General features: G+C 39.0%; 35 protein-coding genes, 4 long non-coding RNA genes and 1 other non-coding gene across 80 annotated transcripts in view; 22 read left to right on the top strand and 18 right to left on the bottom strand.

Moving 5' to 3' along the window:
• The first annotated feature begins 21,015 nt into the window (after nt 1-21,015).
• id4 (inhibitor of DNA binding 4) lies at nt 21,016-23,577 on the top strand. The gene is made up of 3 exons (XM_027029187.1): nt 21,016-21,564; nt 21,974-22,042; nt 22,914-23,577. Exons 1-2 carry the CDS (start codon nt 21,211-21,213, stop codon nt 22,019-22,021), a joined length of 402 nt encoding a protein of 133 aa, XP_026884988.1. The 5' UTR covers nt 21,016-21,210; the 3' UTR covers nt 22,022-22,042; nt 22,914-23,577.
• A 31,380-nt stretch (nt 23,578-54,957) lies between these two features.
• ncalda (neurocalcin delta a) lies at nt 54,958-102,010 on the top strand. Of its 2 annotated transcripts, XM_027029188.2 has the most exons (5): nt 54,958-55,093; nt 72,095-72,238; nt 92,592-92,989; nt 98,131-98,236; nt 99,010-102,010. In XM_027029188.2, the coding sequence occupies exons 3-5, from the start codon at nt 92,612-92,614 to the stop codon at nt 99,105-99,107; spliced, it is 582 nt and encodes a 193-aa protein (XP_026884989.1). In that variant the 5' UTR covers nt 54,958-55,093; nt 72,095-72,238; nt 92,592-92,611; the 3' UTR covers nt 99,108-102,010. The 2 variants fall into 2 exon arrangements, with proteins under 2 accessions (XP_026884989.1, XP_026884990.1); XM_027029189.2 differs by lacking the exons at nt 54,958-55,093; nt 72,095-72,238 and adding an exon at nt 76,806-77,005.
• Nucleotides 102,011-105,592: 3,582 nt separating this feature from the next.
• grhl2a (grainyhead-like transcription factor 2a) lies at nt 105,593-115,273 on the top strand. The gene is made up of 16 exons (XM_027029190.2): nt 105,593-105,609; nt 106,983-107,169; nt 107,258-107,313; nt 107,641-107,986; nt 108,110-108,168; nt 108,334-108,490; nt 108,655-108,766; nt 109,586-109,680; nt 111,526-111,684; nt 111,865-111,952; nt 112,644-112,777; nt 113,081-113,118; nt 113,493-113,581; nt 113,773-113,858; nt 113,943-114,007; nt 114,565-115,273. The coding sequence occupies exons 1-16, from the start codon at nt 105,593-105,595 to the stop codon at nt 114,677-114,679; spliced, it is 1,803 nt and encodes a 600-aa protein (XP_026884991.2). The 3' UTR covers nt 114,680-115,273.
• Nucleotides 115,274-124,122: 8,849 nt separating this feature from the next.
• On the top strand, nt 124,123-127,719 carry tapbpl (TAP binding protein like). Of its 4 annotated transcripts, none has more exons than XM_027029195.2 (9): nt 124,123-124,285; nt 124,457-124,669; nt 124,773-125,042; nt 125,252-125,452; nt 126,035-126,202; nt 126,382-126,485; nt 126,598-126,826; nt 126,977-127,043; nt 127,330-127,719. In XM_027029195.2, the coding sequence occupies exons 1-9, from the start codon at nt 124,240-124,242 to the stop codon at nt 127,334-127,336; spliced, it is 1,305 nt and encodes a 434-aa protein (XP_026884996.2). In that variant the 5' UTR covers nt 124,123-124,239; the 3' UTR covers nt 127,337-127,719. The 4 variants fall into 4 exon arrangements, with proteins under 4 accessions (XP_026884996.2, XP_026884995.2, XP_026884994.2 ...); XM_027029194.2 differs by having other exon boundaries at nt 127,327-127,719; XM_027029193.2 differs by having other exon boundaries at nt 126,974-127,043.
• Nucleotides 127,720-128,623: 904 nt separating this feature from the next.
• Nucleotides 128,624-134,902, bottom strand: zgc:92912 (uncharacterized protein LOC436805 homolog). The gene is made up of 6 exons (XM_027029196.2): nt 134,518-134,902; nt 134,271-134,352; nt 133,433-133,586; nt 131,764-131,922; nt 131,366-131,417; nt 128,624-128,928 (listed from the first exon to the last, which is right to left on the bottom strand). Coding segments are annotated over exons 2-6 (384 nt in total). The 5' UTR covers nt 134,273-134,352; nt 134,518-134,902; the 3' UTR covers nt 128,624-128,911.
• Nucleotides 134,903-137,339: 2,437 nt separating this feature from the next.
• pip5k1ab (phosphatidylinositol-4-phosphate 5-kinase, type I, alpha, b) lies at nt 137,340-155,591 on the bottom strand. 4 transcript variants are annotated; one of them, XR_004776580.1, is made up of 18 exons: nt 155,505-155,586; nt 153,567-153,608; nt 152,048-152,082; nt 151,380-151,460; nt 150,467-150,597; nt 147,925-148,042; nt 147,536-147,688; nt 147,043-147,342; nt 146,315-146,532; nt 146,014-146,097; nt 145,544-145,592; nt 145,299-145,380; nt 144,183-144,338; nt 143,981-144,092; nt 143,839-143,901; nt 143,635-143,722; nt 143,290-143,491; nt 137,340-138,320 (listed from the first exon to the last, which is right to left on the bottom strand). XR_004776580.1 is itself a non-coding variant. In XM_035530869.1 (17 exons), exons 1-17 carry the CDS (start codon nt 155,554-155,556, stop codon nt 143,489-143,491), a joined length of 1,767 nt encoding a protein of 588 aa, XP_035386762.1. In that variant the 5' UTR covers nt 155,557-155,586; the 3' UTR covers nt 139,654-143,488. The 4 variants fall into 4 exon arrangements, 2 of the variants coding, with proteins under 2 accessions (XP_035386762.1, XP_035386763.1); XR_004776579.1 differs by lacking the exon at nt 137,340-138,320 and adding an exon at nt 139,654-140,479; XM_035530869.1 differs by lacking the exon at nt 137,340-138,320 and having other exon boundaries at nt 139,654-143,491.
• A 2,238-nt stretch (nt 155,592-157,829) lies between these two features.
• ecm1b (extracellular matrix protein 1b) lies at nt 157,830-162,793 on the bottom strand. Its single transcript, XM_027006742.2, has 9 exons — nt 162,498-162,793; nt 162,005-162,037; nt 161,823-161,885; nt 161,154-161,422; nt 160,114-160,322; nt 159,587-159,842; nt 158,883-159,115; nt 158,595-158,676; nt 157,830-158,325 (listed from the first exon to the last, which is right to left on the bottom strand). Exons 1-9 carry the CDS (start codon nt 162,556-162,558, stop codon nt 158,161-158,163), a joined length of 1,371 nt encoding a protein of 456 aa, XP_026862543.2. The 5' UTR covers nt 162,559-162,793; the 3' UTR covers nt 157,830-158,160.
• Nucleotides 162,794-166,343: 3,550 nt separating this feature from the next.
• Nucleotides 166,344-169,893, bottom strand: rorc (RAR-related orphan receptor C; the record flags this gene model as incomplete). The annotated part of the gene is made up of 10 exons (XM_035530906.1): nt 166,344-166,522; nt 166,847-166,956; nt 167,039-167,149; nt 167,391-167,498; nt 167,708-167,840; nt 168,305-168,426; nt 168,577-168,696; nt 168,803-169,135; nt 169,376-169,517; nt 169,804-169,893. Coding segments are annotated over 10 exons (1,434 nt in total), but the record flags the coding sequence as incomplete, so codon positions are not given.
• Nucleotides 169,894-191,686: 21,793 nt separating this feature from the next.
• On the bottom strand, nt 191,687-196,457 carry them4 (thioesterase superfamily member 4). Its single transcript, XM_027006646.2, has 6 exons — nt 195,776-196,457; nt 195,351-195,534; nt 194,369-194,531; nt 194,019-194,129; nt 193,402-193,526; nt 191,687-192,131 (listed from the first exon to the last, which is right to left on the bottom strand). The coding sequence occupies exons 1-6, from the start codon at nt 195,917-195,919 to the stop codon at nt 192,082-192,084; spliced, it is 777 nt and encodes a 258-aa protein (XP_026862447.2). The 5' UTR covers nt 195,920-196,457; the 3' UTR covers nt 191,687-192,081.
• Nucleotides 196,458-201,174: 4,717 nt separating this feature from the next.
• Nucleotides 201,175-206,616, bottom strand: si:dkey-87o1.2 (uncharacterized protein LOC796684 homolog). Of its 3 annotated transcripts, none has more exons than XM_035530432.1 (5): nt 206,306-206,616; nt 205,647-206,118; nt 203,519-203,573; nt 203,208-203,325; nt 201,175-202,810 (listed from the first exon to the last, which is right to left on the bottom strand). In XM_035530432.1, exons 2-5 carry the CDS (start codon nt 205,941-205,943, stop codon nt 202,777-202,779), a joined length of 504 nt encoding a protein of 167 aa, XP_035386325.1. In that variant the 5' UTR covers nt 205,944-206,118; nt 206,306-206,616; the 3' UTR covers nt 201,175-202,776. The 3 variants fall into 3 exon arrangements, with proteins under 3 accessions (XP_035386325.1, XP_035386328.1, XP_035386326.1); XM_035530435.1 differs by having other exon boundaries at nt 205,647-206,103; XM_035530433.1 differs by lacking the exon at nt 206,306-206,616 and having other exon boundaries at nt 205,647-206,153.
• Nucleotides 206,617-206,708: 92 nt separating this feature from the next.
• zgc:174935 (uncharacterized protein LOC796019 homolog) lies at nt 206,709-211,676 on the top strand. The gene is made up of 4 exons (XM_027006647.2): nt 206,709-207,358; nt 207,588-207,642; nt 209,176-209,290; nt 209,815-211,676. The coding sequence occupies exons 1-4, from the start codon at nt 207,062-207,064 to the stop codon at nt 210,008-210,010; spliced, it is 663 nt and encodes a 220-aa protein (XP_026862448.2). The 5' UTR covers nt 206,709-207,061; the 3' UTR covers nt 210,011-211,676.
• A 6,004-nt stretch (nt 211,677-217,680) lies between these two features.
• si:dkey-17m8.1 (C-Jun-amino-terminal kinase-interacting protein 3) lies at nt 217,681-232,549 on the top strand. 4 transcript variants are annotated; one of them, XM_027006661.2, is made up of 28 exons: nt 217,681-217,805; nt 218,353-218,787; nt 219,241-219,435; nt 219,889-220,009; nt 220,753-220,820; nt 220,968-221,035; nt 221,383-221,455; nt 221,579-221,745; nt 222,406-222,656; nt 222,839-222,896; nt 223,618-223,770; nt 224,258-224,306; nt 224,785-224,912; nt 225,039-225,089; nt 225,189-225,326; nt 225,497-225,623; nt 225,740-225,823; nt 228,241-228,288; nt 228,597-228,738; nt 229,039-229,081; nt 229,202-229,282; nt 229,354-229,421; nt 229,550-229,698; nt 229,817-229,988; nt 230,299-230,412; nt 230,642-230,737; nt 230,917-231,009; nt 231,239-232,549. In XM_027006661.2, exons 2-28 carry the CDS (start codon nt 218,689-218,691, stop codon nt 231,346-231,348), a joined length of 2,946 nt encoding a protein of 981 aa, XP_026862462.2. In that variant the 5' UTR covers nt 217,681-217,805; nt 218,353-218,688; the 3' UTR covers nt 231,349-232,549. The 4 variants fall into 4 exon arrangements, with proteins under 4 accessions (XP_026862462.2, XP_026862463.2, XP_026862461.2 ...); XM_027006662.2 differs by having other exon boundaries at nt 220,750-220,820; nt 224,258-224,300; XM_027006660.2 differs by having other exon boundaries at nt 220,750-220,820.
• LOC113575259 lies at nt 226,472-228,008 on the top strand. The gene is made up of 2 exons (XR_003410395.2): nt 226,472-227,176; nt 227,674-228,008. It is a non-coding gene; the product is annotated as an uncharacterized LOC113575259 (long non-coding RNA).
• On the bottom strand, nt 231,802-234,743 carry LOC113575258. The gene is made up of 2 exons (XR_003410394.2): nt 234,454-234,743; nt 231,802-233,621 (listed from the first exon to the last, which is right to left on the bottom strand). It is a non-coding gene; the product is annotated as an uncharacterized LOC113575258 (long non-coding RNA).
• A 2,081-nt stretch (nt 234,744-236,824) lies between these two features.
• ccdc106a (coiled-coil domain containing 106a) lies at nt 236,825-247,141 on the top strand. The gene is made up of 9 exons (XM_027006702.2): nt 236,825-236,997; nt 237,707-237,843; nt 242,845-242,946; nt 243,443-243,628; nt 243,848-243,898; nt 244,292-244,516; nt 244,830-245,039; nt 245,274-245,577; nt 245,829-247,141. The coding sequence occupies exons 2-9, from the start codon at nt 237,789-237,791 to the stop codon at nt 245,851-245,853; spliced, it is 1,158 nt and encodes a 385-aa protein (XP_026862503.1). The 5' UTR covers nt 236,825-236,997; nt 237,707-237,788; the 3' UTR covers nt 245,854-247,141.
• Nucleotides 246,986-253,254, bottom strand: arhgef5 (Rho guanine nucleotide exchange factor (GEF) 5). The gene is made up of 12 exons (XM_027006701.2): nt 253,214-253,254; nt 252,160-252,530; nt 251,906-252,066; nt 251,447-251,599; nt 251,130-251,259; nt 250,609-250,683; nt 250,381-250,470; nt 249,646-249,788; nt 249,385-249,528; nt 249,036-249,106; nt 248,663-248,767; nt 246,986-248,274 (listed from the first exon to the last, which is right to left on the bottom strand). The coding sequence occupies exons 1-12, from the start codon at nt 253,233-253,235 to the stop codon at nt 248,132-248,134; spliced, it is 1,608 nt and encodes a 535-aa protein (XP_026862502.1). The 5' UTR covers nt 253,236-253,254; the 3' UTR covers nt 246,986-248,131.
• An 8,786-nt stretch (nt 253,255-262,040) lies between these two features.
• On the top strand, nt 262,041-270,568 carry m6pr (mannose-6-phosphate receptor (cation dependent)). Its single transcript, XM_027006697.2, has 7 exons — nt 262,041-262,434; nt 262,774-262,938; nt 263,018-263,178; nt 263,427-263,536; nt 268,312-268,442; nt 269,076-269,202; nt 269,313-270,568. The coding sequence occupies exons 2-7, from the start codon at nt 262,784-262,786 to the stop codon at nt 269,433-269,435; spliced, it is 807 nt and encodes a 268-aa protein (XP_026862498.1). The 5' UTR covers nt 262,041-262,434; nt 262,774-262,783; the 3' UTR covers nt 269,436-270,568.
• Nucleotides 270,569-273,386: 2,818 nt separating this feature from the next.
• casp2 (caspase 2, apoptosis-related cysteine peptidase) lies at nt 273,387-282,534 on the top strand. 3 transcript variants are annotated; one of them, XM_027006726.2, is made up of 12 exons: nt 273,387-273,527; nt 274,526-274,682; nt 274,954-275,103; nt 275,220-275,282; nt 276,696-276,768; nt 277,086-277,177; nt 277,427-277,606; nt 280,527-280,655; nt 280,908-280,998; nt 281,114-281,308; nt 281,497-281,606; nt 281,710-282,534. In XM_027006726.2, exons 2-12 carry the CDS (start codon nt 274,530-274,532, stop codon nt 281,842-281,844), a joined length of 1,371 nt encoding a protein of 456 aa, XP_026862527.2. In that variant the 5' UTR covers nt 273,387-273,527; nt 274,526-274,529; the 3' UTR covers nt 281,845-282,534. The 3 variants fall into 3 exon arrangements, with proteins under 3 accessions (XP_026862527.2, XP_026862525.2, XP_026862526.2); XM_027006724.2 differs by having other exon boundaries at nt 281,114-281,314; XM_027006725.2 differs by having other exon boundaries at nt 273,387-273,557; nt 281,114-281,314.
• Nucleotides 282,535-297,389: 14,855 nt separating this feature from the next.
• Nucleotides 297,390-309,870, bottom strand: LOC113575244. The gene is made up of 3 exons (XR_003410391.2): nt 309,748-309,870; nt 303,870-303,997; nt 297,390-297,789 (listed from the first exon to the last, which is right to left on the bottom strand). It is a non-coding gene; the product is annotated as an uncharacterized LOC113575244 (long non-coding RNA).
• Nucleotides 309,871-318,187: 8,317 nt separating this feature from the next.
• Nucleotides 318,188-332,773, top strand: clcn1b (chloride channel, voltage-sensitive 1b). The gene is made up of 22 exons (XM_035530868.1): nt 318,188-318,353; nt 318,661-318,792; nt 318,873-319,001; nt 319,349-319,482; nt 319,767-319,844; nt 322,990-323,068; nt 324,340-324,465; nt 324,612-324,696; nt 324,776-324,877; nt 325,077-325,161; nt 325,733-325,882; nt 326,279-326,348; nt 326,469-326,579; nt 326,715-326,928; nt 327,057-327,190; nt 327,613-327,794; nt 327,924-327,999; nt 330,483-330,559; nt 331,056-331,100; nt 331,236-331,340; nt 331,692-331,778; nt 331,996-332,773. Exons 1-22 carry the CDS (start codon nt 318,275-318,277, stop codon nt 332,380-332,382), a joined length of 2,667 nt encoding a protein of 888 aa, XP_035386761.1. The 5' UTR covers nt 318,188-318,274; the 3' UTR covers nt 332,383-332,773.
• A 3,747-nt stretch (nt 332,774-336,520) lies between these two features.
• fam131bb (family with sequence similarity 131 member Bb) lies at nt 336,521-378,396 on the bottom strand. 8 transcript variants are annotated; one of them, XM_027006732.2, is made up of 10 exons: nt 378,257-378,396; nt 369,457-369,546; nt 352,626-352,663; nt 346,250-346,285; nt 345,663-345,768; nt 344,260-344,487; nt 342,735-342,875; nt 338,192-338,520; nt 337,819-338,076; nt 336,521-337,444 (listed from the first exon to the last, which is right to left on the bottom strand). In XM_027006732.2, exons 5-10 carry the CDS (start codon nt 345,760-345,762, stop codon nt 337,214-337,216), a joined length of 1,287 nt encoding a protein of 428 aa, XP_026862533.2. In that variant the 5' UTR covers nt 345,763-345,768; nt 346,250-346,285; nt 352,626-352,663; nt 369,457-369,546; nt 378,257-378,396; the 3' UTR covers nt 336,521-337,213. The 8 variants fall into 8 exon arrangements, with proteins under 8 accessions (XP_026862533.2, XP_026862528.2, XP_026862529.2 ...); XM_027006727.2 differs by lacking the exon at nt 369,457-369,546 and having other exon boundaries at nt 378,212-378,396; XM_027006728.2 differs by lacking the exon at nt 369,457-369,546 and having other exon boundaries at nt 345,672-345,768; nt 378,212-378,396.
• A 3,108-nt stretch (nt 378,397-381,504) lies between these two features.
• Nucleotides 381,505-399,971, top strand: zyx (zyxin). 4 transcript variants are annotated; one of them, XM_027006669.2, is made up of 10 exons: nt 381,505-381,636; nt 389,433-389,649; nt 390,719-390,978; nt 394,951-395,046; nt 395,178-395,735; nt 395,859-396,003; nt 396,315-396,484; nt 396,962-397,140; nt 397,302-397,422; nt 397,949-399,971. In XM_027006669.2, exons 2-10 carry the CDS (start codon nt 389,436-389,438, stop codon nt 398,060-398,062), a joined length of 1,857 nt encoding a protein of 618 aa, XP_026862470.2. In that variant the 5' UTR covers nt 381,505-381,636; nt 389,433-389,435; the 3' UTR covers nt 398,063-399,971. The 4 variants fall into 4 exon arrangements, with proteins under 4 accessions (XP_026862470.2, XP_026862469.2, XP_026862472.2 ...); XM_027006668.2 differs by lacking the exon at nt 381,505-381,636 and adding an exon at nt 383,045-383,326; XM_027006671.2 differs by lacking the exon at nt 381,505-381,636 and adding an exon at nt 383,337-383,660.
• Nucleotides 399,972-400,329: 358 nt separating this feature from the next.
• kel (Kell metallo-endopeptidase (Kell blood group)) lies at nt 400,330-409,478 on the top strand. 2 transcript variants are annotated; one of them, XM_027006649.2, is made up of 18 exons: nt 400,330-400,834; nt 402,572-402,731; nt 402,941-403,261; nt 403,425-403,552; nt 403,791-403,949; nt 404,643-404,714; nt 404,850-405,038; nt 405,519-405,679; nt 405,837-405,948; nt 406,050-406,145; nt 406,272-406,370; nt 406,470-406,550; nt 406,646-406,749; nt 407,002-407,091; nt 407,675-407,742; nt 407,832-407,992; nt 408,227-408,316; nt 408,460-409,478. In XM_027006649.2, the coding sequence occupies exons 1-18, from the start codon at nt 400,808-400,810 to the stop codon at nt 408,604-408,606; spliced, it is 2,265 nt and encodes a 754-aa protein (XP_026862450.2). In that variant the 5' UTR covers nt 400,330-400,807; the 3' UTR covers nt 408,607-409,478. The 2 variants fall into 2 exon arrangements, with proteins under 2 accessions (XP_026862450.2, XP_035386353.1); XM_035530460.1 differs by lacking the exons at nt 407,675-407,742; nt 408,227-408,316; nt 408,460-409,478 and having other exon boundaries at nt 407,832-407,939.
• Nucleotides 409,479-410,149: 671 nt separating this feature from the next.
• emg1 (EMG1 N1-specific pseudouridine methyltransferase) lies at nt 410,150-412,083 on the top strand. 2 transcript variants are annotated; one of them, XM_027006706.2, is made up of 5 exons: nt 410,150-410,341; nt 410,638-410,739; nt 410,893-411,034; nt 411,423-411,550; nt 411,703-412,083. In XM_027006706.2, the coding sequence occupies exons 1-5, from the start codon at nt 410,165-410,167 to the stop codon at nt 411,814-411,816; spliced, it is 663 nt and encodes a 220-aa protein (XP_026862507.2). In that variant the 5' UTR covers nt 410,150-410,164; the 3' UTR covers nt 411,817-412,083. The 2 variants fall into 2 exon arrangements, with proteins under 2 accessions (XP_026862507.2, XP_026862506.2); XM_027006705.2 differs by having other exon boundaries at nt 411,342-411,550.
• Nucleotides 412,084-413,366: 1,283 nt separating this feature from the next.
• Nucleotides 413,367-414,221, bottom strand: gtf3c6 (general transcription factor IIIC, polypeptide 6, alpha). Its single transcript, XM_027006709.2, has one exon. It carries the CDS (start codon nt 414,096-414,098, stop codon nt 413,592-413,594), a length of 507 nt encoding a protein of 168 aa, XP_026862510.2. The 5' UTR covers nt 414,099-414,221; the 3' UTR covers nt 413,367-413,591.
• Nucleotides 414,222-414,241: 20 nt separating this feature from the next.
• nop2 (NOP2 nucleolar protein homolog (yeast)) lies at nt 414,242-421,530 on the top strand. 2 transcript variants are annotated; one of them, XM_027006708.2, is made up of 16 exons: nt 414,242-414,262; nt 414,698-414,844; nt 415,090-415,129; nt 415,221-415,279; nt 415,377-415,642; nt 415,725-415,923; nt 416,052-416,251; nt 416,525-416,614; nt 416,713-416,800; nt 416,941-417,081; nt 417,456-417,595; nt 417,828-417,917; nt 418,216-418,338; nt 419,214-419,311; nt 419,445-419,581; nt 419,680-421,530. In XM_027006708.2, the coding sequence occupies exons 2-16, from the start codon at nt 414,742-414,744 to the stop codon at nt 420,105-420,107; spliced, it is 2,202 nt and encodes a 733-aa protein (XP_026862509.2). In that variant the 5' UTR covers nt 414,242-414,262; nt 414,698-414,741; the 3' UTR covers nt 420,108-421,530. The 2 variants fall into 2 exon arrangements, with proteins under 2 accessions (XP_026862509.2, XP_026862508.2); XM_027006707.2 differs by lacking the exon at nt 414,242-414,262 and adding an exon at nt 414,273-414,385.
• On the top strand, nt 416,275-416,417 carry LOC113575301. Its single transcript, XR_003410399.1, has one exon. It is a non-coding gene; the product is annotated as a small nucleolar RNA SNORA29 (small nucleolar RNA).
• Nucleotides 421,531-424,396: 2,866 nt separating the features above from the next.
• Nucleotides 424,397-441,077, bottom strand: LOC113575256. 2 transcript variants are annotated; one of them, XR_003410393.2, is made up of 6 exons: nt 440,981-441,077; nt 440,546-440,665; nt 440,336-440,422; nt 439,706-440,126; nt 439,131-439,256; nt 424,397-424,963 (listed from the first exon to the last, which is right to left on the bottom strand). It is a non-coding gene; the product is annotated as an uncharacterized LOC113575256 (long non-coding RNA). The 2 variants fall into 2 exon arrangements; XR_003410392.2 differs by lacking the exons at nt 424,397-424,963; nt 439,131-439,256; nt 439,706-440,126 and having other exon boundaries at nt 440,180-440,422.
• On the top strand, nt 425,076-427,172 carry wu:fj39g12 (uncharacterized protein LOC563937 homolog). Of its 3 annotated transcripts, XM_027006657.2 has the most exons (4): nt 425,198-425,369; nt 425,768-425,879; nt 426,001-426,167; nt 426,429-427,172. In XM_027006657.2, the coding sequence occupies exons 3-4, from the start codon at nt 426,069-426,071 to the stop codon at nt 426,726-426,728; spliced, it is 399 nt and encodes a 132-aa protein (XP_026862458.2). In that variant the 5' UTR covers nt 425,198-425,369; nt 425,768-425,879; nt 426,001-426,068; the 3' UTR covers nt 426,729-427,172. The 3 variants fall into 3 exon arrangements, with proteins under 3 accessions (XP_026862457.2, XP_026862458.2, XP_026862459.2); XM_027006656.2 differs by lacking the exon at nt 425,768-425,879 and having other exon boundaries at nt 425,076-425,369; XM_027006658.2 differs by lacking the exon at nt 425,768-425,879 and having other exon boundaries at nt 425,198-425,359.
• Nucleotides 431,982-436,928, top strand: gapdh (glyceraldehyde-3-phosphate dehydrogenase). The gene is made up of 12 exons (XM_027006655.2): nt 431,982-432,044; nt 432,660-432,710; nt 434,154-434,253; nt 434,414-434,520; nt 434,596-434,686; nt 434,792-434,907; nt 435,106-435,187; nt 435,297-435,448; nt 435,738-435,816; nt 436,157-436,240; nt 436,511-436,608; nt 436,685-436,928. The coding sequence occupies exons 2-12, from the start codon at nt 432,688-432,690 to the stop codon at nt 436,752-436,754; spliced, it is 1,002 nt and encodes a 333-aa protein (XP_026862456.1). The 5' UTR covers nt 431,982-432,044; nt 432,660-432,687; the 3' UTR covers nt 436,755-436,928.
• A 253-nt stretch (nt 441,078-441,330) lies between the features above and the next one.
• iffo1b (intermediate filament family orphan 1b) lies at nt 441,331-455,165 on the top strand. Its single transcript, XM_027006654.2, has 9 exons — nt 441,331-442,655; nt 444,441-444,501; nt 446,871-446,966; nt 447,462-447,602; nt 448,016-448,197; nt 448,833-448,953; nt 450,902-450,991; nt 451,191-451,321; nt 451,475-455,165. The coding sequence occupies exons 1-9, from the start codon at nt 441,661-441,663 to the stop codon at nt 451,557-451,559; spliced, it is 1,902 nt and encodes a 633-aa protein (XP_026862455.2). The 5' UTR covers nt 441,331-441,660; the 3' UTR covers nt 451,560-455,165.
• Nucleotides 455,166-455,227: 62 nt separating this feature from the next.
• On the top strand, nt 455,228-463,422 carry si:dkey-260g12.1. Of its 7 annotated transcripts, XM_027006736.2 has the most exons (10): nt 455,228-455,449; nt 455,698-455,894; nt 456,504-456,566; nt 456,994-457,030; nt 457,747-457,857; nt 458,579-458,767; nt 458,952-459,059; nt 459,216-459,247; nt 459,710-459,866; nt 460,285-463,422. In XM_027006736.2, exons 3-10 carry the CDS (start codon nt 456,504-456,506, stop codon nt 460,530-460,532), a joined length of 945 nt encoding a protein of 314 aa, XP_026862537.2. In that variant the 5' UTR covers nt 455,228-455,449; nt 455,698-455,894; the 3' UTR covers nt 460,533-463,422. The 7 variants fall into 7 exon arrangements, with proteins under 7 accessions (XP_026862537.2, XP_026862540.2, XP_026862538.2 ...); XM_027006739.2 differs by lacking the exon at nt 455,698-455,894 and having other exon boundaries at nt 456,997-457,030; XM_027006737.2 differs by lacking the exon at nt 455,698-455,894.
• A 135-nt stretch (nt 463,423-463,557) lies between these two features.
• cd27 (CD27 molecule) lies at nt 463,558-475,019 on the bottom strand. Of its 4 annotated transcripts, none has more exons than XM_035530994.1 (6): nt 474,956-475,019; nt 471,215-471,350; nt 470,473-470,601; nt 464,972-465,136; nt 464,558-464,674; nt 463,558-464,459 (listed from the first exon to the last, which is right to left on the bottom strand). In XM_035530994.1, the coding sequence occupies exons 1-6, from the start codon at nt 474,971-474,973 to the stop codon at nt 464,341-464,343; spliced, it is 684 nt and encodes a 227-aa protein (XP_035386887.1). In that variant the 5' UTR covers nt 474,974-475,019; the 3' UTR covers nt 463,558-464,340. The 4 variants fall into 4 exon arrangements, with proteins under 4 accessions (XP_035386887.1, XP_035386888.1, XP_035386889.1 ...); XM_035530995.1 differs by having other exon boundaries at nt 464,558-464,601; XM_035530996.1 differs by having other exon boundaries at nt 464,558-464,598.
• Nucleotides 475,020-478,412: 3,393 nt separating this feature from the next.
• On the top strand, nt 478,413-484,171 carry tnfrsf1a (tumor necrosis factor receptor superfamily, member 1a). The gene is made up of 10 exons (XM_027006743.2): nt 478,413-478,586; nt 479,028-479,152; nt 479,608-479,740; nt 479,980-480,111; nt 480,257-480,403; nt 480,654-480,735; nt 481,694-481,758; nt 482,180-482,358; nt 482,482-482,599; nt 482,679-484,171. Exons 2-10 carry the CDS (start codon nt 479,087-479,089, stop codon nt 482,987-482,989), a joined length of 1,233 nt encoding a protein of 410 aa, XP_026862544.2. The 5' UTR covers nt 478,413-478,586; nt 479,028-479,086; the 3' UTR covers nt 482,990-484,171.
• A 3,014-nt stretch (nt 484,172-487,185) lies between these two features.
• On the top strand, nt 487,186-496,097 carry plekhg6 (pleckstrin homology domain containing, family G (with RhoGef domain) member 6). The gene is made up of 14 exons (XM_027006679.2): nt 487,186-487,365; nt 487,603-487,734; nt 487,884-488,042; nt 489,060-489,155; nt 489,501-489,551; nt 490,037-490,186; nt 490,310-490,420; nt 490,814-490,963; nt 491,045-491,179; nt 491,260-491,379; nt 491,488-491,620; nt 493,446-493,561; nt 493,754-495,015; nt 495,920-496,097. The coding sequence occupies exons 1-14, from the start codon at nt 487,186-487,188 to the stop codon at nt 496,095-496,097; spliced, it is 2,973 nt and encodes a 990-aa protein (XP_026862480.2).
• Nucleotides 496,098-497,891: 1,794 nt separating this feature from the next.
• Nucleotides 497,892-501,279, bottom strand: LOC113575292 (lymphocyte activation gene 3 protein). Its single transcript, XM_027006723.2, has 8 exons — nt 501,106-501,279; nt 500,777-500,897; nt 500,428-500,642; nt 499,734-499,976; nt 499,278-499,613; nt 498,788-499,042; nt 498,448-498,569; nt 497,892-498,262 (listed from the first exon to the last, which is right to left on the bottom strand). The coding sequence occupies exons 1-8, from the start codon at nt 501,146-501,148 to the stop codon at nt 498,119-498,121; spliced, it is 1,479 nt and encodes a 492-aa protein (XP_026862524.2). The 5' UTR covers nt 501,149-501,279; the 3' UTR covers nt 497,892-498,118.
• A 6,258-nt stretch (nt 501,280-507,537) lies between these two features.
• Nucleotides 507,538-511,612, bottom strand: rpl18 (ribosomal protein L18). Its single transcript, XM_027006666.2, has 7 exons — nt 511,588-511,612; nt 510,756-510,842; nt 510,513-510,620; nt 509,901-509,999; nt 509,179-509,302; nt 507,977-508,046; nt 507,538-507,667 (listed from the first exon to the last, which is right to left on the bottom strand). Exons 1-7 carry the CDS (start codon nt 511,588-511,590, stop codon nt 507,592-507,594), a joined length of 567 nt encoding a protein of 188 aa, XP_026862467.1. The 5' UTR covers nt 511,591-511,612; the 3' UTR covers nt 507,538-507,591.
• A 1,781-nt stretch (nt 511,613-513,393) lies between these two features.
• si:ch211-120k19.1 (uncharacterized protein LOC563199 homolog) lies at nt 513,394-515,386 on the bottom strand. 2 transcript variants are annotated; one of them, XM_027006664.2, is made up of 6 exons: nt 515,301-515,386; nt 514,834-514,968; nt 514,188-514,670; nt 513,878-513,948; nt 513,758-513,787; nt 513,394-513,686 (listed from the first exon to the last, which is right to left on the bottom strand). In XM_027006664.2, the coding sequence occupies exons 2-6, from the start codon at nt 514,838-514,840 to the stop codon at nt 513,579-513,581; spliced, it is 699 nt and encodes a 232-aa protein (XP_026862465.2). In that variant the 5' UTR covers nt 514,841-514,968; nt 515,301-515,386; the 3' UTR covers nt 513,394-513,578. The 2 variants fall into 2 exon arrangements, with proteins under 2 accessions (XP_026862465.2, XP_026862466.2); XM_027006665.2 differs by having other exon boundaries at nt 513,622-513,682.
• Nucleotides 515,387-520,325: 4,939 nt separating this feature from the next.
• Nucleotides 520,326-549,204, bottom strand: myh14 (myosin, heavy chain 14, non-muscle). Its single transcript, XM_035530992.1, is given in 49 exon segments — nt 520,326-524,727; nt 525,330-525,502; nt 525,880-525,988; nt 526,613-526,821; nt 527,160-527,283; nt 527,416-527,504; nt 527,743-527,871; nt 528,156-528,317; nt 528,578-528,790; nt 529,215-529,427; nt 529,580-529,828; nt 529,989-530,141; nt 530,248-530,352; nt 530,812-531,018; nt 531,351-531,495; nt 531,863-532,075; nt 532,264-532,435; nt 532,608-532,731; nt 532,994-533,131; nt 533,504-533,710; nt 533,887-534,018; nt 534,214-534,322; nt 534,430-534,590; nt 534,929-534,998; nt 535,320-535,441; nt 535,741-535,955; nt 536,834-536,905; nt 537,552-537,666; nt 537,767-537,919; nt 537,921-537,945; nt 538,169-538,202; nt 538,205-538,274; nt 538,276-538,320; nt 538,322-538,351; nt 538,500-538,652; nt 538,910-539,124; nt 539,393-539,411; nt 539,413-539,537; nt 539,640-539,738; nt 539,850-539,913; nt 540,000-540,092; nt 540,752-540,763; nt 541,113-541,160; nt 541,436-541,553; nt 542,253-542,280; nt 542,811-542,967; nt 543,493-543,699; nt 545,183-545,351; nt 549,046-549,204. Coding segments are annotated over 48 exon segments (6,177 nt in total). The 5' UTR covers nt 545,342-545,351; nt 549,046-549,204; the 3' UTR covers nt 520,326-524,534.
• An 8,803-nt stretch (nt 549,205-558,007) lies between these two features.
• The window catches only part of kcnj14 (potassium inwardly rectifying channel subfamily J member 14), a 14,492-nt gene continuing 9,999 nt past the window's right edge, over nt 558,008-562,500 (bottom strand). Inside the window, exons 2-4 of the mRNA XM_027006711.2 lie at nt 560,136-562,500; nt 559,273-559,590; nt 558,008-558,934 (exon numbers count right to left, since the gene is read on the bottom strand). The exon at nt 560,136-562,500 is cut by the window's right edge and continues 1,070 nt beyond it. Of these exons, the coding sequence (XP_026862512.2) occupies nt 558,674-558,934; nt 559,273-559,590; nt 560,136-561,173 (1,617 nt within the window). The 5' untranslated portion in view covers nt 561,174-562,500 and the 3' untranslated portion in view covers nt 558,008-558,673. The remainder of the gene's footprint in view (nt 558,935-559,272; nt 559,591-560,135) is intronic.

Genomic DNA, 562,500 nt, shown 5'->3' with positions numbered 1-562,500 from the left:
TAAAACAAGACAGCATTTTTATGACTAGACAATAGCCAGAAAGAGAGGGAGAAATGGCTTTGTAATGTAACACAGTCACACCCAACATTGTTGTAGTAATGAGTGCACTCAAAAGTGACAAAATGTCTGCATTCATAAACAACACAATAACCTTTTATATGGGAGATTATATGAAATAAGAGAATTTGATTTTGAGTTTCTCTCTTCACAGCATTATTGAAATCTCTATTTATCAACATACTATAATATCCTTAAAAATATATACTGAAGAAAAGACAGTTATTACTGAGAACAGACATAAGATAATAAAACACAACTGCATCCATTTATTTAGTAAAGACACAGTAATGAAAAACAGTTAAAAGTGCTGCTTTGCCTCCTACCTATCAAGCAAGCTAATGGTAGACTTCTTTTTGTGTGTGTTATTTTTCCACATTAAAGTAGTAGTATTCTCCGTTTAACACTATATGAAAGTCAAAATTCTATTAGTTAGACTTATAAGAACATATATTTGTCACGGTTGGATGGCCGGCTAGCAGGAGGGACACACCCACTCCTGCTAGGGATCACACCCCTTACCTGCCCCACTCACAATCACCAGAATACTAATTGTGTTCACCTGTGCGTTACTCAGACTCTGCCTATTTAAAACCACAGAAACCAAGAGACGAGGCTGCACATTGTAACATTGAGTGGTAAGGAGGCAGACGCATGTGCAGAGAAGACCGAGATTTAATAGGGGCAAATCCAGAATCAGAGTCATTAAGGCAGTTCAGGGTCAAAGAGCTGACACAGAGAGTACAGGGATACATGATTAACAAAACAAACACACAGAGGCAAACAGGGGAAGCAGGCTATAACAAAGACTAGGGAAAACTCAGGGCTAAGAAACACGAAGGCTAGAATACAAACGAGTACAAACCAACACATTCACAATCACATAAACGCAACCATTCAAATGAACAGCCAAACACTGGGATCCAGACAGGGTTTAAATACATGAACTTAATACTAGAAACAAGGGACAGGTGTGGAAAATCATACCAGGGGAGGAGAAAACAAAACTAAGGAACAGAGCTAAAAAATACGGAACACGGAATCTGGGAGGGACTAATCATGACAGTACCCCACCCCAAAGCGCAACACTGGGGCGCGCAAACACAGTGACCATCAAAACCAAAACCAGGACTAGGACGCTACACCAACAGGAACAGAACAGGCAAGAGCAGAGCAGACACAGGACCCAGACAAGACACAAGAGCAGACAGGCCAGAAACAGGAACCGAATACGGGACATGACAAGGAGCAGGCACCGGAACATCAGTAGACACAGGAGCAGACACAGAAACCAGGGCAACAGAAGAAGACTGAACAGGAGCAGACACAGGAACCAAAGGAACAGGAGCGACAGGAACAGCAGCAGCAGCAGAAGCAGATGCGGGAGCAGAACCAACAGAAACAGGCTGAGGACGAAAAAAGTGCCGGGAGGGAGGACGAGGATTACAGGAACGCAAAACAGACCAGGCCAGGGACAAAGGAACAGGAACAAAAACAAACATGGGTGCCGGAACAAACACATGGACAGGCATAGGGATAGAAACAAAGGGAGACACAGAAACTGGAACGGGCACAGAAATGGGCACAGGGACAGACAACACAACAGGAGAAAAAACAAAACCAGGCAATGGAGAAGGCAAAAACAACAGGGCAGTAGGAGCAGGCAACAATGGAGACACAGGCCAAGGCAATATGGGAGGGAACCCAGGAGCGGAGGCAGTAGAATACACAGGAGAGCTTCGAGGAGTGACCAGAGAGACAGGCCTGGCATTAGGCAAGGTGGAGTGGCTCCTTCCACTCCAGGAACAGGAATTGGCAGGTCTGGGGGCGCAGCTGCGATGATCAGCAGTGGCAGGTCTGGGGGGTCCAGAGACAGGGCTGCGGTGATCAGCGGCAGCGGGTCTGGGGGGTGCAGCTGCAGCAATCATCGGTTGCGGGTCCAGGGCCACGGCTGTGGCGATTAGCTGCAGCAGCAGTTCCGACAGCACGGCAGCGACCATCAGCGGCAGCAGCCATCAGCGGCTGCGATGGGTCCGGAGGCGCGGCAGTGGCCATCAGTGGCAGCAGCAGGTCCAGAGGCGCAGCGGCGGGTCCGGAGGCACGGCACCGGCAGGTCCGGAGGTGCGGCAGCAGCCATCAGCGGTGGCGGCGGCAGGTCCAGAGGCGCGGCTACAGGAACAGACCTGGTAACAGGACAGGCGGAAACTACTATGCTGGGAATCAGAACAGGCTCAGGACGGGCGGCATCTCTCACACCAGGAACAGGACTAGGATCAGGACAGATGGCGTCTCTCACTCCGGGAATAGGACCATGATCAGGACGATCGGCATCTCTCATGCCAGGAAAAGGACCAGGATCAGGACGGTTGGTGTCTCTCACACTGGGAACAGGACCAGGATCAGGACGGGCGGCGTGTCTCATGCCGGGAACTGGACCAGGATTAGGACGGGCGGTGTCTCTCATGCCAGAAACAGAACCCTCTTGGTGGCTCCCAATGCTCATTCCAGCGATAGGAAGGTCACATTTGTGCTTGAGTACCAACTGAGTGCCTAGAAACAGGTTATCTGTGCATTCACTCTGCCTATTCATGTTTTGTGCTGCAGGCCGCTCCCCCCTGCAGCATTGGTCAGGATGGGTAGACTCTTGGTGCTTACCTGGGATCTCACCATCATCAAAATACATGGGATCCTTCTTCTTCAGGGAATGATGAGATGCCTGTGTACCCGCAGAGCCAGGGGATTTGCTATCTCTGGTTTGGTGACGCGGAGTCTTAACGAACTTGGACCGTGTGGAAACAGCCAGAGTTTCGTCCCAGCGAAACCACGTCCCAGATTCTCGCTCTCTCGATGCATCCTTGTTGGGCTGTTCATTCTGTAATGTTGAGCAGTAAGGAGGCAGATGCATGTGCAGAGAAGAGCGAGATTTAATAGGGGCAAATCCAGAATCAGAGTCGTTAAGGCAGTCCAGGGTCAAAAAGCCGACACGGAGAGTACAGTGATACATGATTAACAAAACAAATGCATGGAGGCAAACAGGGAAAGCAGGCTATAACAAAGACTATGGAAAACTCAGGGCTAAGAAACATGAAGGCTAGAATACAAACTAGAGTACAAACCAACACATTCACTATCACATAAACGCAACCATTCAAATGAACAGCCAAACACTGGGATCCACCAACAAGAACAGAATGAGCAAGACGTGGAGCAGGGACAGGACCCAGACAAGACATAGGCCAGAAACAGGAACCGAACATGGGCATGTAAGTAGGAAGCCAACTCGCTAAATGAGGTAGTACACCTTGCTATCACGTATGACTATCTCCTGCAGGACCGACACGGGTAATTTCCCCGAGGGTGACAACAACGGGAGAATGCACCTGCGGTCGTGCAAACAGAAGCGCCGGTGGAACCCATGCAGCTAGGTGTGGCCAGAGGAAAAGGCAAGCCGGAGAACCGAGGGGAGCACTGCAATTCGGTGAGTTCTTCCACAACCCTGTCTATGTGCATACTATCTGTGGTGACTGTACACCTGAGTTGTCGACTATCCACATCAGCACTGGTTGACTCTTGTGCAGCAGGCAATGTAATGGATTGGGGCTTCTCTAAGAAGCTGGGAATAAGAGCCATTACCCTCCCCACTCCGTTAAGAATGCAGGCGCTCGACAGGGGACCCATGGGGTTGGGGCTCACAAATATTACTCCTCGTGTCCTCCTCAAGACTGAAGGGGAACATGTGGAGCGTGTTGCTTTTTACCTTTTACCTTCTGTCTCTCATCCAATTACACTAGGGCTTCCATGGTTAAAGGTACACAATCCCCACATACAGTGGATGGAGAATTGAGTCCCTGAGTGGGCGGTCTCACAAGATGGTGTCCCTGCAGTCCACGTCCATCAAGAGTCTTGGGGCCGATAACAACCTCATGGTACCCCAGGAATACAGTGACCTGGCGCAGGTATTCAGCCCTACGAGAGCAACACAGCTGCCTCCACGCCGTGACTGGGACTGCGCCATCATGCTGAAGGAGGGCGTGGTTCCTCCCCTATGTAGGGTTTACCCTCTCTCTGAAGAGGAGGAAAGAGCGATGGGACAATATATTAAAGAGACCCTTTAGCAAGGTTTCATTCAACCCTCCACCTCTCCGGCGTCCACAAGTGTCTTCTTCGTGTAGAAGAAGGATAGAGGATTGAGGCCGTGTGTGGACTATCGTGGACTCAACAGCCTGCTGGTGCAATATCCATACCCCCTTCCCCTTGTCCCTGCAGTGCTCGAGCAAGGGGAGCCTGGATATTCACGAAGTTAGATCTCCATATCGCGTACAACTTCATCCGAATTAAGAAAGGTGACGAATGGAAAACCGCCTCCGGACACTACGAGTATTTAGTCCTTCCTTATGGTTTAGCCATAACCCCATCTATCTTCCAGGCCTACATCAATAAGGTCCTAAAGGAGTACCTGGGTAGATCTGTCGTTGCATACATCGATGACATCCTGATCTATTCCTCCTCCTGGGACCAACACGTGCGTGACATATGGGCTGTCCTCTGCACCCTCCTGCAGAACCACCTCTACTGCAAACTGGAAAATTGTGAGTTGCATCGCAGAGAGGTGAGTTTCCTGGGGTATATCATCCATGAGGGCAATGTATGGATGTAGCCGTGCAAGGTGGAGGCAGTAAGGGACTGGCCTAGACTGCAAACTCGCAGGAAGCTACAGCGCTTCCTGGGATTTGCTAACTTTTACCGTTATTTTATAAAATCCTTTAGCACGGTAGCTAGGCACAGACCTACTCCGCGGAGCAGCTAAGAGGCTAAAATAGGGACCTGAGGCAGAGAAGTCCTTTTCGGAGCTGAAGGAGGCCGTCTCTACCGCCCCAGTGCTACAGCAGTTTGACCCGGGAAAGCCTTTCATGGCAGAGGTAGATGCGTCGGATGTAGGGGTAGGCGCGATACTATCCCAGCACCAGGGAAAAGCCAGGCAGCTGAAACCAGTTGCCTACTTCTCGAGAAAACTAAGCCCTGCAGAGAGGAACTATGGCGTGGGAGACTGAGAACTAATCACCATGAAACTAGCACTGGAAGAATGGAGGCATTGGTTAGAGGGAACATGACACCCCTTTTTGGTCATCATGGACCACATAAACCTGGAATACCTCCAAACTCCTGCTAGGGATCACACCCCTTACCTGCCCTGCTCACAATCACCAGAATACTAATTGTGTTCATCTGTGTGTTACTCAGACTACCTATTTAAACCCGCAGAAACTAAGAGACAAAGTTGCACATTAACTGACCTAAGATGCCAGCCACATCTGAGAACTACATTCACGCTATTTTTTGAGAGCCACTGTTTATGTTTGTTTGGTGCTTCAATTGCTGTGGAACGATGGATAATAAAGAGCACTTTGTTGCAGCTTCACCTCTCACTACCTCCATGCCGCAAACGTCATACTATTTTTACTATGCTGATATTGTTAATATTGTGTAAAGTTCCTGTTGCACTTTCCATGATAATATTGTCTTTACCAGCTGTTTATCTTTACTAATAATGTAATATGGTTCACAGCTCAACAACACAAAACACTGCAAACGTATTTTTATTTTACTGGAAAAAAAATCTGTTTAATTCTTTTTAAAAACAGATTCCAAGATGAGAGTGTATATATTATATTTTATAGTGTGTAAATGTAAAGTGTGCTTTCCACCAATAGTAACTGTTCCAGTGTTTTCTGTGTAGTCTGACATAACCTTAAAGCTCTCTGTTCCAAGATCTCTTGTCCTCTTGTGCTTCCTGGCTTGTCTTGTCAAATAAAAGTTCTCTCGTCTAAGTCCTCAGAAATGAACATCAGGGGAGAAGGGTCTGGGTGCTTGTGATGTCTGACTAGCTTGTTTTCGTATTGTTCAATCAACCAGTTACCCCCGCTGTCAAAACGCATGTGTGTCTCCGTGACAACCCCGCCAGTCAAATTGAATTTTCCCCTCTAGGACGGAGGCCTCTTTTTGATTCTGTGAACGCGCTGTGCTCCCATCTTTGGGATGAGCCTTCCTTCTGAATAAATCAAGACGCGTGCTTCCTCCCCAAGGTGCAGCCTGTGAAAGCACGTCTTTGAGCATGTTCTGAGTGTGTGCATGTGCACACACGCACGCATTTGTACAGAAAAAGGAGAGGTCTGGGAATGTGTGGAATAATGCAATTAACTTGCCAAAGCATCTCAGGAGAGCGAGAGGGAGAGAGGGGAGGGAGTGAAAGAGCCAGAGGTAGATAGACTAGTGGGGGGGGGATTTGATTTGTCCCCATACTATGTTAATGCCTTTGAGCTGTTGGGGTAGCTAAAGGACTGGACGCCTCAGAAGCACATCCCACATCCCCCTCAAGTAGACCAGACCACTGTCAGTCATTACACAATGCCTCTTGTAGCTCATTCTTGTCCACACAGACTTCTCAGACTGCATGGTTACTTATATTAATAATAATTAATATTTGGCAGTGTGCTTTTTTAGAATCAAGGTTCAAGTCTGGCTACAGTAATAAATTAATGTTTCAATTATTAAATTATTGGAGGGGGTCAAGCGATTTAAGGTGAAACTACTAGCATATGATCAGCAACAATGTGTCAAAGGGAAACCTTAGACCTTTATCTCACGACCATTATCCATACAAAGGTGCAAAAGGTAAAAAGGATGTCCTATGAGCAAACAACTGTTAGTAGGCATCTTATAGAGTTTTGTTTAGAACTTTATTTCTTATATATATAAAACATGTTATTTTATTGCTCTGCAATGACCACAAGACAGGGGGGCCCAAAAGAGGTTTGTCACTGGATCATATGATTCCTCCTCATAAATGGCTCATTTACTTCCTGCTAAAAAAGACCTAATCATCAAGGAACCAAATTTGGCAGCATTCTCCACAGTGAGCATGGATGAGACTAATTTACTAAACATACCCTCCAGTCACATAATTACATGTAATTTTACCGGCATAATTAACTAATTTAATTACTACTCCTCAAGAGCATCAATTATTGATATTACGGAGTGTTCAGACGGGCAACGTAGTGATGCGTGGAGCATTCAGAGGGCATGCAACACATGCTAGGTTTCCAAGAGCTTTGGCAAGGGTACAGCAGTATGTGTGTGTGTGTGTTTGTGTGTATGTATGAGTGTGTGTGTGTGTGTGTGTGTGTGTGTGTGTGTGAATGATGCCAAGGTGGCACAGAGCTGGATGGGTGCCCAGTCTGTGAACATTCGATGTGGTGGGAGAGGCAGCAGCATATGGGTGACTGTGTGTGTGGGTATTTGTGTGTGTGGGTATTTGTGTGTGTGTGTGTGTGTGTGTGTGTGTGTGTGTGTGTGTGTGTGTGTGTGTGTGTGTGTGTGTGTGTGTGTGTGTGTGTGTGTGTGTGTGTGTATCTGTATGTGTGTATGTGTGTGTAGATCAGTAGAGAATGTAACGCTGTGTAGGAATGCCTCCACAGATAAACTGAGATCCCCCGGCTCTCTAAAGGGTTTAGAACTGTTTTATGTGTACATATTTAGAGTTCTCTTGATTTCATGTGATCTCAGCTGGTGTATGTGCTTTAAGATTTGACATATAAAAGTGATTGTTTTAAACAGATAGGTAAATAAACACAACGTGGAACCCAAAACCCCAGTATATACTTCCTCTCACTTTCTCTCTTTCTCCCTCTCTGTCCCTTTCTATCTAGCAGTGGCCATTCTCTCTCCTCCTCCCCTCCTCTGCCTCAAATAAATATGTGTGTGTGTTTATTTTATAACAGTATATTAATGGATGTTGTTGTGCTAATGCTGGAACTGCTGACTTATCTCGCTTTAATGAGTTCTAGGCTTTATGGTTAAGGTGCAGCTTGGGTGTCTGCATTAGGATTAATCATACATCCAGCTTTGGTCTTTGACAGCTTCAACTTCAGAGAGCAGAAATATTAAATAACCTTTCACTGAAACATATGCCCATTCTTATACAATTAAGTGCTATGGAAATATGGTTTATTTTGCACAAAGGGTTTTATCACTGTTTTACAGATTTTACAGCTGCTATAAAACACATTGCAATTATATTTCATTTTTTCAATCCTTTAAACACAATTCCAAAGTGGAAACTCATTTCACCAAAAGGCATTTCTGTCTGGAAACGTTTGCTCATAATTAAACTTTAAAATACACAAATCAATCAAATACATAATCAATACTGACCATTAACTAGACATTAGTGCAATAATTTGAAAACACAAGTGAAAAGTCTGAATATACATGTTGGTGAAATCCATGTAAAAAGTAAATGCAGGAGAATCAATGCAGTACAAAAACATATCCAAAACCGTTATTAACTTTTATTGACTAACTGAAAAATAATTTTACTCCAACTCAAACCTCTTTTTTTTTCACCAATGCTTGGGCAGGCCAAAGAACTTCATGTATGTTACATGATATATGTAAGAAATTCATGTATGTCACATGATATATTCCCTGGTCAATAAGGCAACATGAATAAACAGGATGCTCTGGTTGCTCCTGCTCTGTGTGTGTTTGTTCAGTCAAAGCAATGACCATGGAGAAATGTCATTAGAAGCCTTATATCAGTTTACTAACTCAAACACATGCTTATCAATTAAAGGTGATAAAGTGAAAACAACATAAATTATCTTAGTAAAGTACCACTGACATAGATTCTGCAAATCTGTACTGAAATGATTCTTCTAAAAGATATTACATTAATAGGTATGTCTATGAGGGTGGTGGAGAGTACTATCTAACATGCCCAACATATGCCTTGGGTGTTCAACTGGGTTGAGATCTGCTGACCGCAAAGGCCATAGCATATGATATGATATAGTTTCAGATTTTATTATGTTATACTCAAACCTTTAGTGAGCACTCATGCCTTGTGGGTGGGGTATTGAACAGAAATGTTTCACTAAAGGATGAAGATGATCATTCAGATTGACTTTGTATTTATTGGCAATCTAAGAAAAAATTCCCTGCACTTGCATTTTGAATGGCAGGTTTTCCTGATAAAATACGGTAAATTGTTGTTATGCAAAAAGTGTTTAGGAATTCTGTTTGTATGAGTTGAATATTGTCAAAAGTTCTGACAAAAGTTTTCCTTTTGGAACCGGAAGAAAATTTTGTTAGTGCGATCAGAATTTATGTGAAAGTGATACTCTTAAGAACATACTGTTTAGTGGAGTTTGATGGCAAAAAAACCTCTAAGGGAGAAAGCATCTGAGCTGTTGTTCATGTCACTTCTTTTCAAGGCTAATTTCATGTCAAACAAATATACTCCATTTGTTTGATTCTTTTTTGCCATGTAACAACTGATAGACAACTCACAGAGGTTTCCATAAAAAAAATAAATAAAAAAAACAAGGAAAAATTCAACAAATAAACTAAATCCAGCAGCGCCGTCCAGAGTGTGTTTCATTCAGTGGAGCAGATGGCAGCTCAGTGTTTGCTAGTGCAGTGGTCGAGATCACAGCGGGTAGCTTTGACGATAATGGGCAAATTTGCCCTGCCACTGCTATGCCACTGGTGATCTTCAGGGCAGTGCTAAAGGCTTACAATCTGCTGCTGCTCTCTGCTCTCACTCAAGGAGCCTTCGCCAATTGATAAAAACTAATAGTGTCAACTTCAACCTACCATTTATATAAAATGCTGATATCACAGTGTTGTTATCTTAATTCCTATAACCATGTTCATTGTAAGCTGCAGCCTTTTGGGAGTATCAGAGCCACTGCTTAAAGTCCTTGCTATATTTTATTTGCTGTGCAGTAAGGAATACTGCACTAATGTGTGATAGTCATTAACTGTCTGTAAAGATTCTCTTTTAGACTATTTTCTTAAAGTGACACTTTTACCTGTGTGGAATAATACATAATATATCTTAAGTTTATAATGTAGCTTAAGTAGCTTTCCATTTTTCACTGACTGTATGGTTTTATACATATTGAAATTTGCTGTTGGCATCAGTAATCTCAGTCCAAGATCAACATTACACTTAGTTTGGTTTTCCTTTTTTAGATGCAGGTTGCTGTTAAAAAGTCTCATCAAATATCTCTTCTTCCATACCAGAGTGGACCATAACAAACATGCATGACATGCCAATTGTATTCAGTGTGAGTCCTAGAAAAGCAGGAGAGAAATAGTCCCATTGAACAATCCTCTTGTGCCTTCAGTGTGAAGTTTCACTGTTTCCTTGAGTGCCTCTTTACCAAGGCTAATAGAAATGGCAGAACCAGGCAAGAGGGCCATTATTCACAAGCTCCTGTATGTTATCATGTTATCCCATATGTTTTTGCATCCATAATGCCAGCCTCTACTCATAATGATTCAGTAATAACTTGCATGCCCTCACAATTAACAATCTACACCCTCTTGTTGTACCATTTAAAAGGTATTAAGTGCAATGCAAAACTTTGTATTAAGTGCACCACAAAACTAGGAACCATTGTACACCTTGCAGTGAAATATTCTAGGACATTACAAAAATCCTTACTCTAGTGATGAGAATTTCAGCAGCGAACAGTAAGAATTCCATGCTGAATGGCATGAAGGGTAATCCAGGAATTACATGATCCTGCAACCTCACCAGCTCTGTATTAGCACCGTCTCTATCAGACAACCTTGCTGCACACCTGTGGGTTTGCATTGTGGATTACTGCCTCTGGAGCTTCAGGGTGTATTTGGACTTTGGAGGGGGTAGGGGTAGGGGGTCAGTGGGATCCCAGCTGTGAGAGCAGCAATGTGCCTTTACGTAAGCAAGTCCAGGAAGTACAGCATCTCTAATTAGATTCATAACAGCAGGCTGAAAGTGCAGACTGAGTGATGAATGTGTCACCCACATGCTGCTCGACAGGATCCAGTGGGACACTGGGATATGTCACCGAGCTCAGCCCTGTAGCCTTGCAGAACATGGCTTTGCATTGTCTCCTGCAGCTGCAGCACTGAACCACTCAGCACTTTACCAAAAAACACTCTGTCCATCCCAAAGGCCAAACCTAATTATCAAACAGAGGGGATACATGAGACACTAACCTTACATAATACCCAAAGCCATCAATGGCTATCTTTGCACACGTTCTTCTGTTGATTTTAAGATGTCTGTCAATTGTCAACTTCACTCTATTTACTACATATGAAAACCAATTTCTTTGCTTACATAAAAGCTTATGCTAGATGGGGCCCTTGTGTCCCTGATGTAGGCAGGGAACGTAGTGGTCTGCCCAGTAGGGCCCCTGACTCTGGGGAGCTGTGGGTGCTGGTAATGACACACCATCTGCAAGTTTGTCACATTGGATTACAGTTTAGCAGAGTAGATGGGAGCAGGCAAAAGGATGTCACAAAAGGGATGTGGGAATGAGAAAATAGATGAGATGGATAGGTAGAAAGATCAAACCCACTTCACCAAGAGAGCCTCAATCAGACAGGCCCTTATCCTAGAAGAGGGGATTTAATCCCCTTCTTCTTCTTTCCCTCCATCTCAGTCCCTCACGTCCTCTGTGAACTGCCTGGTTGGGTTGCTGAGGGACACAGGCACCATGGCGAGAGGGTTTCTGTTGTGCCCATGGGAACTCAAAGATGAGAGTAATCCTGACTCTGTGCATAAAACCTCTGGGTTTAAGCACTATCATAGAATATCACAGAATATAACATACATCAAACACACACGCACACATGCACGCACACACACACACACACATACACACATACACATACACACAGCTTACCTGCTTTAGTACAGCTTTCAGAACGCACAGATGGTCATCAACACTCGACATTCAGCAAATTATGACAAAAACGATGCTTGTCATTTCTCTTGACTATGATTGCTGTCTCTCTCTAGAGATAAAACCAGATGTAGCATGATCAGTTTGAGATGGAGGACTTCCACTTTCTGATGTATTTGAAATGGAGAACCACTCTCAGTGACTGCATGCTTATGAACATCCAGTTTGATAAACGAATCTAATTTTAACTAATGTTACCATACCATATGCTTTCTTCTCTCTCAGTCAGCAAAAAGCCCTCTTTTCTGCAGAAAGATCTGTGATTACTGAAAATGCTTACACTACAAACACATTGCAAGTGTTTTCCAAAATGCATCTCTTCAAACAATGCTATAATACTTATACTCTAGTGGAGCCCCCTCATTTAGCCTTGTTCTGTTAATTTCAGCTGCTGTAATTCATATCAGTCTGTGACACTACACTCTTGTTTTTGTGCTGTATTCTGTTTAGTATAAATGTTTGTTTATTGTCTGAATTTTTGAATGTCTTGCTATTTTAATCTTCTCCTTTGTGTGACCTTGAGGGTCAGAAAGGCACTATACAAAATAGTTCCATATATCTTCTTGTTCTTGTTCTTGTTCTTGTTCTTGCTGTTGTTGTTGTTGTTGCGCAGATGCGAGTCAACAGGTTTATATTGATCATCAAAATGTAGACAAAATCTGAATATAGACATAATATGAAACTAAATGTAATGACCTTCATGGTTAAATTTGAACCAGAAATATAAAGCTCCAATATATAGCTCTAATGATATTAGTTTTAGTTTACCCAGTATTTAGACTGTTATGATGACCAACCCCATAACCTTCATATAATTGCTTCACATTTTCTCTTAAGCATTAAAAGTCAAAGAAACTGACATATGTGGGTACAATGAATTTGCTGAGAACATGAATATTTGTTTATTAATGACATATTAATGAATATTTTGACACCATAAAAGGTCCTCTTGAGGAAATTATGGAGTTTAATATGGTTGGAAGTAAAGCAATACTAAGGAGCACATAAATATTGCAATGAGTTCTCAGCATTTCCCCTGAGTCCTCTCTCAGCAACAGAAGAGGTGAATAATGCATGAAAAAGGCTTGGTGGAATAGCAGTACATCTGAGTGTATGGCACAGTGGGAATTTGAGGGAATATTATTTTAGGTGAGGATAAAAAGCATTTTGTTGTTGTTCGTATCAGATATGTGAGGAACTTTTTTATTTGTTTGTGAATTTATTTTAGTATTATTTCAAACAAATTTAAAATACCATAGCCATAAAGGAAAAATAACATTGTACAGAAGTCTCAAAAATTAGCTTTAGGTAAATTTGTTTTCCTGTAACTTTTATGGTATCTGTCTTACTTACTGACTAGAATCCTTTATGTCAAGCATGAAATTGGTGTTTTAACATAATTTTCTTTGGGATTTACAGAGGTGCAGAACAAAGATACGCTTTCTACTGAATAATGTCAATAATTTCTTTGTAATTTATTAATTTAAGGAGCAAGATGCTCTAAGCACATTATGCAACTTTCTTTTCAAGCTTTTATGATTTTCAACTAGCCTATAATCAGTAGGAAATTACAAAGCTATCATATACAGTTATCATTACTATTGAGTAGGAGTTTAAAGGAAAACAACACATGAACTGCAAATGAAAAAGGACTCTGCAATTTTCTATCACAGCTCAATGTGCCAGATTTTAATGTAGCTATAATTTCAATCTTTATCAGTTGCATTTTGAGCATTTTTTGGAGGGAAATAACCCCAGATGAAAACTGACTACAGCTTGCTAATTATACAAACTGTGCAGCTTTGTACCTTGAAATTGACTTGGTGTTCACAGGCAGGAGGTAAATAGCATGGGCCTCTCTGCTCCCTGCCTCCCCACACCCTTTCATCCGGTAAACAAATGTCCCACATCTAAAGCATTCCCATAATTGTTATGCTAACCTTGGAGAAGGAAACCTCGCCATTAGCATTTGAAGGAGCTAAATATTAGCCAAGAAAGAGAGCTCTCCTTTTTACAGACCCTGAGAAAAAACGTGCCTCTTCTTTCTGGGTCCAGCCATCTGTGCCACCCCTCTTCCTCACTCTCCTCAGTTCAAAGCAAGTGGAAGCTTCACCCGTAAGGTAGAGATAAGGTGGTGGGCTGTTTTTCATATGAACAGATGCATTTGTTAGTTTAGAGATGCTGGAGATATGCATTTCTTTCATTGTTGAACTTGGCTATAAACTTGGACCACATTATAACTTAATTGTCACTAAATGACATTTATATAGTGTTTCCTTCTCATGTTACAGGCATTCAAGCCAAAAAGTCACTGATGAAAAACAGCAACATAATACAGCGATGTAAATAACAAATAAGAATTACTAGCACAGAGCAATTGCTAGATGAAAAAAATGAATAATGCAAGTGAAAGGAAGGATTAAAGAGGAAATGAGATGAAAGTATGGATGGAGGGATGGGGTGAAAAGATGAGTTAATGAGCAGGGATCAGGTCTGGCCTTGCTCTCATTACAAACCTCTCCACTAATCCTTTCTCATTCCCACAAGGATGCTTTTTGTGCTGCCTTAAAAACGCATTCCTTTAGAAACACTGGGAAACACTGAAATGGTTGTGTGTGTGCGCACATGTGTGTGTGTGTGTGTGTGTGTGTGTGTGGTTGTGGGTATGTTTATGGAAGAGATATGACACTTAAAATGGGTAGTCATAGCTAGAAATTAAGAAAACTAATCCCTTAATGCAAGTTTCAAACTTTAGATATATATTACTAATTAGAAATAATTAGAAATATGTTAGTGGTGAGATTAGATATGTTACCCAAATTGATGCATCAAACTGGCTTTGTGAAAAACAAGCAAATTGCAGACAAGCTGGGGATATTCATGTATCTCCTTTTTGCTGTTGGTGGAACACTCCTGATTCTTTGTATGCAGAGCAGAAATTTTGTGCATAGAGTCCACATTTTGTAAAGTGTTCTGAGTCCAGTTTTTAAACAAATATGCAGTATACATGCAGTAAATATGCAGTATGCAGTATGCACTACAAATCACAAATAGCTACGATATGTAGCAGTGGTTTAACCATTAGTCTCTTTTGAGGAAATAGCACGATAAAGAAAGGCTACTGCTCAGTTTTACATGGTGGTTTGTTTATTGGTTAAAAAGGATGATATAACAAGCTCATATAACAACAGTAAAGATCTTATCATGTATTAGGTCCCCTTTTAGTGGTATTTGATATTTTAAAGCTATGATCAACATGCATTAGCATGCCATGTAATCTCTGCAGCAGTTGCCTATAGAATGGCACCTCTCCACTAGGCATGCAATGAAAAATATATGAAGCAGTTTCATTGGCATATAGCACCATGACATATTTGATAATGTTATTTAATAAAATCCATTTAATAAACACAATGAAAATTGCACATTTTGAATAAACATTTTGAAAATCAAGATCTGTTAGATAGACTTATTTTGCAAATTAGGTGACGTCATCACCAAATTTCCAAATGGATCATAGCATTTAAGTCACCTTAACCTTTACGGACTGTTGACTGCCATGGTCCATGCAGATTTAATTCCTGGTGATACCAGAGCCATCCTTGACTGGGAGTCAAAGAACGCATATTTGGCATCACTCTCTAGGTGGGTTGGATGGCTCCTCCCACCACCCCCATCACTGATTATGGCACCAACCAATCCAGGTGTTTGGTTGCCAGTATGGCGGAGCTTGTAGTTGGCCTGCTCCTCCAAATGTGTTGGACTGTCCAGTGATGATGTGTTGGCAGCACTTTGAAAAGATGCAGTGGTGGGCTACATGTGTATTGGAGGAAATATATGCCAGCCTTCACCTTCCTGGCTTGGCGGTCTTGTGTGATAGTTAACTACAGGATGGAGTTGGAGATGACCGAACTTGGTAGAAAAGGGGGTAAAAAATATTAAAACAAAATTTATTATCCAAACAAATTATTTAAAAACATAATGTGCTTTTCTTCAGACCATCACTCTGCCTTTCTTATTTGTGCCTTATCCCTTTATGGCCTTATGCAATGCAATACACTTGGACCTGCAGTAGCTCATTGGACACTTTTCTAAATTTGCATGATTATTTAATTGTTTATGTATTATTTGCCTGTTTCTTTATTTGTTATTTTATTTATGCATTAATGATGAGTTTATGTAACTAGACAAAAATCCCTCCTTCTCACCCTGTTTTAAAAAAGAGGCACTGCTATAGACTCACTTTCAGGCCCCACCCCCTTCCCTCCATCTCCCCAAACCCCTTCAGTTTCCTCTCTTAGAGCTGCTGCTGCATTCCTTAGCATTCTCTTGCTCCCGGAGCAGAGTCGGGAATGGGATCAGAGGTGGGAACAGGCAGTATACAGCACTCTAGGGTCGCTCACCAGAAAGGCACAGAGCAGATGGTGAGCTTTTGTGAGAGCCCAGTTCTTTCAGCGCACGGGAAAGCCCTCTCCCTCTTTCTCTCTTCATCTCTCTCTTGCCTTCTCTCTGTCTCTTGCTGTCTCCCTCTATCTCTTTATTTCTTTCTCTGTCTCTCTTGCTGTCTCTCTCTCTATTTTCTCTTGCTCTCCCATTTCTCTTCTCTCTCCTGCTCTCTGACCAGTGTAAAGGTATGAACCTGGCAGATGGTGAGATCACTGAAGGCTAATTCTTTGAAAAGAGAAACTGTTTGCTTAGGGGACCAAAACATATTGATGAAAAAAAGCACCTGGTCACTGCTCTACTTTGCTAAAGCTGCACCATGCCCCAGCTAAATAATGGAATAAGCACATGAGGAGAGGAGAGGAGAGAATACTAGGAAATTTGACAGATTAAACCTCTCAAAGCTGTATTCACTACCATTTGAAATACGCTATAACATTTTGTCCAATGTGTGCACATTTTAGAAAGTAAAAGTTAAAGATTTAAATGCCCATTTATATACTTATTGTTCAGCAGTTTCCTGGAGAGCTTGTGTATGTTCAGCATCACTGTGTAATAAGGAATAGTGTCTACCTCCCTCACAGAAACACCCAGGGGAAAGTTTTTACTTCACCAGCAAAAGTGGAAGTAAGCGTCGACAGTGCACATGAGGTGCTAGTTTATTACATAACCAAACTGCATGAGATTTCATGGAAATCTGTTTAAGCAAGATTTTCAAATTATTACACCACCTAAACATTATAAATGGAACCATGAGCACACACTGACACCCAAAACACACACTTGACATAGCTGTACTAATCTGGTAATGCAAAATAATACAAAATAACAAAATATTACAGACTATGTAAGAGAGCCTTCATGAATAAAACTCAACAGTGGCAACCCAACAACTTGGCTTGGTTCATTTACCTCTGACTTGGTTCATAAAACTCTGACTTGTTCATATAATTTTATTCTGTGTGTTCTTTGCTGACAGTTTCATGCTGTTGATTATTTCTACTATACTATATCAGTGTAAGGAAAAAATAGGATTGACAGTGAATTCAGAAAGGACACTCACTTCACTCTGTGTATGTGGATGCAGATTGTATAGGTTCACATTCAACCTTTTAAGCAGAAAAATCATTAGGATATACAAAGCAGTAAGCCATTTTCCCTTTTGGGGAAAAATCTAAAAGTATTGGTTGAATTATACATTCATATGGTACAGAATATTACATGAAAAGAGCATTTAAATATTCTAATCTCCTCCATGCTATGCATATTTACAATGCCTGATTATTAAACCTTACTATGGAATGCAATATAATGTATAATAGTAAACATACAAAAAGGACCATTAAGCATTTATGAATTAATTCAATGAATGTTTAAGTGCTGTACTGCAATTTGTGTGTGTGTGTGTGTGTGTGTGTGTGTGTGTGTGTGTGTGTGTGTGTGTGTGTGTGTGTGTGTGTGTGTGTGTGTGTGTGTGTGCGCGTCTGTATGTGTATGTGTGTCTGTGTGTGCTCACATTCAGATGTTTATCTTCAGACATTTATTTGAGGCAATCTACAGTATTATTTGGAAAGAACCTGGCATTCAGCTTTGCTTGATGGCATACAGTAGTTCCACTTAAACTGATGTGTTTATGTTATCTGTGGTTAACTTGCATAATATATCATACAGTCATTTTATAAAAATAATGTAGGTGAAGGGTGTGTATGTGTATATAACTTTGTATGTGTGTGCTTCTGCAGATGCTTGTCTTAAAACACTAAACCACATTTGTAAATGGGAGAGGACAACTGTTGTTCTGTTTTTGTACACAGACCAAACTATGTCACCAAGAAAGACTAAGAAGACTAAGACACCCTTTGCTATGATAGCAATTTATTTCTCAGTCACATGATTATTTTAAAGCCCACTGCTGCTGTAGATCAGACATTCTGGAGCTTTTCATATTCATAGTTTGGGGTACAAGAGTGGGCCATAATGCACAGTGAAAAACTTGCATGCTTGTGTCTCATGCTAAGCATCTGGAAAAGGGAAGTTGTCAGATACTACAGATGTGAAAGCTCCCCTAGCATGCGCACACATGGTGCTAAAATGCTCCAGTTAATTATGTTGTACATGGGTAACTAGAGACATGGGCCTCAACACAACAGGTCAACTGATTTTTTCTGTCATTTTTTCAGTGCGTCAAATGATTACCATCATTCTCTTGCTCATTACTAATGTACATATATTTTAGTAGAGTTAGAGTATAATGAATTGTACAGTTGTACTTCAGGTAAATACTTTGGTTTTATATACAAACATTCTGTTCATCTTCAGAGGGCATTCAGAGGGCACTGTTAAAGATGAAAGGGTATGTTTGATAAGATTACCTCACAATGAGGTAAACCATATGAGAACAAAGAGGCCACAGTGCATCTAGATTCAGATACATGCAGAACAGAACTAGAGATAGAGAAAGATAGAGAGAGAGAAAGAGAGAGAGAGAGAGAAGTGGGGGAGGAGTGGAGAATTCCAGGAAAGGTCACCATCAAAGATTCATCCACTCAAGTCTTTTGAAGATCTGTCTTTGAATGAGATCTCTACAGGTCACTGGACACTCCACTGATTCCCACAGTGTCAGCACTGGTACTACAACCTGATACTTGAACCAGACAGATACATTCTTAATTCATAGTGTTCAGGAACATGCCCTCAAGGAGTATAAAAATATAATTTTACCAGTACCAAAAGGTTTCACATGGTATTTTCCTGTATGTGTACATTGCAGTGAACAAATAAATATCAAGTCAAGTTTTGACAAATTTAACATGTTAGGCAAAACACTAACTGTATGATGTGTAATAGTAAACATTCAAACTGAAGCATGACAGATTAATGAATGAATTTAATTGATGGTTATGCTGCATGTATTAAGGCTGTGACTTTAAGGTGTTTTCAATTTTACAGAGTTACATCAAACAGAACTGTAATTATTTATACTGTACTGTAGATCACAAAATATAATTCAGTTCAAAGTTCTTGAAATGAAGAATTTTAGGTTAAACTAAGTTCTGACTTAACAAGAATAGCATCTTGTAAGTATATTTTTGGGTGGGATATTTTTTTGGGCGGGGGGTAATGTGATAATTGTGGGGTTTATGCTCAGTAAGTGGTTTTTATTGTAGGAGGATGCCAGCACTATAGTCGTATCCCCCTTTCAGAACATGACCAGAACATGACTAATAGCGTTATTTGCAAATTCCTTGCACCTGCATTGCTGGAGGCTGTTTGGTCAGCTCACTTGCATAAAGCATGAAACATTTTCCTAAGAAACTTTATAGATTAGTTAACACACAAAACATCTATCTTTGTTTGCTTTACTGAGTCATTACATGCCAAAGAAACTTAAAGAATATGTATAGAATGAATTACATATGATGTAATGCAATTCAGTGGAGCCCTGTGTGAAAGAGTGACATCACAGGGTCAGCACCGGACCCTCTTCTGTGGGAAGACTGCCAGTGCAGAATCCCCTGCAGCGCAGTGTAGAGGAATTTCGTTAGCTTGACTTTGCATAGGAGCATGATAAGTGCAAACTGCTCCGTGACTCCTGTAACTGCAAATAATTGAAGGATTTATCATTTAGTGTTCCAACAATCCATGGATACCTTTAGATACTGGAAATTACTAAACAAAAAATGTATTTATATATGTATGTATCTGGCTGTAACATGCTGATGATTTAGAAGCATAATTTATGGTCACAATTGCTTACTGTTGGATTAACTGTTCTGAAAAGGAAGTACAAATATGGTTAGTGAAAGTATAGTAATTAACACTTTTTAACATTTACACTTTTTTTTACTGTGTATATGAAATTAGCATGATATTATTTTAAAATACTATACAGAGTACATTCGATTTCTGCTTTGATTTCCAGTTGAGCTGAAATTAGCATGATATTATTTTAAAATACTATACAGAGTACATTCGATTTCTGGTTTGATTTCCAGTTGAGCTGCAGCTGATTCCTCCCATGTTCCAAAGACGTATGTATTAGGTCAATTGGTGTCTCTAAATTGGCCTGGTTAAATGAATGCATGTGTGTGCGTGTGCTCTGCAATAGACTGCAATAGCCCTGTCTGGGCTTGGTTCCCGCTATGTGCCTTGTGCTGCTAGGATGCGCTCCCTCCCACCACAACCCTGAACTGGAAGTGAATGATGAATTAATTAATACTGCTTTATTTCAGCCTTACTTCTGATTAAATTTTAATGTAACAATAAATACACAATATAAACGATGAAGGTAGTAACTGAAAACCTGAGTGCATAGGCTTTAGGGCCAGCAAAGACTATGATTACACTCTGTACAGACATACAGCATTTAAATGAAGTCTACAGAAATTTGGATCTTCCTAAATCAGCAGTTATTTACTTTTTGTGTGTGCTGTCACTTTTTAATCATGACGCCATCCAGTATGTGGGCATAAACAAATACTTCCCCCCAACATACATTAACACACCACACCCACACCATACACCATATACACACATATTTACAACCAGCCCCCATCTGATAGAAACCCACCACAGTTTAAAGACACGCCTTGTTATAGGTCGTGGTGCTCCATCACAGGCATCGGGAGGTTTGTGATTGACCAGTTTCTCGCCCAGAGCTGTCAAGCTGTGGCGGGTGCGCCTCCCCTTTCTTCTATAAATGTACAGCGTCAACTCATTTGCTCCACGACATTGTGCGGTTGAGTGGATGGAGCAGGAGGATGTCAGCAGAATAGAACAGCCGTCTTTTCTATTATTATAAACTAAATATTATTTTTCCTCATCAAAACCCTTCCTGTTAAAATAGTACAAAGTGACAAAGAGACTCTTCTCCCCGATTTAAACGGCGCTTGAGTTTAATTAGAAGATGAAGGCTACTACTCCGGTTCGCTCCCAGAAGGATTCCTCCAGCTGCAACGAATTCTCCTTGCGTTATTTATCAGAGCACAGCGTGAGCATCGCCCGATGCAAAATGGAAGAGGAAGATCTTTTCTGTCTGCAGTACGACATGAACGACTGCTACAGTCGCCTGAAGCGGCTGGTACCTACCATTCCGCAAAATAAGAAAGTCAGCAAAGTGGAGATTCTCCAGCATGTCATTGACTATATCCTGGACCTTCAGCTCGCTTTGGAAACGCAGCCAGTTCTCTTGAAACAACAACACGGGATATGTCCACCAGCCTCTACCCGGACACCGCTGTCTGTTCTCAACACGGATCCGGTAAGCAGGACTTGAGACATTTTCTTGGCCGTGAGACAATGGTCTTGGGGAGTGGGGGTTTTTTTCCCTGTTGTTATTGAAAGTACTCACTGGGAACATATTCAGCGTAATAGTAGTATGGTAACATTACGTGAACATTAATATGCGTTTAGGCTTTAGGAAGCGCTGTTTTTTTTGCACTTGCAGTATACCACATCACGATGTCTGTTAGCGGCCTATGTTTTTTTCTTTTATATTGTTTAAAATGTACCGCGTGCTCCGCAGCCTAAAAGCTGTTTCATTGTTCATGTTTTTTTAAGGTTAAAATAGTTCGTTCAGACACTCACGAAGCAATTCGCTACCTCCCCTGATCTGCGCCGTTCTGTGTGTAAGAGCGTAGTATGAATGCACCTGTTCACTTTGTTTTCAGAGGTCGTCAGTTGTCAATAAGCAAGAAGATTCGATTTTGTGCCGCTGAGTCGTAAAGTGTACCGGATTGGTGAGTACATTTACAAATATTTTTAACCATTGATGGTGATAAGTAATGCTAAAATTAATTTTAACTCACATAATTACAGTTTAAAAATAGTAAGTGCACTGGAAAATTGCTTGAAAATATTTGTGATTATTTGTGATCCGTTGAAACTAAGCATACTTTATAAAAGGTATCAGATTATTTTCTCAAGAGAACCTAAGTGTTGGCTTTGAAACATTTATTTTTCAAACCTGATATTTTCTAATTATTTTGCCAAAGCATCTTTGTACATCAGTAGGCCCAGGTGTGACCGTAGCTCAGCTTCCTCTTACGATGGTTCTGCCTTGGGCCAGCCTTACATTAGAAACCAGTCTTAACTTGTGGCAGTAACCTTACAAGCAGTGAAGCTGCAATGCTATTGCTGCAATTGTTATTACAAAAATAACAATAATATTTCTTGCTATCAGGGAACGTGGTAGGTTGCTGATGGGTAACAGCCCGTAGCACAATAATGGTACATGTAAAATGAATTGATTGGTTGTATATATTATCATTTCTGTCAATGTGTACAGTATATGGTTTGGTGCAGTGTCTGCACTGGGAGTCAGGGACAGGAACACTGACAGTACTCGGACATAGATTTACTTTGCAGTTATAAGAGAGGGTCAAAGCACAGGCTCTGAGGTGAAGTGTGCCTGCAGGTCTCTATGTCTCATTCAGGCTTTCTGTCTCTCTCACGCTTTTTCTGTCACTCACTGTGTGATACACTTATTGTATGTGTATGTGTGAATGTTGATTTGATTGTTGCTCAAGCATGCCCTCTGATTTGTCGGTGGCACCAGTCAGTCTGCAGCACCCGGTTCACACAGCCCCTCTATTCATTTGCCTCTCACAGGTGTGCAGAGAGCCCATCCAAAGCCAAGCTTCGGCAGGGAATCCAAAGCACACCAGGCCCAACGTGGGATTGCAAAGCAGTACTGAACTAATGGCTACTAAACCATAACATCTAAACATTTCAGTGTTAACTGTCAGTGATGGCTGAGTCAGCCATCATTCTTCTCAGTTCAGTTTGCTGAAAGGCTGAATAATTTGGACAAACAATCTCTCTCTCTGTTTATTTTTATCTCTCCCTCCTTCCCTTCCTCCCTCCTGATAGTATGATTTGTCACTTGATTGTCCCTAAAGTCACACCAGGATAAAAGCTGTCTAATTTTTACTAAGAAATGTCAGACTGTAAAGCTTTACAAATAACAATGAAAGTTAAAACATTCTGACATCTATTGTTAAAAATAGATGATTTGTGTTCAACAGGGATTTCTCTGAAATTCAATTGTTTAATATTGTAAAGAAGGAAAATATGTGTTGACAAATAATACTGTATATAAAGAAAAAATAGGATGTTCTATAAATGTATGTGGGAAAAATATCTATATGCTCAAACTATTGTAATTATAAGATATTTTTTATTGAAAAGTTTTGTTTTGTAAATATTGTGCTTTCGCATAAGTGTAGTGAATAAATACATGATTGTTCTGCTAATAAAGTTCTCACGTCATAAAGATGGTTATGATTTCCTCTAACCTGTTCACATGTGAATAATGTAAAATAATGTATGTATGTATGTATTTTACAGTTTAGCTTTTATATATTAATGTAATATTTTCAGAAAGAAAGGTAGGTTACCGAAAACTACTGTGAATGCATGATTAAAATCAGTGTGTAGTGTAAAATATCTAAGCAAAACAAAAATACTGCATGTATAAGATCTGCTGTTTCATAATACTTTAAATATTGACAGTATTTCAAGGTATTCCTTTAGAATGCATTTGATATTGATCTTATGTGTCTATGCATCTATGCATTTTTACTAGTTACGTTTTAAATATATGGGAACACATTTCTTCTCCTCTTTATTTGCAGAAAATGAGAGAATTGTAAAATGATTTAAACAGTAGTGATTGGGAAAACTATGAGGACTGTTTGGGGAGCCATTTGCATCTATCCTCTCTTTCACAGCTGTCATTAGGGTTCATCAAATTTCACACTGACATCCTGCACTTCTATTAAGAAAAACAAAAGAAAAGAAAATTCATTGTTAATTATTCATTATTGTGGCACTGGATTTGGTATCCTCAGTGCAAATTCACCATTCTAAAGCAAATCGTTTAAACTTGTTCGGGGAGCTATTCTGCAAGGCACAGGTTGGGATCTTGATATAAGTCTTTATTTCTTTAAATAAATATGTTTCCTATAAAGTATTTCAGTACTGCAATACTGTAATACTTTGTTTTCAGTCCCAACGAATTTAACTTACTAGTTCTAAATTATAAGAAAAATATTTATCTAAATGGGAATGAGAAAGATGCACAAGCATTAAATGTATGGCCTACAATATCTTGCACATGCTATAGAAATATATACCTTACACTGAGCCTTTTTTATTTTAAGGTACATTAAGTATATGCAAATGAATTTACTGTTTGCAGTGAATATTTAAACTAATAAATACACAATATTCATTGCATTTTACTAATAGGCACTGTAATGTTATGAATACCTAGTACATTAACCCTTAGAGAATTCAGTAAGCTTCTGGGAAAACTGAATCATTGATGTACTGCATTGTCTTCAGGTCAGCTGGTTGGTTTGTGTGTCATCTTTCTCTCAACTATGCCCCCTAATGGAATAATCTATTCTGGAGCTGAATATTGTTGCGGAGGACTGATTCTTCTGATCATGCAATAGTTAAATCAAGATCTTAATACATAAAATAAACAAAATTATATACAAAACGTACAATAAAAATACATCTCTTTTAACAATTATTTTATTAAGGGATCAAGAGAATTGAACACTATGCTGCTAATTTTTATTTGAACATAATTTCTATAGATCCTCACATGCACTTTCAGTACATTTAACAATAAATATGATTAAATACCTTTTCTAAAATATTTCTATGAAGAACTTAACTGAACTGATCAGCCTGGGTAGAACTAGGTAGTCAGCAACACAATAAAATGATAAGCAACTGTATGTTTCTGCTACCAGAATCACAATGCAGCAGCACTGTTTTCTTATTGTGCCACTCTACTTTTAATCATCCTGCCAGCCTTACATGATGGGTCATTTAAGTCTAACTTAATTGGTTACTGAGGTCTTCATGTCCTTCCATTAGTTTACATAAGTACTCTTCATTTACTCAAATTTACACTAAAGAGTATCATGTAGTTTCACAGATGTAAGATAAATTCCCAGGCATGTTAATTTTGTGATACAGCTTGATATAACATCTATATGTATCACTACTATTGGTATTCAAGAATAAAATTTGTCTTATGCTTCTCCAGTTTCCCAAAATTACTATTCCCATCTAATATTATGTGACTGAACAGGTTTAGGCTGTGTAAAATAGGTTTTATATATTGTGAACTCGGGCCAGTCTAGCTGTAGATGCCTTTATGGGCCTGTCTCTTTGTTTGAGGCTGGCACACCTGACGGCTTTGCACTCCCACTCTAGTGGCTGTGTATACTGAAGAGCAGGATTGTGGGAAATGCTCACATCCTGTATGATAAGAATAGGCTTCTGAGCCTTGTTGGTCAATCGCGCCAGAGCAGCAGTCAAACAGGGAGCTGCAGCTTGGAAAGAGGCTTAAGCCATCGCTGTTTGTACCAAGCAGTCCAGGTTTACTGCTGTAAAGTCCATGACTGTTTGAACAGGTGTGTGTCTGTGTACATCCATGTGTGTGTAGTGTAACAGAACAGATCAGGTCATGATAATTAAATATGCATGCAGTAGTTATGTATTCTTTATTATCAAACAGAGCATGTTTACTGCAGATTATAATAAAGTATGTATTGCATGTTAAAAAGAAATAGAGAGCATGTTTGTACCATCCAGTAGTTTAACTGCTTCAAATGTGATACTGCATTTTTAAGCACTGAGACAATGCACATCATTTGTCTTAAATAAATAATGACTATCAAAAGAAAAAAATAATGTGAAATAGATGACAGAATAGTTGGCCAGTACATGAAAACATACTCATTTTGACAGTTGATTCTCATTTGCATTAACAGCTGCATATGGCTAATGAGACAAGCCCATCCTGAACCAGCCTTTAGCTTCTCAGCCAAGCACTTTAAAGCGGAACCATATATTCCACCTAATCACTCCCATCCCCACAGAGGAATGGATTGTGAGGATGGAATGGTGGAGACTATGAGAGTGGAAGAATAAAAACATGCGTGATCTTGGACACCACCTGATTACAGGCTAATAGCCCCTGAGTGATTGAACATCTCAGGCTTCTGGCTAATTGGTGCTATTTAAAGCAGCTATTAGTGCACAATGCCAGCTACAGACACAATCATAAACAAAGAGCTCTGAAGCTCTCAAGTATGGCAGGCTTAGAAATGATAAACATAGGTCTAGCAGCAGGTGAAGTAATGTGACATTTTATTGACATCCAACAAGATAAAAAAGCAGGTAACCTAAGAATCATTTTTAGGTGAAAAATGTATTTATTTATTTTTTTTACATTTATTTGTTTTTGACAGTTATATACAATGTTACTATGGATTCTGATCAACAGCTCTGTACAATGTTCTTCCATATTAGCAAAAAGCTCATATCAGCCATAGTCTGGCAAAACAAGAATATTGGAGATGTATTTGGGTATGGCAAATGTGAGAGATATCATTTACATCTGTTTTAATGAAAAAAAAACTTAATTACTTTGTATGACTTTAATCAAATGCAAGGACACTACTTAAGGAATAAGATCAATTTAAAAAATAATATAATAGTAAATTCTTACAGGCTGAAGTTATCTTTTTTATTCCCAAGCATGGTTTTTGAGCAGTTGCATTTACACTTTAAGGGAAGCTCTATGTTGTCCGCTGGGACTTTCTCTGAGTGCTTCAGCTCAGTGTTCTCTGATTTAACCCTGTTTTACACAAGCACCCATTCCATGTTCTGTCCCTTTTATTCCGCTATGCAAGCATAGCCTTGATTTCAGCCATGGTGAGTTTCACAATAATTTCTGTATTCGGGAACCGATTGGCAGAGATTTATTTTTTTCATAGCAATGAATTCTACATTAATACAAACATTTGCTTGACGAAAATAATCCCATCATTTCCTGAATTTAGAGGCGATGATCCATATCCAGGGTGCAACATATGTAGGCGATATTACTGACTAGAAACTAAGGTGTGCAAAATATACCCTTTATATTCACATATTCACATAATATTTATGGTCATTTGTCATATGGTGCTACAAAATAAAAATGAGAAAAAAATTTTAAATGGAAAGAACTAATGAGAGAAAAATGATGAACGAAAGGGGATTGGAGCAATGGTCTTTATACCGTTTGTGCCAGCTTGTGATTCCTGGGAGACAGGGAGATGAATTACAGAAATGAGCTCTCCAACCCATGCCAGGGTTTCCCCTCTCATTCAGATGCTTCTCCTCCACCCCTCTCCATTCATCCATCCATCCCTAGAGAATGAGTGATTAGAGAGGAGAGCAAGGGTTCTGGAACTGAGGCAGCTGGGATGGGATGCCAGCCATGGAGGACAAACACGACCCCGAGGTGCCATGATCACATGGGCAATATGTCACGCTAAATGCCAGAGCACCATGGCAGGGCTCAAGCTACAGGTTTCTTGGCACATTCACCCTTGGCACTGGTACACTGACTGGATACATTATGGCTTATGCAAACTGAACATGGAAACTGGCATCATTTACTTTATTTCTACCAAATGGGATTTAAGGTTTTGTTTTGTTTTGTTTTGTTTTTTTTTTTGCTATATTTCTTCCTTTCTTTTTAAAGCACATATTTTAAAGTATAGGGATACATGAGTTAAATATATTAATCTAAGAGCAGCTGCTGTAAGAATGAACAATTTATTGCTGATGTGGAATTCTGAAATTAGATCAGAACCTATATTCCCTATGAATGCAGAGATTGCCTGAGGGGTTTGCTGTCAGGGAAATGCCATTCTGCAGCCTGCAATGATACATGAGCTCGCCTGTTCATGTGTTGTGAATATTGAGTTAGGAAACAGATCCTTCTTAATGAAAGCGGAATCTAAGTCTTCAGGTCTCCAGATAAATGTTAATACAAAACAGCATCACTGAGGCATAGGTAACTGTTAATAGGATTTAGAGATCCTTCATTCTCGTAGTAATATTTCATATTAAAAATGGCAACCTGTCACTGCTTTTATAAACAATAAATATGATAAATATTTAGAAAGTGCCTGAAATTAAATTCAGTTATATTGGTCCATATCCAATTGATATTGATTTGTAAAATTGACTGTGATTTTACCAAAAACAGCAAAAGGTATCACATCAACATGAAAATCAACACTGGTCCTTACTTTAACCCCTCCTTATGAGTTGGATAAATTCTTGTGGATTTCCAATTGTGAGATCAAGTTGGCAAAATCATTCCCTGTCACCATTCCATGGGCAGATCAGGCTGATTAACTTGCTATCTATTTCCCATGTTAATTTGTTCCAGTTGAGGGGTCACTTTAAACAAGTAGTTTTTTTTTTTTTTTTTCATTGACTAAGGGATTAATGACCAGATGGTCAGCCTGTTAGAAATACGGCTGGGGGTGTTTGGGATTCCCGTGATATGACCATCAGCGATAACAACATCTTTCCCCAAAGGTTGTCACGGCTGGGACCTTTAGTGGACTCTTCAGCATTATTCAAGTAAGCTAGTTTAGACAATAAGGTACTCCATGTTTGAGACCACTGAGTAAAACAGAAATGTGAAAACATTAACAGAGGTGAGCAAAAAATAATGATGCTTGCAAATGCAATTTACAAAACTAAGACCCTGCATCCTGTCATTGCATGTCACTGTATATATCAATTGTATATTATCTAACTTTAAACAGGTAAACTGTATGCATATCTTCAATCTTATATTGACCAATTAGACTTGTTATTACATAATTTACCAAATAAGTTACCAGATTCTAGAAATATCAAGGTACAATTAGACTAGCTGCTTATTTTGAATTTACTTAAAATTTCAGTATCATTTGTTACATTCCATTTTCACATTACCTTCAGTCTAGATTTATTCTACAAATGCACCAACATCTCATGATTGGTATAAACAGATCTGATAGAAGAACATACAAAAAAGCAGTTTCTCCATATGAATTGTTTATTATGATTTCTGAATTATGAATCAGAATTTTTTAGGCATCTGGTTTAAGAAAAGATATTTATTCTAGCTGGACTTATTATAGACTTAATGCATGACAGAAACACCATGGCAGTATTCAAATTTAACATCTGAGAAGTGATCAGTCTCAGAGTCCACAACATTTAAATTCAGTTTCATACCCCAGATTGGCTTACTGCTAAAGCAAATTACTGTTCTTGAACCAAGTACATTCCACTGATTGTTTATGCAATAGCAGCTCCGGTATTCCAGATGAATTTGCCAGTTACACAGGGTAAACATACAGACAGCTGGGTGGCTTGTGGTCTAATCCTCTCTTTATTTGAGCAGGTAAAGAGGTTGCAGAGGTGCCAGGTGTTCTGTTCTCTCTCATACAAAACGACAGCGGGTGGCTTGGCACTGTGGCATGGCGACAGTTTCTATGGTAGGCTAGTGTTATCAAGGGGGCCATATCTCAAGTCAGAAGAACTGGTGCAGTCTCCAGGGTTTACAGCAGCCCAGTTTCTTTTTCTCTTGCTCTCAATCTATCCATCTACCTGTCTGTCTATCTCTCTATGTATCTAATTCTCTATCTTTCTTTCTCTATCTCGCTCATCTTTAGCTAGAGGAAATAAAAGGTCCCTAGAGCTGCTGGTAGCCATAATGAGAAATGAGACTCACTCCTCCAATCTCTTACTGTGCTATTTAATGGGTTCATGCTGTAGCTAAACCAAATGGCAAGCTCAGGGTGCAGACACCTCCTCCTAGTAGTCTGTGATATCAAAAGTCAGTGATGCTGATTAAATGTCATACTAAATAATATATATTTTAAAATCATCAATGAATTCTGTAGCGATTTTTAGAGCCACATGCAATAGCAGACCGGCAGTCCTCACTGGACAGCTGTCTTTGTAGATATCATTACTCCCATCAAAAGTATAGCAACTAATTTGTGATTGCACTGCTAAAATAACTAGCTAGCTAATAAACAAATATAAATATTTTAGATTATTGGTTTAGCTGGCAAGCTAACACTGAGACTATGGCAAAAACACAAAAGGTAGCTAGTTAACTATGTTTTGATTGCGACGTTCTGGAAATAATTTAGAGTTAATTTTTGTACACAATGAGACTTCTGGCGTCATTAACTAACCTAGCTAACCTAACTGATGTAGCTATAATTAACCGTAAGGTATGTGTAACAGTTCACACTACACGATTTTACTACATGATCGCCGACAGGTTTTGGAGGTCGATAAAGCCTCGGATAATAGATCTGCGATTGCTCGAGCCTCGAAAAACGGCTCTCGATCACAGTGTGAATTGTTCAAATACAGTGACCGCGGCGTCGAGCTTCATCCAATGAGAGCGCAGCATAAGAGGTGCGAGGAAGCCAGGGAGGGAGATGTATTATATCTACAGTGAAAAAAGGAGGCGAACACTTATTGTAGGAAACTACACTAACCTTTTCCTCATTCTTTTCCACTGCAAATCAACTCACAAACAACTTTGAAAGTGATGCTTGATTTTCTTTACATTTATTGCATTTAACAATGGGTGACTGTGTTAAAGTCCCAGAGTAATAATAAACAAAATGTTTGGGATTTGCTCATTGTATAGTCTGGTTACTCCTGTAGTCTCAGTAGTTTAGTCTGGGTACTCATGTAGTTGCTCTGAAGAGCCATTAAGGGAACCTTGTTAAGAGATCTTTATGAAACCGAAAATGATTCTTTAAAGAACCATTCACTGCAAGGTTCTTCGGGGAACTGCAAGGTTCTTCTATGGCATTGGCATTGTTCCAAAGAACCCTTTTGGTTCCAGTTGGCACCTTTCTTTATTTCTAAGAGTGCAGGTCTGTCTGAACAAAACACAGTTGTACAGCAGGACAGTGCCTCTGTGAGTGTGTGTGTGTGTGTGTATGTGTGTGTGTGTGTGTGCGCGCGTGTGTGTGTGTGTGTGTGAGTGTGTGTGTGTGTGAAAGAGAGAGAAAGAGAGAGAGAGAGCTAACTGCTTGCATTTTGCTAATTACCCAAGGACCCTAACTGGGTGTCCTTGTGGATTTTTACAGTCTCCTCCCACTCCACATGGATCAGCTGTGCGGCTGTGCTTTATTAGGAAGGTGCCATCAGTGCTAATTTATGCTGATTCACCTGAAAGTCTCTCCATACAGAGATACACAGAGGGATTCTGTTCTCGCAGCACCCTGTACTATAAAACAAAGAGAAGGCCATTTCCTATACTGCCTTTAAAAAATACTGACTAATGCAGTTCTTTAAGCAACACACCCCCAACCCTGAGCCTAAACTTAAGCCTAACCCTAATCATCAGCCTAATACTTCTTGTATTCCTGCATGAGCAACCTTTCTGAAACACACATAAAAATCTAGGATGCATGTATAGAAATAAGTCACTAATAAGGATCAGCACACTGATGCCTGACAATACAAAACAACATTCCACAGACGGAACACCAAGTCGTCTTCTGTTTGCATGACATATATATGCACACTAAAGCATACATCTGTCAACACAATCTGATTATTTATTTATTTCAATGTGCAGATATTTATAAATTTATTTTTGCATGCACTCTAGTTAGATTAAGTCTAATATGGCCCCTTCAGTAACCCAGTGCTTTATTTGCACCATGTAAATCTCATCAGCTATTCAGGGCCATTCCTAATATGCTTAGACAGCTGAGAGTCATGTATTATTCATAAACTTCGAAATTTCTTCATATAACCAGATCCTTATTCTGGATGAGGTAATATGTGTTGTGGCAACATCCAGGGTTCATCTGTATTCTGAAAATAATGAGATGGCTTGTATGCTTTATGAAATGTAATCCATTATGATTACAGAAACATCAAATCTTCCCAATTCCATGTATTATTCAATAGATGGGGGGGGGGGGGGGGGTTCATTGCTAATACAAAAAGTCACTATTGTAGGCTGTGTAACAAAATTTAATCTTTCAACTGCCCTCATTACTCAGCTATTGTTTATGTTTCAGTAAGTGTGAGAGGATATGCTGACTGCACTTGATGACAAGAAATAGGCCTACATTTTGAACCATTTGAATGGGTTGTTGTAGTAGCATAATGTGGCTTGAAAAATTCTTAATATTTACTTGTTCTCAATTAACTTGATATATTCCACAGTATCACCTTGTACACACTCATTGCTCCTTTTCCATGCAGTGCAAAGTAAACAGTAAAAGAGTTCCTGCTGTTTTTTCTGTCTCTTACAGGATTGTCCCATTTTAGAGCATTACAGCAATGTCCAGTGGGTGAGGTCTGGGCTAATGCTACTGTTAGAAACCCAGCTGTACATCTCCAAACACACTCTATGTTTGAGTCACCCTGTGTAGAGAATGCAATGTGTGTTTTTTAGCAGGGGTGCTTGGTGCTCTGTGGCTAGCTGACCTCATAGGGGGAGACAAGGTCACCAGGCAGCATCACGAGCGAGGAGTGAGGAAGAGGAGGAGGCCTGTCGGTTGAGGACAAGTCTTCACTAATGAGTGGAATGCACTGGTCTCAGATGGTGCACTAATTGTTTGATTATACAGGTCTCCTCGTTAATGAAGCTCCTCTCCTGCGTTGGGGAACATGGCACCCCACTGAATTACCCGCTCGACTCACACGCTGGGAAAGCTCATCACTCATTAGTGGTGACTGAGCGACGTAAACAAGGCGAGAATACAGTAACTACACACACATAAATAGGCACGCACACACATTCACATGTGCGCACACACACATTTCCATCTATACAGATACTTCTATGTAGCTAGATACTTCCATGTCTACTCTTAAACCCAAGCTAAACCTTATCCTCAGTGTCTGAAAGGAAATATATATAAATGTATTTTTAAATAATTTTTAAATAAAAAAGCTATATGTGTAAAAAGTATTTGTTCTCATGGGGGCCAACAAAACATACATGTATATGTTATGATCTAAATGCCCATGACTATAAATCCAAACAAGACCAAAACATCCACATCCATTTCTAACTATCTGAAACCATTCTGTCCTTATTATAGTCTGAAAGATGCATCTAGGTCTAAAGAGACAAGTGTCTATAAAAATCCCCTCTTTCCATAGTCTCATGGGGATGATGTTCTGTAAAATTGACTGGCTTTGGGACTGAGGGCCAGAGCTTGGGATTTCTCCTGATTCTGGTTGCTGGATTCATTAGGATGCAGAACCAGAGTGGTGTTTCTGAGGCAGACGGTCTCTTAAGAGCTGCCAGTGAGTGCAGTGAAAAATATAAGCAGCCCAAAGAGAGAGAGACTGAGAAAGCAAGGGAGAGAGTGTGAGAGAGACAAAGAGCAAGAGAGAGTTGGGAAGATGGGGAGAGAGAGAGAGCAGAGAAAGACAGATGGATAATAAGAGGACATGACTGTTGCAATGAGACAAAAGTTAATGAGGGCTGAAGACTGCAGCAGCGGTGGCGTGCTCTTTGTGTGCCACACGCCACTCCCTTTGAGCCTCCTGTCCCTTTATTAACACCATAATACTGTGGGGGACTGAAGTGTGCAGCTGCAGTTGGAGAGAAAAAGAATGAAAAAGAGAGAGACAAATAGGGGTGTGTGTATGAGTAGTTTGACAAACCAGAAAGAAAAAGCAGAACCAGAGAGGTCAGCCTTTTCCATCCCCAGCTGTGCAAGCCCAGGCAACACTTTGTTCTGTGAGACTTACACCTTTACTGTCTCATAGACTATAAAGGCACACACACACACACACACACACACACACACAGACACACACACTGCTTTTACTGTCTTACTCTCCATCTGATGAGCCACCCAGACATGATCAGCATATCATTTTGGAAGACCGACTCTAAGATAATGGAGTGACTATGTACTGTCTTAGAGTTTATGAACCCACACTGCACTGCAGATGTCTATTAGTCTATGGAGAAAACAGCAAGGCCTAACAATACAGAGGACCACTAATGTCCATTATTAAACACACTACATTATTAAACACTTTCCATGTAGCTCCTACCTACTAGCAGATCAGCTACCTGCATATTTGCTCTCCAGAATTTCAATTTAGTCCATTATGTTTTCTGTGGTCTGGTGGAGCCAAGATCAATTTTCATTTTCACAGTTCAAACACAACAATGAAAAGCTACATGTAATCAATAACACACATCATTGTCAAGTTTTTTGTTCTTCAAATCCACCAAATATTCAAAAATGTGATACTCATGATATTTTCTCCTTATTTGACTTGCCTTTTTTGAGATGTAGTTTGCAGCACAGAAAAAACCCCAAAAACAAATTGTTACATTAATTTAAATGACTCAAGGCAAGCAATTCTCATAAACAATTTGAGGAAGCTCAATTATTACATCTTGCTATAAATCAAACACTGTGCTGTATGAATTATAGAACCTTCTGCTGTACAGGTTCAACAAGGATAAAACTAAACAGGGTAGTTAAGTTAGCAAAGACTCTCTCTCTTCATCTGCCCAAGCTGTGTTGGCTCAGGTGCAGTGCCCTGATTCTGAAGTCTGTTGTTGTGCAGTAAGCACGCCCTTTAGACCTCCTGATGACTGAATTACCTCCTCATATGGCACATAGGTCTCAGGTGTGAGGTCCCACTGTGCTAGGCTGAGACAGGTGTCCAAGAGGCAGCATACATGGTAATTAAAAGGCCATAATCACAATTACCCTCCCCTCCCCATTTTCTAGGGGTCTATTACTGTGTTTGTGTGTGTGTGTGTGTGTGTGTGTGTGTGTGTGTGTGTGTGTGAAACTGTGGGAGTGTGTGATCACACACACACACACACACACACACACACACACACACACACACACACACACACACACACACACACACACACACAAACCAGCTGGGAATAACACAGAGACACCCAACAGATGCATGCTGGGAGCTTCATTACCCCTCAAACAAAAGACAAGAGACAGTTAGCAAGCGGCTCATGAGGATGCCCTAACGAGGAGACTAGCTGAGATGGTGTTAGGGCTTCGAAGGTTTCACAGAAAAGGCAAACAAAAAGAAAAAACTACAGCAGCTGCTGTGGGGATTTTTGCTTTTGATAATCACACCAGCAGTCATTCTAATTAATCAAAACATCATCTTGAATCAAACGTTTTTTTTTTACAATTAGCTATTATGCTGCTCCAGCTACATTGTCGTGTTCTTCACTCTTTTCACTAACAGCCACAGCCATGAGAGCTGTGAGCCAAAGAGCATCAGTGTGGTAAGCACAGGGCTCTGTGGCTGCCTCAGCACACCCCAGCCAATGGACAAGGAGGCCAGACGACACAGCCCCAGGTGCTAGTAATTTGTTATTTTTATTATTATTATTTCTATCCTGATAATCTATAATTTTTTTCCTAAAGCTTTTTACACATGAAAGCAGTCTGGCAGGACGAATCATAAGCTTGCATCCTGTGCTAAATCGATGTTTTCTGTGTTAAGTGTGTTAACTTGTTAAGTTACAAATCCTGAGCCATTTTAATTCCAGTGATTCATACAAGAATGCCTTTCTTTACCTACTGAGTTTTTTTGTGAACTCTGTGAACACACTGTCTCAAACACTTGTAGGTACTGACCAATAATCTTATTTCTTCTCTCAGAAATGACCACTACATCAGTATTTTTGTTTTGAGGTGTGTATATGAGGACAACGTGAAGGGCTAAGTTAACTCAGCGTTCAGCATTTGACTTGATCTAAGACATTACTTTGTTGTAACTGCATAGCATTATCCTCACTAGCATCCTATTCAAGCAAAAGATGTTCAGAGGCTTCCTGCTGCCCAGCTGCACCATTGTCTTCAGCTGTTTGCATAATAGAGATGTGTGTACGTGTCAGCCTGATTGGGTGAATTCATTTTCCAAGGGCCACTTTCCATCAAGTGATCTGAAACTCTTTAGCCCACAAAGAGAATGCACTCTTCGGTAGATTAGATTGTTAACCAGTTTGTGCTGTTATTGTTGCTCTCAGCACTCTCTCCCCACACACGTGTGTGTGTGTATGTGTGTGTGTGTGTGTGTGTGTGTGTGTGTGTGTGTGTGTATGTGTGTGTGTGTGTGTGTGTGTGTGTGTGTGTGTGTGTGTGTGTGTGTGTGTGTGTGTGTGTGTGTATGTAAGTGTGCGTGCATGTGTGCGTGCGTGTGTGTGTTGTTCAATAGCTTCATCACTCTGCTCAAGTCTGCTGCTGCTGGGCTTGGCTAATGCAACCCACCATTAGCATAGTGTTTGATGTTGAGTTAGAAGACGTTTAGGCAGTCCACGTTCAACAACTGTGTCAAGTGTTTGCTCCATCTATTTACTCCAATAATGATATCAAATAATACCCAGTCAACACAATGCTTAATGCACAGGGTCTCAGAGAACATTGCTCTTCAGTAGTATTCATTTGAGTTTAGTTTTACACCATGGCAAATCTAGTTCAGAACACTAGAGCAGTTAATTCAGTGATGGTGGTTTTGCCTGTATGGGGGTTGGGCATTATTTAAGAAGAACTAAGTGTGTACTATGTGTATAATAAACCAAACCAGTGTTTATTCATTTCAAGCTCAAGAGAAGCTAGAGGAGAGCTCCCTTTCAACAGACAAAACCAGAAAGTACATGAGATTCATGAGATTTATTCCTACACTTTATTTGTTTATCAGTTCTGCTCTCTCTCTCTCTGCTCTATCCCTTCTTTCCCTCTCAGAAGCAGATAAAAGAGCCATCGCATGCGTGGACAAGCCAGGCCTGATGAATACAGGAGCAGAAGAAGAGGAGGAGGACAGAGCGAGAGAGAGAGAGGGACAGAGATTAGGGGGCTGAAGAGGGAGAAAGAGCTCTCTGGGAGAGAGGAGATAAGAGAGAAGAGGTGAACAGGAGCACTTGTCACCACAGATGCTGGTCTCGATTTGCTAGAGAGGTAAGGAGGTCTGCAGAAAGATGGAAGGAAAGAGAGGGAGAGACACACACAGAGGTGGTGATATGGAATGACCCAGTACACAGTTCTCCAGCTTATTACAAGCAGAGGTCCTCTGTCTGTCCTGGAGTTTTGCATTGTGAGACCAGTCTCACAGTCAGGCCTTACCTGGGTAAGTACAGTTTGAAAATGCACATTTCATGATTTTACTCAAATGACGAGACTTTACCATAAATAAACAAAAATGTGCTGCTACTGTGCAGGGCCAAGGCTGAGCAGCAAAGCAAAATCCTTAAAAATAACTAAATTCATGCTTTTAGTTTAAGATGAATGTATAAGATTATATAGTAGATGGCATAACACCCCAGTTCTCTACATCCAACTGCAAAGGACTGGGGAGGTTCTCTGATGAGAGGAGTAACATTTCTGATTTCCCTTTTTCCTTTATGCACTGGTTTCCATGCCCTCACTGATTTGTAGAGCTTTAACACACAGTCATAGAGTTTAAAGATGAGAGTCAAAATGCCAGGAGATCAAATATGGCTCCTGCCATTCCTGTTTAATCTACATGCCTACATATTTACACATTTATTTATTTATTTGTGTGTGTGTGTGTGTGGTGTGTGTGTGTGTGTGTGTGTGTGTGTGCGTGCGTGTCTATGTGTGTGGGCATGACTATCAGTGGATTCTCACATTTAGTTTGACAAGCCATCACTGTGGTGAGGATAGCCTGGCATGCCCTTTTCATTGGAGAAGCAAAGGAAAGGTCTTCTGCTAGAGGTTGATATGTGTCAATCACCTCCAGCACAGCAATGCAGGCAGCTCCTCTACCTCTGGACCACACACCCACACACCCACACACACACACACACACACACACACACACACACACACACGCACGCACACACACACACACACACAGACAGATAATGCTCCAAATATCAGGTGAGAGGAGAGAGTGCTGGCAGAAAGGAGATTGCCTGACCTTATTGTTTGCCTTTGTCTCCCCTTTGTTCTTCACAAATAAAGGTTTTTTAATAAACTGAAAAGGTCCTGTGCTGCAGCCCAGGGAGCCAGAGAAAAGAGCCAGTGAGGTATGGCACAATGTGGCAGCACAGAAAGGAGCAGCTCATCAGAAAAACACAAAGGTGCAAGTTAAAGATAAGGCGACTGTCAGAGATTAATCCTGACGCCTTGATTGTTTTCTTTAATACCAGTCTTGCCACAGCTAGCGATAAGTTTGCTGAGTAATTTAGTTTTTTTTTTTTTTTTTGGAAGGCGTGGAGGAAATGGTGTGGGGGATAATATTCAGGTGTGCCTGGTAATTGATTTTCTCTTTTTTCTCCTTCTCTTTCGCTTATGCTTTTTACGTAAAAGGCAAAAGTGCTTTCGTTCCACTTTCTTTTTCTCATTTCCCTCCACATCTCACTTTTTTCCCTTGCAGATTAATAAACTTGCTTTATTCAAGACTTTGAAAGAGGGTCTGCGAAAGCTTCTTTCTGTAGGCCTGTTAAAGCTTTCTGTATCGATCTTCGGATGGCAGATTACCATTTTTTGTGCTTTCAGTGAATTTAAGAAAAGTACAAAAGATTGTTATCTTTTACTGCATTAATGAAAGAATTGAATGCGTTTTCCCAGCATAATTTTAGTCAAAGGAACACATATAAATTAATATAAATAAGTATATGAAAAAGCTTTAGTGAGAAAGAGTGAAGGCCTGGTCTGTCTTAAAATCAGACCACATTAACATAACTCAAGAACAATAAGAAAAACTTATGTTCTGTATTAGTAGACCTAATTTAGAACCTAGAAAAGCCCATATGGTGTAAAGTAAATGCCCTGCCTTAAAATAAATACATCTGAACAAGTCAGTTTTACAGAACTAGTCCCAAACAAGATCTTACGATAATGATTGTGCAGCTGCCCCAGAGCAGCTAAAATGGAATGAACATTAAAGATTCTCCACCAGTTTACATGACTACTATTTGTCTGTTATGATAGATCTAGTTATTGCAGACATTTGAAGTAAAGGTGTACAGAAAACTTGGTTTTCTAAAACAAAACGAGGCAAGCCAGTGCACTTCTCATGCACTTGTCAACAGTACGACACCTGAATTGCTTGAAAATCTCTGAAGGACGCAGGAATGGTCTTTTGTGTTTTACTGCTGAGAACAAGGCAACCTTAGTTCAAGTGGAACACCATTTTCCACACAGAATCTTTCACGTGTCAACAGTATAACATCGGAAATGCTTGGAAATGTCAGAAGGAAAGCGATCTTCTGTTATACTGCTTAGAAAACTGCTTTGGTTCTCAAAGCCCTGTTTCCATGATGCTAGCTAGCTAAATATAAAGTTCCTTTGATCTTGTTTATGTATATTTTATCAATGACCCTGCACACTAATTGATCTAGCAAAAAGTCTGCAGTGCTTAGAAGATCCAAGAAAAATGATGAAGATACTCTTTGGTAGCGATACTTGAATGAAGGGAAAAACCAAGGTAGGCCTACTCTTTAAAAAAAAAAAAGTTACAAATCTTTTTTACAATTTTTCTCAGTTGCTTTGGTGCATTCTCAGATCAGAATTGAAATTCTCAAAACTACTTGTTCAACCTCCACATCGTCCAGTCACGTGTGCAGTCATAAAAGCCATTTCTCTGTAACACATAGCGATTATGAGGTGGATGCATAAACTGAGAAGAGCGATTCAGAGTCCAAATCCAAATTCAGGGTCATTTTCCAGAGTCAAGGCACCAAGCTAAACATAAGAAGATTACATGATTACAAAAAGAAAGCAAAACGAACTAAATACGGAAAACCAGAGAACAAAAGAAATCAGCAAACAAGCAAGCACAAAACACAGGCTTAGATCACATGACAATGACAGAACATATGACCAGCACGGAGACAGTAAACACCAGATTTGTATACACTAACTAACAAAGAGAACTAGAAACAGTGGTGACTAATGAAAGGTGGGGAAATTTGAACGAGGGGCATAACAACAAGGAAGCAAAGCAAAGACATGAAACAGGCTACCAAGGAGATAGAGACTCTAGCGAGGGGCCAACTGTGACATTCTCATTCTTTTGAACAAATAGTCAATGTTTTGGAAAATTCATGCAAATTTTGATCAAAATGTATTATACTTGTTCCCTATTGAATAATAACTATGCAGGCATTAGGGCTTTGCATACACCATTATAGTTAAAAGTGTTAAACCAGTTGTCATAATCTGTCAAGCATATTTTATACATTGAGAGAGTTTTTTGGTAAATGTCTCCTGAACTGATAAATTGCTCTCAGGTGAATCATGACTTTCACTTATAAAGGGGAAGTGTGTGAAGTGTTAGATTAACCAATCATCAACCAGTATTCTAAAATAGCTCAGAGTTACATATCATGAACCTTCAATCAGCAAGCATATATTTAGACAGTGTTACAATTTCTCATAATGGAAGAACATCAAGGTAATCAACAGGGTCAATAGCCACACATAAGAAGAGGAGTAAAAATGTGTGTTGGAAGGGTAAAGAGGCAGAACAGAGGAGTAGGTAGATGAGGACAAGGGCATAGGCATGCTCTTCAGGAAATAGGCCCCACAGTTGTGGCCCATGTTCTTCGTCATGTCCTTACAATAGATAAGACTGATCAAAGGGTGCAGCCGAATGTTGGGAGAACCATGTCCTCAATCATTCAAACATTTCATAGAGAGAAGAGGTGTGAAATCCCACAATATGCACTGTAATGTAATACTGTATGGATACTAACACTTTATATTACATTTTATAGTGATATGTTCTGTTAGTACAGTTAGTATACAGTTAGTCTGACCTGTTCACATTTATATGTGAACAGTTAGTCTGACCTGTTCACATTTGACATGGCTTTAAAAAAAGAACATGCAATATGTGTACATTTGATGTAACTGGTAAATGTAAATATTAAAAAAAACATGGTAAATAAAAAAAATAAATAATAATAATAATAATAAAAAAAGAACACATGGTATCTCCTTAGACACTCTACAGGGTTCTCATATCTGATGACGAGAGGGGTCTAATTTGAAATAATTTACCAAAGTATCTGGTAATTTGGGATAATGTGAGTTTCCATTACTCAAACACTGTCAGGCAATGTTTGCGACCCTCTACAGAATGCTGATGGAATTTCTCCTACCCTATTCCCCATTCCTTAACCCAGTTGAGGAGTACTACTCTGCATGGTGGAAGGTTTAAGATCGCCAGCCACATACTCAGGTGATCCTGCTGGCTGCCACGGAGGCAGCATGTGAGGACATTACAGCAGATGTCTGCAGTGGCTGGATAAAACATTCCAAAAGATTCTTTCTGCATTCAAAGGAAAGATATCCATTGTGATGTGGATGAGAATCTGTGGCCCAACAGACAGGAAAGTCAGAAGGTGTAGAAAGACTGCACTGTTATTCCTCATACAATGTTGTATACATTGTTCTGCATAAGGGGTGTTTCCTATGTTTACATTCCTAATTTTGTATGTTTCCGCTGTGCTGTGGATTGCTGCAAAACAGTCTTTTATTTCTTTTCTGTAGTGCAATGACATAGTCTGTCAAAAAATTACAGTACAAACAGAAAAATCATAAATGTGAATCCTGTTCAGTCTTTTGCCATCAATCATCACATATAAAATGTTTCTCTCTGAAAAAACATTTTAGTCTTTTTCCCCCAAAATAGGCTTTTGAATTTAAACTATAATAATAATCATATTACCATTAATATCATCACAAACATCCCACATTACATTCTGCCAAGTTAGAATGTTAGAACCTAAACAAATCTTCAACAAAGCCACTAGCTAACATTTTTAACAGTTAAAATATAATAATTCTTGGATAATTACAATTAATTATAAATTAATATTATATTATTGTTATTGCCTATTTTTATAGATAATGCATGCCTAATTACATTATTAATATGCAGCAGATACACGCATATCACCAAATTACCCTGGTATTAATCACTGCTTGCTAATCAATATTAGTTAAATTGAACAAAACTAGCTAACTCCTTAGTAATGTAAGTGTACAGCACACATGCACTTATATAGCTAGCAATGTCAACAGCAAAATGATCTAGATACATATGGCCAGTAGGTAGCTATAAACACATCAACCCAGCAATGTATCCTCGCATCCCTTCATTTGACTTAAACCATTACAGTATTACCTAAAGTAAAGCCACACCACCACATAAAAAAATACCACTTTGGCAAACCTAATTCTTTATTTCTTTCTGGATCCTTTTGGTTTATGCTTGGTTTTCTCTGTCAGAGCTATTGTGACCACTTCACTTGTATATTGTCCTGCCTCAGAATCTTTCTTTCCAAAAGTTTTTAACCAACTCATACAAGACGATAGAAATGTTTCACTCAGACTTACACTAATTAATATAACTATCTTGCTAATCCACCAGCTAGCTTTGTCAATCGTGACTGTACTATGCCAGATCAAGCTCATCCTAAATATAATGCTTTATTTTGGCAAATAATTTACGTAATATCTGTCACATCATAAATTACATTTGTTGACGTATTTATAGAAGAACTTGTTTTTTTTGGAAGGATCTTTGCATTGCAAAACAGAAAAACAGAAAGAAACAGAGTAATAGGTAGAAGGAGGAATAGGCCTGTGGCCCACAGGTTGAAAACCACTGCTCTAACACATTTGACAAAGCAGCCAGGATTTGAAGAGCTGTGTTTATTGTAGGTGGTGCATGTAAGCTATGTTGCTTTATGTACCAGAACCAAGTATGCACCAGCAACAAAATTGTGTTTTGGAAATGACAATACACCTCTCCTCTGCAACCACACAGATGGTACAAAACGGCCTAGTAGCTGGTACTAAAGGGCCCAAATCCTGAAAAACAGCCCCAGACCTTTATTCCTTCTCCACCAAACTCTACTGCTGGCACTATGCTTTCTGGTAGGTGACAATCCTGAATTCTCCAAATCCAGACTTATCCATAAGACTGCCAAATAGTGAAGTGTGATTGATCAGGCTAGAGAACATGTTTCCATGCATCTAGAACTTAGTGGCAGAAAGCTTTACCACTCCACTAATGCTTACCATTGCACATAGTGATCGTATGCTTGTGTGCAGTTGCTCAGCCATGGTAACCTATTTCATGAAGCTCCTGACACACAGATTGGAACTCTGTAGTGAGACAAAAGAGATTAAGCAATTTTTATACACCGTATGCTTCACCACTGAATTTGTGTGGTCAACCAATGTGTAGCTGGGCTGCTGTTACTTCTAAATGCAATAGTATGTAATGGTAAAATGTTTTTGTAATGTTTTCACTTTTTTCAGTTATGCTTTACAAACTTAAATTTCTGCCAAGTCAGGTTCTGTTAATTTGCAATTGTTAGTTAGCTGCAAAGATTTTACTCCTTTTATTAGTCTTCTGGTCATCTTTGAAAAAGGTTGACAAATCATGGAGGAATATGACCACCATGGTCTGCCTCAAATAACTAACATTGTAATTCACTGCAGCTATAATTTGCGCATAGCAAAATTCATATTTTGATTATTTAACGATATTGTAATTCAGAGGACACAGTGACATTTGGGAGAAAAAATGTTTTTAAAAATTATGTATCACAGGATGTGATACAGATGGCTTTCAAGAATGGTAAAATGAAATCAATTGAGAAATGGAAAACCCTTTAGACTCAGAGATCCTAATATGGGCACAATACCAACTAGGATGACTCATGTCTTCAGTAGTCTATAAAGAGCATTTCCTTTTCTATCTGCACCTAATGTTATTCTGAGTTTTTTAGTGGCATAAATGAGAATACAATGGGCTGATCATCCTGCAGGAGTACAGCTTCTAGACCAGAGCTAATGGCATCACAGAAAAGTTCTAGCAGTTTCACTGGATCAAAGAATAGCATTGGTGGACGTGGGCACAGGTCCCTTAAGCTTGACAATAGTCTGCTGCTGGGCCAGCTTCCATTTACATTCTACATTAGTACTTAGGAGCTGCAATAATGGAGCATTTACATCACTGACAATTAAAATAACCTTGACAAGTAAGACACCACCCCCAATAAGCAAAGGGTCCACACTTAAGCATTTTCTAATTCTGCTCTTAGACCTGCTGCTGTTATCAGATTATCTTACGTCCCACATATGGCACCCTTGACTGAGGAATGTAATATTTGATGAATTTGAGCTTGAAGTTGTGGCTGGTGGCTCACTCAACCATCTTACAGAGAATTGCATCATGCTGTTCCATTGTGGGCACTGCAGTGAGAATGTCATACATAATTCCTGCAGCTCTGCCAATGTGAGGTAGCATCGGCTCTATGATGCATTGGATGATTTCTGGCACACATTTGAGACCAAAGGGTAATCTCTACCACCTGAATCTCCCTATTGACATGTTAAAAGTAGTGAGGAAGGATGATGATCTGTCTAGCTCAATTAAGAGACACCATGATTTGACAACCAATAAAACTTTTGTACCCAGCAACTTCTCCTGTGGTGTGCATCAGATAGTGTTCCCTCTTAATGACCTTATTTAGGCTGTCTGGGCCTGTACATATACTGACGATGCCAGTGCACATGACAACCACCACAGAGCACACCCATTCTGCTGCTTAGTCTACTTTGGTAGTGTAGCTGTTGTCACAATCTTATAGAGGTTCTGAATCTTTGTTTTGGGTGTTACTATTTGGCAGTGCACTGGCTGAACTACACTCTTTGCATTTGGATCAATCTTGATCAAGTCTTTGCCTGGCAACATTCCTATGGTGTGCCATTTGAGGAAAGTCAGCTGGAGATTCTGGTACATTTTGCACTACTGAAGGCTCACCAGTTCTGGATGTCCTCCGGATTTCAATGCCATCTTGTAGAGTGTCAAGATGAATGATTAGGCCTAGAGCCTCAGATGAGCTGGCACATTCTCTTGTCCTATAAGCATATACTATGGGCACTTTGCAGGAGCTGTATTTATTGTAGGTAGTGTGCACATGCTACCAGGCTACGCTGCTTTATGTACAATAACCGAGTATGAACCATCAACAAATTGCATTCTGTATACTATTACAATATACTACACATCCCACATTACAAGTGAGCAGGTTAAAATGTTAATGTTAACTATTGCCAACAAATCCACTAACCACCTTGTGTGTACCATAACTTAGCTAGCTACTGCACAGATACACTGAGACTGCATGTATGTTTAGACAATGTAACTCAATCAGTCCATTTCTTTTTGAAGCCAGATTGCTAGATAGGTTGGCAAAAGCTATGTGTATTTATATTTATAACAAAAAGGAAGTGAAGGAAACTAACTATAACCTCAGCAGTGAGACAGGGCTCATGTCCATGGTCATTGTGGTTTTCCCAGATAAATCTGTCTGTCTGATGGACTCTTAACCTCTACTTTTTTTCTTAGTATTTCTGTGTCAGTGTTTCAAGCCTCTGGCACTCATACTATTTTTGTGCTTTTCTCTTTCTCTCCCTCTCCATCTCTTTCTCTCTTCTTCATTCTTTCCTCTTTCTATTTCAGAGGCACCTCTGAAGATGGACACACTCCAGGGTTGTTTTCCAATTACTGTGTAGCCTTAGCAACGAAGGTCGTTACAATTATCCCTCAGTTTAGCTTTTCTCAGTGAAACACAGAAAATGGTGGTCTGGAGATTGTGCTGTGTACCATAATGTCATTGTGCAGCATTTGAGTGCCTCTGCTGTAAATGGGCTACATACCCTATATGAAGACATTAAGATTAGCTGCGGGCAAATGGAAAAGACGTCTTGGATGGGGATGGCCCTCTCCAAATCAATATCAGACAGCATCTATTGTATACTCAGCAGCATAGGCCAGTATAGCCAGTGGTGATGATAAGCCAGATGAAATTCACAGCAGCCCTGCTGCTGAATGCTGCTTTCCTCATTATCATCTTTTGCTGAGCCTGTGTTCTGGCGAATGGACTTTGTAACTACAATAAGTAATTGCTGAAGAAATGAAGAGTATACACAATGTGTATGTGCTGATATGACTAATTCACATAGCTTTAATTGGCACAGTAAATATGAACTTTTTTTTTTATAAGACATTCATATCACACTTGCTTGCCTATATTACAATCTGTTGTTAGTTGTGTAATTTTATGTGTGTGCACACTTTGTGTTTTTATGCATAAGTGCACTGTTATCCACATAAATGTTCTACAGATGTCTCATTTTGGTGTGTTACATTTACAGCATTTAGCAGACACTTTCAATTATGACTGGGCACAACTTGAGCAATTGAGGGTTAAGGGCCTTGCTGAGGGGTCCAACAGTGGCAGGGCTTGAACAAGCAATCTCCCGCTTACAAGTCAGGTACCTTAACTACTGAGCTACCTCTACCCTGGTGTTACCCACTACTCATTTGTTTACTTCCTTACTCCCCTGCCTCACTGAAGAGTGCTTGCAGCAGATGGCAGTGGACTGAGGTGCCTTTGCAGTAGAAATGGATTTAATTGTTTTACATAAATCAATACAGGGTGGCAGTGGCCAGCAATCCCCATGCTATGTCAGTCCTTTATTGCAATTATGGCACTGACTGGACAATGCTGCATGAAGGCCTCATTATTAGAGTTTATGGAGTCACAGTGGTGTCAAGATCAGCCTCATACAAAGCCCTTTTACAGAACTGCAGTTTTACTTAGTTAAGACACATGACCTTTAGCTATATTCATATGGATGTAATACATGCATTGAAACTGTGTGGAATGAAAGATGGTAGGTAGTAAAGTAATTAAAGCAAAAATTAAATTATTTTTTCTGCATCTTCCTGGAAGAGTAAGGGAGAAAAAAATTCAGAGGAGCTAATGACTAAGAGTTATCATGGTAAGTGTTAACCAAGACTTTTTTTTACATTACCCTTCTGGGCAGCTAGAACACACACACAGAGAAAAAATATTTGAGGGAGAAAAAAAAAGAGAACTTTGCCTGCAGAGCATTTATTTCGTCACCCTTCGGTGCAGCTAGAATAGGAAGAGAAAAAAAAATGCAGAATTTCGACTCCAGAGCACACTTAAAAACTTTTGATTTATGTTATCTTTCAGGGCTTCAATATTCTTAAGACTATTACATTGCATAAAGTTACATATAAAAATATTTCCAATTTGCAGACATATCAAGATATGTCTTTTGTGAAATTAATACAACACAATTTTGATTGAGAATGGATTCAGAAGAGAACTGGGATATGTGTGAAGTAATCAGGGCTCTTGAGCAGATCTTTTCTGAGCAGCAGTCCCTGTCCAGCCACTGTCAGGGCATGGCAATGTCCAGTCCCTGTCAGAGAGGTTCAGTGTCCAGACCCTGTCAGAGAGCGGCAACATCCAGCCAATGTTAGAGATCTTCAGTGTCTAACCTCTGTCAGAAAATGCCATCGTCCAGCCACTGTCAGGGAGCTCCAACTTTTTCCTTGTTTGAAAAATTCTGGATGACACTTTATTTTGAGTGGGTTTTTTAAAGATCACTTTATTTGGAACATCCAAGTTCAGATCTGCAGATGTTAACCTGAGAAGTCACTCAAAATAAAGTGTTATCTAAAAATACATCTAATTAAATATTCATATTATTACAGAGAGAGAAAACAATATACATGTGACCATTTTAATTTGGATTTGGAGTAACTTCAAACTACTGTCCCCTTTTTTGTCCCTCTATACACTACACTGCAGTCAAAATATCAGCAGTTATTTTATTACATTGCTGGCTAATGCTTTTGTCCACTTTTGTTAGTCACAAAAAGAGGGTGACTTTAAAACCCATTGAAATCTCACAATCATTAAGCCTGTCTGGCAGCCTGTGGCTACCGGATTGAGGATTAAATTCTGTGTAAGAATTCTGATTGCCTCTTCATTGTTCATTTTTTGCGGACTGTGAGAGCAGCTATAGCAAATCATGACCACCCTAGTTCACAGCGATGGCCACCCTACTCACCCATCAGCCCTCCTGTTCCAAGAGCACCACTGCTCAGTGCAGCATATTGTCTTGAAGTAGAGTAAGGGCACCAGACCCATTAATTAGACCATTATTTAGATAAATGTCTGCAAACGAATGTGAGGAAGTTATTAATATTTCATACAAAAATAATTAAATTCAATTTTTCATTTGAGGAAAATGGCACATCTACATTAACGAGTGCCACTTCCTTTTCCTTCCTGGTGTTTTTTCCTTCTGCCATCACTCTTCCTCCTTCTATCTGCTCACATTTTAATGTTCCTGTTCTCACATTGCTCCCCTCTGCCATGCTGATTGGGTCAAACTGGCATCTGGAGAGAAGGCTCCGGAAATGACTGTTAATTAAGGAGCTGACAGCTTTCATGCTGCTTGTGGTATATGTGTGTGTGTGTGTGTGTGTGTGTGTGTGTGTGTGTGTGTGTGTGTGTGTGTGTGTGTGTGTGTGTGTGTGTGTGTGTGTGTGTGTGTGTGTGTGTGTGTGTATGTGGTGAGCGGGTGCGTGGGTGTGACTGTGTTTGTGTCTGCAGTGTATGTGTGTGTGCACATGTGTGTGTTTGTGTACCTGCTACATGAACTGACCTCGATCATATGGGTAACCGCTACAAATCTTTTAGATGACACAACCAGATGTGACATTTTACATATTCTTGTGAGCAGATAAGCTGAACCACCTTGTAGGTGTTCACTTTTGTTTCAAGTGTGTAAATACTTTGGTGTCTGGTAAAATTTCTGAATTTTTTTTTCCCCAAACAGACAAATTGTGATATACAGTGCAGTCCGTTGTATGATCTGTATCTTATCATTCCTTCAGTTATGTCCCAGATCCCTTCAGACTGGTCCCAGATTTCAAAAATGATTTTATTACTATCAAAAACTATTCAGTACTTTTTAAATATACCTTTTAATTTGCATTCAGACTTGCAGCAAAACATAAAACTTTTGTCTGTTAAATTAAAACTTTTTATCAACTAGTTAATAATATTTCTTATAATATATTTTCATTGCTATACCATCAAAATATATAACAGGTCATGTCAAAATAATAATTACCAGAAAGAAAGGAAAAAAAAAAACAGAAAAGCATAATCACAATGGATGAGAAAAAGCTTGTTGTGCCAATAACAAATACACTGACACTTGCAAAATTATACAGTAATAAATTAAATGTGGTAATATGTTGCATTTCTTTACACTAAAAACTCTGCCTGATATGGAATGAAAGCGAAGTAGTTAGGCCACCTCCCCCTCCTACCCAGCTTGGACCTTTCCTTGGCTCCATGCCTAGTGACTGTAATTTGGATGAGTGCTGCTCGCTTGCCTTTGGGCTCATTAACAACAATATAAACAGTAATTACAGTGATCGGCTAATTAATTCATTAAAAAAGGAGGGAAAAAAGAAAAGTGCTGTATGGTTAAGAAGTGCAAGCAAATCTATTTCCAAGATAACAATTTTATTTTAACACTGTCTATGCAATTAGCAATTATATGTACCAAAATACAATTTTGATAATTAAAACTATGTTTAATTCATGTATAATTCCCTATTCTATTCTCCTATTGTTCACTGAGATATTTTGGACAAACCCCCACACACCCCCACCCCTGGGTAAATTATTAATTATTCTTTTTCTGTTTTAGTTTTTGCACTAGATAAACGCCTTAGCCTAAATAAATTCTTTTGTTTTGAGGATTTTTGTGATATGACTGTTCTGCTCTGTGACTTCTTTAAAGAGGGTAAAGATGCCATAATTCTCATCACTTCATTATTAGTTTAAATTCCTAAATTAGTCAATTGTGGCAAGTTAAAAATGATTAACATGCAATGTAAAAGGTTAATTTAAAGATACGAGAATACGTGAGGTTTAAATGAGCTGAAATAAGACCTAACTTGGTTAACTTTATTTGTATGTATGTCATTAATAAAACATTTTTCAACTGGGATGACAGATTTTTGAACATTTCATCTCACAGAATACTATGGGGATTCTGTTTCCTTTAATGTTTTAATTAAATGATTTTAATTAATTTAAGTAAATGATCAATTATACATACATTACAGACACATCTCAAAGATAATATGTGACTGAACTATTCTCACTCTGCTTTTTGAAGTTTTAAATTACTTTAATAAGCTATCTCAACTTTGTAAAAATCAGTTGTTTTATACAACAAAGAATTAAACATTAGCTTATAGGAGGGACGTAGGATTTTCCTATTTGAACCACAGCACCATGAACACCCCACCAAAGTCATTAACACAAGAGTGTACTGACTTGTACAATCTGTCATTTTCCGAATATTAGCAACCATATCTGCAAACAAATCAGTTTGGTAAAATTTGCATACTGCTTAAAATTTGTTTTGACTACACATCCAAAGTCTAAATTTGTTTCTCTTTAATCAATGACCTATGAGCAGTTGTTCATTCAACTTATAGAATTGGAAGTTAGACATTTGGTTCTATTGGGAGTTCCTTCTATCATTAATGTCCCCACTTTGCCTTTGAACAGACATCTGTTATTTATTTCCTCTTCCTGTTTTAGGGTAGGGGGCAGTCCCCAGATAAGATCCAAAGCCAGGCAGTTGAGCAGGCTGTGTAGTGGGGCATGACTGAATGAGCTGCTGGGTCACCACATGTAGACCCAGGCATAGCCAAGCCAGCTGACTGGGTGCCAGTGATGGAAACTTCCCACAATTAACACAAATTATTGACAAGCTGCCAGCTATCAGTGCCTGGCATCAGCCTTGAGACTGGCAGCCAGGCAGAGAGAGGTGGAGGAGTAATGCAGCAGGGAGTGTGTGCATGCTTCCACAACACATTAACCCTAGTGTTAATGCCTGTGCGCACAAGTGTGTGTGTGTGTGTGTGTATGTGTGCTCACTAATTCATTAATTGATACATTTCAGGTTAGGAAATGAATAGTTTTAATTGAGGACCTTTACACAAATAAGCACCAGACTCAATTTAAATTCAATTATCTTTCCCTCTTTTTATAGTACTGCATGCCATGGGATAACTTCTAAATGGTAACATTTCATGCCTTTTAATTAAAAAAAAAATATGTAGTGTCTAAACTGAATCGCATAGAATATTATTGTGAGCCAAGAACACAAAATCCCCAAGCACAGAGGTAGCCAGTGTTAAGACCCCAAAGGGACAGTTTCATCAAAAATATCATAGACAGTGTAAGGGCCACAAAGTGCAGAATGGTAAGCTCATATATCTGACTTGGGAACTCTGCCCTCTAGCCATGCATGGAGTGAGTCTCAGGGTGATGAACTTCCACATCTCCAGGACCAACAGTTCCACCCACTCTTAGTCTCTCCTCCTTGCAGCTGAACAAAGACAGCCATAACAGGTCAGCCTCAGAGGCAAAAGAGGGTATATGCCTTCTCATGCTGAGCCCCCTCCTGTTGCTGTACCTGGAAGGAGAATTCCCGTGGCTAGAGGAATCCTCTGGAAACCCATGCATTGTTGTTCTTTGCCTGAGACATCCACTGGAATGGAGCATAATCAGTGATGAGGGTGAAAACCAGAATGGCACATCAATACTTAACTGAATCCAAGCTGTTTTAACGTGTCTTTGGGGAGGTGGCAGGCATTATACTTCATGAAGGACTAAAGGGAAAGACTCCACACTGCCAGTGGCTCTGGGGGTTGGAGAATTCCCTCTGCTACTGGGCCTCAGAGACACCTTCCAGTAGCCTTTCCTGTTGGAGACTCCTCTCGAACCATGCCTTGAATAGGCCTCCCCAAATGGGAGGCTCAGGATCAGTGGGCATGGGCTCAACCTTGAAACTATTGGCATATTAGCAAGGAATCCTCTTCCTTCAGCCTGGTTTCTAACTATGGTTCTATGTGTCCCTGGGAAGGGAAGCACCTCCAGAGTTATGAAGCAAAGCTTTCTTTCTACTCAGATCTGTCTTGTTATTGGTGAGAGTGAGAGTAATTGTAACGGCTCGAGTGTGGCTGGGCGCACAGACTCCATCGACTTTGACAGACGTTTATTGACACATAACGTATACAACGACGGCACTCACACGTAACATAAACGGTTAACATGAACACTAACGACTACAACGCGAACATATACGGTTAACATAAATACATGTGCAACTAGCAACACAAACAATGACCAACAAACGAGACACACCCCAACAGGGGTTTAAATATACGCAACATTAAACCAGGTGCAGGTGCATGCCATAATGGGGGCGTGGTCACAAACAATACACATGTGAATCCCCCTGCACACAGCGGGCCGTACCATGTGACTCTTGGGGGGAGGAGCATTCCGTGACAGTAATCAAAGAGCTGTAAGCAGAAGGAGTGAGAAGACGGAGATGTAGAATATTTGTTTCTGCTCTCCTTCTCTACTATGTCTGATTTTTTAGCTGGCACCTTGGGAATTTGAATTGCAGAAGGTGCTCCTTGTGAACTGGGGAAACACTACTCCATGGGGTAGGAGTGACTTCAGCACCCTGGAGAGCAGCCAGTCCTGGGCCTACAAAGTTTTCTAGGGATGTCCAGGTCTGACTTGTTGTCACTTGATGGATAATATCACTGGACAACAAAATTATTATTTTTTTGCTTCCCAATGTTTTACTTTAATTAGTGTGTTTTATGCTGAATTCTGAATTTTTTTAGTCACATATGGTTTTTAAGGGAGCAAATGTAACATTATTATTACTTGTTCATAAATAAGGCTATTATTACATATAATGAGTAAAATCATACTCCTAAAATGTACAGTGTATGGGTTTTGCCTATGTTTAGCCACAGAAACATCCCATTTCAGTGTCCAGCAGTAGTTTGCCAATATAGAGGGAATCCACTTTCCTTGTTACCGCTTTTCTATACTATACATGACATACAACTGTACTGGAACAAAAAAGCTATGGATGATAGAGAAATTCTGAAAAATATTTGGATTCAGCTGGAAAAAAATACATAAACAGTTATTTTTTGCGGGTAGCAAAATCACTGTTGACCAATGTAAGTGATAATAATTGCAGTAACTTTTTCAGTCTTCATTCGTTTGTCTGTAAAGTACTATAGTACTATAGTAAATGATTACTGACATCAAAAATCGAGGTCATGATTAAATTTTAAGTGACTCTCTCCAAAGCAGTTTAAAAGTTTGTAATAATACGAAAGGTTAAGCCCACCATCTGCTGGCCAGATGTATACATTACATGTAGGATTTCTGATGACCTCGGTTCCAAAGAATTTGGAGGGGAAAGATGAACCTTATCAGTTAATGACTCTTTATTATTTAAACACTAAACAAATACTATCTAAACACAAATACTATTTAAACGCAGCACTTATGATGTTATTTAAAATACTGGACAAGAGTACTACACCATTCTTACTCTGGAAATTATATACTGATAATATTGTCATTGTGATATGCACTGACTTTAACTGAAATGGTGTGATAGCATAAATATAACATTGCTCATTTGATACTTTTAAAATTATTATATTATAAACTACAAGTCCCACAGTGTATTACATTAACTACAGTGAGGTTGAATATGTTGTTGTACTTGGTAAATGAATAGTTTGTTTTATAGAATTAACAATTCCATTTTAAGGATGCAATTGATGAAGTTCCTGAAAGGAAAATGTTGAAGTATGCATACTTGGTGGCTGAGGTGAGAGAACAAGGGTGGCATATGCATATAAGACTGGTAGAGATAGGTGTTATGGGATTTGAAGCTAAGTCTGCCACATTACTTAGAGGCTGTAAATTAAGAGTAGCTGTGAAGGAGTTATCAGTAGAAGCTGAAAGGGCTAGTCAGTGGTTTTAGATAAAGAGAGCTCAGACTGGAGTGACTGAGGTTGTCATGTTATTGTGTAAAGTGGTCCAGGTGCTAAGTAGTTAGTTGACTTGTGCTCAGAATTCAAGCCCCAGCACTGCCAAGTTGCCACTGTTGGGCCCCTGAGCAAGGCCTTAACCCTCAATTGCTCAAGTTGTATTCAGTCATAATTGTACGTCGCTTTGGATAAAAGCGTCAGCTAAATGCTGTAAATATAACACATCAACAAAAAACATCTGTAGAACATTTAGATTTACTTACTCTGAGTAAGCAGAGCTCTACGTGAGGACCCTATTGGAGCACTAATGGTGTAGGATATTTTACATCTTATCCTGTGTATATGTACAATTAATAATCTAATAATGAAGCTTATTTGTACTTTGTGATCAATTTCTCCCCAGCAACATTATTTAGACTGCAGAACTAAACTTAAAAAAAAATCACCAATAATTTACCACAAGGTGTCAGAAGGAGCATGGTTACATCTATTCCCAACAGTACTGCACTGCTAAAAGCATTGTAATGGAATAATGAATCCCTTCATTGTTTATTTTAGTACAATGAAGATACCTGACAACATTTCACTTATGTCAAATAAATGTCAAGTAATTTTGTCTGTTTATCTGCTTGTTTTTTATTTGTTTGGAAGGAGCATGCCAGTGTTTTCCTTATCCACAGATCCCAATTGAATAGGAATAAGCCTGCATCTTCTTCAGTCATAGACACAGATGCATGTAGGCTTTAATTCTGGATTTTATAACCCCAGCTGTTCATATTAAAGAGTTTGTTATTTTCAGTTTTACCTTTAACTACTTTGACTGAAAAATGTGTCAGTTATAGACAATTTAAATGAATGGTTTCCCTTGAGGAATAGATTTGAAGTGAAAGCAAGGAAGCATGTTTCCGAGGGGAAAAAATATTACAGTTCATAGATGAGGGCGTATGGTACGGTACATCAAGTGACGCAATTAAACCATATTGGTACCATCCTCAAACGGCGCGAGGCGGCAGACGGATTGTATCGTTAATTTTGCACTTTAGTGTTTTGGAAATAGCTCCTTTTTCCATTTCTCCATTTTAGAATACGCATAATTTGGCAAATCTACTACTCATCTACAAAGGTTTGGCACGGTGAGTTTTTCTTTAAGTTTTTTTCTATTTTCATCCGAACGACACAAACTGTTCTTTTCACAGAAAAGCTAGCTAGCTAACCTAGCCGGCTAGCTTAGGTTAGTTAGCTAGCTATGTATCTTAGGATAGCTAGCTAGAAACATTATTCATTTGTTTGGTGCAACTTGTAGCCTTCCTGGTAGTTAGCTAGCTAGCTAGCTAGCTAAAGCAAATATTATTTCATGCAGTTGGCACTAAACGTGGATAACTTACGTGATCATAACGAAGTAGCTATCTTGTTCTAGTTAATTGCTGTTTTGACTTCCTGATTATGAACGTTATCGTGATCCATTCCCTAGTAAGCTAACCCCGTGGCTAATAAAGTTTTTATCAACCAGATGTTGGTCCAGCCGACAAGCTAACCGTAATGCAACGAATCCAGTTGCGAATTCTTAAAGTTTGAACTTTGTCATCCGAGGGCCATAGATTCGTGGTAATATTCGTGATTTAAGCGATGTATCAGGCTCTTTAGAAAACCCTTATACTGGAGTTAGCTAGCTTGCATGTAAACAGCATAGTTTTAAAATTAAAGCAAGATATGTTTGCAGACAGCTAGCTAGCTAGCCAGCCAGACAGCCCAGTCACTGCGGCAGTGCGGATGGCCACTGCAGATGTGGCATGTGAGTGTAGCGCTCTAACAATGCGCTTGAAAAGAAATTAATGTAGAAAAGAAATTGGAAATGAAAATAGGTGTAATAATGCATTTATAACATGAAACGTAGTTGTTCGTCGAGAGATGTTAAAAACGAAACTCCAGTGTCCTGTATCCTAATGGTGCTATTGGTATGCATTTCCTGCAATGGAGTTCGAAACGTTACAAGAATAAAATCACTCTTTTTAGTCAGGCGTTCAATTATGTCTATCTCTCCAGAGACAGATTTACCAGATAGCCTGCATGTGTGTTTAGCAGCTTATAACTATATCAACATAGAGGAAGTCTAAATTAGCATGGTTTTGTATTGTTAATGGTTTTATTTTAGAAGTGTTTGTTTTACTAGACTGGTTATTAGCGATACTGTACTTATCTTACTAGATTGTAATTGATCAGTGATAAAAATAAATTGATTTCCATTTATATAAAGAAATGCTGCCCCACCACTATCAAGTTTGTAGTTAAACATTATAGTTTTTCACCTTCCTCGAGTGATGGATTTTTGCACAGATTAGGCTACCTTCATATTATTTATCCCAGTATGAAGTAATAACTGACCTTATGGTGAAAATGACAGCAGCAGTCTGTACATTGCATTGTATCCTATCTGAAAAAGAAATCAAGTGGTTTAGGCTACTTCATGAACCATATGATTTTTGACTTTACATAAAAGTTACAGTAAGCGGTTATTAGAAAGTTCTAATCTGTAATAAACATGTTGCAGTATTCAGTCTTGCATTCAAAATGCTGACAGCAAAGTATTAGTTCTTTTTTCTGTGATATGCTGTGCAGATTCTCTGACCTACTCAGATGTACCAATGACAAGATTTTATGTGCAGTGATGTGGAGACATTAATGTGACATAAAACCTGACTAATGGTATTCAGTTGTATTAAGCCACCTCTTTGATGCTACTATATTGTAAGAAAATACTTAAACCTTTTTTCTTTCATTAATTATCTATTTTAGAATCACGTGTATTTTCTGCTGTGAGAAAATGGATTCAATTTAGGCCTAATTATCAGAAAAATAATTGCATTACACATTCTAGTCTAGCCTAAAATAGAGGGACCCATAGAGTAAAAACTAAAATGCATAAGAAATCTGGAAAAGGTATGGTTTAGAAGGTGAGGTTTTTTATAATGAATTTGGGTGTGGCTGAAAGACTTCTCCCCAACCCTACTCCAAGAATCCCTAGTAATCTACACCAAATTGAAATAAGTGACACTGATAAAAACACAGCAGTGGCATGCACACAACTGTGTGTGCCTGTGTCTGACAGCTCTCTTTTTTCTGTCCTATGACAATGGCCTGGCATGTTTCTGAGAGACTTGCTTTTCTTTCTGTCACTTTCGATTACCGAGGATGATGGCAGTGCAGGCGTAGATTGGTTACCATGGCTAGTTTCTCTATGCCAATAATGCGTTTATTTTTCTTTTGACAAGAAATCCCGTTTTGCATTTTGGTTTGCTTTGTATGCTCAGCTCTCTGAAGATATGCAGAATTTTCCTGACTCTCAGAAGGAATGAATGGAAACTTAATGTCTGACCTTCACCCAGACATGCATACAAAAGGCATTTCAATTTCAATTTACATTTCAATCTAAAGTGGAGCATAATGCTGTGTGGACCTTGATATTATTTCTCTTTTTTTTGAGTAGTTGACAGTAAGCACTATCTGAAGTTAATGTTGTGCTGGAAAACTTGGTTTGAAGGAAAATAACTAGACTCCTCTTCTTTCCTCTTTTACCACTGGCCTTTCCTACACCTATACAATCTGCTTTTATATATTTATTTTGTTGATCAGTTTTTTTTATTTTATTTGATCTATATCTGGTATTAGTCTGAACAGTTTCTGCCCCTAAACTGACTCATGCCCAAAACATGAAAACATGAAAACTCATGCACAAAACATGAAAAATTTAAATCAAGAGGGGAAAAAACAGTAAAAATACAGACACCTCAGAAAACCAGAAGTAAAATTTTTCAGAACCATTGTCATGCTCCAATATTCAAGAATCCTCCCTAATTATTATGACATACCTTTACATTGAATTTTCTGAGAGATATTGTCTAATCATGTTAGCCATGTACTCTACATGTTGTTCTTTGTATGGCAGGGGTGGTTAGCCAGAGCAGGCATCAAACTCACATATCTGTTTTTGCAGATTCACAATCACGTATGCTTCCTTACTGCACAGATTGATATCCCATTAACTGACTTGGTGTTATACTGTGGTAATTGTTCTCTTAATCGTTTTGAGCAGTGTGCATTTTTTGTCTTGAATTTTTGGCAGTACAGTGTGTACAAGCACCTAGCGATGCAAGGTGCTTACTGGATTCAGAATGTGGTTTTTCAAACAGATTTCCCAGGCAGCTAATACACCTGCTAATGCAATTTGCTAAAATAATGTTGTGCATATTTCAGTTTATTTGAATTACTAAGAAAATCAACTAATCCACCTTTAATCTATTTGTTGCTAATAATCTAACTCTAGCATATGACTCTAGCATATGACTCTAATCTAACTCTAGCATAGCATCTATCTACCAAATGCTTTTAACCCGTAGAGGTCCTCACCCATGCTGGCGTGCCATTTTTGATGTTTTGTGATGATTTTATTAATATATTTATGATAAGACAGCATGCAAATATGGTTAAAACATTTCCTGAATCTGTGCAACTTGCCCTTTAAATTTTGTGAATGGTAAGAATAAAGAGCCTATGAGAGGTTGGATATCGAGGTTAGAATATAGGTTAAGATACATGTCATCTCCCTTTCCTTGTGTGATTCCTATGTTCGTGTATCATTCATCTCTTAGCCATCTATTTGCCGTGTGTGATTGCTAAATTTGTGTCAATCTATATGAAACTATCTAATAAATAAGCATGAAATCACTAAGGATTTACCCTTCACGTTGGAAACATTTACTTCCTCATTCGATCAACGTCTAGCTAGCTAGCTAGCTAGCTAAAATGTTGTGCGACAAGTGTACAGCTGTGACAAAAGTAATGGATCTTTAGAGCCTGTGGGGTTTGATTCCTTGGATGAAGAAGATTATGAAAATAAAAGATCAGTGGCTAAATTAATGTTATGTTGCAACATTGCTATAATATTAGATTTAGTCACATTTAGGCACGATGTCCACTATTAGCAAGCTAAATGCTGTGCAAAATTCATGAAATTGATTTTTAATACACTTGTCATGACTTGCTTCACTTTGTTATCTAAAGATTTGTGTGAAAGTAATAGTCGTGTGTGTGTGTGTGTGTGTGTGTGTGTGTGTGTGTGTGTGTGTGTGTGTGTGTGTGTATATATATATATGTACACATACATAAAAGTTACAGTAAGCAGTTATTAGAAAGTGTAATAAAATAAACATGTTGCAGCATTCAAAATGCTAGCAGCAAAGTGTGTGTGTGTATATATATATATATATATATATATATATGTGTGTGTGTGTGTGTGTGTGTGTGTGTGTATATATATATATATATATATATATATATATATATATATATATATATATATATATATATACACACATATATATAATTATATATACACACACACACACACACACACTACTTTATTCATATATTTTACTGCTTTTGTGAACCAAACGCTTTGGTAAACTTATTCAAACACCAAAACATGTTGATTCACATGAGTAAAGATATGTTATCACATGAAATATGTTACATTTCTATAATTGGACCTCATATTTTCAGCATTATGGCCATATTATTGCTCTTTGCAGTGCACTAGGTCAAATGGTACCTCATCAGGAAGAGAGCTGAGATTTGTCTGAACATTGTGATATGAAACATATGGCTGTCATTCTTTAAGTAAGAACCTTTAAAGTGACTTTAAGAAAATATGCAAAAACATAAAAGGCCCTTAGTTTTAGGTGCTTTATTTTAGTGCTTTTACGCAGTTTTGTGTCCATGAAACCGCTCAGCTGATGTTTACACTAAAATAATGGTCATGAGATTGTTTGGGTTTTTATTATTAATAAATTGTTTTATATTACACATTGTACAGACATTAATGCTGTTGCCATTAACTTGGTTGACATTTTTTAGATGCATGATGTCAGCATTGCCTTTCACACTAGAGAATTAGTGTGGGGGATATGGTGGTACAACAAAATATGGTGGTAGTGTTGTTTGCCTCCTCCTCTCCTGCATCTCTCGCCAATCGATAATGTTACATATATATCTTCCTGACCGCGTCTTGCTGCCACTGGTTGAAGCCTGAAAATATTCTAAACAAATTAATGGGATAGCTAATCACAGTGAAGGGACTTTATAGCTTTCCCACCTGTGTTTTACAAAAGCTTTTAGTACTGTAATGCTATTAACTCTGTTCCAGATAGTTGCGCTCCAGGATGCACCCTGTTGATTGTTTAGACTGAGGGAACAAACATTCAGTGATAGAGTTAAAGAATCAATATGAACATATCCCCATGCACGATCAGTTGATATTGACTAGTAGGTATCTACTGCATGCCAAGCTCAACAACACAGCTGTATTCTTAAATTAGCTTAGCTATCCTAGCTAGGTAGATTCCTTAAAATAAATCAGTGTATCGGGGTAATTTGACACTGACCACAAGTCTCTCTAAGAGCCCACTTTCTTAAGCATCTGATTGGTCTGCACACAAAAAGTTGTTTTGAAAAGTAGGGTTAGTGGTAGCTCAGTGGTTAAGGTACTCTATATGTAGTCAGGAGGTTGCCAGTTCAACCCCACCACTGCAAAGTTGCCACTATTGAGGCCCTGAGTGTGGCCTTTAAACCTCACTTGCTCAAGTTGTATTAAGTCATAATTGTGAGTCACTTTGGATAAAAGTGTCAGCTAAATGTCATAAGTTTAAATAGGTTACTCTGTCACTTTGAGTTGAATTTTTTTCCTTCACCTTTTTTTTTCCAACCCTGGGAGCCTAGACTGCTAGTAAAACATTTCTCCAATTGAACATTATTTCAAAAAATGTGCATTAGTTGTCAAAAATGTGTATAGCGTGAAGTCCACCTAAATGAACGATGACAATATTTAGAGAGTAGGGTGACTGGTGACTGATATATAAGGCCAATGTCACAACTGATAAAATACATTTTAATTAATAATTATAATAGTAATATTAAAAATGAGACACAAAATTGCTGAACTTAAATTTATTAACTATAAACAGTCATTGCTTAGTTATTGTCTGTTCTCGGTTTGCAGTGCGCTTATTAAAAAAGGAACTAAATGAATGTCCACAGGTAGTAAAAAAAACATAAAAGTACATGAAAGTTATATTTCAGGGCTCTACCTAACTTTTTCACAACCTTCCCAAAACTGCCTTGAAGCATATTTTTGTATGTTTGTTTAGGTTTGTTCACAAACATACAAGGCAAATATCCCCTCTAAACAATAAAAAAGGTTTCTTACCATATGAAATCAGGTACGATATAAATGTTAATTAAACTGTGTATGCTTTAACGAACATTCTACTGAATTACTAATGTAAAATCTCTTACAAATCTGAGAATTTATTTTAAAAAAAACAACCTTTAAACTAATTAACAAAACTGGATGTCATTTCTTGGGGCAAAAAACATTATAGCTTAAAGCCATTTCATTTGTCATACTAAAAAAATACAAATTTTCTAAAAGAAAAGGTTGACCCTTGGAGAAAACTGATACTGATAAAGAAAACTGATAATTCTAATAAAATATTACTTATTGTAACATTGTCTCCATTGTAACATTGCAAAAACAGCCTACATGTGGCTCTATAGCCTTCTCCACATCTAATAACTCAAATAAACCAGCTAAAGTTAAAAAATATAGTTACTGTAATTGTGTTTTCTATAATTGCATCCTTTATTCCTAACAAAGTCAGAAATGGTTCGCCATTCTAGAACAGGATATTTGGCTTTCCTGCATTTCTCACTCTCCAATTTTGAAGCTAAGTGACCCTTCGGTACATGGTGTTTGAAATGTCTCATTACAGCAAAGACTTCCTTCTTTGTCCATGGCCGCCGAACCGCTGTTTTCTTTATCTTTGTAGTCTCAGGTACACCATCTACAAATCAAAAAGTGATCTAAAACTCAATTTAGAATCCACATACACCTCTAATACACATTTGTTGTTTGAAAGTTGGTTCAACACATACACCAAAATGACATCCCATAGAGACATTATCCAAATAACATTACTACAAAGAATAGTAACAGGAAGGTGAGCAAAAATGGCACAGTCAAGATTATCTAACTTGTTGCCTGTGTTGTTATTCAAAATATACCCAAACATATGGTAAATATTCAAACATTGTTCTTCAGAAATATCGCAAATAACATCCTGGGCATTTAAGGAATCTAACAGGTGGAAAATTAAGGTAACACTGCAATGCACATTTTAAGTGAGTATTCATGATTCATAAATCTTAATAATAAAACCATCAAGCAAACATAGAGTCAAACATACAGGTCGAAACAAAATAATGTGGTAAACTAACATTCAACTAAACAGTGGGTGTTCATTTGTGATTGAGTAGTATATTAAGCTTTATTAGCAAATCCTATTTGGGTACATGACATCAACCTTTCTATCTAGTCTGCCATTAAATAAAAGTACACTGGCTGATTAAATACAGAGTAAACAACAGGGCTTTGTTTGTAAAATAAACTGTGTAGAACAGCCTAAATTATTAGTAAAGGTTTAATTAGACCATCCAAATTAATGTTATGCATTATGACAGTGGATAGTTTTTTTCTTGTATTAAGATTACTTATGTTAACCAAGCTTGTAACCATATTGGATTTGTGTAAATCTAGCATGAGAAACCAAGCATCCCATAGGCCGCTGGTGATAAGTAAAGAGAACCTTTGTACCCTAATATGTAGGTTGTATTGGAAAATACAACCTAGATATTAGGTTCATAGTTTCTTTTTACATAATAACATTTGTGAAAGGTCTCTGATTCTGAACGTTTGTCTAAAACTACCCAATTATAATTTATTAGGGATGTCAAGCTTATGCATGTTGGAAGATAAAAGACAGAGTTATAAGCTCTCTAATCTAACTATAAGGGGAAAAAAACATTATAAATGGTCCCAAATATAAATATACCATTGCTTCATAAAGTATAACTACCAGCGATACTGTCTGAAGATATGCTTTCTCAGTCCTCATCATCATTGCTGAAGCCACTTGAAGAACAGAATGAGACAAACAGTTAAATACCTGAAATTTCATCCACTAGAATTTAAATTTCCAGAGATTTGCCACTTAAAATTAAACATACCCATGATTTTTGTCTCTGAAATAAGAATAAAATAATGAAACAGTTTGAGAATTTCCACTCTATCAAATGGTGTACATAAGTAGACATATCTCAATTAGAAATATGCAGCAAAACATAGTTTATATATGTAAGAAAACATGTACAACATTCAGGTATACAACATTTTGTAAATGCATAGAAAAATATAAAAACATACAATGTTTATACACTTGTATAAATAGTTTTAGCATGAATATGTTCATAATCTTATTTACAGTATGTAATGCAACAGTTCTGACTTTTAACATTTCTTATTAAGGACTCTCAAACAAATAGACTGCATAGATCAAACAAACATTTGCTGACATGTCTGCTTCTAGACAATCATGAAATGTGACAATTATTGAAGCCCATGGAGGGACATTGTTTATCTAGGAAGAAAACAATTAACCTTCATTTAATTACTAATTCGCTGACTAGATCTATTGTACTATTGCAAGAAGCATAAAGGGAAATTGTACAAAGAATCAGGTACTGATTATTAACTCCTATGTGCACTTCCAGTTTTAATCTCATTTTGAACAATTTGTACTTGTTATCTGAAATTGTACACATAGCACAATGATCATTCATGCTGAAGTAGACACTTGGGACAAGACATCCATTCATATCCAGGCTTATTTTTATTATTTAGGTTTCATTTGAGCTCATCTAATACAGAAGAAGATGTCAAAAAAGCAAAAACAACTTTTATTTGAAGGGTTTATTTTGTGTATTTGGATGCTGGAGATTAATTTTCGGTCATGCTCTACATTTCCTCATTTACCAGGGTCTTGTCTAATAACTTGAACCCATTTGAGCATATAAATGAGGTTATTCAGGAGATACACAGTAATTTCCACTGGGTATCCTAGACATCTCCAAAGTGCCCAAAAACCTCTCCAAATGCACACAAAGTCATCAGTCACTATGCATCAAGTTTGCAAAATATTTTTGTTAAAACATCACATCAGTGTTCAACAACTTACTACAATGTTTGCATGGCAAATTACTGATTGTTTCCATGGCAAATCACTTAATGTTCCTATTCACTGCAGGAAAAATCATAATCCTGCTGCACATTGTAAGTATAAATTAGAAAGCATACTGTTTCTTTACAGTATTACAGCATTTACAGCATTCCAGTATTTTCCCCAGCATAACCTTTTAACCTAATAGCAATGAAGTAAGTTGTTGAACATTGATGTGATCATATTGACTGATGACTTTGTGAGCATTTGGAGAGGTTTTGGGGCAATTTGGAGACCTAGGACACCTAGTGGAAAATACTGTGTAGCTTCTGAGTAATTTCATATATATGCTCAAAATTGTACACATTATTTGACAATACCCTGGTGAATCAGAAAATGTAGAGCATGACTGAAAATGAATCTCCAGCATCCAAATATACACTATAAAGCCCAAAATGGAACCTAAATGATGGAAAAATAAGACTGGATGTGAAAGAATGTCTTGTCCCAAGTGTCTACTTCAGTTTGCATCCTGAATGATCATTGTGCTATGTGTACAATTCCAGATAACTAGTTTTAAAATGAACAAGTACATTTGCAATTCCCAAATAACATTATTTGTATTTTCTCACTAAATGACTGGAATCATGTTATTAAGAATGACCAGTTAAATATATTAAGCTTTGAAAAATAGGAATTAAAGTTTTACCATTTTCTCTCCTGAAACGTTTCATTCAGCATTGGCAAGCACTATTTCACAGCACCAGACGTCTGCACGTAGAATGGTGAAATGGAAACAAAGGAGATCTGCACATCGCTCCACAGCAGCCAGACTGATAGGACTGCCTACAATGTGCCTGTAGGCATTTTTTGATTATCATCATGAGCACAGGCATCGGCCGATGCTGATTATCTCATAATTGCATTAATTGGCCAGCCAGTATATCAGTCGACCACTGCACAATAGTACTCACTAGTGATCCAGTTGCATTTGCAGACTTTGCACAGAGATTAAGAATGTGCTAGTTAATATGCATATTTATCTTTAATAAATAATACATTTCAAAATGTCAATCACACATATTTATAATAAATATTTATAATAAATCATACATGTAAATGGCATCGATGACACTGGCTGAGTAATAGCTGCAATTCTACACTGTCCCCTAGCACCTGTTTCTCACTTGCCCCAATGCCTGTTTCAATGGCCATTTGCTGACATACAACTTCCCCCAAAGTACTGCTGTGGCACTGGTGGTACTGCTGTGAATCATTTGCTCATTTTCTGGTCTACCACACTGCAATGCAAACCTAGTATTTAGAAAATACACACCTATTACTTTTTTGGGAAAAAAAACTGAAAGTATCTTTAGCACCATACCAGAAGAGGGTTTGGAGGCAGGAATTTTTGGGCAAACTATTTTATTACAAAACATAAACCAATAACTTATAAATGGAAGAGCTACTTTCAGACTAGTGTCACTGCATGGAACTTTCCTTCTGAGTAGACTTTCTCAGTGTCAGGGTCCCTACTGAAAAGAGTTTAAGTAGGTTCCCCTAACGAGGCACAGGTATGCCCAATGGTATGCCCAGTTTCACTTACCTGCTGAGTGGCCCTGACCACCTCCCTGTGCTGCAGATGATGCTCAGCCATTCCCCTGCTTCCATAGTATCAAAAATAAAGAAATAACAAATATGCAATTATCCTGCGCTAAACAAATATTAGCCTCCTTGGCCTCCTTTGATGACAGCTTTGCACGCTCTTGGCATAATCTTAAAGGGGACCTATTATGCTTTTCTGGTTTTACCACTTTCCTTTAGTGTGCTAAATAGCTTTTGTTGCCTGTAAACAGTCAAAGTTACAAAGCCCAAAGTACACTCCAGAGGGAGTAACTCTCTCCCACAGAAATCACTTTTCTCAGTTGCCTGAAATGCCTCACTGGAATTCCAGACCTTTTCCTTTGTTACAAGATAATGCAATTTTGTAACGCAATAATTATTGCCTGCCTTCCAGCAAACTTGGGAGGCCCTCACTTACATAGAGAGTAATGAATGCTACTTAGATGTTCTATGTTAGCAATGTTAGCTTGGCTACCTTTCTAATTGCACCTACCTTTCTAAGTGCACCTAAATAAGAAATGAAGTATGTGCAGTTTAGTCAGTCAGAAGACAAACTGTGGTTACTGTAATATTATAACTTTCTAATTTCTCTACATTACATCTTAAATATAAGAGACCTACTAAGTAAAATCTTGCCTTTCTGGAACATCCTGCTCCAGTCTGGCTTGCAAAGGTGGATTGGGTCTAACAAATTGTTTTACCTGACTTTCAGGGTCAGACAATGGCCCAACTGATACGGCAGAACCAATGCTATTGTTAGCTACACCTGTGTCTACAGCTGCTCAGTAAAGAAGGGTCTTTCTGCAGATGGCAAGACAGGGATGTAATGTGTAGGGGTGGAACTGCTCTGGCAGTTGACCACTCAGAACAGATTTGGCAAACTGACCAATCAGGGCACACTGTGCTCATAGGGAGGGGAGGCTTAAAGATACAGAGGAGCTCTAACAGAGGGTTTCAGACAGATGAAAGTATGAGAAAAGTATGAGAAAAATAATGTGGTTTTGGACAGTTTTTACAAAATCTTAATTAGGGTTCTGGCAATAGATTATTTTAGCAAATGAGTATTCTGATGATTACTTCATCAATTAATTGAATATTCAAATACATACTTTTTCTTTATTAAAGAACAACAGTAAATATACAAAAGAGACAACTAATTGGTTTCTGTTTTAGAAAAATGTTATTGCTTAAATTGCATACAGTATCTGTCAAAACTAAACCTAATTTAGTGTATTTAAATTGCATTTTACATTCTGGGTTTTAAATAAAACATTTTCTGATATGGGCAAAAAAGTTTTTAAAATTTAAGTTGTCCATGATATTTTTCATGTGGACTTATTTCTTTTTCATATGTTTTTGAAGATATGCGCAGAACAATTTGTTTTACACACACGAAAAATATAAACCAGATAAAACTAAGTAATTTATCATGTTACTTTCCCTAACCTTTACAGTGTACTCAGTGTGCCTCAACATTTGTTGCAAAGCAAAAGGTTCTTGAAAAATGCAGCTAGATTTCTCTGAACACATCAGATTATTACTTCCCCAGTGTATAATGTGTTCGTTCATAGATTCAATTCATTAATTTGCTCAGAATACAGTTGTATGTGAGATAACCTACTTTAGCCCATTTACCATGTCTTCTGCATAGATCCAGAAATATAAAAATTCGTCATCACCAAAAAACATGACGAGAAATCGCTCCAGTACAATTTAACAATATATCTCACATAGCTTGTGAACTAGCTACTTTGTCAACTAACTTTCTGTAAAATAGCAGCGGCATGAATGCATGACATCCCAAGTCATGCACCCTACTTTGTGAACCTCCCCTCTCTTGAGTGATAACCCAAGAATCATAGTACAGACTGCTCTCACCCTGGTTAGGCTTGAAATCTGCTTTTAAGTAAACGTATTCCTCTACCATCTTCACTAAAATCCACTCAGCCTAACTGCTAGGAAGATACTGGATTCTGGGAGATTATTCATAATCTCTCTGTTGATTGATAATGATTAAAAAAAGCGCAAAAATACTTTTGAAAAAGTCATGTTTGGCTTCTTCATATTATCCGACCACCCTTCCATGGTAGAAGGTAATGCAATATCACCTCACTTTACCATTGCTTCCACATTTTTGTAACAAGGCTAGTTATTTAGCTACTGAGTCTGTTGTCAGCTTGTTGGATGCTGTGCACATATTTCGCAAGGCAAGGCACGATGGGGCATAGGAATATTGTGGATATAGTAACATGGATTAAAAGAAGCTCTGGTGCAAAGAATTTGCATCAGTGATTTTTAGTAATCAAGTTACTCAAGTTTCTCAAGGAATTGTTTCAGCCCCATTCTACATCTAATATAATTATATAAACCAGCTTCATGAGGTGCCCACCTATAATGCTTTTCTCTCAGTCTTGAAGAAATTCTTCTATATGCTGAGCAGTTGTAGGATGAGTTCTGCATGGGGCAATTCATACATAGGCTTTCAACTTTTCAACTCTCACCATTTGTCTTCTAAAAAATTTGAGTATATAAGCATTTGGATTAAATGCCTATAAGACAATGCCTATTAAAAACAGGTGTGTCTATACTTGTCAGTCAGGTGTGTCCATACCTTTGACTGGTAATGTATATATGAAAAATGTGTAACATGATGGGAAAAGATAGTGTCTATATTGTGCATATATGGTTGCACATCTTTTGAATATATAGGCTATTGCAGATGTTAGATAGTTAGTTTAAAAATGTTAACAATGCTCATAGTATTTACCACTGTGTACATAGTGACAGCTAGACATCTGTTACTATAAACATTATTACAAACAGTGCAGAAGCAACTGAAAATTGCAAAAAATGGTAGAAAGTAAGGGCATTAACCACATTTACGCAGTTCTCGGTTGTTATGCACACCTCGAAGCCCACGCTCATTCCCCTGTGGCTATGCACATCGTTGAGTCCCTGAGTAATGGTGTCACATTTGTATCACTGGGAGAGCAAGAAGTTAGCAGACATTTGCTCAGCAGCCTCCATCTCTCATCCGTAAAGTGTGCAGAGAATCTCAAATTTGGCTCATTTGTCTCCACACATCTCTTTATTACACCACCTTCCTTAGCTACAGTAGTATGTATCTATCTTTATGCACTATTTGTACATCATGACAAGCCTCTTGAATTTCTGTTTCAGTCTATATGTATGTTTGTCTTTCACAATACAGGATGTAATCGCACCATTTGTGTTTTTGTGATGTCAGATTTACATAACAAAAAATAAAGCTGTAGAAAGGGTTTTTTTTTTCTAATATGAATGCATATGATTCATCAGAGCCCAGAGAACACACACAGTACATCTGAAATTAATCAGCTGGACACGTTTTTAATGTTGGATGGTTAATCTTCACATTGCAGGTGTTTTGCAGTGCGACTAGCAAAAGCTATTGATGCCCATGCAAATGTTTTTAAGTAGGCTTATTGTAACTACATTCTGAGGTGCTCATCAGAGTATTTGATAACACTTAATATTTCTGCAAGAACATGTGTATATTTCAGAGGTCTTCTCATTATACACATTCTCTTTCTACAGTTGCCATTCATTTTCAGTTCAGTTCTTCCATAATAATCAAACTTATTTACTGTGAGTAGGCATAGAGTGGTTTTGGAATCTGCACTTCGAACAGACAAGATGTTCTGGACTAAACCAGAAGTTATCAAGTAGTATTTAATATGTCTCTCTGTATGTTTGTCTAGAGTTGTAACAGATATCACCCACTCACTTCTGTTGGAAGAATGTAACCACTGAGTAAAGATGAATCACCCATCCGTTCATTGTTTCAAATTCGTGACTAGCCAGTCTTTGTGTTGAGGTGTGAATGCTGCACACAGTTAGTCTCCACAGAGAGAACAGCAAACACATTAAGCCCTCCATCTGAAATGAGACAGGAAGTTTTTCTGGGTGAGTGGGCTGAAAATCGTGACTGTTGGCACTGCCATGAGGAAGAGAACTGAAGCATAAGTAGGCGTTCAGCAGCCCCTTCCCAACATGCGCACACACACCTGCTCACATCTTCACAACTGTATACCGTACTGAGTGCATTTAAACAGACACCCACATTGCCACGACAATCACATTGTAAGAGGCTAACTGAGGAATGTGCTTGAACTGTAAGTTTCCATAAATTCCATAAGTGCCTTTATCTGATTTTAACTTTATTGAATTACCATAAATCATGTTTATTAGAAAAGTCAATTCCTTTGTAACTAAATCTGGAAGCTGTACTTGTTCAGTTTTACAATGAAATGTAAATAATAACAGTATCAATTATTTTTCATCTTAGGTTTACTTTAGGACCTAGTGCTCCAGTGAGAGCTAACATTGTCCTTTGAAAGGATACTAGATGTTGCAGCTACAAAATGAAACCGAATTGTTTTAGTTACAGCACATAGCATGTCTCCAATTGAAAAAGATGATGCTACGTACGTGCCAGGAATGTTTTGGCATGGCACAGTTACTTCTGTTCCTACAGCTCTGAACATTTGCATTCAGCAGGATGTTACTGACCATTTCTATGTGTATCTTCGGATCCTATGAAATGGGGAATGAAAGTCATTTATTTAAGCCCATTTGTTTAACTGTTTACTTATTGATATTTTTCCATTATGCTATGTAGGCCTACATCAGTAGAGCTAAATGGTATTTGCAAAAGGTCACACTGTGATTATTAAATGTTTTTGCAGTTCTTGGTGATTTTGTCAACTAGGTTATTTGTTAGATTCTATATTTTAAAAAAACATCAACAAAAAATCAAGATAAACGGTACTAGTTCTGGTGAACTCCAAATGACAACTGTATCTATTGACTCACCCATAAATCACATTTGGATTTTATTAGAATTCAGTGAAAAATCTTTTAAAATTGATAAATTAAAAGTCTAAAACTCCAATTAAATGAACAGCCATTATAGGCTAAATATGTTATCTTATGTGACTGAAAACAAATAAAAATGGATAATAGATACCAAAACCAGTCGTAGCACAAAATGCTAATGCATTACACCATATTGGCATTAATGATAACAGTTATTCTGTGAAGAGTAAATGCAGTGCTCATGCAAACCCAGCTATCCCACTTTGCTAGTTTTTCCAGCATCAGTCAGTGTTGACCCAATATGACTGTGGCAGCCTTTGCCACTTTCACCTGATAAAACATGCAATGACCGCAAACACTGGAGTAAGTGTCACCTGACATTTTGTCGTACCTGCCTCATTCTCATTGTCTGTATTTAGGGTTATATGTTGTTCATTTATGTTCAACTTGAATTTAACCTTATTAGGAATATATATTATTAAGAATTTACTTTCTGGAATTGTATTCTACAAGGGTTTCTAAAACACTGCTTAGAAAGCAAGGTTTAGCTTGTCTTCTTACTGTAACTAAAAATTATTTTTATTACAGTGTCCAGTAAACTTTGCCTAGTGATATATGCTGTAGCTCAAACTAGTTTTAACTTTACAGGCACCATATAGGCCTAAATGGTCTGTATTTGTGCTCATTTTTCAAGTTGTCACTAAACTATACTGCTGGCTGTCATGGTTGAAAGTGAGATATAAACAGGTTTAAAAGTAAGGGAAAGGTAAAAGTAGAAAACTGGGAAGAGTCCTGTTACAATATAAAAAGGGCTTAGCAGTGTTGAGTGATACTGTGTTATAGCGCCAAAGCAATGCCACTTACCAGTGGTGTTATAAACATAAAAGATTAAGGGTTTACTGGCATAAATAACTGAATATTAACGTGGATAAAAAAATGAAATCCAGTTAATAACATGAAAGGCACTATGTAATAAAGATCCCTTTTCATGTGTGTTCAAACACTATTACTGTGTTTTAAGTGTAGATATGGCTTAATTGATATTTTTATAACAGCACAAAGTCATTTCATGCCTTGCACACTTCATATTCTGTGAGGGTGGGAGGGCTGGCATAAATAAATGGAAGGTGCATGGAAATGAGATACAGCAAGGCCTGGTGCCACTAACTTTATAAACACTTTTATAAAGACTTTTTAATAGACATCTGTATGTTTTTAGCACTGCATCTAAATGCCCAGGGCAATCTGATATTTTCATGATGGTGTTGGGCACAAAATGGCATGCCAGAAATATACAGTAATTACATAAGGTTACAGATAATGTGCTAACACAGTTATGATTACTAAGACTTAGAAAACTGTCGTCCTTTAGTACCAAAGCCCATCTACTGTCATAACTGTGTTTGTTGATTACATTATTTCATAATGCCATGTAATTGCTGCATGCTTTTTGCACCTAACACTGTCATCATGAAAATACTGACATGGGCCGTGGACGCAGTCTTATGTCATCATATAATTAATGACGCCTCACCTTTCTGCTCCCAGTCGTCCAGTTCTGCTGTAAGGTCACTGATAAACTGCAGGGTTGGAGGACCACCTTACGGGCCAGTGGTTCTTCCCTGCAGATTGGCTGGCTGGGGGCATTTCTTTCAGAACTGTGGGGAAAACTGCAGAAGGCCTACCATCTCTGTGAGTACTAAGTGTGTGACTGTTTTTTTTTTGTTTGTTTGTTTGTTTGGTTTTTTTTTGTGAACATGGTTGTTTGTGTTTGTGTGGATTTATTCTCCTCTTGATAATGAAGGATTGTGTGGGACATTAGGCTGTTCCCACACTGTGCTTTGCCTAATGGCATGCCTTTACACTTATTCATCAACTATTTTTCCCAAGCTTTTACAGTGTGCTACAGAGTGTACTAAGGTGAAAGCTTGAAAATTATATCACTTATAGTCATTGTTATATTTCAAGTGCAAAACATGCAACATGCTCTATTAGATTTATTTATTTTCCATTCTGTGGTACTATGAGACCTGCCTTGACAGCTCCAGAGCAAAGCACTATCTCTAGTGCCTGCTCTCTTTCCCATGACTTGCTGGTTCTTGATGGGAGGAGGCAGGGGCCAATTCCCATGCTCCGAGATACACTTCGACCCTGACCACTCACACACTCATCACTCGTGTGTGTATGTCTGTGTCCTTTTCTTTCACATTTCCTGGGTGTTTCCTTTGCAAAGTTATGTCATATGTCTAATTTAGTTGGTCACACATGCCTGACTGTGCTATTTGAAAAAGAAATGTTGGAATGACAATAGAGCAAGTGTCCTGTAGCACATTTGTAGCTAAAATAAAAGTTGAAAACAATTAATAACACTTTTTAAAAAGGTCTGCATAGTAACATAACTTTATATAACTTGGACTCAAGCTTTTTTTTTGTACAGTGAAACTTACTTTTTTTCAGCTTTGCTATGTACAAGCATTGACCTTATTTTACCTTAGTTTTATTTTACCTTAGAGTATCAGTAATGGTAATGCTAACAATATTGGTATTTTTAGCTATCAATAATTTGCTGTGCTCCGACCTAACTACCAGGATTCCATATAGGGAAAGGGATGCCACCATCCACACAATTTACAGGGCTGGATTAAAGTAACTCTAAATAACCACCTAATGGAGGCTCTGAGGTCTAGCCTTTACTTCTGCTGATGACACTTGGTCAGGATTCCAGCCAAGGGCAATTGTCAGCCAAGCATAACCATTTTTGAATTGACTGCACAGTGGTTTCACCTACAGGTACATTTTTTTAATGCCAACTGAGGACGCAAGTCAAGTGCTACATACTCTATTTCATTTAAGCAAGCTGATCCTAGTTTTTGATGATCCCCCTCAGCATGTATCAACATGCCGGTGTAGTAAGCTACATGCCTAACCCTGCCCTGTTTTGCAAATAAATAATTCCGTCACTGTTGACTGATTTAAAGATCATGTTTGCATCAGTCATATAACAAAAACCTCTAACATGAATGATCTTTTTAGTGCTTCTGCATATGCTTTAATAAAAAGATTCAGTTTGAGTCCTACATACAGTTTGTACAATATGATGTTGAGCCTCTGTGTTTTCTGTTTGGAGACAGTACTGTACACATATTGTTTAATGGCAATCATACAGAAGCACATTTGTCTGTATAGCTGAAAGATACTTCAGTTTCTTTCTGTGAATGTTATAATTCCTGGGTAGGCCATCAAGCTGTTGTGACAGTCTTGAAATTAGTATTAATTGCAGTAATGGCAGTGATAAAAGTCTTCAGTGACTACCAAATTTGTGCAGTTATAAATACTGCATGGGGACAAATGGTCGCCGAATCATTCAACATTTACATGCCATTACACACCTTCTCTATTTGCTCAGTTGAAGTTTCATATACTTTGGTAAGATGATCGAATGATTTTTATTGTCTCTTCTTCATGCCTTTGAGGCACACTGGAAATTGGACCTCTATCCTTACTTCTAACCTTAAATAAGGTTTCAGTCACATTTTTTGTGTGGCATGGCTTCAAATTCAGCTCTGATTATCAACTTTTGTCCTCTTCAGTTTAGGTTACCTACCTTTAGTGAAGGAGAGACATGCAACCACTTAGATGACCTTTCCATTCTATTCTTGCATGTCTGCACTGAATGTTGGCTATCATTTATATTCTGAGACCTTTTGACAAGAGACTCTTAAAATAACAAGTTGTTAAGGCTCGAACAGCAGGGCAAGGGCATTCCAGAAAGGATGAAAAAACCAAGGAAGCTGCATCAAATAGTAACATCAAGCTGCGGAATTTTTTGTAAAGTGTTTTGATACAGCTTAGAAAAGACCAGAATTTCATTTATGAAATCACTGGTTTTTGTATTCCTATTAATTCAGCTATAGTGTGCAAACCTGCAAAATGTTTTAATTTATTGGATTTTTTGAGTAAATTAATATTTCTTGAATCATTAACTCACTGTATTTTCAACCACTGTTTACTTGCATTGAATTTTATCTTAAAACTAACCACCACAGGTGAACTATAATGAACATTTATCAGTGTTAGAAGAGGTGATATAGGAGGCAATCTGCTGGGCAACTCCAGTGAACTTCAGCATGGAGTGTTAGCTAAACCTCTCTAGATCCACTGTCTCGTGACATGGATACTTGTCTGTAGCACATTTTACTGATTAACCTCTCACTTGACTCTGGTCTATTTCAAGTAAAATGTCATATACAGTCACCACCCTCACTATTAGAAACGCCTACACTATCCCTACATGTACACCATTAGGCCATGGCACCATATTCCCAGCTCATTACTCTTCGAATTCTGACTGCAGCAGTATCTGGATTTTTGCATGAATAGACCTTAAAAGGTTATTATAAATATGTTTCATTTAACACATTTCATACTGCCATAACGTTATTAATAAATGATTTAAACAGGATTTCTTAAAGAAGCATTGATTGGAAGGTTTAAATTCCAATATATTTTTGGGATGTCTTGCTTGAACAGCCTACCTATGCAAAAGGATAGTGACCTTTTAAAAAGTGGGTAATTGGAGTGAGGCATTCAGTCAGATCAGGTACGTGTTTGACTTGTCCTGTTGTATAAAAGCACTGCCTACCAAAGTACCACCTCATCTCATCTCTTTGCTAGAGGAAGCAAATTGTGGCTTGCAGTCATCGTGGGACTCACTATGGTGTAAAACAGTGATCTGAAACTTCAAAGTGGGTTGGTTGTTCTCATGTTCGCCCCTCCCTGGCATTGCTGCAACCCACTGCAACGCCCCTGTTTAGTTACTTCCTGGTTTTGTTTCGTCGTGTTTCCTTGTTTTGGTTTCTTTTGCTTCTGCCCCATAACTAGTTTATTGCCTACCTGTTACTGTACCCACCTGAATCGTATTGGTCTCCATTAGTCTCTGTATTTAAACCCCGTGTTTATAATCAGTCTTTGCAAAGTCTTGTCAACCCGTGTTACGTTTTTTGAGCCACTTGTTATTGGGTTTGTCTCCGCCTGTGATTACTTTCTTTGCCCGTTCCCTTTTGTTTTATTTGCATCATGGACTACTTTTCTGAATTACGGCCTTGTTTTATGTACTTTGGAATCTGATTGTGGACTAAGTGTGTTCTCTGATAAAGCTGCATTCATCTTATTGTGAGCGACTCCGTCTCTGTACATGCTCAGAACATTTCAGTTGTGCAACATGACAACAGTCCAAATCATGGGAGTAAAGCAACCACAGTGTTTAACCGGTTATTTCTTTGCCTGTAATAATCTGATTTATCCTGTCCAGATCCATTTTATCCTGAGGCTGTGCTGTAAGTGAAAATAACTCATTGCCTTGCCGTTCAGCCTGCTACAGGGTTTGTTTGTTTGTTTTGGTTTTTTTTTTGGTTTGTTCTGTTTTTTAATATATGCTCTCTACATGTACTCCAGAGTCCTATTTCCATTCGTTCATTGACTCGTTTTTCCTTATATGGGCTTAAACAAACATCCGGCCCCCTGCCCCCAATCCCACTTCTTTGACCCTCTTTGGGGTTTGGGGTTTACTCCCCCACCATATATGCCAGTGCTCTTCCCTGAAGAACCTATTTCAGTGTCCTAGCCCCTCCTCCATAGGCACCCCTTCTTTCTCTGTTTTAGAGGCCTCATCCCTTCTATTCAACATGCTACCAGATGGTATTCAGATTGGGCCCCTTGTGTAGAAGTGAGCTTTTCCATGCTCTGAGGGCTAAGAGGGAGGTTAACCCTCAAATGGTGATCTAGAGAGCATGAAGGCCTCCATTTCATTGTGATGGAATCCAAGCAACTTGCTGGACCTCCTATAGAGCTTGGTGAGCTTCGGCACCAGTACCAACAGCAAATTAGCCTATTCCTATACTCAGAACACAGAACCTTGAAATATAATAAACAAATCTTCTATGGCTTCTGTGCAGTAACCAGTCAGATTTTGGAAGTAGTTAATCGTTCTCTCACTTTCACTCTCACTTCTTCCTCTCCCCCATCTCTTTTCATCTCCTTCTGTCTCCTTCTGTCTACCCTCATTTGTCTGTCTTGCTCCTTTTTCTCATCCTCTCTGTGCATGTGCATGTGCGTGTTGATGAGTCCTTCAGTGCAGCCTCTGACAGATGACCTATTGAAATCACTGAACAGCCGTGTGCCTGTTGCCAGGGCAACGAAGGCTCGCTTCTCCTTTTCATGTAATCATGTGACTTGGTGTTGACGTCAGTAGGGGAGGGACTCTATCTGAGTTTGGTCTTTCGTTTGCCTGCTTAGGGTTTTGAAGAATCTTAGGGAATTGTTGAGTTCACAAGGCTGATATCAGATACACCAGCCGATTACTGCTGGTATCTTTAACTGCCTGTTGCTGCGTGTGTTTGTGAATCAGGAGAAACTACCAGGTTATGGACTGCTAAGGACTTTTTTAACAAAAAAGAAGAGGTACGTCTCTTCCTCTTCTGTCATAGGTCCTGAAGGTTTTCATAATTCATTTCAACACATGCTTTTGATTGCAGCATTTTAATTCTCTGTCTTGCATGCTGTTAAGGGAGTCTTTGAAACAGTTGTGAAATGGGTTAGCTCTCCTCTCCCTACCCATCTATCTGTCTGCCTGTCTATCTTTCTGTCTGTATATGGAGGGTGCTCTCTCTCTCTCTCTCTCACACACACACACACACACACACACACTCACTCACTCCAACAATGCTTCTCTCCTTTGCTGTATGTACCGCGCTACCACATTTTTTTCTCTCACCCTTAATTTTTCTACTGGTCTTATTCTTTCATCGACTCTACATTTAGCACTCTCCTTTTTTACTTGCCCCTATCTCTCACTTCCACCATCCCCATGCAGATTTGTTTGTAGCTTAGTCAGGATATGAGGGCAGTATGTTCCCAAGTGGGCTGTTCTGGTATGTTTGATAATGTTGAGGCTTGGAGAACTTGGAGAGCTGTGTGTGTGTGTGTGTGTGTGTGTGTGTGTGTGTGTGTGTGTGTGTGTGTGTGTGTGTGTGTGTGTGTGTGTGTGTGTGTGTGTGTGTGTGTGTGTGTGTGTGTGTGTGTGTGTGTGTGTGTATGTCCGGGGTGGGGGAAGAAAGGGTGCAAAGAGATTGAGGGTTGGGACGTGCCTGCATGTGTTGTTGAAATTTGATATGCATTATTTGTATTAATGTCACACAGTAAAGGATACATTTTGTAGTATGAGGAGGCATGAAGATGCAGAATGATGGGAATGAAAGAAAATCTCTCTTGAAAAATTTTGATCGCTCTTGAAGAATTCTAGCTTTTCTCTATTCCCTCAGCCCTTCCAATTTCATTCTCTCCGCCCACTCCTTCACCTCTTTCCTCTCTCCCACTCCTCATCTGTTTAAGCGGTGTTCTTGTAGCAGAGGTGTGTGTGCGCACGCGTGTGTCTGAGAATGTGTTCACAGCTTCTTGGATGCCTTTTTTCACAGATGTGCCTGCACGGATTGCCAGACTATTGTTCCATTTACTTTGTAGATGTAGCTGCAATCAATCTTTCTACTACTGATACTATTGTGCCATCATACTATTTCATATTCCACCAGGATATGTATGTATTAGCCTAGCAAAAAATGCATTATTCAAACACACACATTTTTTCCAAAAGCATTATTCCATGATGCTTGGTAAATGCATGCCCTCAGTTAGACTCATAGTGTCAGTGTATGTGTCGGAAATCAGCAGGTCCCTCCACTGCCATAGCTGCAGCGCACATGTACACATACGCACATACACATACACCTGCACACACACACTTACATACTTACACGCCCACACCCTGAAAGTCTTGTGACAGTGCCCACACACACTCATTTGAGGCCTGTTGCCAGTGAGAATAAGAGACAGTGCTGGCATCTACATCAGCACAGCCCACACGTGTGGGAGGAGATTAGCCTCACAGCAACCACTGCTATTGTATGTTATCAGCCTTGTCTCTTGTTGCCGCCCCAACACTGTGTGTACTTCAGTTGAAGCATAGAATGTCAGATAAAAAAAATCACTCAAAAGTGAAAATAACCCTTAAGTGAAACTAAGTATCTAGTCTTAAAGGTGCATTAGTCAATTTCCACCCTCTTCTTACTAATAATCAGTTAAACTGTGGAATATGTAGAACATAATAAAAATAATTATTTTAGCTATGGCATCAGCACATTTGAATCTGATGTCTGAGAAAGCCTGCTTAAAAAAAATAAATGCTGACACAAAGTTCTGTCTGTGTCTACACTAACCTCCTCAACACCCCATTACTCCACCCCTCTGTCTGTCTAATTGGTTAAGAAAAATTGGCAGAATCCAGTAAGCACCCTACATCACCAGGTGCTTGCTTGTGCCAAATAACACACTGTGCTGACAAAGAACTTTCGACAAGAAACAAGCTATAACAAGAGTTAATGTTGGAAATGCTTTACCAAAATGGAGAGAATAATTACATGCAAAGGGGGTGAAGTTGGATGCAGAATTTGTGACATTTCTCTTGGACAGGTATGTGAACTCTGTATAACATGTTAACCTAGTGACCGATTTTACATAACGAATCTTGTAGATAAATCTTTATCACTTGGAGAGCTAAGTAAAGATTTGGATGAACCACCTTCAGAGAAATACTGAAATGCTGGATAACACAAGTAGCATTATTAATAGACAACCAACCTCATCACTCAAAAGCTCACCACTTGAAGCTGAAACGCCAGTAAAACCGAGCTTCTGTAGATCCCAGGAACTCCCAGCCCTTACCATGACCTCACAGTTTCCTTTGAGAACTCCCTGGTATTACCATCTGAAGCTGCTTGTAGTCTGGGCATAACTTTGGACAACCAGTTGTCATTCTCAACTCATGTTTCAAATCTGACCCGGTCTTGTAGATTTCTCCTTTTTAATATACGAAGGATTCAGCCCTTTCTCTCGCAGGAAGCTGCCCAGGTACTTGTGCAGTCTCTTGTAATCTTAAAGCTAGACTACTGCAACTCTCTAATTTCTGGTCTTTCTGTAAGAGATATCAGACATCTACAACTTGTCCAGAATGCAGTCTTCAATCACCTGAAGTTCACACATCACTCCACTGCTGCACTCCCTTCATTGGATTCCAGTAGCTGCCTGCATCAGATTTAAAACCTTGATGCTTGCCTACAAAGCCAAAAATGGACCAGCCACTCCATGACCATGTCAGTGATCAAAGCCCGATCCATACCTCAAGCACTTCGAACCGCAAGTATGTCTCTGTTTGAAATACCATGCTTCAAGTCTCGTGGAAGACAAGCATCGAGACTATTCTCTTTCCTGGCTCCTAGATAGTGGCACAAACTTCCACATGCTGTTCTGACAGCAGAGTCCCTTACAGTCTTCAAACGCAGACTGAAGACCCATCTATTTGTGGAGTATTTCAATGACCACTGACCCTGCTCCTATGTTGACTAACTAAAACTCTAATACTTATTGTAGGGTATTGTTTATTGTCTGAAATGGAATTTATTTATTTTGCACTTCTAGGTGTCAGCATTAATCCCTGTATTTCCACAGTATTCTATTTCATTGATATCTTGGTCTCTAACCCACTGTACTGGCTAGGATGTATTCTACGAGTAAATGACAAAGCACTCTGGATAAGAGCATCTGCTAAATGCCGTAAATGTAAGTCACGACAACTTTTTAATGCTAAAAAACTGTGAATGAACTACACTGGTCACTGTAGATGTAGGTGCTTTGTGTTCATGGATGGGAATGGAAGGCAGATCCTAAGTTTAAAAATCATTCCCGTGTTTTTGTGTTCACTTAACCTCTATAGGATGTGTTTTTTGAATCTTGATTAATGCAGCTTTAAACCAAACTTGCATGTCTGATATAAAGCATGGAAACCAAAGAGTTAAATATTCCAGCGCCTAATTGACCATTATAGGTCACGACAGGTTTGCAGTCACCCACATGGTAACACTTTATTTGAAGGAGATTTGAGCAAAGTCTGTCATTCACTAATTTTGTTTGTTTCGTTTATTCAATTTCCCTTATCCAAAGCATAAGCAAGATTTTGTCTAAAATGACAGAATTTAGTTCTTTCATTTGTTTGCTCATTTCTTCATTAACATGCTTAATACAAAGTAAAACAGTGCTCCATTTACTAAGACTGATTTAGAGGGATATGCATGAGTGTGTAGGTTCACACAGCTTTATGGATAGTCTCTTTTTTTCCATTATAATAGGATAATGTGACTATAAGTGGTCTTTAGTCCACAGTAAGGCTGTCACACCATGTAGACCATCTTGTGGCAGAGTGAAGCAACTTAATGCAAGACATTTATACATGACGTTTGTTAGTTCTGAAGTATAATTTACAGCACAAGACTGATTTAAGAAGTGGAAAGAAGTGTTTTATAATTTATAGTTTAAAAGAAAAGTTTGACTTTTGTAAAGTGGGATTAGTTTTTGAGTCAAATAATTGTGTGGTGGGCTGTCAATTCAGCTAGTGGTTTAGTGTTAGAGGAATGTTTTATCCACACTCCTTCAGAAACAGTTTGTGATTCTTTTCACAATTGATTGTTACATTAATGCTCAAGTAAAGTTCTGTGGTATAACTCAGAGATGGACGTGTCTGCTGAAGCGCACAACTAGCGTTGATAGTTAGCAGAGACAGATGTGTGGCCATCCGTGATGTTGCACTCTCAATGGCCCACTTAAAGAAGGTCAGAGGTCAGTGAGGCCCATCTCCTCATGGGCTTTGCTTTGAGGGGAGAGGCCTCAAGCCACAGTATCACAGCATCTGCAGTGGCATTCACCAGCTGTACAAGATTGTCTGGGAATTTTAGAAGTGGTCCAATGGTATGTATTTTTTTATTTTCTACTTCAGATTTAGTGTGGAAAAAGTGCCTCTGTGGCCTGTGAACCAACTGTTAAATATATTGCCATTCTTCACAGGAGTGTTTTGGTGAGAAGTGTTTCCTAAAATCTTGTGAGTCTCAAGCCTTATTCACTGTGAAAGTTATGCAGAAGGAGGAATTTTACAGTTCTGTCCTCACAAAACCATCCTTACTGTGAAATTTACTACCATCTTTTAGTAACTATATGGTAGACGTTTGGAGGCATCATGTGCAAATTAGTGGCTGTGTGTTGCATTTAAAGTCTCCAGTAACCACCTCCAATCATGGCTTTTAGTTCAGTCACAGATGTGAGATGCCAGGCAAAACTGGGCAGAACTAGGAAACTATTTTTGCTCATGCCACACGCACAATCTCCTGAGGGCTGCGTGTGAGAGTGTCCATCACCAAACAATGACTCTTCTTTTGTAATGCGTTAGTGGAGCAGGCGAGAGGGACTGTGGGAGATAGGAGTGGTAGAGAGAGAAAAATAGTTGAGATATGTAATATAGTGTTGTATTGTTGAGCATATTGTTTCTGTTCCCTAGAGAACTTGGCCTTTCAAGTGCAGCCTATCAGTACTATTTTGTTTTTCACCCAGTGAGCCGATGACCATCTGTGGCTGTATGTGGCCATGTAAGGAACTTTTACTGTGTTACTCCACTGTGTTACTGTGTAAGTCAGGCATGCCTCACAACTTGGCCACTGTCAATGAGCCACAGATGAAATGCCAAAGAGCTTCAGATGCTTTGGGATCCTTCTGGACACAGCTTTAGTTACTTCTACACTCAGTACTTTCCCCATCCCAAAATCTTACAGCATGATGGGGAAATTACTCCATTTCATCGTTCTGTCTGCTCCTCAGACATGCTCACCGTTAAAACAGTAATAGTTTACTTGAATTATACATATTTGAACTAAAATTATTGGACATCCCATTGCTAACATTCCTTACCTTGCAGATCCAAATCCATAACTACAATTGGCACGTTTCTCTTTCCCCTTTCCCAGTTACTGTTAGATGTTGTGGTGGGTGGTGGTGGTGAGGTAGTTGGTGACTAATACCTACTTGTGTGGGCTGCAAAAACATTTTCCAATAGTGCTGGGCGATAAAACAGTCTCGAAACAGGATCACGATAAAATCTATGTCAATAACGATGAGAAACTTTTGACATTTTTACTCGATAAGTATAGATTTTAACAATCTTTCACAGCAGAAATAAACACGACAACAGCCAGACAGTTTTTGGTTGCACATCAAAGTGCACACCTATTTCATGCTGCAAAGTATTGTTTGCACTACCAGTGCTGAAGAAAGCTCTGAAAACTAGGAAAAAATGAGTGGAGCCAGCGAGTAGCATGAAAGTGAAAGTGAACTCACAGCTTCTCCGAAGCTGATGAAAGTGCTGACAAAAAGTTACCACGATATCAGTTATATGTAAGTGGTTTGGCTATCTGAAAAGCAGTGAAGCACAGATTAAGATGGCCTGAAAAATATTTCATTGGTCAGTGTAAACCAAGACAAGAAAAACAACAAATCTTTTACAGAGTGACCACACCTACAATTTGAAATTGCAGCCCATGTTAGTGTCTACATTTTAGCTGCACTTACTGTACCCAAACAACAATAAATTGTGTCCGTTTTTTGTGACCATTACCCCATATGAAAAGCAATTAAAAACAAGCAAGCATATAACAATCACAGTTTCAATGATGCAACATGCACACATGTAGCGTATAACAATCACAGTTTCAATGATGCAACATGCACACATGTAGCGTAATGATTGGTTAACAATATTCGCATTTTATACTTTAAAACAATTGAGTGATGTGAAACCAGTACATAATTTATATAACTATTTTGCAGCATTATGAAATGATATATCGTGATTGAAATGAAATATCAATATTGATCAATGTGGGGGAAAAAGATATTGTGGTTATATTTTTGCCATATTGCCCAGCTCTGTAATCTTCTTATTTGGATATACAAATCTAGTATGAAATAAAAATACTCATATTTTCTATAACATTGCAATTCAAATACCATCACGCTGAAATTGCTGTCAATAATGCAAAAATCATTGATTCTATTCAATGACTATAGTAATATTATCACAGTAATTACTTTGAGGATTTTTTCTCCTTTTATTAGTAATTTCTTTTGCTGTGCAATGCCAATCCCTGCTTCATAAAGACCATTATCAGTTGAAGTTCTTCAGGCCTTTAACTGGGCATTGGACACTACTATTAAATCAACAGCAGCTTTTCTCACTTCTCTTGAAGTGTGAGTAGCAGTGTTGATCTGATCCTCTGCTAAGGGCTATCCACTCTTACGTAGTAAAAGGATCTAATTTTGTATGGTGAAGAAGAATAAAAAGAATGTCTGCACATTTTGAAAATCTGCATAAATTATATGGACATAGGAAAGTGAGATTACCATCACAATGGACTGTTGCTGTTCTTCTGGGTCATGTCACTCTCAGAGCTGATGGTGAAACATAACGCAGAATATCTCTGTGCTTTGGTGCCATGGAATGTGCAGGTATAGGTCAGGAAATTGAGAGGAAAACAATATATATATATATATATATATATATATATATATATATAGAGAGAGAGAGAGAGAGAGAGAGAGAGAGAGAGAGAGAGAGAGAGAGAGACAGACACACATTAGTATTTGTATTTAGTATCTAGTATTTGCTTATATGCCACATTTAAAAACAATATGCATTACATTTATCAGTTTTCAACCCAACAATCTCATCCACACTCTAAAGAATGTACCAGTTCCTTCTTCATTTACCATCAGAATCTCAGTGTAGCACAGCAAAGACATGATCACCCTTTAACTTAAGTCAAGGCTTTCAAACACTCAGATACTGGCATTCAAGGTCATACCTGACGTCCACAATATATGTAGGTGCAAGTCTTTATATTGGAATCTGCATACAATGTAGGGGCACTAAGACTGGAATATTGTGATTTTTTTTTTGTACCTGTTAATAATCTTCCTTCCTGTTCTTCTCTGTAAGAAAACTTACACAGAGGAGAATTACCACTCTGTAGTAGTAATGTCTTACAGATTTGTCAGATGTTTGTCAGAGGCTCAAACAAGCAAAATGAATGGAGTTAAACTGCTAAAAATAAAAATTAAATAGCTTCTCACCAATTAGGCTCTTTTTTTTAATTTTGAAAATAGAAATACGTATTACACTAAAAATAGGAAAGAAAACTTAGTTGTATTTTCCTTTTTTTTCTACAGCAAATGGGTTTTGGGCAGTAGATTGCTAGCATTTCTGCTACTCCAGCTTCAGCTCAGCAACTAATTAGTAGCAGAAATGCTACCATCCTACTGGAGGAATACAAAGGGGCCAGGCTCCTCATAAACTGGATCTGATTCACGGATGCCCTGACATGCATACCTCCAAAATTTCAACTACATGTCATGTGGATTTGTGGAGCTGTGCAACAGATAAACGCTGATTGGTCATGAGACCCAAACAATACTCGATTTGAACTACTGTGAAAATAAAAGAAGAGGTGTGATGTTACATACTTTTATATTTTCTTTCCTCAAATACTACAAGAATAATAAAATCAGCATTAATTAATGGAGAGTGTTAGGACAAACCAATGGCAAAGTTACAAATAAATGTGAGCGTTATGGCTATGTTCTAGCTATTAAACAACAAATGGAATTTAGATTAGTATGCTAAATTAACTGTACAGCAGAAAACAGGCAACTTCAGCATCATTCTGAAAACATTTTTCCCTCCTCTGCAATTTCCATGTGGGAAAGGCCATGCCGGTGTTTATCCCTGTTGTCTGCTATCGCCTGTCCTGATTTTGTTTTGCTTCCAGCTTCCACTTCAAAGTAAAAACATGAAAAGCACTCTCTAGAGCGAGTGTTTGGTTTGTTCATTCTAGGCTACTGTAAAAACATGTTGGCGCAACATGGTTCCCTCTGGTCTGAAACGAGTTTCTTTGATTTCTACAATGAATCCATGAGAAGACTAGATCAGGAGTATGTCCATGTTCTTCAGTAGCACCTACAATATGCGGGAAAATATTAGCATTAGTAAGTCCAGGAAGTGTTTACTAACCATGGGCTTCAAAGAGAAAACAGTAGTAAAATTAACCAGAATTGATATTCTGCCTGCTATAACTGAAAAGAGAAGTTTCTAAAACTTACTGATAAACTTTTAAGTTAGTAAGCTTTTCAGCTGGGAGAGCACAGCAACCCTTCCTTTGGTTTGTGGATTGTGAAAATCTACAGCTTCTAGGACATGTTACTCATCTTGTCAGAACCCAACTTTTCTTTCTTAAGAATTAAGAAACTACCTCATGGGAAAAATCAATAACCTGTTAAAAGGTCATTTAAAATAAACAATTTATTCAAGACTCATCTAATATTAACCACCCATTAAAGTGGAATAAACACCTACCAGCAACATATATTCCAGATTGCAGTAATCCACACCTCTTGCAAATAGGCGTATTCTGTTTCCTGAAACAAATGAACAACTCTGAAGGTAAATCAGCACAAGGTATGAGTGGATCCACACACCAAAGAATGGCTACATCTACACTCAGACACCAATTCGCTTGCACTGATGTATTCATTTCAAGGCTCAGCACAGGACACAGTAGATACTTGCTAGATCCATTATGCAAAGCCACAGATGAAAATAAACTTGTCTTCTGGTCTTATATACTAAAATATCCTAGCAGATCATATTCTACATTTAGATTGCACACAAGTACAAACAAAAATGAGACAGTACATGAGTAGCGTTACAGCAGATGGGAACTGACCACACTCCTACATGCTTATGATGTGATGGACAGAGGTGGAGGAAATATTAAGCAGCAAGTAGTGATTTTTAGTTCCCCCATGTCAAGCTATTTTTTAAGTGTTTTTGCATTAGTGAAGTCCATTAAGTACCACTGCTTTTCTGAGTGTTACTAGCTCTAGAGCACTCCACTGGAAGCAGTTCAGCAAAAGCTTAATCTGTTTTACTTAACATCAGCAAATTATCACTCAGATCAATGACCTGTTTTTGGAGGACTGTTCGCATGTCATTGGGGGTTCTACTTGTAACCTCCTCAAAACCATATTCCTTAGTACATGACTTCTTATGCATTCTCATGATTTTTGGTGAAGCCCCCAGTTTTCCTTTTATTTGAGAAAGTGTGTTTATTGAAATTTATTGGAATGCGGCTTTCTAGTGTCCATGTTTCACTATTTATATAAAGAGGTTTAGACAATAGGATATAAAGTATGTCACTAAACCACTCTGGCTTTGAATCAGTTTAAGTGGTTTGGAATTGAGTCTTTTCCAAATTGTTATAGGAATTTCATGATATAGTGATTCACTCACCCACACTTTATATATAAAAGTTACTGCTTGCCCCACAGTAACAGACAATTGCGCCACCCCCCCCCCCCCATTTTTTTTTTTCGAATTTCATAAACGTTGACCAATTATCTGCATATTTAAATACAAAATTTCTACCTGCAACAGCTATATATGTTGAGAAATACAAGTTGTTCATCTAGCCTATTTGACATTCTCATTAGACATCCATATTCAATAAATGTGATTTTAAGGAAGGATCTGTAACATAACTATGGATGACTTTTCAAATAAACTGTGTGGCTTGGTGTTAATAAAATCACACAGCTTATATGAAAAGTCATCCGTACACTGTGTGCACAGTTATCAGGCAAGTTGTATTTTTGAGAATTCATTTTATTACCACTACACATTAATTACAATTACAACTACAGTGTTCTTGGTCAATTCAAAATGTTAATAAACCTGAAACCTGAATATTTAAGAAAGTAAAAGTGGGGTTTTGGCTTTCTTGGGCGAATATATATGTGTGCATATATGTAGAGTGGTCCAGATCTGGTTGCATTGAGCATTAATTAATGTTTCTGACTTTACTGACAGTTGAGCCTTCTGGAGGTGTTGTTGGCTTAATTCAGTGAAACACAGATGAAGGGAGGTGTCCACATGATGAGAAGAGCTCACGATGTTGTGATTGCTGGAATGAAGAGAGCAACGAGGGGTGCTAGCTCAGTGGTTAAGTAGTTAAGGTAGTTGACTTGTAATCAGAAGGTTGCCAATTCAAGCCCCACCACCGCAAAGTTGCCACTGTTGGGCCCCTGAGCAAGGCCCTTAAGCCTCAAGTTGTACTCAAGTTATAATTGTAAGTCGCTTTGGATAGAAGCGTCAGCTTTTAGTGCCATAAGTGTAGTGCGCAAAATTATTATGCAACAAAATTTAAAAAAATGGAAATTTGTTTATTTTAATTTGTTCAAGTGAGAATAATAAACAAACAATTCAAAACTTACAAATAAACATTTGACATTTTTTTTTTAAATTTAAAAATCAGTGACCAATATAGCCACCCTTCATAAGTGATAAGACTTCCATTCATGGAGTCAGTTTCTTAATCTGTTGACAATGAATTTTTTGTGCACCAGCAACCACAGCCTCCCAGACACTGTTCAGAGAGCTGTACTGTTTTCTTTCACCATAAATCCCCCATTTAAGAAGGGCCCACATGTTCTCAGTAGAGTTTAGGTCAAGTGAGGAAGGGGGCCATGTCATTATTCTTTCATCTTTAAGGCCTTTAGCTATCCACACAGTGGAATACTTTGATGCATGCGATGGAGCATTGTCCTGCATAAAAAATCATGGTCTTCTTGAAAGATATATTTTTCCTGTACCACTTTTTGAAGAAAGTGTCTTCTAAAAACTGGCAGTGGGTTTGGCAGGTGATTTTGAGTCCATCTTCAACCCAAAAATGTCCAGCTAGCTCATCTTTAATAATGCTAGCCCATAGCAGTACCCCACCTCCACCTTGCTGGCATCTGAGTCGAAGTGGAGCTCTGTGCCCGTTACTGATCCAGCCAAGGGTCCATCCATCTGGTCCGTCAAGAGTCCCTCTCATCTCATCAGTCCATAAAACCTTTTAAAAATCTGTCTTGATGTTTCTTGGCCCAGTCTTGACATTTTACCTTACATATCTTGTTCAATGGTGGTTGGGTTTCAGCCTTCCTTACCTTGGCCATGTCTCTGAGTTCTGAACATCTTGTACTTCTGGGCACTCCAGGTAGGTTGCAGTTCTGGAATATGACAGCACTGGAGGATAATGGGTTCCTGGTCACATCACATTTGATTCTTCTCAAATCTTTGGCAGTTAATTTGCGTCTTTTTTTTCTCAACATGTTTCTTGCGACCCTGTTGACTATTTGCAACAAAACATTTGATGGTTTTGTGATCATGCCCCAATACCTTAGCAATTTTCATCCCTCTGAAAGACTTAATAATTATGCACACCTTGATATAGGGTGTGATCTCCTTAGGCCACACCCTCCCTCAGTACACAAATACACATAACCGGATATGCTTATATCCAATAAGCATTCATGTTTATATAGCTTGGAGTTGAAAAATATACATAAAAATTATGATATGGTCTAAATACTCTCTTGCCTAATAATTGTGCATGCAGTGTAGTTGTGGTACAGATCCTTCCCTAAAATGTCTGACTACTTTGCAGCTGTTTATATATAAGGAAATTGACTGGTTTGTGCCCAATCTAAGATCTCTGTCTTGCACCATATTCTCAGATGAGTCATGGAGCCATGAGGGGTACCAAATTGTTCCTCCTGTCCCTGTAAAATCCAGACCACACTGGGACTTTTAACTGTCAGTTCATAAAGGCATGCCAGGAATAAAACAAATCTGTTGGTCTGTAATTTGACTAATGAGCCATATGATGCCACAGCCAGAGCCGGATGTGTTTGGAAAAACAAGTTAGTTAATAATCTCCAATTCCCCACAGCTCTGTAAGGACATTAGAAGATGCAGGAAGACAGACAAAGGGCACTGTACTAGCCTGTCCTCCCTGTCACTGACCACATTTAAGTCCATTTTAATACTCTAATTACGGTGTGACTAAGACATAGTAACTAATTTTGGAAAAAGCCATGTAATTGCTCTACTTTTATTAGGAGTGATTAGGATTGTGATTGCATTAATTTGGATATGTATTATCAGACCCTTTTGACAGTATAAGAATATGTAAACAGCTTAATCACTCTTCGCTGTTTGCATCTTGAAAAAAAAAAAAAATTTTCTACTTGCCAAAGTCTTCAGCAAAACCCAGTTTATAAAAAGGATAAAGGTTTTATCACACATGTTCCTGTTAAGCATGCACTGTCAGCAGGCTGATAGGTTGCCCTTAGTGTAGGAATAGTTAAGAGTTAAGATGTAAAACCAATTTCCCTGGAGACACAGGTATACACTCCTACTTGTGTAGAGTAATGTAAGCTATTCTTAATTGGACTGTCAAGCAACCATAATGGCATTATTCTTTGTCAGATTTACCAAGCTTTTCTGTGACAATAAAGATATTCAATCCAGTAGCCTGGTTGAACAATGTACTGCAATAAAAGACATAAACATTACATTTTGTAGATTATTAGATGGCACACAAAGGAAGAGACTGTGTCAACAGGATTATGATTACAGTCCCATGATGATCAGGATCTACATTTTGGAACAACATTACTCAATATTAGGCTCATCTTCATTTGTGCCACAGCTCCAGAGTTCACTCTTCAGCCTGCCCAGGCACAGTGCCTGTAATCTCTAATTGATTGTTTTCTCTGTGTTAACAAATGTGGCACACAGTGTCTGTTTCCATAGCAACAAGGCAAAAGGTCACAGATTCTTTATTGTAGATAAAGACAGTGTTGCAAACTCTAAGCTAATTAAACAACAGTCTCTCTTGGGTTTTAACTGACTCTAATACTTTATATTTAACATGGGGTTATAATCACATGGCACCTTTTAGATTTAGGCTTATGTATAATAACAGTAAAACAAATTATATTTTTAAAAAGTATAGTATATAGTAGTAGTAGTAGTAGTAGTGAAATAGACAAAAGTTTTAGATTGTAAACAATTATTTCTTGAAACAATTTTTAAATATCTACTTTGCCAAATGAGCAAGGAAGCCAATGATTGGATGAGATTTTTCGCCGTCTTCTAGTCATTTACCATTCCAAATTTAGCAGGTGATAAAAGCTTTGATAAGCTTGACCCTTTATGGAGTACTCCCTTTTCGTCCTTTCTTTTGCCCTCCTCTTTCTGTCCATGACTCACACACTGAGGTGTTCTCTTTCTCACCTGTCTTGTTCAAAAAGACTCTAAAAAGCAAATTAAATCTTTCAAATATATTTCCATGGCAACTGCTTGATGGTTTTAACTAGTGATATGGTTACCTACCTTTAAGAAAAAATTCTTGTTGTGGAGGGGAGTGGTGGAGAGCAGAGCTGGCTATTCTTAGCCCACAAGGTGCCCAGAAACAAGAGGCCACTGTGCTCATTCATATTGCTACCCCATCTGAATAATGTATTTGCCCAACATTAGCATTACTGTGATTCAGTGACAAGTGGCTTACGAGAGATGGAGTTTCCAAAAATAGTCCACAAGATAAAACAACAGGCGATACATACTTATATGTATACGCATACATATTGTCCAGATAATCACTTTTTAAAAAATCTTCTCACACAATTTTAAGTTTGTGAGAACTATTTTAGAAAATTAGTTTCTCTGTGTGTCTGTGTGTTACATGGCCAGAAAGAAAGTGAGAAAAATAGCATTTTCAAGTTTGAAGGTTGAAGGGCTGTGTAACATTTTCATTGTAGTTCACTACAATTACCTGCTTAGCTGTTGGTGCTCTTATGCCTGTTTCTTATGTATAGATACTCTGTTGTACAGTACATTGAACTGTGCATTTTACACACTCCTCCACAGTATCATATATGACACAAAAACTAGACAAAGATCACATTTCCTTGTGGCCAAACAGCAGCAGTAGGAAATTGGCAACAACAGACTGGACAGTAGCACAGCACAGGAAATCATGTGTGCATGTATGTGTGTATGCGTGTGCGTGTGTGTGTGCTTGTGTGGATGTTATTATATCAGTACAATTTCATGTATGTCTGACACTATAGATAGGAGCAAAAATTAGACATAAGCATGTGTGTGGGTGTAAGAAGCACACCACTATCAGTGCTGCAGAGTCTGGGCTTTTAGTTCATTTTATATTTTGCATGTTTGGCCTCAAAGAAGGGCATTATATGTGAAAGTTTGAATTTTACGTTGTGTATATAGCCAAAGAAGAATTTTGATACATGTACAAAGTTGTACATGTATCATGTCATCCAACAGTCCACTACAGTGCATCTGGCCCAAGACAAACAGCACTGAGTATCTCACTGCTTCTTGTCTCTTTCTCACTCCCTCTTTCTCTCTGATTCTTCAACCAATTGGCACAATAGTGTAGCTTGACTGAAGCATTCTGCTTGTTCTTTTTCCAGCATAGATAAGTGGGTGAGTGGGACTTCATTATAGGGTTCAAAGTGTGGTCAAAGTAAAATGCCCTCTCTGCTGTAGCTTCTCAAAGGCTGTGTGCAAAACATCAAGGAATAATGTGTGCTCTGTCTGGCGAATGTAGTTTATGGAGCAATAAAGTTCACAAGACATCTGTGTTGTGTAATGTGTGGGCTCAGCCCTGCTTGAGCTCCATTACAGTAGAAGTGTTCTATAGTTTTACTACGACCATGGATAGCAGTGAAAAACATCGGTATAGGCATGTTACAATAGGTTCATTGTTACCTCTGGCATATTTATATCTGCTGCAAACCTGTATGCTGCACTTAGGGCTGCACTTGATGTAACACTATGCACTACACTATAAATTGAACATCTTCTTCTTCTTCTTCTTATTATTATTATTATTATTATTATTATTATTATTATTATTACACAGGTTCCAATTGTATTGAACTTGTCTGCCTTTCTATTACTTTTATATTATGTGGTGTACTTTCATACTGTATGATTTTCTTCATGATAAGTCATGATCATTTAAGCTCCCTATTCTCTTAAGTTCTTTCTGCAACATTAAGCATGTAGGTACAATAATGCAAGTTCAAAGGTTTGTGTAGTGTACAGTCCATTGTGGTGGCAATAGATCCTCCATTGTGAGTGATGTAATCCAGGTACATTTCCCCAGTTCACCTGGCCTTTCTGTCCACTTCCGTGTTCACCCTCCCACAGCTGTAACACAAAACTCGAGCATGGGGAAGCAGAACAGCAAGCTGCGGCCGGAGGTGATGCAGGACCTGCTGGAGAGCACCGACTTCACCGAGCATGAGATCCAGGAATGGTACAAGGGCTTCCTGCGAGATTGCCCCAGCGGCCACCTCTCCATGGATGAGTTCAAGAAGATCTACGGCAACTTCTTCCCCTATGGAGATGCATCCAAATTTGCAGAGCATGTGTTCCGCACCTTTGACGCCAATGGTGACGGCACGATAGACTTTCGGGAGTTCATAATTGCGCTCAGCGTGACGTCGCGTGGGAAGCTGGAGCAGAAGCTGAAGTGGGCATTCAGCATGTACGACCTGGACGGGAATGGCTACATCAGCAAAGCAGAGATGCTGGAAATCGTACAGGTTGTACATAATCAAAGACATAGTTCAGTAGTGCAGAGTTGTACAGCAAAGTGCAGTACAAATGTTAATTAGCAATAATTCATAGTACCAGTGAAATCACAGATATATTACACAGACATATCTTTGTGCTTTTAATATTAGAATTTTTCTGCCAAATGTAACGATTGCCCGAGTTCCACAGGGTGCGGAACAGGATGCACAGACTCCCTCGATTTGGTGAAACATTTAATGACATCGAATGTATAAGACAATGGTGGCACTCAAACTTAACATTAACAGTGAACATAAACACACTTAACGCTATTGATAAAGATGGTAACATTAACATAGGCTAGACAAACAATAACAATGGCTACACAAACATGGATACTAACATTTACTCAGACACTAACAAACAATGACCATTACTGAGGCACGCACTGACGAGGGTTTAAATAGACTGACAAACACTAAATCTTAAACCCTGTGTGTGCCATCACGGGAGTGTGGCTATAACATTATAATATACTGTGTGACACACAAATACACTACTTGGGTCAAACACCGACAACTTCAACGATACGACATGAGACTTATATACATTCTTATATACATACTTATATACATGCATGACAATTACACACAACAGGGATCAGGTGAACGACACAAGAGGGCGTGGCAATACACACACGTTTTGAGGGGGGAGGGGCCGTACCGTGACGGGCATATTATTAGGTTTGTACTGAAGCCTTGCTCAATTTAAAACCAAATCTTTTCTAAAACCCCCTTTTGAGCTTTAAAAACCTGCAGTTGTGACTAGTAATAGCCCTGGTCTAATTGTAAGAATGTTAGGACATTCCACAACTGGAGAGAGAGATCAGCCTCTCAAACAAAAAAGGCTTTTTTTCAGGCCACAGTCCTTCACAGACCTGCTTGTGCCCGTTGGTGGACTTTGGCCTGGTTGCGCTTCTCTTGATTCTTCTACAAGTGCTGAAGTAATTTTAGCTTAAAGTAGCTGCCTAGATTTTGAGACACTTTCCAAGACAAAAGGGGCCTGCCTTGGGATCTACACATACTGCAATCTACTCATATGAACAGAGATGTAATGGGATGGAAATTAATTATATGAGTCTGTGCTTATCTGTTTTAGTTGTGTAGCTTTTGATATTTAGGAGTTGAATGCCTAGATGAGTAGAAGTGAATGGTTCCACCATCAAGGGCTGAATGAGTTTCAAAGAAATGATGATTGCAGTATAATTAGAATGATTACTATGATTGAGATTATTGGTTGCAGTTAATGATAATTAGAGCATTTCAATCACTCCAAGCGTAGATTTCTGAGCCTAATACATACATTAACAGCACACGCACAGAGAGAGAGAGAGAAACTCTTCATTTGATAGTGCATTAATTTGATGATTAATTCCGAGTGTAACTAAATATTTAGTTGCGATGCAGCTGGCATTTCACTAAATGAAATACATTAATCGTGACCTTTAATTATTCACCAAGACCAAATTTACAAATGTGATTGATGGAATAGTGATTGTTACTGACCTGCATTAGGTATGGTGTAGCCTAGGTATGTGTAGGAGCACAACAGTGCTTATTCTCACCACAGGGGTGCCAAAGTGTGGCTGGAGATCTACCACACTGCACATTTTCCAACAGATGTTAGCCACCAGAGTTGGGCACCACTGCCTTGCAGCATCTCAAACTTTAATTTGGCAATCTGCAGACACTAATGGAGCTGGTTAAGTGCTATGGTGATTGACTTTCTGATAGTTGCTTAGACAATTGTCAAAATCAGGGTATAGTAGTAAAGGCCCTTGTTTAAAACCCTGTTTTGGTGTGTGTTCCCTTGGTATGGGAGTAAGATGCATACACAAAAATTCAGAGGAGATGCTTTTGCTAAACAGAAAATATGGCTCTAGTCATAGTCTCTCTGCAGGGATATCCCTCAGATATCCCAGTGGCTGTGTGTGTGAGTTTGCGCGCATTAAGTTGAAGATGTGAAGGTGTGAGCATTCAAGTTCAACTTCAAGTTTGGTTTATTCGTCATATACATAGTCATACACAGTATAACTCGCAGTGAAATGGTGGAGAGTGCTCTGTCCAAACTGAGGAAAAGAAAATGGGTGCATAGAGAAATATAGATATTCTCTATATGTGAAATATATATATATGCAAAGATAAATATATATATTCTATGTATGTACAACATATATTAACAATGTATGTACAATATATGTATATTATGATTATATACACAATGTACAATGTATATGGTTGTGTATATATGTACACAATCTACAGAATGTACAGATCCATTTCGTATAATAACATCTACAGTTGTTGTGTAACAAGGTAATTGAATATAAATATATATATATACACAGATATACAGTTATGTTACATGGTGGCAGTGGTCCCCACAGTTTATCAGTTTCCCTGATTCAGGGCCCGAATGGCCTGTGGGAAGAAGCTCCTCTTCAGCCTCTCTGTCTTGGTCTTCAGGTAGCGAAAGCGCCTCCCTGACCTCAACAGAAAGAAGAGTCTATTGTTGGGATGGGTGGGGTCCTTCACAATCCTCCTGGCCTTGGTCTGGCACCGCTTGTAGTAGATGGTCTGCAGGTCAGGAAGTTCCATGTGAGTGATGCGCTCTGCTGAACGCATTACCCTTTGGAGTGCTTGTCTGTCCTGCTTGGTGCTATTCCCAAACCAGACTGTGATGTTCCCCGTGAGGATGCTCTCGATAGTGCAGGTGTAGAAGTTCCGCAGTACCTTGGAGGGCAGTCTGAAGTCTCTTAGGCGTCTGAGGTGGTAAAGACGCTGACGAGCCTTCTTTGCCAGGGAGTTGGTATGGCGGGACCAGGACAGGTCCTGCGAGATGTGAACACCAAGGTACCTGAAACTATCTACTCTCTCCACCGTGGTTCCACTGATCCTCACAGGTTGGTAGTGCTGCTCCTGCTTCTTGCTGCAATCCACGATCAGCTCCTTTGTGTTACTGACGTTTAGGAGGAGATTATTTTCCTGGCACCAGTTTTCCAGGTGTTTAATCTCCTCCAGGTAGGCCCTCTCGTCGTTGTCCGAGATCAGACCCATGACAACAGTGTCGTCAGCAAATTTGACAATGATGGTGGAGCTGGAAGTGGCTGTAGGTGTACAGTGAGTAGAGCAGGGGGCTTAGGACACAACCCTGAGGAGCTCCAGTGCTGAGGGTGAGGGTGGATGAGGCGCAGTTGCCCACCCGTACTGATTGTGGTCTGTCTGTTAGGAAGTTGGAGATCCAGTCGCACAGGGATGTATGCAGTCCTAGATCCCCCAACTTAGTAGTGAGTAGGGAGGGGATGATAGTCTTAAATGCTGAACTGTAGTTGACAAATAGCATTTTAACATAATTTCCCCTCCCTTCGTCCAGGTGAGTCAGTGTAGTGTGGAGCAGATGTGCAGTTGCATCGTCAGTGGAGCGGTTGTGGTGGTATGCAAACTGCAGTGGGTCCATGGAGGCTGGCAGTGAAGATGTGATGAAGTCTCTGACTAGCTTTTCAAAGCACTTCATCACGACTGATGTGAGGGCGACAGGGCGGTAGTCATTGAGGTCGGAGGGTCGAGGTTTCTTCGGGACGGGGACGATGGTGAATCGCTTGAAGCTGGACGGGACGATACCGAGCGTCAGGGAGAGATTGAAGATGTCGGTGAATACCGGGGGTAGCTGATCTGCGCAGGCTTTGAGGACCCTCCCGCAGATACCGTCTGGTCCCATCGCCTTCCTGGTATTCACCCTTTTAAACACTCTCCTCACGTCACTCTCCGTGATGATGAGAGGGCGCTGTTCTATGGTGGGCCCCGCGCATGTGCCATTGGTTGCGCCGATAGTGCCATTAGCACTAGCGCTGCTAGCATTAGTGCTGTTAGCACTAGCGTCGTTAGCATTGGCGCTGTTAGCATTAGCGCTGCTAGATGTAGCCTCGAAGCGAGCGAAAAATGTATTCAGCTCGTTCGCCAGAGACTCATCCGCACTCATCACTCCGGAGGGTGAGCTCCTGTAGTCCGTGATCGTCCGTCCGATCATCCCAGTTCTCAGTCATCCATGTTTTCTCTTACTCTTTCTGGCCATGCCACAGCTCAGCTGGCTCAGTCTGGGTTATGACTGCACTCCTGTCTCCTTAGTCACACCTTTACTGCTGTTTTAGCCCTTCTGAGCAAGGTTTCCAAGAGGCAAGGTTTTGCTCATCCAACAGTATGCTTCCTGCCTTACTTTAGTTATATACTTATACTTACTTTAGTCATTACGGTGATATCAACCCGTTTTCTGGTTTAATGCATCACTGGGGGATAGGAATATTGCAGTGAGGTTGGTGGAAATGGAAAAGGGGAATGTGTTTTACATATAAGTATATTGTTTTCTTTTAGCAAATTAGTAATTCCAGAGATTATGAAGTGAGATTTACAGTTTGATTGATTGTCAGACTACACTAATTTCCACAACTTACTTCTTTATAGGTCTTGCACTGAAAGTAAAATGCATAGCCACAGCATGTTGCTTACATATTGCTTAAATGTAACATTAGCAGGAGTGTGTTTATATCAGTATGTTGCTTGCATGAATTACATAAACACTAATACATTTTTAAAAAGTAAAAATATAAAAGAAACTTGATGGATTAAGATTAGATTTTTCTCAACAATTTTGTAGTCCTACTTTGTTTAGCTGGACCAAATTTATTTGTGTAACCAATGCCTATTAACAACACGAAGTAACCCATTGCAAAAAAAATGTGCTCAATTTTTGTGGGCTTACACCTTTATCCTTGCTTAACAGCAGGTGCATGTTGAACATGTTACAACAAAGCCTCATTGCTAGGTTGATCAAGGTGACTGTAATTGCTAGGGTTATCAAAATGGCCTAAATTACTAGGTTTATCAAGACAATGATGCAATAACACTTGGTCTAAAAACAGCTGAAGCATTCTAATTTATGGAACTCTATGCAATTAATCATCATCATTCCAGTGAATCCCGATCAAAATAAATACAAAGATATTTTTAGTATAAACCTCATATGTCTGCCTGAAAGTCTATTTATTATGTTTATTTCCTCTATGGTTGATTGACAAACAAATTAATTATCTTGATGTATGTTTGCTCCCTAACAGGCTATTTATAAAATGGTGTCTTCAGTAATGAAGATGCCAGAGGATGAGTCTACACCAGAGAAAAGAACAGAGAAGATCTTTAGGCAGATGGACACCAACCGAGATGGTAATAACCCTCTCGTTAATAACTAGGCTGTTCTGGCGAGTGTTTGTTCAGCACAGAGTGTTTTTAGCCTCTACTTTAGATGTACATTTTGCCATTAGTGTTGCACTGCAGCAGATTTGTGGTGTTTACTTTCTTAAATAAGTTCTTTCATTAAGTAAGGATGTGTGGGGGGGGTGCGGGTGCGCGCAAGAGTGTGTGTGTGTGTGTGTGTGTGTGTGTGTGGGTGGGTGGGTGCTTTCAGCTTTTATAAATATGGAAAATAAAAAGCCTTAAAATGGATGTGTAGGCCAAGGGCCTATTAAATTATGCAGCTCTGAAAGGGAGAATAGAGGGACAAAGCTAGAGATGAAAAGCCTAGAGCAAGAGAGGAGGGACTGATTCCATGGTCAGTGACCTGTTTTGCCTTTTCTGCACTCATGACCAGAATCACACAAGAAAGACGAAGACATACTGTCAGTACATTTCTATGTCTGTACATGAGCAAATGAGCAAGCTAGTATATATTGATTGTATAAATGATCTGCTGTCTCATGTATTAACAGCATACATTTAGCAGGATATATCCATTGCATCTCCATTTCACTGGGAGGAAAAAATGAAACTTACTGACATCTGCTGACCATTACAGCACACTGCAGCTTTTTAATGTTCTGATCCTTTTGAGACCTTATTAACTTAAGACATGATTCTGCTCATCATTCTAGTTTCTCTTAATGACACCAGTAACATATGAGGATGTAATTTTAACCATTTTGACTGTTCTTCTTGTTCAGGTAAGTTGTCCCTGGAGGAGTTCATTAAGGGGGCAAAGAGTGACCCGTCCATCGTGCGCCTGCTGCAGTGTGATCCGAGCAGTGCAGGGCAGTTCTGAGACCTGCCAATTTCTCCTCTTTCATTTTATTTATTTATGAGTTTTTATTTCTGTTTCGCATACACAGTAACCCCCTCCACTCCAATAAAGGGAGATGATGGAGGGCCAATTCATAAGAGTCTGTGTCCCAGCAGACTGAGTTTGAGCTGATATACATCTTTCCTCTCAAAACACTCACATACATGCACATACATACATACATACATACATACATACATACATACATACACTCCTCTGACACAAACACAATCAAGCATACAAACTATCTGTCTAATACATATGTGCACACATTTGTTGGCTTTGTTATCTCTGTGGAGACAGCCCTCTGATCTGAATTGAGCTTCAGTAAGAGGGTGGTGTGATTGTAATGAGAGCACTTCTCTATGTTCAGAAGTACAGCCTAAATGTCTGATATGAGTACATAATGTGCATCATATCATAGTTTAGATATGAGAGGCTTTTCTTTAGGTCTGGAGATATTTTGCCAAAAGGTTGAAAAGGAAAATTAACATGCATTATAATGTTTTGCATGAGAAATGAAGCGATCTGACACAAAGGGATTGTAAAACCTACTTATGCTCCTCACTATATTTGGATGGTTCGATTTGTGTGACATGGCCATAAGTTCTCCCACTTCAAATTTGGACAAAACAACTGTTATAGTGTCCTCACCAAATGTTTTTCAGCATGAATATGATTCTGTTTCACCACTAACACCATGTGGCTAGATATAAATATAGACTGATTGTGTGAGTTTTTAGGTCAGCTTATATTTCTACAGTACCTCTAGAGCATCTTCCGATACCAGACTATCCCTTGAACAGGGGAGCACAAACATTCTAAGACACAACGACAAGTCTGATAAGTCACAATGCATTGATGTAAAGATGTGAAACATGAAATAATAGGATGTGGGGACTGGGCTTTTTTCCATCTTCTTAATTTCATTCTAGGTGGCTTGTGATGCTGTATGGTTGGCCCCTAGGAATTTGTTTTGGTTTTTGGCTTTGTTTAGTTATATAGAGTAAGTTAACTTAGTTATTTAGAGTAAGTTAACTCAATAATGGCTGCTCCACTATCTGCTTATTTCATCATTAGCATATCAGTGTTATTGATCCTGACAACCAATAAGTCACCACTCGAATTGTGCATTATGTACGACATTACACTTTTTAGAGCAATCTAGACAGATGTATAAGCAAGTGTTGGACACACAAAATCTCCCAAAAGTTATATTCTCTGAAGGAAATTAAATGAAGAATTGTGGGACTTTTCTGTGGTTTGCACAAGCCTTTTTTTTTTTTTTTTTCAAATAACAAAACACCAGATATGCATGCAAAACTGCTATCAAAATGCTATTTTAAGATGCAACATCTGCTTATTTTTGATGTTTTTAGTGGAGCATGTAAAAAACCTTTTAACTATGGAAGAGAAACTATTTGTGTTTATATGTATGCATGCAAGTGTGTGTGTGGCGCTGTAGTGTGTTCTGGTACAGTTTGCTCAGGCTAGTGTCAGTGGTCTGTTCAGTCACAGAAGAAATGTGAAAGGCCAAAAGTCAATATTTACACTTGAGAGCTGAGGTTTGATTGGTGTGAAGGATGTATATTTTATATCCAGCATGTACTTTGTCAAGTTACTGACCTGCCACACACATGCATGCACATGCAGTTAAATGTTTCTAAGGATGACTGTTTTTTACATTGCCATACAGCTTTTTTATATAGCAGTGTGGCTCCTCAAAAGGCTAAAACCTCATCTAGATTTAGTCACATTAGTGACTCACAGCTTCTTGATAATGGAAATGCATCTAGAACAACTGGTCAGTGCTGAAAGTGATACTCCCTCTACCATGTGACTGATCTTCGTTATGTTTTTACAAAAAACATCTGAGACGGGATTGAATATATGTAATATACATATTCAGATCTGGTTAGAAAGATGTCTACAAAACCTGTCTAATCTGTTAAAATGAGAAAGTATTGTCATGAGCTGGTCAGGAACTTTATTCATGTACCTGATGATTTCTTTGAACTATAAAACTGGTTTCTTATCAGTGACATTTGTTCTCCATTAAGCAAATAAGCACAAAATTCTGTCTTAACTAAACAGTAATCCAAACTGAGTTTTAAAAAATGAACCAAAACAAAAATCCACAAAGACTTTTAGGCCAATTAAAAGCTTACGAGTGTCTATACTTGTAATTAAAGGCCCTTTATTTCATTCTCTGTACTTGAATACTCAAAAGTGCACTTGATGGCATTGACCACCTGTTAGACCCATTTGCTGTACTCCGGTACAAAGAGTCAGTTTTTCCAATAATAATGTTATTTTATTCCCAAGTTCAGTCAGTTTCTTCATTGCTTCCTGATCTGCTTTCTGGAGCATGCTAAGGCCCATGGAGCTCGAGAACCCTTTTGGAGCTGCTGCTGTTGTGTTCCAGTATGTTTTGAATGCAACTGCAAATTGTCAAATGCCTCAGTGCAGTGAATTCAGTTAATGCGATACTGTTAATTGGACAAGCCTGAATGTTTTATCTTACTTTCTTTCTTCCTTTCTAATAAACTGCTGTTTTGTAAATTTGAAGAAATAGAAGTTGAAATAAATCACAACTACTGCATTGATTATTCCATGTTGTATGCCTATAGATTATTTTTTATTTCTATTTTTAAGCATCAGACATTTCTGTATCACATAATTATATAATGTGGTCAGGTGCCAAATATACAAAAACAGTATTGTATAAATTTATACTGTACAATTGTTATTTGTTGAACAAAAGGTTTGTAATTGTTGCATTTTTGTAGATTTTGTATGGTAACCTGTATTTTGTGATGTCAATTTGAGGTATGGAATCTTGGTTATCTTAAGAAGCGAAGATTAAATTTGGGGAAAAATAGTTATTTTTCTCTGTGTAATGTTTGTTGTGTAGCATGCCACCAAGTTGTAGTGTGGGTAGGGTATTGTGAATTGCAAGTCATACCAGTGTGTTCCACAAGATGTCAGCAGATCAAATATTACAAATAAATGGAATTACAAAAGAGTCATTCTAGAAAGTGTGAAATTACATTGTGAATATCACGGATGTGACAATAATTTATTAGGAATATGTAAAGCTACAAGTAACTCAACAAAATTATCATTGAAAAGATGATAAATATATTGTTTCAGATTTCTCTTTGGTGGTCTATGCAGACACATTTGTGGTCTGAAATGTTCTAGCAGGGTCACAGATTTTAGTCACAGCAATTTCAAATCTTGAGATTATTCTTGAGGTCAGTCTTACTCTGAGGATTTATTGTTGTAAAATTGGTGGATCTCTTAGTCCATCAATTTAAAAAGCAAGAGTACTGTTATGTGTATGAAAAAATGTGTAAGCCTATTTATAATACTCTATAATATGACTCCACCAATGTAGAAAGCAACATTCTAGTGGACAGAGAGAATCACATGAATATAAATGGGAGACATGTTCATATACAGATTAATGTTACATCCAACACACCCAATTTGGGTATTTCAGGTCTTCATAATATTAGAGATAGGTGTGTAAGATTATACCTAGAACATAATTCCATTTCACTTAATTACATCACTAAACCGGTAGTCTTACCAAGAGTGAAGGGAAGAATGTGGAAGATGATGCCAACCTAACAAATACTGTTTCTCTTCATGGTTATGTCATAACAATATTGTGGCATACTAAATATAGTGACTTTTCACTCAAACTCAAAGTTTCACTTACCATGATCTATCTATCTATCTATCTATCTATCTATCTATCTATCTATCTATCTATCTATCTATCTATCTATCTATCTATCTATCTATCTATCTATCTATATATATATATATATATATATCACAATAATATCACAGGTCTAGTTTATTTGTTGATGCATCAATAGAGTTGTCTGTAAGCACCAGAGAAAAAAATATCTCTTAAATTACCCACTTGTAGAGTGTGTGAGTTCAAAGTAATAAACAAGCTAGGCTAGTTGTGTGTAAAATAATATCATGTGATGCCAAAGAAGGTATAAACAGCCTTGCTTTTTCAGAGTAACAGAAACATGCATTTAAAACAAACATTGTTTCTACATAGCTAATAGGCAACCCAGGCATCTGTTTAAAAAAGTTTATATGCCCAGAGGTAATAGCTCACACAAACAACCATACATACATGTTACATGTGATGTCATGGTGCAGCCATTACAGCATCACATCTTTTAAGTCTTTCTGAGAGTTTGAGCTTTCAACTGACAAGTAAAGCAAGTAGAAAACAGGTGGAGTGTGTGACTATGTTTGTATGTACACTCTCACGTTTGCCCTACACAGCAGCCGTTACCTGTCCAACAGGTAGAAGCAGAAGCAAGTTTCCCTCTGCAGTACCTGCAATGCCACACCTCTTTTTAACTGTCCCATGAAGAATAATAACTAGACAAGGAAGAACTGATGTTAGCAGTTGGCAGGAGAAGAGCCTGGACTCAAAAGCTCTTAACAAGTGCTTTTAGTTCCAGTGACCTGGAATTTCACACAGCGTTTCAATGCAGTCTGTCCCAGCTTGTCCACTGCATGAAGAAAATTGCTTATATATGACACATGCTTCCTGTAACCCACAATAAGAGCTCTGATTTTGGATCGGTGATGCAATAATCTGATCATTCTGCCTCTGGGAAAGAACACCTTCAGGCAGAACAACCTTCTACTGAAAAAACAGACAGACAGACAGACAGACAGACAGACAGACAGACAGACAGACAGACAGACAGACAGACAGATAGATAGATAGATAGATAGATAGATAGATAGATAGATAGATAGATAGATAGATAGATAGATAGATAGATATGATGGTTTGTATCACTCGAGTTTTCAACTCTGTCCTGTAATATGGGACCTGTTTATAAGTTATTATAACTTCTTAGTATATACTTAACCAGACACCTAGAATATTGAATTTCTGTCTCAGAAAACAAACAGCTGCAAAGACCATGGTTCATGCAGAAATTGCATGAGTTCCTAACCTAATAATGCACAGTGCGCTTAATACACCATGCAAACATATGATTGAAAACACATTATTTTATGTCAATAACATTTCAGTGTGATAAACCAATGCTTTTGTTTGTTGTATTCTTGTTCATGACTTGGAACTTTTCCCTAAATGTTTCTGTATAGTCTGCAGTACACCAGCCATTCCCTCAACTATTGATCATGGGTTTGATTTCATTACACTAGTTAAAAGTCTTGTTGACATCTAACAAACTAAATTCTTCTGACAGTCAAAGGTGCACAGCAGATGGTTTGAACTTTTACCAAACACAGTTGCAGTATCTGCAGTATCAAAACTGGCACTGATCTCTCACCAGTTTTGAATTTTAAAAACTAGGTACAGGAATACAGTGCTAGATCAGTTAAACTGATCTGAGAATACAGTGCTAGATCTGTTAAAACATTCAGTTACACTGTGCTCAAGCAAAAAGACAATACATTTCAAGAAATCTAAAATAATACTATTCAACCGGTGCTCTAGCAAATAAATGCTGGTTTGGAAATCAAACATATATTTATACAATCAAAGACTCTATAATCAAAGTTCTAAATAAAATATCTGAATGGGCTGAGAAGAAAATGTGATAACCATGGACTTGCATTTAGTTCCTTTTCTGGGCCCTTTTCCATGATAGTCAATTATTCAGTTGAGTCATGGCTCAGAAATAACATATGGCTGGAAAAGTAAAACTCCTTGTTTTACCTTGCAGGCATATCTAATCCACTCGCATCCATAAGGGTTAACCAAACTAATCAAAACGAGAAAATGATGCTTAAATAATTACATACAATGAACCAGCCACAGAGAATCTTTTGCCTTGTTTTCTCAGTTTAGTGCCTAAAACGGATCAACCACAATTATATCACTTGTCGAACTGTAACAAGCCATTATACTGAGTTACACAACAAATAAAATACTTAGAGACAGTAATTTATTCAACACAGTTATGGATGTTTCCTCAATTCCCCACAACTTATACAAATGCTAAACACTAATACACAACTGAATCAAGAAACGTAATGTTCGAAGCTGAAATAGACGCCAGAGCACGTTAGCGTCAAGATTCAGGTAGTGCCCACGCAGAAGGTGGGTGTTACCTTAAGAACCAATCGGTACCATTGAATGTGTCAAAGATTTGTTTGGTTGTCCCGTCCTACAATTTACTTATTAATGCACACTTTCACAAACCTTAATCCTTTATCAAAGGTGTCTTGGTGAACGCGGAATCTTTAAGTTTTTTTTACCCCACATAAATTAGGACTGAAGCCGTTGTTTTGTTTATGGATGGAACGTGCGCTAAAGTCAAACAGATGTTAAGAAGCCAGGTCACGTTTAGATAGATCTGTAATTTTTCTGAAGGCGTTCACTGACTTTGAAGTGTAGGTTCCTGGGCGGTTTCTATCTAGCAGAAACGGAATACAACGTGTATTTCATGGCTCATGAGGAAAGGTAAGTTATGAGTTGCGACAGCCCACCTGTTAATTCATTTAAGGTATGCTGACATAGTGAAGTCTGTCAACTGCTTCAGTGGTTCACACCCGCTGAGTAAAGTGACCTTGTCTTTTGTCGTTTAAAAGCCTTTATTTACTGAGGAAGCATTAAAAAGCCTATCTGTGATCTTAAAGCTTTGATGACAAATCATAGCAGAAGACAGGATATACATAACTTCCAATGGTATTTATGGTATTGTATCTTAAAATGATCTCAGTTGTATTTATAATCTGCTGCTTCTTAATATGATCTATATTTGCTCAGACGTTAACCTAGATACCCTAACATCCTTTTACAGCCTGGGCTTTTCATTTCTACACGGCAGTATCCATATCCATTGGGAAAATACATTGTCTGCTGGGGTAGGACACTATGTTTTGATGTAAAGGGAGAGCTCTGGGAATAGCAGGTGCTTGGTGAAGCCCTTTGTTGGCTCCAAAATCCCTCAGGCACTGAAAGGTTTGGGTTTTATTTAGCATAAATGTCTGCTTAACACAACAGGGTCACCCCCTGTAGGAATATTATGTATAATCAAATTTCATGTCAAAGCTTTATAGAAAAACCTTTAGGAATGAAAATGAAGGATTAAACTTGAGCATTTTCATTCATCCTTGTATTACCTTTGCACTGCTTCAGTTGTTAGCATTTCAAGGTTTGCTCTGAGCTCTGCTTGTCTTGTTTTCATCCTTCAAATAGTTTGACAGTTTAACCGCTGGCACTTATGGGATCATCACACAGTGGATTAATTAATAAGAGTCCTCAGTCGTGTTTGCCCACTTTTGTAGGTGGTTCTCTATCAAACAGGAACATACCATTAAACCAAAATCCTGTCTGACTAGAAAATTCATATGAATGACTGTTGTGTGTTTTGACAAACCAGCAAGCTTTATATATATATATATATATATATATATATATATATACACACACACACACTCTAGATATGTCTTTTGCTGTATTAAAACCACAAATATAGAAAGGAGAGCAGGGGAGTTGCACATGAGAACTCAGTTTAGGATTCCAGTTTATCTGGTTTTCTCTGTTTTTAATGTCAAGATTTTCCAGTCATATTATTCCAAATTAGCTATGTAATCAGTAGGTTCCAATGATTTCTTTTTGACATTTACTGGTCAGCTGAATTGTAATGCACGCACACACACACACACACACACACACACACACACACACACACACACACACAGACACAGAGACAGAGTTATTTGCACACCCACATACCTCATATCAAAACCTGCACTAAGACTAAAGACATTTCAGCATCAGGAGCACAGTTGGCTACTTGTGTTCTAATCAGTCTTGATTCTATGGTACAGTAAGCGGCTAGTAGTGGTGGTTCCCAATGAGACGTCCTTCCCGCCCCGCCGCGTCTTCACTAGTGAGGATGAGGCCTGGAGGGCTTATCTAGAGAACCCACTCACAGCAGCTACTAAAGCCATGATGAGCATCAATGGAGATGAGGACAGTGTGGCAGCCCTTGGCCTCCTCTATGACTACTACAAGGTCAGAGGCTGTGGGAAGGCTTATCAAGGTAAACCATCAGTGATGCTTTCAAATGATGAAGCATATACGAGTTATTTCTTTCTCTCAGGTTCCAAAAGAGAAGAGACTGCTGCCTATAGCTAAAGTTGCTGAGGAAGAAAAGAGGTACCACACATCTAGATAAATTCATATATATGTTCCACACAGATAGATTTACATATATGCAACACGCACTCAGATAGATTCACTAGATTCAGATAGACGTAGTACACATTCAAATATATTTACATATATGATGATATAGGATATATTTGACAGAGCAACCTTGTGTGCCACAAATCCTATTGTAACTTTGAGTAATAGAAGTACTGTGTTGTATACTACAGGTTTGATTACAAATGTACAAAAAAATATTTCCAAGCAGAAATTTCCCAACATCACTCACAATGTACAGTTAACTGCTAATATTTTTCTTCATGTTTTGTTGCGCAGAAATTGGCATGTTGGCATGGAATCGGTGGATGAGCGGGTTCAGGTTTCCAAATCTCTCCCAGTCAACCTCTCCCTCAATGCTGATGCCCACAGCGCAGAGGGGAAGCGAGACTCCTACGGTGCTTTGCCAGCACAGGGAGGTGTCGTTGCCACTGTTAAGGCAGAGGTGTATGCCCACGGCCTGCCCACTTCCAACCCCCAGAGAGAGGGGCAGTCATTCCAGCGCCTGGCCTTCCAGCAACCTGCTCAAGAGGTAGGAGCAGTTAACCACAGCCGCTACATGAAGGATGAGCAGAAGAACATTCCAGATAGCACCTTTGAAGACTCGTACAATGGCGAGAATGTGGTGAGGATTTGGGCTTATGTGTATCTATTAGTTAAAACAACTATTTGGTAACTGATGAAAATGGTTGACTGTAGATGTTAATATGGTACTATGTGGCCTTTTGCTGTGTTTTTTTTTTTACAGAAATTCAGAGTGCCTACAACTCTAGGGGCCCAAGATTCTCTTTATGAGCAGCCAGCAGTGTAAGTCTTCTGTTCTGACATGACATTCTGACTTTTCATATAGATTGTCATGAGGGATAAAAGTGATAATCCTCTTCCTTTTTCTCCCTCATGACAGTCCATATGAAGATATCTCTGTCTTCTCCATGTCTCCTCTAGTAACTCCATTCCTTTTCTTAGGTGCAGAGACTCGTTTGTGTACACTATAGAAGCAAGTCGCTCGGTGAGGCAGAAGGAGGGTGAGGGGCCCATGATCTATCTGAACAGAGGGCAGTTCTATGGCATCACACTGAGTGATCCACAAGCCAGCAAAGGTCTGCACCATTCCATCAACAAAGTGCGGGTGAGTCCTGTTGCAGCTGGCATAATAACTATCTAAGCATCAGAGTTCCACTGCCATGGTAACCATCTAAAGGTTTTGCATTCCGGTGGCTTGGTAACCATCAGAAGTTTCTGCATTCAGTGCTTGTTGGTGCCTTACACACCCCTGACCTCTCTGTCTCATAGAGTGTGGTGATGGTGGTGTTTGGAGAGGATAAATGTCGCGATGATCAGCTGAAACACTGGAACTATTGGCACACCCGACAGCACACTGCCAAACAAAGAGTCCTGGATATAGGTAACCGACTGTGTGTGTATGTTTAGAAACATTGTACTTAGGGTACAAAGTACCATTGGGGTACCATTCAAGGGGAATCCCCTCTTTTGGCCTCAACAAACTGTGTGTTTTTGAGCCTTCATTTGATAGCCTTTTGCTTTTCCTTCATATGGTATCCTGATATTAGTACAAGGCTTAAGGCAATGTAATCTGTCACCTTTACTTTCACATGGAAAATGGGCAGACAATAGGAATAGGGTCAGGCCTGGCTGGGATAGGGGGGCTGTGGTTGACACCTGGAGACCATTGTGGTGGTCTCCGCAATGTGCAAACCCACAGGAAGTATTGGCATTTTGGAGGGCTTGGAACACAATACACTGCAATGTTTGACTTGACAGTATCCAGGGATTCTTTCGTAGCACTCTAGGCTACAGACGAGGATTTGAATAGATATGTTAAATGTTAAGGGGAGAAATGCCCATAACTAGTCAGAGGCAGTGAGGCTTGCTCTCCTGTAACTTGTGATAAATATTAACCAGCATTGTTGTATAATATAATTTCAAATTATGACAGTTCTAGTGTAATGTTTGTGAGATTGTTATTTAACTTGCAATAGAATACAAAATGTCTTGTTTGCTTGTGTTGCTCTTGTTCTTGTTGCTATGATTTTGCAGTGAAAAGACAAACAAATAACATTCTCCTGTCATTTTACCTTTAGTACATGGTACATTTGAATGTGTTTTATTCAGGTGACTTTCATCAAAAGCATTTTTGTCCTTTTGAAAGTGTCCATGCAGAAGGTCCTGATTCCTGATGTCTTCTCTCTTCCTTTCTATTCAGCTGATTACAAAGAGAGCTTCAATACCATCGGAAACCTTGAGGAAATTGCCTATAATGCTGTCTCTTTCACTTGGGACATTAACGAGGAAGCTAAGGTGAGTGTCTAAGTTTGTACATTATTACAAACTCTCACAGTGAGGGTGGATAATTGAGCAACAAGTCTAGAATTACTACACTGTCATAAAATACTCAAGCCTCCCCTACTCACTCCTTATAGAATAAAACCCAGTATAGTGTATATAGAAAGGTCTCTTAGTGTAGAAGATCATTGTTTCCAGTATATTTCCATTGTTTTCCTGGATCTATAGGTGATATAGTTTATGATAAGGCATTCTGAGCAAAACATATTCAATATTGCCACACATTCTAACAAAAACAGACTTTTAATAGTAGCAATTTAGTGTAGTAATATTGTAATACCCATAGATTGCATAACAAGTTACATACATTGATCAAATGCTTGCTATTGTTTCTTTACTTTTACATGCTCCATTTGAAAATCAGACATATTCAGAGGACACTTCAGTTTTTCCTCCATTTTTTAAAGATACTTCAACTAAAATGAAACAATATGGGCAGTCTTGTTAAAAAGCATAGACAGATGTAATCAGATTAGATTATATTAGAATAATACTATTATAATAATTTGATTTTCCCAAAGTGTTTGATAACCATAGAGAAAATGCTATCAGTGTAACACAAGAACATTGAAATATCTGTTTTTGATGAATTATCAAAGATATTTGTATGCATATGTCAATTTTAGTCCATTTATTCATTTATTTATTTAACTAGTTAGTTAGTTAGTTGGTTATTCTGGTTGCCATGTAATAGATGTTGTAATATAGATTGAGCATATTGGAATTTAGTTGACAGCGTATAACCCATGAGCCAGATATAGCCATCCTGTAATCTCCCCCAGTCTGCATGCCACATCATGTGTACAAGAAAAGACTTTGAGCAGAGGGGATTTATGGAGATGCTGCATAACTAATGACTTTCCATTAAAAAAAAACCTGCTACTTGTAATGAGCAGTTCACCCTTGACTAAAAGCAGCATGCCCACTTCTGTTACACAATCCCCATCACTACACCTACAGCAATGACTGTATGACTGGTATACAGTGCAGCACCCTTCAAAAAAGCTTTTTTCTAGTATCCAGTTTTCATTATTGAGGACTTACAATAAATAATAGTGTATGTGAAATGATCTCAGATGCACTCATTGAAAGCAAGATTGTGGTTTATTAACTGATGTCTGTTGAAAATGATCATGTGATCATGAGAAAGAAGAGGTTCTCACAACGTTATACCATAAGCCTTCTTGTTAAACAAAAGCTACAGGCACAGACATGAAGACAGAGGAGACTGTCAGTGGGAAAGTATTTTCACTCTGGGCAAAGAAAATTCCCACATTTCATCTCCAAAAGTGGTTTTTCCAGTGTCTCTTGAAAGATTGGCACAAGACAAATTACAGTGGGAGCCATTTCAAGTAAATGTCGTTAACCTAATTTGAATAAACTGCTTGCCCAAACAGAATTGTAGGTAATGCAACAGTGATCTGGAACAGTGATGATTCTAGGAATTTATAAATGTTGTGACCACTGGTTGGCCAAGGCAACTTTAGGTGTTAGTCCATAAGGCACAAAAAAAGAGATTCCAGGTGAACAAGTGTAGTGTAATATGTGTATGTATGTGTAATGTATATATTACACATACATACACATATTACACTGTGTATATTGTATATTTCCTAAGAGATTGGTATATTTCCTAAGAGATTGGTTAGAAGAATAAAATATTTATCTTAAAATAGTTAATCAATATATTTTTTGTTATAAAGTAGGCAGATTAAAATCTAAACAAAAAGACCACTGAAATTCCATGCCTATATTGTGTTAGAACTGTGTGTTATTGTGTTTTTATTTTCCTCTGTGTAGGTGTTTATCACAGTGAACTGTTTGAGCACAGATTTCTCCTCTCAGAAGGGAGTGAAGGGCCTTCCGCTGATGATTCAAATTGACACTTACAGCTACAACAACAGGAGCAACAAGCCCATTCACAGATCTTATTGCCAGATTAAGGTCTTTTGTGACAAGGTTAGTGAAAAAAAAAGTTTCTATAACCGTGAATAATAACTGTACCTATTACAATACCTAATCTCAAAACCATTCTAGTGTCTGACCAGCTAGTGATGCATCATAAACAATATGCAAATTAGCTATCACCTTGGCTTTTTTATGTGAGTACTTGTTCCGGCACATCCCACTGATTCACAGGGAGCTGAACGGAAGATACGGGATGAGGAGAGAAAGCAGATGCGGAAAAAGGCAAAGGGTCTCATGGCTGGAGGGCAGGGTCATAGTGGTGAGTCAGCGGAACCATTCAGATTAAACTTCAGTGTGAATGATCTCTCACACTGGAGTGTACATATTATAATATATATGTCTAATTTGAATATTTTGCATAAGTAATGGATTACAATGAGGTTTGTGTGTTATGTCACTTTGTTAGATCATTTTCTGTTATGATCTAATTCTGTTATGATTCATATGGCATGAAATTACATGCAGAATATACACAATGAAATATGGTAATAATTATATTACAATTTCTTATTGATTAAAATTAATGTTTGTTGACACTGCTTCCAAATTAAGCCCAGACCTAAACACTGGGGCTGCGCAATGTGTTATTTGTTAACACCGTATCACAATATTGTTGCCTGTGCAACATTGCATATCAAAGACATGAAGATGAATGTAATAAGTGATAAAAGTTTCTGCTATGTGGGTGAGCACACTGAATCAAATGTTCTTGATGAATATTCTGTTAGTGTTCAAGCATTTGCACAGTGTGGCAAATGTGCACAACCTTTGCAAGAATAATGCAGCCCTCTTTAATCAAGTAAAATGGAAATGATAACTGTTCCAAAAAATTTCCAATGGCAATATAGCAGCATCGTTTTAGAGTGGTCTTCAGTCCATATTGTGTAGCTGTAGAGAAACACAGAACTGTGCTGGTCTTAAAGCTGCTCCTGTTCTCTCAGACCTAGCAGGAAAAGCAGTAGGTCTTGGACCCTTAATGAAGAAATCAGAGATTACGTTCTTTAAATCCATGACAGACCTGGAATCCCAGCCTGTGCTCTTCATTCCTGATGTCCACTTCAGTAACATACAGAGAGCTGCGCAGGTGAGCGCTACCTAATCTGCCTGCACTATTGTTGGTATTTTCCACAGGGAAGCTGTCTGGTTACCATGACGCTGCTATACAGTGTAATTGTTTTGGTAGGGAGGAAGTGGTAGGGAATAGGAGAGTAACCAGGTAAGCATAGAACCAGCTGCAGCCATAAAGGAGAAGACCAGTGATGCCAAAAAGACTATTCCCACATTTCACATTACTGTCCTCTTATCCATGCTTTAGAATAGTTCCTTAAATCTTGGTACTGTCTACTATTTTGACTTACTAATATTTAACCTTTATGGCTGTCTACAGGTGTTTGGCTATGGTACGGAGGAAATGGAGAACGATAGGTAAGCATTACCATTAGAGGTGTCCCCTGTCTCCAATTAGAATTGTCAGATTACACATTTAATAGCTCAATTGTTGTCACTGGTGCACTTCCCTTTTAGTACATGCAAAGTATTTCTAAGGATTTTGTAACATAAAAATCATAAATTATTTTTTACTTTTAAGTTAAAAATCTTTGAAGAATTCAGCCTTAAAGAAAAACACATTTTCTTTGTATTTTAGTATGGAAATCTATTTGTTTATATGTTTATACATTGCTTATGCATATGCTTTCATGTTTTCAGCAAGTGATAAATAGGTTTTATTCCAGTGTCATGGAATTAATATAATTCCCATGACATGAAATTGGGCTCAGTGATGTTTACTTTTACTGCAGTGTGATAATGAAGAGGATCTACAAACAGTCAGAGGATGACCCCTGCTCTCCACCAACCAAACAGAGAAAAGGAGACACACCAAGGAGAGGTAGGGCACAGCATGCAACCTGATTGTGAAATATTAATTATTAATACTACCTTCTTTATTATGAATGGGTAAATGAATTTGTCCCAGAGACACTGAATCTGAAAGATTCTTCCTGTCACTGTGTTTCATTGTCTGAAGGGATTCTCACTCTCTAGTTCTTACAATCAATGACCATAATCATTCCTTAACAGTTTTGCTGTATGTAAGGAAAGAAACAGATGAGGTTTTTGATGCTTTAATGCTGAAGTCTCCAACAGTGAAAAGCTTAATTGAAGCTGTAAGTACAAACTTGTGCTTCTTCCAACATATGTTTTAGGGTGATGTGTGCAGAATTACAGGTTTTCTCCTATTCTTATTTTAGATATCTGACAAATACTCTCTATCTGTTGAGAAAATAACTAAAATCTACAAGAAAAGTAAAAAAGGGTGAGTAGAAACAGTAGCCAATGGAGCTATTATATATAAGATTACAACTATAAGATTCTGGCTTTGAATCATGCATGATTAGATCTGCAGGTTTTATCTGATTTTAATGGAGCATAAGTAATTTCCCCACTAATGAAAGCAGAATGTAGGAGTTGAAAGTCATTCATCATATTAGCAGCGATGGAGATGTAATGCCATTACAGTGAATGCTTTGTTTTTAAAAAAATATTTTTGTTTCAGTACTTGGATACTTAGTGCAGTGAACTACATAGAGGCTACCATGTCCATAATAAGTAATCAGTTTCAGAGCAGTTTTGCATTTTCGTCTCCAGGAACTTATCATAGCATTCGTAGCATAGTATATATAGCATAGCATTCAAATTTTCACAGTTGTATTACTGTTGCATTAAAGAGGAACCTTAATCTCATTAAGATCATTATTTTAGGAAGTCACGCAAATGGAATACAATCCTGGGTTTGAATGTATTGTGCTCACCCACCATGCAGCCTGTTGTGTTCCGCTTACAGTTTCTTTTTTTCTCTTATTTGATGATTAGAATTCTGGTCAACATGGATGACAATATCATTGAGCAGTACTCCAACGAGGATGCCTTTATTCTAAACATGGATGCTCAGATGGAATGCTTCCACATCACACTCACAGAAATATAAGGACTGCATTTTGAGAATTTGATCATCCCATATTCATGGTCAATATGGGACCCTGCGTACTTGTCCCATTTTCACAACATCCCAGACTGGCGTATTGGGTACGGTGTTGGGGTGTAATACATCGGATTTTTTTTCTGGTTGAGAATAATGTATGATGCGATGATCACTGCAATTATACAATACAGTGCAAGAGGTCATGACAAATAGTGCTTTAAATACATTCTTGGCTTTCTCTTGTTTTCAAGCTCCCTCTACTGGCCAATAGAAAAACAATGTAAATTACGAATGCAGCTATGTTGTAGCATTTGTACTGTAGTATATTGCCCCTACAAGGTCTAAATAGCACTAAGTCTTCTCCACACAAAATGAATCATACTGGAAAGGTCCTGCATAGTCATACTTTCTGTTCTTTTCTGTAAAATATGAACTCAAAGGATGCTGAATTTGAATCCTGGCCAACCTACAGTCCCTAATTCTGCTTTGCAGTATATAGAGGGAGGCATGTATAGCTTGTGTGTTTATTGCATGTATATATTTAATTTTTTTAAGAATATAGTTTCAGACTGTGTATATACTTTTTTATGAATTTAATAAACAAAAGCTGTCTTTCCTGTCTTGTTTAAGTGGGAAACTTTGACAATTTGTCCCATTTACTGAATTTAAAATGAGGTAATCTTTAAAACACTTGCAAACATGAATATTCATTGGTCATCTATAAGATTCTTCCTTGGAAAATTCAAACTGAATACCAACACATTAGTACCAAAATAAAGGGAACAGCTAAAGGAAATAAAGTATTTCCTTCAGGATCAGTCTTATATTTCAAGAGGGTACTGGGACTTTAAAGTAGATATGTTCAAATTGTCACTCATCATCATGGGAAGCCAAAGAACTAGCTTATCAAAAGATGGTCCTAGTAAACATCACAGAAGATATGATCTGAAAACATTTTAGATAAATCATTTTAAATTCATATTTGTATTCATTGCAGCAACGTTTGATTTTTTTGTTCGTTTGATTTGAGAGTTCTTTGGTATTGGATGCCAAGTGAATCTTTGCATTTGGTAGTACATTTTTAGATCCCAGAGATACACAAAGAGGAGGAAGACAACAGTACCTTTCCTCACTCTATGACATTTTTTTTAGGTTTAGCTGCATGTCTCTAGTTCAGTTTGTCCTCTCAACCTGCTTGTTCGGGATAAGCACCAGTCAGTTTCAGCAACACATAAGGATTAGTACGTTTGCTATTTGGATTGCAAGAAATGATGCTCTCTACACTGAAGACAAAAGTTTAAATAACCACATTTGGTTTAATACTGAAAATGTAATTATATCCCAGGTATGTAAAAAAAAAAAAAAAAAACTTCCTGGATTTCCATTGTAATGTAAAATTCACTACCTGTTAGTCCTCATATTTTAGAAATTTTACCAGTAATATTCATAATTTATTGTTTGGGGTGTTTTCCAAAAATACACTAAACATAGCACTAGACTTTATATGTTTATTGTGTTATCTCTTTTATCAATTTCTGTTGTGTGGTTTGCATTACCTGACAATGAGTTGTCAAATTTGTCTCAGTATATTTACATTTTATATGTATGGAATTTAGCTGATGCTTTTATCCAAAGCAACTTAATATTATGACTGAATACAACTTGAGGGTTGCTCAGGAGCCCAACTGTGGCAACTTGGCAGTAGTGTGGCTTGAACTGGCAACCTTCTGATTACAAGTTGAGTACCTTGAGTACTTTGGTGCTATATTTGTCATATATATATATATATATATATATATATATATATATATATATATATATATATATATATATATATATTTTTTTATTTTTATTTTTTTTTTTTTGCTCATACCTGTGACATTGGCTTGCTTTCCTTAGACCTTCATTGAAGAACATATAAATAAGTCCCTTTGTGGAAGAATGTCATTTAAGGACATTCAATGCTTCACCGGAGGTTTGACATATTTTCATTGAGATAATTCTTTCCCACGGATTCCCTCAGGCTTTAGTGCTCTCTTCAAAAAGGTAATGCAAGAAGGGGAATCCTTGGGATTCTGAGAGCCTGTGAGCTTTTCCTAAACAGGCTGGATGACGGGAATGGCTAAAGGCCTCCAATTACTGTGAGGTGGCTCTATGCCTCTCTCTTGTGGTCGAAGTTGGCCTAGCTGAGAGCCCAGCCCCGTGCTGTGCTGTTACAAGTAATTGGTGTTTTTGAGGTCTGTATCTAGTGTGTAAAACAATTGTAATATCAGCAGTTTATCAGTGCATGCTGAATGTCTGAGCACAAAATCGAGAACTGTTGTCTATACTGGCAAGATATGCTTAATCCAGGACTGCAGGCAGTGCTTGAAAAAGGCTCACCTTGGCAAATATATAACTGGCCTTTTTAAAGACTAAGCACCACCTAATAGCACTCCCTGAAGATTTCGCGTTATATTAAGTACTAAAAAAATGTATATGTGAATTAAAATGAAAATAGCATGTTTATTTCTTTAAAAATGATAAATTCAAGTAAATTGACGGAAAACCCGATGTCGCTCTGGAAAACGCCATGAACAAACACTCTTAGCATTAGCTATGACTGACTTGGACTGAATTTTCCAGTTCTGGCTCTTCAGACTCTGGCAATATTTTTGAATTTGATGAAGATGATGAATCTGCAGTGAACGTGCAAGTGACTATATCATAACAGTTAAATTCGATCATTTAGATTTGAGCCTTAGAAGCTGCAGCACAGAGCAACAACCCGACTTAGTAGTCAGATTTGGGAATTCCGGCTTTTAAAAACCCTTTATCTTAGCCATTATAATGAACACTGATCGTAAAAGTATTACTGAAAGTAATCTTGTCTATTAACAATTATGTATAGCAGGGGCGTTTGATTAGCTAACTAGATAGCCAACTAGTAATATTTCCCATTATATTAGCTTGTCATGTAGGGTATCTAATGCTAGCTAGCCAACTAGCTAGTTATCAGTGCTCGCTTTTGCTAATAACCAATGTCTTAGCTAAACTAGCTTGCTGATGCATTTGCTTTACTGGTCTAATGTGCGTTTTTGGTAGGTTAATCATGTGTGTCTGAGTTGTATGTGTCCAGGCTTAAAATGTATGCATTATCATTGCTTTCTCTTCTGTGGCTGACCAGGGAATGTCTGAAAAACTGAAATAAACGGATGTTTAATCATTATGGGAAACGTAGCCTAGCTAGCTAAATAACGAACATTATCAAATTCGCAATGAGCTATTAATGACCATAGCTAGCTAACTAGCTAAATGCAAATGTTTAATTATTGTTGTAAAAGCGATCTACATCAAATTTAAAATATACTGTAACTAGGTTATAACTCGGCAATGCAACTACATGGTGTAGTGTTAGCCTAGTATGCCTTGAGCCAATAAGTTTAGCAAGTCAGTCAGTTAGCTACTAACTTAGCAAGGCTAGCTAATGTCAATTAAAGTGGACGAAGAAATTGCACTTATTTATATACAATCTTATTTATACAGTGCTTTTTACAACAAATGTCACAAAGCAGCTTAACAAATTTCCAAGTTCAAGCCCCCAGTGAGCTCCAAACAAGAGACTGCGATATGTTAGTGATTGGGAGACCATTGAGGTTTACTGAGTAATTAGAGTGAAGACCTAGGTGTCTCTGGGCCTAATAAAAGCACCTATTTTATCAGGATTTATTTACTTATCCTGTTTACTTTCATGTTCTGGGAGGCTCTTGAAAACCTCTCTTTCGTTTCTTTAGTGTTTCATGCCCATATTGAAAAGCAGCAGTCGTAAAATCAAGTCTTGTGAGCCCGGCTTTCCACATCCCAGAATTGTGTAATCTTCAAGCATGAAACGAGCACTACAGATAATAGAGTAAGCGAATGGTCTTTTCCAATGTGCCCTTTTAAAGTTGACAAATATTGTCCTTTTTGGCTATTGTGGGATTTTTGGGATATTTGTGGACAACGGTCTCACTGTACATTTAATTATTTCAGCCAAAGACAACACAACTTTTTTGTCAATTTGTATCACCTACAATTCAACAACTCAAGCAAGCGGTTTTAACATTTATTGATCTGAACACATTTACATTTCAGATAAGAAATTTGTTTATGACAAAGTCAGATGTATGTAACAGATTTATGTAGCCTATTTTAGCACGAAAACTCGCCCCTGTGGTGCAACAAATAATACACCTTGTTAGTTTTAAACTACTATAGAGTTTAGTATAACTTTACACCCTAACTTACCTGGTAACGAACTTACCTGGTGCAACTGACTGCAGTCGTTGTGATCTTACACTACAAATATAGCAATTTTGTCTACTACGCAAAATGACCTGTGAACTTGTGTAGTTTTTAAGTTTTTATATATAAGACTAATAATGGTAAAATAGGGTTAGGGGTAGATTTAAAAAAAACATTTCTTTAGGTACTATTTATTCCTTACAATGCCCTGCACGCAAAAACTATAGCAAAACAATGTTCCAGACAACAAGCAAATTTGTAAGCATGTTGTGTGGTTCCTTTTTAATGTTACTGATCAACTGATCAATTCGAAATGCGTTATACAGTCAGTGATGCATATGATTTCTCAGCTATCTGGAAATGTCATTTATACTAGATGTTAGAGAATTTGAGATATCTAATTATCATTTCAGATTTGTGATGCTTCAAATGACAATTCTGATGACGTCACTGAAGATTTCTTAAACGATATTTTGACTCTACAAAATATAATTGTAAATATCTTGCATTGCCATCCTCACTAGCAAGATTGTAAATGCAATATCCTTAATTGTCATTTTGAATAGTCAAGTCCTAATTCTTACTAGTCAAAACTCATCTGTAGATATCGTAAATTGTATTACGGATAGTCAGATGAAACCCATTACATTTTAAAACCGCTTGCCATAGGTATTCCTTGATCTTATAAAAACAATTTTTCCAACTATTGTTACGACCCTCGGTTGTTTTGTTTGTCAGTTTCTATGTATTTTGTTGCAGGTTGTCTTGTCATCCACGTTTCCATCACCGCACCAGGTGCTGACGATTGACGGTGATCGCAACGTGTGGCCTGATTGGTTATCCTATCTTACCCCACCCTACATATATCCCGTTCGAGGAAAAGCACCAGCAGCACCTTTGCATACTTGCCATTTTGTCTATTTTGTACCTTTGTTACTGAACAGTTTTGATTTTTTGGTTGTGAGTATGCGAGGGTTTTGTGTTTAGTTCGGTTATGTCTGTACAGAGTATGTTGGTCATAGAGATGTAGGGAGATGAGCCATTTATTTTGGGTACTTTCTTTATCCTCTGATTTGGTTTAGGCGGTTAGGGCTCGTTTTTGTTTATTCTTTTTCTTGTTAGGCAAGTTATTTTATCTGTTCTCGTTCCAGACCTGTTTGTTATTTTGGCATCGTCATCTCCCAAAGTACACCCCTCTACGAATAAATACCACTTTTACTTTATTTTATCCTTTTCCCCATCTCTCCTTTTTTTGTTACGGTCCAGAGCCTAGACCAGGTCATAACAGAATTCGTTGTTGAATGTCGGAAGGATGATTTGTTGCTGATAGCAGATTTCTTCGATGTAGTGGTGCCTCGTAGTGCAGCTAAGTGGATAGTCAAGGCCACACTGTATGATGAGCTTGTGCGACAGCAGATTCTTCCAGAGGCTGATTGGAAGTTGGGTGTTGTTCACTTGCCTGAGTCTCCAGTCCCAGCAGAAGCTGAGGCTGAAGTCAAAGATTCAGTGTGCCTAGATCCCACTACTCCCTCTCTGTCTCATGTAGATCCGATGCCAGCTCTACGTATGAAAGAGCTGGAATTGGAACTGAGTAGACAGAAGGTTCGTGCTCTTGAACTTGAAACGCACCAAGATGTTAGAGTGAGGGAACTTGAACTAGAGCTGAGACAAGCCTGTTCTGTTCCTATTCCACTTGCTAACTCTTGTCCAGTGCCTACTCTACGCAAGGCGCGTGCCCTTTCCCCGTCCCTTCGCCTTCGCCTTCGACTCCGTCGATTTGTACAGGTTTTGATGTCAGCAAAAACCTGACATTGGTACTCTATTTCCGTGAGAATGAGGTTGACACGTATTTTCCCATGTTCGAACGTATTGCAACCACACTACAGTGGCCAAAGGAAGATTGGTCGTTAATGTTGCACTGTAAGCTAGTGGCAAGAGCTCAGGAGGTGTGTTCTGCTCTTGTTGCAGCTCAGCAAAATGACAGCACATTGTCTCAGTGTTTCGCCAATACCATAGATAAAGAGAGGTTATCTATGCATTCCATAGCCTATTACGTAGACTATTACGTAGTGTTTTGATGTGTAATTGGACTCCTCCCAATTCTGGTACAGATCGTGAGTGGAGAACCACATGCCAAGTGATAGTACTGAAGCCCCACAAGATACATGTTTTGACTCTTGCAGATGACCATTTCTTATCTGGACACCTTTGTATTAGGAAAATGTATCAGTGTGTGTTACAATAATTCTTCTGGCCAACGATAAAACGGCATGTGGTCCAATTTTGTTGTTCATGTCATACTTGTCAAGTTGCAGGGAAACAGAATCAGGTTATCCCGCCAGCTCCCGTGAAGCCCATTCCAGTAATTTGTGAGCCCTTTGAATGGATTATTATTGACTGCGTAGGTCCGCTCCCTAAAACAAAAGCAGGTCATGTATTTTTATTGACCGTTATGTGTGCTACCACTCGGTTTCCTGAAGCTGTTCCTCTTCGCTCCCTTAAGGCCCCAGCCATAGTAAATGCTTTGATTTTTTATTAGTTTTGGTCTGCCTAAATACGTTCATTTTAACCAAGGATCAAATTTTATGTCGAGACATTTCCATAGAGCTGTGCACCAGCTGCAGGTAAAACATCTTCTATCTAGTGCTTACCATCCTGAATCCCAGGGTGCTTTAGAAAGGTTTCACCAAACCTTAAAGACCATGTTGAGAACGTTTCGTCTGTCACACAGGAAGGACTGGGACGTGGGTCTCCCCCTCCTGTTTGCTATTCGTACTACTCAGGAGTCACTCGGATTTAGTGCAGCTGAGTTAGTGTTCGGATACACCGTCCGAGGACTGTTAAAGATGTTGTTCCTCCCCAGCTAATGTTCTTGATTGTTATTGAGTTCAGTGAGCTAGCACATAAAACCCTAAACAATACCCAGTGTACTATGAAGACTAGGTACAATTTGCAAGCTGTTCAGAGATCCTTCCAGGAAGGAGACAAAGTGTTTATTACCTTAGCTGGGTTCTGCCCTTCATTCTCAATTCGCTGGTCCGTATGTGGTTAAGTCACAATTGAGTGATATGGATTATGTGATACAGACACCTGACCATAAGAAAAAGTCACGTGTCTGTCACTCAAACGCTATGTCTCACCTGATGCTTCCACAACTGATGGTAGTAGTTGTGCACCTGTTCCGTCCCTAGTCATAGCCCCAGTCACCTGCCTCATATTAGCTGGTGCTTAGCCTTTAAAATGGCTTAAAATACCCAAAAAATACATAATGCAATATTTATCATCATAATTAAGTCTACATTCAAAACTAAGTCTATGCTTTCAGACACAGTCAGTTTTCTATCTCTGTGCATGTGCACAAATGCGTTGGTACTTTTTCAATGCTATTTATCCCTTTTCCTGGTCCTTTGTCAGTATGGTGTGACTCCCAGTGTGTGGTTGGCCCTCCACTGGCCTAGCTCATTAAGAGGGGATGTCAGTAGATGAGCATGCTCCAACAATAACATTCCCCTGGCATGTCTTTTTGCATCTTCCAGTGATGGGAGAGGGTACTGTCATAGCAGAACAGTGGCTCTTGACAGTAGCTAGCAATATGATGTCCAATATCAAGCTATTTACCCACACATATTAGAGGTATGTTAATTAGTGAAGGGAACACAACTCTGTAAGTGAAAATACATTTTGAAACAAAATATTTTGTTTTATTTTCCCCCTTGTTAATCATTATTATTACTTTATTGTAATATTCAGTATATAGTATTATTGCTACATTTTAACATTAGTGCTCACTTCTTTCAAAGTGCATAAAAGCTCCTTTTTCAGTTCAATATCTTCAGTTCAGAAAGTTCTTAGCTGGGTTCCCTTATGTCACTCCCAGACTGACAGCAAACTTGCAAGGTACCTTTGAATCCAGTTTAGCCTAAAGAGTAATGGTGCCTTCAGTGTAATATTGGTGATGCATTTTCTGGAACAAACCAAATAATTCATAAGCTGTATACATAATCAAAACTAATGTGTAAAAAGAGCTTTGGCTTGTTTTGTTTAGACTCTGCCAAACAAGCTGGCCAAGTGACAGTCATGTTAATATGGAACAGCCCTGAACATTTCTGTGGCCTTGAAGTGAAAGCACAGATGAGGCTCAGGGTTCTATAGTTCTTTTGAAATAAAACTGAGACCAAACCAATAATTCAACATTCTGAGAGTCAATCAACCTAACAGTTTTTTGTTTTTTTTTCACATCTACATTTACACTGTCTGATGAGTGTTTTATGGTTGACTCACTGCAAGCACATTGTAAGTGTTTTTCATTCAGGTTTAACTGATGTCCAAATCATCAGCAGTGTTCTTGCTGCAGTATGTGACAGAATGGCCCCCTCTTCCTAGAGTCCTCCTGTCCGAATGACGTGTGTGTCCGTTGCTATGCCACTGCATTGTTAATTGGTCATTGGTCCTTAGTTATCGTCTTTTTTAGTAAGTGTATCTAAAGCTCTGTTTGACTTTGGACAGACAGTAAAAGCAAAAATATCTAGGTTTCTCAGATACTCTTCCCTCCCTATTGTGGATAAAGAAAGATGCCAAAGGAGAAAGGATGTGTGCAGTGATGATAGCAGAGCAGTATTTGTTTTGTGTGTGTGCGCATTGTTTTCATACTGGTCAAATAGCTATAAAAAAGCTCTAACAAATTATTATGTGCCTTTGTCAGCTGTTTTGCTTTTTATCCTTTTTTGGTTAAAATGAATAAATAAAGCAACAGTTTGAGGATACTGCATTATTGTTGTTGTTTAAATCATAGATTTACTCGGGTTAATGTCTCACCGTGCAACATAACGACTTAAATTATAATATGGATACTTTATGCTTATGTTAATGAATTAAACAAGTAACGACCGTGATCCATACGCTTTACAGAAAAATTAGTAGAAGAGTGCATTTACCAGCCAGTTGTTATCGGGTAACATGGACCTTGTTAAAACGAACAGAAACATCGTGTTACAAGACAGGTTCATGACTTGTTACTGCATACGACTGACCGAACAGCAATAGCTGCCTCGATCCATATTCATAGTCATTCATTCGTTTTCATAATTCATATTCATAATTTGCGCAGTCCACGGAAGGTGGAATTTTCGTTTTAAATCAAAAGTGAAAGTAAAGTTTGAGAATACCCAGAAATCAACAGACATTTACGTACGACCGCTCCATTTTCTTTTTTTGTTCGACTAATCTGTTTAGGTGTAGCCTTGTTTGTGTTCAATTCCAGAAGAATTTATGCTCTTCTGTGTACTTTTTAGTCGTCATCGGCTATGCTTAAAATTATTATTTTCGGCTGTCTGAACGCGTTGGCCCACGGTAAGTTTAATAAAGTTCTTTCACTTTAAGCAGGCCGTAGGGTAAGCTGTATTTTATCTGCCTATTACTCGAGAATAATATCTCTAAAGAATGCCTTTGTTCTACCCGTTTGTGCGTAACGTTATCAGCATTATATGTGCTGTCTCTTGTTTTCCCCATTATCGCTCTCAGGTCTGGAAGGTGCTGATGTAGTACTGTCCTGCTCCCTAATTGAGGAGGGTGGGGGGATGGGGGGCATGATGGGTGGATCTCATTTCACCCGCACTCCTGCTACTCTGGTCTTAAGGGACCTTCCCATGAACTCTGACCTCTCATCAGAGACTATAACGCCGTATAACCCCCCTGACACTCCTAATGCTGATGACCTCATTTTTGAGGTCATAGGTAAGACTGTTGTTGAAATGAGCTAAAATAATTTTTCTAGTTTTCTATATTACCTTCCATTCATTCTCTCTCTCTTTCTCTGGCTCTCTCTCACTCTGGTTAGTATCATCATTTGAGATACCAGAAGCAGAATCCCTTCTGCATGCTGACTGTAATGAACAACAGGTGATTTGTGAATTGAGCCAATATGTCCCTCGGGGTACAAATCCGGATTCCTTAGCTTCTTATTTCATTGGATCTATTCATCTTGAAGGAGGTGGAATCAGCTTCACTTTGGTGCTGCAGACAACATCTAATGAGAATGAGAAAGCACCACTAATACAGAGCAAACTTAATCTTCCTCTCAGCCAGTGGGGAACACTACTCACAGATGGTACTGTCCCATTAAACAAATCTTTGTCAACCCATGTAACATTATCTACCCATCCATTATTTTGTTCACACACCCATACTTTGGAAATATAGCTCTATACTATTTTTTACCAGTTCCACCCTTCCATCTTGTGCAAATTTCCTTCACGACGATGTTAGTCCTCACCTATGCTCTCTCTCTATTTCTCTCTCTTCTCCCATCTTCTGTAGCTGTGTTTGTGGTCTACTCTCGTTCCCCATCTGTTGTGGCTTCTATAGGCGATGATGTGATTTTAGACTGTGGCTATAAGCAAAGAGACACACCATCAGATCAGAACGTGGGACTGGAGTGGCGGTGGCAGCATAGAGGAAATGGGCGGAAGATTCTGGACATGAAAGCCCAGAGGTTGGAGACTGAAGGAGGGACACAGGGTGAGTGACAGGTTGTGCACATATTCAAAGAACTTTGTGGTTGGAGATGAATTATCATTACTTCTGCAGTAACATGTGTAGGTATTGCTGCCTCTTACATGGACACAGTGGAATAGGAAAGTGATTTAATAAATGTACAATCTTAATTTCCCCCCCAAAAAAAGATGGCTTGACAGAGACTAATGGGTCAGTTATGGCAAGTTATAATGTGACTTAAAAGTCAAGTTTACATTTTAAAGTGACAAAGACATTATGACATCATTGTAATTCAAATAGTAACTTAAGATTTTTTTATATTAAGTTCAGTTTTGACCTCCTTTAGCTAGTCACAATCAGAAGTAACAATTGAAATGAATATGGTATTTATTGAACTCAGAGCATTGCTAACAGTAAAAACCACTGCTCAGCAATGACCTTTTTAAGGTGTCGATATTTCTACTTAGTGAACTGTGAATGAACTTACCAGGCTCAGGCTTTCACATGGTATGTTTTATCCATAGATGTGTTCACATTTTTTAAAGGGTCAATCACATAATTTACCAGTCTGTATTTTTCTCTGTTGGTTTGTTTGGCTGCTGGCAGTGCACGTGGAGAGAGATGGGATAAATGCAGACTCTGCCCTGCTGCTTAGGGATGGAAATGCATCTCTGACCATGAAAGAGTTAAAGGTCTCTGATGAGGGCACATACATCTGCACCATTAGCTCTGCAGGCTTTCAAACCCAGCAAATAATTCAGTTACACTTAATGCGTAAGTGTCTCATCAGTCTATGGACAGCGCATTGCTAGGCATTCTTAGTGCTAAGATTTTGAACTTAAGATTACATTTGTTAAATATGTGTTTGAGGGTATTTTCATCAATTTTCAATTTTCATCAATAGTCTTTAACTTGTTTAGCATCTGTGTGCTAACCCCCCACCCCCCAAACAGAGGCTCCTAGAGTTTTACTCAATGAAAAGAATGTGATATTTCAAGATGAGCTGCCCAAGAAATTGAACTGCCATTGTGAGCGTTACTTCCCCCTGGATGTGAAGGTTTGTCCTTTACACTTGAAAGTTGTCACTTCAGATGCGGTGAACACAGGTTTGTAGCACTTGTGTTCCTGTCAGAAGCAGCTGGCTCTAGTTTGTATGTGTGCTCCTGTAGGTGGAGTGGTTTTCTCAGCCCCCCACGCAGACTGAAAGCATCTCTCTGACAGAGAAAGCCTCTCTCTCCAGTCACCAGCAGCATAGCGATGGTACTTTCTCTCTCACATCCTTCCTTGTGATTCGTCCCTCTGAGCAGCCACCTGGAACTGTCCTTACCTGCAGGGTCTCCCACTTTGCCCTGCAAACACCCAAGGATATCAGCTTGACAGTAGAAACACTTGAACCAGGTCAGAAAATACCCAACTAGGTTGAATCAAGTGGATTTTATTGTCAACTCCTGATTTCATTTGTTTGTATTCATTTTTGATTGTATTCATGTGTTTTCAGATAAGAATTAAGTCTAATTTTAAAGCCTTTTCTCTTAATAAATTCAGCAGGTGAATATAATTGGATGGTCCTGGCAACACTGGTTTTGTCAATACTGTTTTTATATCAGGCATTAAGGTATGTATATAATTTTGTATTACAGATTAGTAGAAGATTTGTGATCTATATATGTAATTTTATGAAGAAGTAATGCTATACAGTCTTAATATTAAAGTGGTACATTAGGTATATTTTAGGAAATGATCCTTTAACTCCAGTTTTACAAGAGTACTTTACAACTGCTCATATTTTAAATAATGAGATTCTTATGAGACTTTGTTGACCAGTACAACCAGACCTCACTCAATGTTTTTCATATTAGCAGATCGAGTGACATATTTCTTGTTGTCTGATATATTAGCAGGTACTGAATAGAACCACGAAGGCAACGAAAACATGTCCTGAAAGACCTGCAAAGACAAAAGATTTATTTATTACTAGAGGATTTTTGTTTGTTTGTTTTCAAATGGCTGTACTGTAAATTATGGGGTTATGTGTTGTCTGTAAATTATACTTTTTTCTTGTTTCGTTTTTGTTGTTTTGTTGTTGTGTAAAAAAAAAAGGTAGTGTGAACAGTTTGCATATTCTTTATTGGCATCAGCAAAAGTGTTAAGGTAAATAAGCATGCTACTAAATTCTTCTCTGGTTTCACAAAATGGTAATACATGACATATTGAACACTCCTACATAATCCTTAAATGGCATTTACATTTAACAATGTGTCATATGTCCTTATTAAATAAATCTATGAAATGAAAAATGTCGCTTCTTGAAATATCCAACAGCTGTACTGAATAGAAAAATAATAAAGTTTATGTCTATGAAGGAATCTGATTTAAAATACTAATAATACTACATCATTGAAATACTTAATTTTTCCTTTTCACATTTTATAAGTGATTGATAAAAGTGTATGTATTGGCAGGCTCATAGTTTTAATATTTTATACACTCATGGAGTTTCATGGAGGATCTGAAATGTCTATCTGAGCTGTACATTAGGCAGTAGGCATTTAGGAATGAAATTTATAGAATAAGCTTCTATGGCTGTGTCCAATCTTCCATGCAATTCATTAGACACAATTTCTTATGTTCAATAGGATTGTGGATGTGAGTGTGTGTGTGTGTGTGTGTGTGTGTGTGTGTGTGCGTGTGTGTGTGTGTGTGTGTGTGTGTGTGTGTGTGTGTGTGTGTGTGTGTGTGTGTGTGTGCGCGCGTGTGCACGTATGTGTGTTTAGGTTGGACTGAATAAATTTTTTCCACTTCATCTGTCTAAATGAGAATATTAAAGAGACTTAAAGTATTAAGCATGGTATCGTGTGTGTGTGTGCGTGCATGCATCTGCTAGTCTTTCTCCATGTTTATATGAAACTTTGTGTATTACCCATACTTCCCCCCTCAAACACTGCCTTTTAGTTATAATTTTATCATCCACATACCCTTCTTTACAGTCTCCCTCTTCCCAACCTTTTTTAGACAATCTCCCTAATACACTCCCTTTAAACTGTATGTGCACTTTAAACTGTATGTGTGTGTGTGTGTGTGTGTGTCTGTGTGTGTGTGTGAGTGTGTGTGTGTGTGTGTGTGTGAGTGTGAGTGTGTGTGTGTGTGTGTGTGTGTGTGTGTGTGTGTGTGTGTGTGTGTGTGTGTGTGTGTGTGTGTGTGTGTGAGAGAGAGAGAGTGTCTGTGTGTGTGTGTGTGTGTGTGTGAGAGTGTGTGTGTGTGTGTGTGTTACTCTTAAAGCATATGTGGATGGCCCAGCAGGTGGGGAAGAATGCAGAGCTCAGGTGCATCTCTTTACTATGGTCACACTGCAGTATCAGCTGGCAAGATGGAGAGGACGAGAGTGAAGAAGGGTGGCAGGAAGAGGCATGGAGGTTATAGGAGTGGGCTTTTTCTGCTTTGCTTTTTCCACCTCCTTTAATCCTCCCTGCGAGCTCAGTGAGGTTATGAGAAGAAATACACTGAAGACGTAAAAGGAAGATACAGAGAGGAAGTAAAAGGAAGATAGAAAGAAAAATACAGGGGAAAGGACAGAGCAAGATCAAGATGTCAGATCCCAGATAATTATTCAGATAGCACAGAATAACATTATAGACTGTCTCAGTATCCATGTTCTTAGACTGCTGCATGGTTAATGTCTTAAACAGCAGTAAATGAATAATTCACACTAATGGGAACCTGTGTGCACATGGTTCATTCTAGGTCTTAAACATGTTGACCAACAAGGACACCTACACAAAAAGTTCACATTTACTAAGAACAACCTTTGGGACATGACACTGTACATAAATACATTTTTGTACTACATTCTGGCTAAATGTAGTTAGAGGCTGCTAAATGCTGCTCAGTCAAATGCTAGCTGGTTTGGAAGAGTGCATGCAAGTGAAATTGCTGTACTAATTGCAGAAAATATATAGTCAATTGAAAATGTTGAAATTCTATGGTTTTACACATCAGGTCAAATCATCTGGGCTTTAGCAGGTCTTAAAATTAGTTACCTCAGATGATCATTACACAGATTTCATTTTTAAAAAATGAAGTCAAAATGGAGAAGCCATGTTTGAAAAATTAAGTACACCTCATGCATACAATCATAGCAATAAGTAATCATTTTCTGTATGACTATCAGTCTCTCACATTGTCCTGGAGGAATTTTGGTCCACTCTTCTTTACAATGTTACTTCAGTTCATTGAGGTTTGTGGGCATTAATTTATACGCAGCTCTCTTAATGTCCTGCCATAGCATTTCAATTGAGTTGAGGTCTGCACTTTGATGGGGCCATTGCAACAACTTGATTCTTTTCTTTTTAAGCCATTTTATTGTAGATTAGCTGGTGTGCTTGGAATCATTGTTCTATTGCATGACTGAATTTTGGCCAAGCTTTAGCTTTCGATAGATGGCCTTTAGTATACCTTGGTAAACAGCGGAGTTGATGGAGGACTAATGACTGCAACATGCTCAGGTCCTGTCTCTGTAGAACAAGCCCAGGTTAGCCCTCCACCACCGTGCCTGACAGTCAATATGAGGTGTTTTGTTGATATGCTGTGTTTGGTCTTTGCCAAAAGGCACTGTGAATTATGGCCAAACATCTCCACTTTCATCTCAAGTGTCCAAAGGACATTGTTCCAGATATCTTGTGGTTTATGCAAATTCACGTTTGCAAACTTAACTCATGCTGTTAAGTTCTTTTTAAAAAGAAAAGGCAACCATTTCAAACAAGCCATACTCTACTATAATACTATAGTTATATAACTGTCATGAGCTTGAACATTAATGCTACCTGAGGATTGTAGAGTCCATGATATAGCTCTTGAGTTTTTTGTAGTTTCTCTGAGCTTTGCATGGTCTGACCTTGGGATGAATTTGCTAGAACATCCACTCCTGGGAAGCAACTATCTTGAATGTTTTCTACTTGAGAATAATCTTTCTCACTGTAGACTAATGTACTTCAAATAGTTTGGAAATGGCCTTATAACCGTCTCTAGATTGATGGGTAGCAACACTTCTCTTCTAAGATCATTGTTGATGGCTTTCCTCCTTGGCTTTGTGTTGTGCACACATGTGAATGCTCCATACCATCTAACTGCCAAAACATCTGCTTTTATAAAGGTCGTCACACTCGCTGTTAATCAGTTAATCAAGGGCATTTGATTAGCAGCACGTAGCTGCTACTTACCCTCTTCATTTCTACAGAAGTAGTAAGGGTGTAATTTTTCATGCACTGTTTCTGCATTTTGACCCAGTTTTGTTAAATAAATAATGATGTGGTATAATTTGTCTTGTGTTGTTGTTCATCTGAGGTTCCCTTTACCCAATTTTAAGACCTGCTAAGGACCAGATGATTTTTCATTTCCTGATATGCAAAACCATAACCATAGAATTTGGCAGACTCTTTCCCACTCTTACAATTATTCAATCATGTTACAGATGTAGGCAAGTGTACTGTTAGTAGTCCTACCCATGGACTCTTATTGGTATAGCATAGAGCACTTGCACAGATGGGGACTGAACCCCAACCCCCCCACCCCCCCACCCCCCATCCCCCACAGGAAAGCTAGCGTTGTTATCCACTACCCAGCTCTCTAAAATGCAGCTCTCATTATTGGATTTCTTAATCTGATTTCTAGGCCATACTCTAATCTAAGAAATCTGACAGTTTACATGACCACTTGAATAATCAGATAACTGGAGAAATCTGATTATGATTTGATTATCAAGCACATGTAAACGCACTCATTGTTAGTTTAGGGGGCCTGTTGTGTGGCCAGTAATTTTACTGAAGCCTTTGAAGTCAAACCAGATACTGTACCAAAAACATCTATACACTATACATGCACCTTATATATTGGTTAAATACCCACAACAAAGCTGAAACTAGGAGTTCTACTGAAACTCACAGAAAATTATTCCAACCACGATGACTCCAATAATACCCATCATAATCATCATCTAAAGAAACAAGAAACAAAACATGGTTAAATCACAGTGACACTAGTCATACATGTGGAATATGCCTCCCCATTTTCTAGGGCATTGTAGCCACACAGAAATCCAGTGCACACAAAAACTGGCTCAATATTCAATCTTGATGCATCTCTATTCCTTCACCACTACAATCAAAAACAAAGATGTGCACACCTCTATTAAGTTATCTATGTAGCCCAGAATTGTAAGAGGTTTTCTTTCGATCCTTTTCTTTTTTATCTTCACTCAAAGCAAATGATTAAATACATCTCACAACAGTTTGCATGTGTTTGCTTAAGAGGTTCATTTATAGGCTGTCAGCCATGCTCACCTTGCAGTTCTTCCACCAGTACTTGTTCTTCAGCTTTGCAGCACAGCTCTCAAATTGTGATGCCCCAGCCTGCAGTGCGTCGGCCCTGTCGTCCAGCTCAGACAGTTTCTGGTCCCTCTCCAAGACTTTATCCACATTCACGCGCATGATATCCACCACCTGGGCAGAGCAGGCCAGCGACATGATATGGGTATTTTTAAGGTTTGTTGAATACTGAGACTGATTTGGGTTTGGCTGGGCAGAAGAGAGTGTATTACAAAATGAATAACCTTATACTTAGATTGTGTCCCGATGTAACATTTAGTGCACTGTAAAAAAATTTTACAAAAAAGAATCTCTTTGATTTGTTTTTGTGTATGTTTTTCTAATATAGCACAGTCAGTAACTGATTAGACAATGACACCATTTTGCCTCTGGACTCCAGCACTTTGGATTTGAAAGGAAATAACCATAAAGTTAAAACGTAGAATGTCAGCTTAAATTCACAACCATTTTTTTATATTGCACCCTATTTCATTTCATAGTTTGCTGTTTCCTGGCCCACTGTATATCAGTACATCATTAGTTAATGCACAGTAGTGCTAACAGAAGGTCTAGCTCTAATTCTAGATCTGGCGGTTTCAGATGGAGTTTGCTGCAGTTATCTATCAACATGAGAACCAAAGAAATACCAATACCAGTAAAAAAAAAAATAAATAAAAATTAATCAGTGACATAGACAAAATATTAGGTGGGTCAAAATCAATTGTACATTGTTAATAATATTATTTTTATTATTTTTAAATAAAAATAATGAACTAAATAATGAGATATTATTCTAAGCATAAATAATGAAATTTTGTTTAATCTTAAACAACAAAGATTAACTATGAACAACCACAGCTGTGATGGATGGATAACCTCTATTAATTAAGAACATAATACTGAACAGATCAAAAACACTCCAGGATGTAGGCATACACATGCCAAACACAGGTCCATCATGACCTCAATCCAGCTTGACCTCAGATGGAGGTAGCATGGTGGCATGGACATGATTAGAAGAATACTATGGAAACTACATATTACTAAGGCAACTTAGTAGTATGTCTAGCCAAGCAAGCAGTCAGAACTGAACCCATCAAAGCCTGAATTGTATTACTGAAGACAATACTGTAAGCAAAAATTATCCCACCCTATTAATATAATTAAATTAAAATAAAATAAGAACTTAAAATGGCTGACAGACCTTCTTGGCAGAGAATCACTAAGGAAAATACCCAGTATATGATGATGATGATGATGATGATGATGATGATGATGATGATGATTTTGGTGGGGATGGTGATAATGATGATGATCTGGTTTGCAGACCTGAGTCATCAACTACAAAGAATTTTCAACTATGTACTAAGCATGACATTTTTATTTAAGACCATGCTAATTCAATTATTTATGGTCCCCTGAGTTTAACATTTCAACCTCATACCAATTGTTTTATTCACATCCAAATCAAAATAAGAAAAAAAACAACAACAAATGTAGCCACTCATTTCCCATAAAGGTATTTATTCTATGACTACTGCTTGAGTTCCAAGTTTAAGACAGATAATCCAATAGCATCTCTTATTTCTCTCCTCATTACATCTTTTCTTTTTTACTTTCCCACTCATTCCACAACAGTACACACCTCTTCCACTTGCGCTTGTGTCTGCTGTAGCCGGCGGTTACTGCTGGTGTTTGGGGGAGGAGGAGGACCTCCAGCTGGCGCACCCTCTCCACCAGGAGCACCAGGGGCTCCGGGGGGCCCAGCAGGGGCCGCAGCGTCTGGAGCTGGAGCGGACCTGCGCACAGAGCCAGGACATTGATGGAGTGATGCAGTGCAGCAGCCATGCTCTCACTCCAGAGTTTCCTTTATGAAAAGTCTGTTAATCCCTGTCTCTTTAAGCCCTGTTTAAAACGCAGAGTTGAGCTGGACATGGCATGACTTTGAATAACGGGGGACGGCAAAAAACAGTCACCAGTCAGGCACAAGGTTTATTACTGCATTGAACTCACTCAGTATTGCGCAGGTTCGGTAATTCTGTTAGTACAGGTTTTATTCTTTCCACCTTGCAGAGTGCAGGGTGCAGAGTGGCTAAATTTATTCTGAGTATCTAAGAAAGGTCTTAAAGATTCAGTATAACCTCACTACATACAAGTATTTTATAAATATCAGTACAATACGAATTTGCTTTTCCAAAGACGAAAACATAAGTTACACAACATGAATGTTTTGCAATATTGAGACTAAGTGACCTCGCAGCAATACGATATTTTCAATGGACCAGAGCATCTCCCACAAGTCAATAAATCCGTAACACATACATTTAGCTCTTGTGGAAAATAAGCAGCTTGAAAGTGACAACAAACAGATAAAGTAAACGCGCGGGAGGATAATTTTGATTATAAAACACAAGACACACGAGTGCAGAAACATTTTAGTTTAAAATAAAAGCGATAGGGTAAAGCTCCGCACTGATACTCACATCCTCTATGCAGCTATTTCTTATTGCCCTGATGAAGACGACGGTGGAGGAGTAAGCTGGATACGAGATAGAGGGGTAGGGTCTGAAGTCAAAAAGAGACAAGGAAAGTAATTAGGAGAAGAAAAACTCTCTCCGAGGAGAACACAACAACCAGGTCTGATCGCTTCTCGCGTCTGAGATGCAGAAATTTCACAACGAAGCACTTGCTACAGGAGTCGTCAGCAAAAGTGCCGCATTACGAATTTACCGCTGGCTAAAAATTCAGCCTCAAAGAACAGTCCGACGAGTTCTGCTGGTAGAACGTTGAAGTGCAGAGAGAAAGATCTGAGATCCCTTGGAGGTGTTTGTAATCCAGTTATGGCGCTTTCTTCTTTGCGTGAATTCCAAGAGAAATCACGGACAATTAAGTCAAAAGCAGTTCGCACTGAATATATACAAGTCTTCAGTATAGTCTTGCCCAGGTATGTGACTATTTCGATTTCCCTTGGGCCGGCTGCCGCTAACACCAACGCTGTCCTCTTCTGACGAAAGCGACGCGCGCATAAACATCTGCGTGCGATGGTTTTTGGATTAGCGCAGCGTGTCTGCGAGCTGTTCTCCTCTACTGCAATAATGCGTCGCTCCCCCCTCGCAGTTACGGTTGGACTCGTAATGACGGTGCGGTACAGCTCCGAGAAACCCCCACCCCCTGCGTTCTCTCTCTCTCTCTCTCTCTCTCTCTCTCTCTCTCTCTCTCTCTCTCTCTCTCTCTCTCTCTCTCTCTCTCTCTCTCTCTCTCTCTCTCTCTCTCTCTCTCTCTCTCTCTCTCTCTCTCTCTCTCTCTCTCTCGGGACGGTACTGCGGTACACGACTGTGCAGGACCCACAGAATGTTGAGTTTGCATGTTTTCGCGGTTCAGCTCAGGCCCTCTCCTCTTGAAGCCTTCGGCGTAATTTTCAGCAGTAACCTGGTTCTAAACTGGATATTTTGTAGAGCTCGTGCTTGTTAGAGAGACGCTGTAGTAGCAGACAAGCCCTTTCACCCTGACATGCTTTCCCATTGTGGCTGCAGCTGCTGAGGTTTGCACGGAGAACAGACTCCTCTCTCCTTACAACAAGGTTAGGCCAACTCCACGGCTGAAGTAAAGTGACTGTAAGGTGACAGTTATCTAATCTGTGTACGAATGACTACCGTAAAAAGATAAGTAATCCTGATAATAAAGCAAGATTATTACCAGACCCCTCAGAGATATCAACTTGTGTGTTTCTTGTGTGATTCTGTTATTAGTGGGTCATAATTTTTGTATAGATCTGCTGGAGTTCTTTGGCTCATGGTGTTCTGGAGGATCCCAGGATGTCTTGGTTTTTAGTGTCCTTGCAGACAGATTTTGCTTGAGCCTGACAGAATCAATAATGACCATAATTAGTTGTCTTAAGAAGATTCCCACAGTCTCAGATGTATATGCATGTTTGTATTAGAGGAGAACCTTCTTAAAAGAAGTCTTCTGAATGATTAATTGACAAGGAGGTTGAATATTACGTTAGCTTCAGAGATCAGGTGACCCCAAAATACAAACATCTGCACTTCTACAACTGTAATCCTCACTTTTTTGCTTATTGACTGCTTCACCTCACTATGTGTCAGATAAGGTAACCTGTACACTTTCGTTTTCTAGGTAAATTCATCACATTTCTTAACATTTAAATTATTTTTGTTATTAGCATAATTTTTGCCTTTATAATGGATATAGTATTATGATGAGTTATTTATTAACTCAATTTATTTAGCATTTTCCTTTATTTGTTAAGATTTACAACCTTTATTCAGTGTTTATGTGAATGTGTCCACTTTGTTTTCTGACCTCCATGTTGAAGGATAAATAAGGCATTTGCCACTTTGTGTCACGTTTAGAAGTAGTTGTAGTGACCATTTGTTCTATTATGTTTTATGAATAGGCTACTTGTTTAGATGAAGAGATTTTTTTCACGGTTAACTAATAAACAAAATAACCAAACGTTCTGATACTGCTGTTCCATTTAGCGTCGGGTTAGAAAGACGCATGCGCCGTGAGATAGAGCTGCATCGGCCGTCAGCCATTGCAAACGTCGAATAACACTGCTCCTTTCAGTGTATGTGGTGCAACGTTTGTCGTTGGTAAAGATGTGAGTTAATGCTTTGTTATAGTGGGAAGATATATTTGTACTCGGTCAGTTATGTCAGGTAGTTTGTGTTGTATTAGCTTGCGATACACGAGACTGCACATGCCTAAATTGTTCTTGAGGTTCACACAGATTTGCACAGATCAGCCTGATGTAGATTTGGTATAGAACTGACCGCCAACTGTAGCATCCATAAAGAAAAATTTGTTTTATTTTGGCGTTGTAAATTGTTTATGTTGGGAGTTTATCGTGAAAGCACGGTACCATGACTGCTTTGTGGTAATTTGTGAGAAGGCACAAAGATGAACAATGACGCTGTATACCCACTTAGGGGCACTGTTGTATAAATCTAATTACTTTTGGCACTAACCACGCGCACTAAACCCACGCACCGCGTGAGGCACGGAGGTCCCCGTCTGACCGAAAGTATGTCCGTCGTCAAAATAAAAGCCCCACGTCCCTGACTGGGAGGTTTAGCGAATAAAATTAGCCATAACAGAAGAGTGGTCATTTGGTTTATTTATTTTTAAATTATATTGATAGAATAAAGTTAGATTTAACCAGTGTAATCCATAGCCTATAAGCCTATGATATTTTCTTAAAATACATTTAAATTGTTGTTTACAGACAAAACAGAAACAAAAACATTTCATGATCTTAATGAATAAAACTAGGAAATTTGTTCTAAAATATTTTCATAACACATAAATGCCTTCCATACGACTTTCATACTTCATATATAAAAGTATCAGAAGCAACATTTTATTTAACAGACAATTCACCAAGTGGCAAACTTGGCAAATCATACTTTAATTAGCTGGATGCCCCTCACTTTCAGCAGTCCTGATATGGTAGTTAAAGGCAATAGTAATTTTCATCCAACAATGTACATTTATTAAACATTATTTATTAATACTTCGAACTACTAAAGTCATGTATTGTTTATTTTTATTTTAGATTACACAAGCATGTGCACAAATGTAATCTTTGAGCCTGTGTACTCCTGTGCTGTGTTGTACAATTCAATTCTCAGCACTGCTAATTACAGTCTTGGATCATATTTGAATCCAATTGTGTTCTGAACAACACTGAAAGGACCATCTTTAATAACTGCACCCATCATAGCCCCCTTTCTGCCTGAAAAATCTAATACAGGATGTATTTACAATATTTACATCCCAAAATTGTGCAAAGTGCAATGACACCCCAGTCTATGAAGATGGATGGAAGTGTCTGCTTTTCTGCCCTTTGAGATTATTCTTCAGGAAAATACAAGTGTAATTTAGAACAAACGGGGCAGGGATTGGGATGTTGCAAGATATCTTTGCCTTTCTTGAGGCTACCTATAACTGAAGAGTTTTGGTGCCTAATTCATGTACAGTAGGCTTCAGCATATGTAGAAAGCTAACATTTCAATTTTATACAGTCAGAGGAAATGTCAATTAATTTCCAGCATTGCAATTTGCTAGCAATACTTATTAACCAGTTATTAAAATGTGTGATAGTGAATAAAATAAACAATTCAAAACAAGAAATACAATTATAGTGACCCTTTTCAGGTAACCTACAGGCACCAAGTGTTATTTGTAAAAAATAAATAAATAAATAAAAAACAAAAACAAAAAAAACTCATTTAAATAAATGAGCAAAACGATACTTCTTTCCAGACAGGTGATTAATGAGAAAGCAGTGTTTTACCAGGTGGTGAAGACCTGAACAAAAAGAACTGAGATGAACCAACAACAAATCCATTTGAGCTTTTGCGAATAATCAGTCTCTGTGTTCAACCTTGACGTATTTGAAATACTAGATTCAAATAGAGTCAATGAAACTTCCAGTACTGGCTTCCATACTCGTATCGGATTATTTATCTTCGGGCTTCGATGAGAGGTGACGCTTTCTGTAAGGAAATCTGGAGAAATCAATATTCTGAAATTAATATGTATTTAAAATGAAAACATATGATTAAACCCAAAGTATTTCACAACATGAATCCCAATGTAGAAATAAATACTGGAAGGTTTTAGAAAATATTTTTATTAGCCTATTTAAAATCAAAGGGACAATGTGGAAACCCACCAACACTACATGACTAATGATGGCAGAAGAGACAGGCAGCGAGCAAGGGAGGAAAGGTAGGTTTTTATATATATATATATATATATATATATATATATATATATATATATATATACACACACACACACACACACACACACACACACACACACTAAAAATATAGCCATCATCTCCAGCAGTCATTCAGATCCTGCAACTGCCAAATATTCATTTATTAAACACACACACACACACATACACACCTTTGGACAGAATTGTAATGCATAATACCAACTGAAATCAAAAATATGAAAGTGTGCAGTGTCAAACTGCCGCTTTTGCCAGAAATGCAATTTCAAAAATTACTTTCTGCCACTATACATAATCATTTATATTCAAGATTCATATAAACCTACAAGGTATCTATGCGCGCGCACGCACACACACAAAAAATAAAAAAAAGCTACTTAATAAATACAATCAAAACTCAAGTTGGCAGAAAAGCTCATATTGCAGTATTTATATGCTGTTGTAGTGTCTTTGTTGCCAGCATACAATCCTCTGTGAATTGTGCAAGATTGATGTGTCTGTTGTGCATTAGTCAATTTCACAAACCTACCCATTTGATCAACAAAATCAAAACACTGCAAAGAGAGACAGCCCAGTGTTAACAGAGGACTGCATTTACCAGTCATCTAGGTTAGGTTTGAATTCAATGAACTGAAATCTAAACCATGCTGACAGTTAAGTCTACAACCTCTGCCCATAAGTTCCTTTCATCTAAGTTTGAACAGGGAATTGTAGTTCTTGTCATGCTGTTAAAAAAAAATACAGACCAAAGAAGAATCGTGTCAATTAAACTGAAAACAGGAAGCTAGTTTTCAGGTGATGAGATTTTCAGTATTGACAGATGACAACTATTTGTACTGGACACTGGCTAGCTACTACAAAGATGGCATGTTTGAAACTGTGCAGTAACTGAAATTAGTGATAAGGTCAAACAAAACTTGAAAGAAATTATTTTCTTGGAGACTGGTGGCCAACAACCACACTACACTCTTTGAACAAAAAGGCATAAAGACACCAGGAATGCGCCACAGTTAAAGGTTAATAATTTGCTGCATAACAAGAACAGCACAGCATAGTGTAATTAACTATACACCACTATATATTTTACACCTGTTTTGTTTTTGTTTTTTTGTATCAGAAAGTGGTACATGTTGAAAATAATCAGGTTATTAAATCAGGACATCATAGCTATGGTAAAAAGAAATAAAATGAATCCTCTGATCTAAATAGGCTGTAAACATGTACAGGGAACAAGGATGAGAAGCGAAATTATTGCATGCATAAACATAATACTCACCATTAAATGACATTCAGCAGACAATGTACTTGTAAAATTAAAATGTTTTAAAAATTAAAAGAAATGGGGTTTTTTTTAATCTTAAAATCATAATTGAGTAGCATCTGAATACAAATTTATGGTCAAGTTTTTATTTGTTAAAATGGACTTTGTGCTCCAAACGCTGCTGAGAGCATTCACCACATCAGTCTTTAGCTCCTTTAGCTTGGTCATATCACAGGGTGCAAAATCATGGCTACATCTGCCCCTGCCATGAACCAAACCAATGAATGCGAAACTGTGCATGGCATCTGAACCAAAAAATTCTAATAAAATAAAATAAAATAGTTGAAACAGCAATTCTGGAAGAAATGTTTTCAAAACGTCAAGGTGCTTTGGGCAAACGCATACCAAGCCTCTAGCTCCACTTCATGAAACCTTGTTAAAACCTGATAATGTAGATTTGACACATCCAGCATTTGTGGTTTCCACTACTTATGTGGCAGTAACAGATTCCCAAATTGTAGTTGTGTTCAGATTTGTCCATATCAGTGATCCATTGATTTTGTTTTGTTTTTTTTCCTTTCAGAAACTATCAGTCTGTAGTTTCTTCAGTTGTGGTGTTGGCAGTTGAGGAACACGGTTTCCTCTGGCTTCAGCAGATGCAGCTAGGAACAGTATAAGAATAGTAGCACAAAACACATTCATGATTGAGTCAACTCTATATGATCATAATTAAAACTTTAAAAATATTCCAGTTGTCTCAAAACCCACTATATTGCCGGGGGGGGAGGATATAAAATCACCACTGCAGAACAGTTAAGACCGCTATAGTAGCTTCAGAGACTAGACATGAAATTTTAAAAAGTAGGGGATACAAAACTGTAACTCATACAGCTACATTCAAAAAAACTGAGACTACCTCCTTTCCTTGTTCTAATGAATACTAATCTGTCAGCGCAAAATGGCTGCCATGCCAGACAATTTAAAGGACAGGAGGTTACCACTAAGGACAGGGTGAAGACCTCGCTGGTTTCCTTTCCAGCTACATCTCTGTTGACTTAAGTGCCCAGATATGTCCTTAATAGATCAAGATAAGTCTTAATACACACCCACCCCATCCCCATTCAGAAATAGGTCATGGACAAAAGGTTGTATTATTCACCCTTCAGTGTATTTAAAGGAATAGGACAAAGCATGAAGCCAGGCAGAGTAAATTTCTGCACTGCTCTCTCAGTGACTGCCCAGTTCTATCAATGGGACAAATCAGACTGCTACATTGCTTTTATCAGTGAGGAAAGATGAAATTATTCAGATTCAATCATGCACAGCCATGTACTCTTCAGGCACTTGGGTATTAGCAGTAGAACTCAGTCCTGCAGTGCAGAAGCAGCAGTTCTTTACTGATAGAGCTCAAATGTCCAGTAGGAAATAAATGAACATTTGGTCTCTCAGTTCACCACCTATTCAAAGTCCTGAAATAAGGATAGCACATAAGTAGGGCAGGTTAAAATACTCCCAAACAGCTGCCTTTCTTGGGCTGAACTTAACACAATAACCTAGTTATAAGTGTATGCTATGGCCAGTCAAAGAGTATGAATGTCCCCCCAATAACACTGTTCACACTCTGAAAAATAAATCTAAAAATAAAATGGGGGTGCAGTACAACACAAAGGATGTTCTATTGCCTTAAAAAAAAGTTTTTGTTACTATACAAGACAAAAAGCAGTTGAGCACAATAAAGCTGTGAGTTTTGCATTTTAAATGATATAAATGTTTGCAATTAAACTGTACCGGAAAGTTGACATTACATTGAAAAATCAAACATTTGCATAAGTAATGCTATTTGGTCCTTGTAAAGTCTGGTTAACTTCTGTATCCAGCAAAAACTAGTACAATTCCATAATGTACAGTTAATGTAGCTGATTCATGGTATGCTGACAAAACAGATGACAAGTGAGTTAATTCACTAATGTGTTAGTTCTTTAGTTGACTATACCTACTGCTTAAGAGCATGTTATTATTATATAATAGGTATGTAAACACACACACACACACACACACACACACACACACACACACAAAAACTAAATATGTACACAACTATTTACAAAAGGTAAAAACAGTACATCAATGGATTAAAAGCCATCGGTATTACTGAAGTAGGTGCATAAAAGAGACGCGCATGTCCAGCTACTTATGAATCTAGATTGTTAATTGGTCTATATAAGAATGGAAACACTTGCCATTGACAGAGACAAAGCCCACAGGACAATCAAATGCCCACAAATTATGACGGGCACAGAGCAAAACAACAAAACACTTAAAAGCTGTTTTTAAAAAACATGTGACTTGTACTAAAACAGCATGCATAGCCATAAGACATAAGCAGAACAGACAATCACAAGAGCAACCAAAAATACGTGAATTGCTTTCAAAACCTTTTACAGTGAAAATAATGTACTTCAACGAAAAGGCCATTTTTGTCTCTGAAACAGTGAAATTCTAGCACATCAAAGTACCATACTGGCATCTGGAAACTGAAAAATTGGATTGGTCTTCATTTCTAACACCCCCCCCCCCTCATCTGATGGTAACCTGCAGTCTCATAGGGCACAGATCCCAACAGAGAGCTGGAGAAGAAAACCTAACTAACAAGAGTCAATCAAATGACTCCCTCTCGAATATACACATTACAAAACCCTCATCAGGTTTAATTCATCTTAACCTGCAAAGGTGCATAAAATAAAAAACACAGTCCCCTTAGTGATGCCTGCAGCATCTGCACATGCAGAAGGAGAGTCATACTGCACACTGGCTGTTTTGAGTCTGGGATTTTATAACACTGGAGCACACAGTCAGTGATCCCAATCATAGAAGTGTAAATAAAGAGAGGAGTAGCCAAAGTACAAAAGATTACCATAAGTGATTATTAAATGTATTCACAGCTCACACTGTCACAGAGATAGTGTGGCACAGCTTCCTCTACCTATCCACTTTTGAATGCTGAGTCTACTACTTTTGCACAACCCTTCTGGTTGAACCTTCAGCAGCAAATAGGAACCACCTCCATGCTTAGTATTCTCCTTATCCACCATTACTGGATGAACAGATCTTCAACCTACTAATCCCTGATTCGCATGAAACCATATGCTAGGATGTAGGGATAAAGTAACAACCCTTAGCAAGCTGTAATAATATAGTCTAACGTAAAAGGGTCACCTCTTTTTTTTTTCACACCCAGTAAGATTAAATACTAATAAAAATAATTCACAAAAACCTTTTTACTCTATGGACAAATGCAGGAATGTCACAACTTCATTGGTGAGTATGAGAGAAAGCCCATTCTTTCATGTAAGAGTGGCTGAAAAGTATGTATGTGTTTTAATGGTAAGTTGAAGCAGGTGGCCAATAAAGGGGACTCTGAATGCTCAAGGAAGGACCTCTGTAGTCAACAGGTTGCTTTACAGCAGCATACCCCATGCTGGATAGAGTAGAGAGCCTCTCATACTCTCTACATCTCCTCACATACTTCTGCCCTCAAGCTTGGCTTTCCTTTCCATCCTCCTCCACAGGAAGAGAAGGCTCATCATTCAGCTGATCCCAGGCTTTTCACACCATTCTTCCACATTTTCTTTTCTCCCCCCTTTTCTGCATGCAATCAGCAGTCTCTTCTCTTACTGTAAAAAAAAAAAAAAATCTATTCATTTTTTCCTCTTAAAAAACAAAGCATTAAAGGCATACACTACAGGAAATCGAAAAGAAACAAATTAGGTTTAACTGATGCTCATACATCAAAGTAGTTAGTCAAGATGAGACTTACAAAATAAATGTTGGTCTCTGGAATTATGTCTTTGAGAGAAATAGCATCTTCATTACCCAACTGCTCCTCTAAAGCTTCAGCTCCCAAACTTAAAAGGAGAAAGACAAAGAGAGACAAAAGGAGAGAGACAAAGAGAGACTTAAAGTATCTACCAACATAGCACAGACAGTTAAAATGACAAATAGTGTGAGTGTCAGATTTTACCTTTGGGGGGTGCTGTTGTCAGGTTCTGTACTTGCAGACTTGTGCACCTCCACCCCTACGGACCTGTATCAAAACAACAACTACATTATGAGACCAACAGTAAATCAAAAAGCAGGATGGAGTAAGCCTGGTGTGTCTTTACCTGAGTGTGGGCACAGAGGAATTGGACTGGTTAGTGTCTACAAATTCATCACTGGAGGTTCCAGTCAGGGAAATGGTCCTTGGGAGTACATCAGGTCTTCCTGAATGCATGCCTGGAAACACACGCACACACACAAAATTTCAATATCTTAACTGAACCTCTGTTTACCATGACTGTAGATTTCTTGTCTCTCACAGCTGACCATTGTCTGCATCTGTATCAGGCTGGGTGAGATGGGTACGGTAGAGAAGGCGGGGGTCAGACAGTGTATGGCTGCTGGGGCCATTGCTCCCCATGGGCAGCCTCCTCACCACACTCTGACAACCACTCCGGCTCTTCTTTGATGGGGACGACTTCACTGGGGACAGAAAGAGGTGCAACAATGTCAGTACAAACTACAGAGCTGCAGGGGAATCAAATTGGTTCCCACCCATCCCTGACATCATCCCCATGCTACCCAATGCCATCCCCATATACAACATCATCCCCTTCCCATCCATACATTACCTAACACCATCCATACATTAAACATTACCATCCACTCCTAATCCCACATTACTCAACACTATCCTCATCCCATTCCTGCATTAGCCACACCATCTCCATATAACACATCACTGTCCCCACCCGACTCCAGCAATACCCAACATCATCCCCTTCCCATCCTCATGTGCCCCAAGTGTTCAGTACTGTTCAGTACCCAAAATGTTTGCACATAATTCTCAAACCACCATTCAACTTATGACAAAACACAATACCAAATTTACCATTCTCACCCTATCCTTTCGCAGACTAAAATGTAATGCTCAGTGCCAGACATTATGGCTGTCCACTATAATCAATACAACCTCTTTCCAACCTCTTTATTTTAATGCTATAATAATTGCTTTTAGCATTATTCATGTTTTCAAAACATAACTTTGTAAATGTAACTTTTATGATGACTAAGTGACTAATGTCCACATTACAGTTGGCTGTCTAGTAACAGCTGACAAGATTTGCTCAAATGACTGACATGTTTTTGAGCCAATATTGCCATTAAGCACTACTTTAACTGTCATAGGAAGACAAAAAACACATGAGTTCAGAAACTAGGAAACTGTGTGGAAATCCACAATCACACCATTACCAAAGTATTAACAGATAATTTAATACCATTACCTTGGAAATATCATAAAGCTTGTCCCCATTCCCATCATCACTGCAGGAATATTTTGAATTATGGCCCCATACCCATGGATTACTGCTGAGATCTGCAGTGTTACCACTATACACATTGCCTTGGAGCTGAAATTGGGGTACTGAAATTAAGTCATACCCATTTTCTTAAACACTGTGCTGCACATGAAGCGTTGAAATCGCTCTGCGTAGAAGCCGGGTCTATGGACAGACACTGTGTCCTGCAGGTCAAACACATACCCAGTCAATACACTTCAGCCACACATAACTGTGCTTGCAAAACTGGAGTTTAATAATCTAACCATAAATCGACAGACAGACATTCTCAGAAAGGAAGTGAAAAGCCAGGAATGTTTCTATGATCATGCTGAAATAATCTCTTACCCCATCATGAACCAGTGCTTTCCAGGAATGCTCCAACTTCTTGATGAATCTGCAAATTATCATGGCCAGGGTAAGGTCTAAGAGACATTAGCACCATATACCACTGCCATCATTTTTACTTTAAAAAATAATCAAATATATAAATAATCTAGTTCTGAACAAAGCAGTATCAGCAACCTTCCAGTGGACATGGTAACCAAGAAAACTCATTAGCTTTTTTGATTGTTATGGTAACCTTCCCTGATTGGCAAGCAAAGTACAGCGAATGTGGTGCAATTTCAGGCTAAAAACTCTGTTTAAAGGAGGCCCAGTTTCATTTTGCAGCCTCCCTGCCTGGTTCCCACAGCAACAACAGAAACAAGCTTGATTACAGCGTGAAAATGTGGTGAAGATCATTTTCTGAAGTGTCAGAAAACGTGAAATGCATCAATGACTATACAAACAACAGCAAGCCTGAGGTGCTGGGTTACCTGTAAGACTGCAGAATGTCGATGATACCAATATAAACAAGCAGCCTCTCTCCCTTACTGCTCCGAGCTGGGATACCTCCCCATCTACAGAGGGCAACAGAAAAAACACTTTTCAAATGAGCCCAAACCCGGTATCTTGCACACACACAACAATAATGAAGGCTATGTAAAAGACCTGGAAAATAGGGGGAATTTTTCAGACAGAAATGTGGGAAGCACAAACAAAGCAAAGAAGATACCAAGAACAACAGGAAAGAATGAGGTGGAAGTCAAAGGTGTTGTTAAGCAGTAGGTGACTGACTGGTCCTCGCTGTCCAGTGTGCCCTTTCCACGAGCCTCTCCCTGAATTGACTCCATGGCTGTACTGTAGAGGGCTTTCTGGGCCTGGGGCCTCCGTTGGTCAGGTGTCACTGCCCCCTCCGCCCCCCTGCTGTCCCCCAAACGCTCTCGACATGCCTGATCCACATTATGGATTCCAACCAGCAAGCTGTAGTCCATGATCTTAAAGCTCTGCAACAGCTGATATAAAAAAAATATCTGTCATCACTGCTATGGCCTTCAAAGTCTCAAACAATACCACCACCATTCACAGAGACTCCAATAGGGGACATATACTCACACCACTCAACCAAACCACATTTATCAGAATTACCATGTATGAAAAAAGTTACTTTTTGTCACGGACAATTTGTGTTAGCCATCTTACAACTCCATCAACCCATCATCAACAGGCACTAAAGGGGTGAAGTCCAGCACATCTTAGTGATTTCCCCTGCTCAAATACACCTCCATTAATCCACCTAGGTAATTACCAGGTTTACTAGGTGGTAAGAGCAAAAGTAAAGAGAGTACCAGCTGTGCTGGACTCCAGCCCTTTAGGGGTTGTGCTACCCTAGGTCACTAGGTCATACCTGTAAACCTATAAATTGCACCCACTGGATACTTACTAAAGTGGACAGTAAATATATATGCAAAGCAATTTCTAAGTGGGTGTGAGGAATAAAAACACAAACACACTCCGGCACACACCAGACAGTCGCGCTGGATGGTTTTGCTGAGGGCGTTGTAGTTATCCGGTTCAAGCTGGATGCCCTCAGGCATGTCCTGCATGAAATCCAAGTCTTTGTAGGTGGGCACACCTTTCTCCCTCTCCTTGGGTGAGGCACGCCGCTTGTATGTTGAGCCCTTCAAGTCGTATTTGAGGTGCATGGGGACAGAGCATGGCAGCAAATTGTTCATCACCACAATGCGGATGTTCTTGCCACCTGCCTGTACGCAGTAGAGGCCGTAAAACTTGGGCAACAGGGTCCTCTTATTCTGGTTTAGGTTCTAGAACAGAACACAAACAACACGGTCACACAAGCGGTGAAAATTAATATAAATCTCAGAGTGGCTGGTCCTGCTGCATATTAATTCTCCTGCAGCACCTTTCGCTCTCTTCACACTAGCTCACTAGCTCCATCTCTCTCACACACAGACACATGAACAGTCACCTTCAACAAAAAAAGGGCAGATTACACACCATGAAGTAACCAGGGAGCAGTTTCTGCAGGAACTCTGCCTCTTTGTGCTGGACTGTTTTAATGATGAACTCATCATCACTGGAGACATAGAAGATAGAGCCACTGGCTCCAGAGTTAGAGAGTTCTATCAAGGGATCATTACACAGAGAGTACTGCAAAGACAAACACACCCACACAAACAGAAAGACACACATCCACCTGAATGAGCGAGATATAGCTTCAGTTACAGCAGCAATTATGAATGGTGTAAGAAACATGAGTTATCTAGCTTGAACCCAAAAGCATAAAAATGATCCATACAAGCATGACCAGGGGAGAAAATATGCAGGAAATATCCAGAAACCATGAACATTTGAATGTGCGAGTTAATGTGGTGAGTTTAACTGACCAGATAGTCATCGGGTCGAATGCCAAAGAGTTCTCTGAAGTAACGAAAGGCAATGGGGGCATAGGTCTTAAACCTGAAGTCACCATGGTGATGTGCAGGAGTTAAATTACTGCCCTCACTGAGAAAGAAAGATTAGGAAATAGTGAGAACGAAATTCATTGGTAGCAAAAAAAAAAAGATATGAAACATTTTGAACATGCAATCACAGATTTTTCAATCCTATGGAAACAAAGTGCTTAGTGTTTAAGACTCTATAATATTTATATTTGTCAATGGTTTATCCATCATTGTTCAGATTGCTACTTACAAAAATAAAATAAAATAAAAAAATATATGAGTATCTTAGTGGTGATCAACAAATACATTGGCAAGTTGATGTGCCAGACCAGTCTTTGGCTTATTGCCATTGGCTAATGAAGACACAAACAATGCCCATATACCAAGCACCATCTGAAATAACACACAGACTATTCATGTGAAGCCAGAGCCATCTACATATTAGTGGCTAGAGTAGGACTGCTACCAGCCTTGCATTTATTCAAAGTTGGTAAGAATCTGAATTAGTTTTCTACCTTCCATGCTTAATTTAGTCTACAATAACATTATATGTGAGGATGTCTGATGGAGTAAAAAGTTAAAATATTAGACCACTTCTTTAGCTGCATCTGGTTCACAAATGTAGAATTAGTTTCACAGCTTTGCTGCTTACAACAATCATTTCTTACATTTTTCATAAAACAAAGTCACTTGTAAACAAAGCCTCAGACAGCATTTTTGTAACAAATAAGCAAGAGCCAGTTGGTTCCATTTATTAAAAGACTAAATTAATGAAGTGTTTGTTTTCACTAGTGTGTTTCACACTCCTACATACTCAGTGCATGGTGAATGCTGAAATCAGCAAGAGTGACATGCTGTGTGCTAATTACCGTGTTCCCTCAGCTAATGCTGCCCAGCTACTGTTGATACTCAACAATGCATAAATCAAATGTGCAAATTGCACTGGTGTTTGTTGTAATATTTCTGGCACACTGATTTTTTCCTACAAGTTCAGTATTCCAGTCTATAGTCCAGTGTTCCATTATTTTGTATTTATTGTTCTGTCTAACCTGTCACTCAAGCTTAATAAGTTCAAACTTCTGGTGTTTAACATTACACTTGTTACACTGCTAAACTAAAACAAAAGTGTATACATAGTCGTTTCTGAGACTTGAACTAAAAAATAATAATAATCGCATAAAATCAGCCAAGGAATCATTAACTAGACTACCAAATTCCAATTTGGACATATAACCATCAATAAATCAAGGGTATGGGTTGTTTAAACAAATATTAATAATTAACTGAGAAAGTTTTATATCCAGCACATAAAATTTTATATAATTTAATAAGTATCTTTCAAGTATAATCAATCTTTAAATCAATCCATTCTACTGTAGCTTGGCAAGCTTTTAATATTACTAACGGGTTGATCTTGCATTTTCAATATATGGGTACAAGTGAAAAAGTCTATACAGGCTACAAAAATTGCATAAAGCCTACATTAACCAAATACATAGAATTTTTTTTTTAATGGCGTTAAATTTAATTATAGTAAATATCTCAGCAACTGCTCAGAAAGAAATTGCTGCTACTTTGTAAAAAGCAACAACAATGTGGCTATATGAACATTAACATATTTTCAAATAAAAATGTGTTTAATGTATGTGGACATGTTTAACGCATCAGATGCATTCACTCCTGTAAATGCGCTGCATGATTCCATGGAAACAGTCCTTTCTGCATAAGTCTGCAGAGTGGTGGAATCTTTGGAAGCAGCATGTTCACAGCTGTTTATGCTTTAAGGCACAAAAGCAAAAATGAAAAAAAAAATGCCCAGAAATTGTCTACAACTTATTTCCTAAGTGTAAAATGATAAGCTATGGTTTTACAAATAGTTTTCTGGAGGCTTCTTTGTATACTTGACCATGGGTGCATGGCACCCACTCATGCTCCACTTAGAGGGTAACATTTCTAAAATGTTAATTTAACCAAAAAAGGACAACTTACCAAAACAAACACACACAAATTCATCAATAAACTACAGGTATGTCTGCGATAAGTTACCAACATTATAAGTAGCAGAATGTGGGAGTCTTGCCCAAAGACTCATATTGACATAGCACAGAGTAACCTAAAACTGGGGTTTAAACCGCAGTCCCCCACTTGAGCGGCAAATTGTGGGAAACACTGTCAGTTAGGGGAGCCAGTGTCGCCATTAATTTTACTGAAGATACTGTGCCAAAAACATGCTGTAATTTGGAAAAAAATATAGTAGTGATAGTAGTGATAAGGTTCTAAAATACAGAATGACTGCATACAGGAGTACATCCTGGCATGCTGATCCAAGTACATATTCTATGATGGGGCACTCACACATACTCTGTGTGGAAAATAAAAATTAATAAATAATGGACTCAATTTATTAACAGAATGCTACTGCTAACAAAAAGGTCGAGCCATACAAGAAGCAGACACTGCCCTTTGGCCCTTAACATGCTCGCACCTGGGGAAGAAGATGCTCTCCACCACGTAAAAATCCTGCATGAGAACATCCCTCTCAGCCTTCTGACTCAGGCTGCCCACTGTGTGGGTGATACCCAGCTGGATGGCTCCTTTCAGTGCCGAAGAGGTTGTCTGGGAGGAAAAAATGCAGGAAAGAAAGTTGCAGTGAACTGCATGAATATCTACCAAAGACAAAGATATCTTGAATGATGAATTACCTTATTTTGGTATAAAGGAGCATTGCACAGAATCCTTAGAGTTTTTTTTATTTTATTTTCAAAAGTAACCCAGTCATATTTGATGCAACATAACAGCTGCCTTCAAACAGACTGCACAAGGGCAGAAAGGTTAAATGAGGTTTCTTCAGGAGGGGATGAGAGTTCAATGATGTTATTAGAAAAGAGAGAGGAGTGAGAACAGACAAGTTGTTTGAATACTATGCATTTGGCTTAGTAAAAAAAATGTTTTTTAATTTTAAAAAGTCACCTAGGGTTTGGGTATATGACATGTGCCTCCAAATTTAGCTTGCTGCTGTGAAATCTTTCTTTAGGGTAAGTTTTTGTCCATGACACTGGTACTGGTTAGTTAATCTGGTAAATTAAATTTGCCCATTGCAATTTCCAAGAGGACATGGTATTAGAAAGGGTAAACAATGAATACTACTGAAATGTTTAATCTTATTTGCTATTTCCTAGTAGCAATATCAATACATACCAGATATTCAGGTTCACTAGTGCTAAATTTCCTATGTATAATTTCCCAAGTAAATATTTGGGAGGGGAAGGGGGGGTGGGGTGTTGATAGTCTGTGATTTGACATTTAAAAAAAAAGACAAGTTGCCCCTTCAACTGACAACATAAATCCTGAGTATCAGGATTCACACAGTTATTTGGCCTTTTTAACTACATGCTGACCTTTTTGTATGTGGTCTCTCCTGTGGGGTCCACTCCCCGATGGCCAATAGTCTTCTTCATACTCTGAGACAACCCTGGACCCTAGGAAAAAAATATACAAAGAAAGACAATGAATGAATAAGAAACAGAAGATGTATGTTGTGGGTATGTAACTTTATATCAATGGAGATATATGAATTCTCAGTAACTGCCAAAATGTTTTATTTTTTAACCATATTTTTCAACATTTCAGTTACTGAGAGGTGAAGGACTGATATACATGTGCAACAAGCATGTTTTAGTTCCAGTATGCTATTCAATATGCTAGAGATAAGCCTACCAAAATATCAAACTAGCAGAAAAGATGATACAAATTATTGATGGGAAATGGTTGTACAAAAGCGGAACCATGCAGTGTGTAATTCTGCTTTTATCTGTAATTCTGTTTATAAATGCATGGTGCACAAGACTACATAATCATTACATTCTTGAAAGAACATGCAAAAAACATGCATTTCTTATAGTCTTGAATGTACAGTAAAAAAAAAAAAAAAAACATGCCAGTAAAATTGTTAGGTTAAAGACGTACATATTAGATATCCAAGCATCAGTTCCAAAACCCTGGCATGTAGTATAAACTTAACAAGAAGTTCATTAAGGTAGACAAAAGGTCCCTGTCCACCACTCACCTCTGGTGTGGCCATCTTTCGACTTCCACTAGACCCTTGACAGAGAGAGGAAATCAAAAAAGAGATCTATGTTAAGACTTTAAAAAAGGAGGATGTAAAACAGGTAATTTTAATCCCACAGCATACAGTAAATCACCTCTGTTACCAATATAATAAACAAATTGCAAAGGCTATGACTTTTTTCTAACTCATTATGGTAATGCTATATTTAATACTGATCAATAATGCCAGGGATTGTAGACTCTGCTGTTTAACAAAACAGCAAATAACCATGCATCTCTGTACTATCAGGCTTAAAATAGGCTAACCATTTCCATACCATGAGGACCAGTTTGTGTTTGAGTCCTCTTTGACAACAGTTGCTCTCACCGTCTTGATTTTATTTATCAAAGGTTTTGATTTCTGATGCAATTCAAACATGCATCGAATTAGACATGATGCATACAAGAAAACATGACGGCTGCCAAACAGAGCCTATTTCCTGTGTAATCAATTACCTTTTTAATAGAAAACAAGCATATTTGCAAAGGACTTTACACAACTAACATCATGCAGAAGTGAAGAGCAATGTCTGTGCTTGAATATTGTTATGAAGTAATGGCAACATCCTCCACTATCCGAGTTTCCGTAGGTTACAGTTAAGAGTTTTAACATGTTTGCGATCAAGCACATTTAGTATTAATATTTAAAACAAAAAATAAAAATAAAATTAAATCAGATCTGTTATGAGACACTGTTAGCCAACAATTGACAAATAATCAGGCTGGTAACAGGCCTCATTACTTGTGCAGTACTGTTGTAAAATGAACACAGACATACAGATTAAATAATTATAAAATACCTCTCTTTATGCTGCAAGAACAATACAGTACAGTCTATTACACTGCAAGTTCTGCTATAAACCTGGTTAGTAATAATGATGCCAATCGGGGGTTGTGTGCAACATTAAAGCACCTAAGGGATCAATTATGTTTTTATTCCACACATCCAAGCAGCAGTATATAAAATATTTGTCCCATATGGCACCTAATCGTTATGACTTGTTGACTACTTTAATTAGTCTTTATCAATCAATCAATCAATCTATCTTCTTCTTCTTTAATTATTATTACTATTATTATTAAAAATGTTAGCAGCACCTGCAAACATCCACTTCATGTTTTTTCCGTTTTTGACAAAAAACATGTTCAGTAATTTGTAACACCTGTATGCACATAGGTTTCATTGTATGTTTAGGCCACTGTTAGTGAGCATGAAATATCATTGCTGCAAGTTCCACTTTTAGTATAAGTGAGTGAGTAGATGATAAGTAATTAAAAACACGTCTGCATTATTGACCAGAAATAATAGTGAACAGCTGTAGCTCCAATGTTTCCCAATAACCTGTTTTATAGAGGAAATCAACCTTCTCTTCTGCTTAACGTGAATTTGAGTCTCAAATGCAAAACTGTTACAATAGTCGTTGTCCCCAATTCTCTCACACAAGAATAAATGTCCACAGCACAACCATGCATGCTACCTCTATGAGAGGCCAACATTCTCCAGAAGGGAGTCCTCAGATCTGCAGGGGGTAAAATAGCTCTTTAAAATGGATAGGATTTTCTAAAAGATAAGTGTACTCTACTGCATCTCTGAAACAAGCAATATTTAACATAATTCTGATATAGGCTAATGTGCAATATTGATACTTTTGTCACAGTGACAGTGTATTACAAAGCAGGCTACCCAGTCACATATGTAGCACAGATGGCTATAAATTGGTAAATGAAAGATGTTGGACAAAGGGCAAAGTTGCTGTGTGCTGTCATATTTAGCCTATGCTTATATAGCACCACTTCAGTTTGGGTCAAAGATTTTCTGTAAGGTGGAAAGAAATTATGATCACACTGCTTAAGTCTTTTTATTCATTGTTTCCCTCAGCAATACAAAAATAAAATTTATCATTTAGCCAAATCAGGATTTAAAGGCCAGCTGGCTGGCCATCCTCTTCGTGACCAGTTTTAACCAGTGAATGTACTAGGATTTCTGAACTGAATCTCCCTGCCATTTTATGTCTATAGCTTTACCTAGAATACCCTAAGGCTAACAAGGTCTATTATAGGTTATTATAAAGCATTGTCTGTTTCAGCTATGAACTTTTAGACCTGTGACAAAACAAAGTTAAGTATACTAACAGGCAGAAAGACCTAACAATAGCAACAAAATACAACTGATGCCATGAATGAGAGAAGTGATGCTATCTTTGTTCAAGAGTGTGACTGTAATGTGTAATTACGTTAGAGGGCAAGTCATTTGACTCAGAACTCCCATTTGTTTGTCCATTAAACCGATTCAACAGATCAGATTTGATTGACGTGCAAATTATTAAATATTAAATAGGTTGCTAGATAGTATGGATTACTGTACAACATCCTTAGGATTCTGCCTAATCTTTCAATTATCGTAGAAAGCCCCCAGTACACATTCAGCTTTCACATATTTATCTGATTAGATAGACTGAACCACCGCAACGCGTAGATACACCTATATAACAAAAACAGACCAGTGAATCACAAAAGAGCATCTAAAGCATCTGAAAATTACAAACATTTTAGTGTTTGTTTCTGCTGGCCATCAAGCAAGTTAACGCTAACCAGCTATATAAATGGCTAACTAACAGACCAATCTGAATAACAAGTTACTTGGCTGCATGGCTAGCTATCTTGCGAATCTACGTTTCAGTAAGCAAAGTGACCTAGCGTACCCAATACAGTTGACGTGTATTTACCATTATTAGATACTTTTCCCCTGAATATTTAGAATAGATGCAGTAATCTGGTAAACCATAATATCCAAAACAATTTTACAACCATTTAATTTATTCATTTAGCTAGCTAGAGAAGGGTTCGCTAACCTAGCTAGTTAGATATCTTAGCAACTAGCTGACTACCTCCCAGATAGTTAGACACCTAACTAAAATAGTTTAGCTAGTTAGCTCACTTAGCTAGGTTAGTGTATCTAATTATTTCGCTTACAGCGAGCTAGTTAGCTAGCTGGATAGACAACCTGCTAGCTAGCTAACACAAGCGCATCCAATTTTTGTTTGCCTGCTTGCTAGTTATCCTAGCTAGCTAACACTATTAAGCTTGGTAGCTAGTTAACTACACAAAAAGACGTTCTCAAAAGACCGAGAATCTAGTTTAATGGGAAGAGTTATGGATTTAAAAAATGGTGAAACTAGCTGAGTGTTTTTAACTATAAATAGCTATCTTAGGTTAGATACGTAGCCAAATTGTGGTTAGCCATGATTGTGAAGATTCAACTCAGTTTTCCCAAACAGCAACACTCAGTTTGTAGCTGTTGCCCAACGCTAACTCACCCAAGCATAAAACTCCGACTAATTACTTTATTTAAACAGGAATACATTATATATATGTGTATATACATATAAGCAATTACAATTATATATTCGGGTTACCTGGGGGGGCAGTCGAGCCCGAGTCAGCGGAACCGGCAGTGGCCATTTCCATTCAGCTTGGCCAGCCTCAGCCTCCGTTGGATTTTCTGGTCCAGCTCCCTTCTTGTGACGTTTCAGTTTCTAGGCGTACTCCAGTTAAACCCAGCTACTGAAAACTAACCCCTTCCAGTTAGGGCCAATCTGTCTTGTTCTGGATACTGCGTAGGTCTATTTAAAACCTCAATGCAGGATTGCTACAGTTTTTTATTTAGGCTACATCAAATATGTGATGAATTATATATGTTAGAATTTGCCAACAAAGTCAACCTTTTACATATTTCAAACAGTATTACCTAAATGGTTCTGTTGTAGGGAAAGACAAATTGGTGCCTGCAAGGCCTTTTATCTGGCTACTTAAAAACCAGGGCCCTATTTATATGGTTGTTATAACACGTCCTCTCCAATGTCCAGTGACAATTAAGAAGTGCATAACACATGTGTCACACAAGTGGTCACTTACAGTACAAGGGGAGGAGAGGAGAACGAGGACCTGGTTTTTCAAAATGCACATGCTTTTGGCTGTAAACACAAACATGCATCCCACTGAGTTGATGTCTTTGGCAAAAATTTGCTACAGACTGTTTACAGAGTTATATTGATAAGAAGGCAATGATTTAAAATAATGATTGCAACAGCTGAACAGAGAGTGGGTTTATTTTATTATTTTACATCATTTATAATGTAAACATCTTTAGATTACAAACATAAATAGCAGTAGATTAACAAATAAGAGTTGGTTTCTACTTAAAGATACATATAACCAGTACCTATGCACAGACCATCCATCATGACTGTAAGACACTACTAAGACACTGTGTAAACAAGTCTTTCTGAAGAAATAAATGTGCTTTACCTGCAAGTGGTGTATGGCTGTTTATTTCACATAACCTCTGCCTCCCAAAATTCCACCACACACAGCTAGCTGCACCACTCTTGGCTGGCTGGTGTAATGTGTAAAGTGTAATGATCACTCATCGGTGCAGAAGAAGAGTCAGAGCAAGACCCCTGTGTTCACTTGTTCCCTTACCTCTCCAAGGGCTCATCTAACACACTTCATTTAATACAATAATGGAATAGCCCTTAAAATTACACCTGGGATACCCCAGAGGTGAAAAGGCAAGGCAACATGAGCCAGGGCATGGTAAAACTGGTATTGAAAAAGGGCTGAAGAGTTTTACTTACCTTCATTACTGTTTCTCTTTTTCACCGTCTGACTATTACATCCATTATTCTTCATCCCAGAACAAAAAAATTCAGCACTTGGGGTATTTTTAATTGCAGGACTATGAAATCCCAGTTGATCGCTTTAAAGTAGTAAATCATTTTATGATCTTAATGTCAAGAAGCTGCAGTGGTGATGAGTTCTGGAATTAGATCTAACTTAAAATAGGGAGGAGGATTCCATCTGCTGTGGTTAGGCCTAATTGATTCAACAGAAGTAAATAATATAGGATTGTATTTTAAACATGCTCTCCTTTCTATTGTGAGACAACTGATTCCATAGCTGTGGTTTTGTGTGTCTATATGATATTGAAATTTGAGCATATGTAGATCACTTATAGAATTGGCTTGGACTGTGAAAGGGACTGTAAAATGCTAACTATTACTAGATCACAGAAAATTTATGCTCATATTTATGTATTAAGTAATATTACAATCAGTCACTCAGTTTTTACCTTTTACTTGTACAGTTAGTTATAAGATTAAATTATTACAAATTCAAAGTCCACTGAAAATATCCGGAATATTTCAACAGTATATTGTAGACTGTAAATATAAAGTTTTAAGACCCTTTTAAGTTTTCCACATTTTAATGTTTCAGACTCATCTCAAAATGAATTCAACTTTTTCCCTCATCAATTTACAGACAATATTGCATTATGACAAGGAAAAACAGGCATTTTATAATATTTAGTAAAATTTTTTAAAAATTAGTAAATGAAATATCACATTTACATAAGGATTCAAAACCCTTCCTTAATTAATTGGTTAAAGCACCTTTGGTAGCAATGACCTGAAGTCTTCTTGGTAATGATCCTACAAGCGTGGCACACCTTTCTGTTGGAGGTTTCTCCCATTCTTCTTTGCTGTATCATTCAAGCTCAGTCAGGTTGGATGTGGAGTATCAGTAAACAGCCCTTTTCAGGTCAGCTTTGTTGAGGCTGTTGTATTTTCATATTAAATAATGTGATTTGACTCTTCAGGCCATAAACTAATAACAACACCCCCCCCCCCCCCCCCAAAAAAAAAAAACCCAAAACAAAACACTAAGACAATACACACCAAAAAAGAACAATAATGTTTTTATTATCATTTTATTAGATTACATTTTTGATGATTTACATTTAGTTGGAAAGGTGTGTCTACACATTGATTATAAAATGCTCATTAAACATAGACTCTTAAATGATGTCTCTTAAAATAAGGCATTCATTTTGTTGTAGAAAAAAAGATAGAAATGATTAAACTGTTGCTGGTAATAAATGTACTTAGGCTCAACTCGATGTGAATTCTCTATGTCACCCATTCACATTCATTCATACCTACAGAACTGGCTTCAAAGGCCATCAATAAATCTGTGGTTTGACACAATGAATCCACAACCAGCCACAGGACATTATGAAGAGATTGGGCATTTCTTATTTCTGCTGATCCTGTTTAAATCAGGAATGTTGCGAAGCAACTGCTTGGTGAAACATTTGTTGCGGCTCTCGGCTTTCTTCATACAGCATGGCATACTATTTTGGTCATCTTTACATAGATTACTCTCAAATTTGTTCAGCTGAAACAAAAGAATAAGGCCATCAGTAATTGACCACATGGATTGCTAATTCTCACATCTTGTGCAGACGTACAAGTTATGTGCAAAAAGCAGCAACAATTGCTGACCATAAACATTAACAGTAACAACATTCATTTCATTATTCCAAACTTACTGATGAGAAAATATATGTATAATGTGGATGTTGACAAATCCATAACAATGAGATCAACAACATCAAATGAGGGAGCAGAGTTCACAAAAGGGGCAGAAACCCCTTAAATACACACCTCTCTTTCAAAACATGCAGATCGGTTTTCTTCCACTAGATGACAGCAATGAGGAACAAATAAACTTTCAGGGAACTGTAACCTGAGGGAAATGTTTGATATAAGATTTTTGAGATTTAACTTCACATTTACATAAGTACACCCCAATTTTTTTTCTATTAAATACAGAACATAGAACAAAAGTCTGGTCATGTCACAAGAAACTATTCTTACCCCCACACCAAACTCCTACTTCTGTCCTGAGTCTAACCCAAAACAATGAGACTATACTGAAAACAAACATCTTACGCTCTCTGGGTGAACTGTGTCTCTGGAGAGTTCTCTGAGACACAGAGCACCTCTAGGGTAGGATGTGCTTGTGAAGCAGCTCCACTGGCATCTTCAAGGATGTAGTCAGGATTGGGAGCGGCAGCAGCAAAACAGTCATATTGTTCTTCTCCTCTTTCCTTTTTGCAACAGTCGAAATGTTTGGCTTTGGCCGCCTTCTCTTCCTTACAGAACATATCCACCATCTTCTTCCACTGAGGCAGGTAGAGGCACAGAAGTAATGAAGAACACTGTTTTTTGCACATAAATGTTACTGTGACTCTGTAACTTCACCTGGATCTCTGTACAGCTTAGAAAGTGGCAGTCGCTATATAAAAATTGAAGACTCATCTCTTCACTAAGTCACTACACAAAGTATGCACTAAAAATCTTTTACTGTCTTCTTTTCCACTCTAGCTAGGGTTTAAGCCTGATAGTATTCTTAACACTGACATATATTCAAACATGAGGATATGTATGCTCGAGACTACAAAGCTTTATTGTGAGTCACTCTGTACATGGACATCTGCTAAATGCTGTAAATGTAGGAAACCTATTTAGGAGAATCATTCCCTATGCCAGGCATTCATTACAGAAAATCCTAATGCCCGATATGAACTAACATGTCCAGACATGTTCAGACAGCTTCTAAGTCAGCCTTCTAAGGAACATTTATAAATACGCACCTTCTTCTCAGCACACGCCTGTTCATCCTTCTTCTCTTTACAGCACTGACTAAAGCCTTTTTCCAGGCCATTGATAGCCTTTGACTGACGGGCCAGCCAGTCGTAGTCTGAAGATGGCAGGCACTTGGAAAGGTAACGAGGGCGCTGCTTGCGATTTGCACAGATGGATCCTATGTTGGCAGAGTTAGGGCGGCCAAGAGGAAAGCTGATGTCAGGTGTTCCCTTCTCTCTTAAAGCACTGTGAGTTACCTCTGATCTGTCATGATGGAGAAACATATATAAACAACACAAAAAATAAACAATAAGGGCCCTTTCTAGAGGACTTTGCCAACGGAGATTCTTACATTAGTCATTTTAGTTAGCATCAGGCAAAGAGGGTTTCTAAACCCCATTTGCTTCTTTTTTGTTTCTTTCTATTCACTGCTACCAGGGCATAACAGTAAATAAGGACAAACTGGTTGCCACTTTTGAAACATTTTAAATTGGATTTCATATTTATGTGCATTTCATGTATATGTGAGAAATACCTTGTTTTCTGGCATGTACCAGGGTTAAAATTAAAGGTTTGGCTAGGGATGTTGGTCCATGACTTGTGATCAGAGGCCTGGTAGGACTGGTCTGGTGCATTCTTCTTAAAGCATTCCCATCTTGCTCCAGCTTCCTTCATGCAGCAGTGATACTGCTTGGTCTTAATCGTGAATTCTTCATTGCAAAAGGCAGAAAGTGACTCTTCCCACTGCAATATTACAACCGGAAAAAGTATTGGAACTTGCATGCATATGGGTTCTCAGACAGAAAAAGAAAGACAAATTTAGGAAGCAACAAACAAACCAAAAAGCGGGTGGCTAGAAAATATATGCTGGGAGGAAGGACAGACAGAAAGAGAAAGAGAGAGAGAGAGAGAGAGAGAGAGAGAGAGAGAGAGAGAGAGAGAGAGAGCTTATTTTTGAAATACCTTTATTTGCCTACAAATTGAATCATTCTCTAGTGTTATCATTGTGCACCAATGATAATCCTCAAGGCTGTACAATGTTTTGTCTATCTGTGTGGAATACCACAACATTGAGTCACAGATAAAATGACTCAGAATTTTACCCCATAGAGCCCTTAATGTCCTTTTGTTTATTGCACAGTTTGCTTTGTTTATGGTACAACAGTACACTCGGTAACAGAATAGAGAGGAATGAACAACAACAAATGTCGAACACACCAGAAAGCATCTACAGATAAGAACTCAACTATTACAAACATGACTGAGAGCACCTCAAGATGCTCAAGATGTGATGTAGTTCACACATTTCATAGAGACCCCAGAATAGGTCTATTAATCAAAATTGCAATAGTTTTATCCCCAATTAACCAGGTACAAAGCCAGAAATAAAGGGGTTTCCACTGTGCCTGTTGCATAAATATACTCATCTAATGAATAAGGTATAGAATTACAGGAATTCACTGGGAGTACACCAAGCAATCACCTATATATCCTCTGAATTGGTCTTTCATGTGAATAGTAGTTACTGAACTCTTGTAATGGCAAATGTGCACACCATCAACATGTGCCTCTCACCGCTTGCTGTACACAGCAAAGAGTCAGCTGCTTATCCTCAGTGACACTGCTGCAGCACTCAGTGAACCATGACTCCAGCTGATTGATGGCTTGGGCCTGACGGTACAGGTAACCAAAGCCACTCGTAGGCAGCATGTCCTTGGGATATCGGGGGCGATGGTTACCATGACTACAGATGGCTTGGAGGTTGCTGTGGGTTGGATGGGCTGGAGGAAAGGGAATGTGCGGTCCCATGGAGCGGGGCCCAACTTTTTGCCGATGTGAAAAATCTGCACAGACAGGGAGAGCAGAGCAAAAAATGACAAATAATGACAGATCAATGAATGACAAAAGAAGGTGAAAGATTATGGCAGAGGACATTAGGGAATGGAACAGACTGGTAGAAAGAGCAGGATGTATTTAGCATTCAGAGAACAAGCCAAAAACTGCAATCAAAACACAAATTAGGTGCAAATGAATTCTGAAACTAGCATAAACAGGCAGGCAACTACATATGAAAATGAATGTGGGGCATACCATGAACCATACAATGCACTGCTAACTAAATTTATTTTAAAATTATTTAAATATATTCAAAACAAAAGGCATATATTTTGGGGTCCTCAGAGGAGAACCATATTCAATAGTTAATAGTTCTCTTTCTCTAAACATAGTCCCACCATTTATCACCTGTTTCACCCATCCACTGTTTATCAGGAGGTTCAGGAGACACCTTTGACTGCGCCATCACGTCTGAATCCAGATCCAGTAGACGTGAAATAAGACAATACATACCATTATGACAGATGTTAAGGTCATGCCCTGAAAATTTCTGACCACGTAAATTCCACGTAAATTTGATTTAGCCTTACCGATGAGTGAAATTTCTTTTTGTAACATGTGCTCTGTGAAAAAGACAGCGAAACAGACAATATTATTTATCATGGTAACCTGAATAGAATTAGCAGGAGTTTTATTACTGTCAAGAACGGTCCCAGTAAGCCCCAAATCCCAGTAATTCATTCAGGCCAACTTGGGTTAATGCTGTTGTAATGCTGGTGCAGTCATGAAGAACAATATTATATTAAGTTGAACAGACTTTTTTCATCCATCGAATGACGAAAGTGACTCTTCTTTGCTCCGGAAATCGACCTGGAAATGCTGGACACTATACAGAAATTTGCCCGTACCACTGATATTTGCGCAGTTTCAACTAAGCACGATTATGCAAGATCGCACATTTACGCAACCCGATATAATGCGCCATTCTTATAGGTTATTTTTGAACTTGCTTTTAAGTAAAAAATCTAACCACTTTTGTGTTATTAAGATGAAAACTAGGTCGTAGTTAACGTTTGCGCCTACCTTCCGACGCCTTCACCACAAATGCCATCAGCAAAAACAAGTATCCCCGTAACGTCCCCATTACTAGTATTGAGAACTTTGCCAACTCGTGAGGGCTTCAGAAACCTTACGACTGCTTGGAGGTCTGCTTGTAGCTGCAGTTGTGCCACTCGTGAGAGTGCAATTCTTGTTGCCAGACCTATTGACAAAACTGCGTTAGCGCAGTATAATTCGTTTCACTGCACGATCAGTACAATTCTGCTGCCGTCTTCGTACGCGTGTGGACGAGCTTTTATATGGGAGAGAGCTGAGAGAGGAATGCCAATTGTCTGGCATGAGTCACGCAGTGGAAAGGGAGAACGCCCCTTAAAGCTAGTCACATACATTTAGTAGTATACTGTTATATATTAGTCTATAACCCATCTTTCCGCACACTCATGGTTTGTGTAAGCCTACACCAGTTGTAAGTTTCTACCTACAGGACAGCTTTTGGGTGGATATTGTTGAGTGGGCACTGTTCCAAGCACAGTAGTGACTTTAACATTTAAACAGAAATCCTCCTGTGCCAGATTAAGTTGTACCTGCTGAGCATACAGCCATACACAGTACCCTTGCAGTTTTTACCACCTAAAGGACTATGTATAAAATGCTATGTGTGGAAAAAGATATGTCTGAACAGAACATGGTCAGGGGCCATACCCAGACACAAAGACTGTTATTCTAGTGCACCTCAGGAATGGCAGCATGTTTTTTTGGTCTATATGAAAGACATGCAGCACTGCTCAACTGTCTGTATCAGAGATGCTTCCTTTCATCTCTGTCATGATCAACAACTTCTTATCTTCTGGATATGTGCCAACTGCATTCAAAACTGCCAGGCTATTGTTTATACATCTCCCTTTAAGTGCTTTTTATTGTAAACCAGTCAAAAAGAACGATTTAATTAGATGCCGACTAAACTGCATCTAATTCAGTCACTGTGAACTGAATGAAAACCCTAAGATATACAGATTCCATGATAGCAGGTACTGGTGGTGATTCACATGGCCTTGAATTTTTAGCTTGTGGGGTTAAACTGAAATTTGCTAAGATGTTGTTTCCAATGATATTCTCATTGTGTTGTTCTTGCAAAAATGTGTAGATGTTCATGTTTGCTCTGGAAATCAGCATGGAAATGCAGGACATTATACAAAAATTTGCCTGCACCATTGATATTTGCGCAGTGATAACGAACATCTGGGATGTGCGACTGCCAAGTATGGAAAAAGCAAATAGTTTCCAAAAAAAATGAGGTTATGTCTTAATGAAAGAGGAAGTATGTCAGAATGAAATTATAACATATCCAGCTTAATCATGGAGCACAGAAAAACAAGTCATCTCCCTTTAAGTGCTTTTTACTGTAAACCAATTGCTCAAAATTATGTTTCTGATTAAATTTTCACTGTGCTGTTCTTACAGAAATGTGTAGATGCAGTGGTCCAAACACTTCCCGTATAATCATGTTATTTTGATTATATAGCAAAACGTAAGTAAAAGTAAGTAATATGCCTTGTCTCAGTCAAGGTTCTATTGTTGAGAAAGTTTAAAGTTCCTTATATGAAAGATTTCAGATATAAGGTAACAAATAAACCTTCATATGGAACATATTAAATACTATGCACAACTAATACATGGTGAAGTCTAAACCTGGCAGGGTCTGAAAAATGTTAGATAAGATTATGGTGATAATAAAGTCTTCTCAGGGCTTGTTCTCACACCGGAGAGGCAGCATAAAATGTGCTGAAAGCACTTTGATCACTGTAGTTGCCATGTAAACCTACTTGGAAAAATTAGTAACTAAATTTTATGAGATATCAGTGAAAACTTTGTGTCAAACATCTTAAGCATCCTCAAGACCAGTTTGTGTTTGTGAACATTATGATTTAAAACTAATACAGAGTATAGGATCAGTCAAACATTTAGTCAAAATCTTTTTTTATTTTCAACCATCTTTATTGTTATTGTTCAACCATCTTTATTGTGTGTGTTTTATTGTTGTTGTTTTTTTTGAGTGGGTGTTAAAAAAACAAATTAAGTAAAAATCATAAATGTTTGCGCATCAACCAGAAACTGAATTATAGTTATGACATCACATAATATAGAATATAGTTGTGAGGTCACATAAGACACAGGGAGGGAGTGTGACACGAGTGCAGGAATGGAGTGTTTACTCTCCACTGAAACAAAAATAATGAAGCATTGCTGTAAGCTGAAATAAAAGGAAAGAAAGAAAGTAGGAGTAGGGATGCAGCAAAGGAGCAGTTACAATCAGGGCATCTGTGGTACACGAGAAGCAATGCATGAGAAGCAATGCACAGCACTGGATGAGTGAACCTGTGGAGCCCGTGGGACACAGTTGAGGCAAATCAAGGTACAGGTGCAAGCAGTCAATAATAAGGTGATTGGGAGCAGGTGCGGTGTGAGTGTGTGTGTGTGTGTGTGTGTGTGTGTGTGTGTGTGTGATACAGTGGCTGTGTCCCTCGGGCAGGGTGCCTGGTGTACCTTGACAATAGTCCAATAGTCATAACATCTGGGATATCAGACCAAAATAATCCACATGAATACTTAGCAAGAGAGCAAGACTTCTTAATAGATTTATAAGACATATCATGCTCTCATGAATAGTACATAAACATTCATAAAAATAATGCTAGCATAGGTTGTATTATGTCATAAGATTCATGCTAAGTGCTGCCATTATAATTGTACAGTGTCTTTATAAACCCCTTACATGGTGTTTAAACACAACGTGTGAAGAGTAAGATCATAACAGATCTAATATCTTCGGCTACAATTACTTTATTTAAAAGTGAATATTAATAACCCCACATGAAACATAAAATGATTCAATATTTAATGACTAAACTGGGCTATATATAAAATTTAACTTTAAATATAAATGTAAATATATAAAAAGTATGGTGTAAAAGCAGTTTAGATGACGTAACTTAGACTGTATAAACACTGTGTGACCGAAGATTCATGGAAAAATCAATTCTGAATAAAGTCTCTCAGAAATCAGGTTGTAACACGTAAAACTGCAAGGGGTTCCTGGCTAAGCCATAGTAAGTTGTGTTCAAAAGAAAATTGTGGAATATGTCAAATTTTCCATCAAGCAATTATTTTTAATTAATGCAGTTTGTGCAATCATTCACAATTCATATGTATAAATAACCTAACTTACAATGGTCTTTAGTACTTGCTCCAGTTATCTACATAGTCCGAAATAAAGAGACTGAAATGAAGCAGACAACTGTACAAATGTAGAACATTCAAAAGAAGCAAAAAATAATAATTAAAAAAAATGCTCTATGGCAATGCAATCAATAATGTACAACTTCAAGGGACAGTCTAGTTACGTTTCTTTCTGTATATGAACAGACAGTGTGCATCAGAGTTGACCTAATTCTGTCACCCTTGTGCAAAGCCCTGTATCCTGATATGGTGTTCAAGTAAGTAATTTTCAATGCAACAGTCCCATAGTCTTGAAAGATTCAGTAATACTTCAAACAGCTTAGCAATGAGCCAACAGGGCCAAGAGGGTTTTCACAGACTGTAAAAAAGCCTTCTGATCACATTTATATACAGGCATCAACACTTAACAGCCTATACTACATAAATTAAAAAATACCATCACAGCTAAGCAGCTTAATATTTGTAACAATAGTTTTGTTTCACACTACAAAATAGCATGTGCACCAAAGTACACACACAAATATAATTATATTACTTTGATTATTATCTTTTCAGAATTACAAAAATATATTCATTTATTTTAGAAGGTTTAGACATATTAATTAAAATATTCTCTTAGTAACTGCACTGTGTTATTTGTTGTGCGTTCAGAGTGTAGCCACTGACTGTACATCAATGTCTGAACCAAAGAGCTCCTTGTAGAGAGCAGGAAAGAGAGAGTGAACTGTGAACGGATAGAGTTGACGGAACCAACGCAGCTTCTCTATATGCAGCGCACATAGGCTCCTCAACACCGTCACCTTCTGGTACAACTGAAAAATCACACAAAATAAAGAACCACATTTTCAGAGTCCGAAGGAAATAACTAATAAAGAAATGTCTTGTCTATTCTTATCACGTCCGATTTTCTCTTCCTTAATATTCTCCATTGTTTATTTCCTTCAACTACACTTGCATTCTACATAGCTATATTGCGATGGTCATGTCAATCTTTGCAGTGTGTAAGTTCTGGGCATGGTTTTCATTTTTCAAACGCACACGCACACGCACACGCACACGCACACACACACACACACACACACACACACACACACACCATGACATGCACACACAAGCACACAAACCTATGGACACACCTTGTGCAGTAGACTTTCCTGGTTGTCTCTGTGCAGGAGGTGACGGAGGGCTAGCTCCATGTCTTTTCTTACTCTCAGCACTCTATCTCTGTCCTCTAGACATGGGCGATCTGTAGACAGAAACAGCTATATCATTAATGTCTGTGTTGTTTTTATGAGAATGTCAAGCATGTTTGGGAAAATGTCCCATACCTGCGTTTATGAGTACGAGCGCACTGAACAGCGCCACCTGCTGTTCAGTTAGCCTCAGAGCACAAAGACTGTGAGCAAAGTCAAACACAGCTGCGATAAAATCACCGCATGCTGTAACACAGACAGACAGACAGACACACACACACACACACACACACACACACACACACACACACACACACACATACAAGAATCATCATAGGACAAAAGTAAAACTGCTAAGAGACATAAATAGATGGAAGGAGAAATGTAAGGATTTATAGAATGGCAGGGCATCCTAGTGGCATGACATCACACATTCCTCACAGAATCGAGAACACTGGGATTTTGTCATTTCAGATGTTTGGCTTACCAAGAGACTTGAACAGCTCTGTTCCAGCAAACTTGCCGTCAAAGAAGACTGTGCCATTTTCAGGGTTAAACAACCGACTCATACGGACCAGAACAACCTCCATCGAGCCTGAGCAAGAGGGCCGCACACAAACGGACACAACAACAAAAAGAGAGAGGGGAGGAACCTTACACAGATGCAAAAGACCAAGAAATGTAGACTGGGAGGAATGTGGAGAGAAAGAAGAGAAAACAAAGACAGATATGGAGGGGTAAGTGCTGACTCAGGGCATAGGCCTGACCTACTGGTCTGCCCTGCTGGACTGCATCACCACTCACCACTCTTGAGTAGGCAGATTTGATCATTCTGGCCAAGTTGCCGGAAGCCAGGGATGCGCTTTGCGAACTCCACTACATACTGCACTGCATCCGTTAGTCGCATTGCACAGTGCTGCCACATCTCATCCACAGTCTGTACAGAGAGAGAAAGAGAAAGTATGTGTGAGAGACAGATTAGATTAGATTAGATTAGATTAGATTAGATTAGATTAGATCAATGGTATCTGAACTCTAACCTACTGAACTGGTTAGGATACATTCTATGACTAAATGACAAAGCAGTTTTTTAAGTTGCTCTGAATAAGAGTGTTTGCTGAATGCCTAAAATGTAAAATAGATTGGACTAAATTCACAAGGTTAATAAATGAGAATCATGATAAAAGGCAAAGAATGGTGAAGGAAGGGAATTATGAATAAAGAAACACTGAGAGGACAAACACAGGTAGGCACTAATAGTCTGAGGTAGCACAACCAAACAGTTTTGCTCAGTGTGGCGGAGATGGAAACTATAGTTGTAGTAATGTAATGGTTAAGGGATTGTCTCATTTATTTATCATGTAGGCAGCAGAGAGGAATGCAGTGGTAGTGGTGTGGAACCTTGCTCTGGTAGGCATGGACCTCCTCCCTACTGAAGATCTTCCATCTGAGAGTTTGTAGCTCATCCACACGATACTGACTTGTCTCTCTGTGAGAACGCACAATACTTGCACACAGCTCCTCTACACACACACACACACACACGCACGCACACTCACACACACACACACACACACACACACACACACACACACAGTAGTTGTCAGAATCCCTAAACCTGAAAACATTCTTCTCACTAAACATCCTAAACTTGATTTTCAGGTCTGTCTGACCTATGTGCATTGAGGTAGGGTAGAGGCAGAATGAGCCTTCGGGATCAAAAGGTCGTAATTCCATTTCACTTGCAGGCATGCTCAGGATCGTGTCGGGAGTTGATTTCCTGGAGTCAAAGCCTATAAGAGAAAGCACAAAGACAGGGAATGAGAGATCAGCAGGAAAGGAGAGACAAACAGGGAGCAAGAGATAGACAAGGAGAGAGACAGACAGGAAGCCTCTCACCTCTCCCTGCTGAAAAGCTGCTGCTGTTTCCACTCCTCTGGGTACCTCTGTAGGCCATGCCCAGAGCCTGGGCCTCGCCTGTGGCACAGCTCAGGTAAGGGTGTACTTCTGTTGAGCGGATGGGCCGCTCTAGGTCCAGGGGGCAGGAGTAGGTGGGAACCAGGGGCTGGATGAGATGGGGTGAGTGGACGCGGGGTTCTTTACTGGTCCGGAAGGCAGGGAGACTCTGTGGCTCATCCTGGTTCGCCTGGAGACGCTGCTGCTGCCGGTGTCTCTCAACCTCAGCGATCAGAGAATCCCTTTGACGCTTAGACATGCGGCCAAACTTGACCGCTGAAGAGTCCACAGGGCAGAGAGTAAGTAAAGTTATTCAAATGGCAACACTAGCTAATGTCCAGTGTGTGCCATATTCAAGATACCATACTGAAAGCTTTGTATGCATCCCTCCTTCTGTTATCCTTTCTCTCTTTCTCACTCTCTATCTTTCCTTCTTTCTCTCTCTCTCTCTCTCTCTCTCTCTCTCTCTCTCTCTCTCTCTCTCTCTCTCTCTCTCTCTCTCTCTCTCTCTCTCACCATCCCGGCTCATTCCCTGGGCAACACATTTCTTGAGGCGGCAGCTCTGGCAGCGGTTCCTGCTGGCACGATCGATGAGACAGTTACTCTGTCTGGAGCAGGAATACTGTACACTGGATGACTGACTTCTCCGGAAAAAACCCTAAACCGAAGAGAAGAATAAGTGAGTGAGAGAGAGAGAGAGAGAGAGAGAGAGAGAGAGAGAGAGAGAGAGAGAGAGAGAGAGAGAGAGAGAGAGAGACAGACAGACAGAGGAAGAAATAGATAGGAGAGAGAGGAAGAGAGAGAGGAGAGTGAGTAGAATAACAATTATTTATCCACAAATCAAATCATAGACTAGTGTTAGGGAGAGAGTAATAAAAGTATAAATTAAAATTGGTCCATTGGCTGAATTCAGGGCTTAAGTACAAGTACAATATTGGTCTCACCTTACAGCCCTCACAGGTGATGACGCCATAGTGAACACCTGATGACTTGTCTCCACAGATTTTACAGGGGATCACCTCAATCTGAGCTGTACACACACACACACAAATTCAATTTTTAGTGAGGTGTGCTGTCCATGAACACATGTTCTGTATCCAATGAAGTGAACCCTGAAAACTGCAAATTATCATCTGATATTTAAAAAAACAAAAGGCCAAGACTGTACAAAACAATTGGTGAAATTAATGAGGTAGCAGGCCAAAAACCAAGCAGGGAGATAAACTCAGAATGTGTGTGTATAGCGTGGGTGTGGGTGTGCAAGTGTGTATGTGTGGTTGATATTTCAGTAAATCTAACCTGCTCACTGCTTGGAACTCAGATGTGCTTATGTGGCTATCTGGAGTGTACACACACTATACTGTTACCAAAGAACCTAAATATGGCCTTCTCACTCATACTCACTTGCTCTCATACTCGCTCTCTCTCTCTCTCTCGCGCACACACACACACACACACACACACACACACACACACACACACACACACACACACACAGCATATATATACATGCACAACAAGAGAAATTGATCATCATGTTGAAGTATACACAACCACTTAAAGAAGCACCCATATTATAGAATCTTGACTATGGCTGGCACCATGGCATTAGTAACTTTATCTCTGTATAAGCAGTTTTTGGCTTTCCTGCTAACAATATAGAGGGACAGATCATTCCCTGATGTAATGCTATAACTCTATCACTAAGCCTGCAGTGGAAAACTAGTTATTTCTTGGGACCCATGACATGATTTCCTTCTGGGCTGCCCTTAAGGACTACAGTCTTACTAATTTATTATAAAATGCCTGTGTCATAGGCACTCTGAAGAGCCGCTTTTGAAAACCATATTTGAGGAAACGGTATACACCAAAATGTCCAGTGTATTCTTATAGTGCAGATCACTGTCCATTAGGGATGAACTGAACATTGTGTAAATTCAATAATCTGACCGTTAATTCAATAGACATTTCCTGTCAAGAGGAGTAGTACTGATCACACAAACACATTTTCTCATCTCTTTAAGTAAGAAAATAAAACTCTCTTTTCATACCACAAAGAAAATCTTACTTTTAATAAAATCATACACACATCCCTATATTCTTCATATCATTCTTCTTTTCTGGCCTGGCTTGGACTTTAGCTTGAGAGTATTCTCAAAGATGACTTATCTATTGTCACATGAGGATATGAGTTTGATAGAGACTACAAGGCAATTCTGTAATTCATTCTGGACAAGGGCATCTGCCAAATGCTGTAAATGAAATGTAATTCTGGATTGTTTATCCTTATCCCAAAAAGAGCCATTTGGAAAACAAAATTCATTGTAAAAGTATCCTCTTTAGGACTTCCTATTTAAGGTACAAAGCCAGACTGAAATTCAAAGAAACATGATTAGGCTTTACTGTATATCGAAGTGAAATGAAACACCGGAATGAAACATGTGTATTTGTGTATTTTCTTAACCCCAAACTTTCAAGACTTTTTAGATTGCAGACAGCAATGTTAGGACCAGTCATTGCATACTCATAATCCCAGAGCAGGTGGGTGACATAAAATATGACATTTCTCATTTATTCCACTGTACACATACACACATTAACAAATCAGGACACTTCAACTAATGTTGATTAAAAAAATTAAGACAGAGTGTATATAATAATGACCTTAAATATAATGACCTTAAAATGCCCTGTTTTGTCTTCTGCAGTTACTGCCACTAATAAGCACAAGATGTGTTACATACAGGCCCAGCCTCAGAGCCATGCCTGCACACTCTGCCTCAGTCAACTGCATGTGTTTGAATATCCTCACACACCTTACTGCAGTAAGAAGACTTGATGCTGGCTCTTGAAAATCAAGTACCACTTTCCTATTCCAGAATTCCTTTCAATGGAAGATCTGATGAAACATGAAAAAAAACCTTCCCGTTATCCTGCCAGGATGAATGAATAGGCAATGAATTGGTATGAGTATGTCTCACACTTTTACTCATTCCCAAAACACCCTTTCAGTTTTTGGAAGGGGCTTTTGGGAAAAAAACTTTTTTTGCGGTGAAGGAGAAATGATGAGGGAGCAAAGTAGGAATGTTCCATACAGGCTTTCCCAAAAGTACTGCTTCCTGCAGTCATGATGGACAAATACTGTTCATTCAAAATGTATTGTTGGGAATAACGCCAGGTTGCAGTTTAGATTGACATTGGCAGATATGTAGATGTTATTTTTCACAACTATTGCCTGATTTATGAAGATCAGCAAATTTATCTCATTTCATTTGTGTGCTCTTTAAACTTTCCACATATTGACAAACTGGCATCTGACATATTTTTTACCCCAACAAATCAGATGGCATGGCTGAGCCATAAAGGCTTTCTAAATACATAGACCTTGAAAACTAAAATCTACATGGAAAAATGTTTTTCTACATAAGAAATTCTAATGATGCCAATAATTGTAATGTGTTATGTTTTGAAAAATATATTCCTAGGTTATTTTTTTATTGAATCTTTGATTTTTATTTTGACTTATTCATTACTTTTTGGTTTTAACCTCAGCTGAAAGTAATATTTCTTCATTTAAGGTATGAAAGCAAGGTAAAATATATACCAATCATATTAAGGTAAACAAAATATCAGTGACTAATTGTTTATCTATGGTTCTTATTTTACTTCTTTTTCCCCCAAATACATCATTTTTAAGGGGACTGTAAACAACCTATGATGATTGGTACCTAGTTGTGAATGAACAAACCTGGTTGCTAGCTGCTCATAAAGCAGACATCAGGAGGACTTATGTCATAAAGCTGACCAAGTGAGGCCTTTATTTAAAAGTAATTATTTGCAAATATAAAAGGATCTCTGCCTAAAACATTTATTAGTCAATTTGAAACATAAGGTATTGTATCTGAAGAAAAGTGAACAAAATTATTTCAAATGTGGAATATTTATACCACTTTTGAAACACATAGAAAAGAAGTTAATTAAAGTTTTAATGAGTCAACATCATTATGATTGGCATTATTATTGTAATTGCATTATGATTGTAATGTCTCAAGATACAGATTTACCTCGATTTAGGAATTTTTTGTTTTGGGATTTAACTATTTGAATTGAATTGCTAGCCTTGGTCAAAGAAAAGTCATTTAAAATAAAACCTAGTATTCTACAGGATCAGGAACAGGATGCAATAATCTGTAAATCCAATCGATATGAAAAGGAAAAATGAGGAACATTTTTAACAATGGGAAAAAAAACTTTTGTCCACAAGAGGGAGAGCAGCCCTACTCAGCCAAAAGAACTCCTGCAAACTGCATCATTTTGGTTGTTTCCTGTTTGCATATTTATATTTTAGTGTTATTTTTTGTACTGGTTAGCTCTGAGCTAAGGGCACAAACAAGTTCTTGCTGCTTATAAGACATGAATATCTGTGAATATCAAGATTAAAACCCTTGTAAGTGAATTGTAAATTAAACACTGCAGAGGCTCTGCCTCTGAGCCATATTGACATTTACAGTATGTAGATAGTGCAATACTTAGGGGAGTCTTAGTCTTATTAGCTTGACCTTTATCAACATAGAATTAAAGTTTCCTCTCGTTGGCCTTCCCACCAGGACTATCAAAGGCTCTACCATGCTAAGAGGACTGAGTGTGACAGGCATTTCTCACTCAGAAAATGAAAACATCAAAAACTACAAAAATCTCACAAAAACAGAGACAGAAAAAGAGAGAGAGAGTGGGGGAATATTTGACTGAGAGAGGAGGTGGACTTGAAGGTGTCAACCTCAGAGTCTTTTTAAGTGGTTTACTGGCTTTTCTTTCACTCTGACTATTCCTCTTTCATGTAGTCTCTTGCTTTTTCCTTCCCTTTCTCTGTCTCTCTCATAAAGAATATGCCTGCCAGTAAGAAACTCTTTTATCTGTGCTTTCATTGCCAGGAATGTCCATCCCCCTCTCCTTCTGACCCCCCATCTCAGCTTGTCTCTCTCTTTTCCAATCTTTCTCTCTCTCTTCCAATCTTTCTCTCTCTCTTCCAGTCTTTCGCTCTCTCTCTTCCCTCCTGTTTCTTTTCCATTCATTCCGTATCAGTAACACATTGTACTTTGTCTTCGTTGAGATGCTCATGGAATCTCATACAGGTTCTTAAGAGGATTCATGTAACAAAAAAACACGATTAATTGAGAGTAATTCTTTGACACTATTACCATCTGCCTGCAATCGGTCTGCAATGAGTTAGTCAGTAGATACCTGTGACCAATTTAGCCAACTTCATTTAATACTGATCTATGACTGTGTCAGACAAAGCGGGTGTTTCTGTGTCAGTGTGTGTTTATGTCAGTGTGTCAGTTCTTGCGTGTGTGCCCTGATTTTGGGCACCAAAGGGAACTCCAAAGAGCTCTTCATATCCGCAGTATATACAGTACTCTTGAAAAGAGTGTGCCTGCATGAATGTGTATGTGTGTGTGTATGTGTGTGTGTGTGTGTGTGTGTGTGTGTGTGTGTGTGTGTGTGTGTGTGTGTATTCATACAACTACTGGTAAAAGAAAATGCTTATGGATGAGAACAGCTTGAACAGACTTGTTGCATATTCTACATCAAGCAGTTTTCATGTTCTTGAATGTGTGTGTGTGTGTGTGTGTGTGTGTGTGTGTGTGTGTGTGTGTGTGTGTGTGTGTGTGTGTGTGTGTGTGTGTGTGTGTGTGTGTGTCTGTCTCTGTGTATGTTTGTGTGTGTAAGCCTAGACAGAACAGTTGCAGACCAGGTGAATTTCCTGTTGTTTGAGGTTCACAGTCACAACTACGTGAGCCACAGAGACCCTGACATCTCTTTCTCTTTTTGTTTCTTTCTCTCTTCTAGTTGGCACTGTCCATATTCCTAAAAGGGTTACATGACAAGAAGTAAAGTGGAAATAATACACAAACACACAAACAGACAGACACTTATACACCCAGACAAGTGTTTGTATGCACATGAACACATAGTCATTACTCTGTGGTATTCTCTAGTCTGTTATGATTTCTTTGACCGGATGAAGATACCGCCACAGTACACCAGTTTTAATATAATTCATATAAATGTCTCTATGTATCTGTGTATCTTTAATTTGACCATCAAATTTCCATTCTCACTAGCTACTTTTGTTCACGCAACAACAAATTCACTGACTTTCACATGCTTTGGGTGAACAGTAAACACACAAACACATGCACGTGCAAACACATCAAAATCCACTATTTGAAACAAAGCGTTTACGTAGCATTCTAATTCTGTATCAGTCCCCCACCCCCTCAAAAACCACATGCTGATAACGAGTAAATATACTCATTCTGCACTTCACCTCTCCTGCATCTCTCTGTTCACCTTAACCACATGCTGATACAAACAAAAAGCTGTCACATTTCTCTTACGCTGACCTCATTCCTTATCTTACCTCTCTTCTCTGCCTATCATGCTATCTCTCCATGATAACCACACACAAAGGCAGATGTACATAGACATAGAAAACACTCATGAAAACAATAATGCTTCATTAGATATGATTTGATAATGCCCCAATACACATAGCACATTTTGTATTGTATAAACTCAAAAGTATAACTGATGACTACAATAAACTTAATGATAACTGTATACAGAAAATTCTGACAGCAATTTCCCACGATTCACTCCTTCATACATATTGAATGATGCCTTTTAAGTGTGCTGATATAGCCGTTCCTATTCTTGTTGTTTTATTTTGAAATAGTATGGTAGTTATATAGTTGCATAATAAATAAGTCCAAAAAAATGTATATTAGCCGAAATTTAAAATAAGAAAAAGTAATCGTCTGCATCTATAAACTGTCAATCATTAGAAATCTTTACCTTGATTTGATCCAATTGTATCACTGTAGGTACATTAGTTTACTGAAAGAAAGATATGATCTGGCATTTGCCCTGTAACTGTCAGTCAGATATAAATGCTGATATTATCTTACACTGCTGATACAGCAAAATAGGCCACAATGACATTCATACAGGAGAGCGAAAAATCTGTTGTATATTCACTTTTTCTATAAATGCTCACTTGCTTTTTTGTGAGTAATATCAAAAATGAACAATTTAGTTAACACAAGAAAAAAATCCTTATAATATCACAAGCAAAAATGGATAAGATTACCTCAAAGGGACCACACATAATGACCAGTGAACATCATGATCACATCATTAATGGGTATGCCATTACACTGTTAAAGACTCCCAGCTTTCTGACACCCGAGCCTGTACACTTACACCCCAGCCTGTAAACTTACACCCCAGCCCATACACATACACCCCAGCCCGTATACATATACCCGAGCCCATACATATACACCCCAGCCTGTACACTTACACCCCAGCTTGTATTCTTACAGTCTGGCCCATACTCTTACAGATGAATGGATTCAGGTCAATGGACTCAGCTGAGGTGGTTTTGCAATGTACTTGCTATCCAAAAGCCTTTGTTATTGCCAGAATCATGATTTTGGACTTCAAGGAGTTCTGAGGTCCCACTGTCATGGCTGGTCAGATTGCAAACTGATCACTAACAATCCTCAGGTTCCATAACAATGTAGTTTAGTTGATAGCTTATGGCATTTATCAGACACTTATCCAGAACGACTTACAAAAGGTCATTTACTAGAATGCATCCTAGCCAGTACAATAGGTTAGAGTACAAGATACCATTGAACTAGGATACTTCCAGATATAGGAGATAGTGCTGACACCTAGAAAGAATTACAAAATGTTCATAAGTGCAATACCAAACAACAATAAGTACAGAAATATATTTTAAAAGTTGAAGAATTGAAGAAATATATTTTAAAAGTATTTGTCCAACATTTGGTTGTTTTGTAGATAATGGTCATTAAATTACAGAACATAAAAAGGTTGACAACACACATTCAAGAATATATCTGTCGATCACACCAAGAATCAACAGATAAGGCATCACATCTAGACTTTACACTGCATTATTATGTAATCTTTATAGCTGAGGTTTGATGCAGAAATGGAAAAACACCTATTAGTTGCCACTGGATTGGTGGGTGAATATCAAGGGTGAATGTTTCTCTCTAATCTTCCTCCATTTGTTCTTTTTTCTTTTTTCCCTGAAACCCCTGTCAGCATTTTGCATTATAAACTCTTCAAACCTCAAAGTTCCACTGACGGAAATCCTCAAGATGAACAAAGACTTCGTCGAGACAAAAAACAGATGTCGAGAGAAAACCAGACGGAGGAAGAATTAATGTCTAAAAAAGGCACAAATTGAATTTAAATACAAACAGCAGTGCTAGAACTATGAATCAAGTATACCAGTTGGAAAAATAATTTATTTAGTACACCCGCATACACACAGAAAAAAGTTAAATACTGTGGTGGCACCTATCCTTAACTTGGCACTTGACAGAAGACTAAATATGTCCTTTAACTAATCAGTTATGTGCTTTGCCAAATAAAAAGTAGTTCACAGCAGTGGAGGAAAGCCAACATGTTATCAAATTGAATTCCAATTTTGGTATTTCTTATTTTCAGTTTCAAACATTCTTCTTGAAGAGTAAGTGCATTATTAGAAATAGACAATGTCTGCATTATTAGTTTATGAAGTACGTGTTATTAGAAAATATTCTTTATCATTGCATAATCCCCAACAAGGAAACACACATTATATCAATATATAAAACAAATCAACAAATCTATAGTATATGAGTGGGTGTTAAATAACAGCCATTGCGTCTATTAAGCAATTAAACAGCTGTGTCATGTTGAACTCATACAAATGCAGAAATGGAATTTTGTGACAGATAGAGACTGACACGGTTACAAATGGAACATAGAAGAGTGAAAAAACACCTGTGTGAAGGTTTCATAAAAGAGTTTCGTAAAACATACATCAAAAGACTACGTATTCCTAAAATCTTAAGGACACTGCAAGAAAATACTGTAGCAGAAAAGGGCCTATGTTTGGTGAGACATTTCAGTGTTTCACCTAGGCGGAGATGTTTTTGATCACTGGTATTTTGATGGATCAGAGAGTGCAGTTCTTGATTTCAGTATATGTTTTAAAATGTAAAGACCAGTTAAACAGAAAACTAATATAAAAAATTTATTCCCCCCCCCCAATCAAAGAAAACATGAAAGGATTATATGAAGCAAAATGGTTTATTAATCTTAATCTATATAAAACAAATATATATAAAACTGTTTTCTTATTTAAAATAAGTAATGATTGTTATTTTCCAGGTAATGTCACCCATGTTCAGCATTAGCACAGAAATCATGAAATAAAAGTATAGGATGGAAAAGAGCAGCAAACAAAACTATATATTCACACCTGTGCATTTGGGAAGGGTGAAGCAGTTTTGCAGCTGGTAAAGTGCTCTCTGGTTACATGTTTATGATGTGTGTATATGTATGAAGCGAAAATCTAGTGCAGAGGTGCAAACGTGCAAAATTATGCAGATTCGAAATACATCCAGAAACATCTGATACTGTTACTGCATCTGAACACGTCTCGTGTTTCAAATATCTTTCCCTTTCTTTCTCCCACCCATCCCTCTGTGTGTCATATACACATGCATACATACTACGCACCAACACAGTACTGCTGTTCCTCTATTAACTCCTTTAAAATCACTTGACTGGAAAGGTTAAAGATTTCTCTCTCAAACACAAACGTAATGTAAGAGATCAGAACAAGAGAGGCTATACATTTCTAAGTATGTATAGCCTCTCTAATGTGGATTTAAGAGTTTTAACATGCTTTAACATGCTGCCCCAGTCAAGAATACACTCAGACCAACACCGATCACACTTCACAACTATTTCCTCGTTCACGATCACCAGTTTATTAATTACTGCCTTCACCTGTTCCAAATTACTCTGCTGCTATTTATCCCCCACAGGTGGGCTCCTCCAGCGTGCCGCATTCAGCCTGCAGAGCCTGAAAGTTCGCGCGCTTCTATAGTTTCGACCTTGACTCGCTAGCACGTCTATCCAGCCCTGCCAGATTCCTTGACTACTCTTGTTTTGTTTTGGGTAATAAAATCCTGCCATTGCCTTCATCACTCACGTCTTGCTCCTTTGTTCAGTAATGGCACATATGCACACTAAAATAATATTTATATAAATGCTTAAAGAGCTTCTGAAAACATTTTTTTTCATCTTCTATCAACCACCAGATATCATTTGCACACGTTGACTGGCCTCGCATAGGATACTGTATGAGTTTAATTCATACAATAATTAAGGAAGAAATTTGCAAAGCACAAAAATAATATACATGATTTTCTACCAACCTCAGACGAGGCTGGTCAATCAAAGGCTCTTTAAATGAATACATTAGTCAATTTCACTTTTTAAAACCTTTTAATTCCAGTTCTAACCTGCAATGGTGAAATGCGAAGTCAGGATCTATTTGAGCGGAATGACGGTACTGGGTTCCAATTTGAATTTATTTCAAATGTTCTCTATTAAACATTTTCAGCCTTTTCCCCTGCAGGAATAATAAATGAATTAACAAGTACTAAAAGTCATAAGCATGACGGTCGGCAGTCATATTCTGATTGGATGCCGTTAACTGAATGTAAACCTTAAGTCGATAAATCTGCTATAGCCCTGTCGCTATAGTTAACTTCCTAACTGGACTTCAAATTTGTCATCCTTTTGTCAAAAGGACATCTGAAATTAGCATTCGGGCTAATGGAAAATTGTATGTGTTTTGTGGGCAAAAGAAGCCTGGTGACAGGAACCAACTCTTGTTCCACTGCCTTGATTGGGGTGTGTATAAGTCTGAATTGGTCTGCGTCACTCTGGGCTGCAGACATGGTCTCAGCCCAAACCAGCTGCTTTTTTTATATACACATTAAACCTAAAAACATTCTGGATCTAAAAGAGAAAAAAAAATCAAATTTAAAAGTCCATCTTTAGGCTTAAGACTGAACAGACCAATTTGTTTTGTTTAAACATTTTTTTATATTACTCTGTGACTTTATTATAAATACTTTCCATAATAGTATTAATGTTACTACAATATTACTATAATATTGGTAATACAAAATTTACCAGATATGTAAGATAAATAAATAAACAGAAACAAAACAATGAAAACCATTTAAGGTGAGTTTGTTAAAAGCACTGTAACTAAGTCAAACTATTAGGGAGACTAGAATGGTACCCACTCTACCATTTAAAGATGTCTTCAGCAGCGAAATGCTTTTAGCTATATGCACGAAACGTATTGCTCAATAGGCTTCTACCAGTCAAAAACATGTGAGTTTAAAATATATTTGTCTTGCACTTTAAACCTCTAAATCTTGACTATCATTTCAACGATTCTACTGCTAATGCAATTTTTTGTATTGATGATTTCCATATAAACTGTATACAATACTTCTGTATTCACCATTGCTGGGGTACTTTCTTCCCGTCACTGACAGTTTTCAATTTATTGCAAAGACAAAATACAAACTGACTCCTGAGTTTCTAAAGGGAGGATGAAGACAGCCATGCACTATGTTGTGGCATGTTTAATGTTTAGGTATGTGTCAGAAGACAAATGAAAACCCCCTCGTTCAATTCACTAACAGAAGCTCCCACACCCACAGAAACATAAAGGCTTAGCTTTCATGACACTTAATGTAGAAAGTTCTACTCAGTGAACAAACTATGTGAAAATAATTTAAAAAAAACAAAACATTAAGGCCTACAAATATCTCTTGAGAGAATCCAAAGAATATTTTTTTTTTTTTGTCACACTGGCTTCCCAACCAGCCTGAACACACAATGACCAGAACTCTGTCAAAATATTGATCTCACATTCAAAGGGAAGGTAAACAGCAGACTCTGTAAAGCCAGATAGCCACTGAAGAGCAAAACAGACAGACTTCATTCTAAATTTGATAACACGGAAGAGCAAACAACCATAAACAAAAGAACTGTGTAAGATGAAGGGTCAGATGTTACTATCAAATGAAAATGGAATTTAACATTTTCACAACCCCTGCTAAGCTGCATTTCACAAACAATGTTTGTTGCTACGAGTTTGTTTCCTTTCACAAGGTAGGCGACATTGCCTAAACAAATGACAATGCTAACACTAAAGGGTGCAGAAATTTGTTTTGATGTAAACAAGCATCTCTCACATACCCACAAAGACATACATTATCACGTGTACACATGCATTACACACATACATGTACATGACGTTTGAGATGTACAAAACACACCAGTGCCTACCTCGCATCATCTTCACAGTATGCGTGCCCGAAGTCTTTCTCTGCCCGAAGTTTTTTTTCCCTAAAATTTGAAATATCTCTCACTCTCTCTTTCACTATCTCTCTCCTTGATGATACTGTTAAAGTGTAGGAGAGATCAGAGAAAGATTAAGTGTTTTACGGTTGATTTGTGAGTGTATGCGTGGTGCGTGTTGGCATGCATGTGTGCATTTGAAAGTGACAGAGCGGGAGAGGGCCTGTCCCTTTCACACAAACCGAATGTACAAACACTACCTGTCATTTATGCTCACACTCTCTCTCTCTCTCTCTCTCTCTCTCTCTCACTCTCTCTCTTTCACTCTCTCTCTCGCTATTGCACACTCTCAGGCATTCTCTCATGTTTAGTCAATCTCTTCCTCCGTACTAGTTTTTAAGTTCATTTTGCCTTGCTTTACAACTTACAGATGCACTCTCCATACACCAAAGCAAATTTCAGTCAAATTAGGAACTGCTTGTGTAGAAATGTGTTCATAAGTGTGGCGGACAAACAGCACGCACCATATCATTGCAATCTTCACTATCCCTCTCTGATCCCCTTCTAACAGAGCGCATTCATTCAACTCATCACTCATATCATTCAACTGTACTATTCACCTCTCTGTCCAGCTTACACCTCACAGATTTTACTGCAAAGTACTCATGATAATTATCAAATTATTAAACCAACTCATTATCATGATGTAGTGATGAGAACCACAAACCACTAAAAACAGACTAAGATCGAAGATATTAGATCCCTCTTAAGTATTTTCTATACACTCGCAACAAAAGTTTCATATAACCTGTCATAAATGTTTTTGTTATAGATTGTCCTTTTCCAGACTGTCAACTATTAATAATTAGCTGAATGAATATAGGTACAAAAAATGTATAAGAATGGTAAACGTGGTACAATAGAGACAACAAAAATAAAATGAGAGGTAGGGGGGTGTGTGTGTGTGTGTGTGTGTGTGTGTGTGTGTGTGTGTGTGTGTGTGTGTGTGTGTGTGTGTGTGTGTGTGTGTGTGTGTGTGTGTGTGTGTGTGTGTGTAGCAGCTTATACAATATGCAGGTGTAATAAAGATGCATACAAATTCTGAACAGCAGCTTCATGAAAATAAAAGATGTTATCTAGACTCAGGTGGTGCACACACCCATACCTCTCAGAGAGAGAGTGAGTTTGTGTGTGTGTGTGTGTGTGTGTGTGTGTGTTTATAGTGGTAAACACTATCTCTATGCTCACTTAAATGCACAACTCCTGTGGCTTAAGTAAAAATACATATGTAGGCAGGTGCACAATACAGAGTGGGGCTGACAGATGTAACTGTGCACTGCACTGGTACATTGATACATCACCTCCATAACTATGGTAGCTTGGCTGTCAAATATGCACACACCACTTACGTGTGCTTACAGGTGACTCTCATACTCATTGCACATGCATGTTCCTCTCGCTCAAACACACACACACACACACACACACACACACACACACACACACACACAAACACAAACACACACAAACACACCAGACCCAGTGATGTCCTACAAAGTACTTTACTACTGAATCTGATTGGCTGGATCATGTGACTATTTAGGCAGCAGTCAAAATTTTCAACCAGAAACTCTGTTTCAAATATACAGACTGTATGGCAAATATAATGATGCCGTAGTCCCTCTGAAATGCTCCTACATGCAAAAACCTAGCACACAAAGTGTGTGCTACTCTGGTACTGCTACTTGGTCAGTTTAGCAGCCTCCAAAGCAGACATGGACAAAGTGAAATACAGCCCCAAAATCCATATAGTATTCTGAGAGTATGGTCTGTAGCATTCTAACACCATTGCCTGTAGTATTATCACACTATAAAGTGTAGTATTCTCACATTATTACCAATAGTTTTGTCACAGTATGGCCTGTAGTATTCTCACACTATGGCCTGTAGTATTATCACACTATGGCCTGTAGTATTCTCACACTTTGGCCTGTATCATTCTCACCCTATGGCCTGTAGTATTCTCACACTTTGGCCTGTAGTATTCTCACCCTATGGCCTATAGTATTCTCATATTATGCAGTTTAGACTTAGATTTACCGATACAAAGAAATTTAGCTCAGCTGCACTAATATGCTTATCTTATGTTCTCCATAATATAATATAGTTCATGATTAGTCTTTACTCTAACTTAAATGGGGCTTCTTTGATAGTGGGTTCCATAAACAGACTGGAATAAGTGAAATTGTTATTCCCTAAAGATTTAGAGACAGTTTTCATGTTTTCTATGTCTCTCTCACACACACACAAACAATGCTAAGGTCAGGTAAACATACGAATATGTAATTTCAAGTTAAACTTAAATTCCATGTCACATTAATATTCAATTCTTGCGATGTAGTAAAAATCTGTAGTATACGGGAGCTAAGACAAAATGTTGTTTCTATCTCTCCATGGGAAAATAGACTCACATTCAAAACAATCACACACACACACTTCTTCTCAGGTAAGTAGTGATAGAAAAAAAGCCCCTTACTGCCCACACATACAGACACAGGAGTGATCTCTTCTGTCTGTCGTTTGACCACAATTTAAGTAAGATGAGATTTGATGCTGGTTTGGCCGTTTCCGATGTGTATTTTTAGCTGAATGTTTGCGTGTCTGAATATACAGGGCAGGTAAGATAACAATCACAGGGCAGTGAACTGCGTAACTCTACCGCTTTCTTTCTGTTTCTCACTTTCTCTCGTTCACACCATCTCAGACTTTGTCTTTGTGGCTGTGTGAACAAAAGAAAAGAGAGAGAAAGAGAAATCATTTTGCCTATGTAGCGGAATTCACAAAAATAGGTCCATGGCAAGTTGCAGATGCACTTGGAAACAAACCCAAGAACAATCTTAACAATCACATTTTATTGTTCAAGCCTAAATCAGGAATTTCTGCTACTGACAGGTCCGCATTTGCCATTTTGATGCATATATGGTTAGCATTTGTGTATCTTAGTGATTCTAAATACTGGGCTAATTTGTCTATTTGAAAGAGTCAGATAAGATTATGCAAGTGCTTATGTGCATTTATGATTTATTATGTGTATTTAAGTTCTTTACAGGGCAAGCAGCTTCAGCTCAGGGTAAATCTACTGGCTGGACTACACAGGTGACATAAGACACAATGGAAACACATATAAACAATGCTTGGATTATGTGACAATTAGCATGTATTTGGAATTTTCCAGTTGGAGGCATAGAATCCCTCCATATCTAAGAAAACACAGTATGAACAGCTGTGATTTAGCTCAAGTCTTTATGAAAAACAAGTACTTTTGATTTTAACTTTTAACTTTCATACTATTTGTGTAAACATAGGGCATATGTATATGTACAGCATATTTATGGATGGGTTAAGAACATTTAAGTTCTTTTATGCAAAAATAATGTACATAGTAAGTCAGTAAAATACATAGTATGTTATTATGGTTGTTACACCACAACATCTCCTCTTTGAAAGTTTTTATTTACCATTTATTTATCATATTTATGATCACGTCAAACACAGTGACACTTCTAATACTCATACATACACAAGTCTATGAGGTTGCACTTTTCCTCTATGGTTATGTAACCAGTCCTGTGAGAACCCATGTAGCAAGAGGTGTCTACAGAGAATGACTGTCTATTACTTCTTAAACATTATGACCTTATGGCTTACTTCTGGAAAAGTATTTTATACTCTGAATATTTCCATTCATTATTTCGGAATGGAAGAAACTAAGAAGTACAGTTTTAGGGGTTTCTGTTTGACTACTTTTGATACTCATTAGGAGAAGGGACATATTGTCTCTTTAATTAATGTACATGCAAAATATGTAATGCAATTGATGCTTTAAAGAATATTTATATATAAATATTACTGCATATAGTAATGGACACCCTAGCTTATAGTTTACAGGTTTTTCCCATATTTCTTTCTTTCCAACTCAAAAGTAGAGTCCTAAGTAAAATTACACTACTGATATCATTTGGTTCATTTATTTTAATATAAAATAATAACATATGTGGAAACATTTTTTGAAAGAGCATACTTGTGTAGCACTCCAGAGGGTGGTGCGTTCATATGGAACTTCCTGATCTGTAGACCATATATTGGTGCCAGACCAAGGCTAGGAGGATTGTGAAGGACCCCACCCATCCCAACAATAGGCTCTTCTCTCTGTTGAGGTCAGGGAAGCACTTTCACTCCCCGAAGACCAACACAGAGAGACTGAAGAGGAGCTTCTTCCCACAGGCCATTCGGGCCCTGAATCAGGGCAACTAATGAACTGCGGGGACTGTTCTGTGTATGATGTCCACAATAACATTAAAAAAAAACAAAAAACAAAAAAACTGTAAAAACTGTAAATTGTAAAAACTGTAAATTGTACATTGTATATATACATATTATACATTCCCTCTTCATCCATCATTACATATTTATTTATTAATCAAACCACATCTATTTTCCTGTATTTCCCTGTATCTCTCCTCAGCTCAGACAGAGCAGTTACAAAAAGCATTTCACTGCCAGATATACCATGTATGACTATGTAAGTGACAAATAAATTTTGAACTTTGAACTTTGTAATAAGGAAGTGTATGCTCTAGAGTACTGGAAGTTACTAAAATTATCCAGTTGGCTACTGGAAATAGATCAAGAGTCTAAACATATTCGCTAGCCATTAATTCTTCCTATTATCCAGATTATCTTGTGTCTTACAAAGCATGGGATGGGGGGGGGGGGGGTAGGCCATTTAAGTAGGAGGTATGACATTGAGAGAAAATAACTCAGAATAGATGACAAAATGACAAGAAATCAAGAAAAAGGACACAAGCCAAAACCTACCAAAGTCCTTGGTTTAGGGATTTGGGTTGTGGATATTAATATGATGGCAGTATGCACCAGTAGAGCCCCTACTTTGGTGAACAATAATGAGGTGGTAACTCCATCTGAAACACTGAAAATCACAAAACAGGTCTGCACAGAATGTTCATAATGGGTACCCAGCCCTCTTCACCCCAGGGTGTTCTGGAAACCCCTGTCCTTCATTCATTTATCTTCAAGTCTCATGGAAGACAAGCATCGAGACTATTCTCTGTCCTGGCTCCCAGATGGTAGAATGAACTTCCACTTGCTGTCCAGACAGCAGAGACCCTTGTAGTCTTCAAACACAGACTGAAGATCCATCTATTTGTGGAATATTTAAATGACCTCTGACTCTGCTCCTATATTGACTAACTAAAGTAGTACTTATTTTAGGCTATTGTTTATTACACTTTTGTCTAACAAACTCTAGTAGTTAAAGTTTATTGCACTGATCATTACAATAGACCTTATTCATTTTGTACTTCTAGGGATCAGTATTGATCCTTGTATTTCTACAGTGTTCTAGATCACTGGTATATTGGACTCTGACCTACACTACTCGATAGGATGTGTTCTATAAGTAAATGACAAAGCACTTTTGTAAGTTGCTCTGGATAAGTGTGTCTGCTAAATGCCATAAATGTAAAATGTAAATGTAAAATGTGTGCTTGAAGCCTAACACTGCATGCCATGTTGGATCTCCCAAGACATGCTAACCAGTAAACAGAAGAAGGTTGACCATAATTTTCAGGTCGTTGCCTTCAAATTAGAATTTAGGCACAGGGAATAGATTCTTGTTCTTAAAACACATTGGTCAACAGCCTTCAGACCTGTAGGATCAGAGGACAGAGACCCAAAACTAGTACAGTGTTCTCCTCAAGCCCCTGGCTGTTGACTACACAGTGTGCCCATGCTGTTGTAGCTCCCCTGTCAGAGCAGGCAGTCTTGGCATCAGTTTCTAGTGTACAGGCATACTATCATATTAATATACATGTGAGATATTTTGGATAAAAGCATCTGCTAAATGCTGAAAATGTAAAATGCCAGTGGTTTCTAAGTGACCTCTTAATCATATCACCAGCAGGCTTCATCTGTTACATGAAGCAAATTCACACCTTTGGAACTTCTGGGTACCTCACACCCAAACCCCCATGTTTCCACATTTGATTGTGGTCACTGTGTGGTAACATCACATAATTTTTAGGTTGCAGACAGTATGATTATCTGGTTGCCAATGAGTCTCTGAGTCTACAAATCCTAAGAATAGACGCTGCTGTGGGTTTATCTGGATTTAAGAGTTTTTATGTCAATCAGTTCTTAAAGGTGATTTGTGTCTGAGCAAGTGTTTTATTCAGGTATGTAAAGGTGTACAGCATGACCATAAAAGTCTAACAAAACCAGAAATACATTGGCTGAGACATGTGTTTTTGTGGGGTTATCAACAGATTAGTTTAATATTTCATCAAAGAATCCAGTGCAAAACTTTAAGTGAAACAGTCTTAAAGGCAGGGAATTTATCTAATATTTAGCATTGCAAAATAAGTTTGCTTTGCAAATCAATAACAGCTATAGATATTTTCATACATTTCCAAACATTTCAATATCTGATCCCTGGCAGAGGACTGATTCATAACTCTCAGGGGCATTATCATAGTAGTGCTGTGATTATTTGAGTGGGTTCTCTTCTTTTTATTTGTATGGTACAAGTGAGGATCTATATCTTAGAATGCTTATGGTGTTACATGTAGGAGGGAGTAGGAGGGAGGAGAAGAGATGTGTGTGTGGACTGTCAATAAAGGTTGAGCTAAGGGACTGTAAGTGTTGGATCACAGGAGGCAACACACCAAAGTTAAGAGAAGAAGGGACGGAAAAGATTGTTAGAAGGCTTCATGGAGAAAGAATGAGGCATAAAGAAAGGAAGAATGACAGGTGGCTGCTGGAATAACTGAAAGATTTCAGAATATTCAGATATTCATACAGGACCGACCCTTACCTATGTACCTGTAATATCCAGCATTTCACCTTGTATCAGAAACATGGTAATAAATGACAGATCCAGGACCATTTTCAGAACTTCCAGCCAAAGTGCAGGGACCTTCTAAATTTGGCCACAAGTTAGCTTGCTCATTAAGAGTCCCACCAGACAAAATATAACAGGACATTTTACGGCACTTTCCATTTTGCTGTTTAAACTTGCAGTCACATGACAACTACTGTATTATGAAATTATTTTTGTAGAAAGCTTTATATATAATTTTAAGAAGTCACTTTGTAAGTTCATAGTTAATTCAGCTACAATGAATCAAATTATTCATAAATCATAGTCACAGTTTTTAAATTCTTAAATCTGATTGCTATCTTCCTAAATGCAAATGTCCTAATATCACATGTTACATAGTTAAATCATTAACAGGCCCTACTACTAGTGAGCAAACTTCACATGTGCATGGAACAAGGTCACTGTATAAGTCAACCATCCCAGCAAATGAATGTTGAGCTGTCTCTCTGAGTTAGGTGTGCACCTATAGTGTTCCAGGAATGCCTTAAAGATTTTAGCGCTTAATAGAAATGGTTAATGCTGTATCAGCAGCTGTATGTGAGTTGATTCCATTCAACTTATAAGGTTTTAAAAGGATGCAATGTACTATTATGTAATCACAGTACATAATGGAACTGTTTTGGGGTTTTTTTCTTTTTTGACACAAGCACCTTAAATTACAAGGAAAGTGGAAGAGGTAACAATGGGGAGCATTCTTGCACAATCCACAACACGTTTGTAGCATATAAAAAGGTACAGAATAAACGCACACTATACAATATGGCATTTGGTATGACTATACTTAATGCTGACTATGCAAGAATTGTGTAAAATGATGGTCCTAGCAGTTTGTGCACAGATTGATTAAACTGTAATGGCTGTGGAGGTCAGTAGATTTCAGTTATATATACTGCTATAAATTTGTGTGGCTTGCCTTAGCATAGATTTTAGGGCTAGGTGAGTGGGTGAGGTGAGACTCTCCTGTGCCAGCTCACCCATTGCTGCCAGTGAGTGTGTATGTACAAAAAGGTTATATTTAAGACTTATTTATGAAAATCTGCACATTGTGCACACATTAAAACAATAATAACTGTGGCATTCACGCAATGACTTTTAATATGGCCACGGTAGCATAAAGACCTGGGGAGTGGGACATTAATTCTTACCTCTCCCAGTTTCCTTGTCATTAAGCCTTTGGTTCTGAGACTCAGGGTCCTCATTTTCCATAACTTGTACCTCAACTTTCTGTGGAAACACACGCACCTCAAGGCACGTCCAGCTGTTTGCTTAGCTCTTCACTCCAGAATATTATTCTACTTTAAATCAAAAATACTACACCAAAAACACGTTGCCATATTAACAGAATTATTTTGTGGTGTGTGTGTGTGTGTGTGTGTGTGTGTGTGTGTGTATATATATGATATCAGTTCTTCACGTTCCTTCTGTGTGGATTAGAAAATTGCTGGAGTCTGCACAACCGTCATCGCATCTAGAAAAATAGAAATAGAAAATCCAATAGATAATCCGGCCGGAAGTTCGTGCGTACTTTAAATTTCCAGGAGCGTTTTGTACGCTCTCGTTCCTTGGACTCGCGTTGTGCTTGAAGTGTCCCGAGTTTGCACTCGGTTATATCATTAAACATTATGTAATATGGTCGGTGAGCGATCGATCAGAGAAACGATTTCTATTGTAACTGTAGTTGTAACTAATGTTTTAGCAGTAGTAATTGTATTATTTATAGAAAAATACTATAATAATGTTGTTTACGCTTCGACCGTATTAGAATTACTGTGCGCTGTCAACAAATTATTACAAACTAATCGCTGCTTTCCTATCTCATCCCAACTTATTGCTGTTTGAAAAAAAGGGGTTGTGCTGAAGATGTTCTCTTCAACTGCAATTTGATGTTAGCCTACATAATCCATAAAATAAATTGTGCTGTCAACGCAAATGCAGTAAGACAAAATTTTTGACAGTAGTTCTGCGTTTCACTTTATAGTAAATTAGGAATATTGCGTACAACGAAAGTCTAGCTATGACATAGCCTATGTGTCCTAATTTGGTTCCATACACCCTATTGGCATTTTACCCATCTATAACAAAATTACGTTTTGGACTGCAGTCACCAAGTGGAAACATACACTGTACCTTTGAAACCTTTTTTGTGTGAAAAATGTCTTTTAATCTTGTTTTTCTCTATTATTGCTTATGCCAAGTGAACAAATACTAATATTTCTTGTGCTGAACATATTACATTTGAGCAACAAATTCTACTGAAAAAAACTGCATTTATACACCTATTAAGGATTATTTACGACTTGCTTCCGTGAACATAAAACACAAGAATCGGTGTATTTTACTATGGGAAAGAAAGTGAAAATGGATTTCGTCAGTGTGAGGTTTTAACGTTAATACTGCGGACGGAAAAAAAGACCATCGCGGATATTCGCATCAGTGTCCCACAGAAGCCGTCATCTAAACCCGCCTTGACCAGAGCTAACCTCGACAACCGCTGCAGCGCCCTACATATTCAGGCGAGGGGCCCGCTGGAGCTCACGAGGACAGTCTACCACAGAGTCAGACGGAGAAAGAGAAAAAGACATAGCGCCTGTCACAGAGAGAATGTTTTTTTTTTATTAAATTTTTTTTGTCTTTTTGCCAGAACAGAACATGTTGTCCCCTCTTTTTCCTCTAAAAAAGCGAAATATATTTCTATATATTATCACTTGATTGTTGATTTTTCTTTTTGTATTTGCGTATATCTATTAAATGTTATTTTCCAAAGCTGTTGTAGACAAGAGAAATGAAGGCTACTGCCCAGTCAAAATGATTATAAAAATGGTTACGGTAGTATATACACCATTGTATATACTAACTGTGTCATACTGAACGTTACTGTGGTACTAAGATCAAAGTCTTACCATATGAATGCCCCTTTTCAGATGTGGACCGTGTGTCATTCATTACCATAACACTGTGGTCTTATTCATATCTTTTTACTGTAATAACTGCAAGAGGCAGAGGAGGGACGGTAAGGTTTGAGAGAGGCAGGGGTGGCAGCTTTTGCTACAGCACTGCTTCCCTAGCATGCTCCTGTGAGCCTCACACACTGCTGAAGTTGGCCTTTACCCTAACACACCCTATTCCAGCCCCGAGCTGTTTCTCAAGACAAAAAAAAATAAATAAAATCAGATCATAGTAAAATGACAGGCCCACTCATGCTAAGAATGGTTGCTTTGACTTGGAACACAGGAGGTAAGGTCATAACTACTTGTGTGTGTGTAATACCATCATACTACCCACAGCTAAAACTCCATTCAAGTGGTCATGAGCCTAAGTCAGGCAAATAAGCAACTGTTAGCTTTGCTCCCATTTGCACACAAACTGTGGCTAGATGTTTAAGGTGGCCTGAACCTGGGCTTCTACTTCACCCTATATACAACAAGATATTTACAGCATATTTGGATTTATGAACAATTGGGCAAATTAAGAAAAGCTATATTTCTAAGAAGGAATGGCTTTGTTGTGTGTATAAACAGTGTATATAAAAAAGTGATATATAATCAGTGTATATTTATTTTAAAAATACTAATTTTCCCTCATTATATAACTGTATTGGAACTGTCCAAATGTAATTATATTTTATTGTTTTTACTGAATACAATATAATTACAATCAATATTACATCAGTTGTTATTCCTAATACATATGGCATGTCCAGAAACCTTTACACAATTGAAGGCTGGAAAAACAGTTTTAGGATAAATACTAATCTGGTAAACATCAACAAATAAACAGTTAACAAAATAGAGCATCAATAAAATGTCAATAAATAGAGTTAATAATAATTACAAAACGAATTCGTTTAAAGATGTTCAAGTAAATTGGGTTATGATAACATTATCAGGGCATTTCAGAGGAAGCCTGGTGTGGCATGACAGATTTCAGGGGTTAAGCACTTGCACCACTATCTGCCCCTCCCCACCACTTTCACACACACTTATGCTGGATGCTGGTATGTTTAAAACCTTGTTCCAAATAAATGGCCCACATTAACTGACACAAATAAAGCTGTTGAGAGAGAGAGAGAGAAAGATATTTACCATGCGAGTTTAAAAGCATCAGCAAACTTGGATTATTAATATAAAATTTCAGGTCTTTCATATATTGTGAAAAATACATAATTGTCTGCATGGTCAATTATATGTATCTTTTCTTCAAGTATTCAACAAAAATCAACTTTTATACTGTTTAAAATCTACATCCTAATACACATGCAAACAATAAAGCAACCATGCATAAATCATCAACATCTGGAGAGTGCAAAACATATGTAGAGAGACTAAATCATCTATTGAAGATTTATGTATATCACCAGAAAACAAAATGTTCTCCTTATATCTCCTTATGTTAAACTCACGGAGCACTGTTTTAAGCTTGAATATGATTCTTCAATCAAGTCACTACAGATGGACATTTGTGTTTTTATAGGCTAAGCCAGGAAGGCCACATGACTTTCCCTCCTCTAACACTGTTGGTATAATATACAAGGGATATAACATTTGGTGTGTTAATGCAGGGAAACACTCGACATCATTGGTCTACAGGAACCAAGCAATATCCTGTATGATACATTGAATCAGCACATTATCAAGAAATAAACCTGATGTGTCCTGCATCACATCACAATTAATGACATGGTCTAGTCTTGTTTTACCACATAGCAGAATATACCTCACTGATGCCAGAGTGTCAGGAAAATACTACATTAACCTCAGGCTAATATCAAAAGGAGGACAGCAAGCAATTAGTTTCTGCCCTGGGCTGACATTTACATACAAAAAATGCCCAAATTATTACTATTAAGTGCTGATGCCAGACGTGCATGTACATTTTTTAGAAATGGAATTTGTGCTGAATTTTGGTTGAACATGGATTTCAAGATTTTAATATTAACTCTTTAAAATGGATTGCATTATACTTCTGAAGATGAGGAAATAAGGCGTAGAGAAGGCAAATATTTCTTTAAAAAGTAAAACATTCAGGTGAGATTTCTTACTTTTCATTTTTACTGTCTAGACTGTCTCTCTTGGGGGTACTTCAAGATACAAAGGTTGGATAGTACTTACAACAGTGTACTACTTACTATAGCAGCAGGAGACAAGTGATTAATTTATTGCTATGGTTTATGATTAGAGTAATAGTTGTTTCAAATGAGAAAATAGAAGTATATACCTATTAATTTGGAAATTGCCATTATTAATGTAACTTAGTTGAACTACATTTGTAAAATGTCCCATTAAGTGTGCATTTGCATGTGTACGTGCATATGCAAGTCTACCTGTAGCCTCTGTGTGTAGCTTGGATTCATCAGTGCTTGTAACTCTACAGGTTACAAAAAATTTTCTGCCCTCCACCCGATCCAGAGCACTATGCAGCAGGACTACACTACCCAATGGAATTGGACTATACAGGAACAACAGTGAAGAAAGACAGCATGCATTAGTAGAATGGTTTAGTATTAAGATTCTCACCCCTTAGTCTGACTTTAATGTGAAAGTGCACATAGTGCATTACAGCCAAGACTGCAGATTTTAAATAGGTATTTGTCTTAATACATTAACACAAACACTAAATATGTCTGAACTAAGGATTGTTATTGGAACATACATTTTAAATATGCTCGTTCCATTTGAATTCTAGCAGTGTGATTTGTAACATTACTGTAACATTATTGTGAAATGTAAAATCTGCTAAACTAGAACAGAACACTACTCCACTAATAGGTAGGCAAGAGTTCCAGATTCTTACCCACACACATTCGTTATAACTGAGTACACAAATAAAACATTTAAGATGCTTAACTATATGCCTAAAGCACTATAAACATCAAGAGACCACTGTGTTTTGGAGTGGTTTTACATCTCTCAGCCTTTTCAGTTAAGAGTGTTAGTATACCTGCGATAGTTGATGTTGAGGTTGGCAGTCATAACAGGCCCAGACATGTAACCAGCAAGAGTGCCCATTACAGAATCGATCATGGTAGCTACTGCTCCCCCATGCACATGCCTGTAGAACAGGAAATTAATCTTATGTCACTTCCTATGTTGTTTTATCTGGGGGTTTCCCCTTCCCTCACAAAAGGAATCAAAGGTTAGTCAATCAGAGGTCAGTGTTGCTTACGAAAAGCTTAGGTACCATTCAGTGGTCTTGAGTCAAAAGATTCCATTAACACTGTCTCAAACAAACCACACTTTGAATATATTTCATGCTTAGTGTGTCGTTTTTGCAAGATGCAATTTTCTCACCCAGGAGGTCCCTCCAGTAGATGTCCAGCCTGGAACACACACACACAGCGCTTCTCTTGCTTGTTCATAAAAACCACATACTCAAATGCTGCTCCGGGCTCCTTTATGTTTCTTGTGAAGAGTCGAGCTTTAGACTGGATTATTTTACTGAGGTACACTCCCCCTACCCCCCAAAAAAAATACAATTAAAAAAATCTGCAAGTTATTGTGTATATTAATATATTAATGTATATATTAATAGCTTTATATTTCTGCAAGCATATGTTTACAGGCTCTGTTTTGGAACCTTTTTATATTCTCCTTGGGATTTAACTCTGCTTTGCATTGGTTTTCAAGATATGAGTTTTGATTGATATATAATCAGTGAACCTTAAGGTTTTCTAATCTTCAGTTAGGGATCTGTGCATCTGATAGGCTAGATTTTGGTATAGCAACAGAGGCTTTATAAACAGAACAATTCAATAATATAGACACCCATAAAACATGTTATCTGTGTGTACAGTATTTTTTGAAGGTGAATTCAGAACAACTTCTGCAGCAGCTGTGCTGTTACATCTACAGTTGCAAAATCTAAAGTAGATCATCCATATATGGTGATGGAGGAAACGTAGCCCATTTCCTTAACCAAATACATATTACATTGTTCTTATGTCATGAACGTCATGAGCAACTGACTTTGAACACTTAAACTATGTCTTCATGCTTAGAGGTCTTTCTTACTTGCTAGGCACATCTTGTCCATATCTTACTCTGTGAGATTTATGAGCCTCTATAACAGCCAGACTTTCCTTACTTTTTTCAGTTTGTCTGAGGAACTGATCTGATTTTTAAAATGAATACAACAATTGGAGAATAAGAAGAGTGCCTGTTACAATGTTTTAAAGCATAAGCAGGAGACTTGCAGCATTTTGTAAGTCTTCAAACTCCAAGATGCACTGGTGGTGAAAATTCAGTCACAGAGAGAATATGCCATCTGACTCACCTGTAGTATATTTGAGGACACGGTTGTAGCTCGGCAACTTCCGCCAAAGTCTCCTTTTCTCATCTCCTTCAATCTCACACAGGGCATTATAATATTCGTACGCTTTCGACATCTCTGGACGCCATGACGCATTAGGCAGACTGAAGTCACGCGGTTTAACATTGAAGGGCCACAGCGACATCAGCTGGACAAAGAGTCAGACAACAACCACACAATAAAAAGTATCCTTGGTCATGAAACTGCGTGACAAATAACTAAACTTGTTAGAGGTACGTAGGAGACAGCGTTAATATGACATAAGTTACAACACCACATATATTTATTAGCTCATGTACGTACACGTCAGGGATTCTGAGCATTTAAGTGAGGTGTAGTAATGTTAGATGGAGTCTAGTATATATGAGTCAGATGGTAGATAATCTTACCGACAAAGTACGAATATTCCGGAGTGATGAGCGCAAATTCCATGCGGTCATAGAAAGTTGCTGATGAACAGTAGATGCGTTCTGATTAGAGAATGCATGACTGAGAGCAAGACCTCTCCCAAATAGTAAACTTCGTGGTATCATGAATACGTTTCAGTGTTAATACTGGCAGTGGCCGTTGCAAAAATCATATGTTAGAAGTTAACTGAAGCTGATTTGAACACGCTATAGTTAGCTTAGCTACTTAGTTAGCAAGCGTTAGCGAACCTAGCTAACTGACAAGAGACTCAACACCCATAATAGCAAAATTAAGTAGCCAGGTAGCTAACATACATGTAGACAACTTTAGTTTTATTATGTAACTAGTCTGTAAAGTGGCCGTTTTAATTAGCTAGCTAGCTACATATAACAAGTGCTCTTTTGTAACGAATTAGATGGCAGCAGGAAATACTGAAAGCACCAAGCCGGTCAACCCAATGACTTTCACTCAAGAGGACGACATCGATTACGTCAGATATAACGCTCTTCCTGGTGGGGCATGAAGCCGGCGAAAATAAATTACAGACTCAGTTCTCCGTCCTCCTTCAGTTAACGCTTTCAAAACGAACAACTAAAGTTTAGTAACATTAAAAATGAGAAATTAAAGTATGAACATTTCTTAGTATAACCGTATCCCCCATTCGATCCAGGGGAAGTTAAACAGGAAGAACTGGGAGTAGGGCTCAGTAAGTAAAAATGTCCTTAATCTATGGAAGACCGAAGGGGCCAAAACATCTCTCCCCCCCCCCCCCCCGTGTCAATAATGCAAACCTGTTGCATATTGTTCTGTATAGGGCACGGTATTCCTAAAAATATTTGAAAGCAGGGATTAATCCAAGTATAACACATTTTCACACATATAGTTATTCAGAATGGCATTTCGTTAGCTAGCTCAATTTTCTAGCTGTCTTACTCACCAAAAACATTTTTGTGGCAATATTTCCATTTCATTAGAGTATATCATTTTCCTTGCTGACTGCTGGCTGATTTGTGTGAGTTTAGCTAAAATGCAAGCATATTTATGACAGGTAAATTCATATGCACATATATTTGTCAGTGTGAATTGCTTCATATGGAAGGTTTTTTGGGACAAAATGAATGAATCAAATCAACCAATCAATGAATAAATAAATATATGGCATCATATGGAAATAAATAAATAATAGTAAACTTAAAAGTGATTATAAATGTGCAATAAAATGTATAAATTAATAAAGTTATGTAATTGTCAATCATATATGTGTGTATTTATTTACTTAATGATTTAATGATGCTACCAACTAAAGAGTTTATATTTCAAGGGGTTTTTTTCATGAAGTTTCAAAAGAGGGAACTTGGTGATTGGTTGAATATTGTGAATGACACTTTCTGTAGGTGCAGTGTAGTGCAATCAATAATCCCTAAGACAAGCAAAAGAGTACATAAAAAAAAGCAGACATGGAGAGCATGAGAAAATTACTTGGGGAAGCAGCTATGCTTATCCAGTAAGCTCTTATATGTCAGTGTCCAAAAAGATGCACATATAGAGACATCCATCTATTTCCAGCACAACTCTAAACCCTAATGTAATTCATTTTCAAGGTATTTTTGTGCGGTGTCTCATAGCTCACATTATGTAGCTAGTTAGATAGTTAGCTAAGGTTAGATTTGCAAATCCTTTCTATCTTAGAAAATTCATTTGCTTCATATGAGATCAATTATTTAGTTATTTATAGAGGATTACTGGAAGCAAAATAAGTTTAAAAATAAAGTTTCATATGTACCACTTTGGTGGTAACTGCCTAGCTAGTAATATCACTGTCCATTCATTAGAAATTAATTTACAGCTTCTATTTCTAACAGCAGAAGTAGCATGATTGTTTGCACCATACTGAGTGGCAGTTTTACCACTATATAAACCATGCAAATGCGTGGGGCCCCAGAGATCAGATGTGCCTTTCCTCTGGCATTGCCATTCCCATGACAATGCTCACCTTGATTTTGTTTTGGTTTAACTTCCTGGTTTTTATTTCGATGTGCTCCCGTTTTGGTTTTACCTTTGTTCTGCCCTTCACTGATTTCACCTGTTCCTCATTTTTCCTTTGTTAGCCTGTGTATTAGCTATCTTCTAAGATGACAATACTTAGTAGCTCCCATTTGAAGACAGACACAGCTCAAGCTCAATTAAATAAAGAAATGCACTCAGAAGCTTTGTGACCAGGCAATTTTTGAAACTTTAAGGGGGGGGTCCCAATTGCCCATTGCTAGGCTTGGAGCAAGAACACAAGTGTATAAAACAAGGATACTCCAGGACCAATAACGCCATTATCCATATTCTTTGTTTGGCATCCTTCTTGAGTTTGTTATGATAGCCTCTTCCCCTTTCGTTCAGTTTTAACCATGACAAAAGTCTGAAGTAAGCAGTCACTATAACAACACTACCAATCCACACCTCTAATAGCTAGCTAGCCATCAAGTTCAAAACAAATGCTGTGAATTTGTTCCTACAACATGACAAACTTGCTTTCAGTCTAGCTTTCAGTCTAGCACTATTCATGCCTGGCCAACTATAGCTACATTGAGTGAGCTTTGCTTTGCAGCCAATTATCATAGTTGTCTTTGTTTAGTGCCCTTACCTCACCAATGCTGATTGAAATATACTGTGTCCTGGATTGTCAAGTCCAGTCATTCTGTGTCTGTTTACAGCACAAAATAAGGTTCCTCCTTGACATCTTCCAGCTGTAGGAAATGTTGCTAGCTAACTAGCTAATTAACCATTTAAAGTACTTGGCCATTTAAAGTACAATGTCCGAAGAACCTAACCATACTACTACTACTACTACTACTACTACTAATAATAATAATAATAATAATAATAATAATTTATATAGCACCTTTAAAAAAAACAAGGTTGCATTGGTGGTCACTATTGCTAGGGCTAATAAGCTAAGCTAAGAACTGTATGAATTAATAAATAAATTATAGAGCAAATTAACACATTAGTGAATCCCTAAAACAAACTTTAGCACTGGTTTATCAGACAGTACAATCTGTAGTGAGCTGGTTTGGTCTGACCTTGTTTATGAGCAACTGGATGAAGAAAGTTCAACTCTAGTGACTGGAAAAAACTGGCAGGTGGTGCTCATTACCTTATTATAAAGAGACATTAAAAAGCCCACAGTTTTAGATCAATTTAAGCCGCTTTTTTACGGAGTTTTGAATTGAAATTTAAACGCCAAAAAATACGCCATTTTTGGTGGTTTTGCGGCATATTTTATGCCATAGCGAACTATAACGGCTTATTTTGCGGCAAAATGCTTCCAAGAAGTTGAAAACAAATAAAACGCGTTAGGTTGAGACGAATTTTGACTACTTTGGCTTTCCAAACAGATCAGCAGCTCTCACTAAACTTGCGGTAGCCTACATGTACCGCACTCTGGAGCTAAACCGTGCTCTCTGGAACGTATTGTTGTGACCGGAAGTTTAATCACTATATCCGATTAGCATGATGCCTTAACAACCGTTTCCTTAGCTACCATTTAATTGCAACAGTTGTTTTTTCATATTCTAAAATCAATGATACACACTATTGTATTTTAAGAAGTTCTCGGCTCATTTGAAATAAGATTAAAATGTTTGGCCAACCAGAACGGCGTTCTAAGAACACACTTGTGCAGAGGGAAAAGGACAGAATAAAGGTAATCGCTAGGGGGAATTTTTTTTTTTGCTTTTAATTTAGCCAGTTCCGCTTACTTGATATTTTTCTTGATAGAAATCTTATTGGGCTGTTACCCTTTTGTGTCGTAGAAACATGAGGAAATATCCGATAGACTTGCTGAGCTTGAAAGGTGTGTTCACTTTGTTTTGTCAACTCTCATTATAACTTGATTTTAAAACACATAACAAGCTAACAGGTCAAAGCTTATACACTGGAGATCAAAATGAGAGAACACCACACAATTTCCCAAATATCAAGGTCACTGTGTAGTCCTATGTGAATTTATCCTAACAGGAGTAAAAGCAGTATTTAAGCTTATTTGATGAGTTGTATATGTTCTAAAGCACATTAAAAAAAAATGAGATAATTGAAAAAGAACACTGATCAAATTTAGGGAACACTTTCAGATACCTGCAAGTTATTGGTGTTAATCTGGCACCTGGTGCTAATTTCCTTAATTATCTGACAAACCCTATTTAACCTGCAGCCTAACTTTGCAGTTTTCACTGACTTTGTAAGATGGTGTGCTGTTCCAAAGTGACTGAAACCCTTTGGCAGCAGGTTGTCCAGATGAAGGCCAAAGGGGTAATTCTATCTGCCATAGCAAGAGAAGTTGGTTGTTCAAGTCTGTGATTTCTAGAATGTTGCATCTTTACAACATCATAAACTCATGGTTGCCCACGAAAGACAAATGCAAGAGAGGACAGGATAATGCAGAGAATCTCCATGGGTAATCAGTTCAACACTGCAGCTGGAATTATACACCAGTTCAGCACTGAACAGGGTAAGGATCTACCTCATCATACAGTGTCTTGATGTTTAAGAGCACTTGGACTGAAAGCCCCCTCTGCAGTGACCAAAGCTCTCATTAGCAGAACGATTCATAAGGCTAGACTAACCTTTGCTGAGGAGCATGTTGTGTGGACAGAGAAGTGGTCCAGAGATCACTTTAATGATGAAAGCAAGTTTAACTTATTTGGGTCTGATGGGGGAAACACTGTCAACAAACTGGGGAAAGACTGAACCCAAAGTGTGTAAAGAAGTCAGTGGAAGGTTGAAATACCTTGGTTATTTGGAAAATGCTGTTCTATTGGCATGGTATACCCCTAACAAAAAAATCCTTAACGTGTTGACCAATTACATTATTACATTATTTCTGAAAAAATCAAGTGTTCATAAATGTGTTCTCTAACTTTTATCTCCAGTGTATAACTAATATTAGCTAGCTGAGCTAAATGAAGTAAGGCTTTTCCTTGCCAAGCCTTAATTGACTCTGTATAAGCTCTGCCATTTGGTGAACCAGTTTATCTGATGATGGCATCAAGAAGGCAGCATTTGAAGGAAAAACCCAAACTGTTTCTGCAAAGGCCATGATCCGGCAAGAGCTTGCCCAAGGGCTTGCCCAACCACTACCATGTCACAACAGGTGCGTAGAGAGGCACTGCTTAGAATACTGGAGCAAGAGGGACAGTTATATAATACAGAGCTGAGTCAGAGAGGCCTGGCTATTTACCATCAGAGGATATAAGTCACATCTAATACTAACTTCCTCAGCATCTGTTGCACAGTGTTTAGGAGTTAGACATTTAAAATTCAGAATACAGTTAACAAATACACCAATATTTTACACAGCAAAGAAAATGAGACAAAACAAGCTGGCATCTATGCAGAGAATGTGATTTAATAACATTTCATTTAGACTTCATATTTTAGAGTAGGGAGCCCTTTTTAGGTCTTTTGTTGTGTTCACTGAAACAAAACTATACTGTGTTAATAGTGAAGAAATGCTTTATAAACTGTCTTAAGCAATACACACTGCACAGGATGGTCAGGAAGCTCTAGCTGCGGTGAAACTGCTAGTGATATAGATATGGCAACGAAAGCTAAAGCCTCAAAGGCAAATCACATGACAAAGAGGAGGTATGTAATGCGTAAAAGGAGAGGATAAGAACATAGTCCTGGGAACAATTCATGTAAATGGAACTTTAGATGATGTACTGTTCTGAATAGAGATGGACTGTAAGTAAGTATTTCAGGTGAAGGCAATATCTGAGAGGTAGGAGAGAAAAATGCTATATATAATAAGTTTCACATTTGTCATGACTCTTCTTTTTCCTCTCCCCATCAGTAACCTCCTTATATGTTAAGGAACAAAAATGGTTTCTCTTAAAATTGCTAAGGGCTGCCAATATACTGAGGTATTTTAAATGCTTCACTGTAAATGTTTATGCTACATTTAAAATGTTATAAATGATGCTGAGAAAGCAGCCCGTCTCAGTGACAAAGCAGTGTCAGTGACTGTTACACTGTATGTGTACACGGGTTTAAAGCTCTCATCAGCTATGTGTACAACTATTACAATGCATCAGCAAAATCTGAATAAGGCCAGAAGGATTTAGAATTGAAACTGAGTTGATGTCTGTAGAAACATGATGCATGCCTAGGTTCCACCAGTTAAAAATATTTTACAACATTGCCTAATGGAAGTCATATAACTTTGTTTAAAAAACAAGTACCCTTAAAAATATACTGTACCCCATTTCCCTATCCTGTGCCTTTCACCCTAGCCATCCCCTACTATAATCAGCAGTCTCCGCTGGGTACATTAGTGTCAGAGTTTAAGAGGGAAGCTTTGTCTGCAAATGATATGAGCTACAGCATAGATTCTTGCCCCATTCAATTTTCTGTAAGGCTATATAGTTGAAGATAACACCAGGGGTCTATATGAATGGAACAACACTTTTCTCTGTCTTTACTCTAGTTTTCCTTGATTTAACAATATTCTACATGGCTTGTATGGAAGTAAAGTTGTTGACTTGGTGCCGGAGGACATGAGATTCAAATTTCCTTCCTTTAATAACTTGTTTTTCCTCCAAGCAAGGCATTTAATCTGAAGTAGCTCAAGGGGTGTAGTATCGCACCCCATCAAGCACTGAAGCACAAAGCACAAGGCCCTGGAAAAAAGTGCAATAGTGCAAAAATAATTTGCTGGTTGCTAACAAAGGGCAGTAGTCTCCAAGGCTTGCATTAAAATTAGCAGTCTAATGTTAGTTTATTGGTTATATTTTTAGATTAATTTCACTGGAATTCAAAGGCATATAAAAGAAGCACAACAAATAAATGTAAGAGAACATTTAAAGAAAAGGTACCACTTTAAATTCTTTATGAACAGCATCATAACATATGATGTTAATAGAAAAGCTATACACAAATGTGCTATGGCACTTTCTCCTGAGTTTCTTTTTTGTCCTCATTTTAAATTACTTCACTGAGCAGCCTTTTTGTCCTCACACAATTTCCTGCAGAGATACAACAGAACATTAATTGTAATTTTTTGTTAATTTGTAAATTGTTTTTTGTTTAAATACATTCCTTTTTTACCACATAAAACCATCTTGTACTTAATATATATGTTGTAGTTCTCTTTTCATTTAAGCATAGCCTACTTCTTTTCCTTAAAGACCGCAACAAACTTGTTAGTGGCCTAAACTGTGAAAAAAATGTTTTCCTCTATACTCATAACACACAGTAAATGAGCCACTGTTCCTCAAATAACTGAGGAAATGTACAAAAATATAGTTAACACAGTTAACTCAATTTACCCAGAGGTTTCAATACAACACACAATTCCATTAAATTGGTCTCCTTCATTATACTTGCAGTCAACCAAGACAGCAATGATGGTGCTGGCCTCACCTTCCCTCCTCCTGCTGTTCATCTACAAATGCACAGATCTTTATATCTCTGTCTCGAATCTGCTTCTGCAAACCCTGAATCTCCTCTTGAGCTTTCTGTTCCTCTTCTTGCTGATCAACTGGGGGGAGGGGGACAGAGAGGTGGATATAGAAAAGGAAGGAGGAGGGGAGACAGCACAGAGTGGGATCAAGAGGGTGAACATGAAGAAATTTGGATGTGATGGATGTTTAAAGTAAACTCAGTCAAGTTTAAGACACATAATGGTGCTAAGAATCAGGCCTCACTGACTGAGGAATAAACTGATGTCTTACTTTTTAGTTTCTCAAGTGCCTCAGTTGCTTCTGTTTTCTTCTTGTCAGAGTCTGCCTAAGAAAAAACAAGAACATTCGGGAGGGTGGGTGTGCACAAGGAGACAAGCAAAGGAGGTTTAGTTTTCTAAATAAGTAGTTGTCAGCCCAATAGATTCTTTTCTCTATATTCCAGCTCCCAGCATGCCCAAATCAAGCAATTGGTTATACTAAATCCTTGGAATAGATCAGCTAGGACAAAATTGTGGACTGTGACTGAGCACTTAAATTCAAATTATAGGAATGCAGTCCCAAGGCAATCTGTCTATTCAAATTCCCTACTGCCCCAGCAGGCAATATGAAAATGCTGGTACTAGAGCCATACAAAGTCTGTTAGTCTGTTGCAAAAAGTTGATCAAAAAGCGGCTTCACAGATGTCCAAATCCAGACTTTAAAATGAAAGGGTGTCGGTAGCAAAGAAAAAAAATCCCTGAGGTCCAATGAGAATATATCCTTAAGAGGGGACAAAATTACCCCTCATACATTGTAGGTAATGCAAGCTTTACATTACATTATACTGCCTGCACTACATCTCTTAATAACTACAACGCCCAAATCGCTAACCCTTCCTGAAGAACCAAATACAGAGGCATCTCTTTGGTAGAGGAAGTCTAGTGGGGATTCTTGTTTCAGCCCAAGTATTTTTCACTTTGATACAATTTTGTCTCTCAAGCGATGTGAAGCTACCATTCATTCATGTTGGAGTGAATGAAACTTTGGATGACTTGTTGAGACTTCTGTAGATACACAGTGTGACAAACTGTGACTGCAGATATGAAGGAAAAGCAAGCTATAAAGAGGATCAGAAGAGCCTTCATCTTGCCATCAGTGAAACATTTTAGAATGTATGCAAAAACAGAGCTGCCTATATGCAAAATGGATGAAATGCAAACAAGAGAGAATAGATGGGTGCCTTCTGCTTGTGTTAACATTTTACTTCCATAGCATTTGGCATGCTTTTATCCAGAGCAATTTACAAATTTTTGTAGGACAGTATGGGTGACCTTGGTGTTTTTGGCACCTTGCTTTACCTGCTTTACTAAGAGAGCTACAGCATCTGTCTAGTTCTACTTTCTAGACACTAAGTTTTGTAGCAGGTACTAAGATGTGTAAATAACTAAGTGTCAATGTTATCATAATGAATGTGAACAGCTCTCAAACATATGTACACTTTAAAAAAGACATGTAATTTGTCAGTGTAATCCAGTGTTCTCACCACTGGATATAAAGCCATGGCAAAGTCGGATCAAGCATTTAATACATAGCTGACAAAAAGGTTGCTAATACTGAAGAAGGTGAATGGGTGCAGTGTTAAAATTAATCTTCATGCTAAACTAACCACAGGCAAAGAATGTCATACATATTTTGCTAAAACTACACTTAAAAAATGATATTTATAGACTTCAACAATATAATGCAAACATTTCATAGCACAACATAACCTAATGTAATCTGTATGCTTCAACATTGACACATTTGCCTTGTATTTCATCAAGCTATTACTCAATTTAAAATAGACTTGCTGGTCTGGTGTGGTCACGCACAATATTACATATTACAAGCAGAAAATCTTTATAAATTTGTTTTTGCTGTGAACCGTTCCCTAAATGCATTTCACTGTTTAATTTCATAAGCATAATGAACTTTTAACATGATGATGAATAATGTTACTTTATGTAATTTTACATAAAATTATTTTAACATGAACTGGGATGAGTGCAGCCTAAGGCATAATATACTGAGTTGGAATACAATTAGAGCCATGCGTCTTAAGGGACAAAAACTAGTCTTTTTAAAAAGATGTGATATGACATTACTGTGCTGCCATAGCATACAGTGTCTGTGTAGTGATTCAGTTTCAGTCACTTTTTTTATTTACAGTTGGTGAAATATTAATGTATTCTGATCAGTCTTCAAGTGTCTGCATTTAACCACAATAAAATGTTTCTGTGAAGGCTGTCACAGTTGCTAAGAGTATATTTAACATGGTTCTTTCTCGCTGCGTGCACTAAACACATTGAATTGTGCTAAAGCTGGTTTCAGCATTTTAGTTTCAATACATTTTGGAACTACACTACATGTTGTTCAGTACCTTCTCCATTTCACAGGTTGCCAGGCTACTGTCAGAGTCCCCTTTGGCCTTCATCAGTTCCTCCTTCTTCTTTACCAGCTTATCCCTCTCCTGATTCAGAGCAGGAAGCTCATCATTCATGTTCTGAATCTTCACCTTTGCATTCACTATTTCATTCTCCTTTGTTTTCACTTCTTCGGTAACTGAGGCAATTTGGGCCTTCATTCTGCGTATCCTGTACTCCTGTTGCATGGCCTGATAAGCCACTGAGATCAGCACACACACAGCCAAGAAAATCAACGCCACGAACGCCCTCATCTTGAAAAACACAGGTCCCACAGAGGAGAAGGGATTGAGGACAAAGTACAGATGGATGACGTTCCTTTCCTTCTTTCTCTGAACAGGCACGGAGTTCACCTGTTATAACAACAGGTGATTCGGACTACACTTCCATCCCCCACCCAAGATCCTGTTTTACCTGTCAAACAAGAAACTTGCGTGTGACAAGAAGAGCGAGAGGGTAGAATTGGGGGGGGGGGGGGGGGAGAAACAAAACCATAACAACGTGTTTGCTTTTTTAAGATAGTCTCAACCTTTTATAACACTCCTTTTATCCGCTTTCCCCTCCCTCTACACACATTCTAGTTTGCTCCAGTAGACTAATGGACAGACGCACCTACCTTCTTAGCTGTGCACACGCCTCAAGTAAACACAAAAATAGGCACAATGCAGGCAGGTTTGGCAACGCTGAAGAATTCAAAATGTATCAAAAAGAGGGTGTTGAACCACGATCCACTTATTTGCATAGGCCAACTGTATGGTCCAACCGGTCTGTAATAACACCTCTTATAATGGTGAGAGAACTCGGAATAAAATATAATTTAAAAAAAAGAATAGCAGAATAAAATGTTATTTACACGTTTCTCGTAAATGTGTGCATTTATATTATCAATTTTTCGCCGCAACGCTAAAAGCGCTTCATACGCATTGATTTCTGAGCTTCCTTTAAGGGTGCGCACGGTGGGCGGAGCCTACAGCAGGTGCGGTGAGTTTTTACGCAACTCTCATATCTTTCCACTTTTCTTCCTTTCCAATACAAGATATTCAGCCAGAGCGCCATCGGTATCCTAGATTATATCGTGGATGCTTATGCAGAAGGATATAGCCTAATTAAATTTATTGTAGTTAGATTTAAATAGTTTTAGACAGATTTAGATTTTACAAAATCGTACAGAGATCGCGCATTCCAAAATGAACATCAAGCAACGTTCAACAGAAAAAACCTCTTTTTTTCATTAACTAGCGGAGAGATCACATGCAATGCAACACTGTTTGTGTTGTGGATGAGGTTAAGTTCAACAACCGGTAACCAAGACTCTACAAAAGATTTTATACTTTCAGGCGGCAGGATTTAGCTTTCTCATTATTCCGCGATCATGAAGTGCCAGGCTCTGTTATTGACTTTACTAATGGTGTGCAGTTTGTGCGTTGTAGGCTATATTCACAACCAGAAAAAAGAAGAAGCCCAACTGAGCAAGCTGATCTCTTTTCAAAATGTAAAGCACCGGGTGACTAAGGATGTTATGCAAGAGTATCAGACTCATTTAATTGAATCAAGTTCTTTGCTAGACAAAATCAAGAAACAGATTCAAGACCTGGCAGGAGAAGTCAGAGGAGCCCAAGATGTTGCAGAAGGGACAAAAAATGAAGTGGACATGTGCAACAGTGACCTGGTGAGAGACAGGACGTATTCTATAAGGGGCATTTATCTGTAGTGTTGTCTATAGTTTAGTTTGACAAGTGTTACATCGGTGTGAAAGGGCAACACACTGGCGAAGGTGAGAGAGGGTAGACAGGTTAGATTTATAGATCTTTTTGATGTTCACGAAAATATTAGGAGGGCTGTTTTATCAAGAACAGCGGTGTTTATGCTGCAGTCTTGACTGTTCTTTCCTGTGTCAGAAACGCATCGCCGATGAAGCTGTTGCCACAGAAGCTGACAAGACCCATGTGAAAAGTGAGTGACAGTCAGAACCCACATTAAGTTCCTTTTAATAAAGTGTGAATAAGACTAGAGAAGGAAACCTGAGCCCACATCAGATTACAGGCCCTGATTTTGGAGGCATATTCACCAAGTCTCTGAGAAAATTTAAACGGATATTTTCTTGCACTTCAATCAGGCTTTTAAGATACAAAACTTTCAAGACACAAATCCGCGCACAACCTCTCAGAACCTTCGATATGTTTTTTACTACTTCCAATTTAAGTTTTTAAAAGCTAAATAAACGTAAATTATGGAGGGTGGTTCAGTTTTGTAGCATTAGCTATCTAACGCTAACGTTAGCTAGTCTAGTTAACCTACCAAAGTTGTCATGACTTTCCAGCGACGATGTAGGCTGTTTTAATTATTCTTCGTTATTAAATATAGAAGATAAACGTATGTCATTGTTCTTACGTTGTTTGAGGACAAACTAAAATATTCCTTTTAATGAGCTTCAATAACATTCATTGTGTTGGCCAGTTAGCTAAATAAGTAACTAGTTAAGATGGGGATAGCTAGGTTACCAATCTGCGAGGGAGTTTGATGCAGTTGATCAGCATTATGCTGTAGCTACATATTTCTCGGAATGTGGTTCACCCAAAGCATTACTTTACGTCTCAAAATGATGATAGATTTATATAACTTGATTCATTATGTAACGCTAGTTATCTGGCTATCTGAAGTCTGTCAGATGTCTAGGAGTAATCTCGGTAATTTAGCGACCAGTTTCATCCCCTCAGAATGTAGGTTAATCATCTTACTCCATTTTGGATAAACACTTCCAGTGTTCATTGTTTTGGCCGTACAGCGTATGATGTTTGCCTACAGTATAACTACTTAGCGATGCGGGGGGCTTAACTACCGAATCCCGCCTTGTTGTCTTAGCCACGTAGGCGGAGATGGGGTGGATTAACGGAGCATCAAGAAGTCTCATACAGTAATTGGCAGGAGGTCAGTGTAGCAAGAGATAGGACTCTAGTCTGGAATGTGGTTTGTCAAACCGGTTTTCCCAGGTAGCTAATGCTGATGTGCCGATCCTATTACTAAATGTGTGTTCTACATATTTCAGTTTATTTGCATAGATAAGAAAATGGTAAGGAATCGACTATGCACTTTTAAGCACGTATTTATTATAGAAAATATAGGAAAACACTGACTCCCCGTGGCCATGTTGGGTTAAAGCAACCAATTTACTAATATTTTATTCTAGAGTATTGTTCGAATATAAGTTGGAATATTGTTTTGTTTTTGTGGGGGGTTTTGTGTATGATCATGTATTAGATAAGCCTAACGGTTATATCAAAAATGTTTATAGTTAAAGGAACAGTCTACTACAACGCAATCTCAATCTTTTTTTAACCATTTCTTATGGCTTTAACTGCAGTTTTATTTTTGTTTTGTTTTTTTTTTTCGTTTTTTTTCTTTTTTAAACAAATTCCCTGTCACATGGGAACAGGAATGCATAAACCTCTCAGCCCTACTTTTGACCTCACTAATTTCCATCTTCAGGTGAGTTTGAGAAGAAAAAGGCCAGTTTTCAGGAACAGCTGGCCAATCTGAAAAAGGAAATGGAGCAACGCAGCAAAGTGTGCGACTATATCAAAAAGACATCAGATGAGGCAAAGTGAGTAATGAACAGGAGACAGGAGTCTTTTAGTATGTAGTACTGTGTGAGAAATGTCACTAGTTATTTGACCTCGTGCTGGTTTGTTATTCTTAACATGGGTTAAGGCATCAGACCTGTGCAGCTGTTCTTGTGCAAACACATCTTTTCTGGGCTGACTTTTTCAGACATGAATGAAATGTTATACATGGCTAACTTTTGTTTCTATGAGCTAAGAATGGAGAGGTGCTAGTAAAATACTATAATCCAGAGCATACGAATCAAACATTTTATTGAAGGCTTTACTGTTGGCGTGAGGCAATACTTCTCTGATTTGCTTGAGTACCCCATCCTCATTAAAGCTTCCTTTATTGGTGTATTTTTTGCACAGGTACAATGAATGACATTTATTACACACATCTTGCGATCTGCAAGGTTCTGATCTGTTGAAGGCCTAATCCCCAATCACCGTTACAGTCTTCCTTTATCATAACATTTAGTAGAAAACAATCTTGAAACTTGTAAATGTTTTGTTTGTACAACAGGAAGCTGTGCAGTATTATGGAGGAGTCTCCTAATAAAGAGGAGAAAAAAGAAGAGGCAAAGCCTGAGGCACCTAAAGAAGAGGCAAAGCCTGAGGCACCTAAAGAAGAGGCAAAGCCTGAGGCACCTAAAGAAGAGGCAAAGCCTGAGGCACCTAAAGAAGAGGCAAAGCCTGAGGCACCTAAAGAAGCCGCCTAGGAATGCAGATGCACAAGAAATGAGAGCCTGAAGCTGTGAAACTAGAGCAGCTAATACCATGGTCAAATCAATGATGAAAAATTCCAAACAGCTTCATGGTTTCTGTTGCATGCAAAGGGGAAAAACTGTAGGTCTCTTCTCTCTGGTTATTTGCTGATTGCTTCGTCTAGATAGGGGGGTTGTTGATGATTTATTAATTAGCACCTGAGTCTTGTTTGTTCTTTTGTTGCTACATTTTCTGATCTGCAAGTTGCCTTTTTAACTTTGCCATTTCACCAGCTCACTCCAGCTCCCTGGAGACAGCTTTTGCATTTGAGGAAACATTTACTGACTGCATGGGTGGCTTATCCTTACAAGGAATCACAGTAGGAGGATGTGAACCATGGTGTAACGTTATTCAGCATATTACCCTACAAATTGAGACCCAGTATATTACCTTAACATAGCTTTTTCCAACTGCCGAATAAGGCACTGAACCATGTACAGCACTGAGAATGCATGTCTTGCCAACTGTGCCCAGAAATCCATTTAATTAAATGTTTGAAAACACTTTAGGAGGCTATGCCAGGATTGAGAAAAGGCAAACCTTCTTGTTCCTGCTGAAGACCAAATAATACTTCACTCTTTTTAAATTGATGTACAGATTTTTAAAATTAATTATATTTTACCAGTTTGCCACTGTTCAGATGAAGGTATCTTCTTGTGTCATCTTTATTTTTCATGGGGACATGTTAATGACTCCTCTCATTTGAGAGATAAAAACAAAGGAGTGGAGAGAGACTGACCAAATAGGAGTGGTAGGAGATGTAGCGCTTCTTTTTGTTCTCCCTCTTCCCCATTTCTCCCTCATGCCTTATACATATCTCTTACTTGTATTTAGGAGACCCTTAAGCTTTTGTCTTTAGTGGGTATTGTGTGTATTTGCCATAATCTACAGTACATGTTGAATTTGATGAGCTTCCTGTCCTGTAGTGATTGTGCACTGCATAATACTGTGTGTGCATGTGTATGTATCTTTTGCCTCTCTTGTACCTTCCTCATTTTTCCCCCCATAGTTACCATGTGTGTTGTGGCCTACCTTCTGGTCCTTTCGATTGTGGTACACTCATGCATTGGTCATTTCTATCAACCAATCAAAAAAACTGTCACTCCTAATCACTTAGCCTGTTACCTCTGTACAGTCCTGTACTAAAGACAACCAATCAGATGCTCACAGGACCACCCATAGCAGAATAGTCATAAAAGTGCATCAGTTTCAATTTAGTGTAAATGTCTCCTATAAAATGTTATTAAATAATGCAAATCAATAGTTTAAACTTTAGTGTATACACAGGATTTATATATATTTTGTAATGAGAGGTACCTGTCTTCCAGGTAAAAACACTTATTAAATAACTGACAATGTTCTGATAAAGAATCGTAATCAAAGTGGTTCTGAATTAGGATCACTTTCATGTATCGGAATGATGTTCAAAAAGAGCCACAACATAATGTCAGATTTCCCAAGCTTATGTTTTTGTACTCCTCTATATTTTTATTATTCACTGTTTAGAACAGTTATGACAGTGATTTTATGCAATGGACAATATATACAAGTGTGAAGATCATGTTGTAAGCTTTGGAAATGTATTTATCTGTACTGGATATTTAAGACCCTAAAACTGGAATAAAGCTCACTACCTCTAAGTCTTTCAGTACTAAGGGTGCATGTGTATCCAATATCCAGCCAGTATTGCTCCACTCCCTCTTTGTCTCTAATCCCTGGGTTCCCTTGTCTTACTCTACCAATGACAGTGCTACCTCCAGGCTAACAAATAGGGCATGCAATTAGTGGCTCTTTGTTCTGCTCCATCTCACTCTGAAGGTCATATTGTCCAGCATGACCTGGGATAACAGGCAAAGGGGAGGGAGGGCATACAATTTAACCAACATCTGCACTTTTCCCTGAAAGTTTTGTGACGGGCATAACACATGATTTTTCAACATGATTTCTGTAACACTTGATAAATGTTCACGGTTATTTTTTTTTTAAACTGCAGTGCTAACTTTCCCGTCTCATTGCTATTTAACAGTGGCAGAACAAGAAGAGAATGATCTTCATAATCTGCAAAAATTAAGATCAATAAAAATTTGTAGCATATCGGATATCACCATTAATTATATAAAACCAAAGCAGTATTACATGAGAAATTGTTTTCTTCAACTTTGGTTGGCATATATTTGATTATTGTAATGCTTCTGACCATGAGTTGTTCCTCCATTTTGACAATGAGCAATCCTTTTTTTATATAATCACTTCCCATTGTTAAAGGAATACATTGTAGTGTGGAAAAAAACTGAAAAAGTGTCAGCTATCTTTAGAATGGTGTATTAATGTTTGTCAGTTATTCAGATTTATCCAGAGTAACAATACTATGTAGATCAGCTTTGTGGTGTTCAATAACCTGACATTCATATCTACATAATCACCAGTTTGATGTAAATTATTTTTGCTTGGATTAAATGCACTAAAAGACATTAGAAATAAACAAACAAAAAAGTAAAATATGCAAAAGTCCTAAATTTTATAAATAGAGATAGGAACACAGTTTTCACAGATCTGAATTTTTTTTCAGGGATTTGTTTTAGATTTGACTGACATTACAACTTTTCATAAAAGGTATTGAAGCTGTGCTACCGAATTTAAAATGTAAACTTTGTATGTCCCTCCAAAAACATACTTTCATTTTACAGGAAAGATTAACTAGACCACATAATTTCACATGAAGTCTATTGGAAAGTTGTGGAAGCATTTAAAAATCTTGCCAGTTCTACAACATAATCTTTTCCTACAAGAGGGGAGTGCAACTCTTTTCTAGAAAGGATGGAGTCCAGCACATTTTGGCCATTTCCTAATTAACAACCGGCAGCAAAATCAGCAAACTGCTGGATTCTGACCATCCAGGACTAGAGGTGTACACTCTTACACTGTGTGAGTGTAGTGAATCTGCCAGAATTTGAGATTGAAAACATCTTTTCACTCTTCAGGTTTCTGACTAGTATAGTACTACTGACAGCAGCTACTGTATAAGAGTAGTGATCATTTAAAATAATTTATCAGTAGTAGAAATTGTGGCAATAGCAGTGGACGGACCCCATGTTATGTGGACTGACACCTATGTTATGTGTGGATCAGCTCTGACTATTAGGATAATGATATGGGGATTTTATGACTGGAGTAAGTGACCCTGCTGTTGTCCTCTCGATGCATGAGTGTGAAATCACATCTATTGATCAGCCTAATGTAGGAGGAAGAGCCACAGGCACAGTGATCAATACAATTCTAATTATCCCCTTGCATGTGGGGTGTAGAACTTCTCCCAGTGACATACGTATATATATATATATGCTTGTCTGACTGATGCTTTCCACACACTCAAATATAGCGCTTTGCTAATGCCATGCACTACATGCACTAACTATAATGTTCGGGTCCATGTATTTATGTTACCTTATACATTCAGTGCGTTAGAGTACTTTCTTACCTGCAGTGCATACATAGGCTGATAGACATAATAATGAAAAGGGGTGTAAATAAGTATGTATTGTGTCCCACAAGTCATCATCTCTGCAAGGTAAGTTTGTATTTAAATACTGGATTATTGTATTATTGGTCTAGCTGGTTGCACTTTGTAACGGGCATTAACAGATGTCCCACTGTTTTATTGTGTGAGACATTATCCTCATTCCTGATACTCCTGTGATACTTCATTTACCACCTCCTCCATCTCTTCCTCCATTTCTGACCCTTTATCTTCTTTGGCCTCTTGTTCATCTCTTTATATTGCACTAAACCCATAAGTGTATGGCATCCATTTAATGTCATTAATCCATTTAATTAATCTTTTCCTTCAGGTACTGAGCTTGCCATTGATGAGCCAGGGGCTGTATGATATGTTTGATATTCGGTTGTTTTCCTCATATCACATCAACTAAATATCAGACATATTCCTACAGAGTCTGGCAAAGCTCAGCTCAGCATCACATTGGAAAGCTCCTGAACCACATTATTTAATTTTTTTAAATTACATTTTTTTTTTGGTTTTATTTTTTCTCTTATTATTTTATTCTTTTCTTTTTTTAGAAAAGTATCATACAACCATGAGTAGAATTATCGTATAGCTCAAATATATCAAACAGGACTAGGCAAGGATATGACTAAAGCTGTGCTAATAAATGTCTTACCACCACTTCATATGACTATTGTTGTGGTCAAAAGTTTTGAGACTGACACAAATTTTGGTTTTCACAAAATTTACTGCCTTTTGTCAGATGTTTATATTGCATAGTGAAGTACAATTTTAAGCATGTCATATGGTTTTTTTTTTAACTTTTTATTGACAAACACATCCAGTTTAAGCAAAGACTTAATGTTTACAGTAGTGACCCTTCTTTTTTAAGACTTCTGCAATTCACCTTGGCATGCTGGATATCAGCTTCTGGGCAAAATCTTGACTGATGGCAGCCCATTCTTGCCTAATTAGTGCTTGGAGTTGATCAGTTTCTGTGTTTTTGTTTGTCCACCCTCTTTTTGAGGACTGACCACAGGTTCTCAATGGGATTGAGATCTGAGGAGTTTCCTGGACCCAAAATGTCAATGTTTTGTTCACCGAGCCACTTGGTTATCACTTTTGCCTTGTGACATGGTGCTCCATAATGCTGGAAAAGGCATTATTCATCAACAAATTGCTCCTGGATCATTGGGAGAAGTTGCTCTTGGAGGATGTTTTGATACCATTCCTTATTCACGGAAGTGTTCTTAGGCACAATTTTGAGCAAAACCACTCACTTGGATGAGAAGCAACCCCAAACATGAATGGTTTAATTTTTGCCATTCCTGAGCAAGCTCTGCACTGGTGGCGACCTGATTCCCGTAGCTGCATCCTCTTTAGGATATGGTCCTGGTGCTTGCTTGACTTTTTTGGGCACCCTGAAGCCTTCTTCACTGCAATTGAACCTCTCTCCTTGAAGTTCTTAATGATTTGATAAATGGTTGAATTAAATCAGCTGCTTTGTCCTCATTAAAACTTTCTCCTGAGCTAACGGGAAAATCACTGAAACAATGTTAGCAGGCCATTTTGTGGCAGGGCTGAAATGCATTGGCTGGAATGCAGTATTTATTGTGATTAAGTTCATTTTCATGGCAAGGAATGACTTTGCAATTAATTACAATTCATCTGATCACTCTTCACAATCTAGAGTTAATGCAAATTGCCACCATAAAAACTGAAGCAGAAAACTTTGTGAAAACCAAAATGTGTGCTAGTCTCTAAACCTTTGTCCATGATTGTATTATACACATAAGATTTCTCGACTACGAACAATTTATGATGTCTGTTCTATATTCTGTTGATATATATTAAAAATGGTTTAGTACACTATGTTTGGATAGATAGGTGTTTAGGAAACATTTAAAAAATATGCTCTATACTCATATTTGCATTTTGCCTTCTGCTGTGTACAGAATGATTAGCACAAATATACAGAAAATCACACAGTCACTTTCAATGACACAAAAATGCATACATAGAGACAAGTATGGACACATGCATGCAACACCTCATATCTCTATTCGACTTTGGAAACAGAATTTTAAAAAATGAATCAATGTTATTTTAAAATGTTTCATATTAACCACAAAACCTAAATTTAGACCCTTATTAGTATGCTCAGATCACAGTATAACCTAGTATATCCAGACTACACAGTATCATATTTTCATAATACCTAAAAAATTAAATAAAATTATGGTAGAAAAGGAGAAAACATCTTGCTCTTATTCTATTTGTAAATCTGATATAAGAAGACATTTACTTTCATGAATAAATAAATTATGTAATGTACAAAGTAATCAACTGTAATTATACAAAGATAACATGTGTAAAGCCCAGGTCACCTCCAGAAGGCACACTCACTTTTAAACCAACCACATACACATCTTTAAATGTAAACTGACATTGGCATCCCTGGTGACTAAGGCTGTACCCAGCCCCACTGACACTGTTCATGTGTGTTCAGTGCCACCAGTTCTATATGCGCTTTACACACTACACCAACAGTGTTAAATCTTCATATATTTACTCACTGTACTGACTCAGCACAGCCAATCACTTCCTAAAACGTCAAATCCATACTGGCTTCCTCAATAACTTAATGCCTACTCTGTGCCGCCAGCTCAATATGGAATTTAAATACATCATCAAGAATTCGCCAACACAGTTGATCAATACTCTGTAGTGACTAAGGCAATACCAAGCCCCACTAGCACCATTAATGCATGCTCCTTGCCTTCCAACTGGATCTGCCATAATAAACAACATGACAACAATCCATGTGTGTGCCTAGTACTCCTTCCTCACACAAAACATTTTTTTGACACATTACAAGATATACTGTGATAATAATATCATTAAATATATCCCTACATCCTCCTACGGCCTAAAAATAATTGCAGCTTTGTTCAAAGGATGATCAAATCCATCATTCAAATTATGAAAAGAGGTTGCATGTGTGTCATGTAATCAAGCCAAATGTATTTATATAGCGCATTTTACAACACAAGTTGTCACAAAGCAACAATAAAAATGCATTGGTCCAGGTCCCCACTGAGCAAGCCAGAGACTAGAGTAGCCAGGAAAAACTTCCTTGGTAGAACGGAAACCTGGGAGGACCAAGATTCAAGATAGAATCCATCCACATTTGGTGGCCCAGCAGGAGCCTTAAAAGGCAGAAGTTCACCTCATAAGTATTTTCACCAGCTCATTCTCAATCTGATGAAATCTATGGGTTTGATTATGTGTGTAAGAATGTTTGTATAACTCCAAATGGACCAAATGTCCCCACAATAGGAAAATCCGACATTTTTGACCTTGTGGTACAAGTGTTACGGTTTGGTTTGGTTTGCTTTGAAAAAAAACTGGTACGTATATTTGAAACTAAACTAAAAACCAACAGAGACAAATTATTTACTTTGGGTAACTGAGGGTTAGAGCTAGGTGTAGGTTTACTATATCAACTATTTTTATTATGTCAATAGAAGAGCCATACAAGGATGGTAAATCAAGAGTGGCTCTTGTATATTTGTACAATTTACTGTAGTCTACATGTTTAAACTGTGGTTATACTGATAACGATACCGTGTTTAAACTGCAAATTGTAATCCTATCATCTATTAGGGGTTGACATAATTCTTCTGTGGAGTTAACAAGTCTAATATCTGTCACAGCATGATCTAATCAACCATTTTTTTCCGACTGCAAAAGTAGCCTGAACGTTTTTCCTCGTCGTCTTGTAACGTTCGGTGTTTAAATGTGTGATACAGCTGTGGGTCGCTCGCTGCAATGAGTGTAAATCCAAAAGCGGTTCCAGGGGCTGACAACACGATCAACAAGAATCATCTGACCTTTGATCGGCCAATATAGAAGGTCTGGAATGTAAGGCTTTTGGTTTCCATGTCCTTAGTCATGTGACAGTTACCCTTTTCCCATCACGTGTCAATATTCGAGTTTCAACAAAGTTTTTCTTTCCCAAGACGGAAGGCTGACCTTTCCCACCTCCTCTACACGTTGATTGGGTCTTGTGTACTATCCGTTGCTCTGATAGGTTATAACTTGATGACGGTCACGCTTATTCTTTCGTATCCACGCCCCTTCTTTAACCCGCTTTTGAGTAATTGATATCACTTCGCAAGAGAGTAACTTGGAAACTATCAACAAGTGGGTCTCGAACTTAATCGAATTTATAGTAAGAGACAGAGGTAAGCTGACAGTTATTTTGTCTGTAAAACAGCTTTATTCGGTGTATTTACTACTGGATCGACTGAACGAAAACAAGCGAGAGCAATAGCCCAGTGTTCCAGGTGTCTTTTGTCATACACCTCTGTTTTGGGTAGTGTATTATTAATTTAGGCCTTGTCTTGCCTCAGAGCAGAACCTAATTTGTTCTGACTTTTCCGCTCCTTTCATTTGGTATGTTATTGTGCTGACAGTTATGCACGGGCTCTCTAAAACCCACCATTTTCACGCACTAGTTTGACGCTTACCTGACACAAGTGTATAGTAAAACCAATCGTAAAGTAAGCAACGTAAGCTCCTTAGAATCAGAGAAGGAATTATGTCTTTATGGTTAGTAGTACTACCGCTTTGCAGGTCTTTTTTTTTTTTTTTTTTTTTTTTTTTTTTTAAATGTCGGTTTGTATAGAAGTATGAGCCTAATCTGGGTCCAAGAAACAAATGCTTAATTTATAGAATCACACACTCTCTTGGTATTTATGCAATGGAAATTATTCTGTTCCTCTTTTGCAGAATGGCCACCAAAACACCACCGGATATTAGCTAGGATTATCTTAATATAGTGTCACTATGTTGGAGTTCTTTGATAAAATATTTAGTGTGTATTTGAAGTGTGAAATGGATGAGGGAGAAGCAGACAGAAGTTTTGCACACTTTTATAAACTAGTTGTGGTAGTTGAGTAGGTGTTCACACACTTAATTTATAACAGAACATATATTTTTGAGGTGAGAGGGTCCAGGAAATGCAATCTAGAGAGTGGAAGTAAAGGGAGTGTGAAACACCAGGAGGCTTTAAGTCAGATATTGAAATCAGATATCAGTGATTGAAAAGAAGTTGAAAAAGCAGGAATGGAGTGTGGTGAATCTTTTCTGGGTGGAACAGGAGAGCTGGAACTGGACCCAAACATTGTAAGCGAGGAGGCAGGAAAACTGTATACAGAACTCCAGGTAACCAATCTTAATGCACACCTTTGTCCTACTTCCTGTCTAAACATGCCTGTCATGCATATGCCTGGCTGAGCAACAATGTGGAAAAGCCTCTAGACTGTCTGCAGTTGTAAATGCATAAAATAAAGGAATGTTTTCCTACTTTCCTTTAATTCATACAGTAGCAGGCCAAATCCTATAAAGAAAATGCTGACTTTTCATAAAGGAAATGAACTGTGGCTTTGTGTCCTTAGAAAGCACCAGCAGTAGTGAACTGCTGTTCCTGACATAGCAGCTGCCTGTGGAGATAAGACACTCAAATTAGACAAAAATCAAATAAGGTCACTGTGACCAGTCAGTAAAGGCTGTTTCTTTCTTTACCCTTACACTATGCTTCCCTGTCTCTTTCTCTGTCTCATTCCCTTTGGTACAGGGTCCTTTAATGTCAATTTCCCTTATACCATCCCTTTGTAGTCAGTGGTAGACACTCATGGGTCAGATGTGGTTGAGTCGCTGCTCCCCATCCTGGTGTGGGTTCTGGAAGGGCTGGCCAGCTGTCGGTCCCAACTGAGGGAGAAGGAGACAGCAGTGGAGAAAGAAAAGGAGGAGAGGACAGAGCTGTTGGAGAGGTATGAGAGGGAGCGTACTCTGAGGAGAGAGAGTCAGGAGGTAAGTTCAGTCCAGTTTGTGCTGGACTTAAAACATCAAGCTGATTTATTTATTTATTTATTTATTTAAGTGTTTGTCAGCTATGTGATTGTCTTTAGTGTTGTCAGTCAATATAGAATCACAGTTGAGTGGGTTTAAGTATTATTCAAGCATTTTCTTGAATAAAAATTTAAATGAATCCTTGTGGGGTTTTTTTTTTGGTTTTTTTTTTGGTTTTTTTTTAAACTACATTTTCTCATTCACAAATGCTGTTATCTGTAGAAATGTATTTTTTGCCTCCTTTTTGAGATTTGAAGCTAAAGTCTGTCTGCAAAACCTTGGCACCTAAAATAAGATTATTATTATTAATAGATTATAGTTAGCTAGATTATAATAGCTAGATTATTAACTGAGATGTTTCTTTTTCAACAGGCACTGTTAATGTCCATTTTAATCTCATTTTAATGTCTGCAGCGCTATCTGGAGTTAGAGGACCAGTTTGAGCAGGAGAGGAGGATGATGCGTGCAAGAGAGAAAGAGAAGGAGAAGAGAGAGAGAGATCTGGAGAAGAAAGCCAGAGAGCAAGCTGACCAATGTGAGACTTGGCCTTTTGTCCCTTTGCTCCTTTCATTAGCTTTTGTTTGTGCGTAATATATATTTATATTTAAGTGAAGGACTCATTGGTAGGACAGGTCTGTGTGCGTTCAGTGGTGGGAAGCCACAGCAATGCACAGTTTAGGGTTTTCCTGTACTACTTCATGATTTACTTCTGGCAGGTTCCTAAGCACTGAATGAGGTTATAGTTGGGAAAATTAAACCAGAATTGGATGTGAATGTTCATGTAGAAGGATTTTGTTACATTTTCAGCTGCAACAGTGCTACTTTAGACCAATTCACTCTAAATTACCTAATGTTGCAAGATATAAAGAACAAATGATACCTTTTCTATAGTTCAGGTGATCAATAATCTGTATCAAAATGCATTTAGGAAGTTTTCAGAATTTCAAGATTTTTGTCATATGCATGGTAAAACACTGTAGAATGAAATTCTTGCTTTGTTTGACTTCCATGGAACAGTGAGATGTATACCGAAAAGTGAGAAGAAATGACATAAAAGACATGTGTATGTCTAAGTGTAGTGCAAATGTCAAACAAGACTCTTGTATTAACCATACCAAGTGCTACCCATATTATAGTGTGGCCAGTAGTGCTTATCACTACTTATTAGCACAATGAGCAGAGGAGCAGTCATAACATGTCTCCTCCCCTGGCTTGCTCTTTGGTGCTGGTCTTCGTCTTTTGCTGACCTGAATCTCATGTACTTGTTTTCTATAGTAGGGGCTTTAGAGGAGCATAGAGCAAGCTTGGCCAGAGAATTTAACACACTGAAACATGCACATAATAAGGTTAGTCTGTTGCTGCTCTGATGGCATTTACTACTGAGCATGTCTCAGCTCCTGCATCTCACTCACTCACTCTCACTCACTTTCATTCACACTCGCTCACACTCCCACAATCTCACCTTTTCTTTTTCTTTCCGTTTCTTTATCCAGCTAGCGCTGAATTACCGGGATATGCTGGAAAAAAAGAAGGAGCTAGAGAAGGAAGGCTTCCCTCTAAGGTTAATTTCCTGATTTATGTGTGATGTACTAATTTTATTCAGATTTACTGATGAACCGCTGTGCTACCATTCTTATAGTAGTGAGCACTGTCTAAGGTAGATAGGGCACTGTCTTTCTTTGCATCTCACATTTTTCATATAAATGTCTCACTCTTTGTTGCATGCCAGTGTCATGACTTGCCATCAGAACAGGAAGTAAGACCTTTAGTGTTCTCTCCTTTGTGAGAGAGTAAAACATCTGATCAGACTGGTATGTTGATGCTTTGTGTAGCATCCTGTCTTGCACTGAGCAACTTTTTTTTTTCCTGTTGTAATGCTCATTGTCCCTTTTATGTATTTTTTTGTAGGAGTCGCAATCTCTCTAAATGCACAGAGGCTGCATCTATTCAGGGGCAATTAGACAATGCAGTCTCCCAACAGGTAAACTGATGCATTACCTAAAAATTGTAAGTATTGTTTGGTTTACTGTATGTTTAAAAGTCTGACAGGTGAAACAAGCTTTTCACATTGCTGCTCCATTTTCTCTCCTCTCCTGTGATGTAGCATGAGCCAGCACCTGATGTCACCCCTGACCCTGCTCAATCAGACTTAACAGCTACTAATTGCAGTGAAGTGATCAAACCGGAACCTCCCAGTGATCTGTCATTTATCAATACTCTCATGAGCTCTACCCCTGAGTTGGCCCACTTTCAATGCCTTGTTGAAGCAAGGTGCAGGAGTGTGCAGTGGTCTTGTTTTTTTCCTTTCTTTCTTTACTGAACATTGTTTTTTTTTCATGCAGATTTTTATTGAACACTATAAACAACTTCTCCCTCTCCTTACATATATTAAGATAATTATTTCATTGAGAAAGGAAGAAATGTAGTGGTTGGAGGTGCTCATAATAATGGTTTTGCTGCGTAATTAGCATTTTGTCAGTTTACAAAAATAGTCATTGCATGACAGATTTTCACTGAGGCTTACAATCTCGAACCACAGTGACTAGTCCATCAAAATGCTGAACCTGACAGTGGTAGCTTAGTGGATAAGGTACTGGACTTGTAATTGGAAGGTTGCTGGTTCAAGCCCCACCACTGTCAAGTTGCCACTGTTGGACCCCTGAGCAAGGCCCTTAACCCTCAATTGCTCAAGTTGTACTCAGTCATAATTGTACGTTGCTTTGGATAAAAAGCGTCAGCTAAATGCCATAAATGTATGCATGTTATAACATGAAGGTGGTTGATGTTTAGCCACCTTAAAGCTAGGGTTTCATTACCTGTATTGTAATGGGTTAGTTTAGTTGAACCACCAGTGGAGCTGACCTTTGGATTTCACAAGAACACACAAAAGCAAATACATATGCAGTGGTCAAGGTCTCCCTTTCTTTTCAGCACCCCTGTTCGAACAGATGGCAGAGAACTGAACTGCAGTCATGAGGAGATGAGACAGACCCAGGTGAAAGAGGGAAGTAAGGAGGAAGAGAATAAAAAACCTGAGGAAAAAGAGAGGGAGGAGGAGGAAGAGGAAGAAAGTAATAACCGTTTGGAGTGGGAGATGAGAAACACAGATTCTGTGTTCTCTGAGCTTTCAGAATTAAGCCAGGAATACATAGAGAGTGTGGACCAAGGAGTCTGCGTAAGAGGTGGGTATGTTAGGGGTATGAGCTTGTTTCACCATTTTCACCTAATCGAATGGGTTTTGGGTGTTAGCTAGCTTAGTTCATAACTGAAGGTTCAACATCTTGAACCATATTGAACATGGGGCCAATGTCCATCATACCTGGGTGTGGTTTTATAAACTCCCCTGTCTGTGGTTCCTGTACAGGCAGCACAGACCAGTTTGAGGAGATTCTTTCACAGAATGAGGAACTGAAACACACCCAGTAAGATCTACTTCCATTGTTTTCTGTTGCTTCTTATTTCAGTTGTTCCTATTTCATTTGCAGTATAAGAATTAGAGGCCCATATCAGAATTGTTAGCATTTGATAACAGTATCCATAGCTGGCCGTTGTTGTAGTACAACATCAGTTAAAAAAAAAAAACACCATTTGCAGTATGCATTTTGAGACAGCTTTAAATTTTCTTAAATGCCTACATTAATAATACTTTGTATACTATACTATACTATAGCTATAGTTTCTACATGTGCATTATTATAGAATAATCTTTAATTTACTAAGCTAATTGCCCATATTTATTAGAAAAATCTTATAGGAAACCTATAGAAATTCCTGTAGTAGAATTCTATATCTTCATAAGGACAAGCTAGCCCTCCTAGGCAAGGTAGGTCATTTAGCAGGTTCACTGGGTTTAAACCATGCCTCTTGGTCTTGCTGACATCACACCATGTTACTTTAACCTAAAACAATCCAGAGGCTTCTCTTCAGAATTTCCTGTCAAATAAATATTTCTCTTGTCTACAGTCATAATCAATAAAAGAATACAAAATCATCTATATTTTTGTTACATTATTTTGTACATTAGTTGGTGTTGCCCTTTAATTAAACACCTCTGGTTCTAACTATAATCCTTTCAGCTTTTCTGAAAATAACAGAATGTTCATTATTAATTTAGCTCAGTGTACTTCTCTCTTTCTCTCTCAGTGAGTTGGTGGATGCTGCTCGTAAAGCTCTTATTTGGCGTGTAGAGGAACTGACTAATGAAAGGTCTGCTCTGAACCTGGAGCTCACTTCCTGTCGAGAAACCATCATTCGCCTGGAGGCCAAATCTAAGGAGATGGAAGAGGATACCAAACGGTAATGGAAACCCTGTTTTGCTTTCTATATTGGCAGATTTGGTTTTGCAGGATCTAGTCCCAATCTTTCCTCTGTGTGATGATTTGCAAATAAGGGTCCTGTCCCATTCTGAAAGATTACCTTTGTTCAGCATGCATACAACCACAGTAACAAAGCTGAATTGCCATATTTTGTTTCTTTTTTATTAATACAGAAAAGAAGACAGAATGTGACCATTTATTTGGGGGATATACGCAATGATGTATATACTGACTGAGTCAGATTTCCAGTTGTCACAAATATGCTTGTGTGTGCTGATGTTTGTGGATCTTTCTTAACTGTCTGGGGAGACAGTATTGTTTTTCCTGAAATGTGACTGAGACCAGTCTATCAAGGAAATGCTGCTGATAAGCTCAGTTTAAGAGCAGTGGCAGAAGCAGCCATGGTGCACAGTTTACTTCCTCTTTCTAAGTGTATTCATTCAAGTATTTCTTTCTTCTCTTGACAGGCTGCATGAAGAGCTGCAGTTAGCTCAGGCCGAGGACCCTGATGTAAGCGTACGTTCATCTTGGTTTATAAGTGTGCATTTTTGTTTGCGCATACTGGGTGCATTTTTTTCATGTTCTTAATACCTGTTTCTTAAACCCAGGCCATCCCTACAGCCAAAGAGTGTATGTAGTGGCATATTGGCATGTACTTCCCTGCACTAAACTGTTGAGTAGACATCCTTTAGAAATCAGTGCAGCCAAAACTTTTAAGTTCCTATATTTCCATATGCCATATAAGTTTAACTGTAAAAGCAAGTGACTTCAATTAGAAGTCACTACAAGTTCTAAAAGCAGTTTAATTGCCAGTACATTAGCATGGTGATCATGCTCTGCTGCCCTTAATCACCTGGTACAGGTACAGGTGTCAGGAGCTGGTCAAGAATTGCATGCATATTCCTTATTTTCCTTATCTTTCCTCAAATATGTCTTGCACATGCAAAGTACAATACAGAGTTTTCATTTCCCCCTTTTCTCTTGCCCTTTTCAGGCTTCTCTGCCTACCTCATGCCGGCGCTTCTCCCGTTCAGAGATGGCGCGGGTGGTCATGGAGAAGAACCAGTATAAAGAGCGGCTGATTGAACTACAGGAAACTGTGCGCCGCTGTCAGACTCTTCGGTCTGTTTACTTAGACACACACACACACACACACACACACACACACACACACACACACACACAGAGACAGAGCAAAGCTTTTAATACCCCCTCATTTTATAATGACTTATTCATCTTCTTCTGTAGAGTCACTAATGATGAAAGCATCCCAGGCAACAGAAAAAGTGTATGGAAGAGGTTTGAGACATTTTTGCTCCACTTTAAATTGTCAGCAGCCCATCAGCTAGCTTGTGAAGTGTGTTGTCAATATCATACTGGATTGCTTATCTTTCGCAGGTTTAACCGCTTTCTTGGTTTGAGTAAGTACCAGCTGGCCCCAGGTGCAACTCTGGATCTTACTCTGCCATCGGTGCAGCCTTCCCACTCACAAATGGGATCTCCACATCACCTCTCTGTCGACCAATCACAGACAAAGTAAGAAGGCTTTCTCTCTGTTTCATATGTCTATGGGAGCATTGGTTTGGGAGCTTTACTAACTGCTCAGATTAAAAAAAAAAAACTCAGTTCTTCAACCAGTTGCTGCAGAACTGTGGATTTAATTCTAAATTTAGTGAAGTGTGTTCCTCCTCCTTCTTTCCTCCCAGGGATTCCCCATCTCCCAGGCTAAGGAAGAGGGAGCTGTACAGGGAGATCCGCTCTCATGTATGGGGAGCTCTGGGAAAGCGGCAGGTGCATGGCTGGAGCATGCCCCTTTCACACACAAACCTGCAGGTACACCAGCACACCTGGACATTCATGCTTTCCTTGAACGTCCACATACTGCACATCACTAACATTTTGTTTTCGTGTCTAAATGACTTGGTGTGTGTCTGTGTGTCTCTGATCAGAACAATGACCCACCTCAGGAGCCTAAAAACGTGCCTGTCCTCACACAGTTGAGACTGCTTGACCAAAGAGATGCTTCTGCTAAGGTCAGACTCACTGTTTTGTTACTCTAAAGTTGGTTGTCAGGAAAACTATCTGGATGGCTAATGTGCTAAATAGCTACAAAATAATTGATTAATTGAATGAAAGATTTGTGCAGCCAGGTTGAACAATGAAAATGTGAATGTGTTGATCATATCAGAACAATAAGAATATAACATAATCCACTACCATCATTCCAATCCTGTGTCCTATTGCTTTTTACCTTTACAAATAAGCCCAAGACCCAACACAAGGTGCTTTCTGCTTAGAATAAATAGAAGGTTCCCTTGCTTTTCATAAAGAGCTTGGAGCAGGGGATCCCCAACTGTGCTATTGAAGGTCTGTCAGTCTGCAGAATTTAGGTTCAAATCTAATCAACACTCCTTACCCAGCTAATCTGGGCTTTATGCTGAATTTTAATTATTCAGGCAGCATGATAGATCTGCAGGACTGGAGTGTTTTCACCCTTGATCCAGAGCAGACTGGCACCTATTTCTAGGAGAAGGATGGGTAATAAAATAATGAGAAGGTTTATTTATAGAGCACTTTTTAAAATAAACTTTAAAAATCATGATGCAGATGATACAGAAACAAATAAAATGGAATAAAATAAGATAAATATAAAATTAAGAGGAGAAAATAAAGAGCAAAAGAAACATAAATAATTAATTACAGACTAATTAAAAGCAAAACAAATCTTCACCTTTTTTTCTTAAATGTACCAAGATTATCAAAATTCCTCAGGTCACTAGGAAGGGATTTCCAAAGATTAGGACTATAGTAAAGAAATTCACTTGATTCACTTAATTGATGCATGATTTCTGATGCATCAAAAGTTTGTTTGTTATTTTATTTAATTTTTTTTACAGAATTTTGACCTTTTGATTGTTTACTGGTTATTTCATGAAATCCCCCATTGCATAGAAGTTTTTGGTAATATTCCCACTGAGGAATGTTTTAATTTTATGTTTCAGTGAAATTTTTACACAAACAGTGACTGCAATTTTAAATTGTATCCCTTAATGTATTCTAGAGCTATTAGATAAATAGCATGACTCCATCTATAATGAAGAAAGGCAGTTCATCTGCGTTAATCTGTGTTAATTCACTTGATTCGTTTTGCTACATCTGTGGAAGCTATACTCTACAAAAACAAAGGCAAAGAGATTGTGAAGAAAGCTTCCATGTATGCTTTGGCATCAAGTCATGGGCACCGCATACAGTGTGCAACACGTGTGGAAGGTTTTAGAAACTGGAGTAAAGACCTGATAGAATCTCTTCACTTTGGAATTCCCATGGTGTGGTGTGAGCCCAAACATCATGTTGATGACTGCTACATTTGCAGGCTGAGTTTCAAGGTGCGTTTTTATTTTTCTCACCTGGACTACTTTCCTGACAATTTGGGTGATTTCTGCAAAGAAATGGGTTTCATCAAAATTATTAAAATAATGGAAACCCATTATCAGGGGAGATGAGATGTCAACATGATGGCAGACTGTTGAATGGTGTTACAAAGGCACTGTCCAGGTGACGAGCACAGAAGAAATGGTTTCGTTCAAATGAATGTTCACTATAAACAAACATTTCTAATTAACCACTTGCTGTGAGCCTCTGAACATCATAAGAACATCATATGAGTTTCTTGCACACATCCTAGCCAATGAGAAAAATGTAAATAATTTTGGTCATTAGTCCTAAGATCGATTAAATTAATCAGGTTATTGTTTGATTTGTGAAAAAGTCTGACATGATGGCCCAATTTGTGCTACATATTGGAAAACAGTAGGTCAAAATTGTAGAGAATAAACTTTCAAACTGGAGACATCTGACTTTTTTTTTTTTTTTTTTTTTTCAGAATGCATAGCTGTGTGATTACACATCCAGGATGAAACGTTCTCTAGACAATCAAACAGGAAGATAAAAGTCCTAATAGACTATATAATAAACATGTGTACTCAGCTAGGACTGGAACAATATAAAATGGAAGCTAACGCAGTTAATTGTAACCAATAAAGTAGGTTTTTGTGTGTCAATAATTGGTGTTAACATCGATAAAGAACCAATATTGATATGCTACCCTCTTCTTTATTCACTCTGGTCATTAAGTGCTGTTTCTGTGCTATGATGAGCCCCAAAGTGAGACTGAAATACCTCCAATATCCTATTGCCTAATAAACTTCCCAAAATTCTTGCCTTTGTCAATAAAGAGTTCTGATGGGACATGGGGGCATGGTTGAGCAACCTATCAATTTTGATAGAGGAATTTAGGGTGCAGCCAAATATTATTCACAGATTTGGGCAAAATATATTGATCACTCATTACTTGCCTCTTTCAGTTATTGAATGGATAGTCAATATATAATAGACCAGGTGTATCCTAGAAGAGTGTTTACTAAATGTCCTCTTGTTTTCTTTTCTATAGCTGACATGTGCTGTAGCAGTTCCCCCGAAGGTGTCTGGAGAGCAGAGTGTATGTTCATGTCTCGACCCTTATATACTGACTTTGGATCAGCTAATTGTGTATCGGATAATTACAGAAAAACATGGAAACATATAATTAAACACCACCTTCTACATGAACTAAGCTTCAAGTAGGCCCAATCAAATTTTCCTTGTATACATAATTCAGCACTTTAGCGCCAAGAAATTTGATAACAATGCTTCCTTGTCCACGTTCACTTTTTACTAAAGCACACCTTAAAACCATGCATTTACTCACCACCATTTTCTACATGTCATGACTTTCTCATGCACATTACATACCTTTCTCAATCCCAGTGTTCAGTCTGGGCCATCAGTCGACCTGCCTCCAGTAGTGATGTCACAGTGATTGACCCGGCGCGATCCAATACCATCCTGGATCAGTTCAGCCTCCCACCCACCTGTCCAGCTCTGTGCATTTGTGCTGTGCCTCCCACTGGTTAGTTCAGACAAAAAAAGCAAGCCTAAAAATAGCTCTAATTGATGGGAGAAAACACTTTGAAATTTTTAGCATGCTACCAGTATCACTTTTAAATTAACTTACTTGTTTTGATGTTAAATTTGGGGGGTTGGGGATTCCTCCCTTAATGTAAGTAACTCTAATGATTGTGATTGTGGCAACAAAAAAGAAATTTAGTCCAAGAACATCTTTTTAGTCTGTATATACTAAACTGGCAGCTGCTGTTTTCTTCCTACACATCTTTTACACCCCTTACTCCGTACTCATCTCTTATTTCAGATGCAACTTCTGGGACTGTGTGGATTGGAACAGAGGATGGGGGGTATGGAAGTTTGTGGTTCCCTTCATTTTTAAAATTGTGTTGTTCAAATGAATATTCTTTCATTTAATGTATGAGACCTCTGATGAAAACATTTTTGCTGTCTTCTCTCCTTATCCACAGAGTGTTTGTTCATTCAGCCTCAGCCTCTAGGCGGTGTTGCTTGCAGTCTGTCAGCCTCCATGAAGGGGTGCATTCTCTCACGTAAGTTTTTGTTTCCTGTTTCCAGATTTTATGCAAAGATCATGTTGCTTCTAATGTAAATTTTCTAATAGGTTCTCACCTGGTCAAGTGATAGCTGGATTAAGCAATGGGACCCTTGCATTTTTCAAGCACAATTCAGGTATGTTTGAATCAATTTTTCGATTTGTGTGTGTTTCTCTGTAAATTTTCTTTTTTGAACTCTTTCATTCCTGTTTGTTTACAATCCTAAATACTGTACAACATGGGTTTGACAATGATCACTAATAGGTGGATGGGATCTTCAGTCACATGAAGTCTTTTCATTGGGCACATCCCCTTTGCAGCCCATTCGCTGTTGCTTGGTGAAGAAAGACCGTCTCTGGGTGGCATATTGGAACAAAGTTTACATGATTGATGTCAAGGATTGGAAAGTAGAGGTATGTATTTACTAAAAGACTTTAATGGAAATGGATTTTATTGTACACTTTAACCTGATTTCTCTTGTTACTATTTCTGCTTTCTTATTTTAATCTTTCTCACTTTCTGATTCTATAGAAATCATTCACAGTGTCACTTCGAAGTGAACAGCAGGTGCGCTTCCTCTGTGCAGCAGGAAGTGGAGTTTGGGCTTCCTGTCGTCTAGATCCTAGCCTTAGGCTTTTTGATTGGACAACTGGACGGCCACTACAGGAGGTTGATGTGTCTTCCATGATTACTAAAACTTTAGGTGAGCTGTAAATGTTTTGTATGCTTTATATTGCAGGGATGGCCACTAATCTTGTTCATTATATTATATAAATCAGGGGTGCTCAAATCCAGTGCTAAAGGACCAGAGTCACCCAATCACCAAATTCTGATGGACTCTGACCCTTGATGGCTGAAATTAGGCCTTGGTATTCATACCCTTGGTATACTCTTGGTATGAATACCATGATCATACCCTTGGTATGAATTCTTCAATGCAACATTGTTTTTCACACTGATTGAACTGACACTGTCTCGGCAACAAATGACAGACATAAATATGTCCCCCACAGGCCCTGCTTTCCTGTCCCTTTCTCCTCTTCAGATCTCTGCCATGTGTGTAGCGAGTGGGCGGCTGTGGGTGGGCACAGGAAGTGGTGCCATTTTCTCTGTCCCACTGTCACTCAGTAAGTTTTAAGTCTCTGCCATACTTCTGTTATTCCGGGGTGTTCTCTTCTTCTACATCTTTCCATAAGTGACTTCAAGCTTGTATCTCTAAGCCTATTTGTATTTTTCTTTTGTTTTGTGAGTGCTCAGGGAATTTGTTTGAATATGTAAGAAATTCTCAATTGTCTCTCTTCTGAATTGTTGTTGTTTTTTTGTTTTTTTGTTTTTTGTTTTTTGTTTTTCTGGCAGGTTCAGAGTCGTCTATTCCATACTGCTCTCTAGGTTCAGCTCAGCTGTGTTTCCATGGCCACCGACAAGCAGTTAAATTTATCATCTCTGCTCCAGGTCAGCACACATTGTTTTTGGGCAGGGGGCATGATCAAATATAACACATACCTGTAAGGTTTGTGAGATAAATACATTGTAAATATACATTTATGAACCAGCATGTCATCTAGCATTTGTGTCAACAGCATAACATGATCTCCTCTTCCTCATCTTAATATATTTTTGACTTTTTTCAGACTGTCGTAGTTCCTCTCCTACTGCAGATGACTCTGTTCCTGCCTTTCATCTCATTCTCAGTGGTGGAGAGGGTTACATTAATTTCCGCATAGGTGAGATAACCTAACCCCAAATCAGCACAGTCTATGTACAGCAAGGGCTACTTTTATACATTTTCCTTTACTTGTGCCTGTACCTAACCATAGCCAGTAATGTCTTGAGCATAACTGATTGCTAACCTTAACCAATCACTTTTTTTTTCCAATGTGATAAATTGTTTCCAATGTGATCAATTGTGTATTTTTAAAAAAGGACTGTTGTCATATATTTCCACTTCCACAGGAGATGATGCCAGTGATGGAGCTAGTGAGGCTGCCCCACAGAGATCAGAACGCAGTCACATGTTCATCTGGCAGAGTCCAACTTCATCAGTTCCTAGCCTCTCGCTTTGAATATGGTGTCATTCACAGCTTTTACTATCCAACCAAACTCGTTTTATCTGTCCTGTCTGGACACCTGCCTTTTTCTGCACCAAGATATGGCACCTTCTCTAAAAAATACCTTTAACTAAGGAAGGGTTCTTTAAAAAAAAAAAAAATCAAATGTGAGTGACTAATACATTTGTATTACCTATTGCCTAGAGGCTATCTGTGTGTGTGTGTGTTTCGGAGTGCTGCGTGTACTTACAGGTTGATCAATGCATGTCAACATTTTGTGTTTTATTGTGTGCTGATGAAAGTTGCAGTGTAGTTTTGTTTATTTTCTGTGTTTTGCTGAGCCTCACTGGTGGAAAATCCTCTGCGATTTAAGTCATCCTGTTTTACGCCTTCCAAATTTCTGTCTGCATTTATTTGTTTGTTTCTGTGCTGATGTTTTTGGGGGTTTTTTTCCCCTTTAAATTCTGATTTCCACCAGACTAAATGATTGAGAGCTATATTTATTGACACCATTATCATGGCGTCTTTTTAGATTTGTACTTTTGTTCTTAGATGTACTTCTCTTGAAAGGTAAGATTGCATACATGTTGTGTTGCCTTTTAAAATGGGACTTTTTTTAACAAATTCAGGGTGGATTTATTTCAAGTTGATAATGCAAGTAAATATTAACATGGAGAATGTAGAGATGTTGATAGTTGCTCTCCACAGTGAAGCTGCTAATGTTAGCTCAGCACAGCTATGCAAAAACTATGCAAATGAAAATGAGTTCAGTTTGGTTAACCTGCATTGCCAGCTAGGTTTAACATACAAACAGTTTCATGTTGATACACTAAATTTAGTAATGTCTAATATGAGATTATCTGATCTATTTTTGATTTTGACTGTAGAGGAGTGATCTAAAGTGATCCAAGTGATGTCCTCTATGGTTTCATGTCTAATTTACTGTGTATTTTTGTTATTTGACTTTAATTTTGCAGTATTTGAATAAGTGAAAGTGTATAAATGACTGCAGTAAGTGTTGGTTTTGGTTGTTTTCTATAGGCTAATCTCATATGTTAATTATTCAGTACTCAAAATGTTATGGAAATGGCCTTGTAAAGACACAACTTTGAACTGTATTATGAAAGAAAAGTTCAAAATTACTTTTGTAAGTACAATATTTTTTATTAAAAATATGAAATGTTCCAATTAAAATGACAATAAAACCTCAAAATGACACTTTTATAACATAAATTATACTTGCTATAATAAGAAAATGCATACCACCCACATAAAATTTTAACATTTAAAGGTTTTTTTCCACCATAAAGTAATACTTATGAAAGTCATCGAATGGATTCCCCACATGGAAGTGGCCATTTTTAAATTTAAGTTGGTACAGAATCTCTGATGTTAACAGGCCATTAGATGTCGGTACAATGGTTGTTACATAATGTGAAGAATCACTGGCCAAAAAAAAAAAAAAAAGACTTATTACTCCTTTGACAGAGATCTTTTATATACTGTGCATTTTAGATCTGGTAATGTACAACATAGTTTAGCAAATGGTCTCCATATACACTTGCCTTTAAAGTGATTTTACAGATAAGTTGTAGAAACAACAATATTATTCAAAGAAATAAATATGTACCATTACATCAGAGATTCCCCTTTGTGTGCTTGTTTTGAGTGTGGGGTCATTGAAATAATAGCTTTGATAGCACAGTCTTTAATTTGTTATATTAGACTTCACCATGCACAGTCATGGTAAGATTTAGAGAAAATCATCTTATAATTCTGTGCCTTTTGACTATATCAAATTGTCTCAAAATCATGTATTAAAACCCTCTGCAACTGTACTCCTCCTGTTACTTTCATCATGCTATATTTAGGGATAAGCTAATGCTTCAGAAGCTGAACTTTGGGCCTTGATAGCTATATGTACTCTATTCCAGTCAGTTGAGGTCCGCGACTGGGGGACGACTGTGATGACTGCGACGGCTCCTTCGTATCCGCTGACTGAGTGAGCAAGCCAGACGATCCAAGGGAGTACGTCTGGCTTCAAGGTCTTTTATTGAGGTCAAGCCTTCGATATTGCCGCTGTACCACATGACCCAGCCAGCCATAGACAGCATGACCAGAACTGTACCTGTATATACCAGCAAATCACCAAAGTCATGACCTTTGACCTCTAATGGGGCAAAGACTCCCATCAGCACGGTAGTGATCCCAAAGATGTCCATAATGATGGCAAACACCAGGATGAATTTACAATGGGCCAGCCCTTCATTCTTTGTTGACATAATAACCTGATCAAAATAGATTTATAATGAGAAAGGACAGGAACAGTGGCAAGACAAATAAGTATATAAATTGCCATTAATCTGTGAGTGGTCATCTATCCCTAACAGGCTATTATACAGTCATTTGTCAAATTCAGTCAAATTAACTTCATGCACCACTATAGTACTCTGAATTCAGTCCACTGACTTTACTGGAGTCCCTGTGTATGCTGTATCAGCCTTTGGCCATTTATGAGTGACCTGATCAAAGGGCATGGATCTGGATGAAATTATATATACATTTAAACTGTTTATGCACTTGTAAATGCTATTTTAAATGTGGGCAGTGGTAGCTCAGTGGTTGACTTGTAATTGGAAGGTTGCTGGTTCAAGCCCCACTGCTACCAAGGTGCCACTGTTAGGCCCCTCAGCAAGGCCCTTAACCCTCAATTGCTCAAGTTGTGCTCAGTCATAATTGTAAGTTGCTTTGGATAAAAGCGTCAGCTTACTGTAAGTATTTATGTAAACACATTTGAATTCAGTGTACTTTGTATGTATAAATAGATATCTAGCCTTAAAAAGTTAAATTAAACAAACAAAAAAAGTGACCAGGTCATTTAAACAAATAAACAGTGTAAACATGGCAAAATTGCGTAGAGTTACTAACTTCTGAGGACATTTATCACGCTGAGTTTATCAGTGACTGGCAACGAATATAGACTATATTATCAGATACATCAGAGCAAGACGTATGAGGAAGTCATGAGTATGAAGAAATACCTGAAAAATGTAACTTACAGTAATGTGCTCATTTATCGTTGCCTTGTGACAAAAGTTAAACCATCGTGTGATCACTTACCTGTCATAAATTATCTCCTTCTAAGCCTTAATTTGTTTTTTGTTCTTCCAAAAATTGATCATGTGAACCCTGAGCGCCTTTCCGCATCCACTTGTAATTTGAAAGCTCGCTCGCTCGCTCGATCTCTCTATTTCTCTCTCAGTTGAGCCCTAACCGCAAAACACGAAAGACAGGTTTTAAAGTTTAGTTGTTCAACAAATAGGGTGCAGTTATATCGAGTTCGTCATATGTAACTCGGCTTGAAACATTTTAAAAATCAAGCAAGCCGATATTATATCTGCTCATGTGTTACCAATACCAGCCAATCCCCAGACCCACTCCCCGCGTACACACACACACACACACACACACACACACACACACACACACACACACACACACACACACACACAGAGAGAGCCAGCCAGCATATGTTCCAAATGGCATACTATATAATGGTCGTATAGTGCCCAAAACTAGCAGTACGTCTAAATTTCTACAGTAGCCTACACCAGTGAAACCAATGAGGAGGGACGACGTCCTCCGTTTAAATATTCCAGTAAGTAAGCTATAGCTTTAATTGACAGATAACAGACAACTAATTATTTCATTCTGCTTCAGAAGATGAAAACTAATTTTAACTGCTCGTTTTGTATATTAAAATGAAAATGGACGTTTGTTTTAATTGTCCTTTTGTATGGAAACAGGTAGCTTTATTGATCTATTTTGCTGAGTTTGTTTCGAATAAAGCACTATTACTACCTATTATTATCTGAATATTGATAAATGTAAGTGTATAGCAAATTTCTTTCAATGTTAGCAGACAATTTCTAAAATAATAATAATAATAAAATAATGAGAAACTTGTCTTTACTTTGTAATTACTTTATTTTTTGTATATATTTGCACTGAGTTTATAATTAATAATAATATATTTTAAAATGTTCTAGTGTGTTCCCCAAGTTGTGCTAATACAGTCCTTGAGAGCACAAGCAAGTGATCTTTTAAATTATCCACGTTATCCATTAAGGTTTACACAATTATAAGTGGCAGGCACAATTTAATGTTTGTGTGGTCGTTTATTTATGAATTCATTACTCTTTAAAAATAAATAGAAATAAACAAATAAAAAGAAATTGTAATATTTATATTCAAACTCTATATATGGAAATGACTAAAGAATGCATTTGATTTTATTACATCTTAGAATATTTTTTAAATATTTAAATTTTTAAAAAATGAATGGTTGTAACAGTTCAATGCTTCAGAAAAAAAAAAGAACTATTTATACTTAAGACATAAGGAACTTTTGTCTGTGCATTTCCTTTGTTACTGGACTACCCAGTCCAAAACCAATATGCAGTGCAAAATACCATTCTGAGAAGGCTTTCCACAAGATTTCAGAGTGTGTCTATGGAAAATTGTGCCCATCCAGTCAAAAAAAAAAAAAAAAGTTTTTTTTGAGGTGAGGCACTGATGTTGAAGGCCTGTCTCATAAGAAGGCCTGTCTCATAACTGTCATTCCAATTCATCCCATTGGTGTTCAGTGGGGTTCATGTCACAGCTTTGTGCAGGCCACTGCAATTCCTACACACCAAATAAATCAAAGCATATCTTCATGCCCTTCGCATTGTGTGCAGGGGCAGAGCCATACTGGAACTGGAACTGGAACCCCCACACCCCCACCCCAAACAGTTGCTACAAAGTTGGAAGCATGTAATTGTCTAAAGTATCTTTGTATACTGTAGCATTAATACTTCTTTTCACTGGAACTAAGGACCTGGCCCAAACCCTTAAACATCCCAGACAATCATTCCTTTATAACCTTTCTGTTATAATGCATTAGACAGTGTGTTATCCGCCAACAGCAGATTTGTTCATCAGACTGCTAGATAACATGATTGATCACTCCAGAGAGCACATTTCATTTGCTCCAGAGTCCAGTGGTGTTGATATACTTGCAATCTTCTGCAATCATTTGCAGTGCAGCTGCATGATAATTGAACGAATTTCATGAAGCTCCTAACACAGTTCTTGTGCTGATGCTATTTCCAAAAGGCAACTTTCACAAACTGACTTGTGGCAAAGGTGACAGCCTATGATAGTTCTGCATAAGGTCACTGTGGTCTTCAGTACAACCCATTGTACTCACAAGGTTTGTTTATGGAGATTACATAACTATGTGCTTGATTTTAGACATCTGTCATCAATAGGTATTGCTGAAATGCTTTAACTTAGTAATTAGCCATGGTGTCTACGTACCTTTGGCCATATAGTGTATTACAGAATACAGTACTGTTAACTACTGTGAGGAGCTGTATCTAGTATATGCTACTGCAGTATGCAGTATGCCTTATACCATTTTGTACAGAGCCACTGAACTGTACACGCACACGTATGTGCGGAAGTACGTCATTTTCGGGGGGTCATGATAGAATAGTGGAAAGACATTTAATTGTTATTGTTAGCTGGGAATCTTTTAGCAAATGCATAGACGTATAGAAGCGCATTCACTAAGCTTTTCTAGCTAATGCTCAAGGGAAGAAATTTAAGGACCACGGAACGGTTTGTGTAATTCTCTTGTCGTAATGACAAATGCTCGATTGTGCAACGAGAGTAACGATAGCTAGCTACCTAGCTAACCATATAACTAGTTAGCTAGCTGGCTAGCTCGTTTTGACTAGCAAAATGTTAACTAGCTAGCTACCTTAGTGGAAAGAGTTTATAGCAAGAGTTCTTTTCACCTCTCGTCATCTTTGTCATTACAGAGGCTACTCTCTGCAATTAGCACAGCTGTAATTTCATGTTTACAAGGATATAACCTAGCTAGCTAGCTAGTTAGCTATTACAATTATACCTAGCTAATACCGCAATACTGAGGGATAACGGTGCGTAACCTGTCTCTAGCTAGCTATGTGTTATGTTTTTGCACCTTGATAGCTACAATGTTTACATTACTGGGCACTCAGATAGATGCCATTGTAATTTAGCTATAACTTCATTAGTTAGGTTAGCTAGTCAGCTAACCCTATGTAGGATAGTAAAGTTGTGTAGCTAACTAGCTAAGCTAATTTGACAAGCGAGATTTAATGATGCCTAAACAGACAAGCTAAAAGCTGACAGCTAGCGACCTGTAGCTAGCTCATTTTCACTTGGGTTAGTGCTTATCTTATATTTTAAGCCCGTTTTTGCAATGGCATACCAGGTTTTGTTTATGATTACAATTTTTTTTTGCTCCTTCCTCCACCGACACTTTGTGTTTTTTAAATTTCAGCTAAAATTGGGATTCTCCTTTGATGAAACCTTCTCTTTATTAAAAACTTATCCCGAAACACGAGATTAAAGCAAACAGAAATATGAACGATGCAGAAACAGCCACTGGGAAGCATGGAAGTTCGCAAGAGTTGCAAAGTAAGTTTTTCCTTTTTTACTTTGACATTTGTCTGCAGTAGCCTTATGTCATTAGTACTGTAGCGATTTAATACGTTTAATGAATTGACTGTTACAGTTGGTAAATTTAATTGGGGCACCACCCAGATTCACAGGGAAATGTATTAATTTTAATTAATTTATTAATGACTAATAATTGAGTCTCAAATCATGAAAGTCGCCAATTAGATACGTGATTATTTCTCGTCTACCAAACATTATATCATCACTGTCACGATCGCCCCTCCCTGGCGTCGCGGTTCCCACGGCGACGCCTTCTGTTTCGTTATCTTCCTGGTTTTGTTTCCATGTGCTTCCTTGTTTTGGTTTTGGTTTTCTCCGCCTCATTTGTTTAGTTCTATGCCTGTTATTGGTTTCATCAATTGCCTTAATGGTTTGTGTATTTAAGCCCTGTGTTTTGTTTCCCAAGTTGAGGGTTGTTTTGGTTCATTCGGTTGTGTGTACATTCGGTATTGTTGTTTCTTGTCAGTTATCCAAGTAAATTGACCTCCATTTCCCTAAAGGTGGCGCTGTGCTTTTTCCGCACACCGTGAGGCGTAGTGACAAAATTCCTATTTCAGTGTATTCCTCGACTCAATCCAATAGGACCAATAATATACAAACCTTAACCTCCGCCCACTTAATTTTTTGCATAATATGTGAAACCTATTTTGTGAATTAGGTCCTAGGATCACCACAATCTTGGTGTCAAATGCTCACAAGAGTCTGAACCTCAAAAACATTTTTACATTTCAAAACAGTATGACCGCCATATGTCCTTCAGGATAAGCGTATATTTTGCATAAATGGCTATAATTCATGAACGCTTTATTTGATTTTGGTGAAACTTCAGAGCCAGGTTAAGCCCGTTACTGTAGGTTGCCCTACTGATATTGGCGCAAGTATGTCAACAGATGGCGCTATAAATGCTAAAAAATTATATCAGCATACTGGCATCAGATCAAGAGGAAACTTGATATGATGTATCCTTCAGCTATCATATACAAGGTCAATTAAGAATTAGCTGATAGGTCAAAAAATCTGATCGCCATTGGCCAATCAGCTTTCAGAAGACATTTGACAGGCTTAACATTGACTAATCAGAATGAAACATATATGCCATGGATGTATAAGGATTCTCTTTGAGTCTAGTTTCAAATAATTTGGTCACTAGGTTACGCTATACATGAATATCAAGTATAACTCCTACATATGTTCACTTAGAAACACAAACTTGGACTCATGACTCATGATTCCTTGCAGTACTCCTTTGCAATAACATGCCATTTTCAAAAATGCATAGTTTTTTCATTAATTCAAAAATAGCACTTTTCAAACTAGTCCTAGGAATTTGATCCAATTGTATCAAAATTGGTACTACAATAATCTACTCACTCTCTATGTATATAATAATTTTAAAAAGGTTCAGATTTTGTCACTTTTACCAATCATTCATTGCAGCCTTGCAATACATGACCTATATTGTTATAATTCATAAACCATGTAAGTCATCATATCCTAATTTGAAAGGTTTTTTTAGGTTCTTGAAGGGTCTACAAAGTTTGGTCTTAACCTTTTGGGGGCGATATAGCACACACACTTCTAAAATCCTTTAAAAATCACACCATCATCATTTTATGCACACTACAGACAAGTAATGGATGCCATATGATTTGCATCTATGAGCTGAGTAAGTTTGCCATTACAGATTATAACAAAAATTGTACTGCCTGATGAGAAATAATACTTTTAATTCACTAAAACATTTCAGTATGGTATTGCTTTGGCTCTATCTAGTGGGCAAACACTGAAACTGACTGAAAACTAGTACTTAAATGAAACAGCACCAAACACAATATAACTGAAAGACTAAGTATGTGAAATGTTACCCTGCAGTGCAGTCAGCTTTTCAATCATTACAAGTCATGCAGCTTTTACTGTATATAATGTGGATACCTATAAGTGATAAATAAGACAAGCAGATTTGCAAATGTAAGTTATGGGGGAAAATGTATTGCTTTCTAAGTATTAGCATTTGTTTAAAATCTTTGACTTACTCTTCATACAACAAATTGTTAATATGTGAACAATGAAGTCCATATATTCTTTCAAGGTTTTTCATCAAATTTCTGTGCAATTGGGAGCCTTTAACACAGGCCACATAGGGGCATGTCTCTTGGGTCCAAATGTATTAGAAAGTAATGTACATACATAAATATCTCATATGTTTTGGAATTAAATAACCTTGCTACTGACACATGTCAATAAAAACAAAAAATTAATCAACATGTAACCTATTGCTTTACCGTAATACTTCTTGAAAGCATAAACACTCCAACTGTTCTTGTTTGCTGCACATTTACTGCTTTTAAATACATTTAAGTGTTTACAAACCTTTCACAATTTGTTCAGCCTAAAACTGAATCTAGCAGAGACACTCCAACAAGCACCTTTAAAATAGCTTTTAAACTTACCTGTACAGAAGTCAGCAACTGTGAGTGATATCAACATAAAACTTTAGGCACATGTTTGACATTACATTCTTGTGAAGCTTTTCAGTTTTGACCCTGATTGGCCTGCACAGGGCACGGCAGAGCACCATCAGCTTTTAAACCTTTAAAAATCATACAGTTTTAGTGTTTGCAAGGTGGACACAAAGCTAAATAAGACAAAATATCTCATAGGTTTGGGAATTAAAAGACCATGCTACTGTCCTGTGTCACGAAAACCAAAACTAAATTGATCTTGTATTCTTAAACAGCATATACACTTTAATGCTCTGTCAATTTAAATGAAGCTTTATAGACTTGTGCAACTATGGGAAGCTGGCATAAATATGTGCTACAGTAATATGCAAAATATCTTTCTTCATGACTAGTTGCTTCAGATTTTACCAGTACTGGTAAAGACAGAACCAGTGAACTATAGTGAAGTATACATTTAGTAAGTTCTGGACTGATTCTTAGGCCTTGTACATGCTTGAACCCTCAATCGCTGCTTGCAGCAGTATTTTTGTTGTTTGTACTTGCTTTTAGTTATTGAAGTTACCTCCTGGCGCTTGCATCCTGCCTCACTCCTCATCTTTTTGTGACAGTCACTCTTGGCTCACACGTAATAACCACTGAATGTTATGTTCTATTAAGCTTCTACTAATGACCAAGTGTGTCTAGTTCAATAGAATCACTAGAATAACAAGCTTAACAATGTAAACAACCTAAATTTAACACAAACAATTCATGATGGATACAGGTAGTTAACTAAGATAATTAAAAAAAAGGGTACAGAAAGAAAAAGTAAATAGGTTATTTTAAACAACATGATAGGAGTAACCAAACAGGTAATCTACTTATCATTCAACAAGACCAACAAAGGAAACTTGTTAATCAACAAATTTGTAATGAAAGTATGTCTACAGTCTAATAGGAAGATCAGGAGAGAAAGATAGCTGTTGTGAACAGTGATATGGGGAGCTAAGTGTGATGCTGTGTCACCGGTGAGAGGAAAGAGTTTACACTAATACTCTGATTTGTTTAATAAACACTGTTAGTATCGGTACCAAACTGGTAACATATGAGGGAAATGTCGGTTCTTACGACTCACTGGCGTTCAACCCTGTCGAACCGTCTGGAGATTTACATTTATGGCATTTAGCTAATGCTTATATCCAAAGCAACTTACAATTATGACTGAATACAACTTGAACAATTTGGGGGTAAAGGCTGTGCTCAGAGGCCCAGTATTAGCAATTTGGTGGTGGTAGGGTTTGAACTGGCAACCTTCTGGTTAAGAGTCAAGTTCCTTAACCACTGAAGCTAAGTAAGCCGTTTGCTGATTAACACCAGTGCCAGATTAAGAGGGGGTCAGATTTTCCCAGGTATATGTTGGGGACAGAGCATGCCTAGTTCGTGCATATTCAGTAGCTTTTGTTCCTGCGATGGGGGGGAGGGATTTCTCTTGGACATATGAATACATTGGATCAACCACGAATCAACTGTAAAGGAAATAAAGAAATAAAGTAAATACATACATTAATACCCATTTCTGCCTCCTGATCTTAGAGTGTAGTTTTGAAAACAAACCCTGGGAGGTGCAGAACAATTGGATAATCGATTTAATTACTTTCCTAATTTCTGAAAGTTACAAACTACTAACTTCTAATATATTTTCTAACTGGTTTATATAGCATTTCTGGTGAACACAATTAGGAGTGAGTAACAATTAGTTTACCACATGCATGAAGTAAGCGACATACAAATGGGTGAATAATGCAAATTAATAAGGAACAAGTAATGAACAGAATAATGTGACTACAGATACCTATAAAATAACAGGAACAAATGTCATAATTTGGATTCTGTTAAAATAACCATACATTACTGATTGATTATCATTTGACATCATAGTAGATTAAATGCCAAGTTGTTACTTTTGACTCTGTGGGGTGATGAAGGTTGGTTGTCACGGTAGGGATTTGATTCTGATGGAATTTATGGTCACAGTTTCTTGAATTATAACCAGGCTTGTAAGCTTTTTCCTTCTTGTCCTTGGTTTATGACATCAGAGGCAAGGGGGTTGAGGGTCAGAACACCAAGCCATCTTAATAGCTAGGCCATTTATGGCTTTGTTGCTCAACCTCAAAACACCAGTGGGTTCTGGGTCTGGTCCATGGTCCAGTGGTGAGAAAGAACCCCCCTTTGACCAGGTCAAAGTTTCATCGGGGGGCTAATTTGTAGTCTGTCTTCACTACAGTACAATTTTGATGAGAAAGTGCATCAACGTGCTTTAAGAAAAGTAATAGTAAAAGGCTTTTGTAAATGATCATTTGTATGTTCGTATTCTTCAATAACAGTGTAATAAAAGAATTGTTACAGTTAATTGTTACACTGAGGACAAAAGCTAAAATCCATGTCCATAATGGCCCTGATTTGAAAATGTGCCATGCTTTCAGTGCAATCTTTCCTTAATGTGTTTTCATCTCCAAAGCACCAAAAAACGAGGATGCATATGAAATCTCCATTCCCTTTGAGGAGAACAATTTTGAGCAGCAGGGCGGCTTCTATAACCAGAATGAACAGAGCTTTGAAGGTCAGTTTGAGCATATCATGGCTATACCACTACTTTATTCAACACATTCAAAAAGAAACTTAGAAGAAGAAGAACCTGTATGTAATAATTTGACAGAGATGATGTTAATTCTAACATGACTCTCAGTTGGTGCAAAAAAAGGTGTTATTAGTTTCCTACAATGCAATATATATCTCAGTACAATATATATAGGATCTGTTGTGCTTTGTGAATTGTAAACTATCAAGAATATATACATAAATACATCATTTGCACACCTGACCACTGCTTATAACAGGACTGACCCATTTGTACCCATTACATTTGTGAAAAAAGCAATATACAGCTAAATCTAGCACATATGTTTTTGCACACATCTCATTAGTTTTATCAGATTTCAGTTTTATGACAGAATTGAAGTATTCAAATTTGAATGGTTTTACCTAGGTCTTGTCATGTACGTAAGTATTCAAATGTCTCCTGAATGTGTGTGTGGTTGTCTTAATTCCAAACATAGGTAATGATCCTCCTGCTCCGGCAAGCTCATACCTGCTGATCACAAACCTGCGCACACAACTGCAGATCTCCCTGGAAAAGAACTCCTGGTTGCAGAAACGCATTGAAGACTTGGAGGAGGAGAGAGACTTTCTGCGCTGCCAACTCGACCGCTTCATATTCTCTACCAAGAGTCAGGAGAGCAACGGTGAGTGCGAGAGAGTGGTGGATGAGCAAAAAGGGAGAGAGATTATGGCAATAGAGGAAAACTGAATACAAAAGAATAAAACTTTCCAAAGGGGCTATATGAGTACAGGATTTGCATGACATTGATAGATGTGTAGTATTGATATGGTATTCCTTTTTATGTTCATTATTAATTGTGAGTCTAAATGTTCTATATACATTTTTAATTTATATTTTTTAGGTAATGATTCCCACAGTTTTTCGTGGAGGAGGCGACGAGAGAATGAACGTGGTAAAGAATCTCTTACCCTGTCTTGCAAAAATTACAGGAAAAAAGTGTTACAATGTACCTTTGGCTGGTTGTTTAGTTACCTTTGAACAGAGAACTGAGCACTTCAGTGACACTGTTGCTTTTCATGTCCCTGTTACTCAGCATTCAATGAGCACAACCTCACCTGATCATCCCATCTTAACCCCCCATTAGCACAACACCAAAATAAACCTAATTCCTGAAATCAGGTGCATGTGTGAAACAAATGAATATAATAGACTGTATCCCCTGATGGATTTAATTTAGGCAAATGGCATTGTTAGTGTAGTTCTGTGCTGTACTACTCTAAACAAAATCTATATTCAAATAATGATAATGGCATTAACATTCTTATTAACATTATTATCATTTTAGATCAGCAAGCAGAGGTCCAGCGTTCAGCCAACCGTCAGTCATTCCAACAGAGGCCTGCCCAGCAACCACCAACCAATGCTAAGGTCATGAGCAGTGGCTCTGGACCAGTCAGTGCTCAGATGAGTTCCATGTTTGGTCCCTCCCATTCCCAGCCCCTCCTACAGGGTCATGGTGGTGGAAGCAGTAGTAGCAGTGGTAACAACAGATCAATGAATGACCTGCCAGGTGTGTGTGTCTGTGTGCGTGTGTGTAGTATGCACTGTGTATTCTACACGGTTTTTTATCTTTCAAATTAATCAGTGATCTTTGTGTGTATGTATGTGTAGCTTGCACTGTTGGCATTTTTACAGTTTTTTTTTTTCTTTGAAATTATCATATTCATGATACCTGTGCTAAACTTTGGTCTTTCTGGACTGGCATTGTGTACCCCCTATGTAAATTAAGAAGTGTTGACCCATGTATATAAACAACATTCATAGCATATTGATAAAATGTTTAACTTGGGAGGCTGATGTGCAGTGTTCCCTCCCTCCTCAAGAGTCCCTTTCACTTTTGGGAGAGGAGGAGGAAGAGGAATTTTTGGAGGACAGCTACCTGGATGAGGAAGAAATGATGTCTGGGGAAGATGTAATGTCAGAAAATGTGACACTGTGGAATATGGGTGCTTCTGGGAGACCAAGTAGTGGGCACCCTGCTCTGAAGAGGAGGAGGGTCTTCAGAATAGCCAGAGGGAGAGAGAGACAGAGAGGTGAGACACTCAGTTCAGAATATGTTGCAACTTTAAATGTTTTAAGAATCATGGCGTGGTTTTATCTTGCATTCTGGTCATTGAGAAACTGGTTGAGAGAAATTAGGTTGAGGTAGTGAATGTTAGATATGTAATGATTAAAATCAATGTAAATTAAAAAATAACTTTTAGGACTATGGGAGCTCTAAAATGGCTGTTAAACCAAGCTCATCATCATGTTTTTTCCTTTCTTAGTGAAAGATGCTGCTGGTGTGTTGTTCCGCTATAAGAAGATCCTGGTGACGTACCAGCGGCTAAAGAACATGTCCAAGGCCTTTCAGATCCATGGTGTTGATCGCAACACCGTGGCCTCCACAACCCCTATTGCCGAGCTGATGCTAGTGGCTCCAGAGAAGCTGGCAGAGGTGGGCGAGTTTGACCCATCCAAAGAAAAGCTTTTGGATTACGCCCGGCGCTGCTATATTGCCCTGGACCCTGACACCCTCAGCAAAGTTCAGGCACTTAAGAAGAACAGCCTGCTACTGCCAATCTCTTATAGGTACAGTGCATACATAAACATACTCACTCACTTGTTTTTTCATATATACATAAACTACAACACAGCCACTGCTGTTCAATACAATTATTAATCTGCAAACTCCCAGCCCTTTCCAAGTGCTTGTCATTGCCCATTTAATTTGGGTTCCACTTTTTAACATGCTTACAAGAGAATGATTGTAAGTGTAAGTCAGTGAGCTGAGTGAACTTCACTGTGATTGGTATATCAGTGTGTTTCCCCCTCCTCTACAGGTTGAAAGGAACAGATGGCCAGTAATTGGATAAGAGCAAGTGACTTCTGTTCTGCTGTATTATAGAATCCCTCACTGTATTTTAATGCTCCCCAGCACATATCTCTACTCTCTTAACCGCTTCATTCAACCAGTCAGATCAAGTGTGCTCTGAATCAAGCCTGCTGCCACAGCATACTGTATTACCTCTGTTCTTCACCACTGCGCACTCACATTGCGCTAAAAGAGCTGGGCTTCCTCAAGAAGGCTTACCGGATGGCCAAGACATTGGTAAAGACACTTATATCTGAGTCTATGTGCTCTGCGTATTTTGAAAACTTTAGTTTTTGACATCAGCTCTTCAAGATGTATAGCTAGCTCTATGACGTCACGTGTTGTTCTGAAGTACTGTATCAGGGGTTCTCCATTTCAGAAGGTGTGTGCGTGTGTGTGCATGTTGGTTGTGCATTTCACTCAGCACTTACCTGACAGATGAACTGTGCATTTCTTACATGATGAGTGTTGTGTGAAGTGTGCTGAAGACCACTATGTACACAGTCCCATGCTCTCTGTTTGACACTGTGCTAAACTAGACCAACGTGGGTCTCCATTTGTTTAGGCTTGTAAAGCCTCTTCAGTGCTGAGTAATGGCTGTGTTAGTGCATGTAAATCTTTAAATCATGTCACATCTTTTATTACACAACACTGGATACTGAACATGTCAAAGTGAATAGTGGGAATCCAGTTAGTAACAGAAATTATGCCTAAGCAGCCAGTAATAACTGATACAACTGTAGAATACCATAGTGTTTGTGTGCACGTGTGTTGATGTGCGTGTGTGCACGTGTGAATGCACATGTGCGTACATGGGTGCGTGTACTTGCGTGCAAAAATCATGAATCCTTACTCAGAAAATGTCTCCAAGAGATACAGTGGCTGTGACTGTATGTAGGTGTGCGTGACTGTAGAACAGAAAAATCATGGTTACTCTGACTTCATCCCAATTGTCAGAGTGTGTTTGATTGTACCACTGTCATTCTGATGTCCATTCCCATTGATTACGGGTTGGGGCTGTTGTACATTTCAGTTTTGTCTCAGGAACCAATTATTTTTTAAGTTTTAATACAGTCTAGTTTATCTTGTAACTCTGTGAAGGTTGATGGGTGTGATGTTAATTTATTTTTTTTTTTTCTGCCCCATGCTTACTATCTTACTGTGGGTTGAGAATAATAAGGAACCAATTTGTCCAATTTGTCATGTCAAAAGAGAAATTAGTGATGTCCTGTTGATTCGTCAGACTATAAATGACACTAAAGTGACTGATTTCCTACTGAACTGTTTATCCAGACTCTTCCTTTCTCCTCACTTCCCATGTTAAAATGGTTCCTTACAGGTGGAACTATAGTAGAAAGTATGTTTTTATGGTGTGATGTTAATTAATTATAATAATAGGTTTGTAATATCTAAAGACTAGGGTAGTTTATACCCATTGTGAAAGATGTAGGTGTTTGTCCACTATTTGGCAGGTACCTAGAGACCAGAGCTATGTATAGAGACTGGGACCTTCAATATTTTAGCTGTCCTAATGGAATTTCTGTAAATTGCATTACACTTACTTTACAAAAAAATTAAACCTCTCTTCTAGTAAATGGCTTGAATATGTATCAGTCATGTAAAATACATGCTCTAGCCATTCTACAGCAGTGCTCCGAAAATATCAAGCGTCAAGATGCAGAACCAATTTTCTTTTACTGGCATATCTGTGCCATGCCCGCATAAAGAAGATCTGTTTTTGCGCTCCTACAGGACAAATGAACACAAGACACTATGGATCTCCCTAAATACCTCAGTGGTTTATAAACGTGGTTATGTACAAACAAACCAGATACACTGTGTTCCATGATTATTTTTTGTCAAACTCTATAGACACTTATGTACTGTAGCCATTTTTCGTATTGTTCTGTTATACCAGCCAGGGGTATAGAATGTGTGTAATGTATAAAATCTATATAATCTTGTTAAAAAGGCAGTCGGACATTTAACCACAAACCCTTTGCAGTTCTTGTATGCATTTCCTTTTTCCCTTTTCATTTTCTTCCTGAGATAATGGTTCATATCCAGTGTTCATGTTCCAGTGATTTCTGAAGAGTTTAAAGCTTAAAATAATCCTTGGAGTCTGGTTTTAAGAAAATGTTTAGTGCAGTGAAAGTTGCACAAGGAGTTGTGACCCATTTGTAGAGTGACTCACTCAGTGTAGAGTTTTTGGCTTTTTTCAGTAGAGGTGAGGATACAGTGCAATACCGAGTAGGAGGCTGAGTAAATATTTCACACTGTGGCTGTTGCAGTTGTAATTTTCAGTGCGTCCGCCAGGTTGCACTGTCGAGCTTTTTCACTGACTATGGTTTCCAGATGAGACTCCGGCACCCATCCACGATGTCTATCAGATAGACGAGTTCCCTCCACCCACCCTTAAAAAAATCAACACAGACCCATTAGACTGAATGATACAGTGTCACTGAATCATTATTATCAGAGTTTTGGCTTCAACTGTCAAAAATGACAAGATGCTTTTAAAAAATTGTTTTTTTTTTTGCAGTCACTTATGAATGCAGTCACTTATGAATCTCAGGCTGAAGAATCAATTCAGGAATCTTACTTTATCAAGTGTGTTATTTACTTTGTGTATTAAATGTGTATGGTAACATTGGTCCATTTCATTATAATTCATTGCATGAAAAGTTCTACTGCTTGTACCTGTAACATTTGGCTCATTGTTAATAACACACTTGTTACTGAGCTGTGATAATGGGTTTATTTTTACGCACTGTGATTATGATACTTTAAACACTTCCTCACCATCACTGCTCTGCTGGTGCACCAGCAGGACGTCGGCTTTCTCCAAGTTAAGTTCATCAGGTTGCTGGGCAATAAAAGCCCTAATGCACTGCATCTGTGGAATATCTGAAGGAGAATGTAAAGGCAAAGCATCAGCCATTTTTCAGAATGCAACATACCAATTTTCTGTGCACCTGAATACTAATGAACATTTTCTCAAGAAAGTAAACTATTAAGAATACAGAATTTTCATACTAAAGATATGTATTTGCACTTAGTATGGAGACTGTCAAGTATCTTTTTGTTGGAACAGTAGGTATTTGAAAGTGTTAGAATTTGAAAAACAATTATGCTTCTTTCTTTTGTAAGTAATGATATAAGAAATTATCCATACCCTGTGCTGCAGTGAAGTCAATTTCAGGATGAGGACGAGAGAGTGCAGAGATCCAGCGCAGTTTATCAGCCCTGCAGGAAAGCACAATCCGAAGCTGACGGGCTGATGTTCAGTATTTTTCACTATACATGTGCTTGCTAGAGAGGAATGTGCCATTTCACATTAAGTGATCTGTTTGAGTAACTGGGTTGCATGGTCTTGTAAAAATGAACCAATGACTTATTAAATGCTCAAGACAAGGACATATGGTCACATATGTATGTTTGGCAAGGTCATCTTTTGAAAAGCATGGACAAATAAGACTTGAGCTCTAGACCTCCTTTTGTCTTATGAACTCATTCATACTCACTGTGTGTCTGTTCGCAGTAGCAGAGCTTTATTGGCTATGTGCAGGCGGAAGAGGTTCTTCTGCAAAGAGTGAAGCTTGACTCTGCAGTTTTCAACTCGTAGCTCTGATACAGGAGCATGCTCTATCACTGTAAACCGGCCAACTCTGCATGGAGAGAAAACACTATACTGTACTGTGGACATTTTGTATGAAAACAAATTTAATATCAAAGGAATAGATGCTTAAACTTTGGTTTTGAAACAAAAGAATAGACAAACTCACTCTTTGGGCAATGAAAGAAGCAGGTAGTCATTGAAAAGATGCATATAGGCATTTCTCTCTGTCTCCTTCAGAGAGAAATCCCTCAGCTCAGTGAGTGGGCCTTCTCTCACTAGCCTGCGTGACTGACTGATCAGCGGCAGTGTCTGACACACACACACACACACACACACGTTTTTCTTTGAGATTGTTGGCTTCCTATGGCATTTCCCATTTTGGATACTCATGTCAGAAGTGTAGATAAACAAATGGCATGAATATCTTTGTTTTCTTTTGCATAGCTAGATTAGTTTGTATTTCACAAAAATTGGTAATCAAGTCTCTCCCAGCCTGCCATGTTACTCTACATTAAACATACTCCTGTCATTTGTCTGTTGAAAGTTTATTTTAACATAATGTACTGTAAATTGATATGGAATAATACAAATATTTTATTCTTTTAAGTGTTTAACAGACAAATAAAAAGTATTTAAATGCATTATATTAAGAATGAGAATAAATTATATAACCTATATAATTAACATACAGAGGAACTATAAGAGTAAAACAACAAGTATAAATAATTACAAAGTAAGTAATGAAATTAACAAAAATTAAGAATAATATTTTAAGCTACTCTTTAAAGTAATTGTTCAATGTACCTGACAAATCTCTTGTGAGATGGAGTTCCAGAAATGCTGCAGCTTTACCACTTTTTTTTTAATAGTTAGTTATAGGTACATAGAAATGCATCCTCACCTTGCATTCAAAGTCCACCTTTGCATTGAGGGATACGAGTGATTCAATGCTCTTCATCTGAGATATACTGTCATTACTATCCTGAATCATCTGCAAAAATGCAAAGCAGCAGAATTTGTATTGTTGTGCATATGAATTGTGTGTGTGTGTGTGTGTGTGTGTGTGTGTGTGTGTGTGTGTGAGTGAGTGAGTGAGTGAGTGAGTGAGTGAGAGGAAAAGGATGCTTACCTTCTCCAGTAATTTCATGGCTTTGATGGCTTGTGCCTCATCCTTTGTCTTCGGCGCTGTTCTCTTGACAATATTCTAGGAAGAGTAGGAAAGAACATGAAATAATTTGTTAAACAGTTAGTGTCCAGTAACAGTAACAATAATTTACTCTCTAAATTAGTAAAGGGCGACAGAACATTCTCCTTTTTCTACTAGGTTATATTCTTATCTTGCTAATATTGTTTATTTTAGACTACATTTTTTATTTGTTTGTTTATTTATTTTTTGAGACAGTTGAAAAGCTCAGTGATGTCTCAAGTGTAACATAATCAAGTTATTCTAAGTCTAAAGCTAAAGCATCCACTTTGGACACTTGTTGAAAGTACCAAATTTTCTTTTGTAAACCAATAAGTTAGAAGTTAATTGTCTAATTTTAACTCCAATTCTAAGCCTCGTTTTGCCTAATACTGAATTCAATTGTCTCAGCAGGACAAGGAGAGCCAGAGAATGACTGAAAGAGAAAATCGTAGGAGTTAATGTACTTGTACTAGCAGTTTAAGGCGAGTTATTCTCTGGAAGGGGAGAATGAGGAAGGAACGGAAGGGGAGTCTCTGGCACTTGGGACTATGCTCCAGCTTCTCCACCATGTGGCGAAATGCAGTATTCTCATTCCTGTACAACAGAACATGGAGTAAAAAGAATAAAAGCCAGAGTGTGTAAAAGTCATTGAGCAAAGATCAAAACACTACATACCAGACTGCAGTACTAATCTTTTCTAACAAAACAGAAAAAAACATTTCCAGTAGTAAAGAATGAGAAATGAATGAATGAATAAATTATTTACATAGACAACACTCACATTAATTTTTGATATGTTTTGTCTTGGTATGATTGGTTGGTGAGGTAGGGCACATAGACTGATCGGAATCGTGGACAGTGTTTAATGATGATGTCACAGACAGTAAAGTGCAGTATGTCACTCTCCACTCTTTCCTCCAGTTGAGTGAAGAAACTACACAACACAATAGAATTAGATGCTAGAATAGCAGAGTAGTATTTTTTCTATGCAACAGAATAACTAATATATATTAGTGTGTTGAATCTTATTTTTTTTTAAATCTATTTATCTATTGGGAAATGGCTCACAAGTATGAGCCCTAGACAACTACATTTTGGGAAGAATCTCATTCAGATAAAAAATTACACATTTAATAAGAATATTAATGATTATGCTAGTCTTTTAGTACTTCATTAATATCTGTGATACCCCACATAGAATTCCTTTCTCATCCTCTGAACCATTACCATGAATTCTTACCTATGACTAATGGCTCTGACATCACAAAGCCTGGAAAAAAGCCAGTTCTTGTCCTGTGTAGTCAAGAGTGCGTTTAGCTGTTTGGACTTGACAAAGTGTTCCACCACGATGTCCAGGCTACTGCAGTATGATGCCTCTGATGTGACCACCTCAAATCTCACCTACCAACACACAGCTGTCAGTCAGACATGTCTTTTATTACTCCAGAGACATCCCTTATCCACTCTCCCACTCAGACTGAAGCAGTACCCTACCTCCTGCAAACGTCTCTTGTCTTCACTGAGAGTTTTAAGCTCAGGGCTGTTCCTCACTCCAGGCAGATCTTGCCATAGCATGGGCGAGGAGGTGAATGACTTGGTCAGCCGAGGGGATGAGGGCCTCTGTGTCATGTGATGGGATAGGGATAGAGCCCCACTCAAAGAATTGGTATGGGCCAGGGAATGGGGGTGGGACATAGGAGGGATAGGTGGGAGGGGCCTGCGAGCCAGAGGAGGAGAAGGACAGGGAGAGGGGAATGCTAGGGTGGCAGCAACCTCCCCAAACACAGACGAGGTGTCAGAATGAGCCTGATGCAGGATCTCTCTGTTCTGAACAACTTCACTGTACTGCTGATACAACTGAGAATCTGAGACATAGAGAGAAAGAGATGAAGGCTTAAATGAGTAAATAAACAAATTTCTCATTATGTTTGCATTGTTATTTGACTCCTCTATGCTCAGCCCCACCCAAAGTTGGAATGCTGAGTCTAGTTCAGTGGTGCAGCATGTTCAGGCAACATTTTAGCAAACAGAGGCTAGCTCCACACAGTCTATTCAAAATGCCAGCATCACTCAACAGCTGTTCTGCAGGTTTAAGACTGCAGGTTTGCATGCACAAACCTGCCCTAAGCCCATAAGAAGTACATAGAAACAAAAAAAGGGGATTCTTTCTCAGATCCCCAAATGTAAACTTAATAGCCACATCTGTAACAAGTAACATTGTTGTGGAGGCCCCTTGTGGCATACATATAAAGCTGTTATACTGAATTACAGGTGTGCAAACACATAGCAGTTACATATTAGCTTATGGTGTCAGCAGTTTTTCTAGGTGACATTTATTCATGGTGTTTTGCTTGGATAGCCTACAGGTTGCTTATATAGATATTTATGTAATATGAAAGAAAATGCGAAGGCTTGAATATGCACATTTGTGTTGGCTATTTTACATGTCACTTTTTAGTATGGTTACAGTGTGTCAGTAAATTTTATGTTAAGGCTCTCATGGCTCCTGTTCCTGTGTAAAAGAAGAATCACACCCAAAGACACTCACTGTAAAATTTTGAGTTTCTCATTCTTGACCTGTTGATTTTTCCTTTCCTAGAAGAAAGAACACAGAAAGAGAGGAGTTATGGCTTATGAGATAAAATCAGCATTAAATAATTGGATCTAAGGCGTATGGACAGAAAAACAATCAAGGACAGATATAATGTAATTTAATCCTTTGGGAAAAATATACATTGCCAAAACATTTTAGTTCAGTAGACAGAAATGTTTCCAGAGTGTGACACACTCAGTGTTCATAGATAAGCAGATAAAAGCTTCACTTAATAAACTGTGTAATGAAGATGGTTCACTTGCTTCAGATCAGCTTCACTCCAGGTGAACCGCAAATCATATTCACTGTCTGTATAACACAAACAGAAACACACACACACCCACGCATTTTAGCAGGGCAGCACTGAAGCTTATGCGCTATATCAACCAATCGAATAACACAAGTCCAAGTCCTCAGACAAAGATTCACTGTATCTTAATACAGCCCAGCGAGCCACTTTAATGACTGGTTCTGCAGATGTGGCTCTGGGAGAGAGTGTTTTGTTTCAGATATAAAAGTGCTGCAGATGCGTGAGAGACATTGTCACACATTGACCCTGATCCCATTCACATGCCACACCCTCACTGTCCTCAGTAGTTCAGAGCTCAGCAGTACATGCAGTGCACCTGCTTGGCATCAGGACTCAGGAGTCTAGTGAGTCACTTTCTTGACACTGTCAGTGTTGCTGTCAAAACAAAACTCCCTATTCTGGAATTAAAAATTTGCATGCTTGATACAAATATTACTCTGCTTACACCCTGTTGTGTTGCTGTATATTGCATTTTGTGTATATTAGTTTAAAGTTTCAAGTAAATCTCTTGTGCTTGTGTCCCCTAACTGGTGTTTTGAATTCTGTCTTACACAGATATTTTAAATGTTTTAAATTTCTCCAGCCTTATCAGTTTCAATAAAACACAACAGGAGACCTTCATATTATGACTGCAAAGTAGTGGGTTCATATCTTTTGTTGTGCACATCTGAGAAAACAACAAGAAAAAAAAAATATTTGAAGGTTCCAGCAATACATTGCCACTGTAATACCGCTTCTGAATAGTATTAACTTCTGATAAAAAGGTAATATGATAAAGAGGGTACAGACACACTTTTAATCTAAAAGAACCTCAAACTCTTTTATATGCAGCTTTCTTTTTTAAAAGGTAGATGGTAAGCAGTGTATTTTGATGTTCTGTCACTCCTTCTCTTTGGGCCTGACCTAATTTACTTATAAGCTTTTCCTTTTTTTGCCATTTTACTTTATCTTAGGCATAACTGTGTCATAAAGTCCAACTTTATTTCAGTAAAAAATCTCAATGGCAAACTCTCTGTACTGGTTAAAGCCTTTTTAAGTTTCTGCACCCTTCAGCATTACCAACCAGTTTGTGATATCTCAACACTGTTCTGACTTTCATGAGACATGTAGGTAAGGGTACATACAAGTATGTTACTAGGAAGAATTAGGATCTATTCATTCTCTTATTCCTCCTGCTTACCTGAGGGGAATACTCGGGTCCGGCGGTCCCTTCCAGCTCCTCCTCCCTCCTCCTCTTCATTTTGTTTTTCTATTGTCTTTCGGAATCCTCTCCTTCTAAACCGTGCTTCATTTCCCAAATCTCGGAAACTGCTAGAGCTCAGGATCTCCCATACCCCCTTCTTCTTCTGCTTCTCAGACTTCTTACTGCTTTCCTCCTTCTCTGTCTCACCTTCTGAGGAGAGGCTGTGTAGATCAACACTGGAGAGAAGCATGTCATATTCAGGGTCCTCATCCAACTCACCCTCTAGAAATTCTTTCTCCAGCCACAGTCTCTCTGCCTCTGCCTCCTGTTCTGACTCCTTCTCTACTAGGGCGAGAATTTCCTTCTCTGCTAGTGCATCAGCCTTCAGGTATGGCTGTGCCACACTACCTCCACCAATGTCTGTTCCATCCATTCTTGCCTGTATTGGCTCAGGGTCCATGCACTTGCTCCTGTTGCTCTGCTTGTGGGCCTTCTGGACAACACTGTATAGGGGTGAGGCTGGCAAACCTGGATCTCCCTGACCTTGAAGCTCAGTATGGGCTCCCCTGTCAGGCTGCTCACTTTGTGTGCTCAGCTCAGCCATATTAAGGTCTCCAACATCAGAGGAGCCCAGGATCTCATGTAGCACATTCTTAGCCCATTTGAGATGTGGAGCAGCAGAGTGACGCTTCCTCTCCAGTGGTGTGCACTGCATCTCTTCCAACTGGAAACTCTTCTCCATTTCTCCACCTTCCACTCTGTTTTCGGAAAATGTGTCATAAAATTCTGGTAGGTGTGGTTCAGAGTCTTTTTCTGCTCCCTCACTGCCTGTAACATCTAGATCCTCTGATGATGTAATTTCCTTGGTAATCTCATCATCTTCTGCTTTTTCTGTGTCATGGCTGCTTGAAATCTCCTCCTTGAACAAAGCCAGGTTATGTCCTGTACTGTCTCTTTCTGCCTGTGTGGTTTCTTCAGCTGCACCATCTCTCTCTCTCACAGATTCCTCTGTAGTGACTATGTCCCTGGATGGTGCTACATCCTGATCAACTTCACGGTTGCATCCACAGTCCAAATCTGAGTGCTGATTGGCCTCCTCCTCCATGTGATCCATCAGAGGGCTTTGGTTGGATCCTGACCTGGGAAGAGGTTGACCAACCACACAAAAGACAGTGACAGTGTGGTCACTTCTCTCCTTGGCCATTCTGGTTTCAATTTCTCCCTCCCTCTGGTGGGTTCTTGTGAGTGACTGCCTAGTGAAATCATCTCTAATTTCATCATCCCAGAATTCTTCACAGTCCTCAAACTTGTCCTCCTCTGCCTCCTCCTCATCTCCTCCACTGGACACAGTCACAAAACCATCCTCTCCTGATGTCATTCTCTCCTTCCTTTCTTCTTCCCATTCCCCCACACTTCCCTCTTTCCCTTCAGAGTCCCCATATCTGTCACTCCCTCTCTCAGACTCTCCGTCACTCCCCTCCAAGTCATTGGACACTTTTTCTGCCTCTGTTTGCCATGGGGCATCTAAATCCTCTTCATTATCAAAGACTATGTCTTCATCCCTTACACTTCTCTCTTCCATGTTCCCTCTGTCATCATTCTTCCTTAACTCTGCAGCTATGTCTAGGTTCCCATAGTTATCCTCGGGCAATGCTCTTACTTTTTCATGTTTCCTGTCTGCTGCGATCTCTCCCTCATCGCTTGATGTCTTTCTCTCCCTGTATCTCTGAGCATATTTTTCCCTCACCCTTTCTCTTTCTCTGAATTCCTCCTGCAATGACTCAGTTCTTTCTCTTCCTGATCGAGGCTCCAGCCACATTTTCTTTAGTGGTCTGTGTTTCCTCTCAGGTTTCTCTTGTTCTTCCTCTCTCTCAGTCTCTACTTCCTCTTTTTCAGACTCTTCTCTTTCGTCTCCTCCCCACTGTTCCCTTGTCACACCCTGTCTTTCCTCACTTCTTTTTTTCTTTTTCTCCTCATCACCCTCAGAAATGCTCACGCTCTCTTGGTCCTCGAGGCTGTCTTTCATTCCTCTTCTCTGGTCATACTCTACATCGCTTCCTGACAGGCACTCTGCACTATGGGCTTCTGTCTGTGTCTTCCTGTATGCCTCACTCAGCATTTGGCTACTTCTTCCCTCATCTTCATCCTCCCAACTCCTCTGTCTCTCTCTTTGCCTCCAATCTGGATACATGCCCATCTCTCTCTCTGCACTGTAGGAATGTATGTGTGCTCTCTCCCTCTCATTGTCTCTCCACTTCCTTTCACTCAGTTCTGGCTTTCTATTTCTCTGCAGATTGATTTCATCCCAATGTCTGTCAGGTCCTCTCTCCTTTCGCACCCAATATTTCTTTTTCTGGTCTCTCTCTCTGGACCGCTCAACATGTCCTTCAATCATCCATTCTCTATTCCTTTCTCTCTCACTTGATCCCAGAGTATCTGTTTCTCTCTCCTTTCTCCTGGCTCTTTCTCTTTGCCTCTCAATCTCTCTTCGTCTCTCAATCTCTCTTCGCCTCTCTCCTTCCCTCACTCTGTCCCTGGCTCTTACTCCTTCACAGGGAGTCACCAAGTCCTCTTCCCTTCGTACGTCTTTATCTTTATCCATATCAGTATCTCCCTCACTCTTTGTGTGTCTATGCCTCTCTTTCCTCCTTGCCCTGATCCTCTCATCCATCTCATCTCGATCAGAAAAATTCTCTCTATCTCCCTCCAAGATTCTTCTCCTTTGAGCAGAGTGAAAGCAGTCTTCTCTGCCTTTAGGCCTTGGTCTGTCTCTTTCTCTGTCCACCTCTCTCCCCCTCATGATCTGCCAGTCATTGACTTCTATATATCTCTCTCTCCATCTTTCCCTCTTTCCATCGTCCCACCCTCTGTCTCTCATTCTGTCTGTCTCGTCCTTTTCTCCTCTTCTCCTTTCACTTCTTTTAATACCTTCCTTTTCCCTTTTCATCTCCCCTCTCTGTCTTTCCAACTCTCTGTACCTTTGCATCTCTTTCCTTCTAGCTTGTTCTCTTTCTCTTCCACTCACATCTGTTTCTCTTGGACTTCCCATGCCCCTCTCATTACCCTGATTGGAATAGTATTTCTTTCCTTTTTCCCTTTCATTGCTTCGTTTCCTAGTCCTGGGGAAAGTATCCCCTTTCTCTCTCTCGCTATCTCTGGTCTCAGAAATCATCAGGTTCTGTACTGAGGTAAATCGTCCATTTGCATGACTGTTGTCCTCTCTCCTCCTGCCCATTTCTTTCCATTCTATGTCCTCTGCTCTCCCTTTGAATGCGGTGAACCTCTCCCTGTCTGCTTTCACCTCTCTTCTCCCTTCTCTTGGTCTTTCCCATATTCTGTCCATCTCTCTAGCTCTCCAGTCTTCCCTTTCCCTCTCTCGTTCAGCTCTGGAACTGGGACCAGCTTGAGGTCTGGCCTCACGACTTGACTGATAGCCCCTGTCATGAGTAGCTGGGCTGGGTGACTGTTGTAAAGGGTCCACGATGGTCCAATTTGTGCGTTTGGTTCCCATGGCAACATAATTTAGACAATCTGTCAGGGACAAATATTTATGACTTATTGAAATTCACAGTATATTTGATGATGTAAATAAAAATCAAGCCTGATTTAATGGCAATGTATCCAACTTTAAAAAGCAATTATCAATAAAGTCAGACAAGAACAGAATAATATTAAAACATTGTGTTTTATACTTAATTACAAAATGGCTCACACTCACTGGCCACTTTATTAGAAACATGTTTTAACAGTTACACTGTGGCCAGTGTGCACTGCATCTGTTGCTGAGCACAATTTGTCAGCTATCCTGTATTCCATTCATCAATGGTCAGTTTCTGACCACAAGACCATCGCTGACCAGATATTTAAAGTAGCGGACGACACTCATCAGAGCAGTAACAGAGGAATAGTAGTTGCAGCGATGTGCATTTGAAGCTTATCAGACACAGCAGCATTGCTGGAGTTTTTCCATGTGTCAGTGACAATACCAGGTTGAGAGGTGTCCGCCACCCCAAAACATCCAGTCAACAGGACCTGTCCACAGATGAAGGACTGCATGATGACTAACACAAATTGTGCATGGGTAGAGAAATACTCTACTATACACATTACAATGAACTCTATCTGTACACCCATGCTTCTACTAAAATTACCTGTAATGTGTGTGTGCAGGCTAATATATAGCTCATAGCCAGTGTATGTTTGTGTGTATTTTGGTCCAATACCTAAAATTAACAGAATAGAGTTACAATAGCAAATGACAGCTATATGTAAAAAAAAAAGAGGCTAGTATGCAGTATAACTGTCTCATAATCAGCTTTAATGTTCTAGCCAAATTATGTAAACCCCAGTACAACATTTACTTCATACAACCACAAGAAGAACAATATTTCCTACAGAGACATGATACTCGCTACAATAGGTAAACTGTCATGTTGCAAAGAATGCAGTTAAACCCACAACCAATCCTTGACACTGCTGTCATGATTTATAGGTACATTTTAACACCTCTAACCTAAGAAAATGAGTATTGTAAATACACAATCAAACACACCACAAAAAATATTGCATTAATCAGATTTAGAAAAAAAAGACCAACATTTCAACATGGCTAGCAAGCTAAATCAAAATGTGGATCATAGTTCAAATTAGCACATACCTCTAGCACACCTAACTCAGGTAAACTCAGTTGCTTACTGCTGACTGTGTAAGTCAATCACAATGAGGGCAGTTTATAGTATCCAAAAAGAAGAATGTAAGGACATTCTGTGGAGGACTCACCTGAGCACTGTCTTGGTAGAGGTAGCGCTCTCCTTCTTGCCTGTCCCTCTTTACTTCAGGAACTAGCAGGAATTGCACAACAAACAAACATTCCACATACCTGCTTCTGCTCGCTGAGTGGATCAGTGCTGAGAGCAAGATAACTGTGTTACTGATAAACGTGATTTAATTACCTCCTTTCTAACTCTGTTCTTCTAAGACTTGAGCTCCAAATGTTTCCAGCACTGCCAAATGTTTTTTACAGTGTTCTGCTCTCTCAGGGTTTCTTGATCTCCTTTCTCCTCAAATTCCCAAACAAGTCTGAACAATGACACAGGTCCTCCTTGCTCCTCCTTTATTACTTTCACTCCCACACTGGTATAACAAACAGTGGAACACACATTTCTACACTAGCAGCATTTTCAGGAGCTCTATGGCTCTCCCCTCCATTTTCCAGTAGTACAATCCAAACCGATTAAAACAGCTTCCCAACTGTTGTTCCAGTATTTCATGCGTTTCTCACCTCTCCCACGGCTAAACAGGAAGTGTACCTTCAGAGAGTCTCTCTGCTGTACTGTGATTGGAGAGATCAGACGTGCCGGGTGTGTCTGCAGACTGAGGCAGGTACAAACAGGGTAGGAGTGAAAGTCAGAAGGAGAGGGGGAGGGGAGAATAAGTGTAAGTGGATGCAGTAAATGAGATTTAAGAAAAAGAACACATATAGACTGAATGCAAAGGAATAAACAACAATATTACAGTCCTGTAAAAACTATAGACACAAGCATTTAGCAAGAGCTCACAAAGGTTAAACCACAGAACAGGTTCGAATAAACAGTTTTAGAAACAAGAAGGTAATGTAAAATATGAGATGTTATTACAGATTTTCCATTTATTAGAAAGGCTGTTTTCTAAAACAGAAAACTGCAAAAAGAAAAAAGAAAACGGTACATTTGTGCCCCTAAATCATAGTGAAACCAGAGAAAGGTAATCAAATAAGCTGAAACACAATTGCTTCATATTCAAAAGTTACAAGACAGATTACTCATGAAAGACAGGTAGGTACACAGATGGGTGTGACTGATCAGGACTTGTATTTAAATGTAACAGTTGTTTGATGGAACATAAGTCTTGATACCTTTGAAACTCTATTAGTAGGGCCTGGGAACTGAAATTGGCAAATTTTAAAGTAAAGTAACTTAAGAAGGATTTAGGCTTTATTTTGTCTCCATGTGTTGAATCACCCTTAAGGTTTTGGTTTAACCAATTGTAAAAGTGTTGTTCAATTTCAGATAGATGGCTATTGTGTTTTCAGCTATATTAATGTTATGATTAGCAGTTCTCATTAAAGGAGACTGTGATTAACAGGGGTTGTGATTAATAGTGTAGGCTACATTTCCTACTTTCAGCACACTCATCAGAAATGCCAAAAGAAGTATCATGTTGTTGGAACACTCAGTATCAGAAATTGATTGCTGCAAACATTAGACAAAACAAACTTCCTCTGATGCCTTGATAGTAGTGCTTGGAGAAATGTTAAAGAAAATACATAATCACACTGCCTCTTGTTGTTATAGAAGCATAGAAAAAAGACAAACGTGTGGAATGTTATGCTTACGTTATCATTTATGTTTCATTAATTTGGAATTATAGCAATTTTGTATTCAAAAGGCTAAGATGCATATATGAATAAATGCAAAATAAGTTGAATTAAATTATAATGGTTTTAAGTATGCAAAGGTTAATAAATGAATTTATGTTAAGTCTGCCTGTGTGTCTGCATTCTGTGTTCCAGGTTTTGCCTCTGCCTCTGCGGTATCCCCCAGTTTGATCCACACCAGACTTTCCGGTGAGCTGAGGACAATATAAAAGGAAGAGAACGAGACTTAGCTCTCATTAAAGAAGTGTTTGATGCTGCTGGTTTTGACATGGTGTGGCATTTTGAGCTTGTGTTTGCTGGATTTTGTGTGTGTGACTTTGGATTTGCCCCTTGATTTATGGTTTGTTTTGCCCCTTGTTTGTTTGATTGCTGGCTAATATGTTTCTTGTATCTTGTGTATAAATATTGCCCTGTATGTAGGTACACACTGGTCATTGGTAGTGGCTGCCATTTTATTTGGGTGTGGGTTTATCTTTGTTTCTAAAAGTGTAGTCATTGCCTGCCTATTTTTGTTAGCTTAGTCAGTCATCTTTTTGTGTTTAGTGTGGTTTTTGTTTGTGTTGGCCTTGGTCACTCCTGATGCAATTGCACCAGTTTCTTTGAACACCAAAACTTGTAAATGCACTTGATCTTTGTGTTAAACTTTGTTTGGTTACTCATTCCATCACTCATTTCTACTGCTGTAACACTCAAACCCTATGTTATGGCCTCCCAGCCTAGACAGGGTCGTAACAATTTGTCATTTAACCTTTTGTATGCAATAAAAGATACTAGAATCAACATCAGTGTCTCATGTTCCCCCCCTCCCCCTCCCCCTCCCCCTTGAACTCAAGCTTCCATGGATACGGTAATAATGCTGAGCTCCACTTGTTACCGGACGCGCTTGATGGAGTCACATGCGTTACTTGTTTAGTTTCACTTCCGCCTTTAGGATTTGATAGCTAGCTAGATAAAATCATGAGACTGTGGGTTTAAACCAACGTTTGACTCCACTTGAGCTGGGTGTAAATATCACTTGGCTGTTTTTTTTTTTTTTTTTTAAACGTGTACGCATGGATATTCGTGCGTCTGTTTCGGTGGCGTAAACAGCGCTGAACTATCTAGCTAGCCAGCTAGTTAGGACACAAGGACTAACTTTGCTAGCTAGCAACCTTACAACTTAGCAAACAGGCTAACTCATCCGGCTGGATAGCTAGCTAGTTAACTATCATATTGTTTTTGTTGCCGTGTTGCCTCTTAGTTGCATATTGCTCGGAGGAATCTGACAGGTATGCTGATTCTGATATTTTTTATGCATTTTGATATGCTAACGTTGCTAGCTAGATAGCTGGCTAGTGCATTTCCTTTTAACATCTGTGTTGGGTGATTGTAAAATAAACTTAGTTAATTAACCGAGTAGTTATCATGGATTGCTAGCTAGAGTTAACATTTCAGCTAACTAAAAGGGATAATTACTGGTATTTAAACTTTTTTTCGGTAAACTTCCTTGTCAAATGTGTGGACAATCTCTTGACTGCCTAACCTAAGTTATTAAAAATGAGGCTAGTTTCACAGTAGGCTTGTTAGTGTACGAGCTATAGCTAACTAACGTTACATTTTTTACGCAGATTTTTACAGATGGCTATCTTGCTAACATGGAGAGCGCTAATTTTCCTGATCTTGTTGGCCGGTGGAGGACAAGCAAGTGACAACACGGTGATGTGCAAACTGGTTAAGGAGAATCAGTCTGAAAGGAAGGTCCTCAGTCTTCTAGAACCCCTTACCAATCAAAAGTAAATGTTTCTTCTGCAACCTTACTTGTTCATTTTAACAAGTTTTGCACAAAGTAACTTTTTCTTCTGCTTCAAATAGTTTTACTGGTGTTACCACGTCTGGAGAAGAGTACTACACATACGTATTCCAGGTGTGTGGTGATGCAGATGGGATAAAAGAAGCGGGAGTAGTACAGAAGAGCAAGACTGGAAAACAAGTCCTCGTTGGGAACTACAGTTTAACACAGGCTATTGGAGGAAGTGAGTACCAGTTTAGTCACGGTTTCATTTTTAACACTAGCCAATATGATCTTAGCCCACTAGGTAAAATAAAGCTTTGTTAGGCATATACCTGATTATTACATTTGTTCAAGTTGTTGGAAATAAACTATGACTACAAGGAATTTAGATTTTACAATGTTCATGTAAGAAAGAAGCAACAGACAGTGATTTAAAACTCACTGAATCTGCATGGAACTGCTTAAAGTGCTTTCTTATTTTCTCTACAGGTGGCTGGGTAATGTTGATCTACAATGGTGGAGAAAAATATGATGGACATTGCTCAGGAGAGCATAGAAGCGCCATCGTCATGATTTCCTGTAACAGGACTACAGCTGCGGTGAGTTTGCATTCTGATTTTCACTTACAAGAAGTATGGTTGAGAAACCAAGATTTTGAATTCAGGTTTCTGTTTTGTATGAGTTGCACAGATAATGAGAAGAGAAAACCAATAGATGACACTTAGTATGATGCATATTGCACGTTTGAAAACTATTCCTTCAAACTTTATTTTCTAATCTCATACAAAATGAAAGTGTGAACAGATACTTTAAAATGGTATACATGGTTTATCGTTTTGGTGTAATTATTTAGTTGACACAATGTTGCACTTAACTTGGTTCATAATCAAAGACCTAAAGGCAACTTTGTTAGTCTTATTAGACTGTTAAATAGTTGCTAAATAGTTTTTTTTAATCAGTCCTCCTGGCTGCATGTAGTTCCTTTCTTGTGTAAGTTTATCTGATACATGGCACTGGTTATAGCACTCCTGCCCTAACTTGTGCCTATATAGCATTCTGCCAAGCAGTACCTAAAGGAACTATAGGAGGTGGACTTTTTGATAATACAGGTAGAACATGTGCACTGTAGATTAATTTATTGGCTTTTAAACACTTGCTTTTTTTGTTGCATGATGGACACTTGGTGCTGTTTGAAGCTCTTTGCTCATTGGGACTTTTACTGATACTGAAAGCTTTTTAGCTTCAATCGTATAAAGTGTAAGATGGCCATTTTTTTTGGAGGGGGGGGGGGGGGTGTTTGAATGTCACTGTTCTGGTTATTTTTGTTTCAGCTAGTGACATGTCAGACAGGTCCTGAATTGCACACACATGGATGTGTGGTTTTATTTTTTTATTTTATTTTTATTTTTTTGCTGGGTGGTGACAGAACGCATACTGGTTGGTCCCTCAGTCAGTCCTCCAGTCCCTTAGTCATCCCCATGAAGATCCCATGAAGGTATTTCTATTGGGGTCATGTGTTCTTAATGTTAGAAGTGTAAACTGTTATTATTTTAAGTAAGTTCCAATGTATAGAACATATTCATTTTATCATTAACAACACAGAGATGAAGCTTTCTACCCACATCTTAAAAAACAAATATATTTGCAAATATCTCAACAAGTATACCTTTTTATATACATCAGTCTCATACTTTACACATAGGACAACTTAAGACAATTATTAAAAAATGATCATGGTACTTTTTTTTTTTTTTTTTTTCACCAGTGAAGGGAATAAAAATGGAGCTTATGTCTGGCTACATTTCAAGCTGCAGCATCATGCTACAGCATAAGGGGTCATGAGAAAACCACATAAACAGCTTTCAAGACCTTGTGAAATAGTTCTGTATTCTGAAATTTATTGTGCACTTCTATGAGCAAATTAACACATTTGAAGCCTCAAATTGCCGTATTAGGCTAAGCTCCCTTCCCAATTTGTCCAGAAGTGACTTTCATTAAAAACCCTTCTAAAGAGGTTTTCTGTTTATGGAGATTAGTCAAATGATATATTATTATTTTAGCAACATTAGCAGTAGAATAAAGAGCTTATAAAGCCATTGAAAGGGAAACGAATATTACTTGAATTATTCACACTGTTATTTATGCTTTGTAACCTCATAGACAAATAAAAAAGCATTAGTCAGTGATTTTAAAATATAATGCTGGACAGACTGTCGAGATCAACATCAAGGGTGATTTGTCACTGCACTGTCTCTGGGCTGTGTGGGTCTGTGCAGCAGAGCACATCAGACCTTAGCCGATTGTCATGGAACAATAGCAGAAATAAAGAAGAAAGTTAAATGCTAGTGTCAAAAAAGATAAATGCAAACTGAATTGTCATCTCTTTCTGAGATTTTCTAATGTGAGTCATGTTGGTAGCAGGCTGAGAAGATCAGCCCAGACCTTTCTGTTCCCTGCGACAACATCCAGCTCCTCCTGTGGAACTCCCAGATGCTCCCAGGCAAGCTGTGAAATATAAATCCTCCAGCAGGTCCTGTCTCTGCCTCTGGGCCTACTTCCATATACATATGTCTGGAGCAGCTCTAGTAGAAGGTGACCATGGGACATCCTTTTGAGATGCTTATACCACCTCAACTGACTCAACTTTCAATCTTGAAGATCAGCAGCTCTACTCTGAAGCCTTCTAGAGTAGGCTAGCTCTTCATCCTGTCAAAGTGAGAGCCCAGCAAACCTGCAAAGATATCTGATTTGTGCTGCTGTTATTCAGGATCTTATTCTTTCAGTCATTATTCATGTCTCATTGCCGTAGGTGAAGATAGGGACATAGACTAGTACAGAAAGTTTTATTTTAGGATTAAGTTCACAAAATGGACTGACTCAGGGGTTGCATTAGTGCTGCTGCCAACCCAATCTATTTGTCAGTCTCAAGCAAAATTTCTAACTCTTCCAGAAAAAGCACGTTTTCTGCCCTCACCCAAAGGAAGAATTAATTCTTTTCCAAGAAAGTGCCCAATCTCAAACTTTGAGGTGCTCACTTTTATCCCAGTTGCTTCACATCAGGCTACGAATTGGTTTACATTGGGCCACATTGGGCTCAGATGAGTGTTGAAAATCTACCTCAGAGGCTGCTGAGAGGACATCATCTGCAAATGCCATGAGTGCCAAACAGAAATAACATCTCCAGTCCCTTATACTGGACACCACTCCAGTCTCAGATGCGCCATGATATCCTGTCCATAAAACTATAAACAAAAATGGAGAAATGACACACCTTTAGCACCACTGTGAATGATTCTGAATTAATGGCAAAAGTGAACCACAGCTCTTACTGCATTCATAAAGAGACTGGACTGCCTGAAACAGCAACCCTTATACTTAATGCTCCTGCATCAACTCTAACAACTTGTGTTGAGGTACATTGTTATATGCCTTCTCCAGGTCCACAAAGCACACGTAGACTGGGTTGATATACTTCCATGATCCTTAACAAATCTGTGCCAGAGAAAAGAGCTGCTGCAATGTCTCACAACCTGGGTGGAAACCACATTGTTCTCCTGTATCCTAGGTTCAACTGTCAGACACATTCTCCTTATCAGTGCCTTGACATAGGCCCCTCCTGGGAGGCTGAAGTGTGTGACTCCACTATAATTGGAGCACCATTCCAGTTTGCTAGTCCAAAGGCACTGTGTCTGTTTTCCATGCAACATTGAAGAAGCATGTTAACCACACAGTCCCAACCCTGTCCAGTGCCTTCAACATCAGTCAAATTTCAACCATTAACCCCACCACAACCCAACCTTTTGGGTGGTGACATCATCCATAGCAGTAGGATTTGAATGATCACCAGTTTCACATGTTACCTCCTGATATAATAGCATGTCCACTGGGTTGAGGAGGTACTCAGTGTTCATGCTACTGCGCAATAATATCCCTAGTAGCGCTCGACACGCCCCCACCCATTCCAATAGCTTGGGTGATATGTCATCCCTGCCTAAGGGGCAGCACAGTGGCTTGGTGGTTAGAACGTTTGCCTCTCAGCATTAAGGACTTGTTTTCGAGTCCCTGTCTGGGTTGAGTTTCCATGTTCTACCTTTGTCTGTGTGGGTTTCCTCCCACAGTTCAAAAACATGGAGGTTTGGTTGATTGGATACTCTAAATTTTTGTGTATGAATTCGACCTGTCTAAGTGTGTGTGTGTGTATGTCCAGTGATGGTGGTGGCTCTGTCCTGGTCTTAACCTCCTCCCCTTCCCCTGCCCCCGGTGCAGTCCCCCAGGAGTCTGTGGTTTCTAAGTGAGAGCACGCTGTGTGCAAATTGGCTGCTACTTCTCATTGGTGTGTGATTGTAAAATCTGATATATGTCTGTAAAACATCCTTGAGTTAGAGAAAGGTGCTGCGTAAATGTAACTAAAAATAATAAGGCATTGAAGAGTTTGCCAGAACTCTTCCACCCAAAAAGTTTCTCCATGGCCTCTCCAGACTCTTCCCAGGATCAAAGTTTTGCCTCAGGAAATGCCTTAACTACAGTCCAAAGGCCCTCCAGTACCTCTCAACTGATCTTGGAAAGCTTTCCTCACCGCTGGTTTCCACTAGCATATTCTAGGATTGCTTCCATGACGGGCACCGACAGCCTTCTAACCTTTTTGAGGACTGCAGTCCATTTCAAGGATCTCTACTCCCTTAGAGGATCACAACCTTGTCATGGTAAAGGGACTGGTAAACTTCAGTGAACCTCAGAGCTGTCATCAAAAGTTAAATACTTCTAGTACAGTCACCCTTGGTGAATAGGTCTGATAGATCAGACAAAGAGTGGTCCAAAAGATCCTCATGGATACATCCTTGGAGCCAGACTTGCATGGCAGTGAATGCAGTCACACTACTGATGGTCAGGCTACCTACAAACCCAGTTGAACTCAGCCCCAAAAGGTGATGCGCTACCTTCATGTGGCTTCACTGTCTTCAGGGTGAAAGGTAGCGGTTGAGTGCAGTGCCAGTTGAATGGCAATCACAGGTTAGATGGTTTTACGGTGACTAGACATTGGCATTAGAAACTGACAGAAATTAAAAATATTTTCAAGCTAATCAAACAGAGAGCTAAAATGGATCAATTCATGCAGTGTTTGACTTTGGGGAACAGATGAATGACGGGTCTGGACCACTTGTAAATGTATTTTGTGCCTGGCAAAATTTATTTTGAGAAAACTGGTGAAATTCTTGAGTTGTACAAGCAATTTAAGAACTAGTCCTTGTATGACTAGCCCTTGCATGATTCCTATTTTGTCTGAAACTAGTGTCCATGGTTGTGTTCTGCTTTTTCTCTTTACATCTCTGTACTTTTTGCAATTTGTCTACACCCCTGTCTTTTCCTCTTTTAGGGAGAGTTTTCAGTGGTTCTGGAAAACAGGGATAGAGGTCTGGATTGTTTTTACCTGTTTAAGATGGACTCCAGTGCAGTGTGTCCAGTTATTTCCTCCAAGCTCAGCACTGGATCCATACTTCTCATTGTGTAAGTGCTCAGATAGTAGCCATTATGAAAACAACCTTAGAACCAACATTGAATTAGACTGACATATAAATTCCATTTGAGATGTAAATATTGGGGTTTGATTTTAATTGTTGTAAAAACATCAAACAGAACACAATGATGATTTGCTCTTTAAAAGTGTCATCTAGATGTGGAGAATGCAAACAGAATCAAACCCACCAAACATCAAACAGTGTTTCCTCCTAGGCTGATCACATATACATATAAACATATAAAGAGAAAATAATTATAGAATTATAGAATACACGAACTATAATTCTATAAATAAAAATGTATTTTAAAAAGAAAGTACTTTAGTTGGTGTATCAACTAAAAGATATTTTCAAACATTTTCAGCCATCATGGATGTATTTTATAAAAAGAAGCATAAAACCAAACAAGCCACACTACATTAATTATTTTCAGAGGTCAAAGCCGTGTACCTTAAGTTCAGCTATGGAAAAACAAAGATACAGAAGAGAATAACGAAGATACAGTATCACTTCCTCCAACCAACACCAAGGACCTAATAAATGTAAAAAATTGTCCAGCAAATATTTACTGCATCTTCCACATATTCCTAATTGAATTAATTTGATTTGATTTGTGTTGTAGTGGCTTCTCCTGCTTGGCTGTGTACCTCATTGGGGGATTTCTCTACCAGCGGGTGGTTGTCGGAGCAAAGGGAGTGGAGCAGTTTCCAAACTATGCTTTTTGGTCAGAGATAGGCAACTTGACAGCAGTAAGTCTCCTCTTCTCTCATGCACTTTTTTTCCTTATTTTTTTCGGTTCACTCTCTCATGACTGGTTTTAAATAAATTTTATATTAACTAAACATCTGTACTTTCACAGGATGGATGTGACTTTGTTTGTCGTTCCCGTGGGAGCAGAGACGAACCGCCAACATACAGGGGTATAGCTACTGAGCCATTAGAAGAGCCAGAGGAAAGGGACGACCATTTGCTTCCGATGTAACCACTGTATTTGATCCAGTGGGGAAGACTTCATTAATTTAGGTGTGAACCAGGAGGGCTTGTGACAGTGTAAGTTCTTTATACAAACCAAAAAAAATTATCTTTATACATTCCCTATATTGCTCTTTATACTGTTCAGACATTTTAGACATGAAGCTAATTTCAATATTTCATCAAATTCAGTTATCTTATCTTATTTCTCATAGTAGTATATATGTAGAAGTGATGCTACTGTGTTTTTTTTTTTGCTTGTTTGTTTTTTTGAGGACAAACTTGGCTAAAAAGTCATTACATGACTAAAGTGATGAATGAATAATTTGTATCTTCAGGTTTACTTGGCATACCTATGCTCATATATTCAGATATATTAGAGCCTCATGTATTAGTTCCTGTCCAGTTTTGTTCCAAAGAAATCTAAATTGAATTAAGTATTTTGATTTAAATGGTTAGTTGCGTTTAATATTTATAATGTCCTGAGAGTTTCTTACTACTGCCCCTCTAGGCTTTCTCCAGTGTCTGTCTAGAGAGCACCTCAGCCAGTCTGTGCTCTGTGTTCTGCCAAGGGAAAGATAAATTATTTGTGCACACAGATATAAAATGGGTATGTTGGTGTTCTGATGGTGTTCAAGTGAGCCACTGGTATAGCAGAGATCATAACATAACTGAGCAAAAGCGCTAAAAATGCTTTGCAGGTCTAAGGTATATTTATAAACATGCATCACTAGTCAGAGCAATGATGGTGTGCATGTTATACCTTATTATGTTACTGTATTATTATTATTATTATTTACACATTACATAAATTCTTTATTAGAATGGCTGATCACGGAGAAAATAAGTGATGGGTACTATGTCTAAAATTAAAGAACACTTGTAATATTATATGTGATGAACAGTAAGTAAAATCGTAAGGATTATGTGCTACATTTTGATAAATAGTCTTTGGCTAGTCTTGTACTAAAAAGCACTGTCAGGAGAGATTCTCCAAGAAATTTCAAGACTAGGCTTGACCTATGTCTGGAAATCTGGTGTGTATTACAGTTATTGCATAAATAAATTTAGCTTTGTGTTTCTTTTTTTGTTGGCTTCTGTAAATGTATCTGCTTTATCTAATAAAACGGTTTGTACTGTGAATGTCAGTACATAGCTATAGGCAGAAATTTACCATAAATTCTGACCAAACTTTGGTTTAAGCTACATCTGACTTAAAAGGAAAAAACAATTCCAATCTTTTCACAGTTTATTTTTGCACTTGAACTGAACCACTTTGTGAGAGCTTCTAGACATCTTGATGATCACTAATAAGTAGTTTGAACAAACTTCATTTTCCTCTTATGTCCAGTAGGAGTGTGCAGGGCACAGCTTTTGCCTACTTTAAGATTGGGGTACTAATGTTCACTGTTGACTGAAAAAGTCAAGAACTGAGTTTTGTCATTCTGTAGAAAACTGCTCCTGCGCTAACAAATGTCTAAGAATGTGTATGAATTTTTAACTGCCTATATAATGAAAACTACTGAACCCAATTCAACTCTATTAAGGCACAATCCCAGGAACAAACTTGGCAAATCTTGAAAAATCAATTACGCTCAGGAGTGTCATTCTAAGCCAAATATAAACACGTGTCTTGAGTTTTATCTGCTTTGACTGCTTTTGCTCATTCTTTGTTAGTTTCTTTTTCTTGTTCATTCTTTTGATGTTTGGAAATAAAGGTTTGATTTTTGTTTTCAGTGAGAAAATAGTAATAAAGCATTTATCAGCCTTTTTTTGGGTCCTCAGAGCCATATATGAATGGTTTGGGGAAGAAATGGCTAATGGCTACTTACAGTTTACTATTAACTTTTTTTTTACCAAACTTTCAAATCTTGTGTACAGTTCTTTAAAAGCAGCTGTGAAGCTGTATATGAAAATAATCCTTTCCGTTCTATTTAATATTTATTTTTTGTTGCACTTGTTTGAAAGTTGCTCTGAGAGAGCATTTGTAAATAAATTTGTAAAAATATTTCCACAATTGAAAAAAAAAAAAGTTTTAAAGGAGTAATTATTAACTTGATGCTTTGATTATTGTTTGTATATTATTAGCTGGTAATATAAAGACGTTATTTAAAGATCAGTTCTTTAAAATATGTCATGAAGCTGCCTCTTACATTGGATGCAAAGATCTAATAGCCGACACAGGAAGACCAGCCACGTTTAATCTGAGTAGTCAAATTAAGTTTACTTTGTGTGGAGAAGGATAGATGGTTCTCAAAAATGCATCCATTTTTCATATACATACATATGTTGATCAGGGCTGTTTCACAAGATCCTAGAATGGACATGGAATGTATTATTCAGTTTTGCTGTAATTTAGTTTAAGGTATCAAGACATGCTGAGATGAAATGCATGTACATGATGGAAGTGGGAGATGTCAAGTTGCATGTCATCAGCAAAACTTAAGGGAAGACATGAAAGGATATTATCACTCAAAATCAGATGTATAGAGGGGAAGAAAAGATGAAGAAGCTCCTTGTGGGAAGCCAGCTGTGAAGATAAGTCCATGTTGCCTGCTATGACTGTGGCTCCAGGTAGGGTGTGAACCACTTCCATACTGAATCACTGAATCCAAGACTGGTGAAGATAGCTAAGGGAACATTTTGTTGACCATGTCAAAGACTGGAGAAAACTTTAGGAGAATCAGGGCTGATGAATTGAAGCTTCTTGAGTCTTCATCTCAAAGCTCTCAAAGGCAATCTGTGTATGGCCTAAGGTTATGTGGCCACTCCAATTTCTGAAAATCCTTTGTTTTTATTCAATTAGTCACATTTATTCATTTTGACCACATGGGCCCATCCCATTCCATTTAGTACAACCAAGCTGGTTTGTAGCAAATGTTCATATTATTGCCTGATGTTTTAATCTAGCCATCCCTCAGAATATAAAGCCTGGAAAGAAATTACATGTACACACACGCACACTTAATAGAAACCTTTATTAGAAATATCTTGTAGGTGCATATCTAAGGACAATATTTTGCCATGCTTAGTTTGTGTTAGCTCTTCTCCAACTATCAGTGCAAGGGCACTGGAACCAGAGGGTTGCAAGTAATATTTTGGGTGAAAAACAGTAAGATGTGGCAATTAATCAATGATCAATTGCTATTAAGGGTCCCAAGGTGTGCCAAGAAAATATACTGCACACCATTACACCACCTGAACCAGTGATTGAAGGCAGGATGGATCCATGCAGTGATACTGTTAACACCAAATTCTGACCCTGCCATCCAAATGTCACAGCAGAAATCAAGGATCATCAGACCAGGCAACATTCTTTCAATCTTGTATTTTCCAATTTTGGTGAGCCCATGTGTCACCCTCGCCCATGTGAGTCCAAGCCCTCAAATGGTTAGTTTCTGATACTACTGATATTTTTGTGTGGTGGACCACTCAACCAAGTAGTGACATTGATACGTTTAAAAACTCCAGCATCACTGCTGACAACCTCACCTTTAAGTGTATAATGTTTAATATAAACCTACCAACCATGAAGTATGGTCCTAACTTAATGCACTGAATATCCCAACCGTTGTCCTGCTAATTTAAAACTACTTGTGTTCCATCTAAAGAAGATATTAGTAGCCTAATAATTATTATGCCTCGTCCTGCTAATAAAAAATACTTATGTGTTCCGTCTAAAAGAAGATATTAGTAACCTAATAATTATTATTCATCATCTCTGTAATTCCAAAGAACTAAAGCACCCAAGTTTTATAATTTTACTTGAACAACTAAGGTTCGGGACTGTAGAACTGTGCCCTAAATCTATTCGAGGAAAACGGCCAATAAAATGACCTGCCTTGTATATGGCTAATAATAGCTGTTGTCCAATACTAGTTAACAGAATAAAACTTTATAACACCAGTGTGGGGCAGTAATAATACATTATGGTGTTAATGCCACCCAAGAACTAAAGCAGAACCAGGTTCTCATTCGCTGTTTGTTCGCGCGGAAGTTGCTTCTGGATAGTCCTTTTACTGTCAATTATTTTTTAAAATTGTCAAATTTTCCAGAAACCCTGGCTGACATTTTAATGCTTTCTGTACAGAATCAACGCTAGGTGATTCATTTTAACTGAATGCATTGTGTGGTAACTATTGTTTTCTTTTTAGCTAAGTAGCTTAGCTAACTGCTTAGCTTGCTAGGATATCTACCTTTTATTAAAATAAACAATAAAACAGTTAGTTAACTAGCTAGCTCCCCTGTAGCTTACCCGCTTGCTAGCTAGTAGACAGATAGCTAAAGTAATATTAGAGAAGTTCCAGTTTCTGTCGCCCTTGTGTCCATCGTTAGTTTGCTTTATTTGGGCGTACTTAGATAACTAGGTTAGCTAGCCAGCTAGCTATTCAAACTGTTGTAAACAGTTGGCAAAAAGTTGTTTTTTTCAGAACTGTTTTACATATCTGATTCGCTGTAACATGTCCCTGTTATTATAGGTGTAGCTAACTACATAGGTTATGTATCTTAACTAGGTTAACTATTTTTAGGAGTGTCTGTTTTTTTTCTTTTTCATTTATATAGTTAGCTAGCCAACTACTAGTATAGTATGGCTAACTAGCTATTTCACCTAACATAGAGGTCAAAATGGATTACTGATAATTGAATAAATGTAGTTATCTAAGATAACTAGCTCGCTAGATTATTAGTCTAGCTGCAGTAGGCTAATTACTACAGTAGCTATCTTAGATAGCTTACAATTTTAGTAGTGTTTTGACACTTGACACTTAGTTTTATTGCGTTTGTTAGTTAACTAGCTAGCTAGCTAGCTAAAGAGCTGGTACGTCTAGTTACCTGGATGTTAATGTTATTTATTATTCACCATTACTGTCTTCTGTCAAGTTGTCTTCTTGTGTCTCAGTTTCAAGCTGCTCCAATATTTGCACGTTAACGTTGCAGGAACCAGCGTTAGGTTTTGAAAAATTATATAAAATATTATTCATAACAATTTTTAACTTCCTAGTTGTACCTGAAATAATTGTTACTAGCAATGTTGGCTGTCTCATTAAGTATTACTTTCACTAGCGTTTAAGTTTAATACTTAAAACTTAACCCCCCCAGTACCATGCTTGGGGAATGTGGTATGAAAGCCCGAGATAGGCAGGCACTGAAGAAGAACTCGGTGCAGCTTCTGAAAGACATGGTGGTAGATGAGCTGCTCATCCAGATTTTGCAGGCTGATGATGTTCTCACTGAAGGCATGGCTGAAACTATTCTGGTAAGGCACAATTAACTACTGCTGTAGGTTTTTGGGTGCTACTTTGAAAACCTATTTTAACAATTTATTTAAAACACAATTGGTTTCACTACAAAGTATGTAGTTAAAATATTAAACTGGAGTTAAAGTTTTGTGTACCTGAGGTCAGCCGTTCAGGGCAGTTGCTCATTTGAGAGGGCATTATATATATACCCTGAATATCTGTGTGAGACAGGAAGCAAATTAAAGTGTTTGTAGTGATGGTGACTTTTCCAAAATTTGAATCCTGCAGAACGAGCCGATATCCTTCAAGAGGAGCTCGCGTTTGCTGTTAATCTTGCCAAAGCGTGGCCCGAGAGCCTTCAGCAGTTTCTGCACAGCTCTCAGAGGGACTGAGCAGCAGCACCTCTGCAAGCTGCTCATGAGTTTCAGAGACCAAGAGGTAAGAGAGCAACACCCACTGTAGAGAATGTAACATCAGTTTTAATTAGAAACATTAGAAAGAGGCAAGAGTTGTGATGATGGGAGTTGAAGAATAATGGATGTATGTGGTTGCAGAGCTCATCCACAGAAATTGAGGGTGACATCTCATTCAAACAGGACAGCACATCTGCTAAAAAGGTGAGGTGGGGGTTATACATGCTGCTGTGCCTATAATCCTGTGTAAAGCTAATCAGAGAGCAGAAAGAACCCATTGTTATAAAGATTCTCTGTCATATAGATAATCTATATGCATCATTAAGACATTGCCTTTTTGAGTCATATTTGCTTAACCAGCTGTAAAAAGATGATTAATCTTAATTAATATACAACATGTACAGACAGAGAGGCACAAAGAAAGTAAGGGAGATGATGATAATAAAGAGGGTGCGGTACCCCTGTTCACTGTGTCAGTCAATGATGCAACAAGTAAGGAAAAGCAAGATGTAGACAAGAGAGGCACATTTGTTGAAATCAGTGTAGGTATACAGGTAAGATTCAAGAGTTAGGTGTGTTTTATGAATGTGTTATGAATACTTGTAAGAGTGGTGCATTAATGATTGATGGTAATAAAGTTTGGAGTTTTCAAAAAATATTACATGGTTGAGCCCCTATTTAATGTGCTATTGTTTAATAGTTTCTGCCATTTGTTCTATAAACCTTTCTGTTCAGTATCTTATGCTTGACTTTGGTGCTATTGTATCATGTAAGTACAAATTATTTTTTGGTGATATCAAAATACAAAACGTTGTGCACCACTTTCCACATGTGTAGCCTCTACCCTCTACTATCTCAATAAATGTCAGAGCTTGCTCTGTAGTAGCCTAATTAATTGTAATAAAATTAATTGCCAGCCATGTTTGTTACTGATATTATTGATGTCATCAGTTAGTTGCCTCAGCTCTAAATAAATGCTTGCTTTATTTGGTTTCTTAGCTGATCATAACTGTAATTGACATTGTATGTGCTCATTCTGTAAGTTTTTCCTGCAGTTGGGTTTTATGATCTCTTTGAGAAGCATGTGTAAACATGGGCAATGTTTGTTCCTCTGGAATCTCTTGCTTAATCAGTAACCAGAACTTTTTTTTTAAATTTAATTCTACATATCAACTTTCAAAGTAAAATTACCAATATAGGATCATTCTTTGCTTTTGATGTCCCAATAAAGACATTTTAAGTAAACATAAAGTAAATTTTATGTAAACAGATGAGACTTTATTAGCCATGCAGTAGAGTGAACAACTGAAAATATTAAGCCAAATTCTTGCAGCTTTTTGGAGCAAGAGACAGGAAAACATTTGCTCTCACACCTATGCTGCCGGGAATCTTCTTGTTACTTTAAATGAGTCACAAACCCAAACCAAATGTGGTTGCTCAGAAATTAATTCTCCAAAGCTGGTTAGTAGAAAGACAAAGCATATACATTTATACATGACATACTGATTTGTATGAGAGATGAATCTAGTGTGTTGAATGTTAGACTTGCACTGTGTGGATTGACTTCATCTTGCTGGTGCCTTTGTTTGTCTGTTTGTTTTTTCTTATTATTTGTAGAGGTTTTGTGATTCTACACTTCCACTACCAACTCAGGAGTGTGCAGTGCCTGCCAAAAGAACTCACACCCAGGGTAAGAATGTTTGTGACAGACAAACAGAGAGAGTAAATAAAGATATATAATTTAATGCCTTTTATTTTGTTATAAACATTGCTATATTGTACTTTGTATTTTGAAAACAACCATTTAACCTCACTCCCTTGAGTAGTTCAGGCATGATGGGGATTCACAAAGATTTGCCAATGAGCTCTCTGTACTTTATCTACCAGAAAAAGTTGCAGAAAGGCAGTTCTGAGTACATTTCTAACCCATCAGTAGCACCAATTGCTCCTAAGATGTACATATTACCGGTGTGTTTTGTCTTTCTTTTTTATTACTTTCTTTGATAGAGTCTATGGAGATGTGTTTGGATGTTGATAGTCCTGGGACCACTGCAGTACAGCCCTGCACACCTGAATTCTACCTGTCCCACTGTGCACAGGTATACACACAATAACATACACATCTGTATTCTATGTCTCAATCCACAGGTATACAGACCTATACATTTGTTGACACACACCTGAGTTCTCCCTTTACCACAGTGTAGACACACACGCTCACTCTTATTGCAAACTGGCAACAGTGCACAACTTTCATTACCTTTCAGCTAACAATTGATCTCTTGCCACCGAGACACATTTCTTGTCTTCAGAAATGTGTCTCGGTGTGACTCGGTCTGTGTCCTCAGGCCTACCCAATGTGCTCCAGTCCACGGGGCCTCGCACTTGTTGTGAGTAATGTGCGCTTTGAGCCTAAGTTGTCTGAGCTGGACACACGCAGAGGAGGAGAAGTGGATGAAGAGGTGCTGAGGAGACTCTTCTTTGAACTGGACTTCACAGTCAGCGTGCACAAAGACCTCACTGTCCAGGTGCCTCTCCTATTTTTTCAGACCAGCAAAAAAGTCAGGAGATTAAGGATTAAACATTTGCAGAGTGCATTGTCTGTTGCTATTTATTAGACAGTACTTTGTAATTTGTCTGTTGATGGTGAATGGGTCATTACATTTTTCTAGTAGCATGTTACATCTCCTTTGGTCTTCATAACATGAATGCCCAATTCTTCAGAACCTCAGTTAAGCATGAATGTTGTACCATGCTGAAACAACTGCATTGTGCAGTTGCTACGTATTGGACATCTGCAATTTTGCTGAAACCAGCCCTTTCCACGTCATTTCAGAGATGTTCAGTAGCCTTGAGATTTAGAAATTGTGCAGACTACCAAAGTAATGAAAATTCCTCATGTTCCTGGAGCAATTTGGCTGTGATACATACATGATACATGTGTGCATTATTATACTGGAATTGTCCATTTGTGTGTGGATAACTTTACAAAGAAGAGATGAAATTTGTCAACAACAATGTGCAGATACATATTGCCATTAAGACCTATTACAATTCTGTAATGAGTATCAGTAGCACTACTATTTTCCAGGGAAACATTGCCTATACCAGCTTGTACTATTGTCACCAAATAGGAGGGCTCTATGGACTTCATGGACATGGATGTTGCTTAAAACCTTTTTCAGTCATCAGGACTTGACATGGCTTTCACCTGTTGTAGCTCAATGAGGACAAAGTCAGATACGTGATGCATTTTGGGATGACATTCTGTTCACCAGTGTTGAATTGAGATTTTATTTACCTGGTTGTGGCCTCTGTTTATTTTCATGATTCTCATCATCCTCCTTGACCCCTCTGATCCTCAAGCTGTTTCTATCCATGGGATCACCAGTTACTGGTAACTGTATACTTTTCTGAAGTATGCATGTGTTACACTCCTGGAGTGCTGCAATGTGCTCCTGGTTCAGTTCGGGATTTGGAACTGACTGTGCACCTCGTTGCTGGCCCCGCCCCTCGTTGAGTGATTGCTGTGGCTTATATAAGTACCCAGCTGGAAGAAGACGGTGGCTTGCCCAAGCTCATTTTTGAATTGGTGTTCTGCTGTATAGTTTGAGAGTTTGTAAACTTTGCTGTGCTTACCTTGTCTTGTGATTATCCCTAGTTAGCTTGTTTATGTGTAGATCTGTATGTTAGCATTCCCTGTGTTTTGTTTATGATTGTGATCCCTGTGACATTTATAGAGATCTTTTGTCTTGCATATTCTAATCCTTTTATAGCATACTTTGACTGCCCGCTTGTTTTATGTAACTACTTGCCTCCTTTTTTAACATACTAATTTGCATATTAATGAGTGTGCACTTACACTCATCAGCCATATCATTAACACTACCTCCCAAATATTGTGCCTGCGTCGCACGATCAGGACAGTCTTGACCCGTTGAGACATGGACTCCATAAAACCTCTGAAGGTGTACTATAGTATCTGGCACCAAGATGTTAGCAAGAGATCCTTTAATTACTATAATTTGTGAGGTAGGACCTCCATGGATCAGATGATTTTCTACTATATCCCACATATGCATACTGGAAACACCTCACAAGACATGTCATTTTGGAAACGCTTTGACCCGGTCATCTAGCTATAACAATTTGGCCCTTGAGGAAGTTGCTCAGATCCTTATCCCTGCCCATTTGTCCTGCTTCCAACACACTACAAAAACCTTCTGCCTAATATATCCCACCCCTTGACAGGTGCCATTGTATTATGATAATCAATGTTATTCAGTGGTTTTAATGCTGTGGTTGTTCAATGTATGTTTTGCATGTATACTACTTTGCATGCTATTTTGAATATATATACCCCTTTGCATCCTTTAAAAATAAAAGTATACTACTTTTGCATACTAATTTTGAGTATGCATACTATTTCTACATTTTATACAAATTTCTTTGTATGCATATTACTTTTTGAATGTTCTTCCATTGGTGTTGGTGTCCCTAATGTGATCCAGGAATAGATTCCTTTTGCTGTCTTTCACTTTCACTGGTTCCATTGGCTTGTACTAATGAGACCATACAGGGGAGCTCCATGAACTTGCTTGCTTGAATTCATCTGGCCAGACAACGTTTATCTAATATTAAGCAGTCTATTCATGACGCTCCTGTGCCCTTTCTTGTTCGCTGACATCGGCACCCATCATGGGCTTTGGCTGTCATAAACCATTCCAGACATATTTAAAATGGTGCCTGCTGAAATTATATTCTTGACACCAGTGTCGACTTCAGATGTGACTTGGCGGGCTGTGGACTGTACATTTGCTTACATGACTTTCTGTATTCTCATTGACTCCTGTGATCTAGAAGCTATTTCGATCCCTATGATTGTTGACCACTTAGTTTTTTGGACCACAGTAAACCCTTGAAATAGCTGTACAAGAAAAGCCCAGGATGAACGGTGTTGAGATATACTAGGGTCGATATGTTCAGAGCCAACTATAATTTGCTTACATGACTTTCTGTATTCTCATTGACTCCTGTGATCTAGAAGCTATTTCGATCCCTATGATTGTTGACCACTTAGTTTTTTGGACCACAGTAAACCCTTGAAATAGCTGTACAAGAAAAGCCCAGGATGAACGGTGTTGAGATATACTAGGGTCGATATGTTCAGAGCCAACTATAATGCTGTCATGTCACTTATGTCATTCTGTTTGCCCATGATTGATGCTAGAAGTGGTGGTCTGCCTAATTTATACCACAGATTTAGTCAGCTCATGTTTGGCTTGTTTGAATGTACAATTTGTGTGAAAGCAAAGGTATGTCTGATAAACTTATAATTCTGTGTATTACTGCAGTCACTAGAGTGGATACTGTATTATTTTTTTTTAGTAATTTTTTATTATATAAGTAGTGAACATCAAATTCTCTCTCTGCCTCTCTCTCTCTCAGGCAATGCGTGGCTGTATAGAACAGTTTGTGCAGAGACCTGAGCATGCAGTGTCTGACTGCTGTGCTGTGTGCCTGCTGTCTCACGGAGTGGAGGGCTCCATCTACGGCATTGATGGCCAGCTGCTGGAGGTACTTTACCTTTGCTCATTCCTGCTCATTCCTCCTCAGCCCCACTCGGTCTGAGAACTGCACTCAGTGGGTCTGAACAAATACTCCACATTGGTTGCAGTTAGTAGACCATTTGGCTTCTGATTGGAAAGGTGTAGAATAATAAATCACTGTTATTTTAATTTGCCATATACTTTGTGTGTTCTTGATCTTCTCTATCACGTTCTTTCTGTGGCACTCTTTCTCTCTCCCCTCTCTTTGTCTCTCTCACAGTTGGACTGGGTGTTTGAGAGCTTTGATAATGCTCACTGCCCAATGCTTCAGAACAAGCCAAAAATGTTCTTCATTCAGGCATGTAGAGGAGGTTAGTGTATTTACTGAGCTGCACTCATTTAAAATCATTAGTGATATACTGGCAAGGCATGTTTTGGTAGCATGGACCTATCAGTACACAGTATCATCATTGCTTCCACTTTCAGAGGAGATGGACGGTGGAGTGGACCAGCTGGACGGTGATGATCAAACTCAGACTTCAGGCTGTGAGCAGCGGGATGCGGGTAGAGATGAAAAGAGTGAGATACAGAGGGCAGTGAGGGAGGAGAACGAGAGCGGCAGACTCCGGGTGAAACTGCCCCAGAGATCCGATATGATCTGCGGATTTGCCACTCTCAAAGGTTTCAGTGTGTATCCCTTTATGTCTTTGAGAGCATGTGTGAATGTATTTGTATTTATAGACACTTTCAATGTGTTTTCCCACTTGCATGATCTCCAGCAACTATTATAACATATTTAATAACACGTGATATTTTCGGAATAAATAAATAATTTAATTAGCTGATCACATGATTGTGTGTGAACTCAGGTACGGCTGCAATGAGGAACACAAAGAAAGGTTCATGGTTCATTCAGGAACTCAACGCAGCTGTGAGACAGAGAGCCAGAGACACACATTTATCTGATATACTGGTGCAGGTAATAATTACATACACACACACACAGCTTTTAAACCAACCAATGAAAACGAAAGTTACATGCATGGAACATGTAAGACTGCCTCTTAATGTTTTTCCTGTAGGTAAATGGGCAAATTAAGGAGAGAGAGGGCTATGCTCCAGGTTCAGCTCACCATCGCTGTAAAGAGATGTCTGAATTCACCAGCTCCCTCTGCAAAGATCTTTACCTCTTTCCCAAGTACTGCCCAAGTAACTAGAGACACGCATACATACATGGACACTCCTGTGTTGCTGTAAAAGTACTTGAATATGAAAACATTCAGAGCCTGCAATATTACATTTCTTAAAGGCAATGGCAAAGGTTCCAGACTCATTCCTTAAAGCACACATGCAAACGCGCACACAGTGTGCTGCATTCTGTGCTGTGCATAATATTTACCCTCTTTTCGTTTCCTTGATATTGGGCCAAGTATAGAAGCACTTGCCATTTCTGCTTTATAAAGCATTCAACCAGCAACTGCTTGTTTGTATACAGATTTTATAGAAGAGACAATGGAAGGGAAGTGTTTTTATTAATAAATCCAGACACACAAGTGTTTGTAAATATCAGTCATTGTTTTTATAGATTCATAGATAATATATGATTTTGAAATCTAAAAATGCTTCATGGTGCTTTTTAAAATCTGTTTTTATTTGTGCTTGGTTTACCAGTCACAAGTTTAAGAAACAGGATTCTAGCCCTTTTTTGTCTCTTTTTAAATTTAGTTTTTATAGAGTTATATTTTTATCAATTTTGTAGGAACACATGAACTGTGTACAGTTTTTATCTTACTTTATTATGTTCACTTATGATTTTTTTTTTTTAACTTTTTAAATAACTTTTTACTTTTTGCAGTTTTTCTTTCATTTTCCTTTAGGGGTTGTTACTGGAGTCCTTTCACGCTCCCTCCACTCTTTCACTTTTAGACCCCTCCTCTTTTTCTCTGTGCACTTTCTGAGTAAATGTGTTGCATATAGCTTGCCTGTGCTGTACTCTCCACAGTATTCCACACTCCACAGTCTCTGCAACAAAGCCACTATTCAGCACGTTACAGTGTCTGCGTTACTGTATTGTTCAAATGGCAGATGTAGCCTGCTTCAGACATAAGGCAAAGGCCAGTATTGCTGTTATGCTTGGCTGGATCTGAAATCTTAGGATTAGTCAGCATTTCCTTTTTCCATTTATGTTTTTTAAGGGATTGGAGAAATGTATATTGACATCATTATCAATGATAGGCAAATAGTCAGATACCAACTGTTATTTTTCTGTCAGCATCCCATTGTGTCTGAGGTCTGACAAGATGCTTAGTCGTAGCTCTCCTCTGGGTTGCAGTTTAAGATTAGACCTCAGGACATTGCTCACTCTCTCCATGTCTTATTTTAAAACTGATGTGTGAGATTTAAATATCTGCTTTAAATGAACACCTCCTTGCCCTTTCACTGATCTGTAATGTCTCTCTCCCAAATTCTGCAGTTTAGCAGTGTTTGACTATGAGTAATGAAGGCAAAAAAAAACCAGCCTTTAACACTGATCTCTCTCACATCCTCCAGCATCACTGCGTTTCATATTGCTCATCCTTAATGCATGAAATCTGTTGCATTGAAAGCCTGTTTTATCAGATATATTTACTATATCTTTTGTTTAATTGTATGTTTCATCCCCCCCCCCCCCCCCCCGTGATGCTAATATTTTTGTTAACATGCAAAATAATATGACAATGATCATTCAGGGCATAATCATTTTGCCTACTTTATTATTTTTATTAATTTAAAGAAATACATTCCATAAGTTTAGGGAAATACCTTTATCTGATGTCTGTCATCTGATATATGGTATTCATATAAAAGGTCAATTATATCAGAAAATTTGAGAGAAAATTACTGAAGTTTTTATATGAATACTTAATTGTATTATAAATCCTAGGAGGTGAAGTTTACCCTTACATTAATCCAAAGATGTTTTTATTTCTGGAAAAATAGATATTTAAAAACTTATCTAAGTCCTTAAGTGTTAATGGAAAGTGACAAATTTGTGGTCTCTGTTCCACAGGCTCAGAGTAGTATTGATGTACTGCTTCTGTGAATGCAGTTATCACATTTAAAATAGATAGATAGAGAGAGAATTAATGTTATCATTGCTCAGTACAAGTACAAGGCAACAAAATGCAGTTAGCATCTACAAGAAGTGCAAATAGTAGCAATGTGCAAAACAGAAGAGTGCCAGAATGTGCCTAAGTATGTAACTATGGTGTTATATATAAAATATATATGTAAAAATTGTTTATATATAGAGTATGTACAGGATGGATATAAACAGTAGTGTGTGATGTACATACACTGTATCCAGTATGGTGAATGCTAAATATAAATAAGTCCAGGGTATTTATCGGCATATTGTAGAGTTAAGTAAAGTGATGGTGAAAGGAAAGAAGCTGGACCCAAGCCGACTGGTTCTAGCACGGATACTCTTGTATCTCCTTCCAGATGGTAGGAGGTTAAACTGTGTGGTTTGAGTGGGAAGAGTCCCTGATGATGGTGTGTGCTCTGCACACACAGCGCTGGTGGTGAATGTCTCCGATGGCAGGGAGCTGTGCACCAATGATGCACTGAGCACCTTTTGCAGGGCCTTTCTCTCAGCCACAGTGGAGCCGCCATACCACACTATCACACAGTTGGTCAGAACCCTTTCGATGGTACAGCGATAAAAGTTAGTCAGGATCTGAGGAGACAGATGGTCCTCAGGAAATAAAGACACTGGTACACCTTCTTAAAAAGATAAGATGTGTTAAGTGTCCACGAAAGATCCTCAGAGATGTGGACACCCAGGAACTTGAAGCTGGAAACATTCTCAACTTCTGTTCCGTTGATATGAACAGGAGAGTGTGTGCAGCCTTTTGTCTTCCTGTAGTCCATAATGAGTTCTTTGGCCTGTTTGGTGACGAGGTAGAGGTTATCAGTGGAACGCCAGGTTGCCACATGCTGGATCTCCTCCCTGTAGGCTGTTTCATCATCATTGCTGATGTGTCCACAGTTGTGCCATCTGCAAACTTAATGATGATGTTAGATCTATGCAGAGGCACACAGCTCTGCAGCACGCCAGTGTTCGGAATGAGGCTGGAGGACATGTGACTGCTCAACCTCACAGCCTGGGGTCTGTTGGTTAGGAAATCCAAAACCTAGTTACACAAGGGGTATTGACTCCCAGGTCACTGAGCTTGGTAACTAGCCTAGTAGGGATGTCCGTATTAAAAGCAGAGCTAAAGTCAATGAATAGCATACGTACGTAGGTGTTCCTATTGTCCAGGTGGCTGAGGGCAGAGTGAAGGGCAGTAGAAATGGCATCCTCGGTCGATCTGTTTGTACGATACTCAAACTGGCGGAGGTCCAGTGATGGTGGGAAGCCCGGCCTTCAGATGACTGAGAACAAGTTTCTCAAAGCACTTCATCACGATGGGTGTGAGTGCAACAGGGCGGAAGTCATTCAGACATGCTGCAGAAGACCGGCATGATGGTGGATGTCTTCCAGCATGTTGGAACAGCAGCCCGAGCCAGTGACAGATTAAAGATGTCAGTAAAGACCTGAGCTAGCTGTTCTACACGTTCTGAGGACACATCCTGGAACGCCATCAGGGCTGGCGGCTTTCCGTGCATTTACTCTGCTTGGTACTGAACGCACATCTTCAGTGGATAACATAGGAGGTTCACCCTTATGAATAGGAGACCCATCCCATATAGTGTGTTGTCTATTGCTGTGATCAAAACAAGCGTAAAACTGATTAAGCTCATCCGGTAGTGAGGCACTGCTAGATGGAAGAGTTGGTGAGGGTCATTTATAGTGTGTGATGGACTGGATGGCCATCCACATGCGGTGGGGGTCGGAGCTGTGGAAGTGCTCCTTAATAGATAGTTCACTATGTTATTGAAATGAAACCTCCATTCTGTTTTGGTTCTTATATTTTTCAACAGTTAATCAGAAGCAGTACATGAGAACATTGTGTGTAACAGCCCTGAAAGTGACAAACTCGGATGTTTTCAGAGGAATATTTAATATACATTCTATTTCTTACCCACCCAACATAAATAAATGGCTCACTAATATAAGCTGTAGGCAATATTTGATTGACTTCATTCACTGCCATTAACTGTTCTAACAACCTCTGGAGGGTGCTATGGGATAATATTGTTATTCAGTCATTTGTAATATTTTTGTAAAACAAACTGTCTTAGAATAAAAATTATATTGCTTGCACTTCTTGTAATGGTATTGTTTCTCGTGTATTTTGGGTGTGAGTGTTTATTGTGTGTATGTCTGCCCACAGCTGTGATTTTCTTTTGCTTTGCTATTGGACTCTCTCTCTCACACACACACACACACACACACACACACACACACGCTCTCTCTCTTGCGCTCTCTCTCTCTCTCTCTCTGTATTATTGTTTTAGTAAATTTTTATTTTATAAGTGAACATTGAATGCTCGCTCTCTCTCTCTCTCTCGCTCTCTCTCTCTCGCAAACACACAGGTGTATTTCAGCGTGGTTGTCTTGTTACTATTGTATATAGCAATCTGCATGGGTGGCTACATATCCTCCGTTACGTTTACTTAAGTAACCTTTTGAAAAAATTCTACTTTGAAAAGTTGTTTTAAAAGAGTGAAGTTTATGCTCTTACTCGAGTACATTTGCGAAGTCAAAAATGTACTTTTAATCTGTTATACGTTTAACGTTGCTTCCGTTACATTTTAAAATAATTTTGACAAGTGTGGGAGGGTAAGTGAAATCCCTAAATCCCTTAAGACAACTGGACAGTATACCGATATAATAACAGAAAACGGACACATTTTCCGGCATGAGATTCAAATGATTACATTTATCAAAAGTAGCCCACAATATATCCTTCTCTGTAAGGCTCACATATCTGAAACCGGTGCTCACACATAATGCTCTCTCGCTAATATGAAAGTAAAGTGCGGTCCGATATCAATTGTATTCTAAGAAAAATGGCTAGCTAGGTAGCTATAAACTACAAAGCAGCAGAAAAATAAATGCAGCAGCTGAACTCATATTGAGGCATATTTCAAAGATAATAAAGGTTTCAATGTTATAAAAAACAAGGTTTGTAATTGATTTTATATATATGGATATTTATTTCGACGTCATACATACGCAGTCGTTATTTAGGCAACGTAGGATATAGCTAACCAGCCAGTCTGACACATCGGTCTTCTAAATGCAATGTAAATATAACGAAAAGTAAAATGTCTAGTAAGTGACCTAGAACAAGAGCTCTGAATATAAAGTGATCACCAATTACAATGTGATGCTTGTGACATATGCATAATATTTAGCAAATATGAAAAACCTCATGTATCTTAAACATAACACATGAACTAAGTAGGACAAAGGCCCAGAGCAAAGAAACAGCTGTTTATAAAGTACTTTTGCAAGCTGAATCCAAATATGTTTTCAGAGTTTCTCTTTCAACCATAGCTATTTTGTTCCATGATATTTACATCTACATGTTTGACATTTAACAAACGTGATCTACCAAAGTGCTTTTAGCTATCTACTTAGGACAAATATTTTATAACTCTCTGAGAGAGAGTGAGTGAGTGAGTGAGCTGGTGTTATTAAATGAGTTCCCATGAAGGAACTAGCTACTGGAGTAGTATTTTTAGAAGACATTTTCTTACTTTTACCTTTACTTCTACTTGAGTAATTATTATTTTAAAATAACAGTACTTTTACTACAGTTTCTGGCTACTCGACCCACCTCTGTTACTACACTTTGAATTGTAACTAAATGGTAATATGTGCTTTGAAGCTTTGATGATTTTTTTAATTTACAATTTCTTTTTTTAGATACAATTATTATTGTTCCACCCTGCTTATCAAAGTGTTGCACTTAGGATGCTTAATCATGTGCTTTTCTTCTTTCTCCTCACTCACACACGTGTTTTTCTCCAGCTGCCCTCTCAGCTCTCGCTGTCTAGATTTCATGGTGATGCATTTTTCCGGCTCCTTCCATACCCTTTCTCAGGTTTCTCTCATCTACTGTGACTGATGGAAAGTCCACCATCATGGTTATTTACCCATGATCCTATTACAATTGCCTGCCATAATGTTTTCATATTTGGTGTTATGGTGGGTGTTAGTTATGACATAGCTGTGCACCAAGCTGCATATAAGCCCTCAAGCAGGTTTACCTATTTCTGTTGTCAGTAGGGTTGGATCTGCACCTGTTCACAAAATATTCTTTTCTTATTTAAAGTATTTATTCATCAAAAATAATTTATTTACAATAAAATAAATTCTGGTCTCACTTTTCTAGCAATTGGTCATATTTGATTTTTCTCACATGTGGGGCTTCCACCGGAGGCATGGGAATTTGAGGGTGCAGCTTAGACCTTCTTAGGATTGCACTCTTCTGGAGTGAGGTTGATGATGTAATTCCTGGGATGTGTTGGAGCCACTCTTCCATCTTAGGGGTCACAGCCCCGATCACTACTGGAAAAGTTTGTGGTAGATTTCTACAATCTCTGTCAGTCCCCCGTATTTCTGCAACTTTCCATGTTCCCTCCAGTGGGCCAGTAATATATATACACACCCTCCTCATGTTACAGGGGTACCTTAATGAGAGGCAGTATCCTCTCAAAAACACCCCACCCCCCGAAGGAAAATTCGGAAACCCAAGGAGTAGCAGTGGGGCACCGGATAGCCTGATAGTGTAGCACACTGCCAGAGGCCATGGTGGCTGGGAGGCTAGCATAAAGGCAGATATGGCCAGTTGTTACCACCCTTGGTTAAGTCTACGGAGTGAGTGGACAAACATGAGGTGTGGAAAGTGTGTGTAAGGAGAGGTTGACTGATCACACAATAGGCCAAATTCCATGAACCAACAAGTGTATTACACAAAAAGACATAAATTGAACAGTAACAAAGTTAGGTCTCTAGTCAATGTTCAGTATTTACGTAAAGCAAACTTATTTATAGTACTTTTCATACACAGCAGCAATTCTATATATATATATATATATATAAATCTTTTATAAAATATAAAATGAAATATAATTTATTTAATTTGAAAAGTAAAGAAAATTAAGTAATGGTATAATGAGATTTTTTTAAAAATACATCAAAAGACCAAAGTGAAATAATAAAGTAATTAAAAAAAACCAAAAAACAATAAAGTACTGCCCAATTTAGTGTAAGAGCTCAAGCAAGAGCATAGAAAACATTTACCTAGATTTAAAAATTGCTACTTTTGGGGCACAACAATGCAAAAGGTATGGCTGTGGACAGCACCAATGAAAAGAAATAAAACCAAAACTCCTATTTCCTGAGCCAAAACATCTGAGAAATTAAACAGCTGTCCTAACTAAAAACTCAATGCAATATAAATAAATATACAGGGCCTACCCTCTTACCTAATATGTTTAAAACCTGGGCCTCCTATGTGCTGTATAATGTATAGGCCTGCCCCTGGTAAACTACACTTTCACCTTAGTTTTAAAAACTAAATAGGCAGCAGCTACATGATCTGATGTTGGACAGCCTCTCCACCATCTTGTCCCAATATTCTCTTAAAGATGAAACTCCCTCCCCTGTTGGTGTTCCTACTTCTAGGTCATCCAAATGGAACTAAATCCATCAATACAGAGAGAGAGAGAGAGCGAGAGAGAGAGAATAAATGCATAAGTGCCAAGGCAAGTAACACCAGCAATTAGACACTCACTGAAGCTAAAAAAAGACAAGCCTGAATCATCACTTTAAATCAGACACACATACACACAAACAGAGAGAGAGCCTGAATTTGTACATTTCAGATTATGAGTCACCTGTTCTGTCTTCTTGGGTTTAGTTTCTATGCGTTCATTCCTTTCTTATTTCTTTGTTGTGGAGATATGAGAATGAACATGGTACCCAAGCAGATATTGTGCTTCCATAGTTTGAGTTCTGGGGCACTTTTAAGCAGTGATGAGGAGATTGCATGCCAAGGAAATCTTTCCCTTAAAGTTAAAATGTTGATTTAAGGAATAAGACAAAAGTGAATTTTGCTCAAGCTCAAATGTGTGTTGCTTTTGTGAGTTACTGTGTTTCAGGTGCTGTAGCATAGGACTGTGAATGTATTTGCATGTGTGTGTGCGCGTGTGTGTAATACAGACATAGGATAGTGTGTATGTTTATTTTTGTCTCAGTGTGAGCATGTCGATGGCTGCCGATGCATCGCAAAGAAAACCTCTGAGATTTCAGGAGACCCTGGTCAGTCTCTCTTCTCTTGGTCTTTCTCTTTGTGTTGTGCTCCCATACTTTGCTGGCTGGCTGTGTGTGGTGTGCAGGCTGGACTATGATAATATGAAATGTTTTATCTGGTCTTACTCATCTCTCTGTCTCATGTTTTTAATCTGTTTTCCATTCCATTCTTAGTGGTGACATTGTGAACATTTATTGAAAGCACAAACGGTAGCTGGCATAGGGCTTGGACCTGTAGCAGTGTAGGAGCAGTTCTGCTGTCAGTATGTGTCTTGTCCAGCATGCATGTTATCACATTGACCCAAAGGAAGGATATGTTTTAACTTGTACTGTCCATTTTTACAATTTTCAACAAATTCACCATTACTATTCAGGTGTACTCACAGACTGAATTTAAACTTAAATTTCTGACTTGCTATCGATGCTGGCAAACTATAAACATAGCTATACAGAACTCTAGATTTTTTGCTGAGTTGACAGATTTCATTAAGAATTTAAGTGCATAAACAAGTTTACACAAGAACAAGGTCATAAGTAGCAACATTAATAAGAATAAAAGGCATGAACATTTTTTTGAAGCAGACTTTTACATAATAATTGCAACTTGGGACTTGCAACTCACTGACCTGTATTTAACTACAAGGAGGCATTCAGACTTACAGCTATACATTTTTGGAGTGCAAACATGCACTGCAGAACAAATATCACTCTCACTCATCATTCCTTATTATTCTAACTGCAAATAGCTGTTACTAATACTATGCATAAACATTTTTGGCATTTATAAAAAAAAACTCAAATCAGCAAGTACAACTTGAGAAAGGGGTGGGTTAATTGTTTGCAAAGCCTGAAAGAAGCCAACATACACTTTTTCTGCACTTTTCTGGCTGGCTCCTGGCTATATCAGGACTGCACCCTATCTGAGCACTGGGGGCCAAGGTGCATAAACAATTTCTGAATTGCTTCAAAAGTATATTTTAGCTGTTTAGGGTAGATAAGAGGAAAAGAGAAGAGCAAAATCAGTGGGAATATGGTTGCCACCCTTTCAGCAAATCAAAACTGGACACTCATATTCAGACAGGTGGCAGCCCTAAGTGGGAAAGTCATATAAATAATTCAGAACGATCTGCTCCTCCATGACTACAGCAATGCTCCTTGTACTGGGGCTTGAATGGATAATGCTAAAATCATCTTCAGCAAGTGAATAGATCCCTGTTTGTTGAAGTGATAGCTCAGTGGTTTAAATTATCAACTAGTAATTGAATGGTTCAAGCCCCAGCACTGCCCAGTTGCATTGTTAGACCCTTAACCCTAAGTTGAATTCTAAATTGCATTCTTCAGCAATCCTTCTAAACTACAAGTTTTGACATTCTTCACAGACAAGGAAGGTAAAATGAGATGTGGGCCACCATAAAAAGTGAGCAGAATACTTCTGAAATTATGAATATTGTTCACTATCTTTTAAAAATAGATCTGACAGTCTACAGATCTCAAATCTGACAGTCTACAGCTATACTAATGGTCCAATGCAGCAAATTAGCTTCAGATTGTGCTCTATATAGTGCTGTTTAAGTTGCAATTTTAGTTCAGGAAATGACCCTGAGTAATCCTGTCTGTGATTCAAAATCTTTTCTTCTGAAAACTTATATGACATGGCCAGCTTGACTTTTTGTCTTAGGTGCATTAAAATTTCCTAAAAGGCCCCAGAATCAAGCACACAACTACCAACCATTACTGGACACTCTTGTGTCCATTCCCATCTGTGCTTTCTTTGAAAAGCTAGACTGGGTAATTATTTGGGGTCAGCTTACCCTATCAGAGCCCCTACAATGAAAGGAGTCGATACAACTGTTTAATGTATCAAGAGTGAGGTAACCCTTTGTGATTAGTTCTTTCAAGCAAGCTGATAACTCAAATAGAACAATTCCATCAAACAAGTCATGAAGAAGATCTGGTAAAACCTTGCTTAATTTGTGAAAGAATGACAGGTGGTTACTATGAACATTCCTTTATAGCACGTACCCTATCCTGCCGTCCATCATTCTCTCTCAGTTCATTGATAATCGAGTTGTGCTGCTCATCAATTCTAAACTGAAAATGACTGACATTGTGGATATGAATGTCTTCTTCGCTGGCTAGCAAAATCTAAGGTTGTGAGCCCATACACAATATATTGTTACACTCGGGTGAGTATTCAGAGCCCTGACAAATCCACCTCACTGCTCAAGTCTTTCACCAGAGGATAAAGGGAGAGATTAAGACTTTACTGGTAAACCTAAAAGCAACCAATACACAGCTGTAGTCTTGCATACCTTTTTGAAGTCCCTAGTATACTACAGACCCCATGTCATCAATCCAGACACTGTAAGGCAGTTACTTTGCCCACCTAAAGGTCTGGACAACTATCCATTATGAATAGAGTTGTACTGCCTTGGTAACTCATCCGTAAAGGAGCAATAACTCATATTTCCAATGATTTGTCTTCACCTTATGAAACAGGCATTATAGTGACACCTACTGGCATGAATGTTTCAGAAATTCTGTGCTAAATTTTAAACGTCTGTTTCCCTGTGAGGGACCCTGTAAATTGGTTCATTTGAGGACTACAAAGCAACTTCATTTTTTGTGAACTGCACTTCATAGAAAAAAATTTAATTAATAAAAAAAATATTTTCATAAATATTGTTTGCTACTTTTTGGTGGAATGATGACTTACTCCTTTAACAAAACCATTTCTAAGAAATCTACTCTTTTTTCCATTTCATAGTTTTTCAAAATATAATTTTATTTCTTGTGTTGTACATTTTAGAATATTCTAAACTGAAGCAAATTTGTTTTCAATGTCGTGATGTAACGTAGTCGGCCCGAGTGCCGCGGAGCAGGACGCACAGACTCCCTCGACTGTGAATGACGTTTATTAACATACAACGTACACGACAACGGTGGCACTCACATATAACACTTACGGTGATCATGACTACACACCTAAGATTAAACGAAGAACACATACATAGTGAATACACAAACAAATGTTACCGCTACATCTACAAATACATAGATAGCGACAATGACCAACCGCGAGCGCACACTGACAGGGGTTTAAATAGACAATCATGTAACATTAAACCCTGTGCAGGTGTGTGCTATCCCAGGGGGGCGTGGTTACAAATTATACACATGGGAAACCCCCCGCACTACTGAAGATTTAAAGATTTTAAAGCATTAGATATGTGATTCTGACATACATGGTTTCTAAAGGACCCAAACGTCTGTTAGATGTCAAACCACAGTTTTTGAAAGGGAAGCTGACAGCGTCATGCCTCCTCAAATGATTCCTAACATGGTTTATGTATTTCAATGGCTGACATATATGGCCTGCTGGCTAGCTAACAAACATTTTAGAGAAATATGCACAAGCAAGAATACCATGTTTTTCTAGGAATGATTTTTAAGATTGTGCAAAAACTTGGATGCTGCTAACGATTCTTGATCAAATGCACTGTAGAGCCAATTCTTCACAAAACGCTGCAAAATGTCCAACTTGTGAAATAAATATTAGAACTGAACGCTTTCACTAACAACGTACGTGTAATTAGAAAGCAAAAGCCTAGAAAATTATTGTTAATAATTAGCTAACTACTTAACTAATTATATTTGCAGGTTTCAGAAAAATTTAACAATAGAAAGATGTAGTTGGCTAAATATCTAGAACTACCTATCGTAATCGCTTAGAAAATAGAAAATAACCACATGAAAAATAGGACAAGACTAACACACTGACTCTTGCTCAAACGTGCTGAAACTAACCATTCTTTTCAAACGCACAAAAGTTTCAAAAGGTTATAAAACATTAACTGCAAAATATTAATCATCCTATTATTTCTTTTTAGCTAATGTGTATATAGCTGTTAGCTAGCTAGTTAACTAGCTGTTCTGGGCTAATTTTTAGTTTGTGACCTCATCTATCTGCAAGGTCATTTAATGTCTCATAACATTGGTTAATTTTGTTAATAGTTATTTTTGGATTTAGGAAAACTGGTTTCAGTTGTGCAGTTAGGGGCTTTCACAGTAGCTAACACAAATGTTCTGGGAGCAAGCTGTGGCAATAACCCACACACCAGAGCTGAATGAAGATAAGAGGCTCCCTACGATCTCTATGCACCTCCTAAAATGAAGGTCTTCTACTTTGGTTAAAAGCATTGAACCTGAAGAAACAACTGAAGCAACCGTACAATTACGCTTTTTTGGGGTACAAGACCTACGGAAGAGCATCTGTTTCCAGAGAAGTGGTTGGGCTAAGATGCTCCAGTGAAAACTCCGAGGTGGCATCCTGTCAGGAGTGTATACACAGAATGGTAAGTGAACTATAATTAATGTAGTTACAATATTAATTATAGTAACTATTTAATTAACTGATATTAATATTATTTAACCCAGTGTCTCTAAACAGCATCTAATACAGTTAAAGGTTATTTCATGATTTGTGACATTTGTCAAGCTGACTTGTCATCCAGCAAGCTAACGTTAGTTAACATTATGTTTACTGATAACGGGAGCTTGCATCCTTAGTTAACTAACTAGCTAACGTTGAGTTTTCTATTAATTTCTGTTTAAGTTCTTCACTATAACCCAAGTAGTCTGAATATTACAATGGCTAGAAATTGCATCATAAAAATCATAACTGCAAAAAATGACAGTGTTTGTAACTTCCATGATCAAATTTAGTAGAAGTACAAAAGTATAGTGAATTTTATTAGTGCATCCAGCTGCATTATGGTAACTAAGATAACAGATTACACTGCACACAAATGTACTTGAGTTTAAATATTGAATAGGTCAGTTAGAAAAGGCAGTGTGGATCCTCCTCCCATACACAAAAATAATTCAGCAACACATGTATCTATGCATCATTGGAGAGTTCTAACAGAATCAGTGGTGAATGTAAGTTCAGCAAAGGTCCCAGACACATTCTTTAATGACATGTCTTTTAGTGAGATATCTGGATTAAAAAAACAACAACTTTTCTTTGTTTTATTTGGCAGATTACAAGCAAGATGATGCAGACATTGACCATCAACAATGTCATAATTCTATATTTACCTTGATGCAAGTCCAGGAGATTTTTTTCTTCATCTCATTAATTTCTATTGAGATAGGTGACGTTTTTGCTCCAAGGATTATGGGAGTGAGCACATTGCAAACCATGCAAAGAGTGTTTATGCAAATGAGAAGTGAATTTCACCAGCCAAAAACATGTGGAACAATTTGTCATGTTTGAAAATGTCACAAACATTCAGTGGGAGATAATCATGAAAGGATTCTCTTTGGTTCAGCATTTCCTTTGGACACAGGATTTAGTGCACTCACTTGGAGGACCAGGCTGTGACTAAACATGATTATTCTTTAAGAGTAACAACGCAGCACAAGGACCCTTAGCTCTTAAAGAATATCCTAAAGAATGGCACTAATTCCATGTTGTATGCTGGCTCTCAAAGTCTTCTTAGAATATGTTAACTATCTGCAGAAGTTATACAGTATACTGCCAGTGTCAAGATGCACACTGTGGCCCATAATGAAAGTAAAACTGAACCTTACTTATTCCAGGGTGTACCTCACAGGGTGGTGATCTGAATCATCTCCTATTGCATTGGCACAGTAGAGACGTATATGAAACTGTACATCCTTTGGCTGACATGGGACACAATTGGGAGCACAATGGTTCATTTCTTTAAAGAGAACTTCCCTTGCTCTGAGACAACACTTAAATATTGTCATTTGAGCATTTAATCATGAAGAAGGACACTTGTCTAATGAGAATGTTACAGGCACAAGAAGGATTGCTAATGTATGCATTCATATGGGACATGTGATCAGGTGTCTCAAGGCATTCAGAATCACCTCCCAGACTGTTCCTGTCAACATGACACATTGAAAAAATCCTGAGGATCTTTGCAGCGCTCATGAACATGCAGGATCATATCATATCATACAAGAGGATGCAAACTAATTCTGCAGTGAAACCTGGATTCTGGAGTGTAGTTTCCTATTTAGATATAATACAGTTTGCTACTTTGTCCATGCTGAAGACACAAACATATGCAGTTATAATTTAAATTGTTTGAATAATGAATAAATGGGCATACTGTGCATTGTACTCTGGTTTAGTTGAATTGTCGCAATTAAATGTTTTAATTCAAGTTATTTTTGTGCCAGGAGTTTGGAATCAATCACATGGTTTTAAATTTTGACTTGGGATCTGTCACGAATATGTCGTGAGAGTGGGATGCCAAGACAAGTCTCCTCAATTAAACTGGTCTTTATTTAAACTAACAAACATAAAGAATAACGTCAGACTCACCAAACATTAACAACACAACGACCATATACCTTAAGCTTCTTGTGTATTCACATATGATACACACTGGGTTAAACACTGACAACTTCGTCGACATGACACAAGACTTATATACATGCATGACAATTACACACGAGGATCAGGTGAACACCACGAGAGGGTGTGGCACTACACACTTGAGGGGGGAGGGGCCATACTGTGACAGAGGCCCTCCTCAAGGGTGCGACTTCTGGCGCGCCAGCCCATCGGGCTACAGCCTGAGACCAACGCCAAAAGACGACTACATACACAGGGACGCACACACTAACGGGATTTAAGCACACATGTTAACAAGGAACATAACTACAAACATGTGTAACAGACAATCAACACATCATGGGCGTGACAGAACCCCCTCCCCCAACTCTCAGGTTGTGGCTTACTTGTTCCAGACCTGACTGAGTCAGACCTATAGCATAGACAGTAGCTGGTGTTTGTATTTGTTTGTGTTGAGTTTGCTTGGGATGTCCTGGAAGTTCTTGGAAGGCATATGGCCTTTGTTGTGTGTACTGCACTTTAAACTGGTATCTCTGGGCTTTTTGAAAATTGCTTCAATTGATTTGTGATCACTGTATATTGTGATGTCTTCTTTGCCGTGTAGCTACATTCTTTCTCTGTTTGAGAATATATTTGCTCTGGCAGAGTCATGGTTCTGATGGTGAATAAAACAAGTATCTGCAACAGGACTTCCTCTCTGATGTAGGACTTGAGGACCGGGTAGTGGGTGACCAAGCTATTGATGGTCTCTAATGCTGCAATATACTTTGACACCCATTCAGTGTCTTTATCCATCAGATGTCTGAGTGGCTCACTCACATTTGACAGGTGAGACAAAACTTACAAGAGATAAGCAAAACCCCAGAAGCTAATGGAATGAGTTGGCATCAGTGGGTGTTTTCATGTTCTCAGTTATTTTTCTGGGTCAGGAAGCATGTCTTCAGTTATGAGAAGGAGACCAATATATGTCTCAGTGGGGATCTTCAACCTGAGTTTCTTGCTGTTCTGCTTTAGGTTGACCTCTTTGTCCCTGTTATGACCCTGTCTAGGCTGTAACATAGGGTTTGAGAGTCGTAATAATGAATAATGGAATGCAAACCAGACAAACAGGTTCATGGCAAAGGTCAAGTGTATTTACAAGTTTTGGTGGTCAGATACAGAAATATAGAAACTGGTGCAATAACTTTAGGAGTGGCCCAGGCCAAGACAACAAACAAAAAATCGCACTGGTAACAAAAAGACAACTGACTAAGCCAACAAAAAGAAACATACAATCACTACAGTGGTATAAACAGAGATAAATCCACACCCAAACAAAATGGCAGCCACTCCCTACCATCAATGTGTAACTAGTGTGTAATACAGGACAATATATACAAGATACAAGAGACATATATTAACCAGCAACCATACCAATAAGGGACAATGCGAACCGTAAATCTTCCTTTTATATCGTCCTCAGCCCACTGGAAAACCTGGTATGGATCAGGGTTAGGAACACTGGCAAGTGAGAGGCAAAACCTGGAACACAGGGAAGACAGAAACACAAACAGGTGGACATAACATCCCTTTTGCATGAGTGCATCAATGTTCCTGTCATGATCTGTTGTTGCTTGTTCAGTACTGTCTCAACATTTGTAAACCAAAATATCATCTGTTATGTCACCAACTTCTCTGCAACCCTGCAACACTTTATATTGTTGCCGTTGGAATTTTTCTGTTGCTGGCTTTATCTTGAATGGCATTCTCAGTCATCTTTTATTATGTCTTGGGTGTCCCTTAGCTGCTAGCTTCATCCAGTTTTATTTATCTGTCAGAGTCAGGGCTATTCTGGCTTTAGTTCTTTTGGAAGAATCTCCCCTATTGTGAGCATTTGATAGTGTGACCGTAGGAGAGATTTGTTGCGAAGGAGAGATGACGGGTTGATGCAGACGGGTAGGTTTTCATTTTTTCTATGACAACCATATTGCTTGTCCAAGGTGTTGTCTCAGTGACTTTAGTGACTAGTGTTCCTTGTTCCATTTTGTTTAGAGACTTGGTAACTTTTGCTTTTATTGGAATCGGTATTCATCTTAGCACTTGTTGCACAGGCTGAGCTGTGGGCTCCACTAGGTTTAGCTCTCCCGGGAGTCAACCGAGTACAACAAACACCTTTGCAGTTGGAGATAATTTCCTCTAGTCTAGTCTAGTGTGCATCTCTTTGGGGTTTTGCATATCAGTACTGTGTAACACATGGTTATGATTTTCATGGATTAGATTGAGTCTTCAGCAGGTTTCAGCAGAGAGTAATGGGACCTCCAATATGTCCATTATCTGACATCTTTGGGAGCATATCTTTCCTTCATGTTCTGCTTTGAGACTGCATCTCCTTTTAGTTTTTTTAGCCTGCTATCATACATGCTTGAGTTTGGGATTAATAGGGGATAGGGTGGGGATACTATCCCGCAGGATGTGTTGAAGGCCACAAAAGTCATTGACTGTTGACCCTGTGTCTAGCTGACATTTGAGAATATGGTGAGTATCATAATTCAGGGGCATGCCACTGTGTGGGGTCATTGTAAGATTTGTGAACCATTTATTATTTTTCATGTACCATATTACATCTGTCTGTTCATCTGACTGGACTTACTCCACCAGATTCAGATCAAAGATCTTGATTAGTGATCATAGCAGCTATTATTTGATGAAGATCTGAAAAGATAGATTCACTTGGTCTTATACCGGATCATTTTTTAAAAAATTTGATGCTACAAGTTTTCTTTTGGTACTAATGATAGACATAATCCTGAATTTATTCCTTTTCATAGGGTCAGAAAAGTACTTGTCTGTGATTGACTTTTTGATAAGTTGATAAGTTAACTCTTCTTAACTCTTCTTTTTGGCACCGGTCATTCTTAAGTGTTCAGCATGTTGTAGTGCACCTCTTTTATTTTTCCTTCTCCCAAAGACAAGCTTTTCTAGGGTTGAGAGATCCCAAGCTGAAGGGGGTTAATGAAACTCTGACAAGGGAAGTACTTCTGTACTTCCTGCTCAGATCCAGTAATTTCACTAGGACTGGTCCCTTTGCTTTTTCTTCTTCTGAGTGCTCACCTGGGCCACAAATTAGATTCCACATGGCCTCCACAAAACTCTCCCATTTACTGCATTTAGCGGACACCTTTATCCAAAGCAACTTATAATTATGAGTGAGTACAACTTGAGCAATTAAGGGTTAGGGGCCTTGCTCAAGGGCCTAGCAATCACAGCTTGGCAGTGGCAGGGCTTGAACCAGCAACCTTCCAATTACAAGTCAATTATCTTAACCACTGAGTTTCCAGTAAAATATGATAGATTACCTGATTTTGACCTGATTCGCCACTTAAAAGTCTCTTCTATTTTGTAAGTATGGCAACAGTTGCCTGGGACAAGTGACATGGCCAGAATGATTGCTCCAGCATGAAGACATGTCTCTGAACTAGGATGTTTATTTAATGTTTTCAAAAAAATATCCAAAGTACATTAAAATATTTCATTGATTTGAGCAATAAACAACTCTGGTATGGTGTTAATAGCAGACTTGTATCACTGTAGTCATTCATTTTAATTGCTCTGGTCAGTGACAAGATAAGGAGTCCATGTATTCCATCCAAAAATGATTCTCACATTCCCTTTTTCTAATTGTTTCTCTGGATGCTTCATATTCAGTTATGTAGCAAGACACATCAATTGATAACAGAACTTCAGTGAGATTCATTTAGGCTTACTTTTTCCAGAAAAGCAGAACCTGGTTCATGAATTTGTAGATAATCGTCATAAAAAAAAAGAAACTCTCAAGAGCTTCCAGCATGGACTTGTGTGAATTTACAGCCTTGTGCCAATTCTTCCATTTAATGACCCCAGCAACTGAACCTGTAGTGATTAGTTTTGCTTCCAAGCCCACTTCCATCCATTCATTCCCCTGGACGTTTCTTCTGCCAATTTATTGCTGGTATGTCTGGGGGAAAGAAAAAAACTACCAGCCTTATTGTGTCCTCTCCTAGTATTGCAAAAAAGTTATAACAAAGTATTGCAAAAGTTAGAACGATTAAATATATATGTTACAATTTATTTGGGGAAAACTGTCATTATGCATAATCGCCAACATTTCATTAAAAGTTAATCGAGAAATCTGTGTGTATACTAAATGTTACTCACGTCCAACGTGAACCAGCAAGCTAGCTGGCTAGTATATTTATTTATTTTATTTTTTTTACTAGATTGTGATTTGTGTCCCCAGCAGCAGGCAGAACATGTAATAAACTAAAAGCTAGTAAAGCCCACCCATTTAGAGGGAAGATATGATTGGTCAATTTTGCTGTCCATTGAAATAAATCTCTTATTGAATTATTACTGCCACCTGTAAATTCTTTCCAGCAACTGCAGAGGTGGCAAAATTCTGACATGCAGACAAAAGGGCTTCTTTCATTTAATCCTTCACATTCCACCACAAATTGAATAGGCAGATTTGAAGGATTTATATGCTTAGATTTGAACTCTTTAGATATTTATTGTCAAAATATAAATAGATAAAATAAAATTAGAACTGATTACTTTTAAAATATTATTTGAAAAATATCTTAGGCCCTCTCTAAGTGTGTAGAGGGCCATGATGGTTCATTGATAATGTCCTATTGTCCAGCTTCATAAGACGCAGTTTGGCTGTATCTAAAGCACTGTTGAATGATTTTCAAGTCAGTTATTGATCATGGAATAATACCTGTGGTGAAGCATTTTGGAGAATAGCCAGTAGCAGACACCCAGCTTAACAAACCAGGGACCCACAGAGAAGATTCGATAAGCAAAGACCCAAATAAGATCAGTAGTTGATTTGTGGCTGCTTGTATTTTATTTGATGAGATTTTTTTGGGTTAAATGATGCCAAGCATGTATCCAGGAGTTTGTTTATGCTTGTACTAAGTTGTCAACTTCTAAACCAGGCTTTTAAATAATCTTTTTTTTTTTTTTCTTAGGCTGGGTGTTAAAATTGGACACTTGAGTGGCCTGTGCTGATGAGGGCAGCTGTATTTGCACAGAAACCTTAATTTTGCAGATATATTTTTACTGCAGTATGAATGGACCCTGCCCCATATACATCTGCTAATCAGTGAAGCACTTTCCACTACTGATCTGCAAGAGCTGATTCCTGCGAAATTGAGTATTGTATTACTCAAAGTGGCAATGCTTATTCATCAGTGGTTATGCTCTTTGATTTAAAGAGATGATGAAATGTCATATATAACAGGACATTGGCCCAGAATAACTGCAGATATAGACAGTGCCAGATTTCTCGCACACAGATTATCCTCTCACCACAGATTAAGTTTGACAAAAAATGTCAGACCTCAGAAGGAATCTTCTCCTTTGGATCAGGGAAATCATGAGCACTGAGGGTCCAAGGGAATGGTTCGGAACTTATGAAGGATATTAGGATTTTCTTGTAAAGATCAAGGCTGATTTCTTTACTCCAATCATTGGTAAGCAGATTGCTCTGGTGTCTTCATAGTTTCTATGGATTGATAAAACACTGTGTCTTTATATGGGCAAGCTGAGAACTCAGTACTATCATTAAGATCAGGAAAACATTCAGCTTTCTGTTATTTGAGTAGCAGATGTATCCAATTGGTCTAAATTGTGTTAATTGTCAAAGTTGTCAGATAAGCAAATTTGAGAATGTGCCAGTTTTGAATAACTTTGCTTTTATATAATAAACACACACAAAAGCTTGCCTTTTTGATAAATGATTCATCTGTTGTAACTTCAGGCTGAAGTCCTCACTTTATAAAGTACTGCTTGTGACGGCAGTCATGGAATTTGTCCTTCTTATCAAAAAGATCAACTTCTCAGATTTTGCACAAATCTTCATCACCTAGTTCCATAGCTTTTTTTTGTTTTTGTTTTTTTTTTTTGCGGGGGGGGGAGGTGCAAACTATTTTTCCTGAGGATTTCTTTACTTTTGCAGAATATGCAATAGTATGCAATAATTGCCAGAATAATCCACATTTCCATGTCTTTTTCCAGTTAAATAATCTTCTGGTCTTCCTTGCTTAGAGCATGGCTACATTTACTGGCGCTCATAGAAATCCACAATGTCTTTTCTTGCTGCTTTAATGCACCTTGTTTTTCTATCCTCTCTGACGGTCCCAGATCTAGCAATTTAGGGTGTTTGAGTGCCCTCTACTGGTTGAACCATATCATAATAAGGTCAATGAAGAGGAATGAAAAATCTTGCAGTTTTAGAGTAGTAGGATTACGTTTAGGGCACTGCACTGTGAAACCACATCATTACACAACTGTTTCTGTCAGTGCACTATTCTGAGACAGGTGACCACGTTGTGCCCCTGTCCAGAGCTGCACAGAAACACAGCAGCAGTGACATAAGTTTAGAACTTTGGTAAGTTATTTATAAAATGAATTCCATAATGTCATGCTTTTTGGGGGGATTGCTTTTGGTATATGCTATCATCTGTTTTTGTAGGGGTTGAAAGCTGGTCCAGTCCGCACAATGACCTTCACCAAGCCATCGAAAACCCGAACATCATATGGACGTATTAGGTAAATATTTGTATAGCATTTTTAAGTCAGTCAAATCTATTTGTCACACTGAATTTCTTTAGTGAAATATCTGTTTATCACACAGGCTTCCTTTACTTTTCTTTATCTGTTTTATAGAAACACACTTTACAAGGCACTGACAGGGTCTCTCCCTGACCTCTCTGTGCTAATGGATGAAGAGGCAGGGTTGGTCAGTGGATAAGGTACTTGACTTGTAATCAGAAGGTTACTGGTTTAAGCCTCACTACTGCCAAGTTTCCACTCTTGGGCCCCTGAGCAAGGCCCTTAACCCTCAATTGCTTAAGTTGTACCCATGGTTTAAGCCTCACTACTGCCAAGTTGCCACTCTTGGGCCCCTGAGCAAGGCCCTTAACCCTCAATTGCTTAAGTTGTACCCAGTCATAATTGTAAGTCGCTTTGGATAAAAGTGTCAGCTAAATGCCGTAAATGTAAAAAGGCCTACAAATCTAATGGGAATAACTGCTGATAAATAATATAATAAATGTTCCCTCACCATATTTAAGTCTCCCTTATTTATTACATTATTTTAAATGCAATATTTTGACCTCTATGTTCTTCCTCAGGCAAAAAAAAAAAAAAAATTGCTGATAATCATTTGATTGACTCCCATTTTGGACCTGTGCTGGCTGGCAGTGTTCTATTTTACAAGCAGCTACCAGTGAAAGCATACTACTTACATCCTAAGAACATGGCAGAATTCTTTTCACCTAGAAGATATATAGGCTTGACCAGAACCTACAGGGATCTGTGTCTGTCCTCAGTAAACATGCTGACCCAAACTCTCTTCAGGTTACTTTTAACACAGCTGAACAAAAGAGCAGAGTGACTTATGAGTGGCAAGTGCTTTGGAAACCAAGGCTGACCTCATGCATGTTCCAAGGAGCTTGCCACATTGCCATAGCTATCTTCAGCAAAGAATCTGGCTAAGAGACTTCTTAAAGGTACAGCACAGACAGCTGGAGATGAAGGGAGTAATTGACTATGCCAAAATGCAAAATGTAAACTATTACCCCTGTGGCCTTGTAATTACACCCCGACGTCCTCTGGCTTGCATCCTCTCCTGATGGCATGGTATTTGACCTTCTTAAACACCCACCATTTGATGGTGTTGGAGTTCAATGCCATAATCTGCCAAGATCTGTAGACAGCAAATACATCACAATAAGGAATGGGTCACCCTAGGCTATCTTATTTCAGGCTTGGAGTGGTATGATTTTGTTGTGTGCACACAAGGATATTTTTATTGAAATAATCTGCAGGAATCCAGAGGTGCTGTTGCAAATAAGGTTATATTAATATGTGCATATGTGTAGTGTAACGATCGTTTCATGAGAGTGGGATACCAAGACAATTCTCCTCAGTTAAACAGGTTTTTATTTAAAGTAACAAATACGAAGAATAACATCAGACTCACCAAACATTTACACCACAACGACCATATACATTAAGCTTCTTGTATGTTCACATATGATACACACTGGGTTAAACACCGACAACTTCAACGACATGACACAATACTTATATATACGCATGACCATTACACACAACAAGGATCAGGTGAACGACACAAGAGGGCATGGCACTACACACACATTTGAGGAGGGAGGGGCCGTACCGTGACAGAGCCCCTCCTCAAGGGCGTGACTCCCAGTGCGCCAGCCCATTGGGCCACGACTCCGAGACCAACGCCAAAAGGCGACCATGGAGGACCGGGTACCCCACCACAGGCCAGCATGAGCAGGGCAGCTGGGGCAGGAAGGACAGGGGCCAAGACGATGACACAGGGATGCGCACACACTAAGGGGATTTAAGCACACACGTTAACAAGGAACATGACTACAAACAGGTGTAACATGGACAATCAACACATCAGGGGCATGACAGACCACCCCCCCTCAACGGCGTGACTCCCGGCGCGCCAGCCTACTGGGTCTCCGCTTCCAGACTAACACCAAGCGGCGAGATCAGAGGACTGAACGACCTGACACGGGCCAGTGTGGACAAGACAGAGGGGAGGACCACTGAGTCTAAGACAATGACAGGCACAGGGAAGAACACACTGACGGGAAAAGGAATAGACCCAAAGGGAGATTAGGGAACTGACAACAACTGTGATGGCCAACGTAACAGTGACAGTAACAGGAACGTAGCTGATATTTCCCAGAGGAAGAGCAGGCAGAATTCCCATAGCTGACCACAAGGGAGTACTGGCCTTCCCTCCCATTGCTGGTTGAGACGGGGTTGTTTGCTTTGGCGATGAAGGAACCCCTGCCTTCCTGACGCACTTGCCAGGGAGCACTTTTTGCCATGGCTCACCAGATGATCCACCAGCTACAGGTTCGGGTGCTGTAGGGACCCTCACTGTCCTGATGAACTTGTGAGGAGATGCACAGACCCTGGGGCGGCGCGTGCCGGATGACACCTGTACTTTCCCAGAGGACCTATGAGGGCGTGCATGGACCTTTGAGTGGTGTGCACCTTTCGTAGGGTTGGGTATAGGCGAGGCTTCCACTTCCATGCATGAGTCCACAGAATACTCTGACTCCACATCTGAGAGAGCCTCCAGGGGCAACTCCATGCTGTGGTGAGAGGAGAAGGTGTGTTCAGATCCCGCCTCCGAGCATGAGTCGTAGTGGAACTCCTGTCCCTCATAGCTCTCAACTTCCTGGTCCAAGGAGGGCTCGTCGACCACCATTGTGTTCGACCCTGAATCCCCTGGATCTTCTGTTAACCCCTCAGGTTGACCCTCCTCCTCTAAATACGGGTGGAGCGTACCGATAAGTGCCGGCGCTGTTTCTGAGCAAAGGCCTGACGGCTCCTCCAGGCTCAAAGGCTATGTTGTACAAGAGGCCTCTGAGGGAGCACAGTCTCTCTTTTTCCTCCCCTTAGAAGGAGTAGGGGTGACAATCCCCTCCCTTTTGGGGCCATCAAGGGAGATGCTAGTAGGATTCCCCAGGACTGTAGAGGGGGGTCTTAATGGGTCCTCACCTGCCTCCCCTTCCTGGAGGAGCTTCTCCAACTCCTGGGCAAAGCAGGTGAACCTTGCGTTGCCCATACTAGCCGTGTTCCTCCCTAGGAATGCGTCCATCATATCGTCAAACGTGTGAGTCGCTCTTCTCTTGTCCTCCCATGCTTGATTGGTATCCCCGGGAAGTAACGCCAGGTACTTTGCTCCCACTAGCAGACCGCGGGAAGGATAGGATTCTTGTTGCATCCCTTAGCGGTCGGTGTTTCGTGCCGTGAGAGTGGGATGCCAAGACAATTCTCCTCTCAGTTAAACTGGTCTTTATTTAAAGTAACAAACACGAAGAATAACGTCAGACTCATCAAACATTAACAACACAACGACCGTATACATTAAGCTTCTTGTATGTTCACATACGATACACACTGGGTTAAACACTGACAACTTCGACGACACGACACAAGACTTATATACACGCATGACCATTACACACAATAAGGATCACGTGAACGACACGAGAGGGCGTGGCACTACACACACACACACACACACACACACACACACATACACACACACACACATACACACACACATACACACACACACACACACACACACACACACACACACACACATTTGAGGTTAAGATGCTCCAAGGTTTGATTACTTGTTCCAGCCTTAGTTGACTTGGCAGTGGCAGAACATTTAATCGCAGAAGACTCCATCAAGCAATAGAGCTTTCTCCCACATTACAAGTTACTTCCATAGATGGCAAGTCCATTGAAAACAAAGGTGATTAAGAAATCAGTACCAATAAAACTGTACAGTAGCACATTCATTGTTTTCCCACCTCATAATACCCTAATGATTTAGGACATCTCTTGCTAAGTAAGCACAACCCCAGTGTTCCCTGAAATGCCAAATTTTAGCCTGGTTGGATTATTGTGTTCAGAATTGTTAGTTCCACATCTTACTGTAGCCACCACATTGGTGGAGAGTCCCAAAACCATGGAAGAGTTTGTGCCTAGAGTATCAGGTTATCAAATAAACACACTGCCCTTGAAGCTTTCAGATGATAATGAATATATAGATGTCAGACTGGGTCAACTTGTTTAGTTTGATTGTTCCCATTAGTCTCTAAATGTGCACTTGAAGGGGTACACATTTCTTTTGATTTTTTTTAACTCATCTGTTTGTTTTAGAAAGATTGTTCAATGGTAAAATTTACTTGGTATAAAGACCTCAATTTAAAATCCCTTGTCTGCCACGATAGCCATCTCTTCTCCATCTTGAAGTGTTGACAACTTAAACAGTTCTTTGTTACTAATGGAGAAACCATGCATAGAGAGTTTAAACAAAGCTGACTGCTCCATGTGGCACTACTACAGTCAAGCCCTTAGGGTGCTGTGTGAACTGAAAAAACAATATCATTGTGTCTATTTCAGATTCCATATAATATTTATTTTATACTTTTTAAAAAGGAGATTTTTATTTTTTTAAATGTAGATTTTGACAATCAACAGAGCATGTACTTCAAAGACACTGTGCCACACTGTCCACATCTGCTTGGCAGAACCTACAGAAGTATGCAGGTTATATATGCATCCTCCAGTTCTCTTCTACATCGAGAATGGCACACATGAACTGGCTGCAGCCAGCTGGTGAAGTGGCCTTGGTTTATTCCTTTTCCAGGGGTTTGGGGGGGCGGGGGGGGGGGGGGGGATGACATTGACAGAATAGAGGCTGGTTGTAGACTGGGCTGGAGAAATGTGGCTTGTGCTGGTGAAAAAGTAAGAAGTAGAAGTGTAAGGGTATTAATTCCTTCTTTCCCTCAAGTTCTTTGTCACTTCCACAGCTTTCCCCCATACTTCATTAGTCTCTGTTTATTAGTCTCTCTCTCTAGAACTTTGTAAATTATACACTGTGTTTACATCAAAAATAATTTTTAGTTGGATTTAAATAAATCCTGAACCTTTCCTCGGAATATATGTTCTGAATTTAACTGTACTGAATTTTTCAACCCACCTCTTGGGCAGTAGTTTTCTTGGGCATTCTGTATTGAGATTGTATTTAATCCAAACCTTTGTTTCAGTCCTTTAGCTAGAGAAAGAAGATCTATAACATTTAGTTTAACTACTCTCTCTCTCTCTCTCTCTCTGTCTCTCTCTCTCTCTCTCTCTCTCTCTCACACACACACACACACACACACACACACACACACACACATATGCACCCCCCCCTCCCCCAATCCATGTACATACCCACATACACACACACCAGCTTCATGTATAGGGAATGGCAACAGTGTCTCTATCATCAGTCCTGTTTATAGGTTTTAGATGTAGGAGTGTTGATCTCTAAATGTCAGTGAACCTGACCCAATTCTTTTTTTTGAGGATAGTCAATCCCCAGTTTTGAAGCTACTAATTAGCTGTGTGTATCTGTGTATGTGTATACATAAACAGAAAGTTCAGAATACATTATGTTTATATTTGCTTTGCTGGACACAGGTTAAACCTAGTTGTTAAAAATCAATTGTGACAATTATGCTGTTGAACAAGACAAGCACAGTGAATGATTTATTATTTTGTTTTGGTTATGAATGAAAATTTTTGGTCTTTGAACATGTAATGTGTCAGGATCCAGGGCAGCCAATTTAGTGCCTCTATAAAAGACAACCTCTGGCACCCACACGCACCCAACTTCAAATCAATGGTAGTATAACGAAACTAAAACGAAGTATTTGGATGAATGTTTTGTTGAATTGTGGCAGCAGAGATAATGCCTTTTTGATGTCATCAGGAAATAAATTGTTAAACAGATTTCCTTTTTGATGTCATCAGGAAATAAACTGCTTCCTCATATAAACTGGTTCCGCCTCCTGGTTTGAATCTCTCTCTCTCTCTCTCTCTCTCTCTCTCTCTCTCTCTCTCTCTCTCTCTCTCTCTGTCCCGCTCTCTCTCTCTCTCTCTCTCTTAAATTGCAGTGAAATATTCAAGGTTTTCAATGAAACAACATGCATCAGACATAGGATGTACATATACACAGAACAGGCAAAACATTAAAACAGCTGACAAATGAAGTTAATAACATCGATTATCTCATTACAATGTAACCTGTTAAGGAGTGGGATATATTAGACAGGAAGTGAATAGTCACTTCTTAAAGTTGGTGTGTCTGAAGCAGGAAGAATGAGCAACCATAAGGTTCTCAACAACTTTTACAAGGGCTAGACTGTGATGGCTAGAAGACAAAAACAGCAGATCTTGTTGGGTTTTCCCAGTATGCAGTGGTTAGTGTATCAACCAAAATTGTCCAAGAAAAGACAACTAGTGTGAACTGGTGACAGGTCATGAGCACACAAGGTTCTCTGATATGTGTGTGGAGTGAAAAATAGTCGGTCTGGTCTACAGTAGAAAAAAATCCTGTAAAAGTTAATGTTGACAATCATATAAAGGTATCAGGACACACAATGTCAGAACACAGTTTAGTGTCAGAAAACACAGCTTGCTACGTAGCCACAGAGCAGTCAAAATGTCCATGCTTACCTCCGTCCATCACAAGAAACTAAGCAATGCTTGGTTATTGAGCAGGGTAATGCTCATTGTACAAATCTTGGGAGCCCATTTTGTTTACTACTGTGGTTACTTGATTGTCTGCATCAATTTGTTATATTTGTTGATGATATTGTTATCATCTCCCCAAAATAAGCTTTTTTGTTTAATAATGAGTTACATTTGTTATTATGTCTTGAACAATCTGCCATTGTCGTGACATACGTTATGGTATTTTCCTGAACTCTCACTTCTTTAGGCATCATTAGGCTACTGAAATTAACACAATTGACAATAATAGAGAACTTCAGCAGATTCAATCATGTACTACAATAGTATCACAATGTGCAAGGTGTCTCTTATACTTACAGCAGGTCTTCTCTGTGCATTATCTGGTATTTTCTCAATCTCAGATGAAGTTTTCCAGCCAGAGTCTGGAACCTCAAACTTTCATTTTGGCCAGTGGTCTTTAGCTGTGTACTTGACCCTATAATGTTCCATGTGTTTAGTTTACCACACTGTTTCTCATAAAGTTGCAGTGTCTGTTGCAAGAATTTGCATCAGCTAAGATGGGAGTGCCTTTGCTAGAGAACTCTTCTGACTCCACAGTGGCACTAGACTAAGAATTCTAAAAATGTCTTATTCAGTATGACTATGTTTTTGACTATGTTTTGGCAAATCATTAATGGGTGTTAGCCACTAATGTCTGAAAACATCTGAAATAGCAATGCTTTGCCTCATATCTAATACTGTGGTGTACCCATATTAGTGTATCAAGTGTGGCTAGTGAATGATGTAATCATTCTTTGGTATGAAAATATCAGGGAACAGTTGTGAAAAGCTTTGTGATTTGAGCTGGGAGAGGTATTACCAAACTTATTTTCATGACACATGTGTTAGTATAACACATGTATAAGTATATGTGTTACATGCTGATTACAGTAATAGATGCTTGGGTGTCTGTTATATACTTTAAAATAGAGAGAAAATAGGAGATATGCAGTTATGTTGCCAAGCCTTTTCCTTTTTTAGATTTGAGATGAACAGAGCTGATATTAAAATCTTGGAACCTTCCCTTGTGCTCAGCAAAGTACAATCTATAATGACTACTGAACGCTATATTAGGCATAAACGTCTTTAGATTAATAAGATAAAATAAATATGTAGAAGAAGCTTATAAAACGTTAATAAACATAAATAAACAGTTAATAATTGCAATTATTTGTATTCTCACATATCTGTATCACACTTCCCATCAAAGGAAATCCTGTCCTTCCTCTATTTTATTCTATTGTTTTCTAGGCTTTTCACCAACATTAATGTTAGCAGGCATAGATAGGTTGTGAAAAAAAGGCATAGTGACTAGTAAGTGGATATTTGTCTAGGTCTTCTCTCTCTAGTGGACCTATGAACAATTTCATTATGTGAGTCATTATTTAAATATGGTTTCACTCTCAGCCCTGAAACTGGTTCTGTATGCTCCGATATCGCATCTTCCATGTTGAACTCCTGTAGGTAAATACTCATCTATAGGTGCCATATTTTTTCTCTTACTAGTGTTCCATATCCAGGTGAGTATTCTTCTCTGAATGGTTGACTCTCTTGCTTGATTCTTACAGGTATATTCCAGGTTGATCTTTATCAGGTAGGTATTTATCTCTTAGCTGATTCTCTTGCAGTGTTCTTCTTCTTAGAGGTGGGCTTTCTCTTTCACTTGCTGATTAGATTTCTCCTGATAAGTAGTCACTGGTTAACTGGCAACTCTGTGACTGTCTGTGTCCTGTAATTCTTCTCTCTCTTACAGGTACATATTGTTGGTTCTTTACATCGACTAGACATCTTTGTCAAGTGGTGTGAAGTCTGTCTTCTCTGTAATTTGGTATTCTGAGCCAGTAATATATGCTTGAATTATCATCTGAGTCAGCAGAACCGTCACATCATATCATATATATGATATGGCATCATATAGTCAGCCTAGCACATCATATAGTCAGCCTCTCATAGTGAGCTAGCACTTTTTATATGTTTGCAGTAATGATGATGTTGACAACATCAATAAATGTCACAGAAGGTAAAACCAAGGTCTGTGAAACTGGAGTTCATGGGTCCACAGTTTGGAGATTTAGATTTGGCTTTAGATTGGGCATTACAGAAAGGTCAGACCATTGCAACTAAATGTTGAACATACCAAAAATACTTTTTCAGAATCTGTGATCTATTAGAAATCTGTTGTTGTCTACATGGCCCCATATGATGGACCATGGTCCAAATTTGGTCACAATTTATGACTGGACAGTGATTACGTTTCACTGTGACATGAGCACCACAATGTTCTTGACTGAAATGTAGTTATGACTATTATGTTTTATATTGTCATGTTCACAGGACCAAAAAGTGGAATGCAATTTATGTGAGTTGATTGCATTTCAAGGTGATTTGCACTCAGTTCTGATACAAATTCAGAATTTAATTTATTGAACACACACACATTGTGTTTCTGTTAAAAGATGAAGTGACACTAAATCAATGCAGTGAATCTTACTTTTCATTTGGCCACCTTTTCCATTTGGCACTGTTTAAATGCAATCTTGTTTTCACAGTAATGATTGCATTTCAAGGTGATTTCAAGTTTGATCCCATTTCAAGGTGAACTGTATTTCTGACTTGAATTCAGCATTTAGTTTTTAAATTCCTCCAAGCATTTAATACATTTAATAGCAGTTACTGCTGCACAAGGGGGTCATACCAAATACTGAATACAAGGGTTCACATACTTTTGCCACTCACATATATGTAATATTGGATCATTTTTCTCAATAAATAAATTACAGAGTCTAATATTATTGTCTCATCTATTTGATTTGGTTGTCTTTATTTACTTTTAGGACTTGTTTTACAATTTGGTGATGTTTTAGGTCAGATTTATGCAGAAATACAAACTTCTGAAGGGTTCACAAACTTTAAAGTGCCACTCAAAGGTTTGCAGGCTCAAAGGTTATGAATAATTTTTAATGTGATGTTTTAAGTTTTAGGAAATTGTTGGAAATGTAACTAAATTATTCATTTGCTGATTTAAATGCTAATTTAACTTATTTCAGTCTTGGACAAACAAATGTGAAACTGTCTTTAGGAATAAATATTCTATTAACAAAATACAGCTCAGATCCAAGTCATCTGTCCAGCCCCAGCAAATAGCAAGTACTTTGACTAGTTTCTTATATGACCGATGAACTGGCTTTGTGAGACTACAGCTTTGTGTATTAAGGGCTGCTGACAGCACATTATCACAGGTACTTAGCTAGTCACTACTGCATTGTGGGCACTGTAGTTTCCTACCAACATATACAGTATGCTTCCTCTCCATCACATAAAAGGCAGGTACAGTTATTATTACCTGAATGTTTTCTGAAGGTGAAAAGGACACGGATAAGGAGGTTAAAAAAGGGAGATTGAGGTGCACAACCAAAAGAGAGGAAGAGGAGCATACAGCATAAAGGAGTAGAAAGAATGATGAGGGAACACATTAAAACCTGTGAGACAGTAATGAATTTTGATCAAAATCTGGTAAGAATGAAAGATGATAGCTGTTTGTTGTTCTTCTTGTAGTCTCAGAATGAGGTTATTCAGGATTAGGTATTTACTGATATATATTACAGTCATTAAGTAATGTTATTAATTATTAATATTGATGTCATATTACCTTAATTAATATATAGTGTCTAATTAGATAATGCTTTATAATCTTATACTTTATATTTATATTTAATAATAATGTATTTAATAATAATGTATTTTTACAAAACTTATCAATGTCAAAGATAAAAAAAAATGTAACATGGGAAATTGCTATTCTTTGCATTCAACTGAAGGTTAATTTTATAAAATGGGTAATGTTATTTTACTGAGTGACTGAGATAACAAGTAATTTTATGACATCAGTTATGGTTTAGCATCCTCTTTTTTTCTACCAAAAGTAAACACAATAAGATGCCTTTTCACTTGGCCATGATCCTGACTCTGCTTGAAAGAATTAGATACTTTAGTGATAATAATTTATTTATGTCCTGCATACTTATATCCTGCATAGATTTTTTCTTCATACCACAAGTAGAAATACATGTTGACAGAGAGTAGTGGATGTTGATATGTTGGAAACTATAGAGCAATTGAAGATGAGCCTTTGCTTTAACTTATGTGATCATGCTTTGCTCTGTGCATCTTTTTTTTTTTTTTTTTTCATGATGCAGCCTTTGCATTGGCACGCATGTCCTGATCTGTCAGTGACTGGGTCAGATTGTATCATTATCATAACCCTCCCTCTGCACCCCAAACACACCACACAGATACACAGAGGAATCACAGAGAGGAATCTATCATTATTATGTTTTTAATTAACTCCCAAAGTCACTGTGCCCTTCGGTTCTTGTGTCTGTTAGCGACTCTCACTTTCATGCTCTTTCTCCCCTTTCCCTTTCTCTGCCGGTTCTAAACCTTTTCACGTAGAACAATCGAGGGCTTTGTTGTTTTTCAGCTCTCTTATAACCTTCTTCTGTCTGTGTGCATTGAATGATAATATATATATAAGCTATATCTCATGAACTGAGCTTTTGTAACATTGCTTTTCTGTATTCCATCTTCACTTTATTTAAGCATTTAATTCTTAATAATTCTATCATCATGATACAAATTCTAATTACATGTAAAGGCAAAGATTTTTGTAAATGTATGGAGGTTTCCATGTTTAAAATTTTATAGGAGTGTGTTGGGGCTGTTCACTTTTGGGCATAAAATTGGGCTATGACCGCATAGAATATTTCATGTCACTCTGTATGTTTGCATGGCAAATAATAATTGCAATTTCTTGTCATGAAGACAGTTTAGAAGGATTTAGACATGATTCTCTAGATCATTAATAGATATAAAATAAGCTTGATTTTGAGTGAACAGGGATTTGAATTTCAATACCAACCAATAAACTCAACCTTACTTACACTCTATAATGAGGTATAATGGACACCTGATTTAAATGATTTAATAAGTTTGTTAATGTACATTAATTCTAGGTTGTACAAATCAGATCAACCATGGTGTTATATTTGAAATAAATATTACCTCACTTGATTGCTTTAACTGGAGCTAGACCAAATCAAATGTACCCATCTACACTAACAAACTGCCCCAGCTGTCAAGCTGCCAGCCGAGTGTCGGCAGACCCATAACTAATGGCGTCATTAACGCAGCTGACTGAGTTCATGTGGCTACTGACAAATACCTCAAACTTTCACCTTTTGGCCTTTTTGTTTCTCATGTCACAGACCTTGACTGTGACATAGACAACTTAAGAACTCAGACACATTCTTAAGCACTTAAAGCCACAATCAGGGTTTAAAAACAAAGTTTAAGAATGGACATCCTGCTACAATGTTTTTGAAAGAACAGATTTAGGGCATGCACCCCTTGAAACATCCGCCAGCTGCGCAAGAATCATGAATGAATTGCGACTCCATTCTTTGTAATATTTAGCATTAAAATCTAAAATGTCTGTAGTTTTCTTTGTGAGTATGTAATTCCTATCTTGATAAGTGTCAGTAAGTATTATACTTTTCCTATTACAGCAGTTCTGGAGACTGATTAGGAAACAATGCCACTGACAACAGGGTCTCTTTATTCACATCCACGTCTCAAATTTAAGTAGATAAAATTAAACACTGCCCTATTACCCTATTAAATTCAGTCACTGCCCTATTAAACTCCTGTAATTCACCTGGTAAAGAAGGTAGAACAATTTGCTAACAACAGCAAAATCAGGGGTTTGATTCTAAGGAAGCACACATAATGTCTACCAATAAGTATAAGTGTTTACTGATAAGTTGCTCTGGATAAGAGTGTCAAATACTGAAAATGTTAAATAAACCCATAAACTAGTTTGTCACTGCGCTGACGAGAATAAATGCTCCTTGAGCTCCGGTTGCAACAGGGAAAGGTTCATACTCACACATACAGCGTCTGATTGGCTGCAGACTCATTTCTGAATGATCTGATTATTCAAAATACATTTCACACAATTATTTCAATAAGCCTATCCTTAACAGGTTTCAATTTGAGCTCTTATTTGTTTTCTATGTAAGATAATACTATGTGATGATTTTAATGAAAATACTGTTTTTCTAGTACTGCTTCAGCTGAGAACAAGTATCCTTATTGTATAGTGAAAGTAGAAGTGAATGTTCAGGTAGAGGATAGAGCTTGTCTTCATGATTTTCTGATTAACACAGTTCAGGTATTTGTTCTGCTAGACCTGATTAATGTTTTAAAAGCTTTTAAACTATGAATAGTATATAGGCATTATTCACAGGAAAGGCCCAGGGACCTCTGAAAAGCTCATTTAGACAAGTCCAAAGCTGTGGTGAGATATACTATTCTCCATCTTCAAAAAATAATCAGTTGCAAAATGTTGCATTCTATGGAATACCTAACAGTTGATCTGCTATTGTTAATTTTAGGATAGGAGGGCTTAATATCAATGTACTCCATTAAAACAATGACAAATTGGGAGAAAATAAAATAGACTTTTTTACAGAGGGGTGACTGTTTCTGTGTATATTCTGTTAAACGTCATTCTGTTCTCAGAGGAAGTGTCTCTCACGCTGTCTGAAGGCCAATAAATGATCGTGCTGACCTTAACTATACAAAAACATCAACAGACAAAATTAAAGAGAGAATAATACTTTCAGCCTTGGCCACTGCAGGAGCTCCTACTCTAGCATGCCTTTCTCTCTTACTATTCACTGTCTTTATGTTGCACAATTGTGCTGATATATGGGAACATATAGTAAATATGAAAGGAAAATTAGATTTTGTAATCTAGTTTTTCAAAGTCCAAAACTGTCCCACTCCTACTATCCTTGCTCTCTTTTCTTTACGTATACCAATGAGTTTTGTGTGACTGTGTGTGTGTGTGTGTGTGTGTGTGTTTGTGTGTGTGTGTGTGTGTGAGAGAGAGAGAGAGGCAGAGAGAGAGAGAAAGAGAAAGAGTAGTTGAATTAAATGTTACGGATCTTCTTTCTCTAGCTGAAGGACTGAAGCTAAGGTTTGGATTAAATACAATCTCAATACAGAATGCCCAGGAAAATTACTGCCCAAGAGGTGGGTTGAAAAATTCAGTATGGTTAAATTCAGAACATATATTCCGAGGAAGGTTTCAGGATTTATTTAAATCAAATTTAAAAATGATTTGGAATGTGTTTGCGATTTTTGATGTAAACACAGTGTATAATTTACAAATTTCTGAATACCACTGGTAAAAAACAAATTTTTGCATTAAATTAAGTAAGGGGCAACTGGGTATATTCAAGTTTTAAATATATATAACTTCTTGAAACATCTGTTAAGTTGCACTACTAAAATAATAATTTTGATCAATTAATTTTTTTTTTCTGCAAAAAAGGCTCAGTAGTGTACATATACATTCAGTTTCTAGAGATTTTTATGTCCTTTAAAGGAAATCTGAATAATCCAGATGTTTTGCTCATTAAAAAGTGGTTCTGATGAAATGAAATTTACACAGATTTATCAGTTAGCTCAAATGTAGTCAACATGTTTGGTGTCTGATTTTTTCCTTTTTTAAGTTTTGCACTGGAGCAATCAGGCTAACCTACCTAACATAATAAATTCATATAAGAACCAATTATCATAATGAATGCTAAAATGATCATGCATTTGCATCTAATAGTCGTTCGACTAATACCATTGGACAGTGAAAAATCTTGTGCTGCAGCAGAACACATTCAAAATATTACACATATAATTCAAAGTAGAACTATATTATAATCGGAATCAAAAATCTTTGATTTTTAAAGCTGTACCTCTTGACTCAGTGATACAAAATTAAGGAAAAAATTATTCTGGATTCAGGATGGCTGCCACTAAGATACTCAATTATGTATTTTATGTATTTAAATCTTTCCTCCAAGATTTTTCTTAGAAGATTCATTAGAAGGATCCTGCTTCCTAAAAGAATGCTGTTCAACAATTTTATAACATTTTCATTTAAACAGTACATTCAAAAAACTTTACCTAAAATTGATTGATAGTTCAGATTAGTTAACTCCCAATCAAAAGGCACAATGATGCTGTTTAAGTTTAAAATCCCAAAGACACGTTTGCTTCATAAGAAAGGGATATTTGAAAGCTGCCAACAGTGCCAGCCAGCCTGGGAGAGTGAAAGGGAGAGAAGACATGTCAGAGGGCAGATGAACATGCTTGGAGGACTGCGCTGACTGCTGGGTGCTGTGCACATGACCTGCAACTGTCCAGCAATGCATCCCACTAAGACAGCAGGGCCAAGGACACTCTCAGACCCTCGCTATGAATGGCTGCTACAGTGGAATTTAAACTTGGTCTCTCATATTGACACTGGCAACTCCAGAAAAGCTGATCCTGAAGAATTTATTTATTTATTTATTTTACTTTTTACTGTGTTTTGGGAAATTAGGTGTTTTGAGTTGTAGAAGGAATTGAGATGCTGATCAGTGGATGCTGAAGTATCCTGATTTGCTAACCCTTTACTCTATATCTATATAGTGTATCCAGCTCCTTATCTAAACTGTTCTTAAATTAAAAACCTATATAAGTTCTAGGTCAGTTCTCACCAACAGTCTCTTCGTTTCTCTTTGCATGGACTCTCTCTCTTTCTATCTCTCTGTCACACACACTTTCACACACACTTTTCACATTTACTCTCTCTTTCCTTCAGGTGTATGGACAATACAAGGAGCAGGTGGGTGATTTTGCCAGGAGGGAGGCCGCACGTCTGCTCACGGAGAACCAGTCGAAGAAACATGCTGATAACACCAGGGCCCCCAGAAAGGGCTACAGCCGAACCCATTGTATCACCATGGAATCAGGGCCTGTGACCCCAGGGTTCAGCCAGTCCTCCTCATTAAAGACGTCCCACCCCTTTTCTAAATGTCAAGGTGGGGCAGGAGATCAGCAGTTTGGGAAAAAAAAACTGCTAGTGTGGGGTTACCCCCTCACCTCTGAAAAATGCTAATCTTACATCTTACCTACTGCAGAAGAAACTGTAAAACTGCTCATTGTTCTTCCCAAAAGTGCATGCTGATGCAGTTTGGAGGCTAGGCAGTGAAACCTATTTAGTATAGAATTTAATTAACTCCAATTCTGAACACAGTAAAATCATACATGAAAGTTGACCACATAATTTTCAGTGTTTAATACTAATGATTGTCTTACTCAATGCGGGTGGGGTTTTTTACTATGCAGACTGCTGTGGGTGGATCCAGAGGTACATAGTTACAAAGCTTGGTGAGGACTGGATCTTCCTGGTGCTGCTAGGGTTCACTATGGCTCTAGTCAGCTGGAGTATGGATTACGCTAGTGCAAAGAGTCTGCAAGGTAGACTACCCAACTCCATATCCGATAAACTAGCTGAGCTGTATTTAAAGAATAAAAAACACTCTCTCCTCTTTTCTCAGCTTATAAATGGATGTATGCAGAGCTGAAAGAGAATGTGCTTCTTCAGTATTTGGCCTGGATCACATATCCTTTAATTCTCATCATATTCTCATCTGTCTTCTGCCACCTGATTGCCCCACAAGCTATAGGTATGTACTGCATGTCCTGCTCTTCATTTCTTTTTCTCTATTACTAAAGTAGCCTACTCTCCTCTTCCTCCCCTGACGCTCAGGTTCTCCATTTCTCTTTAACTTTTTTTCTCACTCTTCCTTTTTTGATGGCTTCAGTTATGTTCCTGTCATCTTTTTTCTTCATATTTCACCTAAGTGAAATCTACCCCCCCCCCCCCCCCCCCCCCCCCCCCCCCCCCCCCCCCGGTGTCTTTTTCTTTCCACAAAATCCTCTTCTGTTAGTTGAATCTGAATGTGAACCCCTATTTGTCTTCACTTCTTCACATTTATGTTCAAAGATATTGGTACACATCTTTTGTCTCCAGGGTCTGGTATTCCAGAGATGAAGACCATTCTGCGAGGAGTGGTTCTGAAGGAGTATTTGACTTTGAAGGCTTTTGTGGCTAAAGTCATTGGTTTGACCGCCAGCCTGGGCAGTGGTTTGCCTTTGGGAAAGGAGGTTGATGATATATTCTCCTCTTATAATCGTTCCTCTCCCTTTTCTCTCTCTCTCTCTCTCTCTCTCTCTCTCTCTCTCTCTCTCTCTCTCTCTCTCTCTCTCTCTCTCAATCTCATAGTGTATCACTGTGCCATATTGTAACAGTTGTGTTCTCATAGTTTAGTTAAAAAAAAACCTTACAGAATGGAACATAATATGCTTGTGGAGTTGCCTTTAAGTTCTGTTTACCAAGTGAAAGCTAATAAACAACGTCATGGCCATCTGTGTCATTTTACAATTTACAGGGCCCTTTTGTCCACATCGCCAGTATCTGTGCTGTCGTGCTAAGCAAGGTCATGTCCATCTTCACAGGGGTGTATGAGGTAAAATTGCCGCCAGCACCTTGATGCCAGTGTGTGTTCAAGGCTGACTATGAGGCTGTCCTGGCATGATTTTGTCTCACGAGCATGTTCATGCTGGACCAGCTCTGCTTTCACTTCATTAATCTCTGCTCCACTAGCGATACAGTCAATTCTACCCATTTTCATTGGTTAAAGGCAATGGTGCTATTGTACTTAGTGACATAATACTTTATGTCTGACAGTCTGTCTCCCCTATCTATTTATCTGTCTGTGTTCTTTTAAAGGCGCCATAGAATGTTTTAATAAATATTTTACATTTTTTTTCTATGACGTATATATAAAAGGTTTGTGACTTTGGTCAGGGTGAAAAATGCCCAGATGCAGTTATACATGCCCATTTACAACCCTATTATTTGTCCCTAGAATGAAACAAACTGTTTTCTTTTTTTTTTTTTTTTTTTTAAAGCCCTTTTATGTGGGCCCCTCATGTTAATATCTCTTCCAATATTTTTCTTTAAAATAGAGTGCAACAATATGGTTCAAAGCTTTCCTGAATCTGTAGCCCTTTCAATTTTATAGATCATAGGAGTTATGCGCTTATGAATAGATTAAGAAACATATCATCTGCCTCTCATCATGGGATTTGTGTTTTTGTTTGAAACTGATGAATGGACACTAAGGAAATCACTAAGGACAACTACCCCCACAACTAAATAACCCTGCAGCCTCATCTGTTACACAATCAATTACTCCTCAACACAAATGAACCCCCAAAGCCCCTCAACATCTTCTACAGCTAAATTACCCCTCAACTACAACCACTGTAACAGCTAAGAAACTCCTCAGTCTTACACTACACTAACATTACACTAACATTCTTGGACTAACATTATGCTAACGTTCTTGGACTAACATTGTACCATTGTTTTCACAATAACATTAAAATAACATATTTGCCATAATGATCTTGGACTAATGCTAAAATAATTTTCTTGGAATAACTTTAGACTAATCTTTTCACAATAATGTTAAAATAACATTCTCAGAGTATTGTTATACTAATGTTTTTGCAGTAATGCTAAAATAACATTCTTGGACTAGTGTTCAAAGAAATGTTATACTAACATTCTCAGACTAATGTTCTATTAACATTATTGCAATGACATCAATGTTTTTGGACTAACGTTACACTATTATTCTTGGACTAACAAATGTACTCGTACTAACATTACCATTTTTGGACGAACCTTCTCAGAAATATGGTATTATTGTTGAGGGGTTATTTAGCTGTTGGGATAATTTTGCATTAAGACTAATAAAATGTAAGGTAGTTCAGGCCAAAGGGTTATTAAGCAGTAGGGATAGATGTCGAGGGCAATTTAACTGATGGGGAAGTTGTTGTTGAGGGGCTGTGTTGAGTTGAGGCTAAGGGGTAATTTAGCTGTTGGAGTAGTTGTGGTTGAGAAGTTACTTAGCTTTATATTGGTTTGACATGTTTTATGTTGGCTTACAAAGCAGACTGTTTGGTTGTTTTAACATTGATAAATTCTGTTAAATGAAGTTAATTGCTGTTTAAATGTAAAATGAAATCCTGAAATACTGTTAAATGATGTAAAGCACTTGATTAAATGTAAAAAGGGGTAGTGGGGTAGATGAAGCTGTTGTGGTTGTGTAGCTGTTGTGTTAGTTGTGATTGAAAGCAGTTAGATAGGATAGTTGTTCAGGAATATTTTGCTGTGGGGTGTAATTGTGGTTGGGGGCTAATTGGCTAGTTGTGGTTGAGGGGTGTTGCACTGTTGTTATTGTTTTAAGGGGTTTTTGGCCGTGGGGGTGAATTTGGTTGAGGAGTAATTGGCTATAGGGCAGTTGTGGTTGAGGGGCTATTTAGCTGTGGGCATAGTATTTGAGGGCAATTTGGATTATGGAGTATTTGTTGTTGAGCATATGGCTATGGGGTTTTATTTGTGTTAAGTAGTAACTGCCTATGGGGGAAGTTGAGCTTGTGGGGTTATTTATCTGTTTGTGTAGTTTTGGTTGAAGGGTTTTAGACTGATAGGGGTTATTTAGCTGTGGGGGTAGTTTTTGATGCAAATTTGGCTGATGGGGTAAATGTTGAGGGGCTGTGAGGTTTATTGGGTTGAGGGCTAATTGGCTGTATGGTTTTGAGGCTGAAGGGGTGGTTGTGGTTGAAGGTTATTTAGCTTTGGGGTAGTTGTTGAGGGCAATTTGAGGAAATCTGCACTATGACAAAACTTTGTGGAATATTAGTCCAAGAACATTAATGTAGTATAACATTAGTCTGAGAACTAATTGTTTTGGTATTTTCCAAGAATGTTAGTATAACCTTCGTCTGCGAACATTATTTTAATGTTATTGCGAAAACATTATTTTAACAATAGTCTGAGAACATTAGTATAACATTTGTCTGAGTACATTATTTTAACATTAGTCTTATAGTATAGCATTAGCCTGAAAGCATTATATTAACATGATTGCTAAAACGTTAGTATAAGGTTGGTCCAGGAACGTTATTATTGGAATTGTGATGCCCATCTTTTTAATTGTCCAGTGCTGAGCAAAGCCTTCTCAAAGTTGTCTGAGGTTTGAGAAACGTTCCAGAGTGAAATATGCAGAGCAAACTAATCACTTGTCTTGTTAAATATGAATGTAGCCATGCCTTTTACTGTTGAAGTTATACATATTTCTTAGGGTAGAACATGGGCTGGTGTATGCAAATTTTAGGGGCGTAAATATAATCAAGGATGTTACATAACAGTCTAGGATTTTTGGAATTGGTCCGTTTTATAACCCCATTTTACATCTGAGGGAGCCGACAACAAAGTTTGAGGCTCACAGTATGATAGTCCAATATACAGAGCTCTCTTTATTCATGCCAAGGTAAATACAGTTTTCCATTCTATGGCACCTGTAAGCACTCCAGCCATCATTTATTTTTTATTGAATCAATTTCACCCTCTCTTTCTATTTGTTTTTGTGTTCCCATCTTCATGCACCTCTCCTTTAACTCTGCCTTATATTATTATCTATTTCTATTCACATTTGTTTTTCTCTATCTGTCGTAATAGTCTTTACTGGTATGAGTAAGTTTCTCTCTTCATCAGACTGTATGTGTATGTCCCTGCGCTCTTTTCTTAACCCCGGCCAGAATAGCGCCCATGTTCAGGACCTGCTGATTTGTGCGTGTGCAGTGGGAGTGGCCACCTGTTTCGCCGCCCCTGTGGGAGGCAAGTTATCCCTATTTTGGTCAGTGCACGCTGCATCATGTACACAGTATGAACTCTCTCTACTAAAAGAGAACAGCCAAGATCACTCATATATTGCTTTTGGAAATGATTCCTGAGTAAAACGTAATGTTAGGTATTCTAAGTAATAGTAAGAAATATGCACAGTAATTCCATCACTATAGTATACTCCCTAAGTAAGCTGTCATACAGTACCTTTCTTTGTATTCACAAAATGTACAAGCAGACTGCAGTGTAACAGCACTGATAGTTTTGTACTGCTCTTGAGTATGTAAACCCAGTCATACAGACATGGTTATTAAGGACAGATAATGTAAAGCTGGTGGGAGTCCTGCTGCGTAGACAATGTGTGTACAGTGCTATAGAGGGCTTGGTCTTGGCTTTGGTCCTATGCTGCTAACCTGCTGAAATGGCATGCTGGCCTCCTCAGTATGATTTATTCCCTTCCTCCGTTTGTTTTCCCGCTGTTGCCCTCTTTTCTCATTCTCTTTATTCTCTCCTGTCATGCCAATTCTCGCGCTTCTTTCTTCATTTTCCTCTTTCATCATGCTTCTCTTCCACCCACACAACTGCCTCTTTCTGCCATCCTCAATTGGTACTCATCCTTGCGCATCCCTCCATTTCTGTGCTCTCTCCCCCACTCGTCCCTCCATTACCCATCTTCTCATCTCTCACCTCCATAACCCCCATACTCTCTCTTTCTTTCTCTTTGCACCTCTGTCTCTCTCAGTAGAACCCCTATAGTTACACTGATATTCTGACAGTGGGGTGTGCCGTTGGGGTCGGCTGCTGTTTTGGAACTCCTCTTGGAGGTAAAACAGCTTTCCCTCCCTGTGTCTGCCTTTCTTGTTCCCTTTTCTCTCCTTTCACATTGCAAAAGACATTTTTCCCACCAAGTTATTTAGCTTTTAAATGGTTCAGTAATTAAAAGACAAAAGCTAAAATTAATTGTTATTGAATCATTGATATTTGTAATCATTACTTTGGTCTCTTTCCCTCTTCCTCCTTTTCTGCATGTGTCTCTTTGTATACCCAGCTCTCTTTTTTCATGTTCTGTTCACATGTTTATTTCCCACCTTGTGCCCCCTCTTCTGTTTATTCATCTTATTTGTCCTTATACCATCTGTATCCTTTTTTACCCACTGGATCTTTCTTACTCACTGCATTCCTCATATTATCCACACCACAACCTCTCTGTGACCCCTTCTCTCTCTCTCCCTCTCTTCTCCCTCTCTCTTCCCTCTCTTCTGCAGGTGTGTTGTTCAGTATTGAGGTCACGTCCACATATTTTGCGGTGAGGAATTACTGGAGAGGATTCTTCGCAGCCACCTTCAGTGCCTTTATATTCAGAGTGCTGTCTGTGTGGAACAAAGATTCGGGTTGGACGAACACAGAAACCTGGTTTAATAGTCCAATATAAATGCACATCTCACATATTAATCTTATTATATGTCCATTGCTAGTTCAGTCAAGTGATAAGTCATTTTCGTGAGGATGGTATAATTAATTGTATCTATTTTCACAGTCACAATTACAGCTTTGTTCCGCACAAACTTTCGAATGGACTTTCCCTTTGACTTGCAGGAGCTGCCAGCATTTGCTATAATTGGGTGGGTTAAGCATCATGTGCAGAACAATTCAGTTCAGGTTCTGTGGAATCTTTATTAATGATGTGGTCTTCTGTTATAGGATCTCATGTGGATTTCTGGGAGCATTTTTTGTCTATCTCAACAGACAGGTTGTGCTATTCATGAGAAGACCAACAATCCTTGCAGGCTTTCTCACCAAACAGTGAGACTTTACCTATCACACATGCATTGCTTTTTGACCCGATGTAAATGTGGTCTATAACCTTAATTCATTTACCATTTACACAATTACTTGTTATATATTACTTCTTTCATACAATATCACTATATCGCTATATCATTATTTTAACTTAACCCAAATACTTGACCCTTATAACAAGTTGTCTGTTTGTTTATTTTAGCCGGTTGATTTACCCTGGTGTGGTGACACTGATTATTGCCACCTTTACATTCCCTCCAGGCTTTGGCCAGTTCATGGCTGGCGAGGTATGGTGTCCTGTGTGTGTGCTTTCTCTGTGCCTGTTGGTAGAGTGAAATGGTTCACTCATAGCTCAGAGCTCCAGTCTGTACCTTTACATGGTTTTGGTTCCTCTTGAACTTGCAGATTTCAAAATTCAAGCTGGGACTTTTTGTCTTCACTGTTTTAAATTATTTTTGAATGATTGCCAGTCAGTGGCACAGGCTGGAGATAGTTTTATAGCTTTCAAACAGAAATGCAAAAATGCATGGTCCTGACTGGTTAATCCTTTTTGTCACCATAACACGTTAGTCAATAAAATGTGGTTAAATAAATTAAGGGATGCCATTTGACATTTGGGGTGCAAATACTGTGTCAAACAATTATACTTTATATATACAGTATTAGCTGCACTGTATGTATGTTTTGTAAATCCTCCATTAATTAAACACCATACACCAATGCTACCAGTAACAGATACTACAGACACTACAAATTATAATTGCAATGCATGAAGGTGTTCCAGAAGGACTGAGCATGTAGGTGTCTAAATTAAAAGAGTAAAATTACTACTTGTCTTACCTATCCTGGTGTATAAAGCTGATGCCAAGAGATTGCATCAACTCACTCTTTGATAACTTCACCTGGACAAAGATCACTACTCCACCCCCTGGCCTCGGCCGCTCCACCGTCTGGCTTCATCCGCAAGTCAATGTCTTCATTGTCCTCATTATCTTTTTCATCATGAAGGTACACATTCACTCACCATTCACTCACCAATGCATATTATTTTATAGACAAAATGAGTTTATTTATTTATTTAGCACAATGCATAGACAAAGCAATGTATCACAAATTCATGACTTCTAATTATAAGCTCTTAAAGCTTATGTGAGGTTTTTTTTTTTGTAATTAGTGATGAGATATATGTCTCAACATTAATAAAGTAATTATATCCTAACCTATTTTTAAATTGTGCCCTATAGTTTGTTTGGAGATTAGATTTATACTTTCTGAGTCCTTAAACACATACACATGGCCTTGCAGGGTTCATTTTAAATCCTTCCTAAAGCCTATGTTAAAATACTAAGCTATATTATGACTTGTTTTTTAATGACTGCTTTGTTATCTCTTTTTGTGACTCAGTTTTGGATGTCTGCAGTATCTACAACAATGCCTATCCCATCTGGTGCCTTCATGCCTGTCTTTGTTCTTGGTCTGTGGGTTAACATAATGATTAACCATCATCCAATAAGTTCCAGTTTGTAGCATAATAATTATTTGGAAGGGGACAAGCCTGATATCTGACCAGCCTTAAATGTCACTGCATACACAGGAGCTGCCTTTGGCCGCTTGGTGGGAGAGATCATGGCCATACTGTTCCCATCTGGAATTCTGTTTGATGACATTATTTACCAAATCCTGCCCGGAGGCTATGCTGTAATTGGTCAGTAATTATTTCCTGCCCACTAAATGCTATCTCCTCATGTACTGCAACCTTTTAGCTGTCTGCTTTATTTACCTTATGTCATCATCTTTTTGTGTTTCTGGTTGTGTTTTTATGCAACACGTGTCCAAGCAGGTGCAGCAGCCATGACCGGTGCGGTCACACACACAGTGTCGACAGCTGTCATCTGCTTCGAACTGACAGGGCAGATCTCTCACATCCTGCCCATGATGGTGGCTGTGATCCTGGCAAACATGGTGGCACAAAGCCTGCAGCCCTCTCTATATGACTCAATCATTCAGGTCAAGAAGCTTCCCTACTTGCCTGAGCTTGGCTTTGGACACATCAGGTACCATGACAAAGACCAAAGGCCAGAACTGCAGCTGACTACTCATTCACCTTATTCATTCTATTCAGACTGTTCATTTTAAGCAGTTGTAATTGCTTCTTCACTCTCTGACCTCTCATCTTTCTCAGTAAGTATAATATTTTTGTGGAGGACATCATGTTGAAGAAGGTGAAGTTTGTGTCTCTTCAGTCCACCTACTCTGAGCTTCTTCACCTTCTGGAGACCACCACCTTCAAAACAATCCCACTTGTTGATTCTAAAGGTGTGCTTGCATCTCTCCCTCTCTCTCCATCTGTGTGTGTATGAAAACATTGAAGAGTTTCTACAGACCTTGAAATTCCACATGCTTTGAACTGTGTCTAGTGGGAAATCAGGTCATTCTTAAAGAAGGACTGAACCAGTATATTGTTGAACGGTTCATGGCAGGTACTGTGAGTTTGCAGGCTACCTTTGGGTTTTATAAAAGAATAACCTGTCTGGGTGTAGCGTAAAGAGTAAACGATGATACACTTTCTAGGTCAGTGCTCTGTGGGTGACATTTTGTGCTCATTACACCTGATTTCTTTTTATATGTATATCTCTAAAAATATTACACATATTAATAAGTATATTTCTGTGTGACCTTATACAGCCACAGAATGTATACTTATATATGATAGATGTTAATCATTCCTCTTTCTCCAGAGTCAATGATTTTACTGGGCTCTATTGAGAGGTGTGAAGTCCAAGCTGCCTGTGACTGGTGGTTATCAGAAGAGAGGCGGGTTTATAACCAACGTCAGGTTACACTCCATCAGGGGTCAAAGGTCAGATGGGAGTCTTTAACATTTATAGATGAAGAGGGAGAAGAGGAGAACAGACAGAAGGTAAATGTAAAAATGTTAAAATGTACTCAAAGAGCAGCTGTTGTTGCAAGATGAGGTTTAGTTTTCAGTTTATTTTAAACTGTCTATAATACAAACATTTTTTTCTCTCCAATTTAAAATTATTTGTAGAGAAGCACTGAGACTCTAAATGGCCCACTGACATCTGAAAAACCATCAGAGGACTCCACCAGAAACATGAGTTCTGGTGAGTCTGGTTCAGGATCATAGTTTCTAATACTACTCTTTTAATGATGTGCTATATAGTTAGGCTAGATAATGTACATTTATAAAGATACTACACTGTTACAACCAATGGGGACACTAGCTTGCTTTGTGTGATGTGTCATTATATTATTATTATAATATATATTATTATAATATAATTGTAAGGTGGGCTTGAACCTAGGTCAGTTAGGTGATAACACCAACAGCCTACTGGGTGAGCAACCACACTCTAACAACAGCGGGCCCGTGTGTAGAACAGTTAGATCTTGGACCAGGTAAAACAAAAGGAAAAAACTAAACACCATGCCGAACATGGAAAAAGGGGGCTCAAAGGACACCATGGGAAGAAATGGCAACCCCGATACACTGGGGAAAACCAAACTAAAAATTCCCAAACAAAACCAGAAAACAGGGAGGAACTTGAATGGCTAAGGGAAGCCTCAGGAGAGAGAGACAGACTTGAGAAGGAAAACTGGAGAGGGGAGGGGACGTGTAAAAACACAAACACCCTCGCAGGCAAGAATTGAGGTGTAGCACGAGGGCTCACAGGCCTCAATACCTGAAGTTACTGGCTAGGAGCTTGGCTCAGAACTTTGGCAAAAACCCAGCATTGAATGATTAGGTCACTGGGTTTAAATAAACTATAGCCCAGCTGTTGGGTGTTAAACCTGATTAGTAGTATGGTTGACTCAAGGCCTCCCTCTGGTGGTCAGAGGGGGCTTGGGCCTGGTGCCAACCCTTACAATAATATTATATAATATTATTATTAAGAAATGACAAGGAAGCATTTGGTGTGGTGGATGGCGCAAAACCAGTAAAGCCAGATGGGTCTTTGAAAGTGAATTGATTGAATTGCATCTCTAAATTGATTTGAGGAAGTAAACAAGGTAATGAAAACCGATACATTCGTTATTCCAAGATTAGAAGATTGTATTAATGAAATTTGTCAGGTCCAAATAGTATCCAAGTTTGATCCTCTCAGAGGCCATTGGCAAATGCCTTTCACAGACAGGGCTAAAGATAGGTTTGCTTTTTGCACTCTTGAAGCGCTCTGTTGATGCTGTATTCTTCCATTTGGAATGAAGAATGCTCCAGCTATATTTCTGCAGTTGTTGGACATGGTAAACCTTGCTGATGGAAAATTATGTTGTGGTTTGTAATGCATCTTTACATGAGCACTTGGAGCATATGAAGCAGCTGTTGGCGTGGCTAGAGACAGTAGATTTGGTGGTAAAGAGATTTGTACGGCCCAGTTAACTTGTTCTAATTTTGGCAATATAGCATTTTGAGTTTTATCTAGCTAGTGCAGGTGGTGAAAGAGTTTTTAGTTGGAGTTGAATTCTACAGCCATGCAGTTTAACAACAGTGCATGTCCTAGGGAAGGACATGCACTATCACATTGTTGAGGAGGTAGCTTTTGATAGCTTTAGATTTAAGTTATATTCTTATTTTATAGTAGGAAAAAATACATGCACAGTTAGTGTTAGTTTTACTTTATTGAAAAGTGAAAGAAAAAAACTAATAATTTACTGAAAGAAAAAAATGAAAGCTATTTCTTTTTTATAAGGGGGAAGAAATGTTAGGATAGATAAGATAAATATTTTACAGACGCTACACTATCACAACTGAGGGGGAGTAGCTTGCCTCCATTATGATATGTCATTATGACATAAAGATTAGAGAAGATGTCAAGGGAGTGTTCAGTGTTGTGGTTGGTGGTATTTTTAAACTGGGATTGTACCTCTTTCCTCTGGATTGCCTTTGATGTTTGATGTTTTCTTCAGATTTTTTTTATTTCTAGGTTCACTATAAAACTATAAAACACCAATATGATTTCTTGGGTATTAGTTGTTCTGAATTCCAGAGGTAAGCTGGTATTTCCCCACTGTCATGGAAACACCTTTCAGACATCCTGACCTACATGCCCATTTCCTCAAACTGAGGTTAGGGACTTCAGCTAGTTAGTCTAGAGTAATCAGGAACCTAGACTACAAATTAATGGATGTTATGTAGGCTGCTGGCAGGAGTTCATAACAGCATTTATAAAGGAATAGATCAGAAGACATTTGCCATTAGTGTAACAGGCTCGATCACTAATATAATCAACACTCATATAATCAACCCAAGCAGTAGTACTCAGTCCCATTCCCCTAGTCCCTCATTGCAGGCCTATTCTCATCGTCCCCATTCCCCTAGTCCCCATTCCCTTAACCCCTTTTCCCCTAATCCCCATTCTCCTAGTATCCTTTCCTCTAGTCCCCCTTTTAGTGTCCTTCACAAGATTGCTAATTATAGTTTGAATGGCCTCACTAATTGTCATTGCAGATGTGTGGTATTTCTATCTGTCCAGTGCTTTGACATTTGTGTGGAGTGATCAGAAATGATAGTGTTGTTTTAGAGCACATAAGCAGAATGGTTCATGAGTGGACTGACAGCAGTGTGGTGTCTCATCAATGATTGCAGGTGCTTTAAAATCCATGCGGAGTGCTATTCATCGCCTTTTCTCCACCACATCCTCATCAGAGCAGGCTGAGACACAGGTGCGTCTCACACATTCTGGCAAAAGAGGAATAAGTGCCAGCAAAGTGATTGTGCATTGGTCTGCTTACAGACAGCTCTGACTCAGACCTTCCCAGGATGCTGGGATCTGTGCTGGCAGACAAATGATGATATATTCTGTGCTCTTATATGTCAGCTGTCATTACTGTGTTGTCTCTGTAACACTAGGTGGAGACAACATTCCTCATTTTCTTATGCGGTGTTTTTCAGTGCAGTGATGCTATATTTTGGCATTACCTGCTTTCTAGGCAATTGGAGCACTGCTTCTCTAAGGAAGTAGCTCTCACCAGTAGGACACATGAGGAACTCTCTATGAAATATTTATAGTTACAATGTATAGTTACAAAGGGAAAAAGCTGAGGTGCTTATTTTAGTGTGACTAATGAAGCAACACTACCCTACAAATTATTCCCTGTTTGTCTTTCTATACACATACAAAACTACATAGCATGTTTTCTCTCTTATTCCATTCCATAGGACACCTTGCCATCTTCTGTAACGGAGAGCATGACTCCAGAAGAGGTAAAGAAACAAATAATTTAAGATCCAGTCAAGTTACATTACCTGAATCAGAGTATTTATTCCTTTGATTATCCACATATTTAAATCACTCATGGTGACATCACCACTCAAAACACTTCTGATTGCCTTGTGCAGATCAAAGCTTGGGAGGAATCTGAGCTGAATAAGTCAGTTGACATTGATCAGATTCGCATTGATCCTGCCCCTTTCCAGCTGGTGGAAAAAACATCATTGCATAAGGTACCTTCACCTAGCTTTGCAGGCTGGAACATTGTTATTTTCATGCAGGCATTTATAAACCAATCAAGTCATTAATATAACTAAAAATACATTGGAAATTTTTAACGTTTGTCATGTAAGCATGCTTATGAATTAGGAAATAACTTCCAGTATTATCACATCAGTACCTTGCATTACATATAGTATCCATTACTGTTATGCACTATTTTAAATAATACTGTTAAGTTCCATTAAGGCATGTTATATACTTTATGCTATCTCTCTCTCTCTCTCTCTCTCCCTCTCTCTCTCTCTCTCTCTCTCTCTCTCTCTCTCTCTCTCTCTCTCTCTCTCTCTCTCTCTCTCTCACACACACACACCCTCTTCTCTTTGTTGGGATTTAGTCATGCCTATGTCACCAGCACAGGAAAACTTGTGGGAGTTGTTGCACTTAAAGAGGTGAGTATCTCATATATATATTTTCCTATATCTTTTCCTCTTACTTTTGGACATTATCATTAATTATCACTAAATCAGAATTCTGGGATTTTAAGTAAGACCTTTTACTGATACTGTGTGTGAGGATGTATATGATTTCATGCCATTTGTATGTAAGTATGTAAGTATGTATGTATATTGCATAAGTATGTGAAGTCCCTGTCTGACCATCTCTCAGCTCCAGAAGGCCATTGAGGGTTCGACTCGTAGTGGAGTGCGCTTGCGGCCTCCTCTAGCCAGTTTCAGAGATGCCAACCACAAGGCCCAAAAGCCCTCTCGCCTGTCTTCCGCCCCTTCCCCACCCAGTGACAGAGACCTGTGGAGTGTACAAGAGAAGAGAGAGGCGCACAGCGACCGCCGAGCCAAATCGACCCAGGCCACAGAATCAGAGTGCTGGGCACTAACAGCAGCCATAAGCACTAACAGCAGCCATGCAGACACTCCTTCCCAGAGGCCTGGACCCTCCCCTTCCTCCCCTCCTCTTTTTCCTCCCATCTCTCATTCCTCTATTGTCTCCCCTAATGAGAGATGTGAGGAGAGGGAGAGTGGCAAAAAGCCTGTTTAAGTTGTTGTTCTTCCCCACAATCTCACGCCTCTGCAGGGAGGTGCATTTGGGGACATTCTCAGGCTCAAACATAGCTGCCTTCAGTTATACATGTGCTAGAGAGGTGTCCAGTATGACAGCAGGTGTTTTGTTTTTTTTTAGGGTGATTTTCTAATCTTGACACTGAGCCCTTGCTCTCACATCCAATACTCTTGCAACTGCTGGCTCAGAATACCGACAAGTATCTGTAGCTTTTCTGTAGTACCTGTATGCTTTTTCAGCTTACTGAGAAGCCCACTTACTGTGTTCATTACCAAGATGATTCACTAGATTATTTCCTATTTTTTTCAATTTTGATTTGTGATTATAGTTTAGACAGATTTTTTATGGCATAATTACTGGTATCCTTAAAATGTTTAATGATATATATATATATATATATATATATTGTTTTGCAGAAGTGCTGACACTTTACACCAAAATAAACATTTAATCATTTAAAAAAATCTTCACCATTCAGCATTATTTTTCTTTGTTTATTTTTGTTGGTTATTCATTATTGTTGTCTGGGGAGATGTTTAGAGTAGGAAAGGATTTTAGCCTGTGGTTTAGGAGATTTTTTTTCTCGTGCAGGAAAAAGAAGAAAGGAGAGTGAGAGGGGTGGAGAAATATGGAGAGAGAGAGGTGAAAGCACAGTGGAAGAACCATGTCGTTAGACCCTTCAGACAAGCATGCATAGATATAAGCATCACATATCAAAATCCCACTTACAATTATTAGAATCAGTTCATTCCCAAATGTATTAATTTTCTTCTGTATAGCACATATTTGGATCACATCTATTACAAATGTCTGAATGTTTACATTGCTTTTAAAACAGATTCATGGATAATAATGACTTTTTGTTGTGATTCTTCCATAAAAAAGAGACAGCTCGGATTAGAGAGGCAGAGACTGCCAGACAGAGAGAAAGAGAGGGAGAAAGAGAGAGAAAGAAAAAGAGCAAACTTGAGGTTAAAGAAGAAAAAATTACAGTCATGCCAACATACTACTGAATTGAAAGATGGCAGTGAAAATCAGTTCAACAATCTGCAAACACAAAGAGTAATATTGAAGAAAAAACATTTGGCTTCTCATTATTAATTTATTCATCTCATCATATCTTATCTTACATATAAAGCAATAAATTAACTAAGAGGAAACATTACTCTTCTTGTCACAAGACTGTGACCTGTCTGACTTAATTCACTCTTGATGCCTTGTTTAACATATTTGACTCATATCACTATAATGTTCAGTTTGTATGCCAAAGAGTGAGACAGGTAGATGACTGTGCTGTATTGGATCAACTAAAATTAAAAGAACGAATTGAAACAGAATTTAGCTTGAGTAAAATCAGCCACTGTGGGTTTAAAAATAAGTTCCCACCCAAAAACTGACAAGCTACCAAATTCAAGGACACCAAGTTTGCTTTCTATTTCCCTTGCTCTTTGTCTTTCTTTCTTTCTTAGCAATACAAAAATTATTATTTCACAAATATCTGTGAAGTAGAGAAAACAATTCAGTAAAGGATATAGCTTCAGTGAATCAAAAACCAATCAACCTGTAGTAAATCAAGGCCAATATGACCACAAGCTCACTCAACACAGAGTGATGTCATTTAAAGCAATTGTGCCTACGTCACTAAATAATAAGTACTATACAGGCTGCAAAGTTAAGCTTCTCCCCCAAATTATTCTTAAATAAATAAAAGAGCACATATTATTTACTGGGCGCTACTATCACCTGAGATGGGCAAAAGCAATGAAAGTTCAAGAGATCACTGAAGTTCATAGATGTTTAAAAACAGCTATGACGTAAAAGCTTTGCCAACATTAAATGCATTTTTAATGAGTACACATCAGTCAAGTGTTTAATGTTCGTTCTGCCTCCAGGCAATGATGCTATAGCTCCTCTACAAAGAATTACTATCAAGAGTTACAAGTGATGTTTACATTGCTTAAACAGACACTTCCATGTAGCCTTTGTTACCAAATGCTTGAGTAAATTGGATATAAAGCCACACACCCTCATGCTCACACACAGGTATTTCCTCAGCCCTTCCATTGTGCCCAGTCTCCATGCCGTTCACAAATGCCCAGCAGAATGACATGTGCCCCGACACATACTGGAGGGAGTGCTTACAGTTCTGTAGAAAAATAAACATCGTCCCAACATTGCATAAATAATAATTAAAGTCATTCAAGTCAATAAACCTCATTTTGATCCTATTGTATTCGGCCTATGCGCAATCATAAAGTGAGCAGAGGTATTCTCCAGCGGCAGTGTCAGGATAACCAGGTGCCCTGGTTACTGTAGGAATTTCTATCCTTGGGGAATCATGCACAGTATCCCAACAATGACTGCTGGTGAAAACCTCACTGTCTCTACACAAGTTGACAAGTTGCTTTGGAATATATTATGTTTCTTCTCAGCCCACAAGAACACGTAATGTCATATGACACATCAACACAGAGTTTTTCCGGTCTAAGCAACTATAGGTAACCAGTATCCATGGTGAACAGGAAGATGCCTTTTCAGTTCTGATTAGCCTGAGGTCTTCATGAGGTCACTTCCTCTGGACTTTAATCAGCACCTGCTCATTCCAAAGCCTCGTTCTGTTGGAACAGTTTGCATCATATTCTGTTATTTCTGTTAATTTTGCATTATTTACATATGTGGATCTCTGTCCTGATTTCTTCCATCTATTGTATACAATGCAAATTTGAAATGTCCAACTCAACTGAATAAAAGAGTTAAGAGTGTTACAAACAAAAACATTCCAATAGTTACAATATAAAAATAAAGAAACTAAGTTATGATCCTGAAAAGTATTAATAAAATTTACATTTATGACAAGGCCATGGTCAACTATTTTGACTCTAACTAAGAGTATATTTAGTATATTTATATCCCCAATCCCATGCCTTTTAAAACCTTTCCCCCATTTTTCTATCCTCTTTTGCCAGTGATACAGCATTTTTCTTTATGATGTAATGTAGTCCATTTGGACTTATCAGGCTGGCTTCGTTTTGTTTATTTTCCTTTCTTCCTTTGTTTATTTCTATATTTTATGAATAGTGATGAATGAACCAAAGTGCAAATAAACAAACATACATTTATCTCTAAAGGAAAATCAGCCTGTGTTTTCCTGTTAGATTTAGACATCCATCCTATAAAGGTGCATTCTGGGGAATGTAGTTTCTTTTGTCCTCTCAGGGTGGTAACAAAGACCAAAAGGCATCTGCTCTTTATTCTGGCAACCAGTGAGAGTGCAAACTGTGTGCAAAGACTGTGCCGTTCTGTGTCAGTCATTCAGTCAATTAATCAGTCAATCAGTCAAACTCATGGAACTCAGAGTTCATTCATATCAGTGCCCAGCTCAGTGTAAAGCTCAGTGCAAATATCTATACAGTGCTGTATAGGACTCCATACCACACTGACAAATAGCATGCATGCCAAAGGGTTTGCACAGAGAAGCGCACTATGATATAATCCAATACACCACAGAATTCTCTCTCTGTGTGTGTGTGTGTGTGTGTGTGTGTGTGTGTTTGCTCATGACATAGCAAATCTGTGCTAAACTGATGGGGCCAGATCTGTAGCTCACTGTAATAGAACAATCTTTCCTCAAGTACTCATGACATTGTAATTAATATGATCTTTTCCTTGAATTCCTATGGACTTATGAGCATTTCCCATACAGAATCAACCACAGTTGCAGATAAAACAACTGCATTCTACAACCTTGACATGAGTCAGTATCGTAAGGTACAAATGAACACAACGGATGATTCTGTAAAGATGCAGCTTTTTTTCATTCCACATGCATAGCATGAGAACATCCTAAGCACATTTTTTTGACTTGGATGACAAGAAAACAATCACATCTGCTCCTGCTCGTTTTCCCGTGGATGTTCTTGAACAACATCAAATGCACCTGCCTGTGAGGTGGTACATACCCAGCCTAAACTGCTATGTGGAGATATAACCAAATACTGCAAAGGATTAACCAGCTTTTCTAGAACTGAATCATTCACTTGGTCTATGTTTTATATTATTCAGCAACTGCTCAGATACAGTAGCATTTGAATTGGATCAAAAGAGTCAAAGGCATATGCACGTGTTATTGGTAGTGTATAATGGTAGGATACAGTATACTAGAAGTATTGATATATTCAGTGCTGTAAGAACAGACCATGATACTGTACTTCAGAAGCAAGTATGATTATAAATTTAAGTATGAATTTGAGAATATTTTTACAAGATAAGAGGGAGGTTTGTTCAACTGATGTCCAGACCTTTTCCATTAAGTGATGCTGAATTTAACAGTTTTGTTTTCTGTGGCATGTGTTTTAATTGTATGCATGTTAGCTGGTAGGGACTTTATAGATATTTGATATGTATGTTTTTTTGCTTCTTTATTCAAAATATTTAATCATTTTATGTTCTTGGTGTATCAGATGTTTAGATGTAGTTTTTTTATGTTTGTCATTTTTTTTATGTTTGTTCTTAGTGATGAGTACCATCCATGTATATAGCATGCATGTATTTAACCATTTTTTCTCTGTATTTTTCTTAACTCTCTGTATCCTTATGTATATTTTTAGCCTCTCCCACTCTCTCTCATCCCATCCTCCTCTTCAGAAGTATAAGGCTTCCTAAAAATGTCTCAGTTCTTTTTACCTTTTTGTATGAAGAGTCACATAAACTCTGTCACAAAGGTGTTAATTCCTGAAAAGTGACAGAATAATTCAAATGAGCTAATTATGTAGCTTTACATGTCCATGAAAATCAGTCTTGCTTCTAACACTCATTTGGTTGCTGTGATGCCAGCTGAGGATTTTTCTAACTCCGCCTCTTTTTCCTCCAGCGTTTCAGTAGCAGAGGGTGTGACATCAGTGGGTTTCCACTCTGTGATTGGTTCCCCAGGGGCCTGTCCTGGACTGTTTCCTCCAGCTAAGGTCATTTCCTCTCTCTGTGTAGCTGGAGAAGGGATTAAAGTCACTGGTTCTGGTTCCATGCATAATGTAACCTCTTCTTCCTGAACCAAGAGACAAAAAATCAATTAGAATAGTCTATATATATATATATATATATATATATATATATATATATATATATATGTGTGTGTGTGTGTGTGTGTGTGTGTGTGTGTCTGTGTGTCTGTGTGAGAGAGAGAGAGATGTTTCACTGTGGGTTTTACTGATTATTAAATCCTTCCATTCTTGAACATTTTAACAGTATTGTAAGGATTAAGGATACATTTAGCTTGTATGGATATTGTATTTAATTTTGAAATGAAATGAAATGAGTTACTCCAGAATGAACTAGAGCCGCTTTTTTGAATGGGTGATTATTAACTATGCACATTAGCAATGCATTAAGCACCTAAATTCATGATCTCCAAGATCTCACCTTGATCTCTTCCTCCTCCTGAGCCTCCAGTAAGGGTGAGTGTTCGGTTCCCACCTCCTCAGAGGGGGCTGTCAGACTTCCCTCAGTTGTTGCAGCCACACCTATATAGCCACCCACTTCTGCCTGATAGGTCTCTGCATGCCCTGCCCCCCACAAGTCCACCAATGGTGGGTGGGTGAGTGGGGGTAGACTGTGGATGGTGCTATTGGGTGTGGCTTGTAAAGATTGAGTGGCACTCTGTAGTCTATGTTCCAATATCTGGGAAGAGAAGAACTAATGTCAAACTTTAGTATTATTAACTGGTAAGTTTCAGAGCTTACATTTTTAAACTTGTTCCAGTGATTGCTGGTGGATGTCGTTGGGGAAGGCTCACCTGCTGTTGTTGCTGATACTGCAGGATCTGCTGTTGGTGGTATTGCTGTATCTGCTGCAGTTGTTGGATCTGCTGTAAATGGCTCTGATGCTGCTGGAGGCTAAAAGGCTGCTGCTGTTGCGTCAGGAAATGAGCTGCAGCATTTCCATCATAGCCACCTTCACAGGAAGTCCCGCCTGCCATGACATAGGAGCCTGTGGCAGGGGATGCGACACCTGACGGCTCATTGCTGATTGGCTCCCAAGCATCCGAAGAGGATAGGCAGTAGAGACCTTGGGAGACATAAGTGTGAGGCCACACTTCTGCAGAGGAGTGGTGCAATATCTGGTCTAAGAGAGAGAGAAAACATTTTTAACTATAATTTGACCAATTTAACTCTATAGATATAGTAATTGTCAGAAGGCTAGAACCATAGCAAGCGTCCTGATTTGTATTTCAGGCTTGATCTGTATTTCATTTTCTCTCAGTGAGTGCTCTACAGAGCTGTGATCTGATCATGCATAGGTCTGGTATGATGAGATTTGAGACAGCAACCTCACTGAGGTAAATGTTTCATGAGAGTTTCATAATCTTTCTGCAGGCTTAGTTCCACCTACTGTCCCAGCCTTCAGACTCATAATTTCCAAACAATGTTCTGGAAAAACACTAAGGGTTTGCAATTTTAACACCCTCAGAAGTACTTCGAAAGAGAAAAAAAGGAGCACACTCATGTGCATGTCAAAAAACACCAATATACTCAGTGATGGTCTCTCCTCTGAGTGGTGAAAAATATTTAAAAATCAATCAATGCCTATGTTGCTTCACACACTCTAATACCACTTTTCCACCCATACAGTGCTGGTGCTCCTGCTGGAGCTGGTCCCGATTCCTGTGAACTAGTGAATGTTTTAAGAACAGACCTGTGTTTCCACAAGCTGGATAGCCCAACTATTATGTATGTAGATGTGAGCATATAAACTAGTAGTGTGGTGTTTAAATGGATGATCACTTTCAGATTTTGGGGGGATGTCCAATAGTCATGTCTTTATTTTGGAAAAGTACTTCAGTTAATAGAAAACAATGCTAAATATTTGCTTAAAATATTATTGGCAACTAGATAAAAGACCATTACAAAAATGGATGCAGAAGAATCCTCTAACAAAAAAACAATAGATTGAAATAGTCTACAAAATGTATTATACTGAAAGACTGACTTTTATGTTAATAATGAGGATTTTATAAAATATTGGGAAAAATCTACCCTATTAAATCTTAATCTACCCTATTAAAGCAATTTTCACAAGTAATAAGGGGCTATATATAAGGTATATGTGAAGTATTGTGTAATACTGTGTAATACCCAATGTTTATATATTGGCAATTGGATACTTTGTCCGAATTCTATACAAGAGTTTCTAACAGGCAACCTGTTTTGTTGTTGTTTGTTGTTGTGGTTATGTTTGTCAATCTTTGTATTTGTTTTATACTCTGGAAGGTAAACACTGTTAACTGTAAAATAAAAAAATACAACAAAAAAACCCCCACCTATATCCTCTGAGACTAAAACCTGGAAGTGTTTCACTTGTTTCACATTTGAACACAATGCCGGTCACAACATGTAAAGCTTCTCAATTCCTCAAGCTTGCTCTACTCTGAGAAGGACGATAGATTTGAGTCAATTGTGGAATAATATTACTATGTAATTATATTATTTCTGTTCAAATCCCTGGTTCCTCTCCCATCTGCTGTGGTCATCACTATGAATGTAAAATGAGTTTTCCACTGAATCGGAAATAAGATTCATTGCTTACTGAGGAAAATGGCTTTTGTAATAGTGTGATGACTCCTGTTCAAACAGGCATCACCATCTGAACAGGGGTGAGTTTCTAGATAATGACTAATCTTAGTGATTTACGAACAACTTCAAGATCGACGTAACTTTAAGCACATCAATTTTGAGAGTGTTTCTCAAAAACCTTAGTCTTCAAAATTATGAGCGAGTTTTAAGTAGTTCTCTGTTGACTCTGCCTCTGCATCTGCGCTGGAAAAGCACTGCTAGTCGAAAACCAAACCATCGATTTACATACATTCATAATTATACCACAAAAGTATAATTATGAAAATAATTATTATAAAAACTAATAGCTAATAAGTATTCAAATTACTGTTATAAAAACATTAAAAACATTACACTTGCAATTCGTTCCTATTGCATATCAAGCGTATAAATATAAACCTTTCATGCATCAGTCCAGAAGTATGGCAAACCGCAGTGCAAACGGAATTTTCCCAAAGAGTCACCGAAAATCACCGAATTGTTGGAAGACACTTAAGACACTCCCCCCCAAAGCTACAGATATGGTGTAGGAGATACAAAAAAATGATACAAGCACAATATTTTTTTCATTGATTGTTGTATTTCACTATTTATCTTTCAAGTGGTGGGCACAAATACATTTTGGTACATTTACTCAAAAACCCAACAACAAACACAAGTAACTTATCCCAAAGAATTTTTTGTGTAAATTTAGGCAAAACATTTCTCATCATGTGCCTTTGTGTTTCCAAGCCAGCCTAGTAAAGTCTTTACTTCCCTTTCTCCTAGTAATTCATGACAGGAGTGATTAAGCAGTTTTGGAGTGGATACCTGCTATCCACCCGCAAATGCAACGTCCCTTGCCATCTGACACACTCCAGAATTGGCCCAGATGAAGGAGTCATGAGTAGTTCCAGGCCGCTTCACCACAATGTCCATAAAGAGGCCTTGGTGGTTGCATATGATTATATGCAACCAACAATTTCAGGAATCTTTCCAATTGCATGAAAACCTATTTTGATTTCATGCAATGCATCCCTAGTGCATGGAAATGTTATATATGTTGGTGCATGGCACAGCAGTGCTTTAGCATGCACACATTTGGATATAATAGCTTTGCTTAGCCCATGGGCATCCCAAATACATAGGTAGTGTTACTCTGGTCTGGCCTACTCTAAGTTAGTTATTTGTGTACTTATAAGTTATTTGATTAGTTGTGTCATAACAAGCTTAGCAGGCTAACTGTCGGCATTTCTTTGCAAAGAATACCTTTATTAATGTACTGCGTCTACTACTACTATTACTACTACTACTACTACTACACTGGAAAATGCATTTAATTACATTTAAATTATTTCATTTAAATGTGTACATCAAGAAATAATCGCCTGTACTACCCTAGAATAAAATTTAACATTATATATAGACAGTGGTAGCTCAGTGGTTAAGGTACACCGCTTGAAACTAAAAGATTGCCAGTTTAAGCCCCACTACCAACCAAGTTGCCACTACTGGGCCCCTGAGTAAGGCCCTTAACCCTTAATTCCTCATGTTGTATTAAGTCACTTTGGGTAAAAGACCTTCATAGTGGGAGGATGACATTACCCACTAAACCATAATACATGCACCCAAAGTTATTTTAATACTATGAACATAATAACTACAAATTAAAGCTAGTAGCTTTGTTGGCATTGGATGTGGTGTAAGTGTAATTAATTTTTCGAAAATAAATATTAATTTTCATGTTTTTGTGTTTTTACATATGCAAATGTGCTGTTTCTCTGCTTAAAACCTGCACAAATCAGTGGGGAATTAGTGGCCTCTATACTTTTTAAGGTAGAACCGCATGTGAACTTCAAATTAAGAAGTAATTAGTGAGTTACAAATAGGTGAGAATACTCTTAATTTACAAACGAGTTTACATACTATGTTAGTTACAAAGGGCTATGAGAAATGTTAATAAATTTAAGATAATTTTTAAGTACAAGGTTACAAAGTACTTAGCATTACAAGCGTTTTGGGAAACACACCGCAGAGCTTTTTCACTCAGGCCATTTCTTTATTCCCTCCCTCCACTTTTTCTCTCTGTCTCTTTCTCTTTCTAAGCAGTAAATAGGAATATGAGTCGCTAGATTTTCTTTGACGCTAAAATTCCAATGGTTGAATGGATGCTTTAGATCTAATTTGCTAAAAGACTTTTATGTCCTGTTGTTAAACTTTGAAAAATATAGAAATACCACTCAAGGTTTGCTAGGTATTTATTTTTTCCATATTTTATGCTTGTATGATGCTAACAAGTGTGTTTAGCTTTTGGACTCTCATTCCTGTCCCATGTTCCTATGTTGTTTTTTAAGCAGTAGGTCTTGTCCCTTGAGGTCCTTGACCTTTCTATACTGATTTATTCAAGCGCTGGTGTAGGGTGTATTCCAGTTCGCGTACAAAGTGGTAAACCATTGTTATCTTCCGTAACACTGCCAGCATGCTCCTTTATAAACAATCTTATTTTCAAAGAAACCTCTTGGCTTGATTAAGTCAAAAAAAAGGAAGGATGAGCAAACCTTATTATATTATCTCTTACATTAATTTAGTCCCCTCTAATCTAAAGCCAAGTAGCCAAAAGGCTTGTATTAAGGACTTGAGGCTGGTTGTGAGATAGGTCTTATTCACAAAACCTTATGAGGAATTAATGGCTTGCTGTGATGTTCATGTTTGCTACATGCTGGGACTTTATCTCGTAAAGACACGTACCTCGGCTGGTGATGCTCTCTTGGTTGGCCTCACTTAGGTGGGCAACACTGCCTTGATTGGATCCTGCACTCATACTCTCTCCATCCATGGAGGTCCAGGCCAGCAATGTAGCCTCAGAGATAGCAAACTGCTGCAAAACCCCTTACAGGGCAAAGAGGCAATGAGGAGCAAAGTCAACAATGTCATTAAGAGGGAAAGCACTCAGTGGCTCTTATTTCCAAATGCTGCAGAACACTGTGGCTTAATTGCTGCACCTTCATTTTGCAAGTGACAGAAATATACTTTTTTTTAATTAATTTATTTTTTTACCTTTAGTAGGGTCAAAATAATGATTTCATTACTTCTATACTTAGTTGCTTCTCATTTTGTACTAGTGTCACTAGTGTCTTCTTTTCTTTACTGCTGTTCACAGTGTATTCTGATAAGATAAAAGCCAATGATGTCACTAAGTTTTTCACTTCATTCTTGTATCCTATCAAAGGGGAAATGCTCATACTGGTAATCTTACACACATTTCATTCTGCTCATTCAGGGACCTTGAGCATGAATAATTAGGGTAAAGACCCAACAGCTGAGACACAATATCACAAATATCTCTGCATGGCACTGCCATACTCTCACCATCCATTTCACCATAAATAGCATATTATGATCCATTCAAATTGAATTACACCATTCACTTAACAAGGGGTGTTAAGAATGTGTTATTAGTAACACCTGAAGCAATGTGAAAGAACAGCAGACTGCTTATTCTACACTGCAAATGTTCATATAAATAGATTAATCAAGCTTAGACTGCTTTTGCCATTCACAACTGTAAATTTGGCACTGCTCAGGAACATAGAACATATTCAAACTTTGTCTAATATGTCCATGCATCCATAGTGCTTGGACATCCATGCAGTCAAAACTGTGATGTTTTTTGGGTTTTTTTTTTTTTTGAGTGGTGGTTTCCTCTGTTTTTCCCTCCCATAAACAGCACTTTTGTATAAGTTTTTCTTATCAAGTGCAAGAGAATAAATATAGATTCTTTTCTCCTAACCATTTGTTATTTAAATAAGGTTTTTATTTATTATTACATTTTATTATCACATTTTAAAATGCATTATTACAGAAAGCCAAATGAATCAAGAGAATGCATCATTTGTTCCTCACATCTGTAAGGAAGCTGGAGTGGAAGTTGTATTGTGATAGTAGGGGTATGAAGTATCATGTTAGTATTACGTGTTGCATTAGTAGGGGTATGAAGTATCATGTTAGTATTATGACACTGAATCCAAACCCTGTCCTTATTAAGGCAGGGTGGACATTTTTCAGGAACTAGCCTCTGGAGAAATAGGATAAAGACATAGAATATGAATATAGTGGGTCTGAATCCTATTGAGTCATTAACAGTGGACATATACTTGACACAAGATTGAATACAATTCTATAATATTCTCTCTCTCTCTCTCTCTCTCTCTCTCTCTATATATATATATATATATATATATATATATATATCTCTCTTCCTCTCTCTGTTTACCTGCAGCAAAGCGTGCCTCCTTCTCCCCATCGCTCAGATCGCTGTAGGCATCATTCTCCAGCTTGCGCTCCTGCTGGAGGTGTCTGGTGGAGGTTCGGCCACCAGCACCCGAACCACTAGCTCCCACCGTCTGCATCCCCCAGTTCTGCCACTCGATCATGTGGGCTACACGGCCTTGTGCCATGGCCGTTGGCTTTGTCACCTTGTCCTTCATAGAGCGCGTCACTCCTGGAGTAGGAGGATTGACACAGGGGTAAGAGAAGAACGAACACCAGGGAGGGGAAAAAGACAAGGAGAAGAGTGTTCAGGAGATTGGTGACAGAGGAAGAATGAATGTCCGTGGAGAACAAGGAAAAGGAAAAGAAGGTTGTAATGTTGTGGGGATCTAAGTAGATAAGGAGTTTGTTGCAGGACATGTGGTGACAGGAAAAAGCCTGTGTTAAGTACATGCTCATGAGATAGATAGATGTGTCATGTACAAACAGGTTGTGGTGAATTGGGACTTTAAAAATTAATAGCTGAATATAGAGTTGTTATTTAATGAGAGTGTACACAGCTTGAATTGTGGGAAAGAAATGGTTATGACTCCAGGTAGACGAAACTTATATTATGAGGTTAACTAGAAGAAGATGAGGAAGCAATCTGAATTACACTATGGCTTGTTGGAATGATTCCTGTCCAAACTAACACAAATCTCCACACAGCTATTAGGACTACTCTTCCCATTATAAGCCTTTTATTCAGTAAGCTTTTCTCGGTGCACTTACTACATCTTGTGATATTTACAATTTACTGCCAGCATACTAATCAACACTGTATATGCTCCTCTTTACATGATATATAGGAGTGCATCAGTCTAATGATTTCTTTTATGTTGTTAATACAATGTTCAAAAATCCTGTCAATACAAAATCCTGTCAGTAGGTCTAGGGACCTCACTCACTATAATGTCAAATGAAATGATGGTTATGAATTTAATTTTAAGAAGTGTTTTTTTAACTTTGAGAAAAACTTCACTGCACTTCACTGCACATTACAAGGACACAGATATGATATTCTGAAAAACAGATAGACACTAATACAGCACAAAACACTGACTGATCTTCACGCTACACTCCACAGGCACTAAACACACAAAAACAACTGCAATTCCCATCCATCACCACTCCCAAAACAACAAGCCATATGAAAAATGTGTTGTAGGCACTGTATTTCTTTCTCAGTAGGGATCTCTTTGGATATCTGATATTCCACCAATGGCTTGAGATGCTATTGGTGAGCATTTAAAATGGAAACAGGGAGTGAAAAAGGGCACCCACAAGGGGCCATGTTGGCTCCCTCTCCACCCACACAGATTGGAGCCAACATGGGGTCAGTTACCAGTTTACACAACAGACACACACCTGACACACCTGACAGAGAGGACTTAGCCAGAGCACCAATGCTGTAGGCGTTGGAGTTCCGCTTCTTTAGCCGAGGCAAGATGGAGGTTGTGTCCTCCATTGAGAGCTAGAGGGGGAAAAGACAGCCAAGGGAGCAAAAGAGAAGGAATGGGAGGAAAACAACAAAAAGTAGCAGAATAGGAACCGTGAGGGAGCAGAAAGTGCACCACAGCACAGAGGATTGGGAAATTTGAGCATGAAAGTTTATGAATATTTGGAAGGATGGAAAGGACAGAGGTGATGGAAGAAAAGGAGATAAATACAGGTTAGTACTTTGGTTTCTCAGGTGTATGAAATACTACATTTCCCAACAGCCTTTTGTTCACTGTCTGTCCATTTGCATTGTGGGAATTGCAGGTTGTGGTATTTTGTTAGCGATAGTCTCTAACTACTGCAGCACACCAACAACTCACTGCAAGGATGTTGCATAGAGACCACAGGGCAAGGAATGGGGAGTGAAGGAAAAGACAAAGCTACCTAATGTGAGTTTGAAGAAAGAACAGAAACAAAGAAAAGTCAAATGAGGGAATGATAATCACAACACTTACATTGATTCCATCCCATGAAAAGTCTGTTCGGCCATGCTGAGAGAGAGAAAGTGGCAGAGAGCAAGAGAGACAAAGAGGAAGAGGGAGAAGAAGGGCAGTGGTGGAAAGGGAGGTAATGAAGAAAGAAAGGGACAGGAAAAGAAGAGAAGACAGCAAGAATGGTGGCAATAGGAAGAAGAAAGGAAAGGGGAATGGTGACAGAAGAAGGCAGTTTTAAAACATGCAAAGTATAAGGAGAAATAGAAGAAAGAAAGGAAAAGAGACGGAAACTTTGTTCAAGAGAAAATGAAGAGGAGTAACACACTGCCTGGCCAAAAAAAAAAGGTCACACACTCTAATATTTCGTTGGACCTCCTTTATCTTTGATTACAGCACACGTTTGCTGTGGCATGGTTTCCACATGCGTCTGCAATGTCACTACGTTTATTTCTGTCCAGAGTTGCATTAATTTTTTCCCAAGATCTTGTTTTGATGATGGGAGATTTGGACCACTGCGCAAAGTCTTCTCCAGCACATCCCAAAGATTCTCAATGGGGTTCAGGTCTGGAGTCTGTGGCGGCCAATCCATGTGTGAAAATGGTGTCTCATGCTTCCTGAACCACTATTTCACAATTTGAGCCCGGTGAATCCCGGCATTGTCATCTTGGAATATGCCCGTGCCATCAGGGAAGAAAAAAATCTATTGATGGAATAACCTGGTCATTCAGTGTATTCAGGTAGTAAGATGACCTCATTCTTTGGGCACATAACATTGCTGAACCTAGACCTGACCAACTGCAGCAACCCCAGATCATAGCACTGCCCCCACAAGCTTGTACGGTAGGCACTAGGCACGATGGGTGCATCACTTTAGCCGCCTCTCTTCTTATGCTGATGCACCCATCACTCTGGAACAGGGTAAATCTGGACTCATCAGAGCACATGACCGTCTTCCATTGCTCCAGAGTCCAATCTTTATGCTCCCTAGCAAATTGAAGCCGTTTTTGCTGGTTAGCCTCACTGACAAGTGGTTTTCTTAAGGCTACACAGCTGTTTAGTCCCAATCCCTTGAGTTACCTTTACATTGTGCATGTGGAAATGCTCTTACTTTCACTATTAAACATATCCCTGAGTTCTACTGTTGTTTTTCTACGATTTGTTTTCACCATGTTTAAGTGATCGCTGATCATTTTTTTCCGACCACATTCCTTCCTCGAAGGTAATGTTTCCCCACTGTCCTTCCGATTTTTAATAATGCGTTGGAAAGTTCTTAACCCGATTTTAATAGTTTCAGTAATCTCCTTAGATGTTTTCTCTGCTTGATGCATGCCAATAATTTGACCCTTCTGAAACAGATTAGCATCTTTTCTATGACCACAGGATGTATCTTTCGACATGGTTGTTTAACAAATGAGAAGCTACTCACTGGATCAGTTAGGGTTAAATAACTTGTTGCCAGCTGAAACATAATCACCCATGCAGTAATTATCCAATGGGAGGCTCTTACCTATTTGCTTAAATCCAGGTGTTGACCTTTTTTTTTTGGCCAGGCCAGCCCATTAAAGAAGAAGGGGTAATTAAATTGGGAATCCAGTGTTTGCATACTGGTGGAAATATGCATTATTGGTGTTATGCATCTTGCTTTTAACATTGGTGCTTTTGTTATAGTTTTCCTTTTGCTATTCATAAAAAATAAAAAAGTAGCAAGGTTATAAACAAAATACAAAATGCAAAAATTCTCAGACAGATATGAATGTTGCAATTAGGGCTGATCTTGGGAGGGTGGTTATATTATAAAAACTTGATTGTGGGACCTGATTAGTGAAATTTAATCAAATGGTTTATACAAAGCCTTTGCCTTAATTTCCCTAATTTAATTGTGTATCCCTGATTTACTAATACAACTTACTAATTAAAGTAACTCAGCTGAGTCAACTCAGTTATTCAGCAGAAACCACTAGTGTAAGGCATCAGGTAAGTAGTTTGCAGTGATGTCCTTTAAGACCATTGATCAGATGAAAAGACATACATATGGGCCAACATAAATGACAAATCTTCCATGAAACTGTGCTGTAGCAAAACCATGCCTACTGCACATAAGCTCATGGTTACCATTAAGTGACCATGGTCACTTTATTGTGAAATACATGAGAAAAAAGCAACAAAGCTTGCATGGTAACTAACAAATAAAATGCAGTCATTATCATATGACTATCATATCAATATCACATACAATGTTATTGTGAATTATTAGCACATTCATGACCTGTTAGAATCCTTAATGAGGTTTTACAGGGTTTGTTTTATTCATAAAAATATATGACATATATCTTATTACTATGTGCTGTAAAGAGCTCTTATAACTTCATTACCAAAGCCAGTAAGGCACTGAATCTCAGGATAACAAGACAAATTTACATTTAGAGCTTTGGGCAGATGCACTTATTTAGAGCAACTTACACATTAATCAATGTGACAGTATGTGTGTGCCTTGGGAATTAAACCCATGCCCTTGGAGTTGCTAACACCTTGCTTTGTCAGGTGAGCTACAGGAGAACAAGAGCAGGTTGCAAATTCAATTTAAAGATTTTCTTCAAAAATTGCAACGTGAAAAGACTGTATAACCAATGGAAAACTGTTCTTTGTTCTTCTCTAGACAGCTGTCTAGTTTATTGTAGTCACAAAACTTTGTATGTTCTAACAGTCAAAAAAGGTGCGCTGTTTCTTTAAGAGGCACTTGCTTAGGGTGCAGTTGCGTTGTGTATGTACCTCCGTGCAGAGGAACAGAGAGAGTTTGTGCTGTACCATGACAAACCATTGGATCCTACTCGTACGTAATGCAACCACTGCACTTCGGACTAGTTCTAGTTCATGTATGAAGGGAACATTGGAAGCTGTGAGACCTGGCTTTACATGGTTTAAGCATCTAATACACAAATCAGTTAGTACTGTCAACAAATGTCTGGATCACTGTTTAACACCTACACCATGAACTTTGTTTCTCATTTATTTATTTTGCCTCCCCAAATCCCTCTCTCTGCTGTCTGGTATAGAGTGTATTTAAAACTGAAATTGAATGTGTGTGTGTGTGTGTTCCAAAGGGTTATTTTTTTCTGCTGAATAGTGACGCACAAATACAGGATTGTAGGCAAGTTAATGTTGCCTGGGCTGATGTGCTGTCATCACCGTCACAGATTACAATGCATCGTGTAGACTGCTTAGTCACAGTTCCTAGTCAGCAATAACAGGTCAAGTGACCTTCACACAGAAAATCATACACCAGAGTCAGGACAAAGTACAGACAATTATTTAATCCAGACTATTTTAAATACATCCATGCTGTTCTTTTATGGAATTATATTAAGATGATATCTTTTGGTTTGCTTTGCAAAGGCTCCTGACTCCATCTTTCACACTCTGCAGAAGGCATAGGATAATTTTAGAGTCTCACTGTTTGCTCCTCACTACATGCTTACAGAGCAAACTTCTGGATTTTGTTAAAAGAGAGCACTTTCTCCTGCTGCCGACCACATCTCTGTTAAAGGACCACCTCTCTGTTAAAGGGTGGATGCACCTGCTATCTTTGTTCTCTCATACATTCTTTTGTTTTTCAGTCAGTTGTGTTCAGGATATAGTAAACCTTCACTGGTGCACTTTTTGTTGCCATGCATTATTCAAAGAATCGGGTTATCTTATGAGAAAAAACCAAAGGGTTTGCACAGTTTTGGGATAAAGCCCTAAATTTAAATTACCTGCTATTCACGATTCAACTACTTCTAAAGAAGGTTGCATACTCTTTTATACAAGGTATACACATTGATAAAACACCTAGTTAAACATCAAGTAAAAAAGTTAGTTGGTTAAGTGGAGATAATGTACTAGGTTCTCGGGTGCTCTATATTCTGTTTGTAGTACCCTCGGTTAAAAAAGGGTGATATAAAGTACCTGTAAATAAGGGAGCCAGGTTCCATTAGTGTATGGAAATATTTTGAAAGTGAGGAATAATGGGTCACCTTGTACTTACAGTGATAGCAGACAGGGACTTGCTGCTCAGAAGAGATTATGTATGTGTATATACACCAAAATATTCACAAGATGTGGCAAAATATAGAATTGTTGGTGGTACTATTAGATGCCTGACATTTTGAATTTACTAAAACACCTTCTAGTTCATGTTTTAAATACCTGTAACGGTACGCTCCCCTTCCCACTTATCATGAAATATGGCCCGCCACATCCAGTGGCAGTTTACAGTTGACTGTGTTCACTGTGACTGCCCTGTTGGTTGCCACACCCCCTTGTTAGCACACACCTGCACCTTGTTTCGTTTCACGTATGTATGTATATAAACCCCTATGTTTGGTACCACATTGTTGGTCATTGTTAGATTTTTGTATCATGGTCATGTTTTATACTGTGTTCACATAAGTCTTAGCATTTACATGCTTTTTCTTTTGTGTTACTTGTGTGTGTTAATATCACGTTGCACAGATTGTTATGTGCGAGTGCCATATTGTTTATCATTCTTGTCTTGTGTAAATAAATGTCTGTCTACATCAAGAGAGGTCTGTGCATCCTGATCTTTGCCTTGTGGCACTCGGGCAGTCACAGAATGACCGACCACCACAGGATGCCGACTCTCTCGACTAAAGGACTACTCATGGGGATGTGCTCAAGGCTGAACTATCAGGATGGCACAGAGCAGGTGTGCACCGAGAGGAATCACGCTGCTCTGATGCAAGAGGATATTCCCCTAGCCAAGGCTGACATCCCAACCTGCTGCCTGGATCCCTGCATGTTGGGGAGAGGACCCCGACCAGAGCTAGTGGCCACAACGGAAAAGGAGGAGGAGGACAAAGTCTGCCCCAGACAAGAATGGAAAATTCCGTGGAATTTCTTGGGTGGGTGGGGGGGCATAGTGCTACTGGGCCAGGCCCATGAGGAGCTTGCCGTGCAACAGTGGCCTGGGGTTCGCTGTCTCGATGGTCGATGCGTCGGGGGGCGGGGGGGGGGGGGGGGGGGGGGGGGGTTCTGGAACAGTAAACTCCCCTTCCCAGTTATCACTTGGTAAGGCCTGCCATATGCAGTAGTAGCTTACTGTTGACTGTGACTGCCCTGTTTGATGCCACACCCCCTTGTTAGTACACACCTGCACCTTGTTATTCATTTCACATATGTATGTATATAAACCCCTGTGTTTGGTACTACATTGTCAGTCATTGCTAGATGTTTGTATCATGTTAATCTTTTATCCATGTTTGTATGCTTTTGCTCTTGTTTTTGTTAATATCACATTGTTGTGAATGCCATATTGTTTATCATTCTTGTCTTGGGAGTAATTGTTTGTGTAAGTGTATGTATGTATGTATATATATATATATATATATATATATATATATATATATATATATATATATATATATATATATATATATATAGTTCCTCTTTAGTCCCAATTTCAAATACCACATGTATCTGTGACAGTCAGTTAAAGATATAATCTGCTTTTAAGAACCCTAAAAATGGCCTAAAAAGCATTTCATTTCAAAAGGTTTGTGGAACTGTAGAGAGACTCAGTCTCCTGCAGAATGCAATTTGATCATCTCTATGTTTCAGAGTTTGAAATGTAGTACTGATCTCCTGTACTAAGAATCATTGTGATAATGAGCTTGTGTGTATGTGTTTATATATCTCTGTGAGGATAAAATGTCCCCCACAGCAATATCTGACATTTTTAACTTTTTGGGGAGGGACTACCTTGTGATCATGTTCAAATGCTTTTCTTTCTTTTTTTCCAAAAATGTGTAATTTCATTTGAAAAATTAAGAGTCAAACAATGCACTTTTGTTACTGTGGTTAAGGTTAGAATTAGGGTTAGATGTAGGTGTAGCATTAATAGCTATAGCTATTAGCGCGTGCGTGTGCGTGTGCGTGTGCGTGTGCGTGTGTGTGTGTGTGTGTGTGTTTAAACATTTCACAACAGAGAAGAAAAGAAGAGAGAAATGGCTGTGATGTGATGTAGTAATGGTGATGCTTAGGTCACAATGAAAGTCCTCTAACCATCTTAAATCACAGGTTGATCGTATCAACACACCAAAATGTCCAGCTGCTTAAATCACATATTGTTCATCTGTATCCAGCTGGATGTAAATCCACTGCGCATATGAATGCAATGCATCAGGTAAAAATTTGCTGTGAATTGGCAATGTCTTATTAATCTTTTTAAAGTGTTATAGGCTAACATGTTAACAGGAATAATGTTTGCTGTTGTTTGACATATTTCCCTATCAGACATACTATCTTCCAGTAAAACTGGACTCTTTGGTTTAGCTCAGACTTGGCTGTTAGGAAATTTTTGTTTGTTGAGAGGGAATATTTTTATTTGTACTAGGCTCACCTGTTCCCCATCCTTCTGTACTGGAACCCCATCTGCCGCTATACAGAGAAGAAGAGAAAAAGAGAAATTAGAGTATGGGAAAATATTGGGAGGAGGCGTTACAGAAATATAGGACCTAACAGAAAGGGAGAGTAGGCAGTGTGTGAGAGAGAAAGACAACATGTCCAAAATGTTACATTAAAGGAGCATAATGGTCACGTAGTGTTTACTCTCAATCATGATTCAGCATAGGTTCTGTGTTTCCTGTAGTGGCACTGTCAAGACACGGTGTACAATGACACTGTACTGACAGTGTAATTGAATCAGATGCCAGCACCTTTCACCTAACTGTACACCCACTGTGCTTTAATTATGAGCTCAGCTTGACCTTCAAAAGGAGAAAGAGAGCAAAGGGAGAAAGAGAAGTTAGTGGAAGGAAAAACAGAATGTGAGAGGAAGAAAGAGAAGTGAAAAAAGATAGCAGAATAGTGTATTATAAAAACAGGAATCTCTCTCTCTCTGTCACACACACACACACACACACACACACACACACACACACACAGAGAGAGAGAGAGAGAGCGAGAGAGAGAGAGACCAGCTAGCTTCATAATTACCTTAAATAATAATTAAATAATGTAATAATCATGTAAGCCATCATACAAAAATAGAGGAGAATCAATGTGAAATGAATCATATGCACTTGGGTCTTTGACTTGCTAACAGATATACATTGATGGCATTTAGCTGATGCTTTTATCCAAAGCGACTTACAATTATGTCTAAATACAACTTGAGCAACTGAGGGTTAAGGGCCTTGCTCAGGGGCCCAACAATGGCACTTGTCAGTAATGGGGCTTGAACTGGCAGCCTTACGATTACAAGCTACCACTGCCCCAGATCAGGATTTTAAATGCAATTTGTTTCATTCTATTTCATTCATATTTTTTCTCCTGACACTCCTAACATTTCTGTCCTAATTAAGGATGGCTTAATTACATCGGTCCCTCTGCTAATTAAGCTTTAACACATCCTTGGTCTCAGAGCATATTTTCCTTATTTAATCAATATTATTACTTTACAGCAACATTAGGTTAGTGTCATATATGTTTGGGCCTAAAATGTGTGTATCCCTGTAAAATATTTGGAGTGGATTAAAGTGTGGGATAACTGTGTCCTGTGTTAATTTTAGCCTGTAGTCATAGTTAGTTAATAAAACATCACAACTGACTTAGCACAACTGACTTAATCTTTGCCACATGTTTGACTGTAGGGTTACTTGGAATTTCCTTACCCCAATACAACATATACAAAAGAATAACATAATTTACCTTGCTACAGTAATGTGACAGTATAACAAATATGATGTCTTATTAACACAGCTTAGTAGAGCCACAGTATAATGAATATTATGGCTTGCTTACACATCTTATCTTATTAGAGTCACTGTGCAGTATAATGAATATGATGGCTCACTGATACCACCTGATAGAGTCACTGTAGAGGGTAATAGATGTTATGGCTTGCTAACACAACTTTACATTTCAGAAATGACATTTTATTATTACTGCTACTGCTCTTATGGTCATTGCTCATCTTTGAACTTTGATCTTTGGACATGGTGACTTACTCACTGATTACTTTTTTCCCACAGCACCTAACACTGTGCCCAGGTCTAATCAGGTCTAACCCTGTGCTTCATTTAGCCAATTATTCATTATTTGCAGCAGTTATTTGGCAGTTTCTTTAAAATACAATAGGGATAGCTACTGAAAGATCTGTACTTGTTTTGTTCTTATCTCACACTTTGGTGTTTTTTATATTTGATTTTGACTCTAACAATGTACACTAAAACTTAGCTATCTGATTCATTGGCCAAAATTGTAAAACATGTTTATGTGCAAAATTGAGAGGTTTACTTTAAAATTAATTCTGTTACAAATTACTGATTACCTGTTAAAATGTATCTGTAATCAAGTACAAAGGATTACTATATTAAAGTAATGTAATCTGGTTACTTTCTGTTATTTTTTTTATTACTTTTTAACCCATTAACAGCCAAAGATCAGAAAACACTGGTCCCTTACAGAATGGCTACCAACATTGCAATTGTAAAAATTAAGTATATAAATGAAGCTCTGATTATTATTCTAATAAAAGCAATTCCCCAGCTGTTGATATGGTCTATCTCAAAAGCTCTTGTATTTTGACTCTGCAGGCTCATGATTAACTCTAGACTTGTGTACAATTTGATGATATAAACAACATGAGCCTTCCCCAGCACTGTGGCATTGCTGATAAATTAGATTTTAAATTAGACTTGAGGCCCTTTCATGCAAAATACCCAATCCCTACGCTCCTGTCAAATTGATAACCTGCACCAGTGTAAACATCCCAGACAAGTATAGTTATTTTTGTGCATCGCTGAGTACAAACTTCTTCATAGCAAACCTGTGATGCTTTGTTGGAACATACTACATAAAAGCATTCTACAGAGTTATATAGATCATGGAGTGGTCTATTTTTGTAATGGAAGAGACTCGGGAACATGAGAGGGATCCATATTCAAGTAATAATTTAATAGAAAAAGAGCTAGCCAAAGAGCAATCCAAAAAACAAAGCTAAATAAAAAAAAAAACTGGAGAAAGCAGAGGGCAAAAAACAGCAAAATTACCCAAGGGGCTAAGTAGGAAATGGACACAGTCATGGGTCAGTATACGGAAAAGATAACACAGCAAAAAAATGGCTTGGTAATGCAAACTACTGAGTAGGAAACACTTTGCACAGTTGAATCATATCTGGTGGCTTAAATAGAGAGACTGATAATGTAAAACAGGTGAGTGAGACAGCGCTAGTATTTTGGTGAGGCAGACCTCTTATGGTCAGAAGCGGTATCACTGACAGAACCCCCCTCACCCCCAAACAGGTGGATCCCGATGCTAATGCACCACATCTCTTCGGACATCCTGTTGGCCAAGGAGCAGGGAAACCTCTGTGGGCAGCATGAAAGTCCCAAATAAGCGAGAGATCCAGCACATCCTGTGTTAATCCTGCTCCTCTCCTCAGGACAGTATCCCTCCCAGTCCACTGTATCATGCATCCCCGTCAGCAAGAGTCCAGAAGTGTATTCACAAGGTAGGCTGGGGATCCCTCAATATCCAGAGAAAGAGGTCTCATCTGTGTTTTGCACACAACAGACTAGGGGGGCAGGCAGGTTTAAGCAAGGACATATGAAAGGTGGGGGATATCCTGTAGTGAAATAGAGAGTGAGGTGGAAGCTGCAACTGGTATGACACTGGGTTAATTCTTTGCAGAACTTTGAAAGGTCCCATGTAGATGGGGTTTACAGCAGGGGATTTTCAATCAAAGGTCTGTAGTTGATAGCCACACCACCTTTCCAGGGGTGTACGAGGGACAATCTCTGCAGTGGCGATTGGCCTGTATCTTTTTTTCTGGTAGCTCTCCAGAGTTGAGCCTCTTCCCAGGTCTGTTTGCTATGCCTAAACCAATCAATCACAGAGGGGACAAGAGAGGGTTCCCCTGACCAGGGAAACAGAGGAGGCTGATAACCTAGGATACACTGAAATGGGGTTAAACCAGTAGATGAATGAGTTAAGGAGTTTTGTGGGTGCTCCACCCAGGGCAAAAAGTGACACCAATCATGTTGGGATTCACTGCAATAGGACCAAAGGACTCTCCTGCTTAAGTCGCTCAACCTGTCCATTGGACTGGGGATGAAGTTAGACTGATAGATATGATCAGCAATGAACAAAATGACTGCCACACCCTCAAAGTAAACTGTGTACCCCCATCTTAGACAATGTTGACTGGTAAGCCATAATAATGAAAAACAAAATTGCCTCTGCCATTTGCATAGCTGTGGGGAGCTTGGGGAGGGGAATAAGTCTGCAGTCATTGGAAAACTGGTGGATGTCCATCATAATGCACGTGTTATCTTGAAAGAGTGGCAGATCAGTGACGAAATCCACTGATAGATCGGACCAGGAACGTTTGGGAATGGAAGTGGCTTGAGTAGTCTGGCGAGTACTTGACAAGGGGTTTTGCTCTGAGCACATTGTATGTGAGCTAATATGACAAAGGGAGGAATGGGTTTCAAAGTCTCAGAAGCATCTTTAATGTCAAACATATGTGATGGAACATCAGCTTTAGCATTCTTGGAACCTGACCTGAATGTGAGTGTGTGGTTGAACCGATTAAAAATAGTGCCCATTGTGCTTCCCTGGTGTCTAAACGTCACATAGCCTTGACATATTATAAATTCTTCAGTGAAGTCAGTGAGTATCAGAAATAGATGAACGGTGACCTCTAACCAGTGCCTCCACTCTTGCAGGGTTGATTTTATGGCCAGCAGCTCTCTGTTCCCTTTGTCATAATTCCTCTCCACAGGGGAAGGTTAGTGGGAATAAAAGGTGCAGGGGTATAATTTTGCAGGTATACCATGGTGTTCAGAGGGGGCAATCTTACACCAATCACAGAGGTATCTACTTCAACTACAAAGGATAGGGAGTTTAAGAATGAGCACTGTGGTGATGTGTTTCTTTAAAACCAGGTCGATGTGACAATTTTTAAATTTTGCTGAGCATAATGCTCTTGTTGGAAATTGCACAGCACTCCAATGGATTATGTTGAAAAGCAGATCATAATCCTGATGACCTTTCTAAATTCACAGTGCAATATCATTGAAGAGTAAGATGGAGTTTATAACCTGATAATGACTACTTTGCATAAAGTACTATGAGGAAAATGACTGACTGTTTACACTCCAGTAATGTGCTTTATTTTCAAATAAACACAACAGAAAATTCATTTAATAAAGATAACTTACTTAACATGTAAAACTATCTTGATTAAATGGACATAAAATAAAAAGCACATTCATGAAAAACAAATTACATGTCAGGAGTTGAAAAAAAATCCCATGGTCATGATAAATTTTGTGTCTGCATTAAACAAATCCCGTGCCAATGAAAACCAATGCTATTATCGCTCAAATTGAACGGCACGCATTAATGAAAGGAAAGAAGCGCATGAATCACACCATAAAGATCTCACAAAGGAAGCATTCCCAGTCACAAATTACATGTTAGAGATCAGATGAAAGTCATTGTAGAATGAAAATGAGATTCCTTATTTAAGGAGGCTTCAGAACTGCACAGAAATATAAAATAGAAGAAATTACAATATAATAATGAGTTCCAGATTGAATTGGAACTCCCAGGTAAGTACTTGTAAGTTTCAGGTAAATGTTCAATTGAAATAAAGAAAGTGTTTTATAAAGAAGGAATTGATCTTTAAATTTCTCCAATATGTTTAATTGTGTTGCTTTAGTTTATTTATGGTTAAGAGGGTATTTTGTCTTGTAGAGCATCTTACTTGAAACTCAGTTTAGCTGTTCATAGTTGCAGTGTGTTCTGATGTGCAATCTCTGTATTTTCCCCATCCTCTCCACAGCAGAATTAGGTTCAGGCTTTCTTATAGGATTATTTTGTTCAGACACAGTGTTTGCAAGTAAGTATGTAACAGTTGGATTTTCTACAGGTAGATATTCATGCACAGGATTTTTTTTTTTTATTCAGGTTTCTCATTGACAGGTTGACCAACTACTTCACGGTTAGCAGGAGTCGGACTGACAGCAAGTTCAGCAGTGGAGGAGGCTTGTATGATAGGTTTACTTGCCAGTGTCTCAATTTCATGAACTTGCATCATTTCTACAGGCTCTAACCAAGGACCTGAATAGACTAGATAATCATCTTTTGAGCTTGACTGAAATAACAGGTCCTTCTGGTCATTTTCAGGCAGTGTTTGGCATATTCTACGATACTTTTCATTCACACTGGAGGGTTTCTCCTCAATCATGGGTAGGAACCCACAATGCAATGTATGGATCATCTTTAATTTCAGGCTTGACAGCGTAAACTGAAAGCTCTCCAACAAGACCTACAACAATATGCACAATAGATTCCCATTTATAAGACAACCTTTGTTTCCCTGCAACCTTATATTCCTGACCAGTACTCTGTCAGCTTTTTCCACTGCAGATTCATCTGTCAAATCTAGTTTCATTTATTTCTGCTATGTTGGTTGTATTTTCAGTAATCAGTGTTTCTCAAATAGCTTTGCTTCTTAGATATTTGGGATGACTTGGAGCCCTTCAGGATTTTCCCTGTGCACAAAACTATCAGGTAGAGACTCTGGATGCAGAGTAAAGGACTGTCTCAAGAGGACTGTCCCATCTTGGTGAACAAGATGGGCTTCACAGATAGCTTCTTCACAGATTACTACTTCAGTTGAGACATGAGTAACATCAACAAACTCCGGTAAGTGATGCAATGTGAATTGTTGAACTCGTTCATGCTCTTTCTGGGAAACAGGATCATCAACCCAGGCACCATGGGGGTGTCTAGAAAGACCATGTTCATCTATGTTATACTTACCAGCTTGGTACTGAAGGTTAAATGAAAATGCTGATAGGCCAAAAAACCAAATGTAGTTTATTGCATCTAACATCACAGAAGTGAGAATGCATGTCAATTAATTTCTAATAATGACAACTGCAAATGAATTCCCATACTGATAATCCCTACATTTTTCAGTTAGAGCCCATTTGAGAGCTAAGAACTATGAGCTGGATAACTCGCCAAGCTACATGAAAGACCATGGATGGCAAAAGCGATAAGCTGTGTGTGACCATCGTTGTATATAAGTAACTTTTTGAACAAATTTCAGTTTTAAAAGAGGCTAGATGAAAAAGGTATTTTACTCCGTTATATTACTCCATCAATGTTCCTCCCATAAAATTTAAAAATATTTTTCCCCACAACCTTTCAAGTGTGGGAGCTAGTGAAATCGCTAAAGTGTGTCACTGGTTTGTAGACCGACATAATGAAAAGCGAATATGCATATTTTCTGGTGTTGGGATTCAAATAATTTCACTTATGAAAGTTAGCTTTAGCTCGTAATATATCCTTTCCTTTAAGGCTTACATATCTGTGTGGGAAATCGGTGCTCTCTCCTGGTGTACATTATTAATATAAAAGTAAAGTGTGGTCCGAATATCAATGTTATTCTGAGAAAAAAAATGGCTGGCTAGCTAGCTATGTAGCTATAATGAAAAAATAATTTTCTTAAGGCAACATAAAAAAGATGCAGCAGCTCAATTGAACTCATGGCGTGCAGCAATGCATGCCCCATATTGGGGGATATTTTCAAGATTATAAAGATTATAAAAGTTTCAAGTCTATAAAAATTAAGGTTTGTTATTGATTTTATATTTTGATATTTATTTAGACCACATACAGGGGCAGTCAGTTGTGGGTGCCATGACGAGTTACACGAGTCTATAACCTGCCTAGAGAGCCGAGCCTCAAGTCTGATGCTTAGTCAGTTTCATAGAATGTCCTGAAGGGCTGGTAGGGGAGTTGGTGTAAATAGCCCAGTTAGGTCAGGTCCAATCTTATGCGTGAGTATACGATAGGTGAGTATGAGGTCACCTCGAAGCTGCCTATAGTGCAAGGAGAACATCCCTAGGGTTTCAAGCCTAGTGCCATAGTCCATGCCTCACATGCCGCATACCATCTTAGTGCCAACCCGTAAAACGTGCTCCAGGGCCATTTTGTCCGTCACGAGACAAAGTGGATTTGCCTGAATGCAATATTCCAGGTGTGGCCTGACAAACACAGAGAATATCCTAACAAATATGTCACAGGTGATTTTACTGAAGGCCCTACCTACGAATCATCCATAGAACATGAAAACCCTTGGTGGGTGAATACTGCCATTGATCACTAGCCTTGAAATCACCAGAAAGGGTGAAGCCTAGGTCTTTGATCTGGCTGACGGAAGGGATATTAACCGACACAGTACAGAGCACTTCTCCCAGTTGATCGGTAGCTCCCATATCTCCGACCAACCCCAGAGCCGATCTAGGGCACTCTGTAAGTTATCTGCCCCCCAGGCTTGTCCACAGTAGCCATAGTTTAAGGTCATCTGCAAACAACAGGGATGACAGATCCAGGGACTCAGGGATATCATTCACATACAAGGAAAACAGTATGGGCCCAAGTACAGACCCTTGAGGGAACCCACTAATAACAGAAGTCCTAGGTGACATGCTAGTGCCAACACAAACACACTGTTCTCTACCGTCGAGGAAGGCCGAGATCCAGTCCAACAACCTGCCACATATACCAAAGGTTCTCAATTTGAAACAAAGTCTTTGATGTGGAACCTTATCAAACCCCTTGCAGAAGTCTATAAAGACTACATCCACAGCATGGCCCTGCTGAACCATGTCAGTCCACATCTCTTTGGCAGACAGCAAGTTCATCAGGCAGGAATATCCCTTCTGAAAACCATTTTCGAATGTGTACTGGAGAAGCCTATTCGCAAAGGCACAAGACCCTGGGGAAGCTGTCAGAGCCCTCCAGCATATCTCCGGAGAATTAAAGTCCCCTAGAATCAAACACCTATTCGATGCATGTGACCTCAGAAAATCAAAGACTGCAGTGGCCAGGCTATCTGGACTTATGTATAAGACCACAATGCTGATATTGTTGGGTTGTACAATAGCAGTCAAGTCCACTGCTTGAACTGTATCGTTACCACATGCATACGTAATGACCCAACCCACATCAATGTCACATTTAACGTAGATAGCTTCTCCTCCTCCATGGTGTGGGACTGGTCTGTCAGCTCTAAAGAAATAATAGTTAGGTAAGCTCACCTCACTATCGTGAATATGGGATGTGAGCCATGTTTTGGTCACTGCATTGACATCTGGTTTGAAGTTATCTACCAGTTGACCCAATTTGTGCATCTTATTACCTATTTCTACGTACGTTCATAAGAACTACTTTAAGTAGTCATCTACCGCCATACTCAGGTCGTGCATCACCAATATTGTCTGTGACAGGGTGGTAGTTGTCACGGGACGCTCCCCCCCCGCCTGCCCACAAGTCACGTGGTACAGCCTGCCGCGCGCAGGGGGGGTTCACCCATGTTTGTAGCCACACCCCTGTGAAGGCACGCACCTGTACGGGGTTACGTGTTAATGTGTGTTTCTCTATTTAAACCCCTATCAGTGCGTGCCTCACTGTTGGTCATTGTTTGTTCGCTGATGTATGTTAGTGCGTGTATAGTCATTTGTTAGATGTGATTGTAGTCTGTGTTTAGTTAAATGTATAATTCATGTCTGTTGTTAGTGTTGTGTGAGAGTGCCATTGTTCTACATGTTTTATGTTAATAAATGTTTCACTTCGAGGGAGTCTGTGTGTCCTGCTCCACACCCACCGGCACTCGGGCCAACGACAATGTTACAGTAGTGAACTGTCGGCACACCACCCAAAAACCCACAAGGGTAAGGCCTTGTTCACCTGTGGCACAACGTGCCCTCAGATCCTTGAGTGCCTCTGCGCATTTTAATCTGTCAGTGAGAGGTAAGACCTATTACAGATTGACATCAGAGCCCTTCAGCTTGAAGGCAAATCATAGAAGTGATTTGTGTTCATCAGGACTTGAGAAAACTACTCTAAGCAGTCTCGGTTTGGACTCCTCAGCCTTTTGCAGAGTGTTACCAAGCCTGGTAAGTTTACAAACTGTTACCCCTGGGTGACCTGGAGGCAGTATCTTATTGGCGCAAGCCTTAAACCACTCTAGATCTTCCATCATTCTGTACTTCAGGCAGGACGAGGATGACTCACAAACGTTACATTACAATCAGTGTATTAATCTCCTCTTCTAGGTGTATTGACCATCCAGCTAAAACCAGAATTCAAGCCCACTTTTGTCATCGTAGAATTGGTAAACATAGCAACTTTTGAATTGTCTAATGAAATAAGCTTGCCAGAAGCAGCGGGGATAGGATTATTAGCGATCTCCTCAGTGCTCATATTGTCTAGATCATGTGTGTGGTACCATAGGACTAGCGATGAGTTTGGGTTTTCTAGCTGATCATTTCATCTTAGTCTCTGGACCGCTATTAGCGACTGGTGGACAGTCCATATCTGAACCAGATTGGGGTTGACTCACGTCAGGTATCCAACCAGATTGAGGTTGACTGACGTCAGGTATCCAACCATTATCAGCCAAAGGATTTATCAAGTTCTGGACGTCCGAATCTACCGGAAGTATTGTTCCTACTGGAAAGGCCTCATTCTCTACATTATTTGCCCACCTAGAGTTGTTAGAGACTAAATCTGTCAACACAGTTAACTTGTTGTCCATCAACTGCAGCCGTGCGGACAGTCCCTCTAATGCACCCAAGCATGCTATTACTGCTTCTAACAAAGCAGATGATAAACCAGATCCATAGGTATCAAATCTAGAACAACAATCCGCACAGTTAAACACCTCCCCGGGGCGAGCTCAACGAACATACTGATCGCTCTTCAGTCCCGGACACTGCTTGTGGAACCAGTGATCACAGCGGTCACACTGCATGCTCCCTGACATTGTAGTAACTAACTTGAGGCATCCTGACCTACCCCACTTAATTGGGGTGCTAAATGAAGCTGTCGTTGATCGTGTACTACTTCTTGTCAAGGCCATAATATAATATGAAGAACTAATAGCTAATAGCTAAGATGTGGTTAAAAAAATCCCACATATAACATGCACAAATCTTAAACAAAGGTTGCCGATAAAGCGTCCAGAGTCACTTGCTGTCCAGAGTCACTTGCTGTTTTCTCAGTTGAAGAACCTTAGTTTGATACAAGCTGTATGAAGTCCACTGGCAGATTAGCTAGCTAGCAGCCAGTAACTTCATCAACTTGTCATGATAACATCCACTGTTTTTAATCCGTTCGATTAAAATCCGTTCAATTTGTTCCTGGAACAAACGTCCAATGTATCCATGCAAAGGAGAGCAAAAAATCCAAATATGTTTTCAGAGTTCAGGTTTTATTAAATGAGAGCCGATGAGTAACGCGCTAGTTTAGTAGTCTTTTTAACAGATACTTTACTTTTAGTTAAGTATTCATTTAAATGATCACTTTTACTTCTGCCTGAGTAATTATTATTTTAAAGTAACAGTGCTTTTGCTTGAGTACAGTTTTTGGCTACTCTACCAACTTCTGCTGATTTTTTCATTACAGCTGATAGTAGCCTGATTTAAGTCAGAACAATCAAACTATAATACTGTGGCTTGTGGCATGTGAAGTTGATGCTTTCAGCAGTGCAGTGGAGGCTAGATCTGTAATAGAGCTCTCACTAGGCAGTATCTTTTGCAGGGTGTGCAGATATGTGATGACATGGTTTGGAGTCATCAGTATATGATGGTCTGTTTAATTTTTCAAGACAACGAGTAGCCTATCATTTAAAGTAAGCAAGCTACTGGACACCAGGAGGCTGCCTGGTAAAGAAAGTGCTGAGGGAGGCTTTTAGACAATCTGTATGTACTTTTGAGACTGATTGACCTTCCAAGACAGACCTTCCTCCTGCAGGCATGACTTCAGCTGTTATACTGTGACTCTTCCAACTATACTTTTCTCAATTTATTTGTGCCTAATTTCAAGCACCATCTCCTAATCACAGGGTAGGGAATGACAATTTGGAAGGTCCATTGCACCACGCTTTTAATAATGGCCATCCAGTGTGTTTTTACTGGGCCGCTTTATTAACACCAGGGATGACTGATGCTAAAGTGGTGACTGCAATATCTGTGCTTAGAAGGCCTATGGAAGTACATGTACATTTACACCTTTTACCTACTGTCCTCTCTCTCTCATCCTATAATGCTAGGACTACCATGGTTGCGTGCGCACAACCCACACGTGACATGGGCCGACAGTGGCATCTTACAGTGGGCACCTGCTTGTAACAAAAGGTTTCTCCCCAACAAGGTAACATCCCTCTTGGGGTCATCCATAGAGAGCCCCGGAGCAGCCAAACAGGTCATCGTCTAACCAGGAACTGGATAAGTTCCTCCGTTTGTACTGTCAACATCATCCCAAGACGTGGAGCACGTACCTCCCCTGGGAGACACATCAGTGTCTGCGCAAGGCCATCTCTGCGTTCAAGAGAAAGGTGGACAGGCAGAGGGGTGAGACCCCGAGATACTTTCCAGGACAAGAGGTTTGGCTCTCAACCAGGGATGCCTGTGCGGGTGCCCCAGGCAAGCTGGCCGCTAGGTATGAGGGCCCATATACTATCAAGGAGCGGATTAATAAGGTGACTTACCGGGTTGGTTTGGCTGGGTGTAGTTGGGCTTCCCGGGCCATCCACGTTTCAGCACTGAAACCCATGATGTGGGGCTCACTCGCCTTGGAGGAAGGTCCCTCAGCCAGCCTGCCTCCACCCCTGGAGATTGTGGAGGGCCTGGCTTACAAGGTGAGGATTTCCGGAGGAGAGGTGGGGGGTTGCACTACTTCGTGGACTGGGAGGGGTATGGCCCTGAGGAGCGCAGTTGGGTTCCGGTTTCCCAGATTTTAGACCCCGACCTCATCGCCTCCTTCCACCGGCTGCACCCACGGAGGCCTGCCCGGTGCGGGTGGGGTAAGCCACGTTCCAGGCGACTGGCACGGTCTTTGGGGGGGGGGGGGGGGTTCTGTCATGGTTGGCCGGTCCACCGGGGACGGTATTGTCTATGTGGTTCCCAATTGCCTGTGTATTGATTGGAGACACCTACTACTCATCAATGTTTCTCCCTATTTGCACACCCGCAGGTCCCAAAGAACAATGCTGTGCAATAGTGGCCAAAAGGACTACGAAGATTCCCCAGTGCTTCTTACCTTGACTCTCCTAGCCTCTTAGTGGAGTACTTTATCATGTATCTTAATTGTAACAGAAAATAAAGAGCACATTTTCTCAACTTCGCCTCTCGCTTCCTCTGTGCTGTCAATGTCACATCTTCATTGTCTCCATGGAAGAAATCATTATGCAAGTATACTAGGCCTGAATCTAAAGACTTGTCAGAAGGGATACACCCAAGGAAAGTACATACAATTTTGCATACAATTTTTGTTTTTTGTAGAGAAGTAAGCAAAGGATTATTTAAATGCCTTGAAGTGGCTACGGCTCATTCAAGTGCTGCTTGAAAAGATGGGTCTTTAGTCTATGTTTGAAGACATCAAGAGACTGATGTACAGACAGGCAATGGGAGTTCATTCCATAATCTAGGTGCTAGTACAAAAAAGACTCCTGAGACATAGTGACTTGAGGCATGTCTTCCCTGTCTCTTAAGGGTGGCAGTTAATGTCAGGCTGTACTAGGTGCACAAAAAATTTGACATATGGAGAGAGAATAAGTTAGATTTCCAGTGATATAGATTTTCCTATGTAATATAACCAATCTGATTTTTGTTCATGTCCAGCTATGTATCTATATTCTTATGCTTATGCTTATGCTATAGAGCAACTAATGGTTGAGCAATTGTAGGTATGCTAGTGAAATTGTTTCATATATTATTCTCAAATGCTTAAATGTAAAACCAATGGAGATAAAGCACGTGAAGGGAACTATGTATAATGATAACTGTATACATATGAATTTACAGAGATGAGATTCTGTCTATTTTATTCTGTGCAGCATTAATATGCTAGCTAATGTGTTAGTAAAAAGATGTTTTTTTAGATAGCATTTCTCATTGCATTGTAATTGTTCCATTAAAATTTGTTATTACAAAAGTGGTTGTGTTATTGAGCCTCTTCAAGTTTTGGAATATAAGAATATGGTGTAAAAGATTTCTTTCTGCATTATGCAGACTGGTTTTATTTGGACAGATTTAAGTAAGTGACTGAGAGATAGTGGGCCAGTGAATCATGTGATCTTGTGGGTCCTTCTGCAGTTCTACAAAAAGCAGCAGAGAGAGAGAGCTCTCTAACCATAAAAGGTTTCTTAACTGGACACAAGCGCACACACATTCATATGAAATCATAGTTAAAGCACACAGAACTTTGAAGAAAAAAAAAGAAATACTAATTAGTGTTTTTCTTTAACAGTAAGAAATCTATACTAATTTCTTTGCAAGGGGGACTACTTTTTTCTCTTTTTTTTTAAGAAAAGGCATGAACTGTATGTAGTTATTGTTGACCATATCCTGTGTTGTTTCCTCACTACTTAAAACCAAACCTAGTTAGAAGCTATATCTTGCATATAAGGACTGTGCTACATGTGGAAAGTGTGTCTCATAAAATGACTGGGAGACCATAGTTACTTTCGACCCTGTATCGAGGAGACAATTGTAATTCTTTCTAGCAACAGTTACTTGGATGTGCATTTTGTTCCTACTTATCCCCTGGGTAGGTTGTTGTGGGCTTTAGTGTGAGCTGCTTTATTGTTCACTTTGACTCTACAAGAGGAAGGACATCTTTCACCATTGTGAGTGTCTGTTCATCTGCTTGTCAAGAGGGTGAAGTTCAGTAGTTCCCAAGAGTGCAGCTGTTCTCTTAGCTGTTTCCTCTTAACAGCTAGCAACGAACGACTCAGCATTACATGACGGGTTTTAGTGTTTTAATTTGACCTTGATGTTTGATGACTTGTCTTTTTCAGTCCTATAGTCCTCCAGCAGTTTCTCTTTTTTTTCTCACAGCACTTTGCACTTACAGCAAGGAAAATAGCACAATGTTTGACACTGCCACGATGCTTTTTCATGCGCTGCTCTTTTTCTGCTTGTTTGTCCTCTTCCGTATGAAGTAAGAGAAGTAGCTCAGTGAATGGGGTGGGCTATTCTTTTCATGCTCCATCTGGAGGTCAACTATTAATCCACTGTACCAGCAACCTCTACAAAACTGCCCCAAGTTTGTTGACTTCACTGGCAGACGCCACCCTGTTTTATCACTTTTGGAATGTGTTGTCTGTGTAAATATTCTCATGCTTTTTCACCCACATCTTGCAAGGTTTTCAGGAATTTGTTCATCACCTTCAACAGCAGCAAAAACTGAATTTAGTATGTCTAGATAAGCTGTCAGAGCTGCTCATGGACCTAATATTTTACTAACTCTGCAGCTGAAGTCAAGAGGCTATCAATGAATTTACAAGATCTATGCAAGCGTGAGACAGCTCGGTCTTGCAAGAGAAGTTCTACACTGTTGAGCCAGGTGTCATAGTGTACTTCACTACTGGGATGAGAATGCTCTAAGCCTTGCTGTGGAGTGCATATGTGATGCAGCTTCCTCCTTCCCAACAGTATACAACTGCTGCCAGGTTCATGTCACTCAGTGTGATTGTTGGATTGTACACTGGTTTTATCTCCAGATTAATCATTGAACAGTTCTTGGATGTCTGGATTGGAGGATGCGTTAAATGAGCCTAGGTGATACGCAATGGCTCACATGGACACAGTTGTAAAAGTTGTGTTCAGTCAGAATTGTAAGTCGCTTTGTACAAAAGTGTCAGCTAAAAATGTTGTAAATGTAAGGAGCTCTGCAAAAGGCCTCTTGCTTTGCTCAGATATTTTTATTAGCTTGAGCTTATAAAGGTACTTGGCAGTATAAATTATAATGTTTTAATTGCTGAACTAGTCATATATTCAACTATAACGGTATTGTGGAATGGTGACTTGGGATCATTATTGTGTAGAACTCTATAAATATGGCCATGTTTTTGCAAGTAGTCAGTTAAATCTATACCTATTTCAGTTTCAGTGAGGCTAACAAGGACTGAGTTTGTTATTTTGTTATTTTAAAAATTTTCTGTTTCCATTTTGGCTGCTGGTTTTATGGCTATTTATTTATTTTGGGTCTACTTCGTCTCTTTTTAGAACCCTCCTAGCACTGAGGAGATTATGTAACATATAATACAAATCTAGCATTTTGAAGTCAGTGAATTACTGTTTGGACCAGTGTAGGTTCATAGGAAGTGGTAAAACTACAGAAATGAGACCAGAGGCAAGATTAAAGTCAACCAACTTATATTGCATAATGAAAATATGATTCATGATTTCAGTAGGCTTCAAAACTGCACAGAGGTGAGTAAAATAAAATGAAGAAACAACAATAGGTAAATATTGAAATAAAGTGTCTCATATTTCCACTTATGGATTGATCTTATAATTAATTCAATATAAGTTCAGTCCATTGCTCCAGTTCAGGTATGGCTAAGAGGGTAGGCTGATCTAGGTTATGCTATGTTATGGAGGGTTAGCTGATTTATATATAGGATTAATACAGATTGATTAGAATTTAGTGTTATGGGTACAATTATCTATTTATGTTTATTTGTCTTATTTTGATGTCTAATTTAATTATAGTTTATTATAGTGTGGTGGAGTATATATTAAAGTAGAATATAGTTTCCTGTTATGGTCTAGTTTAATTATAATTACATAGTTTAATTATAATTACATTATTTTCATTTATCACAGGCTTGGCCTTACACATATGCAGGCGATAGACAACCTTGAATTCAATGAGCCCATGCTTTGCAGAGATAAACTGAACCTCCGTTATCTCTACACACAGATCACGTTCCTATTCTTCTTTTATTATCAATAAAGAAAAAGTTTTATGTCCTAAGATATTTTAGGTGCCAAAAGAGGAAATGAAACAAACTGACTATGAACAAAATGTCTAAACTATAAAAATTGGAAGAATTGTTCAAAAGACAAAGATACCTTCCTTTTGTAGACATTTTGTGGTTACCTGGGATCAGGGCATAAATAGATATATTGACTAAAAATATTTCCTCAATTGGGACCAATTCCATCTTAAAGGCAAATGTGGAAATTGGATCCTGCCTAGAATTGGTTACAAAAGGCAGAACCTTTTAACCTTTAATCTTGCTAAGGTTCAGTTTATAGCCTGAGAACCTACTAAAATCCTCTTAATGTGGAGGAAATGTGGGATGGCAAGCTTCAGATATGTGCAATGTCATCAGCAAGCAGAGAAATCTTGTGTACCTGGTTGTATCTGCTTATATCCTCAATGTCCTGGCTCTGCCATAAAGAGGTAGCTAGGTGAAAGAGATAGTGGACACCCCACCTACTGTGCTAAAGAGGAAAATATGGTGAATATTAGTTCAAGGTTTTCTAATGGACATCCTGTTATCATAACAATACAGCACAATTTCATCAAGTCTATATCAGAAGATGCACTAATAGGTGTAATACACTTCAGCTTGCCTAAAATCTTTTGTATATAAAAGATTGTCCAGTGCTTCCAGTCCACATGTGAACTACACATTCCACTCCTGACACTAGGATTAGCATATATGAAAGCAAAGTATCTAAGCATCGAGTAAAGAAGTGTGTGCTCAAAATCTCTTTCCCAGTTTGACTCTCTGATGCATGAAACAGAATAATATGGAATTACAGAGTGAGCAAGCTGACATTCAGCCATGCACTTGGCACTTCTGCAGCCAAGATGAGTATGAAAAAGCATGAGTCATCTTAACATGGAAATATGGGCCTCTGATTTAATTATACTGCAATTTAAATGAGCCACCATCATTCAGTCACTAAGTATCAGCAATTATCTTTCCTTAGTTTCAGTATTAACTAACTATATAAAGCCTGCAGTGGTTTCAGAAATACATTAGGAGTTTAACTCCATATACTGTGAGGGAAAAAAATTGAGGGGGACAGAAAAGATCAGGAGGGTTACTCTTAGAGAATGGGAAAGTAATATTTTGGTTACATTTCAAGGACACTGAGTTTACAAATCAAAGCTTTTTATTGCTAATAAACCAACTGAAATGTCTAGACTTAGCAAAAAGCCACTGGCTTTCTTATGAAACATATTCTTTCCATTAAATCTGGTGGTGATGTTGTAGGGCTATTTTCATGCTAAGGCCATGTGACTTCTCCTGACATCTAAACTTCATATGAACTCTAGTATGAGGATATTGCAATGGGAGCCCCTAGTGGTTTCAAGTAATCCTGCTTCTGCACTGAGTAGACAGTCAGTGCACTTGTTGCTATAGACACTAGTGCAGCCCCATTTCAGTCATTCATACATGCATTAAATCCATAACCAAATGAAGTAGTCTCTTATTTCTAGGTTAAGCAGACAGATCTGTGATGCCTACAAATTTTCATACCACATTGAAGTTTTGTGCATGTTTTGCCCTTGGGAGTGACTTTACATGTATTTAATTTCATAACTCATGCAAGCATAAGAGATCTCTAATAAATAAATGAGATGATTGTATGAAATATGGTTTGCTGCCAGACAAAATGTACAACATGTACAATGATTATTTCTGTATCTGAATTTACAGGAACCTGTGCAATTCAAAAGGGCAGACTTCAATCATTTTGAAGTCTGATTCTTTAGTGGGGAGTAGTCCAGCATCTATCACAATGTGTCACCCAACCTTATTATAGAGATGGTTGGAACTATATGGTTTTATATGGTTGGAACTGATTGAGAGCAAGCATGCATTTGAGTTTGTCTAGGTGTATAAAAGCACATGTTTTAGGATAACTGTACAAGGCTATATAAAAGGTATACACATTACTAGTTTTAGCATGTCATTAACTATGGGTGGTATCTGTATACAATACAGCTTTGCATATGGCGGGAGGTAGTGACTCAGGACTCCACAGCACACTAATGCATTTATTAACTGTGAATGAATTTAAGAGTCTGGAGGTGTTCTGGTGTTATCAGTGAGAGCCTTTGAACAGGTAGCATTCCCCTCTGTAATTATTTTACCTAAGCCCCTTGACATACAAGTCATCACAATCTACCAGTGTTGTTACCAGTAGACAATTGACTGCTAAACATTATATTTATATAAGGTTGCTCAAAGATTACTGTCACTAAGAACCATAGGTATGAATGCAAAACCTTAAATCTTATACTTAACAGACAGCATGCTTCTCCTTGAAGATTCACCAGTACTAGGCTAGATGCTGGACTGCATTGTTTTTTCTGCAGTACAGACACAAATGGCTCAATGGTTTTCCCTATAGTGGTGGTGCAGATGCAGCACACAGCAATAACAGCGAACCACATGATCATCCATGGTGAGCCAAGGCATTCTCCCTAGCGTTTCATCGTCTCCGCCTCCCACACACACCGCACAGGATACCTCCCCTGCGGCCAAACCACGAAGCAGCTCTGTGACTGATGCCGCAGAGCAGACGCGGGCAGAGGAAGGAGGGAGAAAGGCAAGAATGAAAAACGTGCCCATGCGGAACGAACAATCCGCACCACACGAATCACACCACTCACACTCCAACACCGACTGCAGAATGAAGCCATAGGCTAATGTAGTTTTTTCCAATTTGAATGTGATTTGAGATCCCTTAACCTCACTCACATGGCCAGTTCTGGAGCCCACAATAGCACTAATTCAAGAGAAAAGGATTCTGTTTGTGTATGCACATGAGAGAGAGAGAAAGATAGAGAAAGAATGGTTGTGAGGTATCCATAGCTAAAGAGCGAGGGATCCAGACAGATGTGACAGATATGGTGTGAAGTTTCCATGGTTTTGTGATGCTCCGACCACTACGGGTGAGTAGCCATCTCTAAGTGAAAATCTCTTCTTTTTTTTCTTTTTTTTACAGGGAGGGCCACTCTTACTTCATTAGGTTACAACTCTTTAGTCACTCTGAGGAGACCTTTTTTTTTACAGAGAGGTCAGTAATAACTTGCTGCAACACACTGAGCCAATGTCTAACCTGTTTCTTCAGTAATATGTAACTGCCCCATTTCACAATAATACAGACCTAATCAGGCCCACTGCATGATAACTCAGTAAACCCTTTTTTAATGTAGCAAACCATGGATAACACATCTGAAAGCTCATCTCTTCCTCCCTGCCTGGATGTCAGCACATGTTATTTGATTCCACTTGTGTTAGGAGGCTAACAGTTCACACACACACACACACACACACACACACACACACACACACACACACACACACATTCACAGTTATTTAGCTTTTATCAGCACATGGAGTTGATGCAGTACAGATGCAGATCATTATTTCAATCATAGCATTGATTGTTAATGCTACTAACACTGGAAGATTAGTGAGTGTATGTGTGACCATGTATGTGCTTGAGCACTTTGTAATCAGATCAACAACTGGCAGTTCCTCACAATAATGCAATATTACAAATGCAGCACAATCAAACTTAATGGATTGAGGGAGACAGGCAAATAGACAGACCGGCAGGCAGACAGATGGAGAGAAACATGCTTAATTAAAGTGGAATATTCTCCTGAAGACAGGGCAAACCTATGTGCAAATTAGGGTTAAACAGTATAAATGTACTAGGTTTTATGCATATTTTGTTACAAATTTGTTCTGAACTCACTGCAATAAACTCAAAGCTATTGCTGAAGTCTGTGATGTGTATCTATCAACCAAAACATAAAATTATTTAACTGCATTGTCAGTAGGGATAAAAGAGCAGTAAACAGTATGTTTACCATTAGCTAATATTTCATGAAGAATTATAGAACCCAGAGACTCAGTCACACCAAGACTATACCTACATTTACCAAGAAAGAATGAAGCCAGTATACATGTTATGCTTTTTAGTTGGCTCATTGTTAATTATTCACAAATGTATTGTGGTTACAGTACTAAGATCTGGGCCATAAGTTGCAACAATTCCTCATTGTGGCACTGAGAATTAGTCATTTAAGTGCAAGGTGCAAAAGAGGGGGGTTTTACCTGTCTTGGGTCATCGTTGGGAGTAAGAATATTGCTCAAAATATTGTAGTTTTATTTGTCTTGATGATGTAATGTAAGGGTGCCAGAGAAAAGGAAGTGCTTAAAACTGAATTCATAATAATAACATCTTAGTAAGTGGCCTAGATGTAGACTCAGGAAGAGTATAATCAAAATGTTGCACAGCAATAACAGTTGGGTGTAGTAAGACTGCAGCAATAAAAAATAGTAAGTGAGCCATTCTATTACACAAATATACTGGGAACAGGCATATCTCAATAATGTCTCATAAAGTCTCACAGGGGCCCAAGGACGCATTCTCAGAGACTTAAGTAGTTGTACTCTCACACATGCACATTTGCTAAATGACATTGCCTCAAGTTATGGCTGAGAGAGTCTGGCTCCCTGAAGGATATTTGCAGTCAAGCACAGAGGCTCAGCTTGTTGCAAATATATACTGCACTTCACTACCATGACACTAATTCAGTGTCAGTACTGCTCATCCAATGCACACACATATACACACCTATATACACATGCAGAATACATGTACACACAAAGAAAGTCCAAGTGGTTTTTTTTTTATTAAAAAGCAAGTTTGCATGTGTTTACGTGGGTGTGAGTTTGTGTGCATACACGTGTGTCAGTGTGTATACTTGTGTGAGTGTGTGAGAATGTGTGAAAGCATCCTGTACATGTGTTTGTGTGTGTGTGTGTGTGTGTGTGTGTGTGTGTGTGTGTGTGTGTGTGTGTGAGTCAGGCAGGGGGAGGTACAGTAGCAGGTGGATCATAATGACTCTCACACTGTGAGCCCATGGCAAAGTCTCCAGCATGCTGCTTTGAGTTTCAAAACAGCCCAAGAAGCTGTACACATAGACTTAGCCAACTTTTGAAGCTCACTCAGGTCTCCTCAGCCCTACACTTAGGACATGGAAACACTGTGGATACACTCCTCTCAGTGTGGTCTACTGTAGTTCTGTCTCTGCCTAGTTCTGTTTGTTGGTTTGTTTACACAGCTCCCAGAGGTGCCTGGAAGGATTAAAGAGGAGTGTCAGCTTTCAGTTTACAAATACAAAAATCAGGGTGCTGTGCAAGAAAAAGGTGTAAAGTGAAAAATCTTTCTGAAAGCAGGTTTAAAAGCAAGCTAACAGACAAAAAAATTTGTACAATAATATTTGTGTAATGCATATGCTGCCTTCATGTCTCTGAAAAAAGTAGCTCCCTATTGACGATATGACTTTATCAAGAAGTCTAGGTCACCTTGCAAGTGCAACACAATGACCTGACTTGAATTGGTTCAATAAAAATACAACAGATATGGTCACTCCAATTTCAAAGTCAACAGCTGAATGAATGCTTTCTCTTTTCAAAGCAGGTTTGTTGTTTCAGGCAACGCTCCACTGTGTGCTTAAGGCTGAACATACCACTGTAGCTAGGAGTGCATGCTCTAATTACAGACTTGCTGGCTCACATCTGGGTCAGGCCTGAGCGCATGCAGAAGCTGGCCGCTGACGCAGCCATGTAGGCAGAACACGGCCGAGGCAGCAAGCCACACCACTACATATCAACTCGCAGTGGTTTATTGCCACTGCTGTGGCATGAGTGTGAGAAAGACTGCGTGGGGCATTACCCTTGTGTGCAAAAAGGGCATGTTGCAGCAGCTGCTTGGCAGTTAGAAAACAGAATATGCAGTTATGTAGAACCCTAACATGGTGTAGATTTTAACAAGTGTCGTTTTTATTATTCTAAAGACTTAAAATATTTCAACTACTACATGCGTCTATCTGAAACTAGATTATTTAGGGCTTGCTTGTTTGCTGATTAGTGTGGGGGCATGTGTATAAAGGGGGCCCTGAAAGATATCAGCACACTATTTGCCTCCTTTGTGTGTTTGTTTGGAGTCTGTTACTACAGCAGCCTCCCTGCTGTGAGTTGTGTATCCAGTCAGTGTAATGGCCTAGCTTCTCAGATCTCAGACTGACTCAGAAAGCTGAGCTGAAGTTCACCAATCGATATCTGACTTCAGAGATGCCCAGAGCCACAATAAACACCCAGCATTCTGCAAGACTACCATTAAATTCTACTCTGCCCTATACTCACTATTGAATAACACAGTCTTGTATTACTACTCTTCTATTCTTACTACTGTGTAGGGCGCTGGCAGTAAACACTACTCAGCTTATACTTGCTACCTCAAGACACACATTTTATACTACTTCTGTAAGCTCTGTTCTACTAAAGGACCCATTCACTTCAGTGCAAATAATTTTACTGTGTATAAACCATTGTTACATGTTTTGAAAAAAGATAGGAGCTTGAGATCGATCTTAGATATGGTGAACAAATCACAGCTCCTCAAGTAAACAGGATCATTGAGCGTTACACCTGTAGTGGCCTCAGCTCTAGCCCACTATTCCAGAGAGACTTACCAACAAGCTCACACAAGCAGAGTGACCTAGCATCTGTGAGACCCCCTTGAATTACCTCAGGAACGATGGGGACATGTGTTGTACTGAGTAGAGTACCTTACAAAGGGCCACATGCACAATATTTAAAAGCACACTGACACTCATATAATAACTATACTGACTGCTTCATACCAAAGGTTGAAAAACATCCACAATCCTGCTTTCATTCTCCATTGTTTTAATAGGCATTCAGCGCTACACTCACAACACTTGTAGGCAGCTGAGCTGACAGCCACCCACCGTCCACATACCAGAGGCGGAGTATTTGTCAGCACATGTTGCTCTGCATCACTGCTGCATTATTAATACAGCCAAAAGTACTCTGTGCCACACAGTATGGTTTCCAGGAGCTTTGAAAGCCCCTGCTATCATAGCAAAATAACTCTTGCACATAAAAAGGGTTTTTTTTTTGACAGAGAACAACAGATAAACATATGTTGAATTTATTTATTTTTTGCTGTGATGTAAGTGTAATTCTGTTACAAAATAAACTGTATGTTCATTAGTATGTAGTAGTATCTTTATGAGTACATATTTCCATATATTTACAGTGATGATAGCTGGTAAATCATCCACCAATTATCATTTCCTCAGTTTTGGGATGTGTTTGTTTCTGTATTTCATTTACCTTTCAGATATACAGTAGATCCAGTCCAGTGAAGACCAGTCTATGTAAACAGAAACCTTGTCTCATACATACATGCACCTCAGACCTGGCGTCACAGAGCTAGTTTTATGTCCCAGGTAATCAATGTTTTGTTGGAAAGTGGGCTACTAAAGGACTTTTAATGTAACTCAATTCAACTATTGTCTATTTTTGAGGTCACATTCAGTAAAACCCAAAGGTGGACTGGAAGCTATAGTATTTAAGTGCATTGAAAACTATAGTATTTTAAGTAAAATCTGTGTTGTATTTCACATACAAATATCAATTTGGTTCAAACTTTTATAGAACTCCCAAACCAATGGCCATGCACGTAGGGTGCAGATGGGATGAATCCTTTGTTCCTACCCATTGGAGACTGTTGTCATTAACAATACCACATGGTCTAGTCTTAGTGTAGCATCTATAGCTGAATACTGTTAGTCAACACCCCCCCCTCCCCACTGCTCTATATCTCTGTGAGCATTTGATCCCCAGTAATACTCAAGATAGCAAGAGTGTAGAAAGAGAGGAAGGGTGTGGGTTCTGCCTGACATTGAGTTATGAAGATGCAGTAGGAGTGCATATGCAGTTCTGTCTCTCATGCTCTAAGATTTCACCAGATCTTTAATGCAGGTCCACTACCAGCCAAACAAATTAAAAAACACTTTTGTTCCCAGTTGCTACTCTGCTGTGACTATGCAGATTGTTTTGGATTTAAACTGGCAGGCAGTGATTGTTAATATCATCTTGGACCTCACTCAGCATTTGGTATGCAGGTAATGTTTAGGCTGACAATCTGCATCAAAACTGTTACAGATATTGATTTCCACCAGACTGCGCTAATTAACACATTTCTCAGAGCAACCTGTGATTAGATGTAAGCCATGCAGAGAATCTTACATAAGATTTGTTAAGAGTCTGAGACCTTGTTTACCATTGCGGGAAAAGACTGTTGTTAGTTTACTCAGGTTGCAAGCATTTCACATTTCACTGAGGCTGCTTACGTTTAAATTCTAGAATGATGGCAGAAATCAGTTTTTCAAACTAGAAAGGGAAGGCAAATTGTTCTGCTAATATATTTTCATTTATAACCACTGCTTCCTTTTGTTATACATGATTATATTTATTAAGTGATGTTCAATAATTATTTTTGTGCTACTTTGTCTCCTGTCGCTATACTCTTTTCTCTAGCTATTTCTTAGCGAAAGTATCAGATTCTGGATGGTCCCATCCCTAAACACCACGCACACACATACACCCCCAACATTCACGTTCCTTTCAGTAACTCATGCCTGTGTTCACTTGCTTCTAATCCACATTCTGTCTCCCATCTCCCTTGACTGCATGGAAATCAAGCATGTGCCCTCCTTCTTTCTTTCTTTGACTCACTTTCATTGCAGTTTCTACAGAATGCACTATGACATGCAAACATCTGCAAAAACAGTATTTTTCATTGTTCTTCTCATTTTCCCTATCTATCTATCTATCTATCTATCTATCTATCTATCTATCTATCTATCTATCTATCTATCTATCTATCTATCTATCTATCTATCTATCTATCTATCTATTAAGCACAGTAAACAATCACCACAGGTTTGTCATCTACATCTGACTTTCCATTATCCCTCCCACACACACTCGCTGGCCATGCAGTAGCATAAATCACAAGATGCTGGAATCCATATCACCCCATTCTAAACACATAAGCACACATATACAAACAAACATACACATTACACAGAGAAAGTCTAGCAGCTCCAAACATTTAGCAGAATGCTGCTTCACTGTATTGTTATATGCAGCCAAATGCATCTCACGGATCTGAAACGTGAGGCGTTGGTGCGGTAGCTCTGTACTGCTTCCCACAACAGCTACCCCTCCCTGGCCCCTGATTACTGCACACTCACATGCACGCAATTTCCCGGCAGCGGAAGAAAAGAGCGAGGTCTTACTGAGTGTTCGTGAACCGATACATCCCATGGTTTATTCACAAAGGCCCTGGAAAAGAACGAGGAAGCGCTTGCTTTTCACCATGCATTCTCTCCCTCCCTCTCTCTCTCTCTCTTTCTCTCTCCTTCTCTCTTCTGTTGCTCCCTCTCTGCTCTCATGCTGCTCTCCCTCCCTCCCTTGCTCCCTCCCTCCCTCTCTCCTTCACTCTCTCCCTTGCTCACACACATCCTGTCTCTCTTTTCCCCCTCTCTCTCCCTTTCTCTCTCTTCAGTGCTGTGCAGATCATTGTAGGTTTTTGTTTCTACATAGAAGAATCATTTTAAAACAGATTTATAAAGCAATACTGATCATACTTGATTCTTATGTTTTGATTGTTGTAATTCTGTTGAGTGGTGACTATTTCTGAATGCAATATATCTTTAGAAGAATATTAGTGTATTTAGTTCTAACACTAGTAGTTAATTGCAAGTAAGGGCATTGAAGCTGTTTAGGTTGAAGAACTGATGGGACTGTGTGCGATTGCATGCGAGTGTGTGTGTATGTGTGTGTGCGCTTGAGTATTATTTTCCATTGTTATCACCGCCTCTGTGTGCTGCTGTGTGACTGAGCTAAAATGCAGACATTCTTGTCGTCTCTTTCACTGTCTTTCTCTCTCTGTCTCCCTCTCTCATTCTGCTATCATTTCATCACTTCACGCATCTCACAATGCAGCAGTTGTTTTTCCTCCCTCTGTCTTTCCTTCAGACCCCCTTCCATGCCTCTCTTACACACACATGTGCATACGTTCTTGCCCAATACTGAAATATCACCACTGGGAATTCCTGTGTGTCCCCTTTCACTCTTTTTTTTTCACTGTATTTCCTTTTGTTTCCTAGTCCTCTCTCACCCTCTTTCTTCTCTTTATCTCTCCTTCTTTCTCTCCATCCCTCCTCCCTTTCTCTCTCTCTCTCTCTCTCTCTCTCATATATATATATATATATATATATATATATATATATATATATATATATATATATATATATATATAATTTTAATTCCCCCCCCCTTAAAAAAAAAAAAATATTTGTGATGCAGGCAAAATTAGATGAAGGAAAGGAAAATTGTAGGTTTCATTATTTTGTTCTCTATTTCATACACACCAATAGAGATAGAGAGAGAGAGATGGACAGATGGAGAGAGATGAGGGAGGGAGTGAGGGAGTAGGAGAGGCTTTGAGTCATTTTAAGCAGAGGTGAGGCTGGGCAAATTAGTATTCAGTAAAAGAGCAAGAGACACAGCAGGGGGTGGTGAGAGAGAGAGGGAAGGAGAGAGAGGTAGGGAGAGAGGGAGAGAGAATGAGTGTGATGGAGGGAGAAAGTGAGAGAGAAGGAGAGTGAGAGAGAGGGAAAGAAAGCGAGTGAGAGAGAGGGAAGAGTGAGAAAAAGGATCAGATGGGAGATTAAGAGAAAACTTGGACAGGGACTAAGAAAGAGAGTGGGAAGGCAAGGGTTAATGTCATATATACACAAAAAGATGGCTAGACGCACCAGTCAAGCAGTATTCTCCCCAGCCCTGCAGAGGCACCCTGCGCATTGGCTAAATATAGCAGTTTGGCTCCCTCACTGTTCATGTGTGTTCCTTGATTTTACACTGCAGATAGAGGCAATGGGCTGAATGTATACAAAGCTGTTCAAAAATATATTGTAATTTATTTAACACTATACATACTGCATAGAAAATGGTCTAAAAGGTGTTCTAGCACATAAACACACACACACACGCACATTTATGTGCACTGCAGTGAACACCAGTTCAGAAATTCTGCCACACAAATCAACTGACTGTGTTGCCACAACCTTTTTAATTCAGTAGGCTGGACATGACTTAGTGATGCTGTACTAGAAGGTCATAGAGGAGGAGGTGTAGAGAGCGCTTCTGATGCTCAGGCCAGGACAGAGACAGTACTGGTGCTGAAACAGGCAGGGTAGACCATCTCCTGTTTCAAATGCACTAATCAATACATGCTGGATTGGTGCTGTTCCTGGAGGACTGTTGTTTCTGTGTTTCTGACCCCTTTTTATATTCTATTGCGCTTTCTAAATTTCTTTCATATTTATCATACACAAATGTGCGCATTATGTGCAGAGTCACAGAGACATAGTGCCAAATGCATTTACTTTTTCTCACATGCTTACACAGACAAAGCAATCCACTACATGATCATTCAAGTGATTCAGATTACAATCTCCTTAATCATGATGAGTATCAGTCATCATTTTCTTTATAGTGCATTACATGAACTACATCCACAAGTGTTTAATCTATCGCTGTTATATTATGTTATATTAGTGAAGGCATTCTGGGTAAGATTTCTCTCTCTCTCTCTCTCCCCTCTCTCTGCCTCTGTTTACCTTTCTGAGTGTGTGTGTGTGTGTGTGTGTGTGTGTGTGTGTGTGTGTGTGTGTGTGTGTGTGTGTGTGTGTGTGTGTGTGTGTGTGTGTCACGCACACACACAAAGCTGTTTTTCAGTTAAAGACTGCTGCTGCCGCCAGGCATTAGAGGAAGGAGGCAAGTCTCTCCTCGAGTATGCTAAGTGCCCTGGAGTGGTGGAGACTATGGTCCACTCCTCCCTTACCTCTCCCTCTGCATTTTTCCTTATCTTTATATCTCTCTTACTGTCTCTCTCTCACCAGAAGATGAGTTTGAGCTACCACCGCTGAGCAAGTTGCCCTGGCTAGGGCTACCAGCTGGAGGCTCTATGTGGGACTGCCCAAAGTGAACAGTCTTTTCCACCTCCCTCTAGTCTCTCCTTGCTTCTTCACATATCCAAGGCTTCAAACTGTTGTGAATACTGAATTACCAGGAAGACATGATGCAGAGCTCAGCCACAAGGTGGTCACAGAGAAGCTGGACATAAGGAAGCTTTACCACTTATCACTGCTGGTGTGTTGTGCTATGCTGTATTCTGTTGGAGTGTGACCTCCAGAAGGAGGGGCCAGACAGTAGTAAGCAGATTGGAATGAGTAGGCGGGAGGGAACAGGTGGGAGCGGGCAAAGGGAAATAGATGGGGGCAGGGGGCAGAATGGAAGAGGGTGAGGGGGTAGGAGAAAGGGGAGAGATAGAAGTAAGCAGAAGAGTGGGGACAGACAGGAGTAAGCAAAGGGGAATGAGTTGGGGGGGAGGATCAGAGGGAGGGGGAGGAGGAGAGTGGACAGAGGGGAATGGATGGGGGAGGAGGCAGAGGGGAGGGAACAGGAAGGAGGGGAGGCTATGCTAAACTTTAGTACTGGTAACCTTTGAGAAGATTTGATTAACTTTGTACATATCTCTCTCTCAGGACATCTTTTGCAGAAGCAGAATGTTAGCTGACATCTGGTGGACAAGCTAGGAAACAAGATTTCAGTGAGTGCCAAATCAGAACTAAATATGGGAATGTGTTGGTATTGTTTACAAGGTAATGTTCTAATAGAAAGCATAAGGTCTTTCTAAATGCAATTTGACTATGGGTAACTATATGTAACTTTGCACTGTAGTATTAGTGCTTATATATAATTTAGTTAAAGCATGCATGTGCATGTGTGTATGAGTTCATGTGTTATTATACATGACTGTAATTATGCATGTCTGTGGGTGTGCAGAGCAAGTCAAGTGCATGCACAACTCAAGAGCTTTATGAATAGGCAGATATGCAGAAAAAAAAAGATGATTGCAACTTACTGGCTTCCCTCAGAGGCAGCAGCAACAGAATGAGGATATGGGAAATCTAGCTCGGAGATTCAGAATGAGTCATAGTGGTTGGGGGTGTGTGGACTGTTCTGAGCTGGGTCTGGCTGTACTCCAGTCTGCCCTGACTCTGGTTCCACTGTTTCTCCTGCAGGGAAGCTTCACCTTGACCCTGGCTGCAAACTCCTCACCTCTCTCTCAGCAGAAATTACAACCATAGGCTGATTACCTCAGCAGCAGCTCCTCCACACGTTCTTCTGTGTATTCTGCTTTTGTTTGGAAACAAAGGAATGGTATTGATGCCTTTTTGGAGGTTTAAATCACTATCTTGTTTTGAGCTAACCCTTGTCCACTCTAAGCTGTTGTTTTCACTTGTAACTAAAAAATCACAGAAGCCCTTGTAGCTGCAATGCACAGCTGGTTCTGTTCAATGGCAGTAGGTTACATTGCTTGCATCTGGGCATTGAGCTGTGTGGACAGGATTTGTGACAGTCTTGCACATGAACATAGGCCACTGTACAGGAAAAAGAGACAAAAAAGGAAACAAAATGTACCTGAAACATTAACAGGGTTTGTGTGGAAGGACAGACTAACCTTGTGTGACAGGGAGACGTGTAGGATGGGTAGACTTGAACTGTGCCATCGTGGTAAACTCTCATCTTATATTTTATTTACTTGGCTCCATTTTTGACAGAAACAAATAAAAGAACTGTTAACATCTTTAGGTGCCCTCATGTGTTTTGCATTAGAGTTGGATCTAGCTGTGGAAAAGAGTATGAGCAGTGGAATAAAATGAGGAAGACCATGACCCTTCAAAGGTTCTCTTGGGTTGTAAGTGTTGGTTTTAAGAAAGGATCCAGTTTTGGAGTTGATTTGAGAAGTGTTCTCCATGAGCACAGGCTGACCTTTCTCTCGCTCCTTCTTTGTCCTGCTAAACACTGCTCATTTCTGTGTCTGTATCTAATCAACTTCAGCCTTCTTTATCTTTCTCTCTCTCCCTTCCTTCCCTCTGGCTCTCTCACTCACTCTGCCCTTACAAGGAAATGCAGACAGGGTTGATGTCATAGAATGAAGAATGTTTAAAGAATCCTGAGAGGGGAAAGAGGGAGAGAGAGAGAAGAGAGAGTGTGTAATAGTCTTGACCTGAGTCTTAGTCAAACGAGAGAAGACTTGTTTGGAGGGATTGTGTCATTCCTTTGGGATATAAATAGGGGGAGGGTCTAACAGTTACACAGGAATTATGTCTGGATGAGAGAGAGAGAGAGAGAGAGAGAGAGAGAGAGAGAGAGAGAGAGAGAGAGAGAGAGAGAGAGAGCTTTGTATCGATAGGGTACAAATTCACCAAGACCCACAAGAGCCTTTGAAAGAGGTAAGCTGTACATTTATTTGAGAAACCTCCGAGTTAGGCCGTTTTACTAATGTCTTACTGTCTGTTTAAAATCGTTTACCACTGTGGTCCGTGAAATTAGAGACTTGATGGATTAAAAAAAAAAAACTTGGACAGGGAACAGTTTTAATTTGCGGAAGTTTGCGTTTTAACAATAGGCCTATAGAACACACAAGCAGACATTTCGTACAGATTTATCTTAGTTTGTCAACTAAATCTCAGACATTTCATTGTAAACGGGCTGGAAAATGCGGAAGCCTGAACCGGAAGTGAGTGCACATTGCTGGGGGAAAAGTTCATTCAGACACATTTCCAGGTGGGCAGCCTTTCAACAACAGCCAAGAAAGCACAAAGAATGTAGCTTGCTAGTTAGCTAACTAACTGACCGCCAGATTGTAGCCAGTTGCCACACTGTGATATGAATTGTAAAGGGAGGGGTTAGCATCAGAGAAGGATTTGGTCAACCAAAAAGATTGGTTCTGGTGGAGCTTGACGTGATTAGTTAATGCTGAAACCATCACTAAACTAACTAATCTGCATTGATCCAGAAGAACCTAACTGAAGTAAGTAACCTAACTGGCTAACGCTACCCTTTACATGTATTATTATATAGTTTTGGCAAGGCAACAAAAATTAACCTAAATAACTTGCACAGCTAGACTACCATTATACATACGGTCACGCTTTATGCCTAAATCTAGGCTGCATCCTAGTCATCAGTGGAGCTAGTCAGCTAATCATGTCGCTAGCTATGAAGCTAGCTAGCTATTTATGTTAAATAAGCTAACGTTTATTTAGTAAATATGAACCGTTAACTGATTTTCTGGTTTTTGTATCTAGCTAGCTAGCTAGTTAGTTAGCTATATGGTTACCTCACTAATGACGAACTGGGAAAAATCACTTGATCACATTAATAACAACTTGGTGTTCAGTCGGTGGTTTTGTTCTTTTTGTCATTATATGGCTAGTTGGCTAGAATAGTAGAGGGGTGGGGCATGGTTGTCTCAATAGCGCTGTTCGTGTGTGTGTGTGTGTGTGTGTGTGTGTGTGTGTGTGTGTGTGTGTATGTATGCATGTATGTATGTATATATATATATATATATATATATATATATATATATATATATATATATATATATATATATAAAAAATGTGTGTGTATGTGTGTTTTTATTTTTAATTTTTTACAAGAAAGACCTGGCCAGGATAACATATCAACGACTGATGATTGCGTTACGTGTCATAAAACATTAAAATAACATCCTGTCTTGAAAGCATAATTTTGGATTTAAGAATGAGATTACGATCTATCATGCCTTATTTCTGTCTTGAGTTGACAGTTATCTACGTTGTTTCTGATTACTCGCAGATATCCATATAAGGCCAGTTCTTATTAGTCTTCTGTAGTAGCGTTACGTCTCTAGCTGGCTTTGCTTCTCTTGTCTACATGTGGGATCGTTTTTCAGTGTTTGTCTAATTAGAGTTTAGTTTGGGGAAAGACGACAGTACAATAAAAATTTAAACGAATGAATTTGTGTTTTTCTCGGGGGTGAGTTTTAATTGCTGACATTGCTATTGTTAAATTATTTTCCTTTCTCATTTTAATTTGGATGTTCCGTTTATATGCTGTAGCAAACTGACTGCATGTTTGTAACCTACATGCAGAGGCGGCGAAGTTTCTTATGCCTATTAAAAGAAGTGCTTTGTTCATCGCAATTATAATTGATATTTAAATGTAGCCTGTAAGAACCGTGTGCTAGGGTACAAAAACAGCAACGCTTTAGTCTTTTCGTCACGTGACTATTACTGTCAACCTCTTCTTTGATGGCCCAGGATTCATGCACATTCCAGACAGGGGCGAGTCATGTTCATCATAGTACTCCCGCGGGTACTGTGACCTGCAACATGGGCGCTTGTAGTTGTCCCAGATGCCACGTCGTAAATTGTATAGAGAGCTTCCATACAGTCTTTAAGAAAACCTAGGAGACACATTAATCACGATAAACCCGTGTTGTAATTAATAGGCATTGCTTCCATCTAGCTACTTTCCTCTTGCTCGCTATGATGTCATGACTGACATCATATTAACATTAAAGTGTTGCTCATTTACCATTGCTGCTCTCAGAGAAGAATTTAATTTTTTGTTAACATCAGACTTTTAAGAGTTTGTAATGGGGGGGAAAAAAGTTTAATATTAGCATTAGTCACTGCCTGTGTTGGCCTCCTTTTTTAAAGGTATAGTTGAACCAGCTTCATGCTGATGTCTGTCCCTGATGTCAGCAGCAAGATGGACATGAGTAATGGTTAATGAAGGTTTCTAGAATTTCCATTAGTCTCAAATGGCATAGCGTTCCTATTGTTTATGGTTGTGCAAACTCATCTGACATCATCTGCATCAGAAGAAAATGCATGCTTTAGAAAAAGTTATGCATGCACCCGACAAGTAGAGATATCTTAACATATTGCATGAAATGGGCCTCAAAAATCTGAACACTTCCACTGATGCAGATACTAGGAAAGCCTCCTTCACTTTGCCTGAAAATTCCACTTGCTACTTTCTGACCTTTCTGGAGCCAGATTTGTTGTGCTCCATGTTCTAAGCCATGAATTCAAAACTTTTAACAGCTGCAATTAAGCATAAAACAGTTATCTGTAAAAGAGGCCTTCACAACACAGATACATGGAACCTCAACTGTCGTAATCTCTGCAGTTTCATAGTTTGTCCAAAGATTAGGTCTAGCAATTACCACAGTCTGATATTTAAGTGCCTCCTAATTAATTTATGCTCCACCTACCCAAATTACAATCTGTATTGTCAAACAATACAAGATCGATTAATCTGTGATTAAAAAGCAGAGGGATATTTGTTTCTAACAAGCAGCATAAAAGAGGGAATGTGGTACTTGAGGGGAAAAAATTAGACTTGTGGTGGCTCACTCACAGCTGTTCTGAAGGACTTATGAAACACAGATGTATGTGAGACTGGTAAGAAAGGCCTTTGGAATCTGTACACTGCAGCCATTTCTTTCATTACTGCATGTGCTTGCATACATAAACCACACCCAACAACCAATGCTACCCTCACAAAAATACAGAAATTAAATATCTATATCCCCCTGCATTAATGTGGGGTGGTTGTTTTTTTTTTTTTTGTTGTTGTTTTGGGGTTTGTTATATTAAGATTACATGATTAATGAATTAAATTTTGTCTAAAAAGTTCTGGTTTCATATTGAGAATGAGTAAACTAATGTCTTACAAAGAGAAACATTAAATATTTTGTCTAGTCATTTTAGCCTTATTAGCTTATGTTAGACTACATTTGATCCTGAACCAAGAATCACTGTAATGATGGAGGAAGTATAAATCATAGGTTGGTGTCCTCAGGTTATGAGACTACAAACCAGGACAATTCATACCCAGCAATGATATAGGGAGAAGCTGTTTCAGTAAGTTGGGTGTAACGCTTTTACTAATGCGCAACTTCCACTTTTTTTTTTTTAACTGCAATACAGGAAATGAAAGGGAACTGGGTGTTAAAGCTGTGGTCATAATCTGCTGTGATGACAATACCTCACAGTGAATGAGTATTTCTCTGATACTGACTTGACTTGGGCTGCAAACCAAAGAATGGGTGCAGTATATACACAGAACAGAATTGCTGTTACACTGACATACCAAAGGTAATGGGACAGGAACTAGCATTGTGTAGGACCCCCTCTAGCCCGGTGAAGTGCATCAGCTTGATGTGGCATCGATTATGCAAGTGGACAGAAGATATCTGGACGGATGTTGAGCCATGTTGTCTGGATAGCCACACACAGCTGCTTTGTATTTGAAGGTGCAGGGTCTCAGGTGTGAATGGACATGTCCAAAACGTCCCTTAAATGCTTGATTGGGCTCATGTTGGGCGAACGTGCCACGAGCGTGGAATGTCCCATCATTCTGGGGGTACATGAAGTCCATAAAGGGCTGTGAATGGTCACCAAGCAGTGAAACGTAGCAGGCACTCGCCAATGGCATGTTTTGGTGAACCCAACCCATGCCATGAGAACACACCCCACACTAGTATGGAACCACCACCAGCCTGCACAGTTAATAACTGCAGTCCATGGCTTCATGGGGTCTGTGCCACACACAAAGCCTACCATTATTCCAAAACAATTAGTACAGTGATTCATCAGACCATGCCATATATTGCCAGTCCTGTAGTGTCCAGTTAGCAACCTCACAAACCCAGGTGAGGCACTGAACACTGCCACCAGGTAAACAGAGGTGCTCAGGGGGATCTTCTGCTCCTATAGCCCATAGAAGCTAAAGAACGCTGCACTAACCTCCAGGGTGGGACTTCCTGCATTGAATGTAATTTCTGCCAGAGTCACTTGTCTTTTTGCATGGACAATTCTAGGCAGATGTTGCCAGTCACGATCACTAATCACACATGGGTGGACCCTGTACTGTCCACTGTGGGTGGTAAGGCCGTCTGTGATATATTTCCAGTACACATGTGACATTGTGGATCATGGAATGTTAAATGTCCACACAGTGGAAGCCAGACATATGGGACATTCCAGTTATCATGCCTGGTTTGAACTTAGATAATTCATGTCACCTTGTCATGAGCACGCTTGCCAATGTTCACCCGCACTCAAAAGATAACACTTCACTTGTAGAGGTTTGGGCTTTCCCAAGCTGTTCCCTGAGGTAATGCCACTTCATAATCAGTTTACATTACATACCATTATCCTATGACTTTTGGCATGTCGTTTTATAAGGCTATATCATGCTCCAGTTGTTTTATTTAGCTCTTCTTAAGCTCAAATGAATTATTCTTGTAAAGATAAGTAGAAATTACTTTTTAATGACTTGTTATGGACAGCTTTGTTTTTGAGACTCAGTGTATTTACATGCAGAGTTTATCTATATGGTCCACTGCTCGTTCTTGCACACCTCATGTTGGCTTGTAGAAATATTTCATCAAAGCACTCATCTTTGCATCATGCAAGTTTTCTTCCCAAGTGAAGGGAAAAAAGGTGAAACACTTGTTCGTTCTGTGAAGCTGTTTGACACAGCACAATCAATCTGTGATGCACAGGTGGTAAAAATAACCTGATGTCCTGGTTATTTTTACCTGATGTCCTGGACCCTTCTCACCTTTAAATTATAAATGTCCATTCCCATTTGGCTTGCTCAGAGATTTCTTTAGAGTGGAGTCTAGAGAAACACAGACATGAAAATAATTCCACAAACGTGAAAATGATTCACTACTCCCTGTCCTTGATGGTCATTCCAAATAAAACATAGACTCGTTGGCTGTTTAATCTCTTGCTTTGATGATATCAGCATTTCAGGAATACCTTTGTGAGTTTTGCTCTATTTGGCTTGCCACAACATGAAAGGTGGTTAAGAGCAAGCAACGCAGCCAGAAGATCTATAAATACACAGTTGCCTTCAAAAGTCGATTACCAAAGCAAATTTTGCTGAATGCAGTTTGATTCTGTTTGGACATTTAAATTACCTATTCATACTTGACATAACTACAACTATATGGCAGTCACAAAAATTATTCTAATGGATAATGGGAGAAATTAAGTATTTTGCTAAGTCTAACTAGATCAGTTTACAATAAATAGGCAGGCTGTTCACTGAAGAGCATTGCATATGGAGTTTATTGTTACCCAAGTTAAGTTCATAAGTATATAGCTATCTCGAGATCAAAATTTACTGTTAAAGTCTCTTTTAATGCATTTTCTGCCATTTTGCTTTCAAAGACTGTGTAGACTGTGTAGTTATATTAGAATATCACTACTGATTCTACACTATTTTGATGGGATAAATTGAAAGTGTTGCCAAATTGACTGAAATTTTAACATTCATTGAATGCTTTTTCTCACCTGTTGACGAATCCAGACAAAACAGCTTGGTTAGCAGAAACTGTGTTGTAGCCAAACTGTTTAGCAATAATTTTCACCACTTTTTCAACAATATCTATATGGCCTTTCCACTTGGTGCTCTCTTGAAACTTTATAAACAACACTAATGGTTTGAAACCTCGGCACCTCTTTTTTTTCTTTTTTTTTTAACCCACAGAAAATGATGGAGGACTCCAATGGCACAAAACCCTTTATGGTTTCTTCATCCCTGTCTTTTCAAGTCTCTACCCCTTCCTTCTACAACCAGCCAAAAAAATTTGCCTCTGTAGCCCCACCACGTCCCAAAGGACCATCTAATCCCCTATCAACCGTGAGCACAGGCGTGATTGGCCGAGTTGGAGAGATGCCCCCACCTCCATCAACCATAAGTGATGGTAAGTTTCTTTATACCTAAAACCTATGTCACTAATGTAAGAATATCTGTTAAGAGAGATTTTTTTTTTCATGAGAAATGGGGAATTTTGTAGGATGATCTCAAACATGATATGCAGGGTTATTGAGTCATTTGTTGGCATGTTCAGAATGTCAATTAATTTTAAGTATTAGCCTTGCTCTGGTGACAGTTGCATATCAATGTGGGTGGTTTTGGCAGTTTTGGAGTTTGTCTAATAGAAGCATAGCTGCTCTCTTCTACATTTGTGGAGATGTTTGTTGTGCTGATAGAGGATGAGCTGTTTCAGGTTTCAGGTTCACTGCTATGGTCAGAATTATGTTTGGTTGGTGTGCTGAAAACGGATACTGTTTTCTATGAGCAGGCTTGTCTTGTCATGCAAAGTTTCACTATGTAAGACTCTCTTCTTAATCATTTTTGTTCACTTGCCACTGCAGCCAGTATATGTACAGATGCTCCTTGGATAGGCATGGTCAGAGAAATGTGCAACCAGCTGGAATTTTGTCATAATTTGAAAAATATAAACATGAAAACATGTTGAATGTGTGTGTTGTATTATCTCGTGCACTTTGATTTACGTTGCTGACCATATTGAGTCTGACAGTAGGAAGCAAACCTCCTGTTCGACATTTTGCTCATGGAGTTCAGTTTCAACATCATGCAAGTTTCCACTAAGAAATATTAAGCTTTGGCAATGTTTCCAGGTGTCAATGTACTCAATTGAAGTTGCTGCTACTTTTCAACTGTCAATATGAAAAGAGGGTCCAAGAATAGTCTTCAGTGTGAAAACACTTGTTCATTGTTTTTGTAATTTAGTAAAGGTTATGATGCTAGTAGCATAGTCATGTTGGCTCCATTATACCTATACAATACTTGTACCTGTACGGTACCTTTTATTTGAGCTGGTACCACTCATTGAGTTAGATACTGAGGTGCCCCAATTCCACAATTATTTTTATTGTTTGTGTAGGTGCATCATTGTTGTTTTATTTGCAGGTAATATGTTGCTGGATTGGCATTATTTTGAATTAATCCCCTCCTTCCCTGACTAGACTTTCCACCCCCTCCTCCTCCACTGGATGATGCAGAGCTGCCAGCCCCTCCCCCTGAATGCCAGCTCACACCCCCTGCATCTGAGGCCCCTCCTCCTGCATTCCCTGCCCCACCCCCAGTTGCTGACGACTTGCCCCTCCCAGCACCTCCTGAAGATGTGAGCTTCGTGCCCTTAAATCCCTGTCCTGTTCCTCCTCCTCCTCCTCCTCCTCCTCCTGCACCTCCACTCCCACAGTCTGCCACAGGGGCCATCTCTCAGGTAAGACGTGGCATGCAGACTTTATGACATCAGACTTAAAACATGGTGCTCCTAGTTTTATGATGCACCCTCTGTCGATGTTTCCAGTTATTTGTGCCATTTGTTAAACTGTTTCTTTCTAGCTTTAATCTGTGTAATTTTTAAAAATTAGAATTACAGTGGCAAGCTTGTTGGCTTTTTGTTTCAGTAGTCCTGGACATTGGTTTAAAGTGGAAAAAAATGTAACAAATTACTGATTATAATGAATCTCAGTTCTAAATCAAGGGTATACATGTCCATCAGATGAACCTGGTGCTTTCATACATAGTCATCCCATTTTAGAGAACCAAAAGTAAATGGATTGTCAGATGGATATTTTTTTCTTGGTTGGTTGTGTTTTGCTGAATTTCACAAGAAATCTGAGTTGTATTGCTATTGTATTTCAACACCAGAACCAAGGACATGGCACTGCAAGTAAAGCTGGTTGTCATGAGCTGAAATATCGAAATAAATCAGAGATTTGACCAAAATTTTAGGGGGTGGATTTTCCAGATAATCTTAATTAAAAAACAACAAAAAAAAACAACAACCTTGTAGACATTTACATTTACAGAATTTAGCAGATGCTCTTATCCAGAGCGACTTACAAAAGTGCTTTGTCATTTTCTCATAGAATATATCCAAGTACAGTAGGTTAGTATTAAACATACCAATGAACTAGAATACTGTAGAATACAAGGATGAATGCTGATACCTAGAAGTGCAAAATACATAAGGTCTATCTTAAACAATGATAAGTGCTATAAACAATAAGTGCTAGAATTTGTTAAACAACATAAACAGTGCCCTACAATAAGTAGTAAATTAGTCAGTCAATAAGGGAGCAGTGTCAGTTGTCCTTTAAATATTCTGCAAATAGATGGGTCTTCAGTCTGCGTTTGAAGACTGCAAGGGACTCTGCTGTCTGGACAGCAAGTGGGAGTTTTTCAAGCCGAGCTGTACTTGAGGTTTGAAGTACTCGAGGTACGAATCAGGCTTTGACCATTGACCTCATGTATGAAGGGGCTGGTCCATTTTTGGCTTTGTAGGCAAGCATCAAGGTTTTAAATCTGATGCGTACAGCTACAGGGAGCCAATGAAGGGAGCGCAGCAGTGGAGTAACGTATGAACTTCGGAAGATTGAAGACCAGTCGTGCTGCTGCATTCTGGACAAGTTGTAGAGGTTTGATGGCTCTTAGAAGAAGACCAGCAAGTAGCGAGTTGCAGTAGTCTAGCTTTGAGATCACAAGAGACTGCACAAGCACCTGGGTAGCTTCCTGCAAAAGAAAGGGTTGAATGCTTCGTATGTTACAAAGGAGGAATCTGCAAGACCAGATTAGATTAGAAACATGAGTTGAGAATGACAACTGGTTGTCCAAAGTTACGCCCAGGCTACCGGCAGCTTCAGATGGTGATACCAGGGAGTTCTCAAAGGAAACAGTGAAGTCATGGTAAGGGTTGGGAGTACCTGGGATGAACAGAAGCTCAGTTTTACTGGGGTTGAGCTTCAAGTGGTGGGCTGTCATCCATGACGCAATGTCAGTCAAGCTTGCTGAGATGTGTCTGGAGACCTGCGTGTCAGAGGGTGGAAAAGAGAGAAATAATTGAGCGTCATTGGCATAGCAGTGGTAGGAGAAACCATGTGAATATATTACATCACCAAGAGAATGAGTATAAAAAGAGAAGAAAAGGGGGCCCAATACTGAGCCTTGTGGAACACCAGTGGAGAGTCTACACGGTTTGGGATGTGGATCCTCTCCATGTCACCAGATGGGACTGTCCATCCAGATAGGACTGAAGCCATCTCCAATCAGAGCCAGTCACACCAAGCCTGGAAAGAACAGAGAGAAGAATGTTGTGGTTCACTGTGTCAAAGGCTGCTGAAAGGTTTAGAAGAATCAAAACAGATGACTGTTTGGCAGTTTTACCAGCATGAAGTTTCTCAGTCACTGCTATGGGGGCCATTTCTGTAGAATGTGCCAGTTTGTAGCCAGACTGACTGGGATCATGCAGCTGGTTCTGGGTGAGAAAGAGAGACAATTGATTATAAACTGCTTGTTCAAGGGTTTTTGAGAGGAGAGAGAGAAGTGATACCAGTCTGTAGGTGGTAACGCTGGAGCTGTCAAATGTGGCCTTATTGAGGATTGGTACCACCCTGGCGGTTTTGAATGCAGTAGGCACGTATCCAGAAGATAAGGAGTTGTTGGTGATGACAGAGATGAAAGGAAGATGATCTCTTGCGATTGTCTGGAACAGAGCAGAAGGAATTGGATCCAGCAGACATGTAGTCGGATTTGTAGCCCTCAGAAGCCATTACATTACATTTACAATATTTGGCAGATGTTGATATCCTGAGCAACTTTGTGTTTATCAGTAGAATGGTGTGGTGTTTCCTGGGCGTCGGAACCCATTACCTATGTGGGGTTGGCACTTATCTACCGGGTGAGCTACAGGAGCACAGACCATCACAGTAGAAGATGACCAGACCTTTTAAATATTTTAAGAAAAACTCTCTTCAGAGGGTAAAACAAATCAGGAAAACCTTGCAAAATATAGTCAAAGATTTGTTGAAACAACCATTTAAAAAAGAATGCACAAATATAACCAAGAGCTCACCACTGGATGAACATCACTCTACTGGTAAGTGTATAGAACAAAAAAAGATTACAATTTCTAAAATGTGCAAAAAGGTTTGGGATAATTCATTCTGGGAGAAAATCTTATGGACAAGACATTAGCTTGTTTTAGAGGAAATAAGAACGATGTGGAGAAAGGAATAGAAGTGCTCATAATCTAAAGCATGATGACACTGGCATGTATGGCTTCCAGAGGGATGGGCTCACTTTGTTTTATTCATATATATATATATATATATATATATATATATATATATATATATATATATATATATATATATATATATATATATATATATATATATAACATTTGCTGCTAAATACTAAGCATGAGAATTCACAAATATTCCTTTCTCAGATTACTTAAGGTCACTTCTAAGGGGGCGGGGATGTATCAACAGCTCACTCTTCTGTGCATCCCGTATTGGCAGTATAAATGCCCGAAGATAAATCTGTCATTTTGCACTGGTTTGATTTCAAATCCAATGTGAAATACAAAGCCTAAAAGACATGGTGCCAGTGTCTAAATACTTTATGGCACTGTATAAATTGATGTGTGTGAGTCAATGTAACATTGACCTGATAATTGTAAAGTAACTTGTCATCCTTCCTCACCATGCATAAGTTGAGTGTTTAAAAGCCTCTGTCGTTGGTCTCCTCTGACGTGCTGATGTGTAGCCAGCATCTCCCTTTGCTGACCTGCCCATATAAGCACTAGCTCTATTTTGGGCTGTGATGTTGTGGTATGTGTGGTAATGACGCAGCATTAAAGCTCTCCAGCAGTGGACATAGTACTGATAAACCCTGCTTATGTAGAATATAATTACTTGAGCGAGAATCAGTTAAATTGGAATTTTAAGATGCTCCTTTAAGTAACTACTTGAAAAAGGAAATTTATTTAGTTGTCTAAATGGCTCACAAAATGTTTGTCCCATAATGAGATTTGTTCTATTGCTCATTATTGCAACAATGATAAAATCAAGCAAATTTAATTTAGTTTCAGCATGTCTGTCTCTGTTTGTTCTTGCAAGAACATTGTCTACCTCAGTCCACCTATCTGAGCGAAGGTTGACCATGGTTCACTGTTGACTGATTATCAAAATGCCGAACATTGATTTGTTTTTCCAAAATCTCTACAATGTTCCACTATTTAAAAAAAATAAAAAATAAAAAATTCAACTAGAAGGGTGTGTGTTTTGGTAATGTTTGCTCAGCATATGTATGTTGGGAGTTCTTTTGGTGCTTTAATTGGGAGTTAATTACCAGTATTTGGGTTTCCTCACACACCTGTTTCTTTCAATCCTTCTTCTCTGTGTAGAGACCACTGGATAAGCAGACTAGCTTTGACCGACAGTTGGGCTCTCTAACGGAAATGTTGTCAGAAATGGAAACTAGAAAACCTTTTAGCCCAAAGGTGATAACAACATACATGCATGTGACCCCTAACATCTTATCCATTAATTTCAATATTTGATATTTTGGTTTCGTCATATATTTGGATATATGATGTTTCAGTGATTCATGTGTTTAAATTTCTTTGCTCAGATGCCCAGTCAACTGTCATCAGCACCCACCTCAAAGCCAGCTGCTCCACCGCCCACTGCCCCCAAACCTGCTCTGTCTTTCCTGCCCCCTCCAGAACTGCAGGACCGCCCACCTCCTGCCCCCTGGGCTGAAGAGCTGCGTGCCCGCACCACACTCCGACAACCTGGGTCAAGTCCACCCTCTGCACCATCCCCCGCACAGCCGTTGGGCAAGGGCTCCACCATTGCACCGAAGACCACGTTCACTCCAAGTCAGCCCAGTTCAAATTTTGGCCCCAAACCAGCACAACATGTAACCTCTGGAGATACAAGAGCAGCTAATCAGGTCCCCAAAGCAGCTCTGCATGGCTCTTTCCCTCTGCCTCCTGCTGCGCCTCCAGCCCCTGCTCATCCGGCAAGTGTCCCTGCCCCTACTCCAGCTTTCAGTCACTTCAAAGCTCCTCCTTCGGTCAGTCAGGTGAAAGTGGCTCCGCCTCCTCCAGCAGCCCCACAGCCTAAGCCTGTGCCATCGCCGGTGTCTTCATACAACAAATCAATGGGCAACCCACCTTCAGCCAAGGTGCATGTTGTAACTGTGTTATAAAGTGTTTGAGTAAAGAACAAATTGATTTATGTTCTAGTGAGAAAATAATTTTTCTTTTTTGTTGTCTTTTCTGTTTTTTATTTTCTGTTGTACATTCAGGCATCAACACCAGCAGGTCCTGCTGCAGACACACCCCCTACTGGTGCTCCTCTCTCAATGAGAGAAGTTGAGGAGCTGGAGAGAATGACAAAGGACTTCATAAAAGACATGGACAAACGTGCTCCAGTTAGCTCTGCACCCACAGGTACTCTCACTCTGCTGTACACACCATACACACATGCTTAATTTCTCACTTCTTCACAAAACACTCTATAGCTAAAGAAATAAGTGTATCTATCCACAAATGACCTGTAGCTTACCCTTTATGCACAGGCTTCTGTTTTAGATGTCCAGGTGTATATGTAGACACTGAAGTAGAAATTAACTCTTCTAATGGATGTCCAGAATGTAATGTAGTGCCTTGTTCCATACATGTGGCTCAAGTAATAGTTTTGATGAATCATCTTTGATTATGGATTTCATTGATTAGTCATTTGTGTGCGTGTGTGTGTATAGAGGTATGTGGTAAGTGTGGAGAGGGGCTCTCCAGATCTCAGCCAGCAGTAAGGGCGATGGACAGACTTTTCCACTCTCACTGTTTCTGCTGCGTGAGCTGCCACCGCCCCTTGCAGGGCATGCAGTTCTATGACCGTGATGGCGCGCCAGAGTGTGAGGAATGCTATGTGGTAAGTACAGGCATATAGCATTTGTCCCTTCTCTAGCACTCATTCAATTGCACACAAGCGTTGAGCTGCTGCTTTGTTGATGGTGTATGCCCTTTAATAGTAAATTCATGCCCATTTCCTCTTGCATAAACCTAATGTTTCCAAGAATGTAACTGGCTCTCTCATTGGTCTACGTCTCTTTGGCATAACTTCCCTGTCGAGTTTCCCTTGCTTCTGGCTAGTATAATCCGCTTTACTGTTTCACTACAATGTACTGTAAGCCTTATAATGCAGGAAATAAAATGCAGAAATCCTCTTGGTGCAAAGTAATGTTGCTCAGAAATGGCAATGTATAAAATGGCTTTCTTATTTTTAAAGCATTCTAAATGTCTCTTGTCTGTGTGTCTAAGTTCATTTTATTTATGAAGCCCATGTAAAAGGTGTTGACCAAAGTTCTGTGCAGATGCCCCAAGCAACAAGTGTCTTGTGTCTGTTCAGAATTCTCTGGCGATTTGTGCTCGGTGTGGGGAGCGGATCATGGATCGGGTGTTGAAAGCAGTGGGGCAGTGCTTCCATGCGCACTGTTTTCGCTGCAGTGTCTGTAGCTGCACACTGGAGGGTGCTCCATTCATCACCGATGATGCTGAGAAGCCGTACTGTGTTCCCGATTACCACCGGTAAGTACTTGGCCCACTCATAACCTGACAGAATTAGCACAGACTGACCAAGCAAATATAACTTTGACCTCTTTATAAATGTAGACTGGTGCAGAAATACAAGGTAACAATTAGACAGTAATAGATGTTTGCTTGTGTGACCTCCCGTGCTGGATTTGCAGGCGTTTTTCTCCTCTGTGCGTGAGCTGCAATGAGCCTATCGTTCCTGACCCTGGGAGTGAAGAGACTGTTAGAGTAGTTGCCTTGGAGAAGAACTTCCACCTTAAGTGCTACCGATGTGAGGTAAAAATCTGTTACATGGTGGTTGGAAGACACCAGGGTGTGTAACTTTGTACCCTAAATGTCCCCTGCTATCTGTGGCTTGTTTTTGTTTAAAAATAATTTCATTGTTTATAAAACACATGTAGGCTAGAGCCCTAAACATTTTCAGATTGCAGAATAAGCCCTTCTTGTGTGAGGTAAATATGCCTCTTAGCTATTGAGCAAATCGGTTTCATTCATTAGAAAGTCTAATTAGCTATTCTAGCTATTTAGTTCTAGCTATTTTTTTGCTTCCCAAGTCTTCAACAGACAGATCTATAGAACTACAACTTCCTTTTCTTGTGGAAAAAATCTGTTTAAAATGACTTTTTAAGATTTGTTTGGATGTGTTAATGGTTTCATTGTCTTTGTTTTTATGGACTGTGGACATTGTGTAAAAATAAAAAAGCTTTACTATTGAATGGTTTAGAACTGTTCAGTTCTAAAAGGTTATTTTACAGAAAATGTACAGTTATCATTATTCATTCATTTCTCTTTTTGATCACAGGATTGTGCCCGCCCTCTTTCTATTGAGGCAGATGCAGATGGATGTTACCCATTGGATGGAAGAATTCTCTGCATGAAGTGCCACACAAAGCGTGCCAAGCAAGCCATGCAGTGATTAGTGGAAACTCTTGCTGCTTATGCTGAAACCAAATCTTAGAATGACTGCTTTGATTATCTATGACACATTTTGATTTGTGAGTGGATTGCTATTCCTCACATTCTCCTTTACTGCTTCTTTTCTTCATACCTCTGCTAAGCTTTATCAGCAAGCCCAGAGCTAAGTAGTTTAAGTGGCTCAGCCACCGTTTAATGCATGGCCTTTAGAACCAAGCCCTTTCATCATGCCCTGCTCACATCGCCAGGGGCTTCATAGATTATTGATGACAAAATCAAAAGCAAGCCATCTGAGCATGGGTTTGGTTGAATTCTGAATATACTCCGTATGAATATATATATATATATATATATATAGCCTGTAACAATTTAAAACACGAGTGTTTGGGTATACGGTTAGAGGTTAGGATGTAACATTGAATGGGACCTGTCTGACTTAATTTGCTGGTTCAGCACAAAGGTAGTGTACTGTAATGAAATGCCAGCTCTGTCTGATTTCATCATTGCATTCCCATTGTGCCTTGTACAGGCAAAACACCACCTCTCTTACGAGGGCCTTCTGAACAATAGACACTGAGGATAAAATGAGTTGAGTAGGTGCATCCTTGAAAGTTAGAGTTTCAGTAATGGTGATTTGCTTGGGGTTTGGCAAGGGTTTTTGTTTTTCTTGCATGCAAGTGTGCAATGTTTATTAAACAAGACTGCATGAAAATGATATATATATATATATATTTTTTTTTAGAAGTACATGAACTGGTAAATTATGCTTAATAACAATATCCAGTATGGGGGGAGGGAAATATTGCTTTGATTACCATGTACATTCACCTAGTAAAAATGAATCTAATGGTTTTCATTATAATGTATATCTAATAAAAAAGAAATGTATTCCATGAAATGGCCTACAAAAAAAAGTATGACCATTTGTTGAGTTATACTTTGAGGTATGTTTAATAATTTTTAAGTTTTCACAACTTTAAAGTTTCACAACTTTAAGTATCACTTGGTCATAATAGGCCTGTTTAGGGATAATACCAGTTTTAAAACATTATTATTGTAATGGTTATGGTTAGAATATCTGCACAAAAGCCTTAAAGGATTCAGGAGATAAAGTATTAGGTGGTAATTACCAAATGCAGTGATCTTTCTGATAGGAGCGCTTTGATGCTTTGTTTAATATGGAAACTTTCCGCAGACATACTTAGAATCTAAATGGCAATATTTCATGAAAATAAATGTATTTCCTGCCTTCTTCATGTTTAATTATGTTTTATGTTCTGTTATATATTTTTCTAGAATTGATGATTGTTAATGTTCCGCACAGTATTGCACTGTATATTTCCCCGCAGTAGTCTGTTTTTGTTGAGGTATTTGTTCGTTTTTGTTTGTATTGTTTCTCTTTTTAAACCAAAGGTAAATTGAATATATGGACAGTCTCTCATTGTTTGTTTTTTTTTCTCCCTATCTACCTATCACAATCTCATTTGTAACGTTTTTCTCAGTTACCCTCTCAGAATTCCTGCTCATTGTTTCAATCCCTTGAATCCTAAAGGGGAGTTAAATAGAGGTGTTTCTCATCCTTTACATAATTGCCTGACTGAATGTTCTAGCATTTATTTTTGCATTTTCCCCCCTAGTTTTCCAGTCATGAGTTGATACATTTGCCATACCAGTGTCAACAATACTACTGTTTACAGTATGAGATCCATTTTAAAACTGCTGTCTTCTTTTATTCAATTACCTACATATATACATCTGCTTTTTAATTTTGCATACTAAGCATTGAAATTCCTGTCTAATATGTGAATGTGTGTATGTTTACGGTCTTATGTCTGCCTTTTTTTGCAGTCAAGCTCTCATTTGTACTATACTATAAAATGATAATAAAAAAAGACAATTCATCTGCCAAATTTCTCATATGTTTCATTAGTGGATTAAAAAGAACTGAACCAAGATAAATTCAAAGTAGTCTTGAATTAAACCCATTTTATTTAAAACCTCCCATATGTCACTGATCAACTAGGAAAGGTCCACCTATCACTGAGGATCAAATCATTAATTTTCCTGAGTAGACGTTATTACTTTGTTCTTACGTAAACATTGTCTAATAGCTATCACTGAAATTATTTTTCTAAAAGTCTGGCGTGCAGCAATTGCTGAACGTGCCTATTCCCATGTGATGTGTGACGTAATGTGTCGCTTCACGTCTCCTCTCATCCTATCAGCTCACACCAGCTTCACATTCTACTGATAGCCCAGAGTGTCAACGTTTGCGCTTGTTTGAATTTCTGTACAGAATAAAGAAATACTACAAAAAGAAGGAAAGATTTCACTAGAAATATTTTATGATACCAAATATTTTATGATATGATACTGAAGCACGTATATGCTAATACTTTTTAAGATAAAGTTTGGCGACTAAATCTAAGTGAAGTCAAACCTTCTCAGACATACGTTAACTCAGCAACAAACACACATGGAGTTTGTGACGGCGTGGGGGAGAAAGAAAGAAACAGAAAAGGGTCTCTTGGAAGAGGCCAGCTCACTGGGTTTTATCAGCATGTGAAAGAGAGAGCAGAGAGGGTGATGAGTACAGATAGTGGGCAGATGACTGAGCTGACTTAAGGAGAGAAGATTTGAAAAAAGTAAGATTTCGACTTTGCGGAAAAGGACGCAGATGTGACCAGCATTCTGACGCAGAAACAGTTCTGGTGTTTGAAAGTCTTTGAAAACAAGTGAAAACAAAATGGATCAAAACTCGTCGGTTCTACAGGTACAGCTTTGAATAAGCAATTATGAATACAAATATAGGATAGATCCATATATTCACAGTTTTTTTTAATTTTTTCGTCATTTTGTTTTCTTTTCAGACTGAAATCAAAAGATTAAAACGGACAGTTATTTGATTCTCAAAAACATGAAAGAGAAACGTCATTTTGTTTGCAAATCCAAACGATCCGTGTACTCTGTCATTTTGTTCTCATGTCAAAGACGAAATTTTAAAAATGAGAAACGTTTTTTGATTCGTTTTAAAATGCAATAATGCGGAAGAGAAACCAGTCATTTTTATTTCCGTTGTCAGAAATAACAGACACAAAAAGCGAATTATATTTATCTTCTATCGCAAAACTCAAAATATAATGAGAAACAAAAAACAGGAAATTGTTTTAATTTTTTGTTCTGAAACTGGAAGTTGTTTCGTCGTAAGGCAGTCGTCAAGGCAACTTAAGACGCCTAATTCTTGATCTTACAGTTAGCAGAGATGTTAGCTGGTTAGCAGGATGGATTGGGAACCATGCTCCAAAAGAACTATGTAGACATGGCGAGAAGAGGACAACAGGAATATCTGCAAAATTTTTCATCAAGGAGTGTTAGAAGATTTTGCGCTGAAAATGATTTGAATCGACTCTCCGATGCACTATTGCAGTTAGGGTGCATGATATTACAAATATAGCCTATATTAATTATATATATTAAAACACAATATATTAATTGTATAAACATTTCCACATTGCTCAAAACAATAGAACAATGAAAAATTGTACATGTGTGGAGATACTACACACACACACACACACACACACACACACACACACACACACACACACACATTTACAGTGTTACAATGCTGCCTTTTGGAGGCAGTGGTGTGAACAGGAGGTCAGGGGTTCATACCCCTACCATGGTGTCTCCAGTGTGGTCCCCTAGGCAAGGTCCATAACACTGCCTCACTCAAACAATGAGAAAACAAGGGAGTCCCACCATGTCAGAAGCCACCCCTGTTAACAAGGTCTGTGTCATATGCTGAGGGGCCAGGGTGATGTGATGAAAAGTGGACTACTGGAACACAAGCAACTCATGGACAAGAGTGTAGAATACAAGGCTTTTGGAATATATACTTCACTCCATATTATTTTGTATATTATGCTTAACTAATAGATTTTGCCACCTGTAGGACAGTTGACTCGAGCCATTTTCTAACATGAACCCCTTTTCTAATTGTGTCTCATTGTGATTTTATTTTGTTTTGTGAAGAAGGAAAAGAAATATAGTTGTTTTTTTTGGGGGGGGGAGGGGGGCGCATTTTTCTGCTTTTTATGCAAACAAAATGACAATGCAAACAAAAATGGCTTTTTTCTTTCATTTGTTATTGCATTTTGAAAAAAGAATCAATAGTTTGTTGTTAATTTTATACATTTTTGTCTGATATGAAAATTGAATGACCAAAATGTACATGGATAATTGGCATTGTGTTGAATGTTTCATGCATAAGTATTTTCATATGAAGTGTCTGCTTAATAGTTGACAGTATGAATGTCAAAATCTACATTTAATTACAAGAATAAAACGGTATTTGTGCTTCTTAAGACCATGTATATATACCTGTAACCTTTAAAATATAATACATAATACTTCATATAGTATCATCTTCACAGTCCTTGGTATGTGTATAAGTGTGTAAACAGTAAAACATGGAACAAGACAAAATGTTCTCTTGATGCCTCTTCAGGGAACTCTAGAGGTCTCACAAGAACAGCCTCAGTCGGAAGAATCAAAGTCACTGGTCAGGAACCAGTGTGTAAACATCCTATTAGCCCTTTTGGGCTTCTTCCACATTGGTTCAATAGCATGGTTGTTGTTATATTCCCAGATGTCTCTGACAAATCAAGGTAATGATTTCTTGTAGCTAACAGTGAAACATTGTTCATGTCATTATGGTGTACTTCATTACAGCATTAATGTGATGTGTGCTGGCCAAATTTTTGTTATTTTATTGATGTTTGTCAATTACTAGGTAATCAGAAATATTTACAATTAATTAGATTTTTCTCAAATCCCAATTTCAACCCCTTTTCCCTAAATTATTTTCATTCTCCAGACTCTCCTACCTGTCTCTCTCCAGCGTGCAAGGGAGTTGCAGGACGTTTCTCTGCTGCATTGGATCCTTTTTCCCGACCCTGTGATTACTTCAAATTTACCTGTGCGTCAAAGGCATCAATAACCAGCAGAGGGAGACAACGAGGCAAGTTTATATTCCACAATAGAACCAGGGAACAGGAGCATAGGAGGAGGTCAATTAACAAAGAAGAAATGCTGAGACTGGCCAGAGACTCAGACTCTGAAGAAAAGCAAAATGAACCATTTGAGAGATTACCAGACAGACAAACAGCTTTGCTTCAGGCAATAAAAGAAATTTTGGGTAAGTCACAGATTATTTCTTACTATAGCTAATCCACACAGCACTAAAAGGATGTTCTGCATTAGTTAATTATAATCCATATTATCTCTGATGAAGAAGTTTTAGATATACCTCATAAGATATGTTTGAAACATTTATTCCTCTGTGGTGCCTGTGTGGTCAGAGTCTCCTGTAGTGGGTGTGTCTGTGAACAGTGTGGAACACAAAGCCCGGAGATTTTATAAAACCTGTATGGACCCCATAGCTGCAGAGAGTGTCAGCTCAGAACGTTTTATCACACTGATTGAGCAGGTATATACACCCATACCCTTACACAGATACACAGTCATAATGAACGCCTTCTAAGTGCTTTATTCTAGCTCTAGCTCTTCCACTCACCTTTTTATTCATTTGGCCTCTTTTGGGTGCAGCGTGGCGAGTTTTTAATTTAGACTATATTGTTTGTTATAATTTCACATTTTGCCTAATTCAATCACTTCAGCACAGGACTGAACTGAGTAAATCTCTTCCTTTTTGTATGTCCCTGTAGCTGGGTGGCTGGTCGGTATCTAGGAATTGGACTGAACCAGACTTTAATGCTACACTGGTTCTGCTGATGGAACAGTATGACACCTTTCCTTTCTTTAATGTGTATGTGGGCCCTGACCACAGAGCAAATCAGCCCAACAGCAGCCAGCACTACATACAGGTACCTGATGGTGGCAGCACATAATTTTTTTAATGCAAAGTGTACAAATAACACATAAAATTAATAAAAACTAAAAGAATGAAATATCTAAATATGTACAAAATAAATAGCCATGAAGGGAGACAGAATCATTTCCTTATCTGAAAATGTACTGAACATCTCACCTGACCTATTTTCTTCTAAAAATTCAAAAATTGCGATCTAAAAAGCAAACTTATTCAGCTACTGGTTTTACTTGGATAAATTTAAGAAAAAGAATAAACATTACTAAATGTATTTTATTTATTACTATAAATTTGTTTCGCTTCAATTAGCAATCTGAGCATCCTTAATCATTTGAAACTATATATTATGTCAATTACATGCTTGTGTTATGTTGAGACCATTACTTACTTTTTTAATAATGTGAAATGGATTGGTTTCAATGAGGTAGATTTGCCATATAAATGTGTGTGCTCTTTAGGACATGTGGATTTACAGTACTTCATCATTTGAGTTGTCTTACTTTATGATTTTGTAGTGTGCACTGTAATATTATGCCCACATTAACCAAAGTGAGCCCTAGTACTATGCCTTCTATGTTCTTAAGAGGTCACTGCACTGCAACCCTCCATGCATATCTTTTTCAAAGATTTTATCACACTGATGCCCTTCAAAGATTTTATCACACTAATGCCCTTGGCATTTCCACAGATTGATCAACCAGAATTTCAGTTCACAGTTGACTGGAACAACAAAAAACATAAATACCAATCCAACCCACAGGTAGGCCTGCACATCTCAAATTCTTTTGGCAATGAAACCAAAAAGCTCTTGTGATTTCTAACAAGTAGCCAGGTATTAAAACCATTGCACACTGGGCCATTTCTGATATTAATAATATCCCTTTCTCCCTCTCAGTCTTGGCGTTCATTCTACTTGTTCTGTAAGAAACTCTTGGAGCTCTTCGATGTTCCCTCCTTTGACATCACTCTGCTCTGTGGCCAGTACTTGTCTCTGTGTTCCACTCTAGTCATAGCGACCTCACCTCTTGAATACAGACTCAGTCAAAAACTACTATACCACAGAGTTACCATCCAAGAACTACAGGTGGGTGTTTGTTAACATCCAAGCATTTAATCAATAAATAAAGCCTAGAATATGGGGTGTGTATAAAACTAAAGAATCAAAGATCCAAAAATATTCAATAAGTTTTATCTCACCACTTTTCCACTCTTAGCAAGAACCACCAAATATATATAATTCTCAAATGCAAGAGTAATGTGTTCACTATATAGCTAATATATGACTGTGGTAATACACATGTCATCTTAACAGTGAGTAAAATGTGTCATTTTATATTTATAATGACTGTGCTGAAAAAAAAAAATCTGGTTCTCTCTCCTTTTCTCTTTAGATGCTAACCACCCAATCTGGCAACACTGCCAACAGTTTTCTCTCATTTTCTCTTTAGATGCTAACAACCCAATCTGGCAACACTGCCAACAGTGTTCTCTCATTTTCTCTTTAGATGCTAACAACCCAATCTGGCAACACTGCCAACAGTGTTCTCTCTTCTTTTCTCTTTAGATGCTGGCTCCAGCTATTGACTGGCTGAGGTGTCTTAAGGCCACCCTTCACCCTGTTCCTGTCAGCCAGTCAGATTTTGTGCTTTTGCATAATCTCCCTTATCTCACCCATATGTCCAAGATAGTCAGTGAATGGAAGCTTAAACCTGACACGATGAAAAGGTACATTATAGTGCAATTGAACTTCATTATATACCTAAACTGTATTAAACAGACTCTTCTTTTATCCTCTGCATTGTAGAGGATAAGTTAAATGTAACATTTTTGCTACTATGACATTAAGTACATCTGTAGGCATTCTGTCTAAATATGTTTGCAGTGGTCCTCTCCATATGTATATGGTTCTGACCCTTCTGCATTCACTCATTCATACCCTGGACTCCAAATTCACTCAGACCTTGAAAAACATCTCTAATGCTATTGGAGTGGAGGTGTGCCATGTTTATATCTCATCATTCACATTTCTTAAAGATCTGGGAAATAACTCTGATCCCTGAGCTTTGGAAGTGTCTCATGTTCCCTGTTGCTTCAGGATGTCCCACGCTGGAGAGATTGCGTTCTGCAGACCATAAAAGGATTTGACAATTGGCTCAGTCATGCGATCAAAGAAAATTATGCCCTTAAAGAGGTATGACTAATAAGAATATAAAATAATGAATGGATGGATGGATGGTTACAGTTACAGTGTTTCTCATTATACAGAATGGTTCATAGCAACTCCATTATGATTACAACCATCCTCTCCAATTGCTAGGCTGAAGAGCTTATGCATGACATTTACTCAAGCTTTGAGTCCAAAGTAGCCAATATGAGCTGGAGAGATGAGGAGACGCGTGATATTATTTTGAATAAGGTAAAAGGTAAAACAGTACTCAATCATCATGACCTCTTCTGAGATGTCTTTATGAATTTAACAGAAGATGCAGTACAATAAATTTTCATATTTTTTTAGGTTAAATCTCTCACTCCAAAACTTTCCAGCAGCACAAAACTCATTGATCAGCTCAAATTCTGGAAACAGCATTATGCAGAGGTATTAATGCATTAAATAATAAATTAAATACTTAAACAGAGTTTAATTTATAACAGATAGAATGTAGAATGACCCATTCATCTTTCTTGTGCTAGGTTGTTGTGAGTGAAAAGGACTATTTTGCCAATTACCTGCAGCTGCTAGCTCTTCATCAGAAGAGGAGGAGCAGTATTTTCTTTCATACTGAGCAACCTGACTGGTAATTGCTTTTTCCTTTACAGGGGGAAGGTGATATTTTTACAGTGTGGTCTTTCCACATTCTTTTCTAAAAATGTTTATATTTTTACTTATGCTGTGTGACTGAATAATGTATACATAAATATTCCCAAATGTATAGTATGTGTCCTGAGATTCAGGCTGTCCATACTTTATTTGAATACCCATTCTTTGGAGTGATTGTTGATCCCAATCTTGAAGGCAGTCTCTGATTGCTATTTGTGTCCTCTTTTAGGCTGTCTGTTAGTCCATTTCTCTCTGGTAATGACATTATCATCCCAGTTGGAATGTTTGTGCTACCTGTGTTCCATCCTTCCTATCCAAGGTATATATATGCTACACAGATACAGACCCTGTATCGCAAAGGTGTTCTACTCCAGACCTCCAAATCTGGTTTTGAATTTTGTAATCCAATAATTAATATAACTCTTTGGCTGCTTTGTCATCTCACCTGATCCCAAAATAAAGAGTATGGAACATCTGAAGTACTTGGACTTTTTGGGCTGTAATTTAAATACCTATGCTCACTGGATTTGGTTTACAGGTTTGCGATTAATACCTCTGCTGTATAGCATCACAAATATTACAAATGTAAGAAAATGTTAGTTTATTTCAGGAAGCACTTTGTATTATTCTGATGTTTTGGGATTTCAAATCTTATGGCTACTCTAAACTATATATAAATAAATCTACCTCTACCATTCCTTTAAATTCTTCATATCATCTGTTTAAATGTGTTTTGATATATACATATGGGAGCTTGGTAGCAAGAAATGGCTAGTGGAAAAACAGTTTAAATGGCTTTTAGTTCTGACCTGCATGAATAAACATCTGTGAAGCTGCCAAGAAACCTCTCTCTCTCTCTCTCTCTCTCTCTCTCTCTCTCTCTCTCTCTCTCTCTCTATCAGAGCTATCAATTATGGGATGCTGGGATCCTTGATTGCAAAAGACCTTTTCCACCTGCTACTGCCTGAGAGTATGTCATGCTATTTCTGGATATCTGTGTGCATCTGTATGTCTGTACCTTTTAGCTGACATTTGTGACATCTCCTTTCTCTTCTCAAGTCCTCGCACAGTCTGAGAGCCCTAGCCTGGAGAGTGCATGTGTGTGGTCGCACTACCTTAGTCGCAGCAAGGCCCCAAGAAGGCTAGCAAATTTTTCTCTCCCCTCACCCCAACAGAAGGAGGTGTGGATGCAGTACTCAGCCCTCCAGGTGGCGCTACAGGTAAGTGTTCTTACTTCACTAAAGCTCTGCCTGTAATCAGGGCTACTAATCTTTTTTGCCTCAAGGCTCACACGCCCCTTTCTGAAACCACTACAAGCCTCAGACTCTGGTCCTAAATGACCCACATCAATGCACAGTTTAGTGTAACTCATCTACAGCTTGTAATTTCTCCTAATATATTTCATATTATGGTTTACTTATTTTTTTATACTTCTTCTCTTTTATTTATCTCAGTCATATACTAAGAGTTTGCAGAGACATTCTATTGACACCTCTGTGTCAGGACTCTCTCACATTCATCTCTTTCTGTCCTCGTTTATTCAGGTGTGTTTTACGCTGCACCAACCAGCTTCCCTCAATGAAGCATCACATTATTACCCACCATTAAATGTTAAATACATGTTAAAATGCATTACTTAATGCTTGGTCATTTTTTCTGTAACGTGGTTATAATTGTTTCTCCACAGGCAAGCTGTGATTCAGAGCCGTACCGTGTGTCCATGCCCTTTGAACCCTCCTTCCTGGTGTCTGTCCTATGTGAGACCTCTGATATCTGCCCTAAACCACTGATCTGTCTGGACAGATCTCAGGGACGTCTTCCTGATTGGTGTTAGATATGAGCCACAGTGAAGCACTGAACACAGCTCACAGCAGAGCTGCAATGTGGAATGAATGCTGTCAGTACTACACAAAGATGCTGCTGCAGAGAAGGATGCATTCAGATTACTGGTATATTTTTAAATATGGTGATAAATAACAAGCTAACATTACAACTTAACAAGGATCACCCCCCCCCCCCTTTTTTTTTTTAATGGTTCTAATTGAGTTAACGGTTCTTATGACTGTCGTCACACTGCAACAGCATCAGCTTCCAGTTTAGCTTAGTTTAAAATATGTACCGTGCGTTGAATTCCTACCCTGATTGTATTTTGGGTCTTTTACTTAGTTCCCTTGCAATTTGTGTTTCAAAACAGAAGTGAATTTGTGAGATATTTCAGGTGGGATTCATGCCTTTTTTTGCTTTTATTAACAAACACGACACAGTTTCAATACTAATAGCTTTGTGCATCCTGAAAACTGGATTTGCGGCATGTGAATACAAGATTTGTTTATTGCAAACACGTGATTTTTTCTATGATAACACTAGATTTGTTTTACATGAATACGGTATTTCTTTCAAAGAACTATAAATGTTAAGTAAAAGTTATTTTGATCAAATACATTTTATTTTCTCTTTAGTTGACTGCAAAATCGCTGATTACTGGAGTTTAAACAGCGTGTCACAGACTCAGAATTTTTCTCATGTTATGTCCCGCAATCGGTATCAGATGATAAACATTTTAAAACAGTCGAGTCAATAATCTATCTATGAATATTGTTTTAATCGGCATATTCCAACAAAGCGCCACTGTAGGCTCCGTAGGTTCTGTAGGTTATAAGAACATGCAATAACAACCTGTCATAAGAACCTGGCATATTCATTAAACATTACACTGACAAGAGCATAGATTTGGGTATTCTGAAGAAAAGCATTATCAGCAAACGCGGAGGAAGGTACAAGTTTATATTGAACATGTTTGCACATCTTAGTTGTTCGTGAGCTTGCAGTGAAATACAGAAGCTTGTGGGAGCTTCTTCGTGACTGCCATTCTAGCTGGCACTATCGGGACCAGTGTTCGGAAACTCTAGCAAATAATCATTTGCATTAGATTACAGATACCTTTTAACCAGTAATATTTAAAGGACTATATTTTTAAAGTAACTCCCAATCCTAGTTGTAGACCTAGTTGTACAGAAACCCCACTACAAGGCTGTTGCTTTATAACAGAAATACATAGCTCGTATACTATTAGGTTACTTCTACTTTTAATAATTTTATTATTTTACGCAGCAACAGAGCTGCTATAAACAGCTGTCTCAAGTTTACTACAACGCACACGAGCAAATGCCTCGAGGACTACACTCGAACGTTTAGTGCGAAATTTGCTGAAATTTATGAAGATAGCTTTTGCTTCGATACTTTTACTTGCATTAATTCATTGTTACATTGACGACTGAGAGGTGCCGTCTTTTTATCCTTACATGTAATACATATTTCTGGCGTACATAAATATGGGAAATGGAAAAGTGGACACTCGCGGGGCGAATTTATTTTCACATGACGCAAAACCGATGCGACGTGCCTCAGTCTCAAACAAGATGGCAGCTCGCTTGGTAGATAAGCGTGGCTTAGAACATTTAGATGAATATGAGCCAAAACCAGCGAAACTGCAACGAATACTACACGATAAAATGACAGAGAAACGAGTTGTTGTTGTTCTGGAAGGAGCGACGCTAGAAACCGTAAAGGTGTGAGAAAACAAAAGTATTCGGAGTAAGCTAGCTAGCTTTTCTAGTCAGGACAGCTATAGCTTGCTAGCTAACTAAGATAATGCTATTATAAGCAAAACAAAAACTTTTATATAACATTATGTTCCATACTGGTTTAGTTATCAATATCAGCGTAACGTTGCTACTAAACGTTGTAATTAATGCCGTACAATTGCTTTGCTGTCTATTTTTCAGCATTGGGGTTGGGTTTAAGCTTTTCTATAAATAAATCTGAGCTGTTTGACCGTTTCATTATTTGATAATGTTTCTTTAAGGTTGGTAAGACATTTGAGCTGTTAAACTGTGACCAACACAAGAGTATGATAATAAAGAATGGAAGAGACCCTGGAAACTTTCGTCCAGATATCACACATCAGGTAGAACTGTTATGTAATACATCTTTAAACTTTAATAAGGCTTGGCTTTCCATACATTTCTTGCTAAACTATATATCAGAGTAAATTATGATAAATTAAAAATGTCATCGGATTGTGCTAGTGTTGAATCTCATTGCTAAATCTGCTGTTCAGTGTCTACTTATGTTGATGGACAGTCCATTGAATAGAGCAGGACTGCTGCAGGTGTACATTCACACTGAGAAGAACGCTTTGATTGAGATCAATCCTCAGACCAGAATTCCCCGTACCTTCCCTCGCTTTTGTGGACTCATGGGTAAATTTATTTTCTAAATCTACAACCGGTCTATAGGTACACATGTGGAGGCTCACAGTTATTTTCTGTGCTCTGAGACATCTTTATTTTATCTTCAGGATTCAACTTCACAGTTGTGGTGATTTGCTGATGATTGTAGGCAATGTAAACATGGAGAAAGAAACACTGGTCTAATAAAGCATTTTATTAAATTGGTTCTATATCTGAAGACATGCATGGGGATTTGGAATGGAATGTGAGTTTGTATTGCAGGGCTTCACATCCCCACAAACTCCCAATCTGCTTTTTCCCCATTTTTCCACCCCAGTGCAGCTCCTGCATAAGCTGAGTGTCCGTGCGGCTGACAGTCCCCAGCGCTTACTGAAGTTGATTAAAAACCCTGTTTCAGACCACCTGCCCCCAGGATGCCCACGCTTTGCCACTTCTTTCAAAGCAGGAGATTCTGTCTGTCCCAGAACCATTGTGCCTGAAAATGGCCCTGCTGCTGTTGTCATTGGAGCTTTTGCACATGGATCGGTGAGTTTTTCACCGCACCAATTAAATAGAATGCTTTGTAGTGACTAAAATATCATTATGCCCATTCAGTCATGTGGCAAACCTTTGGAAAGACCCAATATATGCTTCTGTTTCCTGTGTTAAGATCTAAGCCTACATCTTTTGTCTCTTAGGTAAATGTGGACTACACAGAGAAAACGGTGTCCATCAGTAACTACCCCCTCTCTGCTGCCCTGACATGTGCCAAAATATGCTCTGCCTTTGAGGAGGTCTGGGGGGTGTTGTGACAAAAAACAAATAAGGCTTTGGACTTTTGGTGAAACTGCATTCATCTGTGTGTGCAATGCACATACACTCCAAGATCTCTACTCTACCTTTTAACTAAGCCTTTTTTATAACATGTAACACCTCACCACTGTCTCAGTATTTTCTGTGGATGTTTGGCAGAAGTAATGTTTTGTACCTTTTGTAAATGATTTTTTTTTTCAAACATTGTCAATAGAATGAATGGCAGTAATGTCATCAGTGTACAAATAAACCTTAATTTGAATCTAGTGATTAGTTTGTGTTATACATGTAAAAGCATTACCAACATGCATATTACAATGTTTCATATTTAATCAGATGGCTTATTTAACCATTGGATTAAGGGTATGGATATAAACAAAGCTATTAAATTCATGCTTGCAGAACAGCAGCATAGTTCTGTTCTAGCAGCTACTTGTTTCTTTAGAACAGCAAGTGCTCCCTAACATCCTTAGCATACTCATAGCATCTGGAATTATTTTGCATGTTGCATGTGAATACAACGTGTATATCTGGTTTTATTGAGAGCCTTCCCTGCCTTTTTAGGAGTCTTCACAGCATGTGAATAGTTTGGTTTTCAGCTTGAAATCGTTTTGATCCAATTTCAGGCTCAGTACAATCGCTTTGGTCTCTTTTTGGGCCTTCGTTTGTCCTGGTGTATTTCGTCCTGCTGGTTTAGGATGTCCTCATGCTTTTCTCACCTGCAAATTTCTTTAACATGAAACAGGCTAAACAGACAAACATTTTAATGTCCCAGAAGATTGTCAGCTACTATCTATCCAATAATTTACATACTCTTTCGTTACCTTCTTATTTATTTTTAAAGGACTCGGAGCTGCCCGGTTCTGCCAGGGCTTGTTTGAGTTCCACTATTGAGACCCCTCCTAGGCGTTTACATTGAGAGATTACAATCAGAATAAATTGGGACATACGGGGTTACTTTAAACCTTCCTTTAGAATCTTGCCTTTGGACCGTTCGTTTGTGCTTCAAAAGGCGAATTGGAGTGGAATGTACAATATTTTGATGTTAAGTTAACCATTAATAAATGTTAACGTAAATTAGCTAGCTTGTTAACTACACGATTATTTGGTTACCATGTAGACGCAATGTAATGCGTTAGTATGGCGTAAAGGTGGTCGCAACTGGTTAGCTAAGAACTAACTTCTGACTTGTTAATTGGTCAGTCCACTTTCCTTTGCCATTATCCTCTTCTTGGACGACGCGTTTTACCATCTGACCCAAACCCACGGCCCTCAACCGTCTTCGTAGGCACGTTGGCCTTTTCTTGCCGACAGCTGGTCTGTTTTTCCTCCCCTCTATCTAAACACGGGTCTCTTAAGTTCACTCTCTTTTTACTGACCGGTTTCATCTTTCTCGGCTAATAAACTAGTTCAGACATAAGTACAAGGCCTTTTGCTATACTTTTACAAAAAGCGAAGTACCGAACCAGCTAAAACTGGATGGATAATTTACAAATAAACAGATTTAGAACTAAACAGGCATTCGAGAACAACCAAGTACTGCACGAGATATCCTAAAATGCGTGTTTATTAAAACCAAATCAACGAGGTCTTTGATAAGGAACTTGCATCTCGTCTCTGTGTAAAACAACTAGTATAGGCTAATTACAAGCCAGTATACTAATTTTTAGCATTGTTCATCCTTACTATTAGTAAACAATAATGTGGGCTAAACATTATTGGCACTGCTCTGTATGGGTCAAACTGGTTTAAGTAACATTTTCAGTTGTTTCAGTCACGTTTTTATATTGTCCTCGTTTGTGGAACCTTGCTCTGTCTCTGCCGTATCTGATTCGTCGCTGATTCCAGGGCCTTCGTCGTTTTCAGCTGCCTTTAGTCTCTCCAGCTCCTTTGGATCCAGAACATAGTGACACACCGTGCTAGATCGTCCGGATATTTCCCCTTCGTTCAAAGAAAGTATCTCAATCCCCCCGGAGTTGGGCTCTCCTTCTTTCCTCTCTGACAGGAAGGTTCTTTGAAGCATCAGTTTCTTCATGGTGTGACACTTGTACCTTAGTACCGGACTCGAACCTCCGTGGTCCTCTTCAAAAATCACACAAGTACCCACAGCATCCTCGTATTCTCCGGCGAAGACATACCGCCCCACCTGCATCATGGGCTGCTCGCTGTCGACGCCTACGATCTTACACGTTCCTTGACATTTACTAAGGACATCCGAGTCAATCATTCCAGAGAGTTCAGCCACTACTAACTGTTCCTCTTCTTCCCACTCGTCTTCCATCGCTAATTTGTCTAGATGAGCTTCGTTACTTTTGCTGAACTTTACAATCCATTTTTAAAGTCCTGCAAAATCCAACAGCTAGACGTGGTGTCGTAATAACTCTGTGACGGAAGTGGTGCTCTATCGACTTCCTGTCGCCCAACGTGTTCGGAAGGAAATCACATGTGAGTGTATTTCATGCTGGTAGTACGTAGCCTAACTGTATTAACTGATATTTATCAATTTATAGCAACAACTATAATAATTATTTTCGGTGGATTTGTGGGGGTGTCTGGATAATTCGGCAAGTAAGAGATGGGGGGAAAAATGAAGTACCGTCTGTTTATTATAACTTTTTTAGTGCGTATTCCTCCAAACACTAGCTAGCGAGCTACGTATGGTCCATTTCCTTTGGCTAGTTAAGTCATTATTTAGGTTGGTTCAGCGAATCACATGGTGATGTGAACTTTTTATGAATATCTGTGGCTTGGCTAATATTTTTAGCTCAAATGCTTGCCAAGTGAAAGTTAACATAATGTTTTTTGGGTTTTTTTTTTTAACCGTCTATTGGTTCGAATTATAGATACCATATTATTATTAATTATTGCTTGTCATTATAGATTTTGTCCGATCTACATTCCAAGATACCTCTGCGCGAACAATCATGGGCAGAAAATTAGATACCACCAAGGTGAAGCGAGGACCTGGACGCAAGGCCAGGAAACAGAAGGGGGCTGAGACAGAGCTGGCCAAAACTTTGGCGGATGGTATGCGAGAATTATGGAACTACATACACTAGTAATGTACAACCCATAACAGATGACTGACTACAAAAACAAGAATGTGAATGGTATAGCAACAGCTATGCCACAGCGGTTTTGATTCTTGTTTGTTATTATTTAGTAATGATGAAAATGTGCATATTTTAAAGCAAACCGTTCAGTTTTGACATGTAGAAAAAAATGGTCTAAAATGGTTATATATGTAAGCTATTTTTAAAAAACTATTTCAGGGGATGGGCCTAAAAAACTGTCTAGCAGAGCAAGAAAACGGTAAGATGGTTGTTTCACTCAATTTGATGTTTCATTCACTTGGATGCTGAAGGTGTATGGATGGTCCTGGTGTTTTTGATTGCCTTCACAGTGCTGTGAAGAGAGCACATGTTACTGGAAGCCCAGCAAAGGAAAAACAGCCTAAGAAAGGTGCAGACCTGCAAATATACTGAGATCTCTACTGCATGAGACATTTTCTTCAGTAAATAGACGATTGCATCTAAATAATTTTCAAATTAATTTCAAGGTTTCTCTGATGAGAATAGTGACTGGCTGAAACCTGCAAAGCAGAAGCACAAAATTGACCATTCAGAAGGTGATGAGGACAGTGACAGCCAATGGGAGGAAGAGAATGCTGAGGCTGAGGACCTAGAAGAAGTGAAAAATGAAGTGGTTGAGGCAAGTGATGAGGATGATTATGATGACGAAAATGATATGGTTGATGACTATGGAGCAATGGAGGATAGCAGTGAAGAAGAGGAAGAGGAGGAAGCCGACAGTGATGGCGAGGAGGTATGGGGGGGAAAGTCACCTATTGTTGCAATATGGAATGTTATTTAGACTTTTGAATTTTGTTGTTGTCTTTTTCCCTAAGCTTCTGCCTATTGAACGAGCTGCCAAAAAACAGAAGAAACGGCAAGCAGTCCTGGCAGGTCATGATGAAGATGGTGAGGAGGAGGATGGGAGTGAAAATGAAAAAATGGACGTGGAGGAAGAGGAAGACACAGTGCAGGCAAATTTTGATGAGATTGAAAGATTTAAACTCCCTGGTTTAGCAGAGAGAAAGAAAGAGGGTAAGTCATACCATGCTGTTTTTAACATGGTTTTTAAAACAGCAGCTTTAAGTAACTTCCACACCAGGGTTTCTACAGTGGAGCCAGTGTATTTGAACTCTCCTTTTTTAATTTTGTCTTTGGTGTAGGTCTCTTACCCCTAGACCTGCAGATTATCCACCAGAGGATTAAAGACAATGTAGATGTGCTCTCCCACTTCAGTGAGAAGAGAGAGGAGGGGAGGGAGCGAGTGGAGTACCTCTCTCTGCTGAAGTCAGATCTCTGCACTTACTACAGCTATAATGACTTCCTGATGGGCAAACTCATGGAGCTCTTTGTTCACTCTGAGGTGGGTGTTACTGGGAAGCCCATATTCCTGTTTTAGTACCACCTATCTGCCTTTTTTTGTCAGAATGTGTGGTTATGCTAATAGGATAGAGAAACTGCCTGTCAAAGTCTGAAGGGGCAGATGGCCACACCCACTACCTCTATATGTATTGACAGCACATCATAACTTGACACATTTGATTTTGTAAATGATTTGTGGGGTTTGGTGTTACAGAGAAAGCCTGTATTTTGATTTTTTTTTTCTCTTGTGTGTGTGCGCATGTATTCAATACAGCTCATTGATTTTCTTGAGGCCAGTGAAGTCCAGAGGCCTGTCACCATTAGGACTAATACCCTTAAAACCAGGAGAAGAGACTTGGCTCAGGTTAAAAACAAAAATAGAGTGCACAATACAAATATTCAAGAATACAGTAAGAACACAGTGCGTGACGTGTATTAATTTCATTTTGTCTGTTGACACAGGCTCTGATAAATAGGGGTGTAAATCTGGATCCTTTGGGCAAATGGTCTAAAGTGGGCCTGGTAATCTTTGACTCCTCAGTTCCCATAGGTTAGTCTGTTTGCAAGTTTTCTGCTGAGATATTCATACCACAGAAATTATTACTAACTTGTAGGTGTTCATATATTTGGACCTAAAAAAGAAAATGTGTACCTGAATTTCCATACATTTTTATTTTGTTAATTCCCCAGGTGCAACTCCTGAGTATCTAGCTGGGCATTATATGCTCCAAGGAGCATCCTCATTGCTACCTGTAATGGCACTCTCCCCCCAGGAGGGGGAGTCTGTGCTGGATATGAGTTCAGCTCCAGGAGGCAAGACTACATATGTAGGTGAGAACCATCTTGACCTTTTATTTAATAAAATGATTATACCATGTACATACTCGCACTGTGGTTCATACGTTATGAGAAAGCCCTGAGGCCCCTGTGGTACAACACCCTGATTGTAATGATTTTCATTTGCTTTAAGTGATTTCAGTTTGGTGTATTTCTGTGAATAATTCAGATTTACTATCTATTGAATATGTGAATATAAAAAACGAGACTCAGTTATTCATCCACCTTTCATGGGTTTGAGCTGCTGTACGGTGTTCATTACAGTTCGTGTTTGTTCTGTGTAGATTCTTTTTTTATGCTGGAGGAGTGATTACCTGAGCTTGTTATTGAATTCATGTATTGAAAATGTTATGTTGTGCATCCCCCAGCCCAGCTGATGAGAAACACCGGGGTGATTGTCGCCAATGACGCTAGTGCAGAGAGACTCAAAAGTGTTGTGGGAAACATCCATCGTTTGGGAGTCACCAATACCATCATCTGTAACTACGATGGCAGACAGTTCCCCAAGGTCTTATAATCACCCTCTCTGGCTGCTACATCTACTCCCTCACCTTCTGATGCTCCTTATACTTAAAGCATATACCTTGTATGCCTTTTTGTTATCCTGTCTGTTTTTCATATTGGCCTTCATATTTTTGTTCATTATTATTCCATTCTCTTTATTACATGTTCCACAATGCTGTCTATGTTGACTTGCTGTGGCCTAATGTTTCTCTTTTTTTTTTTTTTGTGAATGGCAGGTGATGGGAGGGTTTGACAGAGTGCTGTTGGATGCTCCATGCTCTGGCACAGGGGTCATCTCTAAAGACCCAGCTGTAAAAACTAGCAAGGTAGTACTATGTATAAAAATCCAAACCAAAAAAAGGGGTAGATTGTCGCTATAATGTTTCATATTGTCCTTGGTAGTTTGTAAATATTATATATTTTTTGTTTATAGTGAGCAAGTAGATCTTGGTAAAATGTGTGCCTTATTCAGTTCTTGAATTGGGAGAAACTGTCATCAACTTCATGATCAAGTTCTTGGAGAGTATTGGAAGCCAATGTCACATTTTTTTCCCCACATAACACTATCTTACACTCATACTGAATGCAATGTTCTTATTTATGCTGGCACTCTCTGCCTTTCAGGACGAGTCAGATATTCTGCGCTCAGCTCATCTACAGAAGGAGCTGATACTAGCTGCCATCGACTCAGTCAATGCTGACTCGAAGACAGGCGGTTACCTGGTCTACTGCACATGCTCCATTATGGTGAGCTCCTTGGTGAACTGCAAGACCCCCAATGACAATAGAGAAAAGGCAGAAAGGTGTTCATTACACATACTGTGCCAGAGGCCACAGTTGCTTGAGGAGTCTGGTGTTCGATTTGTGCCCTAATAATTAAAGCATGGGCAGCTCGACCACTGTTGTAATTTAAGATATTGCTTATATATCATCTTTTTATATAATAACCAATAATGATGGTTTATGCTAAAATAACGACTAATTATTAAATGTTATTTTTGTAAAGGCAATTGTGAAGAAGTAGTTAGATGCTTGTTTGGAAAAATGGTGTTCAGACAAGCCCTACAAAAATCTGTCACATTGTCAGAGTACAACTGTCAACACTGGTTGCAAAACTCAAGTGGCATAGATTTGGTTCTAGTGTTTGGACCTATGTAGAATAAGTATGTCATTGTACGCTTTAGGCCAGGATCCATTTAAAGAGAAACATCCACAGTTGTTTGTAAATCAATGTAAATCATTTGGGAGCTTACATTCTGGTTTTAAGGGTTCCTTTGGCTACTTAAAAAAAAAACCCCAAACAAACCCAGAAAGCCTCTACTATCACAAATGTGAGGTTTATGTTAATAAATGATAATAATATTAAACGTTGAACACTTTAAATTAATAGGATATACCTTTCTTCTGTTATTTCTATTTGATCTAAACAGTAATAACTTGTGTCCTGTGGTGAATATAAGGTTTTTTTTTTCTGATCATTTTTGTGGCTTAGTAGTTCAACTTCATTCCTGCTTATTTAGTAGTGACACGTGTTAAAACGTGAACAAGGTCTTGCAGTGTTTTATAATAAAATTGCATGTATGTACAAAATAATTGTGTCAAAGGTGGTGTTTTGTGTTTAGGTGGAGGAGAATGAGTGGGTGCTGGACTATGCCCTAAAGAAGAGAAATGTTAAACTGGTCCCTACCGGGTTGGACTTTGGCAAAGAAGGCTTCACCAGGTACTGTAGTTATACATGTGATGTCTATGCAAGAACATATGGGCCCATAAAATTTTACTAAAATACAGTGAATTAAACATTTAACATGATTCATAAGTGACATGATGATAAATAAATCAAATTGTCTCCCCAGATTTAAAGAGCGTCGGTTTCATCCATCACTCAGGCTGTCTCGGAGGTTCTACCCACATTCTCACAACATGGATGGCTTTTTTGTGGCAAAACTGAAGAAATTCTCTAACACTATCCCTACCGCACCTGCAGATAGCAGTAAGATTTAACCTGCTTATTTTTCAGACTCAGGGTTTTTTTGGTTTATCCTTGACTCATGATCTGATCTCTCTCTCTCTCCCCCCCACCCCCCACAGAAGAGGAAAACAAACCAGTGGAAGCAGAAATCCTTGTAGCGTCAGAGAAGAAAAATCATCAAACACCACAATCTAAGCAAAAGAGCAAAGTTGCAGCAGAGACCAAACAAAACCCACAGGCAGCCAACCACAACAAAGCAGAACACAAAAGAGAACATCTTACTGGCAAGAAGAGGCCAGCAGGAAAATGTAAAAGCTTAAAAGAAGATGGCCCCAAAATGAAGAAATTGACACAAATGGATGGAGAGGCTTCCAAGGAGGATATCAAAACCAAGGAAAAAATCTCCAAAATGGAAGGAGAGAAAAAAAAAAGGCCAGTGACTGGGAAAACAGTGGGAAGCCTGTTGAAGATGTCAAACAAAAAGAAAAGGAAGAACATCCTGAAAAAAGGAAACCGCAGAATGCCGAAAAACAAATTTAAGAAGTAAAGAGAGATTCTAGAGTAGGAGGCCGGACAGTAGAACCCCAATATTTTCGATTACCTCATACATGAATTCTGTGCGGACAGACTATGGTAGATACTCCTCCCACATCAGTTGTAATCCCACATCTCACCCTAATGACAACATAGGACACCCTAAGGACATTGTGACTGCAGAAGAAGTGTGTTTGTTTCCCTGAAAGAGTTCTATGATGTTACTGCTTAATCACAGAGCAGAATCTAGACTGAACCTTTGTTGTTCATATCAAGCAGTGTTTGTTGTAAAGGGTAAGGTGAATATTAGTAACAATGGCTTTTAAAAAAATAAAAGTGAGAATGGAATATGTTCACACTTTATGAAGTGGATTGGGCAGGAGCTATTTTTATGCATTTTCATGAAAGCTCCCCCCCCCCCATGATAACAGTATAAATAATTTATTTATAGCCTTTGTTGTTGGGATAATTTATGAATGTACCAGAATAGAGACTAAAGAACTGGTCCAAGTCATTTTGATGTTTAAAACTGCTGTCAGTTAGATGGTTTTATACACGGACAGATTTCATGGAAGAACTCTGAGCGCATTGTGTAAGGTGATGTCCTATAACCTACCATGTAATGTATTGAGTTTGGGGTTACTTGGGAAGTCTTTAGGAAAGGCAATTTATATTGATCAATAAGGGTTTTTATACTTTGTATGAATAAAGAGAAACCAACACACATTTGCAAAAGTTTACAGCACGGAAGCTGACGGAAAACATTCAGAAGTTCCTGGACCTTGTGTAGTTTTATTTATTTATTTAATTTTCCCCCAGGTGAATAGAGATATATTCTTTTGATTTCCTTTGGATATTTTGACCTAATTCTTATGCTCATCTAGAAGACACAGACTAATTCCACATAAAAAGGACACAAGGTGATTCACTTCATATTCAACTTTTGTCATCCAAAGATAAAAAGCCTAGTTTCCAATGGTGACTAATTCTGGACATACATTGGAAATACCAGAGGGGGGGCTGATATTTATAACATGAGAGGTTTTGCCTATTCAAGAGTGTTATTTAAAAGACGCCCTGATTTGAAGAACCAGTGGGCTACAGTCAGGAAAAGCCTAAATGCTTATACGTGGAACATGTCCAGTTCAAAAGGGTCAGCCACTTGTACTGGATCTTATTTGACTCTGTCTGAGCTTTCAAAGCTGCATGAATGGTACAATCTGAAATGGCTGGCTTCACTTTAACCCTGAAGACAGTTGAGTGCAAAGCATTCAATGTGACTAATGGTGGGTTTTTAAGAGTTCAGAAGGCTAAACCATTTAGTGAGCGAACTTCTGCCATGTACCATCACCTCTCCACTTTGGTTTTCTAGCCCATGCCAGAGTAACCATAGCAACGCACCCAGAAGCTCATCCTGTACTATGTTCCGAGCTTTGAGGTGCATAGTGGCCAAAACCAGCATCTCTTTGCTAAAACGAAAATTTTGTCTTCATGAAAAGCACTCTAAATGCCTTAATTATTGCTCATTGTTCCACCCCTAGCATTTAATTGTGTCGAGATGCAGAGAGTGTAGGCAAAGCTCTGATTTTAATTGCAGTGCTGTGATGGCGTGCAGAAAGATAACGGCAATCTCAATTGCTCACGCCTGTGGCTAATGTAGTTTAGATTCACCTCCTCTCACTCACTGCTGATAAAGTGCTATTGTAAGTAGGTAATTACAATGATCTGCATACAAGTGTGGGTGAGGGGGGCTGTTTGTGTAGGTGGTTGTAGCCTACATGTCTTGCACAGATCCCTGCTGCAAGGTAAATGCATGTATGCCTGCAATCTTGTATTTAACAGTACCTTTTATTCATTAATTTTTAATTTGTTTAATACTCACTTTGACACTCTTATGAAATAGCTGCTCATTCTGTCCCTTCATAGGTTGTTTTTCTTCAATGTTAGACACATTTGCTCAGAATAGTTACCTGTTCTGCCATTTTCTCTTTTACTTTTTATTTGATTAATCAGATAAAGTAGCAGATAAGTATATCACAGATACTGTTTTCAGTTATAAACCTAAAATTAAAGATGCAAATGAAACAGATCCTGCTTAATGCCAATACCAAATGTGGCTGGTTTATTTCTTGTTTCTTAAAAGCATCCTAGCACTTTTCAAGAGTGAGTACTGAACCATCTTCCTAATGTTTAAGGTGATCTCAATACTTCAATGCTTTTAGGAACACAGAGAAAGGTTGGTTATCTGTTTAGATGAACAGATGAGTTTGTAGTCTAAAAGCTTCTAGATTGCATTTGGTGAAGCACGAGGATGGTCAGCATTGTGAGTTTCTTTAAGGTTTGTGACCACCAGACTGCTAACCTTTTAACTGAAATGGAGGAGAAGAATGACTGCTGTAACACTACAATTCCCACATTGCTTTGCTTCTTCAGACAATGATACAGCCTTGTGTCAAGCTAACAAGGTTATTTATGGCTGGTTACACTGGCAGTGTAACCAGAAAACTAGATCCACATTTCTCATGTTTATATTTTTGTATCCCCGTCTTTCATTGATAATTTCAAAGAACAAATCTGGTTGAATGTGCTTGCTTAAAGAAGCATATATAGAGCGCTCTCTCTCTCTCTCTCTCTCTCTCTCTCTCTCTCTCTCTCTCTCTCTCTCTCTCTCTCTCTCTCTCTCTCTCTCTCTCTCTCTCTCTCTCTCTCTCTCTCTCTCTCTCTGTGTGTACAGTATGATGAAGTCATGTCTGCAAATGTCACAGCTTGACTCGACAGGATTACTACCCTCTCTCTTTTCTCTCTTTCTCTCCCCTCATTCTTTCTTCCCCTCTAAGTTTTCTCTCTACAAAAGTTTCTTCCCAACTTTGTGCTCTTGTGCTCCTCTGTGGGTCTCTTGTCCTCTCTCCCACTCACACACCCACATAGAAATGATCAAGCCCACTCTTCTCCACACTTACAGATACTACACCTCTACATTTTTTATTGTCCCTGCCCACAGAGCTGCCACACACACTTAAACAAAAACATACACCCATACACATTTCACTTAAACACAAACACACACACACATACCCACACCCATAAACATTTCACCTTTGCCACCCTCTCACTCTTAGGTGACGTGCTGGACCATTCTAGCTGCATCTATCCATCCTTTCGTCTTTTATTCTTTTTAAAATCATCCCTCTCTTTTTGCCTACCAATCCTCCTACACATCTCTCTCTTTTCTTTTCCTGTTCACATGCTTCCTGTTTCTATCAGATGACAAGCAGAGAGAGCTAGAGAGGCCAATTAGTCTTGTGTGGTCTAAGAACAATTTCTGCAACAAGCATATCTCCACGGTAGAACCCTGGACTGGTGGTTTGTATGCACATATGTATGTGTACATGTGCATGTTGTTGTTTTTTTTTATTTGGTGGCTGTTTGGGGGGGAAAAGAGGATGTAATACACTGAAATGAGAAGAAACAGTTTTGTACAGATTTCTATAAATATGTTGAAGTGAGTCATGAATATCTCTGCATATTCTAACCATAAACCTGGCTTTTAGAATGCTAAGGAATTTCTACTTTTGAAGTAATACAGTGTGCTTAATGGTGTTGATGATCATTGCAGTAATATTTGACAGCCCAGTGAAGGTATGGAAATGGATGTGCGTGGTTGGCTACTAATGGCAGCAGCTGTCTGCAGAGCAGAGCTATTCTTCACTGGGAGAGAGACAAGGTACACAACCATAAAAACACCAGCTTCAACCTGATCAAACAACAGAAACACTCACTGAATTCAAGCTGCTTTACGAGGCTAGGGATGTATGTGTGTCCGTGTGTTTTATGTTTAGAGTACATTTTTGTTGATGATGTGCTATCCTGCCTGCATTTTGGTAGATTTTAGATTTTATTCAAATTCAGTGATTTACCTCTCACACACTGTCTCTATATGTCTCTTTTTCCCTCTGCCTCTCTGCCTCTCTCTCGCTCTCTGCAAGTGTGTGTGTGTTCGCGGATGTGTCCGTGTCGTGTGTGTGTGTGTGCCTGCTTGCGTGTGTGCTGGCTCTTGCTCATATTCTCGGAGGCCGAGGGGGAAGAGCAGAGCAGATGGCATTGGCAGACTGTTACTCCTAGAGAGAAAGAAAGAGGGATCAACAGAAGAGGAACTAGATGAGAGTACAGAAAAAGGAGGATGAGAACCGCAGATATATGCCCACATTGACAAGGATAAGCAGACAGACACAATAACAGTTATTCCCTGCTGACAGTAGATGAGGACTGGTCCACATAGGAACACCATCCTATGTCCCCTGCTCTGTGATTGGGTGTCCTGTGCACTTGCCATTGAATATCACAGAAAGAGAAAACTATTCTGTTGTGTTTCAAAGCATTTTGGGTACTAGATGCTGCAAATTAACCTGCAAACACAGAACAAAGATCCACTTGGTTTTAGGAACAATTTGCCTAAAAACACAGATGCAGAAGGAGAAGAAAGGATTCCTTTGAGTGTGGTTACCAAGAGCTAGATATCTCCACTGTACTGAGAGCTACGAAAGACATGCTGGCAGCTGTTCAGTAGTCGCAACCTTGTGCCAGGCCGGGCTGCTACTAGCAACCCAAACGCAACCTCGCAAACAGAGGGAGAGTGTGCAAAGTGAGGATGGTGGGATGAGGGATGAGAAGAGGAAGGGTGAGATCATTTTGGCTGCGAAGGAGGGAATACCTGGTTCAGCATCCCATTTTTTTTGGTGTCCTTTCTTTAGCTGAGGTTGTGTGTTCACGTGTGTTTGTCTAAGGGCGGGTGTGCATACGGAGGCTAAGGTGCTAGGCTCACGTGTACTCCCTTGACGTCAGTTGCCCCCTCTATTGTTATGCCATCTCCTGCAGAAAAAAAAGACAATGATAAGTTGTGTGCATGTGCGATATGTGTGTGTTTCAGAGAGATTCTACGAGGGTTTTTTTTTTTTTTTTTTTTTGGGGGAGGGGTGGAGAGGCTCATGCATACCTCATCCTTACATAGGAAGCACTATTTACATATGCCACCAAATTATACACACATACATGCACATACACACAGTTCACACTACAAATCAAATTCTGAACGAGAGAGAGAGAGAGAGAGAGAGAGAGAGAGCAAAGGAGGAGGAGAGAAAAGGATGCTTTAGCAGGTGCCAAATATTGAGGGAGAGGAGAAAAAGCGAGGCAGACAGCGACGGAGGGGAATGGAGCAGAGCTCTCAGTGAGAACGCAGCTACTCCGCCACACGTTTACCCACAGGCAAGCTCTGGTGAGTATCACTCACCACTTTCTTCTTTTGAAAAAAAAAAAAAATGTTTTTCCACTTAGGACTCGAAGTGTTCGAAGCACACGAATACTGTATAAATCAATGACCAAGATATTTAGGCTTGTGCTGTATGATGCCATATTTGGCAATTTCTTTTTCATTTTAAAAACTAATAATGGTATGACAATTTGCAAATTGTTAACAATTAATCATTATTTTATTATCTTTTATCTTTTTTCAGAAATACTTTTGAAATTGCTTTCACATTGAATATGTATCTCTAGTGAATATAAAATAAAAATGCATTTTTACACACACACACACACACACATTTGCATTTACATTTACAAATCTGTTGTATATCAGCCTGTTGTATATTATATTGTCGGATCATGGAAAAGGACTGAATGGTGCCCAGGTGTATCTCTTCATAAGTATCATACTAAGTCTATATTGAGGTACTATAAAGTGCTGCTGACCTGAGAGACCACTGCATGCTGTGAGTGAATGCGGGTGCGTATGAGTTCATCATGTGCATTTCCTTAGCTGTCTGCAGCATCTATATTTCTAAATCACATATGGGCTTCTTTTGTTGGCCTGTGTAAATATTTTGCATGTGATCGCTTCTGTTTAGGTGACTCTGCTGTGCTACTCCAGTTTCTTGTCCCTGACGTGTTTGGGGTCTTGCATCTCGGCTGTGCCATGCTGTGTTCAGCTGTATTGGCAGCACTGCTGCTCCTGCTGGTTCCACTGGAGCCCAGCCATGCCCGAACCCTGCACTCCCCCGACCATGCCATGCAGGTGGGCTGCCTCGGGCATTTCAGCTGGCCTTGGCATGCGTGGAGATATAATTAGGGCCCACCTGAATACACTGTATGTAATTCAATATCACCATTTCAGTACTGAGACCCTTTGATTAATATTTAAGAAAGCCTTCTGTCTTCTACAGTTATGTAGATTTTATAAGCCTAGCTCATGACTTTTAAGTTATCAAGAGGTTTTTTAAGGCTGTAGGTAAACTGTGACATATAGCTTTTGCATTTCTGCTGTTCCCTACTAAAGGTCATTGAGCAGGTCCTGGAGCATTACAATGATCTTTTGACACTAGATGATCTGCAGAATCTCACCAGTGACCCATCAGAGGAACCCGTGCAGCCCTTCAATTCTGGGTTAAAGGTTGCAGAGTCCCCGAAATGGATTGACCTTCCTGTGCAAAGTGAAAACTCCTGGCTCCGTCTCCTTAAGGGAGCTCTGGCCAGTCAAAAACGAGCCTTGTCAGACCGGTCACGACGAGGCTGGAATCGTGGTTGCTTTGGCCTGAAATTAGATCGCATCGGATCTATGAGTGGCCTTGGCTGCTAATGACAGACAAAGGGACAGACCAATCAGAGGTGGCTGTTGACCTGCTAAGCTTCAGGTAAAGGTTGCCTGCAAGCCTAGATCTAGAGTCAGTTTCACCCCTTTACATGATGACCTCCTGATAACTACGTGGTGACCTCCTTATAGTGTTTCACTATGCTTGTATTTTTCAGTTTTAGCAGTTATGAGGTGATGTTGTTTTAGTGTATTGTAAACTGGTTTATTATTAAGTGCTATAACCTGTGTTTATTCGGTTAGGTTCTGTCTGTTCTGTGATAGTAGAGGATTAAAAAATCTGTCATGTTCTTGGATTATTATTTTATTTAGATCATAGTGAATAATTTAAAACTAGATTGTTGTCTGGCATAAGCATAATTTATTAGCAAAATTAACATGGTTCGCTTTATGTTTGTGTATATTGGCATGAATAAAATGTTTCCAAAATCACTGCATTTGAACTGTGTTAAGGATGTCTGCACAGACATTCATGGTGTGAAAATGTATTCTCGGGGGAAACCAAAGCTTACTGGAATAAGTAATGAAGCTGATTTCACAGTTGTAGACTAGCCCAAAGGCCACACTTGCTCTTCCCATGCCCACACACTATCTAGAATATACACCCTTATCACTGTAACAGTGCCGTTATGGGGCTGCCGTCCTGTCATCTTTGAGGAAGAGTATTTTAGCCCAAGTGATGAAATCACTTGATACTGATACTGCCACTATTTTTGACCTAATTAACTAGCCAAAACGAGGCGTGATGGAAGGAATATTTCCAGTACACACTTCATGAAATATATAATAAAAATGGCATATTTCACTGCTAACACATGACTAGACTACATTTTTATTGCACACAAAGCTGGAGCACTTTACCTAGGAGAATGAGCTCGTTTCTCTCTAGGTCTGCCCATCAAACTGCTTTGAAGTAATGCTAATATGACCATAACAGTTTTGTAATGAGAAATGTCTTAAAAGGGATGGAATGCAAACCATGTCATTCCACAAAGAACTTCTCATTCCATATTGATGTGCGTCATTCATGTATTTCACCTTGGGGATATTTTTAGTGCTGCTGTAACGATCACTGTAATGATTTCCAAAGGGTTTAAGAACTGCATGAGAGAGAAAAAAAAAAAAAAAAAAAAAAAAAAAAAAAAAAAATATATATATATATATATATATATAATTTTCTTGTCAGTAATTCTTTTTACTGTGTCTGTTTGTGTAGGTGTCAGAATTATGAATTTAACCATCTCCCTTAAATCCCTTACATATAACGCACTACATATCTCTAGCAGCCAGTCATGATGTATGAAAGCCTTCACCCAGGGGTGTATTCTTTAACATTCTCTGTACATGTATTAGATTTGACAGCCTGTCTATAAGTACATTAGATACACACTCAAAGCAGATTCCTTTTGTTCCATATCCTGCAGTAGGGCTGCATATTTCTTGGAATGTTAGATTCAAGAAATGTTATACTCACTTTATACTGAGACACAATTCTAAGAATTTTTAGCCAATAGCCATAGTCATGAATTAGTTAGCATACCTATCTAAACAATAAACAAGAAAAATGTCTAAAAATGTGCTTGCTTTAACATTGGAAAATCACTGTTGTAACCAACAATCCAGTTCTCTTGGGTTCTGAAGCATTACATACTGGCATAAGCTCCCAGGTAGAGTCAGGTAGAGGGAGAGGAGCGTGCAGGAATAAGACTGTTCTGCAAAGCCACTGCTCATACATTTTCAGCAGCAAAGGCTTCACATCAGTAAATTAGAAACATTTTTTGAAATATTTTCTGTACTTTTCATAGCAAGAAAACAGATACATACAGCTAACAGTGTGCCAGTAGCTTTGTTCTCTAGATTATTTTCTCTGTTGTTGCTCTGTTGATACCTCTGGTGAAGAGTTTGTTTCATTTGTTTGTTTCAAGTTTATTTGATATGTGCACAGAGAGTCAGAAACAGTTGTACATTGCGCTCTAGACCAAGAATATATATACAAGCTCGGGGGAAGTAGTGGAAGTGGCTGATATGTAAAAATTTCTACTAATGGCTGGAAAAGTCTGGCTTGAAAGAAAGCATATGAACAAGCTGAATGGTAAAGGACCTGAGCTTGAAGGAAAAACACTGCCCGGGGGAGGGGCACCCATTCCTCCCCATGCATTACTGTGGGAGTTGTCTACTATATAACTTGCAAGAGATGTAGTCAGCTTTATATTGGAGAAATCAAGAGAAGGCTTGCTGATCAGTTTGTTAAACACCTTCAGACCATCAGAATTAAGGATTTGTCATTTCCAGTGGCAAGGCATTTTAATACTAATGGATATTCCATTAATATATTAATTATAAGTGTGTGTGTATCTGAAAGAGATTCCAGTTGAGTAACTGCAGTATACTGTATTAGTAGTAGTTAAAATCATACCATGATGGCTTCTAAAGTTCCAAGAGTGTAGATCAGTTCTTTTTCTAATTTCATTGCAACACAAAATTCTTTAAATTGATGGATTTTTAGCAAATTTAGAAACCAAGCTCCATTCACACAGATATGGAGAAAGTGACAACAGGGTCATAACTTTTATTTTAAAACATAGTCTTTCAGTTTGAATAACTTATTATTTTTTAGGTAAGGCCAGAAATTCTTAAATGTTCTGTATTTTGTGTTTCAGAGGCTTGCACTCATTGTGGTTTATAAACTGGACAGTAGTGGAGACTGTCCTGAGATCAGGACATTCCAGTTTATCCAGTTTATCAAAGACCTAAATGCAGTTTATCAATACTACCATGAGGTGGCAGAATTTCCTATTTCAAACAACTCAAGTCCTATCTGGTCTGCTCACAAGAAGATACTGGACTCTGAGCTATAGTCCAAATTATACAGATAACAACTATACTGCCTCAAAACTAAAAGTTAATCTATAACACACTCAAATACACACAGTCTTGACCAAAGAAAAATGGCCAGTTTAGCCAAAGATTAATTGATAATTAAAAAAGGGGAAGGGCTAGATAAGGTAATTACTCAGATGAAGTAAGGACCAAGGTCCCATGAAAAAGAATTTATATTTTTAGTAACTGCTATTGAACCCTAGCAGCAATCTCATCTGCTTGTGGTGAATGGCTGATAAATTCAGGAGTACATGTGATTTGAATGAATTGCCCTGTTTCAGCTGTCTCTGAGCGAGGTGGCAAACTCAGGGCTCTCCACTGGAGCAGATAGCTGTACATGTAAAAAGTGTGGGGTCAGCCCTCAAGCGTTTGTTTATTTTTAGCCTGGCACCCCTCCAGCACATTCTTTGAGCTGGATATAAGGGGGCAAAAGAGGGACAGATGGAATGGGTCTGCACTTAGAAACCTGAACATGCAAATGTCTACACACTGGCAAAAATCAAACTTTGTTAATAAAAATGCAAAAAATGAACACATACATAAGAGTTGTGTTGTATTTTGATTGTCTTTGATGTCAGCTATAATTTGTGAGTATGTTTTATAAGTATATTGCATTTCTCATACTTATTTACATTGTGTAGCATTATGTACCTGTAATGTATGCAAATGCCTGGATTGTCCTAGGCAAGAACTGTAGTTTGGTTGTCTGATACTAACTATTCATGCATGCATAAAATAAAATGTTCTTCCAATTTAGAGCATCAGTAGCAAGGTATGCTGTGCTTCTCTCCCTTTGATGTGTGCCTGCAGCAAACCCTGCAAAAAGTCAATGGATACTAGCCAGTGATTATACAGGTATGGCATAGATGCCACTTCACACAGCTCACTCTTTCCTGATAAGAGTGGGAATTCTACTAATGTACTGAGGACAGAGGAACTCTGTCAGGGTAAAGCAGTGTAGGATTAGATCAGGTGGGGTTGTGACCCTACTACCCAGCTTCTTATTTTAGCACCCCATCTGCAACACTATTTGACCTTTTTCTGTGACCTTAAGACTTCAGACCATCAAGTGATGCCAAGAGGAAGAGGGTTCACAGCAGACGCCTTGGAAGCATAAATATGTAAGTGCAGAGACTTCTGAACACACATTATTGCATCTGTGACCTAAATACTGTACAGAGAGACTGGCAATCCCCGCAGAGTCTCAGATTAAAGTAAAGTAAAATAAAATTCTCTAACACCTTGTTGTAAGTAAGCCAAATGCTGAATTGTACAATCCATTATCAGTTTTCCTGTGAATGTGATCTTTCCTTTTGTACAGACTGCTGTTTACTTCTGCTGCAAGAGAAACTATGCTGCTAATTTTAATGATCTACAATTCAAATATTTAATACGCTAACTGTGATCTGATGCCACATAGACATTAATATACAAATAAAAAATTAACTAATTAATTAGTTTGTATAAACAGATTGGGTTCTAAAATGGAAATAGTGGTATTATTCTCAGTAAAAAAAATTAAAACTATCTAATCATTAAGAATAACAGAATGATGATTTGTATGTTCACTCTTTTCACAGTAACATAACAAACATACATCTTATGCCTCTTACATAAGCTCTTTCACTCACTCACTCATTCACTCCCTCAGTGCACTGCACATGCACTGGTGAGATGCATACCGACGCAGGACTGTCAGAGACAACACAGCACAATCACACAGGCAGCAGGGCAGGGTCAGAGGCCCAGAAGGTGCTGCAGAGATGGCTTAATAAAAGTGAAGGGTCATGGTCTTTCTGGTAAATGTCATCTACTCAAGAGGAGAGTGATCTGATCCCCTGCTCCAGGCTCTTTTTCATTCTCAGTTTGTGCTGGGCTAGAAGGTCAAAGTGAGACAAGTAAGATCCCTCTGGATTTCTGCCTATCAGGACTGTTCTGTTGGGACCATTCAGAGTTGGGTCCTTAGCAGGTTTTTATACATATTCTTTTATATAGTACTGAAAATCACAGTCATAAATTAAAGGGAAAAAACTATTTCAAGATCTGACATGAGTGATTCTACTGTTCATGTAAGATGATGCTGGACTGAGAAATAGCATAATACTCCTTAGGCCCTTGTTGTTCTACTGATATTAAATTTTCTATCTATTATAATTGCATTAGTTTGAAGTCAAAAAAAGGTTTCTTAATTTACTTAGGTTTTACATTTGTCACTGGTTATTTAGAGATATGTAAAATAGTGTGCTAGATGTAAGCAACGTTAGACCTGCAGCATGACCTTGACATTAAAAAGGGGTGGACCAATTAAGTGTTAAAGTCAAAGAGGCGGGGATAACATAACACATCCAGCATAAATTCTGAACAGGCCTAAACTTCTTCCCCACTCCCACAAGTGTTGGAACGGACGGAGGCCGCCGTTAAACGGTAAAGGAATTTTCTTCTCGCGTTCAGGAGCATGTTGTACTATCGTTTAAACTAGACAGCTCTAAGAAACGTTTAGGTTCGTCATAGCCGTAAGTATGCGTAAGCAATGCATAGGTCGCTGAATATAGACGGTGAAATTTCTCAAACTATGGTTTACCCGAAGCTTTCGGGTTTCATTTCTTATTCAAGTTTGAAGAGTTTCAGCAACGATGGAATACTTATTTTGTATAGTACTAAAACGCAGTCTTGGCTTCTATTTTAAAATGTTTTAAGTATGTGTCCCTTGTACGAGTTTGGCACTGTTCACTTGAGTGCTGCACAGAAAGCTGAAATTCATGTGTGTATGTATGTATAATATTTTCACCACTTTTTTTAGTGAATATGGAATTGTGCTCCAAGCCTCGTCAAAGCGCCACAGGATTATACTTCCTGATTTTTCACCTTCACTACACAGGAACCTGATCTAGTCTTATGCCACCTACTAGAATGTCGAAATATTACCTTGCCCTGCTTTTAGCGCAGTTTCAACTTTGCCTTGAGTTAATGTCGGTTACTACCTGTTAATCGACTGCTGGTGTAAGATTTTAAAAAATGTAACTTGTCCTTTCTTTGCAGAGGACAAGACAAGACCGGAGCAGACAACATGGTTAAAGTCGGCATCAACGGGTGAGGCGTTTTACACTGTGTACAGTAAGCTACAAAATGTAAAGGTATCTGTTGGCCATAGTGCAGTCCTGTTGAGTAGACACCTGCCGCTTTCTGTGCTTTGGAAAGATCAACAGGCGTCTTAGAATTTCTCAAGCGGAACTGAAGTAATCGAAGTATGACGTGATAACACTTAACCTGTCGCAACTCGGATGTTAACCTTCAATTTGATTACCTGGCCTATTTGTATACCTTTTCATGGGAGTGGTTTATTGCGTTACTTGCTATTACTGTTTGCGACGCGCTCGCCATGTCAGCATGACGTGTGCGCCAAATCAACTCTGTACATCTCATACTGCAGTGGCAACTTATTTGCCAAGGTTAGTTTGCCTTTTGAAATTTCCCTGTACCCCCTTCTATAGGCTTGCCTTAACGTTTCAGCCGTGCGACGCCGGTTGACCGAACTCTCAGGCGCCAGCTGTCATGGGCTAAAACGCACTTGGTGTGCGATGAGAAATGTGATCCTTCTACATAGCTCGGAGGTCATGGCTGCATTCGTATACAGTGTGCTACATGTACTCTGCTAATGTTTTAGGATCCCCCTTGGAAGGTTTGGTTTTACAGCAGCAATGAGTCATTTGCATGAGTTGAGACTTGATGCACTTGATGATCCAGATAAGCAATTGTTAATGCGTCTGTCTTGAAGTGGCCATTGGCTCCATAAACTTGTTCTGTTTTCTGTCAATTTTTGTTCTGAAGACTTGGGGTTAAACTGTAACTAGTTGCTGACCAAACATTCCCTTTCTTGCCATTCTAGAATGGGACTTTAGTCTAGTTTCTCAATTTCATGCCTGTGTGCATGCATTTTGAACCTTTTGTTCCTGCATTTGAGGTCATGTCACCATCAGGCACTAGTGTCCCTAGTTCAGCAATGCATGAGCTGAATTTCTACTCTACTACACCTCCAACAGATACTGTAGTTGATGTGCCAGTTTACTGTTCATCCATTCTGAAGTCTGACTACTACCAAAGCATTGTACTTGCCATTAAAGGCAATGCCTATTCATGTCAAAATCATAAGCTGGTGTATAGTATGGGTGGCTGTCAAGTTTAGTTTTGCCCTGTAGCCTAGCTACATTTCCTGTATAGTATGAACTCTCCTGACTTAAGTGTAGGTGGTGGCTTTCTCTTTTGATGCAGGAAATGGCTGTGATTTGCTCTGAAGGTGGGGTTGTAAGACTTGGCAGTGTAGTTCTACCATCTAGTGGCTTTTAAATCTCACATGGCCTGCAATCTGAAGTATTTAATTTCTTGAATATCCAGTATATGGTAACTGCAGGCTACACTCTGCAGTGGTGAAACACTGATCTTTTGATTACTGTAGAGGTGTTGGGAGCTGCAGATCTTTAAATTTGAAGCAATTGGTGACTTGTAGGTCCTGAGCAGACTCTTCCTGTGTTCCAGATTTGGCCGCATTGGGCGTCTGGTGACTCGTGCTGCTTTCCACAGCAAGAAGGTGGAGATTGTTGCCATCAATGACCCTTTCATTGACCTAGACTACATGGTGAGTTTGCCCTTGATGCATTTTCAAATGACTTGGAATGCCATGAATAGGTTTTCCTTTAATGCTGATGAGCAGTTGAATACTGGTTCCAAATACTTAAACTTTGGCTTGACCTCACCCTTTCCATACTATTTTATCCTGACTGCTGTTTTTTGACCAGGTGTACATGTTCAAGTATGACTCCACCCATGGGCAGTACAAAGGGGAGGTGAAGGCTGAGGGTGGCAAACTGGTCGTTGATGGACATGCAATCACAGTTTTCAGCGAGTGAGTTGCTTTGTATACATGTACTTACAAGGATTCTTCATGTTGTCACCTGACTCCCCCTCTTTCACTCTGCAGGAGGGACCCAGCCAACATTAAGTGGGGTGATGCTGGTGCCCAGTATGTTGTGGAATCTACTGGTGTCTTCACTACTATTGAGAAGGCCTCAGTAAGTGAGCTTGTGCTAAATGACTCAAGTAGAATAAACTGGCCCATCTTGAGTTTGTAATGCATGTGTCCTGTGTCTGATCTGTGCACTTTGCTCTTTCCTTAGGCTCACTTGAAAGGTGGTGCCAAGAAGGTGATAATCTCTGCCCCCAGTGCTGATGCCCCAATGTTTGTCATGGGTGTCAACCATGAGAAATATGACAAATCCCTTCAAGTAGTCAGGTAAAGGGCCTCAGCTAACCAGCTCTTAAGTGAGCTATTCTTACAGGGTTAAAGATCTGCACTTGCAGTCAGTGGTCAATAGGTGGCATGCTGGCACAAACATTGTGCAGAAGTAACTCACTCCATTAACTAGGATGTCCCTACATAAGAGTACTTCATACAAATTTAAGTGTATGATCTGATTATCTCCCTCTATAGCAATGCCTCTTGCACTACCAACTGCCTGGCTCCTCTGGCCAAGGTCATTCATGATAACTTTGTCATCATTGAGGGCCTTATGGTAAGACTTTAAGCATGATTCCATTGTGGTGTAAACATTTAGTCTTGCAACTTTAGAACACCATCTTTTTAAAATGAATCCCTTTTGTCTAATACAATCTCACTTTCAGAGCACTGTCCATGCCATCACTGCTACCCAGAAGACAGTTGATGGTCCATCTGGTAAACTGTGGAGGGATGGCCGTGGTGCCAGCCAGAACATTATCCCAGCCTCCACTGGTGCTGCAAAGGCTGTGGGAAAAGTCATTCCTGAACTCAATGGGTCAGTTCAGATGTCATTTCAAATTCTAAACACATTTCCTGATGGAATGTTCAAGCTTCATTGTCTTTTAAATCCTGGGAAGTCTGTTTTGGCCACTACTACATTTTGATGCAGACTTCCCACACTTGACTTTTAAAACTAAAGGCAATGGTTAACCACTGAACAGTTAGGATAACACCAGTTCCTTCTCCAGTAAACCAACTCTCCTAATGTGAGGGTGAGTTGATCTGGAGTAAAAGCCAGGCTTCTTTCATTTTGTCATATACTAACCCTGTGTTTACTGTTTCAGCAAGCTGACTGGTATGGCCTTCCGTGTTCCAACTCCCAATGTGTCAGTGGTTGACTTGACTGTTCGTTTGGAGAAGGCGGTGAGTACACTGCTATGACTGCCTGCATGTGCTGCTAGATTTGGTAAAGCCTTCACCCATTTAGTTGGCTTGCATAGGGGCCAATGACTACCTACTAAAGTCTTGGAAATGTGTGGGGTGTTTGATGGCCACAGGTTCCCTGGCTTGCATGAATCTGACTGAGCTTATGGTTGGCTTTAGATTTGTTAGGCCACTTCCCCTTACTTGTGGCCCTAAGGGGGATGGTGGTGAACTTGTCCATGAATGTGAAAGGCAGTGCTTTTTGCTAAATTGAGTTCTGTTGTACAGATTTGTTCAGCTGCCTAAATATTTGCATGTGTAATACTCCCTTTTCACTCAGGCTAAGTATGAGGACATAAAGAAGGCAGTCAAGACTGCAGCTGAAGGACCCATGAAGGGCATTCTAGGATACACAGAACACCAGGTATATGCCAGATCTCTCACTGCTGCCTCCTAGAGCTTCCCAACTAGTCCCTTTCTCAATATCCATTGAAGTGCAACAGGGTATAGTACTAGCAACTTATCCAGGAAGACTGTCTGTGTACATGGTATGAGCTTTAATTCTGCTACTTGGCTGCATTGTTCCAAGGTTCATGACTACAATTATCTGAATACAATGTTCCTAGTTTCCATGCTTGTGGGTTTTTTTTTTTTTTTTTTTTTTTTTATAAACCTACCAGTCTTGTCCTCATAGGTGGTGTCCACAGACTTCAATGGTGACTCTCACTCCTCTATCTTTGATGCTGGTGCTGGAATTGCCCTTAATGATCACTTTGTCAAGCTGGTGGCATGGTATGTGTTAAGTGAGCATTGAAGCCTTTGCATTGGTTTGGTATGGATTTATTCAGTGACTGTTCCTTTCCCCTAGGTATGATAACGAGTTTGGCTACAGCAACCGTGTCTGTGACCTGATGGCTCACATGGCTTCCAAGGAGTAGATGTGACCACTGACAACCAACATATTCTCCCAACAATTACAAAAGTGCTTGAAGTACTGTGCTTTAATTTGAAGACCAATTTTTTTTTTTTATGAAAATGCCCTGTTTTGAAGTGGACACAGCATCTGTCTGCTTAAATGTGTGGTGGAATAAAGTCCTCTGCTGTGAACTGTTGAGATTTCTTGCATCCTTAGCCTTGATGTGCCACTCCCACACTAGCTAGCCTTGAACTAGCTGTAAGACCTGAATCCAGCCTGGGGCTTTTGCTGGATGGAGTTTGCTGAAGGTGGCAGTGAGCAAGCATGTACTTCAGCACAGTGTCATGCAGGCTCTTCATTATGCACTCATCTAGTGTAGGATTTCATTTCCAATTGAAGGAATTGGCTGTATTGTGTTGCTTGCTGTGGTCCAACTGAAGGGGGGGGGAATTTGAAATATTCTGTAGCCAATCTGTCAAGTGTTCTGTGCAAATGCATACCCTTTTAAAATTGCTAGGGAATGCAGCCCACTTGCACATTTTTCAAATGGTTATGCAAGTGAAATCAATGCCATGAACACTGCACCTTGCTAACAAATATGGTCATGCTGGTACCTTGGTTTAAATCCTATTCATGCTAACTTGAACTGAAGGGTGGACAGATTTTAGTATATTCAACTAATTAACTTCACCCCTTTTACTTCTCATATCTGTACCCAATACCAGTTCTTCATTAAAATACCACTTCATTAATAATGCATACCCACATACTGGTATTAAATTATGCTTAATGCTGAAGCTGAGGAAGGATTGAGTGCTTGGCCATGATTATGAAGAACAGGGGGGTGGTGATGGACTAGAGCTGTGTGCCTTTATTTTCATGTAGATGGAGAAAAGGCCATTTGGCTCTATGGTAGGACAATTTAAAAGGATGAGTGGTTAACCCCTTACATTCAAAGGCCCAACCTGTGTATTTTTCTTTTTTGGAACCATACCCTGTCCATATTCATTTAAATATGAACTTTAACTGCATCTAGTCTCACAGCAAGTGTTCAAATGAAAGTGTGCAGACTCTAGTGTCCCTCTCTTGTTGCTCAGGTTTACTGAAACACAGTAAAGAGATGGAACATTTCAGTCATTGAACATATGTACCATGAGAAAGGTGAGGGCTTTGTGCTTTGGAGATGGTGATGGCTGCCTATCTTAAAGCATTAGTCCAGAGAAATGAAACTGGTGAAGAGGACTGACCCAAAATGTACAACCCTGGAACACACTGCATGCAGCCAGCCCAATGGGATGGACTCAAAGGGAGAGAGGCCAAATATGAAAGGGCTACTGGTATGAACATACTTTTCTTAAACTTGGTATAATTGCTATGCCCTGAAGCAATGCATATTAATCCAATTTTTTTGTTAGGAAATGTGATGCAATGTCTATTGTAAATACTATTCATTCCTGAACATGAAGTAAAAATTATCACACACTGCAAGTGCCATACTTTGAACTATCATACCTATCTTCAAAAAAGAGACCATCAACTAATAGTGCTTCCATATTCCAGCTGTCATATCCTCAAATGTTTACTACACACAAATCCAGTCACCAGATGTCTGATATCTGGCCAGCTAGTCAGCAAGACTCTTTGTCCATAAGCATACTTCACTGCACGTGTCTAACCAAAGTTTTGAGTGTATGCATTTATTTCTTATTAATACTGTTACCATCTGGTATTAATGATTTGATGTTTCTGCATATTTTCATCTTATTAACCTGTTTATTGATAATATAAATCTATTAATATGTAGAGTCATAGTAATTGTAGGGGGTGGGGTTAAAATCACCCTAACTATAAAATAACCCATAGATAGCTACACATAGTGTCCAAAGCAGAGTGTAGCCAGTTTTTGGTCATGAGCTCAAAATCTCTAAGCTTCTGCCTGTTCCACCAGTGATTCAGTAACACCATCCCTATTCCTGAAACATTCCTCCTAACAGTAAGAGTAAGAAACAGAGGTAAAATAATAAGTTGCAGAAGGATGATAGCCATATAGAGAAAGAATTGTGGGTATGTGTGCAGAAGTCCTCTGCCTCTACATACATCTGGTGAGTAGATATATTTCCTTATATCATTATCACACACCTCCACACTAAGCTATATAAGTTGCATGTATTTGTATAACCTGTCATGATGTTAAAAGCCTTTCCCCTTTTATAGCTAATTATCTAATATTGTTTTTGCCTGAAAAAAAACCTTCTAAGTAATAGTGTTATGTAAAGGTGTGAAATATGGCAGACTAATACTGCTGTGAATTATGTACAGTGGTTGGCTTCCTGGAACATGTGATGCTGAGATCATGCCAAATCAGCCGATATAGAGATAGATGGAAGACAGGACTCACCTGTGATGATAAGGATGATTGCTTCAAGAGGACCAGCTGCTGGGTGTGGTGGGATTGGTAGATAGGTGGGATAGCAGGATCCGAGAAAAAACCCTTCCAAGAGCCAATCATTCCCTCAGACATGAGCTACCAACAGAGAACCAGACAATAAAGAAAGGAATCACTGTCACAAAGATTAATTTCACTCTCAAAAACCATCTGAGATTGCAACTTCATTTTCAGTAAAAGTACCATAAAATATCAACATCAACAACAACTTTATGGAACACAAAAATGTTATATTTCTGTAAGCTAATACCATGAAATTTTAAATGAACCAAATCAGACAAAAGCAAAAATGATGTTTACACAGTAAAAACTACTGCAAGTAAAGAATGGCATAGAGAAGATAATACATTATCCAGAGGTTGAACTATGAGAAGAGAAGACCAGCCTGTTAAACATTGAGGACATGGACAACTTTGAAGGTTGAGGTTTTTAGTTTTTCTATGCTTCTCCAAAAAAAGATATGTTCCCTTCATCCTCTCCAGCCACTGCAATAAAGGCATCAGTGACATCTCAGAAGGCCTACTCACCCTCCATTCAGTTATTCACTCCTCATGTCTTCTGTCACTTCTGTCACACTTCTGCCAGTCTCTGCCACTTGATTTCCAGGCAATTTTAACCCATCTTGAGCTTTTATTGTGGTTTGTTCTTCTGTTTTCAATCTCTTTTCTATGAAGAGCAAATCAGCTTGGCTCTGGTCAATCTGATCAGTTCATTAATGTGTACAGAGTGAGAAAGACTTTTTTGCCCTCCACCACCTCTATGTTTCCTCCTCTTGTTCTTTGTTGTGCTGTTGTCTTCCAAGAAATCTCTCAAATGTTTTATAGGTGTGTTTGTGGAAGTGTGTGTTTGTGTGTGAATGAGTGATAGACATATTCTACTTATATGAGCCCAGCTCCAGATAGGCAGAAAGAGGAACCATTGCAACTGAAGAAAGCAACTGGACACAGGCTTAAAAGAGAACACACACACAGGCACATGTTAATTTAAGATGCATCCATCAATAGATAAATGTTTGTTTAATATTATTTTTTAAAAGTGGTCAATTTTAAACTGCACTATCGTTAGAAGTGGTTTTAAGTGCTTTAAAGCTGTGCTTTAATACTGAGAAACATAAATACAACAGTCCATATAGGCATAGAGTACTTAGATATCAGTACAATCAGATGCAGATTTGGTAGGCTTTTCAGAAAGAGGAAATCAGCGGATGGGCATTCCTCAACGCCATCGCGGACACATAGGCCAACCTGCAGAGGGAGCAAGAGAGCAAAAGACTGAAGGCGAAGGAGAAAGAGAAGGAAGGAAATGAATTCACCTTCAGCAACTTGACAGGAATAAAAAGCCTGCAGCCGAAGTTTTTTAAAGCCTACTTGTATTTAACAGCACTTGTACAGGTAAAATGCAGTAGAACGGGAAGAAAGCCCTGCTTCCGGTTCTTCTTGTACGCCCCGTGGTATGATTTTTCCCAGAGCTACTTCCAAGGACTGTCCCTAAGGTCATTTGCATTAGATAACATGCTATTATTGTACACACTATTTGCACAATAAATATTATTCTACATTAGCATGTAGTTAGGTGAGTTGTGTATATGTAAATACACAATATGTAAATTCTGTTTGCGGTTGACTTATTAAAAAGGTAAACGAATCCAGTTGATTCTCTTTAGTGCATGCACAAAGTACATCCACAAAATATTTATATAGTTTATAACAAAGTTTTGTTCAGCCATAGTATCGTTGCTCATGTGCTATGTGTTCGTTATCTCTTAGATACAGGCTATTTTATAGATTAAAAATATACGTAACCTTTCAAAACTACTTTTCCAAACGTTTTGCCTGACTAATTTTCTGCTTTTCTGAGACAACGTCATGCGACTTTCGTCTGTGTGACGTAGCTCTGGTGTTTACCGTAAGTATGTTAGTTTAAAAGAAAAATAAACATATAATAGAAGAGATATTAACAACGGGCTCTTTTTAATCGTATTAAATCATGTTCGGTATAACTTCTTAATAATCATTTGAATTTGAAAGAAGTCATGTCATGGATGGGAAAATAAATGACTGAAATTAATCATGAAATCGAAATTATTTTCCTGTCTACGTTGTCTATTACGGTAGTCTGGTCTCTAAATCTCTGCAGTAACGCGTGCAAGTGTTTTTTGTTGCTAGAAAGCCGCAAGACGCACATTTGGAACTATGACATTTTGATTTAATTCTATTTATTTATTTATTACAGTCTTTTTTATTTTGGGCGTATACCCACTCATGAAGGATATCGCTTACCACTTCTCTGTGGTAATATTGTTAAATATTCTAAACGATGCGACAAGAAACCTTTTCCTTGTCAGCACAAATTAGCAATTAATTTGCCAGTCAAATAACCTAGGTTAGCGCTTGGACTTCAAATAGTAGCTCAGGTAACGCTATACAAGTACTACTTTATCAAATTAAAACGTAGGCTATTGAGTCAAGCATAACCCGTGTTCATGCCAGATTTGCAGCGCTTCAATTTTCCGTACCGTAGCATGAATCCGTTGCTGGGGGAGAGCTTATCTACTGATCAGCATTTACAACAGAGCCAAGAAGTACCCAGCTATCCGGACTCCCCCTCCGGTTTTCTCCCCGAGGCCGTTTTCGGAGCTCCAGATTCAACCTTTTTTCTCGGTGAACACCCTGGCTTAGGCCCTAACGCTATCGCTGTTGCGGGTGCGGAACCTCCAGCATCTTCACAATCCTATCAGCCTCTTAATACTATACTTCACCGGGCTGTGCCACTTCCCCCCGCGGCTATGGCCTTACGGAATGATCTGGGGTCTAACATCAGCGTCCTGAAGACTCTAAATCTACGCTTCCGATGCTTTTTGGCCAAAGTACATGAACTGGAGCGAAGAAATAAGATACTTGAGAAACAACTGCAGCAGGCTTTGGAAAGTAACTCAAGCGGATGCAGTACGGATGGGAGACGGGGACAGACCAGAGAAACTGGGGTACAGACCGGATTTGTTGGGCCCTTTTCCATCCGACCCTCATCTTTGCCTTTTCAAAACACCAATAATTCCGCGAAGAGACCCACCACTTTGTTCACACCTCCCCTCACAACTCTGCTCAGACTCGAGTCTAATAAATCTGACGATAAGATTCTGACCTTTGGCGCTTCCGATAATAATTCGGGCATTTTGTGTACGCCTACCGAACCGGCCGCTGCCAACACCAATAATTCTAATAATGCTCCGAATTTGAATTGTGTTAGCACGAGAATGTCCCCGAATCCGCCTCCTCGATTTCTTCCTGGCACTATTTGGTCCTTCAACCACACCCGTAAGTGGGGTACGGGCTCAGAGACTCGGGTGACCAGCCCCGGAGTTTCGTGGGTACACCCAGACGGAGTCGGTGTGCAGATAGATACCATCACCCCCGAAATCAGAGCACTTTACAACGTCCTGGCCAAAGTAAAGAGGGAGAGGGATGAATACAAACGCAGGTGAATAACACGTCATTCGTATGTATGAATTTATTACTGATGTTCTAATATTAGGTTTTATATATACTATGCCTGTGTCTGTCAGTCAAGTTGTCAAGTGCTAATAGACACAAAAAGAAGAGGTTAGCGGTTTTATTTTTGCATCAAGTGGAAGCCTTTTTTACTGGAGTTTACGATGTCCAGCTGCTTTATGCATTGCTAAACACCCAAAAGTCTGAGATCAGTGAAAAGAAGCTGAGTTCAGCATTCTTACACTGGTTCCGAAGCGCTGTCCATGCTCCTGGTACTGAGGCAGGAGCGTGTTTAGTTTTTTCCCAAGTTGGCACTATACTCTTGCCATCTGTCACTTTCATGTGTGTAAATAATTGGTTTAAGCACTAGGTCAATGCAAAAGGTCACACAAGGACAGAACATGTGTCTTGTGACCTTTTTTCGAAAATGCTTGTTCATATTTCATAGTTATCATTTGTGCTCCAGCAGAATTCATTGCAATAAGAGAACTTCTACACACACCAGGGCAGTTAATCCAAGCCTCAGTTTACTTTAGATATGTGTAAATGCAGCAGTTAGCACTTATGTATTATGTGTGAACTGAAGCCACATTGTGGTTAATGAATGAAAAATCATAGAAGCCCTTCTATACGCATTACAGTGCTATAACCACTAAGACTACTGGTATTGAAGTAGGGCAAAAGGATGTTTAGGCAGAAAGTGAGATTTACATCATCTCACTCTTAAGAGACTTAAAACATTACACATGAGCCACCTTGCACAGCTCACAGCAGCACACCCTTTTGGATCCTTGTGAAAAACTGGCCTATGTAGTGACATCATCTTGCATGTTCAGACTGGGATTTGTCCAGGCAAAAGGAACCAATTTGACTGCTCCTGGTGAAAGCTTCTTGTAGCTTATCCCCTCAGGAAAACTGCAGTGGTTTGTCCTGGCCTGTCCAAAAGTTGCAGCCAAATAGCCTCATTCTTTCTGCAGTCACAGTTATTTAGAGCTGCAGAGTCATGTAGCCCACCATATTTGTGCTCTGACTCAGAGTAGTTTGTCCAATGCGAAGGCATAGCTGCAAAGTAATTATAGCTCATGTATTTGCAGTCCTGTGCACCTGTTTTGTTTTAGCTCCCAGCCTTTCTCTTGCTAGGTCACCCTGTATTTATTAATGTATTCATGTTATCCTAACCAGTTTCTCTATTCCCTCCCTCCTCCTTCCTCCCTCTTTAGACTCCTCCCTCTCCTCTCCCGCAACCTCTCCTTGTATCTGCATTGCAGTTTACCGACTAGCACTGACAGTGCATGCAGTCATCATTACCATTACCTGTCCCATCCATCAGTCCTCATTAATTGTGTGTTGGCATCTTGAAGTTGGCTGTAATGTTTGCTGTTTGTCTAACCTTGTAGTCCAGTGAGCAGGTTTTAATAAGCCTAGGGAATACTGCAGAGCATTGCATTTAGAGGAGCTCTTACGTAAGAGCATATGCAGTGAGTGTGGCAGATAGCTTGTTCTGTTCTAGTCTACTGCGCACTAGTACTCTGAATGCAGTAACATGGCTTTTGAAGTGTGCAGGCTTTTAAAAATCATTGATGGCTCATTCACAAAACACACGTGCATGCGCATATATAGTATATACACAATCAAAGACGCTGATGTAAAACCTATATGGTTGGCAGTATTAGTCTGAAAAAAGTGTTAATAGCCCACTGAAACACTGGTTCTTTTGTATTGTTACATTGTAGTTGAGTGTGAGGTTGATAACTTTTTCATTATTTTTTTTAAGGTGGGAGGAAGAATATACAATGAGAGTGGAACTCCAACAGAAGGTTACAGACCTACAGGAGGTAAGAAAATATGAGGTCTTGTATTAAGCAGTGAGCCGCTTGCCCTCTCTCCTTCATCTCCCCATCCTGTTACTCTAGTAACTCATGGTTTTTTTTTTTCGCTTTCTCCACAATTTTCTTATGATTCATATTGAAATGTTTGCTTTCTGGTACTAATGTGATATTTGATGCTGTATTTCTGTTATTCCCATAAGAAGTTAACCATTGTAGACCACTGTTATACCACAGGGGGATATTGATGACACACCTACAGTGGTTTTTAATAGGAGAAAACCTATTTTAAAGAAAAAAAATCTCAAGCACACATACAACCACTTTAGTTTTGTTGTCTGCTCCTGAAAACAAGAGAGTAAGCGCTTCTTTCTTGACTCGTTATTGTTCAGTGATGATCAACTTCACCAGAAAGCTCACCCATAAGTAGTGGAGACAATAAAAGATACATGCAATGCAGCTGCTCAACACTGTTCAGATGAATTAGAGGGTGAGATGACATTGTGGGTAGTGCAGGAAACCTTTCTCTGAGGTGACATTAAACATACATGCTGATGGAAGTTTAAAACAAAAAAAGTCATTATTCTTACATGTCATTGAACACCAAAGACTGATTAGAATATAAATGCACAAGTTGTTCAGAATGAACCTTTTGTTTAAAGTCAGCTTACCCTGCATCATAACTCAAGATGAGACCATAAAAGAAGAAGACTATATAAAAAAAATCAGGTTATCTCTTTTTGAAAAACAGTTTAGCACATTAGTTAAAAATGGTTTATTTAAATCAGTTATGTTTCTTCATAGCTGTAGTAAAGCATGGTATTCTGTTTCCTGAGCATTCTTTGTGGTTCATCTGTTGCGGTGCATGAGAAACTTCCTGATATGCATTTTCACTGTGGTTTCTTGTGCACTCTTGAGTATGGCAGTAGTCACTTCACAACATTCATATACTCCACCATTCACACCATTGTGTCACCATTTTCTGCCATTTTCCTCTCAGATTATTCTTGACCTTAAATTTAGGTGCTCCTCTCTCTGGACAATGGTTTTAACCAAACCTGATGAGCTTCCAGAGTGTGTTTGCATTGACTGTGTAACAGCCGCATTACATTAGATCAATTCAGTTAAAGAGGAGTGTGCATAATAGTTCTACAGCGTGAAATGAACTGAGAGCCAGTTGTTTTCTGCAGGGCTTCACTAATGTCCTTCATTGTCCTTCAGGGCTTTACCACTGTCTAATAGCCCTGATTGAACTCATTAACTGTCTCACTATTGAGCTGTTTATGCTTCTTTCTGAGGTGGGAGCAAGTCACACATAGTCTTCACATATGCATGCACATTCTATTTTCTAGTCTTGAGTCATATCTCTAGTAATGTGACATGGCAACATACAAGTCAAGTCAGTCCACACATTCAAGGAATAATTACAGCAAATCTCTGTGAATAATGAAGAAGAGTCAAGTTGCAGAAAAATCCAATTATTAGGCTCTACAATGAAATGAGTCACAAAAAATAATGAGTAATGATCTACACTCATGGAAAGCTTGTGGAAAAATAACATCAGCTAGTTATCACACTGAGGACAGTTGTGGTGAGTTGGTTCACATACATTTAAAACAGCTTATTATAACTTATTGTGACTGACATGTAAAGTCATATTGATCGTAGTTCTGCAGCTCTGCTGTCTAACATAGGAACACTTGCTAAAGCAGTGTTCAGGTAAAGCACTGCAGTTTGTATGGACTCAGTTTACTTTAGTTGGTGTAGACTGCCATGTTTAACAAACTGAATTCCTAGTTCAGCCAGTTAGCCATGCCTGAAGTGTCTAATAGTGCTTTACAGAGTGAGACCTGTAGCAGGCTGCTGAACTGTTCGAGAATGTCCTGATTAATTATGCAGGAGTGCTTTTCTCCAGATGAAAACTAAGATTAATCCATATAAAATCACATGAATGACTCCTTACTGAAAATGTTATATTCTAGAATTATGTTCTCTATACTTTTAATCTACCATTGGTTAAACAACATATCATTTATACAACTAAGCATTATTTATTAACTGGCCAGTGTGCTGTGTGATGACAAGGCACATATCACAAGGCCAGGTGTGGTGTACAGTTAAAATATCCTGTTTCTTCTTATCTTGGGTGTCTGACATTTTAGCTTGAAATCCCTGCGGGAGAATGCAGTAGGTATGTCAGTTTTTAGGATTTTGAAATGCTTTATCTTGTAAGCATCCTTATTCATAGAATCACTCTCTCTCTCTAAATATATACGATATATATATGATATATATGATATTGATCCTACTCAATTTTTATAAGTTCATAAATTGTTGACAGGGTGTGGGTGTGTGCGTGCGTGTCTGTGCATGTTTAGGACCTGCAGGAGAGTGAGGTGTGTCAGGATGAACTGGCATTGAGGGTACAGCAGCTGAAGGCTGAGCTCGTCCTTTTTAAAGGTTTAATGAGCAATGTGAGTGTTAATCATAATATATGGTTCAGTGGCAGTTTATTGGTTTAAATGACTTTGAATAAATGTCACTGAAATAATGTATACATGTTAAATGTTTTTAAATATATAATTTTTTAAATGTAAGAAAATAAATAGGAGACAATTAAGTGTTTATGCAGGTCATGGTTAAATCGTTATTTTAATTGTTAAATGGTTATTTAAATGTGACTGCTTTTAGTCACTATTAATCAAAAGTCTCCCAACAGGGTAGTAGCTTGCATGATGGCAAAAGTATAGTACAGCTAGGTATAGTAAAAAAATGTATTTTATAGTGAAAATTTAGCTTTTATTATCAGCAGTACTGCTTAGAAATATTACTTTATCTATTTGTTGGAACAGAACATTAGCATAGCAAAGAATATAAAAGCATATTAAATTGTTGCTATAGTTAAGTAACTGCCTTGTTTCCTCTTTCTTAAATGAACATTACAAACACACAAAAAAACATAAACACAGAATCTGTCTGACTTGGACAGCAAGATCCAGGAGAAGGCAATGAAGGTAGATATGGATATCTGCAGACGCATTGACATCACAGCTCGTCTGTGTGACCTGGCACAGCAGAGGAACTGTGAGGACTCCATCAAGATGTTCCAGGTGTGTACACATGCGTGCACACACACACACACACACACACACACACACACACACATACACACACACACACCCTCCTGGAGTACAGATGTTCATTTTTATGTTAATGAGATTTTTCATATCTTTCTTATTTATATGGATTGACTCATTCTGAAAAGCACTTGAGGGAGGTTTTCTGCACTGTCAATGTCTATCTCTTCCCTTGCCACAATACTGAAACAGGTTTCTGCTGAGGTTTCTTTCCTAGATGTCATGTGCACCAAATTTATTTGCCAGATCAATGTCAATATTGTTTCTCTATCTCTGTATCATCTTTATTCTCTGAATGTTCAAAACATTTAATTTGGTGGCATTGGAAACATTTAAAATTTTGTATTTTTAATGTGCAGTTAATGTTTTTGTTCTCTCTATTTCAGGTACCCAGCCCACAGTCTTCCATCAGCTGCCGCCCACGGAAACAGGCAGCCCAGGCCAGCAGTGAGACAGATGATCCAACCAGCACCTCAGAAAGCGATGGAGGTGGAGCAAAAGTGGAAGATTCAGGGACCACCTCTTCTAATCAGATAAATGAAGAGATGCAAAGGATGCTGAATCAACTGTAAGTTGTTTTGTATGCCATATCCTTTTTGCACTGACGTATACCATCCTTTGCCCAAGAGTACAAGGAATTGTAACTGTCTGCATTCTCAGATGGCTGGTGTTAGACAATAGGGATCATTTTATCTTTTATTCTAAAATAATTTAAAATGCAACTTTGAGAAAATGTCTATAACGTATATAACTTAATGAGCTTTAGTTGCTCGTCATGACATAAAGACCTCATCATGACATAAAGACCTTGGATTTTTGTATTTCTGTAAATGCAGTATCATTTTTAACATTTCTTACCCAGCGAGTTGGGTGTTGCCAGTTTCCACTCACTATTTAAAAGCTCAGTGCACTAAAGGCCGAGGTCTGCATATGTTTCTTCACAATGGCTGATCAATGGCTAGCATGGCTCTAATGCACAAGAAAAGAGAGAATTCCTCCCAACCAATTAGAGCACAGCTAGTTGTGTTGTCTCTTGGACTAGCACCAAAGCAAGGAATTCAAACTTAGGTTCATCAACTTAAGAGCGCTGTGCAAATACTTAATATGCCCATCCATGTTGGTCTTTGTGTGTGTGTGCGCGTGTGTGTGTGTGTGTGTGTGTGCGCGTGTGTGCGCGTGTGGGTGTTTGCATACATGTTCCAGGCGAGAATGTGAGTTTGAGGATGACTGTGATTCTTTGGCATGGGAGGAGACTGAGGAGACTCTGCTGCTTTGGGAGGATTTTCCAGGATGCCCTCTGACCTCAGAAGTTAGCCACAGTGAGGTAAGACTGGTTATGTGCAATCAGGTGGCTACTTAGTGACGGACAAAATACAAGCAGAAGACTGTTTCATATATAATTCCCATCACTAGCATTTCACCCAGTATCATCTCCCCTATCTATAAGAATTTTCAGATACTTACTGTATTGAAGTAAGTGCCTTGTTACCTCTGTCTTAAATGAATACCACACAGGCTCTAATAATTTCAGGATGTTGGTTGTTTCCATATAGTTTAGTTAATCTTACTGCACTAAATCTATACGTCGTTTTCTTTTACTGTCACTTTGGAAACACTTTGAGTGTTCCTTTTTAGGTTCCATAAACACTCAACAGACTCAGTAATATGTCAATGATGTAGTAGTATCTGAATGCATTCAGTAGATTAATCAAGACTTTTAACTGACTGTTTAAATAAGATTTGCTTATAAGCTATTGAATTCTGTTGTTTTTCACTTTATTTGGGGTGTCCAAGTTTAGGTTTTGGGTTGAGATTAAGGTTGGGGTTAGGATTAGGTTGAGGGTTAGGAGTAGGGTTTGGGTTGAGTTTAAGGTGAGTTGGGTTGGTTTGAGGGTTGGTTGCTGATGTCTGAGCCTGCTATCTCATTTCTCTTGATTGTGGCACCATAAAGAGGCTGGGCACTTTATTGTCAGACACCAATCCTCTGTGTTTTTAAAAACATCATATTAAAGGTATGGTGACAGAATATATGATATCCTTTCTTGTAAACTGTATAAATGATAGTTGATGGCAGACATTTGGCAGATAGTTAATGGCACAGCAAAATTAGCTGCTCTAGGGAACACTTTGGCTAGCTGTTTGTGGGAAGGGTGTCTAGCTCCACTAAATTAGATAATGCCTCTCAAAAAGAAGATGAAGAGCAAATTTAGTAACACCAAACAAGACCCAAATGAAGGCACCATTTTTATTCCCACCTGCCAAGGGACTGAGTATAAGAAAGTCTTTTGCAAGTGTTTATGAAAGAGTCACTATTGCTTCTTGTTCTAGTGTTGCTTTGTATTTCATATTAATAGGCTCGAGCTCATTGCATGGAGCTAGATGAAACGGGTCTTTGAGAGGAGAATAGAAGAGGGCTGTTTATCAAAGGTTGAGTCATGAGTCCCTCTCACACATGCACACAGAGAAAGAGAAAGACAAAAAAAGGAGTGAAAGATAAAGAGGACATATTATGTGGATGCATTATGGCATGCTTGCAGCAAAAGGAATGTTTACAGGAAAAGAGATTTAAACATTTGATTAGAAATATTAATGACATAAAGCAAAGGATTATAAAGATTCTGTATCCTTATAAATTACCTGTGTACAGAGCAGGGGCCTCTGTAGAGGCCTCTGCAGGCTTCTGCAAAAGATTCTGGGTAAGCTTTTGGAGACCTCTGTGTAAGGCGCATCATCTCTCCACCAGGTACAGGATGTTACAGAAAAACAACCCTATTTTGCATATGTAAGATGAAGTCTTTTTTTTTTTTTAAGTCTTCTCTTGGAATGTAATGGTACCAACTCCAACTGGTATAGGTATTGAATATCAATTTGCATATATTGAATTTTGTTTGAGTATAATGGTGGATATTTCAAACACTTGTATGCAAAAGAAGGTGGGGTGATTTACATAATCACTCTTGAAAATTTGTGTTCTTTGTGTGATTGTCAGACAATATCCCCCAACATCTGGTTAGTGTAGTCTGTGAATGGAATGGTGCCAGTCATGGTGTTCTGATTATTCCAAGATAGATGACAGGATTAGAGGGGGGCGGGCTCTCTCTCGCTGCTGCTCACTATTTGAAGGACCCCCCTGGAGCCATAAAAATAAAATTATGCTTAATCATTATCTGCTGCCAACAATTTGTGTGTATAACCCCCTAACGGAGATGGTATGTCTGGGGCATTTGCTTCATCCTTTCTCTCTCCCTCCACCCCCCACTACCTACCTATAGGAGGAGTGTCTTGAGAAGGTGATTAAAGACACGGAATGCCTGTTTAAGTCCAGGGAGAAAGAGTATCAGGAGACCATTGACCAGATTGAGGTAAGGGGTGGAAAAGAAAAATCTGCCATTCCTGTGTGTGGGTCTGTTTGAGCTCATTGTCCTCAGAATAATACATGTTATGCCATTTTATGCCCTGTTATGCTATGCTATGTTATGCTATGTTAAACAGACTATAATGTACATGCACATTTTGTTGTAATAAATGCTGCATGCACTCACCCAGCCTCTCTATATGTAGCTTGAACTAGCCACAGCAAAGTCTGACATGAACAGGCACCTGCATGAGTACATGGAGATGTGCAGTATGAAGAGAGGACTGGATGTTCAGATGGAGACATGTAGGAGACTCATCACCCAGAGTGGAGAGAGGTGAACACACACACGCGCGTGCAACACCCCCCGCCACACACACACCCACATCATAAACCCATTTATCCACAGACAGACTGTCGCTACATATTTTATCTTGTTTTTATTATATGATAATTTTCTTCTTCTTCTTGATTTTGATTTGGCCCACAGTAAATATGAATCTCCTGGCCCTGGTGGAGGCCTTGAAGTCAGTGATGAGACAGAACAAGAGAACACTGGGGCTGGAGGAAGATAGTAAGAAGTGAAGAAAGAAGGAAACTCGTTTGTTGACCTCCTCTCATCTCACTGTCAATCCTAAGCCATATTTAGTATAAAGCGTTTGGTGCAACACTTCTAAACTTACAAAGAGGGACACAGTCTGGACCTCTCATGCCACTAAATACTTTTCAAACTATCATGGGGGGGAAATTCAAATAAATATTACCTTGCATGGGACACTGGAATAGATTTTCCATTAAGGGACTGAGACAGTGACTACCCTCTTGTGGAGGTAATTAGGATTGATTTAAATTGTGATCTGCTGAGATACCTGATACTTTCCACAGTTTTCATTCACCACCCTGTCATGTGCAAACTTTCAATGTTTATTTAACTTTTAAATGTGAACCATTTTATTTAAGGTTAAATAATTCCTGCCATTATATGACATTTTTATTCTTTATTTATATGTTTGTGAGAAATAGGGCTGCAACCGAAATGGTACAAGATGTGTCTGTGGGTTGTTTTGCTCTCTCTGCTGGTGAGCAGTGGCCTCACCTGTACTCAGAATACTCGTTTTTTTTTTCATTCATAAAATGGGCAATACAGTCAAAACACTGGGTATTTTGACTTAGTGGTTCCTACAGGATCCAGAACTGATGCATATCAGAGGCACAAAATCTTTGTGTGCTGTTGTGGCTCAGGCAATTTAAGGATCTAGCCACCACTGGTCTATGAGTTAGCTCATCAGTGATTTGAAAAACAAGTTAAAGGTCAAACATTCATGAAAACATTGTGTCTAGGTGTGTCTTTGTGTATAGTCCAATATATGGTGGACTGCAGTATAATCCTGAATGATATCGCTGTATATTTGTGTGGTCATTGTTTAAATTCGTAAATTTAAATATTTACTAACTCAGCCTTTTATGTTGTTCACTTCGTCTCCTGCTCTGCATAAAAGGGCAGGTCCACAGCTATTTGTCCTCTCAAGAGTCTCATTTTGATCAGTGAAACAAATTCAAGATTATGTATATGGCTTTGCATTTAATGCATCTGCAGTTAAGGTTTGTGCAAGTTTGTGTGGAAAGGCTTTAAATTAGCAATGAAGAAGTGCACTTGCATGGTAATATCAAAACTAGCATTTTCAAAACCAGCAACATGCGTTATACTACATAAGTGCTCATTTTATGTCATTCGTGAAACACAGTAATCTAAATCTTCATGCATTTGGGTAAATGGTGCCCTTTTATACTGATGTTGAACCAGTCCTACCAGTGCAAGTTGTAATATTAAGTTGTAATACCTGTTGTGGTAAAACTGGTTTCAGCACAGTGTAAAAAATTAAAATTTTTCCTTGCTATTATGTTGTCTCCCCTCCTGAATTTAGCTGGCAGAGCAAATATACAATTTGAAAGAGGGCTACAAGATCCTAGATTAGGCTCTACTGCTGTATATATGTTGCCTATTACTAAGATGACGTTTTCTGTAGTGGCAAAGAAAATGAACTCCTACACTGTATGTATGTGTGGGTGTGTGTGTGTGTGTGTGTGTGTGTGTGTGTGTGTGTGTGTGTGTGTGTGTGTGTGTTTACTCTTTGGTAAGATGTCTGATATTCTGCCACAGTAGGAAATGTAGATGTGACCTCTCAAAACCACTGACTTGCTGCACTGACTTTGTTTGAGGCGCTTGCAGATGTTGTAGTATAGCTTACTACAATGTAGGAGTGTGACTTGGAATCTTACCATTATGGAAGACGCTGGTGGTCAGCTATGTTTGAGCCACTCAGCCTGGGCTTTTAAGCATTACATGCCGGCTCAGTGCGCTGACACTGAGATCATCATGCTGACTGCAGTAACTGAATTAGTCTGTCACAGAGTTGGTCAAACTTTCCGTCTGAAATAAGGAAGTCTGCTGTAAATAACCTTCCGCTCTCACTGTCACTGTGCCACGTTTAGCTGTGGGCCACAGGATGATGAGCCGTAGATGAACAGTAGGTGCATCCACACGAGAACTGCAAATGTATGAAACCGAAGACACACAAAGGCATCAGCGAGGAGAGACAGCACATGCACTGCTGTGTTTCTGAATGTATCTGTAAAAAATAATAGAAACTTCTATAGTGCCAAACGTGAGCCGAGCTTTCAGGGAGCAGGCTTTCAGTTGCAGGGACAGTCAGGACTAGATGCTGTCAAACATGGTGCTGATTGCTTGTAAATATTTTAAAAAGGCAAAGAGTAAAATGGTGTAATAACTGTATGCAAGCTGTATGGGTATTTTGCAAAAAGAAAAGTGAGAATGGCTCTTAATGTAATGTACATTAGATCATATTTAAAGTATAATCAGATTTGCTTTGATTTCAAAACCTTTTTTGTCCATGTTCAGATTCTGTCCCCTTGTCTGTTTCTGTTTATCATGTTCAGTCAGTACTCTCTCCAAAGGCATTCCTACTTCATTTGGCCACAATTCTTATGTTACATTTGGCTTTAGTGAAGAAATATGTCTGGGTTTGAGTAATGATTTCCTTTATAGCTCATGTTTGTGTAGGTTATCAGAAAAAATATCAAGTAGGACTCTCTTATTGGTTGAAAACTCCCCCCATTTCTTTGATTCATTTATCTCTGATTCTTCCGTTTATTATTTTTAAATGTCGTGCGTGTGTGTGCGTGTGCGCGTGTGCGCGCGCGTGTGTATGCATGTTTTAGTCGTGTATTCTAATTTGCTATATTATGTGAGCACTTATTTTGACCAGGAATTTACTTGTCTGTTGAAATATGAATGGAAAGTAATCAAAATAATTTAATCAAAAATAAATCAAAAATACTCTGTCGAATCTTCAGAATCTTCAGTCTGCATGGTGTAAGTGTACTAACTGGTAGTACAGTATTTATGCCAGCTTGAGATATTTTTTTTTTCCTTTTTTAGAATGCAATTCAGGCTAAAAAATACCTCAAATTAGTAGCAACCACATGCAGTAAGTAAATTCCTGGAGAAGAGTTCACCAAGTGTACGTAAAGAGAAAAAAAAACAAACAATAATAAAAAAAGAGAAGACAGTAAAAAGCAAGGAGAAAAAAGAATGTCTATCCAAACTGTATTACTGCTATGATATTGTAAACCAGGGGAAATTGGTAAGGAATTTTAGTATATAGTCAATGGCTTTGCAAGTGAGTCCTCTGTCCCTGTCAGAAGTTTCTCCTCTCATGCTGACATACATGTAGCAAAATTATTGCCCCAAAAAATCAGTGTAAATATGATCACCTACACCATGGGCCCATCAGATTATATCTAGATGAAAGACCTACAGCGTACTCGTATGTATGGATATTCAGCATCTATGCCATGGTGTGCAGTGATCTGTAAAGTCTAAAACGAGAAAAACCACGGGTTATTCTGTAACTATCTTCCTTCCCTGATCCTAAGTACGAAGAACTTTTATCAGTTTACAGGGAAGGCAGATGATGGAGGAATGCACTCAGTGTTATGGGAATCCCATAGGATTGCTTTGGCAGAAATCTTTTGGCAGGGTGGCTGGACTCATTAAAGTGTACTCAAGGCAAGCCAGAAATATAGTCTGCTTTAATGAGCACTAAAGACTGGAGCTTAAAAATCACTTGAAAAATAAATGATAATGCTGAACAAACTGACTTTAGTTAGCGGAGTTTTTTTTTTGTCATGGAGTTTGATTCATTCTGTCTTTATTTTTGATTCCTTTTGTGACTTTTTTTCTCTCACTTTTTCTCATTCTCTCTTTTTCTTTCTTCAAAACACGCACACGCAAGGTACTACTGGAAAAAACAGTATGTGTCTGAGTTCACTGGCTAGATGAGCTAATCTGACCTTTTCTATCTTAGACTGTTGTTCATCTTGAAGTGGAAATACAGCACTAGACTGGAGAGAGTGTGTAACAACCTTGGGGTGTGTCTGAAGGGTGTGTGTTTCTCAAGATCCTCGAATCAGGTTAAGGGCATGTTTGTGTGCATGTGTACTTTTTGTTTCTAAAATGTAGATGTGTATGCATGTGCTTTTCTTGGCTATGTAGATAATTTACACTTCACACTATTTTACACACAACCAAATGGCCCATTAAACTATCCTGTGATTTCCTAGTTCAGACAAGTAGCAACTAGCAGAGTAGCTGTAGGAAGTAATGACGTAGCCAAGATTTCTCTGTGGCAGATCCAGCAGCTGAAGCGCTTACAAATGGTGAGAACAAGAAAGAGAGAAAGAATGAGAGAGTGGAGGGAGGAGAATGACAGGAAGAAAGAGCAGGTGAGGAAAGTGACGCAGAGGTGAATGTGGTGCTGAGAGGGTGCAAGACTCAAAGAACAGGAAAAACAATAGCTGAAGGAGCTTTGGATTGCCCTGTTTATAAGGTAATAAATCTATTCATTGGTGTTTATATTGTTTTTGCTTTTTTCTAACTGATTTATTTTTTGTTTTTAGTTCAAACAGCAGATTCAAACGCGAAACATTTTTGTAGGACCCAGATTACTCTTGGAATAATTTAGAAAGACATTCAGCTGTATTGTACATTCAGCTGTATTGCTAAGTCATCAACCTATACACAGTATAATGTCCTTTACTTTCTTTAGCAAAAACATTTGAAGATGCAACTAATGACCATCAAACTAAAGTAATTAAGTAATCTTAGATTGCATTTATTCATTAGTATCTGACATTCTGCTTTTGTTTTTGTCTCACAGTACTGATTTATCAATGTAATGGTTTGGTTAGATAAAGGCTTTTATTTTTATAAATTCAGCATCAGTTCTTTTTCTGTTTGTGTTTTTCTGTGCTATGTTGTCTTTTACTAGTAGAGTTTTTGCATTCAAACATTGCAAACATGGCTATGTTGTTCTGTTTTGTGTGGCCAGTGACCATATGCAGACACTGGTGGAGCATTCTTTAGACTGACAGAAAACTGGACTTTAGACAATGTGAAAATGTCAGCAAGTTCATGCATGTAACAATTTTGATCGTAGATGTCACTGAAGACCTGTGTCATGGTAATACTGATGGGTGGTTTGATCTCCGGTCTACCTCTGGTGATTGTTTATTGTTATTATTTTCCTCAGTATTATTCCCAGTGTTTTCAGTATTTCTCAGAAATGTTCAACCTCTGGATGTCTTTTAAGAAGATATAAAATGAACTGCCTAAACTTAGAATTTGGGCATATAAAAAGCTTCTGTTGCACAGAATTGACTTATCTTCTCACATATTCTAAGATGTCTGATATTTATTATAATTTAAATGCTGGCTAAAATGTATTTCACTTTATATACTGCTCAGCTGCTTTTGCAAATTAAAGGAACAACCTTGTGGTTGTTACTGTTTATTATGATTACATCTTAAAGCATTTAAATGAATGTCTCATACATGAATACCACATACAAAGATGCAAGCTAATTCTGCCAAAACAGATTAACTCACTGAACTAACTGTGGCACTTGTGTGTTCTCCATTGTGCTAAGGAGAAAGGGGACAATGAATGCAAGCAATGCCCACCAGGTGAGAGGAACTCTGCGGCAATGCTTTTCTCTCACTGTCTGTGCCTTTACTGATTGCTTTGTCTATGCCACTCTTCCATAGGCATAGTGGTATTATTACAGGAATAATATGTGGTTTTGACTTCAAGAATTTATGAGAAGTGTACATCAAGAATATCTACCTTTCTCTCTTTTTCTGTCTTTCTTTCTTTTCTCTTTGGCTCTTCCTTCCTTTCTCTCTTTCTCTCTCTCATCTGTCTCTCTGATGGGAAATATTATGCCTTGACACAGAAACCTAAACCACTTCCTTCTGTAGAATACCACTTGCTCTGCAACGGTCTACGTGTAACGTCCTGTTTTGCTCTTTTCTTCTTGTCAGAGTCCAAAATCAGCATAAACGTGCACAGCTTGTCTCTCACACACACACACACACACACACACACACACACACACACACACACACACACAGCCAAACTCACTCACTCACTCCTAAGACCCACATGTCCCCACACATGGCTTTTGAGTGCATGTTTTATTCTGTGTCTAATTTGGGTACCATCATGTACTAACACAGATGGACATGTTTAATAATACCAGCTGAACTAACAACTGTTTGTTTATACTATCATAACTAAGCAGCAGTAATTGCTCATGTAAAGTGTGTGTTCATATGCATGAGTGTACCTATGCTATACTTCTGAAAACATTTTAATTTTGTCCCTCACCCCAACCCTCCAGGAAAATATATGTTACGTTGCAATGAGTGTTCTGAGTGTCCTGAGGATTCCTTCACTAGCAAAAATAACAGAGAGCGCTCGTGCCATTCCTGTTTCAGGGACTGCAGGCCAGGTACCACACTGAACCTCAACTCTTTATAAATGCCATGATGCAAAACAGTAAGAGATGCCAATGCCCCTTACCTAAAAGGAATGAATTTGTGACGTTTATGTAAACATTCGAAAACGCTGCAGCACACACAACTGCAATATTGGTGTCACTTTATTTTGAGTGATCTTTTTATCTTAAACACTTAACATACTCTGTTACATATCAATGATGTAGCAGTAGTGATGCATCTGAATGCATTCAGTAGAATAATCAAAGGACTTTAATTAACTCTGTAAATAAGATTTATCACATAATGTTTATCCAATGAATTAAGTTATTTTTCACTTTTGTTTTTGGTGTAGATGTTAACCTTAGAAGTCACTGAATATCCTCTTGGCATACTCAACAAGATGTTATAGACATGCTGTTGACAGCATTCTGTAACTGGATTTTTGTTAGGGTTAGGGTCAGGATTAGGTCTTGGGTGGAGATTAGGATTAGATTTTGAATTGAGGTTAATGTTTTAGTTGGGTTGTTTTGTGGTCTGATCACTGGTGTCTGACCCTTGATTTGTTCTACTTGTGAGTAAATCTGAATGAGATTTGTATTCAAACTCTCTTCTCTCTCACCACTAATGACTAGACACTGTTGAGAGTTTATTAATTATCTATTAAGGACCACTCAAATTGTGTTAACTGCAATATTTGTACTTTGTGTGCATGTGTTTCGTTGTGTTTGCTAGAGTTGAACAGGAAGGTGGTGACGGCATGCACCAATGTATCTGATGTGGTTTGTGACTGTATGACTGGGTTTGTCTGCCATGGTAAAAGCCATTACTCAGGCCAGTGCCTCAAGTGTGAGCCGAAGACCAACTCCACGACTCACCCTCCCTCTCACCCTCCCAGCACATCTGCCATACCAAAGCCTCACGGTCAGAACACTACACATATAACTTTCCTTTGAAAACTATATGCTTTCTTGGATTTATAGGACTGAAATAGTATTGCACACACAGGAAAAAAAAACAGTTAGGTGATTTAAAGAATGTTATTAGTTACAGAAATGTTTTAACATGTGATCTCACACCCGCTGTCTCTCTCTGTATTTTATAACAGGTATGTCTGTGTTGTGGGTTATAGCTGTAGTGCTGTTGAGTACTTTGCTCACCATCACCATCACATTTCTTTTCTGCAGACGTAGAAAAAAAGAGTGCCTCAAGCAATGTATGTATACCCAAACACACACACATTTTCTTTTGAGTGATAATAGATCACTATCTGTGATAATATATCACTATCTGTGATAATAGATCACTATCTGTGATAATAGATTGACTATATAGTTTCACTAATTCCTTTTTTTCCCCCTTAATGCCATAGTGGTAAAACGATGCTCTCTTGGTAATCCAAAGGTAAGAATGTAGAATTACTTCATAGATATATGTGTAAAGAAACAGCTCCATGCAATCAACTGACCTGAAAATATCTATATAGCTGGTTAAAAGGAGTAACCAGACATAATGTTTCTTGGTACATGCTGTTTATCCACAAACCTCCACCTTGCTAAAGAGATAGCAACCCCTGAAAAATTCTCATCATTGACATTTCATAAACAAAGAATCATCCTTCATAAATATACATTTATGATCACACTTGTCAGCTCCTTGAATATCTTATAAATATTATAAATATTATTACAAAGGACTGTGTTTAAGTGTCCAGCAACCATTAACTAGTATACCACTTAGTTATTTGCACAAATTTTACATTTGGGGATTATATATATTAAAATAGACAATGGCACAGGCATTACATTTTACACTAGATCTTCATCACAATACATCCGTAAGTGACATTCCCATGATTCCCTACAGGAGGACCACAATACTACATCTTCTGAAATCAACAAGACAATCAAAGAGATCCATACACAGGAAATGAATTCACCTACATTCAACAGCAGCAGATCAGACTGCCCCACTCATCATATATCAAGCACAGAGCAGCCTCTACCTCCTGCTGGAAATCTAGGTATGTCACTACCAACTGCAGCACCATCTCGGACAGAAAAACAGACATACCACATTTTTGCACTAACTCACCTTCAAACAACTGAACCAAGCCTTTAAGAATTTTCAGCATTCTTAATCTAGCATTCTTTCAGCAGTCTTACCCAGCACTTACATATTTATCAGTATGACAGTGTTTGTGCTCTCTGGAAACAACCCATGCAGATTTAATGGGAGTCAGGATAGAGCAAAAATATGGGCCATATCATGGGCACTAAGAGCTGGGTTGAAAAGCATTGTTTTGTACAATTATTAGTTACTGCTATCTTTTTTCCACAGATAGTTGAATTCCACACGTTTGTATGCTTTATCTGTTACTATTTTAATGGGGAAAAACATATGATGCTGGGACATTAAGCCTATTTTCACTCCACCCCCAGGTCCTCTCCACATCTACGGTGCGGGCACTGTGTTTGTCAGTTTGCTCAATCAGTTTGGGCAGAATGGAGGTGATAAGGAAGAGGATGACCTGGGGCAGCAGGCTTTAGACCTGAGCGAGATGCACTGTCCTACCTCTCCTCCACTCCCCCTTTCCAAGGAGGAGAGGAGTATGGATGGAGACTATGTTTCCTTCCCCTCTCAAGAGCAAGGCAAAGAGTGTCACGTGTCCAAAGAAGAGGGTCTGTAATAGACTGAAACCCTAGTTCTTTCACTGTGGGATCACGGCTACTGGCGCTTTCATGCTTTGCAAGTACGGCGCAGGCCCCACATTTTGGTTTCCTGCCCCATACTCTTGTGCCTGGCCGGGAAGTGAAGACACCTACGCAAAGATTGTTTTGCACTCATAATGTCAGCCTGCTGCATGGCCGGCATGAACGTTTACACCTCGATTATGTCAATGCGCACCATGAATCAGTAACTGTTCAGTAATCAGTAACGGTGAGGTATAACTGAGGAACAATCAAATGTAATAGTTTTAATGAAGAAAAATCAGTCTGGTATAACCAGGCCTTTAGAGGCTGCATTGTCATTCAGCCTCCATGGCAACTCTACCTTTAAAGAATCTGAAGTCCCATGCTACCATGCCCCCTATTCCACCTGAATTGTAGTCATATGACCCTACAGAACAGAACCTCCATGCATGCTTAGAGATGCTCTTTGATGCAGTGCATGCAATGACACAGTAAATTCCGCTGAGGTCCACTGTAACTCGTTAGATGTTTTTTATAAGTCTGTCTTTGGTCTTTAGCTCTACATATATTTGCCAATACATTTTTTGCACAACAAATATTACGTTTTAATATCTTTCTCCCTTTATTATCCAAGTATTATTTCATGAAAGACTATCATATAAGGTGTAATTTAATTTCCTATCTTATTTGTAAATTGTCTAGTCTATATATTCATGAGTCCAACAAATGTATATGTATTTAATTAATGACACTTTATTTTCAATAATAAAAGTTATAAGAAAACTTTACGTCATAGGAAATAATAAAAATCAAATATATTTCACAAAGAAATTAATACAGATGTACAAAATTCATAAACAATAGATTTGAAAATTGAGAATTATTTTAAAAACATTAACTATTTACACACATTTACACTGTACTGACATGAGATTCTCTGGAAACCTTGCACACATTGTGTTGTGGATTTGATTTTGAATGAATGTGGTAAAATGACAATCAGTTAACATTTACTCACCCAAAGTGAAAATGTTTTTATATATTGGTTCAAAAATTAATTAAAAATCTAAAACTGAAATCTCTTATTCTCAAAAGTATTCAGACCATTTGGGGTAGTATTGCAAATTGTTGTCAGGTGCATCCTGCATTTAGAATTCAGCTGGAGTTCAGCTGTTACTGTTTGAATTGATAAATAATTTGGAAAGGCACACAGCTTGGATTTACAATCCATTGGCAGGACAAAAACCAAGTCACGGATTCCAAGAAACTGCTGTTGGATCAAATTGTGGCAAGGATATAAAATAACATCTCAGCCTTTAAGGCTTTGTTCCCAGGGCTACTCCACTGTGGCCTCAATACATTTTAAATGGAAAAAGCTTAGCACAAACTTGAACCATCATAGAGTTGGCTGTCTGGCCAAACTGGTAATTTAAGTAAGAAAGGACTTGGTCAGGGATGCAAGAAATAACCCAATGATTTCACTCTAAAAGAGCTCCAAAAGTCCTGGATGGACAATTATCACTGTAGTACACCATACATGGGCCATTGTTGAGTAAATTAAGACAGCTTAGAGTTTGCAAAACACCATGTAAAGGAGCATGGGGAAAAGATGATCTGGTCTAATAAGATGAAAATTGAACTCTTAGCAGAATAGTAAGCACTAGTCTAGAAAAACAAAACAAAACAGGCACTGCACATAACCTTGCTAATACCATCCTAAGAGTAGAACATGGTGGGAGCATCATGCTATGGGAGTGCTTCTTAGCAGCAGGGACAGGGAGACTGGTAACAAATGAGTGGGAGACTGAGTAGAGGCAAATACAGGAACATTCTTGAAGAAACCCCATCCAGAGGCAAATGTTGGAGATTGTTTATAAATCTTTATTATAAATGAAATAAATATGGAAATGTGTAAATATTTGTGAATTTCCTAAGGAAGTCATAAGTGATGCCTTTGCCTCATGTTTTACCTGTTGAGCAATTGGATGCACTGACCTGTAAACAATCTACTGCAAAGACTACAAGACTCCTTTGGTGTTCACTTATCATCTTACCAATAAAACAGTGGCTAATATTATTCTTTAACACTTCAGAATCCTCCTTGATGATGATGAGAGCATCCTATTTCAAAGATCTCCACTAATTTCCTACAGACAATTATGATTAGTCTATTATTAATATAGCCAATAAAATAACCATCCTCATGCAGCACTGCAGGAGTTGTCTGCTGTGTGCATTTGAATGCTAATGGGCATTACGTTAATGGGATATCTTTTTACACTGCCTGTTGTTGCTATGGTAGCAATGAACTTAGGAAACTTGAGGAGCAAGAACTCTACACTCTTGGAACTCTGTAAAATAAATGTTATGATTTTAACATGTTAATTTACTAACAAGCTGGTTTCACCCCCTGTAGCTTCAGAAGGTCTTTGCTTGCACAACGGATAAAGGCACTCTGACTGTCTCTTTGGAAAGTGTGTGTATTACACTTCAGTTTTAGTAACTCTACATAAATATAAATGTATCATGTGCACTATAGCCTGTGATGTACATGTACAATTGTTACATTATTTTGACGGAATTTTGAACATGTACTGAATATGAATACTAGATCAAATATTTCAAATTTTACAAATATTTCATGCATAGCACAAAATGTGATTTTCCTGTCAAATATTCCTTACACTCAACATCAAATCCTAAATAAAAAGGATTTAAAATAGTATCACATCAAAGTGGAAGAAATGACTTTAGAACATCTGTGATTCTTGACTAACTGGCCACTAGCATGCTAATGAAGACAACATATTTATTGCAGTACTGGGAGATGGATTCTAGCATAATGAGGTCAAAGCCCACTGCTAACAAGGGACATTTACCTGACACTTTTATCTAAAGCAACTTACAATTATGATTGAGTACAACTTGAGCAATTGAGGGTTAAGGGCCTTGCTCAGGGGCCCAACGGTAGCAGCTTGGTAGTGGTTGAACCAGCAACTTCTCAATTACAAGTCAAGTACCTTAACCACTAAGCTACCACTACCTTGTGCCCCGGGCAGAGGCCTTAAAAACAGTAATGTATCCAAATTTGGCATTGTCCTATCCCATTGTTTTTTATTGTATTTTGTATACTTTAAATTATACTACAGTAGTTAGCAAATATTTAAAATTGTGAAATTTACCAACTGAAAAATCAAATATTACAAAATTTTAAAGGTGAATTTACATCCTTTACATAATAACATGTAGATTTGGTAGGCATCAGAAAGAAAACATCCATGCAAAGGATACAGTTTAAATATCAGCATCACCTACCAAAAAATGGAATGGAAGGGGAAAGAAAGCACAAAAAAAGTCCTTCAGGTGTAATTACTGAAAATCCACTCAAGAAACGTTGTTCATGTAATTCAGACTGTATTAAAGTACTCATCCTGAAGATGTCACATTTGGTAAAACCAAATAATTAAATAGACAAATAAGGGCAGCTGTTACTTTTTCAAAAACTATTAAAATTGAAATTAACTATTTTTCATCATGACCTGTTTCAAGTTGTTTCATTATTACTCCAAGCAGTTGGCCTTGAAAGCCCATCCAGTGAATATAACTGTATGTGTGCGTATGCAATCAAATTCAGTGAATCAAGAAACAACTGCATCGTCTCTTCAGCCTCACAGTCTCAGTGCAGACTCAGCGTGTCTCTCTCTGCGCTTCAGGTTCTATATGAGACTGTCTTACAGTCCATACTCAATCCACACTTTCATGTGTAATCTCCTGCCTTCCTCTCTCCTCACTCTTCCATCTCTCTTAGACCTCTTCCTGCCAATGTGTCTTTCCACACGCCTCCTGGACCGGCATCGGCACTTCCTCCTCTTCTGTGCACTGGCTCGACACGGTTGAACTATTCTTGCGAGCCCAAAAGCAATCTATGGGGCAACCAGGCAAACCAGGTATTATAGCATTGCTTAATACTGACAGTTATAAATGGATTATCTCATTTAAACTGAAATTGGGTGTCACTGACCAGTTGATGTCGGCATGATCCATCCACATGCAGATGTGTGTCTGCTGATGAGAATGAAACAGGTAAGCAGAATGCACATACACGCACAACACAGACTCAGAGAGATCCACACACTGTCTGTGAGAGGTTGATCGAGAATGAGTGGGAGAAAAGGGAGAAAAAGAGAACGAATAAGTCAAAATTGCATACTTCTAGTTCTGTGTGTATGTATGTGTATGTGTATATGTGTGTGTTTAAGGGTACGTTTATCTGAAGTGGACATAAACTGTGGAAAGTAGTAAGATGTAATGCAATGAAAAACTAAGATGTAATGTAACCTACATTTTGATGGTTTTAATTTTGCACGTGTTTAGGTGTCACTGTGAGTAAGAATATTTTGTGTGCACATGTGTATTCACTTTTGTGGATGCTTACCTCTGGTGGGTGATGGTATTTGTTGCTGTGTAGTTTTGGTAGTAGTGCTTGGTGTTGCTAGCGTGGTCAAGATTTTCTTGCACTCCATACCGTCAAGTTCATATCCACTCTCACAGCCACATTTTGCATCACCTTTTTTAGTGCAATTCTCCTTATATACCATATCTACAACCACAAAAGGGAATTTAATGGAATATTAAAAATAAAAAATGGGCATCCCCCATCTGGAGACATCTTGAGAGGGTATCATGGTCAAAACATCTTAAGATGTGTGTCTATTGACATGCGTTAAAGGCATGCTTTCATGTCTTCATGTCATGTAGTTTAAAAAATCAGTGGCTACATCTTTAAATCGCAAAAATTTAAAAGTCAAAAAGTGATAATCTATACAAGATGTTATCTTTAAATCAAACACAGTGCATTAAATATAATTTAATTTATAATTTATATAACTCATAACATGTCTAGCCTATTATGTAGATGACTGCATCTGTTTTTGTTTTGTGATTTGTGGCACTGTGTTTACTTAATAACCATATGTGATAGAAAAATTCTAAAAACAGATTTGAAATCAGAGATAAAAATACTTTAGAGTCTACCTAATATGGTTGGGAACAAAAAATTAGAATTTTCTTGCCAAATGCAATTTATGTTCTTAGGGTTTACATGTGTGATGCTACAGTGGTAAATGAGCTACTGTAAGGCTAATTTCTTTGCTGTGTCTTAAACTAAATGCCTGTGTAGTTGCCAACTGCTTTTGTCCTCTTTGGTCTGCTTTGTGCTCTCATCCTTGAGTATCCAAGGGAATGGAGGTGTACACAAGGCTATGTAAAAGATTTGCATGGGCCCTGACAAGGTCTTCTCAAATCAGCATTTCTGAGGACAAAACACCTACAGGCTTAGACTCTGAATCCCACATAATGTACAAACAAAATAACAAATTTAGATTGATATGTTTTTGAACAATCCATGACTTGATTGTTTATAATTGCTAACTGATCACAATGTTTCTCTTTGGTTAAAATGAAAACTATGACATTCAGCATTTTAGCACTGTTTGTAGCCACTGGGTAGTTCAGATTATACATTATTAGATGTTTTTATTAGGATTTTTTAATAATTCAACATCAAGTCTCCATTTCTTCTTAAAATTCTTGTGAAGTAAAACTTAGCCCTCCTTACAGTAAACAATCTTGTGTGTCTATCAGGATAACAAAGGCAACGATGTCTTGATGTAACAAGTGTAGTCTCAAATAGCATAGGGTGGTACATACAAATACTGTATGTACTTTCATGTTAATCTTAATTTGAGTGATAAGATACAATATACTTAAACAATGACCTCATTTAAGCTTATGTGTTAAATAAATCAAACAGTATAACTGAATACTGGACAACTAATGTAATTATAATGGCTGTATTTTCTGCACATTGGCTAATAGTGCTCTCATATGAAGCCAGCATAGTTATAGTGCACATTTGCTCACAATAAAAAAGCAACTCATTCTAATGTAGTGTGGACATAATTTTTCTTGGCTGGGCTGTTAGGCATGGTGGCTATCCTAGACATATGTACATCTGCCCTTAATGTCTGCATGAGGTGATCTGATGCAACCATCCACTCTGTGGCGTATCTTGTTGACATGTCTGATGGACATCAGTGGCCAAATTAGCAGTGATCCACCATCATGACAACTGCATTGTCTTTCACACCAGATGTCGGATTGCCACTTTTGTCTGGTCTGTAGCTTGGGAAAATAGTTGTGGATCAAACTGGATCAGAACTGATTTGATAGGTCCTGTAATTGCCTCCAGCTTCTGTGACTCAACAACTTGGTTACGGGGTACACCATTTGTAGTACCCCATGAGCAGGCTGTTCAGCATCATTGTATCAAAGTCTGCAATAAGATGAGTCATAACCCAAAGGCTGTGAATTCAGGAAAGCCTCCACATTGAGGAGAACTGATAGAAGGATCTTATCAGGTACTGGTTGTGCACTCACAGTGGTGTAGAGTGCAGATTTAAGCATACATCTCTCTCTCCCATAGTCCACTAAAGTGTGGGGCAGCTAGAGAGTTGAGGTGAAACATGAGTGTATGGTGGGCAAGCTGCTGCTGCAGGTCAACTGCAAGGGCCACAAAGGCTTCTCTCCACTGGGTGACAGGGTGGGGGCATCTGAAGACTGTTCAGTTCCATGGAGAACAGTCACAGTATGTCCACTTCGATAATTTCTGGTCCTTTAATTCTGCTTGTCCTTAGCTTCTCTCACTGATGTCTGCCTGTTATCAGTGAGACAGTCTGATATCTGGTCCAAACTTGACAGAATATGTGATGGCAGAACTCAAATCTATGTTCTGGAAGGACTGTGTTCAGCAGCCAAGTGCCATGTGACCTAAATTTCAACTCAGTATCTCCTTCAGGTCTCAAGGTCTTTTGTAAGTTGATGTGGCAGTTCAAAATTTTAATGGAAGGCTGCTAAATGCATATGGGGTTGATGAACTTTATATAAGCATCTGCTATCAATTTGGCCTCAAATCTTCCACTAATATTTTAGCCCTTGCATGAAAAACCATACATGTCCATTTACTGTTTTTCCACATTCTTCAAAATAAAAACAATAATATAAAACATAATTGCAAGTTTTATTTTTAAATGCCCACATGAAGGAAGTAAGATAAGTCCAAATTGTAACGGAGCTGCCCGAGTACCAAAGGGCGTGGAGCAGGACTCACAGACTCTCTCGACTTGGACGAACATTTATTACACAAAACGTTACGGTACTCACATATAACATGAACATGAACATGAACACATCATCACTCTACACCAACAATGACCAATAACACAGCATACAATGACAAGAGTTTAAATACACAAAGACTAACACATTACAGGTGTGTGCAGGTGTGGTTACGAACAAAAAAAATCCTCCCACTGCACGAGGCGGGCCAAACCACGTGACTCTCTGAGGCGAGCGTTACGTGACACAAATAAAGCATATTTAGAATTTTAATGTAATTTTGATAGAAAAGTTACAAAATCAAAAACTAAAATACTGATTACACAAAAAGGAGAAATTGCTGATATATGGCTTTTTATTGCAAGGGCTAAAAAATCAGTGTCATTGGAATGATACAATCTCAAGAGCTATTATTGTGATGGGCAAAATTGGCATGTTTAAGGTTATGTTAAACTTATTTTGACATTAAAGACATTAAAGTTCACAGATTGAAAGAGCTAAAAAATACCTATCACCACTTTAAAAGCTACTGGGGAACAAGTTTGCTACACAGTTTTGGTGGGGGCTGGCACCTGGTGTGTAGGAGGCTATGTAAATGTCCTGTTCCATGAAGGCATAGCATTTACATAGTATAATAATAGCTGCTGAGGATCAGTTGTGCTGAATGAGTGTGACTGAGGAATAGAAGCATAAATTGATTATGCCATTTCAGTGGTGGAGGAGGGCTAAAGAGGAAAGTTACTAGAAAATTTGTAACCATGTGGTTGGCTAGTAGTAGCTCAGACCTTAGACCTTACATTCCCCTTTTGAGCTCTTCTTCATGCTCAGATGGAGGATCAGGACATTTCTATGGCTGATTTTCTATTTCGTGCTGTTAAGTCCACTGGCATAGTATAAAAGGGGTCTGGGAGTAGATTTAACTGCAGTAGGTGAGGAAGTGGAATGAATAGAGACTGGGCTATTGCATGTACTAATACCTGCTTTCAGGTTTTATGCTACATCAATTAGCTCTTAGAGTGAAGTGCTTTGAGTTGCATTACATGGAAGGCCTGTTTGGACCAAAGAAAATTGAAACTCTCAATTGGAATCAGTCTGATTTCCTCATGTAAATCAGGACCTGGGAGTTGACTCTTTCGACAGGAAAAGGGTTATTCAAGGAAAACATCACTGCTTTCTCTTATCCTGCAGCATCCCACGACATTAGGGTAAACAAGTGTTGGGATGGATGCTGCCTCACATATATTAGGGCATTCTGCCTCAGCCTCAGTTGTGGGTAGGGCCTTTCCTGTACATTCCTTGCTGTAAAACCCTCATAGTCCACTTCATAATCTTTAACTTATCATCTTTAATACATCTTTAAGTGTTTTCTAAAATAGCATGGGAATGTACATACAAATACAAGGCATTTCAGTGGTAAGATACAACATAGGTAAACAACGAGCTTGGTTCAGCTTATGTATAACATAAATCAAACAGAATAACAATAGTGGACTGCTATTGCAATTAAAATGGATGTCATTTCTGTACATTGGCTAATAATGCCCTTGATGGACTTTACAAAGGCATTACTAAAGTTATATGTTCCTTGTACAAGCAGCATAGCATTTTTTTATTTCTTAGATCATTGCCATCTCAATGGCTCACAGTATGATTAGAGTGCATTTAAATTCAACTACTTAACAGAATACACAAAGACTAGCCATTTTTCATGAACTGTGTGCCCTTTTTATGCTGACTAGAACCTCAGTTCAAAGTTTCTGGTGCCCATGCCAAGTTACTGACCTAAACTCTCTATTGTCTTTTGCCAGATACCTTGATCTCTTTATGCTGTGGGTTGTTGTTGTTGTTTTTTTGTTTTTGTTTTTTGGATGCACTTGTTATATGGTTAATAAGTATAATGACTACACACATGTATCTTGCCTCTCGGTCTGGATTGTTACAAAGCTAAATTGGTTTTCCATCTGGTTGGACAATTGTTCTGAACAAAACATTAATAATTTTCAACATAAAATATACAATAATTAATAGCACTCACACACGTAAGTGAACTCTGATACGTTTCCGTTTATTTGTGGCTCTCTGTTAATCAGTCAGTCATTAGGCTCAGCTTGCCAGAGGATCTTGACAAGACATGCAATGAAAATGTTCCTGTCAGTTTCCTGTGTAGTGCTAAACTGTAATTCACTATTCTTTTGAAATGTGTACTAGTTTAATGAGCTCTTTCATGTTAATCTTTGTCTATGTAACAGTTGATCATAACACTGAATAGACTCAAAAAGGCATTGCAGGCAAATTATTATATTTATCTTAATTACTGTTTACAGTGGGAGCAAATTCTTATATTTTGATATACAAGACAAGTGAAGCAGAACTATCTGAAGCATCTACACTCAAGGTTACATTGAATGCCTGTCAAGTTTTAAAAAACTGCCCGCTTTGATTTTTGAGCAAACTATCCCTACATGGTGGCAGTTAGCATCGTTAATTTCCATACATTGTGAATGGAACCTTTCCCTCTGCTCAGTCTTTTTGTAAGACTATACTCTTCATTCCTTGTTATCTTTATGAGTCATTGTTTTCAGTGTGCGCCTGAGACCCCCATTACTATTGAAAACCCACCAAGGTCTGTGGTATAGGTGATCCCCCCACCATATTTCAGTGTCATTTCTTGATTAACATTTAACCTTTATGACTTCTCATATGCTTAGGTTGACTGATATGAGTAGCAAAATGTCAAAAACACACATGTAAAAGACTTACGTTTCTCAGGGCACTGAGTGCAGCTCTTGCATCGCAATTCATTATTGTAGAAGTCAATATAGGATTCATCTGGACATTGTTTACACATTGTCGTAGAACCTTCATTACATCTATCCGTCATATATTGTCCTAGACACAGACACACACAGGTAATGTAAATATGCTGGATGATTGTAATGGTGATGTCAGAATCTCACTGTGGTGTGAGACATTAGTAATGATGTGTCCATAACAGTATTAGTAATAGTTTGTGACTCATCTGTAAGCAGTTACAGTTATGGTACCAAGTCATAATTTTCAAGAATGACATTTTTTTATTTTGGTGAGTCAAATTTAGTTAATAAGAGATTACCGATATCTTGATCTAAAGTTGTCCTGAAGATTTGTTCTGAAGAGGTGTTCTATTATTTTTTATTCAGTTATTTACTTATTTTTAATTTTTATTTATTTAAAGTCCATATGTTAACTTTAGAAATGCATCATTCATATGCAGGAATGTGTTGCTTTCAGATGTAAAAACACACTGACTATAGAGAATACATTTGCTTTTCCTTTGTAACAGCTTGTTTTCGTTTGTTTATGTCATATTCCACTTTTCTTACCTCTGTTTTCCCAGGTATAAGAATAGAGTAATTACTGTGTTTATTTTTGTATCTGTAATGAAATTCTAATCCTAATCCTAATCTTACATGTATGATGATAGTCATATGATAGTCATATGAGAAAATAAACTTTGGTTTACCGGGTTTGCACTTGTCACAGCACTTGATGGACTTCTCCTTAGGCCATTTGTACTGTCTGTCCTGATCACACTCCAGTGACTGAACAAAGGAGAGGAGGTGTGTCGACAGAAGGAGACCATACCACAAGAACACCATCTGTTGGAACAGATATGAATGTTTGTCCAAATGGCCTTTCCTTCAAAACAAATGTAACACTACACTTCAGCAGCATGATGCACTAGTTTGCAACAGTTATTTTGCCATACCATAACTTACAGAAAAATGGTTGGAAACCCTATATTGAAGAATGGAAGAATGCTGTCAAAGCCTCAGAACTATACATTTGAGTGTATGAATTGGTTTAGGCATTAATGAATGATTGCCACATTTGATGTTCCCTTGGAATAGCAAACTGGTACAAAAATTGTATAATTGTACAAGGATCCCAGAAATTAAACTTTTTTTTTTTTTTTTAAGCCCAGTTGCAGATCATCAGCCCTCCATTTTTGATAACATTAACACCCATCTATTTTCATAAACAAGTGATTAAAAAAAATTGAAGACTGCATTTGTATAACAGGATTACATAACACTGACATAAAGAATTGTGTGGGAAAGGGCTACCATGAATTTAGCATATCAAGTTCAGTCACTGACCCACATGCACAGAAAAAGATATGCTGAAGCCAAAGTTTATGCTGATAGAATAGACATTATTGATTAGAATGGCAGAAACACTTCCTAATTTACTTACCAACCTGAACTAACTAACTGAACCTACTAACCTGAAAATACATTTAGCTCACATTGGTAATACAGTTCTTACAGCATATTGTATGTCCACAGTTACAACCTATCTAACAACTACAGTAAGTCCAATATTGCAACCCCCCAGTCCAGAGTCTTACCATGAGAGAGAAAAAGAGATGTTAGTGAGTCGGACCCCTAGAAGCTTCTGAGTGAATGTTCAAGAAAGTGTCCGTAAATCAGAAAATGTCAAGATGACTCATATAAAAACCCGAACAGCACTAGAAGCTAAGACCACCAAGCTCTGTCAACAGCCTTCAGCCTTCCTCCTCCTTCAGTCTTTCCATTAGCATTTTTGAAGCTTTTAACTTTTATTCCAAAACAATCTCCCCCTTTGCTTTGACTTGCGGGCTCTCTCTCAACTATTTCTGTTTTATATATATATATATATATATATATATATATATATATATGTCTCTCTTAGAAAAGTCTATATAATAGAGGCTTCTTGTAATGAGTAAGAAAAATGATCTCATGCTAGCATTTCAAAGAGCCCACTCATTTCAAGTGTGACTAGCCATCAACTGTAAATTACAGGTCTATTGAGGTTACCTGTGCATGCAACAGTGTCCTCCTAGACATCTGCTCTTTCTACAAAGCATAGTAAACTTTATCAGACACATTTGCTTATAGTTCACAGAACATGGACCACAGAAAAGACCCCTCATGTATGTTTACATTTACCAGACACTCTTATCCAACACAACTTACAATTATGACTGACTACCAATTGAGGGTTAGGGGTCTTGCTTAGAGGCCCAACAGTGGCAACTTGGTAGTGGTGGGGCTTGAACCAGTAACCTTCCGATTACTAGTTCAGTACCTTAACCACTGAGCTGTGAAATGTAAAGTGTTGTCAGATTCACGATATACTTGAATGGCTTCCAGATCACTTATGTATTTTCAAATGTGTTATGAGCTGCAACACCCAGCTTTAAGTATATTTTAAATATGCACCGAGATAATTGCAAGAGACACACCTACTCCATTGTTGTACCTAACAGACTGCCGTACATTCTTTACTGGCTTTTCTGTGTCACCTGGTTTCAGGTATAGGTGTGTTTAGATTTATATTTTAAGCTTTTTATATTTATATTTATGTATGTAGGGTTTTGAATTAGAGGTCCTCCTTTACAAAGCCAATTCTGAAACCACACCCCAGCCATGGCAGTGGGCCATTTATAATAAAGTTCTGTTGTTCTTCTCTGTGCAGTTGTCTTTTATTTCTATGTCTGGGTACACCAGCTTGCAGAGTCAGAAGTGACACTTCTAAGTCCATAAAAAAGGACTGGTTGTCTATAGGTACAGGTGTGGAGAAGGTGTACATAAACTGGCAACTTAGAGTTTGTAGTTTGTATATTTTAAGTATATAACCTCTACAATGAGTAAAAAAAAGTAATTGGTTCTCTGTGCCTTGCTTGCATTAACGATTACCAGGTTGACATTTTTTTCTTTCACCTATTTTGTTATTTGGTTTTAATTGTCATAAAAGTTGTAGTTTAAACTTTATAATTTTGCTATTACAGGCTATATGTACACTTAAGAATAAAAGAATTAGGAACAAAAAATTAGTACCTTGGTATAATGGTCACATTTGCAATTTAAAAAGGAACACTTGAAAGATAAATGACGCCCCACCAAACTTATCGCCTTTCAGATCACATGGAAAGAGAGTCTTCTCAAGTATAGAAAGACACTTCTTACTGCTCTAACAACCTATCTCTCAACCTTAATACAAAATAACAAAAATAATCCAAAATTCCTATTTACAAGATAGACTTGAAAATTGTTGAGATTAGGGGAACAGCCCTTCCTTGGTTTAAATCTTATTTAGCTTATTGTTATGAGTTTTCAACATAAATGGAGACATTTCAGCATACAACAAGGTTAACTATGGTGTCCCAGAAGGATCTGTTCTAAGGCCCCTGCTTTACTCTTTATATATGCTATCTCTAGGTGATATTATACATAAACACTATGCTAGTTTACACTGCTATGCTAATGATACTTAGTTATATGTCTCAACCAAACCAGAGAACAAATATCATCTTAGTATTATATAGGAATGTGTAAAGGACACTGGATGACACTGGATGTTTCTTTCACTTAATCCTGACAAAATAGAAGTGCTTCTGTTTAGTGCACAGACAGCCAAGATTACGTAATAAACATTGATGGTCTTTAACAGGTAAAGATCTTGGAGTAATTATGGACACCAGTTTCTCATTCAAAGTTCATGTAAATAGTATTTCTAGAGCTGCTGTTCTCCACCTCAGGACCATTACAAAGATTAGGAACATATTATCTTCACAGAAAAGCTTGTCCATGTATATAGCATTTCAAGACTGGACTACTGTAATACCTTACTATTTGGCTGTACTACTAAGTGCCTATGAAAGCTCCCGCTAGTTCAAAATGCAGCAGCCAGAGTTCTTACTAGAACTAGAGAGTTTGATCATATTATTCCTATCTTAGCTCAATTGCACTGGCTACCAGTAAAATTTCTTATTGATTATAAAATACTTCTAATGACCTATAAAGTATTGAACGGTCTTGACCCACAGTACCTTAGTGAACTACTAGTGCATAATGACCTGCCATGTCTGCTTAGATCAATAGGTGCAGTCTTTTTTCTAGTACCAAGAATAAGAAAATCTACTGCAGCGGGCAAAGCCTTTTTTTTATAAACCTCCCTCAATATGGAATAACCTTCCTATAAATGTTGCAGAAAGATACAGTCTCAATATTTAAGGCTAGGTTGAATAGTAAGGCATTTAATTAAATACTTCCCATCTTAGGTAAAGGGTTGTCATTCAAGTTTGTTGACTGAGAGATGATGTTCCAGAGAGCACTCATATCTGTGTTTCCTTCTGGCTTAATCCTTTTAGCTGTGCTGCCATAGCTAGATGTGCCAGAGTCCATCTTTGCACATTATAGTTCCCTAATTTACATACCTTTGTACTTGGCTTCATACTCTTCTCTCTCTCTCTCTTTCTGCTGAAGTACACATAGTCCCGATGTCTTGTTGTTACTGAGCTTCAACTCATCTCATCTGCTATGGCTCCTCCCAGTACCCCCTGATGCTCCCCTTCTGTCCGCCTGCTGTAGACCACCACACCACCACCCCAACCAACTACTTCTCCTCTCCATGAGAACATCTGTCAAGGGCAAGATGGGTGTCAGACACACACTATCAAACCCAGACTAGGACTTAAAACCAGAAGAGACCATCGCTATTTTTTTATTTTTATTTGTATTATTATTCTTTTCTCTTACTACTACTGTGTCTGTTATTGGCCAGAGGAGGATTCCCCCCACCCTTCGAGTCTTGGTTCCTCTCAAGGATTCCTTCTCATGCCCTAGGGAATTTTTCTTGCTACTGTCACCCTTGGCTTGCTAACTGGGGGCTTGGACTCTGATATATGTAAAGCTGCTTTGTGACAACAGCTGTTGTAAAACATGCTATATTAATAAATTTGACTTTGAATTTGACTTTTGACTTTGATTTCAGGTCTGGAACAAATTGACAGAGGCATCCAGGCCATTGGTACCTGATTTTCATTAAATTGAATGCCCTCCAATGAGATGTTCTATACATGATTTATTTATATTATTTGATCTTATTTGTTTTTTTTTAAATATAATATTATGTTCACTACATATAAAAACTAACATTACAGAGCTGTTAATTTCACAACATGTCTGTTAGCTTGTTTGACTTCAAAGCTTTTTCATCTTTAATCATCTTACTTCTTTTTTTTCTCCCCACAACATGGGGGGAAAACAGAATGAAATTCACTCATGGACAGGAAACAGAACATCCAGTAAAGAGTGAGTGACCTAGAGCTGAGTCAAGGTTAGATGAATACAAGATCTGTAGTGTTCAAACTGTGCCCCACTACAGACGTCTCTAACTATACATCAGCTATTCTTTCTGGCTTTCTAGATGTTATAGCCCAGTGTCATATCAACACATAGACATTTAAGGCTACAGGGGAAGTAGAAAAAATGAAGAAGTGTGCAAGGTGTCAGGATGTGGCCTCTGGGTTCAGGAAGTTATTTGGTCATATATCTGCGCTCACAAGAACTCCCACATGTGCAGCAATACTCTCCGCTTATTAGTGAATTATATATATTATTGAAACTGGTCTTTTTTTCTTATGAATCCTGAAGCCAGAATACAGCTTTTGTCATATAAACCTACAACTAAGCCTACAATGTCCTCTAATGTGACCTACAAAACCAACATTGCTCAACCAAATACCATAATTAGATTACCATAATCAGTCTAATTGTAGGTTGTGTGACTAATATGTGTCTAATATGTGTCTACAAAATGCAAACGGCTTTTGTTTTATTTACTGATTAATGCTTCAGTTTCATTTTTAAGAGACAGGCCAAGCTATGCAGATAATAATAGTAGCCTAATAGTAACTGTATTCTAATAGGTAATACGGTACTTTTAATGCAAGTATCTATTAAAACCCTTCTATAGTCTTGACTTAACTTCTGCACAAAACTCTAGATGGTAGCCTCTGATTCCACTGTCCAAATATCAAATTTCAGTCTTACTTGAACATTAGCAGGGCTCTGTCAGTGATGCCTGTTGTCATTTGTTTTAGAATAACCACAAACCTTATATATAAAAAAAGAAATTCCCCACTCATCCTCCCCCATGTGCTCTTTTTCCTTCATGCTTGGGTCCTCTACCAGAGTCCTGGGAGCTTGAGGGTCTTGCATTATCTTAGCTGTTCCCAGCACTGCACTCTCCTGGACGAAGATCTCGGATGTTGTTCCTGGGATCTGCTGGAGCATCTCTTTGGTAAAGCACTTGATGGTTTTTGATGAAGGCTCTTAGAGTCATGCTGATGTTATACAGCCTCAAACTTTGCAGGATCCATGTGTGGGGCTTGCTTGTAGGCAGTGCACAGGTTAGTCTGTCTGGTTTTACAGTTTTGAGTGATTGTTTTATCAGCCAGTAGTTGGTGCTTGTCTCCTCTGGTGTTCTTGTCTTTCTGAGCCCCGCTCATGTATTGAACCATGTTCCCACTCATCTTAGCTACCACGATGCCTGACAGGATCTTCCACATTGTACAGAGGCAGGTTATAAGCCAGTAGGTGGATCGTCAGAATGGATTAGATCTGATAGCAATTGATTCTGTAGTAGCATTTTAACAGTCCTCTATTGTTTTATTTGATCCACTTTTATCAACCCACTTTTCATCAGATTGCCCTGTTCCCCTAGCTTCTGGCACAGACATTCAACACATCCAACCTACTTGTTGTATACTTTTAAATCGCACAGATCCCCCTACCAGACGTGGCAGCAGTCTACTACGCTGCGTCTACAGAATGGTCCCGGACTTCCAGAAGAGTACTTTCGTTTTATCGTTAACTTTCTCCCTCTATCTGCCTCTGGTTGTCTATGCTTTTGTTATTAAACCACGCTCGCCCTGACACTCGCGCCTCCCTTCTTGTCAACGTTCATACACGCTCGTTGTTGCTTTTTACAAAGTCACGACAAATTGTAGTGTATGATTAGTCAGGTGTCTACTGAATCTTTCGTCCGGTTACATTTACAGTTCTATTTATTTAGTTAGTGTGGGCTTTATGCAATTTTTGTATTATATATCTAGGCTTTGTCACTTGCATCCATTAACTGAAATGCAAGCTCTGCCGCCCAGTAACAGTATATCCGTAGTCATGCTGGCCTTATCTATACTGTAAGACAAAAGCAAAATACCAGACATTAACAAGGAATATGAGATATGATGGAATTAGATGTAAAGTGTTTTAGAATTTATGCCACATTGAATATTGTCACTGACTTGATGCAGAAAATTTTAACAAAAATAAAATGAATGATAGTTAAGTATTAATATGTCTGGTTTTGACATTTACTTTTGACAATAGAATTCACATAAAAATTGATACCATTTATTTTGTTATTTGAGTAAAAGGGAAAAAAAACATTTTAAAGAAAAAATAATGCTCTCTATAAAAGAAGGTCATTGGATATGGCACAAACTTTGGACACATTTGGCATTTAGCCCCTTTATCCAGAGTATTAAAATAATGTGGCATTTATTTGTGGCCCACATACCACATAGAATAACACAAGTACACCGGCTGTTTTAACCATTTCAATTTTAAAAAAAAAGAAAAAAAAGAAAGAAAACTGCTTTTTCTTACTGAGCACGGAAGCATTAATGCTTGCCATTGTTTTAAACTTTGTCTACTTGTCACTGTAGAAGTACATTATAAGACCTATCGGTATTTGTATCTAACTATTGGTAACTATGTTTGGTGGTGTTTGGTACTGTGATCGAAATGAAACTAACACTAAAGCAAACTGAACAAATGAGCCTATATGTTTATATCCGCCCACTGGAGGTTTTCGAATTCCTTACACAAGCGGAGCTTGATTTCTCGAGGTGGAGCGTTTGTGACGCGTGACATTTCTCGTTAAAGACTCCATTTCCGCAGTGTTAAGAAAGAAAACGGGCTAAAATTTGTTGGTTGTTTTAAAACGTTTGTCGCCGTTAAAATCCCGAATACGTTTACAGTGGATTCCACTGGACACAGGTAAAATACTTTTTTTTTCTGTTACACAACCCCAACAACGGAAACTAGATCAATATCACGAGCTCTTGCTGGTGGGCGGTGGAAAAATCTATGACATTTAATATTATTGTTCGTGGTTAATTAACGTCAGGTTAACACAAAATAATGTTCGCATGTTTGTATATATATGGGTATATGGGCCAAGTTTGATCAATTTAATGCAGCAGTGCCCTTATTCGATATGCTTGTGGAATGCAAGTTGCCTTGGGCGGCCCTATGAAAGAGTTATTCAGAGTTAAATCAGTGCTAATCAAATAATTTTATTTAATTGTGTAAATAAGTAGCGTGCTCGTCTTGGGTTAAATCAGAAAGCATATAAATAGTCAATCTTGCGCGTATAGGCATTTATGAGAAGTTACATTTTATAAATGTCGTCTTGTACTTTCTCTTTCGACTGGTTAGCGTTTGTGGGCAGTCAGTGATGGAGTGAGAACCAAGGCGTGCTTAGTTTGCATGCTAGGATGGACGCGAGTCCCAGTAAACGGAAAAGGAAAAAGAAATGCTTGCCATGTCTTTTTCTTCTGCTGGTAAGAAGTGACTTAACTCGACAAGCTACTGATATTAACTTATTATCTGTGCCAGTTCCACTGAAGCATTGTAACTACTGAAGTGTGTCAATTTATAGGATTTAATTTTTAGGTTATGGTTCAATTATGGTGAAACATAATTTAGCAAGACGTTTTTTGGTAAGACGTTTATAACATTTATGAGTGGCACAGTAAGATTTGATAAGTCATTTATGAATGGAATAACTCCCCTTCTGATGTTTGCATTTATGGCATTTAGCAGTTGGTCTTATCCAGAGCCACTTGTCTTCTACTCAAAGAATGCATCCTAGTCAGTACAATAGGTTAGAGTCCACATTACCATTGAACAAGGACACTGCCAAATACAGTCAGATACAGAAAAAGGATTACAAAATGAGCCTAAGTGCAGTATCAAATATTTGAAATTTTAATGATCACATTGTCTTTTTCCTCAGATTCTTCTATGGCAAGCAGATGCTATATCAGACAAGACCTTGGAGGGACAGTATAACAGCAGCCAATCAGTTTCCTGCTCAGAAAATGAGTATGAAAATGACAATGGTGTCTGCTGTGACAAGTGTCCACCAGGTATGGGACATATCAGCAAGACTAGTTTGTGCATTTTTGTCATTGTTATAGAGGAAATTAGTAGTGGCTGTAATGTATTCTGGGTGAGGAGAGCACAACTCCAGTCAAAGCCACTGCAAACTCCAGGAGTGAGTAAGCGTGCAGAAGGCTTGTGATGAAGAAGAATGCAGGAAAAATTTCTTTAGTGATTTAAAACTCTGGCTGCCATATTTGTACCTCACCCTCTTTTTCTCTTTCAGGGTTTAAACTAAAGAAGAAATGCACAGGAAAGGGTCTGAGGTCTCAGTGCGAGAAATGCAGTAGTGGAACTTACCAAGAGAATACAAACTACTTTGAAAATTGCTTTAGATGCGATAAATGCTTAAAAAAAAGTAATGTCATATATGATGTGCACTTTTTCTTACAGCACTGCACTCTCTGAATTTGTTTGTGACCCTTTAAAGCAATGAAAATATAATTATCATGTTATTCCATTATTCCCCTCTTTTTAATTTGGCCATGCATCTCTTTTCACAGATGCAGTTGAAATCACACCTTGTACACACTTCAAAAATAGGGAATGTGGCTGTAAGAAGGGATACTACAAAAAAGAGATCAGTTCCTCTTCATGGTACTGTGCTTCCTGCAAAAAATGTGGAGATGGAGAGAGGCAGCACCCAGAGTGTAAGGCTGTGTTTTTTTCTCCCTTTTTCAATTTTTCTTTCCTTTCTGTCATCTTCCTGTCTGTGCTTCTCTTTCTCTTTCTCTACAATAGAGGTGCTGAGTGATTCAGCAGCACACATTAAGACACAAGCCTAAAGGCCAGACACACTCTCAGGAGCCTTCCTGGGTGTGTTTATAAAGTGATGCCATGTAAAGTGGTGACTGTTTTGTTGTTTTAATCAGTTAGAATGATGGTACTGTGTTTTGTCAGGTGCCGGGAAGAAGGACACTGTATGCATATGCAAAGATCTCTACTACCGTGTGGACAACAAGACCTGTGCACCCTGCACCAAGTGAGTAACACTGAGTCATCAGTTTTTATTTGTGTCATAATGTGGTAAGAGGATCAAACACGTGAGCAAGCCTGTTGAAGGCTGCAGGACCCTCTGAGTATTACAACTATATTCATTCTTATTAAACTGGAACCAAACTACTTGCAAGAGATGTTAAGAAATTGTTCATTGTAATTATGCAATAATAGAACCAGTAAAAGCAAGTAAGCCTTTTTACTATGTAAATATAGTAAATACAACATTACAGAATAAAAGGAGAGTGTGAGATATTCTACACTCTGTACGCCACTGTGGTATGATGACCGTCCACGTTTATTAGATGCCTACCTCATAATTACACTCAAATGCCACTTCACTACATTTCATAGGTGCATAATTGTAGATTGTAGCTTATCTGATGCTATGCATAATTTGTCTTTACCCTACTACCTGCCTAGGTATTATTTGGGTAAAAGAATATTTTCAACACAGCAGTGGCACTGATAGTAGTGGATATTATATCAGTGAGTTTTAGGCACAACACTGTTGCTAGGCAAAAATGGCCTAAAGACTTTAACTGCACACCCATATTAAATGACGATATTCCTAGTAAATGTTTGAGTAACACTTATAATTACACTTCCTCTGCTAAAGTAAAATTAGTCCATTAGTTACTGTAATATACATTGTTAAATAGCACATGACTATTCTGTGTTTACATAATGGAAAAGTGAATAAATGCATACAGAGTAAGTACAACTTGTACATTATTAAACAAGTTATTAATACATTGTTACAGTGTGTTACACTGTATTTAATGGCATATATACACTATAACAGTGTAAAGCGCTATCATTGTTTCTATGAGAAAGTGGCTGAAGTGTATGTGTCTTTTTAGTATGTAGAAAAGCTGAAATAATCATTTTAAAAATTATGTTTAAAATGAGTGGTGGTGCTGAAAAGCCATGTCTTCCTGCAGCTGCAGTCCGGAATTTTGTTCCCAATGTCCAGGTTTCATAATCACCAAGCCGACCCACAAACCAGGTCTGACACTAAACACTTCACTCCCTCTCTATCCTTGCTCAAGCTGTGTGTGTGTGTGTGGGTGTGTGGGGGGTCTTTCTATTTTTTCCTTTAAAAGTGTAAAGTATTAATGGGATAAAGGAACAGAAATTTTGTCAGTTCCTTCACAATGCTATCCATTAAACAAAGCAAATGTCGTTCATCAGTGAAATGCCCTAAAACAATATGTCTCTCACCAACATTGATGAATAATCAATGGAACTTCCCTGAGCAATTCAGTCTGTCCCAAAAGCACCAAATGGCTTCACTGCTGAGTCAATATTTGAGCGGATGATTAAGCTGTATGTGCACTAACATGACTAATTTGTGTCTTCACTCCAAGGCTCACAAAACTGTTAACATGTCTTTTTTTGTCTTGTTGACTTGTTACTTTCATTTTCAGAAGCTACATTAACCGGACCCTACATAATCCTCATCACAATTACAGTTTTGTCGATGACTGTGACTGTGGGATTCATCGGGTATATAGTCCTCAGAAAGTGGATAAAGTTGAGGTGTAGAGGACAATCCTCGACCAGCTGGCCAGAGTCACTTGAACCACAGCAACACGTGGGAGTGCAGGTAGCATGAATGCATTTGATATGTTGTGGCAAAAACTGATTCACAGAATTCTGTGGTGTCTCACTGTGTGTGATGTAGAGTGACACCAAAGTGTGCCGTCTTCTTCTTGCTTACTGCCTACAGAGTCTCAATTTCACAGACTTGCCAATTAAAGTGGATGAAAGCCCTCTGTTCACAAGCCAATGTGCAACAACTAAGAAGGACCTGGTGCTACCAGACTGTATCCCCAGAGAGATTAAATGTATGTGTATGTGTGTTGGTGGGGGTTGCCACTGTGGTTAACAATATTTAGAGGCAACTAAACTTTTCTCTCTTTCCAGCTCATGAGTTCATCTATTTTCTGCTGGATGAAGTCCCCATCAGCCGCTTTAAGGAGTTGGTTAGGCGTCTGAACATCTCTGAGCAAGACATTGAGAGGGCAGAGCGGGACAATCGAGCCTTCATGGACGCTCAGTACCAGATGCTGAAGCTGTGGAGTCACAGCAGACATGGAGGAGGCATTAACATTTTCCCACAGTCCCTCGTACACGAGTGTATCTGCACACTAAAGGACATGAATCTGCATGGCTGCGCAGAGAACATTGAGAACAAGTACTGCACTGAGGCTCAGACACTCACACTGCACATATAAGCACACAAAAACACATGTATGCACCTGAGCACATGTGCACGCTTTCATCCCAGCAAGAACAAATAGAAAAGAGGGCATTAATTGATTTTGCAGACTGTTAATCACTTGCACAGGCTGTTACAGTAACACAGCATCACCACCACCTTAATGAAACTGCATTAAGGTGACATAAATATTTTAATATGTTATTTTACTGTGCTCCAGTGCCCCTTGTCCAGGCACAGGGCCCATTGCATCTTCACCCCTTGCTTTACCATCAAAATTATCCTGTACCAACAAAATTATCAGTTGGTTGTTTTTTTTCTTATACACTATAACAATGTGTTAGTTAACTTGCAGCTACCCTTGTTAAGGAACTCTGATTTTAGTGTTATAAACTTTGTTACATTAGCATTAATGCTGAAATCACTTTTTGCTTTTTTATATTTTAATTAGGCTTTTTGAGATTATCAGATGAATTCTATAGAAAAACTTTAAATTGTCAGTGCTTTTGTGCTATGAGCACCATTTAGCTGATGCTTTTATCCAAAGCAACTCATCATAACAGAGTACAAGTTCAGGGCTTTGCTCAGGGGCCCAACAGTGGGGTGTAAACCTACAATCTTCCCATTACCAGTCAAGTAACTTAACCACTGAGCTACCACTGTCTCATCAATGCTTTACTGTTTGCTCTGGTGATTTGCATTTAAAACTCTAATGATTGAAAACTAATTAAAATTTAATCAGATGTACTGTAAAACAAAACAAATGACATTTCCTTGCTTTTACAGTTTGGTTGATAAACCAAGACATGTTTTAAAGTTCAAACTTTAGTAATAACAAGAAGTGAAATGCAGTTTCTCCAGTTCAGCAGAATATAAACTGTAGATCTGTAGTGAATCATACATTTCTTTAAAATACTTCAAGTAAGGAACTAAGATTTCCTGTTAAACTGAAACTGCAGTCTGACACTAATATTTCATCAGTTCTGTAGTGATTCTGTCATGTGACTGGCCTTTTAGAGCTAGTGTAGACCTGGAGCCTCCCGTGACCTTGGACTCTTCATTAAGGATCACATGTGCAGTAGGCTGATTGGAAAATAATGCTGCATTTATATAAGTAGGTGCTATTTAGCACATTCCCTTTTAAATGTTTATTTTTGTACTCATAAACTTAAATAAAAAATAAATTTTGAACACGTGTTATTATGATGCAGTGTCTTTCTGTGTACAGGTGAGATAAAGTCATAGACTACATGACATTAAGTCTATTAATGAATTAATAATGGCTAATAAGGCCTTATGTAAATTGTTCTATCACTGAGTACTCTTGATTGGGTGTCTTGCATCTGATAACAATGGAACACTTGAGCCACCATTCACCCAGTGTTTCTGAGAGTATCTGAATTGGAGGAGAGTGCTAAACATGCCTACCTGTGTGGGTGTTAGCTCTATGCAAGCATGGTGTCACTTGTTAAGGAGAACTAGTGACCTCTGCTGTCCATATGCATCACACACCTGAACCAAAAAAGTGGCACAGTTGTGACATAGCTATCATGAGGCAGCTTGTATCTGAACTGCAATTTACATGCATGTGATCAACAATTTCATTTGCATGCACATGTGTATAGCAAGTTTTTGTTTGGGCATTGGGACTTGCATGTTGTTCTACATTCTTCATCGGTTATTGATACCAATAATACATCTTTCTCACACTTTTGCATCTTGGTGGTCTTCTCCATTGGCCTGCTCTTTTCCCACTCCCCTCCCTGCACTCGACTCACTGACTTTTGTTTTTCTGTCTCATGTAACATTTCTTCTTGCTCTAGCTCTAGCTCTCCTCTGTCGTTCACATTGAATTAAATAACTTCACACCTGTTCTAATTATTTTGAACCACCCCCACCCCCCCGACTTAAATTCCTGTCTGTCAATCACTGTATTCCAATCAGAAAAAAAAACTCTATGGGCACACACCTTAACTGTAATGAGCACAACTAGAGAAAGAATCCAGTTTCTCTGGCTAGACCAGTTACTGTGGGAAGACCGAGTGAGGAAGAAAGAGAGAGGGAGGGATAGACAGATTGGTTAGAGAGACAGAGAGATGCAGGAAGCCATAGCAGGGAGAGAGGTGTCAGACTCTAAAGATGGCTGCCTGAGGACGATGGATGCAGCAGACCCCAGGTAATTTACTATATGTGTGTTAGTTTCGGAGTAGTTAGACTGAACTGTTGGCGGGTAATTGTTTAAGATGTCAGATTGGTTTTCATTCAGTACCTATGTGACAGAAGACTTTATAGATTTTGAATATTAAATGTATAGAAATGTACTATAGAAACGTATAGAAATGAAAATATTAGTAGTTTTGATGTTTTAATACTCTGGTGTTTGTGCGAGACAGACACTTTCCATATTTTTTTCTGGAAAAAGCCATTTGCTGGAGTTTAGTAGAGCCAGTGTTTTGATAGGGAGTGATGTCACATGTGAATGGGGTATTCTTCTGAGGAAGCATGCGTGGCAAGTGCGTATGGCGGGTGAATCATGCCTTTACTATTTAGTGCCTTTTTTACATGTAGGTGAGAATCATCACTTCATGCTTTCACATTAAAAGTAAAGAACTTGAATTTTGTGTCTTACTTTTGGGGGTTTGTAATGTAATTTTACCATTGCATGTTTTACTTTGTAGTTTTTGTGCAAGAGACATTTCATTTAATTTCATTAATCAGGCATTATATTGGAAACACCTGCCTTATACGACTGTTACATAAACCTACCTTTTAGGTGCCCTTTATAGGTGTTTCTCAGCCCCATTGAGCAATGATCTATTTCTGATCTGACCACTGACCAGATATAATGTTTTTGGCAGAACAGTGGTGGGTCTTGCTCATATAAGGGTATCAGGCAGGTCAGACATGGACCTGGTTGATGAATGGGTGCCTGATACAGACAGTGCATGTCCACAGTGTTAATATGCAATAGTTGCATGCATTAATTTTCAGTTATATTTGTTTGCTAGAATACTGCTTTTGTTCATGTGTAAATTAGCTATTAACATTTATTTATTTGATTTGATCATATTTTTTGTTGCTTTCTTATTGATTAGTTATACCCACTGACTTTGTTAAAAAGCCAAGTTTAGAGACTTTCCAAGATGCTAATCTTTCCACAATTATTTAATGGATATTTCATATTGATTTGTTGATATAAATATTGTTGTTACATGCATGAGTTACCTGGCATGTATAATTTTAAAATATGTTGGTTTCTCCATGTACTGATTTGCCACTGTTGCTTTTGGTTTGTCAGTATATAAATTGGTTAGCTGGCATATCAGTTCAGATACGTTGGTTTGTTGGTAATAGTACAGTTTGCAGTCTATATTTCTTTTCTGGAATATGGTTTAAGTCCATTGGCAACTGTTGGAAATGTATATCTGACATTTGTTGGTCTATACTATTTCTATACCATTTTATTTTGGTTATATAAATTGTCTCACAAGTCTATACAATATGTATAGTATCTTGATAATTTTAAACTGTAAAAATCTTTAATATTTGTTAACTTTTAATAGGTTACCCATTTTTTTCTCATTGAACATTTTATTTTGTTGCATACTCAGGTTGCAACAATATTATCCTCATCATTATCCATTTCCTTCTAGTGTAGGTTCATAAGCTGCATTATTCATTCCCAGGTTCTAGTTACTCCCAGTTGCTGGCACAAACACTGAATTAAATAATTGTTTTAATGTATCACTCTTACATCAGCCAGTGTATATACAATTCCAAAAAAAAGCCCAAAATTATGGAGCCCTGCTGGTGACGTCCCTTCTTTAAAAATTATGGTGTGGTTATGACTTATTAAGGTGTAGGAAGAATATCCTAATGCATAGAAAGAGTTAGTAAGGCATGGGAACCAGACGATTAAGGCATGGGAATGAGATAATTAAGGCGTTGGAATGACTTGGTGAATCATGGATACAATCATGGAAACATCAGGGCTCTGTAGGGCTCTGTGGTTTCAGTTGGTGTTGGGTTCACAGTGGACCAATCAAGACCGAGAATTATTATTAGATACTTGCTTATTATTATTACTTGAATGAAAAAGTACTGAAAATGGTGTCTCTAACTCTACAACTCTAACCAACATGTTTTGCTCTGACCTGCCTCCACTCTACTTCTATCTCTTGAAAGCTTCCCATGTGAATTCGAGAGGAAGTGATGACACAACTCCCAGATAAAGATAATTTGAATGCTCAGGAAATGGACGCAGAACTTGAAAACCAGAAGGAGGCAGAAAAAGAAAGTGATATAGACAGAAATTTGGCACAAGTGGCAGAAACACCAAAGAACCACAAGAGGACAGCAAACAAACAAAAATACCACACAGTGGGGAATCAGGTAGTATTGATCGCTTGCACTGTTGACAATAGTAAAAGACTTCACAGATAAAGATGTGCATGTCAGGGTATTGTCTATTAATGTGTTTTTCTTATGCTTAGGCATAAGATGACAAATGGTTTAATAGACTGTGTGGTGGTCTGGTGGTGAGTGAATGTCATAGACTGCTGATGTAACTGATATATTACTGGTTAAATTTTTTAAAACACTCTGTGTATCTAATTTGGACATCTTTAGAAAAAGAAGCAAAGGCAGGCTGTAGGCTTTTCTACTGTGAGTAAGGGAACGAATGCCAACGCAAAAACCAGAGGAGCACTGGTGCCTGCAACTTTCATTCAGGGATCCTCTGAAAAGATGTCTGTACTGGAGGTATTTCACTTCATTTCTTATTTTTTATAATTTAAAGTAATTATATGCGCCAAGAATCAAGTCTTGATCCTGCCCACAAAACATGAGCATTTGAACAGTATAGAGGGAACCCTTACACATACATTTATATTAATTTTGATTTGGCCAAGGAGAGAGGAGGAGCTGCTGGAGGCCAGGACGTGATGGAGGTCCTGAAGCGCACACTCGAAACATTTCCTGTGCCTGCCGAGCTCAGCTGGAGCTGGAGGGAGGACGGCAGAGTTGAGGTCCTGGAGCCCAGCTGGGCAGACATAGTGTGCTGCAGTGAGGTAAGTGAGGCCAGAGTCAGCAATCAGAGAAGGAGGGGGAGAGGGTTAGGGGACAGGACAGATAGAGAAGACAGGGGGTTAGGGGACAGGACAGATAGAGAAGACAGGGGGTTAGGGGACAGGACAGATAGAGAAGACAGGTGGTTAGGGGACAGGACAGATGGAGAGGACAGGGGGTTAGGGGACAGGACAGATAGAGAGGACAGGGGGTTAGGGGACAGGACAGATAGAGAAGACAGGGGGTTAGGGGACAGGACAGATAGAGAAGACAGGGGGTTAGGGGACAGGACAGCTAGAGAGAACAGGGGGTTAGGGGACAGGACAGCTAGAGAGAACAGGGGGTTAAGGGACAGGACAGATAAAGAGGACAGGGGGTTAGGGGACAGGACAGATGGAGAGGACAGGGGGTTAGGGGACAGGACAGATAGAGAGGACAGGGGGTTAGGGGACAGGACAGATAGAGAGGACAGGGGGTTAGGGGACAGGACAGATAGAGAGGACAGGGGGTTAGGGGACAGGACAGATAGAGAGGACAGGGGGTTAGGGGACAGGACAGATGGAGAGGACAGGGGGTTAGGGGACAGGACAGATGGAGAGGACAGGGGGTTAGGGGACAGGACAGATAGAGAGGACAGGGGGTTAGGGGACAGGACAGATGGAGAGGACAGGGGGTTAGGGGACAGGACAGAGAGAGAGGACAGAGGGCTGGGAACAGGAAAGAGGGAGAGAACAGTAGGTCATGTGAAATGTGCACTGTCATCACAGACATGGAGGGAGGCACATGGGTAAGAGAGAGTGGGAAAAAGAGATGGAGAAGGAAGAGTGCCATGTGGATTGGCTTGGGAACTGATGGAGACAGAGAAACAGGCTGTTTAAAAGGAAAAAAATAAGTTTATGATATGACAGGCACAGAGAGTGAATGTTATAGTTTGCTGAAAATGAACATTAAAGTCACAACATTCAACAATAACAGTATTATTAACAATTTTAATAACATGAATAATTCTCTCTGTTTAGTCAATGTCAAAAATCCAAAGGCATCAGCAGGAGGCAATGTGGGAATTTATCCACACTGAGATCATTTACATCAACAAACTCACCATTGTCACAGATGTAAGATGCCACTGTCACCATACAAAAAAAAATGTTCTTAGTAAAGTGCAGTTATGAATGACCATTTTACACTTATGGAACATCCATAATTCAGTGAGTACAGATAACTGTCACCCAGCTAATGGTCACATGGATAAGGATGCTTTTTGTATTGAAATGTTCTACATCACAATTTGCCATGTCTCCTCCAACCTCTACTGATTCAGCTTGGAAATTAGTTGAACTGTACCGGGTGATACAGTGCAATAAAGGACTGATTTATAGAGTACTGCAGGCCTCCAGGCCTGGACTTTGAGAAGGCATACGCAAGAACTTTGACTAATCACACCCTCTCATTTCCCACAGCTTGTGCTGGCAGCGTTAGAATATGTTCATCACCGGGGATTCCTCAACGAGGTTTGTACCCTTCAGCTGGCCCAGTTGTCTGCTTTCACCCTCATCGTCTCTGCTCTTTGTGCACAGTGGGGCTGCGCTGACCTAACTGGGCCAGAATGTAGCGCGTCCCAGCCAGGCTCATATAGGACATGTGATGGTGTACGGGACAGTGCATGCAGCAGTTAGTGCAAGGTGCTCATCACCAAGCCTGTCTCTTTCCATTCTTAATGTGTTTCTTTCCATTCATTTTAATCTGAATATTCAGTAGTTCTCTGAGTACATATCAGTACCATCACAGTGGAAACACAGACAATAAAAGTTTCTGCTGACAAGATGGAAACTGCATTATTCTGAGTTTGCCATTTGAGTGTGTAGAAAGGGGAGGGCAGACCAGTAGTAGACCAGCATGTATGGGTGGTCTCTACTTAATCATTTCTTTCTTTCTTTCTTTCTTTCTTTCTTTCTTTCTTTCTTTCTTTCTTTCTTTCTTTCTTTCTTTCTTTCAGGTTTCCTCAGCCCAGCTGTTTTCTAACCTACCCTCCATTCTCGACGCTCATAGGCTCTTCTGGCAGGAGGTGATTTACCCTATATTGCAGGGCACTCGGCTCACTGGACAACCTTTTGATCCTTTGAAGCTTGAGCCAGGCTGTTTGCAGGTAGTCGACATGTGCCAGGTGCCTTGCTGCATCTGTCTTGCATTTGCCCTTACAGGATTAAATTGCTTCTTCTTAGTCGTCCTCTCTCACCACTCCTCCTGTGTGTCCCCCCCCCCCCCCCAGTTCCCAGAGCGCTTTTCTGTGTATTTGGATTACTGTTGGGAGGAGGAGAAAAATGTGGAATTCACTCGCAACCAGCTGGAAACAAACCCACATTTCCATATCTTTGTCCTGGTATTGCAATCAAAATCAGACCTACTTTGTACAACTGCATGTCCAGCTTCCAAATATTAATTTATAAGAGGTGTTATAACACAAACAGGATTAAACGGTCCCAGTTATCAGAGTATCATTCAAGGGTTTTGTGTCCAGAAAAATTAACATGATATACTGATCTATACTGATCCAGTATATATACTGATCCAGGTCTTTACAAATCATTTAGGGAGCAATCAAACCTTTATTTACCTACTCACTTATGTATTTATTTATTTACTTAATTGTATGAACTAAAATATATATCATGTATTTAGGTATTATATATAGCTTATGGCAGTGACTCACGTTTTAGAGACAAACAAGATTGAAAAAACCCACAGCTTTTATATTTCCATCCTTTGTTCCCAGTGGGTGGAGACTCATCCACAGTGTAGGCGAATGCGATTGGGTGACATGCAGGCAAAACCTCACCAAAGGATCACAAAGTACCCCCTGCTCTTGAAGGCCATTCTGAAAACCACGCAGGACCCTCCCACTCAGCATGCTCTCCAACGTATGGTGAGTTTCTGTGACCCCTGCTGATTCAGGGTACTGCTGATTCAGGGTACATAAGACACAAGTCTTCTCTTCCTCTATTAGCTGAGCAGCGTCACTCAGTTTCTGGACAGCATCAATGACTACCTTCAGTTTAAGGACGACGAGATGGACCTCTTTGACCTTTCCCAAAGAATAGAGGGATATGAACTTCAGGGGATGGGTGATGAAATCGACAAGGTAAAGGCATAATCAGAAGCCGTCATCATTTGCTTGAAAGGCTCGGCTGACTCGCTGGCTGTGTGTTTGTCACATCCCAGCACATACAGGAGTTCTGCCATTTTGATTTGACCAGCCCCGTTCGTGGGTCGGGACCGAAGGCCATTCGCAAGCTGCTGCTGGAAGAACCCCTGAAGGTCAGAGGTCGGAAGGACAGCAAGGTAAGGGACTGTTGAAACCACAGCTCCGATGCTAATAGTGACTGTAGCGGTAGAGCATTAACAACACACAGCTTGCGCTGAGGACTTGTATTGTTCCCCTGACATTAGCTGGAGGTGAACGTTCTGCTTTTCACCGATGTACTACTGCTGACCAAAGCCCAGAAGAAAACAGATAAGCAGAAAGTAGTGCACCCCCCACTGGAGCTGGAGAGAATACACTGCGCTGAGCTCAAGGATGGCTGTGAGTTTTAGCAAAACTATGTGGCACATTCTACTAAAAAGGACATCACCAGTGATAAGGCAGACTTGATAATCTGGTTCTAAGATGGGTATTGAAATCAGAAAACAACCACACCCAGGCTATGCTCCATAAAGTCACCCATACATTTTCCAGTATAAGCATCTCCTGCACAAGTATTTCAGATTCTGGCAGCAAACACAAACTGAATTCAGGACTAGTAACATATGTTTCTATAGGTCTCCAGTGCCATGAAAATGGAATCAAGTGGGAAAATCCAGTAGCTTACATATCAAAATTAGTACATACCCTTCATTTAGAATTGTGGAGCCTTTATAGATCCTGAAAAAGGTGGCATACAGCACTCATATTTATAGAACATTAGGAATCCTTTGATTTTAGACAGATACATAGTTGGAAAATGACAGATTACTCTTTCTCTGTGAACTCTGATTCAGATAAGCATGAGTGAAAATGTGAGGCATTTATCCATTGATTTACACATGTAAGATATCTGTAGGATGGAAATAATGAGTGTAAATTCTTTGTGAACCTTGTAGTAAATTCTAACATGTAGCGATGCAAATGATTTATATTAGAGCAAAAGTCTGTTTACCTCAAATACTTCACTGTATTACAGGATCAAAAGACTTGAAACCTTTATTGTGGTTCTTTTAAATCCACAATCCATATTCCATTGACAGATATGCTACATCATGAGTCAGAGCATTCAGTCAGTCTGGCAATGTTCTGTACTCAAAAATAACTTTATTAGTGCATCAATTAATCTGTAAATCTTTATTTGTCCTTGAGGAGCCATTTCATCATCATTAAACTGTAACAGTCATAGTAGCATGTAATAGTTCCCATTAACCACCTACATTAATACCAGCACACACACACACACACACACACACACACACACACACACACACACACAGAGAGAGAGAGAGCGAGAGAGAGAGAAATCAATACCTGATTCAATCTAAATATCTAAAATGTCTAACAAATACCTAATTTTATATTTTTCAAAATTCTAGATTTAAATAGTGTACATGACTTTCTCAAAAATCATCCTTTACTTTGCTGCTGTATGAAATACATATTTATCTGCAGGTAGTATTATATATTCTACTTGAATTCCTACAGTATCACAGCATGCTTTCTAGCATTGTCATAACAATGTGTTAAACATTAAAGGGTGAAACTGAGCCTCATGCTGAACTTTTGATGAGCAGTACAATCTGCAATAACTCTTGGGCAAAAGAAAATATTAACCTGCACCACAAATGGATGAGACTTCTAGATGTACTGTCTTCATATATACCCCTGTCCCTTATACAAGGACAGTGTTTTGCTAATAAGTTTGAGCAAATGTTGAGGCTAACAAATTGCAAAGCACCATGTCCTCTCAAGCTTGCCAGCGGAATTAGGGCACACTTCTGGAAGTGGAATCCCTTATGCATGAAAACAAATAAGTAAAAAAATGAGAAATGCTGTCTGTGGGTGTGTGTGGTTCTGTAGCTTCAACAGTTCAGGGCTGAGTTGAATCAGCCTCCCTGGTTAGAAGTCGAGATATATGTCTCACATATTTTTTACCATGTGAGTAAAGTGTGATTTTAATATGACTTTCAACTCTGTAACGTTTACATTTATTTTCATTGATTCCATTGTTTACAAACAAAAGTATAGATCTGATGTCCATTTGGTTAGATTGTTGACTATTTGTCCTGTTTCTTGGATCTCTCTCTCTCTCTCTCTCTCTCTCTCTCTCTCTCTCGCTCTCTCTCTCTCTCTCTCTCTCTCTCTCCTTCCCATTCACTTTTAGACTCTTTTGTCTTGGTTGAGGTGAGTGACCTAGGTTGTCCTGTCAGTGTGTACACTGTCTCTGCCCCAAGTCCTGAAAAATGCACAGTGTGGGTCTCTGCCATAAATCAAACCCAGGTAGGCTGCTACACAAACACACACATGCACACACGCACACACACACATGCACACACGCACACACGCACATGCACACACGCACGCACTGGTTTTAAGAATGAAGCTCTTTAAGAATTCAGTTAACTTTATACTGTAAAAGATGAGTGAATAGTTTTGTGGGTCCACACCCTTACTAGTGTTCTTGGTTTATAGGAAGATTTGAAGACCTTAAGGAAGAAGGACATAACTAAACCACAGGAGCCCAGTGATCAGGTAGAGTTAGAAGGGTCAGAAACACTTCTTTCCCCGAGCACTCAGACTACTAAAGACACAGAGGAGCAACCAGATGAAATCACTTTATCTCAGGTTAAAGCTGGTCTACCATATACAGGTAACCAATTAGAGATTGAAGAAATTCCACAAGTAGGGAAAAAAGATCAATATTTACACACTGAACCAGTACAAGTGAATCATTTTGGCATTGAAATGCCAAACATACCCAAAAAGCTCAATGAAGAAGCAGCACAAGAAAGTGAAGAAAGAGAGGTTGGTAAGAATGAAAACTTTGAGGACAGTTTTATTGGTCTTAGAAATGAAAGACAAGTTACGTGGACTCACAGGACGCTATCACCCATCAACTCCAATGATATTTCACAAAGAGACTTAGAGTCTTTGCAAGATTCCGGGCACAGGCAGTCAGGTGAAGAAAACGAATTGCTCACAAATTCCGGGAGATTCTGCAGAAAATTAATCTCACCAAGGCTACGAAAAAAGCGTCCTATAAATTCTCAGTCCTGTGCCCCACCCCAGGACTCCAGAATGATGCCGGGTGAGACAAGATTGTCAAAGTCCATAACTAACATGAATTCCTTCTCAAACTCTGATTCTGATGGGAACCATAGCATTTCCCAGTCCCCAAACTCCTCCTCAACATCCCAGGATTCCCACCTGGTTCTCAAGTTGGGATCCATAAAGCAGAACCGAGTTGCGTTGTGGAATGAAAAGTTATCACCAGAGACACAGACCCTCTCTGACCCTGAGCTGCCCAAGGAAACTCCCCATCAGAACTCTCTTAAAGAACCCAAGGTGAAAAGCCATAGGAGTTCTTCCATACCCGAGGTCATCTACTCAGGTGCTCACAGCTTACCTCTGAGTGTCCCAGAGCCTTCTCCTTCACCTCCACCCAGACTTGACCCCCAGCAATATCCCTCACCCCTCCAGGGCCTTCTGGCGAGGGCCAAGGAACGAGAGAGGGGTCGTGGAATAACGAAAAGAGAGGGAAAGCCTGCAGGGAAAAGTGCTTCATCTGTTCCGAATGTCATCTGTGCCCCCAGCACTCCCTCCCCATCAACCAGCGAGGGAGAACAAGAGGTGGAAGCAGAAGCGCTAGAGGCATTCAAACCTCAGCTGAGCTCTTCCTCTTATAGAGTAAAGAAGAGAAGCATGTATGACAGTGAGAAGGAGAGGAGAAACAGGTGAGTGATAATGGCCCGTGAGCTTCTTATTTCAGCTCAGTCCCTTTTAAAAATCTTTGAAAAATATTTAGGCCTTTACTGGATTGGCCGTGCTTTCAAGATAGAGTAATAAATATTTTTGGGCTCTCTCTAATTATGTTTGTAATTACATTACATATTTTACATGTATAGTTTTTCCCCTGAATATTTTCCTTAACTCAAAATGACATGGAAATATTAGTAAAAGCTGAAGTTTTCAGTTGCGCGAGCATTGTTTGTTCCATTACAAAGAAGTGACTAGAAAACGATTATAGTTCATTCTTCATTTGTATTATCTTACTCGGCTGCTCTGCCCACATGCAGTTAGCTGTTGTATTGTATCAGCTCAATCTATGTAGCTCTTTTTACAGATTTTATTTAAGAAAATAAATAAATAAATAAATAATATATATATATATATATATATATATATATATATATATATATATATATATATATATATATATATATATATATATATATATATATATATATATATAATACCAGGCTTCTTTCAGCACTTTCCAGCGTTCTACTACATTTAGATTTAGGCTGTCTTCTTGCTATTGCTCAAGAATAAGGGGACGTCACACTAAATACTTGCCAGTGTACCCTCCAGAAGCTGTTTTTTTCTGATTTCCTTTCTGTTTTTTAATACTGTAAACAGAATTTCTATATATTCTGCTTGTTTTCTAATAAAGAGACTGATAAATAATTATATGATCATTACTATTGCTAAAACATATATAAAACACCTTGATAATCTATAGCATTTTAACACAGACATTATAACGATCTTAAATTTTTAAATAAGCACTAATCAGGGTGAATGGTTAAAAACAAAGCCTGAGTTCGTCACTGGCCATGTTATTTCTTCCCTCTCCAGCTTTGGCCTGGTCACTCCAGTGGGTGCAAGTGTGGACTGGTCAGGATGGTGCTTTGATGATGAAGAAGTGCTGGAATTTCTGGGGCCTGACAATGAAAGGCTGGCTTGGGTGGACAAGGCCCTAAGTGCAGACGAGCCCCAGGAGGCACCTGGGGAGGGCGAGTACAGCGAGGTCTAGTGACTTGGACATGTCGTCCCACTGTCTACATGTGAAGGGAGCCCACATTTTGATGAGGGGCCTGTAGTGAGATCCTCCGCTAGGGAAGAGGGCAGTAATCCTTCTGCAAGTCTGACAATTGTCGTGTCCATTGATGCAGGAAAGAAGAGACAGGAACCAGTGCGTTACCTTGTGGCCTTTTATTAATGCAGAGCTCTGGAGATGTCACTTCACAACGCAGTGCGAGTGAGATCTAAAGCATAACTTTGCAACAGACAGACTTATAGTTTTCTCGCCTTTCTCGCCACTTCTGCTTTTGTATTTTTCCATCTGTCTGACTGTCTTGTACACATGTCTTCTTGTATAATCACACATATGCACATCTAGGGCATTTCCTGTTATGTCTGGACATACAGTAATTATTTTATTAATTCAAGCATTAGTCCTATTCCATTCTGCGCATTTTTCTCTATTAGTGTAAGCTTAGCATTCATTTAATTTATGAAACCCCACACACTGGACCTTTCTCAGCAGTGTAATATGTAGGTGTAGTATGTGGTATACAGATATGAGCCTATTATGCAGTGTGAACAGAGGTGGATAGAGTAGCCAAAACTGTACTGAAGTAAATGTATTATTACTTAAAAATAATAATTACTCAAATAGAAGTAAAAGTAGTCATTTAAATTATTACTTAAGTCAAAGTAAGAAATCTGTTAAAAATACTAATCAAGTAGCAAGTTCATCAGATCTCATTTAAGAACACCATGCAACTAAATATTTACTTTTTTCCCAACATACTAAAAAAGGGGGACCTCATAGTTTGTTTGTTTTTTACACTGAATTTACACTGAAATCTGTTTTAAGGATGTTTCTCTCATTTTTTGCTTTTAAGTGAATGTTACAATAAATATATATTTCTAATTCATAAATAAGAATATTATTACACTTAAAATATGTGCAGCCTTGTATGACTTTTGCCTATATTTGGCCTTAGAGGCAACTCTTTTCAGTGTTCAATAATAGTTTGCCAACAAAGGGGCTCCAACTTGCTTGGTACCAATTTACCATAGGCCTACTACACAAAATATGCAAGCAAGTCATCTAGCTATCTGGTCATTTTCTAGAAGAACATCCTTGATACTGGATTACAGCACTTTCATGTGAATAACGCACATTAGGAGAGCACCGTTTTCACGTGTAGATTTGCGTGCCTTAAAGAAAAATATATATTGCAAGCTACTTTTGATAAATGTAATCTCTTTGTCTCACGTGGGAAATCTTGCCTGTATACTGTCCATTATGTCTATTTACTGTTATCCAGTTGTCCAGGTGAAGCAAAGTGGTGGCACTCAATGATCAGCCCAGGTTGTAGAGGAATGTACAAATGCTAAAATTATTTTAAAAATGTATCCGGAGAAACATAGATGAGTATAACGGCGTAAAAGAATATTTCTGACCTCGTACTTGAGTGAGAGTTTAAAGAACCTTCTTTTAAGACCCTCTCTTGAAAGTACAGTTTGTTCAAAAAGTTACTTAAGTTCATAGAACGGAATCAATGTTATTGACACCTCTGAATGTGAATATGTATAAAGTGAGGCTTTACAGTCACCAGTTACAGTAAATGTATTCCAACACAAATTACAGTAAACCTATTCAAACATATAGAATCTACAATGCTCTATCATTATGTAGTTTGTAGCTTTTTTAACATGAAAAAATGTAACTTTTTATATTATATATTTTGTACATGAAAATGAAATTAAATGAAATGCACTAAATTAAACCAGATTTTGGATTTATATGTGCGTTTTATTTATGTACATTTAAGCAAAATCATAGATAAAGAACAAAATTCAAGAAAATAATTGTGTAGTTTTGCTTAGTATCATGGCATTAGAAGAATAATTTACAAGGCTCATGCTACAGTTGCTTTAAACACACACACACACACACACACACACACACACACACACACACACACACTCACATGTGCAAGTAATACACAGAGATTGTTACAAATGGCTGAACTGCTGCAGACGTTACAGTGCCCCTTGTTTCAGGTCTCCATCGTGAGCATTACTCAGGCCTTCCTCACTCTTCTTACATCTATCTCTTCTTTCTCGTTCATTGGCAGCTCGATGGACGATAGTCTCCATCGCTGGATACTGCATGATCATTTTTCTCTGTAGGGGGGGTGGAAGCAAAAATGAGAAAGGATGTCTATAATATTCTGTCTGTAATATTTATTCTAGTGTAATAATAATTATAATAATAATGAGTATATAATAAGTATTATAATAATGCACTGCTTTTCTGGATAGTTACAATCATGACCACCAATCAGGGCCAGTGAGGTTTTGGTACTTACTCGGCGATGGTTTTTGTATATCTGGAGCAAAATCAGGAGTACAAGCAGTAACAGGAAGGCCAATCCTAGCACCATAGCTGCCTTTTTACCACTTACAGGCTCTTTTTCTCTGGCCAACCCACCTGCACATATAGACATGCACAGCACACACTCAGTTCTTGTCTAATACAGTCATTCAATCTATTTTTAATTTATATCTGTACATGCTAAAAAAGGTAAATATTAAATTAATATGAAATTGCTATGAAATCAAATTGCCTTCCACCAAAGATGTAGCCAATAAGAAATGAACTCAAAAAACCAAACAAACTTGCGAAACATTAGAAGTGGCTTTACTCACTCATCATTTGCATGTGGAAAGTGACATTTCCCAGAAGCCTCTGCTGCTCATAATAGCGGCACACCCATCCTTCCTGGTCCTTTACCTCAGCGTTTAGAATTGTCAAGCTGTTTGACCTTGACTTCTGGACAGAAGTGAGTGTCTGAGTGGCATTTATGTCATAGGTTGATCTGAGCCATTCATAATCTGTGACCTGACTGGCATTACTAAGGTCACAGGTGAGCACCACATTGTCACTTCGGGATGACTGTGAAACTGTAAGACAAAGAGTCACTGGCTTAGAAGCAATGTCAGAACAACCTCAATCATACATGCACTCTGTACATTAGTTTACTTAATTCACTGTCATGCCTCTCCAACCTCTTAGGTGTGAGGGAAGTGGGGAAATTTCTGATATTAACAGTCATCATTAGAGATGGGAGTTGTATCTGATGCAAGCATATAGCAAATGAGTAATCTAATCATGATGTAGTGGAGTGGACCTGCTCACCTTGAGCAGTGACTAGATGGATATGCCTCTCCACTGTGAGCCTCCTGCCGCTGGCTCCCTCCATCTGCCCTGAGCACCTGTATGTGCCTTTGTCGGCCTCCCTCACACTCATGATGTGGGCTGACTGGTCCCACTTTACAGACCATTCCCCAGCAGCATGGCCCAAAGTGTTTCGGAAAGTCGATGGGAGCGAGGCAGGTGAACCAGTTTGACTGGATACCCTCTCCCAGGAGGAACTGTTCACAAAGAGCCCGTCAGAGAAGATGCAAGGCAATGTGACGGAGGAGCCCACCTCGCCATACACTACTGCATGACTTTCCTTAGGGAGCATGACTCCTGAAAGGCAGAAGGGGAGGGACAGAAGGAGGATTTAACCAATGAACAGACCAAAATGAGCCAAACTAATCTGGAAATGTTTAGTCATGATCACATAGCCTGTCTGAGACAGCTTGGTACCTTTGACTTGCAGAAGTGCAGATGCTTTTGCCTGTGCATCATTGTATTGAATTAGGCAGCTCCAGTTTCCTGCCTCCCTCTGAGACACATGATAGAGTGTATGAGTCTGAGAGGTTGTGGCAGTCCTCATCAACGAGCCGTTCAGTTGCCACTTCACTGCAATGTGCTTTGGAGGCTGGGGAGTGATAATACATGTCATTTGCACCTTCTCGCCCTCCATCACGTTGACGGGAGTGAACGACACTGTGGAGGAACAGAGGGATGTTAGTAAAGACCTATTTATATAACAACCCAGAATGACTGATAATTCTGGGAGTTAGTTCTCTCCTACCAAAACCTGAAAACCCCACCTTTCTAAAGCCCTGTCCTTTCTGTTAAAAATGGCCACGTAATGTAGGCAAAGTAATGTACATTACAAGCATGTGCTGGTGCTTGACTGCTGTATCATCTCAACATCTAAGAGTCAGTTAAATATGTTCATTAGTTGAAATATAAAGCCCCCAATATATTTAGTATCATACAGTCATGATACTGAGCCATAGTATTCTTATTCAGGGCCCAACCAGAAAACATCCAAAAAACAGATACTGTTTGTTTAAATACATATGCTACAAAAATTTACTTAATTGAAAATTTTATATTGTCTGTGCTCATTATGGTCAGAGTGTGTGTATGTGGGATGGAGGTATGTTACCTTTGATGACTCTGAGTATGACCTGCACAGTGTCCCATCTGGTTCCTTCCACCACACAGTGGTACATTCCCGCATCCTCGTCTCTCACCCCCTCAATATGAAGACTGTAATCCCCCTTTCCAAAGTTTGGCAGGGGGCAGTGGGAGCGTGAAGCTTGTCCCACTGGCCGGAACTCAAGGCCACTTTTGTCCCTCCGCCACACCGTCTTCTGCATGCTGCCCGAGCAGGAGCACAAAAGGAAGCTTTTACTGCTTGCACTGTTCCTGCATGTATGACCTGTGTGCTCTGGTACTTTACATGAGATGTTGTGTTTCTATATGGCTGGAGAGCAGGAGAAATGGCTCCCTACCCTCCGGCTTTCCTCTTCCAGTAGACTGCAGTGGAGTAAGCACTGGGTGAGTGCACGATGCATGGAAGCACTGCTACTGAACCACTCGCCACCACTATTTCAGTCTGCTTGCACTGGCTACCTGCGGAACACACATACATTCACTCAATACCAGCGCACAATGCTCATAACACTTGTCTGACTGAGTGAAAGGCTCTTGCAGCTGTGCTAAAACCCACAGGCTGTAAAGTAGTACACAAAACACATACAATTGCACAAATGCTCAGAAATAGGACCATTAAAAAGTTTGCCTAAGACATTATACATAAAATACTGAGAATTAGACTTACATGGTATAGCCAGAGCTATTGCTAGAAAAATCAGAACTTTCATGTTTGATTATGCCAAGTCCTTCCTTAAGATTTTTTTTCTGTTACTTTTTTCTGTTACTGAAGTTCTTTTATTGCTCTTTTGCCCTTCTTCTTGCCACTGTCACTTACAATGTTAAAGTGCTTGCTGTTAACCTCTGTCTTGTCTGTGATAGTCTGTGATCTCTGAGTTAGAGCAGAGTATGTATATTGCGTTGTGGGTGGGGGATGTGTCTCACTGTAGGTAATTCCTCGTCCTGTCACATGACTTCAAGATAGAGACATACATAAGTTGTTCAATTGTGGTCTGATTGACGCACAATGGAAAATGTAAGAAAGAGAGAGAGTGAGAGAGCGAGAGAGAGAGAGAGAACGAGAGAGAGAGAGACAGAGAAAGGCAAACAAGAGCAATTCTACTTACCCACGGATTCTCCTGTTTCTCTTTCTCTTCTGCCTTCTGTCTGAAGGATTTTATAAATTGAAAGTATGTCATGATGTGGAAAAATAAAATGGAAAATTTGTTGTGGTTGTAATCAAAAAATCTTCTCTCAGATCTTTTTATAGACATTGTTTTCTTGCATGCAATGCAGGTGAGGACTATTGAATAGGTAATAGGCAACACATGCAAATATTAAAACATTCGAACATCCAGACCACCCCATGGCTAGGATGAAGTTCAAGTTCAGCAAAGTAGAAGAGTTTGATAATGTAATGCAAATGCAATACTTTTGACTCGATGAATGTGTTCTAGCATGTGCAGGCCCATCTTCTGTTCTGGTAAGCTTTCTGACACTGCAATCTGATTGGCTATGTAGTTTGGAGACGAAGAAGTTAGCATGTTCTAGCATGTGTCAGTTCCCGGCAGACCAGGCCCATTGAGCAGAGACAGAGAGCGCGTGGAGCATGGGGGCAGCACTTGTTTTGATGGAGCAAAGAGGCAGTGATGCTGTGGTTGACTCAGTCTCCCCCTCCCATTTCTCTCTTTTACTTGTTTGTTGTTCTAGCTTTTTCATCCATCCTTGAGAGGGGACCCGAAAGAGGAATAGCTCATTTCTAAGTCACAGATTAACCACAGGAGTATTTTACAGCAGTACGCTGGCGTTTATGTAGAACAGGTTTCCACTGAAAACTTGGTCCTGCTTAGACAAATATGGTAATGAATATGGTAATGCAATGCTACCTTGCAAACCTTTCCATATTTCATTCAGTTAAGTGTTTAATTACAGTTTTTGCTTTATGGCCATTTATAAACATTGCCTTGTAGATGTCTACCTTACAGAATTAATGAACATTGCCTTGTAGATGTATACCTTACAGAATATTTATCTTCCATGTTAATTTGGTGAAACTATTCATGTAGTACATTGGTAAATTTAATTAAAATTGTTTCCCAAAAATTATCTCCCCATCATGCTGTCACTATAAAAACTCAAATTCTTTTTTAAACACACATTTATTCAAAATTCATGTATATTATTCTAGAAATATTTTGAAAGCGAGTCATAAATACCATAACCACAAATCAATTGCCAACCCCACAGCTATCCCACTATTTTAATGTAGCTGTTTCAATATGATTTACTAAAAGAAAAAAAAAATCAGTGGGAGGGGATACACCTGTTACATTTAACCAAATTAATTAGTATGGTTCAAATAAGTTATGAACATTGACATATAAATTAATTTTAATAGGAATAAACATTCTAACTGGAGAAAAAGGAAACATTAAGACAACAAAACATCTTGAGGTTTTCTCAATATCAAATAATTTCGTGATACTTTAGCAGGATTTGGTTAAACAGTTCATTTGTTTAAGTAGAAGAACAGAAGAACAACTTATTCATACTGCAGTTTATAAGTATATTTGTAATTCCACGGCTAACAGACTGAATAAGCTGTTGAGGAAAGCCAGCTCTGTGGTGGGTCTGGAGCAGGACAGTCTGGAGAGTGTGTGAGAGGAGGATGTCTATATGTATATATCACTACTCTTTAAACCCATTAGCCCTCCATGTTGTATACCTGCTGCTATTTCACTGTCACGTTCATTACATGGGGTACAGTAATTGTCCCCATAGGTTTTAGTTTTACTTTATTTTATTGCAATTCTACCTTTACCTCTATTTAACCTGATAAAGGTGTGTGTGAATGACTACATACATCCATATTCTACATTTTCCATTAATGAGATGAGACACACACTTTTCTTTTTTCCTTTATTCTCATTTCTGCTAGAGGCTTCACTTCCTCATGTGAGACCCCATTCTGAACTTAACACATAAAAGGAAGAAAAAAACAAAAACCAAAACAATTCGTATCTGGGACACACTGTGGGGAGTATAGAAGAGCACAATCAGATGTTCATATTTCAGGCGTTCATATCTTCCTTCCCACAGTGTAGGTTTGGCAGTACAGGGGACATGCATGAACAGTAGCACTGATCTTTCCTTTATGATGTGGAACACTGGTACAGCATATCTGTATAAGAGGAATCATGCAGCAGAGAGGCAGAGGGGGTGTATGAGAGAGCAAAGTGGAAACAAAATGTAAAAATACTGTGCACATGTCCATAGAGCTTGTGAAAAATATTAACCCACCACACAGCTGAATGGTGGGCTTTTATTGAAAGCAAGTTCATTTATTCCCTTCCTGCCCACACAAATCTGGGGTCTCTTCAATTAGTTATTTAATTTATAGAAAAAAAAAAGTTCATTTGAACTATATATATCTGCTCAAACCTTTTGACCTTCATACTGGTAGATTAAATTTTGAGTTATCACTGCTCTTGATAAAGACCATCAACTCTAAATACTGTTATAAATATAACCTTAAAGAGCACATCTTAAAAAGAGAAGAAAATAAAAAAGCATACAACAATAAAATATTTTTATGATTATTAACACCCCTACAAATATTTAGAGGCAAAAATCATTCTTGTTTATTTTACATTTCTAGGATCACACAAGTCTTTAAGTTTTACTTAAATTGTCATTCTTTTTTTTCCTGTTTTACTGTGGACAGAAAAGTTACTTTCTATCAACATGAGACAAGTCAAAGAATACAATGAGACAAGGGAGCTACATAAAACCTCTACTATTACAAGAATTAATCAACTAAATAAAACAAGAAGAAATAAGATGAACCTCACTGCACCTCACAGACATTTGGATTTGCAGGTGCTGGTGATATGTTGGTATTAAAAAATAATGCCTGCCATATGGAAGCCATGCAGATAAGACCTGCCTGTAATCAGCACATGTAGTCTTGGCATTAAAAGCAGGAAAGATTAGAAGAAACCTTTCTGACTGGGAAGAAGGTGAGTGCATACGCACTGCAGAATGGCTGGCTATAGTGGTCCTGTGAATGTTTATCATACACATTTTGAACACTGAAAATATTTGATAAACAATGCAAAATTCAACCAGTATTTTATGTTTAACCAGAGTTAAATAAAATGTAGTTAACTAAAGGCAGATGAAGTGAATTTTGTAGAGCACAACTTATCAAACCTATTTCAGATAAATATGTAAATGCACAAAAACATGTTTCCTACTATGTTATGTATGTGGTACCACACTGGCCTATTGTAAACAAGAGGATTTCTAATCTGTTGCTAATTGGTGCCCATTAAATATTTTATTTTATTTTATAGAGTTGTAATAATATCAGTGTGTAAACAACTCATTTCCGATTTAAGGGTATTTTTATAATATAGGATTATTCGAACATCGCTAAATGTTTTAATGTTAAAAAAAAAGGACAAAAAAAAAAGAAATGAATAAAAAGATCATTCTAGTCAATTAGTTCTACTTAAACTAAATAGATAATTTAGTGAGGTTTAAATACTAATCAGCATTGAAATTATTTCTATTTGTCTGTTTCATTTGAGGACGTTTCTCAGTCATCTTTGGTCCTGGGCCAAAATGAGTGGGTGTGAAGTGTTAAACAGAACAGCAGGCCGTGAACAACAGGGCTGTGCAGATGTTCACTGTGTATGCATTCACACTTCTCCACATGATCAGCAGATTTTTCAAGCACTTACCACTTTTGACCTCATCATGCGTTTAGAAGATGGTTCGGTGAACCCAGCAGGTGATGACATGGCCCAGTCAGTGGTGGCCTCCAGGACTGCTGTTAGCTGTTTACACATATCGCCTTTATGTCATTACCATTCTCAGATGATGCCATCACAAATTAGAAGGGAAAACTGTAACGGAGAGTTGTGGCTGGTGAAAGCTGCGCTGGCCCTGTCTCACTGCACATTACCATGACCAAATCATTGACATCAGTGCCCAGCTCCCCAGAACGTTAGTACGCTTCATGCTGACTACTCTATGTGAAACCCAAGACTGAAAGATCAAATACAGACAATTCCTGAAAATGATTATCTTATACAGAAATTAACACTGAGGGCTTACTTATGTCAGATACTCTTGTTCAGCCATTAAGAGTGTTGTTAAGCATCAGAGCCAAACAAGTGTGCAGCACATTGCAAAATTGAGCTGCTTCCACAACCTGTGTGAACTTCTGAAGGACCAGAGTGGTGTTTAATTATATTAAGGAAAGGCTCTCGACCCCAGTCTGACTCCAGGCACTACAGACCCTTGGGCCAATGTAGATGTAAAACACCTGCAAAAAGCTCTAAAGCAACACATAAAGTGGTCACATTGTGTCTAAAAAACATCCGCCTTAGCAGTAATGATGAGTACTGTTCGGCTAGAATGTTTGAGAATAGACAGTTAACCGCAATCTTATTCATTGAATCTTATAAAGAACACAGTACAGTAATCCTGCAATGGCATTATTCATAGAATGAAATTATCACTAGGTTTAAAGAAAAACAACCTCTGAGTTTACAATAAACCACTCAGCAGTTTTGTTTAGCTTATTTATACACACAGTACACATTATCTGTCACAAGTTATCCATGCAAAACCACAAGTGTCACATTTTCTGGGCCATCAAGTGAATCATGTTCTCTCATAAGTAATAATAAAGCTTGTACAGTAGCATGGTTTACACAACAGAGGGCTAAAGAGGTTAGGTTTCTGAACTGAAAATTTCCAGAATTGTACAAAAGAACTGCTATTACATACCCACCAACATTTCTTCCACTCACAGAACTGACTGGCAGCACTGGTGTCTTACTGACTTAATTCTAGTCAGACCCGTAAGTCATTTTTTATTTGATACATCTTGGTCTTTTTGCAGATCATTGCAGATGTTAATTTTATCATTTGAAGGACCTCAAGCACACACACACATGAAGTATTTAAAAAGCATAAATAAGTAATAGAAAAATAGTGAAAACAGTAAAGTTCTGACATTACAGACTTCACAGAGCACTACTAAACATCTCTGTATATTTAACAATATTCAGTGCCTGGTCTTCTTAGGTGTCACATCTAGAACATTTTTCATCTTGCACAATTCACCAAAAGTCGCAACTTTAAATAACAATTAGTCTATTTAAGGACCTCCAGAGGTTAACATAAGCAGCTTCCATCAATGAGGAAAGTACACCTAAAATATAACAAAACTTTGAACTTAATCTTGTTTTAGACAGAAAAAGCTGCTAAAAATAAGTACACGACTGTCAAAACTTATTTGCCATAGCCATCTTTCCCCCAGAAAGTCAGCACTCGGTGCCAGTGCAGTGCTTAACCACCATGTATTGGTCTAGCACACACTGCTCAAAATGATTTACTGATTAATAAGATAGGTGAATGGCAGGCTAAATAAAATTAAAAAAAAAAAACTTTTTAAAAAGTAACAAGAACAACCTGAATCAATGCAAATTTAAAGTAAGCTTCAGCATATACTTTGTAAAATGCAATGCAACAGTACTGATATCCCAAATACATTTTAATAAGTGATTAAATTGCACACATTTGGTTACAAATATCATTGGAATCTCTAAATTTGTAATGAATTGTACTATTTAAGTAACTACATTTATGGAATATTAACAGTTCATGAGGTGTTCAACAGATCTTTGACTATATTTGACGCACAGAAAATGTACAAAAATAATCTTTGAAGCCCATCACAGTACAGGTGTTTTTTTTTTTTTTTTTTATAAAATGTTTTGGAAAAAAGCATGGCTTTTCATTATTGCATCAAATATTTCCAGACAGACAATCATAGTATTGAAGGCTTTATGGTTCTAGTAAGTTTCCAGTGACGTGAGATCAGTTCTTTTGATTGTATTAATATTGAAACTCTGCTATGCGCAGGTACTATAGAACACTTAAAAAAGAAAACAAAAAACCTAATCAAAGTCTTCATTTTCCACTTTATGATGTAGCATGCATCTTAACAGTGACTTATGTCGATGAAAAAAATCTAGAATTTGAACTGACTGCTTGCTGATCTAAATCAACTTTGAAGGCAAAAACAAAAGTCAATGAATCTCAATGACATTTAATAGCCAAACTTTATTTGCATTAGGCTGACCAACAAGACAGAGTTCTAATTTTTGTAGCCACGACTGGCTCTGCGTCCACGGGCACGCTCAAACTTCCTGCCTTTAGAGCGCACATAGGGCCTGTTGAAATAAGAAAGAATCCAATTAGGTCATTCAGCAGCAATAAGCTTTCAATGGCACTATTCTCAACCGACAGACACGTTACACTGGACCCTTAGATTTTACTGCATCATTTAGGTTCATACATTAACTCAAAACTGGCAAGACGTACAACAGTTCATGGAAACTGTGTGGCGGACATTGGCAGTATTTTGGTAGCCAGTAATATTCATATTCAGGAAAAAAATATATTCCGTCAACATGTATTTGGTTTTAACATTCAAAGATCTTAGATGTTCACATCCCTAATGAGAAGTTTAAAAACCTTACTTGGTGTGGCTGTGGGGGGTGCCAGGGGCCTTTCCAAAGTGCCTGTACACCTCCCTGGCCTTGCGGGGACCTGTAGAAAGCAACAGCAACAAAAATAGATGGAGATCTGCACAACCAACATTTCAGCTGATGGACAGCTCACTTGAGTAGTTACAAGTGCTAGTTCATTTTGTCCTGACCATATGCCTCATCTCTTCTCTATCCAAATACTGAAGCACAACAGTCCAATTTAATGACAACATATCCAGCTAACCAGTCATATGCCTTGATTCTATTCAGAAAGAAATTTATCCTACTGCAATCAATACATTCAACAAAGCTTCTCAGTGCAGTTTTGAAAATTTTCCATCACACATTTGCAAAAATCAGTACAGCTGTCAGGTTCTGAAATGAACCATCAGCTACCATGGGATCTAGAACGGGATCAAAAATACCTGCCAGGTATTAAACAGTTGCTTAATTCCAAAATTCTATAGCTATAAACACAGATGAATTCTGTAGTAATTACCACCTTATACATGTTGAGAACATTTCACTGGCAATATTGCATTGAACAAATGAACTTAAGAGCAGACACATACAAAATAATGCAAAACATGTAAAAATGTAAAATATTTTTTGGAACTGAAACACTTTAGCAAATTAACACAAACACTTCCTGCTTGATAAATTTCTGCAGAATATAAATGCATTTGCTGTGTGGGCTTATTTGCATCAAATGGAAGTTACTGCTTTGCTAGAGTAGTCATAACCAAACCAGGACCTTTCAATGCCCATCATTACCATCACTTCATGCAGATATTTTGCATATCAGCATAACCAGTGATCTTTAATATGCAGTAAAAGCCTTCCTATTAGCTTCATGGCTGCAAGTGCCACCATGTAAACAGCCAGCAAGTTGACAGTGCTATTTATTTTTACTGGCTAACCTATCACTGCCTGAACAATCCCTTACAATGCTAGTGTTTCTAACAGCATCAATGGAAAATATTGCAGGCTAGTAAAAATTCAAAAACCACAAGGAAACAGTTGATTTCCTACAAGCCACAAAGACTTGACAGTGAATGTAACCTTCTGAAAAGTACTCAACAATATCTACATTACTTCAGACCCTGACCACAGTTGCATATGTGTAATGTGTATGCACACAGACACACACGTACACTCCAAGTTTGTGCTCATGCATTCTCAGGACTACTTACCTGACAGTAGCACAGTGCCCTGTCCTTTTGGGGCACTTAGGGCTAGCTGATCAAAGGTCATGACCTGTCCACCAGCTTTCAGGATCCTGCGTCGAGCTCCAGTGGTCAACCTCAAAGCACACACCTGGAAACAACAGTGTGCATCAGAGGACTGGCGCCCATTGCTGCTCATTTCCCAGTGACAAACATTTCAGGTAAAGCAAAAATAGTTTTGTAGAATTGGCTAAAAAGGTTCCAACTTCACAGATGTGAACATGCAATAAACAATATAAAATGTACTTATACAGCTGAGGAATAGACCTTGTAACATACAATTGCATGTAGGCGGTAACATTTACTAAAGGGGCAGATGTATTAAAATATGATTTTACTTGTGTTTTGCATGGTTGAACGCAACAGACACAATGTTACCACAAAGTCCTAACCAATTATTAAAACAAAACACTGCACACACAACTCAGGCAAGAATGAGTTTTTTAAAAATAGGCTCTAAAAAGAAACTGACTGACCAAGTAATAGACAATCAGGCCCCCATACAATATCGATTACAACACTTAAATTGCTAGCGAAATAGGAAAATGTGCCAATTATTTCACAAACAGATAAGGCACCATACCAGCAGGAAAGATGAACCACATGCAAGCATTCAAACCGTCTTACTGATCTCAGAGGTGTTCGAAATAGCATAAAGTGTTTTCCAGTAAATAATAAGGAATACATACCTTCAGCTTGGGGATGGCCTGAATTCTGACATCATCCGTCACAGTTCCCACGACCACAGCCGTCTTGTTTTCACGGCCTTGAAGCTTCATCTTGCGGATCTGGCCAAAAAACATGACAGCAGGGCTGATTAGACTCACTGTAAAACTACTCATATTACTCAGGTTTCTGGGTATGATGTGCAAGCTTGGTAGTTGAGTGTGGCTGTGTGTTAGGTTGTACACTCCAGTTAAGTCCAGTTTTACCCAAAGGTACATTTGCACAGTCTCATAACGAATGCAAGCAAACACCTAATAAATGACAACTCACTGTCCTGAACTTAAAAACAGCAAAACCTGTTGAGTTTTTAAAATCCACTTTAAGTATTACAGCGAATTTACATTGAAAGCAAACGTGATAAACCAATAGCAATTTCCTTAGCAAACAAGGCAGAACCGTTAAAGACCGTCTGTTCACTTCAGCTGTGATGCTCATAACATGGTTTGAAAACTGGCATAGTAATATTGTGAATATTTGTGAACAGCAAGGATTATGCTAAAAACAAATGGCAGTAACATCACCCAGGTAAAACACTTAGGATAAAGCAAGATGAGAAGTTCAATGTGGATACCAACCAGGCGAGACAAGGCCAGAGGGGGGCGGTTGGATTTGCTCATGAAGAGTCTCTTCAGGATGACCCTGTTGAAGGGAGCATCAGAACGGCGAGCCAGAAATCTGTACAACTGTCAAAACGAAACAATTCCATCATCAGACAGTATGTAAGATGTGCCCAGCAAGGGCCAGGAGGCAAACAAAATGATGTACTAAAAGCAGAGCTTCCATCAGATTCCAATCAAAGCTTTTCTCGCCACACCCACCTTGACCAGGAGCCGCAGGTAGATATCCTGGCTCTTGGGCTCTTTCCTGTGAACCTTACGGTCCTTGTTGTGTCTGATGTCAACTCCCTGCAAGAGCACGCATTACATCAGAAGAGCCCCAACACCCTATACGTGCATACAGCTGGAAGAACGAGCACACATCGTAGCAACAAAGCAGTAAAACACTTCTCCATACCAGCTAGCCAGCTGCTGTAACTACAACATGCGACGCTACCTAGGTTAGCCTGCCAGCTAACCGCTAGCTAGGAAAATCATTCCAAAGAACAAGAAATTGTGGTACACGACTAAAATGGAGTCGTTACAATTACTAGCCTTTTTTCATAATACAAAACTAGGCAGACGACCCGGAAAGGAAATTAATTGCTGCATCACGAAGCATAAGTGGCTAGGGAGGCCAGCTAGCGGAATCCACGATGGACAGCGCTCGCCGGCAAGTAGCCAGCTAACGAACACGGGTTAACTCAAAAGTATGCTGCGATGTGTTATTTATTCCAACTTGTCCAAATTTAACATGATTTAATTTATAGACATGTCAGGTTGTTGTAACAAAATGGCCTGGCCCAAATCAAACGCATCACTCAGACAACGCACTCGGGCAACTTCTGTACCAAGCTAAGCGGGCTGCTAGTCTCTGTAATATCTGTTAACGTGTTATAACTGCTAATTAACAAAGATTAACAAACAAAACCCAAGATGGGTCTATGAGAAGTTAATCTGTGTTCCATTATTGAACATATGATGACACAGACTTTAGGATGGACACAGATATTATAGGAACACATATCGCAAAAAAGCCTAAACCACTACCTACCATCTTGGACTCAAAGTGAAAAGGGAAAAGGAAGTACCGTAGTCTCGCGATAAGATTTTCGGCGTGAGTAGTGTCGTCACAGTGCAGCATGTGACGTTGCTCATTGGTCGCGGCTACAGTTCTTGACTCAGACGCCTGAGGAAATAAACAATCTTTGTAACTAGCGTCTTCAGTCTTCATCCTTTTAGTGAGGTATAATCATTGTTACCTTAAAATGTAGGTTTTATATATATGTAGCATTTTGCCCTATACGACAGTTGGATACAGCTTCACGTACACCTATTTCTTGTAAAAGTTCGACCACTTGTAGTCACGTTGCTTATAACAAACATCAGGAGATTGACTGTTCTGATATATCTAAGAGACTCAAGGCAAGGCTGCCCCGATATGTAGATATTTCGGTTGTGAACTTGTTAAAAATGTCAATGTCAATTTTCATACATTTAGACAGAAAAGAAAATTAGTATTTAATGTAGGGTTCATTTTTCTAATGATATCTGTTAACTTCATGCACAGAAAGTTGCTTTTTAAACTGGAGTCAGTGATATGTGACAGAAAACCTGAATTGGTTCCTTAGTTTGCTAGCTAAGGGGGTATTAATGTTTAACATCAAGGGTCTGTAAGACAGCTTGACGGTATATTAAATCTGGTTCGCCAGCTAATAATAATACGCCGGAATCTTCCAACTTGCGTTCAAAATAAAAACTTACAGAAATTTTGGACTTTGATGTAGCTTCTGTTGGTCCGATGCCCTGTAGACCAGCACTAACCCCTTGCCCCAAACACTCGCTCAGTATATGTTATGGGCACATTTGCACAATAAGATGATTGAGCACATCTGATATTTTAAAGCTGTGTCTTGCTACTGTTTGCTCCTAGTATAATTGACGTCTTTTGATGTTTATATCCGGGTTTTTGCATAGAAAGGGGTATTATCATATATAAGGGGGCGCATATGTGTGTGCAGTGAATACTATTTTCCGTGTAAATGTAAATATTAAAAACCGTGGGCTAAAAAGAGTAACAAGCTCTTTACATTTGGAAAACGGCGAGCATGGGGTATCAAAACAACGCAAGCGTTCGTTCAGAAAACATGCAGTTCTGCAGGCTACAGTGGCATCTAGTGTCTACATGGTGTTCCATTTTTTTTGCTCTTTTGAGTAGCTTGCGTTAACGTGAATAGCCTATTATACGCCCTTTTAATACTCGTTAAACACAATTTAAATAATCTGATTCCAGGTTATAAGTTTTATATACTTAAAATATCTTAATTTTTTATTTAATGAATTGTAACAAATATTTATCCAGGCATTAAAAAAATTGCTCGAAATGAAGACGTAATGGCTATTTTAGATTGCTTTGAACAGAAGCGGCGTTGCATTATTGCATAGCACTAGGCTAGGCCAAGTTTCATGGAAATCAAACATTTTAACAAGTTGATCCCAATATCACAAAAGATCTACCTCCACACGTTTGGAATGAAATCTTTAAAATCACAATTAGTCTACAGTTTTGGGGTCAATTTTTTTGTATTTGGTACATTAATTTTGTTATGGTCCCATTGAGAATCAAAATGTGTTGTTCCCTTATGATCAAGAATCGACAATTCACCTCATCTATGCAGATAAAAGGCAAAACATTTGATACGTTTCGATGTAGTATGTAATATCGAATGAAGCCTTATTCAGCGTAAACACGTCACTATCTTTTTGCTACAGATTTCAAAGCAATGTATCGAAACAATGCTTCAGTTCCAAGAAGTTTCAAATCAGTAGTCACAAAAGGGATTAATACTGTACTGTGATTTACTGTCCTGTAATGATACTGTAATTTTATTGTAGGCCAGTTTTAGTGTAATCACAAGCTGCATGACTAAGATTTTACATAACATCAGCTACAACAGAAGCAGACAGACAGACGAAGGTCTTTATTTTATGGTGTATAATAAACTGATGTTAAGGGGCCCTACTAGTAAAAAAGGGTATATGAGATTAATTTGTCTGTCGTCTAAAATGACACAGAAAAACAGTCCAGCCGAGTGATATTACTCCAACAAACACAGTGCGTGCCACCGGGGGTACCAGAGAGAAATTCACTGCCTGCAAGGGAGAAAATGTAGAAGTTATGCAATATAGTATCTTAATGATGGATGGTATATGGATGAACATACCTGCATTGTAGACCAATACACTATCCCGGTCTGTCAGAGAGAGAACCAAAATCAGCAAGGATGAGGATAAATCATAGATGAAGGTTATGGTAAGGCCATGTCCATACAGCGTAAACTCACCTTGTAGGAAGTCCAAAATTTATTTTTCCAGTCTTCAAAGGGATCCTTTTGCCCTTCTAAGGTGCTCAAGCCTTTAGAAAATGCAAAGATATATATAATAAAAAAGCTTGAGTGTTTGTTTTTAATATATCTATATTAGTTGAGCAATTCCTTTAATCATACATCCCACAGAAGATGAGATCATTTTATTAACACATCAGTGTACAACATTTAACAAACATGAATTTATATTCTCTGAGCTTGTGGTTAAAATGTTGCATAAACTACCACCTCTAGCTAAGCTACCTAAAGAAAGCAAAGACTTTCTCACCGATATAGAAGGCACTTATTGTGACAGGAGCAGCAATTAGTTGATCCAGAAAAACCTTCATAGATATTCTCTTGGTCCTCCCTCCTGGAAACATCCTCTCTAGTGCACGCAGCCAGTGGTAGTTGAAGTTGGAATGGAAGCACAGGCCGATCAGTGCTACCCGAGCAGTCTGGCCCCAGTCAATGCAGAAGTGATGAGCTCTGATCACTGGTACTGAGATGACCTTTTCTTCAGGATCTTGCTGGCTGCATTCTGAGACTTTGAGGGGAGCGTTCTCTGAGTGCCCAGCCACTGTAATCCTATGTGTATTTAATGCCTCCTGTTCAGAAGCGTCCCAACTGAACTGAGCATGACTACCCTGTGCAGCTCCCAGCATGCTTTGCTGTATAAAGTCTGCTGTAGCAAACAGGGCTGTGTATCCCACAACATTGCTAATGTATGGATATGATCTAAATATGGCCCATGCACTATTCATTCTGTCCACTGGAAAGAAATATTACAAATGAAAAATGACTGTTGGAGTTATACCATAGTATTAACTTGAATCAGTACAATTGAATTAGTCACGTTTCTATGACTTTTAACCAACGGCAGCTTGTTTGTTTGGTTTTTTTTTAATGCAAAGGAACAAAAAGTGGTTACTCACCATACATCTGCTCTGTCCTAAACTGATTAACACAGATCACTGCCTTTTTTTAAAAAAGTTTTACTGATTGGATGCTTGCAGAGCTCAGTCCAAACCTAGACCAATGAAAACCAGCCACTTCAATGGGTCAAAGTTCTGTGGATATGAGTGATAGGTTTTTCAAGATAAGCCTTTATCAGGCAAAGTGAAAACGTGAGAATATATCACATGCTGAAGGAATGCTAGAGGAATGTACAGTAGGTACATAAGAGGGTTGGATGAAAGAAAACAACCAAATTATTACCAAATGCAAGGCATTTATTTTTTGGATATAGAGACCTAAAACACAGGGAATCTCCATCATAAACTGGGAAGAATTAGGCTTAGTACATTAGACAAAGAAAAAGTGCCTATTAGGAGATATTTGACTTGTTTTAGTGAAGTAAGGTAAACATTAAAAGGCTATGAAACCGAAAGATGCCACTCACCACCAGAGTTTTTGTCTTGCTTGTAGTCCAAATCAACAAACAATTAAAATACAACAACGTTACATGCACCAATATATAGCCTAGACACCGACAGTCCAGTGCAACACAAATACACATGGTCTTCTATGTCAAGCCATTTGTGAAGCACATGGAGTATGCCTGAGCTAAAAATAGGTCTCCACTCCTTGTCTTGCTGCTTACCAATAGGGCTGTACATAATGTGCAATGAAATAAGAGTTTATATTCTAGTTCAACTGTGAGTCTGTTTTAAAAAATTGCTTAATGTGTTGAAAGTAAAATTTGGTTCCATTAAACATTTTTAAGGCACAGTTCAATTTTTGAAAAATAGACTAATAAATTATTCCTTCCTTTGTGACAATTAAACAGTGTATTCACCAAATCAATGAATTAATTACATTTTCAGCCTACTCAACAGTTCAGAGATGGAGATCACCTACAGCAGTTCAGAGATGAAGATCAGCTTCAGTAGTTCAGAGATAATCACCCACAGCCAGTTCAGAGATGGAGATCACCTACAGTAGTTCAGATTATGGAGCTCACCTACAGCAGTTCAGAGATAGAGATCACCTACAGACAGTTCTGAGCTAGAGATCACCTACAGACAGTTCTGAGCTAGAGATCACCTACAGCTAGTTCAGAGATAGAGATCACCTACAGCCAGTTTAAAGATAGACATCACCTACAGCCAGTTCAGAGATAAAGATCAGCTTCAGTAGTTCAGAGATAATCACCCACAGCCAATTCAGAGATGGAGATCACCTACAGCCAGTTTAAAGATAGAGATCACCTACAGCCAATTCAGAGATAGAGATCACCTACAGCCAGTTTAAAGCTAGAGATCACCTACAGCCAGTTCAGATATGACAACTGTTGTACCTCTTGCCTTTTCACAACTGGGAAGGGGTCTATTATGTTGAATTCTTTCATGGATATGTAAAAATACCAATCCTCCAGTGCATCTGTGTTGAAATGTGGGAGCAATGTCACAATGTCAAATGTGAGTTGACTGTGGCAACAAGAAGAAATCTCAGACTGGAGAATGTGTTAATGAGGGCCAGAGATTAAACTGATCAATTAAAGCCTCGTTATGTTCTTAACTGGTGGGCTTCTGTTTGCTAACACTTAACAAGCAGCCTTTGGTCCTTTTGATAATGCATACAGAGCCCACATGAGCAAAAGCAGTTGACTCCCAGATAATTGCTCTCCTTTTCTTTTTTTGACCTGTCAGTGGGCACTTTGTATTCTTTTTATTGGATATGTCTTACTGCCCTTAATTTAAAAGGACAAAGAATAGCCTGCCTTGAAGGCTATTCTTCAGTAACCTCATTGAAATGGCTCCTCACACTCACTCCCCCACCTTCTCTCCCTGGCATTCACTCATTTTGTAAGGGTGTTCCTATATATGCTCATGTATGGAACAGCAACATTTCTGATTCCACCTGTTTTTCTCAGAACCAGCAGATGCTTGGACCAGGTGAGTGGGGTGACCACCTATTTTTACATAATGTTTAATGTCTGAATTCTTCATATTTTAATAAGGCAGAGGAGCGTTTAATGGCTTTTAATTGATTGGTTCCTAAGTGCTTTTTACAGAGATTAGTTGACGATTATTGTACTTATTTTTTGTGTTGTGTTGCACTGAAGGTGGCGAAGTTCACTAAACTATTTTAGTAGTTTTATCTGTTTAGATTTGAGTCCAATTCTCTTTTAATAATTTTAGTGTGGTTTAAATATTTATTTGTTATAGAAAAAAAATGTAAAGCTAAGATAAAGGAAATCTATTAAAGTACAAAATTTTGAAATGTTTACACCACTTGAATGTGTAAATGTGTTTACACCACTGTAAATTTAGCCTTTTAGATAATCCTTTGTTGCCTCTTAATTAAACCATAGTTTCAACAAACTGGGCTATATCTGTTTGTGGTAATCACATGGTAATGTAAATTTATGCTTTTGATCTCAATATTGGAAAAATTCCATCTTGGACATCCTTTTCTACCCTACTCTAAGGTATACGTTCATCTAGCACCATGTCCTTTGAACTAGAACGCAGCGTACCATGGGGTCGTGACCTCTTTACATTTGTGACATCAGCAGCTGGTCATATGATGCGTACGCTGCAAAGACCACGCAAAAATAAACCATCCAAACGGCAGGTTAACCACCGCAGATTTCTCCACAACATGATCCAGAGGTATAACAGTGAGAGAGAGAGAGAGAGAGAGAGAGAGAGAGAGAGAGAGAGAGAGAGAGAGAGAGAGAGAGAGTGTGTGAGTGTGTGTGTGTGTGAGTGTGAGAGAAAGAAAGAGAGAGTTAAAAAAAACTTTAATTGAATATTTTTCTCATTAGCATACATATGTTTCTTCAAAGGAAATTTGCAGAAATAGAGGCTGGTAATAATCATCAGCTGGCCTCAGCTCTTTGTTCATCAGACACAACACACAGCCAGCTAGGCACAAAATCATCTCCGAAAACTGAACATGCAAACACCATGAAAAATGGTAAGAAGATTTGCCATATAAATAAATTTAGAGTGGATTTGTCTAGTTTAGAGATCTGGTACTAGTTTTTAATCATTGGGATTGGTATTATAAATCATGAACACCGATTTGCCGCGTCTTCTCTGCAGCCACTGCTGACTCATCCAAAACTGGGACATCTGCAAAACAACAGAACGTGATCAATTCTACAAAGACTTCAGACAGTCTTGTGGATAACCCTAATGCAAATCGCTCAGAGAGCAAGTCTCCAAAAAATGGAAATAATAGTCTGAACAGTGAAAAAGACAATGTGATCGGGAACAAAGGAGAGGAGTTTAATTGTGAAAAGGAACTATTTCAATCTACACCTGTTGACCTGGACAACTTGTTACAAGTTAGTAACATCATTTTAGAAGACAGCATAGACACTTGGCTTGAAAATATTGAAAAAATACAACAAAATTCAAATGTACACATCCCTAAATCATTGGATGAGGAACAAGACAATCATCCTTTCGGGATGTCACTGCTAGATTACTCACCAGCCTTACCAGCAGTGTCTCCCTTGACTTTGGATTCACGTGAATTTGATGTACAACTGCAGACAGACATTGACCACATCTCCGAAATGCAATATATCACAGAGAGTCTACAGATAGATGGGATGGAAAATGCTGAACTACTAGAGTCCACAGAAGGATCTCTACAGAGCCACCACAATGATCAGAGGAACATTGCTTCAGCTTGGCACATGCAGAGTGAAGAGGACCAGAGCTGTTTTCAAAATAACTTTACATTCCTTAACACCTCACATGTAGGATGTGTTATGGATATCCAAACAGACTGTAGTGAAGAACTGGAAGATGGGCCACAATTTACCATGCTGCTGCAAAATTCCATTAAGGATTTGAATACAGAACAAGATTTAAGTAGTAATGTTGGCAATCCAGTAAACTGTGACTCTAGCTGCCATCAGAATAAGTCAGTATATATGGCAAGACAAACAGACATGGCCATAGATTCCTATCTAAAGAATCCTGCAATACATACAGCAAAGAATAAGGAGAGTCAATACACAGTCAGTGGTATCTGGAGTACAATGGAGGAAATCTCAAAAGGCTTGAAACAGGATAATTTCTCAAATCATATTCTTGATAACCAAGTTTTACATAGCACTGAGCATGCCCACACAAACAATGCCTTAAGTCAATACTGGGAACAACATCCCATTCACGAAATTCATGCGCTGGGCCATATACCCTTAAGCGGGCCCACAGATCCTTATTGTATGTTACTGGATGAAAATAGCAGTATTGACTCAGGAACCACTCTGAATCCAAACTCAATCTATACGAGTCCTCCAAACCTGCATTCCTCCTCTAAAGAACATTTCTATAGCTTTAGTATGCCACCCCAAGCCAAAAGCAGTTGTGAAGAAAACTCTTGTTTATATTCCAATGGTGAAGGTTGTCAGGGTATTCCCAGTTTTGAGGGTGTGGCTCAGTCATTTCCTGTTCCTGCACACAAACCACACCCTCATCCAGTCTCAACGCCACCTTTGAATGATGACTGGCTATTCAGCAACATAGTAGCAGAAGAGAACTTTAAAAGTATGATAAAATCTCCAGGACATACTTACTGTTAGGGGAGCTGTTCTCAGTTTAAAGCATAATTCTATTTTACAAAGTGTAGTTAGGACAATTTTACAGACTCTGATTCTAAGCAAGCATAGTACATAATTATATGAATTGGGTATTTTGAAACAAGAAAAATTAATTTACCCTTAAAAAAGAAAACTTGCTGGTACTGTAAAACTGAAGGACTGAACAAAATGAAGGAGAGAAGCAAACATGGCATGTGAGCATTTGCCAACTACATCACTGAACTTAGGCTTAATATTGTAAAAATGTGTTATAGAAATATATAATTGGTGTACAATAGGAGTAATATCATACATAGATAGTTGTATTATCATATAAACATCTAGATTAGTTATACAATGTAATCTAAATACTACTGTCTGATTTTGCTGATCTGCACTGTTTGAGGATGTAAATGTGAGTTTACATCATGCTTTTTTATTAAGCAAAGATGAATGAATGTTGCTCAAGTCAGTCTATTAAACTGAATTAAAACTCATTCACAAACATTTGGAAGTGGGCATTGATTTCAGTTGGTCAGTGTGTCATGGTCTTTAAAATGTAAATAAACCATGAATCAATTACAACTGTATTTATTTTAATGTATATGTGTCTTTGGTTATCACGTCCTTGTGTTTAATTATGTAGACTGAAGAATATTAAGTGGGTTTGTGGTCATTTCTGTGAAATGTTCCTGTATTTGTTCTGCATTAAGGTTCAACCTGGAAAATGTTTTAAATAAAAAATATGAATAAACTATTATGACTGAGGAAACATGAGGGCTATATTTCAGTATAAATAACCCATCTTTGATTAGATTCTTATTTGGTCACATTTCTGTTAATAATTAATATAGCCAAAACTGATCTTTGATCTGCTTGGACTGAATTAGAATGACCATCTTGGTGTTTATTTTGACAAAGGATTTTCATGGTCAATGTAAAACTAAGTTTTTAAAATGTACTAAGTATGCTTATATTTGTATACATGTTAAATGAACCACACATATTTCAAAACCATTGACATACAGTATATTAAAAGTCACCCCAGTAAGACTTTATCCATATAGCAAAATTAACAATCAAACAAAAAGCTGCACAGGGGCAAACAAACAAACAAACAAAGATGTTCTAGACACCATCAGTTTTGGTATCGATAGATACAAACAACTCAATCCATTCTTTCTATCCACCATAAACTGCTCTTCTCCACACACATTCATTACATTACAGCAAAACAGCAGCCTCCACTAAATCACCTTCTCTTTCCACACTAGTCTAGTCAGAATACAGCAGCAGTATGTAACAAATATTAAAATTAAATTGACAAAACATAAGCCACACAATTTAAGTAGGTTAAAGTTGTTTTTGTACTTAAACATTTCTGAATGAAATAAGGAAGAAATGTTTCAATGTTCTCTCCATATATCTAAGCTGTTTTTGAGGACTAGGAGTGTCAGGAGGTCGTATTACTAACCAGGAAGGTACACTTCTAACTGGAATGGGCTAAAATGATAAGCCTGGCTCTTTCCCGTTTGTTCAGAACATAATTTCAGAATAAGGTAAAAAAAAGAATATCTCTTTTACAAAATAAACAAGAAGATGGGGTTTTAGCACATGACCAATTCATATGAACCTTTTATCATATGCATACCTTAATTTGAGTACATTTTGAGGATAAAGTTTTAAGAGACAAAATATTCAATGCTATTTTTGGAACATCCCCTCAGTAACAAATTAATATAATTGCCAGTTTGGATTCTGAATAATACATAGTCAGGCTTAGTTCACCAGGCTTCAGAGCAGCATGGGAGCTAAGCAACTTTGTTATTGCACAAAATAATTCTTGAAGTGAAAGCAACTAGGAAAGCCTTAGGAGTCCTTCTGTCCTACAGCATAGGACAGGATAGGCTGAATAATGAATAAAAGGTGCAAAATGTTGGTGGCTTGTTTGGTCCTAATTCTATGCTTGTAGTGAGAAACCATTACACAGGGACATTTTAGTACATTTAAACAACTACAGTGGGTATATATAGTCAGTAGTAACAGTGACATAACATTTTTATTCTGATTTGGGGAAACTGTCCTATAGAAGAAATAAAAAGGATCCAAAGGCAACCTGTAACATGAAAGAGCAGCTTTTATCTGAGGTGAACGTAACAGACACTAAGAGAAAGGCCTTACCTTAGCCCAAAAACAGGACCTATTCCATCAAAGCGCATAAATGAGCATTTAAATCTCATAAAGGAACATTAGAGATTCATAATGTAACATCATAGGAGTTTTCTGTGTGGCTCTTCTGTGTGGTTGGTTGTAATTTATTTGACAATAAACCACACAGTAAATGAATAAAACAACCCTTCATTTGGATCTGTTAGCCAGGGAACTTTTTTTCCTGACAGGAAGTGCTGTGACATATAAAACTAGTACAGAGAGGGGAAACTTTAAGCCTCATTTTAACCATTCAGGAGCTACTACAGATCTGATCAATTTGAACCTTTACTATCATATCCTTTATGCAGAGAAAGACCAGGGATTGAAGTGAACTCTGAAGAGAACTGAGGTCTTGGATGTTCAGGGGGCAGATGTGGATGTAGACCAGTGCTACAAACCTGCACTACAACACAACTACTGTGGAACTGCCTTTGTTCATATGCTTTGTTTCATCCATACGCCAGTGATTTGGTAAAACATAAAAGCTTCATTCTATAATTTTCATACATAATAAAACAAACAAACAAAAACAAAAACAAACAAAAATATTGTGCATGTATTTGGATAAATACAAATATATTTTAACAATGATGTGCTTGCAGCAATGATACTGCTTAATGACACAAAGGAAGTATTTCTTCTATTCTTTTGATGTGTAGTGAGACTGAGAAATCTCAGACACACAACCCACAGCGTGTCAGCCTGACCCCTTGCAAGGCTGTGCATCATCTCACACATTTCAGTAGCATAATAATTCTCATCACGACTCCGAATTCTCACTGCGTCTTAAAAAGATTGCACATACAAGTAACTGTACATACAGTTTTATCATGATGCTCAAGATCTCAGTAAGCTTGACCTATCTAAGCTTACGTTAATCAGCAAAGTATAGGCAACTCCATGACATTTGTTCTGCAGACAGACAACAATCACAACATAAATCATTTAGATAATAAGTATTTTAGATCGATAGCATTATGCTTGATGAACAAGTTTGCTGAAATGGGTAATGATATGTTAAAAAATATGGAAATACTAACTTTCTAACTAATCACAGTCTACTTATCAAATTTACTTAAGAATTGTTTTTTTGTTTTGTTTTATTTTTACCATTTCAAAAACGGTTTTAAGAATAGCACAATCTTGTCAATATCTCAGTTTAACACTCATTCTCACAGCGCCCAAACAGTATAGTGGGCAAATGAACTAGATCTTCCAAAACCCTGATATTTTTAATTTTAAATGGTAAACTGACAGTACATTTACATGGGTCTTTAGATGTACTAACATTCTAAATACACATCAATTCACAAAAACCTGTCTATACTATGAATTTCCCATTTTTAAAAAGGAGACTTATCAGAGGTTTTTAAGGCTTAAATGTTCACGCCATGTATTTAAGCCCAAAGAGAAGCTGCAGTATGTTGTGGGCAAGTATGCTGTCACTATGTAATAATGGTATCCATGATATTGTCCTTTGTGATAATGGTATCAGTGAGGTTATACTAAGTGATTATGGTACCAGTGAGGTTGTACTATGTGATAGTGGTACCAGTGAGGTTGTACTATGAGATAATGGTATCGGTGAGGTTGTACTAGGTGATAATGGTAGTGAGACTGTATTATGTGATAATGGTATCAATGAGGATATACTGTTATAATGGCACCAGTGAGGCTGTACTATGTGATAATGATATCATGGAAACATGGAATGGGTAGTATCAATTTGTTTGATTACCATTTATACCATTAATACCATTTGGGAAACTTCTCAAGATTAATCATTTTTATAACCCAACCTAGCAAAACATTTTTTGGGGGGGTGGAGGACCATAATGGATATGTTAGTGGATATACTAACATATATTTCTAATGCAATCTGATCCAGTTTAAAAGACTACTTATTATATACATGAGTTTTTTCATTAGCTTATGATTCATCCTGTTCATGTTTACATTTTTTGGGGGTATTTCTTTTTTTTTTCTTTTCTTACTTTTATCTATTTATTTATTTTGCCCTAATCGTTTATTATTCCTCTATTAATGCCAACAATGGAAAAACTAGCATGGCTGGCTCATATTAATTCATGTTTGTAGATATTTCACAGTAGATAATTTTTTCTCTCTCACTTTCTTGTTGCTAAGATGTTTGACATAGAAGTGTAAAATCGTCTGTACTAAATTGTTTGATAAAAAAGTTTGACAGTTTTTCCATTAATTTGAAGTTGCTGTCCCTAAATATTCAAATATTCTCAAAAAGTTTTACTACCTTGAAACTTTCAATCTGCATGTCAAAAATTCCATTTTGCCAAAAGTGAGAGAGAGAAAGGCTTTTGAGAGTAACACTGATTGGCAGTTAAATCATTCATGCAAGCACAGCCAATGAAAGCCTTATCATGAATTTACAATTGAATATCTCACAAGACTTTTCTACCGTATCGCCATCAAAAACATGCAGATTGCCCTTAAACACATGGCTTATGGTTGATTGAAAGAGCGCTTAGGGTTGAGGCAGCCATCTTAACTTTGCCATATTTATGCCTGATATACATTGCACTGATATGTGGAATTTCTGATATACATAAATGCTATTTCCCTTGGAACATGTCTTTTCCACCTATGGAAATCAACATGTCAGTATAAGACATTTAACACTTAAAAGTACTATCTGTGTATCAGCATTATCTCCAAATTTAAAAGTACTACTTGGATATCAGCTATATTTCCACCATGAAATCTCATGTGCATCTAGTTATTTCAGTCTTGGCTGAGGAGGTATAGTCTTTGCTGTGTGGATTTTCTGACAGCCATGTTATTTAACTGATTAGGCAGGCTGTCTATCCAACCCCTGGCCGGCTCTTCGCTCGCCCTGCTCACGGCTCACTCGGCATCCGTCAGGCTGTATGGGGGAGGCGGCCCCAGAGCGTTGCTCTCTGAGGGCACTGGAGTCCCTGGTAAGCCGCTGGAGGGTGTAGGGGAGCTGGGCGGCTCCTCTGAATCAGAGTTCTCCTGAGAGAGGTCATCCACCAGGGCTCTCCGACCCCCACGTACGGACAGCGGGAGAGGAGCACGCCTGAGAGAGAGAGACAGAGGGCGAGAGAGAGAAAGTTGGAGCGCGTGAGAGAGAGAGAGAGTGGCAATGAGACAGACAAAAATAAAAGAGAAAAAAAGAGAAACAGAGAGGTTAGAGTCTGAAAAACAGTGTGATATGAATGAGAGACTGAAAGATAGGATGTGTTAGATGAGGATATGCACTGGTAATATACGTGAAATACTGTGCGGAAAAGAGAAACGCAGACAAGACCAGGAAGCAATAGTGTCATGATCTTTAACCCACAAAGGACAAATGAGGATATCTTAGCGAGGGTTACATGAGGTGTGCAAAAAAAGTTCCCAGTTGAAAACAAACTCATGTACAAGAAACACAGACACACGCAGTAAAGACATCCTTGTTGGCTTTGGTTCGCTCTGTACCAGCGAGTGAAATGGACAAACACGTTCAAACGCAGGAACACACACGCAACTATATTAAATGATGGTGAATTAACCGCGCACACACAAACAAGCAAGCAAGTGTATCAAAGTGAAAACTAGCATCTGTTTCCAGCTGCGTTACACCCGATTCCAGTGCATGCTTCCCCAGGTCATCCTGGCTGCCTGCAGACAGGGCTCTACCTGAGCTGTGAACGCAGGGCGTTGAGCTCGCGCGTCATGCTCTGCATGCTGTCGCCCATCTCCTCCAGCTCACGTTGCAGCTTCCTGCGCTGGGCGTTGGTGCGCGAGTTCTCCTCCTCCACCTCCTCCAGCTGACGCTTCAGCTGACGAACGCGCCCCATCGACTTGTCCAGCTGTGGGCAGACAAATCAAAACATTGTTGAATGTAGAGTATAAGGAAGTTCTACTATTGCTACACTACCAGCTCCAGACTCTGGGTTGAGAAAGACTTTAGAATATTTCAGAAACTATACTATATTTACCATATTTACTATATATTTAAAATATGTACCATATACGGGTCTCACTAGTCCTCTAGGCCTAATGTGGCATCATAAATATGATAATTTATACTTGGTATTAAATGTATTATGATCCCATTTGACTGTCCTTCTAGTGAGCTCAGAAGAGCACCCACATAGTAGAAGCCCTTTGTACAGTTCTTGCCTGTCTGGTCTGTGTATAACTTGGTAGAAGAATTGAAGTGGACATAGGGACAGAGGGGACGTACCTGCTCTCTGTACTGGTCTGCGTGTCTCCTTTCATCCTCCACCTGCATCACCACCTCCTTCAGCTTCTTCTCCGTTTTCCGCACCAGCTTGTTGGCGAGGGAGCGCTCCCTGCGAGAGCGGGGGGCAAGGCGATGGGACCAGAGGCAGAAGCAGCCCTCTGCCCCCTTCTCTAAAGCGCCCAGCAAAGGTTAGCAAAGGTGCACTGTCCTAAGATCCCTGACAACGCAGATGACGACATGCATCGGGAGGCCTAGTGATGCGGGAGCTGGGTTATGAAGCGTAGACCGGCCCAGGCCTGAACTCTTTCAGCCCCACTGGGACTTCACCTAGACACAGCTGACTGCGAGGAAGATTGAGGAAGAGCTCTGTGGATGGCGGTGGGTTTCACTGTGTGCTTCGATGTTACTGAGTGCAACCAAGGCTTCAGTATAAATGAACAAAGCTTTACAAACTAGTTGAAATATCGAGCAGCTAACATAAAGGCTGTGAAGGGAAATGATGAAAGATGTGTTTAGATGTTGGCAGGAACATCTAAAAATACTCATCCCAAACCTTCTTTCTAATATGCATTTAAAATACTGAGCAACCATAGCTGCATAGATAGAATCAACAAATGGATCATGACAAGGTGCTCAGTGTGCACTGGTTTTGTGTAACAAAAAAAGGTCTGATGGCTTTATCCAACTGACTCTCATGCGAAACTGCCCCCCAACCCCCACCCTGATTACGCACTGCCTCTCCTGCTCCAGCTGCTCCTCCATGGAGTCAATCTTGGCCTCCAGGGCGGCAACGCTGAGTCTGTGCTTGCCCCTCACAGCTCCTTCCAGCTCAGTCAGCCTGGTCTTCAGCTCCTTGTTCTGCCTCTCGAGGCTCTCTCGCGTTCCCTCGCTCTTCTGCACCAGAGTCCGCTCACCGGCCAGCTGCACTGTCAGTGTCTCCACCTGACAGAGAGCAAGCCAGAGAGAGCCAGAGCCGGAGAGAGACAGAGCCGGAGAGAGACAGAGCCGGAGAGAGAAAGAGCAGGCAAGAGACAGAGCCAGATTTGCACCAGATACAGATACTCCAAAATGTTATGTAGATACTCCAAAATGATATTACACTCTACAGTGCATCAAATCTTTAAGTGGCAAGATTTTCAGTTTGGATTTGGACATAAATTAAAAGCTAACTACTATTATCTGCAACTTGGAGCAATTACAAAAAAAACAACAACTGTAAAAGTATATTAAGGATATAGGAGAAAAGAGTGTAGTTTTTGTATGGGGAGAGGGGGTTGGACCTGTAGTGTGGTCTTCCGCTGCCTCTCAGCCAAAAGCTCAGCATTGCCCTGCTCCTCTTCCAGCTCCTCCTCCAGCTGATTGATCCTGGTCTCCAGACGCCTCTTCTCTTCACACAGAGCCGTCCTGCAAGGCAGAGAGGCGTTATCCATACATACACTTACACACACACACACAAACACACACACACACACACATACACACATATACACAAACATACACACACACTTACACACTTACTTTTACAAATATACCTACTTTGCAGTGTTGGCATTGAGAATCTCCTCCGCCATCTCATCCCTTCCCTGCTGAGCCTGCCTCCGTGACCTATCTGACACTGCCAGCTCCTGAGAGACAGAGAGGCAGTCATTATGCCACGTAGCCATGACTGGCTGCACAGGCTTAATGAAGTGGTTTTTATATTCATTCATGTCACTTATGTATGTCCATATTTATGTAAACACACACACAATGCACACAGAAACACATACCCGCCTCCCCCCCCCCACCCAAAATAAAACAAAAAATGTGCACACAAACACACTTACACACATGGGATGGGATGGGATGGGATGTGTAACAGACCTCAGTCAGTTGCAGGAGCTCTGCCTCCAGGGTCTGCAGGCGCTTCTCGCTGTCTTTTGATTGGGCAATGATTTCATCTCGAGCTATCTTGGTCTCATCCAGCTCCCGCAATACCTCCTTCATCTGAGCCTGCACACAACCAGGAGAAAACTTCTGTATCACACTGCATATACAGCTACACTAAAGTTTCAGACAGAACATAAATGTGTTATGGGCCAGCCCAAATACAGAAGGTCTAGTGTTATTTGGAACATCTTATATATAACAGAAATAGTGCTTCTGGCCATTTTAAAATTTTTTGTCCAGGTGAATTTTGACAGAACTTGTCTATTTGATGCTATCTGAGATTCATTTCTCCTGGGGCTAAGTGAAAAGTTTGAGCCCTATATTACTCATACAGGATTTTTCATTACCTGAAGCCGTTTGATTTGCCGGAGCGCTTCCTCTCTGCCACGAGTGGCTGCCTCCACCTGAGATGCTGCCTCCTGGAGCTCCGCCTCCATCTGCTTCTTGACGGACAGTGCTTGAGCTCTCTGAGTTTTCTCCTCTTCTAAGAGAGCTTCTAGTTCACGCACCTATAAAGAAAAAAGGAGAGACCAAGAGAGAAAAGGAGGAAGAGTAAAAGGAGGAAGAGTTGCGGATACAACTGGACTTTGGGTAAAATTTTCTTTAGCTAAAGTTTTAATTCTAGCCACAGAATTTTGTAATCCCTTGCGGAGATTATGTACAAGTTTGTCCACATTGACTTGTTGAGGTACAGCAAGTGGAGCTGGATTAGTTACAATGCAGGAGTACCACAGCACATAGTCTCCCAGTCCATGGTAAAGCGGCTGACCTGTTTGTTGAGAGACCTCCTCTTCTCTTCTCCTTTCTCCTCCTTGGTGCTAATCTCCCGTTCAAACTGAGCACGAAGGGCCTGCAGTGTGACCTCCAGGCGCAAGCGGGAGTTCTCTGCCTCAGACAGCTCCTCCTCCAGATCCTGCGTCTGCTCCCGAAGAGACTGGGCCTCCACCTCCAGAGCCCGCCGGGAGCGCTCTAGCTCATGCACCTCGGAAAGAGAGAGGGGAGAGACATGGCTCATTTACATGTTCATGGCATTTTCAAGTTTAGCAGCTGTCAGATTTTGTCCAGCAAGTTACTGATTTAAACAGACGTTTAAACTAACAACAGCCAGTGGTAATCATCAGCCACTTGAATCATCAGTTAAAAGTTAACTAAAGGTTTCTGTTGTGATGTTTTCCACTGTGTGGTAGTAGTTATCGGCTCACTGGGAGTGGTTATGGCCTCAGTGGGAGGGATTATGGGCTCACTGGGAGTGGTTATGGCCTCAATGGGAGGGATTATGGGCACACTGGGAGTGGTTATGGCCTCAGTGGGAGGGATTATGCGCTCACTGGGAGTGGTTATGGACTCAGTGGGAGAGACTATGGGCTCAGTGGGAGGAGAACAAGAGCTACTCATGCATGCCCTACATTCTTGCCCACGTCGTCCTGGGCATTGACAAGCTGCTCCATGTCCAGGCGAAGCTGTTTATTGGTTCTCTCCAGCTCGTCACGCTGCTCTGATGCCTCCTGCAGTGCTCGGGACAGAGCCAGGAACCGGGTCTCTTTCTCGCGGCTCTCAGCCTCTGCCCGGTCTCGCTCCTCAGCCAGCCGGGCACTCACCGCCTTCTCCTCAGCCAGACACTGCAAGGGTCACAGGGCAAAGGTCAGAGAAGCAGCAATGCAGATTCTAAAATTTTAGTCAGTGACTGATGCAGTGATATCAGAATCTTTATCTATGCAGTCCCCTTTTAGGTCATCCATCCATCTATCCATTTCAGCTCTCCCTCCCTAACCTGATCAAACTTCTTTTGCCTCTTCTCCAGAGCGGTGCAGTTCTGCCTCTCTCTCTGCAGGGCGACTGTCATGTCCTCTATCTCCTCCCTTAGACGCTCCTTCTGTCTCTCCACCCGTTCCTTTTCCTCCTCCTTGGTTCGCTCTCTCTGCGTGGCACTCTCTAGCTCCCTCTGCAGTTTCCTCCTGCTCTCCTCTCCTGCTTCCACTGCTGCACTCACCTCTTCCGACTGCCTCTTCAGCTCGGCAAGCTGAGTGCAGGAAAGAAGACAGAACCAGTGTCAGGTAGCACAAAAAAGGTGACGAGTCATGCAATAAATGCAGCAAAAAAACCCAATATGACAAGAAGTGAAATATTTGGCTCTGTGACAGGCGAGGAAGATAAAGGGAACGTGTGAGGAGGGTGTGGACCTGCTGGGTGTAAGTTTGGATTTGCCGTGTGAGCTCTCTGCTTTTTTGCTCTTCCTCCTCCACTCTCTCCACGAGAGCCGCCTTCTCCTCCTCTAGAGCCCGCACACGTGAGCCCAGTGCCAGCTTCTGACGGGTCTCATCCTGCAGTAGCTCCTGTAGCGCACACACACACATTCAGCACAGGCCTGTTGCAATCACGGTGCAATTTCAACAATGACAAATGTGTAGATTACAGAGTGACACACCCATGTATCATTACCTGAGCATCATGTAGCTGGCTCTCCAGGCTGCTGACCTCTTTACTCAAACGAAGAGATTTGGAGTCTGATGAAGCCAGAGAGCTGGACAGAGATTCGATCTCCATCTAAAAGAAAGTTAAAGACGAGACAGCCTTGAAGTCCACGCCACATGACCTACCAGCCCCCTGCTTGAGGGACATCAGTCACAGCCTCAAAGGGTTTGAGTGATAATGGTGAATCGATTCAAATGTAGATAGATCCATCTGCATGGAGTAAACATCTCCCCAGTGGGCCAGTAACTAGTTTAACACAGCCACATTGACACTTTCTGCTGAGCTATAATCCTTGTTGTACTCCTATAGTTGAGAGCATGGTGCTAGTAACACCAGGGTCAGGGGTTTGACCCATACTGTCATACAGATAAATATGTGAGTTGATCTGGATAAGAATGTCTGCTAATTGCTGTAAATGTTGTAGGACTTAAGGCATGTGGTGGTGAGACTGGACTCAGGAAGATTTGAATGCATCTCAGCTCTTTCTTTGTGTGTCTCCATCACTGCTCTGCTCCAGCCTTCGTGCTCTACCTGGAGTTTGTGGAGCCGGTCCTCTCTCTCCTCGCGCTCCCGGTCGGCCTGGGCAAGCCGGGCGTTGAGCTCCTGGAGCTGCCCCTCGGCACGCTTCCTGCCCCTCTCGCTCTCCATCTTCCCCCCCTGCAGGGTCTTCAACTCAGCAGTCAGGCTCACACGCTCCTCCTCCAGCATGGCCTTGGCCTTCTCCAGGGACTGCCGAGACTGATGGGACAGCAGACACACACACACACACACACACACACACACACACACACACACACACACACACACACACACACACACACACACACATATATATATATATATATATATATATATATATATACACACACACATCCACCACACCAAATGCATTCATGCATGCACACATACACATTGTCACACACATACACTGCACAGAAACACACAGGACTAAAACCTTTAAACCCACACCTTATGCCCTTCAGTAGCACTCTGAAAACACAGGATCACACCCACACCCACACCCACACACACACACACACACACACACACAGACAAACACACAGACTCACTCTCTTGGTGTTGTCCAGCTGCTCCTGGAGCGAGTCAATGGCAGCGCAGTGCTTGACTCGGAGCTCTGAGAGCTGGGCCTCATGACGCCGGGTTTCCTCCTCAACCTGCCTCTGGAGTTCCCCCAGTTCAGCCTCCCGCCGAGATCTACATATGCACACACACACACACACACACACACACACACACACACACACGCACACACACACACACACAGGCCCATTATGTTTGGTTTCTGATCAAATATTTCTGCTGATTCTTTAAAATTAGTTTTTGTATGCTTTCCTTATAGCTATTGTACTAATTTTGTACTCATTTTTTGCATCACAAATATCACATCTTGCAAACAAACCAGTTTAACAAACCATTCAAAAGTTATAAAAGGAATTTACTTGACATTAAAAATGATATGATCTTACAAAAATACATAATACAGCTATCTCTTACATTCAGCATATACACACACAGACACACACAAGCAGACAGACAAAGACCCATACCAACACACACAAACCTGAGCTCTTGCTGGGCGGCTGTGGTGTCCAGCGTGTCCTCCAGCTCGGTCTTGAGAGCCTCAAGCTCCTCACCCAGGTCCCTCCTCTGTTTCTCTGCCCTTTCTCTCATCCCTCGCTCATTGTCCACCTCTTCCTTCAGCTCGGATACTTGAGACATAGCCTCCCTCAGAGCCCGCTGTGCTTCAGCTCGCCGAGCACCCTCCTCCTCCAGCCTGACACACACACACATACCCCCCCCCCCCCCCCCCCCCAACACACACACACAAAGAATACCAACACTAATGAAATGTAAACTTATTTTAATAATTCGGGAGATGAAGCCAGCTGAATTTGTTTGAGCCAGTGTGTGTGTGTGTGTGTGTGTGTGTGTGTGTGTGTGTGTGTGTGTGTGTGTGTGTACCGTGTTTGTAGTGTGGTGATCTCTTTCTCTCTGGTGGCCAGGCTGCCGCGGAGCTCTGTGGAGATCAGGCCCAGCTCAGAGAGCTGCTCCTGGGCGTCGGCTGCCTCTGCCTCCATGCGCCTCCTCCATTTCTCCTGCTCCAAACGGCCCTGCTCCTCCCGCTTCAGACGCTCTGGGGGGGGGGGGGGGGGGGGGTGTTAGGCGTGTATTAGGAGGAGGCAAATTAAACACCTTGCAGAACATTCCACCAAAGATCTGCACCATGCAAACACTTCACTGATGATGAAGCAGCTTAAGTTGTCTTAATAAGTTGTTCATTAAGATTAAGAAACTGTGGCTGTTACCTTCTAGGTCAGCAATAACAGCTTCCTGTTTGTTTTTAAGCTTGTTGAGACTCTTCACTTTCTCCTCTTCCTCCGTCAGCTGGTCCGTCACCTCATTCAGCCTCTCTTCCAACTGCTTCTTTTCCTGAGATGGGGGAGGGGGGTGGAGGGAAGCCAACATAACCTGACCATCCAGTGCAGGGGATTAAAGCTCGGGTCTGATCTGGCTGCACTTTTTGGGTGCGCCTGTGTTAACCACAAGAACGCGGATGACACTGTAAGATCAGAGATAAACTATATGGCTGTGGAAATGATGTTATGAAAAAAGACTTCAAGTGCTATCAAGTGTCAGTGCTAAAGAGAAGTGGATTTGAAGGTGACTGTAGTTCTGTTTGAAGATTTGAGACCTTGCTCAGTCTGTCTCTCTGCTCTCCTGTAGTGAGGGTCTCTGTCTCCAGACTCTTCACTTTAGTTTCCAAGGTGACCTTCTCCAGGAGGAGCCTCTGTCTTGCTCCCTCCTCCTCCTCCAACTGTTCTTCTAAATCCTGTGACAGAGAGAGAGAGAGATGGAGAGAGATAAAGAGAGAGGGAGAGAGACAGAGAAGGGAAGAGCGAGAAAGGTAGAATGAGGGAGATGGAAAGAGAAGGAGAACAAGAGGGAAAACGAAAAAGAGGGAGAGAAAAGACAAAATTATTATTATTATTATATTTTTATTTCCATTAATTAGATTAATTCAGCAGTTAGTACACTTATTGAAAATGCTAAACTATATTTTCCAAAACTTTTCCGATTTATAAAGCTCACACAGTCATGCCAATAAAGCCATCATGAATCGACGTGAGGGAAAGGGAAAGAGAGAGAATTACTTTGTGGACAAAACAAGCTCCACATTGACAGTACACAGTAATCCCCTCACCTGTATATGCTGCTGCATTCGCTTCTTCTCATTGGTTAGCTGCACACCTCTCTCTTCCTCTTCCTCCAATCGGCCTTCAAGCTCCCCCAGCACATCTTCGAGCTCCTGCTTACGGCTGGCCAACCGGGCTCTCATCTCCTCTGCCTCAGCGAATAACTCCGCCTCTGCTTGTAGCTGGTCTGTAAGCACCGCCTTCTCTTCCAACAGCTAACAGGTGGGAGATGGGATTGGCCACAACAAAAAAAAGCAGAGAAAATCAGAGTTAGCACTTTATTAACTATGCTTGCAGTTTAAAGCCATCTCAGGATCACTGTGTAAGTTGTTGTACAAAGAACGAAAGAAAGAAAGCGAGAGAACTGAAAGAGAGTTCGGAACTGGTGTACCTGTTGGTGTTTTCTTTCTAATTCATTATAGTCATGTTCCACTTTACTCAGGCTGTCTTTGGCTTTCTGCAGCTCTGCCTCCCGAGCCTGTATTTCCTCATCTTGACGGGTCACTTGCAGCAGTGGCTTCACCTGGGTATGGGGATCAAAGGCTGAAGGGCCAACTAACTGATCCTTAATACTGAAGGAAAGGAATACCTAGACCTGATTAATATTTGAAAAGACATTAAATATTAAAACCTGTTTTAATTCCTTTTGACTCTGTAATAAAATACAAATGCACGTGTGATCCATTTCAGAATGAGGCTACACCCATGTACGTGGCACCTTGGTGAAGAGTCTCCACCACTGCCAGTTGCGCAGCTTCAGGTAGGCGGCGCAGTTCCTTTGCATCACACGCAGGGCACTCAGCTGCTGCTGTTTCTTCAAAAATGCCCTGACAGGAAAACGTATCATTAAACACACACACAAATGCACACATGCATGAATACACACACACACACACACACACACACACACACACGCACACACATATACACTTACCTCCTAGCAAGGTATCCACGGGCAGCGCTTTGGAAGCGGATGATAGTGTCAGTGATCTTGAGGTCTCTCTCCTCCTCCAGGTGGGCCAGCACGCCAGCTCGGAAAAACACCTTACTCTGCCCCACCCTGAACAGATTCTGGTCCAGCTCCAGTGCACTGATCTGAGCACAGTTACACTTTTCATTCCAAATGGAGAGCACGTAGATAATAACATTCACTTTACTGTGTTTAAAAGCCAGCAGTTGCATAATCATGTAAATTACAGAAAAAAAAATGTACAAAATCTCAAAACTGTGGGAGAAATAAACTTCTCCTGTCTAATTTTTTAATATGACTTGACTACAGACAGAGCACCATACATTCTAATGCCTACACAATCAACTGCACTACAACACTCAAACCAAATCTGTGAACAGCTGTATTACCAACAGCCCATACACAGTGCAGATATTTGTCAGGGTGGATGTTGTGCTAGTGCTTGCAAATGCTCGAAACTCACCATGAGCTCACAGGCCTGCTTGCCATCCATGAAGGTGCGGGGTATGGCGTTTGGAGTCAGAATCTCGTACCTGCCAGGCAGCAGCAGGAAGAGACAGTGGGAAACTCAAGGACAAAGATGTGAGAAAGAATCTCCTGCCAGAGTAGTATGTATGACGAGTGAGGAACATCTAGAACGCTCTCACTCCACTCCCAACTTGGTCTGGAGATGTGCTCTAGCCCTCACGCTGGTTATGAAGTACATGAAGAGAGAGTGAATAGGTAGGGTAGTATGTGCCCAGAGGAGATTCCAGGTGGTTATGAAGGCTCAGTCACTGCTTACACAAACAAACAATAAAAGACACTCTCATACGGACACACACAGACAAAGGCTCATAGGCACACATGCTCACCTTTGTCTGAACTCTTGGAAGGGGATGCGATTGGGGAAGCCTTGTCTGCAGATTCTTATTCCCTCTAGGACTCCATTACACCTCAGCTGATCCAAGACCAAATGAGGGCTCAATTTCCCTGCCTGAAAGAGTTGGAGAGCGACAAAGACTGTTGGAGGGGGGAGGTGGAGTTGAGGCACTAACCACAATAGCCAATCTAAAAGATGTACAAAATCAAAAACTAAAATAAATGATTATATAAAAAGGGAAAATTGCTATGTTTTTTTCATTGCAAGGGCTCAATTAAGCACATGAAATTGGTACAATAGACCATGCTTGCATAATAGATAGAGTTGACGAGAATTCTGATGGCTTTGATTCTTTGTGTTGTGTTTTTCTCACTTTCATTCTTAGAGTGATGTGTGTTAAGTGTCTTTCTCACTCGTTTCTCGTGGTTAGGAATGATGCAGCGCAGGAAGTTGGGATTTGTGTTTCGCAGGGTGGCCATCAGTTTGGTCAGTGACTCCTTGTACAGCTGTCCAACTGTCCGGAACATTCCTTTCTTCGTCTTCAGCCCTGCTGCTCCAAATGTAACTGGACCACTCCCCTCGGACAGCCCCCCAGACGCCACTTGGTCCAATCCCACAATCCTCTCCACTGAGCAACACAAACAACAAATAGATATTTAATAAAGTAACAAATCAAAAGCCATTATTTAAAACCTTACTCCCTAACTAATAAAACAAAAATGATAGCAGGTGATCTGTGATTGTGAAATCTATCCTGCTCTCAAATGTTTGCAAAGTTGACTCATCGCAGTGACAGCGTAAGTAACCTTCTGGGCCTTCTGACTTTTTAGATTCATTTATTTGCAAAGGAAACAGTGAAGTCTCTAATGTAGGGCAGTTTCTGTCTCTGGACACAGTTAGCCCCACATGTGGGCCGACCTGGATACTCTTTGAAGCACCATGCAATTTCTATGAACAGCCACATCGTACATCTTTAATGAACTTTTAAACTTGTAAACTTTTAATTTTAAACTTTTAAACTTATAAACTTTTTATGAACTTTTTTAAACTTGTAAAATGCATTTTTTTTGTTAGAACTCAGAGAAGGTCTTTTTTTTGGTTAACTGAAATAATTGTTAAAATATAAATATGTTTATTGAAGCATACATTTAGCTCAATTCCATATATTAGTAATATCCACAACATTGCACCACCTGGTAAAGCAGGGAAAACAAAGAAACTCATGTGAAGGCCATAGAAAACACAAACAGGAAAAGCAAATTACTCTACACCAACTGAGTACTACAACTACTGTAGCACACACACACCACAGCAACAAATTGGTGCATTAAAGGGCTAAGGTGATTAAAGAAGATAAATGAAAGCTAAGAGAAAAATGAACAACACAGCCACACATGGAGGTGCAAGATATTAGGCCTCGGATGAGAGGGAAGAGAAGAGGAATAGAGAGAGAGAGGAGAAAGGAGAGATTTAAACCTAAGCAGGCAAGTTGGAGGATTAACCTACTGCTGTCAGAGCCATTGGTCTGCAGGGTGGCATAGGAGTCAAAAAGTAGACACGGGAAGAGTTCTGAAATATCTGAGGTAGGGGAGGGCACACAGGAGAGAAGAGGAGAGGCGACGAGAGGAGAGGAGAGAGGAGACAAAAGAGGAGCGGAGAAGAGAGGAGAGGAGAGGAGACAAGAGAGGAGATGAGAGAGGAAACAAAGAGGAGTGAAGAGGAGAGGAGCGGAGAGGAGAGGAGACAAAAGAGGAGAGGAGAAGAGAGAGGAGACGAGAGAGGAGACGAAAGAGGAGAAGAAGAGAGAGACAAAAGAAGAGTGGAGAGGAGCGGAGAAAGAGAGGAGGAGCAGCAGGCAATGAAAGGCAGATAAATAAAATTGAGAGAGGATAAGAGGTGGAGAGGAAGAGAAGAGTCAGAGACGAGAACATTAGTTGCATGACAGTGGCAGACAAACTCAATATTAGTAATTAGCTAATTAGTCCTAATACTGAGAATATAGAAAATATTGTTGAAAACCACAATGCAGAATATGTCCCAATCCATCTGATCTCATATTTCTATTTAACTGATACAATAAAATGTGATATAAAAGAACCATTAATATGATGATGCAAACCAAGTTTACAAGGTCCTTGAAAGAGAGTCAAAGCTATACATACTAGCTCTGATTAATTCCACATACTGTATGTTGAAAGACAGAGACATAAACATGTCTTCTCACCCTCTCTCCAGAGCTCCGATATGAAGTGGTCAGATGACTGGTGCAGTAGAGATGCTACATTATCATTCAGAGGGTCCATGTTCTTCACTAACCACTCATCTGCCTTGTAGTCCACCTGAGAGAATGAGAGAGTGAAGAGTGAGAGTGTCTGAGGGGGTGTCAAGTGTGTGTGTCAAGAGCTCAGTGTGTCGAGGGACAGTAAACTGGGGCCACACCTTGCCAGCGTAGTGTATGATGGAGAAGTCAGCCTCTTCACGAAGCTGCCTTGGCCTGTAGAACTTGGGATGTGAGCCTTGCTCAGCACACAACTTATCCACAAAGGAGCGAATCCGTTGCCCTTGGAAAAACCAGCACTCTTCATCCAACAGGGGCCAGCACGCCAGGGGGGTGGGCCCTGTGCAACCAACCCAATCATCACCAGAGACCAGAGATCCAACTAATCCACAGAGACACAATTCAATTACTAAATAACGTAACTACTCATTATCTAGGAACAAGAATCTGCATATGAATATGAATCCATCTCTCATCTCTAGCAGGACTGGTTCATGGCAGGAAAGGTTACTGGAAGAAACACTCCCACACACACACAGACAGACACACACACCCACACACACACACTGACCGGCCTCTCGATGAGGTCGATGCAGGCTGCAGGTCGAGGCCAAAGTCGATGAAGTTCCACTCGATGCCCTCACGCTGGTACTCCTCCTGCTCTAGCACGGAACATGGTGTGGTTGAAGAGCTGCTGGAGCTTCTCGTTGGTGTAAGTTGATGCACAACTGCTCGAATGAATTCAGCTGGACGAAGAACAGAAGTAGAGAGTGCAGAACATCATCACCTAGACATTTCTGACATGGGAAGGAGGTCAGCCTGGAGAATGTCTGTTCAGCCTGCTCCTCTCTCTCTGTTGCTCTCTCTCTGCTGCTCTGTCTCCACTGCTCTCACCTGGAAAATCTCGAAGCCAGCGATGTCCAGGATGCCGATGAAGGAGGCTCCCTGCCTCTGCCGGCGGTCCAGCGCGCGGTTGATGCGGTGCACCAGCCAGCGGAACAGCCGCTCGTAGGTGGCCTTGGCCAGAGCCTCCACCGCAAAGTCTGCCTGGAAGCACGCAAGCATGGAGAACGAGTTGAAGCCCTTGCCCAAATCCCCGCACACATCCTTGTCAGGCACAATTAAAAGTGTTTTTTGGTCAAACCCACAAAACAAATGGTCTAAATCTGTGTTCCCAGTGACTTTGTTCAGGTGTTTTGGGATACACAAAAAAGGCTTTCTGGTAGGAGCTGAGTACTCTAAGGAACGCATCATACACCTGCTGCACCCCCCTGAAACACACACACACCCACCCACCCACATACCTGCTCCTTGGTCTGGGCCTTCTGCACATACTCGCGGCCCACTTTGATGCGCGGGGTGAGGATGGCACGGCTGAACTCCAGCACGCTGATACCCAGCAGGTGACAGAGCTTCTGTGCAGCTGTGTCATCAGGCATGGAGGCCTGGTCTGAGTTCTTCTCCTTCTGGAAAGAGATGTTTCCAAACTGCAGCACTGCAGAGATGACCTTCAACATGGCTGTCAGAGAGCGGGGGGGGGGGGGGGGGGGGGGGGGTTAGTTACATGGTTTTTCAAACACCAGCCAGTGTACTTCCTGACCTCAATTGTGTTTTTAACACATCTCATAAGTATGCTATGATCCAAAAATTCCCAGCATGCAACACCAGTAGCGTAAGTAAGTTATTGTTCCTTAATACTTCATTGTTATTGCTACGCCAATGCAATTAGCTATGTAATGTGAACAGTGGAATCAGCACTGCTGCAGCACTCCCTGTCTTTCTCTCACATGTGCACTCATCCTGAGTTGAAGCCCATGATGCTCATTGAGTCCATGGTCTGGCTGAAGTTCTCTGAATCACTCTGACCCGGAACAGGAACTGATCCCCCACACAGGAAGCGGTACTGATCCGCACTGGCCAGGAGCAGCTCGGCTAGACAGGCAGAAGATCCAAAAATCGTCATTCACTAAAGAACCAAAACATGGCCTGTACAAGACTGTGTGTGCGTGTGTGTGTATTTGTGCATCTTCTCACTTCTCATGGTGTCAGAAGCTCCAGAGAGTAGCTGGTAAAAGATATGGAATGTTCTCTCATCTTTGGCTTGGCGGATAGCTCGAGACTTCTCCAACAGGTCTGATGCTCTGGTTAAAGACACATGTACAAGTGCAAGCACATACAAGGTCCCTGAAGCATCCTCACAATGTTTGAGAATTAAAAAATAAATAAAATCATTTAAAAGGATACAGGTCTCAATGTTGGCACCAACTATGTATCCAGCCACATCAAAATTGATACGGATAAATTTGCCCTGAAACGACACCAAAGATCAGTTTAAGCTGGACACATCACTTCACATAGTTGTAAGCAAATAAGTGAAAGAGAAGCAAGTCTTACAAATCGGGAGGAATTGTCATTTTTGACGGTCTTGGCATTTCCAAAAGCCTCAAGGATAGGGTTGGCCTGTAGTAGCTGTCTCTCTAGCTCCCCCTAAAGGATAGAGAGAGCAGCACCTCAGAGAAATATCAGCACTAGCATGAAGCCCCACCCTTCTGCAGTTAGCTTTGGCCCAGCACTGTTTTTGATGTTGCAAAGCTCCAGCAACTACAGGGTTAAGTTAATAAAGGAATAAGCAAGAAGGAACAGCCACATTTTTTAAATCACTACACACACTTTGAATAAATCCAGCAATAATAAAGTCAGTAATCAAATCCTTTCTTTTTGAGATGACTTTATTGTTTGAGTGTATTGATCCAAGGTGGATAACCTCAGTCCTTTTATATATATATATATATATATATATATATATATATATATATATATATATATATATATATATGTGTGTGTGTGTGCGTGTGTGTGTGTGTGTGTGTGTGTGTGTGTGTGTATGTGAATTTCTAATTTGACTGGCAATCATTGAGCATACGTCTACTCTGGTTGATTGCTAGAAAGGTGATTAAAAGTGAACACACATGGGCACATCCCATGCAGGACCGAGGTTGTACACCACTGAGGGTCTGTGTAGATGGCATACAGATCACTAAATGCACAGGCAAGCCACAGCGCCCCCTATGGGAGAACAGGAGCACAGGCACACCACACAGCCAGATCACTACTGTCCCCAAGCGGAGAAGTGGTACCATACTCACATACTGCACACTCTGTTAGAGTGCAGGAATAAAGGAAGGGCAAGGAGGGATGGAGAAACGAGTGCAGGGAAAAAAAACATGACACAAAAACATTAAAATAAGTGCAAACACAAGAACACACTTTTAAGGGATTGTACACATAAATGCACAAAACAAAACACACTTAAAAAACACAGTGCAGTTAACATAAAAAACATGATTTAGATAAGGTAGATTAGGATGGCTTTAGTCAGAAAGCAAACATCCACACCAACCTTCCTTGTTCTGGGGGGCTAGCATGCACCTGATTTTAGTGGAGATTTGATAAACAGTTTTATGTATTTTGGAACCCACAATGTGCTCCCCACGCTCCCACACTCACCCTGTTTACAGCATTGCTTCCACGACCAAGAGACCGTGTGCCATCCATCTTAACAGGAGAGAAGAGGGAAAATAAGCCAAACCAAAGGACAGGATAAATATTAGAGAACACACTGCAGACGCCTGAACTGCTTCAGACCTGGACTGAAACATGAACACACAGAGCCATGTTTCAGCCATGTTTCAGACATGTTTCTCTTAGTCATATTCCAACCTATGAAATTCTGCAGCGGACACGACAGGAAGTAAAAGGTGGCAAGTAAAAGAGGATCTTCTCCTTGGGGAGGAATAAAGGAGTGTGTGGTGCCTCAGGCCCAGCCCCACCTGCAGGCTGCTGTCTTTGCTGCGGCCCAGAGTGCCACTCTTATGAGACGATGCAACATGTGCCAGGTACTGAATCACCTTCTTGGTGTTCTCTGTTTTCCCTGCGCCGGACTCCCCTCTGGAGTGCACACACACACACACACACACACACACACACACACACACACACACACACACGCATGTGAATGAGCCACATGCACATAAACACACACATGCACACACAAAGTAGGTCATTTAAAACACAGCACACAGCTACATTCAAATAAACACATACAGATACAAAGCCTTTCAAAGAGTAAAAAACTAGAGTGGAGGAAGGTGATCAAATAAACACTAGCAGGAGATGAAATGACTTGTAGAAACCATCTCCAGCTTAAGTCACTCCCACAGAGACACACACACACACACACACACACACACACACACACACACACACACACACACACACACACACACACACACACACACACACACAAAATAAACCCCAGCAGAGAGAAACCAGCAGCACATAATATGCAGAAAAAGAGCAGTTGTATGTCCATGTGTGTATGCTGCTTGGAGAGGGTCCAGACACCAACAGCGTTGCTGTTCAACAGCTCATCCTTTGTGAAAGTGTAAAACACAATCCACTCGTACCATAAAGAGCTCTGTCAGGCTCTCCGACATTAGCGTGACAAGCTCGCTCCTAGAGCGGCTTCTTTTTTGAAAGGATACAAAAGGTTCTTGGTGCATTGAGAAGTGTACACTCATTGCATTCTCATAAAACCTTTCCAGTTTCCAGGCAAATTCACATTCAGTTTAGATCATTAAAACTCACGTGCAAAGGATGGATTGATCTTCTCTGTCTGCAAAGACAAAGAAAGGGAAAAAGCAACAGCACATTACTGCAAGGACACATCTGTGAGCACTCATGCACAAACAGAGCTGCACTAATAAATATGCTCTTCAAACAGAACCAGTCTGCACTTAGTAAGCAAAACCAGGATAGTGGAAATTGTTCCATCCGCTGGAGTATTACTGAATCATCTACTGAAACATCTTTGCATGTTGACAAAACCTGGCACCTTCTAAGACAGTTTGGAACAATCAAAATTCTGTAAAAGATTTACAACACAATTGACAGGTGTCCCAGACAAATAAAGTCAAAAACATCACTGGAAGTGTAGTGCAGGATCAGCAATGGCGAGTCTATTATTTTCTACAATGAGCTCACTGTGAATGAACACTTGAGCATACTGATGCATGCACATTCACACATTCACACACACACACACGTACAGACACACACATGCACGCACATGCACACACATGTACCCACAAGCCGTATGCGCACATGCACACGTAAACACACACATGCACAGAAACATACACAAACCTTGCAGCATGCTTCTGTAGGCAGCCTCAGATATAGCATAGATGTGTGGTGGCATCTCATGACGCTTTTTCCCACGATACATCTCTACGATGGACTCTGTGTAGATGGGCAGATTCTTGTAGGGGTTTATGACCACGCAAAAAAGGCCTGAGTATGTCTACATACACGCACATACAGAAGGAGAGAGACATCAAGAGAGAACATTACAATGACACACTGTGTGTGTGTGTGGGCACAAACTCTCATGGGTATGTACTGTATGAAACCTTGTATGCACCACAAAGCTACAGTCCTTTATGAACAAACAAAGAGGCACATGTGTCATGTTTCTCTGAACTAGACAAACCACATGCAGTGTCCAGTAGCACAACGTATGTGTACACTACACACTTTCTCAAATACTCAATGTAGAAATAGCAACAATATTTGCAATACAGACACACACACTCACACAAGATCTGTAGTATGGCATTCTCTGAGTCTGTGTAATTGTTTAAAATGTGTATATATAGGACTGTGCAGCAGAGTGGAATCTTTAAGGACTTTTTATTAATGAGCTCTTATGAATATAACACATGCACACACACATTAAGTAGCATTAGTTTAATTATGTCACTTGTATAAATGCATCAGGTTGTAAACACACAAATAAACACACACATACATACACATATATTCTTACATATATAAGGCCTGAATAATAACGCTCTCTCAGGTTATGCAGAACAGAGGCCTCATTAAGGCAGGTGAGATCAGCCATGTCCTCCACTTTACTGAAACGAGGCGGGTTCATTCGTTGAAGCTCCTCCCGCAGTAATGTCAGTCTCCGCCCACTATCTGTAAGCTCCACTTCCACCTCATCACCTCGCTCCTCACGCACACTCGCAGACTGGCCAACAGAAACAGAAAATATTTTTTTTGTTTATCCTGGAATCACTTGATCTCAAACACACCTGGCCCCACCAATATGGTGCTTAGCCCTTGGGCCCCAGTTAAGTGGCTGGATTTGCAGTTTTACATATGGTTAGCTATGGCCAAACAAAGAGGAACGCAAAAAATATGGAGGATTTCCACAGGAGTAAGCTAACATCTGTAAGGAAGCCAAAAATAGGCTGAAGACTTTGTTTTATGATTAACAGTTGTATTTATGTGTGACTTCCAAAACACAGCACATACACACAGGCATGTACACAGCCTCTTGCTCTCAGTCTAGCTAACTGTGTGCATGGCATTTCTATTGTGTCCTTTAATGGTAATGATAAATGATTGCAGTTATTGTTTTGATTGTTGACAGTTAAGTGTTTGGCACCCCTGCAGGTTCTAAATGGTCCAGACATTCACAATGAAGGCTGATATATAAAGAATGTCACAGTGATGTCACAGTGTTGACTAGTGAGCTGTTTCAGCCATTTGTACAGCGGTCTGGCCATAGTTCTCCAAGCCAATCTGCCAGTATCTTTTCTGCTATGGCTACACTGCCATACAAATCCTTTGTCACTAATGTTCACTAATGTGGAAACTGGTGGAACAGAGTTCAAAACCTTCAGCAGGATGAGTGTGGGTCTCATCATGTTATGTGGAGAAACAGCTAGACATTTTTGTGGCTGTTCTGGTCAAGTGCTGTCTTGACCAGACACACACACACACACACACACACACACACACACGAGAAATAGGGGACAGAACATATATACATGTGATGGACCCAGAGAGTCTTAGGGCATGTATGTTTGGGAATATGAAAAAACAGTAGAGATATACTGAGATATGGAGGGGGGAGACAGTGTATATGAATCAGACAGACAGAGGGCAAAAAAGGGAGCATTTCCAGAACTTCTTGTTGGTGATCTCCAGGGCTAAAGTGGGAATTTCTCTCCCTCCCTCTCCCTCTTTCTCCTCTTCTCTCTTTCCCTGTCTTTGTCTGTCTATCTTTCTTTGTCTGTCTATTTGTCTCTCTTCATCTGTCTGGCAATCAGTCAAACAGTCACATGCTCAGAATAGGATGGATTAAAACAAGGCCTCTGTCATGCTGCTGCTTAGCATTCAGCACTGGAGGCTTGGCAGACATATTCATCTATTCATAGAGAGCCATATCAGAACCCTGGAGTGCTGCTGTGGAACTGTGTCAGCATCGAGGAGCTGCAGAGGTTATTAGAGCAGAATAACAGAAACGGAGCAATGAAACCAACTATTCTCAAATATGGCATTTTTTGTCCTGACTATGTGGATAAACAATGAACTAAATTTGGTGTTATGCGGTATTACTAATTTGATTTTAAAAAAGTGCCAACCCCACCAAACTTCAACAGATCATAGTGGCAAACTTCACATGTGGCCAGCACTATTTCACCACACTGACTCCGCTCCCTCACCTCAAAACCGTGTTTCTCAGAGGGAACCCAGACGAGCCTCTTGGCTGCCCAATCAGCTTGGCTGGAGGCAGAAAATACAGCAGTGGGAGAGCTTGGCCCCGCCTCCATGGAGAGGAAGCGGGTGACATCATTAGCACCACCCGACACCGCCTTAGACATGGCACTATCCCTGTTACAAAAAAAGCAAGAAAGAGAACTTTAACAAACTTTCAGAAATTTATAAGAAAACATGGATGAAAACTAGGGTTAGGGTTTTGTGAATACTATAACATAGTTTAGTAATAGTGACTGACAGTCTGAGAAAACCCTCTGCACTGACAAACTTCCTTTATCAAATAGAGATGGGTGATATGGCAAAAACATGATCACAAAATATTTTTTCCATATTTATCATGTAGACATTTGTCACAATATATAATTTGATAATGCTGGCAGTTTGAAAAGTATCCTTCAGACTGAAGCCTAAAGGAAACCAGAGAGTTCAATAGTTATACTTTAGAATATAGTTTATTTGCAAATATAGAATAATATAAACATTTAACTGTGCGAACATGCTTTATCTGTTTAAAAAAAAAAGAAAACCATAAACGTTGGCTTGCCTTGTAACTTACTCAAATAATGTAAATCTAAGCTGTGACTACGATCACAAATTGCTTTTGTAGGGAAGCAAACCTCTCAAATGTGTGTACAATCAAAAAAAAAAAAAAAGGTAAACATGTAGATCTCAAAGGACCTGACACATTTAAGTATAACTGTAATATAAAATATCCTGCCTCTCACTGTGTGATCAAAGCCCTCCCTGTGCTCTGAGAAGGGCATGGGTGAGGCTCAGAGGGCAAGACACTTAGTTTGGGACTCAAAACCTTTAGAGGTGAAGTACTAATTCAATGTGTTCAGTACTAGTTCAACTAGTTCAGTCTGATTTGGCTATCAGATATCAGTGATCAAAAGCAAAAAAAATGTCTTATACAGCATTTACCATTAGCATCACTGTCAGCATTATGATCAACAAACACTGCTCATCAAGCAAACTGCCAATAAATGCAGTGATTAAGTAAGTATATGCGATACTCCACACTGCAGTTACTGAGGCCTAATCAAGATATTCAGGAAAACATAGAAATTTGTTGTATGTGTGCTTGTGTGTTTGACTGTGTATGTTGCTTGCGTGTGTGTGTGTGTGTGTGTGTATGTGTGTGTGTGGTGTGTGTGTGTGTGTGTGTGTGTGTGTGTGTGTGTGTGTGTGTGTGTATATGTGTGTGTGTGTGTCTGTGTGTGTGTATGTGTGTGTAGTGTGTGTGTAATATGACAGGGCAGCTCAGACAGCAAAGAGAAGAAGCAAAATATTCAGATATGAACTCATACTGCAAAGGAGGCCATATCACTGTACTCATGCTGCTCTTTCTGTGCCACTGCATGGCCTTCAGATCGAATTACTGCCAAATCTGATTCCATATATACTAGATTCAAATGGACCACCTCCTTATAAACCACTTCTTCCCCTCATTTGATGAGATTCATTCCAAATCATACACAGTACGCCATGAAAATATAGAGAATAAAACTAGATCTAGAGCTTTCACCATTCTAAAAAAAAAAAGGTTTATTTATTAAACATTTATCTATATATGATAAGTGATCCTCTCATTTGCAGTAGAACCCTGTAATTATAAAATACCTAAAAGTGCAATAAATAACACCCAAACATTTGGTTTAAATTAATATTGTGATTCATATCTTATATACATACAGGTAAGTGTGTCTCCTAGCCAGTAAGATATTGTCAAAGAATACAAACTGTCTTCCAATCTGTCTGGGCCATACACCACATACAGGTGTTATTATTTAGGAGCTAAACATAAGAAACAAACATTAATCCAGAAACACTATGGGTTATCATTAATTTTACATATAAGAGCTAGAAAAAGATTTTAAAAAATACCAGAAATGGCTGCTGTTGATTCTAAAGCGTACAATGGGTGGAGCACAGCCATCCACTCCCCCTAGTGAAAACACTGGTCAGCATTTCAAAGGCCTACCCTAGAGCTTGGATTCAGGTTTGTCTGTAGGGTGGGGGGTGGTTGGGGATGGGTGCATGTATGTGTGAGCATTGGGGTGGAGAGGGTCCCCAAGGATTCAATTACCTGCATTCTGGTTGAAATGGTAGGATGACATTGTGGTGTGATGTACCAGTACTAGCTATGCTTCTGCTTAGTTGCCTTGTGAACTCCATGTGGTTACTGAGCAACAAGATTGTAACATTGCGATGGCAGTGTAGGAGTTTAGCCTACTACACTTGTTTTGGTTTGTTTGTTTGTTTTTTCATATGATGGGGAGACTCTTTATATATACTGTAGGAGAGGGCTAAGACTAGTTAATGGGGTTATTAAAAGTCAGTATTTAATTTTTTAACAACTATGCATGTCTAGTTTGACCTCCCCAATGATCTTAGCTACTGTAAGGAAAACTGGAAAACTATTTAGATGTTTTGTCATAATTTCTCTCATTTACCGTCGTGACAGAGAGCGAGCGAGCGAGATGGGGCGTACAACCTTACTCAAGACATTTAATAAGCTTTCATGCTCCATTAGGGTTTATCCACTGACAAACGACTCTAAGAGCTTGTACTATGTGTATTTAAGACCTTATAATCACTGTGAAGAAGAAAAAAAAAACAAGTGCGTATGGCTCCGTTCTTTATAACAGAGCAAATCGTCTTCGTGGACACGCGGGCGTGAGCGCCCACGAACCCATTTTACTTTACTCTCGTCTCGCCAGTCCGTCGTTACTACGTTTATTTCACAACATGACGAATATGAACTGTGCATCCCTTTCAGATGCGTTGCTTTTAATTTCTTAAATATCTTAATTCACCATTTCACCATTACAATACCTGATGTCGTGGTGCGCCACCACACGCAGCAAAAAAACTACGGCAAAAACTACGGCAACGTCCCCGGTTGCACGCCTCGATTCATCTTCCTCGGCAACATCCTTACTATCGGCACCAGTGTAGACAATGCACGTTTTAAGTTTGCCCAGAGGTCAATGCGGGAAGTGGGGCGTGGGAGGGGTGCAGAAACGCCTCGTTAGCCCATGAGCTCCTTCTTGACAGACCGACAGAAGCCGGTGCCGCGGTAGTGATAGAGTACTGCACAGCCTAACCAAGCCGAGCTACGATGGTACTGATACGATGGCATTAAGTGGGTAAGGGCCGTCTCCTGCCGCGCACTCCCTAACCTGCGTTCACTGTTGCCCCTTTAAACGCTAGTGGTTTTTAAAACTGTTTCAAATCTTAATCACAAAACAGACGACCTACAGTAGGTTGCCTGTCCACAAAGGCGAGAAACCACACCTCGACTGCTAGTCAAAATTGATGAACAACTGCACAGATAGATGGGTCCCAAAACCGTGGAAGAGAATATATGGTCATGTTAAGATAAGGTAACATTCGCATAGACATTATTCTGGAAAGAGGAACGTGAATTACACGAGGCGCATGAATAACTGGGCCGTTAATAATAGTCCATCTAAAGCAGACAGGTCTTATGCAGACATGTGCGACTGCATAAGATACCATATAGGCAATTTTTTAAAAGGCCCTTATTGGTTACCTTTTCAATTTACGATGTCTATATTAAAACAAATACCAGTTAATCTACGGAGATTTCTTTGTTTTATCTATAACTTTATATGTAGAGAGAGAGCGAGAGCTAGTTGCTGAGGGGACTCGCCCTATTCCGTGTCATTTTCGGCTTTCGGCCACCCGCATTTAGACGAACCTCGCAAGGTTAGCAAGGAGCTAAACCCCTGAAATACGATAGACACGCCACGGTGCAGAATAAGGATAAACCGTGTCTTACCTTGAAACTGGTTGTCCAAACTGTGGATATGACGTCAAAATGAAAAGCAGCGTAATTTTCTTATAAATGTTTTACCCTGTAAGGAGTAATACTGCAAATGCGGCTTTTTACATTACAACGTTCTTGTAAAGCCGCACACTCATTCACACTGAGAATAAAACGGAGAGAAGTGAGGGCAAGCTTGAGACTTCAAAGAAACACAAATACTTCCTCTATATTAGCCAATAGATTTAATGCGGAACAGAATATCCCGCCTTCCTGAAAATGGTAGCTCATAGCAATTGAGAATTTACCTTAAAATCCGCCCACTGAATATGCCTGTATGACCACGCCTTTGTACTGGTAATCTTTAGCGCTTTATCCAATACGATGTAGGATTGTGCTATTGACCGATTAGTCAGCCAATTACACAGGCGAAAAGACAGCCCGTATTGCAAAAACGACGTAGGAGAAGGCCAATGAAAGAGGAGAAGTAGGCGTCAGTAGAGAAGTGTCGCGGTGGGGTAGAAATTGTGCGCTCTTTGTTGACAGCGACGGTGTCTGTCGCACAGCATGCATGACATGAAAAAGAGCCCACAAGGTGCAGTGTGAAGATTCGGCCACCCCAGATTTCGCGTCAGATGTCAATTTTACAATCTGAGGTTTGACCGCACTATCGGACCACGGCTAAACTAAACTTCAACGCGTTAGAAAAAAGTTATACTATACATGTACTTTCTGGGCCGTAGCCAGGATTTTTAAAATTCCTAGGTTATAAATCTATACATCTATACATGTGAGTTGTGAGCCCAGCGCGCTGGACCGCAACATAAAAAAGGCAAAATAAATTTTCTCAATAATAAAAAAATTCTTTATTGAAAAATAAGAAAACGCACAGGAAAACGATGTAGATGTGTAATTGGGAAAAAAATAATGCTGTGGAGCTATGTGTGTGTTCATGGGTGAGAGTGCACACAAACTGGGGGGTGGACGCCTCTTAATCTCCTCACACCATCCACCTCCTTCAGTACATGCAATGGCACAGCAAGGCTGAAATAAGCACAGAGGATGAGTGTGTGTGGAGGGGGAGTCACTATAAATGAAGGTGTGAAAAATACAAAAAAAAAAAAAAAAAGAGTTAGACTGCATAGGGCAGCAGTGCTCAGGTGAAGATAGCCAGCCATCCACCTACTGATCAGTGACATCCTACGAGATGGGTTCAGGTTCCCATTACTAAGTGAAATGACAAAATGAACAAACATTTCCAGGTATTTGTTCAGTTATCTATTCTGATCAACTGCATTTCTAAAAACCAACACAATCTCATATTACAACTATGAATACAACTCATATTACCTAGTTATTTACATAACATGAATACATAAAAGTATCCTTTAAAGTATTCACAGTTAATACATTATATATATGATAGTTTATGTCTTTTCCCTCCTTTAGCTTGAGTGTTACCTTTTATGAAAAGCAGCGATTATTCTGTCCAGAAGCGTCCCATTGCTAGAGAATGCTCTCTAGATCCAGTTCTATGTTTCTGTGGACACAAATAGTAGCAAGTCTCAGAAGACCCTCTTCAGACATATTTGATCGCAGCGAAGTACTGACAATTTCACAGATCTTTCACAGGTGACCAGCAATGTAAGGTAGATGCAAAACATGGATTGAATGTTCAAATAAAAATTCATTTTTATATTCTACAGTGTTTGCTGTCTTCGGGGGAGGTCCTGTGTATTTATAAAATCAATGTTTCCATCGGTGTATTTCTTGTTTTGCAGTCCCTTGTTGACGCAGGTCCTCTAGATAACAGTTGGTCTTCCTTCCCCTTAGACAGCTGTGGCAGAGCTTTGGCTACTAAGAAGGCTGCAAGCAGAGTTGGTTTGCTTGCCTCAGCAAACTGGGTCTTCAGTTCCTTTGTCACATGGTCAATGAAGGGAAACATAAACTTTATGTATAGCCTAATGGTCCTATTATTGATTTTGCAGGTGCATTTCCTTTGTGCTGCCATTTCAGTGCCACTCTTTTCTTTACAGGGACTTTAGTGGTCCTGGCTGGATCCACTGCTTGTTGATATATTGACCTGAAATTCTCTTCATTACATAGAATTACAGTGACCTCAGCCACTTCTCTAGTCTCTTGTAGTCAATACATCAACACTGGGAGATTGCAGTTGTGTGGTTAATAGCTATATGTATCCAAGAATGTTGTTTATGACTATTGCTGTGCCAAATCGTGCCAAAGCATTGTTCTGTGACCTGACACCTTTCTCAGAGCACTGTAGTGTTCCATCTGTTTCTATTTACTGCAGTGCAGAGTGTACAAGACCAGGTTTTGATACAAAAATACTCACTGTCTTCATTCTAGATCCCACCTGGCATCAGATATCAATGGAATATCAATTAGATATTTTCTCCCGTGTCTTGTCTTGTCTTGCATATGGATGGTAGGGACATGTCTCTACCAATATTTTAGGAGCACGGAATTGTGCCTTACCAGTATGGTGTGTGTGGTTTTTTAATTTTTTTTCTGAGGTGAAGTCACATTAGATAATTCCTATTTGCCCTCTCAGAGGGTCCCCAACATGAGCAATTTAGGCATGCTAGCATTTAATTTGCTGAAAGGGAGGGGGTTTCCTGAAGGCTCACTTCATGTGCAAATATCAAACTTACTCCCCGACAAAGAGAAGGTCGAGAGCTGTTCAGTGTGACGACATTGTTAAGTTATCAGTGCCGTCAGTCCATATCTCAAGCATGAGTGAACATTTAGTCTTTCAGATTGCTTACTCCCTTTCCTCTGTTGTCTGCATTGCACAGTACACATAACATCATTTTGTCTATACCAAAATATTTTGTACTTTGTATCCACCAAAAAAAAGAAAGGACATCAATATCGTTTTCAATACATAGAGTGTAACTAAGTTAACCCTGGCTTCTGATGTCTGTAGTCTAAAAGTCAGGTTTCTAGCAAGACTAAACATAAAATGCATAGATATATCAAATTATGAGTTGAACTTCAGTCTAGAAATCCCATGAAAATGTCATCATTAATGAACCAGTTTGTATGCAGGAAACACAACAGCAGAAGTTAGAGAAGTAGAAAAAGCTGATGAGGAAACAGGGGCATCTTCAGGGTTTCATGTGATGTCCTAATTGTGAAGTTTGGAATTATAACTTTGAAAGTCAACAAATTTGGTCATGAATTTTTTTTTAAAGATCTTACACCAGAACAAGTTCCATAAGATCGTATTCACGCAATATTTAAAATTGTCCTAAGAAATAAATGGGACCCCAAATTTGACCATATGTCTACATGTATAATATTTATCAGTGCATAATTTTATTATTAGAAAACTCAGAAATAAAGATAATGTACAGCACCTTGAGATGTCTCAGCTGACAACATAAAATGATACTGCAATGAAATATGTTCTATTATGGATTAATGGTGAATTACAGATTCACACATAATGTAACCATAGTCTACAAATGTTGATGTTAACTTAGTTGTAAGCTAACATAGGATGTAAAAGAATATTTTGCAGATATTGATACAGACGAGGTTAAGGTTAATGGTTTCTCTTTAGAGAGTTAGTGTCAGTGAGTTGGAGCAAGTCAGTGTAGCAGTGTCATGGCCATGGGGAGTGAGCCATACCAGCCTTATCCAAAATTCAGTACAGCAACTGGTCAAGATATTCAATCAAGATATTGCTGTTTACGGCAACTGGTTCAGCCACTATAAATGGCTTTGTATAGTCCAACAATGAAAAAGGTTTCTTGCTTTGAATGTATCAAAGCACACACCATAAATAAGACTGCTTTGGAAAAACAGTATGTTCCTGCCTTCTGCACAAAGGGTTTGAATAATTGGAAGAATGCTTTGCCACCAATCCAGGTAGGCACACCATCATTACAAGGAAGGCCTAGAAGCAGACTCTAGTTCACACAAAAATATGCAATATCAGATATCAAGGATACAAGGGAGATTTGTACTGCTGGACAGTTTGGATATTCAATTCAAAGAATGGTTTAACCAACCTGACTTGCAGATCTTGAAAAAAGTTGAGAATGTAATTGTAATGTAAATCTTCAAGAAAGTTCTGAATGTAAATGTAAAAGTAAGGTTCAGTTGCCAATATTTCTCTCAAAGAATACGTTCATTCACATAGTGAAGCTGAAGGTATTGTAAGAGGAATGCCAAGTGAGGCAAGAAGCATATTCAATGAGGTTAAGAAGCTTGCTATGATGTTGTTGGTTGCCCTCGTGACCTCCGCTAAAGCTGATCGAAGCTTTAGTGCACTCAAAAGATTGAAAACTTGGTTAAGATCTACCGTGTCTCAGCAGTGCTGTAATAATGTAGCTGTGTACATCAAGAAGCTCTTGACCAAGTAGATCTTAAAAAACATTTGCCAACAGTTTGTAACCTTGTTTAAATAGAGTGCCATCACAAGAAAACACAGAAAAAGGAATTCTACGGAACAAAAAAGGAAATGGGGTAATATATTGAAACTAGCAGGCCTACTGAATAAAAAAAATGCTAATGTTGAATTAAACAAATTCATGGGGAATGGGGGGAAGGAGGGTTGTTCTGTCTCTACCAATGTTGAGACCAAACCTACACCTTTGGGTATGGCAATGTGTAAAAGGATCTCGTGGATAAAGCTCCCATATTCTCTGTTGGACACCACTATCTCCATCATACACTTGGGCTCATAGAAAACAGCTATGAAGCCCCCACTTCATGCATGCATCCTGCTTCTCAAGTAGACAAAAATCCCCCCCCCCCAAATCCTCTTGGGCCTCATAATCATCTGCAACATGTATGCAAATGAACAGCTGCTCTGTCTGACTAATGTCCACAGTTTTATCAGGCAAAACCAAGAAGAATTTCGAATTATTGATTTTTCACAATAGTTTCTTGAATTTCAGCCCCACAACACAATATCACATTATCAATTATTATCAGTTGTTATTATAAGCATGCAATCTCTAGATGATGTTTAAGAGAAGCATGACTAAACTTTATAAAACAGGACTTTATATTAATTCATCTTGGCAGTATGCCTGCTTGGACTTCCTCCTCAGTTTCTGTCTTTCTCTTAGTCTCCATGTCTTCTGCTACTGTTCCCTTTACAAAAGTTAATTTGGTTTGTTTAAACCTGTCTTTCATTTTCCTCTCTGTAGAGAAAGCAACCAATGTGTCAACAATTAGCTATAGTTCAATTCAAATGAAATGAATGGGCTAGAATGATTTGGTCTGTGATAGCTAGCCATGATCTTCAACAACAATTTTGCTTTCTTGTATTAGGATGCGCCGATTCCATACCTTGCGTGAGCTAACAGCTGATGTTTGCAGTGTTTCTGCTGTAAAGCAGAGATGTTGAAAGCCTCTCATAATTCAAATACTTTTTTATCCTCAGCCCCACTAATTGTGCTAGAAATGACACATCACTGATTTATTTTTGGAAGTTATTGGAGTTCCTGTGAGCAGTGAGAAATTCTGCTAAGTTATGTGTAAATTGAAAACTACCTTCCAGTGCACCCTGCAGAACATTGTGTTAATACTCGGTTGGGTCTGTTCTCAACACCTCATTTAATAAAGTATCCCAACTAATTTGTCTGTCAAAAGGGCAGAAGGAATACCAAGGATATGACCTTGATGTCCTCAAAGGTAGCTATGGACATGCACATTGTGCATAACAAAGCACATTAAATGAACAGCTGGATGTGCATAGTCACAAGGTAATAGCAAGATTTACCACGATAACAATAAAAATATGCTTCTTGGGAATCACACCCTTTACCTTGGAGTTGTTAGGCTAGCTATTCACTCTTTCTACTCTAACAGTGAGCTATAAGTGCTTCATCATCATAATATCAGTATACAATATCATAGTAACAAGAGGTCATAGCCTACCAACAGCACATCAATGCTTAAAAATTTTCTTCCAACTTTATTCATATTTTTCATTCTTGTAGTCTGGTGGCAGTAGGCCCACCATTTATTTTAGTAAATGCGAACAAAATTACTCAGATTCCACAAGCCTCATGAAGATTAATAAAAAAGGACTAACAGGAAAGTACTTGTGTCAAATGCTTTATTTGTTTTAGGGCTTCTATTTTCCACAAGCACCTCTTTGCTACAGTCCTAACAATTTGTGCATGGTAAATGAAGAACATGCCTAAAAGTTCAAAGTTCAGTCACTGAGAAAACAGCACATCTGAAGATCATCATCTGGTAGATGTCATGTTGTGTTCATGCAGAGGTGAATGGAAACCTGAGAGGAAGATGTATGTGCATTATGAGAGACATCTAAGTATTGATCAGTTATGGGAAAAACAGTTCAGTTATAATAAAACAGGTGAAGCTGAGATGAGGCAGATGGATGGCATCATATGTGTTGAAGCCATACACACAAAAACATGCACACACAGAGTAACCAAAGATAACAAATGGAAAATTAAAATGAGAAAGAATTCACCTAAAAGGATAAAAAAAAAACCATGCCGTGATTAACAAAAAAGTATTCATTGTTAATGTAGGAATCTCCTGTTATAGCAAAGCCAACATGTAACCTATGACATCTGAGGTATTCTTCAGTTCTCATCTGCAGCACCCGGAGCTAGAACACAAGATGCAATTACTGGAATATTTAGAGAATTAACTGACTGAGTCACATTCATTTACAATTCGTTTTTACTCTGAAAATATGTAAATATTACCCAAATCTGAATAAAACATAAGTTAAAACATAGTGACAAGGGACAAGTGTGATAAAATGTTTGATATATGTTTTTATATAACACACAGAGTAATTGTTTCCTGAATCCCCTTCAACCAGAACACAGTTTCAGTCCAATACTAGGCATTTAACCTAATACCAGTTAAACAAATAATTAGATTTGACTTGTAACTTCGTAAGGTTCAGAATGAATTGTGCAAAAATGTACTGTGGAAGTTACATTGTTAACAAATTACTGTCTCCCTTACCTGATAGAAAACCTGTTCAACATGGTCTCTGGATGTGTGAATGAAAGAGTTTGCTGAACAAGTTGGATCAGTATTATAATAAATGGTGGAAATGTATTGAATGGTGTACCATGAAATAAATAATGTTGTATATCATGTATATGTGAGGGACAGGAATAGGGTTGTTTTAGCTACTACTAATTTCACTTAATAGGACTGATAAGAGCTGGCCTTTGGTTAATTTCTTTCCTTTTTTCCTCTCTCTCTTCTCCTGAATCCCCCTTCTCCCGAGTCTTCTCCTGAATCCCCCTCCTTCTGAGTCTTCTCCTGAGTCCCCCTTCTCCCGAGTCTTCTCCTGAGTCCCCCTTCTCCCGAGTCTTCTCCTGAGTCCCCCTCCTGCCGAGTCTTCTCTTGAGTCCCCCTTCTCCTGAGTCTTCTCCTGAGTCCCCTTCCTCCTAAGTCTTCTCCTGAGTCCCCCTTCTCCCGAGTCGTCTCCTAAATCTTTCCCCATTCCCATTTTCTCCTTTTTTGTTCCTTTAATCTTTCCTAATATGAAGAGTATGTCTAGTACTGTTGCTTGTTCTGTGATGCAAAAATGAATATAGTGTTAATCATAAAGAAAGAAAGAAATCTTATGGCAATGTGAGCCACAAAGATCACCACAGCGTAAATAAATCAGTAACCACACATCAGTAACAGTGGTTATTGCTGCTGTGAGCAGTAAAGAAAGTGCAAAACAAAACATGATAGGGTTAAGTAGCAAGGAACATCCTTTGAAACTATCCTTTATGGCGAACGGTAACATTTCAGTTAATTTCATTTTATTTTTCGGCATTTAGCACACGCTCTTATCCAGAGCAACTTACAAAAGTGCTTTGTATCTACTCACAGAATGTACCCTAGCCCATGCAGTAGGTTTCCTGCAACAGCTCTGAGAAGATGCAAAAAGAGCTACAAGACTGCAAAGTGTTTAAAAAACACTGAGCGATGTTTCATGAGATATTGTACAGTGACTTAGTGCATTTGAGCAAAAACAAAATATGTGGTCACCTAGCACCTGAATATATAATCTTTGTTACTGAATAGGCTATACTAAAAATAACAATAATAAAGCAATGACATATATTACATAGAAGAAAAATGAAGTGCTGTACTGGTGTCTTGTTAAACAATAAAGCCTACAACCCAACATCTAGCTGAAGACAACAGAACACGCAACAAGTATTTTGAGTGTAAATTCATTTTTGTCTTTGAAAGATAGTTGGATAATTCTGCCATCAAATTTTTAATTTAATAACCCCTTTCTTTTGAACATATTCGTTGGGAAACTGAAGAGGGTACATTTAAATATCATTAAGTATATAGAAAAATATGTAGTTTGTCCAAAACCATCAGCAAGGGTACAGTGTTTGAACATGAACATATGCTAATAATGTTTAGCATGTGCTAATCCTTGTTTCCCAAAACTACCAAAAATCATAAATAGGTTACAGTCAGGATCACCATGAATACAGTCTTTGCCATCTCACTTATATTGTTCTGATACATTTGTTCTACATTTGTTGCTGAAATCAATACTGACATGACTTGCAGTTATATGTTCCATCCACAAGGGCTCACTGTTATGTTTTCATTAGAAAACAGCATGGTTGTCCAAGTCTGGTCCTGGAGATAAACCGCAGTGAGGCTCACCACCACCGGACTTGGGCACCCAGGAACTCCAACTATTCCGGCTTGGAGCTCTGCCGCTAACCCAGTGAATAGCTTCTAATTAGACTGATTCTGTAAGACTGCCATGTCCAATCAGACAAGTGGGCCAGTGTTGCAGCCCTTTCATCCATACACAGCCCTCCCAGTTCCTCCTCATCTTCACACAGCCCTCCCAGTCCATCCTCATCTTCACACAGCCCTCCCAGTTCCTCCTCATCCTCACACAGCCCTCCCAGTCCCTCCTCACCCTCACACAAACTTCCCAGTTCCTCCTCATCCTCACACAGCCCTCCCAGTTCCTCCTCACCCTCACACAAACCTCCCAGTTCCTCCTCATCCTCACACAGCCCTCCAGTCCCTCCATCTCCCTTTACAGTTTCTCCCCAAACTTTGTATAATTCAGTTTTTCAGTCACTTAATCTTTTGACCTGTTTTTGCTGATCCCAATCTCATTAGGTATAGTAGAATAATCTTTCTTACTCATGCACATGCACTCGTGTTTGGTCTGGACATTTTCCTTTTGTCAATAACCCAGCCCTGACCAGGAAGAGAGATCTGTGCTTCCTTAAATCCTGTGCTTATTCTTAGCTGTTCTGCTTTCTCTGATTCATCACTGACCTTTTGTGGTCTGCACAGGTCACGCTTATATTTTCTTTTCTCTCACTTGCCCTCAGTCACACTCAAGGAAAGGGCCCTACTCTCTTTTTTTATTTTACCAATTTTCCATTCTTCTGTTCTCCTGAATGTAACCCTCTGTCATTAATCAGTCCTCTTGTCTATTGTCCCAAGCAGTCTCTCTGTCTTCACCAAACCACCAGCTATGTTCTCCCCCGTGTCCTTTTCTCTCTGTCTCTCATACACCATGTCTCTGCTTCCCTCTTACTTCCCTCTTACTTTCTCCCTCTCTCTGACCCTGCATGTCCCCCATGGCCAATGTCATTTGCCCCTGGCACTCTCTGGGGGTTCAGTGCATGTGTGGGTGCTCACTGCGGGAGCTCCGATGGGCCAGAGGTGTGGGGAGAGTGGGTGATGGAGAGTTAGAGGGAGATGGAGAGACTCTGCTTGGGGAGATGGGAGTGGAGGAGGAACACTCCAGAGCCACTTCATTCTCATAGCAGAAAGAAGAATCGGAGTCCAGGATGTACTTCTTCTCAGACAGTTCTCTGGCGCTGCTGGATGGCGTGTCAGGGACCTCATACGTCCTGTTGAAGTACGAGTAGTCCACCTAGAGGAGTTGTGTCAGACAATAATATATATATATATATTTGAGGAGCATAACCTCATCGGAATTCGAGGAGCTTCTGTGTGTGTGTGTGTGTGTGTGTGTACATATATATATATATATATATATATATATATATATATATATATATATATATGTACACACACACACAGAAGCTCCTCGAATTCCGATTATATATATATATATATATAAACACATTTGACTAGATTTATTCCACTAGACCATTATTTAGCTTGGCTAATTATAGGCTATTCCCTAAATTATGTCTCATTTCCTATCTGTCCCTGTGACCCTGTTGCTGGGGCCTTTTCCTGTCTTACCTGATAGGAGTTTTTCTTCTCAAAAAGTACAGGTTCAAAGCGGTGACCCCAGCGGATCTCCGAGGCCAGGTATGAAGAGCGGCACTGTGTGGTCATGGCAGTTGCTTCAACCATGCCTTCCAAAACGACCACCACCTCTAGCTCCTCATCTGACTCCAGTGTCTGCCGATCCATCTCAAAGAACGGGCTCTCCTCATCAATCTTGTGCACAATGGTCACCGGAGACACCAGAAAGATGCGGTCAGTTCCTGTGTCAAAGCCCACATTGATGTCCACTTGTTCCAAAGGTAAGAATTCCCCTTCTGGGGTCAGCCTTGGCTGTAAGAAAGATCACGTTAGTCAGAGTAGCAGTGAGCAGCCGAATAGTCAGAAAGGCCGTTGTTTTAGCAGAGGGAACCTCTAGTGTAGTTTATTGTTAGATAGTTCCATACTTGAGACAATTTACAGAAACCTTTACATTTTCCCATTGTATAGCAGACTTGCTGCTACAATCTTAGTCAGACTGGATAAATTTCACAGAATTATTATAGACTGTGGATTATCTGATTACCAGATTGCCTGCTATCTATTTATACTTTGCAATTTATGTGTGCAAAAACACACATCACAAAAATTCGAGTAGATATTATAAAATGTCAGAGTAAAAAAGTATTTGAAATTCAATACAAGACACAACCACATTCATGTTAAAGAAGTCCCCCACAAATTGAGGAATTCCAATTATCACATTCATGATAATCCCCTGAAAGAGGTATAACAAAGCAAGTTCTAATTTACCAAGCCATCTCCCCAGATCTCTCTCTCTCTCTCTCTCTCTCTCTCCCCCTCTCATTTTCTTATTATACTTTCTCTCTCTGCCTCACCTTCAGGAGCTGTGCTCGGACATGGGCCTCCACCAGCTGGCTTTTGCGCAGGTTTCCCACACGCCACATCATGCAGAGCCTCCCGTCCCTCATGGCCACTACGGCCACCTCCGAGAACACCAGAGTCTTGTTACGCTTCTTGGGCTTAGCAATCTTAGCCATGACTGCCCCAATGATGAAAGCATCAATGATGCAGCCCACAATGCACTGCAAGACGACGGCAAACACTGCCAGGGGGCAGGCCTCAGTCACGCTCCGGAAACCATAGCCTATAGAAGTCTGAGTCTCCAGTGACAAGAGGAAGGCCGCCAGGAAGCTATTCACCTGCTCAAAGCAGTGCTCCTCAGTTCCTGCCAGCATCCCGGAATGCTCCCCTGCTGGGTCCAGCAAAGCTGGAGATGGAGTAGTGGCCAAATGGTGGGAGGAGGTCATGGAGGATGATGATGGTTGAGTCAGATCCCCATGCGCCATGGCTATGAGCCAGAAGGCAAAGCCAAAAAACAGCCAGGAGAGCAAGAAGGAGAGGGTGAAGACCACCAGCATCCACCGCCAGCGGATGTCCACGCAGGTAGTGAAGAGGTCGATGAGGTAGCGCTGGCCCTTCTCGCCTATGTTAACAAAGGTGACATTGCAACGGCCATCCTTGCTTACAAAGCGGCTGCGGGGCTGGCCGCGGCCTCGGCCAACCAAGGGGAGCGAGGGGGAAGGGGAAGTAGACGATGGTTGCTCCCAACCCCCTTCTCTCCTGCCCATGTGCCCAAGTGCCAGCCCATGACCTCCTCCTCCTCCATCTACTCCACTCCTCTTTCCTTCCATCACTTTAGCTTCATAGCAGTCATCATCCTTACCCCCTTCACAACCCCACCCTTGTCCTCCTCCGTTGCCATGGTGCAGGTTGAGCAGTTTGCCATTGTGGGTGGGAGAGGGGAGACCTGCCCCAGTGACATCATCACTCTGAGCCAGCCTCATGACTTCCTCCTCATCGAGAGGACTGTCCACCACAGGACTGAAGCGTCGCTTGACACGCGTGGCTCCCATGATAAGTCTGTGAGCATGTGTGTCTCACATGTGTGTCAGTGCACACAACAGAGTAGAACAACGGTAGGTCTAAAATGTGCAAGTGATGAGAGATTCAGATGGCAACTAAATGCACACTGAAATATGTGAGGTGAAGCTTATATAGTGGTTATCAAACTATTAACTTTTTTGAGTTAATTCCTCACACCACCACAACAAAGAGTGTACAAAAATTAACCAAATAAATCAAGATTTAAAATTATAAAAACAAATAACCAAAATACTATTTTAGTATTTAGTACTATTTTTACTATTCACACTGGGGTTTTTGTTTCTGAAAAAAATAATTTGCAAAAGTCTTGTATAATGTCCTCAAAGAGACCACTACTCCTGAGAGACCAGTGGTATCTGGTTCCAAAACCAGGAAAATCTGGTTTAAAATTATCCTTAACAGACCTGAGCATCACTAACAAAAAAATTACAAACATCAACACCAAAAAACAAAATCCAGTAAAGGTTGGACTGAAGGCTTTTACAGAGTTGTAAATTTTAAAAATCAATTTGCTCGGTGTTTAGTGTAAATCACTACCATGTCAAAGGATCCTAGGAGCAAAATCATGTGGAAAGCATAGATATGAACTCAGTAGACTGGGTAAAGTACCAGAAATGTGCAGGTACAAAGACAGACAAGGCTTGGCTTAGGCAGGACATAGAGAGAATACAGTGATAGCTGCTTCTCTGAAAGAACACAAATAGTGCAATTGGAAAATAAATCAATGATAACACCCAGGATGTCCTGAGAAATCAGTCTGACTTTACAGCAAACACAGAAAAGTTACCATGTATAGCAAAGAGTCACATGACAGCATGAGAAGAAAGAACAACAGCATGCTTATACGGACCAAATGTTCCCTCAGAGAACTCTTTATCTTCCTCTGAAAGATGTTTAAACAAACAAGAAAAAACACAATAAATCGAATAAAAAACCTATTCAGACAAGGTAATATTTCAAAGCTATCTGTGATGCATAAACATTATCCTGATAGTGATACCAAAAGCGTTATTACTCACTGGTAAATGGAAATTTCTTAAAACTTGATGGTTGCATTCAACATAAATTACACTGCATTGCAATGGACAGTCAGACTGCCTATCATTATTTTAAAAATCACAAAATCACAAAGGGCCCTGTGATTGAATCTGCACAGTACTTCCATTTGGATTGATCAGAGCGCCATCCCAGAGTGTTGCCACAGTTCTCCTGGGTCAGTTGGTCTGCAAGAGCACATGTCTTTTGAGTAGCTCCAAACATTCACATCAGAAGGGTTTAAACAGAGATAAATATGTC

The sequence above is a fragment of the Electrophorus electricus genome, chromosome 10 (assembly GCF_013358815.1).
Source record: "Electrophorus electricus isolate fEleEle1 chromosome 10, fEleEle1.pri, whole genome shotgun sequence".
Lineage (NCBI taxonomy): Eukaryota > Metazoa > Chordata > Actinopteri > Gymnotiformes > Gymnotidae > Electrophorus > Electrophorus electricus.
The sequence above is the reverse complement of the archived record's forward strand: the minus strand, read 5'-3'. Positions and strand labels throughout refer to the sequence as shown.

Coding starts and splice junctions, on each gene's coding strand:
- id4 (XM_027029187.1), top strand. CDS start 21,211: ATGAAGGCTACTACTCCGGTTCGCTCCCAGAAGGATTCCTCCAGCTGC. Junction 21,565..21,973: donor CTGTTCTCAACACGGATCCG/GTAAGCAGGACT, acceptor CTTTGTTTTCAG/AGGTCGTCAGTTGTCAATAA.
- ncalda (XM_027029188.2), top strand. CDS start 92,612: ATGGGGAAGCAGAACAGCAAGCTGCGGCCGGAGGTGATGCAGGACCTG. Junction 92,990..98,130: donor AGATGCTGGAAATCGTACAG/GTTGTACATAAT, acceptor GCTCCCTAACAG/GCTATTTATAAAATGGTGTC. Junction 98,237..99,009: donor GATGGACACCAACCGAGATG/GTAATAACCCTC, acceptor CTTCTTGTTCAG/GTAAGTTGTCCCTGGAGGAG.
- grhl2a (XM_027029190.2), top strand. Junction 109,681..111,525: donor ACATTAACGAGGAAGCTAAG/GTGAGTGTCTAA, acceptor TCCTCTGTGTAG/GTGTTTATCACAGTGAACTG. Junction 113,859..113,942: donor TGAAAAGCTTAATTGAAGCT/GTAAGTACAAAC, acceptor TTCTTATTTTAG/ATATCTGACAAATACTCTCT.
- tapbpl (XM_027029191.2), top strand. CDS start 124,240: ATGCTTAAAATTATTATTTTCGGCTGTCTGAACGCGTTGGCCCACG. Junction 125,453..126,034: donor GACTGAAGGAGGGACACAGG/GTGAGTGACAGG, acceptor GGCTGCTGGCAG/TGCACGTGGAGAGAGATGGG. Junction 126,203..126,381: donor AATTCAGTTACACTTAATGC/GTAAGTGTCTCA, acceptor CCCCCCAAACAG/AGGCTCCTAGAGTTTTACTC.
- zgc:92912 (XM_027029196.2), bottom strand. Junction 131,923..133,432: donor CACAAGCGCAAGTGGAAGAG/GTGTGTACTGTT, acceptor TGCTCTGCCCAG/GTGGTGGATATCATGCGCGT. Junction 131,418..131,763: donor ACTGGTGGAAGAACTGCAAG/GTGAGCATGGCT, acceptor TTGTTTCTTTAG/ATGATGATTATGATGGGTAT.
- pip5k1ab (XM_035530869.1), bottom strand. CDS start 155,556: ATGGAAATGGCCACTGCCGGTTCCGCTGACTCGGGCTCGACTGCCCCC. Junction 147,689..147,924: donor TTCGACCCGATGACTATCTG/GTCAGTTAAACT, acceptor TTGTCTTTGCAG/TACTCTCTGTGTAATGATCC. Junction 145,381..145,543: donor AAGCACTGGTTCATGATGGG/GTAAGAGATTAT, acceptor TTTGACCTGCAG/GACACAGTGTCTGTCCATAG.
- ecm1b (XM_027006742.2), bottom strand. CDS start 162,558: ATGGGGACGTTACGGGGATACTTGTTTTTGCTGATGGCATTTGTGGTG. Junction 161,423..161,822: donor ACAGTGGATGGGTGAAACAG/GTGATAAATGGT, acceptor CTGTCTGTGCAG/ATTTTTCACATCGGCAAAAA. Junction 158,326..158,594: donor CTGCATGTTTTGAAAGAGAG/GTGTGTATTTAA, acceptor CTTTTGTTTCAG/CTGAACAAATTTGAGAGTAA.
- them4 (XM_027006646.2), bottom strand. CDS start 195,919: ATGATACCACGAAGTTTACTATTTGGGAGAGGTCTTGCTCTCAGTCAT. Junction 195,535..195,775: donor GGAATATTCGTACTTTGTCG/GTAAGATTATCT, acceptor CTCTTTGTCCAG/CTGATGTCGCTGTGGCCCTT. Junction 194,130..194,368: donor CTACTGGAGGGACCTCCTGG/GTGAGAAAATTG, acceptor CCTGTTCTACAG/GCATGTGCATGGGGGAGCAG.
- si:dkey-87o1.2 (XM_035530432.1), bottom strand. CDS start 205,943: ATGAGGGCGTTCGTGGCGTTGATTTTCTTGGCTGTGTGTGTGCTGATC. Junction 203,574..205,646: donor CAACCTGTGAAATGGAGAAG/GTACTGAACAAC, acceptor GTTTTTTCTTAG/GCAGACTCTGACAAGAAGAA. Junction 202,811..203,207: donor GAACAGCAGGAGGAGGGAAG/GTGAGGCCAGCA, acceptor GTATCTCTGCAG/GAAATTGTGTGAGGACAAAA.
- zgc:174935 (XM_027006647.2), top strand. CDS start 207,062: ATGAAGTGCCAGGCTCTGTTATTGACTTTACTAATGGTGTGCAGTTTG. Junction 207,359..207,587: donor ACATGTGCAACAGTGACCTG/GTGAGAGACAGG, acceptor TTCCTGTGTCAG/AAACGCATCGCCGATGAAGC. Junction 209,291..209,814: donor AAGACATCAGATGAGGCAAA/GTGAGTAATGAA, acceptor TTTGTACAACAG/GAAGCTGTGCAGTATTATGG.
- si:dkey-17m8.1 (XM_027006660.2), top strand. CDS start 218,689: ATGGAGTGTGGTGAATCTTTTCTGGGTGGAACAGGAGAGCTGGAACTG. Junction 225,824..228,240: donor AAAGAGATGCTTCTGCTAAG/GTCAGACTCACT, acceptor TCTTTTCTATAG/CTGACATGTGCTGTAGCAGT. Junction 229,283..229,353: donor GAAGGGGTGCATTCTCTCAC/GTAAGTTTTTGT, acceptor ATTTTCTAATAG/GTTCTCACCTGGTCAAGTGA.
- ccdc106a (XM_027006702.2), top strand. CDS start 237,789: ATGAACGATGCAGAAACAGCCACTGGGAAGCATGGAAGTTCGCAAGAG. Junction 237,844..242,844: donor AAGTTCGCAAGAGTTGCAAA/GTAAGTTTTTCC, acceptor TCATCTCCAAAG/CACCAAAAAACGAGGATGCA. Junction 242,947..243,442: donor GAATGAACAGAGCTTTGAAG/GTCAGTTTGAGC, acceptor TTCCAAACATAG/GTAATGATCCTCCTGCTCCG.
- arhgef5 (XM_027006701.2), bottom strand. CDS start 253,235: ATGAGAAACTCAAAATTTTACA. Junction 251,600..251,905: donor GTCAGAGCCATTAGTCATAG/GTAAGAATTCAT, acceptor TGTGTTGTGTAG/TTTCTTCACTCAACTGGAGG. Junction 249,789..250,380: donor AGGTGGACTTTGAATGCAAG/GTGAGGATGCAT, acceptor TGTGTGTGTCAG/ACACTGCCGCTGATCAGTCA.
- m6pr (XM_027006697.2), top strand. CDS start 262,784: ATGGCTATCTTGCTAACATGGAGAGCGCTAATTTTCCTGATCTTGTTG. Junction 263,179..263,426: donor AACACAGGCTATTGGAGGAA/GTGAGTACCAGT, acceptor TTTTCTCTACAG/GTGGCTGGGTAATGTTGATC. Junction 268,443..269,075: donor GGATCCATACTTCTCATTGT/GTAAGTGCTCAG, acceptor TTTGTGTTGTAG/TGGCTTCTCCTGCTTGGCTG.
- casp2 (XM_027006724.2), top strand. CDS start 274,530: ATGCTTGGGGAATGTGGTATGAAAGCCCGAGATAGGCAGGCACTGAAG. Junction 274,683..274,953: donor GCATGGCTGAAACTATTCTG/GTAAGGCACAAT, acceptor TGAATCCTGCAG/AACGAGCCGATATCCTTCAA. Junction 276,769..277,085: donor CAAAAGAACTCACACCCAGG/GTAAGAATGTTT, acceptor TTTCTTTGATAG/AGTCTATGGAGATGTGTTTG.
- clcn1b (XM_035530868.1), top strand. CDS start 318,275: ATGGAATCAGGGCCTGTGACCCCAGGGTTCAGCCAGTCCTCCTCATTA. Junction 324,466..324,611: donor TGTGTGGAACAAAGATTCGG/GTTGGACGAACA, acceptor CTATTTTCACAG/TCACAATTACAGCTTTGTTC. Junction 330,560..331,055: donor CAGAGCAGGCTGAGACACAG/GTGCGTCTCACA, acceptor TCCATTCCATAG/GACACCTTGCCATCTTCTGT.
- fam131bb (XM_027006727.2), bottom strand. CDS start 378,284: ATGGGATGTATCGGTTCACGAACACTCAGTAAGACCTCGCTCTTTTCT. Junction 352,664..378,211: donor TGCCGGGAAATTGCGTGCAT/GTGAGTGTGCAG, acceptor TTCTCTGTATAG/CGGCAGATGGGGTTCCAGTA. Junction 338,077..338,191: donor AGTATCAGCAACAACAGCAG/GTGAGCCTTCCC, acceptor TTCTCTTCCCAG/ATATTGGAACATAGACTACA.
- zyx (XM_027006669.2), top strand. CDS start 389,436: ATGATGGAGGACTCCAATGGCACAAAACCCTTTATGGTTTCTTCATCC. Junction 395,047..395,177: donor GAAAACCTTTTAGCCCAAAG/GTGATAACAACA, acceptor TTCTTTGCTCAG/ATGCCCAGTCAACTGTCATC. Junction 397,423..397,948: donor TTAAGTGCTACCGATGTGAG/GTAAAAATCTGT, acceptor TTTTGATCACAG/GATTGTGCCCGCCCTCTTTC.
- kel (XM_027006649.2), top strand. CDS start 400,808: ATGGATCAAAACTCGTCGGTTCTACAG. Junction 404,715..404,849: donor AATACCAATCCAACCCACAG/GTAGGCCTGCAC, acceptor TCTCCCTCTCAG/TCTTGGCGTTCATTCTACTT. Junction 407,092..407,674: donor TTCCATCCTTCCTATCCAAG/GTATATATATGC, acceptor TCTCTCTATCAG/AGCTATCAATTATGGGATGC.
- emg1 (XM_027006705.2), top strand. CDS start 410,165: ATGCGACGTGCCTCAGTCTCAAACAAGATGGCAGCTCGCTTGGTAGAT. Junction 410,740..410,892: donor GTCCAGATATCACACATCAG/GTAGAACTGTTA, acceptor TCTGCTGTTCAG/TGTCTACTTATGTTGATGGA. Junction 411,551..411,702: donor GAGCTTTTGCACATGGATCG/GTGAGTTTTTCA, acceptor TTTGTCTCTTAG/GTAAATGTGGACTACACAGA.
- gtf3c6 (XM_027006709.2), bottom strand. CDS start 414,098: ATGGAAGACGAGTGGGAAGAAGAGGAACAGTTAGTAGTGGCTGAACTC.
- nop2 (XM_027006708.2), top strand. CDS start 414,742: ATGGGCAGAAAATTAGATACCACCAAGGTGAAGCGAGGACCTGGACGC. Junction 415,924..416,051: donor AGCAGAGAGAAAGAAAGAGG/GTAAGTCATACC, acceptor TCTTTGGTGTAG/GTCTCTTACCCCTAGACCTG. Junction 417,918..418,215: donor CAGCTGTAAAAACTAGCAAG/GTAGTACTATGT, acceptor TCTGCCTTTCAG/GACGAGTCAGATATTCTGCG.
- wu:fj39g12 (XM_027006656.2), top strand. CDS start 425,144: ATGCACATACACACAGTTCACACTACAAATCAAATTCTGAACGAGAGA. Junction 425,370..426,000: donor TTACCCACAGGCAAGCTCTG/GTGAGTATCACT, acceptor GCTTCTGTTTAG/GTGACTCTGCTGTGCTACTC. Junction 426,168..426,428: donor CCCCCGACCATGCCATGCAG/GTGGGCTGCCTC, acceptor TCCCTACTAAAG/GTCATTGAGCAGGTCCTGGA.
- gapdh (XM_027006655.2), top strand. CDS start 432,688: ATGGTTAAAGTCGGCATCAACGG. Junction 434,521..434,595: donor GCAATCACAGTTTTCAGCGA/GTGAGTTGCTTT, acceptor TTCACTCTGCAG/GAGGGACCCAGCCAACATTA. Junction 436,609..436,684: donor TTTGTCAAGCTGGTGGCATG/GTATGTGTTAAG, acceptor CCTTTCCCCTAG/GTATGATAACGAGTTTGGCT.
- iffo1b (XM_027006654.2), top strand. CDS start 441,661: ATGCCAGATTTGCAGCGCTTCAATTTTCCGTACCGTAGCATGAATCCG. Junction 446,967..447,461: donor TTAAAGGTTTAATGAGCAAT/GTGAGTGTTAAT, acceptor ACATAAACACAG/AATCTGTCTGACTTGGACAG. Junction 448,954..450,901: donor CAGAAGTTAGCCACAGTGAG/GTAAGACTGGTT, acceptor ACCTACCTATAG/GAGGAGTGTCTTGAGAAGGT.
- si:dkey-260g12.1 (XM_027006737.2), top strand. CDS start 456,504: ATGTCACTGAAGACCTGTGTCATGGTAATACTGATGGGTGGTTTGATC. Junction 456,567..456,993: donor TGATCTCCGGTCTACCTCTG/GTGATTGTTTAT, acceptor CATTGTGCTAAG/GAGAAAGGGGACAATGAATG. Junction 457,858..458,578: donor TTTCAGGGACTGCAGGCCAG/GTACCACACTGA, acceptor TGTGTTTGCTAG/AGTTGAACAGGAAGGTGGTG.
- cd27 (XM_035530994.1), bottom strand. Junction 465,137..470,472: donor CACTCAGTGCCCTGAGAAAC/GTAAGTCTTTTA, acceptor TTGTGGTTGTAG/ATATGGTATATAAGGAGAAT. Junction 464,675..464,971: donor AATACCATCACCCACCAGAG/GTAAGCATCCAC, acceptor AACCTCTCACAG/ACAGTGTGTGGATCTCTCTG.
- tnfrsf1a (XM_027006743.2), top strand. CDS start 479,087: ATGGACGCGAGTCCCAGTAAACGGAAAAGGAAAAAGAAATGCTTGCCA. Junction 479,741..479,979: donor CTGTGACAAGTGTCCACCAG/GTATGGGACATA, acceptor TTTCTCTTTCAG/GGTTTAAACTAAAGAAGAAA. Junction 482,600..482,678: donor TATCCCCAGAGAGATTAAAT/GTATGTGTATGT, acceptor CTCTCTTTCCAG/CTCATGAGTTCATCTATTTT.
- plekhg6 (XM_027006679.2), top strand. CDS start 487,186: ATGACACAACTCCCAGATAAAGATAATTTGAATGCTCAGGAAATGGAC. Junction 489,552..490,036: donor ACCGGGGATTCCTCAACGAG/GTTTGTACCCTT, acceptor TCTTTCTTTCAG/GTTTCCTCAGCCCAGCTGTT. Junction 491,621..493,445: donor CGCTGAGCTCAAGGATGGCT/GTGAGTTTTAGC, acceptor ATTCACTTTTAG/ACTCTTTTGTCTTGGTTGAG.
- LOC113575292 (XM_027006723.2), bottom strand. CDS start 501,148: ATGAAAGTTCTGATTTTTCTAGCAATAGCTCTGGCTATACCAT. Junction 500,898..501,105: donor AATAGCTCTGGCTATACCAT/GTAAGTCTAATT, acceptor TGTGTTCCGCAG/GTAGCCAGTGCAAGCAGACT. Junction 499,977..500,427: donor CATACTCAGAGTCATCAAAG/GTAACATACCTC, acceptor GTTCCTCCACAG/TGTCGTTCACTCCCGTCAAC.
- rpl18 (XM_027006666.2), bottom strand. Junction 510,000..510,512: donor CTCTGGCCTTGTCTCGCCTG/GTTGGTATCCAC, acceptor TTTTTTGGCCAG/ATCCGCAAGATGAAGCTTCA. Junction 509,303..509,900: donor AGGCCATCCCCAAGCTGAAG/GTATGTATTCCT, acceptor TGTTGTTTCCAG/GTGTGTGCTTTGAGGTTGAC.
- si:ch211-120k19.1 (XM_027006664.2), bottom strand. Junction 513,949..514,187: donor AATAAGTGCCTTCTATATCG/GTGAGAAAGTCT, acceptor CATTTTCTAAAG/GCTTGAGCACCTTAGAAGGG. Junction 513,788..513,877: donor AATTTTGGACTTCCTACAAG/GTGAGTTTACGC, acceptor TCTCTCTGACAG/ACCGGGATAGTGTATTGGTC.